The 425,965-nt window shown below is 40.2% G+C and overlaps 5 protein-coding genes and 6 long non-coding RNA genes across 26 annotated transcripts; 4 read left to right on the forward strand and 7 right to left on the reverse strand.

Annotated features, from left to right (window-relative positions):
* Nucleotides 1-3,920: 3,920 nt before the first annotated feature.
* On the reverse strand, nt 3,921-114,295 carry PTPRQ (protein tyrosine phosphatase receptor type Q). 3 transcript variants are annotated; one of them, XM_080971305.1, is made up of 64 exons: nt 114,272-114,294; nt 112,956-113,056; nt 112,176-112,313; nt 111,106-111,241; nt 110,409-110,660; nt 109,337-109,554; nt 108,299-108,485; nt 107,887-108,171; nt 106,914-107,195; nt 106,046-106,315; nt 104,479-104,739; nt 96,796-96,926; nt 96,228-96,357; nt 95,348-95,498; nt 95,155-95,261; nt 93,203-93,300; nt 90,609-90,774; nt 88,559-88,819; nt 87,221-87,381; nt 86,217-86,328; nt 85,357-85,583; nt 81,301-81,370; nt 80,563-80,762; nt 78,827-79,061; nt 74,795-74,923; nt 73,298-73,444; nt 71,493-71,665; nt 69,394-69,604; nt 68,110-68,235; nt 67,843-68,022; nt 66,967-67,074; nt 65,910-66,191; nt 64,665-64,847; nt 63,993-64,094; nt 62,187-62,307; nt 60,501-60,661; nt 59,449-59,594; nt 58,275-58,443; nt 56,130-56,423; nt 55,092-55,367; nt 53,711-53,862; nt 52,484-52,625; nt 51,654-51,926; nt 48,343-48,669; nt 42,939-43,060; nt 39,089-39,275; nt 38,096-38,340; nt 37,629-37,695; nt 35,145-35,300; nt 33,246-33,468; nt 32,517-32,590; nt 31,547-31,646; nt 30,420-30,548; nt 27,877-27,921; nt 21,354-21,380; nt 20,618-20,699; nt 15,854-15,944; nt 12,952-13,028; nt 11,832-11,966; nt 11,583-11,708; nt 10,808-10,956; nt 9,849-9,984; nt 8,168-8,291; nt 3,921-6,561 (listed from the first exon to the last, which is right to left on the reverse strand). In XM_080971305.1, exons 2-64 carry the CDS (start codon nt 113,001-113,003, stop codon nt 6,524-6,526), a joined length of 10,161 nt encoding a protein of 3,386 aa, XP_080827431.1. In that variant the 5' UTR covers nt 113,004-113,056; nt 114,272-114,294; the 3' UTR covers nt 3,921-6,523. The 3 variants fall into 3 exon arrangements, with proteins under 3 accessions (XP_080827431.1, XP_080827432.1, XP_080827433.1); XM_080971306.1 differs by lacking the exon at nt 27,877-27,921; XM_080971307.1 differs by lacking the exons at nt 21,354-21,380; nt 27,877-27,921 and having other exon boundaries at nt 114,272-114,295.
* On the forward strand, nt 78,669-96,725 carry LOC308457468. The gene is made up of 6 exons (XR_013976930.1): nt 78,669-78,899; nt 88,301-88,413; nt 91,156-91,275; nt 95,384-95,440; nt 96,282-96,374; nt 96,533-96,725. It is a non-coding gene; the product is annotated as an uncharacterized lncRNA (long non-coding RNA).
* Nucleotides 114,296-119,730: 5,435 nt separating the features above from the next.
* On the reverse strand, nt 119,731-203,533 carry OTOGL (otogelin like). The gene is made up of 58 exons (XM_080972054.1): nt 203,449-203,533; nt 202,333-202,372; nt 200,741-200,789; nt 198,318-198,384; nt 196,768-196,866; nt 195,503-195,657; nt 193,650-193,771; nt 192,552-192,757; nt 191,136-191,263; nt 190,213-190,319; nt 188,838-188,944; nt 187,618-187,743; nt 186,225-186,333; nt 185,985-186,031; nt 185,591-185,736; nt 184,421-184,547; nt 183,161-183,338; nt 182,052-182,176; nt 181,442-181,651; nt 179,415-179,580; nt 178,333-178,407; nt 176,724-176,776; nt 175,166-175,328; nt 172,889-172,996; nt 172,096-172,234; nt 159,298-159,432; nt 157,943-158,089; nt 155,136-155,255; nt 153,207-153,323; nt 150,474-150,630; nt 149,572-149,598; nt 149,165-149,332; nt 148,075-148,353; nt 146,312-146,429; nt 145,768-145,847; nt 142,188-144,745; nt 141,739-141,916; nt 141,211-141,353; nt 140,861-140,884; nt 140,668-140,760; nt 140,072-140,261; nt 139,229-139,443; nt 138,521-138,662; nt 138,230-138,415; nt 136,298-136,510; nt 134,715-134,819; nt 134,396-134,503; nt 133,096-133,197; nt 132,808-132,912; nt 132,668-132,708; nt 130,649-130,712; nt 129,747-129,925; nt 128,009-128,113; nt 126,240-126,359; nt 125,425-125,470; nt 123,118-123,189; nt 121,900-121,979; nt 119,731-120,449 (listed from the first exon to the last, which is right to left on the reverse strand). Exons 1-58 carry the CDS (start codon nt 203,525-203,527, stop codon nt 120,249-120,251), a joined length of 9,549 nt encoding a protein of 3,182 aa, XP_080828180.1. The 5' UTR covers nt 203,528-203,533; the 3' UTR covers nt 119,731-120,248.
* A 4,815-nt stretch (nt 203,534-208,348) lies between these two features.
* On the reverse strand, nt 208,349-211,999 carry RPS16 (ribosomal protein S16). Its single transcript, XM_080971344.1, has 5 exons — nt 211,820-211,999; nt 210,638-210,739; nt 209,193-209,289; nt 208,730-208,777; nt 208,349-208,546 (listed from the first exon to the last, which is right to left on the reverse strand). Exons 1-5 carry the CDS (start codon nt 211,865-211,867, stop codon nt 208,401-208,403), a joined length of 441 nt encoding a protein of 146 aa, XP_080827470.1. The 5' UTR covers nt 211,868-211,999; the 3' UTR covers nt 208,349-208,400.
* A 124-nt stretch (nt 212,000-212,123) lies between these two features.
* Nucleotides 212,124-241,623, forward strand: LOC308457480. Its single transcript, XR_013976939.1, has 3 exons — nt 212,124-212,380; nt 215,641-215,709; nt 241,106-241,623. It is a non-coding gene; the product is annotated as an uncharacterized lncRNA (long non-coding RNA).
* On the reverse strand, nt 222,052-259,675 carry LOC308457483. 2 transcript variants are annotated; one of them, XR_013976943.1, is made up of 4 exons: nt 258,164-259,675; nt 257,836-258,014; nt 224,654-224,826; nt 222,052-223,068 (listed from the first exon to the last, which is right to left on the reverse strand). It is a non-coding gene; the product is annotated as an uncharacterized lncRNA (long non-coding RNA). The 2 variants fall into 2 exon arrangements; XR_013976944.1 differs by lacking the exon at nt 222,052-223,068 and adding an exon at nt 224,064-224,177.
* On the forward strand, nt 256,852-350,906 carry PPP1R12A (protein phosphatase 1 regulatory subunit 12A). Of its 6 annotated transcripts, none has more exons than XM_080971319.1 (25): nt 256,854-257,278; nt 285,404-285,534; nt 298,803-298,921; nt 308,291-308,450; nt 308,989-309,133; nt 311,312-311,386; nt 312,911-312,999; nt 313,605-313,762; nt 316,177-316,295; nt 321,253-321,465; nt 322,408-322,625; nt 323,450-323,617; nt 324,028-324,201; nt 328,458-328,548; nt 329,338-329,535; nt 329,963-330,113; nt 331,173-331,291; nt 332,549-332,614; nt 333,974-333,990; nt 336,195-336,321; nt 337,344-337,448; nt 339,626-339,673; nt 340,858-340,908; nt 344,652-344,782; nt 348,761-350,906. In XM_080971319.1, the coding sequence occupies exons 1-25, from the start codon at nt 257,042-257,044 to the stop codon at nt 348,774-348,776; spliced, it is 3,126 nt and encodes a 1,041-aa protein (XP_080827445.1). In that variant the 5' UTR covers nt 256,854-257,041; the 3' UTR covers nt 348,777-350,906. The 6 variants fall into 6 exon arrangements, with proteins under 6 accessions (XP_080827449.1, XP_080827450.1, XP_080827445.1 ...); XM_080971322.1 differs by lacking the exon at nt 348,761-350,906 and adding an exon at nt 340,165-340,195 and having other exon boundaries at nt 344,652-344,766; XM_080971321.1 differs by lacking the exon at nt 344,652-344,782 and adding an exon at nt 340,165-340,195 and having other exon boundaries at nt 256,855-257,278.
* Nucleotides 346,254-366,102, reverse strand: LOC308457479. Its single transcript, XR_013976938.1, has 2 exons — nt 365,967-366,102; nt 346,254-347,401 (listed from the first exon to the last, which is right to left on the reverse strand). It is a non-coding gene; the product is annotated as an uncharacterized lncRNA (long non-coding RNA).
* PAWR (pro-apoptotic WT1 regulator) lies at nt 365,928-424,258 on the forward strand. Of its 3 annotated transcripts, none has more exons than XM_080971339.1 (7): nt 365,928-366,048; nt 366,618-367,314; nt 403,381-403,509; nt 408,500-408,534; nt 416,218-416,365; nt 417,433-417,537; nt 422,861-424,258. In XM_080971339.1, exons 2-7 carry the CDS (start codon nt 366,802-366,804, stop codon nt 422,945-422,947), a joined length of 1,017 nt encoding a protein of 338 aa, XP_080827465.1. In that variant the 5' UTR covers nt 365,928-366,048; nt 366,618-366,801; the 3' UTR covers nt 422,948-424,258. The 3 variants fall into 3 exon arrangements, with proteins under 3 accessions (XP_080827465.1, XP_080827466.1, XP_080827467.1); XM_080971340.1 differs by having other exon boundaries at nt 365,929-366,048; nt 366,626-367,314; XM_080971341.1 differs by lacking the exon at nt 365,928-366,048 and having other exon boundaries at nt 366,511-367,314.
* LOC308457478 lies at nt 368,367-380,514 on the reverse strand. 6 transcript variants are annotated; one of them, XR_013976932.1, is made up of 7 exons: nt 380,377-380,514; nt 379,964-380,284; nt 378,382-378,453; nt 375,662-375,791; nt 371,237-371,302; nt 369,872-370,055; nt 368,367-369,171 (listed from the first exon to the last, which is right to left on the reverse strand). It is a non-coding gene; the product is annotated as an uncharacterized lncRNA (long non-coding RNA). The 6 variants fall into 6 exon arrangements; XR_013976933.1 differs by lacking the exon at nt 368,367-369,171 and having other exon boundaries at nt 369,825-370,055; nt 380,209-380,284; XR_013976934.1 differs by lacking the exon at nt 368,367-369,171 and having other exon boundaries at nt 369,825-370,055; nt 380,124-380,284.
* On the reverse strand, nt 392,498-420,032 carry LOC308457482. The gene is made up of 4 exons (XR_013976942.1): nt 418,023-420,032; nt 406,876-406,960; nt 404,424-404,507; nt 392,498-392,766 (listed from the first exon to the last, which is right to left on the reverse strand). It is a non-coding gene; the product is annotated as an uncharacterized lncRNA (long non-coding RNA).
* Nucleotides 424,259-425,965: the final 1,707 nt, after the last annotated feature.

Here is a 425,965-nt window from a genome sequence, read left to right on the forward strand (position 1 = left end):
AGTTCATCAAAACTATGCAGCAATATCAAGTTATAGGAAAACTGGTGCTTTTAGCTTGTTAATTGATTCGGCAACTTCAGCTAATTATTTCCCCCAAGAGTTAAATGATAACTAGTCAGAGGCAGCTACAGGAGAGCTATGAGATTCAGGTGAGGGTCAGATGCCTTGTCAATCCCAGCAAGTATATAAGAGGACGACCGGGCCTGCCCATTTTCTTCTAGTTTTGAGGGTGGGGGATGGGGAGGGGCCTCACAAGTGGAGTAACCTAGAGCCTCTCTTCATCTAAATCCGGTCCTGCCTAACTCTTACTTTCTGAAAAAATATGTGAACTGAAACATAACCATCCAAAATTGGCAACTCTGCTGCCACAAGGTCAGGTAAGTGCCTCTGGCTCACCCTGCCATCTTCTACTGCCTCTGGGTAGCAGAAGTGGGAGAGTGCTGTTCCATTTACACCCTGTTCACAGGCTTTCATCTGTATTGGGTTGGCCACTGAGGGAACAGGATGCTAGACTAGAGAGACCTTTGGCCTGACCCAACAGGGGTCTTCTTCTGTAACTGATATATGTCAATTTCTCGCCAGGGGGCAGAGTAACTATGCCAGACTTCCAGCCAGAGGGTTAGAAGTCATGTGACTCAAGAAAGAGCCAATCAGCCGTTCATACTGCTTTATCATTTTTAAGGGATACACACACACACACAGTGTGTGTGTGTGTGTGTGTGTGTGTGTGTGTGTGTGCCTTCCAATGAGCTCCATTTTGAGGTGGTATTTTGAAAAGAGACCCACCCCCAATATGTAAGGTTGTTCTCTGATCAGAAGTAATCTGAGGAGGGCTATTAGACAGGTTTATATTTTCATCACTACTGAGTGGTGACATTTCTGGCATGGGGCAGTAGATTACCTTTCAGCAAGTTGACCTTCACTGGCATAGATCCTAAAAATTAAATTTCACGATGAAGCATCCAACGCATTGTGTTAACAGGTTTGATAACGCCCCAGCTGACCCTCCCAGGGCACAAACATTCTGAGGGATTTGCAGCACCAAAATGGGATGGAATTGCATTGCAAAAGGACACTGGGTTTGTTTAGTTAGGTATAAGGAGACAAGAAAGCAACAGCAACAATTGGGCTGTTAATGCACCCCAGACTAGTGACACTTTTCCCGGGGTTCTCCTGACCACCCCCACCCTGCCCCAAGCCAATTTAAGAGGGCACAGAGCAGCAGAATTGGGAAAGCCCTGCTGCACCAGCAGAACCTCTTGCACAGGGCTTCTGCTGATGGGACTCCTTGGTTGAATCCCACCCAATGATTGGATTGTGAGAGTGAAGGTTGACACAGTTACCACAACAATGGGGGCATGTTGCTCCTTCTCCCTGATATTCACCCTATTCCAAACATCTTTTCAAAAGGGGGGGGGGAATCATAAAAGAAGATGGGGGCACCCAAAAATGCTCACCAGAGGTTCTGTTGGATCCATTGCTTTCACTCAAGACACAGGTAGCCCTGGAGGCGCAGAGTGCCTTCCATCAACTCTTACAATTAGCTGCCAATTAATCACTGGACCACCACAGCCACTTCCCTCATTGCTGCACCCTTTCCAGTAGCTTAGTGAGGTTACCCAGTAGTGGCCCACAAAATGGCAGTAAAAACTTTCCCGTACAGATTGGTAAGAGCTGTATGGAAAACACAGCATCCCAACAGGTAACCTGTTCGGGTCTTAATTAAGCTTCCCTCTGGGGAAAATTCACAGTTTCCAGGCGGAACTGAACAGATTTCAAACAAATTTTGAAGGCGCCAACTTTCAGATGTCAAGTGATGAACAGGATTCCTTCCTACAAGTCTTCAGACTGAAATGTAGATGGTTCTATAGCCACAGTGTGGCAACAGATGGAGTGGAAGAAGGGTAGAGATGCTGTGTTGTTTTAACAGGAAAAGACCAAAAGCAAAGCAATAGAGGAGATAAGGATTGTTGCACAATATTTATAGGGTTGAGGTGTTTTTTTAAGACAAACCCCAAAGTTGTTGATTTTTCAATTGACTTGCCTAAGATCCAGAACAAAACGCCACCTTTCAGAAATTCCCCCTGGGTGTCAATTCCACCTTTGAGATCCAAGTAATGGCTGGAAAAGTCCGGATGTATGGCAGCCCTATTTCAGCATAAATATGAGGCACGTTTATGCTTATTAAAGACTGCAGGAGTGGGGTGCTAATCAGGACAGGCTGTGTAGTGACATGTGAGCTATGCAAGCCATTTGTGCCATTTCCAGGTCCCAGTAATATAAATAAGCCTTTCTGGAACGTCCAGCATCTATCAGGGAGAGGAGAGGGGCAGAATAGATTAATTTAGTAGCAGCACTAAGAATAAAAACCTTGCCCCACTCCCCAACGCATGGAAGGCAGCCTGCTATAAATAGCCCCCTAAGTAGCTGAGAGTGATGTAATCCCTTAACATATAGAAGATGAGGTACCCCTAAATAAGTTGACAGAAGAAAGTGCTTCACTCAAAGGAGACAAAATTACTCTTACTCAAAAGTCTGAGGGAAAGATGAAATAATCTTTATAATCGGGGGGGGGGGGGGGCTTACCTGTAGCCTTCCAGAGGTTTGTGGACTCCAGCTCCCATCAGCCCAATGATTATGGATGATGGAAGCTGTAGTCTAACAACACTGGAAGAACCCCAGGATAGGCACAACCTGCTTTATATTAAAATGATTTTGAAGTTGCCTAAGTTAACATGTTTCAAACATTTTTAAACAACTTGGTGTGGCTTGGCAGTTCCTCTCAGAATAATACAGATACTCATATTCAAGAACTTGAGAGTACGGAACTAATGATACCTGATCAGGAAAGCTGTGCATATGCCTATCAAGTGCAAATAAAACCATGCTCCACATGTGTAGAACCCTCCCTAAGCAATTTGTCAAATATGTGAAAGTAGATTTATAATAAATGGAGAACACGTGTTTTGAATGAGTCAAATGAAATGGGAGCTGCACAAAATGGCTTGCCAAGTATATGAACAGCTGTGAGTATCACCTCTTCCTTTTCTTCTGCATTAAAAAGTGCCGTTATTTCTTTAGCCTGACAGGTAAATTTACTACAGAGTTGGTCCTCGCAAAAAGAAATGTTCTCAGCACATCCTCCTTGCCTGGTGCATCGTCCTGTTAAACCCTTTCCCACACCGAGACTCTGATTTTGGTTTTTATTTCTGAAGCATTTTAAATTGGGTGTACTTAGTAGGATTTCAAAACTGCCACTTTCATCAGATTGAAGATCTGTATGTCCTACCACAAACTGCTTTTGAGGGTCCTTACAGCTTCAAAAGTGTTTTTCCATGGAACATTGATTAGATTGATTGTATTTCTTTCTATTCACATGGAATGCAAAACTGTTTATGAACAGTAGGTAAGAACAAAAAATAAGAACAGCAATAAACATAACAAAGGAACATCAAGCTTCAAAAAGCACAATTCCAAATTTTCATTTGTTAAAATATTGCTAATTTGTTAAAATATTGCTAAGGAGGTCCTGTAAGACTTTATGCAGAAGTGTGTTTAACTTGCAATTGGATTCAGACTGGTAGAGGAATAAACAACTATTCCATACAATCTGGACTGGGAGGGGGATTTAAAAAGAACCCAAGCAATATTGCATGAATTGGACCTTGTATCCTTCCTCTCCCAAAATAAGGTCTGAACTGCCTAGTTGTTTGATCTCATCTTCAGGCAAAACTCCCTTAAACTGGTGCCTTCCAGATGTGTCGGACTACAGCATTATCTCTGACCACTGACTATGCTGGTTGGAGGTAATGGAATTTGTAGTCCAAATCATCTGGAAAGGACCAGGGTGGGAAAGAATTTGAATTTGAATGCAGACTTTTCAAACGTGATAGAATTTGTATATAGGAGACAACACGGTATTGAGAATTATATTGTATAATAAAATGTAAAACTTTTATTTACTTTTTACACCATTAGAAAAGTATTAGGAATGTGAGACAGTGTTTGTTTTTTTAATCGTCAAGCACGTACAATTACCAAATGCATTGCAAAACAGAACAAGAAAACCAGTAATCTCTGATCGTCATTCCACGATGGGTTAAATAGCCCCGAGTGTCCCTGAAAAGCTACTGTGTGCCGAATAAAAGCTGAAAAATCTCCACAGTGTCAAAGGGGTGAGTTTTCAGCTGTTCAGGATCATAAGATAATATTTCAACTCCCATAAAACAAAGAGTCAAAACAGAAGAGCATACATTTAGGGAAATGTTATGATAATCCTGGAAGTCATCTTACTTCAATCAACCCCATCCTCTTAAGTCAACTGAGTTTATGGGATGGCAGCTTTCCCTCACAATCAACCACAAATAGGAGAGCAGATCTGCACACTGAATTATATACACCTGAGGAATACAAATGCTCTGCATCACATTTGGCTCATTTAGACATGTATTATCCTATGGTAATTTAGAGGTATGCGGAATGTGTCCAGAGCATTTCCTCAAAGGAAGGTTATAGGCCCTGATCCAAAGATGCGATCCATGCACAAAAGCAGGTTTCTTTAAACTTACCAGTTAACAAGAGAGCAAAGAAAACTTAGACACACTTTCAAAATAAGTTGTCTGTTGCTTTCAATAGCGTATCATTTGGATGTATGTTAATCCACATCGGGACAAAAATAAGCCTACCAATGAAAGGCATAGATTGGATTCATGCCCCATTTGCATGCAAGGATCCTGCTACATATGTGGAAGCCTGCTTTGGTGGATAGGTTGCCATTTTTGGATTAGGACTCCCGGCTTCAATTCTGAAATAATCTGCTCATGTGTACACTCATGGGACTGTATGTAGGTACATGGTGTAGATCAGTGATGGCCAAACTTGACCCTCCAGCTGTTTTGGGACTACAATTCCCATCATCCCTGACTACTAGTCCTGCAAGCTAGGGATGATGGGAGTTGTAGTCCCAAAACAGCTGGAGGGCCAAGTTTGGCCATCACTGGTGTAGATGCTTTGGAACTGTGCCCCAAAGTGGGCAGAGTGATGCACATTAAAGCCAACTGAAATTAATGGGCATAAAACCACATGTATCCGTATTGCAGGATTGTGGTCATTATGTTTTTTAAGGTGAGCATGGTAAAATATTTTATCTGTACACTTCTAGTGGCAATATAGTGCAAGTTTAGCATTCTTTTTCATATTATTTGCAAATGGATTCTGCCCCCCACCCTGGAAGCAAATAACTTGGAAATGCACTATATTCCACTACAGTTCAAGAAGTGGCTTTTACATTGGGTGAAAGCTCAAATATAATGTTGTGGCTGCTGAGACCAATATGGGAGAGAAATGGTTTGTTGCAGCTGGGGCAGAGGAAGGTGTCCGGTTGTGCTGCTGTATAACACATAAAAGCAGCACTGCAGGGTGATCAGGAAAGGTGGAAGGCCTGTCTGCGCTACCATATTGTTTCAACCAGATGCCCTGAGAATCCCACACGAAGGGCACAAGGCCTTTGCTTGCCGTTGCTCACCAGCAAGTGCAGATGGCATATACCCACCCTAATTTCTAGCCACTGGTAGAGTTACCACCTAAGAATTTGTCTATCCTCCTTTTAAAGCCATCTGAGCGAGTAGCCATTGCCACATTTTGTGGCAGCAAAAATCAGTTTAACTATGATCTGTGTGAATAAGTGCTTATCTATTCTGCATCTCCTGCCAGCCAGATTCACTGTATGACCCCCAGGTTACAATGCATTATCACTGCACTGTGTATATCTTCACCCACACAACTGAGTGTTGGAAGCAGGGAAATGTACAGCAGTGGTGATGTTACATTATGAGTTATATTATTCTAGATGTTACTGAGAAGAGGAGAGAAAGGGACATGAAACAGCAGCCGCTTAAGTGTCTCTTGTAATGCCTAGTTAGTCCCTAAATCACAAGGAAATTAGTGAGAGAAAGGGTTGTATTCAATGTAACACTAAGGCTAGGGTTCTGTAAGCAGAAGGATTTTTCTTGTGCAACATAACCTTCTTCTCCCCCTTTCTTCTCCCACCGTGTGCCCCCTAAATCTGTTCTGGGACTTCCCTCAATCCTCCAGAACAGATTTGGGGATGCCATTGGGCACACATGGGAATGATGGGAAGCTATGTGCTGGCTTCTGCAAGCATAATGATTTAGCTGGATACGGATCACAGCATACAGTTAAATGCTTATATTCTATTGCTATCAATGGGATTTATTTGTGATTAGCCATTGCTGGACTGCACCCAGTACATATAACAATTTTGTTATAACAACAGGACTAAACTCTGTACAAAAGTATCATTTAATAATTTATAGTATTTATGAAGGCACATAAATAGAGTATAAACTATAACATTATTATTCTTACAAAAATTTATATTTGCTGTTAGTTCATTGTAAGAGGGGGGTTTGTTTTGGCCCCTGAATTATTGATTTTTTTTTAGATTTTTTTAAAAAACCCAACACAGCTGTTTCTCAAAACTTAAGGTTTTTATCTGCTTTTTTCACATGGTGGTTTCTTCCCATTCTAATTCCACGTCACCTAGAAAAGAAACAGACACAATAGTTGAAAGTTTTTAAAATTAATCTCAACTGGTCACACAAAATGGTTTAGAACAAATTAAGAATTAAATTATAAAAACATGTAGCTTCGACTGTTCCTGGTGCCACAAGCAAAGGGAAGGTAATGGAAATTTTCTGTTCTGCAATTTTCTGTTCTTCAATCACCATAGTGAAGCACAACTTGCTTATTGCTACCTTCCGTTTGTGTCACGGAGCCATCCTACTTTACAGTGATGGGAGCTGGGGAAGATCCACTGGTGTAGCAAACATCAAATCCTATGCAGCCAAGATGGTGTAAGTGGTGGTGAGCTTTTTCTTTTACCCTCTCACTGATTGCATGCCTAGGGCAGATGTAGTCCATTCCTGGGGTGTACCCCATGTCAGGGAAATGAAGGGGCTTAAGAGGCAGTGTCTTTGCATCCCCCAACCATTGAAAAGCTGAGGATGATAGAGCTGGATGTGAAGGCAGGAATGTATCAGAAAACAAGAGCAGAGTGATCAGGAGGGGCAAAGCCATGGAGTGCTTTGAAGGCATAGATGAGGAGTTTCTGCTGAAGCCAGTATGGAGGGAAAAGAAGAGGGCTGGGTGTTCATCAGTATGTGGATGATACCCAGCTCTACCTCTCTTTTAAATCAGAACCAGTAAAAGCAGTGAATGTCCTGTGTGAGTGTCTGGAAGCAGTTGGAGGATGGATGGCGGCTAACGGATTGAGGTTGAATCATGACAAGACAGAATTACTGTTTTGGGGGGACAGGGAGTGGGCAGGTGTGGGGGACCTCTGGTCTTGAATGGGATAACCATGCCCCTGAAGGACCAGGTGTGCAGCCTAGGAGTGATTTTGGACTCACAGCTGTCCATGGAGGTGTAGGTCAATACTTGGCACGCTACAGTGGATGCTCGGGTTGCGAATGTCTGCGCACGTGTGGGTTGCGATTCGGCGCTTCTGTGCATGCGCAAAGTGCGATTTAGCACTTCTGTGCATGCACAACTGCCAAAACCCGGAAGTAACCTATGCCAGTAATTCTGGGTTTCGGCAGTCCGTAACCCAAAAAACACAACCTGAAGCATCTGTAACCCAAGGTATGACTGTACTGAATATGGAGAGCAAAGAGAAGTCAAAGGTAAGGCAAAGATTTCATGCATTTTCATTAAGGTAGATGGTGACATTGTTGATGGATGTGGAAGGTATGTGAGAAGAGGAGGGCTTAGTAGGAAAGATGAGAAGTGCAGTCTTTTGTTTTCATTTTTTCGAGATGACAAACATCCAAGTGGAAACACCAGACAGACAAATGGAGATGCAGAATTGTGTGGAGGGTGGAAGTTCTATAGTAAAGAGACAGAGCTGGATGTCACTGGCATACTGATCATAATGAAATCCAGGGGATTTAATGAGTTCATCCAGTGACAGCTTGTAGACAGAGAAAACTAATTGGGTTTCCCCCCCAAAGGGCAGAAAACCATAAAAACAAATAAACCCCTGAAATCAAATAATGTTTCTCCATGCATGCTACTTCAATATGGCCAAACACTTGCACATGGCAACCTAAAATAGCCCCCTGTTTTGGTACAGTGTATATTTGTTTACCTTCCATGGCATCAAAAGAGTCCATCTTTTGCAGTACTGAATAATTAACAAAACACACAGGCTGACTGCTCCTCTTGATTGTCAATAAGTCCAAAACGCACTGGTGCAAAAATATATACTGTGCCTGCAAAGTTTGAAAATTAAAGGTTTCTCAGTTTAGCTTATTTATGCATGAAGAACTTGCTTCTAATGGGAAAATGTTTTGAAGTTATTTTGGAATTTATACAAAGAGCACTTCTAGCACAAAGAACATTGTTACAGTGAATTCATGTTTTCTCAGACTCGAAGAGGTTATCTGAATAATATTTGGGAAAGTGGGCTTCCAGGAAAATCAGAAAATTTATAGGTAAGCATCATTTGTAGGGTTGTCCTCCCAAAAGTTACAACTGTGGAAGAAAACATCTCAAAATTATAATCCCAAGAAAAAGGTCAAGGTAAGACCTGCTTTTCTGCCACCAGGTAGAATCGGTTTGGGGACATCCTCTCCTTGCAGGAGATGCTGCAAGGAGCATGGCCCTGACTCCTGACCTAAGGAGAAGATGATATTCCACAGGCTATTAAAATGCTCTCTGGGAGCCCAGGGAGAATTGACACATATTTTGATGCATATGCCATGGATGCAGAACCTGGAGCCATCAAGATGTTGTTGGACTACAGCTCCCATCATCCCTGACCATCGGGCAATTGACTTCCGACAAGCACACAGAGTGCAAACATGACTGAGTGTATGGGGGGTGGGGCTTGTTTAATTTCACTGCACGCAGGTGGTATAGTGACAATAAAGGTTTGTTTGTTTATTTATTATTATTTATGGTGGTTGGAGATGATGTGGGCCAGAATCCAACAACATCTATTGGACTCCAGGGCTCTCCATTCCTGGTGCATGTACTCAGCTAAGTTCCAGCTGGCTCTGTGTTGCAACATTGTAGATGAAATCCAACTCATCACTATACAGTATATTTTAGCTTGCCTTTTTTTACATTTCTCTTGGTGGGTAACAAAATGTTTCTCTGTCTCTGTCTCATTCTCTCTCTCTCTCTCTCTCTCTCTCACACACACACACAGCATCATTCTATCAGCTTAACAGTTTATAAGTATCCAAAGATTCACTTAGAAGCCATTTACAGGATGAGAAGGAAAGCAATGCTGATTTTAAATTATTATTGTTGTTGTTATTGTTATTATTGGGGTTTTTTCTGGGGGGGATGCAGGGGTACGCATACCCCTAAACATTTTGTGAATCTAAGTTTGGCCTCATTGAGGGGCAGTATTTCAATATGAGTAGGAAAATGAGAGTACTCCTTAACATTTTTTAGAACAAAAGCACTGGTTATTATCATTAATATTTTGGAAACTGCACACTCACCTTTTTCTGTATTGTATCAGACTTTTAGGAACATATATGAGAAGAAGCACAAAGGAGGATTGCATCTGTTTCTTGCTATGTGCACCATCAGGACTGTGCATGATACTACAGACTCTAAACCCAACCACCCCAATAAAGCCTTTTCCCCAACATGCTGCTTTCTATGTGTTGGAGTTTTTATTTTTTCATGCAGCAGCAATTTATCATTTGAGCCATCATCTGTAGTCTAAAGAGCTACAGTCCAAGGGGACAGGCTTGCGATCTCAGCTGCTATTTGTGACAAGTAGGCCATAGCATAGATTCTGAGCATCTTACCAGATTTTGTACCATACACATCCTTTCACTTCTCAGCTCAGCTACAAGACCATAGATATCCACAAAATCATGGTCATTTATATGCTGTGTTAAATGGTCCAGGGCGATATAAACTCCCGTTCTTCCGACTCCAGCGCTATAAGGAAAAAGTCAAGACTGAAGTATTTTCATGTGAATGTCTAACATCTCTAATGGAAAATCACAGTTGCAATAAAAAGTAGATTACAGTTTTGACTAACCATAGACAATGATTATTTATTTTTAGGTGTACTTATGTCGGTGAAACCAAACAAGGTGCCCCAGAATCTTTTATTGACTAAGCATTATTGCATTCCCAGATTAGTACTATGGTATCCAATCAAAACAGAAGGAAGTTACTGGCCTGGATTCACTCCTAATAGGGTTAAGAGGGTAAGTGCCCTAGCATACGTTAATGAAGGCTTTTTACTGCAGTTGTCATTGGTCTCACAGTCATTCCTAGCTCCATGCTGTTCTCCAACTGATGGCTCTCATTCATAGATATCTGCTGTGCTACACGAAGTAGGTTCCTCCAGACACTTCATTGGTGTTGAGCTATGGATTGCATGTTGCATGTTTTTCTTTTCTCCCCCCCACCCTCCCGTTCTAGCCCTAAAAGCAACATGCCTAGTGACTGCCATATCTAGAAAGAATAGGCAATGCCCCTAACTTAGCTTCATAGTCTAACTATCGAAAGTGTTCACTAGGCCACACCTTTTTATTATTATTGGCTTATCACTTGCTTTGTTTACAGGCCTGACACAGGTTTTCATTTTATGTACTGAATATTTTGTTTCCTGCTTATTTTTATGTATATGCCCTTAAGAATGCTATTTATGTTACTGTACACATTTATGCTATGTGGGGTTGGGGTTAGGAGGAATTAGATGAAACATATATAAAATCCCTTAAATTTTTTACAAAGGAAAATAATTTATTACCTGCAGTGAACAACTATGGGTGTGCTATCATGTGCTCGGCTAGCACGGATCAGCTTTACAAAATGGACTAATGATGCAGTCGTTTCAGGTACTCCATGTTCAGGCCAGGCTGTGAAGTTACACTGACGTACCATCATACAATCCCCATGCTTCCAAATACAAACAGAAAGAAGGAAGGTATTATTTCAGAATGGCAAATACTTTCAACTGCAGCTTGAGAGGCCACACATAACTGGGCTAAATTCAAGTCAGAATTTGTTGATGAGACCCTACTAACTAAGCCCTCCCACCTAAGAACCTTGATCTTGACTGGATTATCTTATCTGACAAACACAATTAAGCATTGATAATGCAAAGAACAAAAATCAACCATCCTAAGAAGTAATAGACTCGGTTGGAAGACCAACATTGTAGGTGATTGTTTTGCCTCTGACAGAAGGTAAAAGTAAAGGGACCCCTGACCATTAGGTCCAGTCACGGACGATTCTGGGGTTGCGATGCTCATCTCGCTTTACTGGCCGAGCTTCCAGGTCATGTGGCCAGCAGGACTAAGCTGCTTCTGGCAAACCAGAGCAGCGCTTTAGCAGCATTTACCTTCCCATTGGAACCAAGCCATTCGAGTACCAAGGAAGCATAACATTCAATATAGTGTATTCATAATGGAATAATAAATATTATGGATAGCTTGATATGTTTTGAATTAAATTCAGAAATGTAAGCAGCATGGTTTTCACAGAAACGGTAACAACTTTTTAAAAAAATCACCAGACCTTACCCTTTCAATCTTTAAATCCCTGATGGTCCAGTCTATTTGAACGTCTTCTACTAATTTAGTAATCACTATATCTCCAAACACAGTCACTGGTATGTTGTCTTCAGGCCAGTATTGATGACATCTTATCTGCAATCAGTATGGAATAAAGTGGCTTATTTTGGGGAGGGGGGAATAACAACATGAAGGCTTTTTGAAAGGCAATTGGCAGTTACCAAATGTATTTCTTAAGTTCATATATTGGTAACTTACCCGTCCTTTTTCAAAACACTGAGTAAGCATAACAAGGGTTTTTGCTCTTGTTTCCCATACCATTCTCCAGAAATCCCCCACTGTGCCTGGTAATGGTCCTTGAGTAGCAATGAATTCATTTGGACATAAATAGCCCTAAAGAAAAGATGAACCATAGCAAATGCTTATAAAGAAAAAGAGCGAAAATGATGCATTCAGCAAGCCATCTCATTTGCAGCCTATGACTATATAAAGAGAAATGCACCTATTATTGCAGGAGGCCCTTCAGCAACTCAGTGCATTCCTATGGGTGTTCAGAAGGAACTAGCCTCTACATTTTGGAACTAGAGAGAAAGATGTAGGAATCTTTTACTGAGCCTATGAACTCTTAAAAATATTGTATGTCGGGGTATTTATTTATTACAATTCTAAACAGCTCATCCTCTCAAAAGAGCCCAGCACAGTTTACATCATGGTCAACTGAACTACAATAATTAAAATATTTAAAACAGAGTATCAAAAAAAATCCCACATGGATGGCATCAGCGCTCTCATGTGCAGACACATACACACAGAGAGAGAGATGACAGAGTGGTGGAGAAAGCCCGCCCTCTGCAGAAATCTTTATATTAATCTTCCTCATGGGTTTGATATATAGTCAGAGATACATTTGGTATATACTGCATTACAAATGGAGGCTGGTATTGTTTGCTATGCCTTAGTTTTGCTGCTTTTCTGTAAAACTGTAAGAAACCAGCCCTCATGGATCTGGCTGAGAGTTCATTTAGTCCAGAGCCTGCTTCCAACAGCAGCTTTACCAGTTGAGAGAGCACATAACAAACGTAACATTTTGCACCCCTAAGTTACAGAATCTCACCTCATTCTTGCAGGAGAGAGGATTAACATAGCTTTTCCTTGCCACCTGTTCTGTACATAATGTATCAGGTGACTAATAAACAGCTGTGCATTATTTGACCTGTAACTATTTAGATTTTTATTTGACTTCTGAGCATAATTCCATAAAGAACTAATCATTTTCTGCATAAAATATATTTGTTTCAAACCACACACACACACACACACACACACACGCTAAAAATAGGAAGAATGTGATAACAATTACAAATGATCCCAAACTTACAGAAACATAACTAGCATTGATGTAATCCGATCCAGGTATGCTAGCATCAGGCATCAGCTTCACTCTGTTGTTGTTATCTGTACAACGAAAATAAAGTCAATGAAACTAAATATGCTTGTTTCTTCTACAGTGGAACCTCGGGTTACGAACGTGATCTGTGCAGGAGGCACGTTCGCAACTTGCAGTGCCACGTCTGCGCACATGCCTGACGCAATTTGGTGCTTCTGCGCATGCGCAAAGCGCGATTTAGTGTTCCTGTGCATGCGCGAGCACCTGCACCAAAACCCGGAAGTAACCCATTCTGGTACTTCTGGGTTTCGGCGCATTTGTAACCCGAAAACGCACAACCTGCAGCTATCGCAACCCGAGGTATGTCTGTAATTGTTTCAAACCACTTGACCTATATGTCTATACTCGTATTTACATATGTTATAGTGTTGATTTTTAATGGGGTACAGAAATACCGTAAAGGTCCTAATATAACACTAAAAGAGTATAAACCTGGAGTAAAAAAAATTCTACACTTCTTTGTTATAACTGCCGTCTTTGTGTCCAGCACGTTCTTGCAGTTTACGTACCTTTTGACAGATAATTACTGTTAGCGGGATGCCTATATTCACCTACCTTCTGCCACTGTTAAAATGTGGTAATGGGGGGGGGGGGGTTTAAAGGTTTGAGCAGTTCTTTACAGTATTTGTCATTTCTGCGTAGCCATGATGTAATAAGAACTCCAAATATGGTTCTTCCTCACTCCTGAATGTGTAAACATAATGCCCATTTCTAGTCTTATGTAGTACAAATAAAGAATGCTAGAATATATTTCAAAAGTTAGGGTTCACCCAGATTTCTGCTTTTCTGGTCGCTTTACCACTGAATCAGAGCAAATGTCTACCGGGTTTTCTGCAGACTGACATTCTGTGAACTGACATGTGATTCAGCGCTAAAGCGCAGGTTTTCCCAGGGAAAGCGGTGGGGCAAACAGAAGTAAATCCAATTGAATTCAATGGTGCTTGCTCTAAGGTAAGTGTGGTTAGCACAGGGCCGGATTTAGGTTTGATGAGGTCCTAAGCTACTGAAGGTAACGGGGCCCTTTATATGTCCAGCTGTCCTTTGTCAACAACAAATTGTTGCTGTTTTTTGTGTTGAATATATGCTATATGGTAATTTATGGACCTAATAGGTTTCTAAAGCCATTTGCACATAACAAATTATTTACATCATAGGAGCCTACACAACACAAAACACTGTTGCTGTATGTAGGGTTTTTTAATTTGTTTTTTATCTTATATTTTGGAAATGTACATCCAGTTTTTCCCCCTTAATTTTTTTAGCGGCCCCCAAAAGAGGGGCCCTAAGCTATAGCTTGTTTAGATTATACTTAAATCCAGCACTGGGTTAGCATTTTAGCCTTAAACTGTTTCCTATTCTGAATTTTAAAAGCAATAGAACACATCCTTCATTATTGTTCATCTTAAACAAAAAGAAGTGAACTCCTTTGTTGCCTGTGAATTTTATCTGTGCTTCTTTGGCTAGCCTCTTTGTCAAAATGGGGGGAAATGACTGCCCATTTCTTACCACCCAAAATCTTTATTTCAAAAGTAAAGGTAAATTTAAAACTCCTTTCCTACTGCCTCCCCCCTGGAGGTTTCCTTGATTTATAGCAAAACTGTCCCTCCCTGGTGCCTGAAATGAGATAGGATGACTAGTTTATACTGAACTGTGAAATCAAGGTGGTGAAAGTGGCTGCAATCCTAACCCTATTTACTTGAGAGTAAGCCCCACTAAATTCAATAGGATTTACTTTGGAGTAGACATGGTTAGGTTTGCAGCCATGGATGCCTTTGTGATGGGTAACTAATCAGTTCATTAATTTTTTTGTCTTTAAGCTGTCACAAGGCTCTTTGTTGTTTTTGCTGCATAAAAGACTAATACTGCTACCCTTCTGGAAATTCATTAACTTTGAAAGGAAACATGCAGGGGATGTAGATATCTTGTAAATATCTGTTGATGGCTGAGATGCACATTAAAAATATGCATATATTTGCCTTGCGGGACAATGATATAAACACACACAAACATGTGAAAATGAACATTGGAATGGACTGAAGCATGCTTGTACATGCCCAGCCCTAAACCATTTTGACTGCAGTTTTTATTTCTATGAACCACTTTAGTATTCTCTAAATGAAAAGTGGATTTAAAATGATTTTAATAAAATAATTAAAATAAGGTAAAAAAATAAAACCTCTGAAACAGATAACAGGAACAGCTGTTCTAAAAAGTTAATAGCACAGAATGTGGTTACATTAACAGAGGAATGCCTTGCCCCCGTCTCACATCACAGCTAATGCTTAAAATAATAGTGGCATTTCTGTCTTATTAACTGAAAAACGAAGCAGTGTTGACTACAGAGAGACAGACCCCTGTCTCCTATGATAAAAATCTATCCTCAACTTATAAGTTACCATATATTCACTCTGATCTTTCGGAAAACTCTTACACAGCACATTTACAAGTATCTTAAGAAAGCATCACCATATTTAAAGGGAAACTGCCAACAGGTGGATTTTACCTTTTTATTTACAAAAAAATATATATTTTTCACTAAGCATAAAATAAAGATGTTGATACCACTTTGATTATGTTACAAAGCTAAGAAACTATTTGAGACTATAAAGATACCAGCACCTCCAGTTTAATGGCTGTGAGTGAAAGCAAAAACTTAATTATAAATAATCTTTACTTTAGAAAAAACCCACAAAACTCTCAAGTCTGTAATAAGAAATTATCATGTAGTAAACACACTTCTTCCCATACATCACAGTGAAAAATAATAATAAAAAAAGTTTGAGACACTTTTTAGCTAGTGGAGAGAAAGAATGATTTGTAAAACACAACATACACGGCTTGATGTTGGGAAAACGGTTTTTAGACCTGTTCCAAGGAAGATCAGCATCAGCTGAGGCAAGATCTGGAAGAAACTTGGGAAGTTCCTATAAAACAACATATATGTTAGAAGGTCTTTGGGGTTGCTTTGCAGATCAGCAATGTAAATATAATATGAAATTTGTTCACTGAGTGGCATATACAAGAATGTGTTTATAGATGCATAATACAATCTTAAAATGAAGTTCCTAAACGCTAACAAGACTATTTTCTTTGCCCCCCAAAATAAGTTAATATACACGAAGAAATGTTTGTGTTTTTGCAAAGTACAAAAGATAGAAAATAGTCTCCACCCCCATTGTTCTACCCAGACACTGAGGTCCAGCACCGAGGGCCTTCTGGCAGTTCCCTCACTGCGAGAAGCCAAGTTACAGGGAACCAGGGCCTTCTCGATAGTGGCGCCCTCCCTGTGGAACGCCCTCCCACCAGATGTCAAAGAGAACAACAACGTCCAGACTTTTATAAGACATCTGAAGGCAGCCCTGTTTAGGGAAGCTTTTAATGTTTGATGTATCACAGTATTTTAATATTTTTTTGGAAGCCGCCCAGAGTGGCTGGGGAAGCCCAGCCAGATGGGCGGGGTATAAATAAATTATTGTTATTGTTATGGTTATGGTTACGGTTATTGTTAATTTTTTAGAAAGTCTCAGATAGAAAAATTGAACTTATTAAAATTACATGTCATCCAAAGTGAAAATTAACTTTTTTAAAAAAAGTTATTAAAAAAATATTTTGATGCATTTTAGCATTTGTATGTCTAAAATAAAATGTGGCAATGATACCAAAATAGAATTCAGGTGAACCATTCCAGTACGAGGAAAGATTTGGAGGGGTTGAGGTGTATTGAATTTCTAAGGACAGCTGGTAACATTACAGAAGCCTTTCACCTCACTGTCAACCCTTGTTACAACAGCAGTTTCAGATGCTAAACTACAGAATAGACTGTCAGGCTGAACAATCTAAGCTTATATGAACTTTCACCTTGGAAGTCAAGATGAAGTCGGAGTGCCACTTTCTGTGTTTTTGTGTGTGGTTTTTAATGGAGGGAACTAAATAAGGAGAAAGGCTTTTCCTGAGTTGCTTCCCTTGTAGTTATGATGGCCTAGTGCTTTGCTACAGTATGAGAACAAGAAAGTATTTAATCAAACATGGGCGATTGGCAATTTGTTATTCCTCACTGACCTCTGCCTCAGTTCAGGAAGGACAGGAAGATGTATATTGGGCATAACGAATAGGGATAAGGAAATACATGAATGAATCACAGCCCAGTTCAAAGTATTAAATGTAATCTACAATGCAAGGGAATAGAAGTGGCATGGCCAGGTCACATAAAAAGTAGGGTACCTCAACGACTACTTTTAAAAAATTCTTTAAAAAGCAAATAAAAGCAAATTGCTATGAAGATTCGTTGCTTTCACCACCCACCTATCCTCAGCAATTTTCATTTATTTCGACTTCCTGCCAACACTGCCATTTGTTTTCTTGAGGTAAAATACTCACATTCAAACATATTTCCATACACAACTCAACGCTCATCTAGCACCAATTGAAAATGGACTGAAGTTATGGGGAAAGTTCAAAACTTTGCAAAGCAAAACTATACCATGGATAATTATTTCCTCCTACCAGCTAATGTAAGGGACGCGGGTGGCGCTGTGGGTTAAACCACAGAGCCTAGGACTTGCCGATCAGAAGGTTGGTGGTTCAAATCCCCGCGACGGGGTGAGCTCCCGTTGCTCGGTCCCTGCTCCTGCCCACCTAGCAGTTTGAAAGCACATAAAAGTGCAAGTAGATAAATAGGTACTGCTCCGGCGGGAAGGTAAATGGTGTTTCCGTGCGCTGCTCTGGTTCGCCAGAAGCGGCTTAGTCATGCTGGCCACATGACCAGGAAGCTGGATGCCGGCTCCCTCGGCCAATAAAGCGAGATGAGTGCCGCAACCCCAGAGTCGGCCATGACTGGACCTAATGATCAGGGGTCCCTTTACCTTTACCAGCTAATGTAAAGTCCATGATACAGAGATGCCCTTTTTGATTTTACCATTTTAAATGCACATGCACATGTAAGTAGCATGGTATACTCCTAAAGGCTTTGTATAGATATTAAAAAGCACTACAAATAAGATGCTATCCTGAAGCACTCCACAGCATAACTGCCAAGGAGAATGAAAGACAATCATTCAATGTTATTCTCTGAAATGGACCCTGGAGACAGGATCGGAACCACTATAAAACAGTGCTTCCGATACCCATCCCACTAAGTTGGCTCAAATGGATACTAAGGTCAATAATATCAAAAGCTATGGAGAGCTCAAGGAAGAATAACAGAGTCACACTCCCAGTAAAGGTCATCCAACAGGGTGACCAAAGTTGATTCAGTTCCCATAGCCAGGCCTGAACCCAAATTGAAATGGGTTGAGATAATGTTTCATCTGCACTGGACACTTCACTGCAGATTGCAACAGGGGTGGATGTGGCATCAAGATCGCTACAAAGGCAAGCGACTTTGCCCTCAAAGTGCCTTGGGCTTCCAAAGGGCATAAAACTCCATTCCCTAGCACAGATGCTGGACATTACAAAAAGGCTTCATGTATGAAAAAGCTCCATACACATACAGATTCATATGGGAGTAGGCTATTTTTGAATGACCTTACAGTACTTTCAGGGATGGCTAATCTGTGGCCTTCTAGAAGCTGTCAGACTACAACTCATATCATCCCTGATCATTGGCCATACTGACCAACGGGAGTTCAAGTCCAACAACATCTGGTGGGCTGCAGGTTTCCCTTCCCTGCCTTACCACTTGCTTTTATGTTTTATTATTAGTGCTAGTTTACTACTATTTTAACAGAGTAAGGTAAAGGTAAAGGGACCCCTGACCATTAGGTCCACTCGTGACCGACTCTGGGGTTGCGGTGCTCATCTTGCTTTATTGGCCGAGGGAGCCGGCATACTGCTTCCAGGTCATGTGGCCAGCAGGACTAAGCCGCTTCTGGCGAACCAGAGCAGCGCACAGAAATGCCGTTTACCTTCCTGCCGGAGTGGTACCTATTTATCTACTTGCACTGTGTGCTTTCGAATTGCTAGGTTGGCAGGAGCAGGGACCGAACAACGGGAGCTCACCCCGTCGCAGGGATTCGAATCACCAACCTTCTGATCGGCAACTCCTAGGCTCTGTGGTTTAACCCACAGCGCCACCCACGTCCGTATTTTAACAGAGTAGTGTGCTACAAATGCAACTCTCAGTTTCCCTGTCCTAGTAAGATGGAATTTCTGCTCTTGTTGGAAAAAAGAGCTCTCCATGCACTGTTTAGAAGTATCTTATGGCGAGTTCATTATTACATGCAGACCAAGACTGCTTAAGAACCATGACCAAGAATCTGTAGGAAATACTATTCATCTTATCACTCTTTTGTTATTATTTCCTAAGTGAGTGAAACATTATAATCCAATAGTATAACTGTCAATCGATTTTTTCTTCTTCATTATTCACAGATCCAGACAATGAACACTTCATGGCAAATCTATAAATCCAAAATAATAGATTCACTGGAGAATGACAAATGATTTTTAGGATAGTAAATGACTCCATGTGCTGGTAATGATGAACACAACGCTACTGAGATAACAAAAATGATCTATTTTTGAATTTTTAAAAAAACGATAGCCATAGAAAATAAGTTACTTACAAAAACAATGAAAAGTCCAAGACTTAAGCATAGTTTTGGCATGACATAGCTATTATATAAATTTCACACACTCTTTGGAAGACCTATCTGTTTTCAACAGGAACAAAGGCTTTCGATGCTACGAGATGAGACATTGCTGGTTGTGATCATACATAGCGTAATCCATTGCAGACTGCTCCTATGACACCTTACAGAGATGAACGGGTGCTAAACAAGAGTAACTCTCATTTATCTAGGAGGGATTTATAAAAGAAAAGTGTCTGGAAGGTTAGTGAAAGGCTATAGGTCAGTGGTGGAGCACCTACTTTGCATCCAGGTTCCTAGAGGGCATTCAACCCACCCATGTTTGGGCTGCTGGGAGGAGGAAATTTCACCTGCTTCAAGATTCTATACCATTCTGAAACTTTGTGCCCATTTTACAGATACTTCATGTCTCCTGCTGGGAACCCTGTCCCAGTTTGAGAATGACTCATTTAAAACTCCTTTTAAATTACAGTGGTACCTCAGTTTACAAACCTAATCCATTCTGGAAGTCCATTCTTAAACTGAAACTGTTCTTAAACCAAGGTGCGCTTTCCCTAATGAGGCCTCCCGCCGCCTGTGCCCTTCCACCATTGGGCTTCTGTTCGTAGACCGAGGTAAAGTTCTCAAACCAGGGCACTACTTCTGGTTTTGCAGAGCTCATAAACCGAATTGTTCGTAAACAGGACTGTTCTTAAACCAAGGTACCACTGCACAGTTATATAGCTGAAATTGCCCTTTTTAAAATATATGGGTTTCTCTAAGATTAGAGTCAAAGGGATAATGAATACTTGGTGTCATTGCAGAGGAGGCAGAAGGAAGATCACGGTATGGATAATTCTGATCGCACTGCAACAAGGAGACTGTAGTACCTAAACGGATAAACTGGTAATTGGGTCTTGATGATCAAGGCAAGAGTCCTTCATGGCCTTGCTTGCTTAAAATGGACATGAAATGCGACACATGAAATGAGTGTAGGTCTTGCAATGTTGTGACAACTGCTGGTAACATACCAAAAATTCTTCCTGAAACTTTAGGTTGTTGTTTGTACAAAGCTCTTCAACGTGTTGTAGAAAACATTTCTTGCCTATGGGCCTAGAAAACATTTTTAGAGAGAGTTAGTGGTTGCCTAGGATATAATAATCCGAATCAAAATATATTGTTATCCAGATGTATAACAAAGATTAAGAAAAAACATAGTAATATGAATAGTTTACAAAAGGGAATAATTGGCTTTAGGTTAGGAATTGTTTTGAAATAATAACCTCTTGCCACTTCAAACCTCCCCTAATTTAGTTGATATAACACAACTGTTATCTACAAACTGTGTGTTACAAATGTGATTGCTCCAAAGTTCAGTTGTTTGATATTTATGTGTGTCTGCAAAGTCACCTCTCAGTTCTATTCAAGCACATAATGCTTCTTTTGTCACACAGAAACCATTCTATACAATGCAGGGCTTTAGATATATAAAATATAGCAGTGACTTCATTCCCATAATTACATGGTTTTTAAACCCCAAGGAGTTAAATATCCCTATATTACTTGCCAAGCTAAAACACAGACATGCAGGCTTCACCCCAGAGAGAGAGAAAACATTTCTCCAGTTACCATGCAATTAGTCATGCTTTTATGATTTATACACAGTTTGGAGCTTTTTCTAATAAATATACAAAAAGAAACCACACATTGTGATTCACCAAGCTAGCAAATCTATAGCCACAATGTAAAAATTAGCAGTCAACTTACTTGATGGATTTTCTATAACTAAGTAACCTGTAATAGAGATTATGTTAAATGATGTAAGTTGCGAGTCAAAGAGGACTTTGCATTCTGGTTAGGTTGTAGACACAACAGAGAGGTCAAAACTAAGAAGTAAAAAATTAATTCAATATTCCAAATGAATCACTTTTAAAACTTATTTGTGCTCCTTGTTATGGGATACTAAAGCAGTTGCACCAATTCTAAAACACTCTTAATTTTTTTACTAACATGAAAATGAGATCTTGGTGCTATGGAATATCTAACTTGATTTGCATAGTGCAAAGATAATTAAGCACAAGGGTTTGGCGGATTAAAAGTCTTATTTGGAAAATATTTCTGTTTAGAGAAAAGTTCACACTGCTTCTCTCTTCATATCTTTCTTCAAACTCCTTTCTTCTCAAAAACAGTAGAAAAATCCAATGTTTCAAAGCACATCCTGTTATGACATTATACACCTTAGTGTTGCTGTCTGTCTCCCATAGAAAGCTTTTTAAAGCACACACTGAGCCCAGATGAACTAGTCACACATTTAATAGCAATCTGCTTCATGTATGCATGCAATGTAAACTTTTCTAAATCGCTCAACACCTATAGTCAGCAGTGGATAATATCTTGAGCATGGCTGAGGGTTGGTCAGTGGGCTGCAGCCTGACTCCTCCTAGTTGTAGATGTTTGGCAAAGGACACATGCTTTCAAGAAGGATCAAGGAGTTGACAGGTGCTGCTAAATTCAGGGATGCCTCCAGGATAACCTCTCATTTCCTGAAGGGAGGGTGCTGTGTCGAAAGTGGCACATAATATTCTCCTGTTCTGCATTTGGCACAGGGTGATATCAAAACAAGTCATACTCATGGATTGATGTCCATTGATTTCAGTGGGTCTGCTCTGAGTATGACTAACTGGATATCGTTTCATAGAAGCACAGAATTGCAGAGTTGGGAGGAAGGCCAAGGGTCATCTAGTCCAACCCCTTGCAATACAGGAATCACAACTAAATCACAACTAAAGTGTCCCTGACAGAAGACCACCTAACCTCTGCTTAAAAACCTCCACCACCTTCTGATGGAGTCCGTCTGTTGATGGTACCCAGGCCCTCCAGATGGGAGTGGCAAATACAAGGTAAGAAGCAGCCTAAAGTCTGAGTAATAAAATCTGTACTGTAAAATGAGAATGGAAAGGAGGTACCACAAGATAGGAGAAAATTATTCCTATATGCAGTTGCAGCAGCAAGAATACAACTTGTGAAGAACTGGAAAGGAAATTACATACCTACAAAAGAGGATTGGTTAATTAAATTAACAGAGTTTATAGAATTGGCAAAATTAACTGGGGTAATAAGATACCAAACACACCAGAAATTAAGGGCAGAATGGTTATGGTTCAAAGATTACATGAACAAACACTGCTCTAAAGATAACATGCTGATATGTTTAGACTAAGCTTGTAAGGATGACCTGATGTTATATTATAATAGTACCATAAAAGAAGTAATTACAGTGATAAATGATATGCAATGTAAATAAGAATTTAGATGGTTTAAAGATGATGGAGGGAAGTCACACGGATGTGGTATTTTATGTTCCTTTTGTCCTTACTTTTTCTTCTTACTTTTTCTGTTTATTTTGTGGTTAAGTGTGTGTATCTTATTGTTTTGTTTGTTTGTTTGTAAGTACGCCTAAATAAAACATTTAATAATAATAATAATAATAATAATAATAATAATAATAATGTAATATAAATTGTATTCATTTATGGGGTGGGGGCAGATTCAGAAACTGGCTTCCTAAGCTATGAAATTTAGAGAAGGATGTGAGGAACAGAGAACCATTCTATATAATGACCTTGTTCCTATAAACATTTCTAAATAGCAGCATACTTCTCAAATTGTTTTATCCTAGTATATCAATGAAGAACCTGAATTCCAATGACCAACTTTTTTCTGTCTGCTTTTTAGCATTTTGTTAAAAAACCTGTGTGCAGTAGGGTTCAGTATAAAAATGACTGGAGAATTTCCTAGCTTCCATCTCTTGCTTTCAATGGAAGTTTTTAGGAAATTCATTTATTAAAATCGATTTCAGAATTCTGTTGCCGAAGTTCTGGTTCTGCAGAACAGATTGATGATGGATGTGGCTTGTGCATAGGATACTTCACAAAAAAATAATACAAGAAAGTCACATTAAAATTAACCTAACATGTAAAAGGAGAACATTGCATGGGAAAGGAAGTGATACTCTCAGGGAAGCCATTGCTGAATAGAAGTCCTGAGGTGCTTCTATAAAGGCGAGGAAAGAAGGACAAATTATTACAATGCCAATGTAGAAATTCACTAGCTCAGGGGCAACTTGCTGTAATAAACTCGCCCAACTATGTAGCTAGATCCTATTTTTAAAAATATGTTTTACATGGACAAAAAATGAAATCATGTGTTGGACAACAGGTATTCATAAACTTATCTAAATCGGTAAATTGGTAAACCAAAACCAGGATTGTTCTGCTAAAAAACATAAGGTTCCCACTGAAAAAGCTGAACATTTTTTAATAAAGCATTTCTCAGTGGAGATATTTGTGCTTTCTTGGTGATTTATTTTTAAACTTTCAGTTAAAAGGGCAAACCATGTGTCGTCAATAGAACTAGATACAATTGCAGCTTAATTGAATTAAGGATCATGTTTGATCTATGCCATGTTTAGATGTCTACCGTACAAAACTTGGTTTTGAGGAGTTTAGTGTTTCAGAAAGAGTGGACACCAAAATGCCCTTTCTGCTAATTTAGGCTGCAATCCAGAGAGTAAGTCACTTTGAACTCAATGGGGCTTCCTTCTCAGTTGACATGTACAGGCTTGCGCTGTTAGTTCTCTATTCAGGCAACTATCTTTGCAGTTTTGTAGTAATTCAAGGACACCATTTTATTTCCGACTGGAAAATTCAATATTGCAATGAGACTTGCTATGAATGTTTACTTGGGTGTAAGTTCCACTGCATAGGCATATTCCCAGATAGGTGTGCACAAGATTTCAGTCTGAATTGCTTTAAGGTTCTTAGAATAAGCTTTTTGAAATAAATCAGACATTGCTCTGTTAGCAGTTTGGCTTTGTTCATATAACACCCAGCTTTACTTGACAGTCTGATCCTGTGGATGTTTGGAAATACATGCCGCTGGGTTAAGTAGGGTTTAATCCCATGAAAGGTAGTGTAGGATTGCAGCCTACAATGCCATAATTAAATATCAAATAATAAAATCTGTGTTAAGGCAGCCTGCTCTGCTATTGGACCTTGTGTGAAATATATTTTGGAGCCCCTTCTCAATTTTGGGGGGCTATACACCAGTGCCTAATTACATACCTTCTGGCTGGAGATAAAACATTATTATGAGAGGAAGAAATTTAATTAAACATGGAGAACACAACTTCAGAATCTATAGGAAGAATAGATGGATTTTATGCCTAATAGTAATCGACATGACAAAGTTATTATTAGAGAAATGAAAACAAACGCAAATGATTGTATAAACACAGCATATGACTAAATTATAATTTATGATAATTTAAACATATCTATGCATTTGGTGGGCCCCTGGAAGCTTTGGGCTTTTGTGTTCTACATACCCTGCATAATATAAATAAGAACATAATATGAGCTTGCGGGATCAGGCCATTGTTGCATCCAGTCCAGCATCCTGTTCTCACAGTGGCTAACCATATGCCCACCACATTATATGTCTGCCACTGACACTGCATGTGGGAATGGGATTCTTCATCCATCTGGATCAGATCGCATGTGGGTAATATCAATGCACTATAGTTTGAGAGGCTACATGTGGAGAATCCTTTGCTGAATCGGTAGCAGGGGTATACCTAGTGATTGGATAGGTTGGTCCCTGCCAAGGGCCCAGACAGTGGCAGAGGAAGCCGCTCGGGCACCTAGGGTGGCGCGCCCAGGGGAGAGGCAAGGGCGGGGCGAGCCACCCATAGGGGTGGGCACACCGCGGGGCCTCCGGAGTCTGCCTGCCTCCTGCCACTCAACCACCCTACAGCTGGGGGGAGGCAGGGGATGGACCGTTTGGGCAGCACGGAGCCTGTGTGCGCCCAAGCCACTGCATCTCTCCCAGGACAGACTCATGGCTTGGGCACACTGCAGGCCCTGTGGTGAGTGCTGCCTGGCATTTTGTCACCCCCCTCTGTGGTGACACCTGGGGCACCTCCCTTCCTCTGCCCCTGGGCCCAGGCCCAGGCCCAGGTTGATTGTAGAGAAATCTAACCTCTCCACTCTGACTAGGAGCCTGTCTGCCCTTCTGTGCATAACCCTGGCCACTTCTACGCTCTTCTGCAAGGGATAGGGGCGGGGGCACCAATACAGCCCTTTGCCAATGGCACAAGGCAACTTAGGTATGCCTCTGATTTGCACATGCAAACAGAAGTTCAGATCAAATGGTTCTGATTTAACTGTTCGTAGGTAAGGGGATTGATCCTAGGCTCTTCCTTCTGCTCTCAGCACTGGCCTCCTCTGGGATGGGAAGATTATTGTACATAGCACCATAGGATATATGCAGGTGAATTAGGACCAAGAGTTAAGTGCATTATATAATTCCTAATACAAAATAAAAATCCAAGCATACTCTGCGCAAGGAATGTAAACTTGTCAAGCACACAGGAATAGGGACCTTTCAAGAGACAGGAAGGTTATTACGCCATTGCATAAGTTTTCTTCAAGTTGCAGACCACTAATAATGCAATATACTTGTGTACAAGAAACCTATGCAAGAGATCCATGCCTCAGTACTTTATTACGCAGAGATTCAAAATAGATTAATGGCAAAATAATTGTGTTGGTCTTTAAGATGCCACAAGAATATGTTGTATTTGGTGCAACAGAATAACATAGCTAATTGGCTACTGCTTTGTGAGACGTATTTGAGTGATAGGTACAGCCTTTGAGCCTAGCTGAAGTTCCATTCCAGCATGACATTCTCCCCTTCCCCCTCACTCAAGTTTTTTTTTTTTTTGTCTAAATTTTATAAGAAGCCATTTATTTATGTTGGCAATGGTGACTGGAGTTCATGTTGTCATACAGCATCAGCTTACTCTCTGGGTCAATCTGTTGAAAATCTATGGGGAATTACAGCTTGTTCAATAGAAAACCACAGAAATGAATGAGCAGACTAAAGGCTTAACTCATAAGCACCACAAGCACTTGCTAGGAATAACCAAGGAAGTAATTTTCAATGAGTTAAATGATATTTTCATAGGTCTAACCCTTCAGGGACAGTACAGATCAATAATTCCTTATGAGAGGCCCTTACAATAGTCCCCCACCCAACCAATGTACTGGAGCTCAATATCAGGGCTTAAGACTACTTCATAACAGTCTAAGACATTCATACACAAAGACAGTTAGCACATTTTGAGCTGGCAGCCCTCTTGGCAATTTCTGAGCTTCATCTTTCCCACATTCAAAGGAGTGGTTTAAAAAGGGGGGACACAGCAGCAACTGGCAATAATGTCAAATGCTGTTATTAAGACAGCACTGAGATTTTGACGTGATCCACTGCATATGACTTTTAGTCTTCAGTGCTGATGAGAGAAGGCACTGTTATCGGGAATTTGTAGAAAATGTTTTTCATGCATTAAATACACAGTTGCTACCTTGGCTACTGCTACTGATCCAGTCTAGACAACACTGGTCAAAAAGACAACACCTCACATCACCAGCAGCCAATTATGTGGACCAGATAGGGAAGCAGCACGATGCTGTCATGACATGTTTTCATTAGTACCAGCAATAATCATTCTCGTTTTATCTACCTGAAAGTGGCTTTCTACAGCTGCCTCACATGAAATGAGTTATTGGAAGATTACATATTGTTTTATAATGCAGATCAGCACAGGTTTGGCAAACCTCAAAAATAAAGTATGTCCAGCTTTAACTGGATGTTTTCGAAATGAACTTCTGTAATTTCTGTTTGAATCCGCTCTGAGGGGTTATGCAGATGACCTTTTCACACTGTAAACATGTATTATTTTTACTTGGGATCTACACGTCTGTACAAGGAATGATTTTTAAAATAGAGAAGTTGCAATGTCAACAATACTTCCTTTTCTCCCATCAATGTCCCACCACTGTGCAAACCTTCGTCTTTCAAAAAATTATCTTTTTGAGTCCTGTATACACCACTTTACTTCTTTGATTTGTGTTTTAAAGCAGCAAATATGTTTCTAACCACAGCAGGGCTATCTCTTGCTCATCCCTGTAAGGGAATAGAATATTACATTGATATGGAGCAGTACTAGTATATAGCACTACTGAGAACATCTCAATTTTTCGGCCATCTGGGAAGACCCTGCATTGCCTATTGAGGATCATTTTACAGTACTAGAAGTTTCAAAATGTGCCTAAGGCACTGCGAGAGAGAGCAGTTTTATCAGATGAAAGCCAATAAAGCATAGTAACACACAAGTGAGCACAGCACACTAGAAACCACACAGGGGCTCTTCAGCCATGCAGTAACTTACTGGATGACAAATATCTCCTTGCGTCTAAAGAAAAAGGAGGAATATCTGGAAGCAAAACCCATTCAGAATTAAGTTTTCAAACAGGGACAAGAGTTCTTATTTAGGTAAAAGGTTGCATATATTAATTGATGTGTAGACTTTGAGAAAAGTGCAGAGCTTTAAATACAAAACCTATGAAACTTTCATGCTTTTCTCCTGAAGTAAACTACTAAACACAGGAAAAAGAAATGCCCAGAAGCAGACAGTATAAGTCAACAGCTGTAACTCTGCCAGCCACATTCAGTTTGCGGCAGTGAAATTTTTGAGCAAAGTAATGTAAGCCACCCATCTTCAAGCTACATCATATGTTACATTAGGTGTCTGCTAACCCAGGCAGTTGAATTTGCATCAGAAACATGGATGAAAGTACAACTTGGCTTCATAATGTGTAATTCCAGCCTTTCTATGGACCATCATTTGGGAGGCTACAGGTTTTCAAGGTGACATCTTTCATTTAGTTTTCTGTGACTTTAATAGGACATAGTAATTCTTGACAGAATTCATCAGTCATTAAATTAGAACTCATTTCCTATAATATAATATTTATGTTTTTTCAAAACCTAAAATAACTAGGCTCTGTACACAAATTAAAATACAGGGGCTTTGATGGCAAACTGGACCACACAAACAATATTTGTGGTTTTGTGGGGGGTTTTTTAAAAAAAAACCTTGGAAAACCACTTCAGGTTTGGGGGTGGGGCATTGAAAGGGGATACTCAGAAAGCACAAATAGGGTTTGAGGCAACAAGGAGGAAATATTGCACACCACTAGTACTAGCTGTAAAAATCAGCCAATTTATGTGCAATGATCACACAGAAGACTAGTTCACAGCATAAGGTGAATGCACAGGAGTTGAGGACAGGGTAGAATTCCTTGTATCCTGTAGACATGATTGCTGCCACCAACGTGAGCAAATACTTTGCCAAGTTAGGTGAGCTCCAGAACTTGGGACACTAGGGCCTTTTTACAAGCGTGAGTTGAAGTACATTTCATTCACTGTTCTATCCGTAAACTTGCACAAGTCAAAATAGGTGGAGGGTCCAGCACACTGTGCTACCTTTCATGCGAGTTTGGCTCACAAAGACTCTGGGCTAGTCTCTCCTGAAGACAGGACAATAAGGGCTGAACTATATGGGGAGTTAACTGTGCAGTTCTGGCCTTGAGTGCAGGTCACCTTCCACCTCCACACTCAAAAACTGCCAGTGTGTGAGAGACGAGAACTGGGACCTTAGAATGGGGGTAGAGGAGCTTTACTTGCCATCCCGGCTGAGGTCCAACCTGGATAGTCCCCTTTCTCTCCTGCAATTTGCATTGAAAAAATGTCTGATTGAAATCAGAGGGACTTTTTCCCCCAATGCAAATTGTTGGAATGAGCCCTCAGATCCAAATTAAGAGTGGGCAAATTGTTAAAACACCCCCTCCGCTGCACCTCTCATGCTACGATTCCAGTGCAGATTAGAAATCCAACGCTGGCAATTTGTTGGGGGAAATCCATGCAAAGAAGTGCAAAAGTACCCACATAGGATCACGTGTAATTTGGCCCAAAATTATTTTGCAATTTGATCCAAAACCAATTCATGGTGAAGTATTTCTATTTAACTTGTTTAGTGTCACTAAACTCAGTGGAACTAATTCAGCATACATTCAAGTTCTCAGGCACAGATTCCTCTTTAGGTGGAACATTTTGATGTGTTACCTTAAGAACCCACACACATTTCCTTGCATTGTGTCAAGGACCATGCACAAGCAAATGTAAAAAGAAAAAAGAAGAAGCCTTTTGGATATGGCATCTATAATGGCCCTGAGCTGTAGATTGGGATGTAATAACTTAATATGAACAATGTTCATGTTGTGTGTTGTGTCTTTGAACTGCAGTCTGCTCTTCTTCCAGGGAGCTCAGAGGGCTATACATTTTCACCTTCCCTATTTTATTCTAAAACAGTCCTGTGAGGTATATTAGACTGGCCCAAAGTCATTCAGTGAACTTTATGGCTGAGCAGGGATTTTAGCCCAGGGTTTTCCTGGTCCAGATTGAATGATCAATCCAGCACAGCACATTGGCTTTAGTGCTGACAGATTTTTGAAAGCTGGTCACGTAGCATAGGGTGACATGTTATCAAATGACTCTGAGTCAAAGTGAACAATCAGCAATATGCTCCCACCGTATTAAGAGTGACTGCATATTAAGTCTTCAATAAAAGACTTAATGTCAAAACTACTCAGAGAGATTACATTTGTAATGATAAAAATAAACAAACAAGGAGCCAATGTTCTTGGCAGAATTATATAACGGTTTGCATTTTGGTCTTGTTCCAAAGTGGGGAAGAAAAAGTGATTTTCTGAATTCCTGAGAGAAGTGTCTGGAGGTCACCCTTTGAAAAAGGATCTTTGTGACCTGTGTAAATAAGAACACCACAAAACACTTCCAAACAAGTAAAAGGTCACAATGGGGTCATGACTGCAGACCCCCAGAACTACTGTTTTGCCTACGGAGTACGCCTACCGTGTAAATCTCTCATCCTTCATTTCCAGGTCTGCCACTGTGATCAACTGATCTAGTTTGAATTTGGTGTCAATAATTTCTGCATCCCGTGGAGAGTATGTGCCTCCTTCTTTTTGCTTTTGTCGAATTCTAAGACAAAAACCATAGGAGAATGAATGAGAAAGAATGTTCAGTATTTTTCCCAATTCACTGGACCTTTAATAAAGTATGTATTTATGCTTTCAAAGTGCTAGTAGTATGAAAACGAGAAGAAAGTTAAAAAGTCACAATCTGCAAATGCCAGTAATTGTTATCTCTTTCTTGGCATTGCTGTTGTGATTTGTTACAGCATATTTCCTAGCATTTTTGCATATCAAATTAAGATAGATAAATTGAGATTTCTATTTTTCTGTGTAACCCAGGAAATTGGACTTTTAATCAAATTTAGCAGCATGATGACAAATTAAATATATTACCCACACACCCCAAAACATTACTTTACAACAATTAAAAACACCCCCCCATCTTATAATTCTTCCTGCTGCTACACAATCAGCTTCCTTAGAATCATAGAATCATAGAGTTGGAAGAGACCACAAGGGCCATCAAGTCCAACCCCCTGCTTGTAACAGTTCTATTGATTTCTTCTAACATTGACTCTCCTGTGTCATAGACCCGAATTGAGTAGAGGTCAACAGCAGTGACCACAATTCTGTTCAAGCTGATTTGTACAGATTGAATTCAGTAAATAGTGAGGAAGGACCCTTAATTTTTCCAGTTCCTAACACTATTTCTACACTTCATAGAATCACAGAACTGTAGTGTTAGAAGGGACCCTGAAGATCATCTGGTCAAATTCCCTGCAATGCAGGAATATGCAACTGACCCATACGGGAATCAAACCTGTTTGTTTATAAACAAAGAAACAAATAAAAAGAATAAGACTTGAGTAAATCCATCTCTAAAAACACAGCTATACATTGCTATACTTCTCCAAAAACACAGCTATACATTGCTATACTTCTCTGATGTGTCTTACTCCTGCTTTCCAATATGGGACCCAGTGGGGGGCAGAATTAATTAATTTCAATGAATGAGCAATTTAAATTCAAGGATAATTCAGTAGAAACAAGTGGAGATGGACATACCTTGCAAAAGCATAAATTGCAGCCACAAGGAGAATTACAGATAGTATGCACAATGTAACTGCAAGTATTATTTCTACAGCTCTTTTGGAAAGCCCATCACCTGTAATATAAAGGAAGCCCAATGGGAATTGAAACATTAAAGACAGACTATGATGGCAATACATGGCTTAGTTTTGTAAATACGTTTTATGCAAAGTGCTTCTGCTAAATTTGCCTAAGCGCACACCATCACAGATTTTAGCAGAGTCCAAAATGTTTTTATTTTAAGGATCGTCTACTGTCAATGTGATCACCACAGTTTTCCTAATGCAATTATATCAGTAGGGTTGTGCGGTGCAGAAGATTCAGGGTGGCTTATGGACAAACAAAAAATGGAAATGCACAAGTGCCCACCTTTCAAATTAATATCATGAGTTACTGCATGCTTGTAGCTCCTCAAAGGAAGCTGAGACAGGACACCAGTATGAGCATATAACTGGGAGGTTGCATAGTTCCAGTCTAAGCAAGACAGCAGTTAGTGGTGCTGCCACAGATGCACAAGGACTTTTTGCCTTTGATGTTATGAGCCATAGTTTCATCCTACAAAAGGTTTCTACAGCTCTGGTGGAAGACAGATGGGGAAAGACCATTCTGAGACACCCTAGGGGTTGTTTGAGCAGTTCTGAACATAACAAAACGGTGACATTACCTGCAAGTGACCCTGGGTGGGACTTTGCATGTTAAGCTGTCAAGCACCCCTTGCAACATCTGAGAAGAACTTGTGTGAGATAGATGGGCAGGCTGTGAGGGGAACTGGAGCTGTGAAAATCAATGAAATCCTGCACCTTGATTTTTCTGTAGTGTGCATGCAAATGACATTCCCATAGCAACTGGGACACGGCCACAGGTCTAGCATGGCTGTTGTTTTTGCACAAGTCGTACAGAAAACTTGGTAATGCTACAGTAAGAAAGCATAGTGACTTCCCTTTACCTAAAGTTTTGATGGGATCAGAGTAGTCTGAATCTGTAAATTGTCCTTTTATATTTGTAGCTCTGAACTTAAATCTGCAAGAGAAATATAAATAAGTTAGAGAACAGGAACTACCATGGCCAGACCAGTGATTCTTCTCACACAGAATTTATACTGTATCTAGAAGCATCCAGAACAAATTCCAAGGCAAAATGAATCAAAGTCATTTACAACTTACAAGTTACAGGTTTGGGGATATTTATTTATAGGTGTATGCTGCTTTTCCCAAACTGGTCTGCAATTACCGGTAATATCCTTAATATTATTTGTTCCTTGACTGAATGGAGGAGGCCAGCAGAGGGGCATACATAGGGCTCCCATTCCCCATGATAGCTGATTTGTTATGTAGGTCTCAATCATACCCTTCTAAAAAGATATGGAATGCAGGTCACACATACTTGCAAGAGTGGGGTCTAAGATCCATTTGTGTTATCTTCTTAAAGGAGGAGGTCAGTTAATACTTGGATTAGGACAAATTTTGCTCTGAGATAAGATCTCTGTTGTCTACCTGTCTCTGTTTTAGCACAAAAATGTCTCCAATAACTTACAGAAAGTGATCCATGTCTGGATGCTTGAGGTACAGCTTACACATACCGCTAAGTTAAAAGAGTGGCCCATGTCTTTGTCCTAATATTCTGCTATTTGCTTATTATCCATTATGCAGATAGAAAAATTGAGTAATATACTTACAAGTACTGTCTCCTGGGCTTCAGTGGGCCATTACAGATTTTTTCTTCACTGCCTGGTATCATACATGTACTATCAGCCCCAATTACATATACATCATCTTTGCTGCTCAGCCCTTCATTTCCTTCTGTACATGGTGGGTTTGGAAAGCCCTCATTTACAAAATACGGTCTTGGTTTTCTGAAGTAGGCATCATACCACTTGGTTACATTGCCATCATGCTGAGCTAAAGTAAGAAAAAAATAATGATATTTTATATTCTGAATACATCACAAAATAAAATTGGTATCTGAAGAAGTGGTATCTGAAGAAGTGTGCATGCACACAAAAGCTCATACCAATAACAAACTTAGTTGGTCTCTAAGGTGCTACTGGAAGGAATTTTTTTATTTTGTTTTGACTACGGCAGACCAACACGGCTACCTACCTGTAACTATAATAAAATTAGATAGTCAAATAATTCTGTGAACATATTCTATGGAATAGAAAAAGATACAGAACTGTGTAACTTCATTTATCTTCCTATGGAAGAAAGTACAACTTCTGTCTATAAAATCTGCAAAATAGATTGAACGAATACAATTCATTTTAAAATGTAAAGCACAAAGTAATGTTGAAACATGGCTTCAACAATGTAAAGAAACTGACAGAATTCTATCAAGTTCTCCTGGGCAGCAATGGAGAGGCCCAGAACCCATGAAGACTAGGAAGATTGCTCTTTCCCCTGGCACCCCCTGTCCCTGGGCCCTGGCTCCCTCCTCGCATTTCTGTATTCAGAGCTCCTGCTTGAAGAATAGGAGGGGGAGATATAAGGAGCAAGTAATCACTCAGGAAATCAGATGGCACCATGCTCTGCTGACCTGAGGCATCTTTCTTTCCTTTACATTGAAAGGGCCTCATCAGCAGTGCCCTCCAGCCTACGAAACTCCCTCTCTAGGGATGCATAATTGGCCTCATAAGCACCAGCCTTCAAAAAAAGCCCCAGAAGGCCAATTTTTCCCAGTTGGCTTTTAGTTAGGATGATTTTAAGGTGCCTACTGTTTTAGAACAGTGGTTTCAGTCCGTTAGTTTAAAATTGTTTGACTGTTTTACGCTGGGCTGTAAACTGTTTTAATTTGTTGTTATTGCTCCTTGTTTGTGAAACCTGCGTTTCTGTTTTGTTTCATTTTGCAAGCTGCCTAGAAAGGACCTTGCCCAATAGCAAAGATGTGCAAACTCAGCCCCAGAGGCCAAATGCACCCCCAGGCCTATCTCTGGGCCCCTTGGGACTCTCCCCAGACCCAGCTGCACCCTTCACTGGCTGTGCATCATTAACAGCTTGAGTGCTTTTGCCTGGCTGGAATGTGTCCTTGAACTGTGATATTGCCTCTTGCTTGCCTGGATGGAGGATAGAGAGAGATGCACAAAATTAACACTCAATGCTTTCCTGACTTCTATCCTCCATCCAGGCATGTAGCTTCTGGTTGACTGCCCAGAGACAAATGTGGCCCTCAGTTCTATAGGGTGGGCTAGAAATCTTGTAATTGTGTGTGTGTACACACACACACACACACACACACACACACATTTTCCAGATTTTGGCACATGAAAAGTCCATAAAACATAGATTAACGTTTGTCCTGTGCCCAGAAAGCACAGGTCGGAGTGGTTTTTCTTTCCTTGCCCCGCTGCTTTTCCCCCAGAAAGCACTAAATCGGAGCAAATGTTAATTTGGAGAAAAACCAATTGATGATTGCTCCGATTAAGCAGTAAAGATCAGGTTTCGCTGGGAGAAAGCGGTGGGGTAAATGCAAATCTGGATGAGCCCTAAGCCTGCACATTCAAATAAAGCAAAAGGACAGAACAAAGTAGAAAAAAATGAACATCCCTATCTTTACATTTAAGGGGGAAATATTTCTATACCTCCAGCTTCTGCAACAAGAATTTGTATTTTCTTGATGGGCCCATGGTCATCATTATAATAGCAAACCGGCATACGAATAGTAATTGTTGTAGCAGTGACAAGCATCCCACTGGTATCATAAACGGGCACTGGCTTCTTACTAGGCCTTGGTGGTTCTGTTTTGAGACAAATATATGTTGTGATGCTGTTCTGTTCAACAGTCTTTTTACATCTACTACTGAGTCAAGTAGTTTTCTACTTAATTAAAATCCCCTTGATGAGGGCTTCCAGATGGGAGCTGAATATTGCAAAGAAGTCATAAAGATATTGCGAACAGGTTGTTAGCAATATTTATTTTTAACTTACTGGGTTTCCTCCAGAATGGGTAAATCTAGATTAAATGGGGGATGATGACACATGCTGGCATTTTAATACAAATAATATTGTGTGAACCATAAAAAAACCTCACATGCATGAGGAGCACTGATCCCATTACAAACAGCCAATATTGTTCGAATAGTTCAGTTATATAAACCCATGAACCGAGGCAGCAGACCATTCAGAACTTCACCACAGCAGCCACCAAAATTGCTATTCAAATGGTTCCTCCTTTCATCCCTTTTTTTTATTTTAAAAATGATATTTATTAAAGTTTCAAAAAATACAAAAACAAAAGATAAAAATACAAGAAAATACAAAATACAGAAAAAAGAATAAAGTTTTTAAGATATAACAAAAAAAGAAAAATAAAGAAAAACATACAAGATAAAAACAGTTAAAAACACGTTAACGTTCCATAGCATATCTTCCTTACACTTATTTCCCCGGACCTCCTCATACCTCCCTTTTTTGTATTCCAGTTCAGTTTGTTAGTTCAGCAAATCCTTACCATTAAGCTTTTACCCATTTGTAAACCTTTTTTCGTATCTCTTAAAGCATTACAGCTGGAAACCACTTAGTTTCTATCCAACATCCTTCTAAGATTCCTTAATTTTACAATATTTCTGTAAATAATCTTTAAATTTCTTCCAATCTTCTTTCACCGACTCTTCTCCCTGGTCTCGGATTCTGCCAGTCATGCCTTTCATCCCTTTTTTTTAAGGATGGCAAGGTAAGGGCAATTGCCCCTTGCAGGATTGAAAAAGCGGTTGGAGCTATAGGATGATTATGCTATAAAATCAGAGGTGGACAATTCCTCCCCCCCCCCCATTAATGACCACATCAGTTGAAGGCAATCTCTTGGGGGCCACATGACAGCTTGGTGTAGGCTGGGGAGGTGGTATTAAGCATGGCCAGAGATATCCCACACTCTATAAAATCTCAAGAGATAAAAAAATTTGGTGTGTCTTATATACATTTCTGAAGTCCTGGGCCACTCCCACCCCCAACGTTATTGGCTGTCTAAACTTCCAAGCTGCGAATCATGACTCTGAGTTTAAGGGCCAATGGCAGAGGCCCAAATCCTGAAATGTTCTGTGATTGGATATCGTGTATCGAATCAGAACACAGGGGCTCAGAATCCTTAGTCCAGACTCAAGCTCAGGCAAAAACAGACCACAGAATACATAATAATGTGGAATATTGATATGAGAGAGAGAGAGAGTGTGCGCATATGGGGCTGCAGTGGTGACTGGTGGGGCTGAACATGTGGGGCGCTCCTGTCTTCTGAAAGCAGTACTGCTGCTTACCTCAAATATTTCAGGTCAAATACTTATGGTGTATTTGTACAAAAAACATGGTACTTTTTTTTAGCTTTGGTTCTTAAATACAAATAAACATATTAAATCCTTCTAGAGCAAACTGAAAAAACCTCTAATGCAAATTGCCCCATTCAAAATAAAAATTTCCCAGAAAACTCACAGCATAATGTTATAGCTAGAAAATATTAAAATAATGTACATTCCTATACCATCATAATTACTTGGACATGCATCTCACTGCATCAATGCATCAATGGGACATAATTCTTAGTAAAGCTGCTTATGATTGCAGCCTTAATGTAAATGATAAATATATCAATTTAGCATCATGGCTTCTTTTCCAGAACCTAATATTAATTTACCTTAGCTACATCACAGGTACTGCTCAAAATTAGTGCAAATAATTAATATAACTCAAGTTAGCATGAGGATGGGAATAGGGAACAGTTGATAACACCATCTAGGACTGTGGTTCCCAACATGCCCCATGGGGGGGCAACTTGATTTTTAAAGGGGGCAATTTGAGAATGAGTTATTAACAGTTAATGGCCTTTTAGGCTTCCTCCATGTGAATAGTTCACTTTTTGAATAATAAGAATTATATGTCACAGGAGGTGAGTATCAGGATTTTAGAGATGCTTAGGTGGGGCATGGCAAAAAAAAAAAAAAAAAAGGTTGGGAACCACTGACCTAGGATGTGCATAAGAGAATAGTTTTGGTTTTGTTTTTAAAAAAACAAGCTGACTTCACATTTCTTTTGCATTATCTTTATTTTAAAACTATGAAATCATTACATGAACCTACCTTTAATGTCTGTTGTGATTTTAAGTTGGATCTTTGGCCCTGCACCAGCACCATTGATTGCATAAACCTAAATAAAAATGTTTAAATTATATATATTTTCCTATATCTCAGTCTGTTTACCTTAATCATAATAGACCTACATTAACTTGGACTTATTTCATGCATGTACACACACAGGGTGTGTGTGTGTGGAGGAGTATTTAAATTCTACTTGAGTAAAGTAAGACTTTGATACTTCACTGAAATCAGTGGGGCTTACTTCTATGGGTACAAGTCAAGACTGGCCCTATGCATTAATTGCATGTAGTGTGATAGATATATATATACACACACAAACATAATAAACATAATAACTGGAAATCAAGTCATACTTTAATTAATAACTTTTAAACCACTCCACAGTAAAGTGCTCTGGCTTAGCTTTACTACTGATTGTGTTAAAGAAAGAGACACAAAGTTCAACTTACACTGATATTATATGTATGTCCCCCTTTTAGTCCCTCTATCAAAGCAGTGACTGACTTGTTTGTCCTGTCAATAACACTTAAATTATAGATCTGGAAGACAGTTGGGTCATCTTCTTTGTATACCATTGCCTGATATACTTGAATATTTCCACTGTGTTCAGATGGTGATATAAACGTCACTTGAAATTTTGTTACTTCATCGGGTATCTTCTGAAATGTTATGTTGTTAAGTGGGTCTCTGGGCACTGAAAGAATGTTCAACAATTTGTTTTTAAAATTACAATTATATTTATTTGCTATATTTATATTTCAGCCATGTTTGGATCTCAGTTTACATGTACATCTAAACTCACATGTGATTTTGGACACTTTGGTCTTGCGATTGCTCTTTTTAGGTTTCAGTTAACAACAAACCACAAGCCTCAGGAGTCTTTGCAAAAAATGCAAATACTAGTATACATCCAGCTTCTAAAACATTGCAGAGGGAAAGATTTAAGCTGCATTCAGATGTGGGGTTTATTGCATTAGTTTTACTGATTATAATGGCAGCTTCTGCCCTGATTTCAAATGTGCCTTTTATACTGCCGTACCTTTGTTTTTTGTTATGACAGAGTGGCATTCACAAATCTGAGACCAGTAAAGAACTTCAAGCATCCTTTTCAACTTCAGTGCCCATTAAAGACTATGTGCAGAAACCCAACTCATCATTCCTTTCCCCTGAAATTGCATCCCAAGTGCCTCGCTTACCACTGCTTAGGGCTGTCACTTTTATGAGCAGTGGCTATATGCCCTTAGCAAGGGCACAACAGGCAGAAATTAAGAAGTGAAGCTGTTTCATAGTAGTGATGGCTGTTCTAGAGTTACTATGGCCGAAAGGAATGGTGGTATTTCCTGATATCATAAACTTCATTTACAGCATAGAAAAATTAATTGCTTCACATTTTCTTTTTCCGAAGAGATACTAAGAACAACAAAAAAAAGGAAACAGCTCACCTGCTTCAAAAGTGGAAACAATGACTGCAGGGCTAGATTTGCCTTCAATATGTGCAGCATGGATATCTCCAGTAAAAGCAGTGACCACTACAGAATACCTTGTAAATGCCCTTAAACCTGAAACATCAAGGTTTTTGTCCTCATCGTTTGTTTTGACGAATGAAGCTTTATAGTCATCCGTATCTACCTATACAAAGCAAAAACAAACAAACCAAAATTAGGGCAATATTTAACAGAACAGTGTAGCATTATGGCATATAGGCAATACAGTGGTACCTCGGGTTAAGTACTTAACTCGTTCCAGAGGTCCGTACTTAACCTGAAACTGTTCTTAACCTGAGTCACCACTTTAGCTAACGGGGCCTCCTGCTGCTGCCGCGCCGCCGGAGCACGAGGTACAGTGGTTCCTCGGGTTACATACGCTTCAGATTACATACGCTTCAGGTTACAGACTCCAATAACCCAGAAATAGTACCTCGGGTTAAGAACTTTGCTTCAGGATGAGAACAGAAATCGTGGTCCAGTGGCGCGGCAGCAGCAGGAGGCCCCATTAGCTAAAGTGGTGCTTCAGGTTAAGAACAGTTTCAGGTTAAGTACGGACCTCTGGAATGAATTACCGTATTTTTCGCTTTATAAGACGCACCAGACCACAAGACGCACCTAGTTTTTGGAGGAGGAAAACAAGAAAAAAAATATTCTGAATCTCAGAAGCCAGAACAGCAAGAGAGATCGCTGTGCAGTGAAAGCAGCGATCCCTCTTGCTGTTCTGGCTTCTGGGATGGCTGCGCAGCCTGCATTCACTCCATAAGACGCACACACATTTCCCCTCACTTTTTAGGAGGGAAAAAGTGAGTCTTATAGAGCAAAAAATATGGTAAGTACTTAACCTGAGGTACCACTGTATGTCATGAAATGGAAAGCTGGGTTACCATCTACCTGCTGTTTCTCATTTAAAACTGCAATGAATATATAGCTAGCCTGCATTTGTGGTGTTCTGAACTGGAGAGTCTTGCTTTTCCTTACTCGGGAATCTGTAAGAACACCCTCATGCTGCCCTTTGACGTGGAGTGTATGAAAAGGAACTCTGTCCTACCAAGATTCATAGAGTGCCACCAGTAACTGCAGGTGTTGTTGCAAGAGGAAAACTAGATTGTATGCGGAAAACTCAGAAAACTGTTGTTGTCACTGAGTGTTCCTGAACTGCATAGGATAAACCACCATGCGACCCTACCTCGTGCTTTTGGTGTCAAAACAACAGCACCAGAAGACACAAGCAAGTCCCAAGAACTAAGCAGCAGTAGAAAATAGCTCAGCCAACAAATGAGTAAATAAAATCCGATATAAAATCCTTTCTTTGTGACTATCCTTCCTCATGCACCAATTTTGTTTATCTGTGATGCAACAGAAAATAAGAAGTATGAATCTCTACACTCGCAGTCCCCAGTGGGTCAAGTGTGCAGTAGATGCAGCTGCTAACACATTAAGGTGGGTCAAACATATATTTTCTTTGACAGATGTGCCTTAGTATCCCCACTGAGAGTTAACCTTAACTAAAGATTCTGATCTACTAAACAGACACTCATTTCCTGGGATGACCATCAAGAAACAGTACTGAACTCTTTTGACCCCTCCCAAGTGGCGCTTTTATTCGCAATGGCCTGGTTAAAAACCATAGTTTATTGGCTCAATGAGAATGAGCAGTATGCTCATGGTGCAGGCTGCTCAAGCCAGAGTTGTAGCCTGGGCAGGACTGGGGGCGGGGGGCATCATCCTGGGCGCAGTTTTTTTGGAGTTGCACCCTGTCAGGACGTCATGAGCTGTTGCGTACATCTCATGCCGCCCTCCAGCTGCAGGGCGGGTGAGAAGGACGCAACAGGCATGCACCCTGCCAGCCCTGCGCCACTTTTATGAGTCTCACAAAGTGGCGCTGGGCCCACAGGGCACTGTGAGTGTGTCCTTCAAATGGCCAGGCTCACCATTGCATGGCTGAGCAGGCAGCACAGGGCAGCCCCACTTTGCTCAAGTGGATGGGGGTCGTTCTGGCAGTGCTCCCACCCTGGCAACTAGCAGGAAACATTTCGCTGCAGGCTCAAGTACTCTAGTACCATTCCTTCCTTGCTGCACTGTGAATGAAACAAGCCAAAGTCTAGCTTGGATCATTCAAACCCAGACTTGTGGTTTGTTTTTTTCCAAAAGAAAAAACAAGGAGGCCGGGTCTGCACAACACAAAAAAATCAGATTCCTGTTTCATTCACAGTGCTGCATTGGCAGCAGGAGTGGTAGAAAAGAATTGAGTGTACACAACAGGCAACGGCTGTAAACTGGTAGCTCATTTCCCATGGAGCAGATTAAGGCTGTTGCATTTTCATCCATCCCTTCCACTGGAGAAAAAAATACTGATTTGAACAAGTATATTCAGGTTAAGAAGATATTGCTGGGGGAGGGGGGGCAGTGCAGGGAACAGAGAATGAGTCCAGATGAACAAGTTATAAATTCCTGCTCAGTAAGGAAACATAGCGGGTGGCCTCAGTCTTGCAGCCAAAAAACAAACAAAAAAAAAACAGCAAAGAGAGGGAGAAGTGGCTGGAAAAAGCAGATAAATTCCAAAAGAATGATAAAGAAGAAGAAGAAGAAGAAGAAGAAGAAGAAGAAGAAGAAGAAGAAGAAGAAGGCATTGCTTTCTGTTCACCAGAACTAAATAAGGTTCTGCACAATGCAGATAAAATTGGCTGGATCAGGTTATTTAGGAATAATTTACTTGCAAGCTCAAAAAAAGGCTAAAACAACTGTAACTTCCGTATATCAACATAGTAAAAATTATTTTAAAATATACAGAATAGGGAAGATTTGGCTTTTGTTTTAAAAACAGTCTTAAAGTTTTTACATCTACAATGAAAGTCTCACTAACTAACTAAAATGTTAACATAGGAATTTTGCTAAATGCAGCTTGTTTTTGGACCCTGAAGCAGTAACTCTGTTTCCCTAAAGAGTAACAAAATTTTATTTCAGGATTTTCACTACAGACAGATGGATAGTTTTATTGAAGCAGCGGTGGACCTGTCTATATAGACTTCACACCTGTAGGTACTGATCACATAGAAGACAGTGCTTAACAAGAAACCATTCTTTAAAAATAAAGCTATATACTCAGTGCTTTTTTTCCTGAGGGTTCTCAAGGGTACGCAGTACTGGCACCTTTTTTGCTAGAAGAAAAGCACTGGTTAAAAGTGTGGCACTTACCGTTAACAACTTCATGGTGAGTACCGGCACACACCCCCAGCACCCCATATATCCCTCCACAGTGGTACCTTGGTTCTCGAACTTAATCCATTCCAGGAATCTGTTCGACTTCCAAAACAATTCGAAAACTGAGGCACGGCTTCCGATTGGCTACACTCAATCAGAAGCTGCACTCAATCAGAAGCTGTGGAAGCCACATCGGATGTTCGGCTTCTGAAAAATGTTCGCAAACCGGAACACTCACTTCCGGGTTTGTGGCATTCAGGAGCCGATTTGCTAGGGAGCCAAGCCATTTGAGTACCAAGGTACCACTGTACTGGCATATATGACTTGCTTTTTCTGCATTGTCCTATCTGTGACTACACATCTTCTCCAGCTATTGATGATCACTAGCTTAGATTGTTGGTACTTCTGTCTAACTGTACCACCTTGTAATGTTTCCCTCGTAATGTTTCCCTCAGCATTCAGGAGAAGAGCTTTCAAGATAAGAATTGTTATTTCTAGATAAGCCTTCTGCTTCAGGATCTTTCTTTAGAAAATAAGCACTAAATTTATGTAAGGTATCAGGTTGTACCATTAATAGTCATAGAGAAAAAAAGCAGTGGCTTACTGAGGTAATGTCGATGAGGTAAAATGTTGGTCCAGTAATGATGACAGGCTCACTCCAGCTAATATCAATACTGTAAGGAGATGTAACTACCACAGTTACATTTTCAGGAGGAGCATCTGGAACTGGAGAAAAAGTAGAAAACATATCAGGAAATACAGTTAGCTCTCAAAAATATTTCATTCAGTACAATTTTAGTAAGAACAATAAATGGTATTCACGCTTTTTTTTTTGGCCCTGTCACAGCATTATGCCCCTGTCATAGAAAAAGTCTCCAGTGTTGTATATATTGATTTTAATTGCAGCCAAATTAGAAATATAGGAACTGTACATGCGATAACTGTATTACCCAAAATCTAGCAATATAGTTTTGTGGCAGTCAACAAAGGCCCAGTAAAATTGGGCTCTAATCAACATTTTAACAAAATATTATAAAATACATTGTGTTTTATGGCAGTCACATTACTTGTGTGGTATCCAACTAAGTCATACTCACAGTAGTCCCACTGGAAACAATGGGGATGGCTGTTGATTTCAATGAGTCTACTCTGAGCGTAATTAACATTCGCTATCACATGTAAAGGGAACACATGCCATACATAAATATGGACATTCATATTTAAAATAATAAACTGGTTTAATTTAGAGGTAGCCAATTTAGTACCCTCCAGATGTTGTGAACTACAACCCTCCTCAACCTCAGCCAACTGGCTAATGGTCAAGGATGGTGGGAGTTGAAGTCTACAACATCTGAAGGTCACCATATTGGCCACCTCTGATGAATTTCCTCTGATGAATAAATGAATTTCCTGCCAATACAGTAATGCTTCCTTCAACAGTTATTCCTTTACTGAAAATGCAGGGATATTTGCATAGTAGTATTGACTGCCTCTCTGTAAAAAATCTACACCATGAGGCAAGTTTAACATAAATGGTGATAAGGATAGTAAAACAAGTGGTGTAATAGCATCTGGTAGGTAATTTGTGGGGCAATAGTATACTGTTGTCCTTGGTAGGTCAACCAAATTCACATCATTCTCCACAGGTAGCGGAAGTTCCATTATTTCTCTCCTAGTGATCAGTGCTTCATATTATTGAGAGTAGAACAATGATCAGTTAGCCTATTTACAACATTAATGGGGAAGGTGAAGAATAATGTAGAAAAAGTTTGTTTCTTTAAGAGTTAGCTACTAAAAATCAATTAATTCTTTAAAATAGAATGATGGGAACAAATGACTTGATCACTTTATAAAGTAGTGTAATGTGTAAAATTGTCCATTTAAAGATACTTATTCCTATGTTATCCTGGCGGAAAAATGCTATATTTTAGACTTTTAAAAATTAATTCCTTTCTGTAAGCAGCATAGGCTTTGTTAGAAGCAAGCTGTGTTGATATTTCTTTCCTTATCTTCTTTCTTTACACAGAACACCCAGAATGAATTCTTTCCAAACGGAAATCTGAAATACAATATTGTATGTCCATAGCCTCTCCTAATGGCCTCTGCTAATGTCTGTTAGGATAGTCCCGATACTGTCCATGCCTTTGAAGTTCCATTGATATTAATGAGATTAGGGGTTGTTCATGGGACCTTTTGGGCCAGCCCATGCAATCTTACGGGCCGAGCTGGCTTTGTGTAAGCAGACTGGCCATGCTCTAAGCTCAGCCTGAACCAGTTTTGGGGAACCTGATTGCAACTGTAGCTTTTGGTGAATTGTAGTTAAGAATCAAAGCTGATTGGAGTGGAGTTTGTACAGTGGCAGTAAGCTTGTGGCAGTCAGTGTGTATATGGCCAGCTCACACTGTGGCAGCATATCTGGAAATCAACACAGGCTGAGTGAAAACCACAGCTGCCACAGACTCAAAAGGATGCACATCTAGACACTTCCATATAAATGCATTTAGGATCAGGATGTGAACGCATTTAAAACTCTTCATCTAAAGTGCCAAGACATCCCTTCACAACTTTCATCATAGCTGAAGAATGTTCACCAAATATACTAAATTTCTGATATCTATATCTATCTATCTATCTATCTATCTATCTATATAAAACATGACTAGAAATTGGAAATCCGTTAGCTTCAGTCTAGCAGCCTTACAACAAACATATTACACAAACAATTTTTGTGCCAATGGTAGCTGTCACATACTGATTTAAGATTGTTTGTGAAATGAGTCTAGTCGGTAATGGGGCAAGATATCACCATACCCTTTCTCTTATAAATCACAGCAATTTACTCAGTAGGAATGACCTAGTCTTATTCACTCGTTCCCCTATAATCCAATCACTTCCTCTCATGAGCACTTTTCTCCTGGTTTTCACAATAATGCATTTTCTGTAACTAATAACCATCATTTCCTGATTATCATGCTTCTATGCTTGCACAGGAATGTGGGTCTTATGGAGGTCAGGGTCATTTTTTCCCATCCATCTGTGTCCTGATGGTGAGGCAGAAGTTAAGTTTGTTAGCTGGAAGGTACGTCTGGATAGCTTATCATTTTACAGAGCCACTCATCAAAAAGCAAAACTGATCCTCTGATGCTCAAATGCATCCTCTGACTCCAGCACTTTGGTAGGGCTTATGTTGGCACAGGATCTTTTTTAAAAAAGAAAGCAAGGCTATGAGTTATCATGTGCCTTTAAACGTAAATACATGCCTGCATTTTTACAACACTAACATTTTACATAAAATAAGATTACTTGAACAAATATTTTAAAATAAATATTAGATAGTATTTTTGAAAGGCAAAATTCTGAAATGGAAAGGTATCTTCTATTCTTTTATTACAAGATCTGTGATGAATTAGAGGCAGTTCAGGATTATTCCCTATGCCCTTCAATCCAGCATTTATCTGGTGATTTTAATAAGGCATATAAAGGCAGTGAAAGTGGGGGAAAGTAATTTCTCATAATATAACTTCAGTGGAAGTTTATTGGTCAGACCAATGCCCTTGTTCTGGGCAATTTTGATGAGCAAAGTTGTTCTACGAACTCCTAGACCTTGCAAAGCATCCTGGGGGCAATATAGGTAGAAGAAAGTGACCAAACATATGACTGCAGCTGAGGAGGTCTGGCTTATGCACCTCTGCTGTAGTCCTGGCTTGTTTTATTTTTGCATCCTGTCCACAATTGTTCATGTGCTGCTCTTGTCAGCCTTTGAATCCTCAGGAAAAATAAGGAAAGAATGATGAACAGACTCAATTGACTGCAATCTTTAAATTTGCTTATCAGTAAGCTCAACAATGCGTATCTAGAAACAGGGCAACAGCGTCCTGAATTGCTCAAATGAAACATTTAATGATGGAGAAACAATAACCCTTGTACAGGGATGATGATGGCAGAATGAGTGTATGGAAGGGAGTAATGATTGCACCCTACCCAAACCTCTACATCCCACTTTCTGAACAGCATCAACATATGTATAAACTGTAGCTACAAAGCCTTTATCTACCCAGTCTATAGTCTGTCCCATGCAGAAAGTCTCAAGAGTTTAAAGCTATGAATTTATGTATAACTCAAGCACTGTGCGCAGCTAGCTGGACATATGGAGATCATGGGCAAAACCAGCTGGAGCAGTCCTGGGACTCTCATCCTATGTTCATTCTGTTTACATTGTCATCTGGATTGGACCAATGGTTCTCACAATGCATTGGAAGAAACTATACAAGCTGATTTAGGTTCAAGCTGGGTTGAATGTTATCTTAAGAATCAAAGCAAGACACAGCCACTGTTCCTAGGGTTACTAACTTGGAATGGAGGTAGAGTTCATGTGCCCTTAGCATTGTGTGAAAAGCAGAAAAGTAGGCAAAGCTCACTGACTACGTAACAGAGAAAGCTTTGCTATACATAAACCGACTTCAAAGCAACGAGTGCCTAAAGAGGACAGAGCCACAATCTTTAAGAGCTATTAAAAAGAGGGAATTTCAGTATGGTCAGGTTTTCTCACAAGTCTACGACAAGCTGCAGCTGTCAAAAATTCTCCTTTTCTGAACCAAAGTTATGGTTTAATATCATGGTAACGGCAAAGTTTGATTCTTTAGAAAACAGATCCCATTGCAAAGTGGACTTGTATAATTTATCAGCAATGCAATAACACTGCCATCAAACTATTTTATGAGACAGAAAGACAGTTCCTAAGAGGACAATCTATAAAACAGAAGGCTGAGTACTCTATCTAACTATGGGAGCAAAACTAGCATTGGTGACTATTTAATAGTAAATATCATTATCCTTACCTCTGTGTAAACATGTATTGAATTTTGTCCAAAATTGCTAATGTTTTTAAAATGTAAGAAAATCAATTTTAACTTTACCACGCAATTGTCACAGACATAGCATGCATGAGCTGAACCCTGAACTTTCTACTTTGTAATTGCACCATGGCCACAATCCTGAATATCCAACTGATTTAGCCTATTGAATGATAGAACCACCCAAAAGCCTTTTAAAATTCACTCTATCCAAAAATCAATTTCAACATTTGGTATGAGCTTTTAAAAGGGAGATACTGTTAGTGCTTGTGAAATTTTAAAGCTTAGTGTACAAAAATCCCAAATTAAACAACTGCTAAAATAGTAAATTATTGGAGCAAACAGTGACTTGATTGTTTTGGATTTTTCTAGCTAACATTTCCTTGAAAAACTCCTAAGAGAGGATTGCTGAGCACAAACACAAAAAAACCACCTTGCCATTTTCTATAGGGGGGAATGTGAAATATGTTTTCCCTCTTATTTTAAACAATTTATACAGTCTGAAAATATCTAGATTCAGCAGCTGCTTTGGATAATGACCACAACAAGCAGCTGTTAAGATCTACAAGTGAGACTTTTTTCTCAGAATTGCTGACTACGAATACATTCTCCTGTATATTTCTTCAGAGAACTGGGAATGGTAAGGTTAATTAAAAAAATTAAATCTTCCCATTACACCAAGCTTGTATGTAATAAATGTTCACTAATATCAACTGTACATTATGTTTATGCTTTGAATATGGACTTCCATGATTTTGCTAATGTTTTTAGGTGGAAAATGAAGTAGTCATGGAAAACAGAAAAAAAATGCTAACTTCAATGCAATATGATTGCTGTCAGACCCTCTTCCTCTTTCATGACTATTGTATACAGTCTATTGCATGCTTAATTCCTGACATATGCAGCACTTATGAATTCCTGAGGATGTAACTGGATATAATTGAATAATACAAGTTCTTACAGGCAATGGATTTTTAACAATGCTTATATACTTGATTGCATTTTACATTTGAATATCCAGAGAGACACATCGGGGTACCATTGATAAATTCAAGGTAGCTGTATCATCAACTGTGCATGGTTTGAATTATTCCAGACCTTTATAGATTTTGTGTCCATGTAAAACTAAGAGGTATGATAGTCATTCTTACTTACAGCCAGGAAGAGTTTGTGTAGAAATCCATGGTGAAGAGGTGCCAAAACCAGCATTCGTACTAGCAGAAACTCTAAATCTATACCATCTAAATTTTTTCAGGCCATAGACTGTTTCCTCTGACAAAGTGCCAACAGTATATGAATATTGCTCCTGCTCATATTCAATACATTCAGCAGCTTCCCAGTTGTTGCAATGGATAGATCGTAACTGCGCAGTAATCTTGTAGTTTTGAAAGTAGCCAAAGATAGTAACTGGCATTCTCCATCTCAAGGTCACACTTGTTGATTGTATGCTTGAAAACGAAATATCTCTGGGAGCGCTGGGAGCTAAAAATAATTTTGGAAATGTTATGTACCACACGTTACAGTAAGCAATCAATAGCTTGTGCTTATTGTTGAAAAAAGGGTTATGCTAAACACAACTGCAGTTAAAGATGGTTTAATTGTTTCTCTCTATAAATTGGTAATGATTTGTGTGTTTTGAGAATGATATACATTGGCACACATAAGGGATATTTCCCCTTAAAATCTTTCTGAAAACATCATTCTTTAAAAGGTCCTTGACATTTCTAGAGGTCATTGGAGATTTATGGTCTTAGTTACATTTGTGTTACAAAAGAATACTTGATGAATAGATGTTGGGACCTTTAGGTGGACTGATGAAAAATGTTTGTCCATACCAGATGATTCATGAATGTGAACTTTGCTGGCATAAGAATATTTAGTAAAGTGGTCATCACCAAATCACGATGGCTGAGTCATGTTTATAAATTTTGAGTAAACTGCAGGATTACACTGGGAAGCATTCAAACTAGGAACATCTGTACGTTTAAAAAAACATTGCTTCTTTGGCGTGAGGTTGATAAGTGTGGAAGAACAAGTATCTGCTTCCTTGAACAAAATATATTTCAATCCTGTTCGTATCTGTAACCTTGGAACATAATTGTTTTGAAGTTGTCTAATCTGTTGCATATAACACTTTATCAAAGATGTTACATCACTGAAGGTCATTAGGCCATTTCAGTTGTCTGGTGTATCTATCTCAAGTATTTACAGACACATTTTGTATGAACTGTATGTGATATTTATATAGAGGAAAGCTAAATTTGGAATATTCACATGCAATATTTGGAATATTCACATGCAAGTTAATTTAGTCCAAGAACCTCTGTGTCTTCAAAGAACACAAATGGCCAGCCATAGCAGGAACTTTGCCACACTTTGGGCATCTACAACAAGAGCCTCCATAATTACAGAGTCAGATGTCCAGGGAACCATCAAATTGAACCCCACAGCAGCAACATATATTGCAGTTCAGAAGTGAACTGTTGCTAGGAAATAAGACCCACTGAATACAATGATACTTATTCTGTAAAAGCCCTATTAAGTAAACATCTAGGGAATTCATAAAACAGAATGGAAGTACAGATGTACCCGAAGACTTTTAGCACATGAGGGCAGATCAACATTCACAGAGGAATATGTGAACAAATGTACTTCCTTCCCTGGAACAAAAGGGGGGAAATAGACTGGGTTGTATATATTTCTTACATAGTGAACCAGACCTCAGGAGGGCTAGATACATTTTTAAAGACTGTATTATCAATATGGTAGTTTAAAGGAGTCACAAAAGAACCCCAGTTAAAAGATAGCCAGAACAAAAATAAGTTTGCTGAATACTCCTTTTTCCTACCAAAGTATTCCTTAAATATAATATTCAAAAGATGCCTCTCCTCAAAGCAGAAAGAAAACTTTGTATAATTGGCAGATTTGTCTTAAATCCTTCTTTGCTCAATTGCCTTAATATGATTGCCTGTTTGCTGTTTTTATACATATTATGATTGTTAGGTTTATCACAACTTAATTCAGTTTAAGATGGATTGTGGAGAAAATGATTTATTAGGATATTAGGGTGTGGTATCTAGATTAACTGCAATAAGTACTTTACCGAAGCATGAATTTGAGGGCCATTTGCTTCCTTTTATTGAAAGGGAGTGTACAAAGACTATATGCAAAAAATATATAATATTATTTAGAACTGAATAGAACTGCAACCTTCAATGGAAGTACACAGTTTATCAGGCCATGACTTGGGAATCTGGAAGGAATGGAAAGGGCATGGGTATGTTGGCTGCATTCAGACCATGTTTTTAAATATAACCTTTTCAAATTGGTGTAAAGAAATAAAATGCAGTGGTTGCAGCAAGAAAACAACAGCAATGTTGCAAATGCAACCAACATACCCAGCAGGCAAAGGCTGCCATTAAAGCAGTAAGGCACTGGATCCAATGGTGCCTTTCTATTCATGGAAGGGTTGAAGCAATTTCCACAAATTCCCCAACTGCTCTGCAGTCCCTTGCACCATTTCCCACACTTTTCCAGAGAGCCTCCCTCACAAAATTTGGAGTGCGTGTGTATGCGAGTACCGAAATCATTAAAGGCATGGACTAATAGAAAAGAGATTTACCTAGCACCTAAATCTCATTACATGCCATTACTGACATGTGATCAACCTATGTAAGGGCTATATGGGGCCTCAAACTGTGAACTCCACCTGAACCCCTGTGACCAGGCCTTTAGCACCTGACCTCATAAGCACTTCACTCCAATAAGAGTTGAACTCTCCACCCTCTGCAACACCCAGGGGCTATACTGAGGGATGCCAGTATAGAGATCAGTTGGGCTCTGCCCATTGCTTAAAACAATCAAACAGTACTTCCAGAGCTGTTGTTCAGAGATTTTCCAATGAGGCAGTGAACCTAATTTGATTTCACTTGGTGTCAAAAATAAATGCTTTGGCAGTGACTCAGTGTTGGCTGTGTGTCTGTGACTAACATAGACCACCATAAATAAGAAGCTGAGAACAACTATAAAACTGTTTCCATTCCTAATCACAAGTCTCCAGTTTCAAGTGGTAGCAACTCAACGGAAAACAATTCATGTGAACATATATTTAAGAATATGTTGACCTAATAATGACCATTTTCTTCTTGTTGTTACTCCTGGCATTTAGGCCAGAATATGCTTATTTGAAAATAAGTGCCACTGCTTTCAATAAAATACTGACTTTCCAGTAAATTTGTTAAAATAGAAAATCATAATTAACACAGCAGAAATCTAAGTTATTTTCATAATGTGGCTTTGCTCCTTTTACCACACTTCTAACAATATCCTAGTTCTTAGTCCGTGAATTCGTAAGAATATCCTCTTGTGATATGAGAAACAAATTCATGGATTGGGATAGCCTAGTAAATGTGAGTAGGGAAAATATTATTTACATCAAGTGCAATTGTAACCACAAGAATTGTTACCTGTTTCTGGAAATGTGCTGGCATTGCATAGCTGCTCTTTTCCATCCCCGGCAGCTGTCACAGCCTGTATTTTAAACTGGTAAGAGGTATTTGATAACAAGTCTCTGAAAGTATGCACTGTTTCATTATCAGAAGACAGGATTGTTGAATTCTTTCCAAATGTTATGATGTAATGGGTAATAATCCCATTTGTCTTCAAAGGAGGGTCCCACTGGACTAGGACTGACTGCCAACTGGTTGCAGTACATTGGATATTCTGGACAATATCTGGAGCTTCAAAGAGAAACATGCACCATAGGTTAACATTCCTACAAAACTGAAAGGGCAGTTGCATTAGAGTATACTTCAGTATGAGCATGGTAATGTTACAAGCAAGGGGCAAGCATTCCAGCTATTTGAGATGACAGCATAACTAGAGCTCTTGACGAGAGAGCTATCGAGGGAAGGCCTTGGTTTAGCACTGTGCCGCAATGCAAAGAGAAAGAGGGACAATAGACTTACACAAATGGGTTTCAACAAGCAACAGCTGGGTTAATGACAGCTTTCATGAATATTGTTGCACAAGGGACAAGGACCTCAACTAAGATGATAGCCTGTCAGCTTACAGAGGAGTCCTCCCAGTCCATCTGATGTAGGAAACTGAAGGAAGCCAAGGTTGACAAGCTGAGAGACAGTCTGCTCCTATGACAGACAACCTACTTGGTAGGAGAGGTAAAAGTCCTAAACCAACTTCTGAAAGTGAACTTGCCCTGGATTGCCCCATAACTTAAGGTCTCTTAAGTGTGCAGGGGGGGAAACCCCAAATAGTATTACATTTCAAGCAAGCTAACCTGATTCCATTGTGGTCAGCTGAACAAGATTGCTGAATTGATTGCCGTTTCCAACTTTTGTGAATGCAGAAACACTGATGAAGTAAGTGTTGAATGGTTCTAGTCCAAGAATATTAGCTTCATTGTGTGAACCTGAAATGTTCTTAGATGAAGAAAGCAATTACTATAAAATTGCTATTTTTGCCAGATTTTCCACAGAATTGAAAACAGAGACTTGTTGCACCTTAAAGACTAACAAATTAAATACAGTGGTACCTCAGGTTAAGTACTTAATTCGTTCCGGAGGTCCGTACTTAACCTGAAACTGTTCTTAACCTGAAGCATCACTTTAGCTAATGGGGCCTCCTGCTGCTGCCGCGCCGCCGGAGCACAATTTCTGTTGTCATCCTGAAGCAAAGTTCTTAACCTGAAGCACTATTTCTGGGTTAGCGGAGTCTTTAACCTGAAGCGTATGTAACCTGAAGCGTATGTACCTGAGGTACCACTGTATGGCATTAGCTTTCATGAATTAGAGTCCATTTTGTTAGATGAATGACACGTTAGGCTCAGTTGGCTGGGTATATATGGAATTGTAGAGGGGGGAATGGAAACAATGGGGTCAAATCACAATTAAATGCCATAAGTACAGCCCATGACAATTCAATTTAAGGACCATTCACAACAGCAATAACTGGCATCATCCTAGTACTGCTAAATTCATTCACATCTAGGGGATGGACAGGGCCTTGTGGACTATATTCACAGGTCAGGTGGGTGTAATCAGTCCCATGGGCCAAAGCTTCCCCACTGCTTGTTTATTTAGTCTATCCCCCCCCCCAAATTCTTAAGGTGTGATTCCCTGTCCAATAAGCTGGATGAAATGTTATTGTAAAATATAAACTAACCCAATTCACCACTGGTCATACATATATAGGCAAATCTGTAAAGGCACAAATTATGGAAATGAGAAGTGTCCAGGTTAAGAAATAGCCTTCTTTGATTTACTTTGTACAACTGCCTTAAATTCACAAAGGGCATGTGAACGATTTAAAGCAAATCCAAGAAATTGGGAGCACTTTCCTTTCAAAAATTTCTTGTATGAAATCTACAAACTCCTTTTTATAGTGGGCATAGTTCAGAGTAGTTTTGAGGTCTTATTTCCTAATAACAGTTCAGTCCTGAACCGCAATATATATCTTAATTAATAATATTAATTATATGTATGAATTTAACATTAGGGTTACAAACCTGATAAAATGTAGTTTGACTGCAGTTATCCAAAATGTTAAAAACGTATCTTTGAATAACACCATTTGGTTGAGGGCTTGGATTCCATTTCAGCCATACAGAATTAGATGTGTAATTGGCAATTGTCAGGTTCTCAGGAGGAGCCAGTGGAACTATGAAAAGAAACATAATTTAACTGTAACACTGTATATCCTACTTGTCCATACAGATATTTTGTAAAGCAGTTCACTCTTAGAGATTTGACATGCATTCATTTAACATCTTTCAGACCAATATAGCAATGCTATTAGTTCTATTAGGATAATTGTTCTTTCAACCTGTTTGATATGTTTTTCAAAGATGTATGTTTCTGTAAAGAGTAATTGTAAGAAACTGGATGATCTATTTATTTTCACTGCTAAACAAATAATAACAATCAAATTTCAGGCAAAGAGAAAATTAGTCAGCTGAACCGCTAAGTTAAATCAATTAAAATAAACTTCTAGTCTTGTTCCTAAGACTTGCCATGCCACCTTGCAAGTGATTTGCTTGGGGAATACCAACTATGTTGGTACCTCACACATTATAGCACAAATATATCATTGGAGAGGCTTTACCTTGCTAAGAAACAACAACCCCGCTCAGGAGTCTAAAAGAGAAGTTACATTGCGTGATTTTGCAGTACTTGACTTTCATCTAGAGGAAGGGCTAAAAGAACACCTTAAAATAGATTTCCCTACATTCTCAATCTATGTAACAAGTAGGATATTTTACCGTCTTTTTCAGTAAAGCATAATCTTGATAGGTGCAGGTCACAATGATTAAAACAATGTTAACAGTCAATTTAGAAACCACCAGAGAATGGTTCAAGAGGCAGTGTAATCCTAATTTACTTGCTATCACATCACCTAATTTGATGTTTCAGCTAACAGGTATATGTCCCATCACAAAAAAATAAGAACATAGAATGCTGCCCCTCATACAAAGTATTAGCACAAGTATTAGCTCAATATTGTTTACACAGGTTGGCAGCAGATCTCTGGGGTTTCAGACTGGTGTCTCCCTCATCCCTACTTGGAGATTCCATGGATTGAAAACCTCAAGAGTTTAAAGCTGGGGGTTTTCCTGTTGTTATTCTGTCTGTCACAGCTACAATAAACCTACCATTAAAATTATGGACTGGTCATTTCTTCGTCAGAGGGCAAACGGGCAAATTTAACAGGAGATCAAATACTTTTACCCCTCACTGTATGTTCAGAAGAAGATCCTACTTCAATAAGTGTTCTACACTGCACGGACAACAAATATTAAGGTAACAAAACCTTGTCTAAAGTAAAAAAATATTAACATTCAACTCAGTTTGTGTCTAATGATCATGCTGGCTCCTAAACTAATTACTCACCAGACTCATCTGTGAAGAACATCAAAACAGTGGATGGGCCGAGCCCTTTTCCAGTTCTTGCAGATACATAAAAACTATAGAGTACAAATGGTGAAAGATCTTCTAAGACAACTGAGTTATTGGAAGTAGTGAAAGAATCATTTCGATCCAGTCCATGCAGCTTTAAGACATAGCTTATTATGATGCCATTTGCCCGGGCTGGGGGATCCCAGGATAACATCACTGAGGTAGACGAAAGGTTTTTATAAGATGTCATAATTGGTGCAGATTCTGGAACTGCATCAATAGATAAAGGGGAAAATATTAAACTGCTGAAAGAACTTTATTGTGAAATCTCTAATAAGCATCTACACACAACACACACACACACACACACACACACACACTTTTTCTTTCATTATCTAAATGCAGACTTGCAGCACACATTAGATAACAGTAATGACATGCCCATTCTTTTCTTAACCACCTATAATTAATTCAGTTTAAAGTGATTAAAATAATTTCATGAGACAATATTACAGTGATTTTATTTTTTTAAACTGACATTTTGCTAAACAGAGGCTGGACATCTTGGCAAACACCACAGGGCAACATCATAGGATACAGCACCATCCATAAGCTAACTTGCAAATTAGCATGCAGACCAATCTGTTCTGAAGTAAGCCCGTGTCACTTACTTCCACACAGAAATCCAAGCTTAATTTACACACGTTCACGAAAATTAGGTGTGCAGTGCTGTGTTTTTCCTATAACCTTACACTGAATGGATATTTTGACATGCAAAATTGTACCCAGGCCTTGAAAAATCCTGGTTATGAGACTTTAACATCACAACAGCTTTGAAGTTGGCTTATCTTTTTACCTCTTTCCTTGATTTTGATTCTGCAGAAATTGTTTTCCATCACATTTTAAGCTTCTTTATATTGTGTTGTACAGAAAGGCCATAGTCCTCACAGAAGTACTCCAAGTCACACATTGCCCATGCCTGGACAAACCCAATATTTAAGGAACAAGAACAAAACAAAGTATGGAACATACCATCTTCTTCAGTTCGGATGTGCAGACTAGCAGTGTGCATTTCAGACACTCCGTTTTCTGTTGCTGGAGTGATTTTTAGAAGATAACTGGTATATTTTTCCAGTTTACGAAGAACCACATTTGTATCATTCAAAATGAGTGACAGAATCTCATGGTCCGTTTGAGAATCCTGCATTGTCAGGGAAACTTTGTAGAAGACCATTCCATTAGGTTGGGCTGGGGGCATCCAGCTTATATTTACAGCAGTGGAAGAAATGTTTTGATAGGCCAGCTGTTCCACAGGTCCATCTGGAACTATAGCACAAATAAGCAAAAGTTAAAGGGTCTGTATGCACTCTGTTCTCTTATACTTACATGTGGCTATACATAAGCACTAAGGATGGAAGTAATTCACATTGGTTTCAACCTGAAATGTTCCTGATTAATGCTACTTAACTCATTTTTTGAAAAGAAATTGCTTTTATAAGCATAAAAAAACTCTAGTCTTCTGTACTAAAAGTAAGCATATATATTCAGTGTATGTGGATGTGTTCCTTAGCCAAAGCATGATAAAGGCAGAGGAAAACATTATTCAAAGCTCCCTCGTACAGTGGTACCTCGGGTTAAGTACTTAATTCATTCCGGAGGTCCGTACTTAACTTGAAACTGTTCTTAACCTGAAGCACTACTTTAGCTAATGGTGCTTCATGCTGCCGCCGTGCTGCCGAAGTCCAATTTCTGTTCTTATCCTGAAGCAAAGTTCTTAACCTGAAGCACTATTTCTGGGTTAGCGGAGTCTGCAACCTGAAGCGTATGTAACCTGAAGCATATGTAACCCAAGGTACCACTGTATTCAAAACAAAACAAAACATGTCCCTGTGTACACAAACCAGCATGCCTGGGAGTAAGTTTCTTGTTTAGTCTTCTGTCTTTCCAGCAGTCAGAAAGCTTTGTATATGAGGGACCATTTCATCCTTCACACACAATTGCAAATGCTAGAAATTGGAAAATGCACACCGTGCAACTCATATAGTCTGGATGTTACAGAGCTTTTATTTTGCGTTTAAGCAGATGGTTTTATTTTTGCTTTATATTCCCTCATCTAACAAGGGTTAAATATAGATTTCTTGGGGGATCAATTTGGTAATGAAGGCTTATTAAACATCTCATTAAAATGCAAAACCATGGTTGGTGAGGCATGTGCCATTATATCCTCTGATTCTTATGCGTTTTTAGATGGAAGTAAGTCCACTGGTTTTGTAAGACTTGCTTCCAGGATAGAGATCACACCTTATACTGAAAATTGAATTTTAGCATTCCACTAATAATTATAATTATTAGAATGTCAAATAGAATTTCAGGGATAAATCCCAAAGGTTAAAAGCCCGTATATGGGATTATGAATAAATAAAAGCAATCTGCCTACACCTGCTTTATTAGAAACTGAAAATGGAACGAAGCAATAGGAGCAATAATGATGAGAAAACTTTGCAACCCCTTAAGTCTAAACAGGGCCATAGAGACTGTATGTCTGAGGAGGACAAGGAAGAAACAAATATAATTGTGAAAAATCTGCAGAGCAGATGGGTAGAGACTAGTATTAGCTAAAACAGGTGCACTGTGGAATACAGTAGTTAGGTCCATATCAAAGAGACTCTGATAACAAGGTGGTCCGTTAAAAATAGTGAATTGAGATACACCTTAAATCTGATTATTGTACATCTAGTAGAATCTCTGGTGGGAGGAATGTCATAAATCCTGGGACAGAGAAATAACTATACAGTGGTACCTTGGGTTAAGAACTTAATTCGTTCTAGAGGTTCATTCTTAACCTGAAACTGTTCTTAACCTGAGGTACCACTTAAGCTAATGGGCCCTCCCGCTGCCACCATGCCGCTGCCACCATGCCGCCGCCACACAATTTCGGTTCTCATCCTTAAGCAAAGTTCTTAACCTGAGGTACTATTTCTGGGTTAGCGGAGTCTGTAACCTGAAGCGTCTGTATCCCGAGGTACCACTGTATGAGTACCATAGATGCCTTTAAAAGGGGCAAATAATGTGGTACCATCACTATCATATTGCAATCCTGCCAAATCCTTCCTTAGCAGAATAATTTCTACAAGTTTTACAATATATTTTGATTTTTTTAAAAAAAAAAATGCATACCATCTTGATCTGTGTACAAATGTATGATTTCACTGGTTTGGTTTCCATTTCCAAAGGCTGTGCTAGCACTTAACCAAAGTGTGTAGTGGCTCCATTTTGCCAAGTTGCTTAATACCGTAGACAAAGTTGCATTCTCGACACCACTGTCAATAGCGTAACTGGTAAAATTCTGGGCAGAGGTAGGGGGGAAATATTTGCACAAAAAAGCACAATTAAAACCAAACTAGTAACCATTTCTGTAAACGTTGACCCAGTTGCCATGTAACACTAAGTGAAACCATGGTTAAGTGTAAATGTGCAAACTCACTGTAAAAATCACGATAGTTTTGCTTTTACCCTGGTCCTCCTGCAATACTACTTGGAGCAAATTACTGCCTGGTTTGCCTGGAATAAAACAAACTACAAGCCTCAGTTCTGATATAATGCTAAGCAAAACCACAATTTAGCTTCAGGGGCCGTGATAGCAGGATGATGTGAGGAGCAGCGTGGCAGCCATGATTTTTTATTGTGAGTACACATACACACATGTGTACTGGTGTATTGTGTGTATTGGTTTAGTTTTAGTTGCAAACTGGGCCAAGATAAGGATTTTTTAAATTTTAAATTTATTTATTTGATATTAAACAAGAAACTACTGTCTTAGCTAAGCAAGAAACTAAGATATTTAAAACTATGTAAAATTACCTATATTTGTAAACCTTTAGATAACAAAATGCATCCAGTGGCTATATTTATTGAGCAAATGAAACTATATCAAGCACTACAGCAGTAATGACAGTAAAGCTTTTAAGGATATAATTTCTATTTCTAAGCAGTCAAAAGGTTAGGTTTTGGCTATGTTCTTCATACAGCCACCAGAGGGGGCTTTGCTTATACTAAAATGGTGAAAGTGAAACTTAAATTCCATAGTTTAACGAGTATTGTAATGGCATGGAAACAAGGAGTCAAACTTCAGCAGTTTTCAGTGAAACTGTGGGTAGGTAGATGTGTAATGATGTGTGTATTCATAAGCCTGCTTATGTTTCATACTGTGATATGGGCTCATTCTGAGGGCTGTTTAAAATTAATATGAAGCTACTCCTCATGCATATGGTGATCACGAACAAATTTACAAAACAGTTAATTCAATCTTTGCCATGGAAATTCAGGGGAAAGAAAAACAACTCAAATTTACCTGCATGTAAGTGTCTGAATCATTTTTGTAGTAAATCGAATAAAACTGTATAACTCCATTGGGCTTTTGAGGAGGATCCCAGAAGATTCGTACTGATGAAGAGGTAAGGTTTTTATACCACACATTTTTAGGAGGGTCACTTGGAGCTGAAAAACATGTTTACGTTTACCTTTTGTATGAGCCATTTTGGCATGTAACTGCTACACAAAGGAATCAATAATACAACACAGTTGATTTTCCTTCCCTGCAAAATTAGGGAGATTTCACACTATGCAAAATTTATTCATAATTTTTAAATTCAGTCTCATCCTCCAGATAAGACATATAATGTGGGCAAACGGTGGTAGACAAGAACCAACAGGACACATGCTATCTGGAAACATATCTGAAAGACCGACAGATATTTGGTAAAAATTGGGTTCATATTAAAGGCTTAGGTTCAAAGAGAACACATCAGAAAAAGTATTTTTAAACATTGTTGAAAAAAATATGAATTGTAGTTTCCTAGCCACATCATTTTAGTCAACATGTATTTCCCACCCCCAGCCCCGTTTCATTTTATGAAGGGAAAGCAAACTCAGAGGAGGAAAGACTGATCACCCCCCGAGTGAAGAGAAACAATATGATGAAAATGTCCCTTTATTTGATTGGAATAAAAATTAAGTTTCTGAATGCACATGACTTGAACAGAACTGAAATGCTATGAATGAGTGGAAAGAATCATGTTCTTTTTAGAAGGTACTTATTTACATGCAGCATCTATTACCAAGTTATTTTACTTGTCATAGGTGATTTGGATGCATAAGATTTTATTTACTGCATACTGGTGGGATCATTCTCAATAGTAAATCAAATATTTCCTTTCATTGTTTACTTACAATAATGTTTATTTTTTAACATTATTGTCTGTATACTGAACAATGAATGATGTCTTCCCAGTGATCAATAATAAAAGCTTAAAAAGTCATTAAGAACAATCAACAAGAAAAGTCAAAGGAAAAGCAGCAACAACCAGATTACAAAATTAAGTTATGGCAACAACGTACTCTTACCTCCTTCAGAGGTAATGAAGCTGATCATGTCACTCTTTATATTTCCGTCTCCAAATCTGGTACTTGCTGTTACATAAACACTATATTCCATCTTATTTTCAAGATCCGTGATGTCTAATGAGGTTTCTGTTACATTAATGCTTCTTCTTGAAATTATATTCCTAAATGCATTAAATGAAATGTATAAATCACTGATGTTGTCCACAAACACATCTGAAGTTTGAACAGGAAGTGATGTTCACCGTTTGATTTTTGTCTGGGAGATAGAGGGCAGGTGATGATCCAGACTGGAACCGTTGTCATGAAGGGAGAGGGAATTTAACCTTTTGCCCCCACCAGTCAATAGCTGTTGTAGGGCTGAGCGACCACCCTAAAAGTGCCATTGCTGCAGCTTTCCTGGACAAGGCTGAGGAAGGTCAAGGTTGAAGTCAGGATTGTGTGGAATGCTCTGCAGTGGAGCCAATCCAGAATTCCTGCAACAATATCCATTGAGCCCCAACCTTGCCGTCACCCCAAACACCTGAAGGAGCTGAACCCCATCGTTCAGCCCAGACACTGAGGTCCAGCTCCGAGGGCCTTCTGGCGGTTCCCTCACTGAAAGAAGAGAAGTTACAGGGAACCAGGCAAAGGGCCTTCTCGGCAGTTGTGTGCTCCTTGTGGAATGCCCTCCCATAAGATATCAAGGAGATAAATAACTGTACATACCTCATAGGGAGGTTTTTAATGTTTGATGTTTTATTAAGTTTTGATGTGTTAGAAGCCACACATAGTGGCTGGGGCAACCCAGCCAGATGGGCAGGGTATAAATAATAAAATTATTATTATCATTATCCAGATAAACAACAGAAGCAGCAGGGTCAGCAGGGTGACTGCCTCATCCCTCTGGCCACTGCTGATCACACATATGGTGTGGATTATCCATCTTTTGTGGCTGCTATTTGACACTGGCAATTCTCCTTTTAGGGCAGCTAGCAAATGTGTGTAGTTCGGGGGCAGAGAAGGGTCTGAATTGTGACCACTGTGAGGGGAAAGGGTTTAATCTCCCTATGCCAGGCTTCCTCAACCTCGGCCCTCCAGATGTTTTTGGCCTGCAACTGCCATGACCCCTAGCTAGCAGGACCAGTGGTCAGGGATGATGGGAACTGTAGTCTCAAAACATCTGGAGGGCCGAGGTTGAGGAAGTCTGCCCTATGCCATGGTCTCAATCTGGAATACATTCAAATAAACAAGGGCCATCTACTTACGAGATTATATGGCAATGCATATAGATATTTGTTTCTCCAACACACACACCCTTTTTTCCCATCATTGCCAATCAACGCAGATGTTATTAGGCTATATGGACTATTGGTCTGGCTCAGTGTAAGGCTGCTTTTGATGTCAACCTATGACCATCACTTGCACTATTGTTGAACGGAGTATAGCAGCTTGGATGGCCAAAACGTCTTGTTTTTTGAAAACTGGCATCCAAAATTACTTCAAGAATCTAGCGAGCACTGGCCTGCAAAATGTGTAAAAGCTGCAGAAACCTCAGCTTTAATTCATAAAGGTCTAGTTGTTTAAAGTGATGAGCCAGAACTCATGCATAACAAATGCATAATAATCAACAAGTGTAATGAGTTAAAAAAAACAGCTTAAAATTTCTGGTAGGTGACAGATTCTTATTTATCTCTAGAAAAATCTTACCAGACATAAACTGTGTAATAGAGGATAATTCCATTTGGCTCCAGTGGTGGTTGCCATGACAACTTCACAATGACACCAGACAACTGTTTTACTGTGAGCAATCGCGGAGGAGAGCTAGGAGCTTAAAGAGAGGACACAATATCATGTTAAATACAATTTCAGCGATAAATAAATAAAAAATCTTAAAATGGCATTTTATCCATATAAATTAGCGTTTAAAGGAGGGTATATGGTTTGAGGTGTTTTGTCTTTGTTTTGCAGTGAGATAATAAGGGACGATTTTGCATGGTGCTGTTAAGACATCTGTTTCTGCAATTCAATAGAAAACAGTATTTCATGAGAAAACAGAGCAATGGGTGTGTCACTGTGATTCACCTATGTTCCAAGTGCATTGCTGCAATTATTTCCTTGTAATAGAAATATTAACTTTATAGCTGTGAACGCATGTAAACTACAGTAAAATAGTTCCTTTGAACTAGAAATAATTATATTAGCTCCAAAGGGTGGGGGAACTGCTGAGCATCTTACTGATGGATGGTTAACAGCACGAAGCATGTTTATTTATTAACCCCATTAAATTGCAAAAGCGTCACAAGGTTTATATGTTATGTAGACTCAAGATAATTAAAACTCAGCCTGATCAAGACAGTGGTAAAACTATACAGTAAGACGATATAACAATGTGGGGGGGGGGGGGAATAGGTGTAGCTCAGTGGCACAGCATGTCACACACACACACACACACACACACACACACACACACACACTTAGTCCTGGTCTTGTAAGTCCTATTCATGTGTTATGTATGGATGGGGACATGTTGCCGGTTCCAGTCTCAACATCACATAAGCATCGCTCCAACATCTGCCTAAGAGTTCCTTTAGAGCAGGAACTCTAGCTAACAGGACCAGTGGTCAGGGATGATAGGAATTGTAGTCCCAAAACAGATGGAGGGCCAAGTTTGGCCATGCCTGCTTTAGAGATAGCCAAATTCAACATGTAGATGTTTGAGAGGACAGGCAGGGTTAGCCCAGATAACAGAAGGGTGATCCTGTTCCTATTCCAGCAAATGAGTGCCCTATTTGTGTTTAACTTACAAACAAAACTTTTTGTAAAAAGAGGAGTTTTGTAGAACTGGAAAAGATCTCTATCGCAGATTTAGAAGACCAACACCTAGCCAGTTCATGACCCATTGGTCTGATTCAGTATAAAGTAACAACAACAAAGGTTGATCCGATTTGAACTATTTCAACTCATCCAGTGGTCTTTAACAATTCTATCTTAAGTTTTAGTATGTGTTAAGAAACAACAACAGCAACAACAACAGATGATGGAACACTTCATCAGAAACAGAAATATTAACATTTAATTGTGTTTATTTTAACTCACACAAAACAGCATAGTGTACCGAAATTTCAGGTCATAGTGTAATCATGCATGCAAATTGGAAACATGATCACAACTGTGAGAAATATGTGGTGCATGTGGTCTGAGGTTCAGAACAGTCTGTACTTGCAAGAAAGAACACCCTAAACATTTTTTGTTTGTTTGTCATAATACAGTACTGCTTTCTTTACTATGTAACTGAATTTTGGCTATATGAGAATTTTTTGAAATTAACAGATACCAACATAAAACTGCCTGTTTTTCCATACCACACAGAAGTTTGTCCACAAACATCCCCCCGCCCCCAGCAATTGGATTTTTTTTGTACAACATTCTGTGCCTTCAGTCCTGCTTAGCCAATTGATGTTAAATATGTCAACTGCATAAAACACTGTAATTAGACAATGACAGAAAGCTTACCATCTTCATCAGTCAACATGTGCAAAGGATCACTGCGAGGACCTTCACCCTTTACAGTGCTTGAAGATACCTCAACAATATATCTTGTATATATTTTTAAGCCTAAATAAATAATAAATTGTTAATAATATTTATATGTTTGAAATTTTAGATACACATTTATACATATATATTTGTGTGTTATATGTAGCTTTTTCTGTTACTTTCACATATTTTAGAGAAGTCCCTCAAAGTTCAATATCGCAATCAGAAAAAACCTTAAATAAATAAAGGTTTAACCATTTCTATTTTGTTATTTTACAACAAATAAAAGTCACAACATTCAAAGAACGTTTTGCAGTGGCACACAAACACTATTGAATTGTTTTTTGACAAGCCTTTTACAGGCTACTAATTAACTTGCCTTTGCCTGTTCAAATTTTATTGTTGTATTTTAAATTTATATTTATGTGATTCTATCCCACCCCAATATCAGGGCAAAACAAAATAAATAGTAAACACAGATAAATTGATTGTAACACAATATTCCCCCCAACACACATCTATCATTTTTATTGTTAATCTAATTCTAATGCAATATTATTAAATATATACTATATAGTATGAACTAAGCAAAATAAACCAGCAAAGACACTATCATTTTAAAGTCACAAACTGCTATATTACAGTCACCTGAAATAGTTAGTGATAGATGTGTGGTGTTGATGGTTCTTTCATCAGTTCCATCAGTCTCTCTGAGATATACAGTATATGTCTCTATAATCCCATTCGGGACAGATGGTGGAAGAAATGATAGCTCTATCTCTGAAGAAGAGATATTCTTATAAGTTACGTTTTGTGGTGGGAATTCAGGAACTGAAAAGGAAGAATTCAGAGAAAAGTTATTAAAATTTCAGATAATCATTAAGTGTATAATGACTGAGGAAGTAACAACTGAAACTCAAGCGTGAACCATCCCAGTCATCAAGAACCACCATCACTCTTTTATCCAACCAATTGGTAATCCTTGCAGACCTATTAGTACAGATTTAGTTTAGTTTAGTTTTTAAACAAAACCAAGGAGAATTTTACACTTAGCAACTTCAAATCTAGTATAAAAACACCGCAATGGGGTCTCTTATCATCTAGTTAGATTCCTAGTTCACTAGTAGGGAAATGATTTTTTTCAGACAGAGTATATTATTTCAAACCAAATTATATCAGATAGGAGTGTGAAGGTCTTTATTCATAATCAGCACTTGTTAGTCTAATTTGCCTTGTAATGAATGTATTTGCTTAGTTCTTTTCAACTGGGCAGAAGTTGTCTCCAACTGATTTTTCTCCAGTTCCCTTGTACTATGGCAGTCCAGCTTGGTATATCCCAAGCTTTTCTTGAGTATTCCCAATTCTCAAGAAAGGCTATTGGGAGACAACTAGTGAGGGCAGGATGCTAGAAAACTCCACTGCATAAAAGCAAAGGAGTTTGCCCCCAGTTTTGACTGACACTCCTCTCTTCCTGGGCTAACTTTCAGGAAGACTTGCTGGCTGCAGGCAGATGATGAATTGTTGGTATTTTCTTAATTGTTATCAATACTCTTTAACATGCTTAGCAGCGTATTTCTGGTCAAGATTCAAGGAATTGTCATTTCTTATGACTTCTGCCCACCTATCTGGCTTGTTACTCTGGGCTGGTGGGATGGAGAAAAGCATATTTTCTTCCTGTCCCCTGTCCCATCTGATACTTAGCACACGGATAGCAGGGTGATCCCCTACATTAGAATATACCAGATGTGAAACCGAATACATGTGCTACCATGATATATCAGGTTCATGCCCAAATCCCTAAGATGCTTATCTGCAAGAAAATCCACTGGAGTTTAATGATGCTTAAAATGGAAGCCACAGAGATAAAACAGTATTCCAAAATCCTGCACTTACCGGTATCAGCCGTTCTTACAGATAACAGGGGAGATGACTGATTCCCATGCCCAAGGCGGGTGAATGCCCTTACAGAAATATTGTACAGAGTATATGGTTTCAAGCCATTTAAAAGAAGATTTGTTGCTGTTGTGTTTCTCAGAATTAAAGCACTAGCATCATCATACATGACTTCATAATGAGTTATAATCCCATTAGGCTTCTCAGGTGGTGACCATCTTAAACTTATTTCTGTGGCAGTCACTTCTAATATCTCGACATGTTGGGGTGGTGAACCTGGTTCTTTAGTTTAGAAAACATAAAAGAAAGTCACTTGGAGTCCCCCCCCCCCATACACACACATATTAAACATCTGTCTACATCAATTCAGTTTCTTTAAGAACAACTAGAAGTTACAGTAAGACCAGGAACTGATTGAAGCAACATTTTTCTTCTCCCCATAGTTATGCTGTCACTGTAACATCAATTATAGGTAAGATAGCTAGGCACCTTCTCATCAATCATGGAATTATGAGTCAAAATGTAACTTAAAAGTATAGTGAAGGGTAATCTTTTCAAAGAATGACTCATTCCCAGCTTTTGAATATCCAAAGAACTATGCAATTTCTGCCAACATTACCAGTTAATTTTAATGCAAAATAAAAACACTATATATGTTTTAAATATGTAACTGTTTGGGCATATTGGCACTGAAATATAGAACTAGAGATGTGATGGTCTCGGGGGGGGGGGGGACACAGAAAAATGAAGTGGTGGTTTCCCTCTCCTCAATTTTCCTAGTTTTTTTGGGGGGGAGCCTTCACATTTCTATACAAAACCTAGTCAGCTGGTGCTTCTCTAATTTAGAAGTAGATTTCTATCACGTAAAATCAAAGCAGGAAATGTTGCTGTCCTGTTTTAGTTAGGAAAAAAACCAAATTTAGTGAAGGACACAAGGAAGTCCAGGGGGATCCTCAGAAACACAGATTTATTAACTTCCACTAGGTAGACTGCACAAGATGGATTAATCAGCAATGACATAAAAAAATTATAAAATCAACATGACCAATATGCTTACCATCCTCAGGTGTTCTCACAAAAATATCATTGTCTTCAGACAGAGCACTTTCCCCTATAGTTGTGGAAGCCGCTACTCTCATTTTATAATTTGTATACTTTCTCAAACCTAGAAGGAATAAGAAGAAAAAACACTGCAAGCACAAGACACTGGTATATTGGGTGTGCACTATTGAAATTAACCAATTCATACAGTTCTGATTCACTATAGAAGGGGGTGGGGACCCTGGCATTGGATTCTGTCACATTATCTTTATGGTTTTATTTTTCTAAATTCTGTTTTCCACTAGTTGTTGATAATATTTTGTGTGTGTGCGCGCGCGAGAAAGAGAGAGAGAGAGAGAGAAAGAACCACTAGAATGAAAATACAATCTAAGACCATTTGTATTACTAAATAACACAAAAGTAGAAGAATCTAAAGCGAGATTAAAGAATCCTTTATTCAGCATTTATCCAAGGTGAAGATGTGCAAAGCAGTACCTGCAAATATTGTCAGTTCTTTAAAAGCATTTTGGTTTATTAAAGCCTGTTGAATATACGTAGAGATGCAGAAATACAGTGGTACCTCTGGTTACGTACTTAATTCCTTCCGGAGGTCTGTTCTTAACCTGAAACTGTTCTTAACCTGAAGCACCACTTTAGCTAATGGGGCCTCCTGCTGCTGCCGCGCCACGGCCGCACAATTTTTCTTCTCATCCTGAAGCAAAGTTCTTAACCTGAGGTAATATTTCTGGGTTAGCGGAGTCTGTAACCTGAAGTGTATGTAATCTGAAGCATATGTAACCCAAGGTACCACTGTATAGAAAAGTTAAATCTAGATTCTATACCAACATAGCTTTGATAGCTACTACAGCAATTATTTAAAAGCTACTCTTACCTGTAATCAAGATGCTGTTATTTGACGTAGTCATGTGAAAAGCTCTATGTGTATCCAGCTCCATTGCATAAACTGTGTAATGTGTGATCTTTCCATTGGGGTTTATTGGTATATCCCAATAAAGCAAAACTGAGGACGAACTAATATTTTTATAATTGATATTTTCGACTGAGCTTGGAACTGCAGAACAAAAACAATCCATGAGTTAGAAGTGTGGAGAAAATTAAGTACTGCCAGCATGAAATTATGTCAGCAATAATATTTTACCTTGTTCACTTGTCCTAGCAATGAGAAGAGCTGGTGGTCCTTCTCCAATAACGGTAAAAGCAGACACCTCAATTGCATATTTAGTGAAAGGCTGGAGTCCATTTACAAGATAGGACAGCTGCTCAGCTGAAAGGTTGATGGTATCAGGAAATGTTTTCAATACATTTTGTATATACGGTACATAAAGGAAAAGAAAACTATTGTTACCATTATATTAAATCTTAAACACCAACACAAATTAAGTAAATTTACCCCATTAAGCAAAAACCAATGTTGGAATAGAGATGGAATAGAGGACAGTCATAGACAGAGGTTAGAAATTAATCCTGAATTGAACTAGACTGAAAAATGGGAGTCACATAGGACAATGCTATGTATATTTACTCTGAAGTAAGTCTTACTGACGTCGATGAGATTTACTTCCAGTTAAATATGTATAGGATTGTGGCCTTGGAATGTCTCCATTCTTGTAGTATACACATAGGTTAAAAAAGGGAGAGAGTTAGTTATTCCTATTACTGTATAATGAAAATGGAAAATGTATTTTTGAACAGTGAAAATCAGTAATGATAATATAAAGACTGAATGACTACCGTATTTCTAAAAATGAACTTTCCAGCCTCAGCTTCATTCACACTTTACTTTCAAAGGGATGTAAAGAAAATCAGAATGCGGCCTTCTGTCTTGTTGAATGCCTTCACTTGAAAAATTCAGAGAGGTATTTTAAGCCTGTATCCGCCAGCCAACCCTTGTTAAATGGGTCATAAATATCCATACTTAGTCAAGAAAAATACCCCATTGATAATGCTGTGCAAGAGAGTGTGCTAATGACACCATTGTGTCACAGGGTCATCTCCACCTGTTTGCTGCTCCCATGTAGCCGAGTTGTAACTTTTTGACCTATTTACCCTCAGTGGCATTTGAAAACCTATCAGTCAAAAGCTCCTGGAAAAATTAACGTCCACATGGGACATGGAGATATGTTAATCTCCTCCAATCACACCTGCCTTGGCAACTGAAATAACTGATTGTCTATGCAGCTTCTTCAACGGCTCTGGCATCTTCTTTCTCTCGGTGGAAGGTCAACTGGGTGACAAGATGCTAGTACTCTCTGCTTGTGTGGCATTCTGCATTTGCTCCAGGAGGGGGCTGGAATTTGACTTCAGTAAATGACCCATTAATAATTTGGTTGGTCTCTGTGCTAAGGATCATATATGTGACAGCAGCCTTTTGAACAATGAGGGAGGTATATGGGGGGGGGGGGAGAGGGACTTAGAAACTTACCAGAATCTGGATGTAGTTCTGCAGCTCTATTCAAAATAGGCAAATTATCCTCAGACATGCTCGTAAATATTACTGGAGAAAAGTTGTGCACTGTTGGAAACATCTCAGCTGAACCTTCATATGAACCAGTGACTGTTTCCACTTCACTCCACGTGAAAGATGGTGCTGTGTTCTCATTTAAAACGTCTGGATCCAAAGCTTCAATAAAATCCTAAAAAATGAAAAACAAGGAAGTTTGAAAAATAGCAGCTCACTGCACCACCATTTGCAGGACCAGGCGTTGGGCTCTCCATACCCCAACCCATATAAATAAGAGACCAACAAGACTGGTTGGGGGCTAAAACAGGCCACAACTTTATTGAATACAGATGAAAGAGGTTCGGCTTGGGCATGGGACATTCTAAATACTTCTGGCCTGCCAGCTAGAAGTGACGTGTGGTCAATCCAGGCGGGGGTTCTTAAGACTTACATCAAATAAGGTGACCCCCCACAGAGATCTCCATCTGGGGGAGTGCCTTTGGCCCTGGCCCCGCCTGGGCACACAGAAATGGCCACTCCCCCAGATCCATTTAACAGGATACCCCAGGATTTGGAGGGGGAAGCAGAGAATACAACCAGTGAGGGAACGAACAGGTAGTGGCCCAGGTGTGGGCTGCTTAAATGGACAAGGGGCGGATCTGAGGGAAGCTACCCACTCTGTCAGCTCCGCCCCCTGGTACAGCCCACATCCCCATTTGCCAAAACAAGATGCAGCCAAGAATCCGGTTCCTGATAGGCGACGGGGGCTTCTGCCAGGAAGGGCAGTTCCAGTTCCCACGTTGGGGCCCCAGTGAAGCCTCTGCCATCCCGCAATGCCGCCACACCAAGAGGGGTGAGTGGACTTGCTGCCCAGGCGAGCTAGAAGTATGGGGACAGAGAGAGGCATCCCACACAGCTGGAGAGGGGCATGAGACCTTCTCTTCCAGCCAATCAGGTGAACGCCTGGGGGTCAAGTGGAAGCTTGGTGGTAGCTTGGATCACCTTCCCCCTTTGAAAGGGTGCAGTGGCTGGTGCCCAGCCTCTTGCCCATGTGGAGCCGATCACCACTGAATCACCCCCTGTTGCACCTTCTTCATTTTGCATGTGTGTGGTTCAAAGCAAAGGTGAGAGGACTGGACAGATTAAGACATTGCTATGGAATACCCAGTAGCTGTATTTGGGGCCAGTGTGAGGAATTTTTTCCTGCAGACTAATTGGCTTGTCTGCAGGTTTTCGCCTGCCTCATAGCAAACATCACAACTTTGGCAGATAAGGCACTGGGTGGTATCTTTTAACATGAGGATACCCCTTTAAATGTGGGACGTGGGTGGCGCTGTGGGTTAAACCACAGAGCCTAGGGCTTGTTGATCAGAAGGTCAGCAGTTCGAATCCCTGCGATGGGGTGAGCTCCCGTTGCTCAGTCCCTGCTCCTGACAACCTAGCAGTTCGAAAGCATGAAGTGCAAGTAAATAAATAGGTACCACTCCGGCGGGAAGGTAAACGGCGTTTCCGTGTGCTGCTCTGGTTCGCCAGAAGTGGCTTAGTCATGCTGGCCACATGACCCGGAAGCTGTACGCCGGCTCCCTCGGCCGATACAGCGAGATGAGCGTCACGACTGGACCTAATAGTCAGGGGTCTTTTACCTTTACCTTTACCCCTTTAAAAGGGTCCTGGAAGGGATATTGCTGAATGGGATCCCACACAGAAGCCGATGGGCCATAGCACCCCTTCTGAGAGGCGGCACTGGCAGGAATGTCACTCTTTAACCATGTCAAGGGGTCAACCCATCCCAGGTTAAACCAGCAAGCAAGCTGGTTGAGGACAAATACTTACCCAGTGCCTTTGCCAAACCATTTTACATCTGTAATCCATAAAGTTGTGGCCTGATTTATCCCATCCTGTGTCTTATTTATCACTGGCAATCCCCACCGCTATGCAGTGTGCCTTATGCACCCGGGACAAGTGCTTGTTTCTGGCTAAAACTCTAATTTCCAAGTCGTACATAAGAATTGGGAATAATTATACATAATAAAGTGAATGCACAGAAAATCAGTAAGTAGCAAATCAGTAAGTTAAAGCACCTTGATTTTTTCTTTTAGAATTGTATCTTCAAGAGTTTCCCTTGTGTCCTCAAGTGAAACTTTTACTCTGTACTGAGTGATGATTCCATTTGGTTGCTGTGGCTTCTTCCAACCAATTCGAACAAAGGTTGCAGATACCTCTGCCATATGCAAATCAAATACAGGTCCTGGAACTGGAAAATAAGGAATATAATGAAAATGAAACACTTTAATTATTCTGTTTGTATCAAATCATTAATTGGTTATGTCAGATAAACTTTTAAGTATCATAAAATATCCTTTGTGCAAAGATGTGGAGTCTAATATTAAAATATAATGTATTGGATGACTATTAAAATATGAACACTGCCTAATAATATTGTCAGAGTTTAAATCTGGACCATGGCACCCTGAATGTGTGTGCCTGCAATGGTGCACAGAGTTGTGTAGACAAAAGCTACAGTTACACAAGTACCCTGCAACTTACCTAGAGAGCACTGAGATTTGGTGCATATTAGTTATATTAGAGTCTGGTCAGTAATTTCCTAAAACTTCTGGATCCAAGAAGGACCTCTTCAAGAGGGGCAACATCACTGCTTCTTTCAAGGCAATGGGCATAACACCCTGTTGAATTGAGATAAGTGCACTACTGTCTAAGAACTGGCTACCAAATATTTGGTTTGGACCCTCCAGTCAACAGTGGCTTCATTGCCACTGCCACAAGTGTTCTGTCCACATCCTCGGCTGCAACAATTGAAACTGATCCCACAAAGAGCTTTAGGGACCTCTTACAGACCTAATGGGAATTATGCCTATGAAAGTAGAGCTTGATTGTAAATGTTGTATAAAATGATGCTACCTTAAATAAGCTGTAGAAGTAAAGCCAGTCTCTTCACTGAGCAAAACTATGAAATTCCAATTTACTATTTACTGTAACCACTTACTGCCATCTAATGGTCAAACAGCTGCTGTGAATGAAAGACGATTTTCATTCATAAGATGTAAACACGGGTGCCTACAAGGGATAATACAGGTGGGGGAGTTTCGGGCAGCAATTTTTAAAGTCTAGCCTGACTTCAAAAGCAGTAAGCAAATTAAGTGAAAGAGCAGGGTGGTTGCTGTTGAGGGATTGGTGGGGAGGCAGAGAATATACCATTTATGTACTGGTGTCAGTTTCCATTTAATTTACTCCTGTACATAATCCTCAAACCGCTTTATGTTTTGTATTTTTCAAGATTCCTAGTAGAACAAACACATGTAGCTGCTTCAAGTATAACAATGTGTACCAAAGAGTCAGTACATATTGACCAACATTCTAAACGGCAATTAAAAGAATTAAAAAATGAGGTTCGGGTCAGGAAAATGCTTGTTTAAACCGGTGTGTTTTCAAGATCCGGCAGAATGCCAATACTGATCAGCCTCTTGTATTTCAGCAGAACTACTCTGCGCATATGTATGATGGATCCCTCTTTTATCCTACTTGTTGGAGTGTGGGGGAGATGGGTGTTTATTCCTTTAACAGCTGCATGAGAGGCAGAAATGCAAACGGTACCTTTCCTCCTCCTCTCCCCATAGAGGGAAAGGCAGAGTTTCTGCCAGTCATGAAGCTGCTAAAGAGACTCGAACCCTGACAGAAAATATTGTGGTAGCCATACTTATTTATACTAAACGATTGTAGAAAGTATGTAACAGTTACTAGGACACTTCCAAACATTTCATACATGTTTTTCACAGACCACATTTAAAAACACTGGCTTTCCAAAGAACAAGACAAAATAGAATATATCGATAATATGATGTAGTTTGTTATCAAGCATACAACTTACCTCCTGCAGGAGTGAAAACAGTTAGGTTTGACTTTGGCCCCACCCCGGCACTTGTCTCAGCAGCGACAAAAGCATCATAGGTTGTGAATGGTATTAGATTAGTAAAAGTAAACTTGAGGTCTTTTGTACTATTATCCAAAATATGGCCTGAAATAAAGAAGTAAGTTTAAAACAAATAAAGGTAAAAAAACCCCGACCTTTTCTACTGACTTGGTCACTGTTGTTACATTGAATAGCAACTGCAACAGGCAATTAATGTTTAGTAGCTAGTTTATGTCAAATATGGGCTGAGTTTTCATGAGCACTGTTTTAATAAGCTCTGGTGAGATTGGGTTAAAAGCTAACTGCAGTGCAAATGAACCCTGTTCATTAAGCCAAAATAGAAAAGCTGCTTTCTGCTCACTATTTCCTGCAGCAAATTTTCCAGTCACTATTTTTCATTGACTTGTTGGGATTGGAGTAGATAACGTGGTCCCACCAGATGTTATAATACAACTTCCATCAACCTCTGCCTCTGTTGTCAATGGTCAGGAATGATGGGGGCTGTAGTCCAACATGTGGAGGGCCATGTTGACTACCCCTGCCTTAAGGCATGTCTGCAATGCTGCTGACCCATTTGTGGTTTTGTCCCATAGGACTTACCTGATAGAGTAGCATGGAATTTCTTTTTAAGCAGGCATAGGGTTACTTTTATGGGCAGAAGAGCTGGGCTTTTACAGTGCAACAGGCAGAAATCAAACAGCAATATTTTCACATTTCTGTCTCCATTATCAGGGGAAATTGTCATGTTATTTTTTGTATCCTAGACACACAGGTGCTTTCTCATGAAAGGGGGGCAACCCTAAATATAAATATCATTGGACCACACAGACTAGATTATCATACCAAAACCATACCTGCATCTGTCTTCAGTGTGGACAGATATTAAATTGGCACAATACTCAGTGCAGTTCAATTTTTATTTTTTTAAAATTATTTTAGTCCTTCAAAAAGACTTAGCAAAAACTTAAAATCAAAATCAAATAAAAGGTAGTTTTGCATAAATTCAGATTTCTTTTTTGAAAAATAGACCAATTAATTCTTGCTTGCAGTAATGCAACAATAAGCCTTACATCCGACAACAATGGAAAATTATGAAGATATTGAGACATATCTTCAATTTTATTAGTCAGGTAGGGATTTGAAGAAAGGAAGAAAGGTACACTATGCAAAAGTTCAGGGAAGCAGGTCCACACATATTTTCAGAGACAAAGAACACACAGCTTTTTATTTCAGTATTATCACACTATCCACTGTTCCAGGGAGTGGGGAGGGGAGAGAGGACCTAAGTGAGGACATTAAATAAATGTTTTCACCAACAGACCTTGGAAATGGAAAACAGTCATATTTCCAATCAAAAATTCAATTAAGCATTATTATTATTATAGCCATAATTTCTGTTTGTTTTGTTTTCAGAACTTTCAAAGACAAACAAAATTACATTTCATGCAAACTTACCCAGTGGTCCATATAATTCAACTCTGTAGCTAAACTTTCCAGTAACGATGGTTGGTGGCTCCCAAGAAACTGAAAAAGACTTTCCTGTAATGTTGACTTTAACAAAGTTTTGAGGTGGATCTTCTGGAACTGAAATGAAAAGAAAAGGTGTATAAATCCCTTCTCTTGTGGCTGAACTAAAAGGATGTTGGCTCAGCTACAAGATATTGGAGAAGGAGTCTGGGAGGGCAAGAATTAACATCCCCCTACCCTTAAGGGGAGTCCATATGTACATGTTAAACTGTTTAATAAATTGTTCTGTGCACACCATAAAAATCCATCCGGACAGAAATTTTAATTCTGAAAAAGAGAATGTGTCTGGGGAAAAGAGGACATATGGCAACCCTACCCATGAGTAGCCTGTGACGGCTAGTGGAGGCAGGGGCACTCTCCCAGTGGTGACAGTGATTCACTCCTTGGGCAGGGATGGTGTAGGACAAGGCTGTGAGGTCTGGTAGCAGCAGGCTTGCAAGTATACATCTGCCACTGCTCCAAAGTTCCCCCAAGCTCACCACCACACCCCACCCACCCCTACAAGTACACTCTTGTGCAAATTAATTGAACCAAGGCATGTTTTCTATCTTACTCGTAATCCTGTACTCAAAACAAACATGAAAAGTCAGTTGATCATTATGGGGTCAGAAGCTTGCAGCCAATAGAAGGAATGATGCGCTTGCCACAATATACTGAGGTTCTACGAAAGAGAGTTATTCCAGAGCTGGAAAAGAGGTATCCTGGCAGTACTGGGATATTGCAGCAGGACCTAGCCCCCTGTCACACATTGAAAGTGGTGAAGAAATTCATGACAGAGCAGCAAAAACAGGTACTTGATTGGCCAGGGAATTCCCCGGATGTAAATCCCACTGAGAATTTGTGGGCTATATGCAAAAGTAGCCTCTGTGCTGTAGACTGAGCAACTATGGAGAAGCTCATTCAGGCACTGATTCAAGTGTGGTACAGGGATCCGAAAATCAACAGTGACTGTTCAAAACTAGTAGACTCCATGCCAAACCATGTTCAAATGTTGCTTAAAGATAGCGGAGGTAATATCTGTTACTAATGTACGTATATGTGAATTTTGTACATGTATATGTGAGTTTTGTACAATAAACTACTAAATTCATTGTTTGTTTCAATTAATTTGCACAAGGGTGTACAGTTCCCTCACCAGGAAGGCATCACCACCTCTGCCCTCCCCCACGAGCCACCACTGATCACAGAGTTACCGTATTTTTCGCCCTATAAGGCGCACTGGCCCATAGAACACACCTCGTTTTGGGGGGGGATAAAAAAAAATATTTCCCCCCCCCCCAGCCACAGGGCTGGGGCGGGGGAAGCCTGAGCTTCCCCTGACCCCAGCCCACAGAACAGGCTGCTGCCCGCAAGCCTTGCGAGCCCGCGGGAACTCCCGCCGGGCACGCAAGGCTTGCGGACACCGAAGCACGGGGCATCCTCTGGAGGGCGCCCTGTGCTTCGTGCTGCAGGCTGCCGCCCCAAGCCTTGCACGCCCGGTGGGACCTCCCCCCAGGCGCGCAAGGCTTGCGGACATCTGCCCAAAGCACGGGGCGTCCTCCGGAGGGCGCCCCGTGCTTCGTCCTGCAGGCTGCCGTCCCAAGCCTTGCGCGCCCGGCGGAACCTCCCGCCGGGCTCGCAAGGCTTGCGGATAGCTTCCTGAAGCGTGGAGAGCAAGAGGGGTCGGTGCGCACCAACGCCTCTCGCTCTCCAGGCTTCAGTGAAAGCCTGCATTCGCCCCATAGGACGCACACACATTTCCCCTTCATTTTTGGAGGGGAAAAAGTGCGTCCTATAGGGTGAAAAATACGGTAATCAAAGAGACTTTTTTCAAAGAAAACGGCATTTCCCCCCACCTCCTAGAAAAAGGTCACTTTGCATAATATCCTCCAAATTTCTCCACCATTTCCCATGTGCCTGCTAGAACATGGTGCTTGCTCCAGAACAAAATGGAGGTTGCAAAAGGGTGGCCAGACTGCAAACATGATTGCAGTTGCTGTCGCTTGCAGAGGCAACAAACAACAACAACTAAGCAATAAAAAAGAGATGGTCATTGTGCTACTGCCATGGCTGATGGTGAGCTCTGCTCCTGAGAAATTCCTGAAGGATTTTGGTGAAATGGTTTACTGTGCCCTGTGCCCCCACATTGCGAATACAGTCCTTCCTGAAGGATGATTATTAATTATTGGATAATTATCAGCCAGTCTCTGATATCCCATTTATGGACAAGATACTGGAGTGTGTGGTGGCATCACAGCTCCTGCAGCTAGGGGGAAAGGTTGGTAGTATAATAATAATAATTATTATTTCTGTACCCACAAATATTGGGGAAAATTTCAAGAGGCTATTTGTGTACAGTTGACATATTTTACACTATGGGTGGGGAACCTCATGCTCAAGGGTTGAACACAGCCCTCTATCCAGCTCTCTCAAGATTTTTCTGGGCCATCCACTTTGCTGGTCCTGCTCTGCATCTTCCTTGAGTGCTTTTGTTTGGCTGGAATGTGTCCTTGAACTGTGACAGTGAAGAGATTTGGCAATGGAGTGTGTGTGTATTTAGAAACCTTTGACTTCTGCACACTTGGAATGCAGCCTCCTGCACAAAGGTAAAAGTCACACACCTGTTGCTCTGCCCACTTTTGACCTCTCACCCCACTCACCACTGCTATGCGCCCTCTGGAAGGTTGCCCATAGCATGTAGCCCTTGGGTTCAAAAAATCTAGGCATTCAGGCACATAAGATTAATTAAAATATACATGTATTTGTAGAAAAGCAAGAGAGATATACTAAGATATATTGTTAGAGGCCTTAAAAAAAAGTTGAAAGCCAAAAAACGTTGCAGACCATTTGCTAAAAATAATCTTGGGAATGAATTCAAACTGTCTCAAATATTCGCTTGAACACTTTGTTAGTGATATCCCTGACATATTGCTATTTCTGCACAGCTGACAAAATGTTTCAGCTGCTTGAAGTGTGACAACGATTAGGTCAAACACGACATTATTCAAAGGCACTGCTGGACATGAAAAAAGGACAAATATTTTATATTACACTCGCTGTCAAAATGAGAACAGCTGCTAATGAAAGGAAATAAATCTCTCATCAATTCAAAGGATTTTTAGGTGCTTATTGAAGATGATGCCATCCTGATGCCAACTGTAAGGGCTTTCCCCACAATTAATGCATTATTCTAAAATGTTAATCTTGAAGTTGGTTAAGCAGGACTGCAGTTCTAGTTGGGAGACATGTCTTACTCAGGGAACCATTTCAGGGTTTAATCATTTCTCATCCTCTTTTATTCATAGGAACTCACTGCATTCTAAGGTGTTAATATGCTGTGCCACCAAAACATGAAGATATTTGTAGTGCAGAAAAGTAGAAATAGTACCCATATGCTATCCCTAAGAAAGCAAATAGCAGCCGAGGGGTGGAAGTTCAGAAAAAAATAACACTGGGTGAAAGCGTTAAACCCACTCCTTGTACAAAGGCTGCTTTTCAGAAGCATTAAAAGTATTACAGATCTCCAGCATCTTATCTACTTTGACTGTTAAATTGACCCCGTTGTGGGTTCTTTATTGCCATGTTTGTTGTGCCTGCAGAAATTAAACCTTTTATATTTCTTTATAGGAAATGGCAGGCTTTCCACAGGCAGATGGGCCTCTGCTCTGATTCATCAGGCTCTTATTTCTTAATTCATAAATGTTCTCTTAAGAATTCTGAAACGAAGACGTTTTTCGTGGAATTCTTATGGATGGAGTGGAGTGTTGTTGTTGGTTTTTTGTCCCTTCCTAACTTTAGAGTGTTGTTTTTTTTTTCATTCTAGAAATTCTCTCTCTCGTGGTCTGCATTCTGCAGCCTTCCCAGGTACCCACACTTCCTGAAAACCCCAAGACACTCTCAAGTTGGGCTTTTGTGTAAGCATGTGAAGCCAGGAAGACTGCCTACCCTATAGCTGACATCTCCCCCCTAAAAAATACATACCTGATTCTGGTGTCCTGACAATTGCACTGTCAATATAACCTGCTTCGGTGGTAACTGCAGAAACTTCAAAAAGGTAAGTCGTGTATGGCCTGAGATTAGTCACAACAAAACTGATAGGTTCATTCCAGACAGAGATCATTTTGCTGGGAGCAACTGTACTTGGTGTCAACATAGTAGTTTTACTAGGAGTAGTTGAGGGAGTTGTAGTGCTCCACAAAAACGATTCACTGTTATCCTGTAAAGACAAAATAATTTAAGAATAACAATTAGCTTCATGCTACCTACAACATGATACAGAGTCAACAGGAATGTTAATTAAGTGTCCAAAAGAAGAATATAACAAAAACTTTCCTTAAGAACTCTCTAGGCAGCACTATAAATAAGGGAAAAGAATAAAAACCTTAGCTGCATATTGCCATTTTTTGGTGTAATTTCCATTTATTCTTTTGCCAACTCCAATGCAGGCTATTTCCCAGGCAAGTACAAAATGATGCAGCTCACATTACTGAGTTCTGCATCAACACTTGCAATTTACTATTAATTGACCTGCATACACCTCTGGTTTCCGTCACAGTGTTCTGTTGCACCAGAAGTGGTTTAGTCCTGCTGGCCACATGACCCGGAAAGCTGTCTGTGGACAAACGCCGGCTCCCTTGGCCTGAAAGCAAGATGAGCACCGCAACCTCATAGTCAGCTTTGACTGGATGTAACCATTCAGGGGCCCTTTACTTTTTTTACCTTTACACCTGAGAGAACCAAACTTCAATTTCTAATGAAGCATTTCCAAATTATATTTCTAGCATTCTCCATCTCTGTTATAAATTTTTTTAAATTAGGTTGCACACTGATAAATGTTGTTGATCTATGTGGTCTGCAACTGCACAACAGTATGTAACACAACTGGTGCAACGTTACCAATTGAATAAACAGCACTCTTGATTTAGAACCTATTTGTCATGAAGTTTGGAAATTCTGTGTTGCCGCAAATCCATTTGCTTGAATGAAATGTAAACCCAAGGTCTTAACCTGCTGGAGCCATTAACGTTATATATTTTACAAGAGTAGGATTCTACCTTATAATAATAATAATAATATCTTTATTGTCATTAGCTTAATTAGCTTAAGTAATCTTACCATGTTGATTAATGTAACTGGGGCTATAGTTATGAAAAGTCAGGCATATAGATGTCTGATTCTTGCTACTACAGACTTTAACTTTCCTTTTAAATGGTTCTCATGCTAGCAGCACAATCCTATACATGTTTCCTCATTGAACCCAATGGGTTTATTTCCCAGTAAGTAGATAAATGATTGCAGCACAATCCCATGTATGTTTACTCAGAAGTAATTGCCATAAAGTGCAATGGTGGTTATATCTATGTAAACCTATTTAGCCTTAATCTCCAAATTCTGTTATAAACTTGGGACAGTTTAAGCAGCAGCTTGGGGATACTGTGAGGGTAGCCGCTAAACTGATTTTTTGAGGTGGAACATGCATAGATGCTCCACATGCTTTCGATCACAATCTGCAGCATTCACTCACTCTGGGGGGGGACATCCTTGTTATCCAAGAGATTAATACAAATCAAGCTGCAAACGATAGCACTATATCAACTTCTGAATGAGTAAAGACCTTTGGATATATATTTTTTTACATGAAATACATCTTTCTAAATAAAAATGCAGATAGATCAAATTCTTGTCGACCCATAACCAAAACATTTTACATTACTTACATTGCATTCTGGTAGCCTTCCAGACAGAAGATCCTCTACTTTAACAGAGACATCTTTCACAACTATCCCACTTCTTGCATGCTTTACGCTAATTTTGAAACTGGTTATTTTTCCATTTGGCTGCCGAGGTAGAAACCAAATCAGGTTTACAGCAGAATAGTTGAAAGCCTCAACTGTGAGATTCACCACTTTACCTGGAGCTTTAAAAACAATGTAACATTAAACAGATTTCAGAACTAAAACATTTAATTATCATTTTTAGCTTGGTGAGAGTCAAATTTTAATACATGAGTATTCTAGCCAGATAGACTATACTTGCCGGATGAAATAGCTCATTATAGTGCCCAAACCTAATTTCTCTGTTCCAGTTTGATCCAGAGACTGACTTATCAATGTATTTCTAAGCAGTTCGCTGATGCACAGCTGCAATCTCTCTCAAGCCCTCACCTTCTCACTCGCAGAACAATCCACCCACCCACATGCACAAAAATGCCAAAAAAGTCCTCTTGCTTAATTATGCTAGTAGCCTAGTAAAAATATCCAGATTTTTCAGCTGCATAAGGGCAATATTCTTGGTAAATTGCAAAACAGTAACAGGAGAAGCAGGACTAACTTGTCAGCATCCCAAATTTTCTCCCAACTTTCACCTACTCATCTGCACTTACAGGGCCTGAAGCTCTCCACAGTGACATAATGAGCTAATAAGCGAGATAAAAATCATAACATAAATCAAGTTACCACTTTCTGCAGTTTGAAAGAGAAATGGGTCACTAAATACTCCAATGCCAGCACTGTTTTCAGCAGCAACCTGCAATAAACCCAAATTAGCCCCGTTAGGATAATTATTTTAAAGCAATAAATAACAATATTAATAATAAATTATATGTTTATTATAATAATAAATTGCAAGACAGCATACATTCCCGTAAGCTAAAAACATATCATAAAAATGGGAAGTTCACCTGCACAAGCATCTTTGAAATGAGAAAGAGCTGTGTAAGAGCAGGTGAAGGATGCTCTACATAGCTCCTATTTATTTCAATGGAGATGTGGATGGCGACTGTATGTTTTAAAATTTCACTGTCAACAGCTTAATCCTGATTGACCAGGCAGGCACATTATGTGACCCAGGAGAGCAGCAAATAACCTGTCTGCAAAGCAAACAAGGTCTCACTGGGTGACCAGGCTACAGATTCCAGCCAGGCAGATACCCCAACCTGAGCTTGGAAGTGCCATAGTCAATCTTCCCCTTAGGCCCTTATGGGGGCCTCCTATACTATGTTGGTCCTGCCCAATGCTACTTCCAGCATCATTCGAACAACACTCTTAACAAAGAGTTAACAACCACTTAACAAAGGAAGACCATAATTTCACTGAAGGAGAGGCGGAGAAAATTCCAGCCAGGTGCAAATCAGGTTGAGAGAGAAAAAATCTATCTGGCCCTGTCAATGAGCGACCCAAAAAATGTTCAGCGAAAACTCAAACATGAGGGTGCGTGAGCAGGAAGCTCTCAAGGCGAAATGGCTCTGAGCTCCAGAGGAAGAAGCCTTATATAGGCTTCACCTCCCCCTTGAAAGGGCTCATGGGACAACTTTTTCCCATGAACACATTGCACAGACAAGATACTGGGCAAAACCTTGCCCAGTATTTTGCTGCAATCTATGGGTCCCAGTGTCACCGGGCAAAGATGTCCCATGCTTATTGGCACAGAATGAGGCTCATCAAAATCCAGTTCAAACAAAATATTCCAGCATTTACTGCTAATTCACAGTAACAAATTGTATGAAGAATAGAGTAATGCCTGGTAAATTAGCACAGAGTGGGAGCAAATGCAAGCCCCAATCACTCACAATGTCAATTCCATAGAGACATAGACATATAAACATAAGGAGAGTCCGCTGGATTAGGCCAGTGGCCCTTCTAGACTGATATCCTGCCCTGGAGCCTGATTGGTCTTCTCCTGCAACTCAATCAGTTGTTGCATTCTAGGATCCTACTTGCCTATTGTTCTAGGATCCAAGCTTAGTACATAACAAGAACACTATCCTCTCCTGTGGTTTCCAGCATCTGGTATTCAGAAGCATTGCTTCCAACACTAGCATAGCTATCATGGCTAGTTGATAGCTAGCATCTGTATCTGCCTCTCCTCCCTGAATTTCTCTGATCCTCTTTTAAAGCCATCTAAGCTGGTGGCCATCACTGCCTCCTGTGGGAACGAGATCCATCGTTTAACCACATGCTTCATGAAGAAGAACTCTCTTTTATCTCTCCTGAATTTTCCAACATTCAGCTTCATTGAATATCCACGAGTTCTAGTGCTAAGGAATTTCTCCATGCCATGCGTAATTTTATAAACTGCCATAATTTAAGAAACAAAACAAAAAAAAATGCTATGCACCAACCTTGGACTGGCATTGATTTTCAGTTTGGGCCACCTCATCTCAAAAAGTGAACAGCAGAGACAGAAAATATCCAAAAGCAACAAGACAAAGATCAGAGGCAGAACAGGCTTCCATACAAACAGACAACAGAAATCAGGACCGGTTAAGACGCAAAATGACATAAATTTGGGTGGGGTGGGGAGAGAAGGGCAAATTTCTGTTTGCACCCTCAAAGCAACATAATAAAATTAGAACATATACAGAAAGAGACCAAAGATGCTTTAATCCAATATATAGTTCTATGTGATGGCCAATGGTGCATCACATAAGCTGTGCAAACACATCCATGTTCAAAGGCAGATGTTTGAAGTGACCATCCAAGCTCTCATTTCTACACCACTGCGAAGTCCACATTTCTGTGCAATTACAGGACTGCAGTAGAGCCACAGATAACTGGTTCACTATGTGGAAATGAACTCAAAGTGGTTCTGTGTCATCTGAATCTACCCAAAGTCTAAACATACATGGGGAAACTCATATTAACTAATTATTAGGTGCATTGTTGGAGGTATGGCCTATCTTAAGAACCTGACTGGGCATTGGGAGTGGGTCACGAGTATGGCATGATTAAACATCAGTCCTGGCCTTCGAAAAACCTCAGCTGTAATTGCAGCCTCTGCAAACACATTTTCTGTGGTACAGTTGTCTCTGACCCCTTGAGCCAAGCCACGCTCAACAGGCCAGCTCCAGCTCCATAGTCACATGAATTTCCTAGACTTAAAAACAAACAAACAAAATAATCTCTTCCAGGGTATAAATGAGAGCTGCCACAGAACAGAATGGAGAAATCCAAGTGCAGTTGTGATGAACCCGAGCTTTCATAGCACCAACACCCTGAAATAATGAAAGAATAAATTCAGCAATGTGCGCTGAAATGATGGGTACTAGGAGACTTATTTTTCATGGAATAAGAGATTTACTTTAAAGAAGAGAGACAGCAAATGCTCCCAGCTGAGCGATAAAAGGAAATGGGCTTAACCTTTGATCTTTACAGTGCCTATATTATAGCCATATTCTCGTTTTGCAAGGAGAATGGTTAATGGTACAATTTAAGGCTCTTCAGAGGAAGGAAATTTGGTTTGCCCTATTCATAAAGTGTGAAAGATTGTTCTAGGATGCTGATTGTTAGATCACAATAGGAGATATGATCACGTGGGGTGGGATCCATGAATGGAAACACTAAAAAGTTAAATCTGTTGTCAAAATCCAGGTGGAATAAAATTGATAAGGGAGAGGAAGGAAGGAAGGAAGGAAGGAAGGAAGGAAGGAAGGAAGGATATAGCATTTGGTTTGTTAAAACATAAATAATATCATTTTGTTTAAAAATCAAAAGTATTCACTAATCTCCACTATGGCTTAGACACAAACCTCGTGAAAGAAGAGAAGACTGTTCTGCTCAAGCAGGGGGGCCTCATTTTTTCTGCCAATTCCCACCTCCCAGTGCTCTCTCCCAAAGCGTTCTACAGAATGTTTAGGAAAGCTTTTAATATTTGATGAATTATTGTATTTTAATATTTTGCTTGAAGCCACCCAGAGTGGCTGGGGAAACCCAGCCAGATGGATGGGGTATAAATAATATATTACTTTTATTATTATTATTATTATTATTATTATTATTATTATTATTATTACTATGAATTGCTTGGCTTTTGGTGGGTTGCAAGGGGTGGCAATGACGAAGATGAGTGCATTTCTTTGGATTCAAACCTGTATATGTATGTTGTTGTTTTTTATCAATGTACAATTCAAAGAGCTACCATTCAATAATTGACATAATTATTTCCCCCCCAAACCTCTTAAAATTGAAAGTGATCGTTTTAAAGCAATCTCTGGCTTACAGTAGTTCAAGTTAACTAGGCTTTTTAATCATAAAATGTTAATAATAAGCCATCTTTTTTTAAGTCATAATATATTTTGGATATTTTTTTAAAACAAAATCCTCTGAACAAAATGAATTAACCACTGTGGTACAACATGAACTAAAAAGGAATTGCAAAATAGTAAATTGCTTCCATTTTCTTAAGATTAAACCCCCTGTAACCTGATTTTCATTAATGTTGCAATGATCATGAGCTATGTGTATAATAGAACCAGGCGTTGTATTTTGAAGTAAAGAACTTCATTTCTATCAATTAATTGGCCATGAATAATGAATGAACAGAGATGAAGCAACGAGAAGGCAAAATGCAACAGTCATGCTTTCCTTTTTGCATATCAGGTGTGCGATGAGAAGGTAAAACAGTGGGCTAATATGGTATCTTTTTTATCCTGCTGTTACACACAATAAAAACTATATTTTAATTTACACTTTGCAAGTAACAAGCAAGCAGGCAGAAAACAACCAAACACGTACCTGAATCTCATAAGTTGTTCCAGGATTAAGATTGGTGAGAAGAACTTCCAAACTGTCTGGCTTTGTTGTAACCTGAGTATAAGTATTTTGCATCCAAGGACAGACCTCCTTATATTTAACAATGTAGGATATAATCCTCCCATTTGGATGTGGTGGTGTGTTCCAAGAGAGAAGAATTCCTGCAGATCCAACTCTTTCCCCCGCAAGGAAAACAGGAGGTCCTGGATCTGTATGAAGGACAGGCTTTTAATTAAGTTGTGCGTGTATACCTCTGCTGCTAGTGCATAATAACGAAAGAATTCACCAGCAAAGATGTATTTGAGTTCTTAAAGTGCAGATAGTATAAAGTTGGCTTTCTTTAGAACTATTATGAAAGATGATAAAATGCCTTTTGGAACACCAAGTACATTCTTTCCATAAGAATTCAAAAAATGGAATGCTGCAATAGTCATAGACAAAATAGATCTTGATGCCAGTTCAGTTTTTCGCACACATTATTAAAGCTTCCTTAGCACCAGGCTTCTGCACTTTAAACACTACAGATTTTTTGGAAGTGGATTTCCCCAAGAAATCATACTAAAGGAAGCTGCTTATCTGATCCAGGAGTACTTGTATTTTGGCAACTCTGTTACAAATAATGCCAAATTACTATTGATTTTTCAGACATGTATCTCTTTCAAACAAATGAACCATTTGCTTAAGAAATTATATCTTTCTCAAACAATTTAACACAGAAATGAACAGACACTAATAGAAAGAATGTACTGTAATCTTCAAAATAGCACATTATATATATTTATAAAAGGTAACTGAGACCTTTAAAGGAAATAGTCACGCGCAATATATGACAATAAACTCACTAGTTACATTAGTTGTCACTGTTTTGCTGACAGGTGAGCTGTACACCGAAGAGGTAACTGAAGAAACAGTCACATTGTACAGTGTTCCAGGAGTAGTGCTAGAAATATCAGCCTAAAATAATAAATTAACCCAGTTAGAACTACAGCTTACAATTTAAATAAAAGCAAACATTAAATAAGCGGCATTCATATTACAAAGATTCACAACACACATCATATGTAAATACTTTTCTTTAAATATACTTTTCACATTATTGCAATATGAAAGTTGCCTATTAAAAGGTGTGAAAAGGTAACACTCAAAGAGCACAAGATTCTTCTGCCAAAGAACAACTCATTGCAGAGGCTCTGTTTACTGCATTCTAGGATTCTGCAAAATTCCCAGGTTAGTATCTTGCAGCTAAAAACACTAGAATATTCTGTTCATCTTTGCTGAGGCATCCTAGGGAAAAAAAACTTGTTGAGCTGTCAGTTTAAAACATAACCCACCAAAACCATTAGTTAGCATTCTTATGAAGTACCTGTGCCTTTGAAGCTCCAATAAAAAACAGAAGCAAAATAACATGAAAAACCATGGTAATGATATATATTTTTTTCAAATACAGGAATCAAACAATGCTCCTATAACTTTGTGATAGCTTAAGAGGGAAATGTTGCCTGGCATTAATGATTTAAGTCTAGATCTTCCTGGCAAGTACACAATTAATGAGCCTGTATTACTCAATAGCTCTGCCCTGCCTTTGTTAAACTATTCATGAACCCTTAAATGACTGGCTGGATGTCTGTGGCAGACTTCGTAAAAGTATTATAACTGTTGTTAAGGCAACAAACCATAGATGTTGAAATTTGCTCTCACAAATTTGGCATGTGTACTTTTGAATTCTCATCTAAGGTTTAAAAGCTTAAATAGAGAGAACGTCATGCTTGGCCAATTTTTCCTATCAGCAGAGCATATGAACAATTGCTGACTATCCAAGCACTACAAAACAAAAGCCCCCACATACCTGATACTCCCCACCTCCCACATCTCGGATAGAAACAAAGCCATGAGGAGGTGTGAGAACCACATGGAACCTTTCCACATATCCATGCGGCAGCCTCCAATGTAGAGAAAAGGAATGTGCCGACACGTTGAAGACTGTTAGTTTCTGTGGCTTTTCCGGCTCTTGAAGAAAATTCATTATTATTTTCCATTGAAATGTATGTATTGAGTACACACACACAAACACACAAAAGCAACCCTTAAGTAGACCACAGCCCCGGTTATTCACACGTCACCTGTCTTTGTGTGGTGAACAAATGAGCAAAATCTGGAAATTTGCAATCTCAAAATTCCCCATAATCTGTTCACAAACTGAACAAATACGCTATATGTAAAAAACAAACAATTATTATATTATTACTAAACACAAGTACCTGTGATTCCTTACTTTCTTTCTTAAGCTGAATAAAACAAAGGAAAAAGTTACTGTCATTTTTTCATTTGAGCATGAAAACAGCAGGTACTGCAGAAGGCGTTTACAGCACTTGTACTTAAATCAAGCATGAAACCTGACCAGTGGAAAACAAATCAGGTATGGGCTTGAACTGGAGTTTTTCTTCTAAAATACTCTGCCTGGATTACAGCTACAAAGAAAGCACTCATGATCTGAACCTTAAAAAGTTTTCAACTTCAGGCTGTGTAAAAATTCAGAAGTCTACAGTGGCACCTCAGGTTAAGTACTTAATTCGTTCCCGAGGTCCGTACTTAACCTGAAACTGTTCTTAACCTGAAGCACCACTTTAGCTAATGGGGCCTCCCACTGCTGCCACGCCACCAGAGCATGATTTCTGTTCTCATCCTGAAGCACTATTTCTGGGTTAGCGGAGTCTGTAACCTGAAGCCTATGTAACCTGAAGCATATGTAACCCGAGGTACCACTGTATTCCTACCCTGAGTTCACATAGACTCAAATGCACAGATCTCTTTTGCCACTGAAATCAATGGGTCAGTCCTGAGAGTAGGCCAGTTTTACCAGTTTTATATGTGCTGCTGAGTTCCTAAGCTCTTTAACAAATTCCATCTTTTTTCCATCTTACATCAGGGATATTTTTGCAGGACCATCTCACTCTGCATGTGCAACGTTTTCTGATATGAGTAAATGCCCAAATTCAGCAATCTCACACGTCTACACAGTTCAGTGGGACTTATTCCCAGGTAAGTGTATGCAGCTTTAAAAAGTGAAGCAACCCATGTTTTCACAAAGCCATAGAGGGTTAAAACCTTTAAAATGGGCTGCAGTGTGTGTAAATATTTATTGGACCCTTAATAAATAAAAATAGCCACAGAGAAAACTACAAACCTGCAGTGATTTCAGTAAAGGCAACTGGACTTTCAACACTCCCTTTTACTCTTTGCAGTGTGAAATTATAAATCCCACCAGCAGTCAGATCTGTAATGGTGTAATGTGTCCGAGTTCCTAAAATAGTATATTCCTTTGTGAATGTACTGTTTGATACAGACGCTTTATAATGGGTAAAGTTGGTCTTCTTGGGATTCCATGTTAATGTAGCAGACGAAGTATTTACCAGTGTTAAGGTTAGACCACATATCTTCATTGGTTCTGATTAAAAAGAAAGGAAATAGATTATACGTATAAGGCAAAAAAGATTAAATAAGCACATTTCACATGACAAAATCACTCAACACCTTTGAAGTTGGTGCTATTAAGAAATCCCTTTTAAGTGACACAGGCTGGCAGCTGATAACCAGTTAAGTTTGATAGACACCTATTTAGTTTATCAGTCAACCGAACAACATTTTAAAACTTGTACCTAATGCAACTAAGTTCAATTCCTAAATTAGATATACATTGGCTACATTCAGTTGTGATGCCAATGGCCTAATGTGCACCACCTTCCCCTCTCCTCCAGCTTCTTCCACCTCCCCCTTGACATGAGAATCCCCTCCTAAAAGGTAAAGTTAAAGGGACCCCTGACCATTAGGTCCAGTCGTGGCCGACTCTGGGGTTGCGGCGCTCATCTCGCTTTATTGGTCGAGGGAGACAGCGTATAGCTTCCGGGTCATGTGGCCAGCATGACTAAGTCGCTTCTAGCGAACCAGAGCAGCACACGGAAACGCCGTTTACCTTCCCGCTGGAGCGGTACCTATTGATCTACTTGCACTTTGACGTGTTTTCAAACTCCTAGGTTGGCAGGAGCTGGGACTGAGCAATGGGAGCTCACCCCGTTGCGGGGATTCGAACCGCCGACCTTCTGATTGGCAAGTCCAAGGCTCTGTGGTTTATACCACAGTGCCACCCACGTCCCTTATACCACCCATGTCCCTTATATCCCCTCCTAGTTTGAGGCAAATTAGTTTCCTGGTCTGGAGCTGCAAGATTCCACAATCTGTAGTGTGAGCAGCTACTGAAGCAAACTAGAGTCATATCATGGAACTGCCATGTGCAACAGAGGGAAGTAAGTAAAGGCAGAACTCAAAGCATAGCTCCAAACCATGGTTTGCTATTACATCTGAGCATTGACATGGTGTGACCTTGGGTAAGTCGCTATCCTTCAATGGTACTTATCAACCATCTGGTGGTTATCTGATTAGCATATCTGTCAAAAAGCCATAGTTTCATAACACAACAAGTATCACAGTGCAAAAGGAACATTAGAAAATTGGGACAGAAGCACTAGCATTATAATCAGGAAAACATACACAATATTCGAATGTACAATGGGGAAATAACCATAACCAATGAAACATAATGAAACATTGGTGGACATAATTCAATTTAGCACAGTGAACACACAAGCTAATACTACCAGCAGATTTCCCTCATGTATATAGTGATAGGTCTTGCTCAATGGCTGTGGGGTTATTTGCAAAAATTTGCTTCAGGGTTGTGGCCTACAATAAATTAATTGAATACAAAATTTGGCTAAACTACTGGAAGTTTATCATGAAAACTGAAGCACACAATTGGCTTTTTGTCCATTTCACACAGGGCAGAATTATAAACAAATGGCATTTGTACCCATAGAGGTGGTTAGTAGAGAATACTGAAATTATACCAGTGGTTGTCACACTGTTTTGTTTAATGATTATTTGTTTTAAACCAGGATTCCTGGTTCTTACATACAACTAAGTTGAAATTAACTGAAACCGGAAGTATTGTCAGTAGAAGTTCTCTCCTGGGCTTTGCAGGAAGAGGCGGGGAACAGGAAGCACATGACGCCAATGCTTTGTTTGGGTTTGCTGAGGTTTGTGCACCTAGTGCTAAACCATGCCATGCTGAACCAGCCCAGTGTCTCACAACATATTCCAATATTCTCTGTACTGCTGTTCAAATATAGTTACACTGTATTTGGGGAGGGGAGAATATAAATTATTTCTCAGGAAATTACTTGTAGTGACTTTTCTCTCCACAGCCACGCTAAAGTCTTTTCCTTTAATGGTCTTTACTTGAAAAACGTATTCCACTCCAGGCATCAGATTTTCCACTACAGCCCTGCCAACAGCAACTGCAGTCGTATGAAGAAAACCAACGCTTGTTGCAAAACCATGGGAAAGCTAGAGAAGAAAAGCGCAGGTAGAGATTATATCCCAAGTAATTTAATATAATTTAGGGAGTCAGTCATCAAGGCAGCATCAGCACCCACCAATAGTATTTAAAACACAGTGAAAGATGTACACATTTGTGCCATTGTGCTAGTGTCACGTTATAGCCATTAAGTAACATTTTAGTAATTTAGTAACATTGTCATAATTTAGTAAACTATCCACATTTGGGTTTTTTTAAATGGTGATGATGAATCCCTGCATTATCTGAGTCTGCATATGTGGAAAACCAGAAGAGTTCACACAATGCTCTAAAAACTATATCCTAGAGCAGTTTTCTTGCCAAGGAGAGGAGAATACATTTGGATTCAGTTCCACTTTTCTTGTTGACAGAATTGATGGAGTACCATTATGGCAATATTTGAACAAAACTCCAGGCCTAAGAGAAAAGGGGAAATGAATGCCTGTGGCCTGTCTCTAGGACTGCTTCTACCGCTGATGAGTTTTTATCAGGTGAGCTGATCAGGGCGCTTGTGTATGCCCAGCCAGTGGCAGTGCAAGCCGATCGGGCACCTGGGGCGGCACATGTGCCCTGCACCCAGGGGCGGTACCAACCGCTCCTGGGGGCGGGGCCAGCCGCCCGCGGGGCCTCTGAGGGGTTTGCCTGCCTCCTCCCACTCAGCCACCCTACAGCTCGGGGGGAGGTAGTGGAGTCCCGAGCTGTCAAAACAAAGGGAGAAGGCCGCCGGCAAAGCAGCCCAGCTCCCCCCCTTCCCCCGACAGCTCGGGGTAGGCAGCAGGCTTGGGAGGCGGGTGGTGTGCCGAATATCACACACACCCCACAGGGATGACACCCAGGGCGGGCCGCCTCTACTGAACCCCCCTTCTTCCACCACTGTGCCCAGCCCATTCATGCTTTCCACTGTGGCTTTCACCATTGGTCTTGTACAACATGCTTTCAATAAGTCATCCTCTCTCATCTCCCTAGGTGTGCTGTGTGTTCTTAGGGACCAAGGAGGGGGTTGCAACAGCCTGTATATGTGATTGCAATTCTTGTGATCTTTGTGTGCATTTGTTTACCTGCGTCACACTGTTGTTGCATGGGGCTGTTTGACAGGCACAGCGTGTGGCTGATGCAGCTGGGGTACAATGCCCTCCCCATGTGTTTCCATTCCTGTGCTGGTGTTTTCCCAAGGCCTTACAGTTCGCATACACCCAATTAGGGGTTGACTATCTGCGTTTTGGGTTGTTGTGTACTTAATTCCTGCTCTGCTGGTCTTGGGCCAGCACAGCAGGCATCTCCCCCCTCCCCTGGCTTCTGAACTGACTCAGGATCTGACATAGTTTTATACCAGTCCCATTTGCACCTCTGTGCCAGGATCTAGTGTGCAGGAATGCCCTGCTCATCAGTCACAGGGCTGTGAAGTGCCCAGGCTGACTGCTTCAGGTCAGTCAAGAAAGTGAGTAAGAAACTAAAATCACAGTTATAGAGATAAAGGATTTCTGGGCAGAAGGAGGATCTGTCCCAATAGACATGTGTGCACCCAGAGTGAGGGTTCAAACTTAAACTCAGGCAAGTACACTTGCAAATTATAATGGAATACAAAATACTAAATGCAAAGCAATGAACTAAAAGTAGGGATATAAAGGAAAACAAATGACTAAAGCTGCTCTTTTTTTGGTATTGTTTTCATGCCATTAATTCCTAAGTGTGTAGTGAAAATTGGATGAGCTGGGCTGATTAATTTTAAATGACTAGTAAAATGATCCCATTTGTGCTGGGCACTTTGCTAGGCAACCGCTCTTCCAAAGCCTCCCTTATTAATATTTCACACTTAATCTCATTTATTCAGAAGGACTGCTCTAACATGGCTGGTTGCTCTGTGGTATGTCAGACAATAATGTGATGTCATTATGATCCATATTAAATGACATTTTCTTTCCACAAGAACATTTATACAAAAGCACAAACAATCTGGAGTTTGTAATTTCCACACATGTACATATTAAAAAACACACACACACATTAAAATTCATAAAATATTCGAGGATGAATAACAAAATAGATTTGTGGTTGGTGTTTTTTTTCTTGCTTTGCCATGTCAAAGGAGGCATAAGGAGATATTTGTGTTTGTTTTATACAATACAGCCACTGAGGCTACAGTGGATGGTGAGAGTAGGGGGAAAGAAACTACTTATCTCTTTCTCTTGGGACATTTCCCCCCCCCCTTTATATATCATCACCTCAAGATGCCTTTTTCCATGCTGGGGAAGAATACATGGATTAGGGCAAGTACGTGTATTTTGTTTTGTGTGTGTTGCCTATGTATTTTGCTTTGTTTTCTGCACACAGGCAGAACCTCCTCTGTGACTGTCAACCTAGGTGAATGGGGAGGGGAGAAAGTCAATAAAAATAATAATTACACACTATTTTTCTTACCTCAAAATGATCAAAGCTTCCGTTGGGCAATTCCCATGACAAATAAACTGTGTTCTCTTCTATTCCAAATGCCTGTAAATCTAAGGGTGGATCAGGACCTGGATCAAAAAGAGATAGCATTAAATAGATAAAATTAAAGAAATTATAATAGTCTCCTTTAAATTTGCAGTTCTGAACGTGCAAAGAAGTAAGGACAGTTGCTAGGGAATGTGACCTCTTCTCCAATTCAGTTTTGGTATAAATCATGGCTGTGCCAGAATATAAAGATGTGTTGATTTATGGTTCTGAGGGCCAAGAGGTCAATTCAATCTTTCATGGATTTTTTTTTTTTACTTTCCTGGGTTCCTCTCTCACGGTCTTTAGAGAGTACAGCCGGATTATCTGTTCTCAGATCTTGGATAAGAATTATGAGGTGCATGCCTCTCTGTAACTCAGGCAAGCAGAGAGTTGCCCTCTAGATGTTGCCGGACTGCAAATCCCATCAGCCCCTGCCAAGTGCATTCAATGGTCAGGGATGATGGGATCTGGAGCCGAGCAATCCTTGCGAGTGTCAAAGGATCCTTACCTCTGTTTTAGCTAGCTTATCCTTGGGATTCAAGGCGTGATCCCAGTCTACTGCTGGTGAAGAACCTGCACATGGAGAACCCCTGTAGGTTAACTGAGTGCATTCTACTCTTTCCTCCCACTGTAAATAGCAGGCACAAAGTTGGGGCTGGTTTGAATTAGGACCATGGCAGGAGCAAATAAACAGCTACACAAGAGTGGGCTCTGTGACACACCTGTACACACACGCAGTGCGAATAATTGTCAAGGTGAATGGGAGATCTGTCGGAACACGCCTGGGGGGCACACACAGCACCCGGAATGAGACAGACCTCTCCAAGCGTCTTCCTGATGAAGCGTAGCCGGGGACATTTGCAAATCAGTCCCAGTACCCACCAGCGACACATATCAAAAGACATGTGCAAGCTCTATCAGCAGAGTATAGCAGAAACGATCATGGAATGTGAGTGTGTGCATTCTAAGTATTTATTAAGCAATATACACAGGACAAAGCAATCATGGTGTCCTTTCACTTCTTCTCTAAGAGAGAAAGAGAAAGAAAAGTAGAAAAGTACAGTACAGCAGAGGAGAGATAAGACTGACTTCTCACACTTTCCAAGCCTAGAAAGTAAACACTGGCATGTGATGTGACATTCACACATCCAGCGATGGAGGAGCGAAATGCTAACAAGATCTGCATGGATCTCTAGCTAGACCTCCCCTTTCACTTAATGCTCATTCTCTGGAGAATGGCTAACTTATGTTGAGACTCAATGGGGATATGAATCTCCCACTCAACCCACTGAGTCTCCACCCACAGCATTCAGCCCAGACATTGAGATCCAGCTCTGAGGGCGGTTCCCTCATTGAGAGAAACAAGGTTACATGGAACTAGGAAGAGGGCCTTTTTGGTAGTAGTGCTTGGAGTGTGGAACGCCCTCCCAACTTTCTGACTTTTAGAAGACACCTGAGGGCAGCCCTGTACCGGGAGGTTTTGAATGTTTGAGGTTTTTTGTCTTTCAATACTTTGTTGGAAGCTGCCCAGAGTGTCTTGGATAATCCACACAGATGGGTGGCACATTATTATTATTATTATTATTATTATTATTATTAGTCTATTGTGCTGCCTGCGTATGTGCAGATTAGGAGGGAGAGAAAGCAGGGCTGTCTTGAGTCCTTGGTGCTTTATTTATTTACTAAGGGATTTTAATGCCACCATTAATTAATCATTTAATCACCATTTTGCGGGATAGCTTTGCATCATGTATCAAAAACTGCAAACAATTAGAAACATCCCTCACATGTAGAGACTGTATCTGTAGTGAAGTGCCCTCAATTTTATGCTCTTAAATTACAAATGATTACAAGGACATAGTTTGAAAATCCAGAATACAAAGCATAAAACTTACAAGTGCTGATTTTTAAAGTGGTGGGGAAGCTTCTCTTTAATCTGTTCTTAGTAACTATTTTAATAAAGTAGTCAGTGCCTGAAGAAAGGCCATCAAATCTGTGCTTCCTGCATAATTGAGAAAAATATAATTAAGAAAAACATTGTCTAATCATACTGTAGCTAGAAAGTAATGTTTTATCTTTAGACAATACCTTATATCTGAAGAAAGCTTTTCTTCTTTGCTGTAGTTTTTGCAAGCCAATGTAATGATGTATCCATCAAATATACCCAGTGCTGGTGGCCAGGTAAGAGTTATTGACTCAGAGTCTTTACTGAAATTCATATACTTAACTGAGCTTGGCACTATAAACAAAGGTTACTATGTTGAAAATTAGCAATTCAAGCATATATTGGTAAGCCAACAATTATTATCTCCATCCATGGAGGTTCTTAAGATGAAGCAAATATGAAATTATTAACAATGCTTAATGGATAGGATTTTGTGCCTGGCAGCCTGAAGTTGGAATAGATGGCCAAGTCTAATTTTCCATAAATAACTCCATACATAAAATAATAGGATTTGATTTTCCACCTTCTGAGAACAGATAAGGTGCAGCACAGGAAGAAAACAATATCAGTCTTGATGTTTCTGCAAGAGTTTACCACTTTCTTTTAGTTGTACAAAAGGCAGAAATAAACAATTAACTTTTTCCATCACTAATAATTATACATGTTCTTGTAATTTTGTATATGCACTTCAGCAAATTTCCTACTTTGCTATTGCATGGAAATAACATTTTACCCAGAAACTGCCTATGCACAATTGAATGTTTGGAGTCTTGACCCTCACTTCATCTTAAGACTCTTATGCAAGGTGCAAACAGAGACGGCTTCACCACTATATTTATATACACACATCCCAGTATGCCCTGTTAAAAATATATAAATGAGAAAGCATTTATCATTTTCAATTTACCCATTACACAGAAATCTTCTTTTTTTTTTAAGGATTAGCCCTTTAGTGTATCAGGATAACAAAAGTGATGTTTACAGTGGCGGTATATTTTACAAGCAGAATTTTGTCATTCTTACCTGTCTCTATTTGTATGCTCACAGGAAGGCTGTCTTTATATCCTTCTTTTTCAGTTTTAACTGTGAAGTTATATAGTGAGCCAGGGATCAGACTGGAAAATTCTGCTAATTCTTTTGTGACTTTTTGGACCTACAGATCAAACAGAGGTAGTGTCTTCTTTGCAGTTTTGAAGGTGTGTGAGTGTGTGTGTGTGTGTGTGTGTGTGTGTGTATCAGCACATTCAATGCACATGTAATTCTTGCAATCAACATGTGCTGTGACCTCATCCTGCACCTATTAATCACTGCCCCTATTCACACTGCAGGACCTGTGCAAGCTGAATGGCAGGGACTGGAGACTACAAAGTCTTTCGTCTTTCCCTGTGGACTTCTGGCTTTGCAAGCACACAAGTGCCAAGGGTTTGAGAACCTAGGCACATACATAATATCAGCTGGAAAAAATGCATTCAAAACAGCAATACAATAGTAAAATGTCTGTGTGGGTTCATCCCTTTTTAAAATGACTATAATTTACTTGACAGCAGTGATTTCATTGGTGATATAAAACAGATGTTTTTTTAAAACATACCATGAAAATACCTGCATGGTTTATGCATGTGACTTCATACTGCTGAAAGTTTCCATCTGCTCTATCCCAAATAATCTGTATTGAAATATCTGTAACTCTGCCTTCACGTACATTTAGTGGAACCGCAAGGCCTGCAAAATATGTGAAACATGTACATCATACATTTCATTTCTCATGTCATAATAAAGAGCCAGAGTGGATGAATGTCTGAGCCTTTTGGATTTCTGCCATATCCAAATGTACCAGCAGAGACCTTTCATCAACTATGTTCAACCCCAGCACTCAATTTACTTCAGCTTATGAGTTATCTTTTATTTTCAAAAGTAGTTCTGCAATAAAGAAGCTTATAAATGCTTTGAATGTCAGAAAGACACACACACACACACACACACACACACACACTATCTTTATATACTAGAGCAGGTATGTATGGCCAAATTCTGTTTCCTCAAATACTTCTTTAGGGCCAAGAACAAGTCAATTTTTACCGCAGTGTCAGTAAATTTGGGTTGAGACATCAAGGACCTTCTAGAGCTTTAGCGGTAAACACACACAGGTAGCCATTCCTGCTTTAGAGACTATGGATCGTATCCAATAATTAGTCAGTTTGTGCAATGGGACTTCTTCTCGCCCTGTGCACACCAATGCCCCCCCAATCTTTTCTGGAGCAGAATTGGAAGGGGCACACAGGGAGAGGAGGAAGAGAAACATTGTGCAGACAGAAGTCCTTACACTAATAGGATGACTCCACTGGATACAACCCCTATTTGCTTTCCTATCTGTGTCATTCTGTAGGCCCTAGCCTATTTGCTTAGATGAAATACTGTATTTCCATCCATTCTCATCTTGGGGTGTCCCCCCCCCCGGGTAATTCAGTCCTCCATAATTTGTGGAATTCCATATAACAAATCCTGAAGACTCTTGTCTACATTTCCCTACCTCTACAGCCCATTCCTTCTGAATCTGTGTTCTTCCCATTCTCTTTGAAAAGTTAATTCTTGTTACACAACGTCCTACTGCAGCTCCAAATTCCTACTATTTTAGGATGAGATGAGCTGCAGTGAAGGCATAGCAAATGCCAAAACATAGAATCAGATGGTGATAAACCTCTCCATTTCCTCAAAGAGGTTTTCCCTTCTTGTGGGAAATTCAGTAATAGATTGTAATATTCCACATCTAAATACCAGAAAGATACTGTGTTAAAAATGTTATGTTTCCTGCTACACTTTTACTATTTGCTTAAAGTGTAACCCACTTCCATTTATTTCAGTGCCAAAAATTTGCATACAAGAAGGTGGGGAAATACGCAACTAAAAAGGAGATTGATTAACAGCCATGAAATCGGCAGGTTACTCTTTCCCCCATTCTCTGTATTGTATCAGGACTACATGAACATACAAAAAAAAATATTAAGGTTCATATACTTTGACTCAGCATCTAACCATTCCCCTATAAACATTGATTGCAGTTATTGGTAGAACCATCTGAGTATTACTGTACACAGAGAAACTTCCTGACAGTAAGAGCTGTTCGACAGTGGAATTTGCTGCCAAGGAGTGTGGTGGAGTCTTCTTCTTTGGAGGTCTTTAAGCAGAGGCTTGACAACCATATGTCAGGAGTGCTCTGATGGTGTTTCCTGCTTGGCAGGGGGTTGGACTCGATGGCCCTTGTGGTCTCTTCCAACTCTATGATTCTATGATTCTATGAAATGCTAATGTACATTAGAATCTGTGGTCTCAAATGTTGTACACCATCACAAACTGCTGATACTGTTTATACCACCCAAGACTGCAATCCTATGCTGTCAGGGAACTGCCATCGGAAGGAAGGGAAGTGAAAGGGCTCACACAGGTTGGGAGAGACTCAGCAGCTGAAGAGGGAACCAGTAGGGGGAGAGGAGCTGGGCTGAGGGAAAGGGAGCTGGAGGGATGGCTCAGAGACACTTCCAGCGAAAACAGTGGGGAGGTTTCAGGACCTCCTGTAGGGACACCCACTCCTCGCCGGAAACTGTCACGCAGAGAGTCCAGAAGACGTGTTTCCGTTAAGGAGCTTTTATGTTGGAAGCGATTCCGAAAGCAACCACTGTCGGAATCTGCCAGCGACTGACGGAGCCATGTTTAAGGGGCTCCGTTACAGACAGAGGTTTGCAAACTTGACCAAACTCTGAGGGACTAGGATTTTACACACAAGCAGCTCATCGTCCCATCACAGCATTCCGACAGTCTTCGTGAGCAGCTTGTGCAGGAGAAGGCATCATGAGCAACCCAGCCGGAACCGGAGAAGCAGGAGCTGGAGCGGGTCCAAGCCTGGAAGAAAGGTACCGGGTGTTGGAGGTCCAGCTAGCGCTGCAGACGGCGAGGCTTGAGGAGAGGAGGGCTCAGGATGCAGACAAAAAGGGGAAAGACACCCAGCTCGTCAGAAAGGTACCAGGATTGGTGCAGAAGTTTGGGGGGGAGCCCAAAGACTATCATGGCTTTCGGACAGAGATGCAATATGCCCTCAATCTGCAGTTTGATGAATTCCCTGACGAGGAATCAAGAGTGGCTTTCGTGATTGGGCATCTTGAAAAGGGGGCGAGAGACTGGGTTAGACCCCTGATGGCAGCGAATAGTGACGTCCTAAAGGACACGATGAAGTTCTTTCGCGCCATGGATCTGATGTTTTCCAGCGATATTGAACAGGGGAGCCGATCTGTCCGTGAGTACTGGACTGAATTCACCATGTTGATCCATAAATTGGGGTGGGATCTATCGGCGGAACCCATTCAAATGCTTTTTGAAGAAGGGCTTTCTTCGGCTGTGAAAGACGAACTTTCCCGGGCGCCCAGGGCGGAGTCTATGGACCAGCTGACCAAATCAGCGCTGACCATAGGAGCGCGCCAGGAGGCGAGAGCATTGGAGAGGCGGGAAGGGAAGGGGGAACGTTGGAAGGAGTTCCGCATTCCAGACATTCCAGAGCCAACTTTCCCGCCGGCAGAGCCGATGGAAATCGGAACAGCGCGCGCGCGCGCAGTTTCAAAGCCCAGTGAGGGGGGAAAGAAGGAGGGAAAAGGCGCCCGGAAATGCTATCTCTGCCAACAGCCAGGTCACTTTGCCAGAGTCTGCCCCCAGAGGAAGGAATGGCAAGGGATGGTAGGAGCTGTGGAGGGAAGAGAGGAAGAAATACCGAAGCAAGTAAAAGCCAACGCCTGGCTGCCACCGTCGGGGCACAGCAGTCAGGCCAAAGAGCAGTGAAAGTGCCCACGCCAGAACCTCCTAAACCCGCCCTAGTGATAGAAGTGGCGCTAGAGCTGCCAAACGGACACCCTCTAAAGATAAAGGCGCTGTTGGACTCAGGCAGCTCCTGCAATTTCATGAGCAAAGAGTTTGCAGCTGAACACCAGATACAGACGATCCCTTTAAGCAACCCCCTGCAGGTGACCACGATCGATGGCAGGGAGCTGTTGGGAGGAGAAGTCAGCTTGCAGACCGTCCCAATGATAATGAAGGTGGCAAGGCACACCGAACTGATAGCGTTTAATGTGGCCACCTTGGGAGGAGCTCCCATTATATTGGGGATGAGCTGGCTAGCGTTACATGATCCGCTGGTGGGCTGGCATCAGAGAGTGGTTTCTTTTGGTTCAGCACATTGCTTAGAACACTGCAAAGAGGGAAAGGGTTTGGCAGGGGCCCAAGCCACCCTAGCAGGGACTGAAGTAACGGAGAACGTGAAGGTACCACGACAATACGCAGATCTCCGCGACGTCTTCAGCGAAAGGGAAGCTGACCAATTACCCCCGCATAGACCCTTTGACTGTCAAATCAATTTACTCCCTGGGGCACAGCTCCCTGTAGGCAAGCTGTACGCCATGTCAGACAGAGAGATGCAGGAGCTAAGAGAGTTCATTGACAAGAACCTGAAGAGAGGGTTCATCAGAGAGTCCAGGGCGGTGGGGGGCAGCCCAGTGTTTTTTGTGGATAAAAAAAACACGAACAAGCCGAGGCTTGTGTGTGACTTCAGGGCCTTAAATGCAGTGTCAGAACCAGTGGCTTTCCCTATGCCCAGGATTGACGACATTTTGACAAGGGTCAGGAAGGGAAAGATTTTTACTAAACTGGACCTAAGGGGGGCGTACAACCTGATACGAATAAGGAAGGGGGATGAATGGAAAACCACCATGTTCACCCCTTTGGGGGCATTTGAATATTTAGTTATGCCCTTCGGCCTACAAGGAGGCTCCGCGTGCTTTCAATCGTTTATGAACCACGTCCTGGGGCCTTTGCTTTACAAGAATTGTGTGGCCTTCTTAGACGACGTGTTGGTGTATTCTGAGAATGAGGAGCAGCATGTGAGAGACGTCAGAGAAGTGTTGAGCAGGCTGCAAGCCAACCAGCTGTGGGTGAAACTGGAGAAGTGTCAGTTTCATACCAAGGAGGTGGAATTCCTGGGGTATCGCCTGTCAGACAAGGGATTGGCCATGGATCCCGGCAAGGTCCAGGCGGTGCTGGAATGGAAAACACCCAAAACAAGGAAGGATGTGCAGAGGTTCCTAGGATTTGGGAACTTCTATCGTAAGTTCATCCGAAACTTTGCCCACCTGACGGCGCCCATTACGGACTGTCTCAGCAGTAAGAAGAAGTTCGTTTGGACTGAGGAGGCGGAGCGAGCATTTGAGGAACTAAAAAGGGCCTTCGCCTCGGAACAACAACTCCTGCATGTGGATTTACAAAAAACGATGAGAGTGGAAACTGACGCATCAGACAGAGCGATTGGGGCGGTGCTTCTGCAGCCAGGGAGGGAGGAGTCAGAGTGGAGACCGTGTGCCTTTTTTTCGCGAAAGCTGAACAAATCCGAGAGGAACTACACGGTGTATGACCGAGAACTACTAGCCATTCATGAGGCGTTCCGGAGATGGAGGCACCTGCTAATTGGCGCACAACATAAGGTGCAAGTGTGCACTGACCACAAGAACCTAGAGTATTGGAGGACGGCACGAGTGCTCAACCAACGGCAAGTGAGATGGGCCCAGGAGTTCTCCAAATTTAACTTTGAGATTTGTTACGTGCCAGGCCCAGAGAACATTAGGGCGGACGCTCTCTCACGCAAACCTGAATATTTGGAGGAGGAGGGAGCACCCGAAGAGAGACATGTCATTCCAGAGGACCGCTGGGTGTGTGGGGCGGCATTGGTGGGACAAAGAGAACTGGTAGAGGAAACAGAGAATGATGAATACGCCCAGAATAAGCTCAGAGGTCTTAGGGGTGAGGAAGAGGAACCAGGGGGTTTCGAGGAAAGAAATGGAGCTTTGTATTACAAAGGGGCACTGTATATCCCTGAAGGAGACTTAAGGGGGAGGGTACTCAAGCAGTTGCACGACAGCCCCACGGCGGGGCATTTTGGACAACACAAAACCATGTGGTTGGTCACCAGGGAATTTTGGTGGCCTAAGGTGAGGGAAGATGTACGGGAGTATGTAAGAGGGTGTGAGCAATGCCAGCGAGCCAAAGGGGAGAGGCGGGCACCGGCGGGGCTATTAGAACCCTTACCAACCCCAGAACGACCTTGGGAGGCAGTGTCGATAGATTTTATGACTGATCTGCCGAAGTCCAAGGGGAAAACAGCCATCATGGTGGTGGTAGACCTACTAACAAAGATGTGCCACTTTGTAGCCTGCTCGCATGCAGTCACGGCGGAAGAGACAGCGAAGTTATTTGTAGAACACATTTTTAGGTTGCACGGGGTGCCATTGAGGGTGGTCTCAGACCGAGGAAAACAATTTACTTCCAGGTTCTGGAGGAAGCTCATGAGCTTACTGCAGGTGGAGGTCAACTTTTCGACTGCCCGGCACCCTGAAACCAACGGGCAGGCGGAAAGAGCAAACGGGGTCCTCCAGCAATACCTGAGGTGTTATGTCAATGACAGAGAGAATGACTGGGTAGAAAAGTTGGCGCTGGCGGAATTTGCCTACAACAATGCCGAGAATGTGTCCACAGGGATGAGCCCCTTCTTGGCTAATTATGGGTGTCATCCCAGGGCTTTCCCAGGGGGAGAAGGGGAGAGATGGGGTGTCCCGGCAGCCGAGCATTTTGTAGAAGAAATGGAAGCAATCCATCGTCAGCTCCAACTCAACTTAGAAAGGGCGAAGGAAGAATACAAGAGGCAGGCAGACAAGAACCGAAGGGAAGGTGAAACCATAAGGGTGGGAGATAGGGTGTGGCTGTCAACCCAAGGGTTGCCGTTCAAAGGAGGTTGTAAGAAATTAAGACCCAGGAGATTGGGTCCCTTTGAGGTCATTCAACAGGTCAACCCAGTGGCTTTCAGGCTCCGGTTACCCAACCACATGAAACTGCACCCAGTATTTCACAGGTCGTTACTGTCACCGTATGAGGGGGGACGAGAAGGGATGGCCACTCGGGGACCGGTCATAGAAGAAAGGGAATGCAGCAGCCATGTGGCAGAAATCCTCGACGCCAGATGGAAGGGGGATCAGGTGGAGTATTTGGTAGCGTGGGAAGGAGAACCGGAGTCAGAAAACACTTGGGTAATGGCAGAAGATATCAATGACGAGGTATTGATAGAAACGTTCCATCAAAGGTTCCCAAGGAAACCTCAGCCTGTGGAGAGGTTCCGGAGGGAATACTTTGGGACCACCGATGAGGAGGAGGAGTTGGAAGGATTCTCGGAATCGGAAGGGGAAGGGGAGATGGACTCTGAGGAGGAGGAGTACTTCGAGACCAGGAACCGCAACAGGTGGAGAGAAGTGTTCGGGACATCGGAAGATGAAGGAAGTTCATTCCGGGGTTTTGCCTCCTCACCGCCCGTAGAGGAGGGGGCGAGAGGGGATGAAGGGGGCCCTGGAGGGGAGGTGGATGTCAGGGAACTGCCATCGGAAGGAAGGGAAGTGAAAGGGCTCACACAGGTTGGGAGAGACTCAGCAGCTGAAGAGGGAACCAGTAGGGGGAGAGGAGCTGGGCTGAGGGAAAGGGAGCTGGAGGGATGGCTCAGAGACACTTCCAGCGAAAACAGTGGGGAGGTTTCAGGACCTCCTGTAGGGACACCCACTCCTCGCCGGAAACTGTCACGCAGAGAGTCCAGAAGACGTGTTTCCGTTAAGGAGCTTTTATGTTGGAAGCGATTCCGAAAGCAACCACTGTCGGAATCTGCCAGCGACTGACGGAGCCATGTTTAAGGGGCTCCGTTACAGACAGAGGTTTGCAAACTTGACCAAACTCTGAGGGACTAGGATTTTACACACAAGCAGCTCATCGTCCCATCACATATGCATACTTGTTAGGGAGTGAATTCCACTGCAATTTACATCCAAGAAAACATGCACAGCCTTAGGCTGAATATTTTGAACTACTAAGTTACAGAGAAGTTTAAAAATTATGATATAATATAATAAGTCAAGTAGATTTCCTTTTCTCTCCTGGTATAAACCCAATAGATGCTTTTGAGATACAGGGCTGTATGGCAGAGAAGAGAAATTCCATTGTGCACCATGATGTCTGCTGCATGAACAGAACTGCAGTGCTGGATACAACCTATAATTTTATAGACAATATATTATATTAAATTAATCAGAAATGGCTCTGACAAATACTTCCACATATAGTTATGAAAACAATATATGGACTAGACAAATTACAGCAAGTTTTCATATTGAAGGAAGAGGATGTAATCACATAACCTTAAATAACTTACATGTTCTTATAGCTGGCAGGTGGTATACAGAACTTAACATAGATCCACTTGTAGTGGAAACAAAAAAATCATATTCCGTGCCCGGGATTAAATTCTCTATAGTTACTTTCCCATCAGTTGACAAAGTTGTAGTTGCATTAGGGCCTCTTTTACTCATGACGTGTAAGCCATCAAAGACTCCGACAGCAGGCATTTGAACAAATAAAACCACAGAATGACTTTGAACTTCATAGGGGATGACAATCTGTACTGGTTTGGGTTCTAGAGTGACAACAGAAGGAGAGATCAGATCAAACATGTTTTATAAACAGCTGTAAATTAGAACAGTAAATGTAGACCACATGTTTTTAATGCAGGGGACTATAAAGTAAGGATTGTCAGATACAATATTGTTGGCAAACAATGGATTTTATAGTCTGCTAGGTGGTCAACACAAATACAGTTCATTTCAATGGAAGCATCAAGAGGGTTTAATGCTTTGAAAATCCAAGCTGTTCAGAAGAGTTATCAACTCCTGATTAACTGGCCTAAGGCCTGATTTAATGTTCCGGCTGAACTTTGACGTAGTACAGTATTTTAATAAAAAAAATTTTAAGCCGCCCAGAGTGGCTGGGGAAACCCAGCCAGATGGGCGGGGTATAAATAATAAATTATTATTATTATTATTATTATTATTATTAACTTTCTCACATCTATGCCATCTCATCAAAGTATGGGTATCAACTGCTAAACTAAAGAAATAAAATTTATGGAACACTGGAAATGGTCATGCCACTTTGACAAACTATGTAGTGTTCATATTTTGTGTGTTGCCTACTGTTTTTAGAATACTATCTTTTCTGCACAACCTTACACGTATTTGAAGTGAATTATAGGTATTCTTTCTAAAATGATTTTTGAAAAACATTACCATACACACTCTCTTGCTCTCAGACCATGTGTCATTATTTTGAGCGGGGTGGGTGGGGAGAGAACCACAGTGCTCTTATTCTCAATCAAGCCAGTTGATGGTTGGCAACGAAAGTAATTTCTCATTTCCACAAGGCAACAATTCCAAAATATTGTGTTAGCGTGCTTTGAAATAATTTCTGCTTCTATCATCTACTTCATATTATGGCAACCTACTTGTGCAATGGATTTCCATTCACACAAATAAGGCTTTCCCTTCCTGTCTTCCACTCCCATAATCTATCTGCTTTGGAAGGTTGGGGTACTGGGACTGCAGGGAGAAGGGAGGGAGGAGAAGTCCTGTTAGCATAATGTTAGCTCTCACCATAAGACTTTCCTTCACAGGCTTTAATCCTGATCCAACTGATAAACTTCCATACTGGATTACAGCAACTACTACTAATAAGTATACTTCTTTTAGGCTGCATTCCTATACCCACTATGAATGAGCCTCATTTAACTCAACAGGACTTACTTTTGAGTTGACATGTGTCTGCAATGGCACAACTGATATAGAACCATTTAAGGTGTGTGTGTGTGTGTGTGTGTGTGTGTGTGTGTCCCCGTCCTAATAACAATGTTTCTTCCCCTCCCCAAAAAAAGTCTTAAAACATCTTACTAAGAGTGCATTGAATGGTAATTAGATCACTCTTGTTTCCATTTGTTACTGTAGCCACTCCTATTTCATAAGTCATTCCAGGTATTAGGAGTTCAATTTTAAAACTCTCCGTATTGTTTACTAAGAACACCATGATTTTATCCTCAACTGCAGATGGTCTTGCTTGGATATAGGATTCCTGGCCCTCTTGTGGCAGTTTCCAGTAGATAATTACATGGTCCTCTCCTATATCTTCTGGATGGATGAATACATTCATAGGTGGGCTGACACCTAAACAAAGAAAATGATATCTACAGTGCATATCAGTTAGACAGATTATTCCTAGTTGATTAGCTCTCCTTTTAAAACTCGGTTCTCAGTTGAGAAGGATGCATGCAGTCACTGTTTCATTGTTTCAGTCGTAGCTTCACAAAAAATAATTATTTTAGAATATTGACATTCCTTCATGGTTATTAAAATGGGAGAATTGCATAAATTGTAACACATGTTCTCTAACAACTTGGATAAACATTTTAAATTTTAGCAGAAAAGGAGGAGATGTTCTTACTAATTTCCCCTTCCCCTACAGTTCCATCTCCTTCACAACCCAGGAGCAAACATCTGGTACCATAAGGGACTCCAGGGAGAGGGGGGAGTGAATGAAAATAAGATTGCTTAAGAATGAGGGTTTGAGGTTGTTGTTTTTCTTACAAGCAAGTGGTGTATAAATTTTGTGAAATAAATAATTAACTGCATGCTGAACTTATCTGTAGATGCTATCATCTTCCATATGTCTTCTTTTTGTTTAGGAGTCCTAGGACATATATCCTAAATTACTACCAGTTAAAAGTAATTATGTAGATTTTTTTATAAAACAGAAATTATGTACCTGTTACTATTAACATAGGATCGTAGCAGCTTAGAGTTCCCTTTTCAGCTACACTTTGAATCTGTAGCTGATACTGATGGTATGGCTTGAGATTTCCAATTACAGCAGAAGTGTTACTTTTTCCAAATGAGATGGCTTCCCACTTTGTTGTTCCACTCTCTAAGATGCTAATTAGGTAGTGATGAAAGGATGCATTACATGGGCTCATTGGATAATCCCATTGCAAAACTATTTCTGATGACGTCACCCGTGTTGCCTTTACATTGAGTAAATGTAATGGTCCTAATGATCAAAAGATGGGAAAACAGAATTCTGATATAAATGTAGCTGTTGGTACAAATACCTTAGACAAATAACAGAAGGTGCAATAAATAAAATATTTACAGTCTATTGGCTGGACTCAACTACGTTGTTGTCGTTGTTTATTAAATATTTTTTAGATTTAAAGTCTTAAAATCTCTCTCCCTATATTATTGTTTAACTTGTGATATTTTCTCACACATACATTTTTGGCCCAGTTTTCATCAATTTAGTGGTGCACAGTGTTGGAGGAAAGCACATACATTTCCTTCTCTGTGAATAGGAGAATAGGAGAAATTACTTGCAAAAATGTGTACATTTGTTAAAGCTGAATAGAAAAATTTGGGGTTTGGGGGGACAAAAATTATATAAGAATTATTATGAAGATTTTTTAAAAATCTTAAACTGCTGCAGAAATGTGGAGAACTGAACTGCGAGGTTTGAAAAATGAGAAAGTGAAAGAACCAAAATTGTCAGGTCTTTCCATCCCTACTCATAACTAACTCTTAAGTCCCATTGATTTATATGGGTCTACTCCAACCAACATTTGATTCTGATTTTTTTATGCAGAGATTTAAAGATCATGATAAAACACAATATATTATTTTTCCATGGATGACATATATTAAAAATGTGTTACATTAATATCATATTTTATTGTAATGCAACTTACTTGTCTCTAGCATCCTCACTGGGTATAAGCTAATATGTGCCCCTTCAGGGCTTCTCGCTGATAATAAAAAATTATACAAACGACCAGGGCACAATTTCAAAATTTTTGTTTGCGTTGAATTTAAAGTAAAAGTTTCAGAATGTTGTTCTGAAAGTTCAAAGTAGTATTTAATACTGAGCTGAAAGTCTGAAGTAAACCAGCCAATCAAACTGCTCCAAAAAAGTGCTGCTTCATCTGTGCCAAAATCCTGCACCTTAAATGTGAAGTTTTCAGGAACAGAGGACACTGAAAAGAACAATTTTAAAAACTTTAAACCCAAATGTCAATTCTGAACATAAAGTTTAAATTATTCTTAATTAAAAGTAACTTTTAATAAAATGTTTTAAATTGATAGCAGTAATAAAATAATTACATTCATATTTGCAAATATATGGCAATGGGATATAGCAGAAGAAAGGCATGAAAAAGTAATTTGGACCACTAGAATTTCGCTGGAATGCATAACAATCAGTTTCATTTTCTGGGATCGTTGGCAGAGAAGAGAACTCAGATTGTCCAAAATATGGGGAGTCATCTGTCCATGAGAGATGTCCTTCTTCCTGCAAAAATCAAAATTACTGTAATAAATTCCTTCGTGTTTTAGTTAATTGCATTCCACAATACACCTGATATACTGCAAACAAGTGTCATGCCTTGTTCCTTTTGAGCAAGTTCATTAGGCAGGCTGTCAAACATGTTTCTTTTTAGGCAGGCATTTGACCTTCTAGTATACTGGAAATTGTTGGATTTTTTCCTCCTACTATATGAGATCAGTTGTTGAATTTGGCTATTTTTTTATTCTTGTCCTCCACTTGAGAGATTCAAGTGAATTAAAAGTGCATCGTAACTTAATTAATTAAAATAAAGCTGTCATTCCATCCTTGGAAGCAGTGCTTGATTATATAAGTCTCCCCTCAAAAACCACAGATACTTTCCTTGCTATGTCAGGGCAATTTGAGTCAAGGTGGTGCTGTGGTCTAAACCACTGAGCCTCTTGGGCTTGCCAATCAGAAGGTCGGCGGTTTGAATCCCCGCGACGGGGTGAGCTCCCATTGTTTCCAACCTAGCAGTTTGAAAGCACTTCAAAGTGCAAGTAGATAAATAGGCACCACTCCAGCGGGAAGGTAAATAGCATTTCTGTGTGCTGCTCTGGTTCGCCAGAAGTGACTTAGTCATGCTGGCCACATGACCTGGAAGCTGTCTGTGGACAAACGCCAGCTCCCTCAGCCAGTAAAGTGAGATGGGCGCCGCAATCCCAGAGTCGTCGGCGACTTGACTTAATGGTCAGGGGTCCCTTTACCTTTTTAAGTTCTACCAGCTGCAAGGGCTCCAACTAGGAATGCATGTAAAAAGTACAAATGACTGAGCAGGGCTGGATCTAACATACTAACCTCAGATATAGCATACTGACCTTGATGTCATTGAGACCTGTCCATAGCATGATTATGTGACTGAATGACCGCAGATAAGAAGTAAGAAATGCATGTTCTTCTTTATTCTTTGTATCAACAAGATGTGCCCCACTTGAAAATAATTCACAGCTCTGTTGTGCCACACTCCAAGGCTTGCTTTCTTTACTTACTTTATAGCAGCCATGCTTGAAAGCTGTCCAACCATCTGAACACAAACCTAAAATGGACATATAATTCCAGTATTCCAAAATCATTTCTCAACACACATGCACACATGACTAAATAAATCTATTTTCCTATATGATGACGGTTAAATTAAGCATACCTACCACATCCACTAATTTTTCTAAAACAAATTAAATCATCATAGTTTTATACAAGTCTCATAAAGGATGCTCTTAAAAGTCTGCTTGAGTTGTAGTGGAATAACAATGCCTGTATTCACATCACAGTTTGTAGATTGACACCGTGAATGTCTGTTAATGGGCATATTTATACTGTATTGTATTAGTAAAATGTTAGGTTAACTTAAGGAAGTTCAGGGGGGAAAGTTTCCTGTTACCTCCTTCCACTTTCAGCCAACTAAGGCCTCTCTGGAGCAATGTGGAATAGGCTGTGGTGGGAGGGTGGGGCAGATGTCAAGGACCAGAACCAGGTGATGGAAGTGTGGATTGTCACTAGATGAACCTATGAGGCACTTCCGTCTTCTAACTTTAGTGATTCATAGGTTCATAAGCATGCAGAGACAGCCTGGTTTCACTCATATTTTAATTGGTTAGATCCAGTGCCATTTTTCTAGAAAAAGAGGTGACAGAACTCACAATGAACACCACCCTTATTCTCTTAGAATGGCAATGGCACCCACCTGAAAGGTGCCAGAACTGAGTTCCGGTGAGTTCCGGCTGGAAAAAAGCCCTGGTTATACCTGTATTCTACTCCTTTGTAGAAATTACAAATGGCCTACATGGAGCTACCAGACACTCTCCCATCCAGGCATTGGTCATTTCTAAATTCAGTATATTAGATGCTTTTAGACCAGGAATAGCAAAATACAAAATTGGAAGTACACACCTGTTTCAATGTGAATATCCAGCATCTGCGACACATTAACAAAATCCAAGTGAAGCTGTTTAAATTTAAAACTAAAAGTGTAGAAAGTTGCAGGTCTCAGATCTGTCCATTCATAGAAGACCTCATTATGCTTAAACATCCGAGAAATGTTATTACATGAAATTTCAACAGAAAAATCGTTAGCTAGAATATTCCAGCTAAACAATGCACTAGTACTCGTCACGTGTGTTTTGACAATGTCTGAAATTCCACCTGCAAACCAAATTAGAAAATTGTATCAGATTAATAGGGGGGAAATATTCACACAATTAAATTTTTTTTTTTACCAAAGTAATAGATTGGGGTGTGTGAGAGACTGTATCTGTTCAATATCAACTTGGCTATTATAAAATATTAAATGTAATCATATACCTTTTCCATCTTAGTCTGTGATTATCTTAAAAGTAAGTCCTACATTGTTGTACAGGCCCCCTCCCAGCTAGGCATGTCCAATATGTGTGCGACCGTGTATACGAGCATCAGACCAAACCTGGAAGTGACCCAGAAACAGCATAAAGATGTCACTAAAACATCATTAAAGGGGCGGAGAAGGCTGTTTGCAGGCTTTTTCAATGGGTTTCAATTATATGCGATTTCACCAAAGTGTGTGGTGTCTCGGAATGTAACCGCCTCATAAACGGAGTCTGCCTGCACTTACGTGTCTTGAATGATTTTGCATGTAGAATTTTCCCATTCTTCAGTGACTGCACCATCACATCATATTTCTTCCCTTCTTCAAGCAGAATTGTAACATTTTGTGCTTTTAGTTGAGTTGTGGAAACACTTTTCACATTCTGCAATTTAAAAGACTGCTATTTTATTTTAAGAATTAATATTGCACTGTATCTGAGGCAGTAGTTCTAAATACAGTATTAATTAAAGAGCATCTCATCCTCCCCTCCCTCAAGTGCCATCTTCCATGAGAAAAAGGTCATTTTCTATTGCAGCTCTCAAATTCTGGCATGCCTTTCCATGCATATATGCCTCCCACCCTGTAATCTTTCTGCAACAATGTTTCCTCCCTCTTGCCTGTATTATTACAGTGGTACCTCAGGTTAAGAACTTACCGGTAATTCATTCTGGAGGTCCATTCTTAACCTGAAACTGTTCTCAACCTGAGGTAACACTTTAGCTAATGGGGCCTCCTGCTGCCGCCATGCTGCTGGTGTGCAATTTCTGTTCTCATTCTGAAGCAAAGTTCTTAACCCGAGGTACTATTTTGGGGTTAGCGGAGTCTGTAACCTGAAGCACCTGTAACCCGAGGTACCACTGTACAGGCTTTTTGTTTTGCTGACTGGTTTTTGTTTTTATTGTAGTTTCAATTTCTTTTATGGTTTTGTTGTTTATCACAAGCACCCAGGTTATAATCATTCAAATGGCATTTCTATTGGAATGGTCTATAACTAAAAGAGCTATAGAGAGCCCAGCAAGTGCAGCAACAAACTCATTTACTATTACATTCAGGAGAAATAAAGGTCAGATTGCCTAATACTATGTGGATTGGAAGGGTCCTTATAACATCTTCCTGTTTGGACTTTCTTTTTTCCAACCTATAGGATTACATAAATTTTATTTTCAAAGGTTAACCATTTTCTCTTAAACTTTCTTTAGACAACCAAAACACCCTTGCTAATATTATTTTTTAAGAAAACATGTTCAACCAAATCCTGCGATCAAATCAAATTAGTGTAACTGCTGAAAGCATGTGATGCTAAGCATACAGCCTACTTTTTGAGCCAAGTCATCAGTGAGGTGGTATGTTACAACATAAAAATCTGGATTCCTCCCTTTCGGAAACTCTGACCACTCCAAGAAAACAGCTCTAGATGGCTTCTTTACTTGACCACACTTCAGGCCACCAGATATCTGCAATGCAAAGATGAAGTATATGTCAAACGATAATTAACTGCATATTTTGGGGAAAACAATATATAGTTGCTACATATCACTTAGCAGTCATCAAAGCTAATATCTACCTAGCTTCATATTATGAACTTATCTAGATTGTAATGCTCCACTGCTTTAAACTGCCACCTTACCAAGAGGTTCTTCTTTGACTAGGAAAGTAAACTAAACTTCTGGGCATGTGCAAATCTGCAAGGATCTTTGGGGATACACAACTTTCAAGCATTCATAAGCATTTAGTATAGACACCCTGAAAATGGCACATTGTGGGACTTAGATCTGCATGCTCAGGACATCATCCCAGAAGCAAGGAGATCTTACATGAGGGCACTTGATGACCTTTTTGAGTTGCTTTAAAAGGATACTGTTTGCCAAATGGTTTGCTATGAAGCTTAGACTGGGATAATGCAGACAATGTCTGCATTCAGAAAATCTTTAAATTCTCCTTATCTTTCCCTTTATGTGTGCAGTTTAACAAATCAAACAGTAGTTTGTTGTCATTCATGAAGCAATTTGTTATTGTAATTGAAACATCAAAGAATAGCTAACTTTATGCAAACATGACAAATATTGCTAGATAAAACAGAGCTCATGATGTCTTACCTGAAATGAGCACTGTATAACAATCAGTAACCAAACAGCTTTGTCCATAGAGCGGGATTGCTTTGGCTCTCAGATTTTGGTTTGGGTCAGAATCCCAATAGCTAAATTATGGTTGCATAAATGTAGAAATATAAGATAATTAATATAGCAGCCCCCACTTGCTTTCATTTCTGTTGCATTGCTTTTTTTCATCTACTGCATTGTTATTAGCTAAGCATAAAAGAGGAGAGCGCAAAATATGGTCTGAAGCTCAACATCAAAAAAACGAAGATCATGGCCACTGGGCCCATCACCTCCTGGCAAATAGAAGGGGAAGAAATGGAGGCAGTGAGAGATTTTACTTTCTTGGGCTCCATAGTCACTGCAGATGGTGACAGCAGTCATGGAATTAAAAGACGCCTGCTTCTTGGGAGAAAAGCAGTGACAAACCTGGACAGCATCTTAAAAAGCAGAGACATCACCTTGCCAACAAAGGTCCGTATAGTTAAAGCCATGGTTTTCCCAGTAGTGATGTATGGAAGTGAGAGCTGGACCATAAAGAAGGCTGATCGCCGAAGAATTGATGCTTTTGAATTATGGTGCTGGAGGAGACTCTTGAGAGTCCCGTGGACTGCAAGAAGATCAAACGCATCCATTCTTAAGGAAATTAGCCCTGAGTGCTCACTGGAAGGACAGATCGTGAAGCTGAGGCTCCAATACTTTGGCCACCTCATGAGAAGAGAAGACTCCCTGGAAAAGACCCTGATGTTGGGAAAGATTGAGGGCACAAGGAGAAGGGGACGACAGAGGACGAGATGGTTGGACTGTGTCCTCGAAGCTACAAACATGAGTCTGACCAAACTGCGGGAGGCAGTGGAAGACAGGAGTGCCTGGCGTGCTCTGGTCCATGGGGTCACGAAGAGTCGGACACGACTAAACAACAACAACAACAACAACAAGCATAGGTAGCCAGGATTTGTGGGGGGGGGGAGGCAGGAGGGGCAGGACCTCAGATTTGTATTGATTTTGATTGATTTTGGGGGGAAGCTGCCTCCCCCCCCCGCCCCTTGACTACGCCCATGATGCTAAGCTTTCAGTTATATACACTTGCCAGAAAAAAGAAGTAACCTTTCTGCCTTACCGCGAGAAGTGGGGTGTGTGTGTGTTTAGAATAGTTTGTTGTCCAGTCCATTTAGTCCTCACATGCGCTTTTACGCACTAAGAGGGAGGTGGGGAAGGAAGCCCCCAAACGCACGTGCGAAAGAAACCTCCCTCCCTTTCCTCCCCGACGCCCTTTTCAAATCTTCGCGCTCCCTCTCCCAAAGCGCAGAACCCACCTGCTGGCAAAGGAAAGGAAAGACCGCCTTCGGCGAGCAGCCGCCGTCTTCTCCTGCGTGGCCAGCTCTTCCTTGGCGCGCGCGCTTTCTGGTCCCCGTGTCCAATTACTTCTGGCGACTCTCGCCTTTTTCCCTTCTTTAGGCTGCTGCGGGGGCTGCGTGGGAGGGGAGGTCTCCATGGAAACTTGAGGAGGGGAGGAAAGGAAGGCGAGGCAGCAGCGGGAGGCTTTGACACCTTCGTTCTGAGGTCCATAGGAACGTGCGCTCTCACCCCCCCCCCCTTTAAAAAACTTTGCCTTAAGAATCCAATTTGAATCCCGAGCTCCAAACTGCATTTGGAATTAGACAAATCCGGATAGCGCTAAACGCTCAGTTTATTTTTAAAGAAGGAGGGGAATTCTGTTTGGGGGGGAGGGGGGTAGGATTGGGGTTTTTTTAAGATTCAGGAGATTTGCATTAATTACAATGCAGACGACCCAGCAAAGCCTTAAGACTGGAGGACCCACAAGGCACACAATGGCCCAAGGGTCATGGAGAAAACGAAATGGAAGCTTGAAATCCATTTCTCTTCAGAGGAGAAATACCTGAAGGGCCGGGAGAGGAGGGCTGGATTTGCATGACTTTTGTAAATAATAATAATAATAATAATAATAATAATAATAATAAATCCCCCCAAATTTAATCAAACTTACCAATTATATAGTTACATTCACCAGATGCCTAAAGCTCCAGATCACCCTGCAAGAAATTTGTTTCCATTTTTGTGGACAGGTGTTCATGGACATTACGGCCTCACACTGAAAAGGACAATGGAAATGGCATGCTGTCATCACTCAAGGATTCAAACTGAGTTGACCAAAGGTCTATCCAATCTGGATGAAAAGCCCAACCCTAGAGCATCTGAACTAGCCCAAAGTCGTTTCAGGGGGAAGGGTGGGGTATTAGAAAAATAGAATTGTAGACTTGGGAGGCACCACAAGGGTCATTCTAGTCCATCTCCCTGCAGTGCAAGATATATTTTGTAATTTTTTGCTCAAAACGGAGCTCAAACCTATGACCCTGAGATTAAGGGTCTCATGCTCTACAGACCGAGCTATTTTATTATTTATTACATTTCTATACTGGCCTTCATACCCAGATGGATGTGTTCTGCCACCTCTGTCATGTGCTTTGAACTAGCAGTTACTGGGAATTGCAGTGCTGTTTCACTCATGCTGCTTGTGGACTCCCCATAGGGATCTGGTTGATCTCTATGAGCATAGAGTGTTGGGCTAGATAGGCCTTTGACCTGATCTGGCAGGGCTCTTGTTAGGTTCCCAAATCTAGTAAAGGTAAAGGTAAAGGGACCCCTGACAATTAGGTCCAGTCATGACCGACTCTGGGGTTGTGGTGCTCATCTCGCCCTATTGGCCAAGGGAGCCGGTGTACAGCTTCCGGGTCATGTGGCCAGCATGACCAAGCCGCTTCTGGCAAACCAGAGCAGCCCATGGAAACGCCGTTTACCTTCCTGCCGGAGCGGTACCTATTTATCTACTTGCACTTTGACATGTTTTCGAACTGCTAGGTTGGCAGGAGCAGGGACCGAGCAACGGGAGCTCACCCCGTCGCAGGGATTCGAACAGCCGACCTTCTGATTAGCAAGTCCTAGGCTCTGTGGTTTAACCCACAGCGCCACCCGCGTCCCTCATTTCCAAATCTAGTCTAAGCTTTTATCAAAACACTGAACATCTCAAAGGAAAGGGGGAAACTAATTGTAAGGGGGGTATTTACACATTAAAAACTACGTTTATAAACCTCTTTATAGCCTCCTGCAATGTTTTGAAATTACCTGTGCAGATCATTCCAAAACCTGATAACTCTTCTGTTTTAAAATATGGAGATAAAGCAAATCACGATGGTGAGAGTTGAAATTCTAGACCCAGTTGACAAATTAACTACAGGTCTGGATAGAGCATCCACCTGGGAGTTCTTAAATAACTCAGATGTGAAATTGCCAGTCTAATGACAAAAATATGCAACTCGGCCTTAAGATCAGTTGGCACATTTAACACAATTTTTAAAAAAGAGAGCTAGTGGGGATTCAGGAAATAACAAGTCAGTTTGTCCTTGGAAAACTGGCGGAAATCATGTAAGACTTGCTGAAGCAGAACTAACATGATTTGTGGAGTTAAATCCTCTCGCTAACCTTTTAGATTTCTTTGAATGTGTCAAGAAGCATAGAAAGAGATAACAGTGGTACCTCAGGTTACATACGCTTCAGGTTACATATGCTTCAGGTTACAGACTCTGCTAACCCAGAAATATTGCTTCAGGTTAAGAACTTTGCTTCACGGTGAGAACAGAAATTGTGCTCCGGCGGAGCGGCGGCAGCAGGAGGCCCCATTAGCGAAAGTGGTGCTTCAGGTTAAGAACAGTTTCAGGTTAAGTACGGACCTCAGAACGAATTAAGTACTTAACCTGAGGTACCACTGTATCTAGTTGGCATGGTGCTCTTGGACTTTTAAAAAAACTTCTGATGAAGTCTCAGCAAAGACTCCTAAAGCTTAGCATAAGAGGACAGGTCAGTAACTCATTAAGGAACAGGAAGCAGACAGGAAGGAAATGAAAGCTCTCTGAATGGAGATGTAGAAAGTGGAGTCCCTGACCCTTTTAACTTGTTCATAATTCATCTAGAGTTGAACTAAATGGGCTTCCAGTGTTATCTGGCTGGGATCTTCTTCTGTTCCTAAGTTTTAAGAACAATGACAAAGTAAATGTGATACAATTTTGGAACAGGAAGGAGACAAATTGAAATTGCAGAGTTTTGAGAAACTAAAAAACAAAGTGCGAGACTGGCTTCATTACTATCAGATAATGGAGGCATATAATTTGGATAAGAAAATTGGCTTCCAGGTGGAAAAATCAAAATTGGAAACAGAACTGTTAGAACCCAATACTAAGACTTTGTCAAGAATGTATAATTTATTGTTGAAATGGAATACTCAGGATGAAACTGTGAAATCTGCTATGATTAAATGGGCACAAGATTTAGGACACAATATAATGTTTGCTGACTGGGAACAGTTGTGGACCACAGGTATGAAATTTACGGCATGTAATGCCCTAAGAGAGAATATTATGAAAATGATATATAGGTGGTACATGACACCAGTCAAGCTTGCAAAAATCTATCATGTGCCCGATAATAAATGTTGGAAATGTAAGGAAAATGAAGGTACTTTTTTTCACCTTTGGTGGACGTGCCCAAAGATTAAGGCTTTCTGGGAAATGATATATAATGAATCGAAAAAGGTATTTAAATATACCTTCTTGAAGAAACCAGAGGCCTTTCTCTTGGGCATAGTTGGCCAATTGGTGCCAAAGAGGGACAGAACTTTCTTTATGTATGCCACAACAGCAGCAAGAATTCTTATTGCAAAGTATTGGAAGACACAAGATCTACCCACCTTGGAAGAATGGCAGATGAAAGTGATGGACTATATGGAACTGGCGGAAATGACTGGCAGAATCCGAGACCAGGGAGAAGAGTCGGTGGAAAAAGATTGGAAGAAATTCAAAGATTATTTACAGAAATATTGTAAAATTAATGAATGTTAGAATGATGTTGGATAGAAACTAAGTGGTCTTTAGCTGAAATGTTATAAGGGAAGATGAAAAAAGGGTCTATTATGTAATATGTAAAAATCTAAAATTACAATATTTTTATGATTAATGATTAGGATACTAAAAGAGGGGAGGGATTTGCTGAACAAAATAATTGAACTGGAATACAAAAAAGGGAGGTGCGAGGAGGTCGGGGAAACAAGCAAATGAAAGATAAGTCATGGAAAGACTAATCTGTTTTTTAACTGTTTTTATTTTGTATTTTTATTTTTTATCTGTTTTCTTTTTTATTTTTTTAATTTTTTTGCTCATTTTTGTAATATGTTGAAATTTTAATAAATATCTTAAAAAAAAAAAGTAAATGTGATACAATGTCTTAATATCAAACAGCTCCCTGCACCTGAAACGAACTCTGCTTTACTGTAGAAATAAAAAAAAAACTATGTTGCTGTTTGAATACATTTCAGTGCAATTATTTAACATTTGGTCTCAATTTGTTGCATACAATTCAGATATATCGAAAACTGTGTTTATGTTGCAGGAAGTAATATTGTATCTGCGTCTATTTGTAGGATTTCTTGCATTGAGGCCACGGCCGTATTAGATGATTGGTGTAATACTGATGACACAGCGTATAAGTAAGTTTTTAAAGGAAGATAAGCATAGATACGGCTTTCTTGTGCAACAGCACTTTTCCTCCGTATAATGGGGGTCACGTTCACTGATCATCTAGAGTGCGAAACAGATACATTATAACTTTTGCCAAGGGTCAACTTTAAGTGAGGGCCAGTCTTCAATAATCAGCATAAATACTCCTTTAAAAACAAAGCAACTTATTTTTGCTTGGGTGGTGCATTTTTTTGATCTTAATTAAGGAGATACTCCTTAAATAAAAATATTTTTGTTTTCCACTGCTTCTAGTGAACATTGTGAGTTAATTAAAAATATTCACAAAGTAAAACCAGGGGGCAAGCTACAGGTTACACCAGGAATGGGGAACATTTTTTTCTGTTGGGAGCTTTGAGCAGAGTCAGAGCCAAAAGTCAGAGTTTGCATACTGCAGGACTGCAAAGCATCTCCTTCTTCCCTCTCTAGCTCTGTCTCTCAGTCTCTCTCTCATACACACAAACACAGTGGAATAATTCATAGTAATGTAAGTGTCTTTTAAAATATATTTATTTACTTAATAGGATATGTAACAAAAGCACGGTATTCAGAAGTTGCAGGTAGGTCAACAATTCAATAATGCCCCATGGTTCTCAAGACGTGCTTAGATCAGCAGATTTGTATCTGTAAATAGTTTTGCACAGTCCAGAGTTTCACATGCGTTTATCTCAATTTGCTCTAACCCAAATCTAATATGCATCATCGGATGTGGAACACCTCTTTCTCGTGACTGCACTAAGATTTAATATGATGAGGTGCTTGTTTGAAATCCTCAGATTGGTTTTAATACAGAGTGAGGAGCTTTCAGATTCTACATAAGGCACTAACTCCAGAAGTAACTATGCTCTTTGACTTTCATTATAATGCACATTTTTAAATTCTCCTGATACTATTGTCAAAGTATCGGGCAATATACAAGTTATTCCAAAGCTGTAGTCTTTATTGCAGAACAATCACATATATTTATAACAAAAAGTTATCAAATATTTTCATCAAAATAGTAATATAATATCTTTAAATTGTTTAAATAATAATAGCAGTCCTCCCAAAGTAAAGGTGCATTTTCTTCTTTAACAGAAGTATACATATGTTTTGTATCACCTTTTAATCCAAGGGACATATCACAAACACCTGTAGCTCTTTTTAAAACCCCGTAAATATCAAATCATGTCAGCAGTTAGTAGTTTTCAGATACACTTTAACACTAGCCACAAGATTCTGGGGATGTTCAAAAGGAACACAAAAAATGTAAAGTGTGCTGGAAGATAGAAAACAAACAGAAAGACACAACTGAAACAAGGAATACCAGTTTGCCAGTAATTTATTGCAAACATTTTACTGCACAGTGTAACGTTTACAATAATTGTAAGTATAAATGAGTGATACGAATAGACATGCTAATAAGCTACAAAATGTTTCCAGTTATCATTATGGACGTGTTTATGATTAACATTGTTTATCATGAACTGATTAATTCACACATCTAAATGAAGTTAAGTCGATGACTAAAATGAACTAATTCTTGCATATATGTTAACATGTACAATTTTGCTGTAGCATTAAAACACTGAATACTATCAATTTTAATATATTTATGAAACATGAAAAATATGTGTATATATTAATAAGATATTTATTAAATCTGAATACAATAATAAACATACAATAGCCTGTTTGGTTATGGTCTTCCGTAAGATTCCAGACAATCTTAATTCCACTGGCATGAACAGTCTGTGGGCTCCTGGATGACATACAAGATTTCAGTGCCATTTCCTGAGCAGTAGAGTGGCACGGTGAGATTCTGCACTCCGTTTTCACGACAGCATTTACAGAATCTTAAATGGCTATTAATGTTGATATTAAAAATTGTGGCAGATGGACATTTTCCATCACAAGAAGCCACATTAATCTGTTAAGAGAGACATAAAGAAGCAAGAGATCATCCGTTACTTCATGCTTTGGGGTGAGGAGGAAGGAAGCAATTTTTTTTATATTTTTTTTGTGAATGTCCACATTGTGCACACCTCATCTAATGACTTCACAGGGCTGCTTCCCAAAAAGATAACATCATCTGTAGGTAACTAGTTAGCCCTGGTTGCTACAGGCTGTTTTCAGAGCTGAATGGGGAAGTTACACTCCCCACTTCTCACTTCACAGGAAAGATAGAATCACAGAATTGTAGAGTTGGAATAGATCCCTCAACTAAAGCGTAAGAGGCTCAGAGTCCAACTCCTTACAAGTACACATGTGCCCTCAAGCAAACATCTGTTGTGCCTCCAATCTAAGGCAAACACAAATGAGAGAGAAAGAGAAGGTGATTTGTGCCCAGCAGGTCTCTGCTCAGCAATCTGACAGGGTATTGTCTCCATTCACCTACCAAAACATTTATCTAAAGCATTTGTTCAAGCCAAACATGGAGATACATCAATTCCCAGGAGATGCGGAAGAAAGAAGAGCTTAAAGAACTCGCCTCACATGCCAAATTTCCCATAAAAATATGCACCCTGCTCCGATAGTTTCATTTATCTGTAAAAATTAACTCATGTAACTTTAAAAATGAATTCAGCCCAATCCTAACCTTTGTACTGGTTAAGCTGCAACTGCAAATGTACCTCTATAACCTCGGTATATCATCTATACTTCAAAAACATTGTAATTAATATATACATATAGAAATGAACTCCCCCCTTAAGGGTGTGAAGATGTAATACCTCTGTTTTGTGAGACAGTACAGTAAATGATTTATTGTATATACTTACATGGAAATATATTATCTGATATAATGGTACCTCACAAAACAGAGGTATTATATCTTGATCTCTTAAAGAGATTTTATTCTGTATGACATTAAAGGCATACCCATTGTGAGAAGACAAAGAGGGGGTGTTTGTTTTTAAAGCACATTATGTGCATCTGTTATATATTGGCATACTTCGTTTAGGAGGACATTTAATGATAGATGTCAGTGCTTTTGCCTGGTGTCAGCAATTACGTTGTGTACAGTTTATCTGGAGTCTGAACAGAAGAGCTCAGCATTTCTCTCAGGGAAGAGGCAATTAAACTGTAAATACATGTATGATTAGGAGGACATTGCCAGGGTGAGATATTTCCCAGATGTCTTTATTTTGCACACTACCCTTGAGTGTTTTAATGGTTGGCTTGTTTTATTATCCACACTGACTGGAAGGAAGTAACCTTTATTATTATTATTATTATTATTATTATTATTAGTTATATATCACCCTATACCTGGAGGTCTCAGGGCAGTTCACAGAATAAAATCGAAATATAAAACCACAAAATACATATTCAAAATTAAAACAACAACCCAATGCCCGCCTTAAGGCACATGTACTTACAGGGCTCCGACTTATGCAGTCATGTTTCCTTATAGTTGTTCTGACGGTCACTTTTTGGCAAATCTTTTCATCTCGTTTGCCTAATAGAAAATAAAATAACCTGCCATTTACTCATATATACTTGTTACCAGGAATATAATTTTCAAAATAACATTCATTAGGCCATGACTCAAGGAGCCCTTTAGGTTTGTGTTGGTGCTTTTGAACGTGCTCCACAGCAGTTCATCCTTCCCACCAACCTGCCATCCTTATGCTTAGATATCAGTCCAGAAGTTCTGGGCGCTTCTCATTAGGTGATTCTAGGACTGGTTTCAAAAGTGAGAACTCAGGAGCCATATTGCATTTCTAAAATCTACCTCACGGTTCTATGGACAATGGCCTTTTAATGAGCATTTGTTAAGGGCTAACAAATTCTTCAGTATTAGTTTGTGATGCAGGAACATTCCTGATAGAATCCGTTTTGTATGGAAGAGATGAAGCATAATATAGGTCATAAATTTTTCCAAATAGGTTTTTAATCCATTGTTAACACCCCCATGTTCACTGCATATGTTGAGAGGATTCAAGGATAAAAATGTGGCTGTCATTTAGTATTTGATGCTCAAGCTAATGAAAATTGAAAACTGAATGCGCATTACAAAAATCAAGAAGGAAAGCCAGGATGCACCAGGTGCAGTAAATCTAACTTGCTGAAGGTCTGGTTCACAGAAATCTTCTCAGCTAAATCTACACAGGAGTGCCAATACAATCAAGGAGCTTCCATCAGCCATGGGAATTGAAGCATTATTTCAATGTTAAAAGACAGTTCTACGATATACCTCCTTTTGTGAACACAGCTAGGCCAATAGATCCATGTGTCTATATCACAAATGCCCCCGCATCCACCACCTCACAACACAAACTCACAAATAAGGGCACCATCTTTCCCTCAGTCACCACTTAATTGCTTCCTAGCACAGCACTGTGACAGCCATCACTGCAAGGTGGCTCTTTAATTAGGAAAGAAAAAGCCTCAGCAATTTTCTCTTTTAAAAAAATGGCCCAAATATTCTGATTCTGCAAAGCGATAAGCAATGAACTAAGTAAGGTGTGTAATGTCATCTAATAAATACTGGAAACACTGAGTTACAGAAGCATATCGACAACATCTCTATAAAGAATATTAACATTTTAACAATTTTTAAAGGAAAGAAAATACATTATTAAAAATAGTAATACCTGGTTCACAATTAATACTATCAGTAGAGACTACGGGGCTAATGGCAAAGGGTAATACACCCCGTCCAGAACCTGGCAGAATTATTGGGAACATAAGTTTTTTTGTAATATAAAAACATATTTTTACAAGAATAACATTGTATTAATTCTTACACTGCCAACTGTAATTTCTCTTTTTTTTTCTTTTTGAAAAATAGGAAAAAAAAGTCTTCCTATTTTTCTCAGTTATTGACAACCTGTGCTTTAAGACTTGCCTGGGTAACAAAACTACAATGTTCACACAAGAGATTTAAAAATAATTGTTCTAGGGGGCATCTTATGACTCTGGCAAGGTAAGAATTAAATATATGAACTCACTTAGCATGCATTTAATCATTCTCCTGTTAAAATGAAGATTATTGGTTCCCGTTAAAACCCAAGGAGCTGCAAGCTATACTTGGAGCTGACTTTTAAACTGCTTTACCAAAGAAAGCACATGCTTTTAGTTTTTATATATATATATATAAACATTCTCTATTAGCATGTAAAATAGCATTTAATTTTGTTGCATTTTTTGTTCTTAGAAGCCATTTCAGCCAATGGTTCTGAAGTATAACAATGCCTTTCCTAAGACTATGGAAAAGCTACAGACTATGCAAAAGCTACAGAGTTTTCATAATACCCTGAAGATACATTGAGCCATGTACACTGAACTCTTAGGGTAAGTCTGCTTCATTTAGTGAATGGAGAAGGAGAAAGATTTGGCTTCATCGAGAGCTTAATCAGCGTTGGTTATCTACATAGCAGAATTATTCTCCTTAATATTTTTCCTAATGTCTGTCACTCAAAATATTCGCTCAGGCCGTTTATGTCTATCATTCAAAATAGTGATCTCTTTAGCCAAAGCCATATCTAGGGCTTTAGTCATTATATATGCAGGGCCCATAACAGATGCCCTGCAGATACATGCCTTCAGGCAGTATTATGTTTTCAAATGAAAAGAAGTGTGGGTGTGGCCTACATGCAAAGGAAAATTGGGGGGGGGGGCTCCAGGCACAAGCAAGAAGTGCTTTCCACATCCTAAAGAAACAAAAAGGCAGCTGCATGGAATAGAAGTTCCCAAGACATTGGCAAATTGTTAGAGGCAGGTTTTCTAGGAGATCATCAAATGCATCTCCTGTTGGTCTGACTAGTCTGCTTTAGTGAACTGCAGCATGAAAGATTTCCCAAGGAATATAAAGAACAAACATATTTCCCTTCGTAAAGATGTTAGGAACCACCAATCTGTGTAGCTTGCTTTGTATTTCTTTATTGCTTCGCTTAGAGTTGTTTGTGATCCCCCCCCCCCCCAATTCTGTTCTTTCTAGAGCCCATGCAGGTGTTGAAAGTTTTTTCTTCCTTCTCAGTTAAAATGTCTACAATTCCTCACATTGGTACAGTTCATATTCTTCATATTCACATTAAACATTGTTTGCTTTTGAACTATGGTTTAATGTGGTATGTGAATGAGGCCTGTGAAAAGTCATATTGCACTGCTAAGTTCCCATTGGCTATCAAAGTTTTGAAATGTTTAGGTCACTGCAAAATAAGCCTAGGGGGGACTGTCAAAAGAGAATCCAAGTGTACAATGTCCTTCACTATCTGGATGTGCTAATTTATGTCACAGAGACCTTTTTGCTCCTGAAACTGGAATATGCCGTACAATGTTTTGTGCAAATGCTTTCATATTTGCACATTGCAATTTGATACATAACTTCTTACAAAGGAAATTGTCTCTTTTTAAAAATTCTTTATGCATAATTTTGCTCACTTAAATATCTTGTTATATTTGGACTTGGACTGAAGACGAAAAACATTTATTCCTAGAGAACACATAACAGGAGAACCTAAAACCACCATCACGCTAAGTTATAAATCAATTCTCCATCTTTTTGAACTTTTATTTCAAACATGTGTGCATGAATTGTTCTGGAACAATCTAGGCAAATATCTATATCTATATATATGTATATATAACCTCATTTATTAAAAATACAAAGTAGCTTTTAGTTTTACCCCCTGCTATATTTGGCGAGATTTGGTTATACTCCAGAAGAAAAAAAGTTTAACCAAAAAAACCACAACCAAAATCACCATGTGAGCAGCCATATAAAGCAAGGCTTGTCAATGACATTTGTTAAGACTACACATACATTACATGATTTGGGATGGCATGCTTTTTATTTCCACATGTCCCACTTAAAAGGAGTGAAAAACACACACAGCTATCCAAAACCGAAGCCAAACTAGCATACAACTAGCCCTGAATGCAGCTTTTGTTCCACTTACACGTCCTGCAGCAGCCATCATTATATGTCTCTATAGTGCCTCCATTCTGGGAAAATAAAAAAAGAATATTTCAAAACAGACTGTGCCCAAAGGAACATTTTGATAAGTCTGAATGACTCTTGTAAACCAGGGATGACTAATCTTTGGTAGGGTTGTCATATTTCAAAAAGTTTTTGAGCTATTTTTATATATATATATGAAATTTGCCACAAAATCTACACTTCCGACATGGGTTACCATACAGCTGGGTTTTCCCGGACATTTTTTCCAATTTTTGGAAATTCTGCCTGGACGCAATTTTTGGCGGGCGTATGGCAGCTCTACCTTTGGCACTCCAGTATAACTTTCATGTTAAGAATCCTTAACATGCAATCCTTATCACATTCATCTTGGAGTAAGTCCCAATTAACTCACTTGGGTTTTCTTCTGAGCAGACACACTGCGAGTCACAAAATCTGAAGACTGTGAGCCTTTGCATTAGCCACATTTATTCTAATCCACTGATTAGAATCAGTTCTGATGTATTCATTACAATGAAAGAAGCAGATCCACAAGCATTCATGCAGAACCGTCCACACATTTGCACCATAAAGCTCATGGACTCCAGATAACGACATTTTCATTTATGTAAATAAGACTTTATGTAAGTAAGATATTATTTGCCGTCTGGCGTAATTCAGAAAAAAAGATTAATGAAAACACTGAAATGTAGGCATTTTGTCTGTATTAAACAATTACAAGCGGATTGCATGCTCAAGAAAAATGTTATTTCATATATTTCCTCATTTGTATACAATATGTATAGGATTACAAACCTTTGTGCACTCAGTCTCATTAAAGGGTGGGCAAACCACACTGGAGCCAAGCACAATTGCACCACCAGCAGTCTTTGTGCATTCATATTTAGTGCAGTTTGAGTCCCATGTGCTTCCTTCCTATAAAGTAAGAGATCAAAGGTTATTCTTCTGGAGAAAAAAGAACTGATTAAAAGACCACAGGAACATTTACTTGACATTAGGGTTTAATGGCTACAGAACTGACCACAATCAATGTTTTCTGAGAACACCATATTAACCATCTTCACTGCAATAACAACACTTTCCTGTTTCTCAAAGGCCACAATTTCCAAGACGGGTAGCTCCTGTTAGCACTCATCATTGTTTGTTGCCTTCACACCACTTGGGGATTCTCAGGCACAGAGTAGAGCAGGCATAGGCAAACACCAGATGTGTCAGACTACAATTCCCATCATCCCTGACCACTGGTCCTGTTAGCTAGGGATGATGGGAATTGTAGTCTCAAACATTGTAGCCAGAGTTTGCCTATGCCTGGAGTAGAGCCATAACTGAGCTTATAAAGCCCTGCCTTGAGAGTGCATATATAACAAGTTACCAGAACTCTTGCTTCTTACCTTGCTATGAGGCAGGCATAGAGACTGCTTTAACCGTGATTTGCTCAGTTCCAGTGCAATACAGTGGTACCTTGGTTCTCGAACAGAATGTGTTCTGGGAGTCCATTTGACTCCCGGAACCATATGAAAACCAAGGCACGGCTTCCAATTGGCCGCAAGAGCGCCCAGCAGCCAATTGGAAGCCGCAGAAGCTGTGCCGGATGTTCGGCTTCCAAAAATCATTCGAAAACCGGAACACTCACTTCTGGGTTTCGATCGTTCCAGAGTTGATTTGTTTGGGAGCTAAGGCATTTGAGATCCAAGGTATGGCTGTACTCAATCACAGTTAAGATGCAACATAGTTTGCACATCCACCTCAAACTAAGACATCATGCTGTGGTTTGCATCTAATATTTTTAATTGTTGGCTCAGTTAAGATGTAACAGGGTTGATCCACTCCCTCCTTGCCCTGCCCCTCTGTTTGTATACATGGCATGTTAATTTCCTGTGACATCTAAATGGGGAAACTCGTATTTAAACTGACTTACAAAGCAGGATGTGCAACTGAGAGGAGATAGCTTCTTTCTGGCCTCTTACAGGTTTGTTTGGGTTTTTTGGTCAGATTTTTTAATTGTTTGTAGCGATGGCCATTACAACGTAACTCACACAAACAACCAAGGCAAATGCAGGAGTAAGTTAAAAGTCCATTTTTTGTTGAAAATACAGGTTGCCTGAAAGCATCCAAGGTTTATGCTGTTTTTTACCTCACGTGAAGAAAGAAGGGAGGCGGTGTTGTTGGATGAAAAATCCCATAAAGATCTGGACCATAATTTTAGAACAACAATTTGGTACCAAGAGGTCTGAAAGAGCTGCTGCTGTTGAATTGTGTTCAGGTCCTACACATTAGATTTTCAATTATTTATAGTGTTTTGGATCAAATGTGCCAAACATCACCTGACTTACTCAAGCGTTTGTGCAGGTGGCACCCCTAACTATTTTCTGGCTTGTGATGACGCCCCTATGGACACAAGCACCAAATATTCAAGGTGGCTTCCAACCAAAGAAAGTTTGGATCAAGAGTAGGAATATGTGGAACAACTTCTATAGGATTTAATAATTTTTATAAATTAAAGACAACATAGTCTGAATTCTGATAACGTAGTCTATTTTCTTCAGCTTTTCAGGAGGACTTACTTCATAAATGACTGAGGTTCCGTTGCCAGAATAGAAAATACAGGACACATTTATGCAGGAACCACAACAAGCGTGTTGACCAGGAGATGGGACGTATACTTGGTGCTGTTAAAAAGATAGATGTTTTATGTTTAAAAAGGATAATATTTAAAGCATTTTTTTCAAATACATACTAATAACTACAACCATGTCATGGATTTAATGTGCTGTGATAGCAAAATGTTGATATTATGGTTTTCTGTGCGTTTCTTTGTTCCCATGTCATTGCTGTTAACAGGTTGCCACCTTGTAACTATTGCCACCAGCCCTTAGACCAACTGAGATGAAAAGCTTTCTCATGCAATTTACACACTAAAACTGATTTTGCTTTACTATCCACAGTCTAGGACGCCTCTGCCTAAGATAACTAAATAAGGAGAGAGGTGCAGAAAGGGTGCCGCTGTTCCAGAAAAACAGAAAGAAAAAGGATTTCTTCCAGTGGTTTCATCATGCAGGCCTAAAACTATCCTGCTCAATGGCAAGTAAAAAAGGACCCCTGGGTGGTTAAGGCCAGTCAAGGGCAACTATCTATGGGGTTGCGGCACTCATCTTGCTTTCAGGCTGAGGGAGCAGGCATTTGTCCACAGACAGCTTTCCGGGTCATGTGGCCAGAATGACTAAACCGCTTCTGGCACAACAGAACACCATGTCGGAAACCAGAGCGCAAAGAAATGCCATTTACCTTCCCACCACAATGGTACCTATTTATCTACTTGCACTGATGTGCTTGTAAACTGCTAGGTTGGCAGGAGCTGGGACAGAGCAATGGGAGCTCACTCCGTCATGAGGATTCAAACCGCCAACCTTCTGATCAGCAAGCCCAAGAGGCTCAGTGGTTTAGACTACAGCACCTGGCAAGAAGGCAGAGTTGACCTATTGATATGCAATATCCAGGGACATAGGAAGAGGGGTGGGGGTGGTGTGTGTGGGGGTGACTAAATGGCACACCGTGGGGGTCAGCACTTACTGCAGGCCTGGCCTGCAGTGCGCCCGAGCCATGCCTCTCTCCTGCCCGAAACGACACTGTGGGGCTTGCGTCCACCAGGCAGACTCCGTGGACAGCTCGCCTTGCTGCGCCACCCCCCCGGGCGGATCGCCGCAGTACCCCCATGCATGGATCGGCACAGTGCCCCCATGCGCAGATCACCGCAGCACCCCGTGGGCAGACCGCCCCATCCCCGCCGCTCTGGGTGCCAGAGCAGCTAACTACGCCCCTGGCAATATCTCACCAAAGGAACAAAGGAAGCTGTGATAATACAGTCAGAGCATTGGTCCATCTAGCAGTGGTTCTCTTCAGACAAGTCTTTCCCAGTCACTGTACTGGACCCAGATATTTCATTTCACTAAGTGGAGGAGCTTCCATCAGAGGAATGGAAGCATTGAATCCAACTCATTAGTTTAGGCTTCCTCAAACTCGGCCCTCCAGATGTTTTGAGACTATAGTTCCCATCATCCCTGACCACTGGTCCTGCTAGCTAGGAATCATGGGAGCTGTAGGCCAAAAACATCTGGAGGGCCGAGTTTGAGAAAGCCTGCATTAGTTCAAAGTTTTTCAAGCAATAATGAATATATTGTTGAAGCAAAACTTAAAATATCTGTACATGACACTGACTACAATTTTTTGGAGTAAATTTAAAGAGCAACTACATCCTTATAGAATTCACAAATGACTTCACCCTTACATTTTAGCAATACTTACAGCTTCACATTTTTGGGAACAGTTAACTACAATGAGATCCATGGCATGAAATCCTGTGCTAGGGTCTTTTTCCTGCGAACATCTTGCTATGTAACAATGATCTTCATCCAAATATTGAATCATGGACTGACCAGGGCTCAATATGGTGACTTCTTGGAATACACAGACATTATCCTTTTCTAATGTAAAAAATGAAATAGTTGTGTTAAGAATGTTGGATGTACAAGAAGTGATAAACCTGTAGAAATCTTCTACCTTTAAGAAGCATTGGAGCCTCTATCTGACACAGAAAATTTATGTATTTCTATATGTGCACACACAACAAAAAACCCTCCACATAATCCTGGTATTCTATCAAGTCTATCATTGCTAAATCCCCTGGAATGTTTGTAGTTATGAGGGAAATAAATTCAGATCACGATTTTACTTACAAATCCAGAATGTCTCTGCTTTCAATAAAAGATAGGCCTTCAATGTTTACCCAATTATGCTTTTCACACTATACAGAAGTAGCTTTGTATCTAATTTTAATTAAGTTTATATCAATTAATTAAATTTATATTTTATTTTTTGGTTCAAAGTCAGATATAAAAAGAACAGGATTTATCTTGCCATATCAACAATGTATGATGTAATAGCCTTGAGAAATATGGCTGATCTAAAGCTAGTGAGTATGAAATATTTCTATTCAAGCAGGTAGCCCCTTTCTCGATTTAATTGCATTTGAATGCAATTCTTTAATTGCATGCCAAGAATTCAGTGAGAATTTTAAGAGTAGAAGATTTCTGGGGTTTGCTGCCAGACATATGTATGTATCTATTAAAAACAGATATTGACAATATTGGATATATATACAGATCTTGATAACATTGTGTATACACACACACACACACACAACATACCACAGGTGTACTGCGAGCAGCCACATGTGCTAGAAACGTTGCCATCTATTCTCTGAACTTCTCCCTGTAATATGAAAAATGATGTTGCTGTGTCATATGTGTCCAAATATATGCACATGCATTTTCATCTATGAGACCAAGAAAACTAACTTCTGATAAACAAACTGGCACAGTTACATGCGCATGTTAACAAAAGCAAGAGGATTTCTTTATTCCTCAGAAAAAAACCAAGCAGAAGAGGGCAAAGTACTTGCAGGCTGCTGCTCTTTCCTCTCACTGCTTATATACTTGGAGAAGGCAGGTGAAAAGTGACTTTTTTAGAATGTTGCAGGTTTCCCTGAGGTAGAGCAGGCCTTGGCAAATGCTCAGCAATGCCCTCCGCACTCCCTTATCACAGCCCCATAGACCCCTTTAAAAAAAACACTACAGAATATACAGCAGTACCTCAGGTTACAAACTGTCCTGCTTACAAACGCTTCGGGTTACGAACTCCACAAACCTGGAAGTAGGTGTTCCGGGTTGCGAACTTTGCCCCAGGATACGAATGCAATCCGCTTCTGGGGCCACAGGAGGCTTATGTAGGGAATGGGCGCCTTGGGTTAAGAACGCTTCGGGTTAAGAACAGACTTCCAGAACGAATTAAGTTCATAATCTGAGGTACCACTGTATATTTTTAATCAGGTCACTTCTTTGCTTTCCTCATATCGTCATGATTTTAGAATTAACAGCAATATTAGGCACACAATAAAGCACCTACCATATTGAACTATGCACCACACTCTTTATATTATTTAGGAAGGGTATAACAGACATATCAACGTTTTATCACACTGTGATAGATAGGGGTTTTCAATTAGACATTTTCCAGGTCACGGGAAATATTTGTTTAAGCAAAGCTAGAAAAATGGAAGGAAAGTGGTTTGTTTGAAAGCTCACATATTACAAAAGTCGACATAATTTAAAGTGTATATATGTTTCAGAACAAGTCTACATTCTTGCAGATAATAAAGAGGCTCGTACATTTCAATGTGTGTTGGCAAACTGAAACAGGATAATATTTAAAATCATAGGGCGATATCCAACTAAGTCATACACAGACTTAGGCACAATCTTATCCTTCACATATCTTATATAGTTTCTGCATACCTATGACTGATGATGGCAGAACAGATATAGAACAGGTGTTAGAACAGAATATGATAGTAAAGGTAAAGGTACCCCTGACCATTAGGTCCAGTCGCGGACGACTCTGGGTTGCAGCGCTCACCTCGCTCTATAGGCCGAGGGAGCCGGCGTTTGTCCACAGACAGCTACCGAGTCATGTGGCCAGCATGACTAAGCTGCTTCTGGCGAACCAGAACAGCACACGGAAACGCCGTTTACCTTTCCGCCAGAGTGGTACCTATTTATCTACTTGCACTTTGACATGCTTTCGAACTGCTAGGTTGGCAGGAGCAGGGGCCGAGCAACGGGAGCTCACCCTGTCGCGGGGATTCGAACCACTGACCTTCTGATCGGCAAGCCCTAGGCTCAGTGATTTAGACCACAGCACCACCCACGTCCCCTAATATGATAGTTGAACAGACAAAAAAAAAAGGCCTCAAAGTAAGAATCTTCAAATTTAATTTTATTTATTTTAATTTTTCCCACCCCATCTATTTCTCCAAAGAGACTCAAGGTGACTAACAAACCAGAATAAAAACAGTAAAACAAACATACCCCACCCCCAAATACCAACTATGCATTCATAATAATACGTTAATATCCATTGACCTTTGCTCATTTATAAAGGTAATGACTCGGAACAAATAATTAACACTTTGTGGCTCAAGTGTTGATTTATTTATTTTTTAAATTAGATTAATGAGAAATAGCCGTGCTTGAAATATGCGTGACCATGTTTTGCTTTATGGAAGAAGCTAAAGAGCTGATATCATCCTTGAGATATTGCTGTTCTCCACTAAAAAGCTGAAACGTTATATATGTTACTAAACTGCCTCCAAGACAAACATGTCTTACCACTTTACAAGATGGGATAGTAGCACTTTCACAGTCACATTCTGAGGAGAGAAGGACAGAGATAGAAGGATCAGTCAGTGGGAAAAGTGGCCATACGTTGCTTATTCAAATAATTATTGATAAAAATAAAACACAGATACCACAATTCCAGTCTGGACAGCACTGCCCAGCTATTCTCTTCTTCACCAGCTTCATATCAGCAGAACAGTTCAGAAGAGGTAAGTGACAGTGATTCTCATCACAGACTGCAGGAAGAGAAGTGATGCAATTAAAAAGAAAAAGAAAAAAGATTAGCATTAGTAAAACCTCAACAAATAAAGAGTTGCCAGGTACCACACTGATACCACTGCCTGGTAACTGCAGTAGTAATTGAATGGTAATAGAAGCAGTCATATTAACCCAATATATATTAACAAAGCAGACCTTACCACAGTGGTAACGAGGGCAACAATAATGTGTGGAGCTAAGATCTACAGTGAGAATTTCCCCTTCATTGCATAACGGAATAGGTTCAATGCAGGATTCACAAACTGCAGGAGAAAATAAATCAAACGTCCAGTTAAAACATATATGAAGCTGCTTTATTGCCATTAAAAAGTGCTGGAAGACAATGAAGAATACCTAACAGTAGGTTAAAATTTATACAGCTGTAGTATTGTAGAGATCTAATGTTAACTTGATACTGAGGCGAACTGTAGCATTGGGTCACTCTTCGTTCTGGTAGATTTCACCAAATCTGTACTTAATTCCTAGAAGCAGTCAATGTACAGCTGAGAGAAATCAGATGAATTTTGCAGGTACCTCAAATCTACACTGACATACAAATGTATAAAATAACTTTTATAAATTTATTTTATTTAGATTTGTGTTCCTCTTTTTCCTGAAGTTTCTTTTTCAGCTGAAACACTTTGGAATACATAACTATCTCAAAAATGGCATAGCCTTGAAAAGTCTCAGCTGAAGCCTAGATGCCTTCAGCTAAGTTCTCATCTCCCGCTATCTGAAGTGCTATATTAGGGGAAATTCAATTACTCCATATAGAAATAAAATTACTCTGAGAATCAAGTCCAAATAATTCTATGCAGTTATGCAGTTGTACAAAGTTGCTCCAGATTAGCTTCTTTTTAGAGCTAATTCATACTATGCATTTTTAAAATTTGGGGACAATAGATACTTCATTCATATATATATATATATACTGTGAATGGTGCATGCACATTTAAATAGGCTTCCCCAAATTAAACTTAGGATCCAATCACTCTCTAATAATGCAATTTTTGTACCTTGAGGAGAAAACCAGCCATTAAAATTGACTGCGCTTACATCTTACTTTTAAAAACAGGCAACTTATGTAACTAAATTGAAAAACCAAACTCTATATTTGCAGGAAAGAACACCTAAAATAATAAAGAAGCAGCCAAAACTATTTTAGTGAGCAACAGTTGCAGTGTTTGGGGCTCTTTAGCTTAAGAAAACGGTGAATAAGGGAGGACATGATAGAGATGCACAAATTATGCATTGTAACACTATGGAGAAGTTGATAGGGTGACATCTTCCTCCCACTCTCATAATATCCTGCATCTTCTGATGACACAAAATGGTGGGAAGACAGTGCTGGATTAGATAAGCCATTAGCCTGATCTAGCAGGGCTCTTACGTTTTCAGTTGTAGATATTCTGGAATCCCCTGCTTACTCATGGACTTACCAGCATGGGAAAGCTTCCTTACCACACAAATAAGAAAAACAGCAAGGATCCTCCTGTTTTGCCTCAACAAGAAATTGGTCTTCTCTGCATTCTGGACGGGAAGCATTGGGGCATGCTGATGGATCACATTCTGAATTAAAAAACAATGACACAAAACAGTTTCTCTAGTAAAAACTTGTTATTTTTAAATCCTCAGAAGAGCTACACATACATAGATGACCAATCTCTTGATGTAATTTTTCAGTCTGATCACAGGTATGCCGACTTGTGTTCCAAGATGAAAGAAAAGCAGGATATACATACAATAAAATAAAAATAAATGAACATTAATTATCACTTACCACATCGGTACTTAGGACAGCATGACAAAGGGTCGTATACCACTACCAATTTCTCAACACTTCTGCAAGTTGGAGTAAGAGGATCACAAAGAGTCATGTTGCATTCTGAATATAAAAATAAAAAGACCGGCCCATTCAGTATAGTGCTATCAAACGTTAACATGTCTCATGAAGATGACATCTATTCATAACTTCAAGGCTATTTATTAAATCTACTATTTACCAGTCAATGCAAATACTGAAGCAACTGTTCACTTCCTACAAGGAAGTATGTTTCAAATAAAAAAATGATCCTACAATTAGTCATGCTTAATATTATAATACCTTGAGTTATTATTTATTAGGATATGGGTCAATCGTTTTAAATACAGAAGAGTTTTTTTTCTCAAAAGCAGGATAGGGGGGGGAAATTAGGTCTTATTTGCACAAAATCAAAGGTGAACAAAGTATGTCAACATTTTCAGCCTGTCAATGTCCAAATCTGTTTTTCTTCATTTGTTAAGGAAGACTTAAGTGTCAGCAGCCAGAGACAATTGTAGGTCAGTAATTAAAAAACACGGTTTTAGTGAAGTTAACTCTTTCTTCAAAGAAGCTAAAACAGTGCAGGCCTAGTGTTCCTAGTAGGTCTTGCCCCAAAGAGGCAGCTGCAAGGACTGAAGGTCTCACTGTTCTCTAAGGCTCCTCCTCTTCAGTGTGTTTCCTAAGCTGTGTCTGCACACAACCAATCTCTGCTCTGCTCTTTTCATTTTTCCCTGTGTGCTGGGAGACCAGGAAGAAGGGGAACTGGCCACAGCAGGAGGAGGAGACCCCCTGGTTTCTTCAGCATACTATCTCATCTCTACCTCTTGCCTACCATTTTTTCCAGCCTCCACTTCAGCATCAGATTCTGCACTGCTCTCTGCCCCAGCCTCTCCCTGCTCACTAAACCCTGTTGCCTCTTCAGCTTCCAACACCTCCCCCTCCCAGTCTTCTCCCTCTGACTGCTCATCGTCATCCTGTCACCAATCCTCTGGCTCTGAGCCCTCTTCCCTTGGGGGTTCCTCTGCAAGTGCCTCCCACCACCCCTCTGCATGCAGCCATGATAGTGCAGCTATATGATCATTCATAATGAAATGGAAACAGAGAAGTCAGAGTTTGAAGAGGAGAATCACAAAGATGCTAAGAAGAGTGCTATACATTTTTTGCACTTCTGTACACATCCGAGCAAGCCTTTTGGCTGGCCTAATTATGTTCCTTAACTGTGGAGAAGTGTGTAAACCACAGTCCCATCTCCCACATTCCTATCACAGGGTGTAACCAGATAGGTGTTTAATTCTATAGACCCACCACCACCAGTTCCTCAGCTGAATGGTGATGGGACATTTCCATCACAACTCAGAAGGGAGCCTTTTTATAGCTTATAGCAGGGATCAGAACCATAATAGATATATGTTTCTTTGTTTTTCTCTCCAAAACTTCAGCACTGGCTTTATCCATGAGGAATTATTAATTTTCTCTAATCGTAAGCAATCTGACAAATTTTATTAGCACGCAGATCAATTCCTTTCAACATAATAATACAGCACCTCATAAACATTACCTACCACAGACTTTCTTTGGACAGCAAGCCCCTTCCTCGATCACATTAATAATCACTTCACCCTCTCGTTGGCATATCGGAGGCGCCTCTTTATTGCATTCAGGCTCTACGGCAATAATGCTCCCATTCTCCACACACATATACATGCAGCACCCTTTCTTGGAGCCATTCCAAACCTCTCCAGCTGAACGGGGATGCCCTGCATTGTCAGTACATGCTATAAACGAAAGAGAGCATAACATCCTTCAGAAAGACAGAAAATATGAACCATATCCAATTAGAAACTAGGAAATTAGTACAAATACAACTTCTAATTAAGGGGCTTACATTTCTTCCTGGAACATATTTGTAGACTATCATTTGAAAAACTGTGCAACTTAAAAGAGATTTTAGTTACTCAATATCTATGACCAAAATAGAATTATCTGCTTTCCTGACTAGCAACTTATGCACATCAGAGTTCATGTTTCTTCACAAATTACCCATTTACTTCAACATGATCCAGTTAAAAGAGCTGATGTGATTTTATGAACCATTGTGAAAATGAAGACTTGCCTTACTGGGTCAATTTGAGTTCCATCTAACCCACCATACTATTTCCAGCAGCTGACAGCTAAATGACTCTTGAAGCTTACAAAACAAGGCATGAAAATGTCCCGTGCATTTGATATTCATTCGGCAGAAGTATCCTGTCTCTAAGACCTAGCGACCTTTGAGCTTGCTATCTTTACAAGAACAGGTTGCCTACATGCTACCAGGCCTATTTCAAGGTTTTGGTACAAACATATAAATCCCAACACAACTTGGGAGCAGGTTACTTGAGAGACCACCCTACCAGTCCGTTAGGCCACTGCATTCTGCAGTACAGTCTCTTTTATGGGTATGCCTAAAATATTAGAAGCCTGCTCCACAGCATTCAGTATGTTTGCCCCAGTTTTGTGGAACAGCATTGCTGTTGAGCTAAGGTGGGTTCCCACAATATGTACTGTCCAGAAATAGTCGAAGACATTTTTGTTTTGACAAAGTTTTTCTGGATGATTTTTCGGTAGGTCTGTTTTGGGTGTGATTTTTTACTTTAGTATAATATTTTTATTATGCTTTGGGTGTGAATTTGCATTGCCTTAAAACCTATATTTTTGTATTCTTTTAAAACCCAGTTGTTCGTATGATAATTGCCTTGAGACTTATACAAAAGGTGATTGTTAAATTAATAACAGCTTAATGGCTCCCAATCTCCATTTGATCAGCTTGACTGCATGTTCATATAACTAATTATAGAACACAAACCCAGAATTACCATCTACAATCGCCTCCTTTATAAGGTTTGATTTTTATTGCAATGCAAAAACAGATACCTGACCCACTTCGAGATGGCAAGTAGCAGGGAAAGGCAGTGTGGACCCCATATTGACATCACTAAATATTTAGGTGCTCCCTGTGGAAATGACAACAACTGGGTTGTATGAATAATCACACTGGGAAGCCTTTTGACTCCTTTATCATTAGTCTTCAACTAAAATTTTAACATTGTTTCACCTTGGCCCACAAAAATTATCAATCCACCTTTTTGCAATCACTATCAGGGATATGGTCACGCACACTGAAGGATCTTACCAAGAAATTTGTAATACAGCAAATTTTAAAACAAACGCAGGCTGCAATCCTATGGACTGTTACTCAGAAATTCACTTCTGAATCGACATGCATAGGATAAACAGTGGCAGTGATTTTGCAGCCTTTAGATGGAGCACAGTTTTTCAAGCTGCACTCATTTGGGAATAGAAAAAGCTGGAGGTACTCTGGGCTGTCTATTAATTTCAAACTCTTTGGATAAATAAACGACAGAGATAAAAACCATGTCTCTGCCCCACCAGAAACCAAGCACGCTTGGGCCTAGTGCGGGTAAATGTGCTTACATAGCTATAGGTTTACTCACCACATTTTTCTTCTGGAATGCAGAGATCAGAGTCTGTTCTGTGAAGAATGGTTCCATTTTTACAAACACAGTCTTCTCTTAAGTAGGAACAGGGTGATTCTTCATAGAACCATTTATTTAGGCATGTTTTAGCAGCACAGGGTTGCACACAAGGCTGGTATTCTTTCCCATCAGGACAACGGAGAGCTACATGTCAGACACACAGAGGGAAATCAACACTGCTGACATTTTCTTCTCCTAATTGAAGCAGCTGAGGTAGCAGGGAGAGAGAAGGAGAAGTACTATACTTACAACAGTAATCTGGTGTTCTCCACTTAATGCAGATATTATGTTTGTTGCACAGCGCTACATATGCAGAAAGAGCATCACATTCATAATTCCAAAAATATGTATTGTTGATCCACATTTTTTCACAAAAGTCTTGGGGTGAAACCTACATTAAAAAACATTATAGAGTGATTGATCAATTAACACTCATTAATTGATGAGTAAATTTCTTTTATCTTCACTAGGAACAGAGAGAGAGAGAGAGAGAGAGAGAGAGAATAATGTCATTTTAAATAGTAAAGACAACTTCATGGGTGCATAAGGGGGAAAAACTCTCAAATTTACAGTTGTTCAATACCTTCATGGAGATGCACCAGAATATCAGAGATGTGTGGCAAATATTTGAGTTCTCAGACTCCTAGATGTGCAACCTGATACCTACAGCAACTGTGAGGCACTTATTCAGCCTGCAGTTTCCATCTTGGAACTGAGTCCACTCACAATACATTAGATGAGCACTTCTCTTAGTAAGCGCTGGTAAGCAATTATCTTACAAAGAAAGTTAATCCTCTTCCTCCCCTCACAATTTCTAGAACAGTGCCCTCAGGTGATGAAACCATTAAAACCATTTCATATGTATTCAAATTTAATTTATATGCTTTATATTAGCGTGCCCTGAATTGCTAGATATGATCGTCTAGAGACAGTGCTCGCTCCTTTGTATATACTTACTTTTTTGTGGCATGGGGCAAAAGCCCATCTATGTAAGAGTTCCATGCAGTATGTACAGTTATCTTCTGTACAGTTTCTTACAGGTCTCCTTGTTGTTAGATCAACGGATTTCTCGATTTCCCAACTCTTAATAAAAGCCTCGATTTCATCCACATTTGTAATTATGGTTCTATTTTGCATTTTCAGGTCATCCCCTGGATCGCCATTGCAGACACCTTAACAAATGAGCATAGAACATTTAATATGTTAGACAGTGAATTAAAAGGTTTGATTTATTCTGCAATAGGGAAACAGCTGAGAGCAGGCAGAAAAGCTAATCTCGATGTGTGGAGTGATACAATCTAGTATAAATTTCACCATTAATGTAAATAGGCCCTGTTATGATCCAGTCATCTTCCGGTAGAGAGATACAAGTAAGTCCTTTACTAACTACAAGTGATGACTATGTTGTGCAGGGGTTCTGTTCCCAGCCCCAATGGGCCCCGCTTTACCCTCATACCACCCCCGTTCTTCTCTCTTCCGGGTCCAAAAGGACCCATATGTTGGTGATCATGCATCATTCGGACCCGCCTAAAATGGTCGCCACCTGTACTCTTCTTCTGTGTTAACACAATCATTGGAAGTTGCTGCTGAACAAGACACAAGCCTTACCAGCAATACCAGTATCTGGGGTGGTGGGGTGAGTGAGAGAGAGAGGCATACAGGCAGACATCAGATCATGTATAAGAGCTTTGGTTTTCATTGGCAGGACACTGGATAGCAAGCATACTCTATTATTTTATTTTAAGAAATAAAACAGTTGGGGATCAAAATGAAGATATTGATTAGAAACCATATTCTCACCACAAAGTCCTTCAGTCTTGGTAGATGTATTAGAATGAAAGCCATACTGGATATCTATAATGCCTGTGACATGAGCCCACTTAATGTTGATGCCAGCTGGCGTGTTGACTACATACATAGCACCAGTATCTTGAATACATAAACCATGTTTTGAGAAAGGCAAAGGCTGAATCATAGAATCCACGACCACCTAAAAATAAAGAAATGGGGGGAAATGCAGGATAACTGTATCTAGGTGAAAAGCCTCAATCTGCCCCAGCCTCATTGCTGCTTCTTTGTAAATAAATAGACATGGCAAATAAAAGCACATTTTTAATTACTTGTTTTCTACCATTTAGTTTGCCCCCTTGAGGCCAGGCTAGGAAAATAAAATATTTGTCAAGGAGATCCGGTCTCAAATCTCCCACATGATATCTAATTTGACCATCTGAAGGCCAACCAATGGGGCAGTCTTAGGAGATATGACTTGCTTGTCATAATCCCAAATATCTAAATGCATGTTTGCAATTCTAGAAAAGGTTTTCCTATTTCTTTTACTTATCTACAATAGATTTCTAATAGTATTAGTCTTCACTTGAATATTCCTCTTAACTCACCTTTCTTTCTAAACGATTGATAAGTACTATATGTGAAGGTGTTGTTACATTAAGTTTCTTAAAACAAAGACCCGAAGCACTTCCAGGTGGAACCTTGAAAGAAAACAAACACAGAGAACGATATGGCATCATCAGCACTAACTGTAGGGTTCGCTTACAGATATATTAAAATCGTATTTAGAAAAATACTCACTAGTCTTCTTATTGAATTGGCACTCTGAAAAATAGGTATAAACATGGGTTAGAATCACAGTTACATAAAGTTACATAAAGCAGTACAATTACAGCATTACATAAGATCCATATTTCTAATACTACAGTTCTGCGAATTGGTCAATGAAGAATCCGTCCAGAATCCCTGACACAAGGATTGCACGTTATCAGATTATAATACATAATAGAAAGAATGATCTCATTTATTTGTTACTAGAGATAATATTGATTATCTCTGTAATCAAGCACTGTAAACAATTTTTTGTTGGTGGGGGAGGGGGAGGGGGAGTAACCCTTTTAATATTGCATAGTAGTACACAAGGCTCCTACCTGATTTGTAGGGCACCTTTCAATATGAGCAACAATAATTTCTGTGGGTAGCTTGACTAAAATATAGGACGCTACTTTATACAATGCCACGTTATTTCCATCAAATGTAATAATGCTCAGTTCAGACAGGACAGAACATTGACCTAGGAAAAAAGTGACATCTAATAACCAGCAATTCAGAGATTTAAAATATGAATAATGATGATGATGATGATGATGACAAAGGACTTATTTTGCTAGAGGGGGTTACTTCACATATTGAAATGCACAGAAAGTTCATTGAATAGAAAAATACTAAAAAAAAAAAAAAAAGACAATAGTTCAGCAGCACAATCCTATTACTATGAACTTAAACTGTGGGGGTTACATTCAAGGAAGCTTGGATAGGATTTCCTGACATGATTACATCTTTCCTAGGACTGCTTCATATATTATTAAGTCAATGGGCACATTCCTATGCAGCAGTAGAGTATATCCTAAGAAGTATGTTACTTTTTCTTCAGTGTATGTCAGGGATTTAGAACTTACAAGGACATTCCCATTCTGGACAGCAGCTGTCACTGTTTACTTGGACTGGCATCCCACGAAAACCACAGTCAGGCTTCTCCACAGTCTTATGGCAGTTCTTTGAGAGGTTGTACAGCATCCATCCCATATTAATGCACACGTACTGACTACATCTGTCTACTGGATCAAGATACCTTGGCTGTTTCATAATGGGGGAGAATTGGGAGACATTAACACCAGTCTTGATTTTATTCCATGAACCAAGATGCCCATTCACCATACAAAAAAGGAAAGATAAACTCTAGAGAGTATGTCTGCATATTATGACGATAAAGATATTGTCTTTGAAGTGGCTTTGAAGAACAAAAAGAAATAATGTACAAATCAAAATAATAAATGGTCTTATAAAATTTTAGAATGTTAAGTAAATTAAATAAGTAGGTAAGTAAATTAAATAAGTAGGTCCTCACCGTGCATTCTGCGGATGTCGCAGATATTAATGTATGTATCATTGTGCCAAAGGAAGCATATTCTGCACCATCTGTAGTCACCATCTCCATTTCAGCCTTTGAAGTTTGGGCCCCCAATTGCTCTGCAGTTAAGTGAGTTGAATCTGCTATTGTGACATTCTGCAAGCTGGTTGTTCTCATTTCCTCGGGTTCAGCCTCACTATAGTAAGGCCTAATTGATTTTGGTGGTGGAGCTCTAGACCAATCGGATAATGTTACATCTATCAGATCATCTGAGAGAGAGACTGGTTTCACCGAAGCCCTTCTGCTTTCACTGATAGCCAGAGTCATCTGAGTGGGAAGCAGCGAAGATTCCTCAGTGCTTGTGTACTTAGTGACTTTTTCTTGTATTTCTGAGGTCTGGTTACTTTCTGAGGCATAAGCGGTCACATTTTGTGTTGCTCCCAGCTCTATCCAACCTGAGGTAGTCCCTTCATCCATTTTAATGGGTATAGTTCTGAAGGCTTCTGTGGAAGGTTTGGGTGTAAACAAAGTAAAGTTTGGAGTATGCGTAAGTGTTTGGGAGGTAGTAGGAATTGGGAATGACGTAGTAGCAGTGTGGTGCTCAAAACCGATAGGATAGAGTTCAGTGACTAGTGCAGTTTTGCTAGGAACTATCGTGCCTGCAGAGGAAGGTAGTAAACTTGCTCGTGGGCTAAGGGTATACTTTTCAGTGGCATTTGTTGGGGTTGATGTCATATTCCAAAGAGCACCCATGGTAAATGCTGGCTCTGAAGACTGAGTACTGATTGCACTGGGTAATGAAGATAACGTTCTACCATCCACTGAAGAGGAACTCCTAGTTCCTAAAAACAACATGGGCATATCAGAGGCCTCCAGAGGAGGCAAAGATGAAGCATTTATTGTGGAAATAGTTGGACTTAAAGTTGACAAAGCTGAAGGAGAAGCTGCAGGGTAAGAACCCGGGCTTGTTGAGGTAGGATGTTCCCCAACTGGCATTTGTATAGGAGTGCTAGCTGGCATCACAGCAGAAGTTATGCCAATTGTGGGAATCACCAATGAGCTTTCAGAATAAGAGGCTGAGACAGAAGAAGTTTTAGGTAACACTGTAAGTAATGTGGACGAACTTGTGAAAGCAGATAGATGTCCCGGAAGCACTGCAGAAGTGGTGAAACTACCCACACTTTTAACAGTAGAATCAGTTTTTAATCCTGTGTGTGGGCCAACTGAATGCATACTTGTTTTCGGAGTCATTTGTGTTGTATCATATAAAATACTCGTAGGTAACAAAGGGGTTCTACTTGGCAAAGCTCTGGTGCCAGCAAACTCTAATGAACTTACAGAAACCGTTGGCACTGGAGATGAACCAATGTGCAATGCATGCTTGCTTTCTGTCGAAACTGTTTTTGTTTCAAGTGATTGGGAGGTTTGAGGAACGTCTGGAAGTGAAGCAGTGGAAGGTCCTATATGAAAGCTCTTTGAGATAATTGTAACTTCCCCAGTTGCTTTGGACATTTGAGACGTAACTGGAGGAGACACCAGCGTAGACATTGCCTGTGTCACTTGGGGACTCAATGAAGACTGCATGGTTGTAGGGCTTGGTGAAGCAGCTGAGGATGGTGTTGTAGTAGAAAAATGCTTTGTGGTTAAGGGAACAGTGTGTTCAGAAGGTGTTATAAGTGCTTCTGGTGATGATAGAGGTGTAGGCAGCAGCACTTCTGAGTCAGGTCGAGTTGTCATTGAGCCTGAAACTGGTATGCTATAAGGACTTGAAGAAAAGGCAGTAAATCTGGATGCCGATAAGGGAATTTGAGTTGTTGTAAGCACAGGCAAATGAGTCAAATGAATAGTTGGCTCGGTCATAGTAGACCTAGTTCTTGAAGTCACGGTAAGCGTTTCTGTTAATGGTGAACCTGAAAACAGACTTGAACGAGATGTTCTTTCAGTTGATAAAGATGGCTGTGGTGTTCCTGCTACCAAAACCTCAGACTTGATTGTGGAAGGACCTCCACTCACTAAGATGCTTGTAGGTGTTTTAGCAGAGGCAAATTCTTGTCCAGCAGCTGATGCGGCAGATTTCAATGGTATAGGTGATGTGAATATTAAAGGAAAGGCAGACAGCAATGGTTCAGCTGTTGTTGCAGTGAGCGATGATATAAAAAAGATAGGATTTGTGGTGTAGGGTGTCACCTTTGCTGTAACTGCTGTGGCTTCTTTAGTGGTTGGGAGAGCTGTTGGGGATATAGGTGCAAGTAGCACAGAGGGTGTTGTAGTGATGTAGCTACCTACAGAAGAGTGCTCTGGAACTGGTAACAGTGTTGCTGAATGAAGATCCGTAACTATTTTCTCTGTAGTTTGTCCTCCAAATGTCCCCACTCTCTCAGTTGCCATTTGGGTAGTTAGATTAATATATGTTGTCTCAACCACTTCAGTGACAAGCACAGGGGGCATATGAGGAAATGTTTGTGCCATGTCCACTGTATGGGGGCTTAATATGGTGGGCCTTGTTCTCATTGGCTTTGCTGTCGTTGAAGCTTCTGTGGCTTTCACAGGTATGCCTGTAAAAAGAGCATGCTTCAGTATTATTCCATAGTAATGAAAGGGAAGGGAAGCAGGAAGCAATCTATATTCAGGCTCTCCAGCTTCTTAATAAGGTGGAAAATAGAAAGTCAGGCGCTTCCTAGGCCTGAACGAATAGCAATAGTAGATTTTAATGCTTTGCTTAACAAAATTATTATACAAGAAGCAATGAGGTCTATTTAAAGAGTTGCATCCCACAGTTTCATTCAAGAATAAAGCATTTCATAAACATTTTTTTAAAAAAATATGCAACCAATACACACACACACACACACACACACACAATCAGCTTTTCTTTTACTTATTCACATATAAGAGGTGATCTTTCACTTCTACAATTAATAGTCCAATCTTATATGTTTGCCAAGAAATCCCAGTCAGTTTAGTGGGTCCTGCTCCTGAGGCAATACTGCATAGGATTGCTTCTCCGGAAATATATTAATAAAAACAACTGGGGCCTGCAATAAAATGTAACCAGGATGGATGGTGCAATTCATTATTCCAGCCAAACATCCATGCCTATTCCATCCCCCACCTTCCAAAAAACAGTCAGAGGTCCATGTCTACTCAGCACATTTAGTCTGCATTGAGCTGTTTGAAGATTTTTGCCTCCATAGGGTTCCCCCATCACCACAAAGATGTTTGTGGGACTTATGCAAAATTTCCCCTAGTTTCCCCTAGTGGACTGATCCCTCCCTCCTGTCCATGTACACGCCATTTTGGCTACATAAGAAGCAACACTCAGATAACTGAGTTTGCTGTTGATATATTTGCTTATTTTAAACTTTCAGATATATATCAATAAAAATGTATTTTTCATAGGCTGCACTATGCGACTTGTACCTTTAAATTTACTGTAGCATAATATAACACATTTAAAGTTATTGATGCAAAGACTAACTTTATATCAAAATAGCTTGTATGTTGGATTATATTGCTGATAAACATTACATACTACAGTATTCTAACAATCTACTCAAAAGATATAGGAGACACTTACAGTCTTCTGGATAAACACATTTAAGTGTGACTTCATCAAGAATCATATCTTTGGGACAGTATGGTAAACATCCTTCAACCCTAAAAGGTTCAAGGAAAACAGCAACAACACAGTAATTCTTTTGTAGTCATTTCAAAAAGGCAAGAAGCTTAAAGTTTGCACGGCTGCTCCATAAAATTCAAAATACATGACGCAAAATGGAAATGGTTGAAAACTAGTCTCTGTTTCAATACTTGAATTCTATACACCAGCTCTGAACAAGGCATCCTTTGCTCATGACAATGGAAGATATTGTCTGAAAATTGCTAGGAACTTCAAAAAACACACTGGTGGAAAATATAAGCAAGTTTCTAATGTAAGCAGAACTCAAGTCCTCTTCAAATGTTACTTCACTCCCAAGGATGCTACTCAGAAATATATATTTTTCTGAATACGGAACTTAATGAGCCGTAATTGGTCAAACAGGCAAATGTGGCAACACGGTGGAAAATAATATCCCAAGATTAGTATGTTAATTATTACATGAAATATTAATTATACTCACGGTGGAAGAAATTTACATGCTACTCCTTCAGGGTCACTGCATGTTTTAACACAAGGACTTGTACAAGGTTCGTATCTCCATTCACACATCCTCCTATAAGGTACTGCTGTATGGAGTTCTGAGAAACAACAAAAGCCTCAGATTGGGCACATGGGTGTAAACATTAACTATATCTGAACACCCACAAGGAAACTGAAGGAGGAGTCCACTCTATGGAGGACAAGGGAGTACATATTCCCAGTGCCACCACCCTCCTTGTACATGTTGGTTTCATTCTTCTTCTGGAGACAGATTGTGTCTACACTGAGTGATACAACAGAAACAGATGACTGTTATAATATTAATATCCACCTGTTTCTATTGAACACTGAACATTTGAACACTGAAGAAACATGTGTCACAGGAAAGTTAGATCAAGGGAGTAAGACAGAGGGAGGGAGGCAAAGGCTGGGCATTCAACAACAAATTGCCCTGTGAGATGGATCCCAATGAATTGTTAATTTTTTAATACAGTGGTGCTAGTTATGTATTTTTGTTACTTGTAAGTCACCTTGGAAGGATTTGTGACTTGAAAGGTGGGATACAAATAAGAGGAAAAATTAGGATCACTGCTGAATATTTCCATACAATAGGTGCAGTAGAATATCTATCTAATCTATAAATTGTCTTTCCAGCTTAATAACCCTTAAGATAATAAATGTGAAAATCATGACAACACTAATTAAAAGTAGAACATAAAACAACAGCATGAAAGCAGAGGTCATAGCACAAAAGAGGCAGCATAAAATCAATGCAGACACAAAGGCCAGCAAATGCCTGGGGGGAAATCTGAAATCTTGACACCAGTTGAAGGCTGTCTGGAGATCTCTTTGCATGGAACAGGTTCATCCTAATTTTTAAACTGGTAACAGCAAAATGAGGATACTTTAGGGTTTCTTTCAGGGTGACCTGATTCATGGACCCCTGTGTAGAGTTATGGTTCAGTTTTCACACATGTCTGAATTTTGCAATACAATTGCAATTCTCAGCTTAATACAATTCTCAGCTCAACAAAATCTACCAAAAGGTGTTTAAAAAATAAAGTGGTTGTCGTGCTTTCTTAACAAGCTAAAATCACAGATATGGAAGCACAATGGAATGGGCTTGCAAATGAACACATAAAAACTGAGGTTGGCCACAGATTGACTGATTTGTCCATTCTGAAGTTACAATGTAACTGCTGCTATTATAAATCTTGAAAATGATACATCCACAGCGTTCCACACTGTCAGGGACTGGACAGAGGAGGAATGGTGGAGACCGCCTCCCCAGTCTGAACCTTCCAGAGAAGAGGAAGACTAAGTATAGATTTACAACAGTGGTTTGATGAGGTCACAGCTCAGAGGTAGATGAGGGGCAAAGTTGGGAAATAATGGGAGAAGAGGAGGGGGAGGCAGAGACAGAGCAGCTGGCTGACACGTTATCACTAGAAAGCATTCCAGACCTCCATTCTCCCAGAACCCGGCAAGCACTGAAAGTAGGAGAGCAAAGGGCTCAGAGGCAAATGGTCCTAAGCAGCCACCATAAGGTGTTGACGATTACTCGGAGCAATGTCATTACTCCAAAAGGCAGCATTCCTAAGCCTCTCTCTGTGAATATTGAATAAAATACATTGGTAAGAGCCTTCCTTGTCTATCTATTCCTGGAAGCCTACCGTGGGGGGGATCGGATTCCCTGACGCCTGACACACACACACATTGCTCCCGGAAACATGTACAACTCACCCTCTATGTTGAAACTGCTTGAACGTTTGAATTCTTCAGAATCATCAAACTTTGATACTTTCACAGAAGATGCTCTGAGTATGATAAAGAAACCTTTCTTGCTGTGTAGTTCGAATGCACTGTAGCCTGGGATCCAAAGGCCTTGATGATGGAAAAAAGTTGCTCTTCTATGAAACAAGGAACTTGCCTCCCACTGTTCTAAGGATATGCTTTCATCTTCGTGGACATATAGAAAGTAGTTTGGTCTTTCAGCAGACTCAAGCGAAACCAGAGATAGAGCTGCCGCAAATTAAATCCACAGCAATATATTAATAAGATTTCACCACCAAAATCAAATGCTTCATTTTTTTACTTCTGTTAATAATCTGTTCAGTGGCAAACTAGTCCTGGCAAGGTTACATTAAAATTTTGCTAACAGTATTTTAAAATGGCTTCTTTTCATAGTGAATATTCCTGTTCTTGGCCTACATTAACTATGGCTGAACATCAAGTGCAATCTTATACATGTCTACTTAAAAGATAGGCTCATTGAACGCCATGGTATTCACCGGTGTCTATTCCCAGGAAAGTGTGCATAGGTTTGTAGCCTGATACTTTGAATCTGATTAATATAAATAAGAGTCCGTTGTTCACCCTGGGTGTTTATCCTACAGAACTACAGCAAGGAACCTATAAGAAGTAATATTTTCTGAAATGTATGGCTACATCTGAATGTTTCAGAGCAACTCAGTCTAGAAATTCAAGGATGAAAGTCAAATGATAATTGTAGGCATTTATTTTAGACTAAGAAAAGAAAAAAGAACTACAGCTGGGATGTTTCCAGTTAACTTTAAGCATTTCTCCTAAATCAAGGGAGAAAGGACTTGTACACTGATAAAGTAAAAATAAATAAAACAAAAATATTAATGATAGAAAAGACTAAAGCCTTTGTTTCTCTTACAACTCTTGTCTTCAGGTCTATCACAAATAGATATACTCAGATTTTGTAAAAGATAATGAAAAAGTATTCTTTGATAAGTAAAGATTAACATTTTTTCCAACTCTGAAAACTTGAGATTTAATTACATGAAGTACTGAAGATAGGACTCACATAGTATTTTATCTTTGAAAAGTCCTGGAGTTAACATAAAATTAAAATACACATTCCCACTGACACTGCTTCTTGGCAAAGGAAAGATATTTTTGCTGGTGACATTGACTCCTATAACAGTGTCATTCTGACCATAGCTGGCCAAAATATATGGTCCTTCTCCAAGTCCTGGAGGAAGAAAAATGACAGTCAGATGTTAAATGATAGCAAGAGAAACAAGCAACTCAAAACACTGATGGATTTCTTTTTATTGATGGTTGTGTAAACCTTCTTGTGACCATCTATGATGAAAACTGGTCTATAAATACTTGGAACTACCATCACTACTACAGCAGTGTTTTGGGAGAATCTATATATCCAATATATTACTATTATTTATTTTTAAAGCTCACAGAAATGCTACGTACCTTGGTTGTAATAATCACAGTCATAAGCTGAAAGAAGGAACAGGCACACCATTTAATGACATGCATAACAACTCAGAGAATAATTAGAGAATTTGTGATTGTCAGTAACAACAAGACAAGGTCACATAGCCAAGCACTAAATCCTGATTCACAAAACTCACTCTTCTGTTCTTTTACTTATAACCTGCATTTTCCTTGGAGTCTATTATTAGTAAAGAAATTAGTGTCACTCTTTTGAAGACCTAACCTTAACTGCAGTTTCTGAGATATGTTTTTTCTGCACAGAATAACAAAAAACCCCTTAAAAATGTGTTTGTACATTCACTGATTTTTTTTATTTTTTTGATTTTTTTTTTTTTTTTTTGCAGCAGCCAACAGTGTAAGAAGAGTACAATACAAAAGTAACATGATGTAGATACACAGGCAGATGATATATACAAATAGTCACTCAGGTAGGATTTCATCTGGTATTATCATTGAAATCAATGGTTTACTCCAAGTATGGCCAACACTGAATATTGCTTATAGTTGTAAAAAGGTACAACTTTTAACATAAGGTCCATCTGTAAAAATTCAGACCAGAATTACTACTTCTTTTTAAGAATAGCAAACTGCCACATGGTGCATCTTACTTGGACGTGTCTGGAGTCTTGGAAGCTTAACTACTCTACATTCTCCTACTAATGGACCTTAAGCTTGTTTGGTGGAGAACAGCACAGGGGAGCACAGCTATTGTTTATCCTTGAATTACTTCAGTGCAACCATATCTGATATCAAGCCACTAGTTACCAGCATTTGCACAGGAAACATTGATGTACTAGAAATCAGTTAAAGAAAGTATGGAATAATCTGCTTTCCAGAGATTATGCTTGATGGCATAATGAATAGCAAAACATACGTACGGCAAAGAGATGGAGATCGCCAGTGAATTACTGCACCCTGCTGGCAGCATTTGTGAGCATAGGCTGCAATACTTGTGCACAGACATTCACAGTCTCCGCCAAGATTACAATTGCAAGTATCTGTATGGCAGTTCTTGACGAATGATGTCACATCAATCTGAAAAATACGGAGAAATTCAGATTCGGAGTAGCAGAGGAGGGAAATGAGGGGATCTGCTGAAATGAAATTGTTGTGGAAAGTCAAAGTACTTCAAGTATCTTGAGAGGTTACTGAAAACAATTATGGAAAGAGGCCCAGGTAAATTGTACACCACAGAGTGGTGGTCATTCTAAAAGGAGTCAACTTTCACAAACCTAAGGATAAAACAAGTAAAGAAGTCATTTAATGGGCATACTGCTGAAAGTGTAGAAACAAGCAGCAAACATTGATTTAAGGACACCAGGAGCAGGAAACCAGCCAGACAGAAGAAGCCCTGGATAAGAACAAGAAAACTGCAAAAAAAAAAAAAAGCTTGATTGACCCTTTGCTTCAGCCTTCACAGCACAATATGTTAAACAAATAGGCACAGGTGAACTATTATTTTCAAGGAGGAGATCTGTCTCACAAAGAAGCGACAAAGAGTACAGCTTTAGAGTTAAACTGACAAATTCAGAATAATCATTTATCCAGGGTTGGAAGGCAGGAGTTCTTTTAAAAACTCAAATACAAAATTCCTGCTTGTTTAATAAAAACGTGCACCATATTATTAAAACTGGCCTCCTTAATGGAAGATGGGTAGTCAGGAAAGCTAACTCCAGTTTTTGTTTTAAGGACCTGGGAAATTATAGACCTGTCAACCTAACATTTGTCCTCAAAAATGGGTAGAAAACATGAAAATTAGAAGTCCAAAAAACTATGAGAAAACTAGCTTAGCTGATGATGCACTTTTGAGAAACAAAGGATGCATGCGGAAGTCTGCCATTTGCTTTGAGATTAAATGGAAACCAGAAGTGGATAAAATAAATCTGACTACCAAAAGTGGTTCAAACACTGTTGTTGTAGCAGCAGCAGCAGCAGCAGCAGCAGCAGCAGTACAATTAAGAACAGCAATAATAATGGCATAAACTCACACTGAATTAAAGTGTGGGGGGCAAGATTGTCTGTAAAGAGAAATGTTATAAAAAGCAAAGAACGACCATGCTCTTCAGTTATAAAGCAAATGCTGCCATCTACTGTAATGATTGGCCATGCAGCTGAAACTAACATGCCTGTCAAATTCAGCTGGCAGCTCATCCCATCTGCTTATTGTCATCTTAGCATGATATCACCATCACCTTTGAGTTGTGCTTTCCCAATTTCCTGGGTCCAGAACACTATTTATTTATTTTGTACATTTATATACCCCCCCCCACCCTGCTTTAAAGGCAGCCTACAATAATGCCCCAGGAAAATAATGGCAATCCTGATGTGAACTTGGGAAGTAAACAGTGGGAAAATGGAACTGGTGGTTAGTGATGGGCTTCTGGTAACTTCCCCATGTATGCTTCCTAGATAATACAGGCCTCCTTGTTCCATGTTCCATGGTGCAGTTTGGTATCTCCCTGTGTCAGTTTCTTTATTCAATCCTAGACACAGAAACCGGAACCTGACAACAGATTACAAGGGCCAATAAAGGTAAAGGTAAAGGGACCCCTGATCATTAGGTCCAGTCGTGACCGACTCTGGGGTTGCAGCGCTCATCTCGCTTTATTGGCCGAGGGAGCCGGCGTACAGCTTCCAGGTCATGTGGCCAGCATGACTAAGCCGCTTCTGGTGAACCAGAGCAGCACACGGAAACACCGTTTACCTTCCCGCCGGAGCGGTACCTAGTTATCTACTTGCACTTTGACGTGCTTTCGAACTGCTAGGCTGGCAGGAGCAGGGACCGAGCAACGGGAGCTCACCCCGTCACGGGGATTCGAACCGGCGACCTTCTGATCGGCAAGTCCTAGGCTCTGTGGTTTAACCCACAGCGCCACCCGCGTCCCTTACAAGGGCCAATAGCAGCCTGCTAATAATACATTGTATGTATAATTCAGTAGTGATAAGACAAGGAGTGTGAGATGGCAGCTTGCTGGCCAGAAAGGAAAAGGACAGGAACATTTCAAACCCAAACAACAAATATCTTGGAACTGTACAGCTTTTCAATAAAATGTTTTGGAGCTATCCTGCTTTTGATATGCTGCTCTTGAAAGGAGAAGGCCACAAATTTCAAAGTCTTCAGGTGGGGACTACTAAGTCCAAACTGAAAGGATATGGAGGAATAGCCTATGGCTTGTTTGCATGTAGCATCTGCTAAGTAGATTCCTAGAATAGATCCTGAGGACATTATGTGGTGTGCTGGCTCGTTTGCCCTTCAGATGAGCAGCTGCTCATCTTGTGGACCAGGACTTTGCTGCCTGAGACGGTCTCCCCATACAGAAGCAAATCAGATTGGAAGCAGAATCTTACTTCAACCTCTGGCAGTGTCTTCTACTTCACCTGAGGGCAGCAACTGGAGGATGCGTGGTACACACAGCTCTGTAGCACGATTGCTTGACACTGATCATCACCCTCCGCACCTTGCCATCTGGTGCCTGAAGCAGGTGCCTAACAGCAGGGCTAATTAAGCCTGTTATGAGCCAGGTGTTAGTGCCACACAACTCTTACATTTGGCAAGCAGAGATCCAGAGCAAAGATGTGCTTTCTAGATAGCTTAGGAAATATATACTTACCACATTGCGACAGGGGGCAAAAACATCACTGTACAAAACTGAACATTCCTTTTTGGCATAAGGGAACTTGCTCTGATGTACTTCACATGGTTTTATGGTCTCATTTGGGCTAGCACACTGAAATCACAAGCACTTGTTAATAACTTTGGGTACATTACACATTTTTTGCACGGCAAACCCCTTTAGAAATGCCCACCAATCTGCCCCCAGCCTCTGAAATAGGACTCTGGCATTCCATGTTTTTGTTCTCTTTTCTCCTAAACCTCATACTTTACTTACAGCTGAAAATATTAAGCTAGAATGGATCCTTCTTTATTGTTTTGTTTTTTAAAAAAACCTCATGTTTCCCCCCACCCACCCACCCATCCTTTTTGGCAAACAACATGTTTTCTTTATCGCACATCATCACTGTTTCCACAGCAGCCACATGTAAATCATAAACAGAGCACTGTTTATCCAATGTACCATTTAGTTTAAACTTTAGAGCTCTGGCAATAAGGACAAAGAGTCCATAACTTTAAATGAATAAGTTTAAATTCTGCAGGTGACAAAAGGATTTAATTGCAACTGCCAGTTTAACATTTTGGAATATGATTTTTTGGGGTTAATATGGATGGTTTTAACAACAACTGTAATTAATTTAAAAAGTTTATATGAAGAAGCAACAGTAGAAATAAATTAATTCAGGGACAGTAGAGGGACACAAACCACAAAAGACCATCAACATTAGTGGAAAACAACAACTCTCCCAAGCTTTTTAAGGAAAGGCGGGGACCAGAGTGGGAGAGATGTTATCTGTAACATATACAAAGAGCCACACACAAAACAATTTTGTACAGAAATATTGGGTGCCATTCACTCAGAGTAGACCCACTGAAATTAATAGAACTACCTTAGACATGTTGATCAATTTCAATTGGTCTAATCTGAGTAAAACTACCACCTATTATGTATATACCATATAAACACTGTGATGTATTGCAGATGTCTGTGTTTTATTTCCCTGGGTATACAGAAGGCAACTCCTTCCCTGGAGATTGCTGCTTCTAGTCATGTATTAAAACAGATGTGTGCATATTTGTCAGATGTTGCCGAAGTACATGCATTATACACAGGTTTTTTTAAAAAATCTATTAGTGGCATTCATGTAGGGAATAATCTTATTTGAAGCAGCCCTCAGATGGAGCAGTAAAGATGGTGAGAGAAAGCAGAGGATGGAAAATTAGTCAGAGCATTTGTAATCTGATGTGGCAGCACAGGAGCAAGGGGGCCAAGGTCATTGCACTTTTCAATTTCAACAGCAAAGGCGGGAAGTCATGGGGAAGAAATGCCTGCATGCTCTCAGGCAGCTGTGCTTCAGCAAAATAGGAGATGTTACATTGAGCTACGTGACTACAGTCTGGTAGGGGGGGAAACAAAGCAGGAAATAAATTTTAAACATTGTCATACAAGCTGTTTGGCCTATAGCACAGTAAATGTAAGCACTTTTGTGTATCATATACACAAACAGAAACTCTTAACGGGTTTCACTGTGTCATCCTCTTTGTCTTGTGCCAATGAAACAAAAGCATTTCTAGGTACTAGAGTAGGGGTGGTTAGCCTGGGGCCCTCCTGATGTGGCTGGAATATACAAATTCCTTCCTTGATGGAAGCTGCAGTCCCATCAGTTTCCATGGGGCCAAGATGCATTGCATCTCCATTCATGTTCGCTCGCTCCACATGGCAACCATGTGGAACAGTGGAAATAAGGTGAATGTGCAGAAGTATGAGAAATGGTTGGCGATAGGACAGGGAACTACCACACCCAGAACCTGTCAAATTGATGGCCTACTAGTTGCTGGTTTAATGGTAATGCTGCCTCTACATTTCTTACACCCTCACCATCAGTTGCCTGTTTATTTTAAAAATGAATGGATATATCATGCTTACCTGTCCTATTTCCCAGCTCTCTCCAAAGACTTGAGCGTTTCTTACTTCCATGTTGCTGGATGTAGTCAGGTCATTTGAAGTGAATTTATCAAAATTGCCACATAAACCAGCCAGTTTACCCTAGAATTAAAACAGGGTGATATATTTATTGATTATTTTCAATCAAAATAGTCAAATCAATCAAAATACAGTATCAAGATGAACACACACACATATTTGTGTTTCTCCATACAGCTTGACTGAACACCTACTCAGGACATAATATATGTCTTCATTTTTAAGACTTCTATGCACTGATTACACTGGGCAACAATTTTTTACTTTTTGAATGTTGTCTAGATTTCTACAACTGATTTAGGGTATTTTTGCACTGCTGAATCAGGAAATGGCATCCGTTTCTCTCCATCAGGTCAGGTTTTTGTGCTATGTTGATTTGAAAAAAATCAGATCTTATGACAAAATCAATTACATTTTTGTGGCATTATCAGCTGATTTTTGTCAACACATATCATCCTAAATATGTTTTTAAGAGAAAAAAATGTTTTTCCAACAACATATATTGATTACCTGATAGAAACAATTACTGTAAACTGAATGGAGGGCATTGATAAAGGTAAGTACATGTAAATTGCATGTTGCTTAACCATTTTTCAAACTTCAGGGCTTGAACTTCCGTTTCTTGGAACTCCTGGGATGCTCAGCGGCAGGGAGGTCTCTCTTCAGAGTCCAACAGTAGTCAGCCATCATGACTGCGTCCCAGCGACCCTGATACCTGGTCTCCATCTCTTTCATGTCCAGATGGAATCTCTCCCCCTGCTTGTCACTCATTGAACCCAAGTTCTCAGGAAACCAGTCCAGATGTGAAAATAGGTAGTGCATCTTGACGCTCATGTTGCAGCCCAGGTTTCTGAAAGCAGTCAGCATGTTGTTGACAAGTTCTGCGTAGTTTCTGGCCTTATTGTTGCCAAAAAAATTCTTCACTATCAGAACAAATGCCTTCCACGCTTCCAGTTCCACTTCGTTCATTGAGTTTCCGAACTCTGGATCTCTGATGAGCTGACGGATCTGAGGACCATCAAAGATGCCAGCCTTCAACTTCTCCATGGTCAATCCTGGAAAAGCCTGGCACAAGTAAGTGAAGCAGTCACTATCCTTGTCCAGAGCCTTGGTGAATTGCTTGATTAAGCCGAGCTTGATGTGCAGCAGTGGGAAGAGAATTCTGTCTCTGTCCACCAGAGGGTCGTTGATGATGTTCCTTTTTTTTGCAAGGCACCAATTCCTCCTGCACAGGCCAGTCCTTCTTCGTGTAATGCTGAGCACGGTCCCTACTATCCCACATGCACAGAAAACATGGGTACTTGGTGAAGCCAGACTGTTGTCCCAACAAAAAGTTCACCATCTTCAGGTCAACACAAATAAACCACTTATGCTGATCATAACCAATTTTCTCCAGCACATACTTCACCCCTTCATAGTTCTCCTTCAGTGTACTCGAGTGAGCCAGGGGTTTTGATCCCCCAACTTTATGCTTTGCTGCACCAATTCGTGGAAGATTTTGAGGTTTTATGGCTTCAAACTGATCCCTTTTCGACATAATCACCCAGAACTATCGAACCTGAATACTTCTTGTCATTAAAATAATCATTTCCAATCAAAACAATTATTCAACATGGCATTTTACCCCCACCAACTTCTTCTAAAATGCTCCACACAAGCGTACATGTGAATAAAAATGTAAAAAAATGACATGTGGCCATAACTCAAAAACTTGACCTGACTGAGCAAAACCAATGTGATTTTTGGATTCAGCGCATCAGATTCATCCTAAATCAGCTGAAAAAATGCAGACAACAAATTTGTTGTTGACCAGTGTTATAGAAACACACTTCAATAAAAAGGCTATGCTTGGTAGAAAATATTTGAAGTTGCTTTTGCCGAGGTAAATAAGACAAGCTTCCATCCAGTTACTGACCCAGCTTTTCACCTCACCGCAGGATGGTATGCTCATCTTTGGCAGTGGATGTGGGGAGATTTTGAGCAGCCCCAGTCAGAATGGAGGAGATGCTTTAGTTCACACACACACACACACACACACACACAAACCTGGAGCTGTTATCTCCCCCAATTTGCAATGAGACAGCATAGCCCATATCCTTCCACAACCTTTTCTGACAAATAGAACCACATTTGAGTCTATAGAAATCAGAGCACTGAACCTCTAGAGGATCCCCTTCTTATGGAACCCTTGTTAATGTAGAACACTCTGAAAATGTTGACAAAAGTCAGTACCAATCACTATATTGTGAGGAAATATAGTTTGCAACTTGAAATAGACCTACCACAGGGTAAGGAATCTCAGGCTTTGTGGCCAAACAAGTCCCTCTCAGCCTCTCTATGTGACCCATGAGATTCTCCACAGGCCACACCCTCACATTAGCCACCTCCCTCTCCCCAGACCACACCCCTCACCAGTCCTGCTTCACCCCACTTTTGTCTGGATGGAATGTGTCCCTGAACTCAGACAGTGCCTCTTGTTTGCCTGGTGAGGGGATAGAGAGGGGTATGTAAGTATGCTAGCCTGTTGTGCAAAGATAAATGCTATATTTGCTGCTCTGCTCACTACTGGCATGTGGTACCTGAAAGCTTGCCCCAGTGGGAATACACCCGTGGTCCGAAAAGGATGCCCTATATCTGACTTACTGTGCAATTTATATCAATCAAGAATCTATTTGTTGAATTAACAAATTGTTTCCTATAAAAACTTTGATGCTGCAAAATATAAGCCACCCAATCTCATATCCATTCACCTTCCATCGAACCCCCACTTTGATGTGCATTGTTGTCTTCCTGTCCCATAGTATTGTGATCTCCTGATCTGGAAAGTGCACTGCTGTATAATATCCAGCCTTCCAAAGCTGATACTTGGTTGTGACTTCATGTCTCCTCCGCATCCTCTGTGAAGAAATTTATATTTGTAAAAAGGCCAATAAGATCAGCTTTCCACAGATACCCAAGCCAGAGTACTAAAATGAATTCATTAAAATGTCTGAATATCATTATTCAGAACCCAGGAGACATTGTTTCTTGAAGCCAAATTGAGGCATATTTTCTGGAAATTCCTGGAAATAGTTTTGATAGCTTCTATCTGCAAACAGAAATCTCCAAACTATTTCCAGGAATATCTTCGATTCTTCATTAGGCCAAACCCTTGCAAAGGTACTTTACCATGTAATTTTCATGAGGTGCACGGTTACTTTCAATGCAGCCTAATATAATAAAACTTTGTACTAACCACAACCATGATCTAGATAATGAGTTGATCAGTTTCGCTTCCCTAGAGGGCTTTGGTCTTGTGTTGCTTTAAAAGCAATTGCCACATTCCAGTTCTCTACTACACAACAAGGAACTAAAAAGTTTCAAAAGCTTTCTATGATACCACACACAGTTATCCTCTTAAATTCAGGATATGTGCACAAGCCTTTGGCTCTACCTGAAGCAGCCATCTGGATTGTGCCCAACATAATGGAGACCCACTGTAAACTAAAGCTGTGCTAGATGTGGTGAACGAATGAAGTTCCAGTGCATAGGAGCACAATCAAGTGAAATGTTCAGCACATGGAGGTGATGAGTAAATTACTTTGCCATATGAAAAGTTGATATGAAAACTGGGCCATAGGCTTTTCAAGAATAATTATAGTAGGTTTGGCTCTCTCACATCCCTGGAGAAGGAGAAGCCACATTTGCTGGACTCAGATATATTCCTTTGGTCATCTGTTGACATCTCTTTGGGCATGACTACACTGACATTTCTCCTAGGCTTATGACCAGTGCGGTTTTATTTTTAAGCTGTCTTCTTTCAATTGAAAGTTATATTGGGTTGTATGATGGAGGTCTTCCCTCAGAACCCCATGGGATGGGAACTAAAAAGCTGAACAATACCATGGTTTCAAAAAAGTTCAGTGATGTCCAGCAGGATGCTAATTGAACAGAGGTCCATGTGGGGGTGGGGAGACAAGGAAAATGACGTTTTAGTTGCTGTTATGTGGGTTAGGCTTTTTTCCCTTACATTATTATTTGTTTAGACAAATTGCAGTTTAGTTAGCAAGTTGTACTGTGCTTCAGTGAGTAAAGGGCATGTCAGAAAAGGGAAAACAGAACTTACCTGTATGGCTAGGGGGTCATTGAAAAAAATCTCAGCGTCTCCAACAGAGATAAAGACACTTTTTGAACACACAATGTCGTTATCAAAGCACTTTTTGTTCTGAATGATTATAGATAAGTTTGAACTGTCTACACCCTGCAAAGGAGAAAGGATTATTGTGAACAAACATGGTTATACATCACTGCAGCAGGCGCATGACAAAACTACAGGCTATGTGTCAGATACTGCATGTGATTCCCTTAACTGGACTCCAGCTGCCTTGGGCTGTTTCTGGTTCAGCCTGAGTTAACACTGTTTTAAATCAAGTTATGTCAGGTCGACCTAGATATAAACTGAGATAAACCAGAATGCAGCCCAAGGAACAGATGTTACCCATTGGGCTGCATAATGTATAAGTGGTCCATGTCACAGTACAACTCGAGTTGGCTGGAATGAAGTGACTTAGGATGACTGAAAACACCACTCCCATCTTGAAGACTGAATTTGTCAGCCAACACTCTATGTCTATGGAATCTTCCCAGAAGAAGACTTGCAAACTCATCCACAGATTGAAAAGGAATGTGGTTCCTCCTTTCAGCTTACTTGTATAACCTATTCGATTTTAGGATCTTAACCAAATAGCTTCTTCTCAACCTCCATCATCCCTATTTAAACTGTAGGTTAACAACTCATTCCCAGGCACTTACTAAGGCAGAAAACCCTTGTATAAAACAATCTACAAAGCAAAACTACCTTAGGAATGTTAAATGTATAAAACCAGCAGAAGTGCACTTGTGCAATTGTATCACTTAATCTGTAGTTGCAGAATGTTGACACATTCCTGCCTGCAGCCTGAAATAGCATAGTCCAGGAAAAGTTCAAATTAGCTTGTTTCAATAGGCCTTCAATTATAAAATACAGTGGTACCTCAGTTTATGGACTTAATCCGTTCCAGAAGTCCGTTCTTAAACCGAAACCGTTCTTAAACCGAGACACGCTTTCCCTAATGAGGCCTCCTGCCGCTGGTGCCCTTCCACCGTTCAGATTCTGTTCTTAGACCAAGGTAAAGCTCCCAAACTGGGACACTACTTCCAGTTTTGTGGAGTTTGTAAACCGAATAGTTCTTAAACAGGGCTGTTCTTAAACCGAGGTGCCACCGTACTGCATTTCATTATATGACAGTACCCCAGAAGCAGGCTAGGGTGTGGGCAGGAGGGAGAGCGGAGAGATACGACCTTACTGTCAAGTATTTCACCAGTCAATTGTAAAAATAAGTTGTGTAAAAAATAAGAAAAGTTGGGGAGGTGTCAAACAGCAGGTCTGAAGTGGCACACACATCTTTTTACCTGTGGCATGCTTGAATGACTACAGGTGATGACACTGACCACATAATTTTAATTACTAATTAACTAATTTTATTACTAATTTAATTAAGTAATTTTATTACTAATTAATTAAATGTGTGTGTTGCCTATGCTGAAGCCTCTAGGCAACCTGCAACATAGAAAATGGGAAATACAATTACATAAGAATGTCAGTATTATTTATTTAATCCCAACATGTCTGCCAAGATGACAGATCAACCAAAATATAACTGTTGTCAATCATATGAGTAGACAAATTGCCTTATGCTGCCATTTGCTCCATCTAGCTTAATTTCTGTCTATCCCAGCTGGCACCAGCTTTCCAAATGCACAAGCAGTGGCCTTTCCTGGCCCTGCTACTTGAGACACTTGAGTTGTTGGAGAGAGAAGGTGGGCCTTTCTGCGTGCAAAGCATGTGCCTCTCCACCTTTTTGTATGCTGTCTCACTGATGCTATGGCAAAGAGTGAAAAAACACATTACTATAATGGGTAATTACATTGGGCCCCAGCCTCACTGCATACAGTGCTACATAGAGGTAACGGTAAAGGGACCCCTGACCATTAGATCCAGTCGCGAACAACTCTGGGGTTGCGGTGCTCATCTCGCTTTATTGGCCAAGGGAGCCGGCGTACAGCTTCCGGGTCATATGGCCAGCATGACTAAGCCGCTTCTGGCAAACCAGAGCAGCACACGGAAATGCCGTTTACCTTCCCACCGGAAATGCCGTTTACCTGGTTATCTACTTGCACTTTGACATGCTTTCGAACTGCTAGGTTGGCAGGAGCAGGGACCGAGCAATGGGAGCTCACCCCGTCACGGGGATTCGAACCGCCAACCTTCTGATCGGCAAGTTCTAAGCTCTGTGGTTTAACCCACAGCGCCACCCACGTCCCGCTACATAGAGAGGAATAAGCATAGTCCCATCAGGCTGCAGAAGAGGGAAATTGGAGCTATTCCATCAGCTCTTTGGAGAGAACTGCCTTTATCTCTTTTTCTTCTGTCATCTAGCATTGGTTATTCCATCATCCCATTTCCATCCTGGCTATTTACTATAAGAAGTGTAATGTTCAGAACCGGTGGCTGAGTTTACTTTGTTCCTCCTCCCTCCCCATCCCTTTTTACTTTTTATCCTATCCTTTAGACTGAAAGCCAGTAGGCAGAGCCTCTCTCTCTTTCTCTCTCTCTCTCTCTCTCTGTGTGTGTGTGTGTGTGTGTTTGGCTGAAGAGCACAGTAAAAACACTTTAAGTAAATGAAATTCAATTTTAAAAACCCATCTTTGCATAACCACTTTCTGGAGCAGAGCTACATTTACCTTTTAAGGTAATACACAAAGACGGGAAGTACATTGGTCTGCCATGTGAAGTCAACTTACACTGATAGAAAACAAAAACAAAATGCTACCCCACCCCACCCCCCTAAGCCTTGCTTCTGTCTTCCCATTAAATTACCAAAACAAGCCTGTTCTTACTTGGTATCAACTTCTTTGGGATAGTGGGGTGTTGCTAAGCAATGGAGAAACAGGGACAGAAATCTGGGCAAGCAACCAAAAACTCAGCAAAGGGCCTGCATTTGCAGAAAACAGTATATCATAAGTTGACTAAATAATGAACTTTATACCCTTCAGATGGAAAAAAGTAGACTATCAGAAGAACTAAGTGTCACTATTTTGAATTTGAAGGTAAACTAAAATGTGTTTTCTTTTACATCAGCCAATAAACTATTACAAGTATACCCCAAATCTTAGCTTAATAATGTGTGATATCCAGCTGAGGCATGCTCAGAGTAGACCCACTGAAATCAATGGGACTACTTTGAATATGACTAATGCTGGAAATCACCCAAGGGCTTTCACAATCTAATGAGTCATATTTTAATCATAATATCTCTCTCTCTCTCTCTCTCTCTCTCTCTATATATATATATATATATATCACACACACCCCAACACCCAAGCTGGCTATAACATTCAGAATTAGAATATGAAACAAACAGTGGTAAGCTAGACCTGCAATTGCAGCCATTGAAAAAACTGAGGGGAAAACTGGCAATAGTACAAAAGGGATCCATCCAACATCTCATTTCTTCTACAACCAAAAATGAATTATTTTCATTTAGTGCATACTAATTCTGACTAAGCACTATGTCCCCTTTTTTCTCTTGAATGATGGAAGAGAGTGTAGAAAGAAAGAAATTCCACCCACCCCCATCTCCTTCATCATACTGACTGGCAGTAGAGTCAGAACAGACACCTACTCTCCAACACATTGAAGGCAAAAACTAGGATGCTATCTTTCTGTTTTTTCTCACAAGAGGACAACAGCCATTTTGGGCACTGTGATCTTGTGTGTTTCCGTGCCATGATTTCCCCCTGAAAAAGTGCTTTTGGGGGCACAGTGCCCCTAAGTGTGTGGTTTGGGGCACCACATAAGATTGTGCCCCTCCAAAACATTTTTTTGGGTGGAAATTGTGATGCAAAATCATGCAAGTTCATGGCTCCCCAAATGGCTGCTGCCCTCTCACGAGAAAAAAAATGATATGTCTCAGTTTTTCTGGGACAGTTGCAGAGGGTATGTAGATAGGATGAAGTACTTCATATAAAATAATTATGTGCCCTGGGAGCTGGAAGGATGTTGGGGAAGAGAGGACTGTGCCAATATCACTGTGGTGCCGCTACTGACACAATTTAGGGCAGTGGAAGATACTGTGGTGCCAGATAAGGCAAAGAGATATTAAATAAGTTACCAGATCTGCTAACACATGCATCTTACAGAAATATAGTTCACAGAAAGATACTTACTGGAGACAATTGCATGCCACAAAGGTTACTGGTTAACCAACCAATATGAGAAAATGCAATGCATAAAAAATGACAAGATGCACACTAAAAATCACTTCATGTCTTTGATAAAATTCAGGTATTTTGCCACCTGCTTCATAATAAACTTATTGGTTCCCTTGATGAAGAGACTCAGAAGGGTCTCTGGAGACTGTCAAGAAAAACAGCTCATGGCTGTGTTGTGCTATCCTTCTGTTGCAATTTCACACATTTTATTGTGATGTTTTTAATTATTATTTTAAAGTCTGCTGCAATTTATCAATTTATTACTTGTCACCTGCTGGGTATGATGACAGCAAATTTTTGACTATGTGGTTGTTTATTTGGCCACTTTCCTCAAAACGAAAGAAAGGAAAGTAAAAAAACAACCCATAATTATTTAGTTATTTTCCTTTCCATTGCAGATGACAAGCTGTGCAAAGAGCTCCCAAAATAATTATGGTATACAAAGAGGACTTTCTATAAACAACCATGGTATGAGCAGAGTTCTTAGCAGTGTATTCAAGCTGTTTTGTCTTTCTTCTTCTCTACAAAAGATTTCTGCAGCATTCTCATTCAATAAATAGGATAAAATGGACATTCAATGACTCCTATAAAAGTGTTTTTAAAAAGGATGGGTGTGTTGAATGAGACAACTAATAAAAGACCTAAAGCTGCTCTTTGATTTCAATAAAAACTCTTACTAATGATGTAATGTGGAAAGACAATTAATGTAGTTTTTGAAGAATACAACTACTGCTATGAACAGTTCTCTTTTGTGTCATTTATTCGGTTTTGCGCCACTGAGTATCAGATTTGGCATTATACTGGGTTACACTGCAGCAATCCTTTCCTAATTAAAAACATGATAGTCCCAAGATTAAGGTTTGAGAAGGCTCAAGTATCCATTACCAAGTGATATAATCCCTAGCAATGTCCTACTGTTGGTATCCATGTAGCACAACAGGTGAAGATCTTGGCATTTTTCATGCCTTTGCAAAGTCACCTATATGAGATCATCTTACATTAAGAAGAATACCCTGTGCTCTATTTCTGTTTCATGTCTATACAGTGGTACCTTGGGTTAAGTACTTAATTCGTTCCGGAGGTCTGTTCTTAACCTGAAACTGTTCTTAACCTGAAGCACCACTTTAGCTAATGGGGCCTCCTGCTGCTGCTGCCGCGCCGCCAGAGCCCGATTTCTGTTCTTATCCTGAAGCAAAGTTCTTAACCTGAAGCACTATTTCTGGGTTAGCGGAGTCTGTAACCTGAAGCGTATGTAACCTGAAGCATATGTAAACTGAGGTACCACTGTACACACATTCATGAAGTGTTGCTTTTTTCTGTTTTCATGATTTTGTTGTTGTTTTGGTCTCATGTAGAATGGAATGAGGAAAAGAAATGGAGCAGGGAAAAGAAAAGAGGAATTATTACTGTGCTTGCAAATGACCTGGAATCTCTTATATACTTTTTTTTTTATTAGGATGGTACAGATCTATTTCTTTTTATCTCTGTACAAACAAGTTCCATTCCCGTAATGTCAGACAAGAGCCTATCAATCTAAATGCATTTGCTTGGGGAAAAGTTCCACTGAAATCCGTGTGGATTCCTGAGTTAGCTAACAGACAATTAAATCCAAGACTCAAATGTGGAACTTAAAAGCCACACTGAATATGACAAAAGACATCCCCATTTAGGCTGCATGCTCTGGGTTCATTTTTACTGCTCTGAAAATATCTCTTCTTCCGCATCTGACTAGCAGAACAGGCAACACCAGCACATGCTTTTCCTGTATTACATTTTTCTCAAGCTGAAGACAAAACAGAATTCCTTTAATTATAAGCTATGCTATGTGCTGCAAATAGGGCAAGGTCAAAGTCTTCAGAAACTGGACAGGGTTTAAGCTGCTGCCGAAGAGAACCCAAAGCCAAAGCCAATGTGGCAAAAGCTTAAAACGCCAAGAAACTCCAAATGAAATATTCATTGAACATTAACACAGAGATACACTGGGTGCGTGATGCACAGAGTGTAACCATAGCTAAACATCCAAGCCGTAAAGTAGCACGGACGTTTCTCGTCCTTCCATAAAAGAATATAGCAATTTACTGGACAATTGGATGGCCGCAGTGCAAAGCAAAACATGTACAGTCGTACCTTGGAAGCCGAACAGAATCGTTTCGGAAGTCCATTTGACTTCCAAAACATTCAGAAACCAAGGTGAAGCTTCCAATTGGCTGCAGGAAGCTGTTGCAGCCAATCGGAAGCCATGGAAGCTGCAGCAGATGTTCAGGTTCCAAAAGAACGTTCTCAAACCGGAACATTCACTTCTGGGTTTCTGGAATTCAGGAGCCAAAACGTTCAAGTGCCAAGGCATTTGGCTTCTAAGGTAAGACTGTATATGATCACACATTAAGGTTGTTGCAGCAGCAAAACACTGTTACTTGTAGCATGGTTCCCATGCAAGATACTTCCTAGGCTCCACTGCAAAAATTTGCAACAATCAGAAGAGTGGATACTGATTATGATAAGGAGTGGAACAGAGTGGCTATACATGCACTATTGACCAGCTAACCAACTGGTGAAGTTTAGTAGATGATTAGGAATTATTTCTCAATATCTATTCATAATAAAAGTGTCAAAAAGCTTGGGCAGAAGCCAGTCCAGCTTCTCTAGGGAAAGAGTTCCAGAGTCTGGGAGCAGCCACCAAGAAAGCCCTCTTCCATGTCCCTACAAAGCATCCCTGGGTAGAAATAGTCTATTCTGAGACACGAGTGACTGGTACAACAAAAAAATCCAAATGGTAAATTGGTCTATTGGAGAGGGATTGCCTTTTACTTAGTTCGGCGCCTGGTGAGAAAGGGGCCTGCTCTGAAAGAGTTTATGGGTTAGTTAGGCAGGGCAACCTAATTTGATTTCCTGAGGTGAAAGAAAAAATTTGAGAAGGGCCTGGGAGATTGTAGTATATCCTGAGGCTAGGTTTAAATAAGACTACTGTATTGAATAGGGACGCAGGTGGCGCTGTGGGTTAAACCACAGAGCCTAGGACTTGCCGATCAGAAGGTCGGCGGTTCGAATCCCCGCAACGGGGTGAGCTCCCGTTGCTCGGTCCCTCCTCCTGCCAACCTAGTTTGAAAGCACGTCAAAGTGCAAGTAGATAAATAGGTACCACTCCGGCGGGAAGGTAAACGGCATTTCCGTGCGCTGCTCTGGTTTGCCAGAAGCAGCTTAGTCATGCTGGCCACATGACCCAGAAGCTGTACGCCGGCTCCCTCGGCCAAGAAAGCGAGATGAGCGCCACAACCCCAGAGTCGGTCACGACTGGACCTAATGGTCAGGGGTCCCTTTACCTTTACTACTGTATTGAATAAGGTTTTCATGTTCTTTGTAAAGTGTGTTTGCCTGACTAACCATAAAGCTTAAAAACTCTCAAGGAGTGTAATTAAATAAAAAAGTCTAGATTGTTCCAGAAGCGCCTCTTTGTAGGGGAATAAGTGGACATAGGGCATCCTTCAGATAAATATAACACCTGGTTACAGTATAATAAAGAAACGATACCACAAACAGTTAACACAGACCTTTCTAGTGTTGTTAAAAGGAAGAGTTGAAACTTTTAAACACCCAGAAAATTGGTCACATTACTCAGCTCTCCTCTTTAGTGAAGGAGTCTGTTACAAACAAGCTCCTTTCTCCAGGCCCTGTTGTCACTGCTGAATGACTGGACCCCTTTCAAAAGAAGCTACAATGATTGTATTGCATCATCATAGATCTCCCTTCTTCTTCTGCCATTTCTGAGGATAGCTCTTCCTGCTAATCTGCACAATTTAAAAGATGCACTGAAGAACAAAACTTGAGAGCATTTACTGGTCTGAAGGAGCCAGGTATATAAAAGGTAAATGAAGCTGAAATTGCTTATCTGGAGTAGATTCAGTCAGAAGAACGTAAATTCAGTGCCAATTGTAACTGGATCTTCTGCCTACTGAAGAAAGGTTGAAGAAGTGGAAAAACTGGAAAGAGCAGACCAATGGGAAGAAGAAAGTACACCTATGATAAATGCAATCACCAAATGAATGGACCGTCAAGTCAACCCAGCCATTTTAGGAGGACTGCATGCAAAATATGTATTTGTTACAAGTTCTTATATATTTTGAGGATAGCTGTGTTAGTCTGTTGCAGCAAAAACAAGTCTTTTCTACTTTAAGGACCTTATGACCTTAGCTTTCATGGACACATCATCAGGTACTTGCTATCTTCAACTGGTAAGTCTTCCTTTGTCACCAGCTTCCAATGTTCTCTTCACTCCTGCTCTTCACTAAACTAGCCAGAAATTGATCTATGTCCCAATTAGAGGTAAGCCCTTAGCACTGAAACAGAGCTAGCAATCCAGGACACTGTGGCCGCCTGTCTTTAAGGAGCTGCACCAGCTACCAATATATTTCTGGACCCAGGGAGAAAGAGAGGGAGAAGGGAGGAGCGTCCTCCACTATCAGGCAGGTCGTGGCAGCACCTTGCATTCCTGTTGTCCTCCTTTTCGAGGTGGCTCATGCAGGCTCTGAGGTAGATACCTGCAAGGACCAACTTCCAAGTATCAGCTCAGTCTACGTGCCTCATTTGCCCTCCTAGTAGCTAAGGCTGTCATCACAGTGTGATAAGAGACAAACACACACACACACACACACACACACACACATACATATATATATGTATATGTATGTATATGTGTATATATGTGTGTGTGTGTGTGTGTATAGTGTTCACTTATTGGGCTATTTTTCCTGTGCCTACAGAACATTTGGCACAAAGGAAATACACAGCATGAGAGGAATTTAAATTCTCTATTTGGCTACAAAAAGTTGGTTGGCATGAAGGCACATCAATCTGAAGATCTGTCAAAAGGGACAATTGTACTGAAAAAGCCAATATCCTGTGAAAACAGCCTTTCTTCTCTGAAAAGATTACTTAATAAAGGCAAAATTTTAACATAGCTGGATAAAGAGAGATAGAGGTGGAACCAGTATGTGTTTCAGAATCTTTGTCACAATAACCTTTACTCTGAAGTAATAATGATTGAAGCCATAAGGTCTTTGATGACGGGAAACTATACAGAGCTTGTCAGACACACCATCTAATCCTGCATGCTAATTTATGTTGCAGATCTCAAACCTAACTTCTGCCATGCCCAGCCCTGACCCAGAGCCAGATACTGACTGATAGAATATGTTGGAAGGGGCATGACAATTTTCACAGTTTGCAGAATGTGCAAACACACATTCACTTTGCTGTCAACCTCCCAATCTTCTTAATGCACACAGGTGGGACTTATTGAACTTTAATACAAATGCAAAGCCTCTTTCGTACAGCTGGATGTCCTGGTCCATAAAAAGGGAACAGATTAAACAAAGTGCATCAGCTACCAAAAGGCTCGTGGCCAAGTCAAGCTACAACTGCCAGGTAAATGGACTGGCCCCAACTACAAAGCGGAGAAATGAAGACAGAAATACAGGTCCAAATTGCCATTAAGGAAATCATCCTTCTACTGTTAAGCAATGAGTGAAGCAATAATACTCAGTGGAAAGTCTCAAATATTGCATTTTGATACTTAAACCCTCTCCAGTTCATACCAGAAACCTAAGTTATTTATTCCCACAGCAGAAACAGTTTGGCAGGAGAGAAAGTACTGCAACTAAAACAATGCCTGCATTCTCAAGAACAAGGAGGCCCTTGCTATTTACACCCAAAATGTAAATCTTTATTTTCTTGCAATCAGTGCCCCACAAGCCTGTATAGTCTTCATCTACTGTTGATTAATTGTTACACTTTTATTTTACCCTTTTCCCTAGTTTTGCATACAGGAACCCCAATCTGTCCTCACAGCAACTCTTTCACTTAAGTTTATCTACATGACAAATCATAATCAGGTAAAATTGATGGGAATCTACCCAAGGATCTCTAGGAATCAGTGGGCAAAGTACCTTCATTAAGGAATTTTTAGTATTCCTTAAGCAGTAGAAATGTGGAAGCTGCAATTCCTTGGAAGCCATGCTGCTTCATATTTGCAGTGTTGACAGAAAGTCTTAAGAAGCTTGTCTCCTAAAAATTGTACACATCACTTGGGAAGACAGGCGAACTAATGCGAGTGTACTGGAAGAAGCAAAGATCACCCGTGTTGAAGTGATGATTCTTCAACATCAACTTTGTTGGACTGGTCATGTTGTGCAGGTGCCTGATTATTGTCTTCCAAAGCAACTACATTGGAACCTAGGGTTGTGAATGTGATTCATGCAGGAGGCACATTCACAACCCGCAGCGTTCACAACCCACAGCGCCGCTTCAGTGCATGTGCAAAGTGCAATTTAGTGTTTCTGCGCATGTGCGACCACCGAAACCCGGAAGTAACCCATTCCGGTACTTCCAGGTTCAGCACAGTGCGCAACCCGGAAACACGTAACCTGAAGCGTCTGTAACCCAAGGTACCACTGTACTCTATTCCAAACTTAAAAATGGAAAGCGTAATGCTGGTGGTCAACAAACGAGGTTTAAAGACTCTCTCAAGGCAAATCTTTAAAGAAGTAGTATAAACACCGACAACTGGGAAACATTGGCCTGCAAGTGCTCCAGTTGGAGAGCAGCGTTTACCAAAGGTGTCATGGGCTTTGGAGACACTCAAACTCAGAACGCAAGGGAGAAATGTGCTAAGAGGAAGGCATGCTCGGCAAACCCTCACCATGATCAACTCCCACCCAGAAACCTATGTCCCCACTGTGGAAGAACATGTGAATCCAGAACTGGCCTCCACAGTCACTTATAGACTCACTGTTAAAACTGTGTTTATGGAAGACAGTCTTGCTCAGCTACAAGTGATCGCCAAAGAAGAAGAACACTTAGATATGGTGAGTGCCTCAGGTTCACCCAATAGGTCTCATGGCTCAATAGAGATTTCAGTCCAGGTCTTCTTGGTCTGAGACACCATCCATTGGAGCCTACAATTTCTGGCAGGTCTCATTGGCAATGCAAAAAACTGTCAAGTTCCTGCTGCTTTTCCTGAGGAAAAGCACACCTTTGTTAAGCAGCATCCAATATTCCACTGGGTGCTGCTTCCCAAAGGAGAACAGAATGACAGAGTTTGTGCTATTGGGGGACATTCAGGTAACAGTATCCAATGCTCTTCTCCACTTAACTTTCCTGATCTAAGCAGGGAAGACCAGCAAGTGGGTAGGGTAGCCCCTGTGTGGCTGAGGCTCTTTCCACATAGATGCTAAACAACTCTGAAGCCTCAAACCCAGATATGGAACTGGTGAGATGCTTGAGATCACCATGCAACTGCTAGGACCATTGTGCCCACTTTCAAGATTCAAAGTTAGGAGGAAGACTAGCTGTTGATCTTGCTCTCCAGAAGGCAGTGTCACACTCACTGTGTGAGCATGTTTGTTGAAGGTTGACTATCTATCTGGTCTTCCACACTGGCTCTCCTTGACTAATCACGTAGTAGGCCAGTGGAATAATCACTAGTTTATGTAGGAGTTTTGCTTAATTTCTGGCCTTATATGATGGGTATATGATACATGGTCCTGCCACCTCCATTTGTGCGGAGAATTTGCCTCCCCATATCATCAAGGAACTCCTAGATCAACTAGAAAGGTCCCTTACGACATAGTCTGAGAATACCTAGTCTAGACTACAGTTAGCAAACTTCCAGTAAGGCCAGAGAAATCCTTCAACAGTCTTGTGCAGTCCAAATCCTAAGAACAAATTAGCTATTATGAAACAGCAGATCGTCCTTTTTTTTTTTTGAAAAAAGCTGAAGTCTGAAAAGGAGTCTAGGTAGGGCTAGCATTGCACCTGTCTAAAAAATAACAAGGCTACTTCTAATATCGCGAATCTACACAGGCAGCGTTTTCATCACCCGTGTCATCTTGCTTGTTGGATGAAAAGGCTGCAGGCAATGTGCCACGAATCTTGTTTTTGTGAACGCCAACTTCTCTCCTGAACTTTAGAACTCCTAATGTCCCAGGTAGAATAAGTGGCTTAATATGAAACACTTGTGGCACATGACAAGGGAATTGCCAAAATGCAGTGAACCCATATGCCTAGTAAAGGATGGAAAAACATTTTTTTAAATGTTTTTTCAGCATTCATGTTGACATCTCAGAAAAAGAGACACACATAAGGGTCATGTCTCTACAAATCTGTGTCTGCTAAATTGCTAGGGCATCTAGCCATGGATCTTTAGGAATTATGAGTGTGTGAGGGTGTTAAGGATCTCTGTTGGAGAATTCTAATGTAGTAACCTGGAGCTGGAATTCCCAGAAGTGCTAACAAGCTAATTCTAAACTAGTTTATATTTGATGTATAGGCTTAGCCAAAGGCATAAGATATTTCTAGGCTATATAAATATATTGCTGCACATACAATATCTCTAACTTTTGTAATTGAACAGACCCTGTATTCTATTACTACTATTATGATTATTAATTACTTATCATTCAGCCTAAGGTCCCAGGGTGTGTTACAACAATTAAAACACAATGTTAAAAACAACTTACTATCACAGAAATAAGGTGGGTCTTCGAAATATACATCTCAGATGTTAAAAGCCAGGGCAAAGGGGTGGATCTTCAGCATTTACCAAATGCCTCCTTACCTTTACCAAATAAGCTTGGCAATCGCTGACATAATCATACTCCAGTCCATCAAAGGTGTAATAATGCCGGTCCCCATAGACTGTGCAAACAGCAGGACAAGGATAATATGTGCAATTAAATATCCCACGTCGACAAATACTGCGGAGGAGGAAAAATGAAGATGTTCTGATTGGAGAGCTTTTACAAGTGGAAGATGAAAGTGTGGCACTCTTGTCATGAAACAAAAAACATTAGAGAGAATTTATAGCAGAGAATGTATAGCTTCTTGTATCATTTACATGGGGCCACAAAAAGACAAGACTCTGCTCCAAAGAAAACGAAATGTGTTCCGCAGGCTTCTTCTGCAAATCAGCACATGAAAACATGGCACATTTTCATAGCTCAGTAACAAGTCTGTGTCAGGAGCATAAATGGAAATGTGTGCCCTTAATGGCACTGTAGAATGTGCAGTTGCTGTGTTTGCTATATTATAGCTTAGTATGAAGAGAACAAGCACTCCACTTTCCCCTCTCCTCTAGTATGATCACATGGAGGAATTTAGAAGCATTTGACAATTTTAATGTATATCTTATATTTACTTATAGTTGGGTAGTATATAAATGTCATTAAATAAATAATCTATTTATTGAAATACTATATGATCTTTCAACTGCATTTATTTTAAAAAATAATATTAAAAGTTCTTTTTAAACATACATGAATTAGGGAGCACATCTATGGTCAGATAATCTTATCTGTAACACTAAAAATAATTATAACATTAAAAACCGAAGTGAAATAAAAACTGCTTACCATCTGTAACAAGGGGTAGCTATCACTTCACCTGACAAATATTCCCAATCTTTCCAGGAACATGGGCAACTGTCAGGCACGTAGCATTTTCCTTTATGTTCTGCCATCCTTCAAAGAAACAAAACCACGAATTCAAAACAGAAATCTACCTATATGCAGTCACAATGATGCCTTTGCATGAGTCAGAAGAGGACAGTTCCATACCAAATAGTGGTTGTTTGAATGGTATGCCATTCAACACTATGGTAAACTTAGTCGGCCAGTCATTTCAGCATTTGCTATAATTTACCAGGTGTGATATTTAATAACTGGTCTATACAATTTACCAAGCAAGACTACATGGGCATTCATGGACTTTGCACACTTACTTAAGTAGTAAATGGGGCTTCCTTCTCAGCAAACATACACAGGGCATTGTAGTGCCATATATATTTCAGCTCACTTCCATCACAGTTTTCACACATATTATAATAACTACAGATTCGTACTGCTGCTGGCAGCTGAGAGTTTGCACCTGCATGCTGTTTTCTTCCCTTTCTTTTCCGCTTTGTCTGGGAGTATGAGGGCTGTGCTGGTGTTAGAGATGGGAGTCATTCCATTTCCCAAATAATCTAATTTATGTCTACTGCATTATTACAAAAGACAGAAGCATTCTCTGATGCTTCTAAGTGTGTATATGCTCAACAACCACCTTATTGCCATAGATACAGATGAGGGTCAAACTAAATGAGACACCAGAAATATGTCTCTCATCTTTTTAAATTCCTCTTTATGCTGTCAATCAACCTGTGATCTTCAGGTAAAGGGTGTTATATAAATTTAATCAATCAAGAAATAATTCATTTGTATCAGTCATCACCGCTGATTATTATTATCATTACCCAATAAGCACCTTTTATCCTTGCACAGTCACATACCACACACCATTTAATTCTATCACTAAAAGCTTGGAAGTTGGGAGGAAAGTTGTATTTCAAAATACTGATGGGAGTGAATTCTTTCTGCAGCTAAAGAGGGGAAAAATGTTTCCCAGTGGCAAAGTGCTCTCTCTCAAACAGGAGCACAACAGCACTGGAAGATTAAATGGGCCCGAGGTGTCAACTTTATGCAAATGCCCAGATGTGTGTCTCCTTTTCACCTGCTCCTCGGAAGGCAGCAGATGTTCTGAATCAGTGCCTAAGTGCAGTAATGAACTGGATGAGGGCCAATACACTGAAATGCAATCCAGATAGATGGAAGAGCTGTTAGTAGGTGCTTCGTCTGCCAGTTGAGTGGTTTTCTACTTATACTCCCCATAACGGAGCAGTCTTTCAGTTTGGGATGCCCTAGATTTGTCATTGTCGCTGGCGGCACAAGCGGCCTCAATGGTGCAGAGTGCCTTTTATCAGCGTAAGCTGATATACCAACTGTGCCCTGATCTGGACAGAGATAGCGTTGCTGCCATTAGCCATGCTTTTGTTATCACCCGCTTGGATTACTGTAATGTGCTATATGTGGGAATGCTTTTGAGAATTGCCTGGAAACTTCAGCTGTTCCAAATTAAAGCAAGATGGGACTGCTCATTCTGACCAGATCAGATCAATATTTTACCAGTATTTACTAGGTCCGATACAAAGTGCTTGCTTTAACCATTAATGCACTGGGTGGCTTCAGGCTAGGTTATGACCTTCTCCAACAATTACTGTATTTTTCGGTCTCTAAGACGCACCAGACCACAAGACGCACCTAGTTTTTGGAGGAGGAAAACAAGAAAAAAAATATTCTGAATCCCAGAAGCCAGAACAGCAAGAGGGATTGCTGCGCAGCGAAAGCAGCGATCCCTCTTGCTGTTCTGGCTTCTGGGATAGCTGCGCAGCCTGCATTCGCTCCATAAGACGCACACACATTTCCCCTTACTTTTTAGGAGGGAAAAAGTGAGTCTTATAGAGCAAAAAATACGGTACCTACTTAGGACCCAAAGATCCTCAGATGCAGGCAGCTAAGCAGAGAAGGGGCATTTTTGGCAGTGGCACCATGATTTGTACTGTATGGTTGGTTTTGATCTGTCTCTCCTTGATTGTCTTTTATATGGTTTTTAACTACCCAGAAGACATTGTTAATTGGGTAGTGTGCAAATAAATAAATAAAGTTCCAGTTCTCTCCGATCCAAAGGAAACAAAAACCTATATGCTCTAGTCCTTGAAACTTCTCACCATCTGAGAAGCTGAGAAACGTGCAACAGTATTAGCCAAAGAAGGAAAAATCAAATCCATTACTCTGGATCTCAGAAGCACTTACCCGGGGGGACAAATGCAACCACTCACACATGGTGGAGATGGTGCACAGGTGAAGTTCATGGCAAGGTTTGCACAGGAAAGCTCACAGTTTACTCCAGCAGATGGCAAGCCAGGCACATGAGACCGGCAGTCATAGTAGATCTTTTCTTCAGGGCACATGGGAGCTTTAAATTGAAAATGCAAACTACATGAGATCAGCATATGCTTAACTCTCCCTTGAAATCAAATACACTTTAAAGTACTTAATTTTTGCCGGTTCATGCCCTAATCTTTCAACACAATTCATCAACAGCATATTCTGCTAACTACAAATGTAACACTTTCTTTACCCTTCAAGTGGTTAAAATTCTTTGGTCATTTTGGCGCACATTTTCTGAATGGATACAATCTGAAAGCATTCGGGATTGCCAGAATTTTGCAAATCAGTCATGAATACAGACACTTGATATCTTAAGCTTTAAAGCAGCGCTCATTTCAAGTGCTGATCAAAAACTCTCTTATGTGTCAAACTAAGTTTTTCATGTGAATGCTGCAGTATCAGTTTCTAAAAAACATGTTAAATTGTTGATGGATCTCTCTCAGCCAAGTTGGGATATGTGAAACCATACAATATTGTTATAGTAGGTTTAAACATTGGAGTAATATGAATTATACTTTGCTTTTTATTTGATGAAGTTAGTAAAATGTTTTTTATATTTCCTTGACAACCACTTGCAATTAATTCTTACAAGTGTTAAGAGTTTTCAGAAATGTTACATCCATACAGAGAGTACCAAAGTAATTAACATATGCTGTACTTGTTCTCACTGAACATAACTGTGCAAATCTACGCTCACTGGATTAAGTTTAACATTGCAGCAAAACCCAACTGGCCAAAACTTCAAAAGTGCTGGTCAAAAGCTAATATTTCAAGTGATTCTATTCAAATATCCAACAACTTGCTCCTTTGAAAACACAGGGTAGAATTCAACAACATGTTAACGTGAGTGTTCTGTCAGTGCAAGCATTTTCGCTTGCCAGATGGAACAATCTTTCCTCTTCTCCTCCACACCCTGTGCTGGGGGATTGCCCCAACCCTCCAGAGTAGATTTAGGGGGGCTTCGGGGAATGCATGTGGGGAGCAAATAGGGGAAGCAAATATTTGTGTTGGCTTCCTCTAGCACACCAGGTTAGTTGATTCTGGCCCCCTTTTTCCTGGTCCAAAACTCTGAATTTTATTGATGTTCTTTGATATAGGACAGGCTTCCTCAACCTCGGCCCTCCAGATGTTTTTGGCCTACAACTCCCATAATTCCTAGCTAGCAGGACCAATGGTCGGGGATGATGGGAATTGTAGTCTCAAAACATCTGGAGGGCCGAGGTTGAGGAAGCCTGATCTAGGACAAAATGGGGATGAAGAAGATTGGCTATACAGAACACTTTCAGGTGAGCAGGGATTCAAACCAGACACAGATTATTAAACTCTCTTAGAACATGCAGTCCATGCATCTACAGCAGAAAAAGTGACCAAAAAGCATTTGAGAACTCTTCTGCTCAAGAAACTAAGGGAATTTTGTTACCTGCAGGAACTTCAGCAGCTTCTGTGCATCTCATTGTTCCATTTAGACACTGGCTAGTCAGTGCACATAAAAACACATCATAATAATTTCATATAAAAATACAGTTTTATATAGCAGAATAACATTGTTAGTCATATAATGCAACTAAATGCACTATAACTTACAGATGCAATAAGCATGACATTCTAAACATCAAAAATGTCTGACAGCTGAGGATAACATAGATGGGTTAGATGGACGATCAACTTGTACTTATTGCTTCTTATACTAAGCATGCAAGGCTGCATTCACACAGCAGTTTATATCATTTTCATGACGCTTCCCCCTAACTGTTAAGTTCTGCATTATAGTTGAGCTTTCACATGACATAAAAGCTGCTTCTGGAATTATAGTGGAATAAGAGCTGGACCATAAAGAAGGCTGATTGCCAAAGAATTGATGCTTTTGAATTATGGTGCTGGAGGAGACTCTTGAGAGTCCCATGGACTGCAAGAAGATCAAACCTATCCATTCTGAAGGAAATCAGCCCTGAGTGCTCACTCGAAGGACAGATCCTGAAGCTGAGGTTCCAATACTTTGGCCACCTCATGAGAAGAGAAGACTCCCTGGAAAAGACCCTGATGCTGGGAAAGATTGAGGGCACAAGGAGAAGGAGATGACAGAAGACGAGATGGTTGGACAGTATTCTCAAAGCTACTAACATGAGTTTGACCAAACTGCGGGAGGCAGTGGAAGACAGGAGTGCCTGGCGTGCTCTGGTCCATGGGGTCACAAAGAGTCAGAAGAGTCTGAAGAAGCGTGCATGCACACAAAAGCTCATACCAATAACAAACTTAGTTGGTCTCTAAGGTGCTGCTGGAAGGATATTTTTTATTTTGTTACAACAGCAACAGCAACAACAACAGTGCAAGCTGAGTGCTCTTTTCCATGTTATTTGCATCCAGAAAAATCCATTTGCAAAGTATTAAATAATGAGCGCTAAACCTGCACTGTATTCCATTATAGTTGAAAAATGGAATAAACTTCAATGTGAATGCAGCCTTAGTCTGATCAGCCTATCCTCTCCCTTAAGACAATGATCTCCAAGATCTGGGAGAATTTCTCCAAACCCCCACTGCTAATTGTGTTCATACTGCAGTCTCACAAGGCCAAATTGGCATGTACACAAACTGGGTAGAGCATGAAGTCTACACTTCCACAAGAAACATAAGCTAAGTTCCTACTTCTGCACTTCGTACAATCACCTCCATACAGTGACAGCCATCATACATAGAAGAGGTCATGTGAATTGGTCCTCAATGCATCAAACAAGTAAAGCAGTTCAGAGTTTATAGAATAGTATGTATTGTTCCTTAATATATCACAGGTTTACTACACAGAAAGTTATGAAAACTCGGCGAGGAGCATACAAGACTAATTTGGGAAAAGGCTATTAAAATTTAAATATAAGTAAAGCAGCTCCAGAAACAACTGGTCATGTACTGAGAACTGCACATCCAAAACAATATGTACAAGTGTCAGCTTGCAAATCTAGCCCCTCTGTAAATTTGAATGAATTATTTTTATTTATTCATTTTTTAAAAAAAAAACTCTTAGAGTTGGTTCTTACCATGAGCCTGATGGTGTGGGTAGAATTTCCCCAGGCTGAAAACTTCTGCCTTTATAGTGGCATCGGCAACTAACCCTAATAAAAGAAAGCTTATGAATTCAGTTATAATATAGTATTACAGAACAGAAGGTGATGTATAATTCATACATCATATCCTAATTATTACAATAGGAATATCCTTTGAAGTCATCACTGACTTGCTCATTAATATCAACAGTACAAATTTTCCTTCAGATTATACTAGAACTATAAATATTTGATTTTGTGTGTGTGTATCCTTAAGTTCTAGAGAAAGGAGGTTTTCTTTCTGTTCTCAAGGATATTATTGGCATTAATACAACTACTGATTGGTGGTTCAGTCAAATGTTACTTGCATGCATGCTTGGGAAACTAACAGCCAATGAAATGTTGTTAAACCAAGAACTAGTTCAACTATAGGAATGTGTCTTTAGAGCAGACATGACAGACCCTGTGATTAGACAACATGAAATGTCCCATCTCAGGGGAAAGATTTCCATGAAAAGGTAGCAACCTGTCGCTCATTTGATTATACTTTTACCAAGCTGAGAGAAAGGTGCTTTGGTTTTCTGCCAAAATACCTTGAACCTTCTGTGTGTGTACACACCATTCATTTAAAGCACATTCTAGTCCGTCCGTCCCTCCACTTAAGAATCCTGGGAACTGTAGCTCTAAAGGGGATAAATTTCAGATAAAGCTCAAGATTATTTGCTGGTGGAGAATATGCTTTAAATGTATGGTGTGTTCAGAAGCAGAATACAGAATAGCATAGATTTTGGCCCTCAGCAAGTATTAAGGGATAAGTTTTGTTCATGCTCAGAACCTGGCTGAGCAAGGAATTTGAGGAAGCAATATTCTTCCAGGTTACAGTTGCTATTAGTTGCAGAGATGGGATTTGCCTGTCATCCACATTACATCAGTCAATCTATAATAAGAAGATGAGGAAGTCCATCCATTTCAAGTCTACAATTTGCACAATAATTAGGAAAAATATTCTGAAAGCTAGAACTAGGATGTGTTTGCTTCTTTTTAAAATGCAATTAAAAAAATTTAAAATGGCTTACATTGGCACACAAAAGTTGATAGATTCTTCAAAGTATTTTCCATCAGGGCAATTACATCCTTCAGCACAATCATGATCGCAAGCATCCAAAAATGAGAGGGAGGAACAGGAATGCTCACAGAAAGAGGAGCACTGGTGGTACAACATACCACTTCTGCACACTAATGCTACAGATAAACAATGTATTGTTCGAATGTCAGAATGTCAGGCCCAGACATCAAGATGCACTGCTACACTTTAACAAAACCCACTTTCTCTTTAGCATTATTTATTAGTTTTTTAGCTGACCCTTACTTCCAAAAAACAGAAACAAAACAATAAAAGCAATAAAATTTAAACCTTAAACACACAAACACCAAATGAATATCCACAAAACTAATAATGTCAAAGCTGCTGATAATGTATTTCTGTTCTCAACTGCCTAGGTGAACAAGACTGTTTTTTAATTCCTCTAAACATTAATATGGAGTGGCTGTCTCAGTTGGCACTGCTCTGTGGTGATTCCAGTCCTACTTGGATGCTTGTATTCAGAAGGTGGTGCCTGGCGAGTGGAACCTTCAGTTGGGGGTTCTGCAAGGTTTGATTTTATTCCTCATATTGTTTAACATCTACACAAGGCATAGGCAAACTCAGCCCTCCAGATGTTTTGGGACTACAACTCCCATCATCCCTGACCACTGGTCCAGTTAGCTAGGGATGATGGGAGTTGTGGTCCCAAAACAACTGGAGGGCCAAGTTTGCCTATGCCTGATCTACATGAAACCATTGAATGTATTGTCTCAGTACTGCACTGGATGAGAGCCAATAACCTGAAGCTTAATTCACACAAGAGGTGCTGTTAGTGGGTTGTTCTCTAGACTGGATGGATGGGATGAGGCCTGTTCTGGATGAGGTTACATTCCCTCTGAAGGAGCAGGTACATAGCTTGGAGTACTTCCGGGGCCATCACTGTCATTTGAGCTTCAGGAGGCCTTAGTGGTGTAGACTGCCTTCATCTGGTGGCTACACCTCTATCTGGACAGGAGCAGCCTTACATCTATTGTCTATGCTTTAATAATAATAATAATGATAATAATAATAATAATAATAATAATTTATTTATATCCTGCCTTCCCCAGCTGAAGCCAGGCTCAGAGCGACTAACAACAATAAAAGTAACACAGCATTCTAAAATCAATTCATTTTAAAATCAATTCAAAATCAAATTAGTGGCAACCAGTGGGCTAGAGTTCTGTGAGGATTACCAAAGGAGGGGGTCAGACTGTGCCTTGGCCAGGTTACTTGCTCTGGTAACCTGCATTTGAAGACAGTTTGGAAACTGCAGCTAGTGCAGAATTTAGCAACCAGGTTGCTCACCAGGACAAGATGGTCTGAGCACACAACACCAATCCTTGCCTGACAGCCCTGCCTACCAATTAGTTTCTGGGCTCAGTTCAAAGTGCTGGGTTTGACCTATAAAGCCTTATGTGGCTCAGGACGCTAATACATCAATGACTACCTCCCTTTACCTTAACTGGCCCAAACACTGCAGTTGTCATCTGTTGCCAATACTGTATATTTATTCCCAGCTATATATTATGGTCAGGGTTAATTGGCCCATAGTAAGATTCTAAATTTCAGGTGAAGATTGTAGAAGAGCATTTCAAACTTGCATGTAAGTTTTTTTTCCTTCTAAACATATAGATGCATCTGGCTGGTTTTGTGATGCGTTAAATCACTTGCTTCTTAGCAAACCGAGAAAGGCTGGTAAATTCTCAGTGACCCCCCAGGACCAGGATAGTACCTGTTCCATCTTACCGGCTTAATCAAGGAGCAGAGGAATTCAGACATTAAAGAACAGGCCAGATCTGCTTAATGTTCAGTATAGGGTTACTAATCCAGGCAGATTTGGAAACAAGCAGTCTGAGGGTTTGGGGTTTTTTGGTTTTGTTTTGTTTTGTTTTGTTTTGTTTTGTTTTTGAAGAATGCATGTATCCTAGCAATGCTTCAATTTTAAAAATAATAATAATTCACAGTTCAGTGACTCACCGCAGTATGAGACATGAGATCTGAAGTCAACAGTAACTCCGTGCTTGCTGCATAGGTAAGTATAGTGTGCAAGAGCACTGCACAAACAGCTGCTCCCACATTTGCAAGCATCAAAGCGGCACCGCTGGTAGTATAATCCTGGGCTGATGTAGACATGACATGGAGCAAAGAGTTCTTGATTGAGGAGATCACACTGGGATGCATACCCAACTAAGGGAAAGCAACATTTGGCTTATAGCAGTACTCATACTATTTAAAGCACTCAGTGAAAAGTAAGTAGCCAAGATTGATAACACTACACCAAAACTATGGGCTAGCCAAAACATAATGCATGCAAATATACATGCACAGTCCTCATCCTACTGACCTTAATGAGCACGATCCCAGGAAGCTAGGTGTATATGCTAGCCATTGAAATCAATGGGGTTTAAACAAACAGGAGAGAGACTTGCCTTTAACCAGAAAGATTGTTCTGAATCTAAATGGCAGATTAAAGAAACAGCCCAAAATCATCTGTAGGAGACAATAAAGTTCAGACACAGGAAAAGGCCTGGGATCTAAGAACGCTATTATGATAAATCTACATCAAAACCCCCAAGTAAAAGTGCACCATTTTGTTGGTTAATGTTACAAGGATCAACCACGGGGATGTTGACGGGCACATGGCACGCTGATGAAACCTTCCATGCGTTGGCATGGAGCTGCGGGGTCCCTTCAATCATTCCTGCTGGAGATCTGAGGAGGAAAATGAGAGTGATTAGGCAGAAGAACCAGACAGACCAAGAGAAAATGCCTGTCACTGGGAATAATCTATTTGCCCTGACATCACCTAGGGTAGGCAAATGGACTCCCTCCAGATGTGGAACTCCAATTCCCATCAGCTACAGCCAGCATGTCTGCAGGGCAAGAATGATGGGAGGCATGCACAAGTGGAAGAGTGTGAGGATAGAAGATGCTCACACGTCTGAAAACTTAATATGAGGCTCTTTTTTCCTCACTGAAGTAATATTTGACCATTGGCTACCTGTAGTCTTCTGAGAACAGTTCAAGCTGCTAGGTTTGCCTTTTAAACTGCAGTGGTACCTCTGGTTATGTACTTAATTCGTTCCGGAGGTCCGTTCTTAACCTGAAACTGTTCTTAACCTGAAGCACCACTTTAGCTAATGGGGCCTTCTGCTGCCGCTGCGCCACCGCTGCATGATTTCTGTTCTCATCCTGAAGCAAAGTTCTTAACACAAGGTACTATTTCTGGGTTAGCGGAATCTGTAACCTGAAGCGTATGTAACCTGAAGTGTATGTAACCCGAGGTACCACTGTATTTGAGAGCTACTTAAATAGGCTTATACATCTTGCCTTTTGCTCTGCTGTACTTTCAGGATCACCTGTGAGCATTTCCTTGATGCTTGCTGGTCACCACGTGGCAAGAACTTACAACAAGGGTATACAGAATCATGTTGGGTTGCTTTTATACAGTTACGTAATTCAGTAGATTAGCCAAGCATAAACAATATCCAGAAAAGCTCTAGTGACTGATCATTTGGCTTGAATGAGTAGCTAAGCTTTACCTAATAAAGTATAGTGCTATATATTCTATATGTTGGTTAATATTTTGTATATCTGGATTTAATACACATCATTACTCAGGTTTTGCATATGGGTTGAGTTTTGCTTATGAGCTAACTAAATGAATAATGAAGTAACAGTAGAAATCAAACTTACAGAAAATCATCTCTCAAGTTTCCATTATATGTTCCACATAGACCCAAAGTTCTCCTTTTCCAAGCAGCACTGAGTTGAATATACACTCTCTCGCCATCTTTAGCAAACTGAATTCTTAAACCAAATTTAGTTTTCAGCTGCACAAACAATGAAGACAGATTCTGCACCTCAGCATACCCTACACGTAACAGAAGGTGGGGTAATTCCCCAAACAACGTCAAATCATTGTCCAGAGGTACAAGACTGCATTCTTTTGATAACACAAGCTAATATAGTATCAAAACAGAGAGATGTTATTTTTAACCTATATGGAAGAAACCGTAATTCCATATTCATAATGTCAACTCTTTAAAAAATGATTTTTTTAAAAAAAGAGCATTTTTTTATATAGAGAACTCTGCCACTATTATTCCATTTAACTAAAAGCAAACAAGCAAACAAAAAGAACTGAAAAGATGACGACCTTCTCCAAACCCCTTTGGAGCCTTCTCAAGGTTGGAAATTGAGAGAGATTGGGTGACAAGTTATCCAGGAGGGCTTTGTGGTTTATTCAGCCTCAAGTGACAGACACTTTAGATAGAATAGTCCCTTGCAGCTATTTTGTATATACCATATACAAGAGTGAAAGAAGTTTAAAATACTTCCAGAGAGGAGCCTCCTGACAAGGTGCCAAAAGCATGAGATATCAATTAACCGTGACAAGAGAAGCCTATAAAACGTGCTTCGTTTCATATGTATTCTGTTTCACATACAGAACCTGAGGGATGTGGGCCAACTACCTAATTCGGTTCACATGATGAGTGAAATGTGTATGCTAATCATTCAAGGCCGAAAGCATAATATATCAATTAACTGTAACAAGATCAGGCTTAGGGCTATAAAACTTGCTTCGTTTCATGCGTTTTTGCTTTCACATATAGAATTCCAGAGATGTGGGCCAACTAGCTAATTCAAGTCACATGATGAATGAAGTCCTGTATATCAATGCCTTCAGTTATTTAATTTGGACGATTCCTCAGGTCCCAAACTGTAAAAGAGTTTTCTGGAGCTGGAAACCCTGATTCATATCAACTGATAACAGTTCGTTTTTAAAAAAAAACAAAAACCACACAATTATTTAACTCATCTTCTGTGCCAGGCATGAGAAAACACACACAGAGAGACATTAATGTAAAAATTTGTATATTTTCATAGAAACAGACTGTCTAGAAAAGGAACAATAAGAACCTTAATAGAAGGGTGTTGTAATAAATGTCTTACCATTTAGGTTCAAACCCTGATTGGAAGAGCTATACTGAACTTCACCACCTCGGTTCAGAGTCACTTGCTTGTTCAAGTCATCTTCAAGAACTAGTGTTATAGACTGAATGCAGACATGATCAAGATTCTGAATGGGCCCAGGAAGGCAGGGCAACAGGGAGCACAAGGAAAGGAAAAATATAGACAAGTATTTCCTAAATTGCATTCCATTCATTCCATTCCGAGCAACATTCCACTTTTATTAGGCCGTCCTCCAAGGAAGAGGGCAATGTTCTTTTCCCTCCCCCTGCCCATTTAATCCTCCCAACAACCCTGAAAGTAACTTAAACTGAGAGGTAGTGACCGACCCAAGGTCACCAGTGAGCTACATGGCTGAGCGGGACCCTGGTCTCCCCATTCTAATTCTATCCACTACATCAGACCTAGAGGAAAGAGATGAAATATACCATTAAAAAAATAACTTTAGAGATAATAAATGAATTAATTATATTCATGGAATGCAGCAGCACTCTCTAGGGTTTTGTTGTACTACAACTCCCATCATTGACCATTGGCCATACTGGTTGGGGCTGATCGGAGTTATTTGCCCACAACATCTGGACGATGTCATGTTGGCTAACCTTGAGCTACACATATTAAACTCAAAGAATGGTTTCATACATAAGAGGAAGAGATTGATGTTGCAGCATTCTGGATTTAACTAGCCAGCAGCTGAAATGCCCTATCGTTAATATTTTAATATTCTGTGAGCTCTCAAATTTATTGTTCCCCCCCCCAAAAAAATGAGACAGCTTATAAAATATCAAATAAATATCTCAGTCAGTTTCAAAATGCCTCTTATCTGGCTGGCAGTATATCAAACCTGTTCAGCCCTGTCACCAAGAGCATTTATCTGCCTAAGACACCTGCTCAGACTGTAACCAAATATGTAGATGCTTGTGTAATCATGCGTGAATGAAAAGCTCTGTAGACTTAATCTCAGTAAAAGGCGCAATTGGCTTTACAAAAAGGCAATACTTACAACTGAAATGGAATCCAGGTTATGATCAGGTGGACACTCAATATTAAGAAAAAAGAATGATTTATTATTGCTAATCCTCTTAATTAATTAATTGGCTCCAATGGTGTAGGTATTTATATATCAGCATAGAATTTTAAGCATGACCGTACCTGACCGCATGGAGTTTTCTGTACAGTAATTGTGAATTTGTCTTTCCCGGTGCCCTTCACCAGAATGTACTGACAAATCCCAAGGAAGGTATAATGGCGACCATCAAAAGTTGTGAAATGGGAATCACCAACGATTGAACATTCAGCTTAAGGCAAGAACAGTTAAATATTTAGTTGGATATCGCCCACTGAATTTGATGGAACTGAGTTCTGAGTACATGTATAAGATTTCACTGTTAGTGGTTAGCGAGGTTTACAATATATTTTGTATTAGTTAGATTTCAACTGATGTGTCACTTTTAGTATTTTTACTTATTAAGATAACAACATTTAAATATATTAATACAAAGTAAACAAAAAATTATCTTACAAAAACAAAGAAAAAATAAATTACCTGGGCAATCATGTTCAGTGCAGTTCCAAATTCCACCAATACAAATACTAAAACAAAGTAGACAATGTGTTAACAAAATAGAATGCTGGGAGAAAATATTGTAACCCTTTTGATATTTACTATATAAATGCAACTATAAAAACTCCCACAATAATAGCACAACAAGAAAAATGCTTTAAAGTAAGGTAATTAAAGGTATTCAGACACAAGACAGAGATAATAGAAGTAATGTCTACATACCAGTTACTACATTCTTGCTCAATTTTTGAGCCAACAGGAAATGCTGTCCCATGATAAACACATGGGCAATCAGAGAGGGAAATACAAGTTCCATTGTCCATTATGAGACCTAAGGTTATAAAAAAATGCAATTTGTGTTACCACTATTATAGATGAAATCTTCTGTCATTCACTATGTAGCAAAGATGTTCATCAGGTGAAGTTTAGGGAGGGATGTTGATAAGGCCTTCTCTGGACTGGATGGTTTAAATCCATGTTTTCTCAACCATGGTTAGGATGCAACAGAGCATTAATACTCAAATGTGGTTAAGGATTATATCAGCACTGCCATTTAATCCTTAACCGCTGTTGAGGCTGATGACAGCATGAACACTGAGAGTATGGTTTAGGGGATTTTGTTGCTGTTGTTGATATTAATTTTTTGTATCCCTATTTTTAGATTCTATGATTTATGTGGAAATAGTTCAATTTGGTTATATGGTTTTTGGTTTTATTGTTTTTGACTACTTTGGTTATGCTTGTTATTATGTAACTATGGAAAGACGGCATACAAATAAAATGATGATGGTGATGATAAGTAGTAATGGTAGTAAATAGAGATAAAAGTCCACAACCTGTCAGTTTATTCCCTATCAATTAACCAGAATTAAGAGACTGCCATGATACATCTGCACCAATTCACAGCATGTATGTACACGTCTAGACTAGACTATGGGCTAAAATTGGGAACTTCTGTACAGACAACAAAACCATCCTATTAAGAGACAACAAATACTGCTGTGACTAATACTGACAACTCTCAAATAGCATTCTTTACTTGTATATCTATATCTGCCATTCACATGTTTGGTGAGTCTTCATACTGACCCAGAGTTGTAAAGTATTCAGTACCTTTTTAAAACAATACGCAAAACAGTATATAGCAAGAGTTGGGAAGGAAAAAAGATATTCAGTGGAACCTCAGGTTAAGTACTTAATTCGTTCTGGAGGTCCGTTCTTAACCTGAAACTGTTCTTAACCTGAAGCACCACTTTAGCTAATGGGGCCTCCTGCTGCTGCTGCTGTGCCGCTGGAGCACGATTTCTGTTCTCATTCTGAAGCAAAGTTCTTAACCCGAGATACTATTTCTGGGTTAGTGGAGTCTGTAACCTGAAGCGTATGTAACCCGAGGTACCACTGTATAGAAATGAAATAGAAACACACATACGCTTTCCTGGGGTTCTGACTATTTTTACACAGAACTCTACAGGTTCTTCTGTACATACAACCTAGAAATCAATGGGAACGTCAGAAGATGCAGGTCAAAAGGCATGTCCCCATTAAAACACACTTCTGTTGTGAGCAGAGTGGTTTTAACATTCAGATAAAGTACTTGAAAAAGTAGCTTACTTACCATCAGGACAGTAGCATCCATCTAAGCAATGAAGATTACTGCCCAGACAATCCTTCTCAAAAGTGCAGGTTGGGGGACAACAGCTAATACAATCCCGATGGATAAAACTATCTTCACACTTATCATCTAAAATACAAGAAGTTCAAAACATTGCTATGATCCTGGTCATTGCATTTACATAAGGAGACATATTGCATAAACCCAACAAATTAATGATCCTATGTTAGTTGTGTTCATCAACTTCAATGGGTCTACCTTGAGACTAGCATTGAATACCACCACAAAGTATTGTTCTACAGTGTATTAATAGTACTGTAACTAATTACTAGTATCCTAAATTTAGCATATGTTTCAAGTCCAAACATCTTCAAGTAGGACCTTCATAGGCACATTCATAGTAAGAGGAATCTGGAGTTGTAGACATGTACACTTATAGGAACCAGGAGTGTGTGTGTGTGTGTGTGTGTGTGTGAGACAGAGAGAGAGAGAGAGAGAGAGAGAGAGAGAGAGAGAGAGAGAGAGAGAGAATATGTAAATAACCCTGAAATTTGGTATGAAAAATGGTGGTACACAAATATTTTACATAAATATTTATATGAATGTAATGTAGAGTACACATCTGCTTTGACCGGCTATTGAAACATCTCTATTACCCTGGGCAAGTAGTCAAAATCCAAAAATATGAAAGCAATTGCTTAGGATTGTTCTTGTTTCCACACTGAATGGCTGCAATACGCCATCTATACCATTGGGTTGCTGCAGTGGAAATTTCTCAGTGGTATTAGGTTGGTCCAACAAATACATTTAACACTGATTGACATACTGAAGCTATTGTTTGGCTGATCTAATATTAAAGTACTAGGTAAAGGTAAAGGGACCCCTCACCATTAAGTCCAGTCATGGACGACTCTGGGGTTGTGGCGCTCATCTCGCTTTACTGGCCGAGGGAGCCGGCGTTTGTCTGTAGACAGCTTCTGGGTCATGTGGCCAGCATGACTAAGCCGCTTCTGGTGAACCAGAGCAGCGCACAGAAATGCCATTTACCTTCCCGCCAGAGCGGTATACCTATTTATCTACTTGCGCTTTGACGTGCTTTTGAACTGCTAGGTTGGCAGGAGCAGGGACCGAGCAACGGGAGCTCACCCCATTGCAGGGATTCGAACCGCTGACCTTCTGATCAGCAAGCCCTAGGCTCTGCGGTTTAGACCCACCAGACTTACTACATGCTGGAAAATCATCCCTCCAGTCTCGCACTGGGTAGCCTGCATGTGAACATGATCGAGCATACTCTGTCACAGCTCGGCAGTAAGTTTCATCATCGTCCTCTCTGAAAAGACAAAAACAAACCCTTACTGATTAAATCTGTAATCTTTAAACTATATGTGTAGGATTATCATAACTTCATAAGAAAATTGATATAATACAAGCTAGGATTCAGTTTTCAGCAATAACCCCTTCCTGCTACAGCCCCCTTATACCACAAGGGGGGGTGTCCCTCAATCCTCAGGAATACATTTTCAGGACACTTATGGGGGTGCATAGGTAGCAAAGCCCTGCTCTGTGAACACAGGTCCATTATGTTCACAAAACAGAAAACAGAAGTTGGAATCCGTGCCAAAGACACTGAAATGAAAATGAAATCTACTTTTCAGCAGATGTTCCAGCTTCTAGTAGTTTTATGTTTAATCTATCACATGGTATGCGTGCTGTTGGTTTGAAATCCCTTATTATAAAGTCACCATGTCAAACTCCATTATGCTGCTTCCTTACCCTCACTGTCCTCACCTTACCACAGATAATCCAATTAAATGAATCTCACCAACTACATGCCTTGGCATAGATAAACTGTCATTCTACAAGCTGCTTCCTGCAGTCCGCCACAGAGCAAGAATTCACTTTCACAAATAGCCCAAGCCTGGTTAATGAACCCACCCCCACCTGCAAAAAAATAAAATAAAATAATCTGAAACTTTTCTGTACTTCTACCATCCTTAGTTTTCACAAATGTTCATTAGGAGAAATAAGTAATGATACCGGTGAAGAGATGTCAAAAAGGTTTGCTGGGACTGGGCATAGAAGCAAGCTTTATGGGCTAGATAGTGTTCATCTCAAACAAGAGTTGAGCATTAGAAATGCCCAAGCTAAAGTCCTTTGTCAAGCTGGGAAAATGGGGCACCACTTAAACACTGCATTGTTTTGTGTTTATGGAGCTGTTTATGGAGGTTTTTTTTACAGTTTCTGCAGTCCCCTAGCAAATCAGCAGAGATGTTTCTCTGCAGCTCTGCAAGAGTCTACTGTGAAGAACTGTCCCTGTGAAAATTAAGTGCATCTGGCTTGGCTTCCAATGGAGCTACAGACAAGTTTCTAGGTAAGTAAGTCGGCTTATTTCCTGGCTAAACTAATGGGAGATAGTGGGGCAGGAAGTTTGCCTACCTCTATTGTAGTTGACTTTGACCTTTTGAACTGTTCCAGGTTCTTAAGAATAGAGAAAATCACTTACAAGGCAAAGAAACAAGAATGGTGAGAACGCAACACACCACCCAATTGGGGACAATACAAAAAAGAAATGGGGGGGGGAGCTTTTACTCTGCTTACCTACAAAGGTCATTCATACAGCTGGAAATATAGGGGTAAGGATCTATGCTTTGGTGGCAGCTGAGAAAAGGGAACTGCAAGAGTATTTGGCACTTGAAGTATATGTTCTGTGCAAAAAAAGAATATAGCCGATTATTAATTCATGTATGTTTCATAAAATAAGCATGAGCTTTCCCCACCCCCCATCCCAAGGTCACTTTTTAACTCTCCCTGAGACCCGTACAATTTCTGCTATAACCCCTCTGTTGTCCTATATTGTGTTTCTAATGCTTATCCCTTCCCAACTGTGTTGAATTGGCAAAATATCTCCCAGGTTCAGTGATAAAGAAAGAGAGAACATTCCCCTGAGGAACTCTTCATTCTTTAAGTAACTATGAAAATTAAATCATAGTTTAATTTGGCAATAAAATGAACTCTAGTCTATGCCATGTATGCACTCGCAGGAGAGCATACCGAAAGTACAGCTCTTCTAACTTCCTCACATTTCTTTAAAATCAAAAAAGAATTAAGGATTGTCACTGAACTGCTGATAATCAGATTAAACTTCTTGACCCAACCTATTTACCAGTGCCCATGGGCTGTATCCAGTGATCTCATCCCACTAGCATGAGGACTTCCACTATGCAACTGGATTTCTCTCTTGTGACCCCTCCACAAATCAGTATTGGAGTTTCCCCTGCCCCTAAGCATACAAGAAGATACATGCAGCAAGCCTCCACATTCCACTCACACCGTCTCCTAACCCTCCTGAGAAGCTTTCAAGATACTGCAGGAGCATCAAAGAACGGCAAATTTCTCTTCTATGAGATTTCTCCTATTCAGTGCTCTCACTGGCCAAAGGCAATTGCTCTTTTCTGGCCAAAGGCCAGAAAAACAAATATCCTAGAGGCCACTCTATAAAAACAGCAATCTAGTCAGCTTACCTCATAAGATTCTGTGTCAATGTAACATGGACTAGGAAAATCAGAGGCAACAGCTACACAAGCTGCATCATCTGGAGTTTGCACAGACCAACTGTTAGCAAATTTAGCAATATCCTCCTTATAGTCACCTATTAAACGATACAATTTCCCACAAGAGTAAATGACATATGGCTAGCATCGTGTGAATGCATATACTGTATGCTTCCTCAAACTCGGCCCTCCAGATGTTTTGAAACTATAATTCCCATCATCCCTGACCACTTGTCCTGCTTGCTAGGCATCATGGGAGTTGTAGGCCAAAAACATCTGGAAGGCTGAGTTTGAGGAAGCCTGCTGTAGATAGTATTAAAATAGTGGTCCATTTATGCATATAAATATTTCCTACATTTATTGGTCATGGAAATGATTGCAATTTCCAGACATCATGTGTTTGTCTGGAAGCACCCTTGACCTGAGCCCATTAAACCTTAAACCTTTGTAACATATCTCACACAACAAGGCATTTACGGCATACTGGTGGCCATGATTAAAAAAAAAATTAACCACATGAGGTTGCATGTAGGAAACCTGCAAGCAAGTTCCAGGCACAAGACCATGGTTAACAGTAACTGGGATTCAGAAGCATTTACTGCCCCCAATTGTGGAGGCAGGACATAGCCAATATGGCCAGTAGCCATAGGTAGCCTTATCCTTCAGGAATTTGTCTAATTCTCTTTAAAAGTCATCCAAGTTGGTAGTCATCACTGCCGCCACTACTCTGAGTATAACTCAGTTGGCTTCTGTCATCATATCTACTTTGCTCTGAATTATGGGTACACCATAGAGCTGATATGAAAGCATCTTGTTATCACTCAGCAAAGCATCAATGGCTCCCAATTGAGAGACACCCAGCATGAATCTCATGCCTGCAATAAATTTACCAGATGACCTTATGCAAGTCAGTCTCTCAACTTCGGCCCCTTATGTTGTAATACAAGGCTAACACCACTGACCTTCCTTCCAAGGTTATTGTAAGGATTGCAGCAAGAAAGAATGATATTGTGTACTTTGAATATGCATAAGCGTTATATAAATCTATTGACATTTTGCCCCCAACAAAACTTGAAAAAAAAAGATAACTACAGTTCACAATACAGTGGTACCTCCGGTTGCGCATGGGATCCATTCCGGAGCTCCAGCCGGATCCCGAGGTGTTCATATCTGGAGGTGCTGCTTCTGCGCATGCGCGTGCATGGCGAAACCCAAAAAAATACTTCCAGGTTTGCCACGCACCTATCCCAAACGATACGTAACCGGAGGTGAACGTAAGTAGAGGTACCACTGTACAATATCCTTGCAGTGTTCCCTTACACTTGTAAGAGGCTAGGATCCATGAGGGTTGCATTCACAAATTATCTGACTCGGCTATCTGCTTACTATTTTGTATTACAAGATCGTCCGATGAGTTGCTGTTATAGTTTCCACACAAGCCACATGTTTTCCCCTGGTGTTCTTCAGTCAGTTTGATGTAAATTCCGGAGCTTCCATCCCAAGCTAGGGAAAAGCCAAAGGTAGTTTTCACCAGAATATAATCTGCTAATCTTTCAATGAAAACGTTTCCAATTGTTTGGGGCAATCTCAATCTGGGGAAGCAGAAGAAGTTTCACTTCAAAAAGTGCAAGTCAAGTGCATTTCATGTTGTCTTTTTACTCATTTGATACATAAAACCATACAATAAAAACTATATAAAAAATTAAAATCAGAAATCCACTATTATAGGATATTTCCTTAATTGCCAACATATACCTGGCAGCACTGAAGGTTTTCAACAGACATATATATGAGGCCTTGCTCACAGCACAGTAAACCATAGTTTACAATGAATGTGCTGATCTCAACCACTTTACTCATCCACATTCTCACTCTCACATAGGAGTAACAAACTATGGTCCTTGGCTTAGTGTTACATCCAAACCAGCGGTTGTGGTTTGTTTCACTCCCAACAAACCATGATTTAAAGCCAAGATTTGTTCTTGGCTTACTGATTGCAGTTTGAGTAAAACAAAGCACAATTTTCAGTTCAGACCTAATGTTAAGGCAGGAATCATGGCTTTTTCCCCTGCATGCGACTGAAGAGGAGCAAAGGGAATGAGATTGGTGCATTCAAAGTAAATCATTAACCCTAGCTTTCTGTAGTTCACAAACTGGGCCACTGTGCAATCAAGATGTACAGTTGAAATTCTTGATTTTAATTATACTTTTTCCTTTTTCCATCATTCAAACATAAATTGTCACTTTAGATAAATTAATGTGAGCTCATATTATTCCCCATATTGATTTAATGACATTACAGTGGGGCGGGGGGAGGGCATTGCTTTTATACTCCAAATCAATCTTTATTTCCTACATCAAAGTTTTTTTCACACTGGACCTGTAATAGAGCTGTATTAGGGTACATTATTTCCCTAAGCATTATCGCAATACTTTATCTCTGATTTTAAAACATCTTTAGATAAATACTTCTGGACTGTTTACCTGATCCTGCCCTTTCTTACTTCGTGCCGCAATATGATTATTTCCTCCTGATTTGCAAAGAACAAGCTGATTGACCGCAAACAAGAATACACTGAACCAACACAACGTGGGCTGTTGTTAATCTTAAAGGGAGAGAAATAGATTTACATGAGTAACAAATACATTATTTTGCCCGGTATTTGCAAGCAGCTCACCTTGTTTTCCAAAAGAGACCAAGAACTGGGACCAATAATACTTTGGGTAATTTTAACTCATGTGCATCTAACTATTCGTTCTACGTGCCTATTTCATAGTTTGGTTTTCATCTTTTAATATTTGTCTGTTGATATAATTGTTCTCTCTGCTTTATATACATTATAAAATGAAATAAGAATAATAAACTTTACCCCAAATAATACTTTGGGCAGCTTTTTACCCCATTTTTTTTGTACAAATATCCAAGTACAAAATACAAATGCATCATTTCAGCTGCATCACGATGCAGCTGAAGAATCATACCCCTACTTCTATGGACTTTAGAGGAAAACTCAGGTCACAAGCATGTGATCTGTCTTCTGCCTCTTTCCCTTAATTGTGAGGAATCCTTTTGGGTCTCATGTCTAAACACAGGTACCATAAACATATGTGTCAGAACTAAGGATGGGTGAATCTATCAGTTTTGGTTTCTTTCATTTTCCAATCTTAAATTCAGTTCCCCATTATTTCCACATCAGTTTGCCTTTTTTTCAAGTCTTTGTGAAAATTCATGAGCATCTGACTACATATTTCCTCTAATATAGGGTAAAAAAGGTAAAGGACCCCAGGGACGGTTAAGTCCCGTCAAAGGCGACTGTGAGGTGTGGCACTCATCTCAGTTCAGGCTGAGGGAGCCGGCGTTTGTCCACAGACAGCTTTCCGGGTCATGTGGCCAGCATGACTAAATTGCCGCTGGTGCAACGGAACACCCGACTGAAGCCAGATCACGCAGAAATGCCATTTACCTTATTTTATTATATTATATTTTTAATTTTTCTTTCTGCTTTATATTTTTAATAAAAATCTCAAAGCAGTTTACAGCATACTAAATCAATAAAACAATAGCCAGGTGATGTTCCTCTGGCCTCATGAGGGGCCTCTTTTGTAGGGCTGGTGGGTGTGTGCCCCACTCCCTAGGCCAGGTGGAAAGGGCCTTCCCGCCACAGAAGTACCTATTTATCTACTTGCACTGGTATGCTTTCGAACTGCTAGGTTGGCAGGAGCAGGGACAAAGCAACGGGAGCTTACCCTGTCAAGGGGTTCAAACCACTGACTTTCTGATTGGCAAGCCCAAGAGACTCAGTCATTTAGACCACAGCCTCACCCACATCCTCCTCTAATATACACATGTTTGCATAACTATTTCCTGTAATGTAACACATTTTCATGTTGTTTTCACTAATACATTCATTTCAATGCATGCTTTACTCTTGTATAAGCATTTTTATACCCAGAATTGTGCATTGCACAATTCAGCACACTGTGAACTTTTAAGGATGGTTGGTTTTTGCTTCATGTGTTGCTTTGGAAAGTGTAAATTAGGTAGCTTTGCTAATCAAATCAATTTTCCCCAACATCCCTAGTCAGAACTCACAAGCACAAATACCATGCACAGGAGATCAGACACAGAAGCACACACATTTCTCTCTTAAACCTGGGCATCAACACCAGCTATACGTGTATGAGTTGTCTTGAAAAGCAGATATACATATTTCAATTAAAAACATTACAATCTGTGCAGAGCAACTACAGAGGAGTTAAAGAAAGTGGAAAGAAATGTTGTACTTATTTTTTTATTCTGTTTTTACTTCCTTCTCAAGCCAAATTCCCAATCTTACCCACACAGTGTATTGAGGCTCTGGATCACTGCAGTCTTTCACAAAAATGTATGAACAATTTCCCGGGAAGTAATAATAGATGCCGTCAAATGTTTCAAAGTGATGCTGACCCCATGATTTGCAAATTCCATCTCTGTCTTTGCCAGCGTTTGGAACTAGAAAGAGCAAAGTGTTGGTTTGCAGGTGCAGCAAAAGAAGCCCGTGTCGCCCATTTCAAATATATTCATCATATCAGTTATACACACACACACACACACACACACACACACAAATTCAGATTATAAATGGAATAATCTAAGAGATGCCTGTCACATGTAGGCCATATTATTTGGATCACAATAAAAAAAAATCAATTCACATTCACGCTGGCATCACATGAACAGCTTGAGTATTCTCTGAATTTCCCCCCTTTAATAATCTCTAACTCCTGAAAAAGCCAGAGCTATTGCAGAGAAATGAACCCAGGAAAGTTCTTCCAATGTGTGTGGTTCCTTCACTTGCATTCAAATTTGGTTGCAACCAGAGAACATGAACTCAAGATGGAGCAAAAAATAAAATAGGGAAGAATATCACAGATGAAACATCTCTCATTGCAGTGTGGAAGAGAAGGAAAATAGCACACAGGCTGAATGTTGCTCAACTTCAGAGATCTTAGAGAGAGGGGATAAAATTGTGCTTGCCTTGAAACCCCATTATTCTTGTTCAGTAGTTAAAAAGTACTATTAATTTCACTGAGATTCACGGCAGACTCACGCGGGTAGACAGCTACTTTCCATGCAATCATGTGGAGGCTGGTTCATGCAACAATTTACTCAATAGTAGTGGCTTACCATGCAGATTCAGCCATCTTCAGCACAGGCTGTTTGTGATGGTACTGGATCAGTTCCTGTATCCATTCATCACTGACTCTGTACATAAACTCCAAGTGGCTGAATATAACCCAGTGTAAACTGGTCTTTTAGTGAAAGTTCCATGCAATTAAACTGGGATCTAGCATTTGATTAGGTTTATTTATTATTTTTCTAAAAAATGTATACCCTGCCTTTCACTTCATCTGGGTCTCCAAGTAGCTTACAAAGAATGAAAATGTGCAATCCAAAAAAAATGTTAAAATAGTGATATGTGTGACACTTTTACAATTCGCTTCCACAAACTGTTGGAAGCAAATTACAAAAGCATTGTATGCATTGCTGTTTTAACAAACAAGGTTGTAACATCTCACCTTAATATGAAATTCAGCTTCTTAACATCTTCCTGGAACTTACCAATTTGGCACCGTTCACCCTGTGCCTGGAAAGTCTCACAGTCACATATTCCAGCCTCTGTGCAAATGGCTCCATTAAGGCATTCTTGAGGGCAAGAACCTGCACAGCAGAAACAGCCAGATGTCAACAAGCACACAAACTGCATGAACATCCTGCATGGTTTGGATAAAAGTTTACCCATATTAAAGAAAACTGTACCAGCTTTTATACAGTATAAGACATAAAGCCCAAATTATTTTTTCTTTGGTATATTATTTGCCACTTTATATGCTAACGGCAGCAGCAACAAAAAACAGTGCTTCCTTCCACTTACTGAAAGGTTGTGTTGCCACATGCAGACCAGAAATCACCATTACCTTTATTGCTGCAAAAAGCTACCATATATCATTCCTCACCAAGCATATATTCAGTTCCTTCTTTTCAGAACTTGAAGAGTTCTCTCAGAACTCAACTCTATTAAAAGTATATAATAAGTTAAAAGGATCATCCCATATAGGCTTGCCATACATCAGGAAAATTCCTGACATGTCCTGATTTTTTGATATAAAAATGGCGTGTGGGGGGGGGGGAAATGTGGCCAAATTGACAAAATGTCAGGGAAAACCTGGATGGTACAATGCAGCCCAGCTGTGAGAATTTCTTACAGACATTGCTAAACTACAACTTGGGAATAAGCACCACTGAAGCCAATAGGATGCACTTTTGAGTAAGCACATCTAGAATTGCAGTGTATGAGTGTGAAATGGGAAAACCTTTGTTCAAATCTTTCTCAAGCAGGGATTCACATGGTGGCCTTAAAGCATTCCACTTTTCTCTCAGCTTCAGTGCCAGTCTCCAAAATCCCCATCATAATGGTATACATTACAAGGCAGTTGTAATCATCACTGGGATGCTAGTGACTGCTGATGTTTTTGGATGATGCCATGGCCTTTTGGCTGGTGCAATAAAAGTTTTTGGTGATGATACTGAGATACTGGACACTTGAAATACACTATAAAATCTCAGGTTGTTACATATTAAATAAGGAATTTAAGAGTGCATTTAGCCATTTGATTCCATTTATGAACTACTTCCCATAAAAATATCTTGAAGCAATCATACAGTAAAAACATCAAACAATTTTAGAATTCTATGTATAACAACAGTTTTTATTTTTAAAAATCATATGTAAAAACAATTTCAAATTCAATATGGAGGCATAGTAGGTTACCAACCGTTGATGCCCTCCACCCCTGAAATATTGGCTTGGTCAGGGAGTAGGAAAAACACAGTAAATACTTAAACAATGAAAAGTCTTTTTCAGTGCATGCTGAGGACAAAGAGGTTGCAGCAACTAATGTATAGAATTGTTGCTATGTTTGCTGGATCCATGATTTTGGCCAGTGGTTTCACAGGACCACTTTCAATCCTCTGTGTAATAATGTAATAAACTCTAGAAAATCAAATTGTATATCAGCATTCGTGATTAGAATTACTGGCAATGATTATTTTATGGAACATTTCACAAATGTCTTTTCAAAGAGGCATCATAGTAATGATATGGTACTGACCTCCTGATGAATTCTGAGCCTGAGAAAAGGCCTCATGTATGTGAGCCCCAGAAGAAACTGCAGCAGTCTAAGAGGGAAAGACAAAAGCAAATTGTGCAAGTTCAATTAAAGCCCTTGGAAGTACAAAACTAATGTTTCTGATAATGGTGCAAATGAAAATTATGATAATTAAACTAAATTATCCTGACTTTGCATAGAGACGGCACTCAAGAGCCAAAAAACCTTGATAACTCAAACACTAGATATGTTGCACAAACAGCTAACAGACATGGGCCCTACTTAAAATTCATATAAGTGATACATTAGAATTTTAACTGTATCCCATATCTGAAATGTACAGGTTAAATGTATTGCCATTTTGTGTCATTTGTTTCCACCACTGATGTTTCTTAAAAGCCACCAGACTGCAGTTCACACATTCACCCAAGGTGGGAAAGTTGTATTTCTAGCGAAGCAGGAGGTGTACACCAATACACATACATTTGAGGCTACGCATGTGAAGCAGGTGATATGCACATATAGATTATGGACATTGTGCAATTCTTCCCTTACTTTTTTGATCATATGGGTTGGTCCTTCGCACATAAAGCTGCTACCATGATGAGACAACCTTCCTTTCTTAGAGAATTTGCTTGTTAATAATGGTAGGTGTTTCCTCACTGGGAGTTAATGTTAAAACTGTAGGTGTTTCTTTGGGGTCTTTTGAATGGGAGAGGCTCTTTCACCAAATTTAGGTTAGTAGCACTGGTCCTGGGACATCCCACTGCTCAGGAAAATGGAAGCATTTGAGAGAAACTAACTTGATGTGACTGAACTAAAACAGAGGAAGCTGCAGAAACATTCTTAACTCATAATAATAATAATAATAATAACAATAATAATAATAATAACAACAACAACAACAACGGTAAATGACCCCTGGATGGTTAGGTCCAGTCAAAGGCGACTATGGGGTTGCGGCGCTCATCTCGCTTTCAAGCCAAGGGAGCTGACGTTTGTCCACAGACAGCTTTCTGGGTCATGTGGCTAGAATGACTAAACTGCTTCTGGCACAACGGAACAGCGTGATGGAAACCAGAGCACAAGGAAACACCATTTACCTTCTCGCCGCAGCAGTACCTATTCATCTACTTGCACTGGCGTGCTTTGGAACTGCTAGGTCGGCACCAGCTGGGACAGAGCAAAGGGAGCTCACCCCGTTGTGGGGATCCAAAGCACCAACCTTCTGATCGGCAAGCCCAAGAGGCTCAGTGGTATGTATCGAAACAGCAAATGAAGGCATCCCAATAGTCAAAAGAGCAGCTTGGAACAAGGACAGAGGCCTCGGAACAGCAATGAAAATGGAGCAGCGAACCCAGCAGCAAATTGAAACAAAAAAGCAGCTTAATGAGTATCTTTAGGCAAGTGTGAAGGAGGATCTCAGAACCGGCATGAATGTCTTCCAAGTGTAGGGTCTGGGCTCTCAGTGCTGGGACCTGAAAGGCCTCCTTGTTCAACAGGTATTGGTTCAGAGCTGACCCAAAAGCCCAGTTCTCTACTCCAGTCTCATCTAAAAGAACTGTGCATTAGGGATGGGGAATATTTTCTGCCAGGGGACCATTTTCCCTTCTGGGCAACCTTCCAAGGGCCGCATGGCACTGGTGGACAGAATTAGAGGCAAAAGTGGGTACAGCAATTTAAATTTTACCTTAGTGTAGTAGGCTGGTTTCAACGCACATAGACACACCTCTCTACCCTCCATCCAGAGCAGCCTTGTGAAACCATTTTGGAGTCTAATGCAGGGGCACCAAGAGGCCTGGGAAGAGTTCCAAGGACCAGGTACTGAAACCTGGAGGGCTGCATTTGGTCCCAGGCCAGAGGCTCCCCAACCCTGCTGTACATTAAAACCGACATTGAAACTGTTATATTAGAAAACTAGTCTGCAGAGATCTCCAATGTAGTGAGGCATTGAAGCAGGGAGAGCACTTTTCACAAGTAAGCAACTCTGTCCTGGGAACCTATTGTAGAGCGGAGCAGAAGCTGTCACAATAACAGCACCGTCTGAAAAACAGCTCATCTACTGTTTCGTGATCTTGCCTTTTGCCAAGCACTAACAAAATTCCCAGTCTCTTTGTTTGCTCTCACAAAAGAGATAACAGTGAAATACACCCCCTACCCTGCTTGATGTGCGTCACTTGGTTTGTTGGGGTGGTTAATTCAAGAAGCGATTTGCAAAGAATGAATGAATGGCTGAATGTAGGTTTGCATTTTGAGAATTGCAGGAAAACAGGTATGGAAAAGCAACTCCTCCTCATCCCTGCCTTGCTATTACCATTTCCATTCTGCTGCACAAAGGCTTCATTGTAGGGATAGCAAGCTCCCCTTGTAGGCTGATGGGTGAGAGTGTGTGGGTTTTTCTTTTCTCCCTTTGAGGTATAACCTACCTCAGCTGCTAAGAGATCTCTTTTCTGACGAATTGCATTAAATTCATTCCTGGAAGAAAACAAAAAGAATCTTGTATAATCAAAGGTCTCGAAGCAACCTGAATCTGCAGGCTCCCAGGAGAGAGGTGTTTCTCTTTGATTTCTCTCATTTTATCAAAGACACCTTTCTTGAGTTAATTCTTCTTTTATTTCCCCCTTTTTAAAGTTCATGTTCAACATTCGTCTTCTCTTTTCCTTCTCTCGGATGACAAAATACAAGAGGAAACCCCCCCCCTTTTTTAATTTGCCTTTCAAAGTGAACAAGAGCTGCATTAAATTCCGCAATCCAAACTGCTGAGTATGCATAGAATTAGGTCAGTGGTCCTACGGGCAGTTTTTAACAAAGAAATATGCTGCCAATTGAATAAGTCAGTGAGAGTTGAAGGGTGCTCCATAAGCCTTTCAGACCAAACTCTTGCTTCATGCAGGAAGACTTCAGCAACGCTAATGCTTCTGCAAATGGTTATCTAGCCTCTGCTTGAGGTTGCAGTGAGGTAGAGCACCCATCCAGTCAACCAGGTAATTGATTCAGGTATCTGTTGAGGGTGCTCTGCCTTGAGCAAGGGGTGTTCCTCCCCACTTTGCCTTTTTATGAAACTGGTAATTGAAATGATGTAATACCAAGATCTCAGTCTGTTTTACAGAATATTGTAGGGGAGCAAATGGTGACACACTCAAGTGCTTTTCAAGGTCAGGTTATTATTTTTTTTGTCTTTTCCCCCACCTTCATTCTGAATAGCGCATTATAATTACACCTCACATGTTTATCTTCCCTGACTTGCAACTGAAATTGCCACCAAAGCAGTGTCAGTTCAATTGTTAAATACAATTTAGCTACTACTGTGTGGGCTATCACCTATGGCAACAGCAACACATAGAAATTAGAATTAATGGACTCTAAGGATAGTTTTAAGATCCAAAATAACTAACTCTGCTTTCAAGAACATAAGCAGTTATCAGGTAAATTATTCTTACTAGACGCTTCATCATCTGGATGGCCTTCCTTATTTAAAAGCATCCCATTTAATTGGGGGTAATGTGTCCTACATTGCTGCATGCAAATAATTTGACAAGAGATTAGGCGCTACATTTGGGTGGGGGTGTTGTGTTTAAGTCTACAAAATAGTGTATCTTTCTACTCAAAGAGAATCCTAACTAAACTGAGATAATTGATATATGTTGCCTTTATACTTCCACCACACCCATGCAAGTAGCATATTATAATTGGTAGTTCAGATAAACATTTTCAAATATTTCTTTTCAGTTACAAGCACCATGTAACACAATCAAAAGCACTTTTTCCCCAAACTTGCCTTACATTCAATTACCGCAGTTACAAAACAGGCATATTTCATTACCAACAAAATGCCTTTGGGTGACATTTTGCCTGCTAATGCTCTGAAAATCAGTAATGTCACCATGGGGGAAAAAAGTTTAATACATACTTGCTTAATTATACTTTTTATTTCATATACTTCCGATGCATCAGAGTCATGCTATACACTCTGATTGAATGGACTATTATATCCTGCAAATGATGAATGCAGACTCACCTTGGAGCTCTTTTCAGAAGAGACAATTCACAGAGGGATCCTGTTAGATAAAAAAGGCAGAAAGACTCTCACTCTTCCCCCTTGTATCTGCTCTAGACTGAGCTCAGAAAATTATGATGAATCTGAGTTCAGTTTTAAAAACAAGGATGAGTTGTACTCTTTCAGAAATGATTAACAGGATTTTCAGTTAAGATGCATCCAGGCAAAAGTAGAATTAGACTTTTTATGAGTGGCAGAAGCCTGTTATTTGAAAACACTGAAGCGTTTGGGAACTCAGAATTTGCGGCTTTCGACACATGAAGAAAACTGCATGCACAGCACAATCTAAACTGTGTTTACTGAGAGATAAGTCACAGTGTGAATTACATACAAGTAGGTAAGCTTTGGATGACAGGCATATGAAATATAAGGCTTAAGTGGAAGTCCTGCGGTGATTCCTATGCAATCCTTCCAGGATCAGGTTCACTGTCATTAAATATGAGAGTCCTGACTTGGCAAAATGGACTCTTTAGCACCCTTTTTAGATAACACGCAGAACCATCTGTTTCAATCCATAACTATTCCATGACAAACTGTTATTTATGCATTTTAAGTTTTGCCATAAAGCCATAGTGTCTCAAACAATTTCCTAGACTCTCCAGAACTTCTGTTATTAGCATGTGAGATAAAAAGCCAGCTAAGAAATACTTCATCAGTGAATTTTTTTTTTTTTTTTTTACCATTTCAACACTCTGAAGGAAAAGCACAACTCCAGGAGAAAACTGTAAGTTACTTGGAAGGGAAATAAATTTGTCATCCAATTCTATGCACACTTTATTGGAAACAAACCCCGTCGAATACAGTTGGATTGGCTTCCAAGTTAACACGCACAGAATTGCGTTGTTAGCTGTTTTAAACCAAAATTCCTCAATTTAGACCACAACTTTTTAACCGCATCAAAGTTGCTTTTGTTTTCCATATACCTGAGATAAAGAATACAGCTTATTCAGTAACAGAAATAGGTTTTTATTCTTTTGCAAGAAAGGAGGGGGAAAGCAACCAACTGTATTTTATTTCTTAGAGCTTTTATCAATTATTTGTAGCGAAAAACACACCAAGCAAACGAACAAAACTTACCTTCCAAGGAAAACAGCAGAAAATGAACCCAAAATATGTCCCACGGTATCATGAAATTGACTTTTCTCACAATGTTCATTTCAAGGTAACTTCTTAAGATAGAAAGTGTCCAGACTGGTGCCTTTAACTATGATGGCATCTTAAAAGTTAACGTCCTTCGCAGATCTTTTGTAAATTTGGTAAACTGAAATAAAAAGGGGGGAGGGGAAGCAAAACGGAGCTTTCTTGCCACATTCACTTTTTTAGAGCTTTGGAAACGCAGCATGCGCTTTGGCTGGGGTTCTCTCATTAGTAATGCATGGTAGCTCCTTACCTGAGTCAGTATTAGTTACACGAGACCTGACGCTCCTACTCCTCTTTTGGACTGAATCAACCCTTTATAACGCTTGGGGACAGTGACACAGAAAGAAATCTTTCTGTGCCACATTACTTTGAGAGATCATTTTGCATCTGTCTGCTTTGAAGCCCGCACTGACCAAGAGTTCCTCCCCCTCTCCATCTTACAACCACAACTTGAAGAGTTCAAACATTCAGAAGCATTCGTCTTTGAAACACATTTGTTTCAATAGCAATGATGTCAATTTGCATCAAGCAAGCATTCATTTGTAATGGGTTTAACCTGAATTTCTGAAACGTGACCGTAAGCCTCTCTCTTACATCGCGCATAGTCTACACAAAAAAGCGACGCCATTTTGATGTGTGTAGGGCTCTCAAAGACGTCAGCTATGGAACCATATCAAGTGACAGAACAACTGTCTCTTGATCAGAATAGTTCAATAACTCTCATAAGAGATGCAAAGGAATGTGTTCCATTCAAGTGATGGGGCTAGGGGAACACTAGTCCCTGGTGTTGGAATCTTGTCAGAATGTCATGCAACAGGAGCATATCCCCCCGACATCAACATGTTTGGATGTTAAGCTAAGGGAGGCCCTGCTGGTAGGTCTGCCACCCTTCCTGGTTCAGTGAAGACATAAAAGGACCTTGCTTGTGGTAGAACCCAGGCAGAGGCGCCATCTTCTCAAGAAGATTCAGGGGGCCTGAGATGATCTCCTGACATCACTCCTGTGATGTTGCGAGGAGACAGGGGGCAGAGCCGAATGCCCCCTGAACATTGAGGGGGTCCGGCCCCCTCCAAAAGAAACCATTGTGAGGTCCAAAAGTGCATTGGCCCCTCCGAGCTGACGTGTCAGACCCCAGGTTGTACAACTTGCACCATCCCAGTATGCTTTTTGACAACTGATCAAGACACATTTCTTTGCCCAAGCCTTTGATGGAGTTTTCTCTTCCCTCCTCACTGCTGTGCTTTTATTCTAATAATGATTGGTGTTGTGGTTTTATTTATTTTAATACACACTGTACTTGTTTTCGTTGTGATATTTTTGTAACACAACCGGGGGCCATTTTGGTAAACACAAGCTTTGCAAGCATAAATAAACAAGCAAAATGATCTGACAAGGACAAGGTTATATCACCAGACTTCTTGTATTTAGCAACTATTTCAGAAGAGAACATGGGCAAGTTCTTTACCTGAAGGGATGTGAAAACAGCAACCACAGCCTCAATAACATTTAGTATTTCCAGCTGTAATCCCCCTCTGGCTCTTCTTGATTGCATCATGCAAATCCTTCCACATGGTCAAAAAGTATGCTCAGTCATTAGAGGGGACACTAATATTATTTAAAAGCTTATAAGCTTATTGTTGCTGTGGATTTACACAAAGCCATTGTGGCCCTCCGCATTTTGCATAGCAAGTAAGTGTTCAGTTGAGATAGTGCTGCGGTAGCATAATGCTATGTAGTGCTTTTGCAGACAATAAAGCCCAGTGAAAATACCAAAATACAGTATAACCACCACCACATCTTCTGCTTCATGCCTCTCCCCTATGTGTTCATCGACATTAATGCTCACAGAGAACAAGGAATTAATTGTGTTCGCAGTCCTAGTTATCAGGACTGTGACACCCATCTGGACAAATCCTGAAATGAATTGGATTCAACTGGGATTCTTCCAGACTGGTGAAAGTCCACCCTGAGTGATCTGGACTTGTCAAAAGCAGGGGAGCAATCAGGTTACGAGGAAGAATAAGACTGATGCAGGAAGTTTCACCCACATCATCTCTCCCCACCCCACCACTTGCTGCCTGCAAGGCCCACGCTTCAGAGCCCATGTCAGGCTGGGGCCACAGCAATCCTGCTTGAAATGGGTCCCAAACCAAATAAGGAATGCCTACTAAATACTATGGGACGCGGGTGGCGCTGTGGGTTAAACCACAGAGCCTAGGACTTGACGATCAGAAGGTTGGCAGTTTGAATCCCCGCGACGGGGTGAGCTCCCGTTGCTCGGTCCCTGCTCCTGCCAACCTAGCAGTTTGAAATCACATCAAAGTGCAAGTAAATAAATTGGTACCGCTCCGGCAGGAAGGAAAACGGCACTTCCGTGCGCTGCTCTGGTTCGCCAGAAGTGGCTTAATCATGCTGGCCACATGACCCAGAAGCTGTACGCCGGCTCCCTCGGCCAATAAAGCGAGATGAGCGCCGCAACCCCAGAGTCGGCCACGACTGGACCTAATGGTCAGGGGTCCCTTTACCTTTACTAGATACCATATGAACTTAGTAACAAGGCAACAGCACAAAAGGGATGCTGCAGTCCTATGTCCATTTACCTAAGAGAAAGCCCCATTAACTCAATAGGATTTGCTTCTAATTAGATGCAAAAGATTGTGCGATTTCCTTTTCAGAACTGAGGATACAAGATTATCAGGGACAGCCAGGAATGAATATATGCCTGCAAAATACAAGCTGGATTTACTAATCATTTTGAACAATTGAAAAACATTTTTTCCTTCCATCTCTCACTTGTTACTGCTTGTTCTAGTAGCATACTGACTTATTGTTTCGGCCATCACCACCAACATTGGGAGGGTGCACCATCTCTGATTTATTTATATTACAATCAATACAAACCTCAATTTTTAAAAATTAGGTTACCAATAAGAGAACAAAATCTGGTTGTCAATAATGAACAGCTCCCAGCAAATCCTGTAACATTCTAAAATATTCTATTAATGGAAAGCAGCACAGCTCTGTCTCTATTAGATATTGACAAACAGAACATCCTCTACAAAAGAGAGGAATGAGAGATTTGAATTTCATTTTTTGTCTCCGAGTAGTGTGCTCAAAATCTGTTGTTGGGAATCACAAGTACAGAAAGTAGTGTTGCACTCAGGTCCTGCTTTCAGGCTTCCCATGGGCATCTGGTTGGCCACTGAGTATTGGGCTACAAGTGCCTTTGGCCTGATCCAGTTGGCTCTTGTGAGAACCTATTAACAGAATGGTAGTGTGCATGGAAGGGGACACGGGTGGTGCTGTGGGTTCAACCAGAGCCTAGGACTTGCTGATCAGAAGGTCGGCAGTTCGAATCCCCGTGACTGGGTGAGCTCCTGTTGCTCGGTCCCTGCTCCTGCCAACCTAGCAGTTCAAAAGCCCGTCAAAGTGCAAGCAGATAAATAGGTATCGCTCCGGTGGGAAGGTAAATGGCCTTTCCGTGTGCTGCTCTGGTTCGCCAGAAGCGGCTTAGTCATGCTGGCCACATGACCCGGAAGATGTACGACGGCTCCCTCGGCCAATACGGTGAGATGAGCGCTGCAACCAGTCAGCCATGACTGGACATAATGGTCAAGGATCCCTTTACCTCTACCTAGTGTGCATGGAAGGAAATTGGAGCAAAGGAAGTCAATGTGGTGCCCTCAAAACAAAACAGGGAATATTTGAAGACCCTAGGCCAGTTCTCTACCACTTAAATTTCTGGAATTCTCAGGACACGGATTAAGAATCTTTTCTTTTTTCAGCACTGGTATTATCAAAACCAGCACCTTATGATGAAACTTACAGGCCTATGCAACACTGAGAAGGACCCTGATGAATTTCTAAGATAAATTTATTAAGTCACATTATGAAAATAATAGGCTATAGTGTCTTACTAGCATGTTTATCTGGCCCTGGTCAAAATGGTAATGATGCGTATGGTTAGAAAATCTGCACTAGGCATTTCTATTTGATGCAGTGTACATGAGCTGTTGGGATAACGTTTAGAAAATTATCACTACTTTATTGCCAAGCACAACCCAGCATTGTTTACTCTAATAACATTTTTAAGTAACTGCTTTATTCCTCAGAGATGTCCATTGTGATATATACGCTAGTGCTCCCACAAAAACTATAGGTGCACAACTGCATGGGAAAAAGCTAGCGTGCAGGCTTATCATGTGGGGCAACAGCAGCCATCTGTAATCAGAGCTCTGGGACTTCTACTAGTCAAACACAATTTGTAGAGGCTAGTTCCCAATAACTGTGCTCCATCAGTTACCTATATAAAGGGCGAGTCTTTTAAAAGAGGCCCTGTGGAACGTGTGTACTCTGTATCCACGGGACCTATTATAAAGAACTCACCCTGTATAATCACATGGTGAAATTAATTCGACAACTGCAGTCTTATACGCACTTTCCTGAGAGGAAATCTCTTAATGTATTGACTTTCATCCATACAATTGCACCTCAAGACAACTAGTAGCAGCAACAGTGATGATATAACTTCTGCATTTATCTTTTTGGTGCTTCTAAAATGCTCTACTTTGCTACTCAGACTCCTTACCAAATAATGGACAAGTGCCAGGAAAGAGGAGACAGCCAGAAGCAATCACATCCACTGCTTCTTTTGTGATCCCTTTAAGTCCCTTGACCCATTAAGATTCCCTGATCTCACAACAGGAAGGACTATGCAACTTAAAAATGTGTTCTACACATTGGATTATATCCTGTAACTTCAACCAACTGATAAATTTTCTTCTTGAACACCCAAATATGCAGAGAATTGTGTAAAGTTTTCAGACAAACAAAAGAATTCAGTTTTCTCCATCTTTATTTAAAAGACTGAACAAATGCATAGTTTTCTTTTAACGGTAAGACTTCTGGTAACGTGCACGAGCACCAGGTCCACCAAACTTCTTGGATTCACAACGACGAGGATCAGCAACCAAAAGGGTCCTATCGTACTGGATAAGGATATCCTTTATCTCCTTCTTGGAAGCTTCATCAACATCTTGGGAAAACAAAATAATACTTGCATTAGTCCTCAAAACATTCACTTATGTGCAATGCTGCATCTGGCTCAGAACAGTACAATTAAGTACCAATAATACTCTACAAACTGTCGCCCTACACAGCTGGTCTGAAGTTATGCATTTGTAAGAGACAAGAAAAAAAGTTAAATGGAGAAACTTACATTTCTGGTAATAAGCCACCAGCGCTTTGGAAATAGACTGCCGAATTGCTGTAAAAGAAATCAACAATTAGCACTAGATACAATCTGGTTAGCAAAGTGAAATGCAGATCAGAGCACATAACTATGGGGTGACTGGGGATATTTAGGTAGTACCTCTGAGCTAATATGACTATGCACGCATATTGCATATACACATCTACAGCAATACTATCTTGCACACTCCTGCTCTCTTTTGGTCTGGGATCTCATGTATAAATTTGAGGGGGGGGGGGAACCTGATACAAGAACTAGCTGGCAAATTTAATAGATGGAACTGTAGACCTATCAATATTCTTATAACATCTATAATTGTACGAAGGTGGATTAGAAATACTTATGAGCATTTTAGGAAGCGGCTAATATACGTAAACAAATGTCTGTTCTTTTTGAGCCCAAACGAACAAGTATTGCTTATAAGTCATACCGTATATTTGTGCTACGTGACCTCCACCCTTCACACGGACTCTGATGTCGACTCCTGCAAAGCGCTCCTTGCCCAAAAGGAGAACTGGTTCAAGCAGCTGGAGAAAGAAGTTATAAAATTTATAAAAAGTTATAAAAAGAACATTTAAGCACTCATGATCTCAGCACACTTTAATTAGCAGTGCAACTACAAGTTCTGATTCTGTAATGTAGCAATTACAAAAAAATTAGTAAGCCTGCTCTATGTCCATCCAATACATGTTTATCAGGCTGAGCCTACTGTATGTAGGAAACGATAATAGATCACTAACAGCACAATCCTATGCATGTCAACTCAAAAGCCCCACTGTGCTTGGTGTGACTTACTTCCAGGTAAATATGCACAGGGTTGCATCCCAGGGATACAGTAAGAATGATTGTGCTTTTAATTACTTCAGTGTATGACTGCATCACCACCTAGAATGCAAATTATTTTTTCCTGTTCAATCTACCTGAAGCACCACTTTTCTCCATACATTCCTAGTCATTCTGTGAAATCTGCTTGAGAAAAATTGCTAACTGTCCCTTTATGACATGTCTGGAGGCCACAAGAGATGAGGTATTTAGACCTATACTGTAGTATCTGTATATCTGACAAGTGTTTCCTGTGTTTAGTTTTAGACATCAGCTTAAAACATTTTTATTTACACCAGCTTACCCTACCATGTAACCCAGTTATGTTGCTTTCATGTTTGCCTATTTATGTTTTGACTGTTATGTGCACTGTTTTGAGACCATTTTTTCATCTTGATTTAGTGGTATAAAATGTATGTATAAATACTTGTACCCTGTCCATCTGATTGGGTTGCCCCAACCACTCTGACCAGATTTGATTATTTACCCAGATACCCACTTCAGTCCTACTTCTCCACTGCACTGCAGAAATACAGTACTGGTGGTCTAAACCAGAACGGCCAACATGTGGCCATCCAGATGCTGTGAGGCTACTGTTCCCATAATCCCCAACCACTGGCTATGATGGCTGGGAAAGATGTGAGTTGGAGTACAACAACAACAACTAGAAAGCCTCATACTCCCCCCACCTCAGCTTTAAAAATAAAATAAAAGAGGCTTGTCTTTTAATAGGTATAGCTAAGTAGTATTCAAAGGCACAGAAACACGCAACACTGCCCTATTTGCTTTCAAACTCGTGACACCCCCTTACCATAGTGATTTCCAAACTATAACACTACCCCAAATGTTAAAGGGGCAGTCACACTACAATGACTGTTAGGAAGCAGTGGTAGGTGCCTTATTCATGCAGTCCACCCTCACAATAGGTATCTGCATAGATGACACTTTTATTTACTGGGGCGGGGGGGGGGGGGTTCAGTTAGTACTAGTATGCTAGGTGGTACCTCTATACAACAATCATTTCATGATGCTAAAATGAAAGTAGCAACTTACTTTGTACTGCAGTGTTCTGGGCTCTATCATTTCCAGAGGCCTTCCATTCACCTTAATGAGGCCATTTCCTCTTTTGCAGTGAGCAACTGCAGTAGCAGTTTTCTAAAATAAGGTAGGGAAAAAACAAGAACAATTCTAACATATAGTATATAGTTGAGCAGCATTAATTGTATCTTTCCCATTCTAGAATATAATTTTGAAGCAACCCCTATATACAGATCACTACTACTAAAACCACTTTCAGTAGCTGTAAGATCTGGCTCACACTTCAGTGTAGCCTCTGCTATTCATATATATCTATAAAATCCTATCCTCATTTCTCATTATGCAATGTAAATCCTTTTAAAAGAAAAAACGCTGCAGAGATCAACAATTTGCTGGGAACCACAACTGGTGAGAGTGCACTGTTGCATTCATGCCCTGCTTCCAATAGACATTTGCACAAGCTATTGCAGGAACAGGATGTTGGTACTAGATGGGCCCTCATCCCAATTCAATACTCTTTTTATGTTCTTACGGACAACTCCGTAAGAGTTGGTGGAGCAATGGAGTGGCAAAGACCCATTATAAGAAAGTGAGGATGTACTCCATGTCACATGTGACCTTAATATATATCAAGGCTGGAGTAGGGCAGTTAACAATATAGAAGGGGAAAACGAATACTATTGACATAGAATAATGCAAACTAATACGGAAAACTGAAGCAAACCAAAGCAGAAACAGCCCATTCAAATAGACAATAAAACAAAACCCCATTTGATTTTTTAAAAAATTACACTGTAAGCTTTTCAGAAGGCAAAGGGAGGGAAATTTGTTTGCCTGGCGCCTAAGCAAAAAAAAAAAAAGGGGGGGGGAAGGCTTACAAAAGCCACGTGGAGAAGGACCTCCCATCACCCCGCCAAGTTATGAGAAAACAAGACAACTCGTTGGGAGGAGCAGGGGGCGCTGAACCCAATTCGCCCTCCACTCAAGCAGCTGCAGTTACTTTATTTTTGGGCGGCGGGTGAAAAAGGGAAAATGAGCCGAGGCGCGCCAGGAAAAGGAGACACGAGGCGCCTCCACCGCAGCAGCCGAGACTCACGGGGCAAAATGAGAAGGTCCGGTACCCGCTCCCTCCCCCTGTACAGCCCAAGAGTCGCCAAGAGAAGAAGCCAGGCCCAACCACCACCCCCTCAGCCTCACCTTCCTGCCGAAGACCTGCACGCTCTGGAGGGGTCCCTTAGCCGGCATGGCGCCTGAGGGAGGGGACAAAAGCACAAAGAAACGGGCGAGTGAGAGACCAGCTCGCGAGACCCGCGTTAAATGCCGCGACCGGGAAAAAGGCCGGAGCCCCACGGATCACCCACCTTGCCGTCAGCGAGAGCGGAAGAGAAAAGGAGGCGCACGGGGCTTCCCAGGCCTATCTCGCAGGGGCAGGCTCGGTCGCGCGGGGCGTGACGTTGTTTCCGGCGACGCCGCGCGCTGCCCGGCAAAGCTTCCGCTTTGGCCTCCCGTCGCTGTTTCCGCAAGTTGCCTGAGGGAAATGGCGGCGCTCACGGCTCTCTTGTTCGCAGGGGTTCCTCCGCGAGGGTCATTCCTGTGTGGAGAGAGAGAGAGAGAGAGAGAGAGAAGGTGGGGTGGGCGGAGGCAGTCAGGCGCGTTCATGCTGCATAACGTTTAATAGGCACATTTACGAGCCCACCAACGGTTTAAAGCGAATTCGTCGCCCCCCCCGGCCTCCTCCTTCCAAAGACTTTATTAAAGGTTGGTGGGCACTGGAACTCTTATGAAGAGTACAGTTCCCATAATTATTTGAGGGAAGGCTTCAGATATGTTTTATAAGTGCGTGTGCAGACTTACTCAACCTTGTCATCCTGTAATTAGAAAAGCGGTCGTCATGGATACTCAGACAGAAGATTTGAATACAGTATATGCTTTGCCCAGGCGTTTTATGGCAGGGTAGAAATTAGCATATTTTTAAAAATCTTCTGATTACCCTATATCCTACCTCCACAACCCAGATAGTGTGGGAATAATGCCAACCATTCCATAACCATTGCTTATATTTCAAAATGAATTCCCTTTATTGCAGTGAGATCTACTTCCAAGTACAGGGGTACCTCGGGTTACATACGCTTCAGGTTACAGACTCTGCTAACCCACAAATAGTGCCTCAGGTTAAGAACTTTGTTTCAGGATGAGCACAGAAATTGTGCTCCGGCGGCGCAGCAGCAGCAAGAGGCCCCATTAGCGAAAGTGGTGCTTCAGGTTAAGAGCAGTTTCAGGTTAAGAACGGACCTCTGGAACGAATTAAGTACTTAACCCAAGGTACCACTGTAAATCAGCCATTCTTATTCCTGTTTACTTAGAAATAGGTTCCACAGTTTTGGAGCTTAAACTCAGATAAATAAGTGTAGGGCTGCCATATTTTAAAAGTAAAATTCCTGACACCTGCAAAGTTGTTGAGTTCTTTTTGGGAACAAGCCCCAAATTGCTGAGGGTTTTTTGGGGGGAACCTCCCCCCAAAATAGTGATTTTAAGCTTTGGAAGCTGTTTCCCCTGCTTTTTCTATCGTGTTGCCATACATCCAGGTGTACCCTGACATTTTGCTGATTTGGCAAAAAAATTCCCCTGACGCCTCCCAAAAACCAGGACTTGTCAGGAATTTTCCTGACATATGGCAAGCCTAAGAAAGTGCAATGTTAAGCACATAGAATAAGCAAAGGATAACACTTTTAGGATCACACACAAAATAATGCCCTTTAGCTCTGGATAAACTAATATTCTGTCACCTTTTAGTATCGTGCTCTTCCCATTAACACCTCTCCAAAGTTGGTATGACTAGACAAGGGAAGGAAAGTCCCTATAAGTATGACTTGAGCTAAAATCCTACACACTCTAGGAGCAAGCACCATTAAATTTACTTATGAGTAGACATGCAAAAATTGTGCTGTGAATTTAAAAGGGCCACTGAATATCTTTAAGGTGCAAGGGTTGAACTAAACCTATAGCTGTATCAGGAAACTGAACCAAGTTGCACCTATCCTGGCTACCACTGACTGGACCAAAGTGCAGCTGCTGGTTCTATGCTGTTTAGTTCTTGCATATTAATGTCATGCCACATAACTGCAGCTTTGCAGTTGCATAGATGTAGGAATCTGATTCAGTTTGCAGTCCTATATCTGCTTGAGAGTAAATACCATTGAAACCCCATAAGATTTGCTTCTGAGTCCATACATACAGAATTGCACTATCTGTACTTTTATCATGGAAAATCTGAAAAAAGAATGCTGGAACACAGAGGTTTAAAGCATGGACCTGTACCTAGAAAAGGTGGGGCAAAAGTTCAGTGTGGACAAGCCCACTAGTGATAATGATAATGATTGATGATATTTTCCAGCTCCAATCATAGAGATTATTCATACATGCTTTATTTAATAATTCTGTTAGATTGCTTTCCACATGTTCCGTGGTCCAGCAACACCTTATTTTTTGTTCTTTGCAATATATGCAATTGAGGGAATTGCACTGAATTCACTATAAGCAGTCAGGCATAATTGGAAGCTATGAAAACTTCCTATTTGCCCACAGTGCCATCATATGGAAAATGGAAGCAGTTCCAGGCCAATCTAGTGGGTCCAATATGTATTTTGTTTTTGGTGCATAGCCCTTGCCACAAACTGAATCTATCAGTTGTAGTCAGTCCTGCTTCCCATATCCAGTCCAATTCACTTTCAAATAAAAAAGTTTTGTGGTATATATCACAATGGACATCTCTGAGGATTAAAGCCGTTAAATACAAATGTTAGAGAAAACAGATAATGCTGGGTTGAAAGTAATGGTTTCTTGGTAGGGCATGTATTTCTCCAAATTTTGTGGGACTTGCTTCAAATTAAGAAGTATTTTTCAGTTCGTCCAAGGTTTGCCTTCTCTGTTACTGTTGTTGCTCCACTAGTGATAAGAATAGAAGTATAAAAAGTTACTAGAAGTTTTATTTATTAGAACTGGAAGCCTCCTGTTTTATATTTTCCTTCTTCCCATATGATCCATGTTGACTAATTGGTTTTGCAAATGGCCAGAATTGGTATGCCACCTAGCGGTTATTCTAAATATTTTCTTATCGCTGATAAGCATAACACAGGATAGGAATAATACCACTATGATTGTACCTTATTTGCCAGCGAGCTTTGAAGTAGAGGGAGATTTGAACATTCAAACGCTTATCTTGCCCTCAAGTTTCTGTTGTGGGGCTAATGAAAGTAGAAGATAATTCCTGTTTTCGCATTTTTCTTTTCTTTGATATTGATGGATAAATAACAAGTGCCTGAGATTTCAGGAGACCTACTATAGCAAAGCTTATGTTCCTTAGAAGGAAGGTAGAGCGCTTCCACATTTGTTTTGTTATTAAATTTACATTGGACAAATGGACTGCATTGGTCATGACATCCATAAATCACAGATGGCATTCTCTCTCAACTGCATTCAGCATACATAATTTCCATATTAAATTTGTTCAGCATGAACGTTGTAACCATTGCTGTGAAGATGCGTCATCTCGTTCTTTCTTGCATATTTTATAAATGACATTCATGAACTACTTGGTATTTCAGTGAGCTGTGGAAAGTGTGAGTTCACTCTTTCTTGCCAACATGGACATTATAACTTGAGTATGCTTGGCTTTCTCAGTATATGTTGAGTCAATGAATGCATTATTAGGCGCATCATATTTGGAGATATGCATCTTCAGTGTCATGACTTGAAATTAATGAGCCCTTCCAAGACCAAATTGGCTCTGTTTTCTCATTTTCAGCACTAAACTGATGTCATCTTCTTACATAGAGGAAAATAAGTGTATTGTGTCCTTCAAACAAAAACAAAACAGAATTGTGTAGAATATATTAGTTGTTGATTTTTGAGAAATGTTACTGCTGACTTGATTATTTTGTTCTCTTTGGTTCTCATTTTCTCATTTTTGAATACATTTTTATTTAATTTTTAAACTATTTTACCTTGATTTTGTGCAGTTTCCTCAGCTTATGCACCATGACTTGGATCCAAAACCTTTGTTCCAGCAGAGACTCCCACAAACAGAGGTAGGAGACAATTTTCACGAATTCCTTCTTCACATTGCAGTACTCCAAATCTTTTAAATACAGAAAACAGTGGGCAAGGTGGCATTGGGAGGCTGCAGGCAAGGTGCAGGGTGGCAGCTGCCTCCCCCCAAATCAAGCAAAGAAATAAAAATGCTTAACTAACTGACCAATTGCGTCACAGATAACATGGTTCTCCCCCCCCATAAAACCTGCCCCCCTAAAATAAATCCTGGCTATGCCCATGGCTGCAGGGGGAGAAGAAACAAAACAAAACAAAACACCTCCTCTGTTTGTTGGTCTGCTGGATCAAAGTCTCTTACATTCGAAGAAAGGTTCCTCCCATAATCAGAAGCACAGCTTTGGGTCCAACCATTAGTCTCCCATTTTACAGTCTCCCAACATGTTAACTTACAATTTAGACTTTGTTCAGACACACTTTGCCTTGTATTTTCAGCCATAGTCCTCTATTCTTGTAAGGTTCGGGTTTGATACTTAAGTTGGGGACACCACACAGAAGTGTACGCCTATCTGCTTTTATAGAAAGAATGGCACATGGAAGCAGTGCTACACTGTGCATTGGAGGAACAAGGGTGATAGATATAGAATGTAGTGAGGAACACAAGACTGATGGCAGCTGGGCATTCCATGAGGTAACACACAAGTCAGCGAGACCAGCGGCAGGACATGAGTGGGGTGGAGCAGCAGCAGGGCCTTTCTGATTGGGGTACTGCTGCCACTCGCTGGATGGGGCAAAGTGAGGTGGTTGCACGGTTCAGAGAGATTTGGGTTTGTGGCAGCAGCCCCACAGATACATGTTCATTTGAGGGGCTGCTACACCCAACCTGGGCCTCCCCCAGCCTCACTGCCAGCCTGCCTCACGCTGGCGACTGCTTTATTACCACCATAAAGGCACCATTGCCACTCTACACACACCTTCATGTGCCACTGCTGAGCAGGACTAAACCAGCACTGTGATTAGATACACATAGGACTGGGCTCTGTAACTTAAGCTTTAGAACAGATTTGTTACCAGAATTAATAGTATAGTATTTCCAGCAAGTCTGGTGTGATATTTTCCTTCTCCAGTTTTACTATTGGTTTGAAAATGCATAGGATTGGGCTTACATGGTGGCTCAAGAGCCCGAAAGAAAACAGGTCCTCCAGAAAAGGACAGGACTAAGTCCTGTAATGACCAGTTTGCCCCTTTTCTTCCTGCAAGGCAGCTACCAGCTCTTTTGCAGAGTTGTGATAAAAGACCAGTCAGAAACCTCCCAACCCCTGATACAGGAAGGGGAGTGATGCCACAGGAAGGATCTGGCAGAACATCAAGTGAGGCAACTCAGTTCTTGCCATTCCCTGCCTGTTAACTAACACGGAGACTTTGCATTGCTATTGGGAATAGAAAGGCCAGCACTGCAAGCAGGTTCCAAAAATGTAGCATTCCCATAATTACCACCACAGTGATTGGAGGGCACCTCCAAACTTTCACTATTTTGCAGGAGGAATTCAAGCACATGCCACAATTTTAGGTTTGTGCAGTTAAAATAGATTAAACTGCACACACAAAAATCCACTTTAGAAAAGGGCCTGACTTTTTGCAGTTTAGAAAGTGACAGGGAAATGCATTGAAAAGTGCAGAATGAGGGAATGACTAAGGGAAAGATGAATGAACATCCCACAAGCCAATCGGAAGGAATGCAGAACAAATACTCATTGTACAAACACTCAACAAAGCAATCAGAACGTAAGTTCAATAAAGACTGGATACAATCTAATATCCATGTAAGCTTTAGGTAAGCATATCAGGATGAATACACCATAAACAGGTTGTCTGGAGGGCCCCCAATTCTTATTGGAGCTTGTCAGTCCAAAACCCAGCTGTCCGGCAGCACTCATCTATAAGCCTTTAGTTGAAATCTTTCTCCTTGTAATTTTGACTTTTTCTGCCTTTGATTATATGGCATATGACAGAAGGGGAAGATCAAGCAGAGGCCCAAGAGGCCCAGTTGTTTTCCTTAGAAATGGAAGCATCTGATCACCCTAGGAAAGGATAAATGCTTTTCTCACACATTTAAATGCTCTCAGAGGAGAGCTTGAATGTGAAACAGCTAATAGCAGCCTTATTGTCAAAAATATTCCACAGCCTTATTGTCAAAAATATTGCACAGGTTCAAACTGTCATTGAAGTGAACTGGGTTTGTGTAAAAAGGCTTGAGACTAAACTGTATTATCTGTTCAGTTTTTTAATTGACCAGTTACCAAGGTCTGTGATTTGACTTTATATATGTCACTGAACAGCTATAATGTTCTGGCTAAGAAATCTGGCATTAGAGAGCCTTGCCTGCTCATACAGAACTGGCCTTTTTATCATCATGCTAGGCTTTGGCGAGGCAGTAAAAAAATAGTGTGGTAGCAATAAAGATAAAGGTAAAAAACACCTTACAGTTAAGTCCAGTCGCAGACGACTCTGGGGTTGCAGTGCTCATCTTGCTTTATAGGCCGAGGGAGCTAGCATTTGTCTGCAGACAGCTTTCCGGGTCATGTGGCCAGCATGACTAAGCTGCTTCTGGCTCAACGGAACACCGAAACTAGAGCAACGCACGGAAATGCCGTTTACCTTCCCACCGGAGCAGTACCTATTTATCTAATTGCACTTTTTTGGCGTGCTTTCAAACTGCTAGGTTGGCAGGAGCTGGGACCGAGCAACGGGAGCTCACCCCTTCACGGGGGTTTGAACCGCCGACCTTCTGATTGGCAAGCCCAAGAGGCTCAATGGGTTTGACCACAACGCCACCCACGTCCCTTGTGGTAGCAATACAATATTTAAATGTCCAATTTAAAAAATAGAAGACTACTGGAATAACTTGATGAATTCTTGGGTCCCAAAATATAATGGAGCTTTATTAATGTATAGCAGAGGTTTGTGTGGTGCATCAGTGCCTCTTTTTAATGATTAAGACAGGTGAGGAAAACCAGGTATGACCTTCTCACCTTCTTTTTAAGGCTTTTGGGTCTCTCCCTAGGCCATCCTGCACTACACCCTCCTTGTGTCTGCTTGGCTGAAATGGCCTATAATAATGCCTCTTCCTATAAGTGTTTTATTGGAGGGTGGAGAGACACTTATATGCAAAAATGTGTGTGGAAACCTCTGCCCTTTTCATGGCTGGAATGTAGCCCATTGTGCAAACGTATGAGTCCATCCCTCCATCCTCTGGCCCTGCCCATCACTGGCCACTGGCCCCTGGAATTTTCCCTATGAGGAAATGTGGCCCTCAGACTGATAATGATTCCCCACCCTTGTGTTAAAATAAATATACTGTAGGAACCACGCCCGAAAATCACATGAGAAATTCATATGAGGATGTTACACCTTTTTTCACATGGGGATGTTATACCAGCACAAATTAGTTTTTCAGAAGATTTGCATGGATCATGGCAACAGTAGTCCATCTTTGGGTGTGTCATCCTCTTGCCTGCTTTTTCAGAAACCAGTTCGGCAGTGCCAAGATGCCTCTTTGTAAACATGCTGCTCATTTCAAGCTGCCGTGACCCATGACAAGAAAAGGGCTAAATGAGTTGCTCCTTTTGATATGGGGTGTGTTTGACAACACACCTCTCTCCCTATTGCTCATACTTATCAGAGCTTTGTTGCGCAAAGCTGCTAGTTGCCTCTGTGCCTAGTTAAGCAACTTTATCATGTGTCATGAACCAACACACAGTGAGCAAACCGTTTTATAAAAATTACCTTGAGATACTTTGAAATGTTTGTATAACTGCATGCATGGCAGAAAATGGGTTATAAAGAAAGAAAACTGTAACCATAATTCAGCATACTAGATGTATACGAAAAACATGCACTGCAATTTTAACTACCAGAAATTCTTGGATGACAGGTTATGTAGATCCATTCCAGTCTGGGTTCAGGCCTGGCCACGGTTGCCCTGATGGATTACTTTAACAGAGAGTGGGACGGGGAGTGCAAACTTGCTCCTGCTTCTCGATCTCTCATCAGCTTTTGACCATGGTATCATCCTGAACCGGGAATAGGAATTGGGAATAGGAATTGGGACCACCATTTAACAGTGGTTCCAATCCTAGCTTTGGGACCAAATCCAGAGAGCAGCACCATAAGAGTGCTTCTCAGCCCTTTGGTGGCTACATTATAGGATGCTGCAGGGCACTTTCTTGTCTTCAGTGCTAGACTGAAGAACTTTCTGACAGTAAGAGCTGTTTGACAGTGAAACAGACTCCCTTGGGAGGTTGTGGACTCTCCTTCATTGGTAGTTTTTAAGCAGAGGTTGGGTGGCCATCTGTTATGGATATTTTAGTTAAGATTCCTATGTTACAGGGAGTTGGACTAGATAGTCCCTTCCAACTCTGATTCTATAATTATGTAATATCTATATGAAGCCACTGGGAGTGGTCATTAGGAGTTTGGTGGCAAGCCATTATTGGTACCCAGCTCTATTTCTTCATAACATCTGAATCAAGAGAGGCCATGTTGTCCCTGGGCCAGTGCTTGGACGCAGTGGTGAGATGGATGAGGAAAAACTAGCTGAGCTTGAATCCTAGCAAGACAGAGGTACTGTGAGTGAGTAGTATCTGAGAAATTGGTCAACTTCCTTCTCTGGATGGGGGCTGTGCTGCTGCTGAAGGAACAGGCTTGCAGTCTGAGGGTGCTTCTGGACCCAGTTATGTCACTGAAGGCTCAGCTAACCTTAGTGGCTAGAAGTGCCTTTTACCATTCCCACCACCCTTCTGAGTAATACCCCTCCCCACCCTCTCACTATATATAAGGGTCTGGTGACTTCTGTTTCAGTGTATCTGAAGAAGCTCATACCAATAACTAACTTAGTTGGTCTCTAAGGTGCTACTGGAAGGAATTTTTTATTTTTTATTTTATTTATTTTGTTTTGTTTCAACTACGGCAGACCAACACAGCTACCTACCTGTAACTTTTACCAACTGCAATTGATACTGATAATTGATTTTAAAAATTGTTTTTAAATAGTTGTTTTATTAATTCTCTTGCTTTATTTTCTTTATAAACTGCTTTGAGGTCCCACGCACCCACCCATCAAGTGCTGCATAACTTTTATGAAACAAACAAATAAGAAAAACATACAGGTGCTTTCTGTGAGTTTTGTCAGACTTGAGCGCATTGAACACTTTGAGAATGCAGAAAACTTGATAAACAAGCCATGCAACTGCAATAAGGTGAATGTATTTATCGGCTATTCTTTATGCCCAAAGAACCATACCATTTTCATGACTCAGAAATCTAACATATCAATATGTGCTCTTCCTGCAGCTGTCCCAGCGCGCAGAGGAAGCAAAATATAGCCAGTAGTAACACTCTAAGCAGTTGTGGAAACACTGAACATTAGGAAGTATATTAAAATGTCACTCTTGTAAAGAAAAACAAGATTAGAAACAGACCAACAATTAAGCCCAAATTGCTGTGGGAAAGCTTCTACAAAACTACAAGGTCTGTGAAGAATTGGTGATACATAGGACTGTGTGAGTAACACTCCAGAGACTGAATTTTTTTAGACAAACCATATGGTTTAGACCAGATGGTTTTATTTTGGCAGGCAAAATTCACATCTAATGAGGTTCTTTAAACAGGCCTTGCACACACAATGTAAAAGACATGGGTTTGTTTTAATGATGAGAGAGCAACAGTTGTGAGCTGTTATCTAGCATTTGAAATGTGATTCATTTATTTTTCAAATTCATGAATCCTGTTTTTACTGCTGCCACTACCTTTGAAAAGTAGGAGATAATTAAACAAGCCTGTATTCTACAGATACAACAAGGCAGAGTCAAGGCACACACAAAGTGAGTACCTAAAGAAAGAAGGATGGGCAAAAAAGACTTTTCAGGTTTAGATGTTATTTGCTGCTCATCTGTACAGGATACATCAAGTAGGGTTGCCATTTGTCTGGAATTTCCCAGACATTGCCAGGATTCAGCCTCGGAAACGGTGTCTGGACGGAAAATCGCTTTAAATATCCAGGAAAATCCGGACGTATGGCAACCCATGTTGGAAGTGTAGATTTTGGCAAATTTTCTTTAAAAATCTTCTTTGAGATCTTGGGGGGGGGGGGGGGGAAGCAGCTCAACAACTTTTGTGTTCAGACTTACACTTTCTGAAATATGGCAACCCTACATTAAGACATTATCTGACTGGCATGAGGGCACCTGGGAGCAGCAACAAGCTTACCATTAAGAGAATGTAAGAAGTGGGGTTAATGCAAGGAAATTGGTTATGCGAAGATTTCATCTATGAAGGAGAAATTCCTTTTCTTCTTGAAGATTGATTTATTTATTTACAGAGCAATCCAACCCTCCAGTCCACCATGCTGCAGGGGGTTTGGATGGAGCAGAGGTGTCCCCCTGCCTTGCCAGCCTCTGCTGTTAGCCAGGAAGCTCTGCTGGTGCATCTACCCAAACAGCAGGCAGAAGCCCAAACAGGCAGGTGTAAAACCATAGTATCCTGAGCTACCTCTACTGACATCACTTGGAGGCAAGCAGTTCCATTCTGGGCATCTTCACCACACCAGCCTAAGAGCTGGCACACTCGCCTGCATTGAGGTCCTGGTCACCTATAGATGCCAGGCAAGTGTTTAAATTCAAGGCTGCTTTATTTACTTATTTTTGACTATCCAATTGAAGATTGATCAGATTGAACTGCTTGTTACGCGTGGACTGTAACAGCACAGCTTACTTGGTTGCTTGGGAGATAGGTACACACCAAAAAGAGCCTATTCTGCAAAGAAAAGCAGCTGTAAATTCTTAATAGGCTGAGCAACCCTGATTTATTGCCACCATATCATACGTGAAGCAGAGTGTACTAGAGACTGGTCTAATAATGAATCCCATTAATTAAAAACCAATTAAAATGCCAAGATAAACATTACATTTGGTGCTACAAGAACAGTACATGCGAGAGACATACTTGAATTATGCAGAAATAAATGTCTGTAGAAACCTGGGTGGTTTTGTTTTATTTTGCCTTTAAATCAAGCCATTTGTGAAACTGGCAGCGACAGCAACAATTTGTGTGTGTGTGTTGTATTGGTGGTGTTGATACTATGATTATTATTTTGAGAATGTCTATATTAACTGAATGCTAGACATAAATCAGAGTTCTAGGATAAAAAAACCCCTTCAGTTTAAGATAATAGTTAAGTCTTGTCAATCTCTTGTGCATCAAAAAGCACTAACTTAAGGCCTCTGCATTAACTTTCAACCTATGTGAAGGCAAGCAGTAAAGTCACTATTAAGTCTTGCATATTGTGCTCACTTACAACTTAAGCCTCACGCACCCACATGCTTCTGCTCTTCCTCTGCACACTAGGGAAATATTGAAGACAGGGTCAGTGCTATATATTCAGTGCTTGTATATTCTGAACTTTAAAATCATACAATCCATCATTTGCAAAACTTATTTTAAAACTTTATGGCCCAGTTTCATGCATATTTAATCAAAAATTGCAACAGAATTTTTTCCTGTTCACACATTACATTTGCAGACTTGGTCCCCAATTGGGGTTGCATTGCTAGCATCAAGATGGTATATGAAAGAAGAAAAGTGGTGCTGAAGTACCAAGAGGATATGTAAATATGTACACATATGCAAAAAGGTAGAGGGAGCTTCAGGGAACTTGGGGCATTCCCCCCTCCCATGAAATGGTTTGCCTTTCAAATATTCCATTTAACCCTACTTAGAATAAACTGTGACAAACTATGGATGTATATGATGTACATGTCATTGTTATTCAAAGTCAAGTGAGGCTTTTCATATTCTAAAGGTTAATATTAATTTGTCATTTTAGCTTATTACAGTTTTTCAAACAATTTCCCCTTAATCTGTATCAAATTAAAGGCTGGGAATGTCATTTAGCACACAGTGGCCTTTTTTGCAGTTACCACAACTCCTTGCCATGCAAACAGCATTGCACTGTCAGGGCTGTCAGATGGAGAGATAAACATATTTAGCAACAGTGGCTTCCTGCCACCATCTTTAGTCAGAATGAAAAAGAAACCATTAAAGGATGAGCTGTTCCTAATGTGGTGATGGGAAGTTGTGGTCTCTTGGGAACACATCAGCAAGGACCCTGAAAGAAGGACAAAATACTTGGCTGCATCACATGCAATTAAATGCTTTATAAACCATTTCCAGCTTGCTAATGCACATTACTCATGAATCTCAACGAAGTACACAGTCTTGGTTAAGTAATGCTTGCAGAAACAGCAGAAAATTAAAAGGCAGCAGTGAAGCTGTTGTCATCTCTATTGACCTTTTGGAAGGCAGAGAGCATCCAGAGCACTAGCCAAACTCCAGCATGTGTATCTTCCAGAACAGGAGTGGTCATCTGTGTTGTCTGTCAAGGGCTGAATTTTTTTCAGGGCTCATCTGTTCAGGGTACAGGCCAGAGGTGGATGGAGACAGAGGCAATGATCTGCAGAGGCAGAGACCAGGAGTGACTTGTCCAGGGGAGCCACTGCTACTTACTGGGAGAGGGAAGTGGCGGTGAGGTCAGGGCTTTACAGACATCACAGATGCGCCCACAGCACCACCTCGCCTCTCCGCATCCTAGTAAGCAGTAGTGACTTTCCTGCTGGGAAGCTATTCTGTGCTCCCACCCCACTGGATCCTGCCAGAGACAAAGTGTTCTGAAATAAAAAATTCAGAATAAAAGAGCACCCTGCTTCAATTGTCACCATGGATACCTCCATTTAGAATTCCCAATCTTACAATCTTGCGCAGGAGGAATAAGCCTCAGTGGGTTTAAGGTTACTTTTAAATATACTGATGGCATGTTTTTTTTTGAAGTACATCATTCCAATACAGCAAAGTTCAAATGGGTTTGGGGGAGTTGGGAATCACTATCCCAGATGACCCACCGCTGAGAAGGGCTACACCGACCCACCTTACCTCATTCATTGGAGCAGGAGGTGGAGGAAGGCAGTTGTAACCACTGAAGAACGTCATACTTCTGGGATTTGGAATGAAGAAGAAGCAAGGTGTGGAGAGCAGGAAGGTGGTGCAGAGTCAAATCACGCAGGATTCAGCAAGAGGATAAGTGCAAGATCCAAGGCAGGGGGATACTGAGTGTGGAAAAGAAGCTGGGAAGTCAGTCTTTTTAACTATTTTCAAACCACACTTGATAAAATGAAGAGTGGCCTATAAATACCTTAAATAAATACTTTTGGGCGGAAAGGAAGGGGGTGAATCAGGACAGGAGTATTTTGTCTTTAAACAACAATTTAAGACTAATGCTGAAATACCACACATACTTGGGAGCAAGCCCCATTCTACTCATGCATAGGACTGAGCGGAGAAGAATCTTTATGTGGCAATTATGAATGAAAAAGGTCCAGAAAGCAAAGTAAAAAACTGGTTTGGATTATGATGTCATGGATTGAGCAAGGAAATTGTAGCTTTGACCGTGAGGTAACTGTAACAATAAGCCTTGAGTAGTTTGTTTTCACAAATACCTGCTGTTTGATCCAAAAGTCTATTCCAGTCTTTGAGCTCTGGATTCGGCTCTTGAGCTGCGATTCACAGAGCTGGCACCAGGGGGCCATTGAATGCTGAGTAAAGAAGCAAACTAACCCACTAGAAATGTCTTCTGTTTTATTTGTGGCCCTTTGAAGTAACGTTTGAAGATTCAGTGACAATATTTGTAATAAAGTTAAGTGGGTACAGCTGATTAAAAGCAATGGGGCGATTTTATAGAAAGGAGAATACTTCACTTCAATGTAAACACTCTCCCACCAGGGATTCCTGTTTTCCAGTGGTCAGTTCAACGTTTGGAATTTTGCCAAAGGTATCTGAAGAAAGCCGTGAAGATATTTGTCAACTCCAGTGTTCTCCAGGCTTTGCCAGAGACACCAGACAGGTCATCTTTCTCCCCAGATGAGCATGTTGCCCTGACTCAAGGCCTTGCAGGGTTTACCCAAAGCATTGTCTGACTCCCACTCCCTTGATACAGAATGCCCAGTCCAGAATTAGTGCTGTCAAAACTAAATTGTCCAGATCTCCACTCGTGCCTCTTTTACTCCCTTGCTTTTCATGGTTTTCATGACTGGCTTAGTTGCTAAGCCCTGCTGGGTTTCCCCCAGAACTGTAGCAATTAAGCGTGTTCCTGGGAAAAAGAAAGTGCCTTTCCTTCTAGCTGTAGTTCAGTTGGAGAACCAAAGGGCTGTAGCCCAATGGTAGAACATCTCCTTTGCTTGCAGAGAACCCTAGGTTCAGTCCCCAGCATCTCTAGATAGGGCTGTGAATGCCCCCCCTCCATCTGAAATATGAGAGGGCTACTGCCTATCAGTGTAGCCAGTGCTGAGCTAGATGGAGCAATACTGTGATTCATGTAAGGCAGCTTTCCCACATTAGATAAACTAGGGATTGGGAACTTCAGGCCTGGGGACCAAATACAGCTCTCCAGCTCTCTCTGTACAAGCCTTGGGACTCTTTCCCCAGACCACATCTCCTCAGCCTAACCCCTCACTGACCCTACTTCATACCTCTCATCAGTGCTTTTTCTTGGTTGCAATCTGTTCTTGGCCCCTTGGTTGTCTGGCTGGTGTGAGTAGGTATAGAAACTAGCCTACTGTACAAAGTTTAAATTTACATTCATGGATTTTGCTCACTGTTTCACCTCTGGTGTGCAGCCCCCAGAAGGCTGTCCAGATAAGGATGTGGTCCCCAAGGTGCATACACAGCACACCTGTAAAGCAGGCTCTCCACCCCACCCCACCCCAAATCCTGGAAATCGTGGTATGTTAAAAGGTATCTTTGTGAGGAGGAAATGGCAGGTCCCTGGATTCCTTGTGGGGCTGCTTTAAATATATTTTAACTGTATGGTATATACATATGGTATATACATACCCTAAGTTTTTTTAAAATCTAAAACTGGGATAGCTCAGTTGGTAGAGCATGAGACTCTTAATCTTTTTTTTTTTTTTAAAGCAATTTATTAAGTTTTACAATAAAAATAAACATAATAAGCAATGTAACATTGATCTTAACATATTTTCACATTTTCTTTAGACTTCCTCACATCTCCCGCTCCCACTTTCATCGTTGTAACGTTTTGTCAGCAATTTATCATCTTATTTAAATTCTTATATCCCTTATATTTCATAATCTTATAATTCTCAAAAGGAGCTAAATTTCACAATCTTACTTATTTTCTTAAAAACTTCTAAATTTAGTGGTGCTCAGTTATTTTGATCTAGCGTCTTGTTTAGCATTCACTCAAATTACAGTACTTTTGTAAATAGTTCTTAAATTTCTTCCAGTCCTCCTCAATCCTCTCTTCTCCCAGGTCACGGATTCTGCCGGTCATTTCAGCCAGTTCCATGTAGTCTATCAGTTGTATCTGCCATTCTTCCAGTGTGGGTAGATCTTGAGTTTTCCAATGTTTTGCAAGAAGTATCCTTGCTGCTGTTGTTGCATACATAAAAAATGTCTGGTCCTTCTTTGCCACCCCTTGGCCGACAATACCCAAAAGGAAAGCCTCTGGTTTCTTAGTGAAGGTATATTTAAATACCTTTTTCAATTCATTATAAATCATTTCCCAGAACGCCTTCACTTTAGGGCAAGTCCACCAGAGGTGGAAGAACGTTCCCTCACACTCTTTGCATTTCCAACACTTATTATCAGACAGGTGGTAAATTTTGGCAAGTTTGACTGGGGTCATATACCATCTATAAATCATTTTCATTACATTTTCTTTCAGAGCGTTACATGCAGTAAATTTCAATCCATTGCTCCACAACCTCTCCCAGTCCTCAAACATGATATTATGCCCAATGTCCTGTGCCCACCTTATCATAGCCGATTTAACCGTTTCATCTTGTGTATTCCATTTCAACAGCAAGTTATACATCCTTGAAAGTACCTTAATCTTTGGTTCTAACAATTCTGTTTCTAATTTCGATTTCTCCACCTGGAACCCTAGTTTCTTATCATTTTTAAAAACTTCTTTAATCTGAGCGTAATGTAACCAATCTCGCACTTTGTCTTTCATTTTCTCCAAACTCTGCAATTTCCAATTGTCTCCATCCTTTTCTAGTATTTCCCAATATTTTGGCCATTTAGCCTCCATATTGGGTCTTTTTCGGGCCTTGGCTTCCAAAGGTGAAAGCCACCTTGGTGTTTTATTTTCCAGCAAGTCTTTATATTTTGTCCAGACATTAAACAATGATTTTCTGACAATATGGTTCTTAAAGGCCTTATTTGCTTTAACCTTGTCATACCATAAATATGCATGCCATCCAAAAGCATTGTTAAACCCTTCCAAATCTAGCACATCAGTGTCCTCAAGAAGTAGCCAGTCTTTTAGCCAGCAGAACGCTGCGGCTTCATAATACAACTTTAAGTCTGGCAGGGCAAAGCCCCCTCTTTGTTTTGCATCAGTTAATATCTTAAACTTAATTCTGGGCTTTTTGCCCTGCCAGACAAACTTAGAAATGTCTCTCTGCCACTTCTGAAAGCACCCCGTTTTGTCCAAGACCTGAAGTGTTTGAAATAAAAACAACATCCTTGGCAATACATTCATCTTGATAGCAGCAATTCGGCCTAACAAAGAAAGTTTCAATTTTGACCAACTATCTAAGTCTCTCTTAATTTCTGTCCAGCATTTTTCATAATTGTCCTTAAATAGACTTAGATTTTTTGCTGTTATGTTTACCCCTAGGTATTTTACTTTTTTAACCACATTAAGTTCCGTCTCATTCTGAAACCGTTCTGACTCTGTATCAGACAAATTTTTCCCCAAAACCTTAGTTTTCTGTTTATTTAGTTTAAATCCAGCCACCCGACCAAAGTCATTAATCAGTTGTAATACTCTTTTCGTACTGGGCTCTGGCTTCTGCAAGGTCAAAACCAGGTCATCTGCAAAAGCTTTTAATTTATATTGTTTCTGACCGACCTGAATTCCTTCCACCAACCGATCCTCTCTAATCAAGTTCAATAGCACTTCCAGAACCGAAATAAATAACAAAGGGGAAATAGGGCAACCTTGTCGTGTCCCTTTTTCAATTTTAAACTCTTCTGTAACCACATTATTAACTATCAGTTTAGCTTTCTGTTCTGAATATATCGCCCCGATCCCATTCTCAAAACCCCGTCCCACTCCCATCTCTTTTAAATTTCCCATCATAAATTTCCAGGAGATATTGTCAAAGGCCTTCTCCGCGTCTATAAAAATTAAAACTGCTTTTGTATTTATGTCTGTTTGCAAAAGTTCCAAAATGTCAATAATGTTCCTTGTATTAGCAAACAGATGTCTTCCTGGGAGAAAGCCGGCCTGGTCCTTATGAATTACTTCATTTAAAACTTTTTTAAATCTATTTGCCAAAATGTCTGCAAATATTTTGTAATCCACATTTAAAAGAGAGATGGGACGGTAGTTCATGAGACTCTTAATCTTGGGGTTGTGGGTTTGAGCCCCATGCTGGGCAAAAGAGTTGAACTAGATGACTCTCACGGTCCCTTCCAATTCTATTATTCTATGAAAAAGATTCCACCTCCTGACTTGAACCTTATGTGTCTGAAACCAGGAGTCCAGGGCATCAAGTGACTGACTGAGAGAGAGTAAATCATATATACAGATGGAGCCAGGATACTGTGCATGAGAACTTAGCTCCTGATCTTGGGACTCTGATGATCCCAAACAGTCTCTTCTTAAGCCAGGGCCTGCTATAAAACTCAGATCCACTGCATTCCTTCAGGTAAAGCAGCTTGTTGGCAATATGCCAGTATTTACCTCTGCACCTGCATGTTCCAGATATTTGCAGTAATCTGGACTTAGGCATCTAATATATATCTCGTCTAGCCATACTTCATTATTCCTGCAATTGCCTTTGCACTCCACCCTCCCAAGCTGTCCCTCCTTATATAGCACAGCACTCCTGTTTATCCAGACTCCTAATTACCTGAGCGGTTTGCATACAATGTTTGTTAGTCAGATCATAACCATAAATCCAACATTACTTCTGCTTTTAGACATACTCCTTTAAAAAAAAATATTCATTTCAGACGACGGCAAAAATCCTAGATAAAGCAGCGGCAGATACTGGGGGAGCAGGTTGGTGGATCGGAGGCAAGCTGATTTATTTGCATATGTAAGAAAATCCCAATTTAACTTGCTGCCTATAAAAAGAAACAATCTTCTGAACTCCAAATAAGCAGCATCTGGGAAGGTCAAGGAATTCATCCTCCGAGAACTCCTCTGTCAAGCATGCCAACAATAAACGGAGAGGAGTTGCCATGGCACCAACACAAAGGGAACATAAATTGGCAAGAAGTGACTAAGGCTGGCTATAGCCGTATAAGGTATTTGGGAAAAGGCATTACTTTGCTACTTGGTATTGATTATAACCAAGATCTCTTTCCCTGTCCGCCCGTTCCTCTCCCCCTATTAATCTTACAACTCACATATATTTATTTGTCTAAGAAAGGGGTTGTTCCCAATCTGCATGCCAAAGTGAGGGCATGGTAATTAACTACTGCAGCAGGATGTGCACGCACAGCAGCTTAGTCCAGTGGTTATCTACCCTATTCAAACAATCTGATAGGCCGCAGGAATACTGCAGGACTCCAGTGGCTTACCAGCATACTTTACCTTTTATAGTCACAGTGTTACTGGACTCCATTGGAGGAGTCGTGGAAGAAACTTGCGTTGAAACCTGGTAGCCCCACCATCCCTATAGTTTTAACAGCCCTTCTGCTTCTCATGCCTCAATGGTATCTCCTTTCCCCCATCCTGTAGGACTCTTGCAAAGAGGATGAGAAGTGGGTTTGCTATTGCCTTTTAACTTAAAAGCATTGCCTCCTTCCCTGTAACTAGTGGTTTTCTTCTCAAACTTCCTACCCTCTGGGAACCATCACAAAATCACTGTTTGCCTACTGAGTCACTTCAACGTTGTAAAGATGATAATTCCAGGGTGGGTTTGGGAGGGTTTTTTTTTTAAAAATGTATTATGAAGTTAAAATCACAATCTGATAAGAAATATGAAATTTAAAAAATAAAAAAGAAGAGGAAGGGAAACAGTTAAAAAACAAAAACAAACCCAAGCTTCACAGCCATCACCTCATAAAATACATTCTCAAGGGACTGCACAATGAATTAGATGTTACGACAAAATACCAAATAAAGCCATATTTCATCAGGACTTCCTATCCCTGTGATTGGCCTTATCATATAAGCAATAAATTGCTACCAAATGGAGGCAAAATCCATAGATGTAGCTGCCCCCCTCCAAGATTCCCTTAATTTATAAATCAGTTTCACAGAACTGAGAATAACCATTAATTTGCCATTGAAACAATTATTTAAAGAAAAACCCAAGACTCCTTCCAGCCCAGGGTTATGGTCAAAAAAGCAGCTACTAATAGAAAAATTATAAGTGGTTTACATATTAAATCTATTTGACTCATTAGTAATTGATAGAAGTCACAGTTTGGGGTTTAAAGGCACCAGTACACCCATTATGGGACATGGGTGGCGCTGTGGGTTAAACCACAGAGCCTAGGACTTGCCGATCAGAAGGTCAGCGGTTCGAATCCCCATGACGGGGTGAGCTCCCGTTGCTCGGTCCCTGCTCCTGCCAACCTAGCAGTTCGAAAGCACGTCAAAGTGCAAGTAGGTAAATAGGTACCACTCTGGCGGGAAGGTAAACGGCGTTTCTGTGCGCTGCTCTGGTTCACCAGAAGCGGCTTAGTCATGCTGGCCACATGACCAGGAAGCTGTACGCTGGCTCCCTTGGCCAATAAAGCGAGATGAGCGCTTACCTTTACACCCATTATGTAAGAAATTACCTTCATGACCTCTTCCCAAACTTTATGCATGTTTGCAAGACCACCTCAAGTGCCAATAGATTTGGGGCTTCTTTTACACTGAATGCCACTCAAGGCTCTCGGGTATGCCCTTCCTCTGTGCAAAATAAGAGTGTGTCAACCTATAACCTAACATTCCCCTGGGCCTGAGCATCTCTGGAGATGTTTCATAATGAAGCAGTGCTTGCCTTTCAGAGACATTTGTCTACCCTAAATGTTATCACTGAAGAACCCCAATAAACTTCTTGGGAATGCAGTTTGAGAACCTCTGAAAAATCTGAACACCCAACTCCCTCTCAATCCAAATATGTTTTGGTTACATCCACATGGCACATGGAGAAATCATCATACAGAAAGATGGAGATCCTGCTACTGATAATCTAGGATGTAGTTCAAAATTTTGCAACAGAAAAGGAAGGTGACTGGCCAGACAGGCCATTTTCAAGAAATGTAAATTATCTTGCAGGCTTCTAAGCTCTCAGTTTGTCCACCATTCTCTGAGGGTACCCTTCCTTTGACATCAGTGTCCAAAATGAAGCACATGCATCTCCTCATCTGTGAGATATGTGTGCATGCTTCTGATGTAGGAATCACTGATGCATCTTAGTGCAAGGGAAGCTGGCTGTACAATCTCCAGTTCAGATATGATAAAGAATCATAGAGAGGAAGAAGTGTACGTCAGCCACACTTCCTGTTCCCCGGCATCTTGAATGGTGAAAAAAATCATCCTTACTGATTTTTCATCCGTAATGACTTTGTTCTTTAATAAATCTTTCCTTTTTTCAGTGCACGGCCTACAGTATGTAACAATTCTAGAACCCTTTTAAGGCTTTGTAATAGTTGCACACAGCCCTAGAAGCTGTCAGAATTGTACATGTGACACACACACCTTTTTAGATGAATATAGCCAATGAATCAGCACATACCCCTTTGATCACCCTGCTGTCTATAATGTATATTTCTCAAGCTGATCAAGAAGTTGCTTTTGAGTAGCTTTCATTTTGCCTCTTGCTAGAGAAGAAAAACTATACACGATACAGCAGGGAACATGTTATTCCTCTGACACAGACACAGCTGCGTGGGCAGAGCAGCCTCTTAACAGTGAGGATTTTGTAGGCATTAAGAGCCTGCAGAAAAAGATTTGCAACCTTAGTGGAAGAGGAAATGATACATCCATCAGCTGTTTATTATTTACAAGGGAGCTAAAAGCTTTGGTTAGCCCAGCTGGTGGCTGTGCTAAGATGTGCATTTGGAAAAAGGGGAAATGAGGTTTAGTTTTAAGGGGAGAAGTAGTGGATGAATGTGGGTCACCTGTCTCCCTCTCAGTCCATCCATCCATCCACTCTGAGCTTGCTCACAATTTTATACATTATTATGTAATGATTGCGGGGCGTTTTCTGTCACACTGATGTTGGGAGCAACCGATAACATACCTTTCTCATCACCATTACGGCCAGTTGGTTTTGCCATTGTTCTACTGGCTATTTGTTATTTATTCTATATGATTTATGTTGTGATTGTGATGTTCTACTATGTTATTGGTACTTATTGTTTGTGAGCTGCTTTGTGATTTGTGTGAATTAAAAGTGTCATAGAAATATAATGAATGCGTATGGAAATGGCTATGCAATGACTGCAAATGCCCAGGTGTATGCCCAGCTCCCCTTCATGTCATTCTCTCCATGGATGAGGGAAACATTTAGAAGGATATTGGCTGTGGTCTCCATCCTGCTCTGGGGAAGGGCAAAGCTATGAAGATGGTATACGACAACTTGCTGTCAATTCTAAGTCAGATCATTGGTCGAATGAGTCAAATATTGTCAACAGTGACTGGCAGCAGTTCTTCAGGGTTTCAGTCTGGGTCTTTCCCCGCCTTTCCAGGAAGTTCTAGGGACTGTGCCAGGAACCTCGTTCAACGCAAGTGCTCTATCACTATGCAACGTCACACAGGAGTCTCCCTGGTGTTATTTGTAGCACTGTGACAGTGTATGCCTATTAGACAATACAGATGAGAAATCACACTGAAGGCAGATTTAGATTACTGTACTTTAAAATCAGTTTAAGCATCACCCATGAAAGTGAGGCACAAGTTTTTGCCCTCTTGTTGCTGGAGCTCAAGCTACTGTCCGTAGACAACTGAATGGTCACCTCTTCATAGACTTATAAATATGTGGCTTGGTTATATGACTCAGCTAACCAGGCAAAAGGTCTTCCTGACGAATAACATGATGTTGCATTTATGATTAAAGTTGAGCAATTAAATGTTATAGTAAACAAACAATGGTTTATTACAACATGGCGCTGTTGTTCACTGCTGTTGTTTCTTTGCTTACGAATGTGTTTTGCTTGTGTTACACCCTGAAGGAGTCAGGAACTTTTTACAAAATCAAACTGTTTTTTAGGGTACAGAGCAAGCAAAGAAATTCATACTAAATGTAACAGAACTGGGCTTTTTTTTCCGTTTTCCTAAGAGGAAGTAATATTAAAGGATGTGATGTTGGAGCAAGGGGCAAGCAGAATAGCAGGAGGGGCAGAGGAATATATTGGGAATGATGAGATTTACATAGTTGCTCAAAGTAAAAAAAACAAACCACTGTCAAACTTGAAAGATACATAATACGAAGACGACTTGCTACAAGATGAGCAAGGGCATTACATGTACTTACAAAAAAAGTTAAGTCATGTAGATCTCACCTTCAAGTTATGCCCACTTCTTCTTTGATGATCACTCGTAGCCGAGTAAGATTGTCTTCCATGAACATGGTTTTAACAGTGAGTCCATAAGTGACTGCGAAGGCCAATTCTGGATCCACACGTCCTTCCACAGTGGGGACAAATGTTTCCAGATGGGAGTTGACCATGGTGAGGGTTTGGCAATGCTGCCATCCTCTTAACATCCATGCCATCCTCTTAGCATGAATCCTCACTCGGCTTTGAAGCTTGCTGGGTGACCTTGGGCCAGTCACTGCCTCACAGCCTAGCCTCACAAGGGAAGTTGTGGGGATTAAATGAGGAGGGGTAAACCATGTACACCACATTGAGTTTCCTGAAATGGCAGAGGTATAAACATGTCCATTACAGTCAACTGTGAGCTCCTAATACATTTCCCTTCCCAACCACATCAGACTGGCTTGGTGAGACTGGCTCAGCAGGATGAGTTGGAATTGAGGCACCTCCACATTTTGGAGGCACGAGTTGTGGTTGCCAGGATATCTGAAGTCACATCCACACCATACATGTAAAGGGCATTTAAAGCACATGGCTCCTCCCCCTGCCAAAGAACCCTGGGAACTGAAATTTACACACAGCTACAATTCCCAGCACCCTAAACAAACTATAGTTCACAAGATTCTTGGGATGGGGGCATGCGCTTTAAATGTGTCTTAAATGAATGAATGTTGGTTAGTTTGTTGCAGGTCCAGTACAGTGACTGACACACACACACACACACACACACACACACACAGAATGGCTAAATGTAAGATGTGATTAATATACTCAAGCAGACAATGATCTGGACTAGAAATAGCCACAACTTTATCGATTACAGATATAGGTGAATTTTTGGTTCAGTTATTGGGTTTATAACTGTTCCAGTCCCCCCAGACAAAAATAATTATTATTATTTAATTTTTTAAAGGTAAGGAAACTCTGTTCCCCTGAGTTCCTGCTCAAAAATCAACAACCCTGGGCATGGCCATGTATGAATGTGCATTTACTTTATTTCCGTGGCCATCTAAAAATAGGTTTTGGGGAGGAGTGGAAGGATGTGCCCAGAGCTTTTTCCACATACCTGCCAGTCTGATGAGCCATCACCTACTCCTGTAGGAGGGTAGACCAATGATCCAGAATCTCTCTAGTTGCTATAGAAACCATTTCAGGGTGATAATAAGCCGCCTAACTGCCACACTCAGCCCATCTGTTTCCTCCAAAGTGCCATTTTCGGCAGCTCTTGAAAGGAAATGATGGAGTGAGCTCTAAACACACCAGTAGCAAAAGCCCCCAGGAAGCCTATAAAGTCAAAGGGAGACACTTGAAAACTTCTGGTCACAAGTGGGCAGGGGGAAGTCAAAGCAGGCAGCAGGAATCACATAATCATCTTGGGAAGTTGCCTCAATTTTACCCCTGTGGGTTGCTGGGAGATATGCAGAATATGTGCTTTTAGGGCTGCAAGCTTTTGTCCTTGCACTTGACTAAACATCTAAAGCTCAAGTTGATTCAATAGTGTAGTGTGTAGCAGATTTTTATTGTTGACAGCTACTATCAGTGGGGCTGAGTATTTTTTATTGTATTATTATTATTTTATTGTATTTTTATCAGTGGGGCTGACTACTGAGAGCAGACTTTTTGTTTTCTGGAACGCTTGGTTCTAGGCAGGGCTTTTTTTCCAGCGGGAACTCGCTGGAATTCAGTTTCAGCACCTCTCAGTGGGTGCCATTGCCATTATAAGAGAATAAGAGATGTGTTTGTGGTGAGTTCCAGCACCTATTTTTTTCTAGAAAAATAGCACGGGTTCTAGAGCATTACGCTGTTGTTGTTGTTTAGTCGTTTAGTCTTGTCCCACTCTTCATGACCCCATGGACCAGAGCACGCCAGGCACTTCTGTCTTCCACTGCCTCCCGCAGTTTGGTCAAACTCATGCTGGTTGCTTCGAGAACACTGTCCAACCACCTCGTCCTCTGTCGTCCCCTTCTCCTTGTGCCCTCCATCTTTCCCAACATCAGGGTCTTTTCCAGGGAGTCTTCTCTTCTCATGAGGTGGCCAAAGTATTGGAGCCTCAGCTTCACAATCTGTCCTTCCAGTGAGCACTCAGGGCTGATTTCCTTACACATGGTCCAGCAGAGCCCACAACTCTCCCGATGCTTTTCAGGGGGCACAGGGAGAAGGAGAAGGAGATGGGAAATGTTTCTTCCATGAACTTACTATAGGCCTTGTACCAGAACAGAGTTCAATGATTAAGCCATCCATCATCTGTGTCTGCTTGCATAGGACTCACCTGAAGATGAGATCAGAGTTATGATGACCCATACACTCCAACATTCCTCAGATTAAAATAGGAACATTCCATTCAACATCACCATAGAGCCAACACCTTGCTGACATCTTCAACCAGGTGACTCACAGGCAGAGCAGCTAAGAGTGGATCAGGGCCAGAATCACAGTCTGATAGCGCAGCTGTGGACCATCCATGTTTCTTGGGTCTGCAAGTGAGGAGTAGCTTACTTATGAGTATCCTTTTATTCCAGAGTCATCCTTGTTCCTTAGGCAGGCATTGCAGCATCTGGCAGCCAGTTGAGTATGTAACTTTAGGTGCCTGCACTCCCTAGGAATTGGTGGCCACTAGGTATCTGATTCCACAAAAGGCAATGGTGGTACCTGTGTTTTGGAACTCCTTCCCTAGATCACCCCACCAATCTCCTTAACTGTTAGCATTCAGGAAATGCCTGAATATGTATTCCTAATATGACAGGTCACTGTACCAAACATCCAAACTCACTGGGAGTTTTACAGTTCATCTACTTCCTCCTGGTTAAGACTTTGAATCCTGGATTCAATCCTTGCTTGTTTCCAGAAAGCAGTTTCTTGACTCAGATCAAGCCTTCAACGTGGAGTTTGCCAAGTATCACTTACTCACTAGAATGCATTGAATAGCTACTAGCATTTCTGGTCTGGATGTTCCAAAGGAATTATTAATTCAATGTTTATCATGCTGTCTGAATCATTAATGGTGTACCCTTATTAACACAACAGTGTAATTGCAGACGTTCTTTTGGTACTATGTCCAAAAACAATTATTAATATATGTGTGTAGATTACCGTATATTTATCTGGCAGACACCCCCCTTTGGTTATGCAAATTTGAAAGCTAGCACATTCCTGTCTAAATAGTTGGAATTCGATATTACCTTTTCAGTTCTGGTGCATATCTGCTTTGGTATCTAATATATCAGGCAATATATTTTGCCTGCAGGGCAGTGAAATAAATAATATTCCATTAAAAAGATTATTTTTGGCCTCTTTCAAAACATGAACACACACACACTCCCTCTCATGCGCGCGCGCACACACACACAGCCTGATCTTGAGAGATGTCCAAAAAAATAAAGTTCCGAATACTGTGATTCTCTTCTGACGCAAAGCCTTGGAATGACTCCCACTGCTAATTTAGGATTTGTTGTTGAGAGGTTTTAAGATGGGAGTATTCACTATAATCCTTCATGTTGCGAAGAATTGTAGTATCTAAAACAAGCAGATGAAGCTGTGGCTGTTCACAAGCATGTGATTTTTACTCGTTTGTTGATGGAGAAGCAGGGAGAGGCTAGATAATCCTAAAATTCCTTGAAACTCTATGATTCTGGAACAGCCTATGATCTCATATACAGTACTTTGTTTTCCAGGCAACCTGCTTGCAGAGAATAATGCTCATATTCATATCCCAAAATATGCCCACCAATATCTCAATCAGGTCATTGGCAACAGTTTAAAAAAAAAACTTTTAGGGTTCTTCTGGAAATGGTCAGTCCAGATTAAGGCTGTATACACCCCCACTCGTTCCTCTGCATCTGCTGGTTTGGGAAGTGGTGAATGCAGGACATTAGACTCAATTCATATTCATGCCTTATATATCCTGTAGTTCACTGCATTTTGATGTGTTTCCTGCCCCCTCCCAAAAAAACAGCTTCAATATGAACTGAGAAAAAGAACAATCGAGTTGTGTTTTAAGGGGGTAACATGTGCAAGTCTAAATGGGAGGGGGAAAAAACAGACTGGCATTTTGATAACAATGATGTCATATGTACACTGCAAAAAAGCTTGCACACATGAAGAGGACCTCCAATCCCAAAATAAACACCTGTTTGGAAGCACCCCAGGATCTTTTCTACACAGTCTGTGTAGAAGTCCTACTGCAGTGTATTTACCTGTAGCATATAAATATTAGGATAGGTCATATTTAGAGTACACACTTTGAAAGTGATGGGGGCTGAAGGTGGTCAGCAAGACTTTAATTCTCATTAATTACAGTAACACAAGGCTAGCCGTAATTCCTAATGAATTCAATGGGGCTTACTCCCAGGTAAGGAGAAGTCGGGATTACCTCTAGTTTGGATCTAATACAATTCCCCCCATAAAGATGATTAGGCCCTTAACTGAGTACAAAGGAAGGTAGAGATAGTATCTTTGGAATGAGACTGAAGGAGTTTGCCAAGCTACCTTGACATTTATTCCTTTGCCAGAGAGTAGAGTTTGTCCACAGAAGTTTACCCTGTGAATATGCATCTGGTATTCTTCCTAACTGTCAGCTAGGAAACTCTTGCATTTTGCCATTGTTATCTGTGCTCTGCAAGAGAGCCAGGGGGAGATGCAAGCTACAAATCCAGGTCCCTAGCTCTACACACATATAAAAACTGTTCTGAAAATGCTTTTTTTTTATAAAAAAAAAGGCGTCTTTAAAAATACATTGAATTTTCCATAAGGATCACCATCTAGTGTCACACTGTATACTACACTTAAAACACACTTAAAACTTTATTTGCAGCTGTATAGCTGAGTCCAGAGTTACCAGAAGTCCTTGATTTCAAATGAACAACCTTTTTTTTAGGTAATGCCAACACTGCAACATATTATGGGTGCCTTCTCCTAAAGAACACCATAGTTCCAGTGATATCCATAGTATCCATACGCAGTGCTATTTTTCCAGAAAAAGAGGTGCCGGAATTCACCATGAACATATCCCTCATTCTCTTAGAATGGCAATGGGGCCACCTAAGAGTTGCTGGAACAGGTCTGGCTGAAAAAAAGCCCTGCATATATGTGTGCCTGTACTTCTTCCAAAATATATGGTACTGTGGAGACAGTGCTGAGTTTAAACCAGGGGTCAGCAAACGTTTTTAGGAGGGGGCCGGTTCACTGCCCTTCAGACCTTGTGGCGCGCACACACGCACACACGCAGCATAGGGGGGGCTTCTCTGTCTCCCCCCTCTCCCCCAGCCCCTCCCTTCCCCCTGCTTTCCTACCTCCTCCGCTGCTCTGCCTGTGGTTGGGAGCTGGTGGCAGCGCCTCTCCTTTCTGGACCAGCTTTCCCGGGCACCAGGCGCGGGGCCAGCAGGCGCACCAATCTCCAGCAGAAGCCCTGCAACATGCCCACAGCATGGCCATGCACGGAGAGGCCGGTGGGCGGGTGGCGAGTCTGGGCTGCACCTCAGCCCGTGGGTGGAGAGGCTTTGGATTGGCTGGCACCCATCAAAGCCTAGCTCCCTTCCTCCACAGGGTGGGGAGAAGCCAGGAGGAGAGAGGGGGCACTGCCACGGTTTGTGTGAGAGGGAGGGAGGGGGGAAATTTTTTCGCAAAAAAATGGCACAGCCCGAATGATCATGCCATCCATCGGTGATTACAGGACCATCTGCGGGCCGGATCCAGAGGGCAATTGGGCCTGATCCAGCCCGCGGACCTTAGTTTGTCGACCCATGGTTTAAACAATTGGAAGTTCGGCTTCAAATCCCCACTGAACTATGGAATGGGAGCCAAGGCAGAAAAAACCGCAGATAACAAATGACAAAATGCAACACTTTCCTAACTGCCACTCATTTAAAATCCCTACTTGAAGTAAATCACATGAACTTTAATTCTATTGAAATTTGGGGAAGGGATTTACATCTGAGGAATCTGAGTTTGAAGGGATCTTGGCACTTGTCTACTCCAACCTCTTGCTGAATGCAGAATCTGCAATGTAGGAAGCAACAACAGCATCTTTGACAGATGGCCATATAGTCTCTGCTTATATGCCTCTAGTAGCAGGGTAAGAGAGCTGAAAACAATGCCAATATATTTCACATCTGGCAACCTTTGGTTTCAGATAGTACATGGGTAGATGAGTCTAAAAAGCCTGGTACACAAATTTTCATGACCCTCTAGCAGCTATGGTGGCCCATTTACCAGAAGCAATGTCTTTAGCATTAACTCTGGAAGTGTGTACTGAATTCTGACCAAACTAAGCCTCCAGGCATATATTTTTGCTCTAGGAAGCTTAGTTTGGGAAACCTTGGGCTTAATAGGTTGAGGTAGCCATGTGCAGGATTGTGCTGCAAACTTATGTTTGATGGCAAACTTATTTCATGTTAAGTGTGAAATGAACCCTCAATTTGGGAGCAAGAATTAGTGAAAGCAATGCCAGTATATGTGTCTTTACTTTCCTTGGTTACAAATAGAGAATGCAAACAGTTGGTTTTGTTAGTTTTCTTGGTTGAGTGAGGCTTGCTATGACTGAGTTTAAGGATCCAATATATACTTAAACCAGGGTTGTTACTGCTTCAGTTCTCATTTAGGTCAGCTTAAATGACATCTAAATGAGTTAATTTATTGATACAAGCTAAACTACTTTAGGTTTCAAATAAACAGTATTACACAGAGTTTCCACTTGTTGGACAGTCCTGACTTTTTAAATAGAGTTTGTTAAAGCTGAGCAGTTCTTTTTCTAACCAAGGCCCAGCTTCTGCTTTCCAAACTGCAAGTTATTGGTTTTCTGCTTAATCTTATTTGCAGTGCCATTCAACTTCCATGGTACGAAAGTACTCATTGGTGAACACTGCCAGATCAAGATTTCAAAAAGTTATACTTTAAAGCTGTGGTTTGTGGTCCAGCTCTAATGTAAAAAATATTAATTATGGTCTGCATGACTGAGAAGCTCCAGCCCACACTGAAATGTACTGGTAAGAACTAGCCTCAAGAGAAGACTTTCTGTTTAAAAGGAAAAAATAAAATAAAATTTAGCAGCACAATCCTAACCATGTCTACTCATAGTCTGTTTGAATTCACTGGGGCTTACTTCCAGGTATGCGTGGTCAGTTTTGCATCCTAAGAAAATCATCATATTTCATCTTCTTGCTGTAAGAAGCCTATGTTTAAAAAAAGGGAGGAGGAGAAGGATTAAGGGTAAACAATCCTATCCTGGGAAGTTCCAATGGGCTCCACTCATTTCGCCACTAACACAACAAGATCTACTAGTACTAACAGAGTTGCATAGGTTCCACATAGGTTTCTTGAACACAGACATGGATTCCTTATGCTATAATGATACCCTTGCTATAATGAGCTTTCCAGATCTAGCAGAAATATGTGTTTGAACCCATCTAGTGTGTTTTTTTTTTTTTAAATACTCTACAGCCCTTTAGTCTGCCGCTGAGGCATTACTTTCCCACAATTTAGGTGAAACAGAGTTGAAATGTAGTTTCCACAAAAGCATTTATTGTACTACTATATCATCCAGCATTGCCCTTCCTTATGGCCAATATCATCCTATAATGTTTGTTCACAGATAAGCCTATTTAGCAAAGGGTCTCAGAAACACTGGCTAAATGTTTCCTACATGTCATTGCTTTCATATCAGAGTTGTTGGAAAATTAGTGTTAAAGAGTGTATCTCCATTTCCCCTTGAAAATTTGCAGGGTCGGTTTCTATTTTTGCTGACCAGAGGAGAGGAGGGCTTTAGTTACTGGTTTTCTCTCAGTTTTTTTCTTATAATTTTAATAGTGGAATAATTGTCATGACTCACAACCAAGAATCTTGCAATGGATGGTGGAGATCTCTTATGAGAATGACATATAGGCTACCTCCTGTACCTTACTGGGGACCTTCCTGACCAAACGACCCAACCCCACCACCATCTATCTCCCTGCAAAATAGGGTGAGGGACATTTAACCAGCCAGCTGGTTCCTCCAGGGAGGCAGAGCTTACCATACATTAGGTCTGGCCAACCTCCATAAGGCTTCCGTTGACTCTAGCTCAGGGGTCAGCAAACTTTTTCAGCAGGGGGCCAGACCACTGTTCCTCAGACCTTGTGGGGGGCCGGACTATATGGTGGGGGGGAACGATTTTCATCTGTCCGCAAAGCGGCCTGAAGATGCTTCACTTTACCTGTCCCAGTTGTCGTCCCAATAGCCGCAGTTGGGCTTCTCCAGCCAGCCAGGCACTGTGGCAGGGTAGGAGGCTGCGTTGGCTGGTGAAGACAGAAGCAGCAGCCCCAGTGGAGGAGCCACGGACAGAGGTAGGGGAACCGGGGCATCACCGGAGCTTTTACCCACCACCTGCTGCTGTTGCTTCCTAAGAGGCACCATGGAGAAGGAAGACAGAGCCGCCTGCCAACCCGCAAGCAGCGGCCGCAGCCACCGCAACAACCCGCCTGAACGCCATAGGAGGAATGAAGGAGGGAGAGATGGAGGAAGGCGGCAAAGACGAAAGCAAGCGAGGAAGCGGTGCGGAAAAGGGGCGTGGAGAAGGAAAGAAGGGTGGGCTGAGGGAGAGGGAGGAGGAGCAGGAGGAAAATGCAGCGGCAGCCGGCATCACACGCCCCCTTCACAGCGCTGCCCTGCTAAGGCAGGCAGGCAGGCGAGCTGAGTCCTGCTGTTGAGGGCACCCGGCGTGGGATAAGATTGCTCCGTCCCTGAGGAGAAAAGGGCCGCCGTGTTAGGGAGAGGGAGGGAGAGGGAAAGAACGTGCACACTGGCGACCCACGCACTGGCGATCCACACGGCGATCCCTGCACCGTCCGCAGGCCAGATCTAGAAGGCAATTGGGCCTGATCTGGCCCGCGGGCCTTAGTTTGCCGACCCATGCTCTAGCTCCTTGCAGAGGCAACAACTGTAGCTTCAGAGAACAAGGCTCTGCTGGAGCTGTCCAAGGTCCTGCTCTTGTCTGCTCTCAGCTTGACCTTGGCATAGACTGGTCACTCTGCCTGTTTCCCTTGTGACCTCCAAGCTCAGATGGAACTGGACAACTATACTGTATCATTAGAAAAATGAGAATGAAACATCAAGGAAAAAATGAATGAATGAAAGAAAACCAAGCAAACAGAATCAAAGCCTTCTATTCCCTCTCTCTGTCATAGGAACAGAAACTGACACTGGGCAATCAAGCAGGGTTATTCAAGGGCAATTAATAGGCCATTCAATATTAGTTCCCTCCCCAGCACTCATAAATAAACCATAAAACTGGCAGCAGCTGTACTTAGGAAATGTCCTATTAAACACAAAGGAGCTCCAATAAGGCTTAATAGTACTTTGTCTAATCACACTGGAAAAGCTGGTGCTGCAAATGTATGTACATATGTATGTATGTATGTATGTATGTTGCTGTTGTTTTATTACTTTATTTTATATTCCATCAACCCAGAAAAATAAGCACAGAACATGTCTGAAAAAACATTGGAAACCATGAATGCTCTGTAAAAACTAACAATGCAATCCTATGTGTGTATTTGGAAGTAAATCCTGTTGGTTCAATGGGGCTAACTTCTGGGAAATTGGAATGGTTGTCTCCATCATGTAAGCATCCTGGGAGCATCTAACCAGCTAATGTTGAAGACAGCATCCTGGATTAGATGAACCTGTGGTCAAATCTAGCAAGATGATTTTTGTTATTGTAAGATCTGGGTGTGTCCTTTGAAGTAATACTTTAGTATCAAAACAGCCCCTTTGCAACCATATATATATATATTGCTAATAATTGTAACACTCAAAAACTACACATTAAAAATCTTAATAAAATAGAAAAACAGCTAAGCAAAAAAACAAAATTTACAACTACATAGAGACAGAATCTCCACTAACCCCTAAAAGCCTGGCAGAATTAAAAGTGTTCTCACCTGTCTGTGAAAGGAGACCAGGGAACAGACATAAGCAGAAGCCAGTGTGGTGTACTACAGATGTTGGATTGCAACTTCTGTCAGCTATAGGCAGCATGGCCAACAGTCATGCTGCATTGGCTACCCCTGATGTACACATTTCTTGGGAAGAGTTATCCACAACTCTGGGGCCACCACAAAATGTCCCTTCTCGCAGACAATAACCATACACCATTAAATGAAATAAAGCAGAGTAGGCTATACTAGTCAACCTGAAGGCCTTGTGAGGGAGCGGAGGAGGTTCATACAGGAGAAAGTACTCCGTGAAATACTTGGGAAGCAAACCACATTTTATTTTTGTCAAGTAAATTGTTACACTCAGTCCTTTGCTTTATCTCATCATACATCAGATTACTAATTAGCAAGTAATCCTTCAGAGATGAAAATCTTGAAAATGATGCAGGTCTTACTCACTTGCCTACCTCTTTCTTGCTTGAGTACCATGATACCTTGATCACAAATGTATTGCATTCAAATCTCACTTCAGTATTTGAGAAATAGACAGATTCAATGGTGCAAAGATCATGCAATGTTTTACCCCTGGGGGGCAATTTGTTCCAATTAGTGCCTCAGCAAGCAATTATTGCTGTACAGAACTCTGATTGTTATTCCTGCCTGAGCCAGCTGACTCAGAACGATACAATACTATGAACAAGTGGAACATGCATAGCAGTCCGGTGCCCTTTCTAATAAAGATCTATTGTTAAGGCTCATTTTCCAGTCTGTTTTTTGAATGAACTCTTTTTTCACTTTCAGAAACATCCATCTTTTCCAAACAATGGCAGATGATGTCTGAAAAGCAATACGTCCCATGCTGAAAGTCTATCTGTACACTAGAGTTAATTCAGCTCATTTCAGCCGCCATGTGACACATTTTGATGAAAATATAAATTATCCAAAGAAGGGTTTATTGTGCAAAATGATTTGCCATCTTTATGTTCACCCTCATGAGGGCACTTCAGGCAGGTTCCTATTCTTTACGCATGGAGTGACAGCACTAGTGATTTGCCCAAGGCCACCCAGTTTGCGTACTTGGCTGAGGTCTCCCAGGTTTAACTCCCATACTCCATTTACCATTATGTAATGAAAAAAGAAAGACAAAAAAAATGCCCATCGTGTAATTGGCTCTCTATCATATTTAAAAATAAATCTGTAACACTGAGCAGAAGCGGGGGTGGAGCCGGGGAAGGGGAACAGCCTCTGGATATAAAACCTTAATGATGATGATGTTTAGGAAAAAATAATCTCTCTGGATCCCTTTTTTTAAGCATTTCATTTTGCTGACAGCGAACAACCATTTAAGTCAGAGGCAACGTGATTTACTGCAGTGCTAACTGCAGTTCTGACTTTCGTACATCTATTTTCCATGTAAATATAGTCAGGAAAACGGAACCACAGAATTGTAGCTACTCTTCTTGTATCATCGAAACTGGAATACAAATAAGAGATCTGGTTTCATGGAGCATCCCCACTTCCACTCTTCTTTTCCTTTTACCGCTCCCCACAGCCCATCACCCCCATTGTATGAGACTACAAAACTCAGGTTGGTGGCTAGCCTCATTAACACCCACCACCAACATCATTAAAAATTAAGAATCTGGGCCAGCAGTAGGGCCTCTACCCAACTAGAGCTCTGGAGCAATGGGTCTTATAATTGAATCATTATAATCCATTCTATAATGCAACAGGGAAAGACTTCAGAAAAAAAATGGTAGGAAATGTGACCTTTCCCTGTTCCCTCCTCCTTCTCTCTACCCCCTCCCTGCCATCATATTCTTGAACTACTTTATTTCATGCTTCCAACCTTGTGGCATGGTCTGGACTCCATAAGGAGGAGTAAAAATGAAGGGGTTGATTTGACTAGAAAGAATTAATGAGGCTCAGATAACTTTCACAAGGAGTGACACATCTCTTATCCAGAGTCTAAACCTCCAGCACATTCTCAAGAGGGACAATTAACTTACTCCTTGCAGTGAGCTTGTTTCATTCGCGTGGAGTAAGTCAATGGCATGCACTATAAGAAAACAGTTAAATGTTTGTTTCTCTGGGTTGCTAGACAACGTATTAACTTTAATTTGGTTTCCAGTCATTTTAAAGCACTAACAGAGCACCCAATATTAAAGAAAACAATATGGTATCCTTATTATTAATATATAAGAACAAGGCTTCCGAGGGCAACTTAGCTAGAAGATTGTAGTCGCTTATAACTACATATTTTTTGCGTGAAATATGTTTAGTACATCAGTGCATACAGGTGGGGAAATGTTTCAAAACCAGAGTCCTAGTGCTTCCCTTACTCTGCCTGTTTTGTTCTTTGCTTATTGCCAACTGGAAAAGTGAGACATTGACATTAAACTGAGAAACCTGTAGGGAATGGTGAGGGGTTATAATTGTTAGATTCCCCCCCCCCCCGTAACTTAATAAATCTTTTATTATCACCAACATAGCATATAAAGCATTTTCAACCTTGCATGTTTGACATCTGAAGAGATATTGTTAGGTTGTTGGGTTTTTTGCAGCAGTCCCAACCACATTTATTCTGACACCTTCAGAAAGCTGGGCAATGTACCACTACCTACGCTTACCTCTCTGAAGCCCACCACCAAAATGGGTGGACTTTGGCCAGTGTCTCTTATTTCCGTATCTAGGTGTCTATTGAAAACTTGTCTTTTACAGAGGGCTGTCTCTGAAGAGTGACTTGGCCATTATACTAGATGGTATCTTGCTACTGCCTGCACAGCCTGCATGGGGCCTTCTGGTTGTGTCACCTTGGGAACAAAATGCTGTAGCCTGAACCAAGAGGGATCTTTCTGCGTTCTTAAACTTACCACATACTTGTTAAAGAAAGGATTTGATAACCTTATACCCTTTCTCCCAATTCCCTTCTACACCACAATATGTATTTTTATTATCTCCCTTCGGATCCTCTGGCATAACTGGAAATCAGAATATAAATGAGCACCTTTTTGTAGCCTGATGCCACAAAAGCAGAAGGCAGATCTATTTCCAGATGTAAACTCTTGCCTACATAACATATGTCTGACTATGATGTTAGGTGCCGAACAAAACCTGTGCTTAGAGTGCTATGACTCCAATATAATTCCTCCCTTTATTGAAACTTTGCCTTCTTATTTATTTGTTTGAAAAATGCATTAATTGCTTCATCTTTGAAGAATTTCAAAGTGGTGCACAACAAAAAGTTTTATGGAATCAGAATATACAACAACATTAAGATCACATTTTTAAAAAATGTTCTGTTTGCAAAACTTATGTGAACTAAGGCTTATCTGTTTTGTAAAACTTATCTGAACTAAGGCTTATCTGAACTAAAAACGTCATCAATAGGCACTGAAATCCCAATGGGGTCAACGGCTGTCTGACGGCCACACTGCATGCCTTCCTTGTGGGCATAAGCAGAGCTATGAAAACATACCAGTTTCCTGATTCTTATGCGTCAGTTCTTTAATATTTTTATCGATTTATCAAAAACATATTTACAAACTAGCACATAATCGTACAAACATTAGCAGAACCTCAAAAGGATAAAAAACAAAAACAAATTATAGAGATGTAGTTACATATAGCCAAGTTTTTAAGATGAAGCTATATAGCCCAACCACAATGAGGAGTTTAGCTTTGGGGATTATTTTCCACTCTGCGCTGATATTGCTTCTCGATTTAAGTCAAATGTGTGCATGTCCAAATGTTAGTGTAGCTCATCTTTCTTCAAACACAATATGAAGTTTTCCCTCAGTATGCTGTGTAATGTTCCCCCATCTATGATTTGTGCATGTTGGAAGCTGAAGCACAGAGACAGTTGTCTACAGAGGGATGGGGGTTAGGGAGGAGAGCATTCCCTTCAACACTTCTCCAATGAAAATAGGGACATCCTATTCCATAATGATTATTTTACTCTTTATACCCCACACATCTTACTGGGTTGCCCCAGCCACTTTGGGCAGCATCCAACATATATAAAAACATAATAAAACATTAAACATGTAAAAAAAAACAACCTTTCCCTATGCAGGATTGCCTTCAGATGGCTCAGGGGTCAGATAACTCTACACCCTCCAATATGTATCCAGTGAAAATAGGAACATCCTACCATACCCTCCATAATTTCTCCACTGAAAACAGGGACGTCCTAAGGAAAAGTGGGACATTCTGGGATCAAATCAGAAACCGGGATGTCTTCTCTGAATCAGGGACATCTCTGGATAATAGGGACACTTGGAGGATCTGGAAGAGCAGCTGCACAGGTTGAATTAAGTACACCCATCAGTGGACGTATCTGCCCTTAAATGATGTAGCTCATTCAGCTACATTGGCAAAAGTCAGCTATAAAATATCCCCACCGTAGGGCTTTACAGCCGTCTACCTAAGTAACTTTTCTAAATGTGCCGTTGTGTCTTGGCTCTGCTCCGTCCCAAATCCAGGCTCTGCCTTTTGTTTTGCATGGAACGCTTTAGAAACTCTGCACTGGGCTGGTAATCGGGGCTTCCCTAGGGAATGGAGACGGCTGTTTGTCCTTATGTGAACTATACATAAGAAGGCAAGAGTTCCATGTAGGGGCTCTGCTGCTGACATAAGCCATGAGAACCTCAGAGATGACATTCCAGCCTCTATTTACGTCCCTTTTCTGAACATACCCTTTAATAGAATAGTTTGCAAACGTTCTCTCATTTCTAAAGCCAAGTTCCAGAATTGCACAAGCAGCCTCCTCCTTTCTATATGAACAAGAGAAGGCTGCCCAAGTCATGTGTACCTGCCTTCTGACCAGCAGGCATCCAAAGTGCAGCCCTTTTCTTGGCTGTTCCTCAGTGCTGCAAAGATAAATAAATATGCATGTCACACAGCTTGCTCTTTTGTGCTATATCCCATCTATGGATCTCATGAACTAAAAGCCTGCGGAGCGGATTCTTTCTGGGGAAACATCAAGCCATCCCACTTTCATTGTACTTTGCAGCCACAACAGGAAAAGGGAGTTTTGTGGCTGAACAGGGATTTGAACCCTGGCCCAGTGTTCTGGCCACTATTCCACTGGCCCAAGCTATAGTGGACTCTCCCATAGTCTGTTTATATCCGCTTCACCAATGCAACATAGAAGTGAAACATAATAGTGGGTGAGAATCAGTTGCTCACAAGCTTTCTCTTCCCCAGAATTTTCTAGGGAAAAGAAGGCATGTCAGCAGAGAACTGAGGGGTGTGTGTGTACATATTAATAAGCATGGCTCTTCTGCAAAGAGGACAATAGCCTTTGGCACAACAACCTCTTATTCTCCATGTCCTAGTGTGACTAAGCCTGAGCATTTGTGAATAAAATAACCACATACCAATTTCCCATTCCCCTCCCCTTCCTTTCTTGTGCCCAACTTTAGACTGTAAGGTCCCTGGGGCAGGGACCTCTTCCCTTGTGGTCTGCAAAGTGCCATGCACACCAACAAGGCACAATAGTCCATGTTGCACTGCGAATTCCATTCTGCTTGCTAACAGAGAGCCATGACATCCAAGTTCTCAGAGGACATTTTTAGCAAGGTGCTGGAAAACCATAGTCACATTTAACTATTGCTGTTAGCAAGAACAGGCACAAGTCTGAATCTCCATGCACCAGGATAAAAACAAAATCCTGAGCTGGGATTCTTATAAAACCAGTTATGGCAAACAGTCTAAAATTACGCTTTCTCTTTGTCTTCTTCATCTTCTGTACCATAAAAGGAGGGCTTGTTGGTATCCTATGCATTTTGACACACATATTCCAAAGCATAAAGCAACAACTTATAACTGCAGCCGGTCATGAAAGCTCCCGAAAGCAGCAGCACATAAATAAAGAGCAGCCCACTGCTTTTTGCCAGCAGCTACATAGTTGGGAAACTATGCAACAGCTAAACAATGAAATTAAACACATAGAACCTGGTACACTTAAATATTTAAGTGCCATTTTTTTTCAAAACAAATCATACTAATGCATAACTGCAAAGCTGACCTTCCTTAGAGATGTCTGGCAAAGTCTAACTTATGTCCCCATTTATTACATAATAAAGAATGGGGTTTTTTAATTTAAAAAATATTCATGGGGAGAATATCCAGGCAGAAACCTCTGTGCATCTGAATTCAACCCTTGTCTGCAATAGATGAATATTCTGATTCAAGGGTAGCGTTAAATTCAGCTATCCATCCAAAAGTATAGAGTTTGTAAATGGAGGCGCCCACCATGAAGACAATAAGGCTGTTTGGTTTTACCTATGGTGCTTGCTTGCCTCTAGGTACCCACGTTCTCCTGGTTTTCCCCAAGTCAATTTATCTGCAGATTGGGGCAATACTGAAGAGCAAGACACTGTGGGAGCACACTAACCCCCTCCTCTTCCCATATATTGAAACTGAGTTAGAAAAATGATGTATGTTGATATTGACACTCTGTATATGGGAGAAAACAAGATTTACAGAAGAGTGACGTACAGACATGAGGCTGCAAATGACCAGGCAGTCAGGCAAGTGTGGTGACCCCGAAGTCATCAGGAAAAATGAATAAGCTTTGTGTTCATGATAAGACAGCAGTGGGACTGCCTCTGCAACAGCTTAGCTCTGATGACAAATTAATGCATTAAATCTTTAGAATCTAAACGTCACGGACTTCAATGCTCATCACCATTTGGCGTCAATATACAGTCAAATCTTCTTTCTACTATGTAATATCTAAAACAAAACCTCATCTTCTGACTAAGACTTGCGGCGAAATTATAATTAGATTGAAATGTTTTGCAAGACATTTGTGACAATATCATGGTAACAGTCTTTAAAGCAGTGGATCTTGCTGCAATAGGACTTCTCAATAGTAAGTAGTTTGGCAAATCTGACTATAGCTTGTTGCTAGTCTGATTCAAAGCCAGATAATTTATGAAACGGTTGCTATGATACGAGTTACAGTTTTGATGACTCATTTTTATGCAGTATCTAGAAGGTGACTCCCACCTCAAGCACCTCAAGTTACAGTAAATAAAAACCATCAATAGGTTTAATGTACAGTTCTCAGATACATAACTGCATAATTTTAACATCAAAATCAAGGCGACCACTGAGCAGCAGTGGCTCCATAGTGTGGCCCAATGGAATTCCCTTGTTTTCTGGATTTGTAATGGAACAAATCTGATGAAAGAGCATCGGCCATACCCTTTGCTACTCTGCTGTGAAGGACAAATGCTTTCCCTTGCTCAATAGTTGTGTTTTATTTCTACTTTGGAGTTGCTGAGTTTAAAACCCCTCCATAATCATTTCACATTGTTTCTTGGTTAAATAACTAGTGGGGTAGGAGAGATGAAGAAAAAAAAATCACACCTGGCAACCAATGTGCCCCTTTGGTCTCAGATAGTACATGGGTAGACAAGTCTAAAAAGCCTGGGACACAATTTTTCACGGCCCTCTAGAGTCTAGAGACTATGGTAGTTCATTTACCAGAAGTAACGTAAGGTAAAGGTAAAGGAACCCCTGACCATTAGGTCCAGTCATGACCGACTCTGGGGTTGTGGCGCTCATCTCGCTTTATTGGCCAAGGGAGCCAGCGTACAGCTTCCGGGTCATGTGGCCAGCATGACTAAGCCGCTTCTGGCGAACCAGAGCAGCACACGGAAACGCCGTTTACCTTCCCGCCGGAGCGGTACCTATTTATCTACTTGCACTTTGACATGCTTTTGAACTGCTAGGTTAGCAGGAGCAGGGCCCGAGCAATGGGAGCTCACCCCGTTGCGGGGATTCGAACTGCTGACCTTCTGATCGGCAAGTCCTAGGCTCTGTGGTTTAACCCACAGCGCCACCCGTGTCCCTTAGAAGTAATGTGTTTAGCACTAATTCTGGACGTGTAGACTTGATTCTGAGCAAATTAAAGCCTCCTGATGTATACTTTGCTCTAGGATAAAGAAGGGCAATCAAATACATTTGATTTTGGGTGTTGAGACTCACGTTAACAGAGGAATGATAGAATTTTGCAGGGAATATCTGGTTTAGTTAGTTACAAAGGATTCCAAAGCATAGGTGTAAAAATCTGATGAATACTTTTAAGAGTGTTATTTATTCTTGGCCTGTAATAGTCTGCAAACATTGATAGATACTACTTCCCCACTGAAATATGAATCATACCTTTTAATCTTTATCTATGTTGCATGTAAGAGATGTTGCTGGGGGGAGGGGGGATTCAACAACTGGAGAACTCTGAACGGCAACTGTACTTATTTAAGAAACTCTCCACATTTAGTATTTATTATAACCATTTAGTTCACTTTTCCCTTGATGAATAAGACTGCATAATCCTAATCCTCTTTTAAAATACAATTTATCTTGGGACAGAAAATTAATACATAATTAATATGAGGATAATACTTTATGTAGAACACTATTACAGCAGTGAGCTACATTTATTTCTTTTTTTTAAAAAAAAATGTTCCCACTCTCCTGAACAGTGGTAGTGCATACTCTCACTCTGTGTTTGTATTTTTTTGCAAACATTTTTGAAGAACATTTATATCCTGGTTTGCAGATTCTATTATTTGTTAAGCACTAGTAATGTGCTTAGTGCTGCTCAAATGAAGGAGGAGCTTAAACTAATGTTTCCGTAGCCTAACAGAGTTTGGATTCGATGATTTTGGATGACTGCACAAGCTTCACCAGCGCTCTTCTGTGGTAAAGGAGCCCAGGGTTAATAAGCCTTCAACAAAGTCAATTATTCAGAAAATATCTACTGAGTCCAAGTTCTAGCTTTCATTTGTTATCGCAAATAAACAGACACCTGGTCCTGCACATTTAAAAAACAAATCCTGCACAAATCCCCATTCTGTGAATACCATAATTTTTATGATTGATTTACTTATTGATCAATTCATTAAAAGCAGGCAGAGCTGCCTCGGGAGGGAGTTTTATAATTGGGATTTGACCACTGAACAAGCATTTTCTCCAATCTGACCTCTGCAGGCTTGCTGGATATAGGCAAGGAGGAAAGGGAATGACTAAGTGAAGGCTTGGCTTTTGCCTGGTTCAGTTTATTCTGAGGATGAGAGGAACATCCAGAACGATGTTACATAATCCCATAATTAGTGAGAAAAGCTGCTGGTGTCGTTGGCATTTTGCTAGACAAAACCAAGGTGCACAACATATGTTTATGTTATGTTGTATTGGTATCATCCAATCTCTATTTTTATTAGGTGCTCAGAATGGCTACATAAGATTATTACAGTACCTTATAATTAATAATATTATATTATTACCTTATATTGTGCTATTCTATTCTTTTTGTTTATTAAATTTCTACACTACCTTTTATTTGAGGATTACACAGCAGTTTACAACATAAAAACACAAAACTGCACAGCAAAAAAACGTTTGTTTAAAACCTCCAGTTTAAAAAGAATGGTTTAATTAGCCAAAGGTCTGGGAGAAGAGGAATGCTTTGCCTGGCACCTAAAGATCTGTAACAAAGGTGCCAAGTGAGCCTCCCTGGGGACAGCATTCCACAAACGAGGAGTCACTGCAGAAAACACTTGTTGCCACCTTCCTGACTTCCCGTGGAGGCACACAAAAAAGGGCCTCAGATGATGATTGCAGGGCCTGGCTCAGTTCATATGGGGGAGGTGGTCCTTACAGTATTACGGTCCTAAGCCACTTAAGGCTTTATTGGTCAAAATCAGCAGAAACTATACGATATCAGAAACTATACGATAGAAGTTAGGCTACCCCTGTCCAAATAGGGGCACAGCTGGGCCACCAGCCAAAGGTGATGGATGGAAGGCACTCTGTGGCACCAAGGTTAACTGAGACTCAAGCAACAGCAATGGATCCAGGAATACTCATAAGCTATGTACCTGCTCCTTCAGATGGAGTGTAACTCCATCAAGAGCAGGCAACCTCCCATCCATCCGGTCTAGGGAACCACCCACTAACATTGCCTCAGTCTTATCTGAACTGAGCTTCAGTTTGTTGGTTCTCATCCAGTCCATTGCTGAGGCAAGTCCAGCACATTCACTGCCACAACTGCAGATGAAAAGGAGAAATAGAGGTGTGTGCCATGAGCTTATTGCTGACAACATACTCCAAAGCCCTGGATGACCCCACTTGGCATTTTCATGTAGATGCTAAACAGCATGGGTGATAAAATCAAACCCTGAGGAACTCCACCATAAAGTCTCCATGGGGCCAAAGAGAACTGTCCAAGCATCACTTTCTGGATATGACCATCCAAGAAGGGCAGAACCACTCTGCGAGGTTTGATTAAGAGATAATGCCTTGCTTAAGGTCAAATTGAACTTCATTAGTGAGCAGGAGCTTGATGGCATTTGGAATTGAAACATTCAGCAGAAATTAATTTTAATACAAAACCTCTGCTGGACACCTTACCCTAGATATAATCACACTGAGACTCTGGGTTTGGAAAATAAGAAAGCTATGGTGGTGGTGGTGGTTTTTACAGGAAATACATGTTTGTTATGTAAGATCCCTAGTTCTAAGGTGGAGATGGGAAGAGCCATGCTTATTCTTTCATCTTAGCAGAAAGTGTTCCAAGTATGCCTGCTTTCATAAGGACATGGAGGAGGAAATGAGGTCAGGTCAGCAACAGAAGAGTATCAGTCTAACCTGAAGCAAGATCAATAGGTGAGCACAAGTATAGTCTAGGATACTTGGAAGCTCCTCTCTATCCTTTCTCATGCAGGTACATAAGCCTACAGTGCAAGCCGAATTGCGCTGAGACTTCCAACAGGGCTCAAACCTGTGTTTCCACAACCCAGCCTTTAACCACTGCAGCACACCTGCTTTCATAAACAGGATGTTCTATATTGGCCAAGCACTGCATCTGGCCCTGATGTACCAAACAGTCATTCTGTCACTAAACCACCAATCTGTCATCTGCTAAGGATCAACCCCGTTCTTACAAAATAACAACAATTTGATATTTAAATGAGTTTTAGGTGTCACTCAGTTACCATATCTTAGTTGCTTAGTCATGTAAGTTTCAGCTGGTTGATTAAATCAGTATAAGTTTGCATACAATTAAACATAATGGAAATCTGTCTAATTAATCAGAGTAATCAAAAGGCAGAACAAAATTGGCTGCCTTTTCACCAAGTCTCTGTAAGCAGCTCTGGTAGTATATTTTTTGGTTTGGGGTATAAAACTGCGGGAGGCAGTGGAAGACAGGAGTGCCTGGCGTGCTCTGGTTCATGGGGTAACTAAGAGTCGGACACGACTAAACGACAACAACATAAAACGACTACAAATAAATAAAGAGAATCTTTATCGAGAAGTTATTAATGTATTAAGTTAATCCCATGGAATAGTTAATAGTTGAAGCTGTAATCTCACACAAATTCTGAAAGGACTGTAGTAGCCTTATGGTAAAACCCCATTCAGCACTATGAGATCCCTGCATAAACACCCCTTTCCTGCTGTCTGCAGGCAGTTTTGAACATTGGTACCTTTCGAAAGAAGGTATATATCATCTCATGTTTTAAAGTTGAAGTGATACCAGAGTAAGCCTCATTTACAAGGGAATAAGCTTCATTAAACACAGTGAGACTTCTAAATGACATCCACAGTGTCAGTCTGCATACCTCAAGAGCATTAATCTTAGCTATGACTATGTATGTTGTGGTCAGGGCAGGACACGCCCAGGTTTAACTGCAGGGAAGACTGCAGCCCAACCTTCTGCACACAGGGCTTGTTTACATTTTTTGTGTGTCTCAAAACTGGAAGCAACCTCTTTGTGAATTGTTGACTACTGTGTTCATCATGTACGCTGTTCGAAAGCTCGATTAAAAACACAAAACCAACCCATCCATTTCGGGGGCACCTTAAAGACCGATATACTGTGTAATTAACAGATTTATTACCCCCCCACCCCGTTTTTGTTTTTTTTGTTTTTGTTTCTTTGCTGAGGACTGCTGCTGCTCCCCTGGAATTTGTCGCGCAGGTATAATACAAGAAAGGATGCAAAAGCAGCGCTTGCCGAGACAGCCCGGCAGAGGCCGGCTCGTAGTAGCGGCTCCGCTTCCAACATCGACCACGAGCCGGCACTTCCTGCCTCTGCAACTCCTCACTCCGGGGACTTTGCAGCAATTTAAAGCGCACGCGTTTCCTTCAGGGGTAAATCCCTGCTGAAGTCAATGGAACTCGCTTCCCCGCAAGGGAATTGCACATGCTCGCCATGCAGCCTTCGCTCGGGAAGCAACTAAATCCCATCCACTTCAACGGGGACTTGCTCTCGCGTAAGCCTTGCTCTCACACCCTCGCCGCAGCTGCTGCCCTTACTGCAGCGCCTCCGCCCGCTTCCCGCGGCACGCTCGTATCAGCGCCGGCCTCTTCCCTCCAATCACCGCCCGGAGCTCCCTCAAGAGCCAACTTCATTCGCCGCCCGCTTCTCGTCGGGGGCTCTCGCGAGATGTTACGCGGAAGAAGCCGGGCGCTCCTCTCCTCCTGTCTTTCCGCCCCCGCCCCGCCCAGCACTTAACTAGTTAGGCAGGCAAGGCAAGGCAAGAGCAGGCGCGCGGGGGATCCTCTCGGGCGGCGCTTTGGGGCGCTTGTGGGCGGGGCCGAGGGAGCGCGCGCGCGCAAAGCTTGCGAGGGAGCGTTCGGCCGCGCGGTGCTGTGTGGGAACCAGGCGGCGCTTGGGCTTCCCCGCCTCCCCCTCCTCCTCCTCCTGGGTGCGGAGCGCCGCCGCTGAGGGAGGCAGGCGAGGCAAGGCAGGGCGGGCGGGCGAGTGATAGCTAGCTAGCTAGGCGATAGGGAGCGGGAGAAGAAGGGAACCAGAGCCGAGCAGGGCATGAAGATGGCGGACGCCAAGCAGAAGCGGAACGAGCAGCTGAAGCGCTGGATCGGCTCCGAGACCGACCAGGAGCCGCCGGTGGTGAAGCGCAAGAAGACCAAGGTGAAGTTCGACGACGGCGCCGTCTTCCTGGCCGCCTGCTCGAGCGGAGACACCGACGAGGTGCTCCGGCTGCTGGAGCGAGGCGCCGACATCAACTACGCCAATGTGGACGGGCTCACCGCGCTGCACCAGGTCTGTGTTCGGGCCCCCGGGGGCTGCTGGGGCCTAGCTGGGAAGGAGCCCTCCGCTGCCCGGGGAGTTGGGTAGAGGAGGCAGCCGCCTGAGGTGCTTGTGTGAGGGTGGGAAATGCCAACAAACATCCGTCTTCCCTCAGAGCGCAACGAGGAAGACGTTGGGAAGGACCCCCCCTCTCTCTCCCGCCTCCCGGCCGTTAGAGAGGAGCCAGGCCGGCTAAGCGCATCCTTGTTTGTGCCGTAGGAATGTTGTGTTTTGCTGAGGAGGAGGAGGAGGAGGGTGCTTCCCTGCTTGCTTGGGCGGGTTAGGCCGGGGAGCCGGGCCTTGCTTTTTTGCCTGCCTGCCTCCCCTCGCCCGCCCCCGGCAGGCAGTGACAATTGCGAGGCTCCTCTTCCTTCCTCTCCTGCACTTGGCAGGGTTGAGGTGAGGCGTGGGGTGGGGAGACTCCTCCGAGGGGGGAAGGGGACGCCGACTACCGGGAGGGAGGCTCGAGGGCTCCCCCATTCGTCCCCAGTATATGGCCAGGAATTGAGAGAATAAGCTCCCTTCCTTACCTTCGAGAAAAGGGGGCAACCTCTGGCAGTGATGGAAGTGGCTGCCTGTCCCGCAGTTTGAACGGCTGCCGTTTCCTGCCCCCGGTGTGAACGCTGTCGTCTCCCTTCCAAAAGATTAGACTCGCTGCTCAAGCTCGCTCTCCTCCCGAATAATCCTAAATAGTTCGCATGCTCTCTCTCTCTAAAAACAAAACAAAACTTGTGTTACAGGTCTTGAATGGTACTTGTTCTGCGGTGTGAAAGGCAAACTCGAATTCGTGTTTGGTATGCGTGTTTTTGCCCCCCCCCCCCCGCCCCAGTCGTTGTAAAATAGTTATAGCGATTTTACCTTGTTTTTGTTTGGCCAACTCCTTGAAACTTTACGTTTTAGTGAAAATGGAAGGAATACCACTTGTGAGGTTTTCTCAAAATGGATGCTTTGTGCATGTTAAAGTTTTATAGGAGTCTGATTGGAATCTCATAATGTTAGCCAAATAAGGAAAGACTGTGGCAATCCAGAGATAATGTGGGTTTGCTTGAATACGTTAAGGTTCTATTAGCAGGCCAAAAGCAATAACAACGTTAGGGTCAGTGAATATCAGAAAAGCAAGTATAATCATTTTGACAGTTTGATTTTGGTTTTCAACTCCAGTTGGCTTGGTAGCATCATAGAGATATGGTAATTAGTATCTCCTGTTGAATCAGGTAGAAATTCTCTTTGCAGTATATTGGCTGGTTAAGTGTGCGGACTCTTTTACTAATCTCTGAAATACACATTTCAATTTAGTATGTATTAAAAATTTATGATGATGAAATGAATATGAGGAAAGCTTCTCTGTTGTGTTGCTTCAAGAGAGCTGAGGATGGCTTACATGCTGTGCATATCTTGCTTTTTTATTGTGCAAGGTGTATAATCAGTTGTGTCTCCTGAATAAAACCTGCCATTCTTCTGTTGACAGGTTCAATCGGTTCAGAGAATTCATATGTGTACTATTTACAGAATAAATGACAGAGAGAAGAAACCAAAGAATAACTAAAACCTGTTAGGATGAAAAATGACAAGACTCTAAAGACTTGACTTCATTGTGATTCTTCATCCTGAAGAAATGGCTTTATTGATGAGGCTGCATTTTATTGGGTTAGATGTTAATCTATTTACAAGTTCTAGAAAATCCAAACTTTATAGAACTACTTGTCACAATACTAAAAAGTTGATACTGCAGTGCTAATGAAGTAATGATCATCACAAGATTATAGGTAACGGTACCTCATTGGCTAGCAATTACTGCACATTCTTGGTAGCATAATTTAACAATGTGGGCTTTGTCTGTGTTAAACTTCCTCTTCTGTCCCCTTAGACTAATGTCATTTAGCTTAATATCATAAAATTGGTTAGGCTATAATATCAGTAGGCCTCTTGGAAGCTTTGTGAACATGTAGGTAGTTGAAAAGAAAAATCAATGCTTTAATGGTGTGCTTGACTACATATGTTTGGGAGCAAATCCTAGCGGAATTTTCAAAGTATGCATAAAACTTTGGCCATAGGCTCATGTATGTGGTGAGGGAATCTCTGAAGAAGTTCCATATTGGGACTGGCAAAGAATAAAGAACTTGGTGTGTGGAAGGAATTGCTACTGTCTCTACTGGGTGTATTTTTTTTAGGTGTAGTGGGCCATAAGAATCTCACACAGGAATCATTGAGCATGCTTATCTGGCTGCAAGCCCCATTAAACACAGTGGAACTTACTTCTGAGTCAACATGTAAGCCACAGAAAACCAGAGTTCAGTAACTTTGTGCATAATATTATGTGACTGAAAATCTTGTTAACTTTCCAAGATATATTGCATCTGTCAAACTGTATCCCCCAAATAGGTTTTTAAATCTGGAATTTCATTGACTACTTAGAGCCCGTAATATGCTCTTAAACTTAAAACTTATTCATACTAAGGAAATGTCACTCAGCTGCTGTTAGGACCGTGTGTACTGTTAATGGAAACTGAAACTTGCTGCTGCCATTGCTGGGCAAAATATATATGGTGGCTGGATCAGTTTCTGTTGGTGCATACACATCATTTGTCAAGATTGAGTTCGGAATGCACATGCTCAACAACATGATATGGTGCATAGAATCATAGAATTGTAGAGTTGCAATAAAAGCAATTTTACTTCTCTGTGTCAGCATTCAAAACAATTTTAAATGCAGCTATGTGATTTAGTGTTTTTAAGTAAGGGCCAGCCACGCTGGTTTAATGTGGAAAGACTTACCTATTATGGATCACTACTTTGTTTATTCTTTAGTCTTCTGTAGTGGTAACATGATTTTGGTTTAAAGAGATGAATAAGTTTTGTATATTTGTGCGAAAAGAAAGAAGCTGTTCAGTGTTATTCTTCTCTGATGCAAAATGAGAGTGAAAGATGGTTCAACATTGTTGTCAGTTGATAGCAGTTATTAAAATTTTTGAATTTTGGTGACTTCCTAGGTAGGAAATTCTTCTGCAGAAGCCATTTTCCATATACTTACTGGTCTTTTGATGTCAAATCAAACATAACTGGCACAGAGCAGTAGCTCATCTCTTTCTGAGATGAACTAGAATACAACTTCATCTCTTTCCAAAACTTGTATCTTCCTGTGTAAGAAAGGTACATTTTACTTACTGTCTATTTTCGTAGGTAAATAAATATTAATGGCCTCCAAAACCTGTTGCCTTCTAAAGCTCATCTTCATATAGATTCAAAATATATACAGTGGTACCTCGGGTTAGATACGCTTCAGGTTACATATGCTTCAGGTTACAGATTCCACTAACCCAGAAATAGTACCTTGGGTTAAGAACTTTGCTTCAGGATGAGAACAGAAATTGTGCTCTGGCAGAGCTGTGGCAGCGGGAAGCCGCATTAGCTAAAGTGGTGCTTCAGGTTAAGAACAGTTTCAGGTTAAGAACAGACCTCTGGAAGGAATTAAGTACTTAACCCGAGGTACCACTTTATTCATATGAACTGCATTTATGGCGTATGAACTTAATTTTCCTTTTAAAAGCTGTTTTGATGCATGCTAAAATGCGTTGTTGGCTAGTGCTTCTGGCTATGACTTTGTGCACATTGCTTTAGTTAGATACAACATTGCATTTCCAAATAGCTCAATGCAGGTTACAAAAATAAAAGTACATTTAAGTTAGAAATGCTAGCCAGTGAATTGGAACAACAAATAAAATAATCACTGAACATGCCAAAAACAATCAACCGAACACTGAAGAAGATCATTTCTTTCCCTGAATGGACAAAGCATTCAAGAACAATGGGGCTTCAGCAGAAAAGGCCCTCTCCTCCCCTTGCTAACACTAAATTTATTTGGCATAGATAATGCATACAGAGCAGGGCTGGTCCCTTAGCTATGTGTGTCCCATGGTGTGACATTAATTCTTAAAATGAGCACCTTGAATTGCACCAGAAGCACAAAGGCAGCTTTTGCACAGCACAAGTTGTTTGTGGGTGTGCCTTGCAACACCTGTTAGAAAGCAAACAGCCACTTTTGCATCAGATGAAGCAGCCCCATTTAAAGTGTACTGCATTAGACTAGGTTAGAAGCTACAAAAACATGGATCAGCATGGTAAGATAGGCATGCTAGCTTTGTTCTAACACAGCTTGAGAGAATCCCAATGGATAGTTTTCTTCTTTGAACTACCCTCTTCACACATGCTGCAAGCAACACACAAAGGTGTTTTGTAAAAATCATGTGACTAGTGTGTTCATTGACAGGATAATGAACAGTTCCGTTTGCACTAATTCCTGTTTAGTACTTCATAATCGAGAAGTAAATTTAAAATAATAATGTAGAGGGTTTTAATTAGCAAGATGACAAATTACAAGGCTTAGTTTAACACTAAGTCAATAGAACCTGAAACAGATTCAGGATGGACTTGGAAAAGTGTCTTGAAGTGTTTGGCTGGAACTTTGGGTATGTTTCAGTGAAACGAAATGTCTTTAAATCCCATTGGTTTCAATAGGAGACGTGAGCATTGACTTAAATGTCTTCCACTAAAACCAGTGAATTGAGCTCTGTTTGGGGCATTGAGTATGTTAACAGTGGTAGGCTGAGCCTTAAACCCACTTCTTTCCATTTGTCAGTTTTACCTTTCTAAAAAGTTCAGTTGTCAGTATTTTCAAAAACCAGTGGTATATCAGTCATCAGTTAACTTGGTTTTATTGTGAGTTGACTTGAGCAGCTAGTGCTAGGAAGATAGTATAGAAATTAAAACAATGCAATAACTAAAACTGAGTGATAGAGTTGTATATTGATCTCCCCCCCCCCCCATTTTTTCCTTAGGATTTTGAAAGAAGTTATTTCGTAGTGCAGTGATACTAATTCAGTTGACCAGAGTTCATTATCAAGTAAGCTAAATGATTTTGCTTTTGGGTGGTATAATTTGAAGCAATGGACATAATTATATATGTATGCTCTCTTGCTAGGGGTTCAGCAGATCTTTTGTTGCACAAGTAAATCAACTGGGGATAGTAACCCTTGATGCTAAATGTTATTAAGTATCAAGTCTAAGAAGCTTTTAACTACAGGGCACATAACTCGGCTAAGGTTGCGTAGATAAGCTACAGAGTATGCTATTGTGTGTTTGCAATATTTTATGCCAACAGTACAAACATTGAGTTCTTGTTCTGTTGCTTTAGTTAGTTTAGTTAGTTGTTGCTGTATTGGTTGTTGTTGTTAGTTTAGTTAGTTGTTTCTGTATTGGTTCAAGAGAATGAACTTGTTCATTGTGATACCTTTGGTGTAAAACATACAGAAATTGTGATGCTAGGAAGAAATTATTAATAGTGTATCACAGAAAGGTAGTTAGAGTAACCAACCAGTAATTTTTCATGAAATGGGAAGAATATATATATATATATATATGAATATATATGTTTCTCACCATAAGCTTGGGTACCATGTAAGTCTGCTGTGTTGACCAGATGCATGTAAAAAGACAACTTGGAGATAATCACGTGACTGGTGAAGACCAAATTCCTTGTTCTGCCTGTTCTCTCAGTGTACTGTATAGCCATTTCTGCTAGTGGCAGATGTTGTCTGTTTTTATGATTTTGACACTCATGAATCTATCAATATAAGAATAGATGTTGCCAAATTAGAAACCTTAATCATTGCTCTTAAACTTCTGACACCTGTACAGTTTGCCATTTTTTAACATTGTAGTGGTAGCGCAGCATGAACCATTGAAGAAAGAGTCTGCATTAACTTTGAAAAAGTTCTAATTCCCTTAGTTAAAGCAAGTTTAATCTAAGTCACCAAAATATTTATAGGGACTGGAGGCTTCTTTTAATGTTGTTTATCTTCAGGTTTTAGTATTTTTTCCTGGTGAGTGTGGTGCTGCCCTCTGGTGAGAGTGATTACCAATCAGCCTTCCAACTTTGACACTGCAGTGGTGGGTGAGGATCCCTGTCCTCTGCCCCCATACTTGGGATTGGACCAAGCCAGTATCCCCCTTTGCTGACCTTAGGAGTGACAAAGACTGGTAGGAGAGGTCTTCCTTGGGTGCTTGAGGTATCTTCAAGCAGCAGTGTCCAAGTTAACTCCCTGCCTTCCTAATCCTTGCTGAGTGAGTGACTGAAATTTCTGGCTTGGTCAGCAAGGCCAACCAAAAATGGTCTATTCTCTGCTTATCCCTACTGTCTTAAAAATGCAAGTTGTGCAGAGAGCCCTTTCCCCAATATGTATTTTTGTGATGTTTGAATGGTTTATGTGAATGTTGGTTCCTTTAGAAGAAGAAAAAAAAATAAATTACTGTTTTGTGTGTTGAGGTTGACTGCATGTGAGTATAGAGCTTTCCTGTTCGGTGTAGTCTTAAAGCTTAACTGTAATTCTAAACTGAATGGAGGCATAGCGTGGATAGCCCACCTTTGGGAATGTGCATTTATTTTCATTGTTTTTAAACATTATTAAAATTTAAACTCAAGAATTTAACCCAGATATTTTGTATTTACTTATATAAAATACTTAGAAGTAAAAATTATATTTCTATATTGCAGTACACCTTACATTCCAATTTATTTGTGCTTTGGTTAAAAAAAGGGCAGAATCCAACCAAATGTTTAGCACTTTCAAGTGATAGTGATTCAAGAAAGATATTCAAGAATGCTCCCATTTGAATCAGAGGAATATAAAGGTACTTTTTAAAGTACGTTTGGCTCACCACTTACACAAGGGCTTGGTTCCTGGGATCCCATGCACAAAGGCAGAATGCACAAAGTCTGGAACTCCTGGAACTGCTTCTCCCTGCAAGGCTGAGCGCTGCTTACCTGGATCTGGGGAGGTTGCTGGAGTGCCCTGGGAGCTCACTCCCACAGCCTACCCAGAGTCTGATAAGCAAGGAAAACCTGCTGGGTGCGTGGGTGGGGGAAAAACAAATAAATGGGAGATGGCGGCTTTCTTTCTTTCTTTCTTTCTTTCTTTCTTTCTTTCTTTCTTTCTTTCTTTCTTTCTTTCCTTCTTTCTGCACCCTCCCTCCACAAGGTGTGATTGCATTGTAAAGTGAGCATAAGTTGCAGGTGTACTCTATTATTTGTGTCAATTATACCTATTTGATTTTAGGGCTACTTAAAATTCTGGCTTGATGTTTTCACATTGGAGAAACCTAAACCTCATTACCACATTGCTGGGACTGGCTCTTTGGTATAAATGGTAACTTACAGGATGTTTGTTGAAATCTAGGTCTTTCTCCAAGCCTCTTGTGAGGTCACACGCAGTGGCTGTGTTCACACAATTTTTAAGTCAGAATATGAGATGCTTTAAGTTTAACTTGTGATGCTTGCTTATTTGGAAGTTTTTAATCATAATTCCTGGTTCATGTGCAGTGAAAATCTATGGTTCATTGCAACTTCCTGGTTTGCGTGAAGGAATAAAAAAAGCAGGAAAGGTATGCATATTCTGATTTAATAAAATCCTGGTTTAATATGTATTTGTGGCTGGTATCATTCTTTCTGCTATTGACTTTTCATATTGTGTGTGTGCATTCATGGATGCATGCATGTTGCAGGGTTGTGTGGGGAGAGCCACAAAATGTATATCTGATTTAGTGCATCTCAGTTCCTTTGTAGAGTATCAAATGCTCTAGGGGAACATCTTCCTGAAGTGGGAATCTGGAACTTGCAACATGCCTTAACATAGCTTAACATGAGAATGGGTAGTATACATCTCCAAAACTACTTTATGCTGAAGATGGAGTTATGTGTTCAGGAGAAAAAGTTACATTTATATTCTCATAGCTGAAGTTTTTGACAGATATTTCACGGCATTTCGCTGCTTGTTTACTGTTAGTGCTTTTGAAATGGACATTTCTAGAGGAAAGACAATACGTTAGAGTGGTAAATTGTATTCTGGTGATATGTGTTGGTTCGGTAACAGAAGTAAGGTTCAACTGGCCAGTGTTAGAAATTAGCCAGATGCCAGGCATATTTTGCAACTGGTACAGGTTCAGTTGTGACCATGTGGAGATCTCTGGCTGCCAGGTTGGTGACTGAAATCTCCATCTGGCTGGCCCTTCGATCTTTCTTAAGCAGGTAAGCAGAATTGCTTATTTATTGTCATGGGTAGGCAAACTAAGGATCTGGCCCAATCACCTTCTAAATCCAGCCCGCAGATAGTCCGGGAATCAGCGTGTTTTTACATGAGTGTAATGTGTGATTTTATTCAAAATGCATCTCTGGGTTATTTGTGGGGCATAGGAATTCTTTCATTCACCCCCCCCAAAAGAAATATATAGTGCAGCCCCCACAAGGTCTGAGGGACAGTGGACCCCCTGCTGAAAAAGTTTGCTGACCCCTGTTTATTGTATTTATATCCCACCTTTTTGTCCAAGGAGTGCATGGCTCACCTCCCTTCTCAGTTAATCCCTACAATGACCCTGTGAGGTAGGTTAAGAGACTGTGACTGGCCCAAGGTCACCCAGTGAGATTCATGACTAAGTGGGTATTTGAACTCTGATCTCCCAGGTCCTAGTCTGCCACACTAACCCAGGGCTGAAACTAGTCAAAGACCCAGTTTGGCACACACACCCGTGCACATTTTCTTACACACACAGGTTGCCCCCCCCATAGCTACGGCTCTGCTCTAACCATTACATAACACTGGCTTCCTAGAGTACTTCTGCTGTGGGACAGGTATCTAAATTAAGTAGGTAAATATGGGGAAAGCAAAATGTCACTTAGAAAAGGATCTGAAATATTTCCCTTGAAGCTTAAATTTGTTTTATTCTGTATTTTATTTGATGGTTTAATGTGTTGTAAACCACTTTGAGATTTTTTTCTTTAAAATATAAAGAGGTATAGAAATGACATAACAACAATAAATTCCATTGGGGAAGAAATGGTGCTTAGACATACTGTTGTGGCATCCACAACCTAGGTTTAAGGTGTTATTGGGTGATTAGTTTCTAACAGTGCACTTGGCCTACGCCCTTGATAAGGAAAAATGGTATAGCTGTATATACTAGTGTGAAGACTGCACGTATCTTTTTGCACATACACAAGATAATCTGCTGCTTGTCTGTCATTGTAATAGACAGCTTGTATGGTTATAAGGGACACATTTTTCTCCACATGTATGTAAACTAGCCCTAAATTGTTTCAGATGTGGTTTACAAAAAAATGAAATAAATCCCTTTACCTCTGTCCTTTGGTTAGGGATAGTTTATAGGCAAAGTTTTCATCACTTTTGTTTAGTATTGCGGACTAAATCTATAAAAAAATTGTTATTCAGAACTCACTATAGTAATAAGAGAAAAGTACACCAGAGAGAGAATCAAGAAGTTAGGAGCATCTTTTGAATGAAAATGACTATTTTTCATTGAAGGTAGACTGTTAAGTGTTATGGATTCATTCCTGCTTTATTACTGTTTAGAGACAATTTAGTTTTCCTGTTTGAATACGTTTATCTATTGAGTACATAGTTCAACATACGAAACTGTGGAAGGATATTAGGAAATACAGAGTTACAGGCAGATAGCACTAACGTAAAGGGTCACAACTTCATTTGCATTGTGTACATAAACTGCCACATCATTCCATGCAAATGCATGAAATTCTTAATAGCATAGCTCTGTTTATCTGAGTTTTTTATCTTTCTTAACTATAAAAAGGCAAACTCCAGTAGAGCTGCAAAACAGTAGGGCTCCTAGTAAGCAGTGCAAGGTCTGATGCTATCTGGTGGGCGGAGACATTCCAGATTCTCATGTATTGCTGGATACATTCCTGAAATGACAGTCAGTGGAAAATGTGGCATAGAATGGAGGCTTTCCTCAGCTGTCACCTTCTTATAGTCTGTTAGTGTATTGTTAGAACAATAAAGCAATATGACTGGTTCATATTTATAACAAAATGTTATCCATGAATATCAAGAATGTGCTTATTTCACAATAACTTGATCATATAAATATAGTTCTTCTGAGCATTGCCAGCAAATATAGTTTCTTAAAGTCTGAGAATTCATCTAGGAATTATTGTATATGCCAAAAAGTTCAATGTCACCCTGTATGAAAGAAGGAAGGTAAGGCATAGACTAGATAAGCTGTCATTTTTCAGTAGAACAAAATGCATTGATAGAGGTTCATTGCGCCACTAGTGTGATGTTTAAGTCTATGATGTAGTACTCTGTCCCACAGAGTGAGCATTTGCAGTGCAGCACCAGTATACAGAGATCTGACAGTGCAGTCTTATACATGTCTACTCATAAGTAAGCCCTAGTAAGTTCAGTGGGACATAGTTTCCCAGAAAAGTATTGTGGGATTGCACCTAAATACATTTATAAGTACAAAGAAACTTAAGAGTAGCGAGCAAAATAAGATAAGGTTTTTTGTTTTGTTTTCCTGTACTGTATATGCTTACCCTAGCAGTTGTTGGCTGTATTAATGCTTGTAGGTTATTCTAATTACACCCTTGCAGGTAGAGTTGCTCACCTGGGGGCCAGGGCATATAATATTGCTTCTGGTTAAGTAGTTTGCCAGATTCACTGCCTTGTGATACATAGATTAGGTATGCATTGGTGAAAATGCTGGTAGTGTTGTACTTCTGTGAGACTTATTTTAATAGAATAAACTTGAATTGGGTTTTCAAAAGATTCTGTAACTGTTAAATGGAAACCTGATTGCTACATCTTGATCGGTAGAAAAAGGCATTTTAGTATGTTCTGAACAAATAGCAGATAGTAGGATTCAAATAGCTTGCAACATCAGCCTGTACAAGAACATGAAAGAGAAGAGTAGCAAGGCATGAGCCAGCTTATACTTTTTCATTATAAAACCTTCAATACAGTATAAGTTCACTAACACTGGTTTCTTTTCTGTAATTATTACTGTCTATATATCTCAGAACTGTGCACTGTTTGCAATTTACTTACATAAAAATTATAACATGTCATGTGACTAATTCTGTTGCTGTAATGACTTAGCTACTGTAACAACGATTTGAAATACTAACCGAACAATCCTAAATTTGTTTAGCGTGTGTGTGTCTCCCTCTCCTTCAGCCTGAGGTGGAGTAAGCCATACATCCTGAGGAGCTGGTGACATCATCTGGACAAGACTGAGCTAACCTAAAACCAGTGTTCGAAACTCCTATTGTTCTAGGCGCATTTTGCGACAGAGAAGTTCATTAGCATGAGCAGTTTCTGAGCTCTGGGCGCAGCACTGCGCCTAAGATTTCAGATTAAAACTACAGAGTGGAAGGGAGGATGGACTTCTTTCTGCCTTACCACTTCCAGCTACTGTCTGAATACTGGAGAAGAGACCCACTTAAGAATATTAGGGGGGTAAGCAGGGAAAGGACTAGACCATGTGAAAAATTAACATAATATTTTAACTGTAGTTCATTCATTTTCAGCTTTGTATTTTTGTTATAAAAAAGAGCACGTAGATATTATGTTGTTGTGTCCATAACCTCGGATTAAGGTGCCACTTAGCTCCTAGCTTTCATATCTCTGTTTCTAACACTGCCTAAAACTCTTCATAAAGCACCAGAAAATTTGTATCCATGCAAATGAAAACCTTCCTCAAATGGAGCACCCCACTGAGCTTGAGTCAGGTATCCCAGAGTACAAAAAGAGACTTGAAAATATGTTTCGAAGTCCGCATGGCATGCTGGGCCTAGGACTTGGACAGAAAAAAGTAGGCCTACAATGGGTTCTAAAGCATGATCTCATTAAGGAAGAGTTAGAAATAATGACCAGGATCCTTTTCCAATTTTACAGAAATCTGCTGTGGGGTGGTCCACAGTCCCAAAATATCAAATAGCAGGAATGTATGCTTGCTAACATTTACAACGACAACCAATGAATCTGGGCCTAAACACAAGGTGGCCATTAAGACCCTTTTTGCAGTTGCAATATAACTTCTGACTCTGACTGAAAGATTGCTTCTGCCAAACTATTCATATGATGGGGTCCAAGATTCATTAGAAAATTCAGACTAAACGCCATACCTTTTTTGAACTCCAACTTAAATTTAACTACCCAAGATGTAGAGAAGACTGTAGCTGAAGCTGTTGCCAAGGGAGAGGATTTGGAATGTAATTGCTCAATTTGCTTGCTACTTCCTCAAAGCAGACATACTTCAAAAGGTGAGAACAGTAGATGATGTAAAGTTGCAGGCAATTTGTGTGTGTGTGTGTGTGTGTGTGTGTGTACCATGATTCAAGCAGTGACATGCTCCAGCAATGAAGACACTTCACATAGTATGCATAGTAACTCAGAAAGGTAGGAATCATGAGATTATCCATTCAAGCTCATCATTTATGATAGCATTCTGTATACCAGAACGTCCCACTCCATATACCATAATGACCCATAAGGAGGGTGAATGAAGAATAAGTACTCTTGCTCATCTCAAACCCAGGTGGGTTGGATGGGTGGATGAAGATGACAGTGGGGAAGAAGAGAACCTAGATCGCTGACTCACAGACTTCTAGGCTAAAAAGTTGTGTTTCCTCAAAGGCCCAGTATGCAAGGATCAAAGTCAGGTGCAGGAAAGTTCAGTCTAAGGATAGCAAAAGAAGTTATGAGGCCACACTAAGATGATGAGAACACAAATTTTGGTGCTCAGAAAGAATAATTAGCATAGTGATTTTATGCCATTTTCAGTTAACATAGATAAGACAGATACTTTAACATAAATAAGTGGGTCACAAGGTCAGTTAACAAACCTTTTTGCTTGCTGGGTGTGGGGAGTAGTAATGAGGTATTACTGCCTTTTACAGTTTGCTACAGCAAAAGTACCTATGTCCATTCGCATGGATTTCCTGACCTGAAACCTTTCCTGGTGTGGAATGGAAGGGAGGAGTTCTTGATTATTTTGTTTGTTAGTGGTTTTGAAGAGTTTTTGTTCTTGGGCTGGGGGAATGGAACAGATCAGGGAGTTAGTGTCTCAGGATGACTAGATGACACATATATTGAATGGCATTTTGTTATGAGAGTGGAAGGATTTAGTGTCTAGGCACGGAGGTGAGATTTTCAAAAAAGGAACTAGTGTTTCTCCAGGAACTGCACCCCAGATCTCTCAAACTGGAGGAAAGAAAATCTTGTATTCTGTATGTTTGCTGGATGCTACACCACTCTGGGTATATCAGAGGCATGGGAGTGTGAATATGGGAGTGTGAATATAGGGATTGTTTAATGGATAAATTTTATATTTAAAGATTGGAAAAAATGCCCTAACCACTGACCCATTGGTTTTAGTCAATGGAGGGGAAAACATGTCCCAGCTTCAAACTGGTTTGAGACTGATTCATGGATATATTGGAGTAATGAGGGGGCTTAATTCCAGTGGATTGAAAGCTGCCCACATAACTCCCATTGAGCACCCTGTTTTGACTACTGCTGCTGGCTGTAACACCGCTATCAGTAGATTTATGCCAGCTGTGGAGAACTTTAGGTGCTAGATGTTGCTGAACTACAACTCTCATAATCGTTGGCCGTGCTTACTGGAACTGATGCAAGTTGGAGTCGAGAAAACAGGTAGAGGGCTAAAGGTTCTTCACACCTGATCAACTGACAACTTTAAACACAATTTTGAAATAACATTACTCCTCGAAGGAATTGGTGCCTTTTGGGGTGTGTTTTTTTGGCAATTATTGGTGTGTCTAGTACAGGTACATCCTATCTGGAAATTCATCTGGTGTGTTGCAGTGGGAATTGATAGTGAACACACATGTTCATATTGCTATTTAGACTAGATAATAAATAATTGTTTAATATTTTCAGAATTCTGTGATTGCCCAGATTCATGTGAAAATATAAATCAAACAGTTGAGTCAAACTCTTAGAATCTTTCATTTTACAACAGAACACTGTGATCTTAGCATGCAAGTTACAACAAATAACCTCTCCTTTGAATATAATATATATAGATTTAGGTCAAATTAACTGTCCCCCTTTAATTGAAAATACCAGTTGGGGCTACTGGCCTCCATCATGGAAATCCAATTTTCTCCTTCTTTGTTCCCAGTATTTACTTGTGTATTTTTCATGACCAGCTGATAGTACTAAGGCTGCAAGTTTAGACACACTTAACCTGTGAATAAGTTCCACTAAATTCAATGAGGCTTATTTGAGTTGATGGTCATTTTTTACGGAAGTGTGCATACTCCTCTTTGATTAAAATCAGGGTTGAAAAGTGTTGTATTTATATCTTTTATCTTACGTTTCATAAACTCTGAACTATGTTTGAATGAAGATTACATTATTAACTGCTTCAAGAGGTCCATTAACTGTCTTGAGTTCAAACCATGTGAAATGGTAAGACATTAAGAGTTTATATTTTTTTGAGTAAAAGACGCTTCCATCAGCACACTTGTATGTAGTTCCCCTTTTAGATTGTCTAGCCAGAAGCTTGGAGTTGGACTATTTAAAGTTTGAGGGAAAATAGGATTTAATGCAATATTGTCTTGATACATTTTGAAATGGTTATTTGCATTTTTAAGAAATAATTTTCTCAATGTACTAGACTTTTGTCTGCTTGGCTGTTTACTTTTCAGCTGCATCTAGTATATCTATAAATGCTAATCCTTAACATTTGAACTATTGGTGCTGCCTAGCCAAAAAGGTTGCTCCATTTTTGTTTTTGTTTTGTTCTTTGCAGATAGTTGACTAACCAGTACAGTGATTCAGTTAGCAGTTAAAATGTAACCGGAAATAATTGCCTAATTTTTGTGGTGTATGATATCAACCTCTGTTCCTGTTCTCCTTTTTCTTAAGTGTACGAATGTCCCTAAATAGATCAGGACTAAGTTGCCTCTTCTGTCACTAACGACCAGAATTACAGAAGCCTTGTTTAGAATTTATGAAATACTGTTGGTTAATAATGTCATTTGCAACCACATAGAGCAGAAACAAATAATGTTATCTATTTGAAACAAGCAAAACCCATGGAGTTAAGTTTGCAAGTATTGTGTGGGATCCAAACATGTGGGGGTTTTAAATTGCTCTTTAGGGTTCAGTTTGGGGGTTAAGGACTTAATGTGGGAAAGAGATTGTTATACCATAGCTCCTTGTCTTCAAAATCTTATACAAGTTGAGTTTCTGTATTATGTAAAAATCAGTAATGCTGTAGCGTTCTTGTAGAAATGGTTTTGTCATACAAATGGAACATTGAATCCCTGCCATTTATTCTATAATAAATGCTTAAGACTGGATCTACTTGTGTTTCAATTTGGAAAGCAGTATGACACAGCCTTTGCACTGAAGGTTGTTTCTTTTAACTTGTTAAAAAGAATACCACCATATGTATAAGTACTCCAAATATCTTCCATAAGCAAGCTTGGGATTGTTAACTCAAAATCAGATCTGATCAAACTTTATCCCTTTAACTTGGCTTCATTTTAGCCATAAAAAGCAAATCCAAATAAAAAGCATGTTAACATTTTTGACATTCCTTAAAAAGGAAGCAAAACAATAATGAGTTCTGAATGAGAGAACTCTCCCGTCTTCTGAAGTAGAAATGGAGTAGTTGCTAATGATTGGCTTGCTATCTTGATATGTTTTAGCCATGTGATTTTTCTAATTTTTGAACACAAAATTAAGACTTTCTGTCTTTATAGAGTAACCATTGTTCTCAGATAAGTAGCATGCTCTTAATTTTGAATATTAAATGCAACTTGCCATTTTTTGTTGAGATATTTAATTGTACTGGACATTTTAAAAACATCTGTAGGCTGCCTTCCATAAAGACTGTTTACAACCTTAAAAGGCAATCTAATAAACAAAATTTAAAGCCAATAAATACACATTACAGTAAATACAAATTAAAATACAACCATACGTTCAGGAGGTAGAACAGTTCTCAAAGCTTCAGTAACTCCTAAAGGCTAGATGAATGCATGCGTCTTCAGAAGGCATCAGTACTCTACAACGTAGGCTCCAGCCTTATTTCCAAGTGGACATGGTTCCATAAACTGAGTGCTAACACAGAAAATGCCCTCCCCTGCCTGCTCTAGTTGTGGGACATCTGACAAGGTCCCTCCTGAGATTTTAGTAGCTGGGCTAGTCTGTATGGGCATAGGTGTTCCCTTGGGTAACTAGGTTGCATGTTGTTCATGGCTTTAATTCGTCAACAGAATTTTAAACTTGGCCCAGCAACAAATTGATTCCTAGTGCTACTGTCAGCGGATAAGTTACGTTAACATAGTGTGTTCCACATAGATCACATGACAGTAGTCCAGCTTTGAGGTTGCCAGCACATGGATAATTGTGGCCCAGACATCCCTGTCTAGTAGCTCTTATTTGGTGCACCAGCTGAAACTGGAAAAAGACTTTTGGGCACTGCAGACACTTGTGCCTCCGATAACAGTGGTTCAGTGAGCACTTTGGACTCCTCCCATGTGGCACAATGTATCATTTGCTGTCTTATAACAGGGAGCATTTCCTGTACCATGTAAAATGTACAAGGTGTCCACACTTCCTCTTGCATGTTCATGCACCACTCGCAGCATGCATGCAGGCCACAAACACAAGTATCCTCTATCTCACACACTATACAGCCACACATATGTCTCTTCTTCTCTCTGCTCAAGTGTATCCCTCTGTCTCTCTCATGCCTGTGCTGTCTAATCCCCCATTCAGAAAAGACCCTACATGGATGAAGGAAGCACCTTCCATTTCCCAAACAAACAAAAAATGCCCCCGGCAATTAAAAGAAGTGGGCACTGGATTGCATGAATGGACACTGGATTGACAATCCCTGTATTGGACTATAAGAATTGTGAACCTAAACAGCTTAAATTGTCTGAATTGATATTCTCTACTTTTTCCCTGAATATATTGTTTTAAAAATCTCTTTAAAAGTTCAGGAGCCTCTGCACAAATGGCAGCGTAAACAATGTATGCCTATTTTAAGGTCCTAAAGAATAATTTGGCTGTGGTATAGTTGAAGGGAATTTAAAGTCTTATATTCTGTCATGGGAATTAATATGAGAGCCTCAGTAAAGTTTTATTTCAGAGCTGTGTCATTGCCCTTGAATACCCAAAAATGTTTGTTTTGGTTAAGGGTAAATCAGTTTTCTTAAAATACTATCATCAACATAGGCTGTTTCTGCTTGAGAGATTGTGTATTCATCACTTGTCATTTCCCCCCTGTTCAAAATATCTTTGGATGTTAAGGCATCACTCTCCTGTATCATAAATTTCAAGTGCAACCTTGGAGACTAGTAGTAAACATATTCTTCATTGAATTGTAGGGTGGGAGTCTATTTCATTGCTTACAAACATTAATTGACACTCAGTCCAAGTTGCAAATAAGCATTGTTTTTTATGCTAAACCAGAACAGCAACTTGTAGCTTGTAAATAGATGGGCTTCAAAACTACCCAGCTTTATGTACTTGTTTATAATTATGAAGAGTAGTTTCAAATTGTTTCCTGTTTCTGACAAACTAATAATGGAAATAGATCCATTTGAAAAGAGCTCTTAAGTTATTGCTGCAGACAGAGAATGTTCAATAGCATGTGGTCATACAGTAAAAAGGCGTCTGAAAGGTAGAAACAATTCTAAATTTGACACATGATGAAACCAAAAGTGTTCAATTTGATACTATGAACACATAATTTTCTTCATTATATTTTTGTATTCCTTCCAGTCTTTTTCTCAGTGGCATTTTAGTGTAATGATGAGTTTTTCTCAGTGCTGGTAGTATGTGCCAGGGGACCTTTATGTTGACTGAGAATTTGAACTAAGTTTCTAGATCAAAAGACGCTTTAGCCTAGGGGTTTGCGAGCCTTTTCCCAGTTGAGGATTATATTCCCTTAAGGAGCATCTTTTGGGGGTTTCCAGGCTAGCAGTGGCTAGGGCACAAACTGGTGGTGAATGAGTTTTCTCTCTTTTTCTTTCTCTGCTGGACTCCACCGTGCCCCCTCCCCCCTCCATGTCATCTTATCTTTCTGTTACCCCATCTCCATCTCTTTGTTTTAGGCCTTTCTCCATTCCCCCTTCCATATTAATGCAGATGGGAAATGATCATTTGTCAAATGCTTCTCCTTTTCAGCACACTCTACTTTTGTATTTCCGTCTACTCTCCTTTTCTCTCCTAGTTTCTCCTACTCTGTTGGTCATTGCAAGGCTCTTTTTGGCCTTGGGCTTACCTAACAGCCACACCTGCCCCCTCCCCCTTTGTGCAAAAAGAATCAATTTCCAGAGGGATGGCTAAGAGAGCAAGAGTGAGACTGCTGCACCTGGAGGACTGCATAAAAGGCTTGGGGGCCTTAGCTTCCTCATTATTGCTCTAACCACAGCAGCATTGGTTCTCAGAAGTAACTCTTATGATAGGGGTACTACAAATCTTTGGAACCAGTTGTTATGTCCTGCTTTTCGAGACTCTTAATTCCCCACATGTTTACGCACTGTTTTGGCGTTACTGATTATTGCCTACCATATAATTAAGTTCCTTTAGAAAGCTTGTAAGTTGTTGAACCTCAAAAACATGATAATATTTATACTGGGAATTTTTAGTCATTTGTGTAATAATGCATGATGACCCCAGAACTAAGAGGATCTGTTGGGAGCAGAAGCGGAAAAAGGGTGGTGTCTCCCCAAGTTCTAAATGGGTTTGTGGGTGTATGATTTGCCCAAATCTTAATTTGAGGTGCACCTATCCCATTTCCTTATTCCTTTCTACATATGTTGGCTATTGGTATAGGGGTACAACGCTTGATGATATACAATGCCATTTTGTAGAAGACTGTCTTATGGAGGTGTTGCTATATCACCTTGGAAGCCCAAAGCTTATTTTAGAGATTACACCCCCAGATATTTTTTTTATTAGTCCACAGCTAAATTGTCCCATTCCCAACAACTAGATTTTCTTTACTTTTTTCTTTTCTTGTTAGTGGGGATAGTAGGCACAGTTACCTTGGGTCTGTCTATTTTGCTAATGACCTCTGTGTGGAATGAGAATAGCAAATTGTTGTTCCATTCCAAAGTCTATCTGTTCACATAGGCACTTTAAAATGAGTTGAGCCCAGTATTATTGCTTTGTTGTGGAAGGAGAATTGTGCTGATAAAAGGGTCCTTCTGTAAACCGAGTGTCAATGTAGGATCAAACCCATTGTAATTAACAGAAATACTTCTATTTCAGGGTATAATGGACACATCTAAATCTACTGTGTGTCACTGTGTGCTATATAGTCAAAAGCTGTTCTGTGTATTGGAGAAATGTGCTGCTGATTTTAATAATGCATTTTAAATTGCTGTAATCCACCCTGGGGCATTGTGGTGAAGGGTGAATAAGAAATCGAATTAATAATAATAAAACAAGGGATTGTAAGGAGCTTCAGAAGCATGTCTCCATACTAGCACAATGGCAAATGGAATTCAGTGATTTAAAAAAAAATGTATTGCAAATTTCATCCAGTATTCTTTCCATTGCATTATGTGGAACAGTTGGTTAGGCAATAACATAATGAACTTTTACATGCTTGTGGTAGCTAGAATTCTATGTGTGAAATTCTGAAATTCACCATTAACACCCAAAATCAAATAGTGGAAGGATAAAATATAGGAGTTTGTAGTTATGGCTAAGTTGACAATTTCTTTAAGATATTGAGGAGGCAAGACAAGTTTCTGGTAATATAGCAGAATTACATTGATTGTAGGATATATGGCTTATTATCCAATATGAGTTAGGGTTCACCATGGCTTAATGCATCATCATACAATAAGCAGATCAGTGGTACATATCTATCAATCTATATCCATCCATCTGCTTGAAAGTACGTATTTGTATTGCGGTTAAGTATTTCTTCAGGGGGGAAAAGCAAAATGATGTATATTGGGGATAAAAATTATAGCTTCATGTATGTATTTGCATGGTTTGAACCAGCGGTGGTTGTCTGGAAAAATGAACTTTGGTTCATGGTATATAGCAGGGCTGGCCCAACACCCTTTGGTGCCTGAGGCAAGATGTCCCCCTGATCTAGTCCCGCTCCCTATGGAGGGAGGGGCAACACAGTCACTCTGTAGGACCATCCCCTTTTCACTGAGCGTCTTGGTGAAAAGAGGGCATTCTGCAAGGTGGTGTTGCTGCTCTCCCCATCTTTGGCTTTCAGCTGCGTCGTTGGCTCCCCCAAATCCCAGTCTGGATCGATCTCCCACCCCCTGTGAAGTATGCCACCCGAGGTAGGTTGCCTCATGCAGCCTCATAGGGAAGCAAGCTAGCTTCAAGGTTTCAGGGCAAACCACAAGTCATGCCTTTCTAGCCCTTTTCTGCCCCTCAGGATTTGCTGCCTGAGGCAGCTGCCTCACTCAGCCTCGTGATAGGGCCATCCTTGGTATATGTTTTGATGAAGATATCTTGCCCCAGTGTGCAGCAGCTTTGATGAAGACAAATTATGTGTTATGGTTCAATAGGAAAGGTGTTGAAAGCAAAACTATCAATATAATGATACACAAATATGTGGTGTGACAACACATGGAATACTGTGTATAGTTCCAGTCATCACACCTCAAAAAAGGGTTAGTGTAGAGCCACAAAAGGTTCAGAAAAAAGGCAACCCAAGTGATCGTGGAGCTTGAACAACACTCCTATGAGAAAAGTTTGCCAATTTATGAACTTTTAAGTATAGAGGAAAAACAAGTAAGGTATATAGTAGGTGCATAAAATTATGCATGGTGTGGAAATGGAGTGGGTTCTCATTCTCATAAAACTGGAGACTATCCAATGAAGCAGTCTTTTGGATGATTCCAGACAGATAAAAGGAAGTCCACGGTACATAGTTAAATTATGGAATGCACTCCCACAAAATGGCCACCAATTTGGTTAGCTTTAAAAGGGGGTTAGACTAGGGGTCGGCAAGGTTTACCTCACCTCAGCTGGTTCACTCCAGCGGAGATCCCTCTGTGGGCCCTCAATTTCCGGCGTCTGCACAGACGTGATTTCTAGTGCCGTGGAAATGAGTCCCCATGCTGCACTGCGCCGGTTTAGTGCAGCACACGGGGACTCACCGAGCAGGCAGCTTGTGGCCCGGTTAAATGACCCCCGTGGGCCGCTTGTGGCCCATGGGCCTTAGGTTGCCAACCCCTGGGTTAGACCAACATAACAGGTTAAGGCTTTCAATGGCTTCTAACCATGACTGTGTACAAGCTCCTGTAATGAAGGTGTTATGCCTTGCTGGGGAGCACAAGTGGGAGAGCGCTGTTGCACTGATGTCAACACACACACACACACACACACACACACACACACAGAGAGAGAGAGAGAGAGATTTTCATCTAATCAAACTAGAGTATTTAGTAAAAGTGAAGTAGGAGACATGATAGAGCTTTACAGCTATCATTGGAAGCAGACCTCTCCTGTTGTTTTGGACACAAGTTATCTACTGTTCCTTAACTGAAGACTCTAAAATTTTCCACCACAAGTACTATTTAAAGTGGACACATTTGCTGTTACTATCTTTGAAAGAGCCATATTCCTGATCTGCTAATACATGGGCACTTCAGGCTCATTTTAGAAGCTTGTTTGATTTTAGCATACATATAGTTAATATATTTGAGCCTTTTGCATGGGAATCCCAGAGCCTTATATGGTCAGCTAACTTTGTTCTGCAGTGAACTGAAGGCACCCATCCAAAGGGAAAAAATTCCAATTGTCTTTAACTATCTAGTACCCTTTCCTTGGCCTCTTGCGGTAGTACAGTAGCTAACACTCTAACAGTTTAAATGTAGGCTTTTACAAAGGTAGTGGAAATTAATTTTGGTAGTATTTGATAGCTGGATATATTCAGAGAGCAGAAATATTACTTTAGTAAAGGTTCATAACAAGGTCTATAGCTGCTTAGTGTAGAGATCTGAAAACTAGCATCACTTTGTGTGAGGACTTCTAATTATTTATTTATATTTTATCTTGGTGGTTCTGTGCCTGTCTGCATAAGAAGTGGCAACTGACAGAGCAGGTAGTGATTTTTGCATACTTGGAGGACTTCCTAGGCATACAGAAATCAAAGTCAGACAGTACAGCATGAGACTCAATCTCAGGGTTGTGGTTTTGAGCCCCACATTGGGCAAAGGATTCCTGCATTGCAGGGTGTTGGACTTGATGATCCTTGTGGTCCCTTCCAACTCTACAATTCTATGATTCTTTGAAATCAAACAGCTCAACACACGGAGCATCACAGTGGCCTCCAGGGGGTGTGTCGGTTAAAGAAAAGGGGGAAGAGAGGGAATTGGCTTGCTTGAGCTGCTAACAGGTTACAGTTTTGGGAGTGGGGGAAAGGTCAGAAAGAATACATGCCAGAAGGTTAAGTACCCTCTCTGAACTATTAGGGGAGGTTTCAGAAGGGAGCAACTGATGTGCCTCACTTTTGTTTCTCATTCTGCACAAATTTGTTCCTTCAACTGCTGTATAGAAAAAAGTGCTCTTTAAACCAGTCACTTGGGGAAAGGTTTTAGGAGAGATGGAAAGAGAAAATTGAATATTTTTTCCCACCCTAAGACCTCCATCAAAGTTGTCTTTTTTCTTTTTCCCTGTCTTGAAACCTCCCCACCCTGTAGGCCCTGAATAGCATTGCAAGGCTCTTTTTTCAGGTTAGCAGGAGCCTTGAACAGGAACAATCCTCTTAGGGGCAAAGGATGCAGGTCCCCACTTTGTGTTAAAGTACCAGAATAAAAATACAACCTACAACTTGGTGTGCAAATACATATGTGTTATGTAATGTATTGAGGAGTCAACCTGGAGACTTTGATGAGCTTTTGATGATGGTTCACCTTTGGTTGCCTCCTGCAGCCATCCTAAAGCCTGATTTCTTTTTTGTTGTTGTTGATATTTAATGACAAGTAACGAAACATACCCACACAGGGAAGCCCTCTGATTTCTTAGTGGAGTTGCCTGCATTCAGAACAGCCTATCCTCGTCCCCAAGGAGGTACTAGTGATATGGAAGCTTTGTTCATTGGCCAGTAATTTTCAGCTGTGTGCTGGGACACACAACTACTAGTCTAAATTGGTGATTGATAAGCCCATTAGTCAAATGTTTTATGTGACTCTGAAGTACCCATCCACAAAATAAGTTGCTAGTGATCGTGCTTGATTCTGCTTTAGCTTTGCTTGCTTCTATTCAGTCTTTGCTGTGGTTGGTAATTGACCATGTTCTTACTTGAGGTGTGATTGAATGGTCCTGTTTCTTGTAGCTGAATGACATATCCTGAAAGAGGTATGTCATATTGTCAGGGGTTCAGGGACAGAGGCACAGGGTAGGCAGGAGATGGAGAGCGATGGGGATGAATCCCAGGACAGCGAGGAAGAGGATGACAATGACTCTAGAGATTCCATGAGTCTTTCCAGCGAATCAGAGGATTCCCAGAAGGGGGCGCCGGTGGTCAAGGCCAGGGGAGCCCCAGGGGGGACGTGTCAGGAGCAGGGGGCCAGCGGGGGATCCCAAAGTGGCAGCTGGGCGTCAGGACCAGCCTCCCCGCCAGAGTGCAGCGAAGGGGGTGGAGGTTCCAGTGTATCAGGGGAGGCGGCTCCGGCAGTAGAGAAAGGAGGGAGGTCGGAGCAAGCCACCCTCCCGGAAGGGGAGGGGAGTAGTGAAGGGAGTAGCGTAGCTGTCAAAAGGAAAGTTAGAGGATGGGCGCGCGCGCCAAGTTCAAATGTAGAGGCGTGCGGAAGTACAGGGAGCCCGGAGGAGGGGCCAGGTCCCAAAGCCCGCAGGAGGGGGCAAGAGCAGTCTGATTCCGCGTCGGAGGAATCCAGGAGGGGCGAAACCCCAGCGGGCAGAAAGACCCTGCGGAAAAGGAAAGAGAGAAAGAGGTGGAGCAGCGCAAGCCTCTTAAACTGGTGCAGGGGAGAGACGGATTCAGAAGGGACTTCAGCGGTCTAAGCCTAGCAGACGTAGGGCTGCGCGCCTCGGATCTTAAGCAAACAATGAACTGCAATAAACACTTTTGTATATAAGAAAAGAAAGGCGTTGGTCTTTTGTGAGCTGAGACTTGAGGCAGCCCTGACACATATTGAATCATGGAGGGTGGGAATGTACTGTTTTGGAGACAGAAAAGTTACTGACTTTAAAATTTAATCTTATAAGATATAGAAGTGAAATTTGTTTCCAGTTCAGATTCAGAAAAAGTGTGATCCCGCTATGAGAACCTTAGAATACAATGCCCTAGGCTGTGATTGTTGAGTGTGTTCATCTCACTTTAGTCTAGTGCAGAATTTCCCAAACTTGGATCCCCAGCTGTTTTTAGACTACAGCTCTCATCCCTAGCTAACAGGACCAGTGGTCAGGGATTATGGGAATTATAGTCCAAAAACAACTGGAGACCCAAATTTGGGAAACCCTGGTCTAGTGTTGACTACTCAGAGTTGACTATTTCATGGGCAAAGCCAATTTTGGACAAGACAGTGGCATAAGCCATTGTTTGCTTGTTTCACTATGAGATTCAGGGGAGAAAAAGTTAAAGATACAGAATTATATGGATCATCATAGAATTGGTAGTGAAATTTCAGGGCATTAGTTTGTTTCAATAAGTACAGAACAACTTTCCAGAATTTGAACTGAGAAAGAGGGCGTTTTTCTTGCAATTGTTTTATGACCATCAGGACCCCATAATTCTAAATCACATCATAGATTGCTTAATACTTTAGTGTGACAGCTGTCTGGTGGTGGTTGGTAGCATAGAAAAAAGGGGGGAGAGAAAGAAAGATCAAATTTTCTTTTATAATTGTCTTGATTGTTTTAGGGAAAATATGAACAAAAAACCTTAAATAGGACGGATTAGAAAAAAATGTTTTGTGCAAAACTTCATCAGAATTGGCTGTATTGTAGCAAAAGGACTGCAAAATACGGACTTCATAATAGCTGACAGTTTGTGATTGTGACACCTATATGTTTAGTATAGGTAGGATTACCCTGACTTTTATTTACCTTTAATGACACCAGCAAATAGCCAAATCAGACTATATAGTATGATGACATCAACACGTCCAGTAGATTGTGCCTTCCTTGGTGGGATCATTTGAGAAACAATGCAGACAAAGCTATCATTTTTGTTCTCTGCACTCTTATTTTGTCTTCACTTTGTAGTCACCAGTGTCTCACCAATACAGGCACAATTTTCTGAAGAGTTGCATCCTGATAACTGGAACAGTACCTTTTCTGTTGCTACATCTACACTACCACAATTCCTAGAAGGCATCTGAGCTTGCTGTGTGAGTTGTTCCCAATGGCAAGAAACTTGGAGGCAAGCTATTTTGGTAACAAAAAGTTGCCTCCTGCTGCTTTTACCTTACCCTCACTATCTCTGCCCAGGGATGCACAAGCAAGGGTACCTCTTGCCCATTAGTAACTAAGACAGCAGTTATATCCCTCTGTGTCTTTTCTGAAATGCAGCGTCTTCTTTTCTTTAACTTGCTGTTTCTTCCTTGTTTCCACAGGAAGTCACACTTGCATCAGCTTCTTTTACAATAAGATAGCTGCCACCATCGTGCCCAATAAGCACTAACTCACTGTTTCATCACTACCTCCCATGATCTCTGTAAAAAATGGCCTATATTCCAGACACTGGGAATTCTAGCCTAGTCAGCTCACTTTTGGAGCTTGAGAGGAGGCTGCAGGAGAAAATATAATGGGATAACCCAATGCATACTTTTTTACTTGGGAGTAACAATATTGGAGCAGGAGCAGCTATATAGTGCATTATTGTTAATATACGAGATTATCCAGTCAACACTCCTCTTCATAATCTTACATTCAGACATTAACTGATATATTTCTCGAAACCATGGATTTGCTTTCTATATCCAGTTATTAACCTGCCATATCACAAGAAACCACCAACCCACCCATAGCAGGCCCCCTGTCCCTAGTATCAAGTCCATAACATGAGGTTGCACCATAATCTCACATTTTCCAAGGCCTCTGGTTGGTAGGCCAGGACCATCTCACCCTGTATCAACACATGTTGCACTTTGCAAGGCCTCTGGTTAATGGGTTAGTTACACTTTTACCCATGCCCATAGCATAACTGATTTTCATGGTAGCTAGTAGTTATTATTTCTCTTTCCCTTCAGAACCACATGCATATACCAGTCCAGTTTTAGTCTGTAGTCACAATGTAATGGTTTTCACCCAAGTGCTCTATGTGGATGCAGATGATGACCCCTTCAAAAAGAACATTGATTATAGTCTCATTTTTTGTGAAATAGTGCCCCATGTTTTCAGTTTCTATGAGCTTTTGAGCAAAATAGCAGTAATGTTGGGCTGGCTAGTTTGAAGCATGTTGAAATTGTCAGTGAAGTGCACATGAATGAAAAATGACCGTAAACACCAAGCAATACAGGTCTCTGTTGCTGCATAAATTCTTGAGGGCTCGCTTTTGGGTAGAAATGTGTAGGGTTACACTGAGTGTGTTTTAATACAGTGATTTTTTGAGTGTTTTCATGTGTACATGTGTTGATGGTGCCCATGAGATTACCTTTACCTTTCTATATGTTTTATAGTTCTCAGCCTAAAATGCTTGCGCTGAGCGAGCCATGCTGTAAATGAGTACCTAGTCCAGTGGAGAAAGAAAAGGCATGTGATGTTGGCCACTTGTTTCTGTTAACCTTAATACAGTGGTACCTCGGGTTACATATGCTTCAGGTTAAAGACTCCATAAACCCAGAAATAGTACCTCTGGTTAAGAACTTTGCTTCAGGATGAGAACAGAAATTATGCTCTGGCGGCGTGGCAGCAGTAGGAGGCCCCATTAGCTAAAGTGGTGCTTCAGGTTAAGAACAGTTTCAGGTTAAGAAGGGACCTCCGGAACGAATTAAGTACTTAACCCAAGGTACCACTGTAATTTGCAGGCTGTAGGTTGTGATCTGATGTGTCATGGCCTTTTGCTCAGGGGTTTCATTGGAGTCCTGAAGATGTTTAGGATTAGAGAGTAACAGTTCTGACATAGAATTGTTGGACATTTTGTTCTACAAAAGCAAACCTTCAGACCCAAAAGGACAAAAACATGTGGCATTGTAGTGTTTGGATTACGTGCCTTGAGTGAAGGCATTGGATTTTGATCGTTTAATGTTGTATAGCTCCGTGTTACTGTTGGAGGTCCCTGTGTGGCTTTTCCCCTTGCACATGGCACCCACATGGCTCAAACATGCCATAGTATGGTTTCCCATGTTTTCTGAATCCAGTTTGTGGCTGAGTGGTAAGCCATAAATAAGCCAAGGTTTGTTCTTGGTTTACTTCTGGTTTATTGCTTGTGGTTTGTCTGAGAACATACTCCCCCCCCTGGGGGGGGGGATTTGGATGGCACAAAAAGCCATACTAGAGCTGTGTGGGTACTGTGCTGAGTTGAGGAGGAAACCCATGTGGGGACCTACATGGCAGGGGGGCATAGTCACAACTAAGTCGTTATTTGAGACAAACTGTGATTTACATGTGTGACTCAGGCAATTGAAAGCTGGATTTTAGTTATACATATAATAGAAATCTTAATTCCCATAGAGGTTTCTCAAGGTATCTAGGTACCCAAGCATGCATGCTTTTACAGTATAAGCTCAAAACTGAATTGCACCCTAAGGAAATTGACATAATTTGCTGTTTGCTATATCTTGTGATGTGTGTTTTCTCTTCTACATCTTTGTTTTAGAAACTCTGCAGGATCTGTTTTGTTCCTCACACTGTCAAAAAGTGAAGAGTATTAGGCTAGCTTATGGCAGATAAGACATACAACCTCACAGTTCTGTATATATCACAAAGTAGAGACATGCTCTCTGCATTCTCTTCTATCCTTCTAAGGCTGGCAGTGAGCTGGCAGAGAAGAAATATACCAAACAACCACGTATAAGAAGAACATTTTGTCATGAATGGAAGGAACATGTTGCAGGTGGCTATAGTGAACTCGAAATGGCAATAGAGATTCTTATATTTATGCAGAATAAATAAAAGAAAATGATGGGCTAATTCGTGTAGCACGAATCATGTGAACATGTGCTTTATGTGGGATAATGGCTTATTGCTGCCTGTTTGGTTGTGGAATGGGCTGTTTGCGGTTAGATCTATTGTCATAGATTGACTTTTGGCCAATTGTTAAAACCACCTTAACACTTTTTTCTTCTGTTTATAGGCTTGCATAGATGATAATGTAGATATGGTGAAATTTCTGGTGGAAAATGGAGCCAATATTAATCAACCTGATAATGAAGGCTGGATACCTCTACATGCGGCTGCTTCCTGTGGATATCTTGATATAGCAGAGTAAGGATTTTTTCCCAATATTTAACATAACTTACCTTGATGTTTAGTAGGCTTACGATGCAACCGTTGCTAAGAAGCTGTTTAACGACAGGATACTTTGAGCAATGTATTCCATATTTTATGAGATGAGAACTGGGTTCTTTATGACAAGAAGAAAAATGCAGTTCCCTCACTCATAATAAAATTACGTTGAAAGGTGAATTTGAAATTTGCAGTAGTCTACATTTGTTAATCATCTTGTAACAAAGCCATATATCTGAACATATATTCTAGAAATGAGCACTTGATACTTGATTTGAAGCCTGTGTTTTTTGTTTCCCTGTGAAATAGTCAACACTGGAGCACCAGACCTTTTGTTGATACTTAATTATATCTAGGGTTAAAGAACAAGTGCTGCATTTAGCTAAAGTTTGTCTTTGTCTTATCTTGGGATGTTGATAGAATTTTCTGGGAAGTTTACAAATAGGGTGGCTGTAGCTTTTAAGGATAGCTCTCCACAATCTTTAACCTTTCAATTTGATGTATTGGGTGCCCTTATGAGGAAGAACTCTGAGCTTGAGAAACCTAAACCTGTCCAGGCTATACATTGACACCTCTTGCATTGCATATAGTAATGTAGGATCCTGTTTGTCCTTAAAAGGAAGCAGTACTAGCTGTATTCTTTCTGACTCTGCAGTATGTGTCAGAATTCTGTTTGAGCTAACATATAAACTAGAATGGCATTTTAGCAGCTGTAAATTTCAGTAATTTTTTCATGTGGCAGCTGAAACTACTTTTCAAGGGGTACATGAGTAGGTATATTGTATATGGTTTTCGTATCTCATTTGTTCTTCCTCTCATGTGTGGGACTGAAGTTTCAATAGTTATTTGCCCATGGCATTGCTAAGATTTAAAGACACCTTGCCTGTTATAATAGAATAAATGTGTGTAATTCCACTGAATAAGCAGTACTTATGCTGTACACACACACATTCATACCCCTCCTTTATGTATTACACATACGTGTCTGTATGTGTACATATATAATCTGTTAATAACTTATTATATATCAATAAGAATTATAATCAGGAAATACAAACATATTACTACTTTTGAGTCTCTCTCTCTCTCTGTGTGTGTCATAAAAATACATTTTTATGTTTGCAGAACAGTTGTACATAAATGTTCCACTTTTCAAGTGTGAAGGTAATAGGCATTTCATCCAGAGCACACCCTCCTAAACAGTCTTGTTGAAGATGGAAGAAATAATTGCTTGCCAAACAAAAACTAGTAAAGAGGATGTGACTGAGCAGGCTCAGAATGTTGTTAATGCTTTTTAGGGAGTGTGCTGGAGAAAGTAGGGGCACAGCAGCTGCAGACATTCCTGGAGGTTTCTCATTTTCTTGATCTGGGTTCTTTCTTGGTGATGGGAATGAATCAATCTTAGTGGCCTTAATGGATATCCTTTGTTGCAGGCACAACACAGGGACTGCAGGTGTTCTCTCCCACCCCTGTTCCTCTGTGGCTTTTGATGCCATTGTCCATAGTATCCTCCTGGACCAACTCTGTGAGATAGGCATTGGAGGCACTGTACTGCAGTAGTTTTGATTCTGCAGTGCCAAGTTCAGAGAGTTACACTGAGAAACAGCTCATCGGCCCCATGGTGTTTTTGTTATGGTGTCCCACAGGGGCACATTTTATCCCTAAAGTTTTTAGGGATCTAAATGATACCAAAGCTTTTTAGGATCTCTCTGAAACCATTGAAAGCAGGCATTAGGAGTTTAGAAGCAGGATGCCTTCAGTATGCTGATCACAATTGAACCTGCTTTCTTTTGCATCTAAATTGGGTGAGGCTGTAGAAGCCTTGGACCAGGGCCTGGCTGCAGTTAGTGGGCTGGATGAAGACCAGGATAATGAGTTTGAATCCTGTAGCAAAATGTCTGTTCTGGAAGAGGTTGAGCTCTTTCTCATGGAACAGGTTCACAGCCTGGAGATGCACCTGAGTCCATCTTTATCACTTGGGGCCCAAGTGGTCTCTGCAGCTGGGAGCTCTTTCTATAAACTTTTATCTGATCAGACAAGTGTGGCCATTCTTGGGTTGGCCACTGTGATTCAAACATTAGTAGCCTTAAAACTAGGTCACTGCCTACATGGGGCTTTATTTTGATGCATTGCAGGGGGCTGGACAAGATGACCCTTGGAGTCCCTTCTTGCAGTCCTGATCTCAAACAAATAATTTACTCACGGTTGAATGCCTATCTTAGGAGTTGTAAGCAGGATGTTTTCCTGGCTTGGCTAAGGATTAAGACACAGGGTCCATACTCATCCATACCTTTTTGGGGTAGGGTGACTCTTGCGTGGTTGTCTTGCAGCATTCCCAGAACTGTTAAACATCATGTATTGCTAGTGCGTCCACATTTTCTTAGTGCTTGACAAAGGTTTTTGTGAACCTGGCCATCTGATCTATGCTGTGTGGTCTAGCTTCATTCTTGAAGTTAATAATTTTTGTTTTCTTCATGTTTCTAAACATAATAGGCTAGTTAGTTTTCTTTTAAGACAGGGATGGAGAATCTGTGGCCCTCTAGATGTTGTTCACATCATCCCTGACTATTGGTTATGCAGTCTGGAGCTGTTTTAAGACCTTGGTGTTGTAAGAGATATGCTTCACTCATGACTAGATTGGACAGTCAGGACTGCCATCTGGTATACAGCATGGTATAGCTAAGATATCACTGTGCTATAAAATGCCTATGATTCACTCAGATACATAAGCTAGTCACCAAATGGCACCTTAAACCTGGGTTGCCATTTATATGAAATTTATATCATCATCATCATCATTACTGTAATTATTAATTTCATTTCTGTACTGCTTTATATTTTAAAGAAAAAAATCAGAGCAATATACAACACAATAAAACATCAAATAAAACAAACAAGAAAAAGACAGCGACAAGAGATCACTACAAATCGACAAGCTGGCTGGTGTGCAACAATATCTTTTGATACTGGGGAACGTGGGGGCATGCACAGCAGCAGAAAAAGTTGCTGTATGCCAGCCAAATGGTGGAGATGTCAGTCTCCAAACCTGATGACAAGATATCTTCCCTTGGTTGCAAGTTGACTCGCATCAGTCGCAAAACGTGCCTAGTGCCTGGGGGATTTTGAACAGTGCTCCCTAGGTACCCTAATACTGAAAGTTTGATCTGCATTGTGATAGAAGTGAACAGCTGATTTGATTATGATTGTTTTTGTGACTTGCTGGACTTGGCTTGACTATTTGTAAAAAGTTGACAACTTATAAGACACGTGAGACTCAAGGCAAGAACTTCTAATTGATACTTCAATCACAACTGATGTTTCATATCCTTTGCATTATCGAGTTCTGCCAAACTGAATAGTTGGTCACACTATTTCTTTGGCTCAGATAGACAAAACCTGCTTAGGACTATCTTCTCCTTCTGCTGGGTTTGTAATTAAAATGATAATAGTTATTGTTACCTCGAAGAGGTGTAGTCAACCTCCACCTGCTTCCTATGGTCACTCCAGCTCTCAATGCTTTGTTTGGATCATGTGGGCATAGATCTGCCTTTCACCAGGTAAAGCTACTTTTTTGCTTAAGATGAGAGTGAAGCTACATGGGGAGAAAGTACCTGAAGTTGTGCTGTGTGGCCAGAAGAACAATATTTGCTTCTTTGTTTTGAATCAGTATATGCTTGGATAATGGTGTCAGGTGGAGGGAGAGAGTTGCTTTGTGGCTCCTGCAAGCTACAAACCTGAAATTGATTTTTGATGATGCTTTCAAGGAGCTGGCTTTAGGCACCAGGTCTGTTGACAGATCAACTCTGCATTATAAAGATGTCTGCAAACATGACATGAAGGCTCAGAACATTAGCTTTAGGTAAAGGTAAAGGGACCCCTGACCATTAGGTCCAGTCGTGACCGACTCGGGGGTTGCGGCTCTCATCTCGCTTTATTGGCCGAGGGAGCCGGCGTACAGCTTCCGGGTCATGTGGCCAGCATGACTAAGCCACTTCTGGCGAACCAGAGCAGCGCATGGGAATGCCTTTTACCTTCCCGCCAGAGCGGTACCTATTTATCTACTTACACTTTGATGTGCTTTCGAACTGCTAGGTTGGCAGGAGCAGGGACCGAGCAACGGGAACTCATCCAGTCACGGGGATTCGAACCGCCGACCTTCTGATCGGCAAGTCCTAGGCTCTGTGGTTTAACCCACAGCGCCACCCGCGTCCCTACCATGTGGGAATTCCTTGCTGATGATCACAGTGCCTGGAAACAGGCAGTCAGGTCATGCATCCATAGCAGTGAAAAGAGGAGGAATGACTGCTGGGAGGAGCGCAGAGAGAATAAACGTCATGCATCTGCAGCAGCACAACTGGATGCCTTCATCTGTCCCAGCTTCAATAAAAGATGTCTCTCCCGTATTGGTCTCTACAGCCACAGTTGGTGCTGTAACTCTCCAATGGTTTGACTTTACCTCAATGGTGCCCACTTCCATTGTCTCCCAAGACAGATGGATGCCAACAGCAACTTAATACTTCAGTTTTTAATAAATACATCTGCGGGGTGGGGGTAGTTAAAATTAGCAAGGGAAAAAAGCAATCAAAGATTATTTAACCACAGATTTATTTAACCCACTTACTAAAGACAAGTGTAAGAGGCTAAAAAGGTAAAGGTAAAGGACCCCTGACAATTAAGTTCAGTCGCGAACGACTAAATCAGACTGTATTTATCCATCTAGCCCTACTTTGACTCTTAGGCAGAGATTCTATCACCTGTTACCGATTCTTTCAATCTGACATGTCAGATCTTCTCTGTGTAGGATCCTCTCCATGCAGACCATGTGTTCTCTTTTTCATATAAGTAAACATACATAGCATTGCACTCTTAAAGTTAAAATAAACAATTTAATGTTTTAATTGACCTTCATAAGTTCTAATACATAATTTCATTCACATTGAAACTGCTTTGAAAGTGTATATAATGTTGACAGTTAGTATGACTAGACGGCACAGTTGACTGTTAGAAACTTTATTTGTAAGTCCATGGGAAGAGACCATTTTGTTCAGTTCTGCATACTTTACTTCCCTTAAATTCTGGGGTTGTGCTGCTTCTGGAGCAGTTCTAGAGGTAACTCGGAGAATAACCATGTAGGTTCTTAAGTTAAGAAGGGCAATTCTAGGAACCTCTAGCCCCACTGCAGGCAACTTACTGTTTTGTTTTTGAAAGGTTGGAGAGAGGAATGTGGACTTTGAAACCTCATTCTTATCTAGAAGATGTAATTATTTGGGGATACTCTTGTTCTTTGGAAGGAAATTAGTGATCTTTGCATCTACTGGAACCATCCTGTTTTCACCTTTTCAAATTATGCTGAGGTTTCCCTTTTATATTGTTTTATGCCTGTTGCTTTAGAAGCCCTTGACAGAAAGATTGCAGGAAAAGGCCTGTCCCCCCCCCCCCAAAGGAGGGTTTTTGTTTTTGTTTTAAACTAACTTCTGTGTGTCTGCTTCTTACCCTGATCTTGGGAATACAATCCATACTGTTGGAGTAGCAGTTTGACTAAATGAAGACAGTTCATAGAGAAAAGCTCAGTTTGCTGTTCTGGTTAGATGATGTGCAAACCAGTTAGATTTGTAGTTTATTTAGTGGGGAATGGAGCAGAAATTCTCAGCTTCAGGCAGGTTTTCCCCTTGCTTTGGTATAGTATAACTACAGTGGTACCTCTGGTTACGAACACTTCTGGTTACAAACGCTTCAGGTTACGAGCTCCGCTAACTCGGAAGTAGCTGCTCCTGGTTTGCCCCAGGATGCAAACAGAAATCACGTGCTAGAGGTGCATGCACAGCAGGAGGCCCCATTAGCAAAAGCGCACCTCAGGATAAGAATGGTTTCAGCTTAAGAACAGACCTCCGGAACAAATTAAGTTCGTAACCAGAGGTACCACTGTACTTACTTTGGTCTTGTTCTGTCTTTTATGGGATGTTTTTTCTCCTGTAGGTAAAATTAAGAAAGTAACTAGCCTAGTGTCATATTCTGTTTGTGCTTTCCTTCATAGTTCTATTTCCAATTTGGTATTCAGCTCATGAAAGGAGGTATGACATTCCTGAAACAGATGTTATTTAGTGCTGTATTTGCTTTGCATACATATGAATTGAGAAACCATACTTTTTCTAATGTTGAAAAACAGCTTGTATTGGATATGTGCTGAACAGATATTCTAGGCCTCAGTTTCTGGTGCTGCTGATGTTAGTGACCTGATGGGGCAGACTATCATAGATACTCCATGATTAAGTATTGGCTGGGAAACAAAAGTCTAGGGGATTGGCAGCCATAGTTTGTTATGGTAGTGGTGATGACAGTCTGACCATCATTCATTGTTTTAATAGTCACTTCCTTTTCCTGTACTTTGCTTTTTAATTCAGTGGCTTCTTAAGGTCAATAAAAAATGCACGCTATCAATGGATTAATTTGCTTGTGTCTCAGATGTTAAATAGGTTGAAATGAGCATAACATCTAAGAACATATTTTGAGATGCCTCCCACACTGAATATTTTTTGACTAGGATGACACTATAGAATACTGGATCACTCAAGGTATTCATAAGATTGCATTTTCTGGTTGTTGTTTTTACCTTGTTACTCATTTAATATTAGGAAATCACTGTGGTTCTTAAGACTGTGTTCATGGAAGACAAACTTACTCGGCTACGAGTGATCTAGCTTTGTACAGTATGCTTTTCTTTGAAAAGAATGGATTTGAATACATAAAGATATGACTTCTACTTCTAGCATTCCCTATTCCAATTTTTATTCTCCCTTATTTTAAAGCCTGTGTTAAGTTTAACAGTTACTGCAACAATTTGTTGCTGCTCCTACTTGCATTTCCTTAGTGCACACGAATGTAACAATGATTTAAACTGTTTTTAAGAGAACCATCTGCTGAACTTTATCAGCATACAAGTGAGGCATTTTGGCTTTCTATGCACGAAGTCAGCAATCTTAGGCATACATATTGGAAATAAGATCTACTGAACAAAATGGGACTTCTGACTAGTGATGTTAAATTCTGAAGAATAATTTTTTGGAGAATATTCTCGATTAATGAGAATATTAGCGAATTTTCATTTAAAATAGGAGAATAATCATTTTAATGCATTGAAAATGATATAATTAGTTAATATACATGTTTATTCATGGGTAAACCTGTTCAGATAGTAACAAAAAACTGTACAGATACTTTAATTCAATGGGGCAATGCAGTGAATTCATACCAGTCTTTGATTTTTTGCACCAAACTTGAAATTGAAAATTCAGTGTGAATGACTCACGTTAATCACTAAGCCTGTCACCAACCATATATTTACCATCAATTTGAATTCTAATTATGTTGTGTATGTATGAAATGTAGCTTTTAAAGTAAAAGGAATACAAAAAAGACTCAGGTCTGCTACAATAGTACATTCTTTAGTAAGCATATCTACATGGTACAGTATTTTCAGTGCAACACTAATAAAATTTATATGTTTAAAATAAATGCTATTTTTTCCAGAAAATAAAACACAAATAATCAGTAATGACAAGTTACATAACATCAGAAATGCGAATTATTATCTGCTTGGACAAGTAAGAAAACACACAACATATTTAAATTATAACTGATAAATTGTCACAAGAAATAAATTTATTTTAAAAATAGGCTTTAATTAAAGGTAAAGGGACCCCTGACCGTTAGGTCCAGTCGCGAACGACTCTGGGGTTGCTGTGCTCATCTCGCTTTACTGGCCGAGAGAGCCAGCGTACAGCTTCTGGGTCATGTGGCCTGCATGACTAAGCTGCTTCTGGCGAACCAGAGCAGCGCACGGAAACGCTGTTTACCTTCCCGCCGGAGGTAATTTATCTAATTGCACTTTGACGTGCTTTCGAACTGTGAGTTGAGCAGGAGCTGGGACCGAGCAACGGGAGCTCACCCCGTCGCGGGTATTCGAACTGCCGACCTTCTGATCGGCAAACCCTAGGTTCTTTGGTTTAGACCACAGCGCCACCTGCGTCCTAGGCTTTAAGTAACAAGTCTCAAATGATTATAAATTTATATTGACTCCTCAAACATCTTAAGAGGATAAGTCACCATCTTCGTCTCCATGATGTCAATCTCTGGTAAATGGCACCTTGTACCATTGAATGGCACTGCAAAAACCAGTTACTGGCATTAAATAAAAATATTGAAATGTCAACTGTTTAAATCAAGGTCACCTCACTTGCCGTTACACATAATTGTATAGGTCTAGGTACTTTAAGTGTATAAAGCATTATAGCTACCGTATTTTTCGCTCTATAGGACACACTTTTTCCCCTTCAAAAATGAAGGGGAAATGTGTTTGCGTCCTATGGAGCGAAAACGCTAAAGAAGCCCCCTGCGACCCTCTCCCGGCTGGAGAGGTGACGCGCAGCTATGGCAGGAGCCTCTATAGCCGTGCGTCACCTCTCCAGCCGGGATAGCGCGCGCGGGGCTAAAGAAGCCCCCCGCAACCCTCTCCCGGCTGGAGGGGTGACGCGCGGCTATGGCAGGAGCCTCTCCACTGCGCCTTTCTGCTGCTCCCTGACCTGCTCTTTGGGGCTGGTGGTGGGCTTCCCCCCGCCAGCCCCAAAGAGCAGGTCGAAAGGAACTTGAAGCCTGGAGAGCGAGAGAGGTCCGTGCGCACCGACCCCTCTCGCTCTCCAGGCTTCCAAGGTAGCCGCCTGAACGCACCTTAAACGGCACCTTGTTTTAGAGCAGGAAAACAAGAGGGGGGAAATTCTCCCCCTCTCTGCGCAGCGCCTCCTGCCGCTTCCCTGAAGGGGCGCTGGGCAGAGAGGGGGAGAAATTTTTTTTCTTGTTCTCCCCCCTCTAAAAAAAGGTGCGTCCTATTGTCCGGTGCGTCCTATGGTGCGAAAAATACGGTATTTTCTGTATGGCCAAGGGTATAGAATTGCTAGGAATAAGGTCACACCAAAATAGAAAAAAAGCCTATTACATATAGTTGAAATATATATAAATTCAGATGTTCATCAGATTAAATGAATGGCATTTTTAAAACAAAACAAAAAATGTTTTCTGTAGTTCACATTTCAGAAGTGCCAATGGTGAATGATACAATGCCCAGTAATGTAACTTGATCAAAAAAATAATTATTTATTACTTACACTGGCGATATCACAGATTGACTTATTATTTACTAGATTTTTTAAATGTGGATTATAAAACTGGTTCTTAAATTAGAATTTACAGTTTGTGGAGAATATTCTGTGGAGAATTTAGAAGGCACAGGGCCTCCTTGGTAGTAGTGCCCTCCCTTCAGATGTTAAGGAAATAAACAACTATCTGACTTTTGGAAGACATCTGTTTAGGGAAGTTTTTAAATTTTTTTATTGTGTTTTTACTATTCTGCTGGGAACCACCCAGAGTGGCTGAGGAAACCCAGCCAGATGGGTGTGGTATAAATAAAATTATTATTATTATTATTATTATTATTATTATTATTATTATTAGCTCAAAAGTCATACCTCATGGAAGTAGCCACTCCCTCCTGCTTGTTTTTTATCACCAATGTCTATAATTCATAGTTATTGCCTCAGGACATGAATTTTCTATATATTACTTAAAATTAACAAGCTTCTGATAGACTTTCTATTCCATTTATATGTCTAAACCAGGGTGAGCCAATGTGGTGTCTTCTAGACATTTTGGACTAAAATTCCCAATGTCCCTTAGCATTGATTGTGCTGACTGGGAGTGATGGGAACTGCAGTCCATAGCATCTGGAAGGCTTCCCCTTGTCTAAGCTTATTAAATGCTGTCTCAGACTCTTGATGTATTTCATGACCTGCCATCTTAACATGAAGCTGACAGAAGAGATGCTGAGAGAAACAAGATGAAATCAGTTATGATAATCTGTGAAGACTTTTAGGATCAGTCATAACAGAAACCTTTTATTCATATCACAGTGAATTTTTTAAAATTGTCATGAGGACTTTAGTCTCCACAATGTTTATAATTTATCAACTTAGGTTATTTTATGTAGATGACGAAGCCTCAGTTGAAAGATAGTAAATAATTTTTGTAGTACTTCCAGTTCTGATACTATTCTGGAAACAGAATAGCCTCAACTTTAAATAGTATTCTAAATGTGGATACACCACAGGTTCCTATAATGACAGACTTTTAAATACCATATTTTTTGCTCTATAAGACGCACTTTCCCCCTCCTAAAAAGTAAGGGGAAATGTGTGTGCGTCTTATGGAGCGAATGCAGGCTGCGCAGCTTTCGCTGAAGCCAGGAGAGCAAGAGGGATTGGTGTGCACTGACCCCTCTTGTTCTCCTGGCTTTGCTTTGCTGGAGAGCCGATTCCCTCCCTGCGCAGCGCCCCTTCAGCAAAGCGGGAGGAGAAATGGAAGGGGCTCTGCTTCTCCTGCCACTTCACTGAAGGGGCGCTGCGCAGGGAGGGAGAGAACTTTTTTTTTCTTGTTCTCCTCTAGAACTAGGTGCGTCTTATGGAGTGAATAATACGGTAACCTAGATGTCTGCAGTGACTATGGATTACCTCCAGGAAGATTTTACAAAAGTTGCTATTTTCTTTTATATACATAGACAGGGAATCAAGTTGATTCCTTCCAGTAATTGTGTTCTCCAAGGAATTTTTTCAATTTCTTAAGTTCATTAGTAACAACGAAAGGATGCCAATGGCAAAACCAATATTAGGGCAGATCTTTTATTATTAGATTAAACTTTAATATACCAAACTGAGTACTTACTATTTTAATATATTCAAAGTTTAATTTAGTATAGTCAGCAAAATAAAAATAAAAATCATAGATCTTATAGTTAGAAAGGCCCTGAGATGACATTACAGGGGGAATGTTTTGCCTAATAGTTATTTTAGTCTACATACTCCTGTTGTGTTTAACTTCTGACATAGGTGATGTGCTGATGTTTCAAGGAACTTTGAGAAATGTCATGTATGGCTTTCTCCTGGAGAGGAAAGATTACTTTAAATGTATAATCCCTTAAGGTTAACTTCTTGAAGTGGTGCTTATCTGATCTTTAAGCAAAGGCATCTAAGGCAGGGTTGACTAAACCCCCAGGGCCACAGTGATGGTCTCCCACCTGACTGGTGACCACATGCCCATGGTGGGTGTGGCTAGTGTTTGCTGTCTGGTCTTTGACTGCAATAAAGATTGATTGGTGTGGCATATAAGCACATATGTACCTGCCACACATACATTTAGCACACACAATGTCTGCTAACCAGACATGCCGTCAGACAGCCCTCCCTTCCACCCCCTCCATCACCATTCAAGTTCTTCCCACTCCAACACTCAAGGATCTGTTCAAAGTTTAAAAGGCAATGTTCATAAAAGAGCGGACAGGGAGATTCATCTCCAAGCTCAGTGCTTTGGTGCTTAGCGCTAAGATCAGGGATAAAAGATCCCTCTTACTACTCTTTAGAGAGGATCTTGAAACAGGATACAGATTCATTTTACTGTCTGGATAAATTGGGGTCAATGCAGCACCTTTTGCATTCTTTTTTTGTGTTGTAATAGATGGTTTGACTATTTACTGTACCACAACCCCCATCTTTCAAGTGAAAAACTATTATTCCCCCAGACACTTGCATGTTTGTCTGTCTATACATTTGTATTTCCTTGAAAAAAAAAATAAAAAAATAAAATTGATGCGTGAATAAGTGTTGATCCCACATCACACATTTGTCAACATGTGAGGGGGTCATATCAGCCCCCCTGTATGTGGCTCAGTAATGGCATCTTTGTTTCTAAGGTGAGTTGGGTTGTAGGTATAAGAAAGAAATTAGAGTATCATTCACTTATGGATTCATTTGGGAGGATATAGCTGCCATTTGAAAATTTTGGCAGAGTGCCATTGCTCACTTGCTTACCTTCATTCTGCTTACACATATGTATGTGTTCTGCTTACTCAGTTTTGCAGCATCACAGAAATAATTCATTGTAGGTTCTCTACTCTTATAGTTCTGAAGTTGGCATGAGCAGTGTAAGTAATTCTAATGCCATGAAACTGAGCAAACAAAACTGCATACAACTTCAACAAATTACAGGCTAATTACTAAAGAGCTGCTTTTGCTGTGAAGAGGTGTGTTCCAAACTAGTTGTCTCTGCTTTGAAGGCAATTTTCTACTGCTGACACGGCTTTTTTATTTCTCTCTTTACCCCATCCCCCTTCAGTGTCTAGTTTGTTATCCATCACATGATCGCATATCTTTTCTTCCATCTGGCCCAAGAAGACATTTTTACATTACACTGTGATGCCATATCTCTTTGCAGCACTTGATCTTGGTCTAAGTTTTTATTGTTGAGAAGGGTATATAGCACTTGATTTGCATTCAGAGGGTACCAGATTCAATTCTTGGCATGTCCTGTTAAAAGGCCTTTGGGCAGCAAGAGGTAAATCACTTAATCTTATGAAATTCTCTGAATATATAAAATGCATTTTAAAAACAGTAAAGCAGCAGCATAAAAGCATATAAAAACAAATGGGAAGGAGATTCAAATACATAAAACAGGTTCTGTTCTTTTGGGTTGGAGGAAGCCTAAACAAATAAGTCTTTACAAGATAGCTGAAACTACTGGTGGTTGTTGCCTCATGTATAGCAGAATGAAGGGCATTCCATAATACGGGGCAGCAGCAGAAAATGCCAAGTAGGTCAACTCAAGTACAGTGGTACCTCGGTTTATGAACTTAATCCGTTCCGGAAGTCCGTTCTTAAACCAAAACCATTCTTAAACTGAGGCACACTTTCTCCAATGAGGCCTCCTGCCGCCAGTGCCCTTCCATAATTCGGATTCTGCTCTTTGACCGAGGTAAAGTTCTCAAACCAAGACACTATTTCCGGTTTTGCAGAGTTTGTAAACCAAATCGTTCTTAAACCGGACTGTTCTTAAATCGAGGTACCACTGTCGTATATCCAGTTGAAATAATTCAAAAATTGATGTGGAGCTTATTGTTAGAAACTAAGCACTTTGGACAGCTGTTTTTTAAAGAAAATATTAAGAACTTGTATGATTGACAGCATGTTAGGAAAAATAATTTGAAAATTATTTTTCAAAAATGTAAGGAAGGTGGTTCTATCAGAGACCATCCCTTTAGTGTGTGTGAGGCTTTGGTTTATATTTACGTAGCTTGTTCACTGAAATGTATTTAGTACTTGTATCAAAAGGTGTGCTTTCGTATTAACAACAAGCTATTTCTTCTGTTTCAGATATTTAATTAGTCAAGGAGCACATGTAGGAGCTGTAAATAGTGAAGGGGACACTCCATTAGATATTGCTGAAGAAGAGGCAATGGAAGAGTTGCTTCAAAATGAAGTGAATCGGCAAGGTAATTTTAAAGGTTTACTACATAAAAAAATTAAAACATAAAAAGAATCTGTATTAAAACCAAAATGTTGCATCAGATTGACCATATGCAATTAAAAAATGCCATATAACTATAATTAATTCTGAATACAAATTTAAGAGCCCCTGGTTACATAAGAAAATACACTGTAGAAATAGGAAGAATTATGTCTCTGGAAAATTGAATGGAACTTTCAATAAAATATGTGTTGACAATGCATTTTTATAGGGCTTGCCATTTATTTAAGTGTGCTGATTAGGTTTGAGTTTACATCTGAAAAAGAACTGAATCTAACAAAAATGTGTTTTCCAAAATGAGCATGATAGATACACCCATTGTCTTTTAAAAGACTTTTGCATATGATGAGCCTTTCAGTTGTTTTAGTGACCAGATTGAAGCCAGTTTATGTTATGTTTATCTCAGTCTTGCAGTTTGCCATATGTGGATGCCTTTGTGAAAAAAAAAATATCCTGCCAGACTAATAAAACACTGTGTGCCTCAATTGCTGGTGTTCATATCTGTGAATCAGTATGATCAAGCACCACAACAGGCTTCAGTGGAAACTACAGGTGTATGGGAGAATATTCATGAATATCGGTGTTAGTGAAGAAATAGCATTATCTGTGCATTTTAAGATGCAAGTAACAAAGTAAAAGTAGAATGAACTGTGTCTCCGTTGTTGCTACAATCTTAAGCAGAAGAAGTATAAATCTTCATTATGGACATTGAAGGGATTCCTGAGCTGAATTCTTGTCTGAGCAGCACTTTTTATACACATTCTTCCCAGATTATAAATATGGCACTATGCTTGTTGGCTATGTTTTTTCTCCCCTAAAGTGATTACAATTACATATTTGTTTGATATTAATTCATGGAGAAAGCAGGAAGGATCATAGGTTCTTAAAGATGTACTATATGGATATGTGACCCTAGGGCCTTTCTTATTGTGTCCAAAGTTATAACTGAGTAAGATTGCTCAAGAAATCTAAAAATTTCATTTGATGAAATTTCTACTGCATTATTAAAAATGCAGCTTCTTAATGAGCTGAAAGGGGAATTGAAATTTCGAGGAGAACCCAGCAAGGTAGCAGAGAGCATGCTTTGAATGCAGAATGTTCCACATTCAACTTGTGCCTTTTCCAGGTAAGGCTGTGAAAGTGGTAGAGTGCAGAGATAGCTCAAACTTAGTTTGCCGGTAGAGAAACCAAGATGTTGGGGCATTTATTTAAGAAGTGGGAAAGGAAAGGTTTTGTATAGGACTCTAATAGAACAGTCCTGCAAATATTTTCCTTAAAATCCAACTTCATTCAGTTCACTTTACAGCCGAAGCTTTTTTTTTTTTTAATCTGATTATTGACATCTTTCTATTTCTTCATTGTCAAATTTTAAGTCATATGTTCTAGTGTGCTTTGTATCTAGATGGGAAACTTTCTGTAAGTTTCTGTCAGGTGTGAGTCAGACTAATAAGAGAACTGTTCTTAGGGGCAGTGTTTTACTTTGGGAAGGCAATTTTAGCTCAGCCTCTTGTTTCAACTGAGGCAGTGACTTCAGTGAATGGGTGGCTGGGTGGGAGCAGGGTAGGATATTTAGTAGAGCTGTGGACTTGCAGAAAGAACTGGAACTTCTCAACCCTTCCCATCTTATCAAACCTGATTGACATTTAGCTAGTATGTAATCAGCAATAATTGAAAGAACATCTTCAGGCTCCAGCAAGGCATCTTTGAGTACTGTAATGCTGAAATGCAAGAAGATTATCAGAATACATTTTCAACTAGGCTGATAAAATAGTCAGAACATTTGCTGCTTAACATGCAAGTGTGGCTCCAGTGCAACAAAATGCAGACAATGTTTTTCAGTAGTTAATTCATTGGGGGGGAAAGTCATGTGTAATATTTCAGATTGCCTACTGCTGTTCTAAATCAGAATCCTTCGTTGTGTAAAATATATCATGAAAGGACTGTTCAGAGGGCTTTTGTCTTTCATGTTTGATAAAATAAAGGAAAGTATTTCTTTTGTGCCAATACTAGTTTAAAGCTTTAAAGTTTAAAGCTTAAAGCTTTCTGCAAGCTTTCTAAGATTCATGTCTGAAGCAAACATACTTATTAAATATTTGCGTTGTTGTTGTTGTTGTTGTTGTTGTTGTTGTTGTTGAGTCATTTAGTCATTTATTCTAGGCTAGATACAAAACTATAGTAATGTAAGGTTGCATGTCTTGTGTAAGGTCCCATGTCTTATCTAATGTCTAGTAAAGGTGGCGCTCTGGTCTAAACCGAACTTATTGAGCTTGCTGATCGTAAGGTTGGCAGTTTGAATCCGCATGACGGGGTGAGCTCCTGTTGCTTTGTCCCAGCTCCTGACAACCTAGCAGTTCAAAAGCATACAAGCACAAGTAGATAAATAGGTACTGCTGTGGCGGGAAGGTAGATGGTGTTTCCGTGAGGTCTGGCTCACCCCATAGTCGAATGTGACTGGACTTAACTGTCCATGAGTCCTTTACCTTTACCTTACCTAATTTGTAGTCTTAGTGATTGCTTTAAGGATGAAGACAATTCAGATCTTAAAGAGAACAGAATTAATTAATTATAGTTCATTTTTAAAAGTAGGCATCATAATGTTATCAGCCACTTGCCTATACAATATTTTGGCTATGGTTGTATAAAATCTTAATGTCAGAGTGAATCTTGTGACTTGAATTCTAAGATAAGTTGACTTAACGAAGTTAATGGAATTAAAATTCCCACCCAAATGGTTCAGCACCCCTCTCTGGAGAGGCTTTTGCGGGGAGGTGCAGTTGGCTGCATAGGTGAAGAGACAGTAAGCTTTCCTGGCATAAACTTAATTGTTTTAGCCTATCCTAGGAGTCAAACCTATATATTTAATCATTTTTTCAGTGGAATAAGGTGATCAAATATTAGGTAATCTTTAGTTCTGATCTTTTCGCCCTTGAAGATAATATTACTACTCAAATCTTTATTGCTAGTCAGCTGTTGGTAGCTTCTGAATAATTATTATGAGTAGAAATATGTCCTTCTGATTTGAAAGTGGGAGAATTGACTTGACATGTTTTGATAAATCATTCAGGTCTGTGTTGAGAAGACACATAGATAATTGAGCAGAGAGCTTCTAGTGCCAATCTAGAAGAGCAGGTTTAAGAATTCTATGCATGCTCTCTGGACCACCAAGGGAGGCAAAATGAAGTCTTCTGTAATCAAGACAGGGATGGGAAGTGAGGTACACCTTTAGATTTCTATAGTTGGTTCAGATGTTTGTGTTTGTACACATTTTGCTTTTATAACGCTGCTGGTCAGCAAGTGTGCAAGATGTCCCTGCACTTTTGTTTATGAGTTCTGGGCTGAGACTGTGCTTCAGGTTGTAATATGTAATATGCCCTATGTTTAATACATGCACTGTTAAATCCAGGGAATTTAAGTAACAGAGTACAGTGGTACCTAGGTTCTCAGACGTAATCTGTTCTGGAAGACCATTAAATGCTTCCATTTTTGAACATGCCTCGGACGTTGAACAGCTTCTGTTGCGTGTTTTTCAATTTTCTCCACTGAACTTGCAGCCAGCTCTTTGCACCTTGGTTTTCAAACGTTTCGGAAGTCAAATGGTCTTCCAGAACAGATTACGTCTGAGAACCTAGGTACCACTGTACTCTGTTACTTAAATTTCCAGGTTTTCTGCAGACTATCTACAAATATCAAGTTCATTAAGATTAAACATCATTGTAAAAGTAGAAAGAAAGAAAAGGGTTCCTAGTGGGTCCCTTTTTCTATAAGAGCATTGAATATGTATCTAAATATAAATAGTATAGCAATACAGTGGTACCTTGGGTTACATACGCTTCAGGTTATATACGCTTCAGGTTACAGACTCCGCTAACCCAGAAATAGTACCTCGGGTTAAGAACTTTGCTTCAGGATGAGAACAGAAATTGTGCTCCGGCGGCGCGGCAGCAGCAAGAGGCCCCATTAGCTAAAGTGGTGCTTCAGGTTACGAACAGTTTCAGGTTAAGTACGGGCCTCCAGAACGAATTAAGTACTTAACCCGAGGTACCACTGTAGTCCTGATCCTTGACAGACAGAGCAGCTATGTCTGTCTATACTATACTGCAAGCACTCCAATTGGAGAGTAGCCTTTACCATGGACTTTGAAGAAGCACAAACTCTGGATGAAAGGGAGAAATGAGCTAAGAGGAAGACACATTTGGCAAATCCTCACCATGATCAACTCCCGCCCGAAAACCTATGTTCCCACTGTGCAAGGGCGTGTGGATCCAGAATTGGCCTCCACAGTCACTTACAGACACACCGATAAGACCGTGTTCATGGAGGACGATCTTACACGGCTACGAATGATCACCAAAGAAAGAAGGACTTATTTTTATTTATTTAAAAATATTTGTATACCACTGTATCAGAAATGTACAGCCAAACTATAAAATAATAAAAAGTTAAAAGCAAGTTTAAAGCAAAAAGAAAATCAAAACAAATATCAATACACCACTGTGTGTGGGTGTGTAATATTGATTCCCTGGGAGGCCTGGTAGAATAGAATGCAGTGGTCTACACAGTGAATAGCAACCTCAAGGTATAGTCACCTCAAGGCATGGTAACACATGCCTTCTTGGAGATTGGTCACACTCCCTTCTTGGAGGTTGGTCACTTATTATGCCATTTCTGCAGATAACCATATAATAAAATAAACAAATAAAAATAAGATCTCTGAAATGCAAAGATGAGGACCTTTTAAAGGAAATGTCAGCACTTATATGATCATAGATATAAAATAGAATTAGTAGGCTTGTGGGATGCATTTAAACTTACAGAGGCTATTAATACTAAGCACTGCAGGACCTCGATGGGGTCTTTAGAGACAAAATTGTGTTAGTGTTGTTTGGACCTCAAAATAGCCAGATGAAAGGTTTTACTGTAGCTATGGTTGCCCATAAAACATGTTAAAAGATCGAGAATGCTGTGGTACATTGAGCATGAGTTAGTTCATTGGAATGAACTTTTGTAGGCAACAGCCATCTTGGTTATATTCATGAAGCAGAATGAAAAGGCAATATGTATATATGCACATAGCCTGAAAACCAAGTTTTAAAAATCCTCTTTGGGCAATATACATAGAAGCCGTGTTGGAGTGTAGGGTCCAAAAGAAAGAAAGAAAGAAAGAAAGAAAGAAAAGGGCCATGCACAAGTAATAGGATGTGTGCTGGAATAGCCACAGGTACAGCTTTGCATGTAATTGTATTTCAGTCATAGAAGAGGTTTAACTTGTTTCATTTGTGTCAGCAACACAGCCATGCACAAGGCATCATTTGCTTTGCTTCTGTACCTGTGCTTCTTGCTGCAAGCTGCTCCCATTGGAAGAGAGTAAATCTCTTCAGTAGGAAAGATACAGGAAATGCTTCACATTCCTTTTTTCTGATTGCTTAGCAACAGTGATTTAACTGAGTAATTGCCATTGGCAACAGCAGCATCTGCCCTAATAAGCCTTGGAGCCTTCCCTCCATATATATATATATATATATATATATATATATATATATATATATATGGTAAAGGGACCCCTGATCAGTCGCGGACGACTCTAGGGTTGTGGTGCTCATCTCGCTTTATTGGCTGAGGGAGTCGGCGTACAGCTTCCAGGTCATGTGGCCAGCATGACTAAGCCGCTTCTGGCGAACCAGAGCAGCGCACGGAAACGCCATTTACCTTTGCGCCGGAGCGGTACCTATTTATCTACTTGCACTTCGTGCTTTCGAACTGCTAGGTTGGCAGGAGCAGGGACCGAACAATGGGAGCTCACCCGGTAGCGGGGATTCGAATTGCCAACCTTCTTCACCCAACGATTACTTTTAGGTGTAGTTCAGAGATTTTTGAGCTACTTCATTCCAAGCACTGGATGTGGTCACTACTAGTTGGCTGGTAATGAAGCTATCTGAGTGACAAGAGTCTGTCAAAAACAGTAGCGAGTACAGCAACTCTGCATCATTTTGTGTGTGTGCATGTGCGCTTGCATACAGACTGTTGTGTTGATATGGGACAGAATGTTAATGGCAACATACTGGAATTTCACCTGTGTGTTGGAATCTTTGGATGAAGTCACCCAGCCACTTTATATGGATGTCTAAAAGGATGCAGTGGTGGCAGCACTGATGAGGTTGAGCAGAAGTTCCACAATGCTGCCTTCTGGAATTGACTTTACAAATAGAAGCAATGCCTCCTAGTCAGAGTCTATCCAGAAAGATTCCTTGGTTGATGGTATCAAAAGCTGCCAAAAGATCGAAGAGAATGATCAAAGCCCCATTTGTGTCTCTTGACAGAGGTCATGCATCAGGGAAATTTAAGAGCCAAATCCAGACCTGAAACAGGATTGAAATGAATCTAGGTAATATGTTTCAAGCAAGGGAGATTAACATTAGACAACCGCCACTTGCTTGAGCATCTTGACCCCCAAAGTGATATGACTGGGTTATTACAGTCTTCTGGATCTGGAGAGGATTTTTAAAGGACCGACTGCATAGCTTAGGTTTGCCATATGTCTGGAATTTCCCGGACATGTCTGGGATTTAACTGCTGAAAATAGCATCCGGGGGGAATTCAGGAAAATAGGCAAAATGTCCAGGATTTTGAGGTTGACTGCCTAAAGAAAGCTCAACAATTCCTCCCCAAAAGCTCACCAACTTCTGTGTCCTGAATTTTACTTCTAGAAATAATGGCAACCGTAGCATAGCTGACTTACTGACTTGCCACTGGTCAGTATCTAAACTCTTTCTTCTTTCCATCTTTAAGCATTAAAGATTGATTATGCTAGGTTGGTAAGTGCCCAGAGCTTGTGACACAGCAATACTTGTTGGCAAGCTAACAAATGCTGAGAATTAGAATTTTGAAATGTTTTAAAATGCATGCTGAGCAATATATTTTAGAATTAAGCTAAAACGTTTCAGCTGATTAACTAGTAAAGGTAGCTAATTAGCCCCCCCCGACCAATCTTTATGTAAAATGATTTTGTAGTGTACCTGAGAGAGAGCAAATAACATTTTTTAATGGAATAAACTGAACACTGAGCTAGAGATGCAATATTGCCATCTGTGGACCATTCTTAGAATGTACTTTGTACCTTAAACTTATGAGAAATATGAAATGTTTCTCTTATGAGAAATATGAGATTCTCAATGCACAATGGATGTATGAATTTTTGGAGTTACTTATTAACTTACGCCAATTTACATGCATAAATTGATTGGGGGATGTGGCTTGAAAATAATAGCAACAATAACAATAATCATTGTATTGCATTTATTATTTGCTTTTTTAAAATAAAAAGTGACCTGAAGCAACTTACAAAATAATATAAACATTAAAACTATGTATAAAACCAAAACCAACATACATGACAAAGCTAGATAATAAAGAGGCCAGAAATACACACAGGACTTTCCAAATTAAGGACTGAAAGCCTGGTTTTAAATAAATGTTTCTTTCCTGACACCTAAAAATAGATAATGATATTTCCAGGTGTGCCTCCCTGCAGAACGTGGGGGGGGGGGGCACCAATGAAAAGGAGGCAAATGGAAAAAGGCCCTGGATGACAAATGCAAACCCCAGTTTAGTTCATGTGGGAAAAGACAGTCCTTGAGGTATTGTGTGCCTTTGCTGCCTTTCTCTACCCACTTTTCCTTTGTATTCCTTTGTGTCTTATGTCTTTTGCCTGTTTAAGCTGGCATGGCCATGTTTTTTTCACTACATGGAAGGGTTGAACATTAGATAATTTTAAATATGAATGAATCTATAATACATTTCGCCCTCCCATTTAACCTGAGCTGGACATGGGAGGTTTTCCTGCAGGTCAAGGAACTACCGTATTTTTCACTCTATAAGACGCACCAGACCACAAGACGCACCTAGTTTTTGGAGGAGGAAAACAAGAAAAAAAATATTCTGAATCTCAGAAGCCAGAACAGCAAGAGGGATCGCTGCGCAGTGAAAGCAGCAATCCCTTTTGCTGTTCTGGCTTCTGGGATAGCTGCGCAGCCTGCATTCGCTCCATAAGACGCACACACATTTCCCCTTACTTTTTAGGAGGGAAAAAGTAAGTCTTATAGAGCAAAAAATACGGTAATTCCTATTCCAGGGGTGGGGGAGACCCCCTAAAGTAGGCCACCAGAACTGTTATATTATGATTTAGTTCCACAGGCAGTGCATTCAGAGTTGCTGCCTAGCCATGGAAACTAGAGAACACTGAAGACGATAGCTGTATCTTCTGGAAATGAAGAGTATGGAAATAAGGAATTCCCAGGTCCTAATCTAAACATGTTTTTTACCTTTTCTCCCACCAATGTCATACTCATCTAGACTACCTTTTATGACCTTTGTGTCTCTGACCTGCAGTTTTGCTTTGCTTTTATGTTGGATGTCTTGGCTCAACCAGTTTGCCGGACACTATCCAACCAATCTAGGTCTTCTTTTTCTCATGAGATGCCCTGACTCTTCTGGGGGAATGCCACCTCCAGCAGTGTATGGCACAGACAGGCATTGCCTCTACTTTCCTCTCTTCCACACCACATACATCCCAGGAATACTGCAAAATCATTGGGTGGCTCAACTTGGGTACCTTTTGTAGATCCGTGCTAGCTTTCTGCTATATTAAAATGTATGCTGATGCATGGCTACTGGTCCTGTTTCCACACTGAACTTTGAGCCCATGATTCTGCCAAGGCATTATCTATTCTATGTTTTATGAAAAGTAATACAATAGGGACGCGGGTGGCGCTGTGGGTAAAACCTCAGCGCCTAGGACTTGCCGATCGCATGGTCGGTGGTTCGAATCCCCGCGGCGGGGTGAGCTCCCGTCGTTCAGTCCCAGCTCCTGCCCACCTAGCAGTTCGAAAGCACCCCTAAGTGCAAGTAGATAAATAGGTACCGCTTTATAGCGGGAAGGTAAACGGCATTTGCGTGTGCTGCTCTGGTGCCGGTTCGCCAGAGCAGCTTCGTCACGCTGGCCACGTGACCCGGAAGTGTCTGCGGACAACACTGGCTCCCGGCCTCTAGAGTGAGATGAGCGCACAACCCTAGAGTCTGTCAAGACTGGCCCGTATGGGCAGGGGTACCTTTACCTTTACCCTTTTAATACAATATTGAAATGGTTCAGTGGGTGAAGGAGTACCATTGCCATTCCTCATTTCTCTTTCCCTCCAATGTGGAGCAGAGGTGGCTGATTATTGCAATCAGCTTCCATAATGCTGGGCGAGGCTCCTATGATATCTTATGTCAGTGTTTATGTCATTTGAATAAGAATTTATGTACATATTTTGAAATGAAAATATTTCTTTCCATTCAGGGGTTGATATAGAGGCAGCTCGCAAAGAAGAGGAGCGAATAATGCTTAGAGATGCAAGACAGTGGCTTAACAGTGGTCATATAAATGATGTTCGGCATGCAAAATCTGGTGGCACAGCACTCCACGTAGCTGCTGCTAAAGGGTATACAGAAGTATTAAAGTAAGTTAATTTCTAATACAGATTCACACTTTGTAGTTGCAAATTTCTGCAGTTTAGACTATTCCGCAGATCCTTGGTTTACATGTTAAAATTGTGACTTTTTAAAGTCTTTCTGTGTACAACCTTTTTAGTCAGTATGGTAGTCCATGTGAGAAAATACAGTGGTACCTTAGTTCTCTAACTTAATCTGTTCTGGGAGGACTCCCAAAACTGTTCAAAAAGCAAGGTACGGCATCCAATTGGCTGCAGGAGCTTCTTGCACTCAAGCAGAAGCCATAGAAGCTGCATTGGGCGTTTGGCTTCCAAAAAATGTTTGCAAACTTACCTCCAGGTTTGCAGCGTTCGAGAGCTGATTTGTTCAACAACAAAGCTGTTTGGGAACCAAGGTACCAGTGTAGTGCAATTTCTTTGCTCATTAAACCCTTCACATGGTTCAGTGCTCTGAAAATGCCAGCAAATCCTTCAGTTTTTAAAAATTTTATAGCACTTTATTTCAGTTGTTTTGCTGTCTTTAATTTAATTTATCAAATTTATTCAGGCTTTTAATACAGGCTGGCTATGATGTAAATATTAAAGATTATGATGGCTGGACACCACTTCATGCGGCTGCTCATTGGGGTAAAGAAGAAGCATGTCGAATACTAGTGGAAAACTTGTGCGATATGGAGACTGTCAACAAAGTGGTAGGACTTTTGCATAATCTTTGTCAAAATGTGTTGTTATTGATCTATTGATTAAAAGTAGGTTATGAATTCTGTATTTGCTATTGCTACTTAGCTGTACATCTTAGTTATCTTAGTTAGCTTGTAAATAAAAATCCTAGCATGTCTCCAAATTTAGTAGTAGCTTGCCTCTTCAGGTGATCTGATATATTCCGCTTGGAAGGACAGGCCTGGGTGAATGCAACCAATTTTTAATCCTTAATAAAATGCAAGAAATCAGTTCATTTAAGTACAGTTACTAAACACACATTTTTACTTCATTAAGGGGAACATACTGTTCAGGAAACAACTGCATAATTCCAGAAAGTCCTTTTTGTATCTTGAGTAGTTCTAATTTTAAAATACAAAAGGACACATCTTTCCCCAATGATTTTTATGTTAAAATGTGTTAAAACAAATGTAGGAGATTGCACAGGGAAGAATATAAGGACTGAATGGCTAAAGTAAAAGATCTGTTGGCTGAAGGTTTCAAGTGGAGCTAGATTTTTGAATGAATTCTGGTGGCATGTCTTGTCTTGTTTTCATTCTTATAAGCACCATCTGGTTTCTTCTGCCTTTTGTTGAAGCTTCCCCAGCCCCTTGCCAAATCTCATATCTTGTTTTCCCACCCTATGGGCCTATTTGGAAACAAGTATTTCTGAACTGCTACTCCAGCCAAATTTACAGAGAAGAGCTGTAGCTTAAACTTTTTATGAAGATTTATTTTGAAAAGCATTACACTTGATTACAAAGTTTGCAATAAGCTTAGACACTCATATCACAGTGCTGTCATATTCAGGGGAGAGATAGGGTGGCATTTAAGTTTTGAGGAGATTTATCTGTCTATGAGCAGTCTTGACATTATTCAACTAGTAGATTTTGTTAATGGAAGTGTTTTACATCTCTAAAGTCTGGGACTCAAAGAAGCTTCTAAGGTTTGCTAAAGAGTTGCAAATCTAATTATTTTCCTTTGAACTCATGATTTGTGAGCTATATCATAAAACTGCCCTCACCCCTTGGGATACCAAGATTTTACCAATCCCCCTTGCTATTGCAATCCTTGGCATGTCCCTTCTATTATAAAATAGTTGCAAATCTTCAAGAACAGCTTTTTTGGGGGGGAATCAGCTGAGGAATTGGCAAAAATCGCTTGTCTTGCCCTTGTATGAGTGGAAGTCTTTCTGCAGAGGCAATGCCATCATTGGATAAAACCAATCAACCATAAGCATTATGTATGAAGTAAGGCATTGAGTTGAAAGATGAGTGACAAGCTACAACAGAACATTGCTAGAGGTGTGGCATAAGAAAATTGTGTGCAAATCTGGCAGACTTCCTAGTAAGTTGCACTGTATTAGAGTATAATGTGATGTATAAAGGAGAAAACGAGAAAAATAACTTTCTTCCCAAGAAGGTTAAATAAATATGGGATAGGCAAAGAAAGTGTATTCCACTCTAGTTAACTCAGTGAGAACTATTTCCAACATACAACTTTCTATTTAAAATCTCTATCTTGAACGTATATCTAAATTCAAAGTTGCTCACTGTAACCTTTTCTCTTAAGGCTCTCACACATAAGAGAAACAAGCAGTAGCCCAAAAAACTCTTAACATGTTTGGCTTATTCCTTTACTCATTTGGAGAATTCTTTATAACTCAGTGTCTGGACATGAACAAAGTGTTTTAAGTAACTCATTTCCCCTTCTTTAACTTCCTGAATGTCTACAGGAATTTAAATAGAAATTATATTTTCTGAATCATCAGGAGTGACAGTCTACTTTATACTGGACTAATGTGGAGCTGTTACTTCCTGTGACTTGGAAACTATTGTCCAATTCACAGTCATTTGCAGGACAAACACAAAAGGAACAATTTTGACACATGCCAATAGAATGATCACCTTGAAACTGACTGTATTTGTGGCCCTTTGATTGAAACAGTCCCCATGGTTCCCATTATTTAGTAACTGTAGAAGAAGGGAATTGCTATGTAGTGCGATGGTCTACTTTAGACTGATTGTCTAAATAATAAGTCAGTCTTCACATTAAACTCTTCTTCCTTCATGCCCATTCTTTGTGTTGGGCTTAGCTTGGTGGCCTACTCCCTCCATGTATGTCAAGTTAATGGTACCATAATTTAATTTTGTTGCTTATTTCTCCTGCAGGGTCAGACAGCATTTGATGTAGCAGATGAAGACATTTTAGGATATTTAGAAGAACTTCAAAAGAAACAAAATATGGTGAGCTCTTTCAGTACTGTGAGAACAAACTAATCAGATCATTGGTTTGTCTAGCCTGGTATTGTCTACTCGTGACTACCAGAGTCTTAAGATGGGGATATTTAATGGAAGATACCAAGATTGAATTTGGGATTATCTGCATGCAAAGCATTGTGCTCTACCACTAAGCCTATTCTTTATTTTATGTTCAGTACATAAGTGTCTTGTTTCAGCCAAAGGCCATAATCTTTATTTTATGTGTATTTCACTTTATGGAATAGGTGCTTGGTATGTTTTTTAAAACATGAATAGTGCACTGATGTTCTTTCCCATTACACCTCTCCCACACTATGCAGATAGTTAGGTAGTAACCAGAACAGTGAGCGTGAGGATTCTCATACTAAAATTCTACAATTACTTTACACCAGAAGGGAAGCACCGCTGGAGCTGTTAATGAGCAGCTATAAAATTCCCTCTGAATAAGAAGGTTAAGTGATGGTTCTGCATGCCTAGCAATAACTGTTCCCCTCTCAGGGACTTAAAGTTTGAATGGGAAGCAGCAGTGACTGTGACATAATTTTGCTCCTGCATGTGATCCCATTCATGGAAGTGCAGATGAGTAGTTCTGAACGTCCTGGTGGTGGCCTTTTTTAAAAATAGTTGGCATATGTTCAGTGGTTGAGCCCATATTTTATCAGAAGTATGAATGAACTGAGGGTGTTCCTTTGTAAACCTGGACACAGTCAATTTCTGTGTCCTTGTGCTAATTTAATTTTTATGATGAAGAAAACACAGTAAATGAGAAATCTTACTGAAAAGGAAATTTATGCAGTATATCTAGCCTTACACTGTATCAAGTGATGTGGTTACTTTGATGTTGCAGATTTTGCTTCTGATCCTTTAATTCAGAAATGTTCAAAGATTGAAACACATTGGCCACATTTGTATATCACATGAGTCGTAGTTTAAAGAGTTCTGTCCCCCGTCCCCCCCCCCCCCCCCGTTACTGAGAGGACAATTTAGGCAGCTTCTACTTAGGACTTTAATTATCCATTTTTAAAATTATGTCATCTGGTGTAGCAAATTGTGTTTTAACATTTACTTCAGTCATTTTCAAGAAAGCCATTTTCATTTCTGAGCCTGGCTTGTTTAAACTAACAATAATTAGAATTAATCTGAGTACAGAGTGCGGGAAACATGGCAAATGGCCAGGAAAGAAAACTGAAAGTAACAGCTTCCAAAGTCATCTTCCCCAGCCATGTGTAATGTGGAGGGGGAGACAAAGGTTAACTGCAGCTATAGTTTAGTGTGATGTGCAAATACAGCTGTTATTATTAATCGTCTTTAAAATGTGTTAGCAATGTTGAAATGTTCAAGGAGTTTATTACATAGCTATTTAATATTTGTCACTTAACATTTGTCCTGAGATCTTAATCTTGTAAATGCTTTTTTTTTATGTTATACTGCTTCAGGTGACTTGAAATGTTTTTGTGTTTGCATCAGCACTTGTAGAAATCTAATTGAATCTTTTCATATCTCTTAAAGCTTCATAGTGAAAAAAAGGAGAAGAAATCACCCCTTATTGAATCTACAGCAAACATGGACAATAATCAATCTCAAAAACCGTTTAAAAAGTAAGTAGATTAGTTAAAATAAACTGTGTAGGGGGAATGTTGAAGACGGTTACATGTTTACTTGGAGAAGGTATAGGTAACTGATCTTACACTTATTTTACTGATCACAGCTTTGCATGGATAGGCGGGGAAATAAATAGAGCATAGGAAACCCACCCTCCATTTATTTAACCACCCCCCACACACCTGATCACAGGCTTACCTGGCTTTGGGAAGGCAGTACAAGGGCTCTAGCAGGGTCCTAGAGCCCTCCCGCCTCCTCCCCAAAGCTGGACAAGTGCTTACTGGGCTTTGAGGAGGCAGCAGGAGGCAGAGCCTCATACCGCCTTCTCGAAGCCAGATAGACAGCCCTCCACCTTGCGGTGAGGGTGTGTGTCCTGCGGATTCTTGTCTTTATTCATTTTTGCATATATACATGGAGCCCCGGAACTGAACCCTCATGTAAGAGGCAAGTTACCTGTACTGAAGGAACATAGGAAGGAGTGGAGTTTTTATAATAACACTGAGTCCATATCTGTGCTCCTGTCACAGCCCACCCTGGTATCTTTTTTTCTGAAGCCAATAATGCAATAAATATTTCATGCTTCAAAACAATGTTGTTCCAGTAAAGAGACTTTGATCATTGAGCAAGATAAGAATGCATCAAACATTGAGTCCCTAGAGCAAGAAAAAGCTGATGAAGAGGAAGAAGGAAAGAAAGATGAGTCCAGTTGCTCTAGTGAAGAAGATGAGGAAGAAGACTCCGAATCTGAAGCAGAAACAGGTATTATAGAACAACAATTTTGCTTTACAATTGCTTTTAAATTCAGTTTAGTTTAATTCACCATTGGATTCCTTCCTCATTACTTCATGCTACTTCAAGTTTGGAGGTCATTTAGGGACAAGTATAAAATTCATTAATGTGCAAACCACGAGATACGTCATTTTAAACAAAATTAACTATCTTTATGTCACTTGATTGTCCAGAAACCTTAACATGGTAATACAGTAACTAGAAACTGTACAGAGCAAACTCACACATAGTACATCTATTAGAATTCATATATAATAAATCTATATCTTAGCTGGAAAATGTCAAGAATGTGCTAATTAGCTGTGAAAAACTGTCAGATTCTGCATCAGAAAGCTAACTAGCACTATGACAATTCAATTTCAGCCATGCAGCTGTCTAGAAACTCCTCTGTTCCTTGCCTTTTCCTCATACTCATGGTTTTGTTAAACACATTTTAAGGTTAATTTTAAAATAGTGAATCAAAAGGGATCTATTTATCTCACTTAAATAACAGCTATAAGCTGGAGGAGCACATTTTAATATATATATATGCATGTCTTCCACTAGCAGCTTAAAAGTTTCAGACTCATCACTTCAGCATTTCTTGAGTTATATGACTCTCATTACTCTGTTTTCTTTGTTGCTACTATGCAGTCTTGTGCCAGGAAAATATGACTGTGACACAAGAATTAATTTATGTAAACTTAGAGGTTTTTAAATATCAACAAGGCTTTCATCATACTTTATTTGGCATGCTAGAGAACTTAGGCTTTTCCCTGGAGCTGAATCTCTGTGTTCCAAATTTGTACCTTCTCCTTTCCCTCTTACTCATTTAAAGGTGGATTCACAATAAAATGTTTTGGAACCTGGAATATTCTAGGTGGAGTAGAGCCTGCTCTGCTGTATATTTTGTGTAGTGTGAATTTAAATTTAATATTTAAATGAAATGAGCTTTGAGTGATTTGAGAAATAAACATTGGACTGTTAAAAGGGCTTAAATTTCCCTTGTTCAAGTGGAGAAATACTAAAAAGCAAACACACCACTGCATTTTCTTGGGAAACTGTTATTAAAGTACAGTTATTTAAACACAGCTCTGTATTTTTAAACAGACACTGGGGAAGTTCCAGCCCCTCTCCACATCCATTCCCTTCCATGTGCCAAGTGTGTATTTTTTTTAATGGAAAGATGGGGTGAAAATATTTTTAATAAAACAGAAGGAGGAAGGCTCCTAAATGGTCAACATCCACCAGCCCTGGTAGTCTTGCTTCTACTGCATGCAATGTTAGGCTTGTGAGGATGTGCACAAGGTGTCAGACGGTATTGTCCCCATAATTTGTAAGCATTTTTATTGCAGGAGATTTTCTGTATTTTAAAATGATTTTATAAAACTATTTTCATTGTGGTATATATTTAGTACTGCCTTAAGTGGTGCTAATGAAATTGTATCCAGGTTCAGAGATGATGGGGAATCATGGTTCTCAGTTCTTGTATATTTCATGTGATTTTTTTATTCTCATAGCCTTACAATTTTGTCTATAGCCATAATGACTAGAAACATTTTTAAAACTAAAATAGCTGGGAATTTTTTGTTTCAAGTCCATGCTTCTCAGTGCTCTTCTATGGAGCTACTGTTCTCATAGCAGGAAAACACTGATTTATTTATTTATTTTTGGGTAGTGTTCCACAACAAATGTACAGTGGTACCTCAGGTTACATACGCTTCAGGTTACAGACTCCGCTAACCCAGAAATATTACCTCGGGTTAAGAACTTTGCTTCAGGATGAGAACAGAAATCGTGTTGTGGCAGCAGCGGGAGGCCCCATTAGCTAAAGTGGTGCTTCAGGTTAAGAACAGTTTCAGGTTAAGAACGGACCTCCGGAACGAATTAAGTACTTAACCCGAGGTACCACTGTAGTTAGATGCATAGCCTGATCATCTTCTCCAGCTACTAGTGCTCTTTAAGTATACTTTCAAATAGTTTGGAACAAAACCTGAAGTTACTTGGTGTATCTTCTGGGCAGTAAATAAATAAAATACAATAAAACAATTCATACTCTTCTATAATGTAGCAGGAATACGGTACTGAGACACTTATTCCGTAGTGGAGCAAACCCCTTACTTACTTTGTGGGATACCAGGGCCAGTGGTGTGGGCTGTTCCTCGTCATGTGATTGAAGGCAGGAGCAAAGAATTGTGAGAGGCAGTCACGCTCCCCTCAGTTTTTCAGACTCACCAAGCAGCAAAATGGCCAGCAGGAGCACCTGAAAGAAAATGAACATACCTGTCTACCCCCCCCCCCCCTGCAAACTTTATTGTGCAGAATGGGCCTCTGTAATGTAAAAAGTATTAGTTATCTTTAAATGGATTTTGAATTACTTTATCCTCTAAATGATTTATTTACAGACAAGAACAAACCTACAACAAATAATTCAAATACCACCAACGTGCAAGCTGCTCCTATAGCTGTGACAACACCATCAGTTACTACTGGTCAAGTGACACCTACATCCCCCATTAAGAAGGTAAAACAGTTTGTTTCGGTTGTTTAGTTAAGAGTAAAGTGTACACATTATATCATGAACTCTTTGCACTATTAAAATGCCTTGATTGATCAACTGTTGCATAGGAGGCTGCCTTACATCGAGTCAGATCATTGACCCAACTAGCTCAGTATTGCCTACACTGACTGACGCTGGCTCTCAAGGTTTCAGATATTATGCCAAATAAGATTAGAGGTTTGTATCCAGTGGTGTTGCTGAAGGCATTTTGACCAGAGGAAGCTTTCCTCAGCGGATGGGAGAGGAGGTCATTTTTGCCAATTCCAATTCCCCCTCCATCTTTCCCCCAAATTGGCTTCAGACGGTTGGGTAGGAACAGCATAGAAGGTGACGGGAATTGGCAAAATTGCATCATTCTCTTTGTGTGAAAGCCTCCAATCAAAGAGGGGGCCTATTGGATACAATCCATGGCATGTTCATTTGAAATGGGAGCAAGTTGTAACTCCAGATTCCAGGCTCAGATTTGATGTTCAAGAGTTCCCTGAAGAAGAGTTTTGTTTTTTTTAATGCATTGGGCTTAATAAAAACATCATATATATTTTTTGTACACCTCTTTTTGCTTGAGACTGGGGCCTTACCACCTTAGTTTACTGTAGTCTACATATAGCCGCTCATGAAGTTGGTGTGTGTGTGTGTGTGTGTGTGTGTGTTCAAAAGAATGTGGTTTTCATCCTTTTGGCTTCGTCAGGAAGGTTGTTTAAAATGTAGACGGCAAACTTCATGTAGCATAAACAGAGTTGGTCACTTTTAATTACTTTGTTAGCTTTCTGTATTAGAACACATAGAGATGATGTCAATTCTGCAAAAATTCTTAGTTTGCTTCATTTGAGGAACAGTCAGTAAATACCTGTGCTTGTTGTGTTATCCCAAGAGAAAGATCTAGTTTTAATACTTGTTGCCTGAGTATTTTTTTTACACACCTGTGATTTTGAGCTCTCTCTCTTTAAGACCTGCAATGCTTTCCTCCTAAGATGCACCTTCAGGTCAAGTACTAGATATGAGTTAATGCCCCCCCAAAGCCTCAAATTGATATTTTCTGGTAAATTGCAAATAAGAGACATCATTAAAAAAATTCATTCTTATTAATTTATTATTCACCTTCCATATGTGTCTCAAGATGCTGTAGAGAATGCAATATATGCAGCTAAAACAATTTTAAACAGTATTAAAAAGGAATTAAAAGAGGGGGGGAACACCAAATAGATACCCGTGGCAGAGACCTGTTCATCCAGCTGAGAAGGCTTGTTGGAACAAAAACATCTGATTGTTTCCAGAAAGTACAGATAGTGAGTGCCTGTCGTATCTCGACAAGAATGCTGTTGCACAGAACAAGGACAGCCACACTTAAAACCCTGCTCTGAGTTACTGTCGAGTGGGTTTCTGAGATTTCTGTGTCTTGCAGGAGAAGTTCTCCCTGCAGTGACCTGCCAGGTATGTAAGGAATAAGGGAGTCTTTCAAGGAACAAATTCACACAATAGATATTTTTATGGAACACCTTGTAGAGTATCTTTCTACAGAAAGGTGTGCATAGATGATAAAAAAAAAAACATATCAAAAAGCCCTGAAAGTATATCTTCCAAAACAGCCTTGTAATTTAGTACTCAACCAGTTGCTTTCATTAAAGAAAGACTGCAGCTTTGTACATGCAGCCACCTTTTTAACACAGAGGAGACTGTATGTTTCTTTCCCTGCTGTTTTTTCTTGATTGGACAAATATCTAGGAGAATCCCACATTGATTGTGTGAGAAGGTGGTGGCAGCAGTGTGGAGCTGGTGGGATGAGGTGTCGTGATATGGATGAGTGTTGGTGCTGTAACAACTGTTTACAATATTGCTGTGAAATACCAATTCTGAAACAGTGACAGCAGTGTAGAGCTAGCAGGGAAGAGGAGGCATGGCATGAGTGACTTGTGAGGCTGTAACAGGCAGTTACAAGTTGATATGAAATACCAACTCTCTTAAGGTGAACGTGGGAAAGAATGAATCACCACCATATATGTGATTAGAGGAATGCTAGTACAATTCAATATAGCAAGTAATATTCTTACAGAAGCCAAGATTCTCATTGACCTAAATTGATAGATTTTTCCTGTATTTTCATTTTAAATGTGAAAAAATTATGTTTTTATTTCAACTATGGAATTGTAGTCAGTCCTGTCTGAGGGAAAGTCCACTTATAAAATGGGTCTTCCACCCGTCTCCTCATACTACAGTTTCTGGAACCCCTCAAAAATCTAGTTGTTTGGGGGACCCTCAGGAAAACAACTTGGATGTGGTGAGAAGGACTGCAGTAGGAAAGAGGACTTGGCCAGAATCAGATGAAGGTAGCTTATACAAGTAACTTCCTACTTGGCAACCTGCCTCTACCTGATTTTGGGCAGCTTCCACTTTCCACCACGACCCTTTCTGAAAATCTTGTGACCATCTGGAGAGGCTTTTCATGAGTAGCAAAGTCCCACTGTGAGAGCAGATTTCTACTCATAAAAAACTGAGTATAGCCCATTGGTGTTATATATATTTATCTAATCTACTACCTACCTACCTACCTACCTACCTACCTAATGTACATGGGTACATTCTCATAAATGACCACAAATACTTATCTAGCCTGCCACCGGAAAGTCCTTTTCCTCGGTACCCTAATCTGTGTCTGGCTGAGATTTTTGAGAAAGAAAGCCTGTAAGAAAATGTATAAACCATTGTGAGGTTACTCATGTACTGCACAGCTGATTCTGCTCTCACCCTGTCTTAAAGTAATCATGTAAAGGAGTAACAAGGAAAGAAGTCATGGAACAGAGGTGTGTCCACCCATTTAAGCACAAGTACTAATTTTCATGCTTTTTAAATTACAAGCATAGATAAGAGTTCTGGTGACTAAAGTATGGGTGCAAAAGAAACATACTGCCTATCTTTCAATCTATTTCCTTTCTTCATTTTCCTTCTGCTTCTCCATTCCAGTGCATATGCTTTTACCCCTCTCTTCCTTTCCAATCTCCATGCTGCTTTCTTTCACAAGAGAAAAAATACATAGGGCTAGAGCTGTATCCCTCTTGAATTTCCTGCTTCCCTGTTCAAAGGTCAAAGATAGGACCTCCTTGGAATTTTGCACATCTCTGTTCATATATGGCTATAATTCTGTGAATATGTGCTGAAAAAAGCTGACTGCTTTTACTGCAGTTCTATAAAAAGTAAATAGGGATTAAAACATGTAGACTTTTAAATTAAAGGCCAACATATTTTTTTGTTCAATCTTTATATCTCTTTTATATGTCTTGTCCCAATTGGCTTTAGTATGACTTTCTTCCTGCTATCATGCCTGTGGTGGACTCTGTAGATCCTGCATCATGGAGGCAGGGCTTACGTAAAACTGGCATTATTCTTGTTCCCAGTAAAGGTGAAAAGTCTCTGGTGAGGGCTCTGTGTGTGGTTTCCCCCTCCAGGTTGCAAAATAACAAGTGTTAATTCAAATATTGGCACTGTAGCTGCATGACTTTAAATGGTGTGTCTCTTTTGCATCTCATTGTTAATTTGTAGTTTATAGTGTAATGTTTACAAAGCTAACCTTTGAAAAGTTGATTTACCAAGTGTTTGGAATTTATTAACTTGCCCAGGAAATTGTGTGAGGTCTTGCTTCCTTTTCCACATACATACAATATACATCTATAGGGAATTTCATTTTGAAATATACTATGAAGCATGGAATTCTGGAATTAAAAATACTGAGGTTGAGAATGTGTCTTTCTTCTGTGACCTCTGTATAGTCCCACTTTCTGCTGTGAGCAAACATAGGCCACCATGTAGAAATTCTTAGGCTTTGACAGAAGTCATTTGCTTGTACCTATTACCTTGGCAGCCATGTTTGCCCTCATCTACATGATCCGAGGTTGGGTGAATGTCTTTAACTGCCACAAAATATTGCAGCTAGCAAGCTTCACATTGTGTTACCTTGGATGACTTGGCAGGTTCTGTTTATCTTTCTCCCAGTGCCCCCCTTCCCCTGCTATCTTATTTAACAGTTTAAATTAAATGACTTTTGGTGATACGGCAGGTTTTAAGAAGTGTATACCTTGTAGTAAAGATAATTCCTTCCCTTACCTCTATTTTGAGGAAGGCCACAATCTGGGCACTAGCAGATTTAATCAAGGATTCATGAAGGAGGCTTACTGGAACTTAGGTTTTGGGTCAGAGCACATTTCTGCAAGGAATATTAGTGACTGCTGAACAGAACACAGTGGTAAGCAGCAAGGTTCAGGGTGGATTTCTGTAGCAGCTGTGCGAAATCAAAGTTCATGTTGCTCTAAACCATGTTTCACAATGGACAACCATTGTGTTAGAGTACAAAGCTAAGTAAAAAGAGAGCTGTTCAGATGAATGGCTAGCATTCTTCCCCAATACCTAAACACACCAAAAGTGACTTTGCATCTGGGGCAGTGTTGGAATTCAATAAGAAGGGAGTAAAGCAATGCCAAGGCCCATTACTGCTTTCCCTGAGTCTAGAGTCCATGGTGGATGAATCTGTTAGACAATGTTGCTTACTTGCTTGTCAAATGTGGGACTTCACAAAGATCACAAAGGAGATAACAGGGTTGCTTGCCTGTAATCCCTGTTCTCCAAGTGTGCTCTGTGCAGTTGCACATCCTACCCTCCTTCTCTAGCGTAGAAACTCAACTTGTCTTAAAAATTATTTGTGGTTTGCTACCCATGGTGATCTCATGTGAACTGCGGAGAAATACATTAGTCCCGTGGTTCATGCTCACAAGGGCAAATATGTCAGCGAGAAGGGCACAGATGTACTCCATTCCTGTCAAAGTTGTGGAATTACTCATTTTGTGGCCTGTGTATGTACACTTCCAAATGTTTGACTGCACAGAGGACACTTGGAAGAACAAGACTTACAGAAAAGCAACCCTGTGTTTTACAGTTCCCAACTTCAACTAAGGTTTCTCCCAAAGAAGAAGAGAGAAAAGATGAGTCTCCTGCTTCATGGAGACTAGGTCTTCGAAAGACTGGCAGTTATGGGGCACTGGCAGAGATTACAGCTAGCAAAGAAACTCAGAAAGAAAAGGATTCGACAGGAGTTATGCGATCAGCTTCAAGCCCTAGATTGTCCTCTTCATTAGACAACAAAGACAAGGTAACATTTTTTCCAGAACACACGACGTAATTAAATTATGGATGGTGATGGTTTTTTTATTTTTTAAAAAAGAAAGACCAGTGTCTGAAGATGAATTCCTTACCAAATTCTGACTTCCACATATCATGGAATAAAGTTTCTACTCCTAAAAGCTGTGAAGACAAATCATGAACTTATGTGCCTAGTTCCTGGTGAAGTCTTAAGAGGCAGTAGTAGTTGGTATGTGGTGTACCATGAAAAATTTCCGTTCATCAAAGACAGGGGTCCAGTGATCTTTGTATGTCTTTCTGCATTTTTCATCTAGTTCCTTGGGCAAAGTTTCCGGGGAGAAAGGATGTGCTTTCAAGAATGGTGTGGCATTTTTTCCATCCTTCAAATAGGAGATGCTTCCTAATGTGTGGTTACTCTGTGTACAAGGTTTAACTACTTTCTTTATTTCTTTGTAGTAGATCACTTTCAGTGTAATTCAGTGATGGGAAGGCCAGACTTTCCAGACAACTTGTGTAGGAAGCATAATTCTGTACAATTATCAGTCATGTGTGTTAGGCTCTGTGTAATTTAGTTCAGGTTTGACAACTAATTATTTGTTTTCTCAAATGCCAAAGTTTCTGTTTGACATTGTTTACAGTAAAATATGTAAAGCGTAAGTGGCAACCTCCCTTTAGAACATTTATTGCTAGATGCTTATTTTTACACATGAACTAGAACTTCTAGAAACAGTGTGCCTGTTTTAACACTTTTTCACTATTTGGCCCATAAATTGATGGGAGCAAGTTGTGCCTGTGCGTGTGTGTGTGTGCGCGTGCGTGTGTGTGTGTGTGTGTGTGTATGTATGTATGTAATTAAAATTGGGGTCATGTTGGCTACACATGCAGTTGACCTTTCAAAAATCGTAATCGTAAGTCAAACTTGTAAACTTTGTAAAAAAAATGTCTCTTGCAGGATAAAGATACAAAAGGAACTAGGCTTGCATATGTTGCTCCTACAATTCCAAGACGGCTGGCCAGTACATCTGACATTGAAGAGAAAGAAAACAGGGATACGTCAGCCAGTTTAATACGTGGTAGTGGTTCTTACACAAGAAGAAAATGGGAAGAAGATGCAAAGAAAAATATCTCAAATGAAGGATCTTCACCACTAAACACAACCTATCAAAGAAGGTAAATAGTGTATGTTTTGTAGATGTTAAAAGTATAAAGAATTCCAGGTATTTTTATAGAACTGCATAATGAATTTTATACTGTCTGCATTTTCAAATAGTAATATAAAGGACAGCTATATTCATGTTCTTAAAAGAAGGTTAGGTGTAGTTGTTTTGTGTATTATACATTAGCTATTTACCTGAAAATGGCGAGAGCTGTTTTATTATTATACCTTCATTGGATAAACACTACAAAGCTATCAGCTGAAAGAGGAAATCTGTGTTTGGGGAAACTGTGTTCTGGTGCTTTCCAATCCCAAATGGATGAGGACTGCTAGTCACAGCTGCTTCAGTTACTTGCTTCCAGAAAAGCTGCACTTTTAGTTCTTAGAACAGCTTCCTTGTTGCCTCTTAATGCCAAACTGTTCATGAAGCAACTGTGGCAGCATCCTTGCCCTTCAGTGATGGTCATGCTCGGTGTGAGTAAGTGATGTCTAAGACTCAGTTTGACTCATATATTTTAGTAGATGATACTTTTAATCAGCAATTAGATTTTCTGTATGTAAGTGATGGGCTGTAATAGCAACAACATTAAGTGTGCCATAAGACTGCAGGCAGATATATTGGTATGATGTTAAAATTGGGTATACAATCTTAGTAATCTTTTTATGGAAATGAGAGGGAAATTAGAGTTCTTGTAATTATGCTTACCTTTTTTACAAATATCTGGAGCTATTCAGTAGATGGAAATAGAGGGTCCATCAAACTGGTAGAAGAATGGGTATGATTTATAACTTAATAAATACACAGTGCTTATTTTTGTAAATTCAAATGACTTTTCAGTGGTTCCTTTGGTAGAAGACAAGATGACTTGATTAGTTCTAGTATTCCAAGTATTACGTCAGTATCAACAGTTACCTCCCCCGCTGGTCTTCAGAAGAGCCTGCTTTCCAGCACAAGCACTGCTACAAAGGTTACAACGGGTTCAGCAACAGCAGGCATACAAAGCAGGTGGGACCATCAATGTCGTTTGAGTTATGTCCACTGTGTGCTTTATGTATGTGCATGCATTTTTGTGTAGAAGGTACTGGGCTCTGGATTTTTTTCATTTTTGCTATTACCTGTGGTCAGTATGTAATCTGGCTTAAAATGAAGCTTGCATTATAAAGCAATAGCTATGCATGTCTGTAAACAGGTAAAAAATAATATATAGGAATGGGGTGAAAATATAGTCAAAGCTTTACTTTTAGTAAAGCTGCCCAGGAGGTATGTAGATACTTCTGTAGCAAAACCAGTCTCAAATTTGTATGTTTTTAAAAAAAGAAAAAATCCATCCCTTTGTATCACACTGTTTTAGTAAAGTGCTTTCATTGTTTAGCTGTTTCCTTTTCTCTTTTTGTGTTGTTGCTATGATGCTATAGTACCTCAAATCGTTTATGGGCTGAGGATAGTACTGAGAGAGACAAAGACAATGTTCCTACGGCAGTGACCGTTCCTGTTGCACCATCAGTTGTAAATACTGCGACTACCACAGCCTTGACTACAACTACTTCTGGCACTGTGTCCTCAACTTCAGAGGTCAGGGAGAGACGCAGGTGTGTAAAAGTTCTGAGAATGATACTTCACTTGTGCTGTGATTCATTAGTGTGAGGTGAACAAATGCCTACTCACAAAAGATGCATTAATACAATTGTAAATACGTTGATATTTTGCCCACATGTAATATATGTGATGGGAAACACGTAGACAATCCTCAGCTTCCATCATCACCATCACCATCATCATCATCATCATCATCAAAAATTTATTATTTATACCCCACCCATCTGGCTGGGTTTCCCCAGCCACTCTGGGTGGCTTCCAACAAAATATCAAAAATACAATAAAACAGGGAATACAGTTAAAACAATGGGAAGTCGTTTTACATCTTCCCTGTTCACCCAGTTCCCATGGTTCTATGCCACTTAAAAAAACAAAAACTAAGGTAGAGAGTGGTATGCATGTTCAGTGTCTCCACATTTACAGCAGTTCTTTATCTGTAAAGAATTGAGAAAAGTTTTTCAGTTTCATGAATTGTGAGAAGAATTTATCAGCTTTTTAGATGGGAAGAACTGTTTCCAAACATAGAAGATTCTGGTCAATATGGAAACACCATATGTATTTAAACCTTGATAAATGTAAATGCAACAAGTTGTCCATGTCAGTGTCTGAGAACACCTTTTCTTCTACATTGCTGTTTTTATGTTTTCTGGATTTTCCTGTGGAAATGTGTCGTTTGGGCCCCAAATCCCTTTTGTCATCTTTCTTCCCAAGTGACTGTGTGTGTTAAGGAAAATGCTATGGTTTGAACTTGCTGTGCATTTCCCCTCTCAGAAATAAGAAAAAGCTTTTTTTAAAAAATAAAAAAGGCAAAAAGGCTGCTGTAATGCCTGTAAAGACATGTCAGTAGATGTATCAGGTACTGTAGATATAGAAAGTGGCACACAATATCTCTTTAGGAAGTGGCCTTTGATACAGAGAGCCAAGTATTCTATTTTGAGGAATGGTCAATGCAGCCCAAAGTGTCATATTAGGGACCATTTGATCTTGCCAAACAAACAAACCTGCCTGTCCACTGACCTCACAAAATATTCTAGGGAGGGAGAGAAGAGGATGTATATTTTGGTGTGGAGAAGAAGAGACACCAGAATTTAGAATAAACCTAGGCATTTTCAAAGTATATATACACAAACCAGCTTATCTTCCTGTTTCATTCATCTGAAGATGCAGGTTGTTGTTCTGAAAGCCCATGCCCTTTAACCTATTATGTTTTTAAGGTGTGGCAATGTTCTTAGTTTGTTCTGGCATAAATGCACACAAACATGAATGCTCTGAGACTGCATTCTTAGTTCCTTTTAAAGATCACTTTAATGTGGAAGACAAATCAAGTATTTCCACAATGCACATTGTATGCTTTGAAGAAGGATCGTGTCTGGAAATAATAGGAATAAAATTGGCGAACCAGGCAACTTTATTCATTAAAAGTTGCATAATATATCTAGGATTAAACGCAAGGTGTATGTAATGACTAAATTTTATTACAATAAGTGTGGTTTTTTAAAAAACAATATACTATAGTTAAAAAGCCTGAGAGGAGCTGAAAAAGCAAGGAAGTTCAAAATTCAGGCATTCAGTTTGTTTCTTCACTCTCACCAGTGTGTCAAGGTTTTGCATGTGTGTTGCACAGGATGAAATAACACATTTAGATTTCTGTTGGTGGTCTAAATTACCTTGATTTTTAAAATGTGTTGTCCAGAAGGTGCCTACCTCCTCTTTGAATTCTGTGGTTTTACATATGAAGATGTAATAACAATTAGCTGTTCCTTAGCAGGTCTTGAGATTAGGTAAATACAACCTCAAATGAACAACAACACATGATATTGCACCATGTCATTATTTATTTAACAGAAATAAAGCCAAAATGGAAAAGCCATGTGTGAAAAACTAACCATGGTGGTTCTACAAGCTATTGAATTGTAAGGTGTACTTAGTTTTCCACACATGGCTAAACATGGCACTGTGCATTATGGCCAAACATCTCCACTTTGATCTCATCCGTCCAAAAGATGTTGTTCCAGAAGTCTAGTGGTTTGTTCAGGTGCAACTTTGCAAACCAAAGCCATGTTGCCATGTTCTTTTTAGAGAGAAGAGGCTTTCTCCTGGAAACCCTTCCAAACAAACCATGCTTGTTCAATCTTTTTCTAATTGTATTGTCATGAACTTTTAACATTTAACATGCTAACTGAGGCCTGTAGAGCCTGAGGTGTAACTCTTGGGGTTTTTGCAATTTCTCTGAGCATTGCGCTATCTGACCTTTGGGTGAATTTGCTGGGACGTCCACTCCTGAAATGATTGGAAACTGTATTGAATGTTTTCCACTTTTGAAAATCTTTCTCACTGTAGAATGATGGACTTAACATTGGTTGGAGATGGCCTTGGAACCCTTCACAGTTTCATGGGCAGCAGCACTTGCTTCTCTAAGAGCATGGTGTCATATTTCCTCCTTGGCACTGTTTTAAAATACACCTGAATGCTCCAGACCAACAAACTGCCCAAACCCCAGCTTTTATAGAGGTGGACACACTTGCTGATGTTCAAATAAGCAAGGGCATTTGATTAGAAGCCCCTGTCTGCTACTTAGCCTCTTAATTGCTATGGCAGCAGTAAAGGTGTACTTCGTTCTTCCACACATGATTTCTCCATCTTGACTTTATTTCTGTTAAATAAATCATGACACGTTGTAATAGGTCATGAATTGTTGTTCATACAAGGTTGTATTTACCTAATTTTAAGGCCTGGTAAAGAACAAATGGTTGCTATTACGTCCCGATGTGGAAAACCACAGAATTCAAGGAGGGTGCACTTTCTTTTTCCCATGACTGTACATAGTGGCAGTTATTACATGGTCCCAAACTAGTTCAATTTGTTCATTCAGAGTTCAGTGTTTGATTATGTGAGTTTGTTGGCTGCTTAGAATAACCTAGGATGACAGAATTGCCTACTGCTAAGAATATATTGAGGAGTGTTTGTTTGCTCTTCCTATTTCCCCACTTTCTTTAAATGGTCATACTTTAAACGGTCATAGCTGAGGCATAGGTTATGAGGCATAAACATAATAGCTAACTGTAAGGCGTAATGCATTTATATATGTATGTTAGTGCAGTATACTTAACACTTATGACACTTGGGTTTCCGGTATCTTTAAGATATCTCATCTAAAGCAGGGCAGAAAATAAATGAAAGGAAGTGGCACAGCAAAATGTTCAGAAATGTACATACCATAAGCTTTCTGGATGAGCTGAATACTTTGTTAATGTCTATCAAGATGTATTCTCCTTATGTTAGACATTAATTTGAGGTGGTATTTGGGATAATTCGAGAAATGTTTACTTTATAAATAATGAGGTCTCTTTTTACTATTTAGCTTAGTGCCCTGACAGGCTTTCCCCCATTAAATTTAAAGTCAGGAAAGGGTAGTCTGTTCCAGCAGGTTGGATTCAACAAGTCCTGACCTACAATCACAATTGGGTTGTGGTTTGTTAAGTAAGTACGTGTAGAATGAACCAGTTTCCTGAGTTTGAACATAGCTATGGTTTATTAAAAACCCCGAAGGAAGTATCAAGTTGTTTCTTATGGTTAAAGGAGAGACGAGGAGCAAGCTTGTTGCAACACATTCTTGTAATTGGGAATCATGGTATCCCATTGCATCTAAACTAGGCCATTGCCGTAGAATCCTTGCTTGATTGAGTGTTGAGAGATCTAATAGTATGAAATGATGTTTTTAAAACCAGTTTTGTAAAGCAGCAACACTTCAAGTTGGTTGTAAATAAAAACATTTGCTAGTATAGTTCATCAGCAACAATTTCACTTGGAGTACCATTTGGAGAGAATAATAAAGATTCCCAGTCAGGGCCCTCCCACACCTACATCCCATAACCAGTTACCATGAACTCATTAAAAGCACTGTTGCATCTGTATTAGAAAGTGGCAGGTAATACCTCTCAGAAGGCTCAGTTTGATCCTGGGTATTTCTGTTGCTGATCCTTAGGTTAAAGTGCTGACGATATTGTAATGTGATTGTATTATCAGAATATGAAGAGCTTGTATGTGCTCAGTGCAGAATTACACCAAAACGCAAGCAGTGATCTTGTTGCCACAAAATAACCTTGTTATTGTTTGAAACCTTCAGTTTCCTAATTTATTTGTGACTTAGCCGAGAGGCTTTGGTTGCTCCTTTTTCTATCAAATTATTTTCAAAAAAATGCAGTTACTTAATACATTGATTACTAGCTGGCAAATCTTTTAACTCCAGGTCATACCTCACTCCAGTTCGGGATGAAGAATCTGAATCCCAAAGAAAAGCTAGATCAAGGCAAGCAAGGCAGTCTAGAAGATCCACTCAGGTACAGTGATCTTATATGTTATATTTAGGGGATATGTGTTAGTCCAATACACTGACAGTACAATACCTATGAATTGGTTTCTGTTCATAGAGGAAGAGAGAGAATTAAAATATGAAAATGGAAGTATGTAATAATATACAGGCAACTCGCAGCTTATGCGAGGGTTTGGTTCCAGGGTTTCATGTGTAAACCCAAAATCATGTGAAGCCAGAAACCCCCAGAACTCCCCAACCCTGCATGCCTGTCTGGAACAAGCCTTTCCCTCTGCCCTACTGGGCTCTAGGTGTGTTCCGGGACCCTCACACAACTTTCCCAGAGGCAAGTATTATCATTTATTTATTTTTTAGTGCAACAGAGAAATACAGCTCCTCTTCAGAAAAGCAAGTTAAATATTTGCATTCTGACTTTAATCTACATATCCACATGCACACAATTAGTTCTGGGCTAGGAAAATATATTTTCCCCAAGCATGCAACCAGGGGAAAAGTTTTTTTAAAGCATTTATTTTTATCACATAAAATACCATCCCTTCCAGTTGTTTTAAAACAGCATTAAAAATACAAGGGAAAAGCTTTTATATGCTATGAAAAATGAGGATGGAACAAACAAGAAAGAATGAACTATGAGATTAGGAAATGGGGTGTAGCCTCAGGTTTGGTTTGGGTTGTTTTTTTTTTTACAAAATACCATTTACCTTTAATAAGTTATTGTTTGAATGTCAGCAGAAGTCAAATTAGATACTGGAGACTTGACATGTTATCCTTTTTTTGGGGTGCAATTCTTCTAAAGGGGGTAACGCTGACTGATCTTCAAGAAGCCGAAAAAACTATTGGCAGAAGTCGTGGTACACGAACCAGAGAGCAAGAAAATGAAGAAAAAGAAAAGGAGGAAAAAGAAAAACAGGACAAAGAAAAACAGGAAGAAAAGAAAGAATCTGAATCTAAAGATGATGATTATAGACAAAGATACACACGGACCATAGAGGAGGTATTTCATGTTTCTCCTATTGCACAGGCATGAATCGGCCAACTGTGCTTCGAATTCTAGGCACAGTTGGATTTTATCCCCAGTTCATGCATTAGAGTGGGAACTTCTGCACTCAGGTCTACCGACCAGGCTCCGCCCCATTGGCTGCCCATGATTGGGCGATTTGAATTTTAGTCTGGTGAGCTATCACACCCTGCAATGCAGCTGGTCCGGGAATTTACAACGGCTGGCTGTTGGGGATGTGACTCCTAACTGCCCTGGGAATGAAGGGCAGCTTGCAAGGGGCCGCAACTGCCACTCATGCGGAGCAGGGTAGGCGGCCATTCTGAAATTGTAGGAGGTAGCTTACTTGATGTAAATGATTTAATCTGCATTTCCATGCTTCCTAATATTTCAAAACTGATATGGACTTCTCCCTGTTGACTAGCCATATCATCGCTATAGAACTACTCCTTCAACTACTTCATCAACTTCTTCAATTGCCACATCTAGTTCTTCAAGCCAACTAAACAGACCAAACAGCCTTATAGGTATAACTTCTGCTTACTCCAGAAGTGGAGCAAAGGAAAATGAGAGAGGTAAGGCTTCTCTTATTTTTTTCTTTTTCTGTGTTGGTGTTATCAAATAAACCACTGCCCCCTTCAAGAAAGTTTGGTATACCTTAGATGAGTAATTGGTAAAACAGTTGGGAATCCTCCTGTAGAATCGCCACCTAAAATCAGTATTTCAGCAATTCCTCAGTAATTATACTTTTAAATTGCTTTCTGTAGATCAAATCTAAACTTGCTCATCAGTTCCCATAATTCCATGGGCTCTAAATTTTAATGTTGAATTGTTATAGGAACAACTTTTTTTAAAAAAGAAAAAGTTTGGAGTGAGGCTGAGTACTGTGTTGCCTTAATATAGATTCATTTTTCAGCCCTGAAGACTGGAGCAGTGAATTAACAAGTACCTGGATGTTTGTGATTTCTTATGTTAATTCAAGGGTAAACACATGGATAAAGTGCATGATAGCAAAGGAATGTTATATGCTTGTGCAGCCCTGCTTAATAATTCTTGTATAAGTTAATAAAAGCATTTTGGAGCTGAACAATCAGTTTGAAAGGTTAAACTTTGATCTTTCTGACATGTTACTTTAAATCTTAGTTTACAAGAAGTGGCACCTTACCATGGTCTGAAAATTGCTGGATTTCATTAAATGCATTACCATACAAAGAAAAGCAAATCTAGCTAATTTGAACACAAATCTCTCTGAAAGAGTCTGTTGCACGCTGAATTCTTGATGCTTCTGGCTAAACAAATACTTACCTGAATAAGTGTGCTCTGGTTGCTTTGATGAATATGTGTTTGTAGATGTCATAATGTATGCATATGTGTTAGGCTTTGATTCTTAAGGTTAAATCCATATAATACTACAATGAAATATTATCGTTAGAAATGATGGAACAATGTATAAAGAGAATAATGGCATGTTAAAAGGGATCTACATTTACCATATTCTCAAAAGCATTTTAGGATTTTCATAAACTTGAATCCTGAATGTCTTGCTTCAGGAATGACAACAGAAATGTAATGTGTTGCAAATTAGTATATTTACTGGACTTCATTAAAATCTCAATGCATTGCTATTTAAATAGAAACAGGGAAGAAAGAAGAAGAAAAAGAAGAAGATAAATCACAGACAAAATCAATAAGGGAAAGGCGACGGCCAAGAGAAAAACGAAGATCTACAGGAGTTTCTTTTTGGACTCAGGATGTAAGTAAAATCCCATTTAAATTGCATATAGATCTGTATTTAGAAACAGTTCAGGGAGAATTCAATGAACTGAGGCAACACAGTTGATAAAACAAGCTGTGGAAATTGGGTTTTTGTTTTCATATTGCAGATTTATGTTTCAGACATGGGTGAGATTCATGTATTTTAAAGCTATTAGCACTCTTGATCTAATGCTTAACACAGTTATCAATCTCATTTTAGAAGTGTGGTGGTTATACCCAGTTGTCAGATCTAGACGTTCAAACTGTTTCATGAATCACCAACCCATCCACAATATGTACATGATTTTTTTTATTAGTGAGACAACAGACTTCTTCATCACTGATATCACAGCTTTTTTGGACAATTAATGAATTCAGTTATTAGTCATTGCCTTAAAGTAAAATCAGTACCCAACTAAGTTCTACTTAGAATAGACATATTGAAAGTAATGGACCCAAGTTAGTCATGGCTATTAATTTCAGTGGGTCTACTCAATGCAAGCTTTGACTATACCCCCCCCCCCCCGTAATATGGAAAATGTGTGATATTAATTGTAACGCATACATAATTCATAATACATTGGATAAGCATGCATTTTAGTTAATTAGGGCTTGGGTGATTATGTGTGTGACTTTAAATCAGAAACAATGAGATGAATGAGATGTTGCAATGAGATGCTGTAAAGTAGTTAAGTAAAAGTTCTTGTATGTAAGTTAACTGCTTAAACATTAATATGGACTTGCCACCCATAAATTGCTGTTTGTATATTGTTGTTGTTGTTGTTGTTGTTGTTTATATACCGCCTATACCCAGGGGTCTCAGTGCAGTTCACAAAATAAAATCAAGATATAGAACCACAAAATACCTAATAAAAATAAAAACAACAACCCAACAGCCCCAATAAAATCTGAAAATACAGATTCTATGTATCTGCTATTTATAGGGAAAGAGTGTCTATCATTTTATTTTAAAAAAATAACTTGATTACAGTAAGTTGTCCCAGAATTGAAGAATTGGACAAAAATAGTTGAAATTTTGTTTTAGAAGAGTACAAAAATAGATTATATTCCAGTATAAATGTGTGAGTGGTGGTGAGCAACTAGGATAGAATTTTGTTATTGACAAACTATATCTGCTTGTTTGAAGCAGTTTGAAGGCTGAAAATGTTGTTTGGTGGAAGCCCTCCTTCTAAGTTGTTCTGTCCCGAGGCAGAATGTAAATATATGCTAATTTTAAATGGGTTTCCTCCCTCAGAGTGATGAAAATGAACAAGAACACCCATCTGATTCAGAAGAGGGAACAAATAAAAAAGAAACACAGGTAATTGTTCTGTTTTGTTTTCCTTGCATAAAAGACATAATCTCATGCTACGATTTTATTCAAGGTTCTGTGAAGAAAATTGTGTCTTCTGGGGTTAAAACATTAAGTTCAGAGATCATGTGATAATTTCATTTGGCCTTCATAGAAGCATAACCTGTTGATTATAGCGCACAAAGTTGTTTTCATATTTCAGTGCTGTTCCATGTATCTTTTTCCCTGTTCTCTTTCATTTTGATTCTCATTTGAGTGCCATATTTTACAAAAGCTACACTCCCACAGGTATTGCATCCTGTTTAAATTCAGTAATAGTGCATTAACTGAGATTGCATACATTTTGCTGTGATAATGCCAACATTATCTGTTTCATTTGAACGTGTCACTTGAATAAGCTCTAAGTGGACCCTACAAAATATATTCAAACAAAAGGTTTGAATGGTGTAAAGTTTATTTAAAATCACCACATAGTGGACTGTGGTGAGAGAGCAGTTGGAATACATAGAATACTAAAAGAACAGGAAGGCTGAATCATTAACTCTCTAGAACCTTGTCATAATATGGGGTCTATATTTCTAACATTGGTGTTCTTGTGAAGATTCTGCAAATTGTTGCTAGGATCCAAACATGCAGTTACTTTCATGTGGCTATGGAGACTTTGGGCTTGTATCACTCAAACAGCAGTTCTCTAAGCTGCATTGCAAATTACTTTTGAAATCATAGAAGTCTTTGAAATGCTCTTCGGCTTGGAAGGTCTGTTATTCAAAGAAAGAAGTCCAAAATGCCTTTGCGCATGCCCAATCCCTTGGTGTATTTAAGTTAGCTATTTGGATTCCAGCCTATGATTCCATGCAGCACGGGTAGATAACTGCATACCGCCAGTGGGCCAGATCCTTCCTTCCCCTCAATCCCAAGTGTCAATTCTGACACGTGGGTGGTACTGCCCACCTGTCAATCACCTGGTGTTGTTATGACATTGGGTGACAACTTGAAAAGAACTTTCCTTTGAAGACTGTTTTGCAGATAAGTTTCAGTACACATGGCTTGGAAATGGACTTCAAAGTAACAGCAGACACGCCTTTACCTGCCATATACCTGATGTCACATATGACATCAGGGATGGGGCAGCTGAGTGTGGTTTGGGGGAAATGGCCTCCCAGGGCAAAATAGAACCCCTAGCTGACCTGAATGGACCTGTAAGCTGGTGGTTCCACACCTCTGCCATACAGTATATTTTATGGTCCATTTTATTTTAAATGCTGGACTTACTTAAATTCTCATTAATTGTCTAGTAAGCTGTGAATAATTTGCTTGTTAAACATAGGTGCAGTCTTTTAAAATATTTGTTTCCTCTTCCTCCTTCAGGGTGAAAGCATTTCAAGGTATGTGCACTCTTCACGTTTAGCTCTCCTTATGATGGGAAGTATAACATTCTTAATTGTTTAATGTTGCTAATGAAATGAGAGGTTAATCATGCTTTTATGGAAAAAGGCACTTCGCAAATGATGCGATGCAAGAAGCTGCCCACAGCTCAGTTCTCCATAGATACCAAAACTGTTGAAGATTACATCCAGTTTCAACATGTCCACAGAGTTGCTATTATGCTAGCATGTTGACCGTCAGCATGGCAGCGCCATGACATCTTGAGGATTATAAAATGTTCCAGAAGAGCCAAGCAATATGATTCATTGGTTACAAACATGATGAAGGTTGTATGCTTTGCCACACCTAAATTGAGGGGATTTTAACCATTTATCTGTAAGATTCCAGCTTTTGGGAAGTCCCCAAGTGGAGGATGTTCCCTGATAATATCATACCCTAGTTCACGTTTGCTTTTGTATAAAATGGAGAGAAGTGGAAGACTGCATACACATTATTTGAATTCACACTGTATCTTTAGTTGAGTTACAATATTAATATGTCAGTGACTTAATTCAGATGTCATGTCAAATCATCATTTTCAGAGCTTAACTATCGTTCGTCACAATGATCAAATCTGACAAATCATAGTTTGAGAATGTTGAAACCATGAGGTTAATGAAATGTCCCAATTGACAAGTCATAGTTAGCATTCCACCCTCTGAGGCCATCATCTCGCATAACAGAAATCCAGAATATGAGAAAGACAAAAATAGAGCACCAACTCTGTTGTCTTCAGTCTTGCTGAATTCTACCCGAAAGCCATGATTTCTCTATTGATCTTTCTGCCCCTGCGTGTTAAACCAGTTCCCATTCAAAATAAAGGCAGGCATTTGGATTTCATGATTTTTATTTATCGAACAACTTCTATGAAAGAAACTGAATCAAATGAATAACTTTCAGGTTTTTAGCCTTGACCTGTGGTCTCCCATTTCTCCCCAAAGACTGGTGTTGTAAAACTTGTTTGCATGCCACTTTGAATTGTGTTTTATAAAGAAAAGTGAGATTTTTTTTGAAATATAAACAGAGTTATGAAAAGCAAAGGTAGCAATTATCACTAGTGGCTGAAATTGAGGGAAGTTGCAATGTAGGTCATGAAAATAGCAGCCAGGAGATGTGATAAAATGGAAAGTGGTGCCAGGGAGGGGTAGCACTACCAATAATGAAATGATGCTTTCCCTTTTTGCATGGAGAGTAGCTATGGGTGCCCTTAGAGGGACTTCTTTCTTTTTGGACATTTATCTGGTCAACGTTCACCCCCCCCCCAAAAAAAATACTATTTCACTCCAAGAGTTATGGAAACTGCAACATTGGTGGGAACATTGCTTTGGAGTGTGGGCAGTGGTTTTGAGTGGACAAAGCCAGGAAGAAAAATGTCCCACCCCCTAGTTCTTTGCCCAACTTGGACTGTCCCCCCGCACCTGAAAAAAACAAACACTTCTTAATACAGAGACATCAGGAAGAGGGGAATGCTCCTTGACAGAAAGCTGGCTGAGAAAGCATTGTGCTGCACAACTGAGAGCAAATAAAAAGAAGAATGTTCTCAGTTGTGTTGCCCTTTTTAGCGTTACTGATTGATGGCAACAAGGCAGCATATCTGTGGTTGTGTTGCCGGAGGTACAACAAGGTGAAGTGGTTTATAATTGAATCTTGGAACCCTTTGAGGAGACAACTAAGGAAAAATAGTATAAATTGTGTTTTGCATGTAGGGCCCAGTTTTGCATGTCACAGTAAACCATCATTATTAGTTTCCCATGAACATGGAAATCACTGCAGCTTTGCTCCTTCCATAGTGCCAGCAGGAACAGCAAACCATGATCTTTGATGTAGCATTATATCTGAATGAGGGATCAGGCTTGTTTCGTTGCCCCAATCCCCACCTTGGTAAGCTAAGAACAAATATTGGCTTCACATTCTGATTTGTTTGGAGTGAAACAAATCATGATCCCAAGCTCAGACATTACAATACACCAGGGATTGTGATTTGTCCCTCGCGCTAGGGGAGGAGCCACCTGCATGATCATGCTAAACAATTAACTTTAGACAGTTCTGATGTGCAAATGAAGCCACTGTGACTTAGTTTCTAAATTAGAGCTAGCTCAGACCATAGTTTGTTGTAATTCTGAATAGAGCTGTGAGAGATTGAACTTTTATTCCTTTTTGGAAGATATGACACAGGATCATCAGGAGATCGTTACGATTCAGTACTAGGACGGACTGGATACAGTTACTTGGAAGATCGCAAATCATATTCCAGCAAGCTAGAAAAAGAAGATACAACAGATTTTAAAAAGGTATCTGACCCCATGAGTTGTGTGTTAACAAGATGACTTTATTACAAGTTTGTGAAGTCATTCTGTATGGTTCTCTTAATTCAGTTTGACACCATATGCATACATACACTCTGGGGACTATAAGATGCAATTTCAAGCTCTATGGTATTGGTTTTGAGGTAAATTTTGATTGAGGCCATTGTTAACGTACTATTTGTAAAGCAACTTCAAATGTATGACCACTTTACCCCACCTCCTTTCTCATTTAGAACAGGGTTGGGGAACCTCAGGCCCAGGGCTGAATGTGAGCCACATGGTCACCCTGTGTCACCCATTGGACTCTCCCCAGGCTACACCCCTTTCCTAGGATGCTCCCCTCACCAGCCCTTCACCCTTCTCTAGTGCTTTCGCCTAACTGGAATTTGTCCTTGAACCAGTATAATGTCTCTTGCTTGCCTGAATGGAGAGAGGTGACTGTGGTGTATGGAGAAAGTTGATCATTGCAGGGTCCAGCTTGGTTCCTATGGGGAGAGGTGGTCTTTGAGATATTGTGATCCTGAACCGCTTAAGGCTTTATAAGTCAAAAGCAGCACTTTGAATTGGGCCTGAAAACTAATTGGCAATCAGTGCAGGATCAGTGTAATATGCTCAAGCCGTCTTGTGCTAGTGAGCAACCTGGCCACTAAATTCTGCACCAGCTGAAGTTCTTGAACTGTCTTCAGAAGTAGCATTGCGTATAAAACATTGCAGTAATCGAACCTATAGGTTTCCAGAGCATAGAGGATAGAAGTTAGGCTAAATCCTTATTTCAGACATTGTGATATATTGGAATATCTCAGTGTTTAGCTGGTGATATATCACAATATTGAAAACCATATATCGCTCAGCCATACACAGAACCCTGAAATCTAAACAGTTGCTCCTTGCCTACTGCCCTTCTAATCCTAGGAGTTAAATTTTATGTCTCCACAATTATCAATTTATAAATGCAGTTAGAAGTTTGAAGAAGTGCCTGATTTATAAAAGTATTGCATATTTCTTAGCTTTATGAACAGATTGTAGCTGAAAATGAAAAATTGAAAGCACAATTGCATGATACCAACATGGAACTGACGGATCTCAAACTACAGTTGGAAAAGGCAACTCAGGTTTGTATTTCTAAACTCTCAATTTAATTTTATTTCTTCAAAGGATCTTCAGGCTGCCTTATATGATATCCTCTCTAGGCTGCTTACAAACATATAACAAATAAAATCACAAATTTGTCTAATACAGTTTAAAACAGATTACAAACAATAAAATGCCAAAATAACAGGCAGAGCAATAAGTACAAATTAGAGAATCCTTCAAATTTTTGCAGGCCTGAAAAATATTTTAACAGGAAATTTAGTAACAAATCTAGTAATACTCTGAAATCTAGCAGCAACCTTAATGAAATCATCATTGTTAAAAGCTAAACAGAACAGATGGGTCTCCAAAGCCATTTTGAAGGCTGGCCAATAGTCCAATGTCTAGGGAGGAAGTTCCATAAATGAGGCGCCACCACAGAAAAAGCATATGTAGGTTCAGTAAAATGTGTGTCACCAAGGATTATCTTTGCATTTTCCAAAGAGATGGAAACACACTTTTTTAATAGTTCCTTTTAAACGTCATGCTTTAATTCTGTTTGTTATAAACCTGGCACAAAAGTTCTATTAGAAATATAAATCAATATTGAACGTTTCACATATTAGAAGGTTTCTATTGGGCTTTACCAGCGCCTCTTGGAAGTGTATGGAATCTGAGTCTCTTAGGTGGAGTTCAGGCAATAACATGCAGTGAGGTGGCAAACTAGAAAAATGAAATGTGAAGTGCAAAATTTTTATACATTTTAAAGGTTTAAGTGTCCAGAATGGTATTTCATACACAATTTGCATAGGGCTAAGTTGTAAATTGTTACTTTATATTGATGGAGGAGGAAGTGAGCGGCCTAGTCTTTAACCCTTGAACATTTCTGCTTTAATTGCTGCATAAATGACTTCAAAATTTATGTGATTATGATGGGAAGACAGTGTCCTTGATATTGATGATAAACTGTGGTTAGTGAAAACTGGAAGTGAAAACTGGAGGTGGAGGCATAGCAGGCTCATTCAACACTATACCATAGTTAATCATTATATCCAAACAAGGCCTAGTCTTTAACCCATGAACATTTCTTCTTTAATTGCTGCATAAACGACTTCAAAATTTATGTGATTATGATGGGAAGACAGTGTCCTTGATATTGTGGAGTTGAGTTGGAAGTCTTCCCCCTGCATACCATCTGGCCCTTCTCAATGGACAGCTAATGTTAGGTGTCAAGTTTTATCCCTAGTATTACTGCTCCATAGAAGTGAACAATAATCATTAACTTATATGGGTAAAAAGTAAGGTGGTGAGTTCATGGAGTGTAAGGAAGTTGCTGCTGATAGAGACTGATTTTAAGCTTATACCTTCAAAAGGAGCAGTGTGTTTGCCCTTGAGCAGCAACTTCTATTAATTGAAATTGATATATGATGGCAGAAACTTCCTGAGAACAAGTTTAGAAGCAGGATGGGAAATGTTAAGTGATTATTCCAGCCACCTGATTAATGACTACTAAAACAGGCAGAGAGAGGCTTGAATGTGCACATATCCTTATAAAGACCCTTTAGTGTATTCGTTCATGTTCACTCTGACATTGGAGATCTGACCTGATCTGATTAGCTATGGGCCGTATTCTGTGTTACAGTGTTATTTGAAATTATTAGTAAATGTAACTCTGGCCCTGTATCTGTCCTTCATTGATCTCCATTGCAAGAAATCTATATTAAATTTGTGTATAGATCATCAGTAGCCATTTATTAAAGGATGGCTTGTGATGTTGAATACCATTAACTATGTTTCTGGCGCCTACCTCATAGTTTTCTGTATCTTCTATCCCCCCCCCCCCGAAAAGTATGGTTTCCTGTTGAGATTATATTCAGCAAACCTATGAATCTGAGAGTGCCCATGAATTTCAGGCACTCATAGAATCATAGAGTTGGAATAGATCACAAGGGCCTTCGAGTCTAACCCCCTGCCAAGCAGATACACTCTTTACGTTACAGAAAAAAATGAATAAATATTGGGTTGGATTCAGACACAGCGGACATTAATTCCCTTAGAAATGAGTTGGTTCTGTCGTTTTCACTGTCTAATTTAGTCTGGATTCTACCCACCACTGGTAATGCAACAGTGCTTTTCTAAATTGCATTTTCCCCACGTCCATTTATCTCCTTTATTTTTCTTGTGAGTGACATTGCGTGTGATCACTTATCTATTTCAGAGGCAGGAAAGATTTGCTGATAGGTCTCTGCTAGAAATGGAAAAAAGGGTAAGTTTTTTCCTGGGCTTTTGGTCCTCTAGGTTTATATAATATTCTTATAAAATAATAATTTGAATTGGGAAGCAGTATGCGAAAAAGAACAAACTGCAACAATTTAGTTAGGCAATTAGATTTCTGGACAGTCTGTGTGTGCACAAGGGATGCACTTTATGTATTGATATAAGAGCAATAATAATCAAATAGTTAAATTTAAAATTCGGCGCTGGATTTGGTCTGGCAACTTTTAAAAAACATACGATTGGTGGAAATGGCTTAAATCGGTTAACTCACTGTTACTTAACTGAGCACTGCTAAGTAAACAAGTTTTTTTTAAAATGAAACTTGGTTCTAATCACAGAGAGTTAAATGAATGACAGACTGACAAAAATGAATTATGACTGTACTAAGCTCTTGAAATTAATTGCTAAAACTGGGTAAAATATGTTTAGGAACTCACTTAACTATGATTAAACTAAATTCAAATGGTTTGTATCTGAAAGGTGACCGACAAGAGTCAGTATCCTCGCAGCGGTATGATCTAACCAAAGTTTTACACACCTCAGCTGATGCTGCTTGTTTTGCATAACACTGTTGAATGTATACTTTGTAGCATTTGCTTTTGTCTTTCACACTTTGAAAATGTTTGAATGTCAGATACTGGATACAGCAGCTGCTTTTTAATGAGACTCACCGCATTGTCTTAACACAAAGCAATACTTTAGCTTTAAGACCTGTTGTCCAATGAATGATGACAGAATATGCACTAGGACACACACACACGATTAGTATTACTTGGGTGTAGTACAGAATGCAAACTAACATTTGCCTGTCTGTGGAATGTAATGCTTTGTGCTTCCTTTTCCTTAAGGCAGTTGGTCTCTTTTCTGCATTTCTTGTATGCTAAACTACCACAAAATACAGTTAAAGGAGTAATACCCAACTGATGTTACAAAAACTATTGGCTGATCAATTTTATATAAAGAATGTATTTAACTGGTAGAATTTGACCGAAATTAGTTCTGTTGTCTTGATTTTAAATTTGAAGTATTTTTTTACACATCACTGGCCTCGCAAGTTTCTTGTCCTCACTGTGCTTATGGTGGTTTAATCTTGAAAATCTGAGATTGCTCTACAGAGATGATGCTTAAAATATATATCCAAATTGTGTTATTAATGCAAATGGTTTTCTGTAGGAAAGAAGAGCTCTAGAAAGGCGGATATCTGAAATGGAAGAGGAACTCAAAGTAAGCGTGCTTCAACTATTTTCATTTAGGGCAGTAGCATTGTTTATAGGCTACAGTGTGCACATTCTTATTTTTATGTATTGATTAGGAGTGCATCAAATTACAGAATAACATTCTTCTGATTTTCAATGGCTTTTTACTACATGGTCAGCCATGTAATCACAGCTCATGCCAAAGCTGTCTAATAGAATGCAGCTTTTGTAAAGGATAGAATATTGTGCCATACAGTTTTGTTTACAGTAGTAGAGGACTTTTACCTGAGATTGTCTGAGTTGGTTCAGATACTATTGAGACATATGGTTCTACTAAAAAACAAAAGCCTATATTGGTTGAATATGGCTATACTTTCCCCAAATATGTGTGTGTGTGTGTGTGTGTGTGTGTGTGTGTGTGTTTGTTTAAAGTATAGGCAAAACATTTTAAAATTTAATAATGAAGTACGTTTGATTTGTGAAAATACAGGTTCCTCTGCTATCAGACAGTCTTCGCATCAAGGGTAGTATTTCCTTTAGGCTACAGTCAGAGTGAAGTTAAGGTCACAAAAATTTCTAAACCTATCACTTGGTTTTTTTCTCTCTTATCCAACCTTTAATTCACAGGGACCTAATGAAGAAATAAGCTGTCTGTCCGTCTCTCTCTCTCTCTCTCTCTCTCTCTCACACACACACACACACACACACCACATATGTACATACAAATTAGAGATGGGCATGATTGATTCCTGAGGCACAATATGACTTTCTTCCTACACCCCATTGGAAAGACGCTGATTGGCTTAATAAAAAAGGAAGCCTCAGTATAACAAGGCAGATAGGCTCTCCTTCCCTCCCCACTCCTGGACAGGGAAGAACAAGACTGAGAAAACAGATAGTTGTCTTAGTTTCTGCGTCTTTTCAGCAGCCTTGAAACGGCACCCATCAGCAATTATAGCATATAGATGTCCAGATACCAATATAGGTATAATTTCAAAAAGCATTCTTTGAGCTCTCTCTTGTTTCCTGCCTTTTTAAAAAAATCCTCAGTCGTCTGAGGATCTTAGTACAGTGGAACCTCAGTTTTTGAATGTAATCCATTCCAGAAGACCGTTTGACTTCCAAAACGTTCGAAAGCTGAGGCGCAATGAGTAGTCAGCAAAATCCATTGAGAATCAACCATCAGGGAGAAAAGATTAACGTTATAAATGTCTATGCACCAAATATGAATAAAGCTGAATTCTTTAAAAAATTGGAACAAATGTTAACAGAATTGGAGGATCATAAGATGATTTTACTTGGAGATTTGAATGCCGTGCCAACACCTGAATTAGATAGAAGCGTGAAAAGAAGAAAACTTAAGCAGGGGAAATTACCCAGAACATTTAATAATCTGGTGGGAAATCTAGATCTGATAGACATCTGGAGACATAAAAATCCAACAACAAAACATTATACACACCTGTCAGAACCACACCAAAGTTGGGCCAGGATCAAATATGGGTCTCAAGAGAATTAACATTAAGAGCACTTAAATGTGAAATCCAACCCAGAACTCTTTCAGATCATAGCTCAGTAACATTGGAGATAAAAAGCAGATTACAAGGAACATACAGATGGAGAATGAACGATTATCTTTTTGAAAATGAGGAAATAATTGAGAAGGCCAAAAGAACGTTAAAAGAATATTTTGAGATGAATTTAAATAAAGAGACTAATATAAAGATAGTTTGGGATGCCAGTAAGGCAGTGTTAAGAGGATTTTTAATTAATCAGAACAGCTATAGGAAAAAGTTAAGAGAAAGAGGAGGTTTTGCGGTACCGAATTTGAAACTGTATTACGAGGCCTCATTCCTCTGTTGGATTAAAGAATGGATTGTAATAAAAAACACTGACCTACTAGATTTAGAAGGCTTTAACACCAGATTCGGTTGGCACGCATATTTGTGGCATAATAAAGCAAAAGTGCATAAAGAATTCCCCAGTCACATCATTAGGGGACCTCTGCTAGAGGTTTGGGAAAGAAATAAAAATCTTCTTGAAAAGAAAACTCCCTGGTGGTTGTCACCAATAGATATTTTAACAATTAAAAAAACAAACATAGAAGGTAAGAGATGGACATATGAAGATTTATTGGTGAGAACAGAAAAAGGTTGGCAGATCAAAACGTATGAAGAACTAGGAGATAAATTAACGAGTTGGTTACAATTCCATCAAATTAATGCACTGTGGACAGAAGATAAAAAGATTGGGATAAACGAAAAAAAATCAAGATTCCAGATAGAAATACTGGAAGGAAATTCAAAACTCTTATCAAAAATGTATAATCAACTGTTAGAATGGAATACTAAAGACGAGGAAATAAAAGAAGTTATGGTGAAATGGGCGATAGATCTGGGATATAATTTGGAATACGATAGTTGGATTAAGATCTGGAATAAAGATATGAAGTTCACTGCTTGTGTTGCCTTAAGAGAAAACATGGAAAAAATGATGTACAGATGGTACATCACCCCTGTAAAATCAGGAAAAATCTATAAGAATGGAGATAAAATGTGCTGGAGGTGTAAAAACAAGGAAGGTAGTTTTTACCACATGTGGTGGACTTGTGAAAAAATCAAGAACTTCTGGGAGCTCATTTATAATGAACTAAAAAAAATGTTTAAATATACTTTTGTTAAAAAACCTGAAAATTTTCTTCTGGGAATGATTGGCAATGAAATTAAGAAAGAGGACCAGACCTTATTCCAGTACGCAACAACAGCTGCTAGAATTTTAATCGCCCAAAATTGGAAATCAATCAATATCCCAACAGTAAGAGATTGGCAAAGTAAATTATTTGAATATTCAGAATTGGCAAAATTAACACAAAAAATCAGAGACCAGAAAGAAACAAAGTTTATTAAAGAATGGAATAAATTCATAACCTATAGTAGATTTAAAAAATCCAAAGATCACAGTAGGCTTAATATAACCCTTCGACATACAAAAGTTTTAAAGATAAACTGCGGGAAAAATGTATTACATAACCCAAAACTGAGGTGGAGGGAAGTCAGTAACTTACATGTTTGTCTTTGTTTTGTTTTTTCCTTATAATTAAGTTATGTTGTTCTTATTATTGTTTTTTTTCCATGAAGAATTTATTTTCTGTACATATGTGTGTATATGTGTGTATGAAAATTAATAAAGAGAAATTTAAAAAAAGAGAAGATTTGAAAACACGTTCGACTTCTGAGGCACATATGAAAACGGAAGCAATTACTTCCAGGTTTTTGGCATTAGAAAACCGAAACGTTTGGCTTTTGAGACACTCAAAACAGAGGTTCCACTTTAGTCATATAGCGACAGAGGGATTTGGGCCCAGATTGTTTAATGCTTGAAATGCTACCAGCAGCACCTCCAGGGGTGAAGTCAAATCACAGCACTTCCTGCGTTGTTTTTGCTGCACCAAAGTGACGTCTCCAGGGCGCAAGCCTGGGCAGTGTGTATGGAGGTCCTGGGCTGCCTAGACGACAACCCCCCACTCTCAGCCCACTGATGTGGTCTAAAAGAAAGCAGAGCAACACATTTGGCACCAGCCTTTCCACAGTCACTAATTCCCTATATATGGTTAGGTAGTTTCTTAGTTTCACACAGAACACTCTGCTGCTAAAGAAAGGATTATCTTTACATCTCTTTCTTTTTTCTTTTAGTTGTCTTCACCTGTGATACCTTTTCAACATGCCACAATTGCATTTCTCTCATTGGCTCCTGTTTCTTTGATTCCTGCAGAATACATTTCAAGTAAAGCATGTTCAGGCTTTGAGGCATTTAAATGAGCGACTGCTGACTGAGAATAGGGCCTTGACCAGAGTGGTTACCAAGCTGTCAGGTGCCTGCAGGCATCGACATTCTGTGGACTTGTAATTTCCCCTTTTCTTTTTTCTGTAGCTGGGCAGGTGTTGACTTTCAGTGAGTGTTATGGCCTGCATCTCTCACTATTAATGCTTGTGTGTCTGAAGACTGGCTTATTGCTTGACTATAAGTTCAGCTTAAATACACAGTTTCCAGTATTCCAATTTTACCCTATTACTAACAGATATATTGATGTTGTTGTTTACTTGCAAAGGAGTTCAGAAACTTTCACTTCCTCTTTTGAATAGCCACAGCTTTCCATGTTGTCTGGACCAAGAACTGATTAATCCTAACTATGGCAAGTGTTAGATAAACCAGCTTTAGAAACTATGATTTGAAGTTGGCTTGTTTGAAACTAGCTGTAGTTGCTATTAACCACAGTTTATCAGGGCATATGACATGGCCAACTGTAGTGAAGCAAAAAGCTTCCAAACACTTCCTCCCAGTCACACGGGAGGAGGAGAGGATAGGGATGGAATGCTTGAGCGTGAGGCTTATTGCGATACATTCATTTATCACGCTGTGCTGTGGTTTAGCATGGCATATGTATATGGTGAATGCATCCGTGTTGGCAGATTACTTTGATGTTAATCTGCGGGCCTTACTACCTACCACAGTTCAGAGATGCTCCGTTCCTTGGATATGTATAAGAATATTGAGGAGCTGAAAAACTAAACCCTAATCTGAATAGTTGAATTGATACTTCACTGGAAGCTAAGTACTACATCTGAATATAAACTTACTGAAAAACATAAGACTCATCTGTGCTAATTGGAAACCTCTGGTAGCAGCATACTACTTAAAGTGGAAATGTCACAGGGTTGTGTTATTTTTCCCAAATTGTCATTGTAAACTTTTTTAAAAAAAATATTAACATTGTTGTATACTCGGGGTCCATCAGAGTAGACCCATTGAAGTTGATGAGCATGACTAATTTAGTTCCATTAATTTTAATGGGTTTGCTCTGAGTAAAACTTACTTGAATAAAACCATCAGTACCAAGTTCTAGTTAGTGGTTTCAAAGCAATGTGTCAGATGAAATAATAATAATAATAATAATAATAATAATAATAATACAGAAGAAATGATCAGTTGCAAAATTTTGCATTAACTGTTTGAGGTAGCTCGTAAATACAGCAGAATTAATTTTTTTATATGAGCCTAGATTTCCCCCTGATTAACATGTGCCATGCCAATGCCATAGAGGAGGCATGAGCTTTTATAGCTGAAAGTTGTCTCATTACTGTGAAACTGAAAATTTACCTTTGCAATTAACAGTAGCTAAAAAGAAATAAAACATGTATTTTCTACATGTCTGACTAGGCTTGCCTAAAGAAAAATACTTTAAGCAGGTGTCAAAATGACTGTTGTGAATGTACCTTATTAGAGATACCTCATGCATTCTAGAATATGATCATATACATATCAAAACCCAATCCAAACAGATCACACATGTATAATAATTTATTTTAAATGCAGTTTTGATTTTTCAAAAAATATGTTTATTAACTCTTGGCATTTGGTGCTTTGCAAAAAAAAATTAATACAAAGTATTTTGATATAATGCATGGTGTAACCTTGCTTATTTGAGCAACTCGCAAGAACTCTTTTTCCTTTGTTTATTTAATTTGCCATTTATATCATCCTTTCAATACAAAAAATCTCAAACTTACGGCATTTACAAATAAGAAATGAAGCACAACAAAATCCAGAACCGCCCTAAGAATAACAATGGGCTTTAAAAAGCATCATGAAAATCATTCAACAGCCAAACTGAAAAGTATTAAGTGTAAACAAGAACCCATTTAATAGCATGTTAAGGTGGAGCCAGTTCAATGTCTTTTGGGAAATTGTTCCATAGTCAGGGTACCACAGCTGAAAACATCCCCTTCCTTTTTTATTTGCCAATAGAAATGCAATAAGGACTCAGAAAGGGAGTGCAGAATTCATGTGAGGTGACAATTCCTGAGCTGCCTTGGCTATTCAGGTTTTAGATGTCACAGTGATCACTGTCAATTTTGCCTGGAAGCCAATGACATTGAGAAAACTGACCTGATGTGGTCTGTCCTGCCCCAAACAAATGTCTGCCCTCAGCATCCTGAGCCAATTGAAGCTTCTAAGGGTAGCCTCACATAAAGTACATTACAGTAAACCAACCTGGATGTAAGTCCTATTTAAGTCAGTGGGACTTGCTCCCAGATAAGTGAGGGTTAGAATTGCAGCCACTGGCATCAATGTCTTGGACCATGTTTGATTTCTTCAGGAAAACAATGCTGCTGGTGAACCTGAGTACCAGTATTGCCTGCCTATAGTACCTCCATCTTGTCTGGGTTTACATTCATCCTCTTCTACTTCCACACAGTGTCTTTGTAGTTCAACAACATCTCTTTTGTTCAAGATGGTGGGTCTGATTGTCAGGCTTCCAATTTCTGAGGGCACATGTCAAAAGTGCTTGGTTAAGCAAAGACAATTTTCCATCTTTGGGTGTGTGTTCTTTTCTGGCCAGATGATTGTTCGTGCCCTGAACTTAACAGTTAATCTTGTGGCATCACATCAGTGCCAGTCATTCTCATCCATCCGCTCCCCACGTTGTGCCTTTTCTAGTTCTGTAAAAAATATTGGGGGAACTATGGTGCAAAATAGAAGAAAATAGTAATTAAGCTCTTGTATTCTTTCTCCATACTCAAAACCCAGGCTCTCTTTGTTCTTCACTCTTACAATTGTACCTACCTCATTAGGAATTGGACTTGATATTGAAGCTTTCCCTTACCTTCAAGAGTTTAGTAAGAGCAGCAATAGTACCAAGTGCCTCTTGTCCCATTTTAAATCCAACATACCAGTATTTTTCAAAGTAATATAGTGGGTTCCACAGGAAGATGTTGAGCCTATTTTTTCTGGTTTCTAAGGGGAAATTTAAAAGACAAGTTTTTCGGCTCCTGAGTGGAGTGGCAGTAAAATGTTCTATAAGGATGACTTTTTAAAAACTTGGATGATAATTTATCTGCTGACTAGATGCATATTGAAACTTCATAAACTTAGAGCAGGTGTGGTAAGAGCATTATCATACCACTTGGAACAAAGCAGTGCCTATATAATGGGAATAGAAGTAAAAGGCATGATGAGGCTCAGCAGATTGTCAGTTAAGTGAGCATTTAATACCTATTTATTTCAATAACATTGCCAGGTTTGCACAAATGCCACATATAGGCATATCTTATAACTTATTTGCCTTATCTTCTTTACAAAAACAAAACACACAATTTTGTGTCTCTGCTGGATTTTGAAATAGTGGACATGTCAGTTTCTAAGATATGCTCAGAGCTCAAGCCTGTCTGGAAGTGAAGTCCTGTGGTATAACTGTCACTTCTCTCAACACTCTCCCACCCTTGCTCCCAGATGTTTGGAGACAAAGGTGTAGTTGTGAAGAATGCTCTCTACACATTCTCTGAATCACTTTTCTTTGTTACAACTCTGAAACCTGAGGCAGGACATCCAAAATGGGTTCCAGTGCCCAGGTCTGGTGAATCTTGCTTCAGTTAATGCACACCCAGGGCTGTGTGAACTATACCCCACAAAAAGCTAATTACAAATTAAGTAAATATATGCATGCTTATTTTACCTAGAGGAGCACCTATAAAAAACCCTTTTCTTCCATTACCCCATGTGAGTGGCTTACTATGTGTTTTGAGTGGGCTTGACTTGACTAAATATGGTTTGTTTTGTTTTATATTTCACTTCTCAGTGATTATAAAATAATAAGTTGCTGCTACGGATGGACCTTGAGTTCTAAACAGTTAGCCACATATTCAAGTCACCAGCCTGCTTAGCAATATTTTAATATCAATTGGTTTATAAATGGTATTAAATAAACAAACCATTTGGCGTTTGCAGGAAAGGAGGACTATTTGTCTTTGAAGAGACTTTGTATTTAATATATTGCTATTTGTCAAGCGTTGCACACTTTACTCTCTGTTTTTCTCTGATAGATGCTACCAGACCTGAAGGCCGATAACCAGAGGCTAAAAGATGAAAATGGGGCCTTGATCAGAGTTATCAGCAAGCTTTCCAAATAAAATTGTTTACTCCAGCTGCAAATCATGGGATTGCACATAATTAGTATCTCCAGTGGACCATAGCATGGAAGTCACTGGAAGTCTGGGAAGATTTCTTGGAGACTGTCATTTTCAGATATTCTGCCAAATGCCCTCTTACCTGGGTGTGTGTTTTTTTTAACCAAGATCATTGTTTCATGTGTTAAAGCAGCTGCTGAGAAGACATAATGACTGAGAAATCTTGTTTACAGCTACTGCATATAAGGAAAGTGTTCAAGGCCAGATAAGCCTCAGATATTTAACCAGTAAGCCTTAGTTGTACATAAACACATGCATCAAAAAAAGCTTTCTGCTACCACAGACAGTTACTTTTATTTTGTTGTGTCACGGTTCCTGGTTTTTTTTTTCTATCCTGCAGTTTTTCTCTCTTACATCTTAAGTTTGGATTTGTGTGTGTTTCCTTCTAATTATTCATATACCAGATTTTTTTGTTGTACAGTATTTTCACAGCTTTACATTTACACACCCCTTTAAAAATGCAACATGTAGCTAACTAAGCCTGTATTGTCCAGCCAGCCACCCCAAAACAGAGAGGTTTTGTGGAACCTTTGCTTTCACTGTTGTGCAATATGCATTATTTCCTATAAAAGATGCTTTAAAAGTCAGTTGCAAGTAGATTGGTTATTTTAAAACTCCTGTCTTCTGCCTTTATTGGTCACTTTTTAAAAGAAAATAAAAAGGTTTGTAGTGCAAGTTGTTAGATCCTGTAACCATCACATTCATTTTAGCCAGGTACTAAGTGATGCTGTATATATTTATGTATATTGTTTGGAGTTTTCAGACCACCACTTGACATGCTTGAATATATTTCCCTATTGCAATTGTGTGTTAAAACAAAATAGGCTGCTCCACAGTAGTGTTTAACAAAGTCCATTTGGTTTAAATTTAGAAATTCTACTTTGTATGGAGTCAGTCTTTACAAAAAATTGAAACTAAAAACAATATTTTATCCCCTTCCATTTTTTATTTGAGTGATCACCCATAATAAAACTTAAGTATAACTTCTTCACTACATTTCACATATCTGTGTTTGAGTGCTGTCTGAAACTGTTGTGCTAGCCAAAGTAATCTTTAAGTCATTTGAAAGCCCTAACCTATTCATTTACGTGCACTGCTAATGCCATGTGAAGAGGCATCTAAGTTGATACCACCACGTTCAGACCATTTTATACATTTCAGTGGCCTTTTAAAAAGTACTCCAGTGAAGATAGCTTTTGTTAGAAAACAAACAGCTTTTATATTTTCACTAAAACCTACTAAATATAACCATCTTCTGGCCTACAGACTATTGCCTAAAAACCACTGAACAGCTCAGCCATTAAAATAAATTGTATATTGTAAAGCTTGTAGTAGCTATTGTATTATTGATTATATTGTATACTATATTAAATGTGAATTTGTACCCCTTCATTTTAAAAGGTCATTGTGTTCTACTTCCTACTTCTTGGGGATGGGACTCACTTCATTTTGGGGTGGGCAAAAGAGAACAACTGTTTGGGGCAAGGAGGACGTGAGTCCCCTTCATAGGGTTGGGTGATTTGGGGAGGGGGGGGGAGGGAGGTTTTTTGAAGATGTAAGGTTTTGCTCTTACTACCAAGCTCAGGATTCTTGATTTTAAAGGTACAAGGATAGTTCTGGGATATCTTGTTACAGTAGGTCTGTATGAGTCATAAGTTTGAAGGTGGACATATTTCATGGTCTTAAGCTAATACAAACCAAGCAGAGAAAATATCCATCTGAATGGCTGCAACACGCTGCATAGTGTTGTTGAATTGTTAGGCATACTGTGGATTATATTTGGTCAAGTTTTGGATGCCTGTGAATGATTAAATGTGTATCTAATATTTTAGTGTTTTATATATAGGTTATTTATTCTTTAAAAACTGAATGGCTACTGTGTTACGTTGATTTTATTGGTAGTATTGAGCAGACCTTGCATCTGCATGAAACTACTTGCAAAACCCACTATTTTGCAAAAAAAAATGTATTTTGACATATACAAATAAAATGAATAAAACTATTTTAAATGTGTGGATTTTACTGAGAAGACATTTTAAACGTGAATTTGGTATTTAAATTCTTTGTGGGCATTTTTTTATTGCTTCACTGGGATGCAAAGTACTTTTCAGAGATTGTAATCAAATTGTGTTTGCACAGCTGTAAATGCAACAGTAAAAATGCCATATTTATGCAATCTGTAACAAAATTGAAAAATGTTTATATATTTTACATAAACCTGTCTGCATGGAGAAACTACATGGAAACCAGTTTTTTTATGTGTTGTGCCATGGTAAGAATGCATGATCTTAGAATGTTGCTTAACTCACTAGAATATTTTGTAGCTGAACATACCAGAGGCTTGATAGAAATTCATTTAGCTACACTAGCAACTGCTCCTCTATCCCAGCACATGTTTTAATGTTAAGTTCAGATTTTCATTTAGTTCCCTGCTGGAAATAAGCTTGTGGTGTTTGGATACTGGACTATGAAAGAAGTGTTGAATCATCAGAGAAATGTCACTTGTTTGTTTGAGGACGCTAATTGCGGAACATGCAGTCAGTTTATCCCATGTTGGAGTGCATTTACTGTTCTGGAGTTCAAGCAGTAATGAACATAGCTGAGATGTTAACTACATTGTTTTGGCTGCACATTAAAATAATGGCAAGATTGAAACAGGACTTGAGGCAAAATGGGTTGAAGGAAGAATTGTGTTTCATAATCTGTCTTAACCTCTGGGAAACCGAGAAATTGAATGTTGTCCCTGTCCTTGTTTTATGCACCTGCAACACTTCCTGAGGTAACGTCATTCTTCAATACCATATAAGATTCCTTTCTTCCTGTTTGTTTCCTCCTTATTTTCCTTGGCTTTTAAATGTTAGTTTTCCTATTTTCTTATATAATTTTAGAATAACTGAATATTTTATTTTTCCTGCTTGTACAACCTGGAGAAAAGAAGCCCCCCACCCTTCACAGCCCCCTTTGTGGGTTTCTGCTGTGTGTGTGTGTGTGCATGCAAACGTGTGCTCAAGTCACAAAGGACATGGAAAAGCAAGAAGGACAGAAGATAGATAGGTAGGTCTCCTTTCTCTGAGGGGAAAGGACCAGGAAGAGTTGAAAGAAATAAGATAAAAGACTAATATTATTTGTTGTTATCAATAAACAGAGAAAAAGAGAAAGGTAAGCGAGGGAAGCAGTTATCGGAATAAGTGAATGTAAAAGGACCAGGAAGGAGGGATGGATAAAACTGGTAAGGTTCTTTTGCTGGGAGTCAGAGCGGGGAAGTAAGGTACAAGTTGAATGTGAAAGGAGAAGAAGAAATTTCAGGAGATGGGTAAAAATACTTTGAGAGGCATTTAGAGTTTGAAATGGAAAACCCCTTTAAGCAAATTCTGCCTGTACTTCACTTAAAAGTTAAGGTGTGGAACTCCTTGCTGCAGGAAATAGGCTATGACAAGTCAGCAATTTCGAAAAATGGATTTATCAGTAGTAAGCAGTGTCAACCAGCTGATGCTGGTTTGTGACTGGCTGTGCCCCTGCACCACCATTTTGTGACCGCTGTGCCTCTAGTTTTCAGCCCTCTCAAGTGGGCCTTGCAGGGTACAACCCTTGGTGTACACCAAATGCAGTAGGGGTTACTTCTGAGTAGACTTCCCACTATTGGGAGTTCTAATCTGAGACACCTATGGTGAATATTGAAACAGCTCAGTCTTGATTCTGGATTAGTTAATCCAGTATGCTTTATTACACTTATACCCACCATTAACATGCAACACCCCGCCCACCAACTCTGGAAGCAGAGTAAAGAGTTGTAAACTGCTTCTTACATAAGTACTGTGTGCTCCCATGTGTAATACGTGTCTGACATTCTCAAAGAAAACTTTTTTTTGGGGGGGGGATGATAACTTTTTAGGATTGCCATATGTCCTCTCTTTTTCCCAGGACACATCCTCTTTTTTTATAGGTATGTAAAAGTCATAAGAGTCATAAGAGTGATCCATAGTTAAAAGTAGAAATCAGCAAATGTGTCCTCTTTTTTGCTCTTCAAAATATGGCAACTCAGCTTGATAGCCACGGAACTGCTTATAGTTATGTTGGCTGTACTGAGGGGATCTTATCAGAATGAATAAAGTGTCCTTGTCTTGTTTTGATGACTTCTAGGTTTGGAATTTGGGCATAAAAGTGTCTACTCTACTGGAGCATATTTTAAACTACATCTGAATGTTTATTTGCCCTTTCACATTTAAAAAGGAAGTAACATTCTAATCTCTTAGACTGAAAAAGTGTTTGATACACCTCTTGTAGAACATGCTTCTGTGGGAATGGGAGATAACAAGTGACCAGCCCAGTAACCAATTCCTATGCGGATTTACTTTGGAGTGAATTGCATTCAGTTTGCTCTTGTCTGTGGTCCCATTGTCCATATCCTGCTGCTGCTTCACCCTTGTGTCACCCACGTCAAATAACTGTAGAATTATAGAGTTGGAAGGGACCCATTCGTTGACTTTTCCCCAATCACACAAATTTCCACAATTTATTCCAGTTGCAGAATGTGGATGATGGAGCAAAAACTGACATTTTCAGAATAAAACAGAGCACATAATCTAGTTTCACTGTGTACATTAAGAAGACTGAAAATCTCATGGCGGGGAATCTTACCTGCATTTTCCAAAGAAATTAAACCAGCTGGATTGCACCTGTGCATTATGCACAGCAATGCATTCCAGAGCAGAGTAACTGCTCATTTCCTAAGCAAATTGAACCATAATTCCCCACACAGGGAAGAGATGTTAGGTATATTATTATTATTATTATTATCATCATCATCATCATCATCATCATCATTATTATTATTATTATTACTATACCAACTAAAGGGATTACAGTATTCCAGTGGAGCGGAAGTGGACAAGAAGTCTCACACACACTGCTGTGTGATGTGGGAATGTTATGCTGGGCAGTATGCCTGCTGATAAATGAGATGCTCAGAACATAAGGTCATAAACTTTTCTGTGGAGGGAAGCTCTTGCCTTATGTAGAGAAAAACAGTTAATAGGCATGAATGTTCCATGATTTAAAACCAGTCTAGCAACCCTTGAGTGATGTCAAATAAACAAATAGTGCTTCTAAAAGCACCACACCAGAGCTACAGAAAGAAGGAAAGACCATTCTTATCACTCTTAAGTGAAACTTTATATTTTGCTGTTTTTAAAATTATTAACTGTAAGAAAAACTTGGTCTTTAAATAACTACTATCCATTGTATATTATATTGCTGCATAAAATGCTCATAAACAAGGCTAATGTGAAGTTCATATTGCCTTGGGAGGACAAGCACATTTGTACTTAAAATGTGATGCATGGAAATACGTTGACCCAGAACACAAATTTTATTGCATGATTTATTTATTTTTAATCCACAGTGCTTTTGCTTTTTATGGTTTTCAAAGGCAGCTATGCTGGTCCATAAGCAGGAGGGAATTCAACAGTCCATTTTGGTGTTAAGACCATCTAATATAAATAGTATATATCCAATCAAATGTGGTGTCTTGAAATCAGATATGTTGCATTTAGTAACCCGGATGCTGCAGCAAACTGTCCCACTTCTTTTAAATCTTCAGTTGTACTCTCAGTATATTAATAGTGAAGAGCTTGCTACAGGGACCAGTTAAGAGCACAAGGAATCTCCAAACCACTAACCAGGAGGCCATTTAAACTCCCCCTGGCACTACAACTAGTGACACTCTGGGAAGTGAGTGCTGAAGAAATACTTCTCACTTATGCCATAGTCTGGTGGTCTTTCTATTGGACTGCAGCCACTATGGACTGAGTAGCCACATGGCATAGAATTTTAATTCCATCTTCTACCACAAAATGTGAAACTTACACGGAAATTGAATTTTAATAAATGGTCCTAGTTGGGCAAGACCAGTATGTGATTAATGTTTTCTTGGATTATTCTTGGTTTTAGGCTTAAATTGGAGCAGGAGCTGTAGTTTTGCACACCTGACTTAAAAATTCATAGAATCATAGACCAAATGACACAACCCCCTGCAATGTAGGAATATGCAGCTTTCCCATATGGGGATCAAACTTGCAACCTTGACATTGTCAGCACTATGCCCTAACCAACTGAGCTACAGAGAACACACAACTTTCTAAAATATATTGTAGATGTGACGTCCTGCCTAGTCACATGGTATGGAGTACCTTTTCTGTTCCAGCTTGCCAGTTACATTTAAAAAAAGAAACACTTTTCTAAGTCAGCACTGCTATGGTCACTGCAGGAATGTTGTGTGGTTTTGAAAACGAGCTGTTTCCTATTAAATCTCTCTGGATTAATATGTTATGTATGCTGTGAAGGAGTCTGAGAAACCTGACATTATGTTTGTCTTCTGGTATACATCCTGCTCCTGTCTGTTTTTAACAGTGGATGAAATCTTAACTGCTGCTGGTAGGGTTTGGTTTGTTTGTTTTTAAGTGAAAGTGCTTATTTGGCTTCAAATTGTAGCAGGGCTGAAATAGTCATGTTACAGCAAGGCATTCTCGCTAGGACACGTATTAATTCCTGTAAGATTTGGGAAGTACTTTTAAATTCAGACAGCAGGTGGCACCCATGAGCCTTTCCAAGTCATAGTTTCACAGCAAGGGCCTTTTCTAAGCAAAACCTTACACTGTGTTTGCATATCTAATAACAAAATAGTTTATCTCAATAACAGCTTTTAATTAATATAGCTCTCCAGGCTGAATGTATTGAAATTAATGGATCATTAACAGGTTACTGAGCTTTCAAAGTAGTTGCAATGAAATATAATATACCCTCTAGCAAACATAAGACGCAGAATCAATATAGTGCCACTATCCCACTCCTTGATGATCCTCTTCTGAAAATATTTTTATAAAGTCTCACTGGAAAGTTACTTGATATATGCTGCAATATTTCAGCCTAAGTTTATATGCCTGCTGTCATACATATGATGAAGCAGGCTTAGAAATGTCATAACATTTTTTGCTGTTAAAAGAATAATAGTGTTGTTTCATATCCTTATGTTCACATATCTCTGAGCCCCATTTCAACTACAAGAGTTTATTTCAGCACAATCAACACTAAGCTGTTTTGGAGACTGCACTACACAGGGAGTACAGAGGCATGGACTTGCTTCATAGATACATTGGCAGCAGTTACTCTCTTCATCATTACAGAGACCTGTGATATCAGAATATTGGTCTCTCAAGACATTCCTTTGCCAAAAAGACAGCTGGTTGTTTTTTGTTTTTTAATGTGCCATGTTGCTTTTGAGATTTCCCACAATGGACCATGGGTTGGGCTAGCTGATGAGAAAAGCAAGCAGAGAGAGACAGATGCACAAAGGTAGGAGAAAAATAGTAGCACCTTGAGATATTTGGACAGTAAGCAGTCTATAAATGCAAATAGTAAAAAAGAAGAATAAGCTTTGTAGCAGTTCAGTCTACCTTGGGTAACCTGACCTACATATTAAACTTTTCTCAAGCTCTAAATTGTTGTCAGGTTGTTGCGCAGCATATTGATTTTTATGCTTTTTACTGGTGTTTGAAACAGGTTGCCTGCTGGCTGAGTTGTTCATGTGTTGTGTTGTTTCCTCCATCTGATAAAGCTAGCCACCTCAGAGAAGCCCCTGAAGGAAAAGAGATGCACCTACTTTCCCCTATACAATGCAGCTAGTACAATCCAGCTTTCTAGAGGATATGGTTATAATGGAACAGTTCTGGTTACAACGGCAATGTTGTGGTTTCACTTCCATGCCGAGTCATTGAAAGAATTTTGAGTGCTTGTGCCAGCCATTGGGTGCAACCTGGATACTTCCCTTCTATCAGAGTGGTGGTCATGTTCCTTCCATTGCTTTAATGTAAAGAAGTAGTACACCAGTCACTGTAACTGAGTATCTTCACTTACTATTTTTTCTCTTTCCTTCTTTCTTTTGACAACATTGCTCACATTCCAGGTTCCCTAATGGAGCCACTACTTCATTGTATGCTCCATTACTAAAACCAATGTCCTTTTAATTTCAGAGGCTCCAAACTATATAAAAATGAAGGAGCTGTCTTTAGTTTTATTTCATCCAGTGCTTTTTTTCTTAAAAAAATGTTTAGGGGTACGGTACTCTCATTTTCCCACTCATATTGAAATACTGCCCCTCAATGAGGCAAGACTTAGATTCACAAAATGTTTAGGAGTATGCGTAACCCTGCGTCCCCCCAGAAAAAAAGCACTGATTTCATCCAAAGGCATTTGTAGGAGCGAAGAAGACTTTGCCACTGCTTAAAAGATGTAGATGCTTCTGCCAAAGTGGGAAAAGAGGAAGTTGCCTACAAAGTTGGTCCATCGAGGTCAGTATTGTTTACACCAAGTAATAATGACTCTCCAAGGCTTCAGATGGGTCTTTCCCAACCCGGAAGATGCCAGGAATTGAACCTGGGACTTTTGCATGCAAAGCAGAGGTCAGTTGCATCCTTTGAAGAAACATTCCCAAACTTAATTGGAAAAAAATCCTTGGCAAAGCAATAATTAGCCAAGTCATAAAGCAGAATCCAAGACTGTATTAAAGAATGGCACTGTAATTTTGGAGTGTCTATTCAGCTCTAAAAGAAGTGTGCGTGTTCTGCAGTATAGCGTGCTTCTGTAATGGAATTACTTGGCCACACCAAGGCACAGTTTTCAGGAGGGGAAACACAGGTAGAGATGTACTAGGTGGGACTGCGGCCATGCAATCACTTTACCGTTTCCCATGCAGTATTTTTAATCTATAAGCTCCAGCTACACAAGTATTGCACTTCCCACTTTGCAACAAATGATTAGTTCATTGTGTGGGCTAGAGTCAACAAAACCTAGTTCCCTCTCTGATTAGAATTGCTATGAGGGCCTTTTCAAAAATAAAAAAGCTGAAAGAAAAGACTATGCAGCAAGTACCGGTAATCACCTTCCAAGCCTGGAGAATCTTTCTATGAGACTGATGCATGGAATATAATAGGGTATTTCTGAAGCTTTTTGCACAGACCATCAAGTTGCTAAAATTATATTTTTAGAAGTTTAACCAAAACTGGTTTCATTTTTTAGCCATTTCTTGCTTAGGGGTGCTAGGTATTATTCTAGTGAGCATTACAATGTCTGAATGATAGTTGATTAAGCTTTAACAGATAGCCAAGATCAAATGAACTGTTAGGAGCATAATACAAAACAGGGTCTCAGCAATCTTCTTCCAAGATCAAGATGAATACAGAACAGTGAAGTATGAAAACATTCAGAGCGGTTAATTGGGAGGGATGGGGGTGGGAAGAGAAGGAAGGCTGGGTTTCTAGTAACTAGTAAAAACATGATTCAGATTGAAACAGACAATAAGACAGTAACTGCTAGATTGGATATTAATATCTTGGGTATGTTCCCCTTTGAAGCTGTAAGGTGGCAACAGCTAGAATGCTGTGTTTAAGATTGAGCCAATTAAACAAGTTAGAACACAGATAAATAATGTCTCGCATGCCTGGCAGAGATGAAAATGAATTCCTCTTCAAGGCACTGTCTCTTAACAAGAACATTAAATTATACAGCTGTTCAATTCCGATGGAATTGTTGGAATAGAATTGGGCATTCAGCAATACGGACAAGCAACCTGATAAAAGGAAATTAAAGTGCTTGTCTTCCATAACTCAAAACAAAATTATTATTTGTGCCAGATTAGAGATATGTATCTCTGAGGAAGAGAGAAATGATCCCTTATATAAGGGACCCATGGATAAGTAGCAATTCCCTCATTCCAAGGATAACCCCCCCTAAAAAGTATGTGCACGTATCTAGATCAGGAGTAGTCAATCTTTTTATACCTACCGCCCACTAATGCATCTTTCCTTACCACCCACCAGTGCTCAATGGATGGAGGATTCAGCTTGTGCCAAAGAATGCCCTACCACCCTCCTAGAATCCTGAAACGCCCGCTAGTGGGCGGTAGGAACCAGGTTGACAACCCCTGATCTAGATTGTCTGGTAGATAATGCTGGGGAGGGGTCAGAACTGAATGTTGGCACCAATGACAAGCAAAAATGTAGTCGAGAGGTCCTGGAAGCAAAATGTAGATTGCTAGATAGAATGTTGAAAGCCCCCCAGAATCTTCTTCTTTTTTTTAATGGTAAATAAGGCATTGGGAGTGCACAGGGACAGGATAGCAACTCAGAGAGATCAAAGCATGGCTGGCTAAAGACACTCAAAGAGAGACACAGTGCATAAACGTCTATATGCTAATGTTAGAAGCCTACGAGCCAAGGGGGAGAAACTGGAGTGCTTTGTCTTGGAGGACAGAATTGATATAGTGACCGTAACAGAAATCTAGTGGAATGGAGAGGACCAGTGGATATAAACTCTATAGGAAAGAAAGGGAAACACAGTAAACCCACAACTTAGGCTGCTTTTACTTACATGGTTTCAGCTTTGCATGGGTGAGTGGGACAAATAAATAAACGGAGAGCGGGAAGAAACCCACCCAATGGCTTTTCCTCATTTACCAGGCATTGAGCAGGTAACGCAAGGGCTCTGGAAGCACCCCACAGTCCTTGTGCCACCTTCCCAAAGCATGGTGGCACTTTTCTTACCAGCCTCTAGGAAGTAAGCAAGAGGGCTCTGGAAGCATCCCAGGTCTGTAAGGAAGGCACCAACCTCACTGACCAGGGTCACAGGGGAGCACCTCCCCATGACGTTTCCAGACCCTGATAAGCAGCTCTCCACTTTGGGGGGCTTTGCCTTTGCATGATTTGCCTTTATGATTGTCTCTAGGCACTTCAGTCGTCTGCAAGGGATTCCCCACATGGTGGGGAGATGTTGCCAGCCTTCATGTCATGTTTGCAGACATCTTTGTAATGCGGAGTTGGTCTGCCAATGGGCCTGGTGCCTGACACCAGCTCCCAGCAGAGCATGTCCTCCTTGAGGATCCTGCCACCTTCCATTCTGTGGACATGACCAAGCCAGCGTAGACGTCACTGAGAAAGGAATGCAAACATGCTGGGAATGTGGGCTTGTGGGAGCACATCTTTGTTTGAGAGACTGCCTGCCATATGTTGCCCACAATCTTCCTGATGCAGCACATGTGCAAGGTACATACTCAAGTCCCAACAAACCTCTGTCTCAAAACAAGATCTTTACTTGCTTAAATAGTACAGAGCAATTTTAAACAGTGGGCTTATCAGCACACTTGCTTTCTCCTAGGGATGTGTGAATATGTCAATTTCAGTTTCTCTGGTTTAGACATTTCCCCCACCCTTAAGTTCAGTTTTCCACATTTTAGGTCAAATGTCTCCTTGTATTTTTGCACAGCATTTCCACCTAACATAATGCATTTTGTATGCTATTTTCACCAATATATTTACACATACTACCCTAGTATATGCATTCTTGAACACATTATTTGGCTGTAGAACTGCATTGCAAAATTCACAAGTAATGGTTTTTGTATGCTAAATTGCAAGTTATCCTAGATTTCCTTTTCCAAAAGTGGCCTCTACTGAGATTATGGTAATCTTAGCAGCACAATGCAAACTCTGCTGTCCTTCTGCCAGCAGGTGATGATTTTCCTGTTCCAACAAGCTTTTGGGAACTGTCTGTTTCTAAGGAAAGGGCTGGTGTCGTGATGCTTTTATTGTAATGATCTGTATGTCTATACACAGAGAGAAAAACATTGTTTTAATTCTCTTACATTCAGTTGGCTTTTGATTATGGGTCGTATCCCCCCCCCCTGTGTTTTTACTTGTTCCCATTTTATCTGTAAGCAGTCTTGAGTCCCTATCAGGGAAAAAGGTGAGATATAAAGAAATAGAAATACAACAACAACAACAACAACAACAACAGTTGCTTTGAATACTTTAATTTTCTTCTGCAGGCAAGGGGAGGGACATAGTGTTATGAATAGCAATATCCTGATCACTCTACATCCTATTCTGCTACATGCACTTACACTATGTTTGTGATATTTCAGCAAGATTGCATGACCCTTTCAAGTTATTTGCCCACAATTGCTTATTTAGAACTAAGTCCACTTTGTTCAGTGTGGCTTCCTTGCAGGTAAGCATGCAAATAGTTGCAGCCACAGTCTCTTTCTAAACTGTAGAAAGACAAATTACTTTCCCAAGAGGAGTTATAAATTAGGGGCTTTCCATGCTGCTAGGTCAGCACTGAACCACACATATGGGAAGCAGAATCTGAACTAATGAGGTAAAACATTGCAGAGTTTGTGCAGTGTGCCCTGTATGAACAATGCCACCTGCACTAATCCTACAAATCCTACAGTCTGATGTACTGAATAATATAAATTGGTGTATCTCAACTTAGATGCAGCAACCCTTCAAGCTTGGAAAGAGGCACTCTCCATATTCGATATATATTTATTATGCCCTAACTATATTGTGAAACATTACTTCCAAATATATGCCTTCAGGACTACGAAAGCAGATTTAAGACATTGTTTTTTTCTTCTTCCTGCACAAAGAATCCCTCTTTATAGTTAACCTGTCATCTGTGAAGTGCCCATAAGTAATGGCAACACAAGTGTTCCTAGCATTTTTTTAAACAAAACAAAACCCAAAAAACCCCTACTTCTGCTTAAATGTTTAGAGAGTTAAATAGCTAAGACGGGCTGATGGAAAAAATCCAGTGCTATTATGTTCCAAGATGTGGGTGAAGAAAATATGCAAAATGATACTTACATTTATTTAGGACTTTATCCCCGAAAGCTCTCAGTAAGTGCTACCGCTATTAAGATGCAAACATCTCATGTCAGCATTTTTGCACTGGGCACTTAAACCAACCTCACCACAGCATAACTTGAGTTAATCAATAACAGACTATAGGGGTCACTGAGCATTTTTGGAATTTAAAAAATAACTTTTCAAGGGTTGGGAAATAAAAGGTACCACTGCCCGTACGGGCCAGTCTTGACAGACTCTAGGGTTGTGCGCTCATCTCACTCTAGAGGCCGGGAGCCAGCGCTGTCCGCAGACACTTCCGGGTCACGTGGCCAGCGTGACGAAGCTGCTCTGGCGAACCGGCACCAGAGCAGCACACGGAAATGCCGTTTACCTTCCCGCTATAAAGCGGTACCTATTTATCTACTTGCACTTAAGGGTGCTTTCGAACTGCTAGGTGGGCAGGAGCTGGGACCGAACGACGGGAGCTCACCCCGCCGCGGGGATTCGAACTGCCGACCATGCGATCGGCAAGTCCTAGGCGCTGAGGTTTTACCCATAGTGCCACCCGCGTCCCCTGACAACAACATATGGAGCTATTAGTTCAAAAGCAGTAGAAGATCACTGTTCCTGTTTACTGATAAGAAAGTGAGTGTGCACAGGATTGCCCTCTTAAACACATCTTACTCTTTGAAATACTTTTCTGTGACTATTGCTTTCTTTTAGTTCAAGAGAGAGGAAAGAACCACTAGATTTTAGATTAAGATATGTGATTTTTAAAATGTCATAAAAAATCAGTTACATAGCCTTAAAAATGTTTTAGGCTGCAATCCTATAACAACTTACCTCAGCGTAAGTTCCACTGAAGACAATGAGACTTATTTCTGAGTAGACATGCATAGGATTGTACTGTTAAAGTGAAATCTGACCTACATTAAAAAACCTATACATAACCATCTTAAAACTGAATAAATGAACCTCTTTCAAATGTTTGAGTTAAAGGCTGGCATGGCTCTATCTATGAGAAAATATTGACAGAGGTAAAGCATTTAAAATTACACATTGACATATCATAGGTGATATTGTAGTAAACTCTGAATATTTATTACTAATCAGCCAAACAGTCTAGTCATATGAGCCCATCTTTTAGTCTTACTAAACTTACTTTGACTGGGTTATGCCCTAACATTTCAACCTGTTATCAAACTATTTTTTGCCCTGGTGTCTATTTTTAGAAAGTTCTGGACATTTAGTTATTACAAAGAGCCAAACAAAAATTGCCCTGTTTCACAATTGTCTGTTTGTCTTGCTTCCAAGCATGTAGTTCTATAGTGTAAAAAGTATGTGGATTATATGTCCAAAGTTTTTGGATTATACTTCGGTTGTATAAAAACTCCATTCCGTGGCAAGCAAATTACCTGCTACAGCAACCAATTAGCATACATGATTTGCTTAGGAAATGTAAGATTTATACAATAGATTTTCCCCCTTACTAATTTAAATCAGTCCACCCTAATCTCAGCAGTGGAACTAAGTAACTAGCCAGTCCATAATTTTATTTATTTATTTATTTAGAAAATTTATCAGCCACTTGATCACAACAAAATTATTCAAGTGGTGTACAAATAAAATTACAAATTAAGCATAACTAAAACCCACCAACCATTTCAAATCAAATATACATAAAACCATCATTAAAAAACCAAAGATAAAATTAATAAAACTTTAAAAACAGATACAACTAACATAATGTCTGGATAAGCTTGTTGAAACAAAACACTTTCAGCAAACTTCTAAAAAGTATAGTGAGGGTCTGTGTAGTGTCAATAGGCAGGGTGTCCTAGTGCACAGGTGGTGCCACATTAAAGGGTCACATTGAAAGCACATATGATTGTTCCAATACTATTACTATCTTAAACACAACTCACTAAAAGAAACCTTCTGAAAAATAATGCTCCCTTTACAGCCAGGAAAACCCACTAATCATGAATCTGTGTTGAATAATGACACTAGTGTATGGTTACTTATATTTCCAATGGAGGGGGCCTATGTAAATAAAAGCTCTAGGGAGCCTGAGAAAACCCCATGAGGGGGAGTCACATTCTTTCTTTTCAGCTAGCCTGATGGTACATTTTCACATTAATAACTTTAGATTATCCTAACATGATACCCTATGGTTATGTTACAGTACATTTGTCCCTTCTATTAAAATGACGCAAGGCTCCTTCATCACCTGGATTGCTACTTCATGTAGCGGCTACAATGAGGCAGCTGTCTGATCTAGAATTAATTTCAACAGGGAACGCTGATGCACACACGCAAAGGAATGTGCACACAGGTAAATTCCTTCAGCTGAAATGTATAAGAAACCTGAATCTCTCTGTGGCATCGGAGCTCTTGCACCTGGAACAGGCCACTATCAATGACTACATTTTTTAATAAATGCATCATGCTAATTATGTTACTTGCACATAAATGAGAATTGTCACTTAGCTCTGTCAGCTTATTTTACATTAACAATTGTATTGTTGATTAATCATCTGCCTATTAACCAACAAACTGCTTTAATCTCTTCAAGTTTCCACACAATTCCTTAACATAAACATATGTTTGCAATAGTGGAGGAAGTGTAGGAGAGCACACAACTTTTTCAGCAAAAGCTACTGTTCACTAAGTATGCTCATAACTTACAAGCTCAAACCAAATAATATTTGCTCACTGATGAATCTACTACAGCTTTACTTTCTGATATTCAGATGCTGCTTCTCAGTGCTGAGGAAGTCAATTCTGCAGAGTCCATTACTTTTATATCCCATCCATGGGCATAGCCAAGGGGGGGCACCTGCCCCCTGCCGATCATGTAAAACAATAGAAATACTTAACTAGCTGACCAATCACCTCGGTTCTGCCCCCCCCCCAAAGTCCTGGTTACACCAATGATCCCATCTTTCCTCCAATGAGCTCAAGATGGGGCACATGGTTCTCCTTGCCCCTTTCATTCTCGCAACCCCTGTGCAGTAGGTTAGGCTGAGAGATGCAACTGGTCCCAAATCACCCAACAAGCTCTGTGGCTGAGTAAGGATTTAAACCTGGATTTCCCAGTCCTAGTTCAGAACAGTAATTGCCACACCAAAAAATTCTGCCACCTGGCTCTACTCAACCTATCTCTATTATCAATTAAGATGTACAAGTGGGGCATGCTGTGTCGAGTCTGCCTGTTAAGTCATGCTCTCATCCAGGATATACAGTTCTCTTCCCTTCCTTCCAAAAGTCAGCCAGCGTTTTGTGGCTGTTCATTATTCACTGGGTTCTTTCCCCATGCCACACCCAGAGTCGTCGTTCCTGAAACTTTTTTGTGCTTCTGCAAAAGTACAGAAATTCTCCTAAGCCTGCTGTTACCTCCCTTTTGTGCATGGCTGGCAGCATTTTGGCTACATAAGGCGCCACAGTGAAATCATTGCTATTAGTGCACATAAAGGATATGCAAAACTCTGACATCCCACCCCTAATATAAGTACTTGTGTCAAATACTGATTGGGAGTCAGGTACCACAGAGTTGGAAGGGACCGTGAGGGTCACCTAGTCCAAATCCCTGCAATGCAGTAATATTTTTCCCAATGTGGGGCTCAAACCCATGAACCTGAGATTAAGAGTCTCATGCTCCACTGTGCTATCACAACTGTGACTGATCGGAAGTCAGGTAGCATTTCACTTGTGTGTTTAATACAGCCGTAGTCCCAGCAAACTTCTACCAGTTTTAATGGATTATTTGTTTCATAGGTATTAAAAGGCCAGGCTTTTTGAATGTGTCATCTGTCACATTGCTGCTGATTAGCTTAATAAAAGTTAGAATTGGAGCAGTAGGATGAGGCAGACCCTGCCAGTTCCTTAGAAGACATATTGCACCTGCATAACATATTATTTCAACCTGGCAGCCACAGTGGTGCATCAACCGCTCTGCTGGCGAGAGCCATGTTTTTGCAAGCCTCATGTATATTCCCACTGGAATGGCCTTTTTGTCTGTGCTTACTTCGGGAGAAAGGAATTAGGTTCTCCTACAGGGGATCAGGTATTGGCGAGCTTCCTGTCACCTGGGCGAGGGAGGCAACGCCGGCGCGGTGAGCAGGAGCAGGAGCTGGTGGCGCGATCAGCTTACAGCGGAGAACTCGGATGAGCTCCTTCACACAGGCACCAAGGGCGAGGGAGGATCCTCCACGCCCCTTCACCCATTGTCAGGGCCACCTCGGCAGTTTCCGCTCGCGCTTCGGCTCCTTTCGGCCGGCCACCCTCCGCCCTGTGGGAGAAAGTCGGGGAGCTTCGGCAGCGCCGCCGCCGAGCCTTCCGGGACTCGCTCGAGAGTTCAGTGCACCAACCGCACCACTCACCTGGGAGAAGCGGCGATCTCCGGCTCCGCCGCCGGCTCCTTCCTGGAAAGAAGCATCAACCACCTGATTGAACTCCTCGCGGGTCAGTATAGAAACTCTGCTCGGAGTTTAAGCCAAAGCAGGCGGACGAGCCGTGCAGACTGAGCGGTGGGGTCGGGGGAGAAAAGAGATAAGGAGAACTTGCGGCTCATTAAAAGGCAAGAGACTTGCGCGCGCCGGGGAGGTGGGGGAAGGAAACTAGATATATATTTTGCCTGGGGTTTTTTTTTTGTACTTTTGCAATCGGGATGGGAAAGCAGTAGATCTGCTAACTCCGGCAACTCTGCACCCAGTAAACAGGGGGTGAGTGAGAGAGTGATATCTGAAAATATCGGCAAACTTATGGGGCAGGCGGGGGGGGGGTGTTAACCATAGGAATCCCTGGATGCATCTGTCCAGGAAGCTGGATGGAACGTTAGAAGCTGATAAGATTCCCGAGTGGCGGATAAAGGGGGGGGCGGGGGGGGGAGAGAATAGCAGAAAGTAAACTCCAGGCGGGGTGGCGGTGGCGGCTGGGTGTTTGACGGGAGGGGCACTCGCTAAAAAGGAGGGGGGTCTACAGAGTGCAGCTGAGGATGCCGCCTCACTCGCTCCCGCTTTTGTCTCCCGCAGGCTGCGAGTGTGTGTGTTTGGGCGCGCGCGGTGTGTCCTGCTCACCCCCCGCCGGCGCCTCCTCTCGTCAGCCGCCAGCCTACCGGCTTCTGGAAGCTTGTCCGCGCCCGGGAGCGAAGTTAAAGGGGGCGCGAAGTTTCCCGCAACTTTCTCTCACCCCCCCACCCCACCCCGCGCCGGGAATATGGCCACCGGGGGCTACCGGGCCAGCGGCGTCAGCACCACCACAGACTTCCTGGAAGAGTGGAAAGCCAAGCGGGAGAAGATGCGGGCGAAGCAGGCGCCGACTACAACGGCCGCGGCCTCAGGGGACTGCAAAGCCCCCGGGGCCGCCGCCGCCGCCGCCAACACTACTACTACTACAACTACTGCTGCTGCTGCTGCTGCTAACGCCGCCACCGCCGAGGTCAACAACAACGGCAGCGGCGCCGGCACGAACTGCGTCCCTGTGGGCAGGAGCGCGCCCAAGGAGCCCCCGCCGAGCACCCCGGCGGCCGGAGCCCGAGCAGGAGTGGCGGAGCCGCCGCCGGGGCCCAAAGGCGTCGTGGCGCCGGGCTCCCCTGAGGAGGAGAAAGTGGCGGCCAAGGGCAAGGGCTCGTCCGGCCCCAGCGCCCGGAAAGGGAAAGGGCAGATCGAGAAGAGGAAGCTGAGGGAGAAGAGGCGCTCGACAGGTGTGGTGAACATCCCCACCGCTGAGGTGAGAGGGCGCCGCGCGCCGAACTGCGGGGGGGGGGCGGGCGCGCGCGTGACTGGCTCTTTTGAAACGCAGCCCAACGGACAGCCCAACGGCTCCCGGTGCTGCTGCTGCTGCACCTGATGAAGAGCCGGGCGGCTTCCTGGGCGACGGTGGCTCCTCCTCCCCGCTCTCTCCGAGGAGCTCGCCAGGGTTGGTTCGACAAGTCGAAAGGGAGGAGGCTGTTTACCTACAGGCTGCTGCTGCTCCCGGGAGGGGATGGGACTACTTCAGGTTGCAAAACCCGCAAAGTGACCTGTTCCGGAAGAGTCAGACAAGAGAGGTCTGTTGTGCTGCTTCAGAGATGGCAGCCTAAGCTATGCAAATTGGATCTGGGTGGATTTAAATGTGTAGGAGCAGCAGAAGCCCTTCAGGTTTCTGTGTGGTTTTACCCTTGGGAGAGAGAGAGAATGGCTAAAGCCTCATTTTGATGTGAACGGAGGTCATGACCATGAAAGAGTTCTTATGACATTTGTGTGTGTGTCTATATATAAAAGGGTAAAAAAATATACATATGTATATGTTTGTGTATATACATGTATTCTTTTTTGGTGATCACTCATAGCCGAGTAAGATTGTCTTCCATAAACATGGTTTTAACAGTGAGTCCGTAAGTGACTGTGGAGGCCAGTTCTGGATCCACACCTCTTTCCACAGTGGGGACATAGGTTTCCGGGCAGGAGTTGATCACGGTGTGGATTTGCCAAGCGTGCCTTCCTCTTAGTACGTTTCTCGCTTGCGTCCTGCATTCAAGTGTCTTCAAAGCCCATAACGCCTTTGGTAAAGGCTGTTCTCCAATTGGAACGCTCGCAGGCAAGTGTTTCCCAGTTGTTGGTGTTTATACTACATTTTAAAAAATTTGCCTTGAGACAGTCTTTAAACCTCTTTTGTTGATGACCAGCATTACGCTTTCTATTTTTAAGTTTGGAATAGAGTAGTTGCCTTGGAAGACAATATTCAGATATACATACTGTATATACGGGTGTGTATATATGTGTGTGTGTGTGTGTGTGTACACACAGACATATATGTACATATGTACATGTTTGTGTGTACACACACACACACACACACACACATATATGGTTGGGGGTTGTCACCCTTCAGATGCTGTGGGACTAAACCTCAGATCATTGGTCATGCTGACTGGGGCTGATGGGAGTTGGAGTCTTAACAGTATATTGAAGGCCACAAGTTCCCCACCAATAATCTACTGGAATAATATGCTTATAAGGGTTTTAAATAGTAAGATGTGGTACCCACTCTGCTGCATATTTTGGTATTGGTAAGTAAAGCGACTGTAGCTCCTGACAGAAACTGATTTTTCTATCCTGACATGCAGGGGTAAGTTCCAGAGAAATGAAGGGACTTTGGGTAAGCTTAGGAACATAGGAAGCTGCCTTGGTACCAGGTCTGAACAACAGTCCATCCTGGTTCAGTTTTAGCTACACTGACAGGTAGCCATTTATCCAGGGGTTCCATCAGGGAATCTTTCCCAGACCTACCCGGAGATGCTGAGGATTGAACCTGGGACCTTCTGTATGCAAAGCAGATGCTGCAGGCCTTTCCTTCACAGTTACAAAGCATGAATGTAATTGTGGTCTGTAACACATATGGGTTTCCTTTTTCTGTATGGTTTGCCTGCAACAAGAGAGGTCTAAGAGAACATTGGTGAAAATAGTATAACTCTACAATTTATTTACACTCAAATAAAAACAGGCAGGGTTCTTGTGGGACCTTAAAGACTAACACTCTCGTTACGGAATATACTTCTCCCTGTCCATGAAGTGCTTCTGAATTGCAGGAATATAATCCCATTTTCTTTTTGGGGGAAAGAGATAGCAAACATAATGTCAGAAGGAAAGGAAATGCATAGATGGTGATAGTTACATTAACAGTAACAGTACATTAACACACACAAAAGAAGAGTTGATAACATAGACATTTTGCCATTGGAAAGCTAATTAAGACGTGTAGTATGGATTTTTTTTAAAAATCCTTTGATATTGAAACAGTTATCAAGCAACACTTTCAAAGCAGGACATAAAGATTCATGCACACTGAATTTTTCTGCCCTGTTACAGTTCCCCCTTGTGTGTTAGAGACACTTCCTATAACAATTTTTAAAAAAGTCTTATCAGAGCCAAAGCAGCAAAGAAAGGAAATTGAGGTATCTGTTCAGGTGAAAATGTAATGTAGTTCTGAATCCAAAGCAATTTCTTTCACTGGAAAAAATGCAGTGGTTTGAAGAAAGGAGAAAAATATTTTTTCGTTAGCCAATGTAGCTGTCTTCTGTGGGTTTCTACTAGTATAAAAATCTGGCATTAATTTAAAAATGCTCTTAAAGGAATGCAAAAGCATGATAATAATATCTTCAGTGTTTTCAAGCTACGAGGAAGAAGATTTAGGGAAAAATCTAGTACATGTCTTCACAAGTTTCTTCTCAAGATCCCCAAAGGAAACAATAAATGTAGCTACCTTAACCATTTTATTTTCTTGGGTTTGTAAACTGCAGACACACCTTTCATCACCAGAAATCACTCTTTTTCTTGATCGTTATTTTGCAGCTACCATTCTGTAATGTCAGGATCCTGCTCAAGTGAGGAGCACAAGAAGCTGCTAGCCTGGTATAGTCTTCTCTGACAGACAACACTTCTCCACATTAACTGACCTGATTCTTTAAACTGGAGTGAGTCATGGACTTTCTTTATGCAAAAGAAATGGGAAAAAGAAACAACAGTGATGACCACTGGAAAGCAAAATAGTTGTAGCAATTATTAATAACATACCATTGGTGCTAACACAAACATCCTGGCATTCGTAAACTGATCAACACACAGTGGTTAACTGTAATCTTGATTAAATCTACAGGTAACAGATTTGAGTTGCCTGGTGCAGCAGTATGCTTGCCACTTGAAGGCAAAGGAAAAACTCATGGGAACAAACTTAGCTTGCTGGGAAGGCAGCAGGTGTAGAAACTTGCTACTTAAAAGTAACTGTGCAAACAGTGCTTGTGTAAACCCTTAGTGAATATGCACTGTTTCAATAGAGTTTATCTTCTCTTGAAATGTTCTTTAAAAACACTTTTAAGTGAAGTATAAAAACATAGTGCAAAAGAAAATCAATCCTCTGTAAGTGAAAATTAATATATTGATATATTTGGCATAAGATGCTTTTCTTACAGTATAAGGCAGCTTGCAAGACATTTAAAATACAACAACATGGAAAAACGTTATTGGGGTATGGTGGTGGGCAAAGTTGTGTACATTACTGCCCCATTCCTAAGGACCTCTTTAGATGCTACTGGAACAAAAATATTAGTCTTTAAAAAGTCAGAACATCTGAAGACTCAGAGGAACACGAACATATTTATTGCCTCATTTCTTGCATCTGCCACCAGGATCCAGAATCTGTGAGAGGCAACAGCCACCTAGATGCAGGTGTCCTGCCCTATGAAGGACTACCATCTGGCATCTTCAGTAGCCATTTCTAGGTCAGGATAATTTCTTCTGATATCTGCTGCAGCCCAGAGATTCAATATCAGAATATTCAGATGTTCTGACTTTTTAAAGCCTGATATTTTTGTGATTCTACTTTGAATCTTTAGGCATTTAGAGGACACAGGGAGGCTGAGGAAAATTATTTGTGCTTCCTCTTTAAAATATGCTGAGTAACTTACAAGCTCCCCTGATCTCAGTCTTTTTCTCTTTTATATGCACTCTGGAACATCAGCTGGGGCTTTTTATTTATGCTTCCTCTGTTACAAAGGCACCAGCATGGCAACTAGAAGACAGCTTTGCTGTATCTCTCTCCCCCCCCCCCCCACTCCTTACCTCCAAAACATCATTCAGTTGAACTCAATGATACTGGCAAAACTTTCTCTTACCTTTACTGAACAGGTTTTTCCAGCCTTTCAGTGGAACTGTTCTTCCTTTTTCAGCATATCTTAGTGCTGTTTGTAAAGAAGAAATCAGTTGTGTTCACTATCTCACCATTAGTGTAATTCTGTCTTCAATAATGATGATTTTTCCCCCTAGCAGTTTTAAAAGTTGCTCTGAAGCCTTTGTAGTTAAAATATTGTGTGCCATATAGAGATGTCTGGACTCTTGAGGGCCAAATTCAGCCCTAGGGCTGTTATGGTGAATTTGATATATAAATAGGAATTATTATAAGCAGGGAGAAATAAGAGTAGCACATGAAGAGGCTGAAATAAACCCATTACACTTTTCTTTGGTGATGGAGACCATGAAGGCTGGAGCAGTTAAGGGTTTCACACACAGACGGTAGACTTGGAGGAAGGTTTTTAAAAGGAGGGAGGAAAGAGGTGGCACTATGTCGCTATTCCAGGAGTTGCACATTGGGGAGCAAAAGTGTGAAATAGACCTTTAAAGAGAGCAGGCTATGATGAGGTCAAAATAAAAAGTTATACATAAAATATGTTGGGGCGGGTAGACTGAGGAGGTACTTGAACTTAAAGATCTGGAATTTGTCATGGATGTAGAAGTTTGTTAGAAGACAAGGCAGGGATTTGAGGATTTGTGTTCTGAATGATGGACAAAGTGAATGATGTTGGCTCAACGTTCTTACTAGATAAGGGCTGATGAGCAGGCTGAACTATTTAATGTGTAGATGAAATAACAGTAGCAAGTTGTTATTTTGTCTGTTGATGCCATCCTCTTAAGATACTATATAATATGCTATATTTCATATTAGGGCCCAATACATGTGCTCTGTTTCAATTTGGAATTAGTATAAATTACAAACCTGTATCAACTGAGTTCATCTGTATACATCAGGTATGCAGAAACTGGCCCTCCAGATACTGCTGAACTACAGCAGCCATCATCTCAAACCTTTGACCATGCTTACTGGGGCTTCTGGGAGTTGTAATTCAGCAACATCTGGAGGGCCAAAGGTTCCCCACAAGTGATCTATCTACATAGTTGGAATTGTATTCCACACTTTCCCCGAAGAACTGAGATCAACATTATATGTTCTCAGTAATAAAGGTAAATGGCAAGACAGTTGCTACATCAGGGCAAACTGTGGTATGGTTTCACATGACATACATGGATTGAAATTAGCCTGAGCAAGTCTCAGCCTGAACTTATTTCGGAAGCATTTACTTTTAGTTCCTTTTCAAGTCAGCTTGTTGTTTTATCCAATCCTTGGATTGTGGTTTATGTGTATCATGTTAAACCATGGTTTAGCATGATCTACAAATGTAGCTAGTGACTTAACCTGAAGCTAGTTCGCCATTGAATTTAACTACTGAGCAAGGATTCATGCCCAACCCTCCCAAGCTTGCCACTGTTTATTTGAAAATGAATCTTGCGATGAAACATTATAAGATTACTGCTTGAGTATTCACAACAAAGTTAGGACAAGTATGACTTGGTAGATTGCGTTGGAACTTGTATCCAAAATTTGGTGTCAGATACCAAGTATACTTTGTGGTAGATTTTAAGATCTGTGGTATACAAGCACATGCATCTTGTGTTGCTCATAATTCTAAATTAAGTTTTTAACCCCAATCCATATAACCCTTTCCCCACAATATTCGCCTGCTTGTATCTATCATGGTAATGAATTCTGGTTTGTGGCCATACGTATTTTCATGAGCAATATTAAGTATTCTTATGAATTCAAAATTTCCTGTATTCACTGCAGAACTGAACTAAGCTTGCAATGAGTAGTGTTCAGTCCAGCTTTTCAAAAATTCAAATCAAAGCCTAGGCTTACCGTACCATCCTACACCTGTTTACTTAGATTCAGATTTATTTCAGTGTTTAATCAGAAGTGGTATGATAGAGGTATCTTATTTAAGTCATACTTGGAGCAGAGCCACTGAACTCACTAGTCTTAAATTAGTCAATTGATTTTTAGTGTTTCTGCTCTGAGTAGTTGGCTGCAACTACAAAGCTGAAAGGGAACCATCAAACCACCTGCCAATGTGGGAAATATACCACAGCACCCCTAATAGGATGGGAGCTACCTTTGCTTTAAAACCTCTAACAAATTAGGCCCTACATTCTTGTGAGGCAGTATGTTTCACTGTCAAACATGGTTCAGCTTAGTTTTTTGCAAGGTAAAATTTTATAGTATTGCAACCCCAGACTAATCTGTTAATCTGCCATTAAAAGATTAGAAATTGTAATTGCCTTTGGGATGCCATTTCTAAACACATAATGTTGTATACGTTGTATTAGATTGCAAGTCAGATTACAGCATTTTGGAAGTGGTGTATCCTAATTTTAGACATGGGACAACACGATGACTCAACAAGTAGAGGAATGGAATAAGGAAGTACAAGGGTTCCTTGGTTGCTTAACTTATTGTTATCAATAGGTGTGTCTATAATTGTGGTTTCTTAATTATTATATGTTAAATTAGCTCAAATACATTCTAAAACTGAACTACATGCTGAAGTAAGTGTGTTGGAAGCCACATGAACAATTCCTGTATCCCAGTGATGTTGAGTAGAAAAATTTCCATTTCAAAAGTTCTTTGTTTTTATTGCTAGTTATTTTTAAGGAGCTTATTTTTCTTTTTCGTACATTGCTGTGATATTTCTAATATAAAGTGATTCAGCAAATAATAAACAAATTATCCAGATAGTGCATTGCCTCTTAATCTATGTGTTTCAATTAGTGTTGGAGGCAAAACCAATTACTAGATTAATACTTTCAAAAATGTGGGAACAACCATGATTGCTTCTTTGCACCTATAACTCCTGGTTCAACCTGCCATCTTCCTTGTAACTGATGAACTTAATCAGCTATTTCCAACAAGTGAGGTAAAAAGGCAATAGCTTTCCTATCTTTTGTCCCCAGCACACAGAGGTACATTTATGTGGTACATGGAAGTTCCATTTAGATATCATGCCTGTTGACCGACCCAGGTTGTCCAGTGTATTTGTACAAAGTACTATATGATTTCCATTGTAATTGATCCAAGGTGGGTCACAACAGGAGTACTACCACCAGGCAAATATAAGGTAAAGGATTAAGAAATGGTCCCCAGAAGCAAATTTGAGTTAAAAGTGGGCCCTAACATGTTATAAAAACTCACATACAAGTCAAATTATTAATTAGAAACCTATTTAAACTTGAGAGACCAACTTCAAACTGCACAACTAAATAAATTCAACCATACCTAGGTGCCTTAACTCCCATGAAATAAAAAATGAGAAGAAAAGGGGATCACCACTAAACTACCAACCACTTTATATATTAAGGGAATATAAAATTTCTATACAGTGGAAGCTGGTTTATTCATATGTTATATAACATTGATATTGCACCCGATTTTGACACCCTTTTGTGCATTATTTGTTTTCTACATTGTTCGGGTTCCACCCTCCTTTCTTCTTCATTAGTGCTGTTGCTTGACTAATAGTGCAATCCCATGCATATTTTTTCAGAAGTAAGTCCTTATTGTGTTCATTGGCACTTACTTTTAGGGAGCTGGATAAGGGATTGTAGTGTAACTCTTGTATAGCTTATAAACTTGTGGCAATAATTCCTGGAGGAATTCCCCTAATACTTTTGCATGATTGTGGGATCTTATGCTGAAACTGGATGAACTACAAAACTGTCTCATTTTAAAATAACTAGGTTAATGGCTGCTTGCAAATAGGCCAGTTTAGCTTTTGAGCTGCTTATACCACTCCCTCAGGTGTGACTGCAACAATAATCCTAAATTATTAGTTTCTTTCAAAGAGATTATAGAACTGCTTAAAGTGAAATCCTTCTTTTTTTCTGGCAACTATTTTGGTAAAGCAGCAATGGTTGGTCTCCAAGACTTGGAACTTTACACTTTAACCCTATGAACACGTATACTTAAAATTGCATTAAAATGGCTAATCCGTGGAACTTTTTATAGCACACCATCTTGCCTTTTGCAAAATGCAGCTTTGCAATAAGGAAAACAAGAAATAATAACTTTTGCTAGGATTTTATCTCTGAATACTGAATGATTCTCAGAATAGAGAGCAGAGCCCCAACTATTAAACTAGTCAACATGCCTAGGAAAGCATAACAAAACCACAATATAACCTTAAAACAGAATTTATACTCTTGAAAGTTTCTTGTAGGCATCCACTGTAGATCCACTGGTCAGAGACTACAGAGCAGGTCATCCAAAGGTCTCTGCTGAGTGAATATGATCATGTGTGAAGAAGTGGTACTTAACATATTCTGTCTCGAGACCATTTTGTTCTTTATTTTGAATTGGGTCTGGAAGCCAACTGAGAAGCAGTGATGGTGATACAAAATTGGATAAGCATCAGTAAAAGTGCTTTTTTACTTACCAAGTAACTATAGGAGGAGTTAGGTAGTATTCAAACTCCATTCAAAAGCTGTTTTCCATGCAGTCCAGCTTCTGTAGCAAGTGCAAATAGCTATTTAGCATTCATGGCACCCCTTTCTCTATGACTCAGCCTCAGGGTAAGAAAAAAGTAAATAAAATGAGCTAAGCATTTATCCAGAGATGACCATACTTAAAGAATATTGAAAATCCACTGACACTTGAGCGTGTTAATTTACTAGATCTTGATGAGAAGACAAATAATAGAGAGTTATTTGCATAACAAAGACTACTCCTGGCACAAATAACTAGCTTAACATTATTATTAGGTTAGTTTGATGTTGGAAATTGTGCTGCAAATCAGATCACTATCTTACAGCAACATATTAATGGTGGATCTGGCCACAAATAGCCTATTAAGCTTTCTAAATGGAAATCAGTTTAATTGCAAATAACCCTGGGTATGGTCCTTAGTCCTAAGCCAACTTGCTTTGTAAATAATTTTTATTAAAACTTGGCCTTTCAATGTGTTTGTAGGACTGAGATGCCAGAAAATCATGGTTAGCTGTGACTGATATGCCTCCTTCTGAATTCTAAATCTAGGGCCTCCTTCATCTTTTGAGTGAATGAAAATTTAACTAGCTGTAGCACGTGTGTTGCTCTGTGATATTCTAGTGATCCTAATAAAGTTATTGACCTAATATGGATATTGGGAACACACCTGCCTTTTATTTTTTGTGTCATCATCTGCCTGTAATTTAAGTAGCACCAATCTTTTAATGACCAGGTTATTGTCAGCACCTTTTAAGGCCCACATGGATGGGAAAGTGGGGTGAAAAAACAATTTATTAAAAGTTGATAGGAAAGTAGAACAACTTTGGAATCTACTTGGGTGTAGCGAAACAGTGAATTGAAAATAATTGCAGCAAAGTATTACCACATGAGAAATTCCATCTACCAAGTATAGAGTATATCTTGCAATCCTATGTACACTTATTAAGGAATAAATCCCATTAGAATTGGCAGGACTTGTTTTTGAGTAAACATGTGTTTATTACTGTAATTTTCAACCTTTCTTCCAAGAAGTTCAAAGTAATGTACATGGCTCTCAGTGTTTGAAACTCCCATTGTTCTAGGCGCATTTTGCAACAGGGAATTTAATTAGCACAAGCTGTTTCTGAGCTCTGGGGTATTTTTTAACTGTGCCTAAAATTTCAGATTAAAACTGCAGAGTGGAAGAAAAGGAGGACCTTTTTCTGCCTCCCCACTTCCAGCTACTCTCTGAAGACTGTAGAAGAGACCCTCTTAAGAATATTAAAAGGTAAAGGTACCCCTGCCCGTACGGGCCAGTCGTGTCCGACTCTGGGGTTGCGCGCCCATCTCGCTTAAGAGGCCGGGGGCCAGCGCTGTCCGGAGACACTTCCGGGTCACGTGGCCAGCATGACGAAGCTGCTCTGGCGAGCCTGCACCAGCGCAGCACACGGAAACGCTGTTTACCTTCCCGCTATAAAGCGGTACCTATTTATCTACTTGCACTTAAGGGTGCTTTTGAACTGCTAGGTGGGCAGGAGCTGGGACCGAACGACGGGAGCTCACCTCACCGCAGGGATTCGAACCGCCGACCATGCGATCGGCAAGTCCTAGGCACTGAGGTTTTACCCACAGCGCCACCTGCGTCCCACTTAAGAATATTAGGGGCAGGGAAAGGAGTAGGTAAAGGTAAAGGTGTACCCCTGACCGTTAGGTCCGGTTGCGGATGACTCTGGGGTTGCGCGTTCATCTCGCTCTATAGGCCGAGGGAGCTGGTGTTTGTCCGCAGACAGCTTCCAGGTCATGTGGCCAGTGTGACTAAGCTGCTTCTGGTGAACCAGAGCAACGCACGGAAACTCCGTTTACCTTCCCACTGGAGTGGTACCTATTTATTTACTTGCACTTTGACGTGCTTTCGAACTGCTAGGTGGGCAGGAGCTGGGACCGAACAATGAAAGCTCACCCCGTCGCGGGGATTCGAACCGCCGACCTTCTGATTGGCAGGCCCCAGGCTCTGTGATTTAGACCACAGCGCCACCCGTGTCACATAGGGAAAGGAGTAGACCACGTTAAAAATGAACATAAGACTTTAGCTGCAGTTCATTCATTTTTAGCTTTGTACAGTGGTACCTCGGGTTACAGACACTTCCGGTTACATGTTTTTGGGTTGCGCACCGCACCGAACCCAGAAGTACTGGAACGGGTTACTTCTGGGTTTCAGCGCTCACGCATGCGCAGAAACACTAAATCGCACTATGCACAGAAGCACCGAATCGCGACTCACGTGTGCGCAGACGCAGTGCTGCGGGTTGCGAACGCTGCGGGTTTGAATGTGCCTCCCACACGGATCACTTTCGCAACCCGAGTTTCCACTGTATTCTTGTTATTTAAAAAGTGTACCTAGACATTCTGTTGTTGCATCCATAACCTAGGTTTAAGGTGCTATTTAGCTCCTAGCTTTCATATCTTAGTTTCTAACACAAATTGCTCTCCCACTTCCTGTATTATCCTTACAAGAACTCTGCAAGGTAGATTAGGCTGAAAGTCATTCTGGTTCAAGATTACCTAATGTGCTTCATAGCAGAATAGGGATTGAAATTCTGGTCTTCGAGAAGACCAACATTCCGAGTCCAACATGCTGACCAATAACTCTGGCTCCATCATAGGATCATATTGTAAAATACTATAAAATACCCTGTTGTCCTTGTGTTGCAGAGATGTCTACTCCTTGCTTTATTTGGTTACAAGCTTCTGGTTCTTGCCTTCCTATCTCAGATAAAACAACACAAAATAAATAAAAGATATAAAAATAATGTTATGGGCTCCTTTACTGCTCCTCATAATGAAGCAATGGATGTTCCTTCTAAAGCAAAAGGCCTTAAAAAGAGAAAAGAAGGAAACATAAGAGGGGTTGGAAGGGAAATTGAGTAGTTCTACTCAAGGCAAAGAGCTTATCACCAAAGTTGACTGTTGCTTTTCATCTAAATGCTGCTTATTTAAATAGCAATGTACTAAAACTTACATTTTAAAGTAAACTTGAAAGACAGAGTGTAGCAGTGAAGTGGCACTTCCCTTTAGATATGTTTTTCTTTCAAGGATGAAACAAAAAAAAAGTGCTTTAAAGGGTACTTAGAAGTTATTATTACAGTAGGGGCTGTTTATTTAAACAAAAGCATGTTCTCCCTGCAGTCACTTGTAAAGAATGTTAAGGCCAAGTTACTTTGTATGATGGCTTTTTACACAGGCGGAGTGTAATGACATTTTTGGGGCCTTTATGTTCAACTTTGTGGAGGACTGTCTCCTCTTTCCTGCATTGAAGACTTAATTGAACAAACAGCATTGTATTAAACAGAAAATATTTAAGTGAAAAGTAGAGCAGGCATCATATGCTTCACTTATTTCAGGTTGGAAGAGGCAAGTCTGGGGACACTATGCACTATATGGGATTTCTAGCTACCGAAGCAGGGAGGGGAACAGAGAACCAAATATGACCCTCTGGGTCTTTTTATTTGCCCCTCAGAACCTGTTCCAGGCCACACTCCCTGACCCAGGCCACAATATTTAAGTGAATTGCACCGCATGAATGATAGCAGCAGCAGCAGCAGCATCTAATTTTTTACCCACCCTTCACCATGAGGTCCCAGGGTGGGCTATAACAGTTTAAAAATACATCATTGCAAAAATTTGAAAAACATTACATTCAAGATGATTCATCTCAAATGTCAAAGACCAGGGTAAAGAGGTGCATCTTCAGCATCTGTCAAAAGCTACATAATGAAGGTGCTAGAGCACTTCTTTGGGGCTACTGCATAGAATGCCCTCTCCCAGGGGAGCCCCCATATTTATAAGGGTGGTGGAACTACCAAGGGGGTTCCCTCTGCTGATCCTAACACCTATGAGGGTCTGTAAGGAAGGAGATGATCCTTTACATATTTGGGCTTAAACCATTCAGGGTGTGACTGTTTCTTAGCATGTTACCGTTAATTCCATTTCTTACAAAATGTATTTTTATTCCATCAATATGAAAAATCTTTCAAGAAATCTCAGTTTTAAAGCTGGTTCTGCGCCAGATAAAAATTATACTTAGAAGTCTGAGGATATCTTGTTTTAAGACAATTTTTGCTGGTGATGAACATATTGTAAAGTTTGGGTGTGTCTGTCATTTGGCCCCCTGCAAGAAGTAAACTAATGTGGGAACATATAGATGGGAGTTCTCTGCCCATTGGGGGACTGAAAGAAGTTCATTGATATGACAGGAGGAGAAGCATTAGCATACTGTCTTTAAAGCTTTCATTCTAGGGAAGAAGTGATCAGGAGTCTGTGCCCTGATTGTTTTTGTTGTTGTTGGCATCTCTCTGTCTCGGGAGACAAGGAGTGCACCTTTGGGGTTGAAGTCAAGCAGCTGAAGTTACAGCGCCAGCTGTGGCTGAGGATACCGATATGGGAGAGACATGCTTTATTGCAGCTGTGGGAGGATGAAGGAGTCCTGTTGTGTTGCTGCAGAACGTTTCCTTTCCTTACAGGCCTCTTGGGTAATTTATTCTTTGTTCTTTCCTCATGGTGGGTTTCTGTAATCTGGATGGGCTGTTACTGACATCTAGGTTAGGACAATGAAATAAGTTAGCATCTTGGGGTTAAAGTTAACAACTTAAACCCTTTTTTAAAAAAGAAAAGGCCATTCTGAAATACCTATGAGATGTTCTGCTGATGTCCAGTATAAAATAGAATCCAAGTTCATTGTGATGATGGGCATTCCACCTTATCAAAATGGAATGGCATAAGTATAACTGGGAACTTCTTGAATCTCCCTTAGCTGCTTACACCTCCTCGAGGGAGCCCCATCTGCCTGCCAAGAATCCTGGAGAAAGAGGCTGTGTAGGTATCACACAAAAGTTATTGTTAAATAACAGAGTAATCATTAAAATTTCCTGCCAACCTAGCAGTTGAAAGCACGTCAAAGTGCAAGTAGATAAATAGGTACCGCTCCAGCGGGAAGGTAAACGGCGTTTCCGTGCGCTGCTCTGGTTAGCCAGAAGCGGCTTAGTCACACTGGCCACATGACCCGGAAGCTGTATGCTGGCTCCCTCAGCCAATAGAGCAAGATGAGCGCCGCAACCCCAGAGTCATCCGCAACTGGACCTAACAGTCAGGGGTCCCTTTAGCTTTACCTTAATCATTAAAATTATTCATACAATCTTGTAAGCTGCTGATAACAGCCCCTTTCTCCCTTCTTTGTGGCTGTTGATGTGGAAAAATGCTTACTGACCTTTAAAAAAAATAAGCACAACTTGGAAAGCATCAGTTTCCTCTCATCAGTTTTACTGTGGTTGCAACATTGTCTGAGACGTGGCATTGCACTAATGCAAATATAGGTTAGAGGTTTTGAGCAGAGAGGGTTCTCTTACCTGATAAAGATTTGGCTTTCGTTTCAGCTTCTGGCTCAAATAACCTGCCGTACCAAAATGGTTCTCAGGCAAGTGTTCCTTTTTACATGGAATTGTGTTGCAATTGTTTGAATATTTTTAGTTTATTGGAATCAGATTGAGTTTTGTCACTGTGCTTCTTTTTAAACTTTAGTTATCTGCTTCTAGGCTGAAATGTCTAGGCTGAGGACCAACCTCCTGTGTGCCAGAAACTCAGCATCTGCTACTCACACTGTGTGTTATCTGCCTGCACATGGCCCCCTCTGTGCACCCCACCAGTGGCTAGATAGTAGTAGCAGCTTCAGTGGCCACAGTATGAGCAGTCACAGAAACTGACCCCAAGCTAGGACTTGTGTTAATTGTAGAAACACTTGACCCAAATATGCTCAGTTAAGCTGCATGTGGAATTTAGTTTTGTTTAAATTTAGCTTTCCTTGTCAAATCATATTGTCATATTTTTCAGGAAAACTGCATTCTGTTCAGGATGCCTTTATCAAGTTTCAAATGCTGGAGGGATGTTACCTGAATGTTGTTTATCTTGCATTAATGGTCTTACCTTGGGGTGGGGGTGGCTTTAAACAGCTCTATGCATTACTTTTGTTGTGAAGCACAAAATTAACATTCCCCACCCACCCCATTTCAGGCTGTGCAAATACTTCCACATTCCTAATGCAATAGACTAAATCCATTTTTTAAAAAAAATAATCCCAAAACACTGAATATGAAAGGTTTCACTTTTTAAACTCAAACATAGCACTATCATGACTACAGGAATAAATTGGAGTTTGCTTCTGCTGCCTAGGTGCTAAACATATTTACACAAAACCAATCTGTGTGTGGAGGAAATGCATGGATCCACCCCCCTTCCACATTTAGGAGATCACGAAGTGTTACATTTGCACCAGGCCAAAGGACCAATCACAATAAGTGGGATTTTATGATCAGTAAAGGAAGCATCGTGTTTCTTCCGACTTGCAGAGAGTCCATACCAGGCAAGGTTAGGGAGACAGCTGGGTACGCTTGTGCTGGGCCTCAGAGGGCTAACCTAGCTGGAGACCCCAGCCAGGGACCAAGTGGTTTTTTGTTTGAGTTTATAACTTCTGTATTCTAACAAGACTTTTGTCCCAGGCCTCAGACAAGCTCTGCACAGGCCTGGTCCACATTGTTGCTTTTTCCTAAGATGGTAAGGTAGCTGCAATGGGCCAGGAAAAGCTTCAGTAATTTTTCAACATGGTCTCTTAGGCAGTATAGTGTAATGGTTTTGTTGTTGGACTAGGGCTGTTTCTCAGCCCAACCTACCTCACTGAGTTGTTTGGAGAATGAAATGTATGCCACCTTAAGCTCCTTGGAGGAAAAGTGGGATATAAATGTAATAAATAAATACATACCTGGGACCCTTAGGCACAAGAAAACATCTGCAGTCTCACCACCGTCACATGGAGGAAGGGCAAATGAATGAGCCTGGAGAGGCAAGTCTCTTCAAAGTGAGAAATCCTATTAGCTCTTTAACCAGCACCATGCAGATTATTTTACAACATGAAATTTTATTTTATAAATTTAATTTAATATTAGCTGTATGCTGTCTTCACACCAGTGCAGATGGCATAGGTGATTTAAGTGGTTTAGGGTTAACAATTGCCATCAGTGAATCTGAATATTAATGACAAACCAATACAGAAAGCACAAAGGTGTTGATACTTGAATTTCTACGCAATTTTACTTAGGCTGCTCCTCTTCCCAGGGGGGTGGGGTTGCAAGCTCTCCCCGTGAACACCGGGGGCGTGGAGTGGGAAAGCCGCTTGCGTCACTGGGAGTCCTGGCCACATCACGCCCCCCGGCCAACCAGTCTGGTCGACTGGGGGGCGTGGCTTACCCTTTTTAAACTGCCATGCGGCCGGGGGCCTCCTTCTCCTTACCTCCTCCTTCATCGGATCTCCCGCCCTCCTGTTCTATTTTCATGCGTTTGCCATCTTGGCGTTGCTATGGACCACAGTTGGTCACCTGTTGAGGGGGCCAGGTAGGAATTTTTCCACTTAGCAAATTGGCACCAGCCATATGGTTTTCGCCTGCCTCATAGCAATCGTCACAACTTTGTAAGGTTTGGTGGTTAGGCATTGGTAAAACCTGGTTATTGGAGGGGAGGTTGTGGCCTTCACCTGCCCCTCCTCTTTAAGGGTATTTCGTTAAAAGGATCCGGGTGTGTGGATCCAGTCCGAAGCCCGGGTATGGGCCAGGGCCGTGCCATGACCCCATCGGGGACCCTGGGGAAACTCGCAGTTGATGTACATCAGGCTTCCTCAACCTCGGCCATCCAGATGTTTTGAGACTACAATTCCCATCATCCCTGACCACAGGTCCTGCTAGCTAGGGATCATGGGAGTTGTAGGCCAAAAACATCTGGAGGGCCAAGGTTGAGGAAGCCTGATGTACATCAACAGGGCTCTCCCTACTGGTGGTTGACCCTTATGGGACTACCTGCACGGCAGGCAGGAGTCAGATATAGTTGGTTCAGTTCCAGTGCCTAAGCCAATACTGCTCACATCTGTAACCAATAAAGTTGTGGCCTTAATTATCCCATGAAACCAAAATATTGGTGTCCGTGTGTTTTATTATCCAAGAAATGGGGGTGGGCTCGGGGCCTTGCCATGCAAGTCTCTCTCTCTCTCTCTCTCTCTCTCTCTCTCTCTCTCTCTCGCACACACACACACACACACACACTTTACAGATCTTTCACATTCTTTGTCAGGCTCTATCTACAACCCTAACACATTTGCTTTCAGGGAAGTGGTCTCTAACTGCTTTAAAAATAATAGATAATGCAGAGAGACATTGTATTCTCTGAAATTGTGTGTGTTGTTTTTTTTTAAAAAAATCCAGCTATATCTGCACTTTTACTTAAAAAGGTTTCTCAAATGAATGCGTTTGAAACAAAGCAGGCAACAGTGAACTGTCATGCTGAAATAAACCAGTAATAAAGATCTAGAAAAGAGACAAAACAAAAGTGAGTGGTGCACAGTAGTTGATGTAAAACGGTATATCTTGTAAACTCTTGTGTTAACTGTGACCATATTCCAGACCTATGTTTTACCGAAAACACGATCGTTGAGGCACGTCCTTGGTTGACTCAAAGTTCAGGCAAATATTTATAATCTATGGTTATACTTGGGTTTATGTTTATATTGAAGTATTCTATAGAGAAACAAACTGCCTGGACAAACAGGGGGACTTGGTTACTTCCACTGATTTTATTTATTTATTCCTTCAACCAAGGAGAAACCCAAAGACTGTATCTCTCAGGCATATACTGAGCTACCTTAAGCCTTGGAATCTGCAGAGAAGTTGACAGTTTGAAAATGTAGCTTTTTAAAAGGCAACTGCTGGCTGGGTGGGTGTATTTAAAAAGACCCTTAAATCAGAAGTGGGTGGGAAGGCTACCAATGACCAGAGTGTATTTTATTTATTTTTTTGTGATCCAAATAGCTCATCTTTCCACTCCCCTGGCAACTTAGACTAGGTTTGGATGTACATTCGTACCATGGAAGTAAAACGGAATCAGTTCTGGAAGTCTGTTCGACTTACAAAGCGCGGCTTCTGATTGGCTGCAAGAAGCTGTGGAAGCCCTGTCGGACGTTCAGGTTCCAAAGAATGTTTGCAAACCAGAACACTCACTTCTGGGTTTGCGGCGTTCGGGAGCCAAATGTCTGAGTACCAAGGTGTTCGTGATCCAAGGTACGACTGTAATGGGAAACCATGGATTCCTGCTGTGTAGATGAACCTGCCTGAGTGCAGCACTCATATACTTCCCCCTCTTTCACAACCAGGTGGAGGAGCTTGGAAGCTTTTGCTTCAAGTTTTAAACCAATTGCATGTCCATGACAGTTCAACTGGGCAACCTCAATAGTTTGGTAACTTACTGTTATCCTGTGTTCATTTGCTTTCTCATAGAATTTCATAAGTGGAATTGTGTTTGGATTATCCAAATCCATACTTCCAGGATTTGATTTTTTAGTTGTTGTTTTTTAAAAGATTGTTTTTATTTTTATTATTAACAAACCTGCAAAGGAGAAATGTTTATAATTATTACCTCTAGCTGCTTTGCCTGTCAACCCAACTGGGATTTGACCTGTGCCTGATATATGTTAACTAATATCTGATCATTGTTGAAATAAAGTAACTGCAAATGATCAGGTGGCATTTCACAACTGTTGGAGGGGGAGAGGAGAGTGGTTTTTTAAAAAAAGAATAAGATTTTGTAGTTAAGAAGATCAGAGATCTGCTATGCAAATGTTAGACAAAATAAAACATTTCCATTAGCTACAGACTGTACTTAAAAACCATTTATCAAAAGTGCATGTTTAGTCTTACCCTGGTTGTACTGAGGAAAATTACAAGTACAAATCACAAAGGAACTATAGTTAGCCAGAGAACAAAGCCTGTAAGACCACTGAACCTTTTGTGTGCATGCCTTGTCTCTTCAAATGCTATTCCCCTTCTTGTTCGAAAATCTGGCAGTGCACAATCCTGGCAAATCCTTTGTGCACATAATGAAGAAAGACTAAAGGGCCAAATTATCCTAGTAAGGTCATTTAAGGTAATGACATATTATATTCAGCTCCTATTGAAATACAAGAAACTTGATGTATAATAAATCTTATTACAAAGTGTGAGACATCCAGCAAGAAAACAATACACATGCAATTGTAACACAGTTGTTGCACACATAACATCTTTTTGGATATTGAATTATTTCTAATTCTTAGAATTTAGAACTAAGGCTTGGAGTCTGAGTAGACACTGAAATTGACGGGGCTTTGGTTGATTTCACTGTATCTATCCTAAGTCTTGATCCATCTAACCTTATGTGTTGAACAAAATATATGTGGATGCAGCCTAAAATTGTTAATGGGTTGTTTTAAAGACATCAACCATTATTTGTTATATCACATACTTCCTCAGTTGTGAATTTAGACTTCATTTGAAGAAGATGTCTTATGCAATCCTTTTGTCTTTCACATTTGGAACAAATTGCAATAGTCAGTTGATACGTTTAGAAGCTTTTAACATTTGTCAGGTGGTTTTTTTTAATGCAAACCTAAATAACGTTGCAAAATTTGCTGGTAATCTGAAATATAATCTGAAATTGGAATATAAATCTTGCAAGTGTGGATCTTGTAAATATAAATCTTGCAGCCCTGTTGTTAGACTTTTTTATTCAGTGTTGTAAAATAGAACAGGGGTAGCCAATATGTTGTTGGACTACAACTCCTGTCATCCCTCGCTATTGGTTTTGCTGATTGAGGCTTATGGGAGTCCAACAATGTCTTGAGGGTGCCTCATTCTAATGTTAAGTACCATCTGCATTGGGCTGTAATGCCAAATTATGTTTTAGTGTTATGTGCGCAAGTGTTAGGCTTACCAGCTGTCCCATTCCCTTTCACCTTCTGTCATGGCTGTGAGAAGGCAATCAGAAGTTTTCATTTCTGTCCACAGTTTAGCATGTACAATATAGCTAAACCCAGGCGACCTGTGAGTAGTATTAACTGGTTTACAGAAACAACTTCAATCAGGGGTTTATGAAGCTAGCTTGTTTCAATAAACCATAGGCAAGATTCACCACTATAGCTTCTAGTATCTTTCACAGCTATGCCAGAATAGAGGAAGCAGGCAGCACATGAGCCCCAACACTGGTTCATGTTATGCTAAGTTACATTTTAGTACATTCAAATGCAGCAACTTTTAAGAAGACGGTCTTACTATTAAGTTCATTTTATGCATTGAATGGGGTGCAACAAAACTCTGCAGTTCTTAATTCATGAACAAGCTTCCATGTGCTTCCACGCCACATTCCACCCCTTGCAAACATTCCATGGTCACTGAGCATGCTCAGTTCTCAATGGGCTGCACTTTTAGTATTTTTTATTTTATTTGTGCAGACCTTGAGCTCCCCAGACTTACTGATACCTCCCTCTTGTGTGTAGATAGTGCCCTTTTTTGCTACGAAAGGACTGGCACTTAGAGAATGGGTTCATTATTAGTATACAGTGTAAGGCTTTCTGTCAGGAAACAATTGAAGAGAATACCATTGTTTAATATTCTGACTGCCAGCATTTCATGCACCGCTACCCATCCCAGGTACAGATGAGGAAAAGGTCAAATGCTAGCCCTCTTCATGTTACACAAGCAGATAACGAAGACATGAATCTCAGGAATTTGCAGCCGCGGATTTAATGAGGGCAGTGATGTCAAACCATTCATTGAAAATGTGAGGAGAATGAGGCTTTCGGCAGCTGGTGTGCAGGAGAGCTACAATTGTCTGTATTGATAACCTGAATGTTGTTATGGCAAGTTGCACTAGGCATGGATAAGGAATCCTCGAGTGCTGCTGGCTGTAAAAGTGCCAACCTTGTCACAGCTTATTAACAGGTTACCTTCAATCAAGTTTAAAGGAGCAAGCCTGCTCTTAAATGGCTATTATTTGAAAGGGACACATTTAGTGGAATTTCACCCCCACTACCACCGTCCATTACTTTAAAAAAATCTTCGATTGTGTACAGGCATTCATTAAATAATGATAATAAAATAGTAAAGTTGTCACATGAGAAACATATAGTAAAGTATACATGAGAAACAATTTTAGTAAGCACTGAAAAAACATCAGTGTTGGCACTCAGAGAGGAGTTGGTTCTGTAAGATGGGTGCCACCATAGAAAAGGTCCTCCCCCTGATTTCTGCTAACCAGAGATAATTGGGACCAAAACTATATAGTGGTTTACTGGTAAGGACAAGCACTTTGAACTGGGACAGGAAACAAATAAGTTCCAAAGCAGGTGATAACATGTATGAAAATATGAGATCACCAAACCATGGATAACACTGGAAAGGTCTCTCCCAGCAACAGGGGCTGCCAGTGAATCAGTCAAAACTGATAACAGACAGTCATGCTGCAGCCGCAAGCAGGGAATCCAAGAGCATGCCCCCATATGACCTCTGTCAGTTCTTTCATGGGTAACATTAAATACAATACTCAGTCATAAGGAATTCAATGGGATAACTGCTCCAAGATAGCTGGAATCTGCCCTTATGAGAAAAATGTGATAATTACTATGCTAACAAGCCTTCACCAGCTAGGATGGGCAAAGGTCTAGAATGCAAGTTAAGTCTCAACCCATGCTGTGACTTTTCTGAATCCTCTGGCAGAATCAACTGAAACTCCTCTGAGCAAATCTGACACATAGGTGCTAAGGGGCTTTCCAGTAAATTCCCTATAAGAAAAGCGGAAATAACTTAGCAAAGGAAGAATGCTACTAAATATTTAACCACATGCTAAAGGTTAATCTGTTTCAAGAGGCTTGTTTGCCAGAGAATTTTGGGAAGAAATGTAGGTGGGGAAAGCATTTCTATTTTTGGAATATACGTTTGATATACCCTGCTCTAACATGAGGCCGCAAGGGGTCTCCTTTTCAGCTTACTGAACAGATCAACACCTGAAACATCTTAACCAGGTGATGCTCTTGGCCCACCTGCTGCATTTAATTTACAGTGCAGATATTTAAATACTAAGGCTATTTTAGTGTACATGAAATCTGGGAATCTTTGGAACTGTCCAATTTCTTGCTTGTGAAGCACAATCACTTGCTCAGAAGTAAATTCTACTTTGTTTAGTGGAGCTTACTTTGACGTAAATATGTTGCAGAACGTAGCCTAAGTGTGCTTTCTCCGCTAGTAGAATTTATGAACTAAGCCTAATGAAGAAACCTTACCCCCCCCCTTTTTTTGTACAGCATAATTCTACACTTGAATTTTCTGTGCAGGAGCTATAAACTCAAGTGTATCCAAGTCTGTTGTCTCCATTTCTGGAAAACGGAAACTGAATATTAAGGTGTAACCCTCCTTCAAGAACACCCAAATTGTAGGGGGGTTTTTTGCTTTGCAAGCGGCAAAGATTATTAATATGGGGAGCAACAACCACTGCCCATTGGCCACCTCCCCTACATTTATACTTTAAATTGATCTCTGTTTTGTAGGGGAGTCTTGGAGACTCTTGTGCAAGATTAAATGGAGTGAAAAGTGGTGATAGTCTTCTCTAGGAAGCAAAGATAAACAATACACTCACTTGTATTGCATAATTTAGCTAGGTGTCCAACTGGAGCGCAGAAGGAATCTGTTTCCTGATTCCAGAGTTTTCATCCAGTTTGGATAGTGAGTGTTTTTGATCCAATTGTTTTGTGGCAACAGCTGTTCACCAGCTGCTGTCAGAGGTAAACGAGATACCAGTTTATTTTTAAACTTTAGTTTGCTAAATGAAAATTTCCTTCAGAAGCCTCACCTCAGCACCAAAATATCTTCTTAAATTCCTAGAATTGCTGGTGTACCATGTGAATTTTGATTGCTCTTCTGTATGCTGAAAACCAACCCAAAAGTAAAATGGAAGGTTATGTTAGCTGGAAAGAAGCTGCTGCTGTTTTACATGTTTATAACAAAAATGCAAAGAACAGGAAGGAGGAAGAAGTTTCAGTGTAGGATATGGGGGAAATAGAATGTTAGGAAAAGTCCGACCATGAAACAAACTGGAGGAGGAAAACCAGGTACGCAGGTGAAATTGGATACTGAGAAAACCATCCAACAGTGCTTCAGAAATTTTATGTACCCTTTATATAAGAAAACTGGGAATTTTGTGGAAGAAGAAGAAGAAGAGTTTGGATTTGATATCCCGCCTTTCACTCCCCTTCAGGAGTCTCAAAGCGGCTAACATTCTCCTTTCCCCTCCTCCCCCACAAGAAACACTCTGTGAGGTGAGTGGGGCTGAGAGACTTCAGAGAAGTGTGACTGGCCCAAGGTCACCCAGCAGCTGCATGCGGAGGAGCAGAGACGCGAACCCGGTTCCCCAGATTATGAATCTACCGCTCTTAACCACTACACCACACTGGCTCTCTACTGGATAGTAGAAGAGGATATATTGATTAAATATTATCTTTCCTAACTCATGCTAATGAGTCACACATATATAGCAGAGTTCATTCCCCGTTATACACAACAAGAAGCTAGTTGCAGATTCGTTTGAATCACTTTAGTTAAGCAATCCAATCTGGCATCCCCAGATTGATGTGTATTCCTGGTAAGACCCCTTTGATTCCCTCCTAAAAGAATAAAGACACAAGAGTCTTCCTTAAAAGTAATAAGTTTACTTGCATTCAGTTCAGAGTATGATCCCTGAAGGCAGGCTTTAGCTTGTAGTTACAGATAAGAGTGTGGCTTAAACATATTTTATGAGGATGGGCCCATGTGCTGCTGCCTGGGAGCCAGCAGTGCAGTCCAAGAGAAAAAATGGCATCAAAAGAGAGAAATGGTTGCGTGACTGGACCTTTTGTGGGATCTGCAAGGGTCATGCCCACCTACTGGTCACCTGCAGGGGGAGGGTCTCCAGAGCAGGTGTAACAGGAAGTTCAACTGGCTGGATCAACATCCCCCTGTCTATGTCCTCTCTAGGCAAACAAGGAATGTTGTACTTGACTGCTCCAGTGGATTACATCCCACAAAACTAGTGGAAATTACCCAATATTGCTCATGAGAATTCTAAGAAACCAAAACTGAGGTTCATAAATGGATAATGTAATGTGTTAATTTATAGGTCTATGCATGCCTTCCCCCAACCCAACTTGGGGAAGACTCAACCAGAATCTTGCCCCAAATAATAATGTTTAATTATGGCTTTTGAAAACCTCTATTATTGGGAGGGTGAGGGGGGAAGGAAATGATGGTCCTGGGTTAGGTGTCCTCTTCCTGCCCTGGGACACTTTAAAAAAATCTTTTGGGGGCTTGCTTCCACAGTGTGTTCCCTGTGTACAACATGCTGGTTAAACAGTTTACTGCAGCCAGCAGGAATGCATCCTTCCTGCACCAGCTGGTGAGCGGAGGCTTCAATCTTGCTCAATTTCAGTGGTCTTCTTTAGCTATAGTGTCTTAGATTTTGCTGCTGTTTTTATTTCAATTGGTTGTGAATTTTGCTGTTCTTTCACTTTGAACACCAGTGTATGTAATGTAAATCATTAATTTTGCGTAAACCAAAAGAAGTATTTGCTGGCAAATGTAAATGTACCTTCGAATCTAATGCACACCTTAATTTTCACAATATAATTTGGCCAAAAAAGGTGAGCATTAGATTCAAGTAAATACGGTATGTATAATGGGGATGCAGGACTTGAAAGAAGGCTGACTGAATTGTACATAACCCATTACATTAACCACTTTTACAGAATTGGAACTTAATTAATGGCTGTCGTATAGTGGTGGAATGCTAGAGAAATAACATTAGATATTTTGAAAGTCAGTAAGAGTGCAATCCTGTACATCTCTACTCAGAAGTAATCCCACTGGCTGATATCCAGCACTGTGTTAGTGAAAGATGATTTTCAGACAAGGAATCTTTCTCTTGCCTCCTCACCCTGGAAGTCCCAGAACCACCCAAAGATGGGGAGGAAAAAGAGAACTGAGGACTTCATGAGAGGGAAAGGTTAATTGTTTGAGCTTGCATCTGCCCACACAACATTGAGTATCACCCATTGAATTCAATGACATTTACATCCATGTGAGTAGGTATAGGTTGCAGCTGCAAATTATAATTGAGAAGTCTGTTGTGCTGTTTGAGCCTGGGTTGGAAAGTATATTCTATTCAGTGGTATCTAGAACTGCAAGTCTGTTGCCTGCATAAACTAATACGGATTGAATCCAATGTCGCATCATTAGCACAAGAATTTACCACTAATGGAACAAGGTGCATTGGATGCCATCGTCAGTTTATTATTTCAGCCAGTTTTTGGAAATCAAGAAATAATTTAACAACTTTTTACACCTTAATTGTAGAAAATTAAATGAACGAATGAATCATGAAAAATTTGCATTAAACTAGCAAAGAACTAGTACTGTATACTTGCATGATGTGTGACGTTATAGGGATATTTAAAACAGCAACAACATTATTTTTCACTTAATGTTTACTTTTATAAGCTTTAGTTGACCCATTCTTCTTTATTCCTTCAGGGTAATTTAATTTTCAGAACCTTTGGTTTTTTAAGTAGTGTTAGGAATTCCTAAACGTATATGTCAATAAGTATTTAGACACTCAGGATTTCAGGCAGCAAAGGCAACGATCATAAAGGTAATGATCACAAACAGTGAGCATATTGATAACAAAACTGAATGCACTGTGGGTATAATAGGGGACAGGGGCTACGTTGCAAGACACGACATCTATTTCCACCCTTTGTATTCTTTTAGCCTTTTGTTAGTGGTTTGTAGCATGACTAGATTTCTGGGTCATTGGGCATTTTTCTCCTCCCTCCCAATTTTAGAAGAAGCTTCTTTAGTGGAATGTTGAGAATGAAGCCATGCTTTTCTTTTCTTTTCTTTTCGTTTCTTATTGTACCAATCATTAACTCTTGCTGGGAGAACATTGTGCTTGTAAACAACTGCTTCACTACAGGAAGAAAAGGTTGGAGGCGGGGCAGCAGGGGAAGAATGAATAAATACTCACTTGTTCCAAATGCCTTATATAGTATTGATGCCTGGATTTTGGCAAATTGATATCTTGTCTTCAGAACCTCTGCTCATCCAGTCTAGTAGTTAGCTGCCAGGTAATGTTCTGTTTCCTCTCTTGGAACTTCAAAATGAAAACATTATTATGGCAATTTCAGTTTCTGCAAAAATGGAGGAGGGACATAGCAGTGATATAGCTTATTTCCACCATTAAATTGGTCCACACAATGATGTGTTCACCATACCAAGATTAGTTCAATAAATGAAAACCTTACAATAGAAGGATGTGTGCAGTCTTGAAAGGGTATCAGTTTTACTTATACCATAATTCTAGGCCCAGAAAGTGTTGAATTGAGCTATTGGGAAAAATTAATCGAAGGAATAATAAGCCAGATGTTGTTAACTGTCTACAGGCTCACCACCCCCATCCTTCTCCCTCATGTATAAACACTGCCAAATGGTGGTTCATCTTAAAATCATAGGGCAGATCCATACCATGCATTTAAAACACATTCAATTCTCATTTAAAGCTCATAACCTCCCCCAAAGAATCCTGGGAGCTGTAGTTTATTAAAGGTGTTGGGAACTGTAGTTCTGTGGGGAGGGGGGGGGAGAGAATCACACTTAACAGGATTCTTTGGGGCAAATTACGTGTGTTTAATGTGCATTTGATGTGTTTTAAATATATGGTATGGATCTGCCCAGAGCTTATGAAGCTGACTTGTTTTTAACTAGCCGTAATTAAGGTTCTCCACAGTTTAGGGTTTGAATGACAAGCTAAACTCTGCCCAATTTAAAATGGAATCAGAAGCTTCTGATGTCCTCCTCATGGCCACACTGGAGGGGCCCACACAACATTGTGGGGCCCACACTATGAACCTGTGTGTGTGTTAGACTTGCTCTCTCAACCTTTTAAAGCAGAGGTTGCCAACATGGTACTTTCCAGATGTTTTGGACTGCACCACCCACCAGCCCTAGCCAGTATGTCTGACAGTCAGAGATAAAGGGTGTTATTGTCTGAAATAACCAGAAGGTGATATGTTGACTACCCGTGTGCTAATCCATGTTTAGCATTATATCAGAACATACCCTAAATCAAGAACATGCAAGTTTATCATATGCCAATGCCGTTCACTTAATGTCCCTATAAATTGCAGTCTACTATTTATGAAAGCTGCAGTCAAAAAAGAGAGAAGGCAGTGCAATTGCCCCAATCATCTTAAGATCATTTTCCAGACTATCAGAAAGGTTTGTTTTAATTTACTGCTTTTTCCAAAATAAAAATGCATTTAAAAGGTCTATAAAATTTCTAAATCACTTAATATCAACATGCCAGAACTATTTCTAAATTATTATTTCTACATTTGTACAGACTAGATTGGAAATACGATTATCCCAGAATTATGTCTAATTTTAAAATACAATTGGACTTTGAGGAGAGGGAGATAAGGAAGAAAACTCTTTATACTGGGTTTACCATATTTAAATGTTCACGCCTCCCTAATAAATATTGTAACACTCCTAATCTCAGCTGATAAAAGTATGAGCCTAGTATGAGGTGAATTTTTTAAATCTAAAATTGTTCTTACTTTTCAGTTGCTTTCTGTAGAAATTGGACATAGGAGATTTTGAGAGATCTAAAGTATATAACAAGAAATGAATTTAAAAGCAATTGTTTGTGCTGAAGTGTTCAGCTTTTGTGTCTTCTAGCTGAAGGTGTTGCAAAGGTTAATAGCTAGGCAGTCACATCTATTGCAGCAAAAAGCACTTCAGCTAAATCAGTGTTAGCTTCCATTTAAGGAAGAATGTCTGCTACAACCATTGGTATTTACTAACTGTGCCTATGAAAACATTCCTTTTCACCCTCAGATGCTCATTCAGCTGTCTGTTGTCTAAGGGACATTATTACAGGCTTTACCATGCAGTTGGAAAAATTAACTGCACATTTTAATACTGTGAACAGTAGCATCTGACTTCCACCTCTGTAGAATTTAGTTACTGCAATGCTGCTGTTGTGATGGTTCTAAAAACTTTTTGCATAAACCACAATTTTTTGCAGATTGTGGGTGCTGCAAATGCTTTAAAAACAAAATAGTCTTCATGTTAAATCAGACTCAGCAGTTGAATTCATCCTGCCTTGTCTAGAAATAGGTTAACCCCTTGAAATTCCCACAACAGTCAATGATAGTTTGTTGGATGGAGGATATTACTTTTGAATGTGACCAATGAGTTGGTTTTGCTTAGTTGTTTAAAGGTACAATAGATGCCATCTTGCAAGCTGTAAAAAGACATGTTTTAAACTGCTCTTGGAAAGAAACCATAGCTCTCCCACTCCTTATTTTACAATCATTCCTAATAGCACTTTTGTTTCGGATTTAGATCAAACATAATTGTTCTTGCATCATTGCACCAGAAAATCAAATACAGTGGTGCCTCGCAAGATGAAATTAATTCGTTCCGCGAGTTTTGTCGTCTTGCGATTTTTTTCGTCTTGCGAAGCACGGTGTCGGGAAAGTTTTGGAAAAGCTTCAAAAATCACCAAAGTCTTTAAAAACCTCAAAAAAGGCTACCACACCGCGTTCTATGAGTTGCTCCTCGAAGTCAAGTCGCAACTGTATTAACGGTGTTAAGAAAAAGGAAACAAACTTGCAAGACGTTTCCGTCTTGCCAAGCAAGCCCATAGGGAAAATCGTCTTGCGAAGCAACTCAAAAAACAAAAAAGCCTTTCGTCTAGCGAGTTTTTTGTCTTGCGAGGCATTCGTCTTGCGAGGTACCACTGTAGGTGAAAGTTATTCCATTTTCAAACAGTATTCACAAATACAAAAAATGCAATAAAACTCTTATTCATTAAAAATGTGTGTCATGTCTGTACAAGGTTAGAAAGAAGGAAGGAAGGAAATAAATATTGATCTAAACATGTAAGATTCCCTGTGGGCCAAACATTTTCTAGCCTGTTATGTTCCCTATTCCTCCACTAAAATGAGACATCTCCCTACCCCCAATTTTAAATGTGTGTTCTGTGTACTACTGGAAGCATGAGTCAAAGGTTATTGTCAAATTCCCCAAGAATATCTAACATAGTAACTAATTTTACAAATTCTGATGCTTTTTGTTTTTCGGTGGCAGCATGGAGACTCAGGGTTGAGGTTGCCTTGAGTGATGGCAGATTCTCCTCTCCCATTCTTACCACTTTCTGAAGTTTTATACAGTAAGTCCCCCTGTATTGATCACCTTTTAAGCTAATAGGCAAGCCTGTGTGAGTTCCATGGTGCTCTCTCTGCCCAGGAAAAAGTGCAGTGCAGTTCACTACTTTATTTCCTTCCAGATGGTGGGAGTGGGCTTTTCAGGTGAAGATGGAATGGGGGGGGGGGGGACTGAGCAGTGGAAAAGTGGTGAAAAGGGGAAGTTACAGGGGGAGAGCTAAGTAAGCAAATGGGCAGCCAGCCATTTATTGCAAGGCTGTGTTGGTATGTCGGAAGTAAAACAGCTGTGGAGGAATGTAAGTAATGTGAGGAATGCTTGCACTGGGAAAGTGGCTAATTATCCCTTGAAAGGTTGCAAGGTTTTTGAACATCTTTCTCTCCCAAGTCACTTTGCATAGCCATTGTTCAGCTTGTTCGTTTATAACCCAGTGGCAAAGCATTTAATAAGATGGAATAGAAAGGTCCCCAAAGACTATACTGATGAAACTGCTCAGGCTTGAATAAGTCTACAGAAGGAAGTTCAGAGGACTAAAATTCATCAGAGAGGGGTTTTGTTAAACAAAGAATCAAACAGGTCCCTGTATTAAGGGTCAGGTGGATCAGGCTCAAAAACTGCAAATGCTAATAGAGGTGGGTGGATTTTTTGAAAGAAGCACCATTCTATCCCCTGGGGAGATACTGAAATTCAAAATGGGTTGTATAATAGATTGGAATATATTTTTATCAATAAAAGACATTCTGCTCTTGTATTTTTACCTTCAGTTTATCCCAAGGGGTAGGTGTAGTCAGTTTTGAATGGCACTGGCAATATATGGTTTCAAAGTCTGGTTGAGAATTGTGTTCTTTGAGCCATGTGTTTTAATCATTCTTGATTTAGGCATCTGCTTTTTTGTTGTTGCTGCTCTTGTTTCCACAACTTGATGTTTAGAAGGAAGTATAATTACTGTAATCTCAAGTGTTTATTTCAGTGCTAAGGAATTTACCGTATTTTTCGCCCTATAGGACGCACCGTCCCATAAGGTGCACCTAGTTTTTTTGGGGGGAAATAAAGGGAAAAAAATTATTTCCCCCCCAGGCGCGGGGCTGGGGCGGGGGAAGCCCGAGCTTCCCCCGACCCCAGCCCCCAAACAGGCAGCTCTCTGCAAGCCGTGGGATCCCAGCGCTGGCTCCTGCTGCTTCCTGAGAGGTCCGCAAAGCCTGGACGCGCTGAGCTCAGCGCGGGCAGGCTTCAGCGTGCAGGCAACTCTCCGCAAGCAGCGGGAGCGCTCCCGCTGCTTGCGGAGAGGTCCGCGAAGCCTGGACGCGCTGAGCTCAGCACGCGCAGGCTTCAGCGTGCAGGCAACTCTCTGCAAGCAGCGGGAGCGCTCCCGCTGCTTGCGGAGAGGTCCGCGAAGCCTGGAGAGCGAGAGGGGTTGGTGCGCACCGACCCCTCTCGCTCTGCAGGCTTCAGCGAAAGCCTGCATTCGCCCCATAGGACGCACACACATTTCCCCTTCATTTTTGGAGGGGAAAAGGTGCGTCCTATAGGGCGAAAAATACGGTAATCAATTCTCTATATTAAGCTCAGATGTGTAACTGTGCAAGTATCCTTTTAAATAAATGGTTGTATCAGAGTCAGCATATTTGGAATTGTTGTTAATAGGCTATTGAATTTAAAAAATACAAAATCACAGGAAGATTATTTGAGCAGTGTGTGTGTGCACACACACATACTCTCTTCTCTCTCTCTCTCTCTCTCTCTCACACACACACACACACACACATGCATGCTTGTGTGTTTATATAAATACCGGTATATATGTATCTCCACACACATAATAAACACACACAAACATACCTTGCTGATAGAGGAGCAATGTATAGAAGCTGAGAAAATAGTGAAAAAAATTCTAAGTGTAATTTACCCCTTAAATCTTGGATACTCTGAAACATTTAAAGATGGTAAAACCCTGAAATTCTATTTGATTAGTTCAGCCAAAATAGAAAACTATGGTTGTCCAGTATGAGAACAAGGTGTGGCCAGCCTTGTGCTTCCACATTTTCCCCTTCTACCTCTTATTTCATGTAGCACAGAATATCAACATCCCTCCAGATTTCCTTGAACTGCAACTTCTATCATCCCTGGGCATTGGCTGTTTTGGGTGGGGCTGATGGGAGCTGGAGTTCAACAACCTTTGGAGAACACAATGTTAATTACCATTGGCTTAAGCTATGCTGAATACTGCTGAATTGTCTCCAACCATAGTTTAACAAAACAGTTCCCAAAGTTCAGGAAATCATGGGAAACTGGTTGGTATAGAATCAAAAGCTGCTCCTCACAGACGTGAGAAAAGGGGGCACTCACAAACTTGAAGCTGTTCTGCAGTGAGTGCTGACTTCAGCAGAGACAAACCAAGATTACCCTGGACAGCTCCATGCAGGGCTCAGGAGTTCATGAGAACAAAACTCAGATATTGCTTCAGCAGCAGGCATCCTCCAAATGAGCTTTATATGACTCAGTAGCTACCTCCACGTTTGCTGAGAGAAGCCTCTTATTTAAAGGACCCCAGCTTGATGTATCAGTTATTGACTGTGGCAGAGTAGAGGAGACTGTAGTTGTACTAGAACTTCTGAGTTGGAGTTGTCACAGGAGGGCCACACAAAATTGTCATGCTGGATGGATACTGGCACCATGGGCTCTTCTGGACGAAGTTGGTTAGGTGCTTCTGGGACTGGCACTGAGGGCAATTCCCTGTCCCACTCTGAATCTGCAACCTCCTCTCCTGATGAAAAAGAGCTGGGCATAACCAGGTTTCTCATTATATCTGCATTGTGCCCATGTGACTCAAAGCATCTGATATGGAATGCAGGGGCTTTCATGAGGTCTGTTTTGTAAAATGAGTTACTGGTGCTAATAGTAATGGGCCACAGCTCTCCTGAACAAAGCATCTATGCTAGAATGTGCACAGGGCTGACTGAGCATAATTATCTCGACTGCTTCATTTTCTGCTTCTCACCAAGCAACAGAACAGTTTCCCTAGAGGTTTCTCAATATGCAAGTGGCTCAGAGGATCTAACATGGATGGCACTTCTTAGTTTTCCAGTAGCTACTTTAGGATGCTGCCTCCATGGTGCTTCTCTTTAGTGATATAGCCTTGGGGAGCAACATGTGTGTGGCATGGTGTTTCCCACCAACCCATCCTTTTTAGGTCTCTAGGTTCCAGGGATGCTTGATAGCTGAAGTCATCGGTGACCAGAATGTCATCAGTTCTCAGAAACAGATTTAAGTGTCATTGCCATTTTTGTGACCATGGTGTTGGTGTACAAGGAACAATAATTGTCGTGTAGAATCTGTGGGGATGGCCCTTGATCTTAGAACAGCTTTGTTATCACAGGCTAGAACATGAGAACTCATACCAATGCAGGCAGCTTGTTAATCATTCTGTAACTGTGAGATGTGGTTTAGCAAACAGTCATTGAAGGCACCTGACTGCTTGTGTGTTATTTAAAAACACTGTCACAAAGATATGTGTGGACAGAGGTCATTGGAAACATTTGGGTTGGGGCAGAAGCAGCCACAAAGGTGTAGTCTGCTCATATAGTCTGCTCAAACTGCTTCTGTTTACCATGGATGATCTCTCTCGGTGAGATTTTTTGGGATGTCTTTTAAAAATTAACTTATTTTAAAAACTAACTTCTTTTTCCTACATTCACATTCTCCGACACACTCAGGTGAGTGGTAACCAGCAAGTACATATAAGTGAGTTTCTTTGCCGAAAGAAGGTGTGTTCTATGGTTTGGCACAATTTGGTATGGCTGCTGCTCTGCCTTTATCAATATTTCTTCTTCCCCTGACTCCTGTGTCCTTATTTTTTAAAACACCTTGATTCCTCTGAAGGCCAAGTTTGTTCAGTGTGACCCCAAATCATAGACCTCTTGCATTTCTCAGACTTTTGCCTTCTGTTTTCTGCCAACATAGCTTTATCTTCAGGTGGCTTCACAATCTGAACACTTCTTGCCTATGAAGCTTTTCGGAGGCTTTATTCTGTGATTATTTAAAATGATATGTTAATAATCAGTTTTAAGGTCTAGTCTCAATGTTTTCATTTTCCCAGTGCATTAACATACATACCTTGCATTAATCTTTGCTTACTTAAGAAGTCTAATGTGTGGTTAGTGGTTCTTGTGAAGAAATCTGGCTTTTAAAGACCAGGAGACTATTTCTAAATTTTGAACTGCATTCCTAATTCTGGAAAGTCTCTTTGTTCATCAAGATTCTGTGACAGCACAGAAATCCAGACAATACCTAGAGAAAATAATAGGTTTGCAGCAATCCAAAGGTTATGTGTTTTTCTTTCAAGTTACCTTGAGCTAGTTTTGGAAAATTTGGAAAACATGCATACGTTATACTTTTCACTTTCTTAAACTACTCTGAAATTTTGCAACTGTGTATGATTAGCACCAACACCAGAGTTCTACAGACAGCAGTGCAATATCGCAGATAAGTCACTTGCAACATAATGGTGTTTTGTGTTTTAGCATCATAAACCACTCTGATATTTTATGATATGGTGGTATAGAAATATTTTAATAAATAAATGAACTACTGTTTGTTTTAAAGAAGGTTATGCAGCATACCCGTTGATTTTCCTTATTTAAAGCCATAAAATCTACAGAATCCAGATGCTTATTTAAAAAGAAAAACCTCTCTTCATCTCACTTGAGTTTATATAATGTAAATTGAAGTTAGATGGGACGTCCTTTCTAAATCTTCAGATTGTACACAAAGTTGTCTGACTAATATAAAGGGACAAAAAACAAAGTTGCTTCTCATTTTCCATGTCTGTCGCCACTTGCTCCATCAACATACTTTATTGCAATTTTAAGATCTGTATATTCATTTTCATAATCAAAGCCAGCTTTCCATAGTCAAAGGAGGCACTTACTCTGGGTGAAGGCTGTTGAGTCAGACCTTGCTAAGAAGCTTTCTGACTTTTTAGAAATATATTTGCTGAAAAATACATTTGGGGAAGAAAAATGGCCACAGGGTGAAAAATCTCCCTTACAACTATGACCTGCCAGGACTAGTGATGGCTTCATTTGGCTTCAGATGTGCCCTGAAGCACTTCTGAATTTTAAGTGTAGTCTGACCATTTTCTCATCTGGCCCAGGATTTTCTAGCCCTGCTACCAGAAGATGCTAGTAATTGAGCCTAGAGCCTGTTATGCATGCTAAGCCATTGGTACTCTGGGAATGGAAGCAATCCAAAAGCCTTAGAATGATGGAAAGAACTTTGGCATATGGGGTGGGAGGAAGGAGTGTTCCTAGAAATGAGATGAGTAAACTGGAAAATAGTATGAAGGACCTGAGTCCAGGTTGAGTTAGGGAAGGGTAGCACCTCTGACGGGTAGTAGTTGTGGACGTATTTGCTTTGGCTTGGAAGGTTTAAAGTGAAATTACTTGCTAGATCAGGGGTAGGCAACCTAAGGCTCATGGGCCACAAGTGGCCCACGGGGGTCTTTTAACTGGTCCACAAGCCCCCCCCCCAAACAAAGCCACCTGCTCAGCAAATCCCTGCCCGCTGCGCTAAACCAGCACGGTGCGAGGACTCTCTTCCATGGCGCCGAAAATCGCATCTGCACATGCACAGACACCGAAAATCATGTCTGCACAGAAGCCGGAAATCGTAGGCGCGTGTGTGAGCCGGCGCACACAATCTGGCCCACGGAGGAATCTCCACTGGAGTGAACCGGCCCAGGCAAGGTAAACCTTGCTACCCCTGTGCTAGATTGTGAGCAAGTGGAGTGAATGTGCAAGGTTGCAGTTTAAAGGGAATGAGAGTGGAGAAGGGTGTTGCAGTTCTGCTTTTTGTTCCTTCAAAAATGTCTTGGTGCCTGCACTCTTTCTGCTACCTGCCAGTCATTCTCTTCTCTCCATTTATCTGGGAGAGGGAACACAGTTGCTCCTTTGCCAACCCACACTTCCTTCCAGTTGTGCCTCATTCTTTATGTTGTGGGAGGAAGAGTTGTTTACAGGCAGATTGTGAGGCAATCAGCAGGGAAATTATTTCTCCACTCCTGTGTTGAGGTTTGTATAGCTCTGTTGAGATTGCTCTCCCCATTCACCTCTTTTCCTACAGCTGCTGGGGAAAGCAGACATGCTTTTGTATCCAATGAACTTGTTCCATTAACCCAAAGACTTTCATGTGTGCAAAGGGAGTTTCTCTACCTCTCCTCTCCCCACATACCCCATCAACTCTGCTGCAGAAGGTTGGGGGGAAACCCAAAATAGATTTGGGAGGGGCACAGTGAGAGGAGTTGGAGAGGAAGTCACATTGTGCAAGTGTAAGTCCTTGTCCTAATGGGATGACTTTGATGGATACATCCCACTGTGTGTGAGAGAGATAATAAGCATTAAAATAATCCTATTGTTTATCTCCACTTACGAAAGTGTACTATTATGAGTCAGTCCTGCAAGTGACTCAAACATGTGGATACAGTACTGTTGTCTGGTTGTGTCTGGCAGTAACTTTTTCACAGTGAGGAAGGCGCTTGCCTTACCAAATGATTCTTCTCTTTCTTTCCTCCAACCTCCTGACAATTATAGAATTTGCCCAATGATAATTTACTTTGCTTTTTCTTTGTAATTTACTTTTTTGTCTTAAGTAGCACTAGTGGTGTTCTGCATCTTGAAGCACATCATGAGAAGTTTTGTTTACCAGAGGGAAGGTTAGCCTGCAGCCATTTGAAGGCTAGATTTGGACCACAAGCCACTATCGTTTCTTTACACAAATCTTCACACCCCTGCCAAAATTTCAGTATGAAGGCTAAATTATCTATCTGAGCTTTCAGCTGTCCCTCTGAATTTTCCATCTGTTTTGCTTCATTTTATACTTGCAGACTTAAAAGAAATGCTGATGAAAAATATGAGAGTTCTAATAGCAAAGTTCTATGGCCTCGCTTGAACAATTGCTTTTTGTTTTATAACTTGTATCCTTTGAAGAACATATGAAGCTGCCTCATGTAGAGTCTTTATCATTATTCTGTCTAGCCAGATGTAATATAGCCCACTGCATCTTACACTTAACCCAGGAGTGGGTACCTTGTGGTCTTCCATATGTTGTTGAGCTGCAGCTCCCATCACCCCAGACCATTAGCCATGGTTGACTGGAGGAAATGGGACTTGGAGTCCAACAACATCTGGAAAGGGTCAAAGGTTTCCTATTCCTCTCTGATTTAACTTAACGAAGAAGAACATAAGAAGAGCCTGCAATGGCCTATCTAGTCCAGCATCCTTTTCTCACAGTGGCCATCAGATACCTGTGGGAAACCCATAAGCAGGATTTGCGCACAAGAGCACTCTACCCTCCTGTAGCTTCCAGCAACTGGTATTTAGAAACATCACTTCCTCCAGCTGTGGAAGCAGAGCATAAGCATTGCGGCTAGTAGCCTTTGATCTTGACCAATAAATTCATGCCTTGTATATACTACTTTGAATGGTCATGCAGCAGCAACAACAACCACCAAACCGTAACCACTAATGTGTTTTTTTTGTAGAGCTTGGACGAATATGATGATGATGAAGCAGGACAAAAGGAGCGTAAAAGGGAAGATGCAATCACACAACAGAACACAGCGCAGAATGAATCAGCCAGTGCAGACCCAAGTGCCTCATACATATTACAGGTGAGGAGTTTCAACACTGTTTTCTTTGAACTTCAAGAGATTCAGCACACCACTACTTCTGCCTCTGTAAGAGTTGGGTAAATGTGTTTGCCAAACTTGGTACCTCAGCTTTGTGAAATAAGTAACTTCCAGTACCTAACTTTATTTTAATGTTCAGTTTAATGCTTATTGTGAACACACACTGGTTCTTCTGACTAAACATCTATACCAAGCGTCAGCAATGTAGATCTGTCCACAAGGGCCTTCCCTGGTACCCACAAGGTCTGCTCTGCCACCCCCCACTGAAATTAGGCTTGAATGCAGCCAGTAGTATAGGTTGTGGTGTTCACTTAGGTTCAGTGTGGGTTTGTGGTGCCCACGAGAGGCCCCCAAAGGTTAAAAACCCTCGTCTATATGATAGGCATTGTCACCATTACATTGTTTGACTGTCAGACCAATAAGGATATGTATTATTACAACTGGAAGTTTTAATTGGCAAGGGCAAGTATGCAATACATCAGTCCTAATGCTAACTGGCAAGGGCAAATTTTAAAAGACGGGGCTGAAAGTTAAGTGGTTGTTTTGTTTCTTGAGGCTCTAGGGTGTCTGCTGTAATATGCAGTGATATGGTCTTTCTTTCAACACAAGGAAGGTGAAAATGTTTCCTTAAAACAGAATTGATCTCATACTTCTTTCAGCATCCCAGTTAACAAATTGTTTCTTGGTCATGGATACTTAAGTTGAGATTTCTGCATTGCAGGGGGTTGGACTAGATGACCCTTGAGGTCCCTTCCAACTCTACAATTCTAGGATTCCAGTGACATTTATGGAAAGAAAATGTACTGTCCTCTGCAGCCACGTGCAACCCTGCTGCACAATGAACAATGTTGGATAGGCTGCTGGGGAGAATGGCCTGAAATTAGGTGGAGGCTCACCTGATTTTGGTCAGTTCCACCACGTCGCATATTGTTTAGGAGGACCCCTCAACTATCCAGAGGCTTTTCAGTGGCTATGGATAACTGCAAGGGAAAGGAAGAGTCAGGAAATTTTCCATGCAATTTTTCCATTCATTTATCTGCACAAAAGTAGATTTAGTTTATTAAGCAATATGCAGAATAGTTCTGCATTTTTTAAATAGTTAATTTGCCCCAGCCTTTCAAAATACATACCATAAAGCATTTTCATTTGGATACTTGAAATTGCATTGTGTTCTACTCTTGCAATTCTTTCAATGTTTTTAGTGCTTTTTGAAAAAAGAATTGATTAGACTTTCAGATGTCATAAATCTATAGCCATTTTCCATTTGGGGCTCTCTTGTTGACATTAGCATAATGGCATTTTAAAAACAGGCGTATGGTTGTGCTAACTGCATTCCTAAATCATTTCCTGTGGGTGGTAGCTCTGCAAGCCAGTAGCACCACAATGAAACACAGAAGGGGGGTGCAGCAGTGATGTTTGTGTGTTTGCAGTTGTGCATTTCTGTCACTATCATAGTTGCTGTAGTAGTTTCTGGACACCTCCTTTATTCAGGGAGTCAGTTTGAATACTGGAATGAACCTTACTCATTAGCACTGACTTTCAAATAATATTTCAGTCTGAAAATTATTTTTTAAAAACAGGCTATAAATTAAGGGCTGAAACAACAAAACCCTGGTATGGTGGCATGTTGACTCCCTCCTATCCACAATGAATCATTAACATAAATGTCCATCTTTGGGAGGACTTTTATGTATTTGGAGTTTGCAAAAGATTCTATATGCTGTCTTCAAGATCTGGAAAGCAGCAGGCAGGTTAGAGAACTACCACTTTGAAGTCTGCTGTCAATTTCAGAATGGTCTGTGGACAAATGGTTGAAGAGGTGGCAGCGTTTTTTGTGAAACACACCCTTGCAGTGTCTTTAGCATTTAAATTAATTTATTCCTATTTGTGCTCTGCTACATGGCTCCATAGAGCCCTCAGGGTGACTTACAAGTAAAGCAAAACAAGCAAACAGGCCTACAGTGATGTAACAGGAAAAAACCAACCGAGCTAACCAACTATACAATAAATGAAACAGCCTAAAAGCAGCACTAAAATATTTCTTTTTTCCATCCCTGCTCTTCTGTGTCTGGTAGATAATTAATAATAAACATCAAGTCATGTTCCCAAAAAGTTAATTCTTTTTATAAATATAAAATGGAGCTGGCTTGCCCCTGAACAGCTGAGACAATAAACTAGTATTTTTCATTTGATAAAGGATGGCAAACAGATCCTGGAGCACCTCCATTGTCACCAGCCTAATTTTGGTCTTGCTTCCAGAAATAAGTAATTTTCATTTCAGAGTTGTCATTTCGCCTGTAGATTAAAATGACTTCATCTTTTCAGCACTAATCCCTTTTAGACAATTGTTAAAGTTTGGGTAAGACTGCTGCAAGAATCTTTAATGAGCTTACAAGGAAAGACCTCTTGAGCAATTTAAAGGTGTTCTTGCTCCACTGTCAGAGGCAGAATGCCTCTGAGTAACAGTTGTTGGGAATCACAAGTAAGGAGACGTCCTGCTTGCTGGTGTCTCCTAGACATCTGGTTGGCCACTGTGAATAGGATATTGGGCTAGATCAGGCATAGGCAAACTCAGCCCTCCAGGTGTTTTGGAACTACAATTCCCATCATCCCTGACCGCTGGTCCTGTTAACTAGGGATCATGGGAGTTGTAGTCCAGAAACAGCTGGAGCGCCAAGTTTGCCTATGCCTGGGCTAGATTGACTTTTGGCCTTGTGAAACAGGACTTCCCCTCTGTTCTTGTGTTCTTATTATGGTCCCTCTAGCTCAGTATTTCCTATAGTGACTGATAAGTGGGGGAGGCCCTGTTGATGGTGCAGGGTGAATCTTGATAGGGCATTCTCAGTTGTAGTTCCCTGTTTGTGGAATGCCCTCCCTGGTGAGGTGTGTCTGTCTCCCTAAGCACTAACTTTTCAGGACAAAAAGCTTGAAAACGTTCCTGTTTACCCATACATTTGATGGCTGAAAGATACGGACTGGAATCCAGTGTCACATTGCAGTTTGACAGACAGGATGACCCTGCCTCTCCTCCCCCATGTCCTGTTCTGGAGGTTCTCTCCCCCAAGGCCATTTCAGGGGGCACCTGCGGGTGTGGGGGAAGGAAAGGGGGGTGAAAGCAAGTGCATAGGGCTTGCACTGATGGGATTCATTAGGTGAATCCTGCCCAGTGTTTCTGCTATACTTGAATGATTTCTGACTGTTTCTAAATGCTTCCAGGGGCTTGTAATTGTTTATAAGTGTTTTAAATCTGTTTCTATTTTTGCTTTTGTTTTTACTGTTTTACTATTTTGGTGTTTACAACCCTGGGTTTCTTTGGGAGGGATAGAAATTTATAGAATAATAACAGACCTTCTCAAAAGGAAAATGTTCCAGAATTCAATCTGTCCTGTCCACTTAACTTTCAGTTTAGTCCCATTGCTCCACCTTCAGAATTCTGTTGAAATAATAATAAAAAGATTAAATTTTATCCTAAATCTTCATTTAAAATCCAAGTGAGTGAGTGACCAAGCAAAAGAATGAGCTGCTGTATGTTGCCAGTAATAAAACATTCAAGAGAAATACTATTTATTCCAGCAATGTGAAAGGCAATATGTATAACTATGTCATATCTCTAAGCCTCTGGTGACTATTTAATTGTGTGGGAATACAGAGGTTTGATGTATTAGTATGAGTTCCTGTTAGTAAACAGCACTGAAAGCCTTCCTGACACTAGTTTCCCTAGAGCTTTGTAGTGGCATGCTAATTGCCAAAAGTTCCTTCCAAACTAGCTGCAGCAAATTACAAAAGAGGGGGAAGTTTTCCATGCTTTTATGTGTAGGCTTTTTTTTTTGTTATAACTAGTCAAAAAGACCCCACGAGTAAAGGATGTTTGGGGGAATGTTGCAAGCATGAAATGTGTGTGTGATTAACCAACAGAAATCTTACTTTGTATCTTAGCTATAGTGGTTAACAATTGGGTGCACTGCATGATCTCGTGCTGTGGAGTTAGCGGGACTTAAATTGGGTGGGCATGGTGGTCTGTGTTATTGAATAGATGTCTCCCCCCCAAAAAAAATGGTTTTGCAATTTGTGAAATGAGAACAGACCTAAGACTTCTATTCTTCTTTTAGGGCCAAAGTCATGGTCCTGTTGTTTAAGTTTGAGTCGGCTGAAATGCATTCTGCCATTACAATGAGAATTATACATTAATTCTAGTTTTCACCACAATGTCTTTTTTCTAGTCCCTAATTCTGTGTGCTCTCCTTTTCTCTGGTGGTGAACATGCTAGTTCTGTGAAGGTTGCTACTAAAATATCCTCCTCTCCCCCCCCCCCCCCGCCACGAGCTGCTTACAGATCTTTTAAAAGTGCTTTTTAGTGTTTAAGTATAATTTTGTTCTTTTACCTTTTATGCATTTATTCTCACTCCCACCCCCACACGTTTGTAGTGTTCATAACCTTCCTTTTTTCAGTTCAAAAGAAAGGTGGGATATAAATTATAAAAGATATACCAACTTAACTCACTGCTGGCTTTTAAAATCCAGAAGCCGTTTCTCATTAAGGAACCACTTGGAAGCTTCTGTTCTGAGACACAGTTTCAATTTGGTTAAAGCCAAAGCTTAGCTCAAGGTGAAGGCATAGCTGTATCTTGAATTTAAATGTGATGGTGTTTTATCATTTGTCACTGGCCACATTTGCATGCAATGCTGAGCCATAAAGTGTGTTTTGTTAAGCCATAATATACATGAGCTGTGTGCTTGTGTGTGCAGTCTGTCCTTGCCTTGCATGAGTGCTTTTATACATAATTACTAGTCCCACTAAACTCACTGATCAGAGAATGGTATTTCTGGGCACACCAGAAATGCTTGTATAACTTTGGGTTTGACTGTCCCGTATTTTGATTTGATTTGCCCATTATTACGAGCAAGTAATGCTTTAAATCAGCCATTTTGTATATTAAATTTGACTCTAATTGATTTTGTTTTGTTTTCATAGGACACCTCTAGGACAATTTCAAACAGATACAAAAGGTAAGGGACTTACCAGTATATTTTAAAGTCAAATATTGATAGATTGTGTTTATATGACACCTTACCACAGTGAGCTGTGCCCAAAACAGCTTACATTGAACACTCACTTACCAAAATACAAAGCATTTGGGTGGAGGAGAGAAGTCTACTTACAAAACATACCGAGAAATCCAAACAGGAGAAAAAATATGCAATTTAGCAAACATTGAATAAATTCAGTATTATAAAAGAAAGTGCCCACACTTAAATACCTAAGTACAGAGCAAAACAAAAATCAACTGCTGATGGAGGTCTTATTGCTTCTGAACTTAGTGGAGAACCAGGGAATTAGCTAAGAGCTGAAAGATGGGGTTGGAAAATGCATACCCTCCAACATCCTGCTAATCAACATTGAACTCTTCTGGGAGCTAGGTAACGAAAAACCAAGCATCTTTTGGTCTGGCATGAGGCAGCTGACTCACAGCAGAGCTCCAGAACAATAAATGGGACATTCCGGATGCAATCAGAAGACAGGATAGCTTGTGTATTTCAGGGATATCCTGCTCAATTTGGAATGGTTGAACAGTATGAAAATGTGTATGGGTCTATGTTGTGAACCTTATCTCTCCCAAAGCCTAAAATGTGTCTCAAGAAATCTGCTAGAATTGTTAGCTAGGCTTAAAAAGAGAATGTAACAGGCAGTATTTATTGTTACAGTTGTTTCGCGATCTGCATTTATAAATGACTTGACAGATAGCAGGCTTTTCATCAGTTGCCAGAGGAGTTGGTTTTATCTGTCGTAGCAACAGACTTCTGCAACGTGAATCTTCATACATCTTGTCAGTTACATTTGTTACAGAAAGTTGCAGATGTCGTGGTTATGTAACACTTCATTTTCTCTTTCAGCATCTAGAGAGCTTAAGGACCAAACTACATATTGTGTGGGCCTTCCATCTTCTTCTGGTGTTGTTTTCACTTAACAGCAGCCACAGGGAATGTGGGAATTATATTGAAGTGCTGGGGGAGGACATATTTTTTAACTCACTTCTCCATCAGCCCTGTTCTTGGTCTAAAGTCTTCCTCACATCCCCACCCACATCAGAAAAGTTGTCATTTATTTCCTTTGCAGCTTCAGGGGGCAATTTAGTTTTGTTAACGGATCCAGGGTAGAAGGGATTAAACACAACTCCCAGTATCTCTGTACCCCTCCCCTCCCCACATGCTGGTGCTTTTTTAAAAAGTGAAAACCAGTGCAGAGAAAAGCACTGAATAAAATGCTGTGTCTGTAAAAGAAAAAAAAGAAAATTTTTCTGTGTCACAATCTGCTTTGGGGGTTAACCCTTACATAAATGCAGATAGTATTTATAATACAGTGCTTCCCCCTAGTTAAAGTACATCTTCATTGTACTTTGGTTTTAGCATAAATTTTTGGAGTGGTCATATATCATCAATATAATAGAATGTTCATTTGTTTCTCTTTATTTTATTATTTATTTTTTAAAAATTTATACACCATTTGATTGGTAAAGTGGTTTACAAAAAGTATGTTTGCTAAAAGTATGTTCATAATACAGGGTGATAGTAAATGGAAACTGTATGCTTCATTATGAATCACCCTGTATTACTACTACTATTAATAACATTTTTAAAAATCATAGTACGTGTACAATGGCCTAGTTTCCTCACCACATAGCAGTTTACCTGTCACCAAGCACCCTCCATGTATATAGGTTCCTCCTAGATGGTTCTGTCTCCTAGGAGCTGATTAGAAATCTCTCCCAGTTCTCATCTTTCACTTCCATCTTCCTGGTTGAATGTAAGGTACCAGTCAAACCTTTTCTCTGCATGTATGTGTTGGACAGTCATGTCCCGAGTATCAAAACTCTGGCTGGATATCCATATGTCCAGACCTGATTGGAGGATTTGCTTCCCACCCTTAGCCTCCCTCTTTAGGGAGTGGAATAAATCCTTGTGAAAATTTGTAATTGCCCTATGTGAGGGGTGATTCTTACTCCTCACTTGTGAGACTCTTAATTCAGATGCTGAGGTTTGACTGTGTAGCTTTGAACAATCCAAAGACTTTCCCCCTGTGTGCCAAACTGCTGTTTAATACTACACACTTAGATCAAGAGCAGGTGGAGGGAAACAGTCTGAACTTGCACCATGGTTGCTGGTAATTGCCCACTCCTAGGTCTCCTGCAGTTCTTGGAATTCCTCTTGGTCAAGAATTACGGTGAATTGAGAGGTGGTAGATGACATAAGTTCGAATGCCTTTATCTCAAGGCAACTGACCAATTTCCACAGTCAAAGTGGCAGGCAATGAATGCCCCGCATAAAGTATACCATCATTATATCTTATCCTTGAGATCTTGGCTGTATGTGAAAATAGAGCTATTTGAGCATATGTACATAGGAAAGGCCAAAGGAGAAATTACCTATCAGGGTTTAAAATAACTGAAGGATTTACCATGGATCAGACAGGATTGGTTGGCTCAATTTACAGTAAATCAGATTAGAATTTCTTGGTATGCATGTTCTTTCTCTGCTTGTTAAGTTTTTTCTAGGAATAAATGCAATAATTGCATTCTTATTTAAATAACTATATAGCCTTGAATTTTAATGATGCCAATTCCAAACAGAAAAAAATCCAAACAGAAAATTCATTATTTGAGTCCACAAACAAGTGTGTGGACAGAAAAACTAAATCAGTTTTTCCAAAACTAAAATATTAGCTAAATGTGGTTAGCCAAAACCTTAAGTGTCCTTTCTGCCTCCCAGTGACTAAAACTGGAATTTTGTCTGCAATACACTTTCATTCCTGTATGTCCAGGACAGATTGCAGGTAAAAAAGAACTGCTGACTTCACTTGTCCTGCATTGATGTCCTGCTGAGTGTATTGCAGCCTTTTACTCAGTAGGATCAGGTTATCTGACCTGCCAATAAAATTCCATGCAGACCTATACTCTGGCCTGGTCCTACAGTCTGAATAGCTTGTCTCTCAATACAAATTAAACTGCTACAGACGTCCTGCAAGAAGCCCTTGCTGATTGCATTGAACCTGCAGCCTGCTTCCCGGCTGCCAGCCATAGCATGCTAGCTTTTCCTCTAGTGAATCCTTTCTCATAGACATGATGGCTTGAATTCTGAGATCCCATGACTGACACTCAACTCATGGAATGCTCCTACAAATCTATATGCAGGTATCTAACCAGGCCACTAGTGCAGATGAACCCCAGCCTGATACTAATAAGTTGGTAAATTTATAGCTAATAAATGGATTACCCTTGTTTATGTTCTAATCAGAAATTGGAAATATATATATTAAAAATTCCTTAAATGATTTAAGGGATCTCTGGATTGTTCTATTGACTACATATTACCTACATTTCCAACTCTTGAAGTTTTATATAGCTTTTGTATAAAGGTTTTTACCATTATCTTTCAAATCATAGATCAGTCACTAACAGCAGATCCACTCTTGTCCTTGCTTTCAATAGAAAGCAATAGAAATCCCATAATATCTCATAAGACAGTGGTCTTTCTATTATTAGCAACAGGAAGAATGTCAATGGCCAGCCAGTGGCCATTGGTTGCCTCATACCCCTTAATAAATGCAGGGTCCTGGGTCTTGATGCAGGTAGCAAGCCTACCCATGTTATTGGGGAAGAGCTAGCCTGTATCTTGAGAATGCACAGATGTTGATTAGTAGTAGTAGTATTAGTATCAAGTTACCAGTCCTAGTTTTCAGCTTTGCAAGTTTGTATTGAATTTATTATTTATTTTGTCTGTATACTCCTAACTGTCCTACTAGGCTAGTAGTAGCGTACATACAACTGAAGTGTTTCTTTCAATAATTAGCTGAAGCACAAAGTGTTGCACTTTTTCCTTTCTTGTTGAAATGCTGGCAGGTTCTTATCTAATGTCAGGACCTCTTGAGCTTTGCCTTCTCCATTTTGTGTGTGTGAAAGTTGAACATGTTTGCTTTTTCTTGACCAAATAAATAAATTTTATAGGGAGAGTCAACCAGAGTTTACCTTTGTGATTTGCTGTTTGTGTGTGTGTGTTGCACACATAGGCAAGGATTCTTTCCTTAAACAATAAAACATGGAAAGAGCCCTTTAAAATACTCTTCCCCTCTCACTTTAATCTAATCTACTAACCACCCGTTCTAGGGACAATGTACTAATGGTGAATAGAATGTCCCAATTTTCTGAGGAATGTTGGAGGGTATACAAGGAGAAAGAGCAAGATACACTGTGTGTTTGAATACTTCGGCTGTGTGAAATACACACTGTATAACAGTTCTTGGATTCTTTTCCACAATATGAATGACACAAGTTTTAGGGGTTAAAATTACAAACATTATGTTTGTGTTGCAACATGCACATCCTGTTTTTAGATAGATTTTTTTTTTAAGTCACGCTAGATCAAGCAGTGCCAAATATGGTAATAGAATTAAACTACAAAATTCCTTACAATTGTGTCATCATGGCTTGAAAGAATCTTTTATACTGCACTCCCTGGATTGTTACATCCATGGAACCAAGTTTATTGTGCCAAGTTAACTAATTGTCCCTAGATTTCCTTTCAGTGTAAAATAGTTTTCTGTTTAATACACACATGTGATTTCAGGTAAAAAATACCAAGCACCCTACTCACATACCTGAAGGTCATGTAAGACTCCCCACCCCACCTGCAAAAAACACATGGTGTGTGTTTGTTTGATTAAGAATAATAATTTTATTATTTATACTCCACCCATCTGACTGGGTTCCCCCACTCTGATTAATTGTGCGGTCTACCAGATCTTGTTAAAAAGTCCTGGGAAATCCAGCATTAATCTTTTAACTGGACATGTTGTTCAGTGGTGCACCAACTACCTGGTGGTTTGCTACCCAGTGATGGTGGGCAGAGGGAGGCAGGAATGGTCATCTGTAGCCTAGCGGACATCCACCTTCAAAATAGCTGGTGGAAATGTGCTTCCTGAAATGACAAATCTGAATTTCTGAACCTAAGGAACACAACATGCACATGCAGCTGCAGCTTTAGTGAATGTTTGTTCAGATTAATTTGCACTGACTACAATGTGGGAATACTGAAACTTATGTAGCCTAGCTCTGATCCTATTGAGTTTTAGGAATGCAAGTGTTTCCTACTGTAGGAGAGAAAATGGCAGACACCAATGTTGGTCTGTAGCTCCCAGTTAAGCCATTCTAATGATCTACTGTTCATCCTGGTCAGTGATATAAACTCTTGATGGTCAGCATTTCTTCACTTACAGATGCCCCCTAAGCTTTATTAACAACCCACCAAATCAAAATATAAACTGGTTGTTTCTTTCCTAGGTAATGTTTTACCCCTGCCCCCAATAGAAACATATAATGCATGCATGTTGTCTCTTTCACTCTCTCACTCTCTCTCTCTCTCTCTCTCTCACACACACACACACACTTTTTCTAAGAACTCTGAGTAAAAATGGACCATCCAATTTCAGTAACAGTCAAATAGTAGAAATCATGGATCCAGTGCTTCAGAAAAAATTAATACGCTCCAGCTATCAGGAGTAAGGGAAACATCATCTTAGGGCAGCAATCTTCCAGCATATGTCCTCAGATGTTGTTCGACTACAGCTTCTATCACCCGTAGCCAGTTTAGTTAATGGCCAAGGATGGAAGAAATCATAGCTGAACAAGATAGGAGAGAACGTATCTTAGAGAACAACATTTTCTACTTGAGCTTTAAGAGACCAAGGTGTACTACAAATGCGGCATAAATTAAATATATTTCATGGCTTTTATACTCCCCCCCAAAAAAAAAAACCTTTCAAAATTACTGATCCAATAAGCTCATTGCCCAAATCAGTTTTGCACCAATTGATTAAATAATATAGTATTGCATTACTTATGTGATTATTCCTTTTCCAATGATCCGTTTGAGAGTATAAAATAGGCCTACTTTTTATATTAAAAAATCTGTCTTCTTTTTCTTTCTTTTATAACCTGCCCTTCACCAGTAGGTCCTGGGCATGGTTAAAACAATTTAATGTTCAGAGATTAAAATCAATTAAAAGCAAAGGAACACAGGAATAAGGTGGGTCCTCCTTTGTAGGTCAGCCATACTTTGTAAAAATGTTTGTATTTATAGCTAAATGCAGAGAAACATTTGTTCTGTCCAACCCCTAAGTTTGTTTGTCTGCGCATGTGTGAGTTTGAATGAAAGAGAGAGAGAGAGAGAGAGAGAGAGAGAGAGAGAGAGAGAGAGGCTTCTGCACAGTGACGTTAATGAGAGCTGCTAGGTCATTGGTCTGAAAGGTGCTTTGTGTCAGTCTACACAAACTCAATGGAATGATAGGTACTGGCAAAAACACAGTTTTCTGTGCTTCACCCACTTCCATTTTTGGCTAATAAGCTAAGACTTGGCAACAGTAAAAGAGGGAAGAGATAGGAACAAATTGTACACTCATGTAGTACCAAAAAAATTGCTCTGTAATTTGTTGCTCTTATGTTCAATTTAAAATGCAATTAGTGATTATGAACCATGTCATGAGCATGCATCTGCTCAGTGGGCTGTTGCACATTAGGGTCTTGCCGTACAGTGTAGCTGCCATTTGGAGAGACTTGCAAGTAGCCTGTGTCTGGTGAATGTCATGAGAGGTGAATCTTAGGTAGGCAAGTTTCAAAGTATGGTAGAAAATGTCTGCAAAAACAGAAGGACATTTCTAATCATTTTAGTGAGCAAGAGAAGCCTAAGTTATGTGGAGTTTATGGGATTTTGGCACAGTGGCATAACTAAGAGTAAGTAGGAGTAAACTCTGGTAGTAGGAGTAAACTCTGAGAAAGTTGATCTCCCATTATACAGTTCTATTTTATACAGGACTATTTTATTGATAAATGTTAGACAAAAGAATGAGTGAAACAATATTATAATCTTATAAAGTTTATTTTTATGGCTGGATTTAACTAAACTGTGCTAAAAACAAGTCCCCCTAGCACAATGGGATTCACCCCACATGCCCTCCCCAAATCCGTTTGGGAAGGCCAGGAGAACCCTCAGAACTTGATAAGAGAGACCAAAGTTCAGCATAATAGGACATGTTTTCCATGTGGAAGGTTCAATTTCTGATATTCTAGTTAAAAAGAATCCAGTGGCAGGTAATGGGTGAGAAAGCCTCTGCCTGAGACCCTGAAAAGTTGCTTAAAGTCAGAGCAGACAGTTCCGAACTTGATGGACAAACAGTCTTACTTGGTCTAAGGCATCTTCTACATTTCTGCTTTTTTATTTGGAATCTCTTCATTATCTATACTTGCGACTGTTTCAGAAAGAGTTTTCATTCCTCATCAGATTGTTTGTGTGCGCTCTGCCAGGAACTTCTCTTGCAGAAGCTTCTGTGAATTACTTCACTGGCAAAGAAGGATAGCCTTAACAAATAAGCAGAGCAAGACTGCAGTTTTGTTCACACATACCGGAGAAGTAGCCCCATGAAATTCAGTGGCATTTCTGAGTAGTTCACGTATAGGATTAAAGCTGTAAGACCATGATTTCTGATACATGTGCAGTTTTATATGTGGTTCGCAGCAATAACAAGCTCACTACAGAAATAAAAAATTATGTTTTATAATTTGTTGTCGATATTAAACACTACTGAAGAAACATTTGTTGTGGTCATGGACCAAATATGTTTACAAGTTGTTGTTTTTTTCACAGCACAACAAACACACCAGATGATGTTTCTAGTAGATATTCACGAGCAGCAGACAGAACAGGATATAACAGATATAGCAGGGATGCAAATTCTTCTGGAAACATTTTACCAAATAATTCTTTGGAAAAGAAGGTTGAAGACCTCGAAAAGGTAAGTGTGTAATCAGTCAGTGGGTGTGGGCAGGGAGTTCTGTAAAGCAAGTCACCAGCACTGTGAAGACCTTGGTGCGGTTGCCACCAAATAGAAGCTACTTCAGAAAGTAGAAACACCTAGATATTGACGTCCAACTAAGATCTTAACAATTGTGTAGGTTCATATTGAAGCAGATAATTTCCTTCAAAATCAGCACTTTGAATCTGGGCCAGTTGGATTTTCTAAGCAGTCTTTCCAGGGACCTTTATGTATCATACATTGCAAGAATCAAACCTGATTATTATAAAGGCATATATTATGTATGAATAAAACTGGCCAGTTCACGTGATACTTTGTGCATCTGACACCAGTATTGTTGAGCTTAGTGAACTGACTGTTTGTCTCAGATTTTAAAGAACATGTATATTCTTTCCCAATAAAGTATTTTTGAAAACAAAATGGATAAAAATCAAATGACCCTTTTTCCAAAAAATGAAATTGGATTTTTAAAATTTCAGAATATTGACTATGATCCTCTGTCTCAAACATGCACACTGCATACTTTTCTACGTAAAACAATGAATCGGGGGGATTATTTGTTTTTTAAGAAGGGGCATAAATATGACACGAGACATCATGTATTTATTGTGCAAATTATGACTATATAGACTCTCAATGAAATTGCATTCACAATTTAAATGTTAATTACATAGTGCAAAAGATGTGACCAGCAGTTATTAATTACATTCCATATATAATATAAGGGCCTTATGAGGCTACAAACAGCTGTGCATTAATGCTTATGGCAACCAATTGCATGCTTCTGCAGGAAGTGGTGAAATGGAAAGTTAGAAACTTGATTGAAATTAATTATTTTCATCATCTTGATTTAAATCAGCCCACTCTGGATAATAGAAGTAAAGCCTGTGATATGTCTATATTGGTGTGTTATTACATGCAGCATATTTTGGGTCTAGAGCTGAATTCCTAAATTCCATTGAATTTTAAACTTGATTACATTTACTTTGTATGTCTATTCTTTGCATTGTTCTTAAAATAAATATTATCTATTTTATTTTTTGAAGGAGCTAGCAAAGGAGAGACAAGAAAACATCAGGCTTGTGAGGATAACACAAGACAAAGAGGAGTTAATTGGGAAACTGAAGGAGGAAATTGATTTATTAAACAGGGTAAGTGCTTGTTTGCTGTGGGATACAGTTGTACCTTGGTTTACGAACTTAATCCATTCCGGAAGTCCGTTCTTAAACCAAAGCATTCTTAAACCAAGGTGTGCTTTCCCATAGCAGTGGTGGGACACAATTTACAAGTGGAACACAATAGGAAGCAGAACATGTTCTGCTTCCAAGGCAAAGTTCACAAACCAAAACACCTACTTCTGGGTTTGCAGTGTTCTTAATCCAAGTTGTTCCTAAAGTAAGCTGTTCTGAAACCAAGGTACCACTGTATGAGAAATTCCCCAGAATTTGGGGGCAGTTCACACATCTTCCAGTCTGGGACTTACTCCTGTAAGTAATACCACTTTCTGGTTATTGGTTTATTTTTACATTTTTATCCTGTCCTTTCTCCTGAGCTTAGGTGGTGTATTTTGTGTCCTGCATTATGTGGCTCTCATTTTTGTCAACCAGACAGTTCCCAGTGAGTCTCTTTGAGTTACCTGGCATCTTTTCATCTCCAAACTGCTTGTTCCTATTGATGGTTTTTGCTTCTGCATTCAGGTGACCTTCCTGCTGGTTTCAGGTGAAGGGCTTCTTGCTGATGTACAGTAATCTTGCAATTTACCCGGGGGGTACTTTCTGCGGGTTGCACCTAAAGCAAAATTACACAGTGTCAAAACACATTGAGTTCAGTGGTGGGTGGCATTGCCAAAGTCTTTCTTCCTGACACCTGCCTCTCTTCCATCCCTTTTTAAATTTTGCTTGTTTATTTATTTATTTAACCAAGTGCATAAAGCTTAATGCACACAACTTAAAAGTGTGTAAGTTGCAGTCTTACTATATTGTAAAAAGAGGCAATCTGTCAAGAACATTTTCAACAGAAACCAAAGTTCCTTTTCTCAAGAAAGTTGCCCCTCTCCAAAAAAGCACCTGTATGTGTAATCTCCAGTTTGAGCCAAAGGAAGCCATCACTGAGCTGAGCAACACTATCTTTTTATGCCCCAGGACAGTTCTGGAGTAGAAAGAGATGGTAGGGGGGCAGCAGTGTGTGTGTGTGCATGCGTGTGTGCATGCTGGCTGTTCCTGCTTCCCTGCTAAGTGTGTGTATATACTCCATGGATTTTCAAGTGTATGTGTTCACCTGCAAGACATGTACACATGCACACTGGCAGGCAGCCCTTGCAGGAGTGACCAACCCTCAGTGTAGCCCTTGGGCCAAAAAGATAAGCTACCCCATCCTAATTGGTTGAGAACCCTAGCACCAGTTGACGGACACTTTGTCATTTGACTCTGGAATGTGTATGGTGCTCTTGTTCCCTTGAACAATAAACATTTAATTCTAAATTAGGTATGTAATTTTGAAAAGGAATCTTAATTAAATAGGAAATAAATCCCATATATGACTGACTCCTTCCTTTTGACTCGCCTTGAGTATTTAAGTTGCAGACAGTTGTTGTGGTTGGACCATGTCCAAGTAGCTCATTCTTTAAGTCATTTTTGGAATGTTATTTCTGCTGCATAAACATTCCACAAAGTAAGCGTATGTATGTGTGTGAGAAAGAAAGTATTTTATATATACACACACACAATTATGTCCTTATGTGAGCTTCTTGTGTGCTGTATCTGTGCCACCTGTCTGGATATTATGTGTTTGATTATGGATTTCCTGCATCAGGATTTGACAAGATGGCTTAAAAGCCCCTGCTCTAGTTCTTTTGATACAAATTAGCCAAGACAAAAGCAAATCTGAGTCTATTGTAATGAAAAACTAGTTGCTTTCCTTTTCTTCCTAATACATATGACTTCTGAAATGGATTTTTTTTTTAACCATAGTGGATGCTTTAACCCAGGAATGAGAAACATGTGGCCCTCCAATTGTAGTTGGACGTCATCCCTCTTCATCCTTGACCACTGGGTATTTTGGCTGGGGCTGATGGGAATTGGAGCCTAACAACATCTGGAAGGCCACATGTTCCCGACCCCAGATGAAGTTAGCTGCTGACCTCAAAGTGCTGTCCTGACATGACTGCTTTGTTTTTGAAATTTGATTTCACGTCATTCTTTACTTGCTTTCAATTAGCTTTTACTCATTTCTTATGGGCCATTAACCTTTAAATCTCACTTCTCCCCACCTTTTCCTCTCTTGAGATACTGGAAGTTATCCAGATGCCCATTGTATGGATGGAAGGGAGAAATGTGCACAGCTGGTGTTTTTTAGGGTACTGCTACAGTTGATGGGGCATGCAGCTGTGGTGGGTAGAGTTATTTTATTTCATTTTATTTTATTAAATTTTATACACCACTTGAGTGTAAAAAAGGAGAAGCTTCAAAGCAGTTTACAAAAATGATGTGAACACTTCTAAGAACTCTCCAGCTGAATGCCCAGAGTTCCATATGTTCCAACAATTTACAGGAGAAAACAGGAACATGCTTGTAACAACCATATTCTCATACCAAGGTAAAGGTAAAGGGACCCCTGACAATTAAGTCCAGTAGTGAACAACTCTGGGGTTGCATGCTCATCTCACTTTAATGGCCGAGGGAGCCAGCGTTTGTCCGCAGACAGTTTTTCTGGTTCATGTGGCCAGTATGACTAAGCCGCTTCTGGCGAAACCAGAGCAGCGCACAGAAACGCCGTTTACCTTCTCTCCGGAGTGATACCTATTTATCTACTTGCACTGTGTGCTTTCAAACTGCTAGGTTGGCAGGAACTGGGACTGAACAATAGGAGCTCACCCATTGTGGGGATTCGAAACGCCAACCTTTCAATCGGCAAGCCCAAGCGGCACAGTGGTTTAACGCACAGTGCCACCCACATCCCTCTCATACCAAACCCACTATTTTATCTCATGTGCCCACTCTTCAACAGCCTTGTTGAGGTGCTTGTTTTAAATTTGTTCTTTAAAGAACCCAGCCAGATGGGTGGGGTAAAAATAATACACACACGCGCGCACACACACAAAATTAACATCACCGGGGGGAGAGGGCTGTGTCTCCTGTCCTTGCCTATGGGGCACTTGCCAATTCACCACCACATTTTGGGGCATGTCTGCAAAGGTGAAGCCTGTTGAATGGGTACCACCTGTTCTGAGCTGGAATCCAGATTGTACAGTGAGCATGCATTTGGCAAACTTCTTCCCTGGAGACATGCCCACAGCTTGGGAGTGGATAGGGGATAAAACAGTATGGGCAGGGCCACCATGTGGCATGATAATTGCATGGAGAGAAGAACACTTCAATTAGGCTATGAGTGTGGCACAATCTTGTTTGTGCCACACTCATAGCCTTCATACACCATGACACCTTGTTGTTCATGTGTGGTTATGTGCATGTGCACTAGAGACAAGATTCGACCACCTCCCCAGGCCCACTCAGATTACATTTCTACATTTTTGTTCTTATTACTTATTAGATTTTTCTTCTGCCCTTCCTCTTAAAGAAGCCAAGCACTACAAACATTGAAATGAGAGCAATTCAAGAGTTAAAAACATTAAAAAAAATAAAATTCAAAGTTGCCAGAATACAATAAACCAATAAAATACAGGGTAAAACTTAGATAGGAAAAGCTTCAATAAAAACAACCAGTTAAAACCAATTACAGCATATTTATTTGTCAGTGTATAACCTAAAGGCCTGTATAAATAAATGTGTCTTTGCCAGATGGCAGAAGATCATCTTTGGGAGGGGGCAGAACCCTGAACAATGACAATTCTAGCAACTCTCATTAACACAATTTTAGCAGGCCATTCCTAAAATGCAAACATAGGGGCAAGGATTTACCGGGGGCAGGTTTCAGACAATAAGGTGTTTCCTGGAAAATTAGGTACAGTAGTGCATAAGTAACAGTTGGAGCAGATGTCACTTAATGCAGAAATCTCCTTTGTATTGCTGGCAAAGAACACAAGCTTTTCTAGGCTTTTATTTCATCTCCTCTCCAGTGCCTGAAGGATCCCCCACCCTTCCTGGCTTGCACAACGATTCCCAATTTTACCCTTTATCTGTTTTCCCATCGTTTCATATATATGGCACTTGGCAAAATGCTCGAGAAGCATTTTTAAGTTTCCATCCTTGGGCCCAGCAGCTAATTTGGAAAGAATGTTTGGACTACTGGTAATAATGTAAAGTAGTTAAAATATAGTTATAACTATTCTGGCACAGAAAAAAAATTCCCATGTCTAGAAGTATGGAGTCAGTAACACAACAGCATTGTACATATAACCATTTGCTGCTGGTGTCCAGTTACCCCAGACGCAAAAACCTCAAAAGAGAGAGTATGCACCATTCCACAGTGCTGCTGGTGGTAATCTCGTCGTTTCTCACCCATGGTGTGATAACCATTAAGTGTGCCATTCCACTTAGCAGGAATCTTGCTCCTAGCCAAATTCAAATTGTGCCTCAAACTCAAAAAAGACATTGTGCACCACTGCCTTCATGTCAGCTTTCAAACTTCTTGCACTAATAGTACATTGGATCTCACCCATGGTGTTTGGTCATGTGCAGGGAATCTAGGACATTGCATGTCACAAAAAGTGCTCCTTAATCAGCATTACTTGATCTGTAATAAACCCAATCTTTAATGAGAAAAATACTGGGCATAAGTGGACATTGTGAGGAGGGAAATAGATGCTTTGTGATTGTGCAGACATGGGGGGGGTAACTAGGGCAAGATGTAGGAGGGCATTGACCCTTTCTCTACTAGAAACCTGCATCAGTTTGGGCCTCTGGTGTGTCTGCATCAGGTTATAGTCTGAAGGTGAACAGCAGGTGTGGGGGCCCTGATTCGGACTGCAGTGAGAGTCCCAATTTGGAAAAGACACTGGCATCACATGACTGAGGTCCCATCTGGTTTGCCTTTGAAATTTGTTGTGGTTTCAGGCATAAAAGTAACAGAAGCAGCATGCTAACCATTTTTAATATGTGAAGATTTTTCCATTACGAAAGAGCAGTTCAGTAAGTAACATTGATCACACATTTCAAGCACAACCATCCATTTAGGCATTCTCTTTTCAGAGTTAAGAGAGCTCTAATTTTTCAAGTGTATATAACACAAAACATTTTACTAATCTTGCAAATTTTGATTTACTTCCGCAATTCAGATTACATTGTACATGCTTGTAGCAAAATACATTTATGTAGTAATGGGATATTTGCTTTACTCAATGTAAATTTGAAAGCTGTTAATGCCCATATATCTTAAACCTGCTTTGTTTGTGTTTAGCAATCAGCTTTTGTTGTCTGCCACTTTGCTCTTATATAGTAATGTGCTATAATCCAGGCCATTAAGCAAATGAATTGATGAATTAATAACTGTACACCTTGCTATGTTTCCTTCTCAAAGGACCTAGATGATATAGAAGATGAAAACGAGCAATTAAAGCAGGAAAATAAGACACTCTTAAAAGTTGTTGGACAGCTGACAAGGTAGAAGTTGAAAGACTCAACAACGAATGAAATATGAAAACTACTGATTGAATGTTTCAAGATCAAGGCTACAATATGTCTTTGCTGCAATGTGTCAGAACAACTGTCTTTCTATTTATTATTACTGAGGGGAGTAGAATGAATGTTTTGCATAATACTCTTCCTTCAATGAAATAGATTCAGATTTTGTGAGTACTTCTACACTCACTCCCTTGCATTTTCCAAGTTAATTAATTCAAACACAGACATCTCAAACGTCATGTTCTTGATTGTTCTGTATGTATTTTGAATGTGTATTATCCAGCTTTTAAGAGCATTTGATTGCCAAGATTGAATTTTGGTCTATACAAACATCACTTTTTTGTCTTTGCCACTCTAAATGAGTGGAAGTAATTGGAGTAAACTTTGTTTACACAGATTCAAAATATATATTTTGCTACTTGTAAAGTGTGGGTGCCTTACTACAGTACTGATGTGAAACATTTTACAACTGTGTTACTTATTCTACAAAGAATCCTGTATTTTGTGATTTTATTTTGTACTATATCTGAAATACTGACAATGGTATATAGTATCTCCCACCCCCTGTATAGATGCTTTGTGACAGAAAAAAATTTTTTTATAAATCATCAATCACCAATCGTTATCAACACTAGTAGTCTTTAGGAAAATGTCTGTGTCGTGTATTATAGGTTAATCACAATGCTTGCGTGTCCACAGGAAAAAATATTCTTTTATACAAGGGGAAATCCACTCTTTCCAGTTAACAAACGCTATGGCCTGGTTCAGATACAATGATCATGGTCCATTAAACCATAGTATTGAACTGAGAACAATGAGTCTTCATTTCATATCCTGGTTTGCAGTCAGAGATTCAGTGGGGAACTGGTTTAAGACACCTCCCCCCCCCCCCAAGCATTGCATCACAGTGCATGAGGGAACGAAATGTGGGAGAGTGCAGGACAACGTTTGTTCTCAGTCCAATAAGCCATGGTTTATTGGATTGAAACTGTTACGGCTGAATCTCACCTCTATGAGAGTGGTATGCTATGGTTTACATCAATTATTTCTATCATGCAAAATTTAATAAAGGATAGTGGATCATTTTGCAAGTTTTATGAGCATTGGTATTAAATGGATTATCAGGATTATCTGTGATTCATAATGGTTTTTGAAGCTGTGATAAAATTTGTTAATATAGTACAAAAGGGAAGTTCATGATTTTTGGGCCCTCTAAAAGTATTATAGAAAAACATCTGGAATAACACTAATATTTGTTAAAATAAAGTATGTTGCATGTTCTGTTACACACTAACATCTGTTGTCTGCATCAATATTTTATGTTACGAACAATGAAATATCACTTATAAACCACTGGTGCCAGATCTTATCTTGGGAGTGCACCGTTCCCTTTTGATTTAAATATAAATGCTGTTAGTCCTGAGAACAATCTGGCCTTGAGAACAGTCCAGAGTAAAGCCCCTACCAAACCCAAAGCCTTTTCTGATGTGAAGTGAAGTGGAGCTCTGTGCCCTATATGAAGAAAGGCATTGCAAGTACTGCTTAGCAGTGTATGCTACGGATGGAACTGGTGTTCCTGTGGTGCTGCAGCCTCTATAATAATAAGCCACAAGGCAATAATAAGCCACAAGGCTTTGGGAAGAAGTTTTCATGGCATGTTAGTAGTGCAGTGGTTCTCAAATGTTGTGCCATTGGGAGAGGCAAGGAGAGCAACTTGAAATATTAAGCTACATATTGGATGCTTCGACTGTTCTAACCGCTACTCTACACTCCTTATAGCAGGTAATTCTCCTCTGGGCCTGTATTTGGGAAATAACATTGTCCCAAGTTGGGGGCAGTAGGGATGCATCAGGATTTTGTGATATAGACTGTGCTTCTTAGTGTGGGGAATGTCTCAGAAACCACTGTTACCAAGAAACAATGTCCTATCCCTGAACTGTGACGGACGGGGTAAACAAACAAAAAAGTGGGCATGACTCTTGAGGCAATCTCTGTTAGGCTACCCTAACAGCGCCTTTCCGTTTGAGAGGTGATGAAATACACATTTGTGAGTGCAAGAGTGAACCATGTCTTGAACTTTAATCCAAAACAAAAGCCCTATGCCTCACTTACAAAAGTTTGAGGAAACTGTTAGAAAACAAAGAAGAGTTTGAAGAAGAGTTTGGATTTGATATCCCGCTTTATCACTACCCGAAGGAGTCTCAAAGCAGCTAACATTCTCCTTTCCCTTCCTCCTCCACAACAAACACTCTGTGAGGTGAGTGGGGCTGAGAGACTTCAGAGAAGTGTGACTAGCCCAAGGTCACCCAGCAGCTGCATGTGGAGGAGCGGGGAATTGAACCCGGTTCACCAGATTACGAGTCTACCACTCTTAACCACTACACCATGGCTCTGGTGTAACGAGGCATGTCATGGTGGCTCTGGTGTTACGAGGCATGTAAACTTAATTATATGCATATATTTAATGTAAAAGAACATTTGCATGGAAGAATGGGGTTGCATTTGGTTCTCTGGGATGGTTGTTGAGGCTGCAACTCTAATCCCATTTACCTGGGAGTAAGTTGCATTGCCCTCACTTCTGAGTAGACATATACAGGGTTGCCCTGTGAATTTAGCAATTGTTGGCATGTTGACTTCAGTTAACACAGTGTTGCTCTTTGCTCAAAGCACAAACCATTAAAACAAGCCATGAAAATGTCATGTGTAGATCTGCATAAATGAGTGGTGTTATTCAACAGCTTATACGTTCTCACTCTTCATCCTGGACTAGAGGACCAAGCCCTGAGTGCACATATTCTATAGAAAGGAGCCTCAAGATGTCTAGGGTTTCCAGCCATATTCTTAAGGGATCGTCCTTTGTTTCAAAAATCGTGGTGGTCAGTTCTTGAAGCAAAATTGTTAATTTCTCCAACAGATTGTTGGTTCACAAAAAGAACAATATACCTGACTTCCTCTCTCCCTTTACTTCTACTCCAAAAAATATGACATGCATTAATTACCT

Source organism: Podarcis pityusensis, assembly GCF_964106645.2.
Source record: "Podarcis pityusensis genome assembly, chromosome: 10".
In the NCBI taxonomy this organism is placed as follows: Eukaryota; Metazoa; Chordata; class Lepidosauria; order Squamata; family Lacertidae; genus Podarcis; species Podarcis pityusensis.

Coding starts and splice junctions, on each gene's coding strand:
- OTOGL (XM_080972054.1), bottom strand. CDS start 203,527: ATGAACATTGTGAGAAAAGTCAATTTCATGATACCGTGGGACATATTT. Junction 172,235..172,888: donor GCTACCCCTTGTTACAGATG/GTAAGCAGTTTT, acceptor CCTCCTCCGCAG/TATTTGTCGACGTGGGATAT. Junction 141,917..142,187: donor CGACATCCGCAGAATGCACG/GTGAGGACCTAC, acceptor ATTATGAAACAG/CCAAGGTATCTTGATCCAGT.
- PPP1R12A (XM_080971319.1), top strand. CDS start 257,042: ATGAAGATGGCGGACGCCAAGCAGAAGCGGAACGAGCAGCTGAAGCGC. Junction 309,134..311,311: donor TGGAGACTGTCAACAAAGTG/GTAGGACTTTTG, acceptor TTTCTCCTGCAG/GGTCAGACAGCATTTGATGT. Junction 313,763..316,176: donor CGAATCTGAAGCAGAAACAG/GTATTATAGAAC, acceptor ATTTATTTACAG/ACAAGAACAAACCTACAACA.
- PTPRQ (XM_080971305.1), bottom strand. CDS start 113,003: ATGGACAAAGCTGTTTGGTTACTGATTGTTATACAGTGCTCATTTCAG. Junction 53,863..55,091: donor GTTCTTCACAGATGAGTCTG/GTGAGTAATTAG, acceptor TTCTTTTCATAG/TTCCACTGGCTCCTCCTGAG. Junction 15,945..20,617: donor AGTTTCAGGAAGAATTTTTG/GTATGTTACCAG, acceptor GTTGTTTTATAG/GAACTTCCCAAGTTTCTTCC.
- PAWR (XM_080971339.1), top strand. CDS start 366,802: ATGGCCACCGGGGGCTACCGGGCCAGCGGCGTCAGCACCACCACAGAC. Junction 367,315..403,380: donor TGAACATCCCCACCGCTGAG/GTGAGAGGGCGC, acceptor TTTTTTTTGTAG/AGCTTGGACGAATATGATGA. Junction 408,535..416,217: donor ATTTCAAACAGATACAAAAG/GTAAGGGACTTA, acceptor TTTTTTTCACAG/CACAACAAACACACCAGATG.
- RPS16 (XM_080971344.1), bottom strand. CDS start 211,867: ATGCCGGCTAAGGGACCCCTCCAGAGCGTGCAGGTCTTCGGCAGGAAG. Junction 210,740..211,819: donor TGCAGGTCTTCGGCAGGAAG/GTGAGGCTGAGG, acceptor ACCTTATTTTAG/AAAACTGCTACTGCAGTTGC. Junction 209,290..210,637: donor CCAGAACACTGCAGTACAAA/GTAAGTTGCTAC, acceptor TTCTTTCTCCAG/CTGCTTGAACCAGTTCTCCT.